This window comes from Parasteatoda tepidariorum, chromosome 1 (genome assembly GCF_982258835.1).
Source record: "Parasteatoda tepidariorum strain Cologne lab strain chromosome 1, Ptep-v5.0, whole genome shotgun sequence".
In the NCBI taxonomy this organism is placed as follows: domain Eukaryota; kingdom Metazoa; phylum Arthropoda; class Arachnida; order Araneae; family Theridiidae; genus Parasteatoda; species Parasteatoda tepidariorum.
In genome coordinates this window covers 63,090,077-63,616,610 of record NC_141755.1, presented here as the reverse complement: position 1 = coordinate 63,616,610, position 526,534 = coordinate 63,090,077, and the positions used below count along the sequence as shown (strand labels likewise).

At 28.3% G+C, this 526,534-nt stretch overlaps 14 protein-coding genes and 2 long non-coding RNA genes across 38 annotated transcripts; 7 read left to right on the top strand and 9 right to left on the bottom strand.

The window, feature by feature from the left end:
* Window positions 1–1,278: 1,278 nt before the first annotated feature.
* On the top strand, window positions 1,279–8,288 carry LOC107444562 (uncharacterized). The gene is made up of 2 exons (XM_016058726.4): window positions 1,279–2,893; window positions 5,655–8,288. Exons 1-2 carry the CDS (start codon window positions 1,762–1,764, stop codon window positions 7,208–7,210), a joined length of 2,688 nt encoding a protein of 895 aa, XP_015914212.3. The 5' UTR covers window positions 1,279–1,761; the 3' UTR covers window positions 7,211–8,288.
* Window positions 8,289–21,187: 12,899 nt separating this feature from the next.
* On the bottom strand, window positions 21,188–34,940 carry LOC107444547 (uncharacterized). The gene is made up of 6 exons (XM_087165401.1): window positions 34,638–34,940; window positions 31,627–31,888; window positions 29,691–31,190; window positions 28,236–28,648; window positions 26,460–27,317; window positions 21,188–24,680 (listed from the first exon to the last, which is right to left on the bottom strand). Exons 1-6 carry the CDS (start codon window positions 34,647–34,649, stop codon window positions 21,591–21,593), a joined length of 6,135 nt encoding a protein of 2,044 aa, XP_087021527.1. The 5' UTR covers window positions 34,650–34,940; the 3' UTR covers window positions 21,188–21,590.
* Window positions 34,941–42,960: 8,020 nt separating this feature from the next.
* Window positions 42,961–59,254, bottom strand: LOC107444563 (uncharacterized). Its single transcript, XM_087165406.1, has 4 exons — window positions 59,032–59,254; window positions 50,886–51,200; window positions 48,424–48,688; window positions 42,961–46,305 (listed from the first exon to the last, which is right to left on the bottom strand). The coding sequence occupies exons 1-4, from the start codon at window positions 59,068–59,070 to the stop codon at window positions 43,430–43,432; spliced, it is 3,495 nt and encodes a 1,164-aa protein (XP_087021532.1). The 5' UTR covers window positions 59,071–59,254; the 3' UTR covers window positions 42,961–43,429.
* Window positions 59,255–104,889: 45,635 nt separating this feature from the next.
* Window positions 104,890–125,956, bottom strand: LOC107444548 (uncharacterized). The gene is made up of 7 exons (XM_043038747.3): window positions 125,900–125,956; window positions 117,442–117,685; window positions 115,614–116,724; window positions 114,301–114,702; window positions 110,108–110,309; window positions 108,221–108,454; window positions 104,890–105,479 (listed from the first exon to the last, which is right to left on the bottom strand). Exons 1-7 carry the CDS (start codon window positions 125,927–125,929, stop codon window positions 105,009–105,011), a joined length of 2,694 nt encoding a protein of 897 aa, XP_042894681.2. The 5' UTR covers window positions 125,930–125,956; the 3' UTR covers window positions 104,890–105,008.
* Window positions 125,957–167,631: 41,675 nt separating this feature from the next.
* LOC107444564 (m7GpppX diphosphatase) lies at window positions 167,632–174,546 on the bottom strand. The gene is made up of 4 exons (XM_016058729.4): window positions 174,075–174,546; window positions 171,761–171,903; window positions 169,750–169,962; window positions 167,632–168,125 (listed from the first exon to the last, which is right to left on the bottom strand). Exons 1-4 carry the CDS (start codon window positions 174,415–174,417, stop codon window positions 167,847–167,849), a joined length of 978 nt encoding a protein of 325 aa, XP_015914215.2. The 5' UTR covers window positions 174,418–174,546; the 3' UTR covers window positions 167,632–167,846.
* Window positions 174,547–174,739: 193 nt separating this feature from the next.
* Window positions 174,740–182,110, top strand: LOC107444565 (mitochondrial import inner membrane translocase subunit Tim22). Its single transcript, XM_016058730.4, has 4 exons — window positions 174,740–175,345; window positions 177,490–177,674; window positions 178,242–178,314; window positions 181,948–182,110. Exons 1-4 carry the CDS (start codon window positions 175,135–175,137, stop codon window positions 182,025–182,027), a joined length of 549 nt encoding a protein of 182 aa, XP_015914216.1. The 5' UTR covers window positions 174,740–175,134; the 3' UTR covers window positions 182,028–182,110.
* Window positions 182,111–185,283: 3,173 nt separating this feature from the next.
* Window positions 185,284–275,160, bottom strand: Myo61F (unconventional myosin 61F). 9 transcript variants are annotated; one of them, XM_071179718.2, is made up of 32 exons: window positions 275,025–275,160; window positions 218,724–218,856; window positions 218,107–218,222; window positions 216,120–216,318; window positions 214,809–214,889; window positions 214,537–214,716; window positions 213,539–213,637; window positions 212,328–212,438; window positions 211,609–211,680; window positions 210,465–210,584; window positions 209,149–209,216; window positions 207,847–207,952; window positions 207,686–207,766; window positions 206,316–206,453; window positions 205,827–205,875; window positions 203,859–203,905; window positions 203,132–203,212; window positions 202,935–203,040; window positions 200,837–201,068; window positions 198,584–198,660; window positions 198,436–198,504; window positions 195,996–196,080; window positions 195,849–195,903; window positions 194,788–194,892; window positions 193,224–193,307; window positions 193,047–193,140; window positions 192,894–192,964; window positions 190,184–190,325; window positions 189,575–189,645; window positions 187,533–187,639; window positions 187,347–187,449; window positions 185,284–185,442 (listed from the first exon to the last, which is right to left on the bottom strand). In XM_071179718.2, the coding sequence occupies exons 2-32, from the start codon at window positions 218,847–218,849 to the stop codon at window positions 185,425–185,427; spliced, it is 3,093 nt and encodes a 1,030-aa protein (XP_071035819.2). In that variant the 5' UTR covers window positions 218,850–218,856; window positions 275,025–275,160; the 3' UTR covers window positions 185,284–185,424. The 9 variants fall into 9 exon arrangements, with proteins under 9 accessions (XP_071035819.2, XP_071035820.2, XP_015914198.3 ...); XM_071179719.2 differs by lacking the exon at window positions 275,025–275,160 and adding an exon at window positions 251,650–251,741; XM_016058712.3 differs by lacking the exon at window positions 275,025–275,160 and adding an exon at window positions 243,403–243,511.
* Window positions 243,426–282,640, top strand: LOC107444550 (polycystin-2). Its single transcript, XM_043038750.3, has 16 exons — window positions 243,426–243,630; window positions 261,899–262,012; window positions 262,619–262,749; window positions 264,590–264,840; window positions 265,977–266,201; window positions 267,749–267,911; window positions 268,017–268,082; window positions 269,222–269,452; window positions 270,846–270,967; window positions 272,047–272,167; window positions 272,326–272,424; window positions 273,565–273,695; window positions 275,038–275,277; window positions 276,456–276,603; window positions 276,710–276,815; window positions 279,442–282,640. Exons 1-15 carry the CDS (start codon window positions 243,426–243,428, stop codon window positions 276,812–276,814), a joined length of 2,352 nt encoding a protein of 783 aa, XP_042894684.1. The 3' UTR covers window position 276,815; window positions 279,442–282,640.
* Window positions 282,641–285,783: 3,143 nt separating this feature from the next.
* On the top strand, window positions 285,784–294,245 carry LOC107444554 (ELAV-like protein 1). Of its 3 annotated transcripts, none has more exons than XM_043038755.3 (3): window positions 285,784–286,292; window positions 290,300–290,346; window positions 292,928–294,245. In XM_043038755.3, the coding sequence occupies exon 3, from the start codon at window positions 293,008–293,010 to the stop codon at window positions 294,001–294,003; it is 996 nt and encodes a 331-aa protein (XP_042894689.1). In that variant the 5' UTR covers window positions 285,784–286,292; window positions 290,300–290,346; window positions 292,928–293,007; the 3' UTR covers window positions 294,004–294,245. The 3 variants fall into 3 exon arrangements, with proteins under 3 accessions (XP_042894689.1, XP_087021514.1, XP_071035823.1); XM_071179722.2 differs by having other exon boundaries at window positions 286,192–286,530; XM_087165388.1 differs by lacking the exon at window positions 290,300–290,346 and having other exon boundaries at window positions 285,994–286,292.
* Window positions 294,246–294,249: 4 nt separating this feature from the next.
* LOC107444555 (renalase) lies at window positions 294,250–312,815 on the bottom strand. Its single transcript, XM_043038751.3, has 7 exons — window positions 312,533–312,815; window positions 306,490–306,589; window positions 304,627–304,772; window positions 302,738–302,902; window positions 301,633–301,794; window positions 298,604–298,770; window positions 294,250–294,464 (listed from the first exon to the last, which is right to left on the bottom strand). The coding sequence occupies exons 1-7, from the start codon at window positions 312,651–312,653 to the stop codon at window positions 294,309–294,311; spliced, it is 1,017 nt and encodes a 338-aa protein (XP_042894685.1). The 5' UTR covers window positions 312,654–312,815; the 3' UTR covers window positions 294,250–294,308.
* A 180-nt stretch (window positions 312,816–312,995) lies between these two features.
* Window positions 312,996–322,794, top strand: LOC122268720 (suppressor of SWI4 1 homolog). Of its 3 annotated transcripts, none has more exons than XM_043038752.3 (7): window positions 312,996–313,218; window positions 315,936–316,097; window positions 316,191–316,514; window positions 317,376–317,449; window positions 319,298–319,519; window positions 320,881–321,024; window positions 322,596–322,794. In XM_043038752.3, exons 1-7 carry the CDS (start codon window positions 313,198–313,200, stop codon window positions 322,642–322,644), a joined length of 996 nt encoding a protein of 331 aa, XP_042894686.2. In that variant the 5' UTR covers window positions 312,996–313,197; the 3' UTR covers window positions 322,645–322,794. The 3 variants fall into 3 exon arrangements, with proteins under 3 accessions (XP_042894686.2, XP_087021454.1, XP_087021457.1); XM_087165328.1 differs by lacking the exon at window positions 312,996–313,218 and adding an exon at window positions 313,814–313,860; XM_087165331.1 differs by lacking the exon at window positions 312,996–313,218 and adding an exon at window positions 313,860–314,028.
* Window positions 322,795–344,152: 21,358 nt separating this feature from the next.
* On the bottom strand, window positions 344,153–348,265 carry LOC147816484 (uncharacterized). Its single transcript, XR_015434499.1, has 3 exons — window positions 348,129–348,265; window positions 347,101–347,223; window positions 344,153–344,299 (listed from the first exon to the last, which is right to left on the bottom strand). It is a non-coding gene; the product is annotated as an uncharacterized LOC147816484 (long non-coding RNA).
* Window positions 348,266–354,233: 5,968 nt separating this feature from the next.
* On the bottom strand, window positions 354,234–360,048 carry LOC147816483 (uncharacterized). The gene is made up of 5 exons (XR_015434498.1): window positions 359,856–360,048; window positions 358,761–358,862; window positions 356,984–357,062; window positions 356,696–356,792; window positions 354,234–354,435 (listed from the first exon to the last, which is right to left on the bottom strand). It is a non-coding gene; the product is annotated as an uncharacterized LOC147816483 (long non-coding RNA).
* A 100-nt stretch (window positions 360,049–360,148) lies between these two features.
* Window positions 360,149–368,321, top strand: LOC107444556 (suppressor of SWI4 1 homolog). Of its 2 annotated transcripts, none has more exons than XM_071179726.2 (8): window positions 360,149–360,667; window positions 362,557–362,730; window positions 362,824–363,147; window positions 363,959–364,032; window positions 365,160–365,381; window positions 366,686–366,829; window positions 367,732–367,898; window positions 367,983–368,321. In XM_071179726.2, the coding sequence occupies exons 1-8, from the start codon at window positions 360,647–360,649 to the stop codon at window positions 368,282–368,284; spliced, it is 1,428 nt and encodes a 475-aa protein (XP_071035827.2). In that variant the 5' UTR covers window positions 360,149–360,646; the 3' UTR covers window positions 368,285–368,321. The 2 variants fall into 2 exon arrangements, with proteins under 2 accessions (XP_071035827.2, XP_087021438.1); XM_087165312.1 differs by having other exon boundaries at window positions 360,150–360,933.
* A 4,379-nt stretch (window positions 368,322–372,700) lies between these two features.
* On the top strand, window positions 372,701–401,229 carry LOC107444551 (maternal embryonic leucine zipper kinase). Of its 5 annotated transcripts, none has more exons than XM_087165296.1 (17): window positions 372,701–372,791; window positions 373,512–373,601; window positions 377,216–377,301; window positions 377,385–377,501; window positions 379,256–379,399; window positions 380,117–380,185; window positions 381,710–381,802; window positions 386,629–386,727; window positions 387,296–387,460; window positions 388,438–388,524; window positions 390,748–390,855; window positions 391,992–392,247; window positions 393,086–393,191; window positions 395,840–396,023; window positions 398,936–399,042; window positions 399,781–400,021; window positions 401,115–401,229. In XM_087165296.1, the coding sequence occupies exons 1-16, from the start codon at window positions 372,758–372,760 to the stop codon at window positions 399,983–399,985; spliced, it is 1,950 nt and encodes a 649-aa protein (XP_087021422.1). In that variant the 5' UTR covers window positions 372,701–372,757; the 3' UTR covers window positions 399,986–400,021; window positions 401,115–401,229. The 5 variants fall into 5 exon arrangements, with proteins under 5 accessions (XP_087021422.1, XP_042894692.2, XP_087021430.1 ...); XM_043038758.3 differs by having other exon boundaries at window positions 372,709–372,851; XM_087165304.1 differs by having other exon boundaries at window positions 372,784–372,938.
* Window positions 401,230–417,950: 16,721 nt separating this feature from the next.
* Window positions 417,951–510,503, bottom strand: LOC107444558 (uncharacterized). Of its 6 annotated transcripts, XM_016058722.4 has the most exons (12): window positions 510,346–510,497; window positions 497,931–498,078; window positions 456,141–456,251; window positions 455,157–455,322; window positions 450,890–451,087; window positions 448,725–448,939; window positions 440,196–440,311; window positions 439,045–439,273; window positions 425,128–425,229; window positions 423,617–423,772; window positions 422,545–422,676; window positions 417,951–421,083 (listed from the first exon to the last, which is right to left on the bottom strand). In XM_016058722.4, exons 2-12 carry the CDS (start codon window positions 498,034–498,036, stop codon window positions 420,983–420,985), a joined length of 1,632 nt encoding a protein of 543 aa, XP_015914208.1. In that variant the 5' UTR covers window positions 498,037–498,078; window positions 510,346–510,497; the 3' UTR covers window positions 417,951–420,982. The 6 variants fall into 6 exon arrangements, with proteins under 6 accessions (XP_015914208.1, XP_071035829.1, XP_015914207.1 ...); XM_071179728.2 differs by lacking the exon at window positions 425,128–425,229 and having other exon boundaries at window positions 510,346–510,503; XM_016058721.5 differs by lacking the exons at window positions 497,931–498,078; window positions 510,346–510,497 and adding an exon at window positions 460,888–461,279.
* Window positions 510,504–526,534: the final 16,031 nt, after the last annotated feature.

The window sequence follows — 526,534 nt, the reverse complement described above, 5'->3', positions numbered from 1 at the left end:
GGGAAAATTAGCGAGAAATTCACTTACAATTGTTACAACTTTCAAAAAATATGAAATTTCGATAAAAGTGGCTAGTACTATTTTTCAACATACAAAGATAAATTTAAGCTGTTTTTATGCATGCCCGTATGTCTTTAAAATTTTAATTAGTTATTTTAATCAGGGACATGAACTTTTTTTATTAAGTAGATGAATTATAAATTAGCCTTATCACCATTTTTTATTTTAAAATGATATTGTTTTGGCGTAATAGGGCAGAGCTGTTAACTAAGACCCCTGTAATAAAATAACTAATACTCTTAAAAATTTTCTTGTCAAAATTCCGATTTTTCTGCTCTTAAAGGTTAAGAATCTAAATGATTTCGGCATCCGTCTATTATGAAGCCAATACATGTTGTATTTGAGTTGCAGCTTCTTCCAACCATGGCAATCAAATATATACATCTCTTTTAAAGAAATGTGTCTTAACTTCTAATGTTGCAATTTAGAAATAACTTTCAGAAACATATAACATATATTTCTGAAAAGTAAACATATATTTCTGAGACATAAATATTTTATCCAGTTGTCAATTATTATTATAACTATCTCTGACATTACAAGTATTAAAAGTTAATTTTTCATTTTTAACAAGCATCAAACTTAACTTTAAAGAGCTTTAACTTTAAATTTAATGAGCATTTTAGAAATTTATTTCCCAAATTTAAGCAGCAAACTCTATGTAGCATAATTTATAAATTATCTAAACATAAATTATAACTTTTATACAAAAAGAAAAGCTTTTATAGAATTTAGTTTCATTTATGATTTATTATTTTTAAACATTATGCTGATTTTATTTATTTACTTATCAATTTTTCTTGAACTATAATAGGTAAAATTTTAGTGTTGTTTCTCCAGTCTAAAGTTTACACATTAATATTCAGAAAATTCAATATGATTCGAATCAATGTAGAATGCAATCAGAAAATGTAAACTGATCAAATGAGCTATTGTGACTGTGCAATTTAATTTCAACCCCCTCAGACGCACATACTTCGCTCTCGTCCAACCTTTAATTAACGTTATCGACTAATTATCATCAGTTCGTTCGCAGGAAGATTTTTCTTCGTTCATGGAGTTTTAATAAACGTTGTGGTTTTTGTATATATATTTTAGGCATTGTACATACTCTATATAATAGTCCACAAGCGCAGCACTAGATGGCATTGCCTGTTTCCCCTTAGTTTAACTATTCTTTTCGGAACTAAAAGGGTGTTTTAGCTCGTATGGTATCCTAATCTAACTAAATTTGTTCTTGTTTTAGTATTCATAAAATGGCAACTATGTTATTTAATGGGGCATCCATTTTCTGATTTTGTGCAACATTTATTTATCATTATCAAATTAATGGAACTAATATGTTTATTATTACAATTTAGCTTTCAAAATAATCATATGCTCACTGCTTCCTTGAAATATCCAACCCTTCTTGTATTATTTACTTAAATCTATTGTCGGGCTTAAAACATAACACCTTTCATTTAAGCCTAATATCATTTATTTCATTACTATTGAACGGTCCACCAGTATTTCTTTCTGCCAACATTTGAAAACTTTAGTTTCTGTTTTGTTGTCAAAAATGACAGGTGATGTCATATTTTACAAGTAAAGCCAAATGTTTTTAGTTCGGAATTATAAATTTGTTTAACTTTTAAAATTCTTTTATTTTTATTATTGTGAGCTTAAAAATTTCACTAAACTGATTTCTAACTTAGAATAATGGCAATTCCAGCTTTAAAACCTGCTGTTGTTATGAATTTCACAGAAAGTCAGCAGGCATGTAACATTCTTGAAAAGCTATGGAGTCAGCGTGAATCTGGACGATTTTGTGATGTTGTGCTTCATGTACAAGGCCAGAAATTTTGTGCACATCGCAATGTTTTAGCAGCTTGTAGCCCGTATTTCGATTCTGTTTTAAAAAAGCACAAGACAGAAAAGGAACAGCTTACCCTAACATGTCAAAACATGGATGCATTTCTATTACTCTTAAACTATATGTATACAGGTGTCATAATTATTGATTTAAGTAATGTTTCAGAATTGCTTAGACTCTCCAATCATTTTCTTATTAACAAGTTAAAAAACTTTTGCGCTGAATATCTCATTAAATATTTAGATTATTCAAACTGCTTTCTTATCAAGGAGTTAGCTGAAAAATATAGTTTACCTATTCTGCATAGAAGTGCTGACAATTTTATTCGATCTAATATTGCTGAACTTTTTGATAAAAATGAACTTCTAGAATCACCTGTTTTTAAATTAAAGCAGTTTTTTAGTGAAAACAACCTCCTTATTCCGAAGCATTTGTTATTTCCTTTTATTTGTAAGTGGTTGGAACATAATGTTAGTGATAGAGAAAATGACTTTGCAATTTTACTTTCGTTTATCGACTGGAATGCTGTAGATTATTTGCATTTAGAAAACTATTTGAGATCGACGTCCCTGAATGAAAGGAGTCCGAAATGCATTTATCTGATACTATCTGCTATGGAGGAAAATAAAATGGAATTGTCTGTATTTCGTGATAAGTTTCTACTTTTGAAATCTCAGTTTGGTTCCACGGTTGATGACGATGAAAAGGATGCTATGAAAAATGAAAAAAATTCATTCGATTCTGATTATTCTTCTGCTGTGCCAGTTACTGTGGCACCATTAGAAAGGCGGGAAAACGATGTATATCAATGTGATGAAATGACAGCTCCAAAAGACGATGAATCAAGCAATAGTAGTTATAATGTTCCTGATAATGGTGCTGATGGTTTTGATGAAAGTGAGAGTTCTGACAATGCAGCTGAAAATCCACCCATTGAGCCTATCAAGGTTGAATCTGTACAAGAAAAGTTGAAAACCCGTAAGTATTTTTTTATTTGGTTTTTACAGAGTTGGCAAGGTGTAGGACAGATTGGATTAATCCAAGGTTAAAACCATCCTGTCTTAAACTGTCCAAAACTGTTTTATTTAAATTATGTCACAATTTAAAAAAAAATATTGTGAAAAATTAAAGGATAATTTTCGAACAAGAAACAAATTGAAGACAAGTTTTTATTTTATTGAAAAATTTAATTATCATTTTTAATATTGCATTGTTTATCCTTATACAAAAACATAACTTATCAGTATTAAAAGCATATTTATTTGTATTTAAGGGATCAATTTTGTTGTTTAATGAATTGTGGAGCTTCAAAAGTTATAAATCTTTTCTTATGTTTTATTGAAAGCAAATTGTATAAAAAGTATTAAATATTTTTTGATCTCTGCAATTATTATGTGTACAATGGTTTCGCAAAAGAATTTTTACCTTTTACCAATGTTCAAGGTTTTGGACTGCTTTAGTCAGTTTAAGACAGTAAAACCCATGTGCTCTGTCCAAAACAAGTATAGGACTTCTAAGACTCTAACCCTGGATTTTAATATTGAGATGTTGTATGTCAGAGATGAGTTTTTCTGCTTTTTGTCAGTATCCTGTTTTTTTTCTTTTAGTTATTTTTTACCAAATTCTTCTTGTGAATGACAATGAGTATAGTGTGAAAAAAAAAAATAATAATTTCACTCTAAATTACAATTACAGAGTTATATGATAAAATTTCAGAAGAATTTTTTTTGCATTCATGGTAATTCAAACTATATTTAAAATCAATTTTTCTTATAGTAACAATTACTGTAACCAGCAGTTACAGTGTATTATGTTATTGGCATTAATAATTGGCCTTGTACATTTGATTTTCAAAAATGATTTAAATGCACATAGACATTAATAGTAATGCAGGTGTTTGCCAGATTATGTAAAGTTACCAAATAATCTACTTTAAATTTGATAAAGGATCTATTAAAAATTAAGCATTTTAATTAAATGAAATAGTCAATCAAATGATATGAAAACATCAGTTAAATTTTTTCATGGTTTTGCAAGTTCATATAACTGTTCCGTATTATTTATTGTTCAAATTTGTAGCAAACATTTTTATATAATCACTCTCTTTTTTAAATGTTACTGTATTTTCTGAAGTTATTCAACTAAGATAGTTTTATGATAAAGTTCTAGATTGGTGTTATATTATTAGCAAATTTCCAATATGAAGTTGACATTGCAAATCATTTTCAGGAACCTTTATCAAACATTTGTATGAATTCTTATCTTTTTATACTAAGCTATAATAATAAAAAAAAGGTTCTTTGTTACTGGTACAGGTATGTTAAGTAAAGAACTTTTACCATAAAACTTTACTACCAGATTGGGAAAACATTAATGCTTAATTATAAGTTTATTTTACAGAAATATTTAATCAATGAATGAAAATGTATTCTTCCTTGATATTTATGCACATATATATTTTTTTATGTATAATGTTTTGAATTGAACAAAGCCTTAGCAACTAGTGTCACCATCTAGTGACAGTAATGATAAAGAAAAGTTGGTACATGGAATACTTGTAAAATACAGTAGATAAAGTCTGCTTTTAATGACGCAACTAATGCATTGATTATCAACTAACTAATTAAATTCAAATATGAAACTTGATTATTTATATTAACAGTGTTTTCATCTCAGAAAAAAAAATGGGTGAGAATTTCTCACCCTTTCTCAAAAACAGGGTGAGATTTCAAAAATTAAAAAAAAAAAAAAACACCAAGAGACTTGAAAAAAAAAATCATTTATTTAATTATAATGCATTTTTAACATCTTCTAATTTTTAATGCCTTGAATATTTTTACTGCATATGGAAAATGTTCTACATCTACTTTTTCATCAGCTATTCTCATTAGGTTGCTCAAATGCGTATTTGTTTGGTTTTGATCGTTTCTTCCCACATTTGTCCGTTTAGGAGTAGAAGATATTGGCTTTACAAGGCATTTGTTCATCTTACATTAACGAGCAAAAAATGTAAACATCTTACATGAAGAAACCTTACCTACGGTAAACACGTGTTTGCAGAGAAATGCGTTCTGAAAGAGGTTCCGTGGTTCCGAAGGATGGTGCTCTGTTGTTCTTAAAGGTTCTGAACAATACTGGTAAATAGGGAAGCTAGATAATGGGACAGATGTTGAAAATAATAAAAGATCCAGGAAGAAAAGTGAAACGAATTTTATTCTAAATGGCGCAAATGAGAAATTTTTTTCAAAATGCGAGAAATTCGCGAATTTTGAAATTGGTTTATAGAATGCGTGAATTTCTCGCGGTAATCATTTTTTAATGCGAGAATATAAAAAAATATGCGAGATTCTCGCGTTCTCGCGCTGTAGTGAAAACACTGATTAATGAATATGAAATATAAAATTTTTTGCCAACATTGTAAAATTTTCACAATGAGAGAACTGGAACAAAGTATCAGATTTCATGTAGTCTTTTGAATCAGTTACATATAGGGGTCTCTAGTGTAGAAAATAACTTCAAATCAAATTTACAAAACAAAGAATGTATTAAAACGTGAACTTAGTTACCACTAGACTGGAAATTTGACATTAATTATTAAATTTTGAACTGTTGATCAATATTAATTTTAGGTTCTTCCTTAATCCCCTTATATTTTTTTCAAATAAACTTTTTATACATATATCCATGATTTATCAATAGAATATTTAAAATTAGGCTAATCTTTTTTGTTTAATTTTAGCAATAAAAAAAAGCATTATGACTAGAAGAAGTTCCCTACTAACTGCAGGCAGAGAAGTAGTTCCTGCAATTAGAATAACTCGTTCCTCAACTGGCACCAAAGTTACTAAATCTACTCCTAAGAAAGTATCAAAAACAAAGAAAGCCAAAAAACCCGGCAAGAATGTTTCCATGAAACAAAAACAATTGAATATTGTGAAAAGTGAATCATTGCAGAAACGTTATGTCTCAGAAACTGATACAGAAGACGATGATGAGGAAGATGATGGAAATGTGAGTTCCAGTGATTCAAGTGTAGAAGAATCTTTAAATGGACCTACTAAAAAATCGAAATGGAAAGACGGAGTTAAATGCCCTCATTGTTGCTATATAGCTCATTCTTCTGTTAGATTAGAACAACATGTTTCTCGTGTGCATGCAAAAGATGTAACTTATAAGTGTAAAGAGTGTGACTTTACATGCAAGTGGAGCCGAGAATATTACATGCATATGAAAACACATTTTCAAGGTCCTCCTTTCAAATGCGAAAGTTGTGAATATACTTGTGACAGAATACAGTTTCTTTTATCTCATCGTATGAGGCATACTGACGAAAGGCCTTTCAAATGTGATGAATGTGACCACCGTGCTCGAACCAAGGCAAATTTGGAGTGCCATATGAGATGTCACACTGGGGAAAAACCATATCAATGTGAAATTTGTGAGCGTAGATTTGCCATAAAAGCCAGTCTGGATCAACACCTTTCATCACATCGTGAAGATAGACCTTATTTGTGTGACATATGTGGTTTTAGTACAAAATATCAATCACATTTGTTTTCTCATAAAAGGATACATACAGGTGACGTGTTTCGTTGTAATTTTCCGAACTGTACCTACAGTACACCCAAAAGAAGCCAATTAGGATCCCATCACCGAACTCACACTGGCGTACGTTCTCACATTTGTGCGATTTGCGGCAGAGCATTTACTGAAAAGAGTCACCTCGTAAGACACGAACGCATTCATCTGAATGAAAAGCCATTTAAATGTGAACAATGTGATTATTCTAGCTCTCGTAAAGATAAGCTAAAGGAGCACATTATGAAACATCATGGAGAAAATGCATCTGCCAAACGTCCCTTTAGGCCTCGAAAGCAAAGGAGAGAGAGTCAACTGGAAAATTCCTATCCACATCAAATTAAAGCAGCACCTTCAGAATCTGAGAACACCCAACCTCAACAACATATAGAACTACAAAATGCTATGGAAGCTGCCTCCTCTTCGGTGCCAGTAGTTTATACTTATGATTCATCTCATCAAGATTCCATTTACAATCATGCTGTTGTTGGTTTACAACAACTTGGTGTGCATAACTACCAGATATCATTTATGGATCAAAGGAATCATCAGCCTTATCATCATCAACATGTACCTATTGGACCAACACCACCCTCAGCTATACCTACTATGATTCCTGATCAAAATAGATTAAATAGTGTAGCAATACCCTCTCAGGATGGCACAAATGTTGTGGGACAACCAGGGGAATATAACACTTATATATCTTATATGTAATTTTGTAATTGAAATTTTCAATCATTTAGGACATTATTTTTATACTCAATTTTTACTTAATCAAAATATTTTTGGATATTTTAAATCCGAATAATGTTAATTGACTAGAAAAAAATATTCGCAATTTAGATGATATATTTTTTAAATAATACTTTAATTTGAATCGCTAATTCCTTTGAAACTTTATAAAATTAATTTATGAATTACATTATTTTTATTACAATGACTACCACTTGTTTTTTAGTGATAGCTAAATTGTTTTATCCACACGTTTTACTTATGGTGATAGATAAAAATTAATTTGTGTATCTAATCGAAATTTTAGCTGAGGATAAATAATGCATGCGTTCATGTCTCAGTGACATATGGAATAACATTTCATTTGTAATATAATTAAGATTATTAATTTGTATATATGCTTTTATATTTATGTGTGTGTGCTTTTATACAGGTAACAAAATTGAACTTATCACGCTAAAATGCATGGTACGTAGATTAATTGGTTTAAACATATTGAAGCTCAACAGTATATATTTCAGATTATGCATTTGTTACAAAGTATGGAAATGAGCAAACAAGAGTTGCATGAATTGATAGTGTATCACAATGCTGTATGTTGATTATTTTTTTTGCATTAATTGATGTTGTAACACAATGTTTCGTTGTTGCAAGTTAAAAAGAGTATGGTGAAATTTACAGCAAAACTGATGCTTATTGCTTGCCAAGAATACACTTAAATCATTGCATTGGCATAGACTTTTAAAAATCATTTAAATTTGCGTGTATTTTTTGAAATTAAATTGATCTAATGAAATTAAATTATTTGTGCAAAATTAAAATGTATTTTGTCATTGTCAAATCAGAAAATAATTAAAAATTTTAAATTATATTGTTTTTATCGTATTCTAAAATTAAATTTAGAATAGATATAAAAATTAAAATGTGTTTAATTTTAGTCTAAGCATACACTGTACTATATAAATAAATGAATTTTTTTTTTCAACTTTAAAAGCAAATTGGCGTTAAGATTTTTAAATCACTTAAAGCTGTTACTTATCTCTGAGTAAAAAGTCTAAAAGTTTTTTTTTTTTTTTTTTTTTTTTTTTTTAAATTTTAGACTCTAATCTATACATTATTACAAGATGTTCAAGCATCTATAATTTTTTAAAACAATAGTTTTTCTCATTATCTAGCATTGTTTTTAAAGTGCTTAAATGGTGTAACTCAATCTCTGATGACATTGTTTTTCTACATTATTGTGTAAATGAGTAATAATTAAAAAATGGATGAACATTTGAATTGTTCAGGGCTTTTCTTAATTTGGAACAAAGCAAAATTAAACTTGAAATGCAATCAGTTGCAGTTTTCCAATAGCATGGCCTCCTAACTTATCAATTTTTGGCCAATGAACTAAGTAAAGTTATATTGTGGTGTCTATTGCTGTATAATAATGATAAAATTTCTGAGAGTTTAATATTTATTTTAATACATTATTTTCAGCTACCAAGTAGTTTGTTTAATAATTTATGAGTGTATAATCTGTGCTTTTATCTAAGATCAACGAAATGTTTAGTTTCATATTTACATGTTTTGTTTTTGGATTCTACACTTATATTATGTGCCTTTTAAAAAATGTTTAACTTTAAAAGTTTTAAAAATCTAAAGATAACGAATAGAGAAAATGAATGTATAGCTTTGAAAATTTCATTTTAAATGTAGCAATTAAATTAGTTTTAGATTTAGAGAAATACTTGATTACCTGATATAAATTTGCAGTAAAACTTGCGTAAATTTATATCAAAATTTAAAAATAGATTGTTTTGTTCAAAAATGTATGAACAAAACAGTGCTTCTAACTAATTATAGTTGAGTGCTTGGTTTTATAATTTTAAGAAACACTATTTTATCCATATTAATTTCTATTTTTGCATTGCTTCTCTTAAAGTATTTTATCATTTTTACCAACCAACATAGTATTCATTACTGCTTGTAAAAAAATAATGCAACCCTCAATAAAATTGAAGCTATTTTGCAAAAGTAGCAAAAAGAATGAAAATATTGCTTAGCAATAGTAAAAAATAAAAAAGTTTAAGAATTGCTACATTTTTCTGGCAGAGGGACAAGCCTCCATTACCATAGTAGAATAACAATTTTAAATTTACACTTTTATCTTGTTTGCTTTTAACACAAATTCCTGTCTCAATTATAGAACAAATGGAAAAACCCATTGTATTCAACTCTTATAAATTAAAAGGCTGTTTTTGTACTGATGTAAGAAAATAAGGAAAATATACCTAGCACTATTTCTTGAGTGCCTTTAGCTCTGTGTGCTGATACAATCCTATTTATCCAATCCTAAGAACTTCGGTGACGAAGAAAACGTCTTTGAAAATAAACTTTTAAGAAATAAAATAAGCTTTAAATTTCTCTATTTAGATATCTTAATTAGCTGTTGTATTATTCTTTTTACTTATGTTATTTTATAAATAGTTTCACCCTACTTTGGTTCAATTTTAATCATTAAATAGAAATTTTTAAATGAATGTGTTTTAAATACTCTTTTAAATTTATATAACATGTGTAAGTCATGTGAAAAAGTAATGGATTTGAAAATCTAAAACTTTGCTGATATCCTCTATTTGACTCTTTAATTTATTTCTTGTTACTTTGTATTTTTTTTATGTTGTTTTTTATGTTATTACTTTTTCTGAGGATTTTGTAGATCTTCTAGAAAATTGTACTAATTATTTATCATGTATTATTTATAAAAGTAATATGCATGATTAATTAAAAAAAAATTTTTTTATGGCTGTCCCATAAATGACTTTATTATGGTACAAAACATTATACACTGCATTGAATGTATATTATCAGTCTAAAAATATTTGGCCACTATCAGAAAGTGATAGTTTTAAAGTAGTAAAATAATTACTACAATTATTGCATTTTATTTATTATACATTCATCACAACGTAAACTACTAAAAATTTTGAATAAAGGAAAATGAAAATATGTTGCAGTATTTTTTTAAAAATTATTATTGGAATTTTTTGTGATCAAATATTTTTGACTGAAAGATACTGAAATATTGAAGCATCATTGAATGTTATTTTTCCATTTTTATATAGAGTTTTTTGTAGGTTAGATTTGTTAATAGTTGTCTAAATTTCTTGTTAAATGCAATATACCATTAAAATGTTTTTAATTTTTCTTCTTTACTTTCTTTCTTGGAGAAAATGTGCTTTATTCAATAAAAGAAAAAGCCATGAAGAACATGGCTCTGTTCTACACTAATACAGGGTTGCCACAGACGACTAAAATGCGACTATTTGCTCTTATTTTCGACTATGGCTACTTTTTTTTTGCCTGAAAAGGCTAAAAAAGCAACTATTTTCTGGAATAGGCGACTATTAGGAGACTTTTTTACTCCTAGCGAAGTTCTTTCGCAAAAATGAACTTTACTTTTCAGTCCCCTCACTAACATGTACTTATTGTCGCCTACCATGTGCGTAGTACAGTTAAAACAAATGTTTTTTTTAAAAATTAAATAAAGAATTTAGTAATGTATTGATGCTTTTTAATAATTTAACATTAGTTCTTAAAGTTTTTTTTTTTTTTGAATTTTTATTAAAATTCTTTCAATATTTAATTGTTTTATAATTTTTTAGATAGTCAGTATCATTTTTAAACAAATAAATCTGTAGTCGATTTTATTTTCAAAAAAGAAAATAATAAAGAAAAAATATTTTTACATTTATTAAGTACAGAATTTGACCATTAGTCAATACTACTTTTTATTATTTTAAATAAAAGAGGGTCTAATGATGTTTCAAAAGCATGATTTTTTTTTCAACAAATAATTTTAAAAAAATATTTATTTTTTTCTAAAGTGAACATTTCTTCGGTTCTTAGTTTTAGGCAACTATTTTCCTTCTTGAGGCTACTAAAAGCAACTATTTTTGTTCCTTTTTTGCTGTGGCAACCCTGCTAATAGAACCCAGTCAAAAAAATTTCAATGCTTCAGTTCCGCTCTCAGGTAATAAGCTCCAGCTCTGCTAAGACTCTGGCAATTTTACTATATATTTAAGTGTGTGGATTTTAATTTGAAATTTTAATCGTAAAAAGGTACAGTATTTTAATTTTTAAAATGAAGTATGTCATAATCACTAGAAATACGAATTAAAATAAATTACTGCATAACCAAATTTAAAACAAAATTAAATAAAATATATCAGCCAAAATCAAATTATCTTTATTTGTAGAATCATCCAAAAATTAAAAAGCACAAAAACTTATCGTTTTTATTGTTATGTTTGAAAAGGATAATTATTTAAAAAAAAAAAAAAAAGCTTTAAAAGTTCCCTGGAGCATGGGAAAAATTTGTTTCAGTTCCAGAGTGCTCGAGGACTCTTGACAGCTTGTGAATTAGGAGTTACGAGCGAAACAAAATGCAGTATTGATGACGACGGCAGAACTTAATTTCAATAAGGCAAGAAATAAGGCAACAATTAAACTTTACCGCGAGCTCTTTATTTCTCTGTTTTTGGAAGAAATGAAAGATAAAAAGGAACTGACTTTTCATATGCTTTAAATTCATGTGCTAACAGCACAAATATAGGTTGATATGAAATAACTGGGATATGTGAAGCACTACAATTTTAATACCAACTTATGAACATGAAAACAATATTTCCTGCAGCATGTTTATAAATTTTAAACTTTTTCATTTGAACTTGAAGCAGAGCTGTAATTGTGTCGTGAAAATTTCTGCTTTGCGTTTCACCTCCTGGGTTAGCAAAAATCATGTTTTTTTTTTGTTTTTTTTAATATTTATAAAAAGAAACTCTGAATTTTTTTGTTTCTTTTATATCAGAATTTTGAACAGATAAAATCATAATTGCATTTATACATGCTCAACCCCACTCCGATTTGTAAAGAGCAAGCTAATTAGATATCAAATGATGAATAAATTTAGATCAAGGAACATAAAAAAAAGTAGTTTTTCTAGAATTTCTTAGAAAAACTACTTTTTTTTTTCGTTATGTACAGTGCGCAAAATTAAAAAGATATCCCCTAGAATAACTTTCATTCTAATGATCAGATTTTCACGAACTGAATGTCTATCTTGATGGTTTCCGTTGATTGACCTCGATTATGCTAATTAATTAGTTTTAACTAATAATTTAATTACGAAATCAAAAACTTATTATCATGAATAAACATGTTTTTTTTTTACATATCTTGATTCCTGATTCTCAAAATAGGGGTGAAAAAGGGTTTTCCCCCCCTTAATTTACAAATTTGTTTTATGATTCTCACAGTCATTAATTACTATGTCTATATATGATACAATACTCTCTTTTAAACCAAATTCTTAAGGTCCTTAAGATTCTGAAATGCATTTTATTACGTTTACATTTACCAGCAATTACTTTTTATTTACTCTTGTTTCAAAATTTTTATTTTATAGCTTAAGATGACTTCAATTACATTACTGATATTACGGTTCACGTACTTTTTTAAGGACTGTATGAATCTTGTTAAAATACAAATATTTACTTATACGAGCATGAAATCTTTTATTAAAATACCAAATGTAACACAGTATAGTTGAAGATAACTTCATTGGCTTCAGAAAAATATGAAGTCGACGTGTTTTGAGTGCTCAAAAATAGGTACCCCTAAGACTCTTCAAACGGGAATGAATTCTGACTTAAATTTTTGAACTCTCAAAACATGTCTATTCTTACTATCATCATTTTTTTTGAAGTCAATGAAGATTCTATCTTTTCGTTTCAGTTCACTGGGATTATTTATTTAGTAACAAAATATATTAAATTAATTCGTGCAATATTTTAATAAGTTTTACATTAGATAATGGCATAGGCTCTTATATTGAAAGAATAATTAGTCAGTTTTCTAAAAAAATAAATGCAGTAGAATATTTTTTTTCTCTAATATTAGACTTTTGAGAAACATTTTTTAAGGATGTCAAAAATTCCGTTTACTACTGAAATTTCAAAAGTCGAATGAGAATGGCATATCCCCTAGCCCCAGGAATCTAAGTTAAATAGTTACAAGGGCAATTATTTCAAACAAGTTAACGCTTCCGTCCTACTCTCAATTATTTGAAAATGTATTTTTTATTTATCGATTCCAAAATTTTAATATAGTTTAAGGTGTACTTCGATGAAGTTTATTTTTAAACCCCTTATTTTTTCTTATTTGCTTAAAATTATCTTAGCTATATAGTTTAAAGCATCCATTGTATAATAGTTAATGAAGCTTCTAACGCATATCCTTATCAGGGCTAAAGAGAATAGAAGGGCTAGTTCACTCCGCTCTTAGAGCTGAAGCTACGATTTCCCTCCTCATGACGTCACTGTGTCCACAGATCTCGGAGATCGCAAGCAAAGATATGATAACTTTGCATCTTTCTCTTTGTAAAAATAAGTTAGACTTTTTCTGGTTATTAGCCTTCAAACTTTACGTAATTAACACATTATTTCCGTTCATAAACATAGTTCAAAAAAAAACTTTCTTGGTTATTATATTAAAAAAAATACCATTTTAAACTTATAAAAATGTTTTGCTAGTTGGTGAAAATGACACGATAAATACTTTATTTTAAAAAGTTCCGTTTTAACTTTAACTATTAAGAAAAATGAAGGCATATATCGACACTTTTTTTTATCTACATATTCTTTTATAACGATAAGTTAAGTTAAATTTAGAATCCCTGATTTTAAAATATGTCGTTAATAGCAATTTGTTCATACTTAATCATTAGGAAACATCAACCTTAAACGCTAATTACTGAAACAAAATAATAATTTAGGTTTATAATGACATTAGAAATTTTACAATTGTTTATAGACATTTAAATTTACGATGATATAATTTATAGATATTTAAATTGAAGAGAATATAATTTTTAAAAAAAATCCTAAATATTTAGAATAACTACATTAAAAAATATGTTATGAAATCAGGAGAATTTCAACTATATACTATATATTTTATTTATACTTTTTATTTACATTTTAATTTTCTTTGACTTTATCCATTTTTTAATTCTTTTCACCTGCCTTTCTTTATGAAGTAACGAGGCGGTTTCTATTTAGATAATGAATTTTTATAAAAGTTCTTTACGACAGAATAAACGTATTGCTGTTTTATATTAACTGTGTCATTTCGGAATCCATTCCTTACATAGTTGTTCATTTACTTTAGGGAACACGCGAAAAATTATACTTTTTCCTTTTGTTTTTGTATCAGAAGTTTTGCAAGTTGCAATCGCGCAAACTGGCATTCCGATAATAGTTTTAAATTCTTGTAAATTCACTGCAAAAACTGAGGAAAGTCATTATAGAAAATAACAAATGTCTTAGAATATCTCGCAAAAAGAAATGATCCAATATTAGTTAGAGCTAGTAAGGCCAAACGCTCCGTTCTTGAAGTAAAAGTGCGAGCTTTGCGCCAAAGTGACGTCACTAGAGTGACGTCGGAGGATCGGCGCGGCGAGAGATACTTCAAAGGAGTGAACCAGCCCTTCTATTCTCTTTAGCCCTGTATCCTTATCCTTGATGCCGCTGCTAACGAATTGGTGGAATGAGTTTAAATAAATAATAATTAAATTGTTTCTCGTTTTAGCTTTCGAGCAATAAAATGTTTTCTCCAAATAAATTTCAATTCTGGGATTAACGAAATTATATTCGTAATTTTTGTAAAAAGTAGGTTAACCCTCTCGTTACGTTAATTATTATTATTTTTTTATCAAAATAAGTTTTAAAATTGCGTATTTGTACTACATATATTTCAAATCTCTATACATTTTAAAGTTAAAATATTAAAAAAGATGTGTAAAATAGTTTTTTTTTTCCTTTCCAATGTAGAATAGGATCACAAAGGAGGTTGTCGAAAAATGGAAATTAAAGAATCATAAAAGCAAAATTTTGATAATTAATCTTTGTTAAATTATGATTTATTTTTTGAAATACAAGGGTAAAACTCACACACAAATAAAATTATGCGAAATATTTTCAAACCGGGTTCTAGAAAAAGTCCTAACTAGCAGTCTTAGCTCCTAATTTGCGTTTTTTCGAATTTTTTTCCCATCTTACTGTTTGCGCACTTTGAAAAGAGTGCTAAAATGTTTCAAAACATGGTTGTATATTTTGCAGAAATAGGGTCAACTAGTGGCATCTGTAATCCTAGATTTGGATAAACAATTAAGTATCACAGAAAAGCCAAAATGAAACCATGAATAAAAGCGGGTTGCAATCTCATCATTTCTCTGGATAAAATCTTCAAAAATTATTATTTCTGACTTCAATCATTCTTTAATCGCGTGATTTAAAATGAATAATTCTTTTTAAAAAGAATCAAGTACCCGTGTAGTAAAAGGTGACTGGTGCACGTTAAGTCTGCCGGATCACAAAGCCTTCCATGTTTCCATAACAAATCAATACCTCTGAGGGTACTGAAATGGATATTAATCGTTCTCTGGTTCAAGTCATAATTACGATCCGTGGATGAATAAATTGACGTATGTATGGGTCCGCCCTATAAACAGGCTGTGACGTGTGTGTGGCTAAATTCGTATTCTTGGCCATCGATGGAGCCACTGAAAAACAAGAAACTCGCCCTCTGTCTTAAATTCGCTTGGTTTCACCAAGCAGGCTTGCTGGTATTTGGCAAGTACCATAGAAACAACAACAGAATCAAATTATTCAAATCATGTTAACCCTGTTCAACTTCCCTGTCTTACTCCTCGCATAAAAATTTTTTTAGGATGCCCTAGTCTGCCAAATGGGAATTTGGGGATGCCTAAGTCTTAAGATGTTTAGCACAAACCTTAAAGACAACAAAATGGAAAGATCAGTGGGATTTAAATCAAGGGAATACGTGAACATTCTAGTCTGGGTGTCAGAAAATTGTTATACATTTTTTTTTTTTTTTTTGCTTATTGAAGCAGAATCCTGTTGGTCCATTTTCGTTTTCTGAGAAGCATAAAGCCTTCAAAATTCAAAAATTAGTGTGCCATATGTTGATAGATTAATATTTACTTCTTTATCAATCGAAACAAGCAACATTTTCCCACTTTCACTTCAGTTTTGTGCATGATTTATTATTAATTATTTACTTTTTTTTTAACACTGTACGAAGGTCGGGTTTTAAGCTAGTATATGTTATAATGGGATGCCTGCAAATGCCGTAGTGTGGGTATCACGATTCTGATTGGTTGTTGAAACGTGGCATTTGTTTTCGTTAGCAACTGTTCTTTCCATTCTATTTCTAGTAAGCCAGCCCTTCAAGTACCAATTCTCTTGAAGTGATACATTCTATATTCTTTCACTAAGATTCTTATACAAAGATTTCAATTCTTTCCCTATATATTTCTTGCTTAACACTGAGACAGGCACGGAGTCATGTAGAACATAAACCAACTAATTATGCATCGAGGTTGCCAGGTACACAAAACAAAAATCGATCACGGTTACAATAAAATACATAAACAAATAATAAATCTTAGTTTGGTAAAAAATGCAGACGAGAAAGAATTATATTTCAAAAAATTCTATATTAGATATGGTGCGGTATTTAATTAATTTCCCGTTAATTAACATTCTAACTTATGTGTAGAAACTTAACTTAAACATTCCATTTTTCTTATAAACGATCGAATGGCACTGACGTCATAGCTCACGCGTGTGGGTATCCGTGATCTCTTGAAATGCAAGTACCCTATTGATTAAAAAAGCCTTTGTAATGTTCCACTCTTCATTAAACAAGCTCGTATGAAATGATTTTCTTATAAGATTTTGCTCTTGATATATAGAAACTTTTAGCTTTGTTAACTATTAGATGTAATCAGGATGTGATCAATATACATTATGTTTTTAGCGTAATAAATTTTTGGTGAAAAGTGAGACCTTAAGAAGTTTGAAAATATTTTTGAAAAGAATTAAAACTCCTTTTTTTCTAATTTTTGGTTAGAATTTTGTTACTATTAAATTTTTTATTACGAATCTCGTTTTTTTTTCGGTGAAATTATTATATTTGATGCAAATAAATTAACCCAAAGGTTTCAATAATGAAAAATCCGTCAATTTTTAGGGTGTGGTAAAACTAGGCACATTCACTTCCAATGGTTAAGCATTAAAACGAAAAAACAGAGAAGTACTTCTTTGAAAGAAATGCTGCAAGAAAGTAGCAAATATATTAATTCATGAAAAAATAAAGAAAAACATAGAGAAGTGAAAACAATATTGAATTTGCTTAAACTATATGCTGGCGTTATATTAGAGCCCTTCACAATATTAAGTTTAAAATTTAAAAAAAAAAATCGTCATCATTAGGGTATACGAGCACCCCTCGTTATCAGAGTGCACAGCGTATGGTCATGCTTGTTACGAGGTCAACCACCTCAGAGTCCAGTGATCTCCATTCCTCTTTTAGAGCAGTTTCCAAATCTGAGAGTGGGGGGGGGGACTAGTACACACATCTCGGTCTAGGGTATCCCAAATATTTTCAATTGAGTTATTCGCAATCCCTACACACTTCAAATAGTCCAGGACTTCATCTCGATACCATACAGCCATCACAGAACCCTATCTGTAGATGAGCCGTTCGGTGCGTTATCCCTTTGAAATTCTTGACAGCCCAGACCATGATGCTTCCAACGCGGAATGTGTGATATTCTGTGTGTCTTTCGTTCTCTCCAGACTCCTACACGCTTGTCATCGGGTTTCAGGCCAAATCTAGACTCATATGAGAAAATAACGCTGCATGAATCAGACACAAACCAATTCACATGCTCGCTGCACCAATTCAATCGTGTCATTCGTCTTCCGGAAGTCATCGAAAGAAGTTAGTTTGAGAAAAAAAAATTAAAGGTTTACACCTTCACAGAGGCAGTTTCTTGTACTACTGCTTGATTTTCATAATTCTAGTCATAAAATCGTGATTGGCTGTTATCTAACATATTTGCATAATTCCCTCTACCTCTGCAACAAGTTACGTCCCGCAGTGGACTGATCGTTAAGACACGGTTCCCAACAGATCACCGAAGTCAAGCATCACTGGCTGCGGTCAGTGTGCGGGTGGGTGATCACTTGGATTAGTCTGCGTAGGAACCGAGGGTGTGCGGTATTGGTCTTCGTTAAACTGTTCTACCGTAAAGTGCTCGACTTCGCGTGCAGGTCGTCGGGCTCCCGAAGCAGGGGTGCCATCCCCTCTGCAGAGGATCAAAATTGTGACGGCATGTCTTCGGATCATCCTCAGGGATGTTTCCCAGAGCTTCCCCTATTGCTCCAGTGCTGCGTAAATGAACTACAACAACAGCGATAAGTTACAGTTTCTTTAATTCCTTCGAGCAATTGACATTTTTCTCTCCGTGCTCAACCTTTGGAAATGAGTGTACATATTAAAACTGACAATAGTTCTAGTGTTAAAATAGTGCACAATAAAAATGGTAAGCAGGTACGTACTTTGTTTACGTCGCACTAGAGCTGCACAATGGCCTATTGGCGACGGTCTGGGAAACATCCCTGCGGATGATCCGAAGACATGCTTTCGCAATTTTGATCCTTTGCAGAAAGGATGGCTTCCCTGTTCCCTGCTTTGGTAGCCCGTGCCGAAGTCGAGCACTTCACGATATTACAGTTTGAAGAGGACAAATACCGCGCACCCTCGGTCTCTAAGGAGGCTGATCAGAGTGGTTACCCACCCTCTTATTTTATTTTATTTTATGACCGCCGTTGAACAGCCGACCCAATTTTTGGGCTTACGACTACTAATGTTCAACGCCGTAGCCTTGTAATTTTGAACCAATCCAGAAGACATGGAAACGCCTGGATCGGTACCCCCAGAGATATTGATTTGTTATGGGAACATGGAGGACTTTGAGACTCGACAGATTTAACGTGCATCAGTCACCATTTACTACACGGGAAGTCTTCGACCGGCGGGGACCGAACCCACGAACTCTTGGACATGGGCCCGGCACCCCACTGACCAGGTTATCCCGGCCTAGTACCATCCTCTTCTTGAATGCAGCCAGTGATGCTTGATTTCGGTGCTCTACTGGGAACCGAGTCTTTACGATCAGTCCACCGCGGACCAATAAAAATGGAGCTGCTTCTTTTTTACATCCAGATCCTTTTTTTAATAATGAAAGACTCTAACTTTTAGTTAAATAAGGGTAAAAACTCTGATTCAACTCTGTTTCAGTGTCGCCCGTGAGAGCGAGTTCTTCACTGGTTACGGTGGTGCTTTCATCTTGAGGCTCATCTTGAGTATTGGTTTTATCATCAGCGACTTGAGAGATATTAACTGCGGAGGGCGTAAAGTGCAGAGGAATACTAAGGGGATCCGTTTGAAAATGTGGAAATATTTCTGATGTTGTTAGTAGAGGTAGTTTAAAATCTTCAGTAGTGGATTGTATTTTCAGAGGAGTTTCCTTGCGCAGACTGATCCAAGTGGTCACCCACCCGCACACTGACCGCAGCCAGTGATACTTGACTTCTGTGATCTGCTGGGAGTCGTGTCTTAACGATCAGTCCACTGCGGGACCTGAGTAGATGGATTAAAATTTAGAAAACTGTGAGTATCCATCAAACTTGGGTTATTGATATTTCGAAACAAGTATTTATTTTATTAGTATTTTATGTAATCATTTATTTATTTATTTTTGGTTTAATTGGAATGAACTTGTGGCTTTAGCAACGTCCAAAACATTCTTCTTTCTGACGTATTTTTTTAAAAAATAAAGGCATTAATATAAAAATAATAAAATGTCAAAACCAATAAATTTTTAGTGTGAAAATGCTATTATGTGATGAAATACTTAAAATTGAATAATATACATCGTTTTTCGGCAAGATAATTTAACCTTAAGACTACTCCTTAATTGAGCCACTGTTTACTTGCAATTGTAGCTGCTACTTTTTCATTTAGAAAAGTAACAAATGAAATTCAAATCAAATATTATGTCACACAATGTTCAACCTTGTATAACAATCCATCTAATTGGAATTTTGTGTGAGTTGATACGGTTTGCGAAGATAGTGTCTTAGTACGTAACAATCCGATAATTCTAAATCAAAAATTATTACGTTTTTTCCCCCTCAGTATACTCCTATTAAAGTAAATTGTATAATTTTTATTTAGAATACCAAATTCTATTTGAAACTGTCTTTTAATAACTACCGTGCAACAGAAAAATCAACGAGAGAGACAAAAAATTGACAATTGAAATTTTTGTGTCTTTGGCACTCTTGTATGATAAGATACTTATTGCAATTTTTCTTTTTCTCCTAAGATAAGTATTTTTCAATAGTGTTTTGAAATTCTACTCTAGCGTTATAGAGCACTTACATTGTTTTTTCAATTGCAGGCTTGTGTATAGCCTCCTATCTGATACCTTGCTGATTAGTTTATAGACAATTACGAATTTCTCTTTTTTTAATTACCCGTTTAGACTAAAAATTTTTACAAACGATTTTTTAAAAAAAGCTAGGGTTACTTGTATTTGAATCCCAAATATTTTTTGAATCTTAATTTATAATTTTATTTCGGAGAAAATAAATTAAGCGAAAATGTTGAGAAAGAAAACAATGAAACTTGAATCTCCAATTACTTTTCAATTCAGTTTTTCTTCTCACTTCATCCTTTCATTTGATTTTAAAATTAAATTTTTTCTCCTATACATTTGCAATATTGAGCAAATAAATTAGTATATACTATGGCTTGTAATTAAAAGTTTACACCTTGTCAGCCTTACTTAAAGACAAATAGTTTAAATTTTCAATAAATACTTGTTTAAATAATCTATAAACATCATTAGAATTTTTTTTTTTTTTGAATGGAAAAAAGTAAAAGTCAATCAACACATTTTTCGGTACAATATAAATTTTATTTAACGATTGCATGCTATAAACATGTCAAACACTTATGATATTTTAAACAGCTTGTCTTAAAATCTAAAGTTGAATTAGATTATCTACCCCTGGATTGATTCTCGTAAAATGATATGAATTATTCACAATGTCAATGAATAAATACATGAGGAACTATCGTCACCAATACGTTAATTGTAGTCATACCATGAAAAGAGTTTGCTTTAGATTATCATTTATTAAATATATTTTTTATAATTTGTTACATAAATATATTTTAACTTCATACATTTTTATTCTTTTACTATTTATGGAAATAAGAATATTATATCTCAAATCGAGTCATTAAATTTGTGCTACTTCTAAAGAAAATATTTTTATTTTGTATAAATTTTATGTAATAGCAAAATCGATTTTTAACTCTTTTCATAGTATTGCAGCAGGGTAAATTTAACAGATATCACATCATAAGTTCATAGTTAACTTTCCAGCAGATTTTCTTCAGAAGATTCACCCGTTTGTCCGGATCTCCTGTTTCGAACATTTCTAATTATCAACTCGAGGTCTTTTCTGTCAATAGAACTCTTCTTTTTCTGTTTTCCTGCATAATCGATTACTATTATTTTTCTATTTTTCTTCAATCCGTCTTCGTCTTCTATTTCTGTTTCGCCACTAAGAACTATTGGTGCAGAATTATGATTATGTTGCTTTCGATGGCGCCTTTTTTCAGGCCTTCTTGATCTCAGGGGATTGTGTCTATGCCCATTTTCGTAATCGTGAGAGGTTTTAATAGGTTGTGCACGAATGTCGATCTGTTCCTCTGAGTTGTTGGACTCATCTTCGTCTGTTGCAGGCGTCGTACTGAAAGACTTGTATCGTGGTTCATCTGTTGGTGTGAATCTGTAGTTTGATGGTCTTCTGTTTCTTCGTTCTAACTGTCGCATTACCTCTCTCACAGATGCTTTTTGTTCCTTTTGAGTACCGGAGATTCTTGGAGGTGATAAATTAGTATTTGGTTGCTCTTGTTCAACTTGATGAATACTTGTCAAATGTTTAGTTGGATCGTTTCTTGTATTTTCATCTTTGTTAAAAGAATTAGGCTTAATTTTATTTTGTTTTCGCCTTTGTTTAGAGTTATGTTGCTGATTTTCAGTTTTATCATCATATTGTGGTCTAGAAGAATGTGTTTTGCGACTGTTTAATCTTGTATCAACAAACAACCTTTCATCTTGATTTTCAATTTTAGCATCATATTGTGGTCTTGAAGAATGCGATTTATGGCTGTTTAATTTTGTATCAACATGCGATCTTTCATCTTGATTTTTAATTTTATCATTATATTGTCCAGAAGAAGGTGTTTTATGAGTATTTGATCTTACATCAACAAATGATCTTTCATCTTGATTTTCAATTTTATCAACAGATTGTGGTCTAGATGAGTGAGTTTTATGGGTGTTTAATCTTGTATCAACAAACGATCTTTCATTTTGATTTTCAGTTTTATCATTATATTGTGGTCTTGAAGAATGCGTTTTATGGCTGTTTAATCTTGTATCAACAAATGATCTTTCATCTTGATTTTCAATTTTATCGTCATATTGTGGTCTAGATAAATGTGTTTTATGGGTGTTTAATCTTGTATCAACAAACGATCTTTCATCTTGATTTTCAATTTTATCATTATATTGTGGTCTAGGAGAGTGTGTCTTATGAGTATTTAATCTTGTATCAATGAACGATCTTTCATCTTGATTTTCAATTTTATCAACAGATTGTGGTCTTGATGAATGTGTTTTATGGGTGTTTAATCTTGTATCAACAAACGATCTTTCATCTTGATTTTCAATTTTATCATTATATTGTGGTCTTGAAGAATGTGTTTTATGAGTATTTAATCTTGTATCAACAATTGATCTTTCATTTTGATTTTCAATTTTATCTTCATATTGTAGTCTTGAAGAATGGGTTTTATCGCTATTTGATCTTGTATCAACAAACGATCTCTGATCTTGATTTTCAATTTTATCATCATATTGTAATTTTGAAGAATGGGTATTATGGCTGTATGATCTCGTATCAACAAAAGATCTTTCATCTGTAGAAAGTTTTGGTGGTGAATAACTTATTGATTCCGGCCTCTTTTTCTGTAACTGGCGAGAATGATCTTCAGGTTCTTTCAATTTTGCCGCCTCTTCAATTTGTTGATTGTAAGAAAGTTCTTCTTGTTGGCGAATTTTTTGAAGTAATTGATTTTTAGCATGTCTTTTGTCAGCTTCTGAAAGTCCCGATGATAAATAATTGTATGTTTCTGGTCTTTTTAGTTTAAATTGTTGAGCATACTCAGCGTAATCGTTTAAATTTCCTGTATTTTCTATTTCTTGAGGATTTCGATCATGATTTTCCTTTTGCAGATTATTTGACAGTTGTTTATTGCTTTGAATCATTTGCTCATCGAAAGATAGTTCGGATGGGGGATGATTGAAACTGTATGGCTTTTTTAATCTGTGTTGTCTTGGCGAATCGGAATATTCTGTCACTCTTTCATCATTTTGCTTTTGGCTGTTAGAAAATTCTGTTTGTGAATTTTCCTGGTTATCATTTACCATACTTCCTTCCTTTGTTTTCGAAGTTACATTCCGATTAGCTTTGATAAGCTTTATAAGCTGCGAAAGATCAACGACTGCTTTTCCGTTTGCTTCTCTATGAAGATTTTCGAGCTTATTGATCAGCTTGTCTACTTTACCATGATCGCCAGGCTTTGATTTTAATGAGGTTTCGTAACCATTTTGATAGTTCCTATCTTCGCTTATTTCACGAGATTCGGAGTAGTCTGCGTAAGGACTAGCTCTTTCATGATTAGCTTCTCTTAATTTATGTTCTAATACTTCTGTATACTTGTCAAGTGATCTTAGACTTTCTTCTGCGTTTTTTTCCTCGTTTCTATTTCTTAAATTGTTTTGGTTTGGTGAATTTTTAGTTGTCTGAAAATCTTGTTGGGAATAAGTATCAGGTTTTTCTGTTTGTTTATTTCTCACAGTGATTGGGCCAGATGAAACCTTCCAATCCGATTCTTCTTGAAGAACATTAGGAGAAAATGATCTTATGTGAGCCAACGATTTGCTTTGGTAGTCTTGATCTAATATTTCCTCACTGTCAGCAAACTTCCATCTTCCTTGATCAATAAGCAAAGATTTCCAGGCATCGATAGCATCTTGCTTAGTGTTAGCTTCCTCTATGAAATCGTTTGGATACTGATGGTCTTGTGGGTTTTGAATCATTTGATTTTCTCCCCATAACGGACGTCCATCGAAATCATTTTGATACACATTTTCTCTTTCTTCCTCGTCAAATTGCTCCTCGCCATCTTGTTCGAAATTGTAATCTTCATTTTCATCATAATAATCATTATCGGTCTCGGTTTCTTCTTTTTGAGGATAATCGTAATCGTTATTTAACTTTTGATTTTCTTGAGGATGGTTTTCTTTGGGTGCATTTTCAGCAGAAACTAGTCGCCATTTTTCATAATCATCATCCAGTGTCCACACTTTCAATTCACCCTTTCCATCAGTCTGAAATTTAAACATTAAACTTATTCAAAGAGTATAAATAAGTTGCTTTAAATTGTAATGTTTTATTTTATAACCTTCGATCCAATTTTGAGATTACGACTACCGAGGTTCAACTCTTTGTAGATTTGAACCCAAACTAGAAGACAAAGGAACTCCTGGATCAAGTATCAGGAGAAGTTTGCCTTCGTGGAGGACCTTTTTGATTGCACTAACCCGTATTTGTGTTACACGAAGAGGAAAACCTTTCATGGTTAGACTGACAGCAAGGAGACTCTAACCCATGATTCGTCTACCACCGTGGATATTTTACAAGGATATTTTGAAGATAAGTACTGTAGTCGGGTGCGGAATTTGTATCGACCAGCCATCGAAGGGATAAGATCTCGGTTCACCTCATTGGGAGGCTAGCGCTCAAACCCCTGAGTTAGCACGTCCAAATCGTATTCTTTTGCATATTTAACAGGAAAAACCTTGCTTTTAATTTATTTATGCATTTTTTGAAAAACATAATGGCCAATAAAACTCTTTCAATACGTGGGGAAAATATTTTCTTACAAATATTTTTTTGTAACGAATATTGTTCTCATTCCATGAACAATCTTTTTACATTATTTTTTGCCATTTGCATTTAATCGAGGTTCGATACTTAGTGGTACCTTGTTACGAACATATTTATGGGTGTTGATGGGTGTCAACTTGTTCGTGAAGTAACAGATTGCTGGGTGTTAGCTTGTCTGTGAAGTAAAGGTGTCTGTCTTGTGCACAACGCCGATCACATTGCCATAATCATGCCGCTGATCATAAAACTGTGGAATCTTAACCTCCTTAGTTCGTCTGGCTTACAACGGTCAGTTCTGTTTTAAATTAACAATAAAAATGTCTTAATTTGAACTTTTTCAATACAATAATATTGCAACAATTTCTTTTTTTTGTGGAAGAAGCAAGAACACGAAGAATTTAATTGCAATGAATAGAAACTCCTTGATTTATTATAATTATAAATCTTAAATTGATCTCCTATTCATACTTTATTATTTTTAATATTACTTAAAAATCAATAAATGAAGTGGTCACGAGTACAAGATTGTACTTAGAGTTTTAATTGACGTTCAAAGTCAGTAAACGGTTTGTTATTTTTAACTTTATTATATGATGTGTTAAATAATACTTTCATAAATTGTGTCACAGAAACTTCCATTTTAATGCGTATTTTGAAAATGGGATTTTCTCGCGCATTTTTGGTACTTATGCATTTTATGTTTGTGATAAATTGTTCACGCTTTTAATGATTATCATCATTTCTCATCTTTTTTAATTTGAAAGGGGTTGAAAAATTCACTACAACTTTCGGCGCAAAATCCTCTATAATCGGAACATTTCTTCAATCAATCATGGCATGAACTTAGTCATTGGTTATTGGCACTGACAATTGGTCATTCATTCATACAACACATTATTCGGCATTGAAATATTTTTCATGGAATCTAATAAATCAAAACAAACTAATCGATTGATGGAACCTAATGCAAACTATGATATCATTCGAGTTCAGTTACTTTCTTTTTCGAAAATATTCAAATGTTTAATCTAAAATACAAGAACAGGTTTAAATATACAAAATGTTAAACACCAACTACGATTTTTGGTGCCAAAATAACAGGGTACCTAGGATCTGTGGAACCCTGATCTCAATAGAATTCAAACCTTATGACCTTATTATTATTAAAGAGTGCATGTTTCGAACATTAAAAATGGGAAAGGGAAAAAAATTATACTTACTTCCACATTGTTTTGATTATTTATTTGAGTCTCCTGGTTATTTAGATTTTGGTAAGTATCTGGTACAGCATCGTCATAAGTTGGAATATCATCCGGACTGGTAACACTCCATTTACCACCAGTATTGTGAATTTTCCATTCCAGTTTGCCATCTTCTCCATACAAGGACCACCCATCATGGTCTCCTGTTCCAATTATGGTCCATCGTTTTGATTCAATCACTGCTTTAGCTAGAGCTGGAGGTAAACCAGATAAATCAGTTTCAACCTGTCTTGCGTCAGATTGCATTGATGGTGGCTTGTATTCTGAAGGTTCGTCAATAAAAGTCGAAGGATCATCTACCTGGATGTCTTCATACTCTGGTGAAGGAGGGCGGAAATAAAAGCTTTCACCATCCAAATTTTGTATTAAGTTAGTGTTGGTTGTAAATGACTCTGGAAAATCGGTTGATGTTTCGGTAAAAAGGTTTGGTACATCTGCTTCAAAAGTGTCTCTGAATTCAATTAAATAAGGAGAATCAGCTGAAGAATTTTGAGAAATGGATCCCAAGGGATTCAACTCTGTTTCAGTGTCGCCCGTGAGAGCAAGTTCTTCACTGGTTCCGGTGGTGCTTTCATCTTGAGGCTCATCTTGAGTATTGGTTTTATCATCAGCGACTTGAGAGATATTAACTGCGGAGGGCGTAAAGTGCAGAGGAATACTAAAGGGATCCGTTTGAAAATGAGGAAATATTTCTGAAGTTGTTAGTGGAGGTAGTTTAAAATCTTCAGTAGTGGATTTTATTTTCAGAGGAGTTTCGTTTAGATAAGGAACGCTGGGGGTAAAAGAAACTCCTTCGGTCAATTTTTCAGAAGGAACCTAGTGTGGAAAAGTTATTCGAAATTACTTGACACATATTTATTGCTTAAAGGATTCTATTCATATTTCGAATATAAAAAATGGATCTAAAGACTCTTTTAAAGAAATTGAGTAGTTGAATATTTTGGACATATTGATGCGATCTCTTAACTGCTGGATGCTTTCCCATTTAACTGATTTTTCTTTATGTTATTTTGTGGAACGATACTGCTATGCTGAGAAATTCTATAACCCTTTACGACCTAGACTGCTCTCATCTGTGAGGGTTAGATATTAAGCTAATATGAGCATAATGGTAATAAACTAATTTTAAAAGTTTAAACTGAGCAAAATTTTTATTCTCTAGCTACTATTTTAATATTAAAAATATCCATTACGAACATAAAATTACATCTTAAATTTCATAATATATTCAAACGAAATAACTTTTTTAGCACTTTTTATTTTTTAAGCTATTCATACAAGAAGAAATAAGTACTTTCATAATATAAGATCTTAATATAGATAGTACGTTCTATAGTCACCACCCCTAGTATGTAATTTTAGAATCTTTGTCAAAAAGTAAGTACTATCAGGGATCCCAAATGTGTTATTTAATTTAAGGTAAATAAATTGCAAATCAGTCTTGAGGAATGTGAGGTTAAAAATATCAAAACCAGATTGATTGCCGTGGTAAAGTAAAAAGTTAGCGATTGCGATTCACACGGGGCTTATCTTTTTAAGAAGAATGCTTTAAATATATATCAAAATGGCTATTATGGAATAATCTGTATTTAAAATTTAAAGTCGTTCTTCGAATGGGCAAGAGAAATCGTTTTTCAGATAAGTATCTTTTATTAAATTAAAAAAAACTATCTATTTTTACTTTAAAATACAAGGATTATATTTGCCCGATAAAATTTAATAAAGTTTACTTACAATTTCAGTATTTTTTGGAGTTACTTTTTGATGCTGAGCATCTTTGATGTAAGAGGTATTCCGAGTTGGTGTCCAAACGCTATTTGGGATATTCAATGGTTCTTCTTTGCCTTGAACTGACCATCGGTCTCCTGCCATTTCGCTGTTTTGCGCTGTCCACGTTACTTGACCTCCTTGTTTCTGGTAAGACCATCCACTTCCATCTTGTCCTAGACTCCAAACTACGTAAGCATTTGATCCTGGTTCAATAGTTGGTGGTGTTAGAGGAGGAGTAATCGAAAAAAGAGGTCTGGGGGTAGTCGACATTTTCAGTGTGGTTGAAGGTTTAGCAGTTGTCTTGAGGGTTGACGGGGAAGGTTTAGGAGTAGTCTCTAATTCGGGTGGTGGGGTGGTTACTCGATTGCTTTCCATTTCTGGAAACAAATTGAAATATTTAGCTTTAGATATCACCATACTGTACAATTTACATGTTTTAAATTCATTATCAAATGAAATTTTTTTTTATTTTTAAAAACGAGTTTGTAGTTATTTGTTATTTTCTATTGATGCGTATCCTATAATAATAGCATCTTCGAAATTGCATTTGGTTATTTTTTTAAATGCTTTAATTTTCAAATTAATGGAGCTGTGTTTTCGTATCGCAATTGTTGTAATTAAATAGAATGTGGATGATAGATTAACATTCATAAAAAAACATGGTTGTATTATCACAATTTATACATTGCGATGTGACTTTTCTTTTTAAACCCGAGTGAATTTTGCTAAGTTACGCAAATATAAAATCTAAATTTTAAAAAAAATTTACTTACCATTGTTTCTTTTCCAATTCTAAAATTTTACTTTTGTAATAGCTGTTATTAATAGTAACTAATAAATAAATGAATTATATCACAGAAGGTAAAGTACACATACATACACTCGTCAAAATGTTCCCTGTATTGGATTCTATCACTCTAAATTTAACTCACCATAACTCATGTGCTTTAAAAATGGTGCAACAATTGATATAAAAATGAATTATATCACAGAAGGTAAAGTACACGTGCGTACACCTGTCAAAATGTTCCATGTATTGGATTCTATCAATCTGAGTTTAACTCACCATAACTCATGTGCTTTAAAAATGGTGCAACGATTGATCTAAAAATAATACTGGCATATAAAAGATATTAAATCGCAAGTACTAAATAAAGTATTTAAAGGTTAAAATAACGATTTTTACAAGCTGTTCAGGTGTTACTTGTTAATAAATTTTCACAAGTTATATTTTTACTTAAGTTCCTAACTAATAGTGTTTTTGAAATAATGTTAAAATATTTACTTCTTTAAAAGCATATTAAAAATCAGCAAAGGTTTCTAAAGTTGATACTGAATAATTTTTCTCTGAATTATTAAGCTGTAAAATTTATTATTACCTATTTCTCTTTAAAAATATATTGGATTTTTAGTACTCACCTTCATATTGAAATAATGGTTCATCTGTTTTGAGTGATTGGAACTCATCTGTTTCAGATACGTCATCAAATTCCACAAATTCATTTTCAAATCCACCTTCATTAGTGTAATTAAATCCTTCAGTGAAATCTACCAATTCAGTAACAGTTGTTAATTCCGTTGTTGTTTGTCTTGGAGTGCTAGTTGTTCTAGAGATTGGTTGTTGATTAGTTGTTCGAGAGATCTTTTTCGGAATGTCTAACTCAATGGCTGTAATAACCTGGCCATATTCTCTTGTCACAAAGAAGGGTTCCTCTGTGGTGGGGATTTTCTTATCAATTATTTTTGCTGCTGAAGGTGGTTTTATGGACTCTTCTTCTACTTGTGAATTAAAATCTTGAATATCATTATCACTATTTTCTTTAATAGATGAATTAACTTTTAGGCGATTAAACCTGTGTGTATTTCTGTTCCTCAAATAATTTGTTGGTCCTCTCAGTTTTGAGGCAAAGTTTTTTTCGGTTTTTTCAGTCGATATTGTAGGAGAGAGAGTTGTGTACTTATTTTTGGTCCAAGACACTCTTGTTGGAGTTGTTGTTTTATTCGCTCTTGTACGAGATCTTATTTTTGGAGCAACTGATGTTTTACGTAAGTATCTATCGTTGTTCCCTGCAGAATATTTTACTGTAGTTGAGGTTTGTTTAGGTACATCCGTGGGTTTTGTTGTTATACGATTACTTTCATTGTTCCAAGTTAATCTAGTTCCATTTCGTGTCCGTCGTCTGATACCAGGAAGAGGTGACCTAGTACTTTTTCGGGGTATTTCTGTCACTAATTGTTTTTTCTCCTTAGTAGTTTCAGCTATTTCTACGTCTTTGTTTTCTGTATTTAGGCTGGTAGACTTAGTTGAAGGGAGAGCTGAAGTAGATTTTATTTCTCTCTGAAAGTCACCAGTGTTTGATAAATCTGTTACAGTTTCATTTCTTATTCTCCGTCTCATGCCTGGGAGTGGGATTCTATTGTTTTTACGAATTTTTTCGGTTTCCAATTTTAATCCTCCTTTAATATCTTCGTTAATTTCCACCATGTCATTTTCAGTATCTTTTTCAATAGTCTTGTTCAGTGGCGGATCCATAGTGGATTTCGTCTCTTTTAAAAGATCTTCAATATCCGAAGCCTCTGTGGTAGTACTAGGAGCTTTTGTGGTCTTAATTTTCCTTCGGAAAGAAATGGGAGGTTTTGTGGATCTGTTGAGGCTAAAAAGCTTGGATTTTTCTGTGGAAGAAGTCAAATCTGTGGTTGTCCTTATGGTGGATGTTTTCAGTTGAATTGCTGGACTTGTAGTAACACTCTCTGATAAATTTTGAGAAATTAAAGTTGAAAGCTTCATCGGAAAAAGGGAAGTCTTTCTTGTGCCTGGTCTTAGTAGTTTTCCTGGTTTCTTTCTTCTGGAAGAATCAAGCCAAAAACCTGGTCGTGATCCAGGCACCAAAGGTTTGAAAGAAGGCTCTTCTTCTTGACCTAATAGGTAAAATATTTTTTAGAAAGCTTTTTTTTCTCACTTTCAACTTATATAAATGATAATTTAAACAATGAGTTTCTTTTAAGCTGATCTTCTATTTTTTCTCATGTGTTAAAAACTATTAGTTTTACTGGAGCTACTATCAATAAATGAATGCTATTTAAAACATTTATTACAGTTTATTTATTTCAATATAATTAAGAAATATATATTTAACTCTAATAAGTAATTTTATTTTATTTATTTAATTATAAAATAACTTTTCCCTTCGTTTTCTTTAATTAAAATTTAAAAAAAATAATGCGTTATTTGAATTACGTTTTAAAAAACGATTCTGGAAAGAAATGATTTAGTGTTTCATATTGTAGTTAATATAGTGAAGCTGTTCAACAGTTTTTGAATCACAAAACTTTAAAAATTGAAACTGTTATTTACCATCATCAATGAAAACACTGTCTTCCTTAGATTCAGCGACAGCGATTTCTTCATCAAGTTGAGTAGGTTCGGTTTGTGTTGTTGATCGGCGAGAAATAGTTGATCTTCTCCATGTTATCGAAGACCTTGTTGTTGAAAAAGGTTCCTCTCTTACATCAGGAGATGCTGTTGATGATGGCCTACTAACTCGACGCCATTTCACAGATGATTTTCCTTGGGCTGTCACTGTCAGTAAAAGTGCTAATGCTATTGTGCATGATATCTGTAGGAAAAAGTAATAGACGTTGGACAATAAAATGGATAAAATTCGAAGAAAAAAGAGATGTGTGGGATCTACGGCGGGAATAGAACTCTTAACATGTTTTTTCGAAGTTCACCAAGGAAAATAAAAAAGCTACGGATTAAGTGCCTTACACTTGTATAAAGCAATAATTTTAAACTATATATCATCTCACCGTGAATAATTATTTGATCTTGAAAACAGAGAAATAATATGAATATTATTGAACTTTTTAAAAATCGCAAATTTGGGGAAATTTTTTCACCTAGAATAACGAAATAGCTGCCTTATTTTCAATTTGTAGAAATGGAGTACGAATTTTTGTATGAGCCCAGATAAGGCAGCATTGGAGTAGGCTTTTGAATATTAAAAAAATAGACCACAAACGCTTTTCTATTTCACAAAGCTGTGACTTTTCTCCATATTGACGTTTTGAGCCATTTTCAGAATAAGTGTGCTGGATTTAGATAGACTAAACTTAACCTAACGATCACGAGTAACTGTTGCAAACTCACAGCAGTTATGAAAGCAGAATATTATTTGCTAAAAAGCATCCTTTCATATAGCGACGGAGTCTTCGAAAAACAGCTTTAACTGTCGTTCGTCACAACAACGGCTCAGCGGTCCCAGCTAAAGTTTAAATACAGCTAAGTGACTTCATTAGACATTTGCTACTCTATTATAAGAGACAGGTAAAAGCAATTACAATTCGGGTAATATTGATTAGCATTTATCAATATTAAAACTTCTTAGTTATTATCCAATAGTGTAAAAACTTTAATGATCTTGATTTATGTTATTAGTCCGACTTTTTTAATGTTACTTGTAAAATATATTTGTACCAACTATACTTTGTTTGATCATTCTCAAATTACCCCCAGAGTTTAGGGAATTGGGAATTGGGGTTATCCCCAGAATTTTTTGAATTGTCCTACAATTAATGATATTAAGACAATTAAGATATCGAAGACAATTAATCTAACCATCTTTACCTACAAATGAATGTAAAGAATATAGAACAGAAAAATATGTGAATGTACGAAACATATTCCTTATTTTTGATTTTGGGTTATGAATTAATAAAGAGGGGGAAAATAAGAAATTATAAAACTGTCACGAGTAGCTTACTTTACAATCTAATACAATTATTTATTATAGTTAATAAGTAATACATTAAATTAAAGGATAAATTAATTTGTTCCACATTTACTCATTCAATATAAAAAATTTCTGGAAAAAAGTCACCGAGATAAAGCCGAATTACGCCACATTATTTGATTGTAATGTATTTCAAAGACCTCTTTAAAGCACCAATTAACAATCATTTTTTAATTAAATATGCTTCAAAATAATGTCATATATACGCATGCTTTTTGGTGCAAAGTGGTAAAGAAAGAAAACACTCTTTAACACACAGCACAATTGTAACTTTCAATAGACATAGTCATTTTTCGTTATAAAAAATATGTAAATAAATAAAATGTGCGAACAAAATTATTTTAAATAATATGGTTACATTTAAGTAATATAAGCATAGGGTATTTAATTATCCACCCAACTGACAAAATATAACTAATAGATAAATTAGTTATTTATTATAAAATTTTGAAATTAAATAAAAATGTATTATTAACACTTTTTATTTTGAAGCTTTCCATCTTAATATAATTGTTAAAAATAATCCATTTAACATTATTAAAAATTTATTAATTAAAACATCTTTAATATTGTTATGTAAAAATTTTGTCATTTTTGTCAAGCATTACTAAGGAAGGCTTAGAAACATGAAGGATAAAAAGGTTTTTCAACTTTCAGAAATTAAACATAACATTTCGAAGAAAAAATATATACTTAAAATATGAGATAAAGTTTAAACTTTGTGATTAGCTGATTATTATTTTTACTCATTTATTAGCGCTGTCTAACGAATTCCAATGAATTGAATTTTTATAGATTGTTTTAGAACAACCAATTTTTAATCACTTGCAATTTCTTATTCAAAGCAGTTTTCATAATTTTTCTCATAAAAAATAAATAGCTTTATTTTTTAGTCTTACTTAAACTTTACTTAAACTTATTTTCTTTATTCAAACTTTGTATAAAAATTTTAAACTTACATTTAAATAAATTAATAAATAAGTATATTAATGTTGAAAAGCTACATTTATGTTACATTTGAAACATTTCTATTCTAAAATTAATAAAATATTATTCAAGTAAAAATGGAATGAAATTTAAACTAAGTCATTAGCTGTAACATTATTTCTCATGATTTAGCACTGTTCTGGAAGCTTTTAAATACAATTTCGTTTCGTTTCGTTTTTTTTTTTTTTTTTTTTTTTTTTTTTTTTTAATTTAATGTTTTAAGAGAAGGTGAGGTGAACGCCAAAGTTATAAACGGCTGTTTACATTATTAAAATATAAATAATGTTTATAAAATTTGATCTACTTTAGATCTATACTAGAACTAACTTTTGCTTCTTTTAATTGTTATAAGTTATCCCCTGGGTGTTATAGCTCAAATAAATCCATTCCTAAGCATAACAACCTTTTGACACAGCAACATGAGATCCCCATCGCTTTCTTTTTAAAATAAAATGAGATAAGTTCTATCTTATAGCTCACACACAAATAAATAATGAATAAAGAGATTCTACTTTTAACTCTTATCGGTGTAAAAGAAAGCAAGTTTTATCCATGGCTCTAGTTATGTAATCCATATGAAACTTACCAAAGACTTCATTATCCAGTATGGCACACGGTGTCCGAGAAGGTGTTACTTTGTGTCCGAGAACTCGTGATTCTGCTTCTGTCATCGTCCACACCAGCTTTATGATTAACTTGTGGAATCTCGTCTTGATTCCACAGGGTCCTGTGCTGCAGTCACGCCTAGTCTCAGAATGCAGAAGTTACTGGCCGCGAATCTCCAGTAAGAGATGCCATAACTCAGAACAAAAGAAAACAGATTCGATACGGTATAATGACATCCAGATCAACAAAAACTTCACTAAAAGTAGAAAGGCGGAGCTCCTCCACAAAGAGATTCTTTTTCTCTGGAATTCATATTCATGAGACATTTTATGAAGATCCTGAATGGAGATGAAAAGAAACAATCAATGATGCGACTTTTTATTCGGACTCTCATGTTTCTATTGGTATCATTTACACCTCATTTCTGAGCTTTTTTCGTGTCATCGTCGGGCTCATAATTTTGACCAAGTCGTGCCGTTTAAGTTTTTTTTCTTCGGCATGACGGCTAAAAATAACATGTTTTACTTTTTTTTGTTAATGTGTTTAGTTTCTTAGTTTAGTCTGTCGTTAGTTTCTTAGTAGACACCCTCAAAAAGGTGTCATTTGCTATAAAACTAACTTTCTGGAATTTTTTGCTCGAAAAACCAATATTTAAACCCCGCTCCAAGCTGCAAAGTTTTTAAAATATCGTGAATTTTCTCAAAAAAATGGGATATTTTCCATTATAAAATCCGAACGGGTAGATGCGGAAACATAAACCTGTCCTTAATTTGTAGAAAATGCTTTTAGTTAAAGCTTTATAACTAAAACGTCTTTCTCAAATGAAAAAAAAAAGTGTTTTTCCTAACGCCACCCCCAAAAAGTTGATTTTTTAAGGAAAGAGAAAATTTTTGTGCATTTGGTAACTACTGTAAAATGGTTTAATTAAGAAACCATATATAAAAATTCTTTAAAACGAGATTGTCATAAAATGCCAAATTTAAAAAAGAGCAAATTTATGAATAAATGACTTTATTTCTGATAATTTAATCATTGATAGAAAATATAGAACTATAAACTTCGATAAAAATAGCAAATTTAACAATCAGAGTAAATTTAATCTTTTTCAACTTTTAAAATTAAAAAAATCGCAGAATCATAGAATTGAAGGTTATGAAAGAGTAATAGTTATTTTAGTTTCCAAACTATATATTTTTTATCCAATCCATGTTCATCATGTGACAATGTTTTGAAGGCATTTTCATTTCTTTTCCAAGGTTTATTAAAAAAAAACTCGAGAGAAATTAATCGAGAATATGTTTCGTGCATATATATATATATATATATATATATATATATATATATATATATATATATATATATATATATATATATATATATATATATATATATATATATATATATATATATATATATATATATATATATATATATATATATATACTCAGCCTTTCATCCCTTCAGTGGGTCGATAAAATGAGTACCAAGCATGCTTGGGAACTAACACTGGGGGTTCCGCGTTCGGCTGACCACCTGACCGGAACATATGCTCCTGCACCCCAGAGCCCAAGGTCAAGAAAACTGAGATGGGCACAGTCGGCCTTGGCCCTCTTAATGGGCTGTCGCGCCTCTGAGTTAGTTAGTTTATATATATATATATATATATATATATATATATATATATATATATATATATATATATATACGGTATTTAAAACATTCATTGTTGGGTAATTTTTCTGTTCATACGGTAACGGTTACTGGAAATTCTGGTTTTCAAAATTATAATTCTTATTACTACACATTTAGTAAAAAATAAAAAAAATCACAAATAAATGTAACCGAATTTATGCCATGTTTCGAGGTATCATGATAAAATTACGAAATTTTACATTTACCAAATTTTATTACAAATTAGAAAACCATATTTACTGTTAATTTTACCAAAATCAATACTAAAGCGTTACCATTTCATTACCAATTTTACGTGTAAATTGTTAACCCAGTAGCGTTACCAATTCTACGAAAATTATTACCAGTAAAATTACCAAGCTTTAAGGTGTTACCATAGAGCCAGAAACACGCTAAAATTTACTATGTTTTGGTAGTTACGATCATACTTTTTTTTCTCAGTGTGCCGTCAGCAAAATATCAGAGTAGAAGCTGTTCAAGTCTTATGAAAATAAGAGGTAAGCTTTAAATGTAAGATTTTTTTTCGTAATACTTTAATGATGTTAAGTCGAATTTGCTAAACTGTGTTATCAGTTATGATATTCGGAAAAAAAGTGCTATTCAAACCCATAATGATTTGACTAAGTAAAAAAGAACTCAAAAGAAAAGTTTAGTTCAATTTGTGAAATATTGCTTGTATTCCCAAAACGATATTGTTATCTTCGTATTGTTTCATTCTTAAATCAGAAGATAATATTCCACTTTTTGCAAACTTCTCAGTTTCAAATTCTGTTAGTAGAAAGTTTTAATAATTTGTAATTAGTAGGGGAGAGGAGGGCACATGTGAACAAATTTTTTTATTTCTTCATTTTCAAAAAATATCATCAATTTCTCCCAGTAAAGAAGTCCATATGTTTAAATAGTCTTTTCTTTGTTTTATGGAATTTTTTGAGATTTTTCAATAAATTATTTCTTTACTTTATGATATTTTAGAAAAATGACTTCAATTGTTCACATGTGCCCCTATGGCGGCACATGTGAACATGCCTGGGGCACATATGAACAAGATTAAAAACACAAAGCAATCATCATATTTAAAAGAAAAATTCTTTAATATAACAGAGATATATACGCATTATACTGAAGGGGTTGTAGCTTACTATGTGAATTTATTGGGTTTATTTGTTTATCTGCATTTATTGGGTTTTTCGCAACTTCATGTTCATCAGGAGTTGTAATAGGCCTTTTTCTTTCTTCTCTGATACATTTTCATGCTTTTTTTTCTTCATTTTTTTTTTATATCTTTTCATTTTTAGCTTTAGCAATTCTATCTTTCTCAGGTGTATCAGTTAATACGCGTGATTTTTCCTTTTCGCGTTTTCGTTTCTTTAAGCTACTTACTTGGGCTCGTGGAAATGGTGGGATTGATTCTGGTATAGGACAAGTACTGATGGATCATTGTCAACATTTTCTGCCTGACCATTAGTAAATTTTTAATTTACTAATGACCATTAGTAAGCCTAAATTTTTAAAAGAAAAAAATTAACAATTAATTAATTAATTATGGAAAATTAAATAATAATAATTTTAAATGCATACATATTTTTAAACTTATAATATCATGAAGATAATAATCTTAATACAATGCAGGGGCACATGTGAACTGTTCACATATGCCCCAGATGCTTTGTTCACAAGTGCCCCATCATCTTTTTTAAACCTAACTTGAAAAATAAAGAATTTTTAGTTGAGTATACAAATTTTTTTTTTCATAAACTTATCTGAATGTTCATATAATGGTCTCCAATAGTTAATTTTAGCTTATTAGCTGAGTTATACTATGTTTTCACTTGAAGAAGTGAGTGATAAAAGCTGTGATACTACACCAGCTGATACAAAGAAATTGTCAGAATAGAACAACAAAATGGCTCATTGTTCTGAAAGTTTTGCAGAGAGGTAGGACTAGAACTGCCATCAATGGAAAATTTTTCAAGATTTTTCATTTTAAATCATATTGGTTAAACATACCATGTTCACATGTGCCCCCTGTTTACATGTGCCCCCCTCTCCTTTACTTGGAATGTAAGTCTTGAATTCTTCAAAACTCATATAAAACGGGCACTGCATGACGATTTGTGAAGGTATACTATTTTAATAGTAAATGTTGATTTCTAGACTGAAGCATATTGTTGAAAGTAGTACCTGTGACCCCAAGCAAAGTTCAAATAGCCAATTTTGGCTTAAAAATTTTTTAACTTCATGTATTTTTTTGTTTGTTCCGTTGAATAGTAAGTTCTTTTATGTTTAAAAAGCACGTTTGTTTTATTTTTAGGTTTTATCAATCAAATATTCAGCTTCCATCAAAGTTTTAAAGATAACGTTTACCATCAATGTGCAAAAAATATGAGCACAAAATATCGATTTCAATCCATGCCACTTTTTTTTTATCTACTTTATATAAATTCAGACCACACTGTAAACGAATATTGAAGTTTAGAGTTGTCTCTTTTTAAATGGCAATATTGCCTTAATCATGGTTAATTCAATGTCGATTGATGTCAAGTAGTTAGTATGGTGATACATAGCTTCAAGGTTTATGCTCACTTTTATGATACATGGGCGTTTTAGATCAGCCTGAAGATGTGACATTAACTTAATTTTATTTATTTAGATTTATGTTACAAGGGATTATTGATTGTGTCAAAAGAGAACTCTAGCACGTTGTACTTCTACAAGAATATAATTTTCATTTTGTGCAATTAAAAATGTGCTAAATTATACACCAGAATGGTTTCCGGAAATTCGAAATGCTACTGCGCGCTGTGAGTTAAGTAACATGTAGCAGATAGCAAACTTCAGTCGTATTTTTCAACTTTGTCCAATTAAGATCTCATAATTATATGATTTGATTATTTATAATCTTACAAAAACAAAATGGACAAGCTTAAAAAATATGTTTTTCCCTAAATGCGATTGAAATTTTAATATTTGTATGCACATTGACACAACTAAAAAAGGGCTCTATAACTCCTCGGAATGTTCGAATTTCAGAGAATATTATCAGAAATGCTTTTAAAAAATCCAGAAAAAAGTTCAGCTCTTTTCCTGATATAGACTTTATTTATGTGTTTAATTTTATTGAAAATATGATCAGCATTCCTTAAAATACCATTCGATTGTTCTTCAATGCCATCTAAATCTTGTAGAATGCAGAGACACCAGAATTCGAAAGAGAAAAAAACTAATGGTACCACGAAATATTTAAAATGGAGAATTTTCTCAGTGAATGTCGAATACATGTCAAATGTGTCAGCGAACAAAACTGATTGAAATATGTTGATATTATTTGGTAAATGTCGACGCATGTTAAGTACGTAAAGAGCAAATATTTGGTACATTCTAATATTTTGACCTTCACTGCCGATAAGCATATGTCAGTGTAGCTGTAGACATTTGCCGGTGTAAATTGAAAATATTGAAAGTTTTATATTTAGATGTTGTTTGAAATTTTCAACTAATTACTATGAATATGTGACACGATGATATTCATCGGAGAGAATCGATATTTGGCAGAAAATAAATTTATATAGCTCGATACGAGTAAATAAAATAAAGCTTAAGTGAGACATATGCTTTTGAAAATTATTTAAGATTCTACAGTTTCTGTTTTCTAGTACTAAGACCAATGATGATAATAAAGATAAGTCATTAGATAGTGTTATTTTAATTTCAAGTTGTATCATTTTTAGCAAACTAATTTTATTATTCAATTCAAAATACTCAACACATTCCTCAAGCTTAACCCTTATAAAATTTTCATTTTTTATGTATAATTATTTTATGATAACTCAGATTTAAATAGATAATGAATGATGATTTTTTTTTTAAAATGCGTGTAGATTAAATGGGTAAAGATATTGGCAGATGTTTGTAACTGATGAGTCAATTTACAGGAGAAATTGAATACCTGAATAATTATGGATAATTGCGTACCTGAAAAATTATGGATAATTTAAAAAATCAATTAAAAAAAAGGTTGGAGAAATGTACAATTTGATGCGCTCCACTTGAGAAAGCCCAACAAAAATAAATTAGTTTCAAAGCTTGTTTCAAAATTACATCAACCATTTTCGTTGTCAACTGTTTGAAATTGTAAAATAATGTTTTCAAAAGATGTAGTGACAACGTGGCGTAGTCTGAAGACAATAATTCACAGATGCTCCAGCAAATAGTTCAGTTAGAATGGTGTGCAATACAGCATTAGTTATCACTGCCATCTGTTGATAATCTTTGTAACAATTTTTGAAACTTAGGGATAATAATACTAAGTTTCGTAAGCAAAAAATAGGAGTTTCTATTTTTTAAAAATTGATTTTTCAAACAGTCATGGTGCTCATTTTTGAGTTACCATGTTAAAAAATTGTTGAAAAAGTGTTACAGTTAAAATGGTTTTAGTACTCCTTAAAATTCAATGTCTCTAGAAAATCCGTGAATGAAAAAGTTTTTTTTTTTTAAAATTAAAAACACAAAATTATCTGCAAACTTTATGAGTATTGCTATTTTCAAGGTATGCTTTTACGTTTTGAATTTTAAAAAACTAATTATTTTTTATTCTTGTATAATTTTAAAAGTCTAGGATGAAATTACAAACATGAGAACTTTTGAGATTTAAGTCAATGAGATTAAGTCAAATTCTTGTGAACATGATTAAGAACTCCCCGTAGCAACTTGAAATTTTTCTACAGAGTTTAAATATATAAAGTAAAATTATAATAAACAGTTTGAAGTGTAAGTCTACCGACTATTTTAATGTCAATTTTAATATTTTACCTTAATGTTTGTCTTTTAATATTCGACTAAACTTTAAAAAAAAGTTTTTCTCTCTCATTATTTTATCATTTGAATTGTCTAAAGTAAGATTTTTAAAGGTTATAAAGCGAGCTTTCTGAGTCAGTTTTGTTAGATTATTGTTATTATTGCTGTATATGAAATTAATTTCATGTATGGATAGTTAAAACTTTCAAGCTTTCAGAATTTTTCGGATATTTTAAAATCTTATTAATTCTACAACTAAACTTCCAAAAAAACGACTGTCCTTTATAGTTATTTACAGCTGAAGGTATTAAGAGAAAAGGATTTCTCGGTATTAAGTGAGAAATTGCCGTTTTCGTTCTTTTTGCTTAAAGTTTAAGCATGTTATGACGTAATTTTAAAACTTTACTGAAAAAAGGGTCATTATTTAAAAATTTTAAGCGATAATATTATTAAAAAGATTTAAACTGTTAAATTTATTCATATTTTTAAAAAAAGGTTATTCTGCTTTTAAGAAGTTAATTATTTTTATTTTTTATAGTTTGTAGTGTAATTAAATAAGTGTCTAAAATTTGAAACTCATGCGTTTAATGTTTACAGAATTTTTGAGTGAAAGTTAAAAGAAGCTGACACTGCGTTGCGATGAGAAATTTTTAATACGTTTTACATGTTTTTCAAACTGGCTGGACAACTTATAAAATGACATTTTCTACCTGATTTATTTCAGAATCTTATGGATTTAGGTCTTTCAGATTTGGGAACGTTTCATTAAAAATTCTGTAAAATTGCAATAAAGTACTTTTTTTTCAAATTGAAATCCTAACTTTATAATTAGATATTTTATTAGATAGCAGATTATTTTAGATAGCAAAAAAAGTTTCACCAGAAAAAGATGGACGAAACACCTTACGAATCTTTTAGTAGAATGAACAATTTTCCATGTTATAATAATAAGATTAATTTAAATAACTAAAATAGCACTTCGTAGATAGAAATGTCTAAATCTGAATATACCAAACAGTTTCAAAAAATTATGATCTTTTAAACCTTAAAATAAACCAAAGTTAATCCCTACTTGAAAAATTTTCTCCGAATTACCATAATTTAGCTAGAAGAGCAATTGAAATCGCCTTTTAATGTTGTTTTAATTTCAACATTTGTGTGAAACTAGTTGTGCGAGAGAAAAAAAATGTATGAATAATTTTTTTAAATTACATTTTTCGGAATTTAACTTTAATGTTATTCCAATTTATTTTTAGATTTTGATTACAATTTGATTATAATTATATATTACATTACAATTATAATTTTATATTTTGACCTTAAGGCTTATGAAAACAGTACAATTTTGTGCTGTCTTCCTAGAGATATCTCAAAAATGACAGTAATGGGCTCAAATTTTTAAAACGTTTTCTTGAATAATTTATTGAGATAAAGAATACATATACGCAAAAAAGTACGTGTTTAACTAAAAACAAAGTTCGTTTATGCTTTTGTTTTCAGAATTTATATTATATTTAGAATCAATTAGTTAGATGTTATTGTTTGTTAGAACCAACTACTTTAAATTTGTGCCTCACGAGCTATTTATTAAGTTCTTAGTACTGATCTGAAATAAAAAATTAAAATCTGATCAATATTTTCAGTTCAAAGTATTATCATGAAATTACTAAACCATTTCCGAGGCCTTTTTTTAGTTATTAAAGATATTTAAATTAAATAAGATTAATTCAATAGATTAAAATTCGAAAATTTCTAATTTTTAATTTTGAGTTATGTAGCACTACAAGAAAGTAATTAAACGTTCCACCTTGTAAAAATGCTTTATTTACATAAATAAAATACAAAAATAGTAGAAATTGTTGTTGCGTTCTGAGTACTGCTTCCATACATCTGATAGACGTTTACTGTTTTGTAATCAGCTAGTAAACCAGATAGATGGCTTTACTTAGAGATATACACATTAAGCATATTTCTAAACGAATAATTCTTTTAAACTTGTCTTCAACAAGGTAAGCAATATTAGTACTCGTCACCAATAAAATGATCTTGCAATCAGAACATGAAGCCATGATGAAGGAAAGTATTTAATGAGAATTAATATGAAGCAAACTACCAATGAAAAATTGTAAATGATTTTTACATGTAGGGCAAATCCCAATGAAAATGAAAACTCCTAGAGAGGGAAAATTTTTCAATGTTCCGTATACCATTTGGAAAAGCTATACAGGTCAAGAATACCTTCGTAAATGAATAAATAATTCGGTATGTTCATGACGACCATTGCTGTTAGTTTTGAGTACTAGATTTAGTATCTACCGAAGCGCTTCCTTTTAGGCCAGTCGGTCTTGCAGACTTAAGAGCTTGAATTACTGTTTCGATATCCTTCTTCATATTTTCATCAGTTTTTGGGACTTTCTTGCCTGTTGTGTAGTCTATAATTATAACCTGTTTACCTTTCCCTGATCGCCCAGAAGTTGGTTGATTTTTATTTCCTTTAGACCCTTTCTTTGAACCAAAAACAAACACCATTTTACTACCGTTTTTCTTGCTTCCGTTTGCACCCACTCTCTTATTGGCTGGTCTTTGAGAAGACCCAGAATTGCCATTGTTTTTCGTTGGTTTCCAGCTAGTGTACATTGAATTTCCATCTTTTACCCACCCACCGAATCCACCACCTGATCCCATCCACCCTTCATTCCATTTCCAGCCATCTCTATTTCCTTGAGGATTCCATTGCCAGCCACTACTTCCAGCTCTGTTCATTTCCCAACTTCCGTTTTCACGACGATTTGCTTGAGGCTTACTTGCTCCAATTCGGGAACTTTTCTGCTTGTTATTCCCTTGTGATGCCCATGGGTTTGAATTATCGCCAGGCGATGTAATGACTTGAGGTGTTTTAATAATTATAATATATGGCACATTTTGTCCTCCATTGTTATTAATTGGCCATCCACTTAATAATCCGTTCCCCGCATTCACAATGCCCCCTTGAGCCTGAGTATTCCAAGGATTTGGGGAAGGTTGTGTATTTGGATTTCCTCCGTTAGCGTTACTCCATGTCGCTCCAGTAGAGACACCAGCATTTTGATTGTTATTGCTGCTTGGTTTCCAAGTTTTTGAAGTACCACCTCGTACACGGTTCTTCGACCTACCCCTTGCTCTACTTCTTTGATCATTTGAAATGTTACTCTTCCCTGCACCTGCTACAGAAGTTCCTCCTTGTTGCCAACCAGCTTGTGCTGCGTTTTGATTCTGTCCTACACTCCAGTCACCTACTGGCTGTTGATTTTGCCAACTTACTACTCCTTGTTGAGTTGAACCTCTGTTGTTCCAAGTAGTTGTGTGGGCTGTTGCTGGTGGAGCATTTGATTGCCATTGAGGATTTCCAGTTTGAGGACCATTATTTCCATTTTGCCACCCAACTGATGCTGTTCCAGTTTGAGGAACGACACTGTTTCCTTGCTGCTGTTTTGGTGATGCAATGTTGCCCGTTTGCCAGCCTCCGTTGTTAGGTTGAGAGGTTCCGCCACTTATTTGGTTTTTCCATTTGTTGTTTTGCTGCGTATTACCGTTAGCACCACCTTTCCTCGAACGAGATTTATTTGGATTTTGTCGACTTCTACCCGAGTTCCAACTTCCATTTTTGTTATTTTGACTGCTGCTTCCAGAAGTTCCAGCCGACTTAGTATTTGTTGGCCAAGGTCCTGCATTATTTGCTCCATTTGCAGCGACTGCTTCTTTCCAATATTGATTATTGTCGCCAATGGTCCACACATCAGGATCTGAATTTCCACCATTGTAAACTCGAGCTTCTCCTTTGCCATCCTCTGAGAATTTCCAAACAATGTATCGGCCTTGTTTAGCATCATCCCAACCCCCAGCTGGTGATGGTGTAGTAGACGATGATTCAGCTGTAGCATTTGCAGAAGTTGTCGAATTTGAAACTTCTGTATTGTTTGAAGTAACGTTTGTTTGTTTAGGAACTTCATCAGCACTTGTAACTTTCCATTCGCCATTAATATTTTCAATTTTCCATTCAACATTTCCATTTTCATCTACCAGTTTCCAACCATTTGATCCCCCATCACCTACAACTTTCCATCCCAAATTATCATCTAAATTTTCCATAGTTTGAGTGTCTTCATTATAAACCTTCCATGAGAGAGATGGGTCTGGTATACCAGGGGAGGATCCTCCATTGTTCCAGGCTTCAACATTCGCCTGTCCGTTATTCCACGGAGTAGTTGCTCCGCTTGGAATTGAATTCCATGTTCCAGAGTTTCCATTTGGTTTTGCAGCAGTTTGAGGTCCAGTCCAACTATTTCCTGCATTTTGATTCCATTGTACATTAGTATTAGGTTGTACTTTGGGTGTTTGAGGTGCAGGACCTGCTTGTTGAGGTGGTGTTTGCCATACATTACCTGGTTGTTGAGATTGAGTCCAACCAGCCCCAGAATTTGCAGGTTGTGCTTGTTTCCATGCATTTGGAGCGTTTGTTTGAGTCTTCCATTGGTTTGAGGGAGGAGCGCCGGACCCAGGAGGCCATCCATTTTGTGCTTGAGGATTAGGTGCTGGAGGTATCCAACCATTTTGAGGTTGAGCATTTGCAGCGGGAGGAGCCCACCCATTTTGAGTAGGAACGTTTACAGCTTGAGAAGGCCAACTATTAGGGGGAGGATCATTTGAAACTACTGTTGCCCAACCGTTTGGAGGAACAGGGTTCTGGTTTGGAGCCGGCCATCCATTTTGAGGAACAGGATTTTGATTTGGTGCTGCCCATCCATTTTGTACAGGTGCATTTGAATTTTGTGGAGATGCCCCGTTTTGAACAGGAGCATTAGTATTTTGAGGAGCCCACCCAGTTGAAGGAGGGATATTTCCGTTTTCTTGTTGAGCGACTGGATTTGTCCAGCCACCCGCATCATTTACTGGACCCACCCATCCACCATTAGCTGCATTATTCCACCCAGAAGCTTCGTTATCATTTGAGGAATTCTCATCTTCTTGATACTCGGCTTGAGAATCTTCGTTTACAGACGATTGGCCATTCGTCCATTGAGCAGCATTCCACCCACCAGAATTAATTCCGCCTTGTGAAGAGTCAGGAGGACCCCAATTTCCACCTTCAGGAGCTGCATTTATCCAGCCTTCAGGGATACCTTCTAAAAAATAATTAGCATTTAACAAGAATATAAATAGCTAAATTATTGCTGTGGACTTTTTAAAATATTTTAGCTGTTTGGGCGAATTGATTGTTATGTCAATATAGGATGATTAGAATAAATCCAGAGCTTCTGACAATAATTAGTTACTTCTACAAGCTATTTTCCTTAAAAATATGTGTTTCACTCGTATTTAGCATAAATAAACTTTTATAAATTATCGCAACTTTAAACATTTGTATAATAAAAAAGTTCTTAATTCGCAAAGATTTGTAAAATTTCTTAATCGATTTTAATCGCAGCTTTAATCGATTGTATACGCATTATACATAAAAAAAAGAATTAAAAGTAGCTTATCGATTGTATTATAATGTGGCATTTCATCTCAATATTAGAAATACGAATTTAGTTTATGTATTATTTTCAATTTAACACACATATAGGTTTCCGTAAATATATTAAATGCGGCATTCCAGAACGCAAAATCATTGTTAAATTTGCCTTACTGATTGAATCATCCGGTACTGTTTGAAATGTTTTGTTTCATTTTATACAAGGCGTTGTACAGCCAACCAGATTCAATGTTCAACTCCGTAGCCTTGTAATTTTGAACCCAACCAAGAAGACAGAGAAACTCCTGGATCAAGCATTCAGACAAACTATGCTTCGCGGAGGACTTTTTGATGGGACTAACCCGCCTTCGATTTACATTGAGAGGAAAAATACGAAATCCTCCCATGATTAGCCCGATGGCAAGGGGATTCTAATCCATGATCCGCCTACTACTAAGGATATTTTACATCAGCCACCTCTGGGATTCGATTATGGGCCACCTCATTGAGAGGCTGATGCTCTAGCCACTGAGCCACCGCGACTCAATCTGAAATTTTTAATATATCTCACATTTCCTAGACCAAGAATAAAATGACCATCGGATATAATAGTTTGCTAAAAAACGCCAATCCATACAATTACTAGGCATTAGATAGATAGCCGAAATTTCATATGTTACCACGAAAACACACAAGTCGTAAATATGTACATATTTTATATCCCAGCTAATCTGCAGTTTAGCTAGGGTGATTCGTTAAAGTGCGGAATCAAGCTTTTCCCGAAATTCACCTTGGCTATTTACGTTTTAATGTTTTCCATATCGTTATTTGGAAACCTTTATTATCAAGTTTGAAAGTCTGTTTCTCTCATTCTGTCAATTAATTTGTTGATTGTTTGATTCCATTGACTTGATTCTTCAGATTAGAAAAAAAAAATAAAAAAATAGTAATAATATTTAATAATATTTTAATTTACTGTAATAATATTTTAAGCCATTTGATTTTTTAATTAATTTTTTTTAAAAAGTTATTGATGGTTTTAGACAGCGAAAAATATATAAATAACATTATGTTAATTTAAGCAGGAAGAAACTTTGCTGCTCTTTCAGCAAGATTTTATTTTCACTTTAACTAGTGCCTTGCAAGCAATGTGCAAACTATATAAGTAATTTTCAGATTAACTAGATAATTTGAGAAATGAAACAATTTTTATGGCACTTTACCGGATCAGCCTAGTTTATCTATATAATCTGTAGATTAGCTGATTTCTACACTTAAGTCGTTACAACATATACCGAACAGCCATTACATTATGACCACCCTGCACCAACTGGTCCTGCAATTCCCTCACATTGCGAGGGAGTAGCGTGGCAGCACGAATTTGGTTTTCCAAGTAGGACCACAAATGCTCTATTAGATTAAGGTCAGGTGAATTTGGGGGCCAAGACATGACTTGAAAGTCACTGGAATGTTCCTCGAACCAATCCATGACGATTCGACCCTTATGAGACGGTGCATTATCCTGTTGGTAAGCACCATCGCCCGCAGGAAAAACTGTTGCCATGAATGTGTGAACCTGGTCTGCAACTATGTTCAAGTAGCTTACAGACGTCAGGGATTGTTCTATGAGGATTATGGGTCCTAATGTGCCCCATGAAAATATTGTTCTTGGGCGAGAAACCATGAAAACCTGGGCGAGCCCATTGTTATGCATAACTATAATTGCTTGTAAATATTATTTATTTAAGCATTTTAGGACATACATGAAAGCTTTACAGATACTTACCTATGGTCCAACCAGGTGGTGGGTTATTTTGCCCCGGTTTCCAAACAACATACTGTTGTTCGTTATTTTTGTTAGCTTCCCCTGCAGCATTTTGAACAGGCTGTGGATTTTGAACAGGCGCTGGTTGTGATACTTCCTTTTGCCATTGAGGATACCCATTAGTTTGGGATGGACGCGACCAGATATCTTGACTGTTGCCACCACGAGTGAATTTCCATGCGATATTTTTTTCCTCACTCTGCCCATTGTTGCCATTTGTCGAATCCTTTAAAAAATCATAATTTAAATATTTGCAAAAATTACTTGAAATAAATGAAGCAGTCATGTTAAAGTTTTTTTTTGAAGTATTTTCCAAAAGTAAGGAAAAGAAATTAAAATGATGTATGATAAATGTGTATGTCAATTTTAGAAAAGAAGTTGCGACTGGTTAAAATGCATTTAATAACAAAATGTTAATGAAATAGAATAAATTTAGGACTGAATTCTTCTTTTAATATATGCTCAATATTGCGTCAATAGGCATTTATTTGTTCAATATCTGCGTTCCAAAAAATATATATGTTTTTTGATGCTCAGTTAACGCTAAAAAAAGAAAATTGTAAAACTGAAGACTCTGTTGCTGCATTTTCAGTCGATTCTGTTGCAGCAATTTTGTATCTTTATCATAACACAAAAAATAACGGATTAAAACCGTTTCTCACTGTTATAGGTGCATTGTTATTGGCCAAAAAAAACCCATCATAGAATCCTTGGATAGAAGTTCCGTATATTTTTGTAATCAGCATTGGGTTAAAAAAGAATAATAAAGGTAAGTTTTACCTGCAAAATATTTCTTTATCATTCATTCTTAGAACTATTTTTTCTACCATCATTTCGTTCTTTAATTTTATTATTATTCTCAAGTAAAGGGTTAAAGCTAAAAGCAGTATTCCTTTATTATAAAGTAAGCCTCATTGCCTCATTATGAAAATTTTATGATAAAACTAAATAAAATGATACATTGTTTAATAACCGTTTTACAATTATTAAACAGTAAATAGACTCTATTTAATTTTGTAATAAGATGCATTTAATTTTATAAAAGTTTCATGTTAAACTAAGTTCAGTCAACTTTGAAATAATAGGTGCAAATTTGTAAAGTAATTTTAAGAATTAACTTTCCACACTATTACTGAATAATTTCTTAGGAAAAAAAACTTTAACGAATTTAACGAGTTTTTTTTTTGGTAATTAAAAATTAAATAGTAGTTCAAAAAATAAAATTGTAGATGAAGTTAGACAGAGCAAAATTATTACGTTTAAATTTTATTCTAAAGAAATCGAGAACCAAATCTGTGTTAAACTTTGTATCTTTTAAAAGGCATTTTTTTCTTTTTACCTAACGATCTGTCATCTTACTAAAATGATTGCATAGTAATCATAAGGCTGATGAGCGAACGTTCAGTGGGTTTAACATGCTAAGGTTTGTTCGCAAAATTTATTTATATACTTTATACACTGAAAGTTTTTAAAGTTAATTTTTTTTACATCAGAGTAATGCACTGAGATCGATAAAATTTCGTCAGACGGAACGTATCTGCCGGCTCGTGTAACTGGATTCACATAAACAAATATTTCGTGCTACATATGAGTAAAGAAAAACGTCGTGAATAAAGCAGATTCCATTTCTGTCAGCTTATTTTGAATGGGAGTTAGGACGCAAATCTATGCGGGAGTGGCAGCATGGATTATCTTCTGTACCTTTATTTGTTCATTTTTGTACCGTTATTTGCGCTTTATTCATATTATTTTGATTTATGAATTCATATACGTCGTAATTCTGAAAAACACGAATCATAAAAAATAATTCTTGAATGGTTGCTGTTGTATACTGAAAGCGTCACTACTTCCAAAATATAACAAGGTTAGGTATCACTTACCTTGCTGTGCTGTTCTTAATGATTCGAAGCAATAAGACTAACCTTACTCTTTTGTTTCCGGGATTGACATACAATATATTTAATAATAAAGATCTATAATGACCGCCAATTTGAATAACTATAAAAATATTTATTGGATTGATTAACAAATATGACGATGATGAATTTACATTAATGAAATATGATATATAATAGCTAAGAGATGATGAAACGTTTTTGTCAGTTGTTTGAGCGGCAAAGCGCGTTCCTCGTTTTTTTACATCTACTGTTTTTAAAAGCTATCTAGTCCTATTCGTGTTCTGCCGCTAGGGGGCTCGGGCTGCAACAGTTGCCATCAATCGCTTTTTATGAATACTTTTTTTAAAAGTAAATACGCTCTTAAAAAGCGTAAATCAATTAAATATTGCTGTTATTGGATATTTCAACTTTAAGTCACACACCAGTAAATATGTTAGCAGTAAAAAACATTGTATAAGCATGCATCGACGTTCAAAATATCTTTGAATCAAATGTGTAGTTTTTAAATTAAATTTTATTACATACTTGAGGCTGCTCAATTTCCTGATTTGCAGATGGCCGACTTCTCTGAGATTCAAATCTTCCAAAAGCTGGCTGCTCAGTTGTGGCATCGTTTAAATTGTTTTCGTTCGTAACAGTCGAAGTAGGAAGTGCTGAGTCTGCTGCTGTCAAAGTGGTGCTTTCATCTTCAGTTGCAAATGACGCTACACTCGGAAAAGTTGTGGCAAAAGTATTAGAATTTTCCGTCGTAGTGAAGTCGGTACTTGGGGAGAAAGTTGTTGTTTGAGATGATGCAAACTTCACATGCGTGAGAAAAAATAAACTAAAAAAATAACACCACTGTAAAAAAGAAAATTAAATAATTAATTATTTGAAATGTAGCCATAATCTTTCAGTTCATCACAAAAAGAAATTTTCATAAAGTTTTGATTTCGAACATAATTAATATAATAAAAAAGTTATCCGTTTCCTGAAGCAAATGTATTTAAAAGTAAGTTAAAAATAATTTTAAAAAAGTTTCTCAGAATAGTATAAAGGGTAAATTCACCATTCAGTTACAAAAATATTACTGCAAACTGTATTAGAAAATTATATTATTTGACATAAAGTAAGTAACTTCTTGTAATTTTTTTAACAGTCAACAATTTTTTTTAAAAATGCTATGTAGTTCATCACTTATTATCTGATCGAAATGACTTTTCATGTGAACTTAATTTCTCCTTCAAAACATAGAATTATTCATAATTTTATTTCTTTATTTATATCTCGCAATGGCAATTGAAATGTAAAGTTTAGTATTTAGATTTATAATGTCTAATAATAAATGCTGATTAGGTAGGTTGATTATATTTATAAAGCATTTTTTGAAATCGTTCGACTTCAATTCTGCATTAGTTTCTTCTTGTTCCGTGACGTCACGTTGTTGCCCCCAATTTTACCTTCACCTAAATTACCCACATTATATGAAAAAGACAATAAAATTTCTTACAGTACAATTTCTTCTAATTTAATATTTCTAAAATTACTTAAATTTCTTAAATTATTGAAACAAACAACAAATTAATTGCCAAACGATAATCATTAACAGTTATTATTGCAATGAGTTTTACAAGCATTTAATCGTTTGCATTTTTATAGTGGATATCTTCTGCCATTAATCATTATTTTAATATGATTGAAATTAAAAAATATAGTGGCAAATGATGTTTCAAAAAATGTGTTCTTCAGAAATTTAAAAGCTTTATAAACATACTAGGTTTTGGAAGATTGCTCTAAGAGTTAAGAGGTAAAATTATTCTTTTTAATTCTTAGTTTATCAAAATTTAATTCCATAACAATTAGAAATCATCTTCAAATTCTCAGAAATTGTTATAAATGTAGTATATTTGTATAAATGTTATCAAAAGCTGAAAAGTTATTAAAAATGAAAGCAATTATAATTTAGGATATAATTATAATTTAAGATAGAATAAAAATTTATGTTATAACTTAAATAATAAATAAATTAAAAAAATTTGTATTCTATTATAAATTCTATTATAATACTTATAACTGGTTTGACATTATATTTACCGATATTTTTTTAATTAAAATTTTTTTTATGTGAAATTACTTGTACCTATTATTATTTTAATATTTAAAATAAAAATGTTTATTCAAGTATTAATAACGTATCCTTATTCTTTTTAAGTTTTATAATTATGTTCCAAAATTTATTCCAAATCTTTAGAATCAATAATTTTAATTAAAGTTTTGAAATGAATACCCGATTTTTTTTCATAATTACACAAGGAAAGTTATTTTATTGTGACAAAAAATTTGATGAATTTCAACTAAATTGAAAAAATAGTCGGGTTATAAAGAGCGGAACAGTAAGTAAAAAAAAAAAAAACAATTAAAACTTTTGCAATTACTTTTTGTTAATGATGAATTAAAAAATCAGGTTCTATAACGAATGATAAATGTGTAATAGGATCTTAGAAAAAAAGTTGAAACTGGTTAAAATACACGTAATATAAAAATGTTAATGAAATAAAAATAAATTAAGGGCTTAATTCATTTTTAATATATGCTCAATATCGTGCAAATAGGCAATTTATTTGTCCAATTTCCTTGCTCATTAAAATTTCATTAAATTAAAGTCTGCGAAAGAGACTTTTCAGGACAAGTGATGCAAAGGAAAGGCATCATTCTTTTTGCAGTTCAGTGACTTTATTCAAGTGAAATGATGAAAAACTGAAAGTAAACTTAATTTTATGACATAAAGAAGAATAATTGTATACACATCATTTGAAATAAGAGCGCAATTGACTAACATGACTTCTTCCGCTAAGTGACCTGTAACTAATTTTTATAGGGTAATTTCTTACTAGGTAGTAGTCACTTAGTTAAAAATAATATGAATAATAAGTATCTTTCTAAAATGGATCTGTTAGAGATGTGTTCCAACATTTTAAATTTATGCGTTCATAAAATCTGCAAATTAAACGTAACCGAATAAATGGAAATAGAGAACTTTCAACCGATCCGTTATAGAAAGGAACCTGATAAATACGTGAAGCACAGAAATTAATAATGGATTTTCTCCTTAAAAGAAGTAACGAAACAGTTAATGCATGAAATCCCTTTTATATTTATAGAACTTATGACAGGTATATTTTATTTATTTACTTTACTTATGGATTTACAGATGGAAAATATAAAATGAACCGTATACTAGGCCGTATATATATATATATATATATATATATATATATATATATATATATATATATATATATATATATATATATATATATATATATATATATATATATATATATATATATATATATATATATATATATATATATATATATATATATATATATATATATATATATATATATATATATATATATATATATATATATATATATATATATATATATATATATATATATATATATATATATATATATATATATATATATATATATATATATATATATATATATATATATATATATATATATATATATATATATATATATATATATATATATATATATATATATATATATATATATATATATATATATATATATATATATATATATATATATATATATATATATATATATATATATATATATATATATATATATATATATATATATATATATATATATATATATATATATATATATATATATATATATATATATATATATATATATATATATATAAAATAAATTCTATGTTTAATTAAGTGCTACCACCTAGTATATCCTACAGTGATTTTTTTTAAGATTAAGTGTCATGTATAATGTATAAATGCAATACTTTCAGCAAATATATTATATTACAGGGATGGCCAAGCTCCTTGATAGTCGAGCCATTTTTCAAAATTTGAAATTTTTCGCGAGCCGCAAATTAATAGGCATTTAAAACGTATACAAAAAAGGTGTTATTATTTTTTTTACATAAATTATATTTATTGAAAACATTTAAATAAAAGTAAAAAATCTGTGTATTGAATTTAAATATTAAACACATTTGTTTTACTTCTCTTGATAATTCTTTAAAATTAATGAATAATTGATGACAGCACTTGTCAGTAATTCTTTGAGATGCTAGTTAGTTTATACTGATCAGTGTTTGGAATTCCCGAATTTTAAAGAGGAATAAAATGATTCACATAAGTACGTTGTTCCGAATATTGAAATAATTCGACAAGCAGCCTTTTTTAATTTAGGATACTTCGATTCTGGTACAAATTTCCAAAATTCAGTAATCGACGTTGACTTATATTTTAATTGTAGAGCTTGATCTTCTTGCATCTCCATTAATTCTAATTCTCCAGATGCTTTTAGTGTCATATTTATATTGGAAATGGAAAACTTACCTTGAATTGAACAACATTGCACTTAGTCTTTCATATTTGTTCTCAATAATTTAAAAGACATTTTGAAACACATACGGAACGATAATAATTTAAAAGGGAACTCGGGTACATTTATCGAGAGCCACAAATAATCCTTCAAAGAGCCGCATGTGGCTCGCGAGCTGCAGGTTGGCATATATTATATCTGATCTTGATTCCAATATCTCAAATTTAATCTTGACATAAATTTGCATTATATGTTTCGATATATTTATTGTTCTGGACCAGGGAGAGGCTTATCGACAGGATAGTGCTTGATCATTATAAATTACACTCTCACATAGGAGAAGAGGATAGGTATTGGACCCTTATTGTATGCTTGGGAATTTTATTTTACTATCGCACACCTCCTGGAAGTTCAAATCGTATGCTGTTAAGAGTGGGGATTATAAACTGAAGCAATTACTGAGCTCAGTTTATCACTGTCCGCACTGTATCGTCGAGTTATAAATTTTATTTCATGTTTATACTTGCTACACTGGTTATACATATGGTCAGACGTTTCAAGTTTGACTATTGTGGTAATGGAATTTTTTTTAATTGCTTGGCTTTATTCAATTCTATGATTTCCTAAACTATTTTTTTGTTAGCATCCTTATCTCTTAGTGTTTGAGTGAAAAATTCAATAATCAAAATTTGTAGTTACAAAAAAAGGAACAAAAATTTTAAAATGAGTTCTATGTTTACATAGCCAAAAACAATTACCAATTTTGTAACCAATGTTGATTTTACTGAAAAACTGCGTTAATATTGATTTTACTAAAAAATGTCTCAAGTCGTTAAAGTAAATTGTTTTGGAAGAGTAATTTGATAAATCACAAATTTTTAATTAAATGTTTTCTAATAGTTGTTTATATAACACTTTTAAAATCAAATGAAATATTTCAAGTCACGTTTTGGATAATAAATTGTTACGAAAGAATGTTTTTAAATTTTTGCAAAATTTGTGATCTAATTTGTAAATTTATCTTTTTAAATGTAACTATAAAGTTTCTTATAATTTAATATTAAAAAACAGTCCTAAACCAAAACTTTTTAGATAGAAAAAATATGTTTGTTTCGAAAACACAATATTTTTAAATTTGTTGCTGGTCTAAATGAATAGAAAATTAGTATTATTTAGAAAGGTCCGTAGTTCTTAATGAACCATTAATGTAATAAAAAGTTATTTAAAAGAGTGGAATGTTTCGTTTACTGGCTGTGAGCTACCTTATAATTAAAGGACAGCCGATATTTTATTTCTTTATGTATCAACGCCTATTTTTGAAAATACGTCATCTAGAATTTCTTGCTCACATTTTCATCATCATCATTAAAATAAATAAAAGTACATAAAAGCATTGTAAGCTAATGTGAAATCTTCTCAATATATCCTGGAACAAAATAGTTAAGGCATTTTGCTCTTGAAAAATTTCGAATTTTATGAGATTAGATGAAAAACAAATTTTTTTTTTTTCTGAATTACAAATTGCTCCATTCCCATTGCGTGAGAGAGTGAATAAATTTCCCATAGTTTAATAAATGTGAAGCCTTATGACACGTGTTCTGTCATATTATTTCCTCCAAATTTATCGAAGCATCTCCTGCCCATTACGATGAAATGTAAGTGGGTCGTTTTTATTCCTACGTTTTTGATGCTATTACGTTTCTCAACATGTTATCGTTTCCCTTGTCAATCAATCACTGATTGCTTAATATATCATATATCTTCAGTTTTTTATTTTTATATGTTCCATGCTCTGAATTAAAAAGAAATTTATAAGTATTGACATTTTTTTTAAATAAAAAAAAATTTGAATTATTGAAAAAACTTAGTTGTGAATAAACACTCTTAATTTGTTTCACCATCATTCTGAATTAAATCGAAATTTATAATATTTAGTGAAAAAAAATGGAATCATGAAAAAATAAAATTTTATCGATATTTGTTGTTCCAAAACTTTCATGAATTAAAATAACAATCAATATAACTAAATCGCAATGTTGGAACCGAAATGGTTTTGGGTATAGAATACTAGCTTAGCTTTCGTTTCAAGCTAGCCTTCTTCGAATGAAAATCAAGATGACAGTAGGTTGATTCATAATTTCTTATACTGATCCCGAAGCATAGCAATGATAGTGGCAAATACAATGACAAATAGTTCTGAAGTTAAAGTTAACTTCCATCAGGTTAACCGTTGGAGGGTTAATTAGATTTCATCTTTATATATTGCAAATGAGTATTAGTTTCTCTCCAATAGTCCTCTACGAAGGTTTCCTTACTTTCATGTTAAAGCTACAAAGTTATAGAGTCCAACACACTGACTTTGTGAATCAAAACTAGAACACCGGTGATAAAATATAATATAAATTTCGTCATTAGAAACGTTAGCAATTAATTAAAAAATCAAATATTTTAACAATATTTAACACTAAAATTCGTATTAAAATAAATCCAAAATTTTTTGAGGTATTTATTATTTTCCTATAAAATTAATTACAAGAAAACAAAGTGAGCATTAGAACTGGACTGTTATAATCAAGCTGGAAACCATTAAGAGGAATGAATCGAAATGTGATAGAAATTTAAAACCAATTAAAACAACTGAGATGCAACAGTAAAATAAGTGTTTCTTAGATTTCCTAATGTTCATAATTTTATTATTAACGAAAGAAAGTCAAAATTAATTTTTTCTCTTTCTTTAAGAAAATGTAGATTATAAAATGTTAATATCATCAAATCTTATGAAACATTCAAAATTTGTTTTTATTATTAACTTAGTTAAAAATTAAGATTTATCAAATTTCAGTCGAGTTTTTTTTTCTACGGCCTATTTCTAAATTCAAAAGGCCTATTATCCTAAAGACCCTGAAAGCAACTTCTTTAAACTTTCTCGACCTCGTAAATTGAAATCTGCTAATTATAATAATGTTAAAAATGCAATTAAGTAAGACAAATGAAATGCTTAATGATTCGCAGTAAAACTTCCGTTTCAAACTGAAAGAATTAATTTTGAAAAATTTATCGATTTTACAGGGTACAACAAAACTAAGCTTTCAAGTATTTACACGAAATCTTTATATTTAAAATACTATATTAATCTTAAGTTAAATTTGACTTTTTCTGCTATTCCATCAGGTATTACATTATAGCTGCAAGCCCGGAAATTCTAGGTTCCCTGAATATTTAAAGCGTTAGCCAAATAACAATTTAAGGTAAACTTAATATGTTTAATTTTCCGGCTCTTAAAAGCTTCTCTGCCCACTTAATAGGTTTTATATATATGCTTGAGTTGTTTGCATGCAGGGGTGGGCAAAATTATTCTAATTTAAATGCGTTAAATCAATAATAAACTGTTGAATTATAAAATTTACTACCATTCTAAGTATTCAAATCCAATAAATCGGAACAGGCTGGCAAGTATACATATATACTGCTGCAATTTATTTTTACTTTTACTTTTCAGTCAAAATCTTCACACCAAGAACAAACAAAATTTCATTCGGTATGATTTTAGGTGCTAAATTTCATTAAAATATTTGAAATAATTAAGTTGGAAACATTGGTTTACGTATGTCCCTTATAATACAAAGCACATCTTTCAATTACCTCGAATTATTGTTTAATGGAAAGTATTAATTATTGAAATTGTTATAAGTATAAAAATTATAATTAGTGTTAGAAGAAAGAAAAAATTGACTATTCCAACTAATAAAAATTAATTGGTAGATAAAAAATTATTCAATTACATTTAAGGTGATTTTAATAACTTGTAAGGCTATTTGAAAAGTTTTTCAAAATTAAAGAAAAACTATCTACTTCATAAACTAACGCATCTGATATATTTTTATGACATTATAAAAATTAATGGTGGTTAGAAGTCTTATTTAATTTAGTTTTAGAATTATATATTTTGATATGGTTCAAGGTTTAAATTTATTTAGCTTTAGTAAATATTATCTCCAAGATTTCTAAGAACCTCTAAGAAACCTCCATCTCTAAGAAACTTAAAAGTCTAAATTTGATAAAATTAAAATTCTAAACTTCTCTTCTAATAAATAAAGAGCAGTTTAATAAAGAGCAGTAATATACAATTAAAATAAATGGAAATATTATATTGGTTTTTAAAAACTGCTTGAAATAGACTTTAATTTGTATTACAATATTTTATTGTATTGTATAGAGAAAAAAAAAATTGTTAATGACACTTTTAAGTTTTCATTTACAGAACAGCTAAGAATTTTTTATCATATAAAATCACTTACCCAAATGTGATCAAATCTACTCATATTGTATATTTTCATTATGAATCCGCACAAAATAAGCGCAAAAATAATCTCACTCTTTAAAAGTTCGCACAAAAGAACATCACTTAGAAAATTATTCAACGATGTTTTATGACTACGATTAAAAACTAATAAGAACAATATCGGGAAGTTGTTCACTTAATGTTCGTATCATCTTACTATTCCTCAAGACAAAAGAAATGTGATCGGGAGGTTGTTCCGATCGACGATTTTTGTACCAGGTAAATGGGAGCAGGGGTTGTCAGACAACTGTAAATTTATGGCAATTTCGTTGCGAGACATTTTTAACGATTTTCCGCCATTTCATTCACTTTTCCACTCATTTGGACAGTGGGATTGTTAGAATATTTTAGAATTTTCGTTTCTCATTGTATGACAGAGGGATGATCAGGGGAAGGATCATTTTCCAGATGAGAATTGTTTTATGAATAGATGATTTTAATCTGTTCACGGTTAAGGTTTTTTCTTTTTTAGAAATCTCACGTAATCTCTGTGGTGTAGACTCATTTTTAGAAGGTCATTGTTTATTTGTATTGACTTGTTCGGAATAGTTTTTGCCCCCAGTTTCAGTCGACATTTCAAAGATAAATTTGTCCTTTTTTATGACTGAATCTTTTATTTAATTTTTCTAATAATTTTATGGATGAATTTTCATAGAATATTGAAATGCCGTTTAAAAATAAATTTGTAAACTATTCTGCGTAATTAATATTGTCGCTCTTTATGATTTCGGCATATAAAACAATAATAGATTAAGTGATATTCAAAATGTTACCCTAGGATTAGTGTTTTATTTTTTATTGAGTGAAGCTTTTGTAAGAAAATACGGCACAGTTAGAAACTAAATAACGAAAAATAAATTTATTCATATTCAATTAAGGCATAACTTTAAAAAAAATCTCGTAACTGTGCAATAAATTAAATGTGATTTTAGGTACGAATTACTTTTAAAGTATTTCACATTAAATATGTTTGAAAAAATAAATTTCATTTTTACTTGATTTGAAGGTTTAATAATCTTTATTTTATCGTTAAACATTAAAAAATTTTGATATGAGGAGAAACATTACTCTCCCCTATGCGGTGAGCATCACCAAAAATATTTATTTCAGTGACAGATATAAATACTTTTCATGATACTCACTTTTGTAAAAAAGGGAATTTTTTTTTATCTGCAATTAATCTGTTCTAATGTTGCTTTTGACATTATTTACATAGCACATATTTCAAATAGAGCCAACTTGGTAGTGAGCGATGCGAGCTTGCTTCCCAAAGCGATTGGCTACCGTTAGCAAGTGACGAACGGTATTCACTAATATTAAAAATTAGCCTTTGAAAAAATATATTTCTAAAAGAGAAGAAAAAATTATCTTTCCCTCAAACTACTTTTAGTGGCTTTGCTTAACTATTTTCAGTGTCTGAAAAAGAAAAGAAAATTATCTTTTCCTTTAACTACTTTTTGGTGGCTTTGTTTAATTATTTTCAGAGTCTAAAAAAGAAAAAATTATCTTTCCCTCAAACTACTACTGTCAAAACTACCAGAATATGGTAAAATTTACGGTGTTTCTGTCACGGGAACACCAAAAAGTTTGATCATTATTACCGAAGCACTTTGGTAAAGATTTTGATAAAATTAACCGTAAAATATTGCCTTATAATATGTGATATAATTCAATAAAAGTGGTAAAATTTAGTAATTTTATCATGATACTTTTGAGTTTTTTTTTTGTGGTGGCTCTGCTTAATAATTTTCAGTGTCCACAAAGAGTGCTGAATACGAATTAAAAGTGAAAATATAAAGCAATTAAATAATTAAATTAGAAGTTTAGAAAAGATTCTTAATTTAATAACATGCTAAAAAAATAAAACTGGAAATTTAATCGTTAAGATGTGTGAAAAAATATTTTGTTTCGCGATTTTGAAGATGCTTCCTTCAGTGAGAGTTGACTCATAATTATTGAAGATTACAAAAATGAAATAATTTTAAGCGAGATACTTTTACAAGTAAGCTATAAAATAACATGAAGGTATAGATGAGTGCATGTGTAACTGATTTATTCAAAATTGTAATATGAAATTGGTTTGAAGAGCCATACCGGAAAAAATGCTCATGAGATAAAAACTCAAAATTTTGTTTTTATGGTAAAACACATTTCCTCTTTTACTATCCAATAATTTCATCTCAAAATTATTAAATGCTTTATTATGAAGAATATTTAATTAATTGCAAACAAAGAATATTAAGCAGTTATTGAGGCCAGACAAATAAATGAGCAGAGAATTAAATGTATTTTCGTACTCATAAAAACTATAACCTGCTGTATGTAATAGATGTATTTAATAAACTTTATTTCACATCATTAAATTAAATCTTGCCTGATGCCCTAATTTTAACAACAATAATAAAAAACTGATGCGTTTTTTAATTATTTAATTTTTTTCTTAATTTGAAAATGTGAGTTGATATGTAAAACATTTTAATTTATTTTTAATTTTGAATTATTTAACTGATTAATTTTACTAATACACGTACTAAAAACGCAATTATTATTTATAGATTAAAATGTAGAATAGCGAGATTTGTTATTTTAATGTTAAAACGAGCTAACACCAAGGATTTTGGTATGTTGTTAAAATTTTAAAGACGTAACTGGTTTATGCTTATAATATTTCTTGTTTATCGTTAATTTAATTCTTTATTAATCTTATCCGACACGTTTTTGCTTTCAATTTTAAATATTAAAATATGGTTATAATCTGATTGTCATGAATGTAATATTAGTGTTATAAGAAATTAGGAAGTAATTTTACATCATCAATTTTATGAGGTCACTATGATTTTTGCTTTCGATCTGGCACTCGTGTATTGACCCGCTTATATGGAGTTAATTTAATGGCTTCTACTAATTTCAAAATAAAAAAAAATAATAAAAATTTTTGATTTATTATCACGAAATTTCAGACATTTTCAAATTTTAATAAAAAGAGTTTCAATTATTTTCTGCAACAATTATCTTAATGAATATGTTTTTTAATCTATGATTTTCAACCAGCAGTTAGAGAGTTAGAGTGAGTGATTTCTCAAGGACGATTTTTGGAAATCATTTTCTTACTCTCAGTTCAAAACTTTTTTTGTGAAAATAAGATGAATCGAGACACTTTTTGGGAACAAATCATTAAATTTAATAACTTTTTTTTCTCAACTGCATTTATCTAAATCAAGATATCAACAATTTCTCTCTTTAATTAAACTTTTTTCTGAACAAAATGTAGTTAGAATTCCACTTAATATTTTATTGACTACGTTTATTGGACAACTTTTCAAACAACTAAACAACTTTTAAAAGTTCTTTTTTTTTTTTTAAACTTTTAAAATAATACGGTAATGTAAGGGATTTTCAGTTTTTAGTGTGAGTAATTGTTGAGTCGGCCGTCTTCAAAGAAGGGTCTTAAACTTTCAATATAAGCTTTCAGTTTGACAGAATTTATTTCATGAACTCTTTTAAATATAGTTTCAAACAAATAAAATCTGGTTGGTAGGGCATTGAGCCCAAGTCCAAGAGGTTGTGGGTTCGATTCCTTCCCAGCCGAAGACTCCCCGTGTAGTAAATGGTGACTGATGCACATTAAATCTGCCGAATCACAAAGTCTTCCATGTTCCCATAACAAATCATACCTCTTGGGGTTCTGATCCAGGAGTTTCCTCGGCTTCTGGTTTGGTTCAAAATTACTAGGCTACGGAGTATTAGTAGTTGTAAACCTAAAAAATTGGGTCGGCTGTTCAACGACGGTTATAAAATAAAATAAAACAAATAAAATTAGTTTAAAAATATAAATACTTGGTGTCTAAATGTATGGAAACGTTACGATATTTCGAGAAGAACACATCAGATCAAAAATCTAAAAATACACATAAGTAAATTTTCAAGGGATGCATTCAATGATATAAGAATCACCTCCCTCAATCCCCCCTCCCTGGGGTGTGGTAGAGGCAACCAAAATTTTAAATATGAGGCCCTATTTTTTTAATTATAGTTTTTGATTTCCCAGAAAAAAATACCCTAATTTGACATACAGGTTGTTTTATTTCGATTCATAGGTGGCACGCTTCAATTGCAAAATAAAGATGGCGTAAAAATTATTTAAGATAGTGATATCACGAAAAACACTAGTCAGAAAAAAATATATCTAAATTTGTTTCATATTTTGAGAAACTTACTTAATTCCTTACTTAATACATAATAATATTTTCCAATTCAATATTTACTATACCTTCTGGTACCCACTTAATTTGGGGACGGAGGTCGAGTCGAGTTTTGTGACGTATTAAATTATAGTCATTTAGTTTTTTTCCCAGTATTTTATTAATCATAAAAAGTAAAATCTATTCAAGTTCACAAAAAAGTATTTTCAATTATTTATAGCACTTTTTGCCCATCCCTTTTTTTAAATCGCCCGTAGTAATATTGCTTCCCCCCCCCCTTAATGCCATAGAGAATGTCAAGTCCCAAAATTTCTCTCTCTCCCCTATGTTTCACCGAAGAATTATTTTGACCTTTCCATAACAATAATCTTATACATTATAATCATTAGTTAGATCACATTTAACTTTCATCCACACTAATTAGCATTTAATTGCATCCCATCAATCTAATGGTTGCCTTCTTGCTTCTAATGAATATTTTTTTAAATATGAAAAAAGAAAATCACTCCACTCTGTGATCTTTTTATACACTTGTACTCAAAAAACCAGCAGCTGAACAACTCAACTTTAATACGACTTCGCGTTTAAATTGGCTCGTTTGGTATACAATACTTACCCAATGGAAACCCAATAGCACTCTTCTGTGGTCTTTCCCTTTTGAGAAGGCACAACAATGAAACTAGTTTATTTTAGCCAGTAATTTTTATGAATTATGTAAATAAGATTCATTTTTTATTTTATCCTTATTAAAATTGATAAATTTTTTTAAAAAATTATCAAGTAAATTTTAATTTGATCAATTAAAAAAAAAATTATCCTGATCAATTTTTTTAGAAAAAAAATTATTAGCGTTAAAAACTTAAAATCTGATTCGATTTTTGTAAAATAAAAGTTTAAAAATTATTATTATTTGAAAAAAAAAACTACAGATTACATTTTAATAAAAACTTGAGTTTTACTTACCTTTAGTTTTTTCCTTCTACCTTTAGAGCAACAATTCTCAAAAGCAACTTTATGTAAGACAATTTGCATAATAAACACATTGAAAGATATGATAACTGTCTAGTTTTCCGGAGCAATTTTGATTCAAAAAGTGTTCAAAGGAATGTAGATATTTAAAAATCTATAAAACTGCGGTTCCGGAACTTGAATCTCCTTCCATTTGGTTATTAACCTTTTTTTTAAGTCTCTCTTTTAAATCAATTGTCTTTTCCTTTACTCTATTCATGTTAGGCCTTCTCAGAAAAATCTATACCAATATTTGTCTTAAATACAGAAAAAAAAGAGGAGTAAGTAAACATCTTTTAATAATAATAAAAATAAAAAATAAATCCTTCTTTTGATATCAGAAAGAAAAGATTCGATTGTTCAACAAAAGACGACTGTTGTTATTTTCTTAATTTAATGTTTGCGAAACATTTGTTTTTTAGATTTTTTATTGATGGAAAACAATTGGCGATAGATGAATTAAATTGCTTCGTTTTCGATTAGGTATCATTCCTTTGTTAGAATTCTACATCACCATTTCTGTTGGTATAAAAAGTGCATCTTGAAAGTCAAATTTCTGTCTTCGCTTTGTAACAGCATTCCTTTACCTTGTATTTAATATCAGGAAGCACAATTATTTTTCTTCTAACTCACTTTTAAAAAGCTCTATCCTACGTATTAATATTTTTTTTAAAATAACATCACTTAATAACGTCATAACATTCTCATAGAATTTCGCTATGAGCCATTAAATAAACAAAACAGAACGGTTACTCTTAACTACGAGGTATATGTTTTCCGTTCAAAAGTAGATTTTGATAAAATTTAATGCATATTTAAAGCTTTTAAATGCTGTGACATTACTAGAAAAAATCCCGATGAAAAATGTCGGGAACTTTAAAGCGTAAAAGGATCAATCAAAAAAAGTTATTAAAAACTTTAAAAGATTAAAAGTAAGGCATTTACAAAGATATTTGTTGAAATAATTACCAACTACATGTGAATTATAATGGAAACATAATTGGAAAAAAAAAACTCACACTTCTCTTCTTAAAATCACAACAAAAAAAAAACATTGCCCTGAGTTTATGAAATACCGGACAAATATAAATCGCCTTTTGTAAAACATTCGTAGACAGGATTTCGTAGTCGTTTTTGTTGTTCACAGGATCAATGTAGTATTTTCTCTTATACTTTGAAGACTAACGTGATCACAAATGTTTCTCAAAGGGCTTAGGCTTTTGCTTTTTCCTTTTATTAAAAACTAGCTGAATACTAATTCTTCGTACGAACTGAAAAAAGAAAATAATCAATAATTTGGTACTGAACGAAATCATGCACAAAACTGTGACGACACAACTAATAAAGCTGAAATAACTCCTTTTTTGCCCTTCATGTGGCTTTATCTAATTACAATAAGCAAATTTATTTGTCTAAAGTTCATCCCATCAAAATTCATCCCATCATAACTGTATTTAGTATCATTTGGCAGAATGCTGCTGCTCGAGGTCAACTCATGATAGTCTAAGTTCACCATAAGCAAGCAATTTTCTCCTGAGCTTATTTTTCAGAGGGGTCATAAAAACCTACTTCTATTAAAGCTGTACAATTTTGAAGCAGTTTTGATAGGTATCAAATATACTTATAATTTAATACTTTAAACCTGTATTAGTACAGTATTATGTAGGGGAGAGTGGGGTCAATTGTAACAGGGTACGATTGTAACAGAGCAAAAATTTCGAGTGTCGGGTTCTAGATTTGGTTCCTAGGTGGCGTACAAGGTGTAATTAATAAATCTACACGTACAACCCTGATGGCAACCATTTTTATGTACTTTTGAAAGAGTTACATCACAAAAGATATTTTCACGCCACGCAAGTACTTTTTTTGGTATTAGAATATTATATTGTAACAAAGTAATTTTGTTTAAACAAATAAAAATTAGTAACCGAATATGTAAGTGGACACTTTAATTAACATTTCAATAAAAAAAAATTAGTTTTGCTAATTAACTATTATTGTTTTTAACAAATGAAGCTGAAGTGGCGTCTTGGGGACAATTGTAACAATAAGTAAAGGGACGATTGTAACAGCTGAAAATAAATAATCTTATGTTTACAAACCATTACTTAACTCTTTAAGAACCACCAATAGTTTCCTATATCATTTATATTATGTTGCATGTGCATTATTTTATTTGTCACCTTTCACAGCATAAATTAAAATTTTTAACCCCTTAAAGTTAAAAGTTTAACCCTTTAGGTTTCTGCTCATTATTATTTTTACTCCTAAAATATCACTACTATTTTGATCAATAAAAAATATATCACAGCTATGATAATATGTATAATTAACTATGTTTTAGTTGAATTTATGAACTGTTACAATTGACCCCGTAAGTGGGGACAATTGTAACAACTGCACGACTGTCAAAAATTGTTAATAACTAATATAATAATATTTAAAATCAGGTATTTCTTTTTTTTCTAGTAGAGGATAGTCTACTTTACTCGTCTGTCAATTAATATTAATAATATATTGGATTTTTTGTTAGTTAAAAATAGTTAAGTAAAAAATGTTACAATTGACCCCACTCTCCCCTACTATATATATATACTATATCATTAGTACTTCATACTGAATAATATTAATATGTATTAAGACTGCATCAATTAATCCTAATACTAATAGTACCCGTAGTACCCAAAATTAACTAAGCATCATTGGTGATCTTTTACGTTTTACCTAAACGAATCAGTATAATTTATCAATTAATTTTGCTTTTTTAGTTTAGAAAAGTTCATCTATTTTCATTTCAGTTATTACTTAATACCAAAATTTATTAAGCTTCTTTGGCGTCAATAATATTAAGGCGATTTTAATGTTTCTTCTAAACAAAATACCATTTCTTCACAAATTTTGTTTTTCATTTCCTAAGTTATTCTTTTAGTACAATTTTTGTTGATTTTAAGATATTTAATTTTATATAAACATGTTATAAGGGAATAACTCGAAACAAAATGGACACGTGGTTTTAGATAACTTTAAAAAATGCAATTTTGATGACGTAGTCCAAGTCTGAATATGCTACCAAATTTAAACTGATCAATTAGTTCATCTGACATAAAAAAAATTAAAAAAACATTCCCAGCGGGGGGGGGGTCATGAAGGTTAAGGCTCAACAATTTCGGGACAAACGGCATGATTGCAGCAATGTCGTCAACACTGGGCACATGTCGCCTTTACATCCCAAGCTGGAACTCATTGATATGAAACTAGGTGGCTTCCAGCCGCCATTGGGGATCGAACCCCAGTTCTTCGTAAGCACAGTTCAGTGCCTTAATCACTGAGTCATCGTGGCTAATCTCTGACATAACGAAAAAAATCACTGACGTAATCTTTTGAATATTTGAAAAGCATGCAATCGTCCATAATTTAACTTAAAACAATGGTTATCGTTTAACCAATGAATAAAATCCATTTTTCAAACCTTTCTCCCGAATGGAATTTTTTAACGATATTTAGGGTCGACGGGTTGAAATTGCCCCTTACACCCAGGTCTCTCTCTCTCTCATTATACACCGAAGAGCCACTACATTATGACCACCCTCCATCTATAACAATGGGCTCGCTCAGGTTTTCATGGTTTCTCGCCCAGGAGCAATGTTTTCATAGGGCACATTAGGACCCATAATCCTCGTAGAACAATCCATGACGTCTGTAAGCTACTTGAACATAGTTCACCCATTCATGGCAACAGTTTTTCCTGCTGGGGATGTTGCTTACCAACAGGATAATGCACCATGTCATAAGGGTCAAATCGTCATGGATTGGTTCGAGGAACATTAAAGTGACTTACAAGTCATGTCTTGGCCCCCAAATTCACCTGACCTTAATCCAATAGATCATTTGTGGTCCTACTTGGAAAACCAAATTCGTGTTGCCATGCTACCCCTTCGCAGTGTGAGGGAATTGCAGGACCAGTTGGTGAGCTCTTGGTACCAGATACCTCAGACTGCCTATCAGCACCTTGTGGAATCAATGCCACGGCGGGTGCTAGCAGTTTTGAGGACTAAAGGTGGTTCTACATGTTATTAGCAGGGTGGTCATAATGTAATGGCCCTTCGGTGTATAAACTAATTAATTAGTGACTAAATTTGGGATGAAAACAGATCTGAATTGATGCAGGAGTTTTGTTTGTTAGTTTAAAAAGCTAGAAAACTAAAGTGAATGATCAAAGAAAATGAGTATACTTTTTCGGTGTCAAAAATTAAAAAAATTTCAATTCTCGCACTTATTTTTGAAGAGGAGTTCGAAGTTTCCAATTTTATAACAAAAAAAAAGAAAACTGTTTATTAATTAAACTGAAAGTCAACTCGATATCACTATCTAAATTAAAAATAAGGCTTTTAAGGCAGGATTCATTCCTATCTTACCTTGACTTATTCTCCACTTTCTAAATTGAACCGAAGCGTGAACGAATAAATGATAAGCTTTGTTAACTATTCAAAAGAAATTCAAAATTTGCGTGATTGAGAATAATAAGTTATTTCGATTAATATTCGTTCAAAACTGACAAGTAAATCACAATTATTTTCTTTTGATCTCGATGAATAAAACCTTTTTTGTTTCTTATTTATCGATGGCAGTTTTGTCATTTACAATATTCTATCACGAGTCGGGTGTGAATATTTCGAAATGAGTGAATAAATAAGTGTAATATTTTGTCACAGAAAGAGAGGATAATTTTCAAACTCTCATTTTGCAATCCGTTAATATATGCATTCATTGAAAAAGAATTAAGTTTCTGACTTATTGCTAACGTGTCTGCAATTATTACGTCACATGAAGGTTGGTCACAGCAAAATTGTATTTTTGTTATCTGGAAACCTAATAAATTGGTAGTTCTCATTTATTACTTCATAGTAGGTAGAAGATTTTAATGATAATATAATATTATATAATGATAATATAATGTAATGTGTAGGAGATTTTAATGATTATTATCAGGGTTCGTTGATTTAAATCATCTTGATTTAAATCACGATTTAAATCATGATTTAAATCAAATTATTTTTTTAAAAAAATCATTGATTTAAGTCAACAAATTATTTTTATATATATACATTGATATCAAAAGTTAAAAAACAGTGTTTTAAATAATTGATAATTTTGTTATTTTCTTTTCTTAGTTTTAAAATTTATTTTAAATAAATTGCTGCATTAATTAATTTTAGTTAACGAAATTTCTTCCTTGGTGTGTGTTAAATTCCAACACATTTGAAATTACGTTTTTAAAAACATTTTGATTCTTGAGATTGAAAGTACAGATTAAAGTAAACATTTCATGCTGTCTTAATATAAACTTGCATAGCTGTAGAAAGTAATTAATAAACATGATTTTTTTTCAAAAAAGAAAGTGCAAATAATGTTAATTAAAATTCTGCCGTTATATTGAAAAGGCAAGGAATTATAATCTAAATTATATTTTATTGGTGAAAAATGTATATTTCTAAAGCTTGAAGTTATATTAAAAAAATTCCCTTATTAAGCCAAAAATAAAAAAAATTAAAAAAAAAGGCTGATGAATTCAGATATTTTTTTCCTGCTATAGTGTAATTCTTCCCTTTCAAAGTCTATTTGAAGCAGTAGGGTAATTAACTGGTATTTTTTTTTCTTATAATATGTTTACAGTATCTTTTTCTTCATCAGATTTTCTATAAAGAAATTTTGTGGAAAAAAAACTCCAATAAGCACATAGATTTTTAAATTTTTTTTTTTAGCTTAACTCATCTATTTTGATATAGGATTAAAAATGAATATTTTAATATAAAAATATATAGATTAAATATTTATTTTTTGATGAATGACTTAATTTATAAACACAATCTGATACATTGATTTTGTCATTTTAAAAATCATGAAAAAGAAGAAATCACAATTTGAAATTAAAATTATGGTTCGCTAATTGAAACCTTGTTTTAAGTATAATTTATATTTTCTATTTCATCTAATCTTTAAATTTCAATCATGCATTTGTTTCAAAATGGTTGCTATGCGTTCAAAACTATGTATTATAATGAAAAATTATTTTAGTAAGTCAGAGGTTCTAAAATATTGTTATAATATAGTTTTAATATTAATTTAATTTTGACTAAACATTTATAAAGTTTTTTTAATCATAAATTAAAGTTCTTACAATGTGTTCGAATAAATAAAAAAAAATCCGATTTAAATAAAAAAAATCGGATTGATTTGATTTTTTTTTAAAAAATCAAAATAATCACGAATCCTGATTATTATTAACTTATGCAGATTATCTTATTAAGAAGCAGTTTTTATGATATGCTGATAATTTGTTTCTACTATATTATGATTTGATAGTATTAATTATCAATTAAATGTTAAATTAGTTTTGAAACGCACTTTTAAAAAAAAACACTTCTTATCTTAACGCTCAAAGTGTAGGGGGAGAGATAATCGCACTCTAGTAAATGTGATCATAATAATTCATTCAAGAGAATGGTCAAAAATTGGGAGCAATTAATGTTACATTAACTTTTTGTATTTTCGTCCTTATAAAGAATTGTGATGATCAAAAAAATATTTGCTGACAATAGTAACATGTGTTTTCTCAATCATAATTTCAAGCAAAAGTAATTTTAATAATTTTCGTAAATTTTAATTTTTAAATTGATAATGATCGAAAAATTCTTTTGAGAGATAAGGTATAAACTTTTAACATCCTATAGATTGCTCAATTTTGTTAGAGCTAATTAGAATAGACTTTTAATACAACAACTTGATTTTTATTGGAGTTTGAAGTTGTAATTTTTTAGGAAAATGAATTTGAAATAAAACTATTTTTGAACGTCAGTTTTGAATTATAAAATATGCTATGATATAAAATAGCTCATTTAAATAGTGAGCTCCGAACATAAGTAGAAAAAAAGGTATTGTTTCTTTTTATCTGATAAAAAAGTATAGTTGTATCATTGTATAAAAGTTCCTCAATACTATCAATTAAAATTACTCTTATTGTTGCTCTTTTCAGAATCATCTTTTGAGAGAGAGAAAAGATTAGGTTCGTTTGGATAAAATATGAATTTAAAATGGTTCTTGTTACCCCTAAGAAACCAGTAAACTAGGTACCATGTTTGAAGAAAATACTTGAACAGTACTTGTTAAGATTCGCTACGGTACGCCATCACAGAGGAAGGCTGTGTTTAATGCTAGTTAACACGTAATAATCAAGCTAAGGCTATGAGGTATCGTTTTTAAAAAACGGGTGATTTTTATAACAGCAGACGATGAGAAAGATATAATGAAGGGGAAATGCTTTCTCTAAGAATTTGAACTTAGACTTAATGATTAAAAATTTCTCTGAATTATCTTAGTTTAGATAAATGTTTTTTTTTTCTTTTCACCTATCTTTTTTTAAAATTAATTTGGTGGAAGTAAGGATGATCGTTGGACTGTTCGGACCTCTACAATTACAAACCGATAAATTTACAGAAAATGTTTTTTTTTTTTTTTTTTTTTTTTTTTTGTTCTGGTTTGAATTCTGAAGTACAAAATTTTTTTAAGGATCCTAATTTTTTTCCCGAAAGGCCTATTAGAATTTCAATACTTGATTTAATGAACGATAAAGTATCTATTATTTTGAAACAATTAAATTAATATTTGAAGAGATCTTTCTAAAATTTCCCAATAAATGAGAAAAAGAATACGATAAGAATTGGACAGGTGTCAGTAATAGTTCAGGTAATCCATAAATATATTTTTTGCACAATTTTGCTCTATACTAGAAATCTTCACCCCCTGTTCGCTAGCGTTCCCCAACTCCTGAAGATTGCTATGCAATCTATTATGGTTTGATTCTGCTTGCTTCGTTTTATACTAAGTTAAACTCATTTGTAATGTGTTCAAACGTAAAATCTTAATTAAAACCCATTATTAAAATCTTTAAATTTATTCCTCTTTAAAAAAGTCAGCAAGTTATTGAAATAATTTTTTTTTTAATTGAAATAGATGACATTCAATTAAAAAAACTTGCAGAGACAAAACAACGCATTCTTTGACTGTTTCCTCTGTCATAACCATCATCAACGCTTTCTTCCTGCTCCTCAAGTACACTTTTTTTATTATGCTTAAAAAACGTAACAGCATGAGTAATATGCATAACAATAACAATGAATAAATTTGTTATTATTGAACCATCATAAGTATTATTGAAACATAATATAGAACACTTTGTTTGTTGAAATGAACTATTCGCTTTTAAACTTTCGATCTTTATAACTTATAGCTCAGTTTGCTTTAGCTTTTCGCTGTCTATCGGAGAAAAAAATGGTCATTCGGAAATTTTTAATGTACGTACACGCATTCATGCTTATGTCAGCTCATGCGCTTGATATTTTAATTCTTTGTTGCCAACGCAAAAAACGAGGACGTTTGACACCGCTATATACATACGAGATAAATCTGTTAAGTTTTATTCGTACGTTCTTTTATTTAACAACTATTTTGCAATGCAATATTTGTAAGATTGTTTTGGAGCTATATGTTAAAGCGCATTCCTCTGGAGCGCATGTGTCATTTAGGAAACAACAAAAGAATTCGAACATTAAGGAAAGTGCGAATAACACACGCTGCATGTTATAAAATTATTCTATTATATCACTTAGTAAAACGTTTTCTCGTTTAAAGATATTGTCAAGAACTTAAAAACAACAACTCCGGATATTCGTGGGAAAGTTTTTGGGGTCAAAAAGGGGCCCGTAAACATTTCTTTCGCATTGTTCGAACTTGGAAAAAGTCAAACAATCGGCCTCATTTGAATGCAATGGCTGAAGAATCGGGTCGTTCGATTAATATTCAAAAAGGTGGAGCAATTTGAAATCGTAAATCTTTTCACCGAAAAATCACTCTCTTGTAAAGACACGATCAGACTCGGAAATTTTAGCAATTTTTGATAAAAAAAAAGGGGAAAAAATTAATGTTTCAACAGTTTTTATTTTAAAAAAAAAGAAACATTTTATAATACAATTATTTGCAAACAAATTTAATTTTTACTACACCTTTCAAAAAACCAATTTCATTAAGCTTTCTATATGAGAAAACGTAAGTAACATTTAGTAATTTCTAATCATGAATAGTTTTTGAAGATTAATAATTATTTTTCTCTACATTTAAACACTACATCACTACATTAATCGTTACTATATTTACTATATTTAATATATTTACTATAATTACTATATTTACTATAATTACTATATTTACTATAATTACTATATTTACTATAATTACTATATTTACTATAATTACTATATTTACTACATTAATCGTAAGCTACGTTGCCGCCGCCTCACAACGGTCTGGATGGAAAAAAATCTAGCTTAAATAATAATAATTTTAAAAAAATGAAGAATACGATTCACTACAGAAAATTGTGATCGCCGCAAGGCGATCATAGGTTACCCATTGACAAAATGGTTGTTGTGTTTTCTTTCAACTTCACGTACTTTTTCTGTTCAACTTTATTGCGTTTTCATCTTGGACATCTTTAACTGTTAATCCTGAACTGCTCGGTACACAATTTCGCAAACATATTTAAATGCAGCTCGACACATTCCGTGTAAATTTTTTTGATGACTGAATAGACATTGAACAGCCAATGAGACCAATATTAACATTTTCGGATTGGTACAATGGTGTTTGATGGAGATTGTAAGCTGCATCATACACCCGTTTCGGATTCACAAGTTTATACATGAAATATGATTTGAAAGCTAGACTTTTTTTCAGTTTTACATGAATAGTGAATGAATCATTTATATTGTGTGGAAGACAGTCTACAGTCTTGTGCAAGTTATTGGGTACGTTGACAATAGATCCTTTCATCCCTAACTGGTGATCAGCACCCAGTTCTCGTATTTGCATGAAAGGGGCTCGGAGAGTCACCATTCGCTCTTCGGTGGGGTTCAATTCTCTCAACCACTTTGGTACTTTTGTCAGGGACGGGCTTCATGGTTGCGTTTGTGAAAGGAAACCTTTCGTTTTCCCGTTTGTGTGTAGCGCTTAAGGTATTCCAGTCTACGTTATTTGGCTTTTTCATCCTCGGTAAGTTTAGGCCTTGGCATCGTTTTTTTCTTGATTCAACTCTAACTTTTGGGACCGTGTCAATTAGTTTGGGCCCTCTTTATTTGTGATATACACCTGAATCAGTATCGAAAACGATCCAATTTGAACTGTAGGTTAGAATTTCTGATTCTTAATTAAAACAATAAACACAAGAATATCGTTCAAATGATGAAATTCTCCTTTATTCTCAACTTAAGAAGTATTTATGGGATCTCTCTGACCTCATATCTCAAAAATTAACTCACCAACTTAATGCATACCAAAATTAAAAGTGAAAAAAAAAAAGAATTCTAAAAATTTTTCCAAATAGCAGCGGTCGCCATAGCAGCGCATGCGCACTGTTTACTATTACTCTTGATTATTGTAGTTCAAAAGTGAGAATACCATGAAATCCAAACCAAGAGAACCAATGGGTAATAATAATAAAACAATGGAAAAAGATTTTGGATACTACTTCTTGATGACCATGTAACAATGATTTTAATGAATGAACCAACCGATAACCGAATAATAACCGAAATAACTTTTAACTATTACGAATTAAGGAGAAAAACAGACGTTAATATTTTTGGAAACTTTTAATAAAAAATAAACTTTTGACAATATTTTTTTTAACTTTCTTTAAATATTATATTTAATAAAAGCAAAAGATAAAACTGAAAAATCGCACCATAGAACATTTGTGCTATCGTTAACATCAATTATCGTAGTAACGATTTTACACCAAAGTATTGTAGTGTAACATAATGGATAAATCTTGGCTCTTGGTGCTTCACTTTGACAGATTACTTCTTTTACACTACTTTTGCTGTAAAGTAGCTGCCACTATTTTTCGTATTCAGTAACCTTAAAATTTATAATTACATTGAGGTAAAGTTATTTTTACAATACAATATATAATAAAGTAAGAATACTTAATTTAGAATGCAATTATACACTAATTCTTAAAACAAAATTAGCGTGTAAATCAAACATACGCGTATCACATAGAGAATATTAAGATGAATTCGAACTAGGCTTAACGAAATCGAAGAGGATAGAAATTGCACATTAAAAAAAATCCTTTAATTAATAATCTTTGACTGAGATTTAAAAATTAAAATATAATCATCCTTATTACACAAATAAAAACTTTAATGCACATTTTAACAGCGAACATTTGTTTCTGTAGATGCATATCAGCTTAGAAGACAATTGGGTATACTACAGCCTACGTCACAGGTCGTGTTATTCCTACTAAATTTAACTAGTAAACAGCATTTTCTGCGAACCTGATTTCTAGCAACAAGTAAACATTAAATGAAGTGTCTTGTTTATAAGTCGCTACTCGGCAATTGTATTAGTCTAGTTCCTTTTGAAATAATTTATTTTGTTGTTTTATCTAAGTTTATGAATTTAGTAAACATGTTTAAAACTCAGCTTATTAATTAAGCTAAAAGGTAAATGTTATTCCTAGTAAAATTTTCGAAGTGGAAGTAGTTGTGTTTTTTTCATATTATACCCAATTGGGTATAATATAAAGAAAACACAACTACTTCCACTTAGTAGGAATAACATTTACCATGACGCAATGCTAAATTCTATGCCACTATCCACATAAATGCCACTATCCGCATAAATCAATTATTAATCAAAAATCGAATATCAATTACTTTTCTTTATAATGCAATAAAATCTGGCGAGCAGCTATTTAAACGATCAAACACTTCGTTTGTTTATTTGTGGCTTGAAGTTAGGCTCGCAGAAAATGCCGTTCATGGGTTAAATTTAGTAGGAATAACACAACCTGTGACGTAGGCTATAGTATACCCAATTACAAACTGATGCCAACTCGTATTGGATTGTAAACAATTTAGAAGTGATATCCAAAGCGCGCCAACATCAGCCTTTTCGGAAACGAAAATATTTCAAGTATGGTGTGAAGTGAATGACTGTGAAATAGGTGTGTAAACTTTTTCTACATTAGATACTCAGATTTAAATCATACTCTTATATTGTTTATGGAAGCACAATTTGGTGTTATCTTGAAATAAAGTGTTTCTCACTTGATTTTTTTTTTTTTTTTTTGTGTTCATTATCATATTTGGAGAGATATTTACTCTACAGGTTTTGCAGAGATTAACATTTAAAAACCTGTATTTCGATATCTGATTTTTTAGAAATAATGCTGAATTAAAAAATATTGGTCGCACATGGCAGCTTTGAAATTGCTTTGTTCTTATAAAGCAATGCTCATACAATGAAAAGCAGAAAATTAACATCGCATATTCGAGCCAAAAAAAAAAAAAAAACTAAAAAATTAAATTGCAAAAATTTTCTGTTAGCGTTTGACTCGAGAACTTCATTTGTGTACGTAAACGATATTACAATTAGCTGGTCAAGAGTAAAATATAAAAATTATTAAGAATTTTTTTTGTCATGACTACTTTTTGATGTCTTTAGAACAGTGGTTACCTACTGGCGGCCCGTGAATCCTCTTTTTGTGGCCCGCGAACTAAAATATATTAATTGTCATTTTTTTGCTAACAATTTTCGTAAAAAATCTATATGGGTTTAAAATACTTTTCTTTCGTTAAAAAAAAAACACGAATTTCTTCGTTTCTGTGAAATTTAACATACCAACGGTGCAAAACTATTCATTTCTCAGGTTTTGCATCCTAGAAAATATTTATTCAAGGAAATATTTATTATTATTTGTAATTCAATACTTTTGTTTTGAACAACGTGAGAAAAATCTTACAGTAATATTTGATGTACCCTCAAAAAGAGTCCTATATAAAATTTTGACAAAGTTTCGGCCCGCCATTTGCCTGGTATTTTTAATTGTGACCCCCGGTCTCATGCAAGTTGGAAACCCCTTCCTTAGAACAACATTTTGTAGGTCACTTCTAGCTTTAAAATTTATCGGTATGCAAAATTTCAGCTCTATCGAAGAGGGACACCTTGAGTACTCTCTTAGTAATATGTAAAAAAGAAACTTAAAAACGATAATATGCTTATATAGTAATGGTAGTTCATTATTTTGCATCAAATTTTTGACAGCTCTAGCATTTTAACTAGTGTAGGGTGAACCAACCAGTGAAGGAACATTTCATATATATTGATTAAAAATAAGAATTTGAAAGTTTTTCTTTAGATTGATTGGTAACAATAGCTTACTGCCAAACAGTAAGCATCTAGCAATGTTATGGATTACCTGGTCAAATAGACTTCTCTGGAAAAATTTTTGAATTTGTTATTATCTCTGCAACACCTTGTTTCTTTGAAAAAATTATAAGATGAGTGTTGGTATTTATATGTTTAAAGTGGAATTAATTGCATATAATAGTTTTATTTTTCTCACTGTGAAAAGGAGAATTCAAAATATAGTTATTGAAGTTACGTTTTATTTTTTTTAAGCATCATAGCATAATAAAGTACTGAGATAAGGGGGTGTTTATTCACTGGATCACCAAACGATGAAAAACCAGTGAAGGAACAAGTGTTCCTTTACTGGTTTTTTTTCTAAGATAATGAAAATAAAAGATAAACTTTAATTTTCTTGTACCTTAAGTGATGTTCCGCATCAAAAGTATATTAAAAATACGAAAAACAACTTATAACCAGTGAGGGAACAGGCATGTTCCTTTACTGGGCATAGATTTCCCAGTGAATGAACAGTATGTGTTAATATGTTGACACTTTAATTTTCAATTCATGATTACAAAAAAAAGTTAACATTTTCCAAGTATTTATATGCCATAATTTCAAGAATAGACTTGTTTTTAAATATTTGTATGGCTTATAAATTCATGAAGAGCATTAAAAAATAACCAAAATTAAGTGTTCCTTTACTGGGTGTTCATTCACTGTTAAGAGCTGTTCCTTCACTTGGTCTTCTTACTACTCTTTATTTGAACCTCCAAAACTTTAAAACAATATTATGTAAGTTCTCTACAATTTTTTTTACATAATTTACAATTAGTAACAAATATGTTGACACTTTCATTTAACTAAAATTACGAATTGTGAAATTAATATGATTTTTTAAAAGGCAAGCGAAGCTTAAGTGTTCCTTCACGGGTTAGTTTACCTTAATACTTCTTAATCCCAGTTTATAACTACTACCTTATTTTCTTTTTCATAGTCGTTAATACAAATAAATAAAATAGTTTTCAGTTATTTGGTTTGGATAGTTACTGCTGAATCCGCATTTACTGAAAAGAAATCGATCATGTTATTTTCTTTATTCCCTTTGATTAATGGCCGACGATTTTACTTGAAAGTCATTGCTAAGAAGTTCTCTCTCCACATGGAAAATTAATGCGGTCAAAAGGAAATCGAAACTCATCTTCTTTTCATGGACAGTAATTCATTGTCTCGTCACATCTCAACCGTTCTTTGAATTCCCCGGTTTTGATTTTTTATAATCGTATGATAAAGCGAATATATTTGATCGAATGATCGTATTCCATAATCTCTGCTATGCGGAACCTAAATAATGTTAATAAATTTTTAGTGTTGACATATTTTTAAAGTTTCATAGAAAAATGCATAAATTTTAAATTTAAATTATTTGAAGTTTTATAATGCATTTACCAATGCAGTTTTTCAATAAGTATTTAAGCATTTTTTTTTTTTTTAAAAAGAGAGAGATTGATGCTTTAGAGATTGAACAGTAAAATTTATATTAGCGGAAAACCAAAAATTTTAAACTTTATTAAAGTTTCCCTCGTCGTTAGTACGTACGTCCCAAAATATTTCAAATACCTAAAAATACAATGACATTTGAAATACACAAAATGAATAAATACTAGTAAGATTTCAAAAAAACAAATTCTCAGAAACGTCTTTATTTATTCCATTATACATATTAATGTTCGTTTTCTCTCAACTATTATTTAAAAAAAAACTGTTGTTGACTGTAAAATAGAAAATAAATTTTGTCTGCTGTATCTGTTTCGAGATATGACATGTATCCCCTACTTTTCTGGTTTCTGGACCTGCAAAAGAAAGACAACAATCCATTCATGATAGAGGAGCAGCTTGGACTAATATTGCACGCGTGTTATTTTTCAATATTGCTTCCTGGTGGTAACTTTACATTATTAGGCTAAGCAAAACACGTTTTTAGCTGTCCAATTCACACAAAAAAAAAAAGATTTATACTTGAATTAATTTGAAAGATTAACTAATTCGGTATCAAAAATATTGGCATTGATCGCGACTGAGACATGGCAGTCAAGTCTCAAAACAGCCAATCAATTTCCTCGATGAATTCGTACTAGAGTATTTAGCTTTTTTTATTTTTATTTCAATGACCGTTGACGTTTATTATTTATATTTATAGAAATGTGTTTCGAAAGCGTAGCTTCGAACAAAATAAATATTTAGTGGCAAAAAGCTTTCAAAATATTAATCCGTAACGTCACAAGCCTTTCAAGTTGATTTTGCTTATGTTTATACGGCATAAAATTAACTCAAAAATAAATATAATTATAAGAGAACGCGTAATAAGCTCTAAGTAAAATACATTTTGCATAAAATAGAGCCGCAATCTAGCAAACATTATTAAAATTTTCGTGTGAATAATTGAAAGAGAAACTGTTTGCAGTTTGAATTGTAACAATGCGCAATGCTAATCCTATAGAAAAATTCATTTTTCTCTCTCCTTTCTCGAACGAACAAATAAAATTTTCTGGAATGATTATTGGTATTAGGAGCTAAAATATAATATTTTTATCATCTCTGAATGATTTTATATTTAATTCAGTTTTCTATCAGGTTTCATAAATTGTAAATTTCAAATTAATAAAAATTCTCCCAGTGACTGATGAAATATCGTGCAAACTAATTTACTAATTTCAGTTGTTTTGTTTACAGTTCAGAGTTGCACTAAAAAATTTTGACAAGTTTGACACTTCCGACGTTTCTTTCATTTCACAAAAAGAAAAAAAAAACGTATCAAGTGCAAATCGTAAAATGTTTCGCCAAAACTCATGAAGCGTTGATGAAGCGTCTTCAAAGAATGTTTGCTTGTTTTTATAAAGAACGTCATTAACAGGGTTGATTTTGTAATTTATTATGAAAAAGAAATATTTCTTATAATGACACCCATTTCTTAATTGAATGGTCAGTATCTTTTGCTTAAAATCTTCAACATATGAAGAATTTTTACGAAATACTTTTTTTAACAAAGCCAAAACTTTCCGTCATAAAACTAAAAAAAACGTTATCGAATGTTTTCAAGGGATAATAACTTAATGAGTTGATAACTTAATGATTTTCAAGGGAAAAAAAGTGCTTCACCAAGTCATAAAGGATCTACTGTTTTGTTGCCTTCTAAAATATATTTTCGATTCGCCCCTTAAATCGTTCCAATAATAATTATAACGATCAGGTTTTTATAAATTTCCATGTTAAGAAAAACTTTGATGAAGTAAAGAGGTTCGAAGGGCAAAGTTCAATGTCATCAGATAGTGCTTTGTAAAATATTTAACTCTTGTTCTTTTTTTGAAAAATCTTTTTTCAATTCAATGTGTATTAGGTAAATCTCGGTGAGATTACTTGGTCACCCAAGAAGGATAGAGCAGCAAGAGTACAGAGATTCTATATTACCTCTTTTTCCAAAGCAAGGACATGAATTTTCATGTATCTTCCTTTCCAATTTTTTTTATAGAATGCAAGTTGCATAAATATATAAAATTAAGCGATTTCTCATAAGCTGCGGACCTTGGATACAAAACGTACAGTATGTCAAAATGTCAAAGGAAAAAAAAGAAAAAAAACGGACCCTCCTGAATAACTTTTGATTTAGATTTTCACGTTCTAGGACTCGAAGAGGTGACCTAAAATATGCTAATTAATAAACTCAGACGATATTTTAAATTGCGAAATCAGATACAATAACGTACTTTCTCTGTAAAAACATACCTTTTTTTCGACGGATTCGGATTTCTGACAGCCAAAATATAGGGTATAATAGCAATTTGGGAAATATGGTCCCAATAGTTTGGTCAAGAGACCGCTCCTAAGTTTGGACCCCTTAATGTTAATTTTACTTTTTGCGTATTTCGCTATATCTCTAGAACTTTTTAAGATAATTGAAACTCTTTTATACACTATTATGAAATTCGCTTATCCAAAGGCAATTCCGTGCGAAATACAACTTTTAGTAAATATTTATAATTTTTTATTATTTTATTTAAGGGTGTCTTGGAGTCGGGAAAAACTTCGATGAGACACTCGGACAAAAATAACCAGGTGTTTTTCTTTCCCCCAAGTAGTACAGTTAAGTCGTCAATCATGTCAAACCCCCATTTCACACTCTTTTTACACTGTTTGGGAGGTCTGACAACTCCATGGGTCTGACCACTGCGGTCATGCCTTACTTCAGAAAAGGACTAAATAAAAGCACGAATTTCTTATGTTCCTGGTGAATGAAATAAGCAAGTTTTTCTTTTTATAACAAATAAATTATACTTCGTGAAATCTTATCAATTTAATTATTTAAAATTTTAATAAAAAAATTTCTTAGAGATATTTCTTTTACTTCATTATTCACTTTTTAAATTTTATTCATAATGTTACATGCATAGCGTTTTAAATTCCAAACGTGGTTCTACTATTCACTGTTACTTTTTTCCGATTTTTTAAATTTAGATAATTTCAGTGTTTTTAAGCTTGAACTCTAAGAAAATTCATAAAGCCTATATGTATTTTGTGTTCTTTCTACAATTCTAAGTAAAGCGTAATATTTTATAGTTATCATTTTCATTTTAAAGTTCTCATAGTTACTTTCTTTTCCTTCGTTAGTTTATTATCATCTCAACCAAGATAATTTGAAGTTCAAATCAAACGACGATTATATATATATATATATATATATATATATATATATATATATATATATATATATATATATATATATATATATATATATATATATATATATATATATATATATATATATATATATATATATATATATATATATATATGTATATATATATATGTATATATATATATATATATATATATATATATATATATATATATATATATATATATATATATATATATATATATATATATATATATATGTATATATATATGTATATATATGTATATATATATATGTATATATATATATATATATATATATATATATATATATATATATATATATATATATATATATATATATATATATATATATATATATATATATATATATATATATATATATATATATATATATATATATGATTGTTGCCAATTGAAACCAGTAGTGAATTTTTCAAGTTTAAGCAATATCATTGTATTTGGTATCATTTTTAAGTAAATTTGTTGTAATTTATAAATTCAAAAGTTATTCATTTATTTATTTATTTTTTGAGTTCTGCATGATCAATGCATGACAATTTATCATCTATATAAATCTATATAAATTTATTTATCACTTCTGCATGAAAATTTATCATAGAGGGCATTCATGATTTTGACTAATTCTACCAAAAAAACCCTTTTTTTAAAGAAGAATCCGTTATTAAAAATAAAACGATTTTACGTATAGTTTGATTTATATTGTTAAATAAATTGTTCCTGTTTAATTATGCAGTAATTACTGTGAAAAAAAAAAATTTCTTATATTTTAAGTCAAAAATTATCTCAAATATATAGTGTCTCCTATCTATATTTCATGCGTAGGTAAAACACTATATAAAATGTGTATGTGCTATTGACGAAAATGTGAATTTGTTATTAAAATCACCGTTATTTGCCTAATAAATACATAGAATTACTAAATATAGCGACTTGCGACAATCATTCGATTGACTTTTTATTTTATAACCGTCGTTGAACAACAGACCCAAATTTTAGCTTGCGGCTACCAATGTTCAACTCCGTAGCCTCATAATTTTGAATCCAATCCAAAAGACATCGATCAGTACCCCCAGAGGCATAGATTTGTTTAGGAACTTGGTGGACTTTGGGACCCGACATATTTAATGTATACCAGTCACCATTTAAAACACTGGGAATCTTTTGATGTTGCTATAGATAGTTTCGCAAGTGTAAAAAGTTCTTGGAAAAAAATCGGTAGTTAATTTTGTTGCCCGAAAAGCTGAAATTGAGAAAGAAGCAAAGGATGCACTTTTTTTTTCTTTTTAAACAGAGTCTGGTAAAACAAAAACTTTCAAATATAACTACAAAGATGTAGTACGGGTTTCAATTATAGTAATGCTGCCAACTCCAATTTTAAATAACCGAAGAGTCACATTTAATAGTGATATTTCCCTTTAACTTTTAGTCAAATTTGTAAGACGTCCCTTCTGTTACATTCCATATCCTTTCTGTCTTATAATAATTTATTTTTCCTCGAAATGTGATAATTTATAAAAAAATAATAAAACACAGATAATGTTTCGGATGGTCTAAATCACAGAATTTAGCTAAAATAAGAGTGCTATAATAATATGGGATTTAATAAAGATAATGATATGGGATTAGATAAAAATATGGGATTTTATTTGTCCCCTCTGTTAAAACTACATTTAATCAATTTATTCATGAGGTTCTTTTATTATTTTATGCCAATTAATTAAACATTGCACCCTAAAGTAGCATATCCTAATAGAATTTTTGTTTTCAAAAATATTAAATATATTTTTTAGAATAAAATATTTGGGTGATTTCCCCTCTGTTACGCTTGAAATCTATCTATCTATCTATCTATCTATCTATCTATCTATCTATCTATCTATCTATCTATATATATACATATATATATATTGTTCACTTGATAATTACACATAGATTACTCTAAATATTTTATTAATTACATTTTCAATAAAATAAGAGAGCCATGCATAGAAAAAAATCTTTCCTTTATTTCTTCACAAAATCAATTGTCTCACTGATAGTTTTCGAAAAGAAAAATGTATTCTGTAAATGTCATGACAAATAAAGAAACATTGATTTAAATTCGATGGATATCAATCTTTTTACTGATTATCACTCGATATTAGATAATTTGTAATTGATTAGTAATTTTCTGCTCACTTAATAGTACTTTTTCATTGAATTGTGTATAGAATGTTCCGTAAATACTACCTCCTCGATAAATGTCTAGAATTCTAGTCACAAATGAGATATAAAAAAAAAGGATCACAAAATAACACTTTAGGGAAGAAAAAAAAAAAATTAAAACATGATCATTCATCAATTGAGAAGGTGAGATTAAAAATGTATGTTTAGATTCCGAAAAAACATAGAGGAATTGAAAGACACTTATTTGAGACACTTCAAACTAAATTCGGCAATCAAACTGTTTTTAAAGTTTTAATTCCGTTTATCTTAATAGTGATTCTGACGATTTTCTTATCGTTTTCTCCCGCTCTTAAATTATATTTTGCGATTCCTAATTTGTATATTTTTTTAAACTTAATTCTTAAAGAAGATTCTAAAATTATATATGAGGATGTAGATTACGGAACACTCTCCATCATAGAAACAAGATGTTTCAGTTTTCATAATTAGATATTGAATGTTAGTAAAAGATATTGATTTGATTGTGAAATATAATTTTCTTCTGTTTAATGCCATGTTTTTGTCATATATTAGAAAAAGTTATTTTTATCAATCCATGCGTGTATTTCGGTTTATATTATATATATATATATATATATACATAAATTTTATCTGACGACGTCAATGCAGCCTTATTTTTTAATTTTAAAAGTAATGTCCCATATTAGCAATCTACGATAATCTATAACAAACGCTCCTCCACAAAATCTAAGCATGAAATACAAACAGAAATGCATGAGGATGCACATAAGAAAAGGTGGTAGGGAGAGTCATAAATCACAGTGAAAGCTGGTTTCAGCCTCCTGCGGTGCAAAGGGTAATTTTCGCTGTGGGTAATTATGTTGAAAAGGGTTTTAGAAGGGGAAGGAAATTTTGAGTCTGATGATTGAAATTATTGAAACTAATTTACGATTTACGTAATATGTATAAAACCTAGAATTAAAATATTAATCTTAAGTTATAGAGAGTGTCTTAAGCTTTAAATCTGTCTTAAAATTTTTCCAAAAATGTTAAAAATAAACTTGTAATTAAAGTTTATCTCCCAAATTTCAGTCTTTCGAAGAACATGTTAGTTTCAAAAAAGTTTTAAAAATATTTAAAATCTTCCAACTGAAAATTTTGTAAGATAGTTTAATAGTAGACATTTCAAAGCATACAATGAAGCAAAAGAAATTCCAAAATGTTAATTAGTGACTATATAATGAGTAGGCTAAGAATCATATAATTCTCCATAGACTAACATGGAGGACGACGAAAGAAGAATCTCTCTCCAAGACACCCTTAAGAATGGTCGAAAAAATTTTGAATTGTAAGGTACACAGTTTTTTGAATCATTTTGAAGAATGAAATTTTATACACAATTTGAGCGAATTCGGTCAAATTGTTCCTGAGATATTGAATTTGAAAAAAGTCAAATAACAAAATTCGACTTCTCAGGAACTATTCGACCGATTTTGCTATATAAAATTACATTCTTTAAAATGATGCCATAAATTTTATACCTTACAATTCAAAAATTTTTCGGCCGTTCTTAAATAACCTAATAAATATTTACTTCAAGTTATTTTCTGCATGGAATTATCTTTGGATAAAGAATTTTATAATTGTGTTTAAAAAAATTAGAATTTTCTTGGAGTGTTCGAGATATAGCGAAATACTCAAAAAGTAAAATTAACATTAAGGAGTCTAAACTTAGTACCGCTCTTCTGACTAAGCTGTCGTGACCATATTTCTCAGATTGTGGCTATCCCCTATATTTCGGGAGTTAGAAATCCGAATCTGTCTGGAAAAAAAGGTTTGTTTATTCAGAGAAAGGACGTTTTTATCATTGATTTCGTAACTTAAAATATCGTCTGCACTTATTTTTTAGCATATTTGAGGTTACCCCCTCGAACCATTAAGATTGAGTCGTAGAACGTGAAAATCAGGGTGGTCTGTTTTTTTCTTCTTTTTCTTTTCTTTTTGAAGCACTGTACATTAGTGGCTCCTTCTAGAAGCAATCATTCTTAAATAACGGGACGTGAAATATTTCCTACCAAAATATGAAAGTTTGCATATTTGCTACTTAGAAGAAATTGAGCATTTGTTTAGGCATGTATTGCGTATTACTAGGAGACATGTATTACGCAGCGTTCAGAGCAGCCCCTTAACGTTAATTTCAATTTTATGGTAGCTCGCCATCTCAAAGAAATCTTGTTTTAAAGCTTTATTTCTGCAGAACTATTCGATTGATTACCTTAAGATTTTGAAGTTTGCTATTTAAAATTTCAAAGCAAAAATTGGTATCAAGACTCGTATACCTTACAAATCAAGTTGTTTCGATTATTTCTGAACTAAATAATGAGAAGTAATAAATCGATGTAAAAAATATTTTTGCAACAAATTATCTATGGACAAACAAACTTGATTAACAATTAAAAAAAACAATTGATTTGCTTATTTAGTTCAAGAGATACTTATTTAAGATAGCTCATTTAAGGTTAGCCTCTCGAATCATTGAGATTGAGTCTTCGTATGCGAAAATCCGATCATTAAATCAATAGTTATAAAGGTTTAATCTTTCTCTTTTTTCTTTCTTTGCGCATTGTTTTACTTGCTAAATTGTTGCGATTTCCACTGAAATCAAAATTACGTTCCATATATGATGAGTCCCTAAAATATAAAATTAACTAGTAAAATTTTTTTAAGGAAAACAAGACAAAACAAAAACTAAATTGTTTGTCTGGACACAAACAATTGTCGTGTTCAACTTTTCAAGCGATGTATCGCAAATCACAACTGTACTTTCCTTACCCTATTTCATTCCTATGAAGATGGGACAATTTTTGATTCATTTCAATAGTTATTTTTTTGAATTTATTCTTTTGTTCGGAAATGTATTTCCAGATATATTCGGATTTTTTTTTCCTTCAATTTATGTGTAAGATTTGGAAAAAGAATAATCAGAATAGCACGAAATAACCAGCACGAACCCGAGCTTAGTTCTTAAAGTAAAACTAATCAAATTTCTATTCTTCTACATTCGAATTTTACATGTGTTCATTCTCAATCCATATTTAATAATAAAGGTCAATTTTTTTCCCCTAAGAGGACCTTTTTTTTCATAAGACATAAAATTTGTTTCTCTCGCCACATCAGTTTTTATTTTATTTATAAGGAATGTGCAATAAAAAAATGAAATCTTGGTGTATCCAAAAGCCAACTTCTATACGCAGGAGATCATAAAAAATATCACAATAGAAAATAAAACCTGCCTTAATAGTTCATTTCTTTAACAAGGTATTTTTTCGGAATATGAAATTTCAAATTTATGTTAAAAGAATGATTAAAAATATTATCTTTAGTATCGGTCGTCCATTTTATTATTTTTTAAAAGTGCCCTCAAAGAGGAATCGACACTACTTAGTCACCACAGAGATACTGTTTTGAATAAAATAATTTTTAGTTGATGCTTTAACCTAAATACTAAGAAATTAGTACTGTCACAGCTCAGTTATACAATGTTAATGCGACAAACGCTGATAATTTTTTGTTAAATTTTATTAAATTTGAATTATTGTATACATTAAAGTATGCACCTATATTGTCTATACACTTTTGATATTTAAGTGAAAAGTTGTATAGATCGGTGGTATAAGACCCAGGTGGTCAATTACGAGAATTACGGTCAATTCGTATGGCAGACACATTATCCGTGCATCCGGGATTACTGCCGACGGCGGCCTTCCTGTATGTTCTTCATCCTGAGGAAAATTGCGACCTCTGCTAAATTCTTTAAACCATCTGAATACAGTAGCACGAGCTGGAGATTCATCACCAAATGCTAATTGCAACCGTTGAACGCATTCTTCTTGATTTAATCCTGCTTTAAAATCGTAGAAAATCATAGCGTGAAAATGTTCTCGCGTCAACTCCATTTTCTCTTCTGTTTAAAATTTATTCTACGCTAAACAAGTTGAAATAAGTCAGTAAAAAATTGACTGCTGCGTTAAAATACTTTGTATTTTAAAATTAAACCGTTATTTTTATTTTGTAAATTCTCATCTGCACGTATCTCAAAAATTTCAGAGTAACCCTCGTATTTCCCAGAAGGCAAGTTTTAAGATCTTGTCGAAATTAAACTGCTTTTCTACTAAAAAAATGTCCAAATTGAGGAACACGTGATAGTTAGTGGTGGATAGGTCTGGTGAATATGGATGATTTCGAAGAAGTCTGTCCAGTATGAGTTTCATGCATTTCCGCCTAGTTGATTGTAGTGTATTTCTGTTGTGATGGTCTGAGTTGGGTCATTCACAAAACGGTGATCTTTAGTTTCCTTTATTACCTTTGATTTTAGGCGACCAAGATGGCACAATTTTGAAGTCTGAAATACCTATTCGAAATTTGTCGAACTAATTTGATATCATCTGCTAAGTAGTAAGACTAGATCAAAAACATTATTGATGTTTTGCGTGGTCTATGATCCCCTATACTTTCTAACAGTAAAATCTCTAAGTATTCCATTTTTTTTACATGTTTTTTTTTGAAAATATTTTTAATATTTTCAGAGTTTAAAATAAGTTTAAAAAATTACGTTACAAGCTTACAAGTGACGTAAGTAAAATGACAAAGGCAACGAAGGGGCAAAAATCCATGACATGCTCGGTTTGTGATGGATTAAATATTTGCCAAAGTAGAACCAAAACACTTGTTATTGATTAGATTTTTTTCAATTTTAATTTTTGCATTAAACTATCTAAATAATGACCGTTGAAAGTCAGTTATTAGCAATTTCCAGTACAGCTTTATTCCCATTAAAAGTAGATAGATGGGCTATTAAGTTAGACATCCCATTTTATTTTCTGATACATTGCCCAAATTCTGGTTTTTAGCTTGACTATACATTCTTTTTTTCTGCTGTAATTAGTACGCAAAACAATCTTGATAATAATCCTGCGGAAAATCAGTTATTGGCAATTTGTAGTTCTATTTCCCATTTCAAAAGTTTTGTGGGAATACTGTTTTGAATGCTTACAGTATCTTTATACAGCTTTTAGAAATTTAACAGTCAACTAACATGCTTAGCAATTATCTTTTCAAATTCGTATTTTTATTAAAACTTAGATTGTTAATACCTAAAAGAGACTGGCTGTAAATAAACCATAAAAAATGAAAACTGGCACATTTATTTTTCTGGTCTAAGGCAAACTATGTATACTATTCTAGCATAATATACACTTCATCACATAAATTTTGTGTATATTCATAACAAAGCTATTATATTCAAATGAATTACTGTTAAATATAAAACTTCCTAAACTGTACAGAGACTCTATTAATTGGTGTATAATTGCTAAATATATACTAATTTTAATTTTGTAGACAAGAAAATCAGAACTCTTTGGTGAACCGGATTACAGTTCAACTAATTGCTTATTTACTTTTTTTATATTATTTTTGGGGGGAGGGAAAGCAGCCGTTTTGTTTTGTGGTAAAAAATAAAACAATAAAAAAAACACGCAAAAATTAGTTAAATGTATAGTGCGGCTTTCAGGAGAACTCCTCCAGACATCCGCCTCGCGTCGTGGCGGGTACTATGGTTACGAGGAAAGGTCACTTCGAATAGGGGTGTGAGGTGAATAGTTTTGTCCTAATCTTGTGCTCTCGCTTGTTACCATAGCAGCAGACAGCCCCACACTTTCAGTCTGGAAAAGCTCTCCTCAAAGCCGACTATACCCGCACCCGGATAATCGAAAAGCACCAAAACATAGTAGTTCATGGACATACCCAAATCTTAGTACCTATGAGCTTATTGTTAAGGAAATAGCGCGACATCGCTAAATTGTGAGAAATAGTATTTTCTGTGGAGATAAGGCAAATGATATTTCATTATTGTAAATACAAAAGTTCTTGTTTGAATGAAGTGAAATGATCACGACTATACTATAAGTTTATCATGGAATGATGTTGAGTGGTCACGCTTTGAAGACACGACAATGTCTGTTAGCTCTTCCGTTTTGTAACTGATCGTTCTAATACTATTCCTTATGAGGCCCAATCCACATAAATTATTTTACCGAAAAGAACCTTTTAAATTTAGTACATCGGAAATATCTCCTTCCGATGCAGTTTTCCTTTGAAATACCGATATTCGATGACGTGGGAAATACATTTTGTTTTTGTTTTTGTAAATTGATATGCTCGATTGTTTTTATGTAGATTGCAAAAAATTATATTTCATTTTATTTTGGTAGGGTTTGTTATTGGTAGTTTGCGATTATGTTGAAAGTTTATTTCTTCTCATTGGTGCGTGTTTCTTAAAAACCCTCTTTTTGTCGAAAATTTAATCAATACGAATTTCTCCGTTTCCATATTGTAGAATATTGCAAAATATCTAATAAAATTTCTGAAAAATCTATTTCTTCAGAAAATCGAATACTTTACGATGTTTTACAAATTTTCATTGATATTTAAGTGAAAATTGAGAGAAAAACAAGCAAAACTTTTTATGAATTTATTATCCAAATAATAACTTTTAATTATTCAATAAATTATTAAAATGTTTATTCATCAATAAAATATTTTAACATTCTTTTTTTTTTGAAAAAAAGTTAATTACATAAAAAATGCCTTGAAAAAATAATCTATATGTTGCCATTAAACATATTGAAGAACGTAATCTACAGTTAAATCCTAAAATGAAAGCGAAATGAAGACGTTTAAAATTTCCAAAATCATTACGACAGATTTCACAGTTTTTTTTACAGACCATAGAAGCCTTGGTATTAGAATGTAAAATTAAACGCATTACTAATGATTTCCCCCTCCCCAAACATTGCAATTATTGGATTGATAAGGCTGCTTTTAGCCACAATAATGAATGACGAAAAACGTTGATGATTGAGATAATTCGTGTTTTTTAAATGCTTCGTGCAATCGGTATGGGTTAAATTTATTTTAACTTATTTCAGTTTTTTGAAGCATAAATTAAAACAATAATGTCGATTATACAATTTTAAGTATTATTTGAAATTATTAAAAACTTACGCATTTTTTCAGTTATTATGAATTTTGAGTAATATGTGCGACCGGAAGATATCAACCGATTTTAAAAAATTTTATAACAATTTATTTCTTCCCCTTACATAAGGCATCTTTTCCGCACTATAGCGTTTTGAAAATATAATAAAACGGCCCAACTGCCATACTATAATGAATCTGAATCAAAGAACTGATATCGACAATTTGCGATCGCAAACTGCCGAGAAAAAATTTACTTACCTTTAAACTGACGTAATTTTGTCACATGCGATAAGATATTTACACAATATCAGTAATTTAAGTTAGCTTAAAATTTAGTTCAGCTTTCGTACCATAATTTTCTTACTCGCGATATTTATTAATCTCCTTTGTTACTGCATTTCTTAGTCAGAAATTCGGAAGTCGAGTTTTTAAAGATGGAAACTTCGGTGAACATGTTTTAAAAAATCTAGATAGCTTTTGATCAACTTTTACTAAAAATAGAAATGATGAGATGTGGAGCACTGGTTCACACAACATAGAATAAGAATAGATTATAATTTTATAAACATTTTTCGCAAATCCTTTCTTTTTTCTGTGAAATTTTTAATATGTTATGAAACGATATTTGTCATGTCTGAAACCAGAAAAATAAAATCATCACAATCAATGAACTGTGTAATTGTAAATTAAAGAAAGCTGTGCAGCAGGTTTATTTCATTTTGAAAATAGTTTTTTTTTCTTCCATAGCCACGTTGATAATAAAAAGGAAAACAAAACTTTTTTGTTTAAATATCCCTTTCGTACGACAAATATTTTTAAATTTCCAATCAGATTAATTGAGAAATCTTTCAGTCTCATTGAGCACTTTTCAAGCAGCTATTTTTTTCCATAGTTCCATCTTTTATCTATTTATTTAGCCATATCTGACTATCAACGGATATCTTTACAGAAAGACTTTAGGACATTGCGTGCTGTAAAGATTAGAAAGATAAATGTTCAGTAACACTACAATTAATTTTATTCGCAAATTGTGAAGCTTAAACAGGCTGATGTTTAATAACTAATTTAAATTTCCATAGTTATACTATTTCCATAGTTCCATCTTTTATCTATTTATTTAGCTATACCTGACTAGCAATAGATATCTTTTCAGAATAACTTAAAGACATTGCATGCTATAAAGATTAGAAAGATAAATGCTCAGTAACACTAAAATTAATTTTATTTGTAAATTGAGAAACTTTAACAGGATAAAGTTTAATAACTAATTTAAAATAGAAACTAATATAACTTTATAAATTAATTTCTAAAACAATTGTATTTGTGCTGTTATTTATGAGTTTCAATTAAGTTTTGATTAATTAAGATGTAATTTCTTGCGCAGTTCATAATGAAAAATGAATTTCTGATGGAATTCATTAAAAGTGGTTGTGAGATCATGTTCTTAGGATTAACTTCTTCAGACCTGATATATTTTGGTCTAAACACGGCCTCGAAATTGTTTTAAAGTTGTAATTAAATTTGGAAAAATATGCATATTTTGAAGTATTTATATCTGCTCAGAATATTTTCATTTTGTTTAACGTCGTGCGAAAACTTCAAAGCTTATTTTATGAAACTAAATTGAAAGTTAACTTTATTAAATTTTAAGCGGCCTTGAGAACATCACCATTCTCTGATTTTTCCAGGTTTTGGGTACCCTTTATTTTATGAGGTGCACTAATGTGTACTTTCGGTCTGAAGAGTTTAAAAGTTTCCATAATTCTGAAAAGCAATATTTTTCTTGATGTAATGAAATATGTGTGCATAGCATGGTATAACTTGTAGGCAAAGTAGATGATGACATTTAAAATTACAATTTAATAAGCTTTGGCAAATATTTTAATTTTTGTACATTTTGCGCATTGAAACATTAACCTTTTATGTACCGACGAGACTTTCAAGTGCCACTAATATTGTTTCCATATAGCATTGAAACGGAATAAAATATCCCATCTGAACTTGCCTGTCCGTGTACCTACTTTATATTTATCATTTCTAGTTGGCGACACTCATTTTTTTGAAATTGAACATCTCCCATAGAAAACTATTTAGTTGATATTGGTATTAAGCTATTTAGTCGAAGAAGCCAATTTATGACTCCTCAATTCTCAGCTTTCTATCTAGATCAATTTTACAAGTAAGTCTTTCTTCTTTTTTTTTATTGATTCATTAACATTTTCAACCAGTTATTAAATAAAGTATTAAATGCGTAATTTAAATTAAAAATTTTTAATCCGGTTTAATTTCCATATTAAAAATTTTATGAAAAAGTTGGAACTAATATTGAATATTAAAATAATATTAGTCAAAGTGTAACATGTACATTATTTAATGGAATAAAAAGTTTCGTAAATTTTTGATAAGTAAAGAGTTAATTAATTCAAAGTGACCCAATAGTTCCAGTTCTAAGGATTTGTAAATTTATCAAACAAAACAAATTAAAACAAAACAAGTATTTTTAACATAAGAAAAACTTATATCTGGATGCATATTTTTCTTATTTTTTATTGTAAATTGAGCTGTATGTCATGGTTTTCTTTGACAACAATTAACTAACTATTTTGCGACCAATCATGAAAAAGACGATCTGTTTTAATAATGATTATTCTATAATTGAAAAAAAAAATCGATGAAGGAAATGATGGGTTTATGATATTATTTTATTTGGGATACCTTGGACAAACTATCCATGACTTTTAAATTGTCTCTAATTTAATATCAATTCTAATAAAAAATGTCTATGTTTAAAACTCCGTAAGAAGATAATAATTTTTTTCTAATAAAAAATATAGAATTTAAAATGCTTACGCTGACTTTATTTTTTCAAATTTAGAAAAGTCGTATATTTAAAATTTGATTTTTCAGGAACAATACAACTAATTTCGATCAAATTTTATATTTTGCCATGTAAAATTAGATACTTAAAAGTGATGTAAAAATTTTGTACCTTACAATTCAAAATTTTTTCGACTATTATTATATAAAATAATGAAAAATAATAAATATTTACAGAAATTTATTTTTTGCATGGAATTATCTTTGTTCAAACGAAATTTATAATGTGTGCAAAAATATTTTAATGCACATAAAAAGTTGTCGACAAATGACGAAATACGCAACAAGTAAAATTAACATTAAGGGGCCCAAACTTTGAATCGTTCTCCTGACTAAGCTGTCAGGACCATATTTTCCAGATTGCGGCTAAAAACCTATATTTTTGAGATCAGAAATCCGAATCCGTCGGGGGGAAAATACGTTTATTCAGAGAAAGTACGTTTTTGTGTCTGATTTCGTTACTTAAAATATCGCTTGCACTTATTAATTAGCATATTTAAAGTCACCCCCTCGAATCATTAAGATTGAGCCCTAGAACGTGAAGATCCGATCATTAGACTAAAAGCTATTCTGGTTGACCCGTTTATTTCTTTTAGCGCTCAGTGCATCAGTAACATCATAGAGTTGAAAAACAATTTATCGGAGATATATGTATGCAAACACGTTCATTAAAACTTAGACCTTTCTTACATTTTTTAATAATGATTGTTGACTTGAATGAAGATAATATTGAATAATGATAAGATTTTAATAATGATTGTGAGCTTGTTTGAAGTTTCAAAACTACTCACTGCTGCTTCCCCAGCAGATAAAGGAACGGGTAAATTCAGCATTATTGAATATATTTTTAAAGAAAAATTAAATTCATTGCACTGTCTTTTCCTGGAATTTTAAATCGCACATTATTTTACATGCATCTATTTTTTATGTCCAACATATTTTCTAAAATTTTAATATTAGTTAATCTATCAGAATCAGTACCGGGAAACTTAACTTAAATTAAAAAATATAGCCCATCCTCGCTTCGTTTACCACCCTCACGATTGCGGCTCAATCAATTTTATTCCTTCATGATAAAACAATTTGTTGCATTAAAACTAGAAGTCATACAAAAAGAAGAAGTTATAAAAAGAAAGTTAAAAAAAAGTACTAGAAGTTATAAAAAGAATGCTGAATTTTTCATTATGTGATTATAGATTTGTACCCTGAGAATGGTTCGTTTCTAATTAAATTTGGCTTACGATTTTATTGGGATAAAAAGTAAACCTAATAGTTTTGGTTGGTTACCATTGCAACTTCATACACAAATATGTTTTAAAATTCTTATTTAAATTTTGGTAACTAAATAAACTCGGGAATATTTTTAGTCAGAAATATTATTTAGCATTAAATGCATAAATGATGGAACTTAATATTGCACCGGAATTTTAAGCAGTTATTCTCTATTCATTTTATAAATAAATATGTAATAGGTTATAAATAAATTATTCCGCTATTTAAAATATATCTGATAGATTATTCGAAACTAAGCTAAACTGATGAGCAGAAAGTTGTGACTAGGAAGATTTCTTTTTAGAAAATTTCAATTTTAAATAAAGTTTTCATGCATATTCTCAAAGAATACGTTTTTTTATTTACTTCCTTTTATTGCTTATTTAGTAACTGGTTAGATGCATCATTGAAATTTGTAAAAGATAATATTTTCCAACATATTTGAAACTGGTTTCAAATCATAATCTAAAATTTTTCTTCCAACTACTCCAATTATTACATAAAAGTACTTTACTAGATGGCAGCACTAAAGCTAAAAACCGCATACGATGCTGTATTTGATAAGCAAAAAACTTTTTTTGCTTCATTAATTTTTTTATCAAACACAAAACTTAAAAAAATAAAATTTTGGTGTAACTCCAAAACTTAATTTTTGTTGTCTACTTTCTATTGACTCTAATTTATATACCTATACTTAATTCTTTTAAAATAATTATTTATTGTAATGGTCAATGCAAAATTCATTATAATTTCCATAACTGACGACATTGTATGAATAATTAAAGAAAATAGCAAGAATTTGAAACGTTTTCATTATATATATATATATATATATATATATATATATATATATATATATAAAATAATAATAATAATAATAATAATAATATATAATAATATATAATAATATCTTTTCTATGCATAGTTTGAAAATATTATCAAGTTATATTATCAGTTTAAGTCGGCTTTACTTTTTTCTTATATTTCTCTGTTTTAATTATGTAAGTTTTCATAAAATACAAAATAAATAATATCGAGAATAGTATTTTGTTAAGCTGTGGTAATTTCGGAGTTAAATTAAATTTTTTAAAGGAAAAAAAAGAATAATTAACGCTTTTACGCTAAAAAGAAACTACTAACTTACTTTCGTGGAGAACTTTTTTTGATGGAACTGTTGTGGCTTATGGCTTACTTTGAAGCACAGTGTTTCCCAAACTTATAACTTTTGTGTACCCCTTCTAAATTTTTCGTAACGCTAATTCGGTTATCTTGTGGTCAAATTTAGTCTTAGATTCCGATTACACGTCTTATAATCTATTTCTTTTTTTTCCGACTTAATGTCCGCGAATGCTGAAAAAGCGACTTCACATAAATATGAAGTTGGAAAAGGCAAAATATATTTCACAACTTTTTCTGTTAAGACTGGATACATATTTTGCATTTGCAGCCAGAATGATGTTGAAATATCCTCCTCATGCTTATTTTTCAAGAATCCGTCTGAAGCCAATTCCAATAATTGCTCTTCTTCCGCATACGACAATCTTTCTGGCATGGATGTTGTATTAATATTAAACGGATATCCTATCCATTGATTACTTTTTTTTAAATCGGGGAATTTTACAAAAGTTGAAAATCCCAACTGGCTGTTGACACCACTAATTATTAACTGTTAGCTCTGCAAAAAATAGCCAATAGAAAAATACGCAACCGTAAATTTTCATGACTAGCTTTGTCTTTAAATAAAACTTTCTGAAATTTTCGTTGCTTGTAAGATATTTCGCATGAGAACGCGTACCCCCGCTAAACTGTTCCCGTACCCCTGGGGGTACGTGTACCACACTTTGGGAAACACTGCTGTAGCACATAAGTATGTTTTGATTAGTGTTGTGGGTTCTGGCTACATTGGTTGAGATGACAACGAAAAGATGGAATGCAGGAGTGGATAAAAAACGATTAATAAGAAATCTGTTGTAAAAATGTCTGGACGTGGAATATTATTATATTAAATCCAAACAACATAAACGATACAATTAATATTGGCCAGTCTTGCTCCCAATAGAACTAATCAGCATTTGCGTAACATGGAGTGGAAAACCACGAAAACTCCCACGGTTTGCCTGGCAGCAAGGGGACTCTAACCCGTAACCCGTCTACCACTAAGGATATTTTACGTCAACACTGTGAACGGTGCAAGTCGTATGCGGAATTCGTATATCTATCAACCATCCCTGGGATTCTGAATAAAGGTGGCGGGTCAATTCATCGCACAAGCACAATTTATCGCGCCCAATTTGTCGCGGCGATAATTTGACGTGGGTATAATTCCTCGCGTAGACAATTCACCATAAGAACAATTCATCGCGTCGACAATTCATTATGGTCATTATTCGGCATAGGCATACATTCTCAGGACAATTCGGCAAGCAATTCGTTGTTGGAGCGTAATCATAGGCGATTGACAATTTGTCGAGGATATAAATGTTAGTGATTACGATTTGTTTCAGTGACGATTAAGCAAGAACAGAATTTGTTGCAGAGAAAATTCCTCTCAGGTATAATCATTTGGGGCACTACTTGTCATGCTATAAAAATATTATATTTTTGGAGAACAATTTTTTTGTGGTCATTATTAACAGATTTTAAATGCTTTAAAAAAATAACATAAATAATTAGAAGAGAAAAGTTCTAAGATTATTTTCAGTTATAAATCTTTCAATGTGTGGATGTGGGCAAATATCACTGTCAAGTTCAATTCGCATATTTTACAATTTTAAATTGTCAACAGTTGTACGTAGTCCTTAGCCCTTGTCAGAGCAAGTATAAATATTCATTGTAAAATGTTTTTGCAATTAGTATTCACATTGATTAAGCAAAATATTCGTATCCGCCGTAATTTGTACCGAAAAATATAGCATAATGTAATTCGAATGGAAATGTTCTTCCTACTGCCCTTGTTGTTGACTGTTCTATATTGTTCAAATTTATTTTTTAAGCATGAAAGTTGGCTTTAACGTGTTATTGTTTTTTCTAGTTTGTCTTTATTTTGTCTAATTTCTAGCAGCATTGTTTTTTGGATTTATAAGAAAGGTAAAAAAATCCTTGCTAAAGTGCATGTTGCTATATCAAAAATAAAATTAAAGTCTTTCACAACAAATATTGGGTGTTTCATCGCGGGAACTGTGGTTTTTTTAGGGTATGAAGAGACCGATAAACAATTTTAGACAAAAGTGCTTCTAAACAAAAAAACATAAAACACCAATAAACTTTTAATCTTCCGATCGGATAAGGAGCAGCCACAACACAATCAGGAAAATATGAACCAAATATTTTAAATAGGATAGCTTTAATGCCTCTTACTGTTAATTTTTATTTGTGCGCATTTGGCCATATCTCTAGAACTATATAAATGAATCAGGAAATATTTGATCAGGATTAAAAAAATCTTTCGTTTTAAAATAATGTTTTTATTACAATTATTTAATTTAATAATAATTTAAACATTTTTGATTTGTCAGGTGAACAAGTGTTTACATTGCAATTTCTAAATGTCATTATAAATTGCAAAATGATTCCTTCCTTATTCAAAACCTTCTTTTAAAAAAATTCGACTAAATGTCAATGACACTTGAAATTTTGATCACATACAAAGTGGACTTTTTCATAACTTGTAAGGGAAATCTTGTTATTTCCACAACGCCCACTATTTCATATTTAATACTGATAGATTGCTAGATTTTTAACAGATTTGTTTTTAAATTTTACATAACTTTTTACTATCATTTATAAACTATTTTATAATATGCATTAACTTTTATAAGGTATCCCTTGTAAGTACATTAACAACCAAATTGACATCTCAGTGAAACTTGAAATTGTTTCCAATGAAATTGTTTCCTCCAGCAATCAAACAGGTTTAGATTTGTTAAGCCTAGTCTTTTTCAGTTGTAACTCATTAGATTTCAATAACGTTCTTGCTTTAAATGACTTTCATATTTATTAACTTCTCCTAATGTGTGAACTTTTTACTCAATTGATTGCTTGAAAAAACTTAAAGATCTTTCTATTATTTGCTTTTAAACTACTTTCTATTTCACCCAGCAATCAAGCATAATTTCATGTCTTCAGCTTGTCCCTTTTTAGTAGTGAATTTTTAAGTTTCGATAGTGTTTTTGTTTTATACTGGTTTTCATACTTATTTGCTTTCCTTCATGTATGTACTTTTAATATTATTTTGACAAGGAGTTTTTAAAAAGAAACATACTTATTGAGATTTGCCACTGTGAAACACCTTGTGTATTAATAAATTCGGCCATGTATCACATTTCACACAGGTGACAGTTTTCAGTATTACTTTGTTTCGTCTTGATGTTAAAGAATCCCATGTTTTTAACACGAAACTGAAATCATGTTATCATGAAAAATCAAGTAAAAGTAAAAAGAAATAATCGAACGCTCCATTTTAATATAAAAAACAGTTTATTTAAAACATTTTATTACATAGCACACAAGACAAAAATTATATACATAACGCTTTTGTTAATCATATCATACATAAATGGACTAGTTGGAAATGATACACATTCAATCAATCAGGTCAAAAAATATTTAGTTTTAGATTTGTTCTATGATCCTATACATCAAGTATAACAAAATATAAATATTATTTTTCCTTTAATTTTTTTTAAATATAAATCTAGACTTTTGTTTACAAAACCAACTCCCCCCACTTTCTCTAAATTTTTTTAAACGCATTTAACTTTTATTAATATAGTAAATTCTTTTAATTACCTTGTAAAACGCAATTATTTCTCATATAGATCTTTTTTTCTAAGCTAAATTTAACATTTAGTAGCTTTTTTTTAAAAAAATTCTCTCATATATATATATATATATATATATATATATATATATATATATATATATATATATATATATATATATATATATATATATATATATATATATATATATATATATATATATATATATATATATATATATATATATATATATATATATATATATATATATATATATATATATATATATATATATATATATATATATATATATATATATATATATATATATATATATATATATATATATATATATATATATATATATATATATATATATATATGTCTAAACAATACAACTCATCCGCAAAATTAGAAAGGTGTCATTAAACTATGTTTTCTATTTCAACTAAAACTAATCGTTTTGCATATCAATCTTCCTTCCCAAAAAAAGAGAGAGAAAAATCTTTTTTCTAATTCACAAAAAAAGTTATAGGTTTTTAGCAGTGAAATATATCTTTAATAAATAAAAATACATTTACATTTAATAAATAAAATAATATCTTTTGCGTCCTGTAAAATTTCTGAAAATAAATAGAATATCATTTATTAACCCATCGATTTGATGTTCTTAGTTCAAAAGCATTCTTAATATTTCGGGAAAAAATCTTTACAAATTTTTGATTTAAGTTTAGAGTTTTATTTTTTCTTAAAAATTGAAAAGTGAGTCTTACGCCTTTTTTTGCTATTCTGTTAGGAAAAAAATTTATAATTCAGGCATAAATATCTATAGTTGTGAATAAATACAGTTTCTTTAATATGTAAGATTGATTTCTAATGTTTTGTAGCTTTGTTTTGATTTCATTTTTTTTCAAGAATCGACAAATAGTTTTTGCTTCAAATATCTCTTCAAAGCTAATTCTTAAGGTTTATTAGAGGTAAGTATGAATTATGTTGCGGTTAAGAATCATAAATTTAGAAAATTTTAGCATGCTGTACCGAACACGAAATGTCGGAGATTTTTGAATCCTTATTTAAAATTAAGTAAAAAAAAACATGCACATTAGGGGTCGAAAATGAACATTAAAATGCAAAAAAGAATGCTATTAGAATCTAACATATCATTACAGAGCAAGCTGACACTGAACACATCAAAACCAGTTTGTTTGACAGAGAAAAGTGAAAGGAGGTGAACAGAGATTATTATAAATATCTTTCAGTTTTCCTTGGTAATCAGAGTTCTCTTACGTTTTCTGCCTTGCTCGATCATGAATTGTCAGAGTCTGATAGCATTTTTTGCCTTTTAAGTATAAACCTAAATGCGCATATCTTTCAAAATTTATTTTTGGTGAAGGTTAGAAAAATATATAATAAGAGTGGTGGATGTGAATACAGCTATATAAACATAACATACTAAGACGTTTCCCTTATAGACTTGATGACAAGAAGAAAAAAAACAATACCATATATAATATTATATATATTACCTTTTACGCAATATATATTTCTTATATATATATTTCTTATATATATATTTCTTATATATATATTTCTTATAACAATGTATGTTAACTGGCATACACATTTAAAATTTAACATTTTATATAAGTGTAGACAAAAGCAGTTGGATTTAATTGAATAAAAATAACATGATTGAAACTTAGTTTTTGAAATGTTAAATAATTATTATAGGTTAATTTGAATAAAGCAAATTTTCTATGAAAACTTTTGCTTTGTTATTAAAATTGATCGAAATAATAATAATTTAAAAGATAATTTTAATTTAATTTAATTTTGATTAACTTTTTTTAGAATTATTTATTATTATTATTATGTTTCTGAAATTTTTTAATTTTTGTTAATCACTATTCCCCCTTATTTACAAAAAATAATACTGATTAAAAGAGTATTATTAATTACTAACGAATTTATTTTATTTTTGATTAACTTTTCTAAAATTATTTATTATTATTATTATGTTTCTGAAATTGTTCAATTTTAGTTCATCACTATTTCCCCTTATTTACAAAAATTAATACTGATTAAAAGGGTATTATTAATTACTAACGAAATATTATTTATTGGCTGTTTATACTCAATTATCACAGTTAATGTTCAAAGCATAACATAATATTTTTAAATGAAAATTTTAAAGCTCCATACTTTTTCAATGTGAAATATTGGAAAATGTATTTGAATATTTTCTAAAACTTTTAAAAACTATTTTTAAAAAAATAACATTTTCAAACTCACATCATAGATTTAGCACAAATATTCAAGCTTTCTTTTATTTAAAAATAACAGCTGGTTGGCAAAACAATTATGCATGATAAAGAAAATTATTGTTTAATTAGTGTTTAGTAATTAAAGACCTTACCTTAATTTTAAAAATTTCACTAAGAGAACTATTTTTAAAAAGCAAAGTCTAATATATTTATTGAATTAAAAATTTTGTTCAACTTATAATAATTTATCAAGATAGTAATTTCAAGTGAGAAAGAGAATGCAGTGTTTTAGAAGATTCGATGAATTGTGTTTTTTCGGAATTGTTTTCTAATTTTGCAATTTCAACATTGGTTTTTCTTTTCCTTTGAAAATACACTGAAATAATAATAAATAATAAAATGCCAGTTATTTCGAAATTTAAAAACTCATTTTAACATATTTGTCATAGAGAATATAAATGCACATTTTCTTTAAACTTTAACATTTGGAAACAACAACCTTTAACTTGTTCATTCTATATGCTAAAAGATGGTCAAACACTACAATCTACCAACACTTTTTAAAATAATTGTTTTAAAACTAGCATTCAAATTTTAAACAACATAGAGAATGCTTCTGGATAGAGCAACGTATAAATGGAGTTGTGATTTAGTTCATCATACTCCATTACAAATTAAAGATTAAAGTTAGATAACTAGGTACTTCAAAAATACACCATTAATACATGCTCAAATTAATACAAACACAAGTGCTCAATAAATGCCTCTCCCTGCTTAATGCTAATGTTAAGGCACTTCATAAAGTGAGTGTTTTAAAATTAATGGTCAAAACTGTAAGAGGAGGTAGGGTATTTTGAGAATTGTATATCAACCCTTTTTACTCGTAACCGTATATCTCAACTCAAGACTGTAAACGTCATCGTAAACTGCAGAGGCGCATTTCTATTATGGAATGTTCATGTGCATCTGAACTAGTACTTTCATTTATTTGAATTACCTACCTTAATTTTAATTTCTCTAATGATTATTGTCGATAATTTTAAGTTTTCTAATAATTATTGTCGATAATTTTTAATTTTCTAATAATTATTGCCGATAATTTTAAGTTTTCTAATAATTATTGTCGATTATTTTAAGTTTTCTAATAATTATTGTCGATAATTTTAAGTTGTCTAATAATTTTTGACGATAATTTTGAGTTTTCTAATAATTATTGTCGATAATTTTAAGTTTTCTAAAGAGGATTGTAATGATTATTGCCCAGAAATAGCTGTTTCACCGTTATTTAATTATTTATTGACCAATTTGGTCGACTCCGCAAATTGGATAACGAAAAATTTGGGGAAAAAAAGTTTATTCCATGCCTATTTAAATTGAACTTCCTATTACAATTAGTGAAAAAGGTACAATTAGCGTAAATCTTAAATAAAAATTATGTAATTAAAAATATCAGTTCAAATGCGCAATCAGTTCATAATGAGAATTAGCTCCTAGCGGCGTAACAATATGTCATGTCATGAGTTGCTAACCAGTTATTAATCCATTCGATCGTAGTATAGTCATTACGATCAAACAACAGAAAAATATGTAGATGGTAGAATTTGATTATCTCCGATCGAAAAGGCATATTATGAAAAAAATTTTATTCAATGGTGTATTCTTGAAGTTAGGCTTTCATACGTACGCCGTTTTTGCTTCTTAACATTCGATTCAGTTTGGCAATGATAAATATTGCTACTTCCCTGACACTCTAACTATAAAAGCATCCATAACAAAGCTTTCCATAGAAAATACACATATCTTTATATTTTTACAGTGGCATATTGAAATTCTTTTAGATGAAAATATGTTTTGGATTTTAAATTATTGTTAAAGTATAATTTATAAAATGTGCACAATTTTTAAGTTAATTATAATATAAATCTTATGGAAAATGTGAATCTAGAGTTTTGCCTCTTTTTTTAAAGCGCAACTTCATTTTTTGCATTATTCAAAGCCTCATAAATTTTAAACATACAGTTTTTAACATTCTAATTAAATGCAAAGTAAAAGAATTAATATGAGTTTTTAGTGAATATAATTTAAAATTAAGAACTAGAGAAGCTTCATATTTCTAAAGAGGGGAGTTGCGTTTTGAGTACGTTATATTGCAATTGTGATTTAAGACATTGCTTTTCTTATTTAATGTTGATTGTCTTCAGCTGGTTCACGATTTAAAAAAAAAAAATTAAATATTTGTAAGGGAGTATATTTTACACGACTACATTCTTTACAATTAAAATAAAAATACGGAAATTCAAAATTGGAGCAATTAATTTGGATCAACTCAGCACTTTTCATAAATACAGTTTTCTAATACTTTTTGGAAACTCGTTGTGAGTAGGCAACTGGTGCATATGCAGTTGATACCGTTTGGGATTTGATATTGTGGGATAGAGAAGCACTCCTTGAATGTAACGAGCTAGATTTTCCGATGATTGGCTTGAACTGAGATTCTGAAAATCTTCCTGATAATAACTTGGACTTTCTTACTGATGCCTCTGGGTGTGCGGATGCACCATATCCGTCCACTTGAATTTGTTCGTGGGGTTTTTGCTGCAATACAATTGCGTAAGATTTAATTCTCTTTTGGGAGGCAATACTTGGTTTCGGTGGTAAATAACCAGATGCTAGTTGGACTCTTTCGTATTGATTACTGTATCCGTGACTTTGGGCTGAAGACTTTGGTATTTCGCTTTTTCCATAACTGGAGAATTGTGGAACTGGTACCTGGGGAGCTGATGACGTAGGTGGGAAGTAATAAGAAGGTTGAAATCCTGTACTCTAAAATTGAAATAAAAATATTTAATATTCGTTGTATATTTGGATTAATGATTTAGATCTATAGTGAAATAAAGCTGAAGTTTGAATTAAACTACACGCTTGGATTACGTATTACATCACATACTTTAATCTATAGTTTATTCAAGTAGCTTGTGTCAGCTCATCTCTAATAATTCCTTTATTGGAAAAAAAAAGTATAAAGTACAGAGAGAAATCACTGCGTAACACATATTCATCGAAGTATAGGGTTTACAAACTAAAGTTTACATTTAAAACAATCGTGCAATTAGGCAGACATGCATAGTAACAAGTTCATGGAATATTAAGAAGTATATTAATCAGTGTATACTTATTATCCATAAAAAAGAACTATTCTGGAGTCAATATCGCTTGTTTCTTAAGTTTAGAGCTATTTAACAATTTCAAACTTTTTAATTTTTTTTTAGTTTGTATAAAAAATTATGGATCGATTTTTTTCCTTATTATTTGGTTAATATTTTCAATCAATATTGTTTTCTTTTAAATCGTGTAAAGAAGTTCAAAGCATTTTCCTCGAATTTTGCTTTATTAAAAAAATATTGTATAATTTGGGAAGAATTTGGATTGAATATGTCAAATGTGTAACAATTCATAATAATTGTTTAAAAAACAATTCATTATTTAATTTCCGAGTTAAATTAGTGAAATACAAATAATTGTAAGTAATTATCAATGTAATTAATACATTTATTTGAATATGAATCATCCATTATTTATAATCAAAATGGACAATGATAAATTTCATATAATCATACAATACCAATTATTCTGTTTTTAGAGAAATTTATGATTTTGTTCAGAAACGATAGAAATTAATTAATTAATAATAAACCAATATTATAAATAATATCAAACTAAATTTTTGGTAATTAATTGTGTATATTTTATTTAGTTATTGCATATAGAGTATTCCTTTAAAATGCAGATAATCTCATAAACTATCGAAGAATTTAAACACCAGCTATTTATTTACTTTTAAAGTTCTTATGATATTACCGTTAAGCACGAGCTTTTCTATTTTGCTATAGTTAAATAGGCTTTCTTGTTTTTGAAATGGAGAAAAAAAAAGATTTATAAATTGAACTTGTTTTTGTATAAATACTAATATACTTATATATAAACACTTTGTGTAAACTTTATATTATATAGAAATTTACCTAATTTCAAAAAGAAATTGTAACTTTTTAACTACTAGAAGCTTTTCCCGGAGAGATTCCAATAAAATAAAGAAATTATTGATTAAGTAATCATTATGAGCGTAATATTCCCGTAAATATTTAGGTGTGATATTACTATTTTGCAATTATTTTTGACAAACAAATGCGATACTGTGGCTACTTCTCTTTATTAACGTTATAATTTTTCTCATTGCTTTTTTGTACATAGTTTTACATTTTTTGTTTTCACAATAATAATTCGCAAGAGTCAAGACCTATCTTATTAGTCTCGAAAACAATGACTAACGACGCAAATATTTCTATTACGAACTGCTTTTATAGCACTGCTCTAAATTTTCTTCTGAGTTAATACTTAATATAAATTTTTTCTTGTTATTTGTTACCCTTCCCCGTGACTTTACATTATCAGACATGCCAACAAACGTTTTAGAAGATGAACTCCCAAAAAAAAAGGTTAATATGTATATATATATATATATATATATATATATATATATATATATATATTTTAAATCTGAGGTGTTTAAGATTTGGCCCAATCACATTTTTCTTGATGAATTTAATAAACTTACTTTTCATTTTTTATTTACAAATTACTTTACATTATTTAGATTTATAGAAACAGGTTTTAAAAGCAACAACGAGTAAGTAACAACGAACGAAACACGTGACGTCCAAAATACTAATCAGTAATATTACCCTGATACATTTCGAACTTATTTTCATAACACTTGTTTTAACTTAGCATAGAAAAGATAAGGAATTAATAAAAACGTGCAATTAACTCCCAGTGAAATCCATTTCTATTCTATACAAATGTTAGCTAGAAAACAACTGATATCAAAAAATATTTACCGATACTTCTGCTTTAAAATAATTAAAAAACAGAAACTTCTGCAGTTTAATTGCGATAACGACTACCCAATCAATCTTAGTAAAGCACTACACGAACAGGTAACGACTGCTGTTCTTTTGAAATTATGCAAACAGATTCTGAGTGAATCGGTTGATGTTTACGGATTTATATCAGAATCATACAAACAGAGAATTTAAATCATTCATATAAATCTAAACATTCATATAGATATGAACAATGAATCTTTATTTGAAAACTCGCGTCTTCGAAATTTTCACTATTTAATCACATTATTTTTTATTAGTAATGGTTGTCATTGGTCATTACTAACTTATAAGTAATTATATTTTTAAACATGGTTTAATTTTCTTCGAATTATTAGCATTTTATAGAAGTTAATTCATACACTTGGACTTTTGAATTGATTAGTCTAAAATAATGATTATAATGATTCAGCGAAATGGAAATGGATACTATAGTGCATTTAAAATAATTAAACTCTTATACGTTAAATGGAAAGAACAGAATCAACATTTTTTTTTCTAAAATAAATATGTGTAAGAATAATTTTATAATCATTCAAACAACTTATATTTAGTACATTCGACATAATATTGCTCGCACTGATCGAGAGTGATTAAAGGAACTAAGTTAAAATCTGTTCCTACCTTTGAATACTGAAGAGGTGACTGATGCTCGTAGGAGGATTTTCCTAGGCTTTGATGAGTTTTTTGGTTGTTATATTCTTCGTGGTTAATGCTTCCATATCCATTAGAAATTATTTGATTACTTTTCGGAATGATTGGCTTGAATGAAGATCCCTTGAAAGGAGATGGGTGTACGGGGTCTTTATAGGAACCGTGTTCACCGTACGAACTCGTATCTTGTACGTAAGTATTTTCCTGCAAGAGTAATAATAAATTAATATTAAAAAAAGAAAGTATTAATTTTACGATGAAACAAAATTGTTTGTAAGTTTTAATTAATTTTAATATAGAGCTATGCTGCACTCGATCCATTTTAATTAAAATTGTTCACTAAAATAATTTGGGTAAACATATTCTTGTATGTTATAAAGCATAAAAAAATTAGGCCTTTCCAGTTTGATTTAGGATTTGTAATTTTTTTGAATTTTTCTCATTATTGATTGGGTCCGGTCATTGAGGTAACCAGTAATCTGATCAGAACGATACATTTTAACAGGTTGGGTGATCAAGTGCTCTTTTCAATCAACATCTTCATGATCAGCATACTGTTGATACTTCTATATTAAAAAAAGAAAGCAACAAATTGCATGGAGCTGGAAGATGATGTGACTGGTTTAATGAGCACTCATACACAGTAGATCTCGATTGGCCAGCAAATTCCCCTGACTTGAGCTTCATGGAAACTCTGTGAGACTTACTAGAATAGTGGGTAAAACATCGATAGCTTACAATCCGGTGTTTTAGGGGTTTTAATCCGATATAGGATTTAATGATAAATAAAAGATAAATAAATAATTCATACGTAAATATTTTCATAGTTTTTGTTAGTTTCATGCTGATTAATGCTTCGTAGTCTATTATTGATATTACCATATGATTTGGTCCCCCTAGAATTCTTGATAGGAAAAACGGCGAATGGTAATAATTACCTTTTTTTGTTGGTATAAATAGAATTTTGTCAACAACGTATGCAATTAAACAGCGCATTCTTATTGTTAAAGAACGCGTGAACATATTTATTTGAGAACTTCAGACGGCTGTTATTAGAAAAACTATAAAGGCTCGAAATAAAATACCGGAATCATATTGAAGCTTCCTTATAATTTTTATGTGTCCCTTTAAAAAAAACTTAAGTCAAGCTTGAAAGCAAGTGAGAAATATGTCCAACATTTAGATTAAATGTGAGAAAATTCTTCGAATATTTCCGTCGCCTTTCTGACAGCGCTGAAAATTTTAACCAGACAATAATTTTAATTCGATCAAACATTTTCAGCCGGGCAAAAATATGTGCTACCAAGAATGTTATTTATCAAATGTATCAAATTATGTTTAAAGCAAAATATAGTTCTAATAGAATAAAATTAATTTTCCTTTGAATTTTATAACACAATACTTCTAGGTGTGTCGGAAATATTTAATACAGTACTACAAATGTTAAAAATAATTTTTTAAGAATAGTTCCTGGTGGTATCATAATATATACCCATTAAGTTCCCATGTTCTAGCCTGTATTTTCACCATTTTTAAATGCATTGAATAAAATTATATTTTTAAATATTTTTTCCTACTAATTTTTATATTTTTATCAACCAAAATATGTGTTTCAATACGTAGTTTTAATCCAAATCTATTGAAAAGTAATCTATTTAAAAAATAAAAACTGTCTTTATGTCTATTTTAAATAAAATTTCAATCGAAACAGAATACAATTTTCAGTATTCAGATGTGCAATAGGCCTTGTTAAACGCTTAATTTAATTACTTCTGTACATAATGAAATCCAAAAATTGTAAAAATTATAATTACTTTAAAAAATCACATGAATTTTTTTTTTTTTAATCAAACTTACTTTGTTTGTGCCGTAGTGACTTGATTTACCTTTACCTCCATCATCGTAACTCGAACCATGTGTAGCTGTTTTTCCAATATCGCTTATCAATAACCTTTGGTTATAGCTTTCAGGGCTTTGGTAAAGAGATTTTAGTTCTTGAACATGAATCCCACCTTTTCCTTTGTAAGTTGAAATCTTTTCATGATCTTCTTGAATTGGACTAGTTAAAAACAAATAAATAAATATCGGCCACATTTAGTTAGAACACAAATCAAACACTAATTATTAATAAATCCATTTAGTTTTCATTTATTTATTTATTACTAGCCGCCTAAGGCGACCAGCTGTCCGCCAAGCTGAAGGTTTTCACAAATAAAGTTTTTTAAAACATAGCAGGAAATCTGAAGATTAGTGGACAATTAAAGTGTTCCTGTCCTGCAATTTTGTCTTCATATCCAGTTCTGCTGCAGATGTGTTATAGCTCTTTAGGATGTTTGAAATTATATAGCTACAACGCTTAAGAAAAAAAAACTAAAATGCCAAATACATGAAAAGAACACGAAAACGAATAAATTTTTTATGGTATCAATTTTTATTTCTATATAATTTTTTATGGTATCAAATTCTATTTCTATATCTGCTACGTCAAGCACTCAGGTATTATAATTTGATCTAGTTGTGCTTGTATAATTTTGATCTAGTTGCGCTTTCTACGTCATTTTGTTAACATCGTTTGGTTTGTTATTTAACATCGTTTGGTTTGTTATTTCTAAGTTAACTTTCAAAAAATTGGCTGGCATCAGCATTTTTATTCTTTAAGTTGTTTATTTTTTCTTTTGGAATTCGTTCCTTTTTAGCGAAATGTTTTTCAACCTAATCGAATTCTTTGCCGACTGTTCTCTGTATATATAAAGAAAATAAAGTAAATATTTTTAAAGTGTTATGAAAAGAATTTTTAGTTGTACAAAGTACTACAATATCGCTACAAAAATTATCGTCTTCGCTTAAGAAAAAAATAGAGCGTGGAAAGAAGAAGAAAAACTTATTATAACAATTATGAACAGCGACAAATATATCAAAGCGACGCGTTCTATTTACGTATCGAATATGTTGCCACATTTTTAATACAAAAGTTAAACTTTTCTCCACTTTAATAAATGTAAACTAATGCGAACTTTACAATTAAATTATTAATTCCTTCGTATATTATTGGTTTAAGTTGTCGAAAATTAATATTTCAATTGTAAGGTTCGCATTAGCATACATTTATAAGAGTGGGGAAAAGTATATGCATTTTTTAATAGTTTTTTGAATATGGCTCTTTGAAGACGAAAAAGCAGACGAAAAGCATAGACTTACAAAATGACTGATAACTAAATAACTAATCCAAATTTTTGAAAAAGAAAAAAAATACTTCTTCATTATGTCAAAACACAATTATGTGCCGAGTTTCGTGCCTGGGCGAGGCTTCTGGGGCGATATATTGTGATTACAGACACACACACACACACACACACACAGCCGCTTTTATTATTATGTATAGATGTATAGATGTATAGATTATAATTTTTTTGCCTTAAGCTTACAAATCCAATTATTTCCTTCTTTAGAAGATGGAGTACGTTTAATTCATTTTCTTAAAAAAGATGCAATGCAAAATCAATTAAGTTGGTTAAGGGGATAGAATATTCGCCTTTCGATTAAGTTACCAGGTTTGAATCTCGGTAACGACGGCTCGGAACTGTTCGCACCGATCATATTTAGAGCATAAAATATCCTCAGTGGTTAGATAATGGGTAAGAATTCCTTTGGGACTGGGCTAACCGTGTGAGGTTTTCGTGGTTTCTTCTCCATGCAAAGCAAATGTGGGTTACTTCAAAGTCCTCTACGAAAACTAGTGAGCTCACACTTTATCCAAAAGTTGCCTTGTCTTCTGGGTTGGATAATCGCAAACACAAAAATGGGTCAACGCTGTTTTTAAAACAGAATTTAAAAAAAGTTTAAAACAAAAATTGAGAAATCCAAATTTCTAGAAAAAATTGCAGACGAATATATTTTGGTAGGATTTATTCATACGAATTTGCTATTTTATTCAACTAATAGATTATTTATGCCAATTTTCTATTCCAGTAATGTTATTTATTATTTCGTAGTTATCGGGTTGTAGCAAAAAGTATTAAAAATAATAGAGATGCATTGGCCGTATAGTTTCTATCTGTAATATATAGCTTGAAAGAAACAAGAGATAGTGTTTGGCATATCGGCGAAGTGTTGAAGTGTTTGGCATATCGGCGAAGTGTTGAAGTGTTTGGCATATCGGCGAAGGAGTAAATTTCAAAATTTTGTCTTTTTTGAGCCATTAGGTTGTTTGAGGTCTTGGAGAAATCAGACCATTTTCCATCATGGCTTATAGGTAAAAATTTTAAAACATTTTAAATCTGATTTGAGTCATAAAAGATAATGCATAGATATACAATGAGAAAAAGTATGATCAAAGCTACCAGAATATGGTGAAATTTACCGCGTTTCTGACTCTATGAGTACACCAATAATTTCGATAATTTTTACCGAATCGTCTTGGTAATGAATATGTTAAAATTAACAATAAAATATGGTCTTATAATATGTGATAAAATTAAGAAATCATGGTAAAATTTGATAATTTTTATCATGATAACTTAGAACATAGCATGAAAACCATTTATGATGTTCAATTTACTTTTCAGTATTGCATTTTTTACTAAATATGTGGTAATAAGAACTATAATTTTGAAAACCAGAATTTTCTTAAAATCATTACCATATGAACAGAAAAACTATCAAATGGCTGTTTTAAATAAAATATAGTTTAGGTTTTTATTAACGAAATTATGATTTTCTTTTGAATAAAATGCCTTTACCATACTTAACGGTAATTTTACCAGAATATTCTTCTCCGTATATCAGTGAATATAATAGGTACAGTAGGCTTCAAGACTCCTCCGTGGTTCGAACCCCAGTCCTTCACAGTGACAATTCTGTATTTTAATCACTGTGACACTGATGCCTATATTTTTTTTCGTTAGATGTAAAAAGGAATAAGCATTTCGTTACGTTAAAATAGGTACTGGTGCAAAATTTCTTATGACTATTATTATAAATTTTTAAAGCATTAATCATGCCCATACAAAATAACAGAGATCATGCATAAATTATAACAATTATTGGATCTAAAATTATAGTCATAAACATTGTTATAGATTGTGTCGCTTTTTTTTCTCTCAGTAAATAAAGAAACTGCTTCCTGAAGTCACTTACAATATCTATATATATATTTCTCTTACACGGCGACAAAAAAAAGCCTCATTACAACTCCCCGAATGGCAACGCTCGAAAATCGACCAATGATTGCCGTTAAAAATGTCGCATGCCAACTCTAGCTGAGATGGCTCAACATATAGCGCTTTTAAAAACGGAAACTGAAATAACCAGAGAGAGCATAAGCTAGGCAAAAGTGAGTAGTCTTTGTCGATAGATCTCTATTTTAGTATTTTGTCGAAAGCGTTTTTTTTTTTCAAGAATTTATGTATTACGAATTTATTTGACGATTTTTGATTTATATCACGAATTTATTTGTTTTACTAGAATTTATTTGTTTATGCAGGTTTTTCCATTGCAATTCACTTATTTCAATTTTTAATAGACTTAATTATAACCAAAATTTTAACCTTTTTAAAGAAATATCAGTTTTAGAAATTTTATCTTAAGATTTTATACTATAGCACATTTCTAATAGGCTTAACGAATTACATGTCATTTATTTGAATTCAAATTTATTTTAATGACTTAGTATTTACTAAAAAGATGTAATTTTTGAAAAAAAAGAAAAAAAAGTTGTTATATGGATTTGAATGATTGTTTTGAATTCTTAGAATTTTGTGCACTTGCAATGTACCTAAGTTAGTAGCGAGCTTGGTTTGCGAAGCAATCCATATAAGATTGCGTAGCAATTTTCAGGGGTTGGCGAGCGTTAGCGAGCAGGGGGCGCACCCCACTAGTTTACTTTATTTGCTTAACAACATGAAGTAAAAAAAGTTGTATCGATCGGAAAATAAGTCAATGAATTTTATTAAACTCTTATTTGTTTGCAACTTACAAATTGCTTAAAACAAATATCACAATATGTATTCTATAAATTAAAACTATAAATATTTATAGCTGGGTTTCCTCACCTGTAACCATAAGCAGATGTGTCAACCCCTTGATGGATATTGCCATATTTATTGCCACCAATGTTGTAAAAGTTTGTTTGGGCAATTTGCACAGCATCGTTCTGTTTACCGGGTAAAACGGGAAGCAAAAGGAAACCATGTCGTTCTCCACCTTTACCATACTTGTCTCCAGTCAAAGAATGGCCCAGTTGCTTTATATAGATCGCCATTTTGCCATCCCCAGTTTGTTTTGAGAGTCCACTAACATATTGACCATCTTCTGGTACAACTCCGAGCTTTGCATCCTGTGCGTATGATTGCTCTTTTACACTTGAAATGTATTCAGCCTCTTTAGGGATTACTGGAAAATATTCTTGACCACTTGATACATATTTTTTGCTGTCAGTCTTGACTGGAATTGAGCTAAGTAAGATATAGATAAATATTATTTTTTTTAAAAAAATCAAATAAAGTAAATAAGAAAGAGATTTCATGCATCTTAACAGTATTTCATGGCGATGCTTTTGCACCAACAAAAGTTAAAAATATTTAGTAATGAATAATGTAAAATTTTGATGTTTGTTCTAAATTAAATTATTATTAAAATTCTATATTAAAATTAAACTATTAAAGTATTCTTTAGAAAAACAGAGTAAGGAACTAAGTTTCTAATATTTAATTAAGTTGACTGTAATCTTTTTCAAAAAATAATTTAATAGTTTGAATTTTCTAACTCAGCAATAGTTTGTAGCCCAATTAATCACATAAATTACAAAAAAAAAAAAAAAAAAAAAAAAAAAAAACACTATAATAAATTTATATTAAGTAAACTCGCATAACATATAATAAACTTACATGAAGAAAAAAAGTACTACTATTATTATAGAAAAAAACTACTACTCAGAAATGCTAGAAAACTATTACTATTAGAAAAAACTACTATTACTACTATAAGAAAATAACATTTGTTCTACTATTTTTTCATTTTGAAATTAGAAACAATCGTAAATTAAGCAATAAATAAATTTAAAAAAATTACAGATAAGAAATGGGATAACAGCAATTAACAACATTTACGAGTTACGTTTTAATTACTGGCCTTTTTAAAACATATTTTAAGAAAAGTCAAACAGTAAAATAAAAATTTCTTTTACGTTTAAAAAAAACTAAGTAAGTTTTTGAGAGTCCTTTCATTTTTTGAGTGGATATAAAATAATTATTTTTAATTTGTTTTAATGAAGTAAAAATTTAAATTTCACCCGCGATACATGACATAAAATTTATTTTCTTCTATCACTTCATTATTTTAATTTGCTATTAGTAAAGATGTGTACCTGTGAGTTTTAATTCCTCTGTAGTAATAAGATGTAACAACTGCAGGTTGGTGTATTTCTTTAGATCCATGAGAATCGTATCCCGATTTTCCATCATGGTGCTTGACGTCTATTTGATCATATACATGCTGATTTTGTTGTGTAGGTGCATGTCCAGTGTGGGAACTATAACCTGATTTGCCGTCGGCATGTTTTGTTTGTAAATCATCATATAATTGGTGAGTAATCTGAGGTGATGCATATGCGCCATGAGAGCTGTATCCTGATTTACCATCAACGTGCTTGTCATCTGTCTGATCATAATATTGCTGTTGGTGAAGTTGTGCAGATACATGTCCACCATGGGAACTATATCCCGATTCGCCATCAACATGTTTTGTATCTAATTGATCATATGATTGGTGAGCTATCTGGGGAGATGCATATCCACCATGGGAGCTGTATCCAGATTTGCCATCGACGTCTTTTGCATCGAATTGATCATATATTAAATGCTGAGCTATTTCAGGTGATGCATGGCCACCGCTTGAACTGTACCCCGATTTTCCATCCACATGCTTTGCGTCTAACTGTTCGTATATTAATTGCTGGCTTATTTGAGGAGACTCATGTCCATAAGATGTTTCACCTTGACTTGAGCTGTAAGACTGTTCCTTAGAAACGTATTCATCTCCCTTTCCAGAATCTGAGTTTTCGTAATATGATTTGGAGCCATACTCTTCGGATGGTACCTCTTGAGCAATATATTTAGATTTATCATCACTATACTTAGCAGAGTTATATAACTCACGCTGCTTCTGGCCGATTTCTTTAGAATAACGTGGGTATGACTTTTCTTTGGTTCTAACGGGTAGCTTAGTGCCGTATGGAATACTCTTATCGCTGCCATATCCGTCAACTTCATATTTGCCGCTATGGGGATATCCGTAATCCGATTCAACATGCACTTGCTCGTGATGAGTTCTATCTTTATGGTAACCATCAGATCCATAGCCAGAATGATGTGAATCCTGATTGGCGGTATGGTACGCTGGGGCTTGATGACTCAAATATTGTTGCTTGTAATGTTCGAATGAACCGCCATATTTGCTATGCGAAGACTGATCTTCACCTATAATGAAATGTAAAAAATGTTACATAAGTTTGAAGTTAATTTTTTTTAAAAAAACCTTGCGCGTGTTTTAACCTATGCATGAATGAAACTAATGTTATCTTGGAATTAAGATTAAATTAATTTTTCTTTAAATGATGTAAATTTTTGCAATAATTTTTAAAAAAAACATGATGATTCAGAGGATAGAGCTCTCGCTTCCTAATCAGGTGATCCGGGTCCGAATCACTGCGATGACTGGTGGACACGAATCACGCACCTGACTCACCCTGACCACAGTGTTAACATAACTATCCTCAATGGTAGACGGGTCACAGGTTAGAGTCCCTTTGCCGTCAGGCTAACCGTGGTAGGTCTCCCTCACAATGTTACGCAAATGCAGGTTAATTCCATCAAAAAGTCCTCCACGAAGGCAAATTTCAATCAATACTTGATCCAGGAGAGTCCTTGCCTTCTGGGTTGGGTTCAAAACTACAAGACTATGGTGTTAAAAACTGGTGATCGTGAACTCAAAATTGGTCGGCTGTTCAACTACTGTTATGAAATATAAAATGAGTTATAAATTTCTGATGTATTTCAAAACTTAAAAAATGTGTATGTCTGACATTCTGAAAGTGTCATTTTCAAGATTTGCAAAGAAGCAAACATTTTGTTTTACAATATAATAAATTTTTTCAAAGTTCTAATGCTATGAAGTCGAAAAAAGAGAGTGCTTACTTTTGTAAGGATCTTGTTTATAAAGAGAAGTTTGTTGGATGTATCCATGATCACTATGCGGATATGGCTCTGCTTTGGATATTTGATAAGATTCTTGTCCATCCAGCTTAACTGCTGTTTCCACTAATTTACTCTCTGCTTCTTCACTCACAGGCAAAGAAGTTGTGACATCAGAGGCATTGTCCGCTTTAGATGTTTCAGAACAACAAACTTGAAGGAAGCAGATGCAGGCAAGAACGCAGATCTAAAACATGGTGCGTACATATTTTTAGACTACAGTTTAGTTTGCTAATTTTTAAAAGCAAATAATAGCGATAACTAACAAGAGGAAGTGACCCCAGGTAATAGAAGCAATAGCTGTTAACATGCACAAGTTTGAATTTTGTTACTTCTCACTCTATCAAAAAGAAATTGTGTTATATGTATTAAAAAAAAACATTTCTGATATAAAAAAGCGCAGGAAATTTCGATTTAAAAATATCTTAAGATATTGATTTATGTAAACAAATATAAATGCATAGGCATTTTCTTATAAAGTATTAATGTAATATTTCGATGATAACACATAATAAGCTGATATAAAATTTAAATTAAGCTATATTGAAACACGCTTGATGAAAAATGTAAAGAAGTAATAAATGACTAAGGCCTAGGCAGAGAGAAGCCGATAAGCTCGGCTTAGAAGGAAGCTGATAAGCTTACAGGGACATTAAGTTTACAGAATATAACTTACTTAAAATATATAAAATATGAAGCATTACTTGTTGTGGTGTAAGAGAGGGAGTTGCAAATTAACTTTTTGAAAGAAAAAAAAGAAAGAAACTTAAATTCGAGCATGTGTTTGTTATAAAAGCTGCAAAAATTCGTATATATTTTATTACGTAGCCGATCATGTAAAACTACGTACACGATTGGATAAAAATGAACTTATGGGCAAAGTACTTATTACAATTAAAAACTTCTTAAATAACTAAATAATTTTATAAACTTAAAATCCTATATGTTTCGGTTTATTGTTTTTAATATGAAATTACAGAGTAATAGGAAGTAGAAGAAAGTGGAGATGTATTTACCATTTTGAAAACCCAGAAAATTATTATTGTGTTTACGGTTCCACGCTTAATGCTTTTAATTGCATGATTCTATTAGACTCCAATTATTCACTTCACTTGCACAACTAAACAACGAAATTTTTGTTTTTTTCTTATCTCCATATTACTCCTGAAGTCTCTAAGGATAGGCATAACTTCTCAAAGTCAAAACCCTATCATTAGTCAGTAATTAAAAAATAGTGTAGGAATTAATTAAAAAATAGTGAAGGAAGGATTTGGATTTTCCAAAAAAAAAAATCTATCAAAAGAAGTTATGCGATGCCCTTTATTTGGAATGTTTCATAAAATCATATAAAATGGACAGGAAATGAAAGGGGTCTGTCACTTTCAACCCCTTTGCAAGCGTTACCAAAAATTAAAAAAAAATTTTAAAAAGATCGGAAGCCCTCCATACTTACAATCTATAATCTAATCTCAACTACAGGGTTATTCATAATTCCCTCCGCCTGTAAACGCCATTTTTCTTTACTACAACTGCCTTCAGTGGTACATGTTACTGCCATCTACCGGCAACTGCTTAAATTAAAACTTGAATACTTTCGGAACAATTTCATATGCTATTTTTTGCCATATTCGTCTTCGTTTTTTTACTATAACGCTTCGAAACCCCAGAGGGAATTATGAGTAACCCTGCACTAAAATTGTATCAAATCTTAATAATATTATTATACCTTGTTAAGTCACTATGTATAAATGATCATACTGCTACAGATTTTGAAAGGAATCGTAATTCATTTTTGTTTTTAAAAAATGCCATATTTTAAGCGTTTAAAATATTAAAAAAAAAAAAGAGAGAAACCACACATTTAAAACGTGTATCATTTGCACGGAGCATAACAAGGTAAAAGAATTCGTCTTCAAAACATCTATGATGAGAATTTTCCAGTCGGCTCATAAAATCTTTACAAATATGACCGGCTTACATTATGAAAGCTAATAATATCTGTAGTGTTTTAAAATTAGTTTAAAAGTAGTTTATAAACACCGGGAGAAACTCATTAAGTCTGTGAATCCGAGAAGCGAAAATGATTTATTTGGACAGGAAGTTCTTGGTTCTTCCCTTTCGTTTGAAACAAGTCGTTTTCCTTCTCATAAATTCCCTGGGCATTTGGCGAAGCGTACAACATTTTATGCCTATCATTCCCATACTATATGTCATTTTCAGCTTTTTTTCTATCGATTTTAAGAATAAAAATTGATAGTTTTTTAAGTCGTGAGACTTAATAGTCAGACGTTGAAGGCTTAGCAATTATCTTTTTTTTTATTTTATCGAAATTGATTTAGAATTTTCGGAAAATGGCTTTGTTATTGTTTCACTCCGTGTGGGAATCGGAAATTCCAGAGTTTTCAAAATAACATTGTTGAAACTTTTATTGGTTTCAGAAACTAGGTTGCTTGCCTTTAGGTTTATTCTCGTATTCGAAATAATATAAACTAATCATACTGTGTTATATGTTAATAAGTAATAATAAATATATTAGCCTTCTAGATAGTTAGTCAAAAAGTTTTTTCCTAACATTCACTGTTTTTTTTTTGTTTTTTTTTTTGTTCAAAAGATAAATGCTTTATTATAAAAAATAAAATGATTTTAACAAAATATTGAAAAGCGAGCTATTCCTGAAATTCCTCTTGCTCATAAAGTTTGTATTATATTGTAAAGATATTAAAGATGTCTCTTCTTATATTTTTAAAAAAGCAAAGGAAAAATTCATTAGGTTATAAGAATAACAGATTTGAGCTTCTTAGTTTGTTAAGCCCATTAGGGACTTCAGAAATGTTTCATTAAATTTATTTTAAAAAAATTCTAAATAAAAGTTCATTCGAAGTTTTATTCGGATTTCATTGAAAAGATATCAGAAATGTTTGTTCAAATTTAATTTAAGGAAAAGCAAAATAAAAGTTACTTATTAAATTTGCATTCTATTTATTATAAGAGTATTAGAAATTTTTCTTCAAATATATTTCAATAAGATGGAAAAGAAAAGCTCATTGTTATGTTTGTATTTCATAGAAAAGATATAAGAAATGATTTTTTTTAATTTATTCAAGTAAACAGCAAATGATTAGTTATTATTATTTTTTTTTTAATTTTTGCAATCCCTGAAGAGGTTGGTATATTTCTTATTTAAACAAGAACGAGCATTTATTTTAAAAAAAAACATATTATAAAGACTATTATAAAAACGAAATATAATAATATACAGTTTTAGAAGATTTCTTATTTATACAATTTTTGAATCCGTACGTTTAGCTTGATTATTTTATACGTGTTTTAAAATAGTTGCGTTCCTACTCGATCGGTGTAAAACGATTTACAATTAACTATAAAAAGATTATGCTAATTTTTGTCTGCGACATTGACCCATGCATTCAGTAAATTAACCATTTGACATCGATTGTAGAGTATTATTTTATACATGTTATTTTATACAAGTATAATATTTTACATATTTTGCGTTCCTACTCCATCTGTGTAAAGAGATTTGAAATTAAATATAAAGAAATTGTGCTAATTTATGTCTGCGTCATTGACCTATGCATTCAATAAATTAACCATTTGACATCAATTGTAGAGTATTATTTTATACATGTTTTAAGCAGTTGCTTTCCAACTCGATCCGTGCAAAAAGAATTACAATTAACTATAAAGAAATTGTGCTAACTTTTGTCTGCGACATTGACCCATGCATTCCGTAAATTAACCATTTGTCATCGATTACAGGGTATTATTTTATACATGTTTTACAACAGTTGCGTGCCTACTCGATCTATATAAAAAAAATTACAATTAACTATAACGAAATTGTGCTAATTTTTGTCTGCGTCGTTGACCTATGCATTCAGTAAATTAGCAATTTGACATCAATTGTAGAGTATTATTTCATACATGTTTTAAAACAGTTGCGTTCCTACTCGATCTGTGTAAAAAGATTTACAATTAGCTATAAGGAGATTGGGCTAATTTTTGTCTGCGACATTGACCCAAGCATTTCAGTAAAATTAACCAATTTATATCTATTGTTAAGTATTACTTTATACATGTTTTGAAATAGTTGCGTTCCTACTCGATCTGTGTAAAAAGATTTGCAATTAACTATAAGGAGATTGTGCTAATTTTTGTCTGCGACATGGGCCCAAGCATTCAGCAAAATTAACCAATTTATATCTATTGTAGAGTATTATTTTATACATGTTTTAAAACAGTTGCGCTCCTACTCGATCTGTGTAAAAAGATCTACAATTAACTATAAGGAGATTGTGCTAATTTTTGTCTGCGACATTGACTCATGCATTCAGTAAAATTAATCATTTGACATCGATTGTAGAGTATTATTTTATGCATGTTTTAAAACAGTTGCGTTCCTCCTCGATCTGTGTAAAAAGATTTACTATTAACTATAAAGAAACTGTGCTAATTTTAGTCTGCGACATTGACCCATGCATTCAGTAAATTAACCATTTGACATCGATTGTAGAGGTTTGTTTATGATTTTTATCTAACACGCAACATTGTTTCTCGGTTCAACATTCACATTTTCGTTTTTGTGTTCATTTGCTAAGCAACAAACTTTTTTTTTAAAAAAAACGGTCATTAAGAGGTAAATTTTTAAACAAACTCCATCTTTTTATGTATGCATATATAATGTTTTTAATTTTGGGACTTGTTGGGACTTGACGTATCTTTCTTCTTAATTATTTATTTATTTTAAGAAGAAGATTAGAAAATTGATCCAAAAGAAAGTTAATTTATTCATAAAAAATTAAAAGAATGCAATAAAAAACAGTGGATTGGAAAATTCAGGTAAAAAATAATATAAATGGAAAATTTTTGATTGTCTTAAATTACAGCAAACTATTAATAATATTTTTTCAATTAAAAAATTCAGATGTAAAAGGCATGGTAAATTTCATTTTAAGTAAAAGTGAAACTAGCTAAAAATAAGTTCGGAGCAAAAAATATTTTCTTGTAATTTGGTAAACTGGTTCAAGAAGACGCTATCAAGATTTTAGTCAAGTAGCTTGAATTATTTCATTTTAAATCGAACAATTCTCTCGATATATGTTTAATTTCACATCGAAAATGAATTATTAACTAGGAATCGTAGGTGTATTTTGAAACGTTGTCATACCACAAGAAAAACAATGGATTCGTTTCAATAATTTGGGGGAAAAAGACCCTGCAAAATACATTATAATGTTTTTTTTTAATAATTTGGGATTCACTAGTTCAATATTTCTGCTAAAACAAGTTTCTAAATTAAACAAATAGTGCAGTTTCTCATTGTTACTTAATAAGGCGTAAAAGTATTTATGAGCAAAACTTCAAAAACAAGCTCTTTTGAAAAATATGCAAATTTGATGAAAAAAAAGTTTATTGTTTAAAATAGAAGTAAACTTTATCATCAGCATAATTTGTGTTACAAGATCTGTATTTATAAATTCCTTGTAATGATTGCTGCAATTTTTCAAAGACATTTTTTGCACATTATTGACAAAAAGTAAAATCAACTAGAAAATTGCTGGCAAATGCTAAATAAAATTGCTTACAAGAGCTACTAATAAAAGCTAAATTTCTAAGAATAATTTTCTTACGTCATAAAAATTCTGGAAACATGTGCAAAATTTTATAAAGAAATTATCAAAGTCGTATGATTTTGAGAGATTAAAAAAAAGTATTTTCTTTCAATTATATTTACTAAACTGTTTGTTAAATACAAATTAATTAATTAATTAATCAATAATGTATAAATTTAACTCTTTTTATTCTTAGCATTTCGAAAAACTATTTTCCGTGATGGACTTAGAGTTTAAAATGGCCACATTATCCACCAAATGTTTGTTATGTGTTACCAGTAATAGGCACTACTCAAAAAAAGGGAACTATAACGTTAACTAATTCAGGATTTTATCGATATTTATGTTAATGTGCTTTTAGTAACCACTATTTATGAAGTATACTTTTCTATTCAAGTAAAGTTAATACCATAATAGAACGTTTTTTATTGACTTTTAAGACATCAGATTATTCTGTACAATAAATTAATGGTGACGCGTGCGTCACATTTTCTGGATAATCCTTATCTATAGATTTCGCGTGTAAGAAAATGGCATTTTGTTGCAGAAATATTTCACAATAACATAGAAAAAAATATTTATTGTTCGAAAAATTATTTTGAATATGGATAAATAATTTCAATTAATTATTAAATCAATGTATTTAATCTTTATTAATTTGCTTTTATCTTTACGAGTATGTCTTTACTTTAATCGATTTTTTTTAATAATAGCGTGGTTTCGTACATTTTGAACATGCATGGAACAATAAATGTTTTTTGGAAAATGGATGGGAAATTAAATAATTTTAGAGAAATACTTAAGTGTCATTCCGATATAAAAATGTGATTAATTTTTTTGTTATATGTCAAAGTTGATCTTTTTTTTGTTATGTGTAAAAGTTGATTTTTTTTTCTTTTGTAAGTCAAAGTTGTTGTTTTTTTCTTTTTTTCTTTGAGCAACGTATTCAGTTTAACGAAACTGTCAGCCATATTTCAAAGTAATTATCTATAACACAACTATCAGAATTATGATGACGAAAGAATTAAAGTATCAGAATTATTAATGTAACTGTTTTATTATAACAAAACAGCGCTATTGAATGCGCTTACGTTTTTTTTAATATAAAAATAAATATATAGTTTAGAAGAAAGTAAACTTATAAATGAGATAAAATATTTATTTGAAAAAATTTTGATATATTTTTTTTCACACTATATGAAATTTTGAAAAATAAACCCTTCAAAAAATGACTAATTTAGGTAATGACACTTGTTAACATCCATTAAACAAAGGGGAAAGGAAGAGTATACCTAGTAGAAATGGAAAATGGTAACGAAAAAACTAAATAATAAAGATATCCCTTTCAATTAGTAATTAATGATTATTTATAAAACGAAAACAAACTGATAGTAGAGACTCAAAAGTAAAACTTACGTCATCTGAAACTTTAAAATAAATTAACTTTTAAAATCAAATAATAAAAAGTGTTTCTTTATGAAATTATTCTATTTTTTTTTTTATCTTGATAAATTATCAATCGTATTTCTCGTAAAGAATGAGAACATACTTTTTTACTTTAATGAATGTATTGTCTTTGAAAACTTCTCAACTTATGCAATATATGTTCTAATCTTTATTAGTTAAACTTACATGAAAATAATGTACATATCTTACATCAAAATAATGTATAATTTTTCGACCAAAGTAATATAAATTTCATTTTTAATAGCAATATTTAATTGAAAATGGTGCACATATTTTAAATACGTTTCGACCTAAGCAATATATAATCTCTATGAATTAAATTTTAATAAAAGTAATGTAAGTCATAAAAAAATTTCTTGTCTAAGCAATATTTGTTTAAATCTCTAATAATTAATTGCAATTGAAAATTATTTATGCCTTTAAGAACTTTCAAACAAAAGCAATAAACATATTTTTATTTTTTTAAACTAAATTTAAGCTACTTCATCAATTGTTCCAAACCTATATTATATTTTCTTAAAGTTCAGGAAATTATTAAGTATAAATTTTTGGTGGTAGTCAAGATTAGTATTTCGTACCTTCAAATATGAATAGATTGTAATACTTTCACAGTTAAGGAAAATTTAATAGTAATTATGTTTTTTAAATATCTTAAACAAATTTTGATGCTTTACATTTGTGAGCATTTGATACTTTTGGAATTTTAAGGCGTTTTTAAAATATTGTGATATTTTCCTAATTCGTGAAAATTTAATAGAACTTCTAAAAATATTTTATGCAGATTTTGATAATTTCACATAATATAAAGATTTTGATGCTTTCACATAATAAATAGATTTTTATACTTTCTACAAAATACTAATTTTAAAAAAAATACTAAATACGAATATAAGTACTTTTTTAGAATAAAACAAAATGGTTAATTTTAAATAAAGTATAATATTTTAAAGTAAGACAGAAATTTAAACCTTCACTTTAAAAATAATAATAAATAAATGCTATATAAATCTTTCGTGGAAGATTTGAGAACAATTTTAGCACATTTATTATATGCTTTAATGTTATAAAATATTTATTAAAAAAAACAGGCATTTAAAAAAAAAAATTTTAGAAAATTATCTAGGATATTTAATCAAATGTCCCAGGATATGAAACTACAAAAAAAAATTTTAAAAAATTATCTTTAAAGTCTAATTATATTTTACCAAAAATATATAATTAATCCTTAATTCAATTAAATATTTTCAAAGTATTTTCATTATGTCCTTAAGAAACTTTGTAATTTGGTAATGTACTAAACTTACCTTGCCGAAGATACTCTTTGTTAATGACATAATCCAGCAGGTGAATATTTGCAATTGCGATCCTTACCTGAATTACTTCACCATTTATTGTAAGTTCATCAGGCGCCAATTTTGGCTTAAATTCGCCAAATCAGAGCATCTTTTTTAATTCCCCGACTGGACAGATGATCTCCTTCCATCAACTTCGAACACGTAGAAAATCTCGTTTTCTCATTTCTTTTTTTGTTCTTACAATTATGTTCTATTTCTGCGAGCTTTAGAACTTTTTTTTTCCCTACGATCGATGAAGGTAGGAAGAGGAAATTTCTTTAATTGAAAGTGATAGAATCATCGCTTTCACTTTTTTGGGATGTCAATCATCTTGTGTTTGTTTCCACAAGTCCAATTTTCTCTAACTGTAGCGTAAATTATTGTTATTCAACAGTGCTCTACATTTGTATAATCTATTGTACGTTCCATCATGTTTTTCTTTCTAATAACGTTTACTCTCGATTGTTTTGCTTATCATATTTATATTATTTCGAATCTGGATGATTGTTCTATTATTTAGCCGTTATCATGAAATATAATAATTTACTGGTTTATTTTAAAAGCTTTAAGTCAAATTTGACAATTTATTGAAATAAAGGCCAAGTGTCACTCATTATTAGAGAAAAACAAAATATCATAATAATACGAACAACATTCTTTATCAGTCATTCGTATTGCCTTTTTTTTAAAGGCATTTAGAACAGTTTTCTTTAATTTCTTTCACACAACAAAAAGAACAAAATTAAGAACTAAATAAATGTTTTTGTCACTTTATGTTGATAGTTCAGATACAGCAACTTTCATTTAAACTTCACAAACATCATAAGTCTATCAACAAAACATCTATGCTTCTTCCTTAAAATAGTTAGGGGAGTCGGTAGGACATATACCAATAATGCTAAGAATGATCTTTTTCGATGTACCTTTTCTCAGCATCTAAATAAGATACTGCTTCAGTTTTTTTTCACAGAATATTTACATATACATGTTTATATTGTGATAACTGTTAATACATATCTTTAGCAGATTTTATTTTTAAAAATTATGAACTGAGAACTTTTTATTTTTTTGAAAAGTTTAATCATTTTTGAGCAAAAATCTTTCAAAACTCAAAACGTATATTAGCGCAAAACGTTCTGTTAACGCTAAAAAAACATATCGAAGCATACAGCTGGTGATCTCAAATATCCCCAAAAAATTTCAAAGCTATATCGTAAGTAGTTTCTTAAAAAAGGTACATGGAAAAAAGTCAGTTTTAACATTATTGATATAAGCCCTACCGCCTCCTCTTAAGAATTTTACTTCTCTATATCTTATTTCCTAAAACATAAATGTAAAAAAACTATGAACTGATATATGTAATAAAATCCAAGGAACTAGACATATAATTAAAAATGAAGATCAGTTAATAGTCTTCATATGCTGAGAAAACTAACAGAATATGGTAAAATTTACCTTATTTCTGACTCTAGGGAAACTCTAATAAGCTCGGTAATTTTTATCGAAGAGCTTTGGTAATGATTTTTGTAAAATTTACTATAAAATATTGTTTTGCAGTATGTGATAAAATTTGGTAAATAATATATATTGTGATAAAATTTGGTAAGCTTCACTGTAGATAATTTTGCTTATTTTATTATTTTATCAATTGAAATTCTCAATTTTCAATTTTTTTCCCTCGGCGTGTAACGTTTTCATTGATCAACTCAAATTAATTTCTATTGATTACAATTTTATATAAAATAAAAAAATTTTAAAGAATACCTACCTTAGAGGCTATAGTTTTCTGACACTGCATTTTACACATTTTTACAATTTAATTATTTCTGCAATTATATATCGATTTGAATGAGAAATCATTTGTAGTAGATAATTGGTATCACTTTAAATTTTAAGTCAGTTTCTTTTAACTTACATAATTTAAATAAAAGAAAGCTTTAAAAAAAACTTAGTGAGGATATAATTGAATGGAACATCATTTATTTTGACCGTGTAATATTATGTGAACAAATTTAAGAACTAAGAATTGAATTAATTTATTAACTAATTTATTAATTAATTAATTTAATTAATTATTTAATTAATTACAAATTAAGAATTTAATTAATTTGCGCGATGCTTTTCTTCAACTTGGCATCTTATTAAGATCACAGTAAATTTAAATGTTATTATAGATCCAAAATTTCAAGCAATGTGCTTTGAAATGCCAGTGTATGTTAAATATTACTCCTAAACATGAGGTTAACAGTTCGAGAAGTAATTAAGTCTATTAGAATGTAAGGTTTGTATGATTCTTTGTTTTATATTACTTATATTATGCTTCAACATTGAACCAATTTCTCTGAGATTTTATAAGAAAAATATTATTAAAAATACGTTTTTTAAAGCTTTTTGAAAGAATAACATTTAAATATTGATTTCATTTCAAGCAAAGCAATAGCACTACTTTTATAATTTCACTTATCCATGCGTTACAATAAATAATGAAGTTCGTTAAAAAAAAGTACCATAAAAAATTGCTTAATAATAATCCGAAATTCTAAAAAAATTCATTTAATACTTGTTTTAATTTTATTTAGAAAAAAATTATCGATTATAATCATGTGTCAGGAATTTAAAATTATCAAACATCGTTAGAAATTTACAAACAATGGATAATTATCCTAATTTTTATCTGTTCAAACAGATGAAAGAAAATGAAAATCAATTAAAGGAAGAAAGGGGAAAAGAGATTGAAACTAGCCGAGGAAAGCGAATTAACCATAATAAGCTGATTCAGACTAAGTTCGATTTTATTAATGTGCTTCAGTTTCTTAGTTCACAATGTCAAAGTTTAAAGTTCTTAATTTGGATGAGAAGAGTTAAAAGAAATAATTTCCTTATGATTCAATTTTGCATAATTGAAAGTATTGTACGTGACAGCTCTTTTTTGTAAGCCTGCAGGATAGCATAGGATTGAAATTAAGTAATTTGACTCAATGGCCAAAATCTCCATCAGTTTAAGCATTGAGAAAGGTTAATTTGACCGATTTTCGCCGAACTTTAAGTGTGTTAGACAATATATAATACAGAGGTGGCCAACCTTTTTGGGAAGAGTGAAATTAGTTTTTTAAAAAAAATACATAGTTTTTTCAAACCACTTCCTGCTTTTCCAATATGCTAAAAAAATTTAAAAAGTTGAAAATTTTTTATTTATAAGCTGATTATGGAATTTTTACTCTAATAACACATTTTTCAAGTAAGTCAAAGTAGTGTAGATTCAAAAATTAATGATTTAAATAAATAAAGCAAAATTACGAACTGAGAGTAAATAAATTATCTCAAGAAACTTAAGGAAGGTGATTAGAAATATTATCAGTCAACATGTTTTAAGCGCTCAAAAATAAGCACCAATTTTCAAGACTTGTCAGACGTGATTGAAACTAAACAAAATTGTTTTGAAAGATAAAACGTAAAGTTTCCAACGAAAAATGGAGAAATAAACGGGAGAAACAAAATGAAAAAACCTCAGTAGTCGAGAGAGAATAAAAATAAGAATGAAAAGGAGAATAAGAAACACCACTGTGGCTAAGAAAGGCAAATCAGGGCTTAATATTCGTTGGCAACTTAATGTTTTATATTTCATGTCATTTTTCATTCTTCTCAGTCTGTCAAGTCTTGAGAATAGGCGCTTATTTTTGAGCGCTTGGAACGCGTCGACTGTTATTTCCAACCTGGATATTTTTGAAGCGAATGAAAGTTTTTTAATCAAGTACTAACTTAGATTATATTATTAATAAACATTTTTAAGTCAGGTAGTCAGTTATTGAGGTTAAGACAGTTAAGTTATGTATAAATTAAAAATGAATAACTTGGATCATTTAATTCTAAATTATAATCGTAGTTTTTTTGTTTTTTTTTCAACAAGTGATGTAAAATAGGATCAATTCCTGAAGAGGCTAACAAAATTAAGTGTTTTGATGAATATGATTTAATCATGAACAAATATTTTGATTTTATTATGTTCATAATAAAAAATATTTGTTCACAGAGACATAGGTACATTTAAACCTACACCAATGTCTGAGAACCAAATCATGTAAACTTTGAAGATTGCATTATGGTGTAAATTTCCAAAATTTAATATAATTGAGATCACATGCTATCTAAGCGGCAAAAAATTCCTGGTCAAATTACGATATAAAGTACCGGCATTTTGGCTGCATCATCCTTAAAATCCTTTTTACCGTAAAATATTCTACCGTAATATTTAGTTAATTAGAATGATTCATAGATTTACTGTAATTATTCCTGTAAAAATTACAGATACAGATTTTTTGTTAGGTGACATGTCCTGGTAAAAATGGACTTTACTGTAAAAAGTACTGTGAATAGTACCGTACTTTTAACCGTAATTTGATCAGGAATTTTTTACAGTGTAACAGAACTGTTGCATTCCGGTGTTGTTGTATTCAGTGGCAGATGTGTAGAATTTTTACAGATTTCGAGAAATTTCTTAAAGATAACATCATAATTTTTCAATTTTTTTTTTATTTTTCTCAAAGTTTTCGCGTACTACTGTTGAAACTACCAGTGGGTTGGCCAACCATTTTCTCATAATCTAATAACTGCCTACTTCCCGAAAAATTCTGGTAATTTTACCATAATATTTTTCGCCATGTGAAGTTAGAACTTTCAAGCCTTTACACAGTTGAGTTGTAAATTAAAAGACAAAACCTTCTGAGCTATTGAAAAAGGTGATAGATTTGTTGATTGATTAGTTAGAGAAAGTGAATGAATCTAAATTTTTTGTTTCACCGACTTCTCTGAGAAAAGTAACAAAGTTAAAAAAAGTTACTTAATATTAGGCTAAATATTTTCAAATACTTGTTTCTAATATTTTGGATTTGTTTTGGTAAAAGCTCAAGAATATTTATCATAAGAATTTCACAGTTCTGCTATTTTTAAGATCAAAATCTAGTTTCTTTTGTTTAATGCAAAGTATTTAATAGTCAATAATTAAATCTCCTTTCTCTTAAAATTTATTGTATTTTATATATTGCTCTTAATAAGTAAAATAAAATATTGTATTAAAAAGTGTAAGGTAAGGTGCCCTTAAGATAAAATTCGCAGATAAAAGATTTATTACATATTTACAAATAATTTTATGTTATAAAAAGTATAAAATTATGTATTCAGTACGAACAATAAAAAACTATTTAAACATATTGATTTTCTTGTATTTTATCAACTAAAAGTCTCGCTTTCGCTCGCCCTCCCCCCTTAACTGCTCAAATGGTCTTTTTCAGAAAATTTTATGTTTAAAATTTGAAATTTGTTAAAATTTTGAATTTAATTTAAATTTTCGAATTGCCATTTAAATTCGAATCGTCATTTCTTAGGATTAAAATTTTTCGACTGTTATTAAATAAATTCGTAAAGAATAATAAAAAATTATTAAAATTTATTTTTTTCTTTGAGTTAAAAATCTTTGATCTTTGGATAAAAAATTTTTATAGATTGTAGAAAAAATTTTTGAGCTATAGCGAAATACACAAAAAGTGAAACTAACCTTAACTGTAACCTTAACACTTAAGACTGCTCTTCTACCTAAACTCTTAGGACCATATTTTTTTAGTTATAATTACCTTCCATGTTTTGAATATCAAGAATCCAAATCTATCAAAAATAAAATTTGTCTATCCTAGTGGAATATTTCATACATATTTACGAATTAACATAAAAATATGGCGCATAAAAGTTTTTTTTCTTACGAAGAGCTATAAAATATAATTTGATTTTGTAAAATAATTTCAAACATTTAATTTTATTAATTTCAGCTTTTTTCCTGCGCTTAAAACGTACAGCTATATTCACTAAATAAGTAATGGAAATTAAAATAAGTTCGCATTGTTGATAAATAATTATTGATTGTTGAATGAAATATAGTTGCTTTTTTAAATATTAATTAGCTATTGATTTATAAAAGCTTTTTTTGCTAATTAATTAATAGAAAATAAAAAAATCATAAGTGCATTTTTTTGTAATAAAATATCAATTATTTCAATAGTTATCGATCCTTTTTTTTATTTTCATTATTGATTTATCATTACTGAAGTCACAATGCTTATCTATCACGCATAATATCACGTTGGAAAAAAATCGCGTACACCAGTGTTTCGCAAAGTGTGGTACGCGTACCCCCAGGGGTAGGGGAACAGTTTAGAGGGGGTACGTGTTCTTATGCGAAATATCTTGCAACAAACGAAAATTTTAAAAAATTTTATTCAAAAACAAAGCTAGCCATGAAAATTTACGATTACGTATTTTTCTATAGGCTATTTTTTGCAGAGTTAACAGTTAATATTTAGTGGTGTCAACAGCCAGCTGTGATTTTTAACTTTTGTGCAATTTTTCATAGAAAAAATACATTCATTTTTTAATCAGTGGTTCACAGCGTTAAGAAGAATTTAGAAGGGGTACACAAAAGGCATAAGTTTGGGAAACACTGGCGTACGCAAATGAGTCTATTTATTAAATATGATCTCACCACCTGAGGGAAACTCTTAACTTGCTTGATTTCTTGACTTGAAGTTCAATTCTAAGTTCATTTCTTAGATTCAACGCAGTATATATAAATTCATTTAAAAAAATAAAAATAAATAAAATTTCTCATTGAAATTAATGCTTAATTTTGTTTTCCTACCTAAACATTCAAAAACTGTTATTCCTATAAGACAATTATTTAGAGAATAAACTCTAAAATTCTGCAATTTTCTTTATGAAAATAATAATGTCAGTGATTTTTCTCCAGATATGATTTTCATTCAAAAGTAAAAACTCCTCTTTTACTAAAATTGTTTCATTTTGCACTGTTTTAAGTATTATTCAGTTGCTAACCCACTTATCAGTGCTGTACTCATCTTTTATGGTAGTAGCACCTCGAGAATCACGTATTTCCTATTATACCACGCCCATTACCAGCCGTATATTACGTCTATAAAAGTCGGTCATCGTTTATATTAAACGTTACCCACGAACATCCTCCTTAAATACCATAATCTTGCAACAAAATGTAGAAAAAAATGCTACACTTACGACAACAACAACAGCTTCACTCCTGAAATTGATATCTTCTTCCTCTATAAAAGTAAAACTAAGCCTAAGGGTTACTTACCGACAAACAAAAGAACAAACGATTTCTTTTCTTTCATTTATTATTCTTTTTTTCCCATCAACTTCTTTACGAAAGACTGTGAATCATTACATACTGTTATATTTAATTGAATATAACATTATTCATTACGCTATATTCAATTAAAAAGTGATGATTAGGATTGAAATATAAAAAGGAAGAAAAAAAAGAATTTAATAGTCATTGTTTAAATTAAAAGCAAACGATTTTTTGATTCGTACATGATCTTCGCGTTCTTTATTCTTGTTAGTACAAGCGTGAGCGTTTGTGAAACAATAAATACAAAAGAATGAGGTGATAGAGATGTAAACTGACAGATTTGGTTGAATGTATCTTTGAAACTCTGTATTTTAACTTGTCAAATTTTAATGATTCTGTTCGAAAAAGATATCGTTTGGAAAAATGGACAGGACAATAGTATTTTATGAATTTTATTTACGATCACATCATAGAAGGAAAAAAAAAAGATTTTTGAATACTTCTCACTCTAGAAGTTCTTAATGATAAACATATGATTAATCATATTTTGAGTCTTATCATTAAAGTTTAAACACACTTTAATGCTTTAAATATGTCGAATTTATACAAGATCATTTAGGCCTAACATTTTTTTGTCGTTAAATAAACTGATAAGAAAAATTAAACGATAAGAATTACAAAGTTTTAATGGACAGATGTTAAAACATTGGATATTCTCTTATTTAAATTTGAGTTTACAGGTACTTAACACGGTTGTTTGCTAATAAGAAAATTGAAAATGTATGAAAACTTAATCCTAGAATTTGATTTTTGTATTTTTATTACCCTGAAATGCCCTTTTACCATACACAACTAATGTTGGAAATACATCAAAATATTGTTTCAAACAAAAATACTATTAGTTTAAAAATTTTAAAATGCTCGTCTTTGAGTCTATAAGATAAAAGCTTTTTGAAGACGGTAAATGAAACACAATTTTAAAAAAATCAAATAGTTATTTTTATGAAAATGAATTTAATATTGATTTTTAATTAATTCGGGAGAAATTAAAATTCATATAATATAAAGCCTTCGTGCCTTTAAATAAAAAGAAGTATTTGCTCTGCTGTTCAATTCGAATATTTTTCTTTTTTTCTTTTTCTTTAATTACGTGGCCGTTTTTAAGTTTTTAGATGCCCTGGGACTGTCTATATTTAGGAACCCTTCTTGAATACTTTAAAAAAAAAATTCAATCATTCAATTTATTATTTTATTACAAGAATGAAATAAATATATCTTTTTTGCATTAAAGTTTCAGCAAATTATTTATAAGAAAATATTTACATTAAGAATACTTTTTGGCAATTTTTTTAAAGATGGAGTTTTGTAAGTAAAATCGATTTTTCGCTGGGTGCCTTTTGTATGAACTTAATAAAATAAAGCTTAAAAACATTTGTTTTTATTTAGAAATTTCATTGCCTCAGTATTTTCGTACGATATCTCTTTCTGCATCTACATTTTCGTAAAATTTATTTAGTTTTGTACACTTAATTTAAAAGTCCATATTCAGCAAATCTGATTTACGGGTATTTTAAATTCTTCTACATCAAATGGTTTCAAAGCACATGCAGCATTTGTAGCATTTTTTATGGAACCAAAATATCTTTAATTTTTTTTTAGTTACATAAATATTTTGTTTTCAATATTCAATGCATTAACATTACTTTCTGAATAAAATTAAATGTTTTAGAGTAGAAAATTAAATCTTTAAGTTAATTTTAATCTTTAAGTTAATTAAATCAAGTTATTTAAATCAATTATTTAAGTTAATTAATTTTCTAGTTAATTTTTCCTTAAATTCCGAAATCTTTTTTTTTCTTCAAAAGTATTGAAAATAAATGTTTTTATGTTATTTTGAAACATATAAAATATTTTTTTTTTAAATATTTTTTAATAGTTGTGAAATTTTAAAAATAAACATTCATAGTCCATTTTTACGGGACGTGCATGTCAGTGACGCGCAATACGCAATATGCAAATAAAATTATACAAATTTTATTCAAGAAATGAAATTTTACTCATAAGGTGATAAATTATATCTATATAAAATTTTATCTAAACTTAGTTTTAAAAAACTATGTGTTTCAGTAATTAGTACTCTATACAAAATACAAATCTAATTAACTTTTAGATTTGTATTTTGTACTCTATACAAATCTAATTAACTTTCAGTGAAATTATTAAAAATTAATTCGAATTAATTCTGAAATATAAATCTAAAATACTTTAGAGAATACTTTATCAATCTGCGCAATAACAGCAAGCAAAAAAGAAACAATAGCTAGACGGAGAAAAAATTCTGATAAAAGTACTTTATTTGTATTCTCTTGTATTTCTACTGTAAAATACTATAATTCTGGTAATAAAACCAAAATATGTTGTATTTAAACTATTCATTTGGAATTTTTTGCATTCGTATAGTAATGATTTACCTGATCCAAATTTTATAATTCTTATTACCACACATTTAGTAAAAATACAAAACTGAAAAGTATATTTGACCGTATAAATTGTCCTTATGTCATGCTCTAAGGCAGTGTTCCCCAACTTTTTTATCACCGCGGACATGTCGACGTTTGATAATTTTACCGCGGCCAGCTGAGGAGGGACGTTGACTGTTTATATTTTAGATTATTTTGATTTATTAATTTATATTTAATTATATTTTAACATTTTAACTTAATAGAACGCTAAATCAATGAGAACCCTGAGCTTGTTTCTTTGCAATGAGACGGTACCATGTGGAGGTAATCGGAGACCATGACACCCGAGGAGTGTTGCTTATGTCCAGTTTATTCCGTTGCTTTGTTTTGGTTGCTGTTACTGCAGAAAACCCCGCTTCAGACAGATAGGTTTTCAGAAAATTTTAATGGAACACAGATATTTATATTTTGGGGTATAAGCCTAGGAGTTTAAATTCAGTTTCTAAATGAAATGGGCAGACCGGGGTTTGGGGAACACTGCTCTAAGGTATCATGAAAAAATAATCAAATTTTACCACATTTGAATAATACCATATTTTATTGTTAATTTTGCCAAAACTGATTACCGCAGCATGCTTTTTACTGTGCTTTTTGCGTTTTCATAGAGCCAGAAACACTATAAATCGTATCATATTCTGATAGTTTTTGACCAAACTTTTCTTCTCCGTGCGCGAATGAAAGTTACAAAAGTTCACGATTTTTTTTTTTTTTTTTTTTTGCCTTTTATCGAAATTGTTGAAAAAGCGTTAGCGTCGAACTTTCAAAGACATGTAACAAAGCAAAATAAGATTGGACCTGACCTGGATTTGAAAAATGTGTTGACCGAGAGTTTAAAACATGTGTTTCCAAAAAAAAAGGGAAAAAATTTCACCAGAACTTCACAAAAAAAAAATAACCAAATAATGATCAGAGATATTTTTTTCCTCAAAAAGAAGTAAAACCAAAATAATTTCCCAAAATTGAAATTTTCGCCTAAAAGATTCTTATGCTCTGCCTCATACGATAATTCTACGTCCAATTAAAAAATATTAAAAAGTAAATACTAAATCAACAATCACTGGAATTACAAAACTAAATGATAAGCGAAAGAGTACTTTAGTAATTGTGGAAAATTATTTCCGTCTTTACGTAACATTTTTACAATTCTTTATGTAACATTTCATTATGCATGCCACGTACAGAACACATGCGTTTTGTTGAGCCAGTTTTTCTTTTAATATTTTACCTCCTTTTCTAACAAAACAATAAACAATTTTTTTAACTGATTGATTAAGGTATTTAAGAAAAAAATGCAATCAGAATCGCAGCTTATGAGAACTCTAGAAGAACTTAGGGCCCTGTTCTCATATTAATGAATGTATCTTTTTTTTTAATAATTTTTTTAATTATAAATAATACCCTTTATTGACAATCCATTGAAATTACGCAGAAAAGTAATTTAGAAATTTACTATTGATTTTTAACGAAGAAAATAAACACTGAATTATAATTACTTTTTTAAAAACTTTTTCTTTATTTGCATTTCAATTTCTGGTTTTTCCATCAGAACTTACTTTGAAGTATTTATGGGTGCTTAAAAATGACAATAAGTTTGACAGCAGCGAATATCATTTGAATGTAACAAAAACCACTGTGAAAATTACGTTTACTTACATGTTGGGATCACTTACTAGGTTTCGGAAGGTAAAAAACATATGCAATTGTACGATTTACATTGGTTTTAGAATTAATTACGATATCAAACTTGATAATTTATAGTCATATTTTGATTTACTATAATTTACAGCAAAGTTTCACCAAATACAAGCGTTTAGGCAGAATTTTTTTTTAAAGATTTGCTACTGACACAGCTACTAAGCTAAACACAATTACGAAATACACTGTTTCATCCAGCAAGATGAGCACAAATAAATTAGGTGACAGGTGCCAATAATTTTGAACGGGTATTTTGTTTTCGAAAAAAGTGCATAATATATATTCGCGGAGAAAAAAATTATGGTAAAATTACCGTACTGCATGGTAACGTCATTTCTGGTAAAAAGAAACCATAATTTTGGTTAATAAAAACCAAAACATGTGATATTTAAACCATTCATTTGGGGAATTTTTCCATTTATATGGTAACGGTTCACCAGAAATTGTGGTTTTCAAAATTATATTATTACTACACATTTTGTAAAAAATACACAAACTGAAAAGTAAATTTGACGAATAAATATTTTTTATGCCATTCTCTTACATAAAATTATCACATTAACCAAATTTTATCACATATTATAAAACCATTTTTTATTGTTAATTTTACCAAACTCATTACCAAATCGCTTCCGTAAAAATTACCAAGCTTTTGGTGTTCTCATAGAGCCAAAAACACGGTACACTTTATTGATTCTGGTAGTTTTGATCATATTTCTTTTTGCAGTGTTCTAAAATAAATAAGATTAAGTTATCTATTTCTTATGCATATCTTTCATTTCACAATAAAAGGACATATTATTTTGTATACATTGTTTCATTGTTATAGTTGAAATATTTAATCCTTGTTTTATAATTACTTTTTTTAAATAATCTAGTTCAATTTAATTCTCCACCATTGGTTATTGAAGCTTTGTTTAAAATAATTTTATCTAACAAACTACATTTCCTTTAATTTCGTGAGTAAAATCAGCGTGTAAATATATTTTATGTATTGCCTATAATAGCTTCAATTACATTAAATTATAGAAGAACTGAAACACATGCACGCAATTAATTGTAACAGAACTGACTTTTACCTTAAAACTAGATGCTAGATAACCACACCTAAAATAAAAATCTCTGAAAGATGAAGAACAAAATAAATAATCATAACTGCATTAAAATTATACGAAAATATTTCATAATGAGGAAACCAGGTTTTCCCACTTATTAGGTATTATTGATTTGCCTAGTTATCATATCAAAATAATTAATCGCCTTTATATCAAGCTTTTTCTTAAAAAAATTGAAAGATAACAAATCCAGTTAAAAATATGTAACCATTACTAGTTATATTTTTACCTTTGACTACTGTTTTGAATTATAATTAATTATTCAACAGCAATGATCTGATTAACTGCTTTGAATCATTCAACGAACGACTCGTGCAGAAAGGGTAGATAACGATTCACTTCTCGAACGGAGTCTAAAAATACAACAGGTAACACCCAAATGGTAAGCTTTTTGTGGGAATTCAACAAGCGGAACGTCCGCAATCGTTCTTTTTTAGCGAGGAAATTATAAAACAAGCTTATTTGCATGGCACCCTGGGGGGAAGCCATTTTTTTGTTCTTCTCTACTCAACCTACTGTGAAACGCCGAAATTGAAAAGGTTGGTGTTTTTCTAAGGCCAAGTGTGAGGTTGGGTTCCATAAGTTCGAAAGAAAATAGCATCACATTGTTATGGATGAACAGATCATTGTTTTATTGAAAGGGATTGATAGTCTTTGTTTTAAAGTTCAGCAGGCTAATTACAAGTCCTGTCTGGCTGTACAAGAGGGCTAATTGGTTAGATTGTTTGGGTTCGAAATGTAAACAATGAATTGCGGATTCTCCAATGGTTTGTAACAAGATTTACTCGTCAGCAACATCGTGATTAAATTGAGAGGTGGAATTCGAATCGGACTAATGTGTGGGCTATTGCAAACACAGCTATTAGATTGTGTTGGGATTTCTTTGTGTATTAAAAATAATTAAGAGGTTAGCCTAGTTTTTAAAATAGTGTGTCTTAGAAAACTAAATTTAGAAAAATTATTCAAAAAACATTGCTAGAAAAATGAGTCGTTAATTTATAAAGTTATCGAGATTCTTTTTCTTTCATAAACGGTAATCCGCAAATGTATATTTTGACAGATAAAGGTTTTGCATATTTTTTTATAATTATAAAAAACACACTTTTAAGGAATTCACGATAAGTAGTTAACTGAAAATTACGAAATTTAAAATTTAAACCTTATTTTAGCTGCTTTTTTCTCGTACAAAGGAACAAAATATGTTAGGAGTTATTTTGAAATATTTTGATCAAAGTTAGTTCACAAAATAAAAATAAATGTAAATAAAAGCCGTGAAATTTTTTGTTTACTTATTTATTTATTTTAAACTACTTATAAAATGCCAGGTGAAAAATATTATTTCTCTGAAGAGATAGTATATAAATTTAACAAATTTCTCTTCGAAACTTTTTTTGAAGATAAACGTAATATTGTATAAGAACAATTAGAATATTAGTTGTTTTTATTTTCTAAATAGTTGATAATAATTTTTAAATAATGGAATGGGAAAGGATTTTTTAATTAAGAGTATCATATGGCTTCACAAAGTTTTAAAAATAGAACCTTACTTTACCAAATTGCGTTCAATATATTCCTAAATAAAAACGAAATTTTCGAACTCTAGATTTTGGATCAAGAATTATTTTTATCAAGAGATCAAGCTGTTTGAATGTCTTGAAGTGGTTATATTTCTGAAGTGAGTGAAATAAATGAAATTTTTTCCACACTTTATTTTTACAAATTTTTGCAAATATGGCTGTCTTCCTCTTTGCATACTAATTTAGCTCCTTATGTGTTCTTTTTTTCATTTGTGTCATTTCCATAAACTAAATTGAAGGCTCTGCGGGTACTCAAATCGTAAAAAGAAAAAATTCCTCCTATAAAGAACTTTTTAAGTCCTATAGACTGAAAGTTTTAGAGCATTGGAACAAAACGGAATGAAAGAGAACACTATTTCTCAAGTCGTCAATCAAAATAAACATGTTTTCCTCAAGGAATTTCGTACAACACCTATCTTCTGAATGTTGTCCTCATAAAAATGTTATTTTTTCCTTTAAACCCTCCCGCGATGCACCTTTTTATCTCTTAAAAAAATAGCAATAATTTCTATTTTTCTTTGTAGAACCTCTTTGCTCCATTTTATATAATGCTTGAGATTTAGATCAATAAACAATATAGGAATTTTTTTTAATGTAAAACCCAATAATTTAGAATATCTCAATTGTTTTTCAACTTTTATAAAAAAAAAATTTGAAAAGAATTAATAATAAAATCTCTTCTTCTTCATTTATTAATGTGTATGTCATTTCCTTTAAATTCTAAGAAATTTATTACACTTTTAAAAAAATGCTGTAACGTTGGAATTTAATACTGATATTTTGCATTATATTATCACGTAAATTTTCTGCATACTTATTAAGGTGTAAAGATGAACCATGCTTTCATTCAATTTGAACCATAGTATCATGTAATAAAGTTCTAGAAAGTTTCATTTGCACGATAATGTGTTTCAAAATAGCACCATCTTAGTGAATTTGAATATTATGGTTTAACAAGTTTCGTGATTTCTAACAAGAAAGCTTTCAAATTTTGTACAACTTAAAAGGTATTGCTATGAAGCACTATAAGACCTGACAAAAAACAATATTTTATTTGTATTTTATGTTATTAAAGAAATAGTTTTAAAATTTAAAATTAGGAAGCGATTCAGGAACGCCGACATAAGGAGAACGATTGTCTCGAAACAGTCATATAATTTTTCTTGCTTTTAAATATAACATAAAAAAAGAACATTTTTTGAATGATAAAATATTCTACAGTATAATAGTCTACAAGCTATGCAGAATTTGAAAGCTTATGTTATTATGTTTCTCAAAAAATGAATTTTAACATTATATTTTAAATTATAAAATTTAAAAATTTGGGATTTTAAAATTTAAAATTTGAAAGCGATTTTAAAAAATTTGTTTTTGATAAAATCGTTTGCTTAAAATATCACTTTTTTTCAACTTTAAATTCTGAATTAAAAAATGAATTAAAAAAAATATATTGAACCACTTTTTGAAATGCAAATAGAGTAATAGTTTATGTGTTGAACAAAATTTTAAAACTCATTTTACTATATTATTTAGAAAAAGAAAAAAAATGAAACAGTATTCTTGTATATTTTATTACCTTAAAATTTTGCAACGAAATTTTAAAATTTAAAATTAAAAAATTATTTTTAAATATCAACTTTTAGTAAATCGTTTTCTTAAAATATCTCCTCCTCTTATACTTCCTCCTTTTTATTAAAATAAAATATTTCAAATACTTTTTGAGTTACAAACATTTCTACAATAAAATTGTATCAAAAGCTAATGTTTTATTGGAAGCTAATGTCATCATATTTGCTTTAAAAAAAACTGCAAATGCCGAGTTATCATAACAGAATTGAACACAATAATAGAATAATGGAATATTTTTTTCTAAAAAAACCAACAGATATTAACTTTTGTAGTTTATCATTTCAAAAATAGAATTAGTAATAAAAGAATTAGAAATAGAAGTAGTTTTTATTTTCTTTATATCTGGAAGATTGTATGTTTTCAAATGATGCAGGAACTTTCATTATTCTTGTTCAACAGACATAATTAGAATTTGATGAAGTCACGTAGTGTGATTTTCGGGAAAGCGGAACCAACATAATGCTTTTCTTCTTGTTATCGTAATTTTGTTGAATACACATTTAAATGTAAGTTCAAAAAATAAATGAGAAAATGAGCTTGAACGTATCATCATTGAACAATTCCGTGCAGAATTTCATCGCTTCATTTAATTTTTTTTTTTCACTGATGAGCTGGAATAACGTTGTGAAAATACGGTACTAAAGAACAGTAGCGTAAAAAGACAAGTGAATGAATTCTAGAGTTATCGGTGCAAATTTGCATCTGACGGAAAAATTTGTTTACTCAAGTAGTATAAAGAGAAAAGGGTAAAAAACAGGTTTGCTTAGTGATCTTGTCATTTTCATGGCGTTTAAAAATGGTCTTTCGTTTTTAAACCTTTGCGGTCGCATTTTGTTGATATTGAATGAGAATCGGTAGCTAATAGCTGCCGTACGAACGCCAAAAAGTTTAATTATTCACATACACCGGGTGTAGTCCTATTTTAACTTTTATTCCAATTATTCTCTTATTATTCTTTGATTCTAACTTTGACGTGAAATAACTTGCAAAAACTAATTAATTGCAAAAACCTCTGGTGTACGTAAAGTTTTCAAGACAGTAAAAAAAATAATATTTTCGTTTACTTTCTATTTATCTTTTTTATTATTTATTTATTTATTTTACAAATTTGTATTTACAAAAATATATTGGAACTTTCTTAAGTAGAATGTTCCAATATATTTTTTTCGCGCATGAACATTTTAATTTTAGTTTGATTTTTGTTTTAATTTTGAGCACGGAAATTAGAAAAAATTATTCTGAGATATTCTGCTTGCATATTTCTTACTACAAATTATTCAAAATAATTCTTTAAAAAAAATAAGTTGTACAGAATGGAGCCATAGCTTGGCTGGTCCAATCGTTATGCAATGGTGGTTTAATGTTAGGAACATAAAATTTAATGTTTTTCGAAGAATGTAAATAAAAAAGGATATTATGGCGGTAAGAAATTATCAAGAAACTTGTTGCTTTATATATAATTCATAAAGTAGATGGCAATCTAATTTGAGAAATCAATACTTATTCAATTAAAGAAATCAGATTTTCTTATTAGATAAGTGGCGCAAAAAAGTTTTATTTTTTCTCCTTTAATGTAAATTTCGGAAAAAGTTTCCTTCAAGATAACTGAATTTTAAAAAGTTGTTTAATTGTTTGCTTTACTATTATTAGGATTGATTTGTAGTTTCCTTACCAAATAATAAAATATTTCAAACAAGAGAATATACTGTCATTTATTTGAACAAGGCCAACTATTCTGGTATAAATACCAAAATACAACTTGACGTTAATTCAAACTCACGGAAAATAGTTTTCTTAAACCTGGTATCATAATGCTCTAACTTCTGCTTGTAATAACAATATTTACCCTAGACACAGAATGAATAGTATTTTTCATACACAATCCGTTAGTTCATTGTTTGAAGATTTACACATTAAAAAAGTTAAATCTCTTGTGTAAGTCATCTTACTTTGTCTAACATTATCTTTATAGCCATCATCACATTATGAAACAAAAAATAATTCAATATGAATTGAACATTAATTTTGTAACTGAATTCTCATCACGCAGTCAAGTTTAAAAGTGTGTGACCTAACAACTGTTATTGTGATATTAAAGATTTTATCGTACGAAATATTTAAATATTTGAGCTAAATAGAACCGCAACTGAAACCGCATTTGGACTAAATTGTTTTTTTATTTTGCCCTACTGCAGTAACTGATGATGCAAAACAGTAAGAATTTGTAGCAAAAATACAGAATATAAACAAATTATTTATTTTATCAATAAATGAGTATAAAATACAAATTTATTTTGAAAATAATAATTAAATATCCGTTACATTAGAACTTTATATTTATCTATTTCTTCTGTGGACATTGTTTATAGTATTTGATTAAAATATTTGATTATAGTATTTAATTAGAGTATTTTATTATAGATTTTTATTCAAATATTGCATTCACTCTTTAGTTTTTTAAAAATATTTTATCCATAATAAAAAAACGAAAGCACAGGAAACTACTATAATTTAATAATAATTGATTCCTGTTCATTTTTCCTATAAAACGAAATACAATTTGCGTATGTCTGTTTCCACGGAAGCAAAATCAATTTAAATCGTGAAATAATCGGAAAACATTTAACAAAATTATTAAATCAATGTTTTCTATTTGATTATATACATGATTTTCGGAAGAAAATCAAAATTAATAAATGTATAGGTTTCGTAAAATCAATTTTATTGTTCCATTTCATTGAAAAATTTTCAAATTAAAATTGCTTTTAAATATATGACTAATATATGAAGGAAAAACTTTCTGCTCCACTTTCAGCTTAAATTAACGTATGAGGGAGAGACGTAGAGGTTTTAAATGTATATTTTTATCTCTCCGTCTTTGAAAAAAAACCGTCATCAGTGTGTCCATCCAATTAACCATAAAATTTATGGTTAAGAACATTTCTTTACCTTTACTGATTTGGAACCGTTGACCACTGGTATGGTAAAGAAACTGAGAATACAAAATTACAAGATTTTGTAACTATTTACAGCTAGTGTGGCTTCAAAATTGCAAAAATGTAATTTAACTGGATAGTGGATATGTTATGTTAAACGTTTCATTGGGTAATGGACATTTAGTTGAAGTTGTGTTCGGTCAAGTAGAATGAGGCTTAACTAGTTTATCTAGTAGTACCGTCTATTGTGAGAGGTAGGAGATACTAGACTCTTGTCTTAAATAGGCATGCATGAATGAGAGTTTCGAATTCTAATAGTCCAGAATCACCAATCGAAGAGTGCAGGACGCTGAAAACTCCTCATGTGTCGCACTAATGGAGAAAATATAGTGGGTTTCGAATCTTCTTTTAGTCAATCATGAGATTGTCAGACTAGCTCTCTCAGCTAAAGTATGTACCTAGCTGCAAGGAACTAAATGGCTTCATAAGGTATTTACCTCACACGTATTATTATTATAAAATGTATTATTCTGTTGCTCTGTTAGTCATCGATGATGAAAAATAAATACATAAATTCATAATCCTTATCTCATGGTGTAGCTTGCAGGTTTTGAAAAACGTGCACTGGATTCTCATTGGCCGTGGACTCTACCATTTTCTACGGACGAAAGGTTAAAAGAAAGTGCATTATTGTTTCTGATTTCGTAACTTAATGCATTGTCGGCACTTATTAATTAGCATATTTAAAGTAACCCATTTAAACCATTAAGATTGAGTCTTGGAACGTGAAGATCCGATCATTAGATCAAAAGTTATTCATTGTGGTCTATTTTATATTTTGCGCACTGTACAACACTTAGAATATTCATAACTTTCTAACGCATTTCAGCCAAACATTTTTAGAAAAACAGAACATCCATTTTTTTTTGTATTCCTTTCATCCATATATGTTAAAATCCTTATTCAAATTTTTTACAACTTACCAATTATTTACAAAATAATGTATGTAATCTAAGAGATATGTTTTTCTATCTCGTTCAATTTAAGCAATAAAAAACAACATTTTATAATGAAAAAAAAAGCTATTTTAAAGCAAATGATATTTTCAAATAACATATTTTCGGAATTCTTTTCTAATTTTCAAATTTAATCTTTTGCTTACGTCTTTTACCGTATCAGTAAGACCTTTTTTGATAAAATTACTTTACTGTAATAATTTGTTGGTTGTGCAAAAATTTCGATAAATTTCTTACAGAAAATAAAAATCCTTTTTTTTTTATAACTTTTAAAATGTCTATAATTCTTCCAGTCATATAACAAATTAGACAACGGTTGATGATTATGTTACAAAATTAAGCGTATTAAAGAATTTTCCTGCTCTTTTTTGGAAGACGCTTCAGAAGCCGGATGTAAATAAAGATTTAAAACGGTTTTCAAATTATATTTGAAAAGGTATTAAGTGGTCAATTAAAAGGTAAATAACACTTCCTTATTTTAAAGCTACAAAAAAGGTCTTTATTTAAGTCTTTAACTCTAGAAGCTAATGATATCTACATGTTTTCCTTCTTATTATTAACGCTATAGTTTATTTAATAATACACTATATAAATTAAATTACTCACTAAATCGCATTGAGTATTACTAATTTTTAACTTATCTGATTTTTAATATGTTACGCTAATAGGTATTCCTAATGTCCTTAATGTTAAAGTAAAGTAATTTCCTTTCATATTTTCTCATGAAAATATGTTAAAAATTAGATTTGCCAACTTTAGTTCAATTTAAAAACCATTGTTTGAAAAATTGCTCCCCCCCCCAAAAAAAAAATTTGTATGTCTTTACATGTCTTAGAAGTACAGCAACTTTTTTCACTAAATAATTGTATTAATTCATCTTTAGAATCAGTTTCTAAACTTCAATTTAATACATATTTTCAAATAAAACATTAAATTTTATGTACATATTTTTTCCCAAAATAACAGATAGATTTTATCTGGAACATAAACAATAATTAAAAAATTTGTTAAATCAAAAAAATACGAGGAAACATGTTTGAGATAAAATATTTTTTGATCTAAAATACTTCTATAACCCTTTTTTTAAAGAATTTTTTAAGTATATTTAATTCTGTATGTTTAAGCTAACAATTTCTTGAAAATACCGCTGTAAAATAACTTATATAAACAACAATCTAATTTTAAATGTATCCACTGTTTAAGACCCTGCTGCCTTCGGTTAATATTGCTCAAAGTCCTCATATGCTTAATACTTTACAAACGTGCCTGTTAATGAAGGCCATTCTTTCAAAGAAATATTCAATTATAAAAAATTTCATAGTAATTAAAAAACTAATCAATTGCAAAATTCTTCTAATTTTTCTTTCTTTCATCTTAATAGAAACTTCATCAAAAATGCACTGTGAGCAAGCAGAATAATAATAATGCGAAACATCCAGAGTAACTTTTAATATAATGATCGGATTTTCACGTACTGGAATTCAATCTTTAATTTTATTTTATTTTATATCCGTCGTTGAACAGCCTACCCAATTTTTTGGGTTTACGACTACTAATGTTCAACTCCGTAGTCTTGTTATTTTGAACCAATCCAGAAGACAAGGAAACTCCTCGATCAGTACTCCCAGAGGTATTGACTTTTTATGGGAACATGGAGGACTTAGTCACTCGACAGATTTAGCGTGCATCAGTCACCATTTTCTACACGGGGTGTCTTCGGCCGGCGGAGATCAAACCCACGAACTCTTGGACATAGGCCCAGTGCCCTACCGACCAGGCTATCCCGGCCTTCAATCTTTAATTGTTCGAAATCTTAATCTTAAATTTGCTAATTAATTAGTGCAGACCTTAATTTAAGTTACAAAATCCGACATAAAAGCGTACTTTCGCTGAATAAACATACCTTTTTTTCGACGGGTTCGGATTTCTGACCTTTGAACTATGAAGATTAGCAGCAATATTGAAATTATGGTCCTTACAGTTTGGTCAGGAGAGCTGTTGTAAGTTTGGATTCTTTATTGTTAATTTTACTTTTTGTGTATTTCACCATATCCGGACAACTCGCAATAAGAATTCAGCATCATATGGTATTCTCCTGAGAAACTTTCGCTTTAAAATTGTTATCAATATTTATAGAAAATATATATATATATATATATATATATATATATATATATATATATATATATATATATATATATATATATATATATATATATATATATATATATATATATATATGGATTTTTTATGCTATTAAATGAATTATTAAATAGTAATATCTTAGTAATAAATGAATTTAACTGAAGCAATTTTAAAATTAAAAAATTAAAAGAATGCTTTAAAATGTTTATAATATTACAGTTTACTTACATTTGCCAAATAAAAAACTTTATTGCACTCGAACCTAAAGAGTTGAAATTAATGGGTCACGCAATAAAAAAAGTAAATTTGTAAGACTTATCATTAAAATCTAAATTAAAAATTCTACACCACCCAACAACGTGATAGTTCGCTGCAACAAGTTACGATATTACATAACAATGATGGAATATTCGCAATTGGAAACACGTTTTCTTTTCTCAAGACGTAAAGGCCAATGGCCAACACCTCAAATTAGAAAATTTGACAATTTAAAAATGACTACTGTCAAAAAACAAATTATCTGTATTAGGCTCTCGTTCACGAGCGTTTTCTGAAAGATAGAAATAATTCAGAATAGAAGTCTGTTGGGCAAAAGTACTCCACTTGAATATGTTATTGCAATTACGGTACACCGACAGATTTTTAAAATTGCTAACAAGCATCAGTTATTTAAACGTCAAAAGTTGGATGACTTTAACCCACTTTTTCGTCAGAATTACTTCAAGATTAAATTGCTTAATAAACAGCTTTACTTGCAATAAAGCACCTTTGGATGCTGAATTCTTGGTCAAAGTGAAGGTTAGTTGAAGGAAAATAAAAGCATATAAAACGTTTGTTGAACTGTTAAAGAGGATTCGCCGGAAGCTCTTTCTTTTTAATGTAAGAGAGAGAGTGCACGTTTTTCAAGCGTCTTTGAAAATGAATTTGATACATTTTATAAGAACAGTTTGTCGAACTTTTGTAGAAAGAGAATTAAAACAATCTATTTCCCACGTTGTGAGTTAAATTATAAACAGACGAACTTCATAACTTTTGACCCAATGATCGGATAATCACGTATTAACAATAAAATTCTATCTTAATGGTTTCAGGGTAAAATTTTAAATAAACCAATTTGTGCTAATGATATTTTAAATTAAGATATTGGGCTCAAAAACGTACTTTCCTAATGCCTAATTAAATCCAAAATAAAGTTGTTGTTTGTCTAAGAATTTGAATTTTATGCCCTTTTAGTAGCAAGGAGAGGAGCTTCTGCAAAATAGGATCGAAATAGTTTAGCCAAGAGATCGGTTGAAATTTCTGTCCCTTTAATGTTAATTTTACTATCTGAAGAGAATATTTTATTATATCTCTAGAGCTACACTGAAAAAAAAAGTATGGTCAAAACTACCATAATATTTTAAAATTTACCATGTTTCTGGTTTTTTGTGAACACCAAAAAGATCGGTAATTTTTACTGAAGCGATTTGGTAATGATTTCGGCAAAATTAACAATAAAATACGGTTTTATAATATGTGATGAAATTTGGTAAATTTGGAAAATTCGGTAATTTTATCATGATACCTTAGAACATGGCACAAAAGCTATTCATTCGTTTAAATTTACTATTCAGTTTTGCCCTTTTGCGTTCTAAAAGAATGATAATATGAACTATAATATTGAAAACCAAAATTCTTTTGTAAACCGTTACCATAATATGAAGGGAAAAATTGCCAAATGACTGATTTAAATACCATATGTTTCGGTTTTAGTGACCAAATGTATGGTTTTTGCTACCATAAATGTCATTACCATAGTTGCAGTAGTTTTATCAGAATTTTTTTATCCGTGTATTTAAGCGGATCTAAATTTATCTAAGCAAATATAAGTTTTTGCAAGTAATTTAAACACGTTGATCTGAAGATAAGTAAAATATGATTTGTTAAGATGTCGTATTATTTTTTATTGCTTTATTTATTAATGCCTGGAAAAAAAATTGAATTGAAAAATTGAATTGAATTGCCAATTTTTACGTCTTTAAGAACTATGTAATTTTAAATGAAAAAACTTAAACTGAGAGCGGAATTGTTTGAATAGTTTTTGAATAATGGAATTTCAAAAATAGTTGAATTCTTGATTTTTTTCTTATTCCCCATTTAAATTTATTTCATTTAACTCTTTATAGGGCCATTTTTTTCTGGTAGTGTTGTGTTAAAATATTTTTAGGAATGAGATTGACTTATAAAAAGAAATTCAGAGGGATTATAACCACAAATTAATTTGATTTTTAAGAATATTTTATTTTAGATGAAAAGGGGGGGATGATTTTCTTATTTTTTGCATACTATAAAAAATCAGCCATTAACTAGAAATTCTTTGCTTGTAAATAATCGAATTTAAAGATTCCGTGATTATACAACAATTAAACTCTATGAATAAATTAACGATAATTATCGTACGTGATCATATTAACGAACACATAACGCTCAAGAGAAAATAGCTTCCCGACTTTAATCTCAGTTTTTGACCGCTTGACCCCATCCTAACATTTGCTATTACCCATATTTAATTAAGCAAAACCCTTCATTGTTATTTGTTTAGTATTTTCTTAAGTTATTAGCAGGTAGTTTCACAAAACATAGTTCGAAACATAGTTTTCATTTGACAATTAAAAAAATTAAGGAAGTTGGTGGACAGTATACTTCCCACAGCCATGTGAAGGGTTAAAATTATTTAATGTAAGAAGATAAGACAATTTGAATACCTTGCGATTCGTAATTTGTGATATAATTAATAAATGAAACAATAAAAACTAATAAATAATCTAAACAATCCTATTTTGCATGATGTTATCTTAAGGTAAACGTGCTTTTTAAAATTTTGGTCAAATTTTTTTAGAGTCGCTTAAATTTACAAGGATGTAATAAAATATGCAATAAAACAATAAAATTACAAATAAAAGAATCAAACTTTTAACCCTTTTCTAAGGTATTATCTTAATAGCAGAATTGTCTAAACTATTCTGACCACATTGTCCAGATAAGAACTACCCCCTCTGATTTTTTAAAGTTATGATTCCAAATTCATTAAAAACACGTCTGCTTACTTTATTCAGAAAAAAAAACATTTTTATATCTCAGTGCCCTCTCGATAAAGAATATTTCAGTTTCAAATAAAATGTACTTTAAAAACATAAAACTCCTAACGAAATTTACCTTGAAAAATTAAATGATGCCTACTGCCCAACCGGCTTTCAAGAAAATGCTCTTAATCACAAAAAAGTATGAGATCCCTGCCTATTATGTAATGAAGTAGATACGTAAATAATTATAAATTAAAACTGTAAATAAAACTGTAAATTAAAATGATATTCGAAACTCTTTTTCACAGTTCATTAAGAAATTGATACTACTGTCTTAATCACATCTGGCTAATCGTAATCATCTATTTCCGATGAAGGAAAAAAACTGGTTTATGACAAAATAAGGAATTTTTTATTTCAATTTCGATATTATCAATACCTTTGTCCGAGTTCACATTGAATGTTATTATTTTTGTATTTTGCTATATTATGAGCTTGTATTTTTTTTCCAGAGAATTTCCGGCTGATAAATCATCCAATATTCTTTTATTTCGATAAACATTAGCAAACTGTTTGCAAATGTATTTGTCAGTTAAAATAATTGAATTTGACAAATAAAATTATTTTGATAAAGCTTTTAGAAACTACTTATGATCAATATTTCTATGTAAAACTTGAAGCTTTTAGCTTTCAAACAACTGACATGAATCTTTAAAAACGGAACAGCTTTCATTCAAACGGTACGACATGAAAAGTGTAATTACTTTCACAAACAAAAACCATTTTCACAAACATACACCGCCTATTATTTTCTGACCTATAATGAGAATTTTTCAACAAGATTTCATTTTTCATTTTTCTCATCGAACCTTCGAATTTGTGAGAAAGTATTTCCTGTTTTCTAACTTATTTTTTTTAAAATTCCTACAAAGTTCTACACTTATTTTTAACTAAAAATAAGTGGAACTTTGCTATATGTATCGTTCGTTTCATACTGTAAAATAATAACCCCAAAAATGTTAGCGATCTTTGATTAAAACATTTAAAAGTATTTTATTTAACTTTTTTTTTGCACATCTATTTTTGTTTGAAAAGGGTAGCAGAAATATCACGTTTTATGAGTGACGTAGCTTATATTTAACTTTTCAAGGGACAGTTAAGAAATTAATTTCAAGAATTTGTATTGATAAATGCAATTTTTTTATATCGTTTTTTTTTCTGTGACAGTCATACTTTAAAAGATTATTACAAAGTTTGGAATTTAGCTACATATAACTTTTAAGACTCAATTTTAACTTCACAAAAATTCATTTTTTATACTTTTGCCATTCTTTTTGGAGTTGAACTTTAACATTTGAACTGTAACTGTAACATTAACAACTTTAGCGAAAATATATTTTACAAAAACCATACATAAAAAAATATATATTAATCACTTTTAAGTTAAACTGTAAGTTTGCCTGACACTGGCAGACAAAAAAACTCAAGTTTTAAGTAAATATGTGACGCATATTTACTTAAAACTTGAGTTTTTTTGTCACAATTTTGACTTTACAAGAGGTACTTCAAATATTAGTTTCAGAAATTTAATTCACAGAATTAACCTGTAAATTAATAAAAGAAAAAATATTTTCTACAGGAGTCATATTTGGAAAAAAAGAATGCCGTTCACTTTAAATTCATGTAATTTTGGAAAACTCAAGTCAATGAATTTAAGTAAAATTATTGCTCCATTTTAACGTTACAAAGAATACTTAAAAAACTAATTTCATAATTTTGTTCGAGGAACCAACCATTTTTTATGGAAATCAATACTTTCTATGTTAACCATATTTTAAAAAGGTGTCACATGCTTTGCATTCGAGTAAATTTGTCTAAAAAGATAAGTTGAAAACTAGAGATTGTTAATATTAATTGATTTATTGAGTTTTAAATAACATTGTGACTTACTTTTACTTTACATGAAACACTTTAAATAATAAACATTTAAAAAAGGTGTCACACGCTTTGCATTCGTGTAAATTCGTCTAAAAAGAGAAGTTGAAAACTAGAGGTTGTCAATATTAATTGATTCATTGAGTTTTAAATAACATTGTGACTTTACTTTTACTTTACATGAAACACTTTAAAAATTGATATCAAAAATTTTCATCGAAATATCAACCAACATTGAAGTAATATGAAAGACTTAAAAGTAAAAATGGATTTAATAAATGAAAAATTTTTATTATAATTAAACTTTGTGAGAAAACAAATTATCTATTAAATTAAATATTTTTTCCAATACCCACTGAGATATTGACTTTCAACATTCGGGTAACAGAAGGGCAGATTTGTTAACCACTCTCTCAGGGGCACCACACTAAGTCTGTCTACATTGCTTACACTAAGAAGGACAGAGAACATTCATGCCTTATTCGGGATTCGGACCCGGGACCTTTTTGAGTTGAGGTCAGCTCCCTGACCACCATACCGCCGGTCGGCTCAATAAAACTAAATAAAAGTCATAAGAGAGTGAATCATTTCCTTTTCCAAATGTTTTCCTGTCTTTGGATTTTTCTCCCAAGTTTTGAAGGGAATGAATTATTTTTGCTTTTAAGTAATCTGTAAAAAAATATTGTTTAAAAAATGTTTCCAATAATTGAATATATTTTAAGGTCATTGTATTTTCAAATATACTTGAACGAATCCTTTAATATTGACATAAATTATTGAGCGAATTCAATTACTGAGTAGAAAACTTATTTTCAAAGGAAATACAAGAAATTAACTGGACCCTATTTTAAGTGCATTTTAATTTGTTTTTTTCTTTTACTACGGTACTCTTACTCTCTTTGCTCTTTTGCTTACACTCAAAAAATACCATACTTTGAATGAAATATTCTGTTTCAAAGCAAAAGCATATTTCTATATAATCTTTATTAATTTTGAACTTAAAAAATATTGAAGATTTATTTGTTTTTCTTTTAAACAGAAATTAATGTGGGTCGTTATAAAAGATTTAAATATGAAAGACTAATTAAAGTCTAAATTCAGTACACGTTAATTTCTTTATAAAAATTTTTAAGAAAATAAAAAGAATCAAAAGATAACGATTAACGTTTCAAATATAATAAATGAAGCATTTGAAGAAGAAAAAAAATCAAAAATTGGGAACCATTTCTTAGATTTATACAATTATGCTACTTGCATTTTAATTATCATAAAAAAAGTAAAATAAATTGTAATTAAACAAAAAAAATTAGTATCAAACAAATAATTCAAAGCTAAGATATATCTAAAAAAAACTCTTAATATAAAAATGTCGAATAAGTTAAACATCTTTACAGTTGTACCTCAATTATTCATTTAAAGTAGATCATGTTTATTAAGACATATATTACATTTAAAATAATTACGAGAAGTATGGATCAATTATCAAAACTCGTTTTAAAAAATAATAGAGCATTTAAGAATAAGAAAACAATTAGATAACCAAATTTTAGAATCTTAAGAAATAATGCATCAATTAAACAATTCTCTTATATATATTTTTTTAATGTTATGTCGAAATTCAACACCTTATATAAAAATGTTTTTTAAGAATAAATTTAAAAAAAATTTAAGAACCATAAAATTTGATTCGATATTCTAATAGTTTTAAAATATTAAACTCGGTCTTTGAAGTGTATTTAAAGTTATGATTTATTAACTGTAATTATATGTAGTCTATCTAAGCAGTATTTCTTATTGATGAAAGGTTCTATTCTTGTTTTTATTAATCCCTTAATTGTTTCCAAAATCTATTTAAACGAAGGTTTATGTGCAGAGTGCGCAAAATTAAAAATGGACCATCCTAAATAACTTTTGATGTAATGATCGGATTTTTACGTTCTAAGACTCAATCTTAAGGGATCAAAGGAGTGACCTCAATATGTTAATTAGTTAGAGCAGTTGATATTTTTAGTTTTAAAATCAGACACAAAAACGTACTTTTTCTAAATAAACATAATTTTTTTTTTTTTACGCATTCGGATTTCTTCGAAATATGGTCCCCATAGTTTGGTCTGGAGAGCGATCCAAAGTTTGGAACCTTTAATGCTAATTTTACTTTTTGCGTTTTTCACCATATCTCGAGAACTTAAACGAAAAATTTTTGGGCACAATTATGAAGTTCGTTTATCCAAAGATAAATCCATGCAAAAGATAACTGTCAGTAAATATTTATTATTTTTCATTATTTTTTTTAAATAATAGTCGAACAAATTTTGAATTGTAAGGCATACAATGTTTACATTAGCTTAAAGAATGAAATTTAAAATGGCAAAAAAGTTGTGTGAAATCGGTCGAATAGTTCCTGAGAAAATCGTATTTTTTTTAAAATTCGATTTCTCAGGCTATGACTGTACACTTTTATAAACGTATGATTATAAGATAGTTTATTAAAAGTTTTTAAAGTAGATATTTTGATACTATAGAATGTTGCATATCATTTCACTTCAATAGATCAGGAATATCATGCTTTATTTATTCATGTAAAAATATTAAAAAATCGCCTAAATTTGATATGAGAGCCATTCATTTATGAAAAAATAGTTAGGAAATATGAGAAAGAACATCTCTGGAAGAGAAAATTAACCATTATTTTTAAGCCTAACAAAAGAGAAAAAAAAATTCTCCATCTATAAAAAAAAATCACGCAAATTTTTTTTAAAAAGTATTAAAGGGTTCCTATTTTCATGCATATTTCGCTTCACCTGCACGGTGAAAAAATCCTGGTAAAATTACCGTACTGTATGGTAAAATTTCTGATAAAAATAAAACCATCATTCTGGTAATAAAAACTAAAATATGCGGTATTTGAACCATTTATTTGGTAATTTTCCGTTCATATGGTAACGGTTTACTGGAAATATTGGTTTTCAAAATTTTAGTTCTTATTACTACATATATAGTAAAAAATGCAAAACTGAAAAGTAAATTCAATCGAATAAATGGTTTTTAATACCATGTTCTAAGGCAGGGGTGGCGAACCTTTATACACCAACGTGCCATTTTTTCTAAAAAACTGCTTAATGATGTCATAGACGTGCCGTCAAGTAATTTTTACTTCGTGATTATTGGGAAAATAATAATACTAAATACTATCAACTGAAAACTATTTACATTGAAAAAAAAATACATTTTGCACTGTCTCAGTTATAGGCGTAATTCAACTTGAAGTAACATCAGTGTGACTTCTGTTGTTGCAGATTAGATGACAAATAACTTATATTAGGTTGTAAGATGTTAGTTTCAGCAAGACTGTTAATTTTTTTTGCTAGTTACTTATTGTTAACTTGTTTTTTATGGTTAATTGTTTTTTAGCATTAATTGTTAATTTTTTTATTAATAGTTGTTTATTATTTTGTTTATTTTTGTGATTTTTAATTTAATTGTTACATATGCTTCAAATTGTAATAACATTTGTGTAATAACAATTCATAGTGCAATAACAATAGCGATGGGTGGGGTGCCCAAAATATTGTGTCACGTGCCATAAATGGCACGCGTGCCATTGGTTCGCCATCCCTGTTCTAAGGTATCATGATAAAAGTACCAAATTTGACCACATTTACCAAATTTTATCACATATTATAAAGCGCTATTTTATTGTTTATTTTTACCAGATCATTACCAAAGCATTTCGGTAAAAATTACCGAGAGTTTTGATATTCTCATAGAACCAGAAACACGGCCAATTTTACCATAATCTGGTAGCTTAGGACACACTTTTATTTCTCAGTGCGAAGTATTTTATAACTAAACAATTGAATAAAGAACTACAGTTAGTGTATACGTTTGGTATTAGACAAAGGGGTTAGGTATTAGTTTTTTAATTAACACGTAATTTTGAGAAGCATTATCTTACATTTCTTAATTTAGCCATATTTTCTAACTGAGAAGGATATACAAATCCATTAAGAAAATAATAATTGCCAGATTTTGATTTATTGGATGTTTGATACAGAACGGTAATATTTTTGTTCTTACAAATATCTCCAACTCAACAGGAATGAAGAGAAAATATCATTTGCTTTAGATTTAGTTTAAACGCGTTTAAATCCAGTTAATCATCATTATCATATACAGGAATTAGATTATCTTACCGTTTTTTAATAAGTCTAAAAATAACATTTAATTACTATTTTTATTCAAAAAATGTCCTGTGGAAACGTATAAGAAGGAGCAATAAGTTAAATTGTGAAGATTAAAAGAAAAAAAATCAAGCAATGTTACATTCACCGTAACAGCATCATTTTCCTAATTTTTTACGTGACATGATAAATTTTTTAGAACTCCATAATTCATTCATAGAACATATTATTCGACAAAAATTGGCCATTTAAAATAGAAAAGAGAAAATACTTCCTAATAATCGAAGAAAAGGAAAAAAATTAGCAAACAATTTCACCTAAATTGTTCAACGTTTTTCAAAGTGCGGTAACTAACCAATTTGGAAATTTCTTTTCGTTTTAAAATTTGTTCCATTTGCGCGATGGCCAGGGGCAACACTGTTTGTGAAGATTTCTGAGGGCGGACAACGAACTGACCTGCTGCAGCAGATGAAAAAGAGAACTCCGAAAAAGCTCAAACTGTGATCTAGTTTTTAAAAGGAAATGCCCACCCCGGTTAACGTCGATTCTGGACAGTTCGTTAATCCTCTTTTTTTCAACATTTTTTTTTATTTCATTTTATACGTTATCAGAAAACAATCTCATCGTATTCGACAGGAAATTAATTTCTTTGAAAAATAATAAGGTATAAATTAGTTTACATACAGTGATAGAGTAGTAGTAATTAAATTTTATTGTTTATCATCGTTTCTATGAATTTCTTTACTTGTAGCAAAAGATTTTAATTGAAAAAGAGTCGAGTTATTGAAAATAGTTTAATTTATTTATCCTTTCAGAATCGATTTAAAAGTACTGATTAAAAATGGTGCTTATTAAATTTGAAAATATTTTATCTCATTTAAGTATATTTATGTAAACCGAGAATCAGTCACATAAAAATGTTAGAAACTGTACATACATCTATCCGTACAAATTTTTAAAAAAAATTTTCTTTCGAATTAGATTTCAAAATCAACTACAGAGATAATTAAAACATAATTCAATCAAAACCCTTATAAGTAACGGATGACGGTAAACCAATTTAAAAAAAAAAATATTATGACTTTTACAGATCATTGTTTATTATTTTATTCCCTGCAATATTATTTTAAAGAAAAATTAACTAGCAAACCAACATTTTTGAAAACTATTTATTTTCATCAGTGAAGAAATAAAGTTTCAGATAATATTTCATGAAATAAAATTTTTCTAAATGAACTGGACTGCGTGCACTTTTGCCTTTATCATTTTTAAGAAATCATTGCGAACTCGTTTTTATTTAAATAAAGCAATTGCTCACCGTTAACAACAAATAAGTATATCGAACGCACGGTTCTTTGATGTTCCACAATTTCATTTACTAACTCTCAAAAAAGCTTTTCAGTGGTAATTGTTGTTATAATGTTATCAATACTTAGGCACTTAAAAAAAGATTATTGCTATACAAGTATTATAACTAAAACACAAAGAAGCTAATTTTAAATGATTTAAGAATACTTTCACTGATTGTTCGAGAACATCATCATTCATAACTATTTTGATTTGCTTATACAACCTATTTAAACTACATACTCGCCTCATAATATCATTCTTTTATAAAACCTAATTATCATTTCTTCTTTTTCACTTTTATTTCTATTAAGCTTCTTAAATTATTTTACGTTATTGTCATTTGATAAATAATCCTATTCAATTGCAATTTTGAACAGTAATTACTTTGTCCCTTTGTTCATAATGAACTTTTATCATGAGTTTATATGAATGATTGTTCTATGATATACGCTGATAGCAGTGTATGATATTATAGATTAAGGTCTATCCTAATATAAAACCATCGGAAAAGCCCTGCATTGATGCTTTGTGATTCAAAATTAAGATAATTTACAAATTTGGTTGAATATTTTCAGAACTACAGGTCAGATATTAATGAAATTTGGTAAGAGTTGATTGAATAGAAACAAAATAAAATAATCATACAACGGTTATACACTGTTAGAAATTTCTCGCAAAAAATGGTTAAATAACAATTTATTGAATGGTTATTTTACCATATTTAATCAAAACAGTCAAATTGCCATAAATAAAATGGTAATCAAACTGTTAAGTTTGAGAAAAACTGTTTATTGACTGCTTTCACCTAATACGGTTAAACAACAAGAATTTTATCTCGCCAATTAGAACCACCTAATGAGGCTACTTAGTTCTATGCAACGGCGTACATATCATAGCCGAGCGGGCTTATCTGTCAATCTCATGACCGGCAGAACTAGAGTTCAAGTCCTAGTGATGACACCGCAATATTTCTTCAGTTTCCTTCACCACATGGAGAATTTCTACTGCCTTACGTAAAACCGAGCTCCTATGCCTAGTTAGATAATAACTTTTTTTTTACGTTTTTGAAAAATGCTAGTTGTAAATGGTTAAAAAACCGTACAGTTTTATATTCATCGTTTTATAACCATACTTTTTGTAAATGGTTTCAAAACCATAAAGGAAAAAAATGTTCTTTACCGTAAACTTTACGGTTAATCGGATGGACAGCTGCCAGTTATTTTACCATAATTTTAGAATGAAAATTTTAACAGTGTAGTTAGAGATCCTCAATACGCATCTAGACGCTATTTCGCGCATTAAATTTAACTTTCTCTCCTCTAAAAAATTTTACTGAGATTAAAATTGCTCCTCATAAATTTTTTTTTAAACTATAAAGGTGTTTTTGTTTTCATGGTGCTTGATTTAGAAAATCCCTTCGAAAATCAGCAGATTGAATTATTCGTCGTAAATGCACCAGGATGATATAGACTCCTGGAAATATATAACGCAGAGACATGGCGACCCTTTCTTGTATTATAAAGTCAGAGTATTAATTGTTGTTGCTAAACGCATTCCCCAATCTCTGTAAATGCTACAAAAAGACGTTTTGTAACCCAGAAGAAAATGAAGTTTTAAAAAAAGTTGAGTTTGTTTGGGAAGTAACATTTAGATGACCTATACAGATTGTCTTTGGTAAGGAATCTTTCCTCATTTATTGCATACCAACAATGAAATTGTTGATTTTGGATATACAGTAAAATTGTGGAAATAAAAAAAAAAATTCATCAAAATTGAATGCAAATTCATAATATTTTTCTTCTAGTTAAGAAACTTTAAGCAGAATGTAATGTGAAAAGTTTGAAAATGATGTGGAATAATGTTTTAGGTTAAAAATTCAATTAATACTTCTAGAGGACTTGCTTTACGCAAATAATTTATCAGTTATAAAAAAATCCGTGTTATAAAATTATGGTGATTCACAAACTTAACCTCTGTTTTGAAGCTCACACATCGATTTTAATTTTCACTCCTCAAAATTTATTAAAGAATAAAATTATTCTCGATTTTTTAATGGATAATATTGGTTAGAATACACACACATGATCACTGATCATGCGGAACACTCATCATAGTCAAAAAGTACGAAACAGTGTTCACTGAATCGTGGAAAATATTAAGCCTAAAACATTGCGCGAAACTTCCTCTCACCAGCTTGGCATTGGCGACCGAATATTTAGAGTAGGCTAGTAGTAATCATGAAAGTTGTTAATCATGTAAGTTGCTGTGTTCATGCAATCATATAAGTTGTTGTGTTTCAACTCCTATATGAAGATCTCCGTTTACGCGATATAAATCGGGATGCAACTTCAGCAAACCTTATGAACCCTATTTGAGATTTTAATCCTAAGGCTGCCACTGACAAATAATATTTTAGGGCCTTAACGCAGAAATATACAAACATGAAACGTTAAGGTTAGAAAAGTTAACGTTTGAATCCCAGCGGTGACTGGTTGATATGCATTCTCATCCCGGCTCACGCCGAACACAGTGCTGACGTAAAATATTCTCAGCGGTGGACGGATCATAGATTAGAATCCCCTTGCCGTCGGACTAACCGTAAGAGGTTTTCCTCTCCATGCAAAGCAAAATCGGGTTATTTCCATCAAAAAGTCTTCCATGAGAGCTTTTTCATCCCAATGCTTGATGTAAGAGTTCTCTTGTCTTCCGGGTTAGGCTCAAAGTTAAAAGGCAACTGAGTTAAATATTGGTAGTCGTAAACTCAGAATCAGGTCGGCTGCTTAACACTGTATATAAAATTTTAAAGAAATAACGTTTAATAATAAAGGTTTGGTATTGAATTCTACAATCTCGAATCTTTCATGGCTTTGGTCACTACACATATTAACCGTGCAAATAGTGGCGAATAAAAATTTTAGTCAGACTAGTACCTTTGGAACTGAAATTTTACGCCATGGTCTGTAAGGAATATGGCACCTTCTTACAGCAAGCTTACTATCCTTTTACCATCCAGTCATACTGTGAAAATAACTTTCAGATTAAAAAGGTTCAGGTGTATTCAGAGGAAATCAGATTTAAAAATATATATATATCGTCAAATATTTTAGTTGTTGTAATTGTTGTAATTCATTTACGTCGCACTAGAGCTGCACAATGGGCTATTGGCGACGGTCTGGGAAACATCCCTGAGGATGATCCGAAGACATGCCATCACAATTTTGATCCTCTGCAGAGGGGATGGCTCAAATATTTTAGAGTGGGGGTTTCACAAAAATAAATCACGTGACTTTGAGACGATATGATTGCGTAAAAAAATAACGAGATATAATTTAAAAATTGTTGCATTGAATTGTCAAAAATTAAAGTCTTAATTTAAGAGTGAACGATTTCATATTAATTGTTTAAACATTAAACAGACGTTACAATAAACAACACTCGGGAACAATTTTCTTTTTTTTTTTCACTTACATGAGATTTTTTTCTTCACAGATCTAAGATATTTTTGTATCGCTGATTTCAAATCTGCAATCGGTTTTTCTCTCCAAACTACAGATTTTTTTAAAATTACATTTTTAGTCTATTTTCATTGAAATGTACAAGTTTAAAAACGTTATCTATAACAAGGGGTCGTATAAATGTTGCGACAAACTTCTAGGATAGTTAGGGCACAACATCAGGATCAAAAGTGCATAGGAATCCATACCCGGAAACGTCATCATGCTCCTCTAGAGGCGCTTCCCTATTAAGAATTATTTCTTCATGTGCATTCGAACAGGTCATAACAGGGGAAGCGCTCTAAGCTGCGCGCGACGACATTACCGGCATTGGCTGCTATGCCATTATAATCCTGATGATGCACCTTAACTCCCTTAGAAGTTTATAAGAAGTTCCCTTAGAAGTTATATCCCTTAGAAGTTTCAGATAAAGTTTTTAAACTAGTACATTTCGACAAAAAAGGAGACTAAAATTGTTATTTTTAAAAATAAATGTAGCTATAAGAGAAAAACTAATTTCATATTTGAAATTCCCACACCCAAATCAGGCAAGATTATGTGTGTGTATAAATGCAACAAACAATAAATTCTCCGGCGTAATCTAATACTTTTATTCTACTTTCCACATCCATATTTATCACATTCTTCCAGCACCTGTGGATAAGCTATTTTAATATCTTTAATTTTTAAGTTTTTATAATCTTTCTTTTTACATCATTTTTATACACAATTGAACCAAACACAATATAATTATCAGGCTTTCAAAGAACAATCTAAAACTAGAGCACCCCAAGTATTTGCACATTTTTTTTTTTTCATGCGGACTTTATAGATGTCCATTTTGGTGAAAGTGAGTCTTTGACCTACTCCCTCCGGCTTATACGCGTCTTCTTCTGACCAAGAAAAACAGCGAGAACAACAAAAGAAGGAATTTTTTTTCGTAGACAACCGAAGACGAATTTGAAAAAAGGGAGGAAAAATCACGAGGTGTTGCGTTAAAAACAGATCATATCCGGGTTTAGAACATCGCGTTTGTCTTTAAATTAGTAATGTATGTCTTTAAATTAGTTAAAATGAAAATGTATTGAGATTAAGTGACATATTTAGGTAAGAGCCTTAATGTCTTGAAATGATATTATAAGTAAGTACTTTATCATTGAAAGTATATTATGAAAAGTTGTTAGGTCATTACATAAAACTACTGTTTATCTTTTTTACTATTTAATTAAATACACCTTAACATATCAAGCGAACTGTGCCGAGCAACATTTAATACCGGGCAACCCAATAAACTATCCCCATTCTTGTTTTATTTTATTTTATAATCGGCTTTGTCCTCCTGATTTCAATCTTCAACTACGCAGCCTTGCAATTCCAATCCTGAGTTTAAGACTGTCCAATCCTGAGTTTACGACTATCAATCTTCAACTACGCAGCCCTGCAATTTTGAATTCCTACCAGAAGATAAGGTAACTCCTGGATCAAATATTAAAACAAACTAATCTTCGAGGTGGACGTTTTTTGGGTGGAACTAACCCACATTTGTGTCACATGGAGAAGAAAACCACGAAAACCTCCCATGGTTAGCCCGATGGCAAGAGGATTCTAACCCATGATCCACCTACCACTGAGATATTTTATGTCCGCACTGTGGTCAGTGCGAGCTGAGAGCAGAATTCATACCAACTATCCACCGCTGGGATTTGAAACTGGATTACCTGATTGGGAGGCGAATGCTCTATCCCACAACGCTCATTCTTTTTATATTTTATTTTATAACCGTCGTTAAACAGCCGACCCGATTCCTTGTGTTTACCACTACTAATGATCAACTCCGTAGCCTTGTAATTTTGAACCCAATCCAGAAGACAAGGGAACGCTTGGATCAAGTATTGGGAGAAATTTGCTTTCGTGGAGGACTTTTTTATGGAACTAACCCGCATTTGCGTTACATGGAGAGGAAGATTACGAAAACCTCCCACGGTTAGCTTGACGGCAAGGGGATCCTAACACATGATCCATTTACCATTGAGGATATTTCACATCAGCACCGTGGTCGGTGTAAGCCGAATGCGGAATTCGTATCGACCAGCCATCACCGGGATCGAACCCTGGTTCACCTCATGGTAAGGCAAACGCTCATTCTTGTAGAGAATCTATTCACTGGCACAAAAGATTTTTTAGGAGGATCGAAAAAAAAACAGATTTATTTTCATAGTTTGTTACGGTAGCACTGGAAGTACACTAATGACCTATTGAAGACGTTTTGGGATTCATCTTTAATACTGACGAAAGACAAAACCGATATGAAGACCATAACTGAAAATAATACTGGTACATGCGCGTACTACACTACAACAATTTATATCGGGAGACAGATGATGGTAACTAGATGACCAGCGCCCGCAAGAAACGAAAAAACTAGTGGTAAAATTTCTAAATGTTTTTTTGAAAACTCACTTCTTTACCTTTCCAATGCAATATTCAGAGAACTGTCCTTTCAGAGATTCTCTAGCACAAACAATTTTTTTTTAAAATAATTCGAAAAATAAACAATCGAGTTTCAGAATGTTCTTTCAGAAACTTTGCTACCAGTTTTTCAGTTTTCTAAGGATGCTAGTCACTTTTGTGGTAACAATCGTTCGGCCTGCGCATCACACTCCCGAATCGTACGGAACTTTTTCGACTCTTTATTTTTATGAAAACTACCCTTTTTTCCTAAATTATAAATGAGAAACAATGAAGTTCACGCATGTTTGCAGAGCATCCTTACATAGAGAATCGTGTCAGAATCTATCTTGAATCGACCTTCAGCAATTCTATACTTAACTTTTATAGAATATCAAAAGCAGCGGTTCCCATTTTCTTTCGGCTTCGGAACCCTGAATAATCAACCTTCTTTTGGTGGAACCCTGACTTATAAATAAAATTTATTAAGGTGATTATAGACGTTATAATCCATAAAAGACTACTTTCAAAATGTTTCATTGGAGGAATGAAGAGTTTTATATCCGACAGTTAAATTTGCAGTCCTCGTACTGTATCTAGTCTAGCTATAAATTTGTTTTCTGTGCATATGTTACAGTGAATGACCGAAATCAAGAGAATGTCGACTTTCACCGGTGAATGTCAACAGTCACAATAAATGCATACTGGGCCGTGGCACTTGACCTTAAAAAAACATTCCTGTAGGGTATACCGGGCAAAAGTAAACCGGACAGTGACACTGAACCTTAAAAAAACAGTGATGTAGGGCATACCAGGAGAATGTATACCGGGCAGTGGCACTTAACTAAACCTAGTATACATTTCGGACATTCACCAAAGTGACTATGTGATTATCAACATTCACTGGTGTAAGTCAACCTACACCAATTTCGGTCATTCATTCACAGTAACATATATTCATAGGTTATAATAAAGGTTAGCATTTAGGACAATATATTATTCTATTTCTTTTATGTTTATTTGCAGGGATGAGAGTAGTCAGAAAGTAAAAAAGAGGAAATCCAAGAAGAGGAAATTCAATATATATATATAAAATCGCACTTTTTTTGTCTAATTTTTGTTTAAACTTGTAATCCATGTGATTATAAATCCCGATATGAGGCTTTTAAATCACGTGCATATAAAACTCTACATCGAATTTAAAAAATGCGAGAATACAAATCATGATGCGTAATTTTTAGATCAAGATGCATAATTTTAAAATCGCGCGATATTACAACCGCAAAAACGAATCACGACATTGGATTTTAAGCTCGGGCAGCTACATAGGGTTTTAAAAGCTCGTAAATACAAATCGCGAAATTGGTTTTTTAAATCTTGTAAATAAGAATCGCAATGTTCAATATTTAAATGGCCTGAATAAGAATCGCAACGTTCAACTTTTAAATCAGGTAAATACGAAAATCGATGTTTGATAATAAAATCGCGATTTTAAAAATGCAAAAATACAAAACACGATATTAGATTTTTAAATCTCGTAAATACGAGTCATAATGTACGATACTTAAAAAGCGTAAATAAGAATTGCAATGCACAACTTTTAAATCAGGTAAATACGAAAATCGATGATTGATATTAAAATCGCGTGAATAAAAATCGAGATATTTGCAGAGTCGGGACTTGGGATTTCTAAAAGGATTGTTTGAATTGTTCTTTGTTTACACAATAAATAAAAATTTACAAGATTAATTGAATGAGCAAATAAATATTTTCACCACAAATCCACCTCTATTTTTTTCGCTTTTTTTGTTTGCTTTCTCTCCAGAATACAAGAAGCAGCGACGTCTAAATTACGAAAATACGAGCTATCCGGCCGACGGATAAAAAATACGGAAAATCTTATTTTCTATGCGTGAAATCGGAGAAAATAGCTAATATAAGTAAACATGCGGAAGGATTAGCAGCTAGGACGTAGTTTGAATTTTCTGTTTTTCTTTGAAAATCGTAAATAAATATAATAATTTGACTTCAACGACTGAATTTTTTTTAAAAAAACGGGATATTTATAAATAAAAAAAACGAAACTTTTAGAGAATCTGAGTTTTTGATAAAAAGGCTGAAATTCGAGAGAAAAAAGCGAAAAAAATCTCATCCCTGTATAAAGGTCAACCAGTTTTATCCCAAGGAAATGATTTTTAGAGAAACTTCAGAGGGAGGAATGAGGACTTCAATAATTTCGCTCCGCGGAAAATTAAATTCCTCATAAAATATTTTAACTTGTGCAAAAAAAAATTTCGGCGGAAATTAGCGGGAAAAATGGAAAAATCTGAGAAAAGCGGAAATCCGCGGAAGAACCTCATCCCTGTTATTTGTTAAATTAATAAATAAAATAAAAAATATAACAGTGATTACTGGCACTTACTACTTATGTTCAAGCGCTTTTTCTCCCCGTAAATGTCACATGTTGAATGCAAGAAAAATTTAACATGTCGAGATGGTAAGTGCACAAAATTTTTTGCTGGTTTATTTTTTAAATCCTTATGACAAAAATATAAATTTCAAAATGAATCTTGCAAATGATATGAAAGAAATTAAGAGAATTTGAAGACTTGGTTGATTATCTCTGGAACTATTGGACCGATTTTAATAAAGTTTGATCTGTATATACATTGATACAATATAAAACAAATAACCATTCAACAATTGTAAAACACACGCATGATTATGCGCAACTCTCGTTGGAGTCTGGAGGTATGAAACAGAATAAACAACAAAAAAATGGTTTAATAGGGGGTATGGTCCCCTCTTACAAATATATAGGCCTTGCAACCGGATTTCATACTCGAAATAAGGTAATTTATTTCCTGTGGCAATTTCATACCTTCCGACTCCAAAAAGTGTTACGCATGATCATGCGTATATCGAAAATTCGTCGCTAAAATGCTACGCTAGAATAAAATCAGAAAAACAAAATGGGAAAGAGAAAAAAACACTCTAAATTCTTAAAACAGAAATTTTTGAAAAAACGATGTCATTGACTTATCTAAACATAACTTTAAAAAAAAAACAGCAGTACAAAACTTGTGGTTTAGTATAAAGTAAAATAGCTTCAATTCTGCAAATTTCGCTTTAGGATTTGTCTTCCAGAACATAAATTTGCAAGTTTTAGAACTTAATAAATGTGTGTAAAAACTATTTCTAATAATGTATAGTAAAAAAAAATACGATTTTTGTTAATTCTTTATTAAATTTAATAAAATACCAAAAAAAAAACTTGTTGAAAAATACTTTTCTAAAAAAATAGTTTGGAAAAAAAATATTTGGCAAAACATTCTGCAAAAGGGCTGAATAGTGATATATTCGTTACATCCCTAATTTATGCTGTATAGAACATTTTTTGAAAAAGAGGTACAATATCATTTCTTCATGGAAAGCCCATAGACAAATGATCAAAAATGTTTTTATTTTCAGCTTTTCAAACAATTACAGCAAGATTTTATCTTGTGTCAGTATTTAAATATATCATGATGTAACAAAACATTTTCGCAGCACACACTCTCATACAAGGATCTTATATGTATCGTTAAAAGACAATGAAGGGGGGGAAGTGAATTTTCTATACAATGTAATGAAATCGATGCAGTGAAGACAAGAAAAAACTATTTGTTGTTGGACGTGGAGAGATTTAGTTCCTTAATCTTTCTTGCCAGGGGATCTTTCTCAGATATGAAATAAGATAAAGTAACTGTTTGATAGTAATCTGGTTTAAGTTGAAGACTAGAAATAATGTAGTCTAGATCATGAACTTTTCCAACTGGGATCTTTTCATGTCTTTCCACGGATTCAAATATTATTTGAAATGGGAATGTTTGTGGTGGATAATAGACATAGCACTCTAACTGGGATGTTGGAATCTTGTACTCTTTGCTCATCTTCTCCTGTTAAAATTAAATACGTAAGAATAAATGACAAAATATCCTGGCTTATATACAAATAAGTGCTCAGAAACAAGTATAAAAAAAAATTTAAGCAGGGTTGTCTGAAGAAATCTATTTTCATCATCAATAATTACTTACAGAAACTAGGCAAAATTGAAAAGAAAAAAAAAACTAAAAATGATCAATATAATTGTTTAGCAATAAGTATAGAAATGGTTTAATAATAAAGAATAGTTAATAACAAAATATCCCGGCTTATATACAAATAAGTGCTCAGAAACAAGTATAAAAAAAATTTAAGCAGGGTTGTCTGAAGAAATCTATTTTCATCATCAATAATTACTTACAGAAACTAGGCAAAATTGAAAAGAAAAAAAAAACTAAAAATGATCAATATAATTGTTTAGCAATAAGTATAGAAATGGTTTAATAATAAAAAATAAAAAAATTAATATAGAACAAGAAAGTTTTATGCAAAAAAGGAACTATTTTTATATTTCTGTACTTATGTTTTATACAGAATTTTAATGTCTATAGATCATATTATCTTAGAGACAAATTGAATATTCATACTTAGCAGTATTTGATTATAAAAATTAGTGCACAATTTGTAATTGAGAATTCAATATGCTATTTGCAGCAGTGTGTTTGTTTGATATGTCATGTGTTAACCAAATTTTATTCCTAGCAGTAAAATAATGTGGGCCCTCATTGAATCAATATTCATGAATATTGGCTCAGTAAGGGTTCAAAAAGATGTTGAATTTGTTGGATCACAAAGCCCGCCATATTATCATATCAAATCATACCTCTGGGAGAACTGAATTGGAGATTGATCTCTGTCTGTTTCAGATCAAAATTACGATCTGAGGATGAATGAATGAGCCTGCCCTATAAACGAGCTGTGATGCATGTGTGTGGCAGATGTTGAATTATTGGCCATAGATGGCACCACTGGAAAACAAGAAGGAGCACACCCCTTTTGCCTTAATGGCATACAACAATAGCAGCATTAATTTATTACATTTCATTATGATATTTTAACAATTTTTTACAAAATGAGGTTTTACAATATTAATTTGTAAACAATTACGAACTACAATTATTTTCATTTCTTGTGAAATTCCTTAACTTTATTTGATGGGACAAGCAAATTTTTTAAGGCAGAAGGTGCATTTCTTGTTTTTTAGTATTTTTCAATCTATGGCCAAGAATACCACTTTAGAAACACGGACGTCACAGCCCATTTTACAGAGAGGACCCATTCATAATCCATTCATTCATCCACAGATGATAATTTTGACCTGAGTCAGAGAATGATCAGTCTCTAATTCAACATCACCTGAGGTATTCATTTGCTACGGAAAATTAGAGGACATTGTGACCCTCACGGATTTTACGCGCACCCTTTTATACACCAGAATTCTTCAGCCAGCACTATTCGAACTAACGATCTCATATATACAAGCCCGACATCCTACCAACCAGACTATCCCGGGCTTGGTAAGTTATATACTACAGAAGTTAACTTTAACATTAAAACTAAAAAATAATCTTAAGATCTTTAATTATCAAGCAATAAATGATAAAAATAATACTTTGATATTTACAAAAAAGTATTTACCAAACATGCTTTCTTGACTTTTTTGAGTAATGGAATTTCAGATGAAGTAAGATCTCTCAATGACAACAAATCTGGTTTCTGAATAATTGCTTTACCTCGAACATGGTTATTAGCACAAGTGCAATCGTTCATTTCTTCTTTCAAAAGAACAAATTTTGTATCTTCGCTTGAATCAGCAAAGAGTAGATTACTTGAATTTACATCAATTGTAGCCTGAAAATATAACATCAAACTTTTAAACATTCAAATGTTTTTATTTATTATTATAATTTTTTTTTTGAATAACTAACCAATATAATATTTTACAGGAAAATTAAATGCTATCAATCAATAGATAAATATAAAAAATTTAATCTAATTACAAAATTGTACATAATGCTTATAATGCTTGCCACTTGCCAGTTTTGACTTTTTAAACCAGACCATTTACAAAAGTGATAAAAAATACTAAAAGTTTCTAATATATTCACGTATTCTTTAAAAAAAAAAATAATATATATATATGCCTTTAATTTAACTTTCCAAACCTTTTGCAATTTTTTTAAACAGATGCTGAACAGTTGATTAAAGAAACAATAATTGAATTCGAAACAAAAAATTACAAAATTTAGTTAAACATATTGACTTAACTTCACCATGCAAGAAATTTCATTGCACAATAAAAAAATTGAAAAAAGAATGGGAAAAAAAATTGACTGGTAGTTTATTTAATTTAAGTCGTCACTTTTTTTGGTAGACATGCAACATGGCGATTGGTTGTTTTCAGGTCTAGTTACCAGTGCTACCTATAAAATATCCACTTTATTTAGTGGCCTAGAGATGCATTATATCTAACTATCATAGGTGTAGGTGTGAGGGGGACACACTTTTTGTTTTTAGAAAACTTCTTTTATTTTAAGTTTTATGCATGTTTATGTTATGCATACTTATTTTTTATATGAAGGCATATTTGTACATAAATGCATGCATAAAACTTAAAATAGACAAACAGTTTTCTAAAAATAAAGAGTGTCCCCCCCCTCATGCTACACCTATGCTAACTATATACTAATACCTGAAGATGATTAAATGCAGTAAATATTGAATTGTGTAAATATTGAATTATGACTTTTGTATTTTTTAATTGTTACATCCATTAACATACTTATGAAAGAAATACAAGTACAAATAGATAATATTGAAATAAATATTTCTTTTCATACTTCAAGATTATTTTCTTTAAAAAATCCTGATAATTTTCCAAACATACAAGTTTTAATTATTTGAATCAGACCTCGCTTTACAAGGTAGATACAACAACTCATTTTGTATGCTAATTAACAAAAAACTGTAAACCAAATGTATAAATTCAATAATTAATAAATGGACAAATCAATCCAATGGAACAGCTCTAAATTTTACTACAAATCAAATATAAAAAAAAAAAGATGCTGTTTTAATTTTAGAGTATTATGCAACCTATCTAGCTGATCTGTGTAACCTAAATTTGGTTCTAAATATTTAAGAAAAAATTCCTTAACTCTCAAATCATTGAGCCCCTTAAGAAAATTGTACTAAAATTTCACTGCCACTCACTACTTCTCAATGAATAACCAGGAAAACCACTTTTTCTGCTGTGGAAAATATCACACCTTGAAGTTCAGAAAAAGCTAGACCAATGCTTAGAGTGTAATCTGTATTTACAAACATACTGATGAAAAATATATTAAAAATAAAGGTCTTTATAATTTTTAAATTGGAATAGTACTGAATAGTTTCTTAAAAATTGTACATTAATTCATTCATATTTTTTTAAAAAAATAAGTAAAACATATATGCAAAAGTTCAAACAAATTTGCAATTCAAATATGCATTAAATATAGGCAATAAGTAGGTTGTATTATAAAAAAATTTTAAAACAAAATATAGGCTTGGTGCGCTTGATTAAAAAAAAAAAAACTCAGAACTATAAACAAAAATACACAAAAGTAATAATTTTTAACATTGCAAAAAAAGTTTTAATCTTGACTACCTGTTGCTGAAACATAGCTTTGAAATGAGGTGCAACTATCCGGTCATACAAGATTTTCATCTCACATACCATAACAACTGGTTCATCAACATATTTGGAAAAATCTTTTTCATTAGCAGGATGTATAACTTTTATAGAAATACCTAAAAAATATAAAAGAAATATTATAATTTTAAATAATTAATTCTTAAAGCACCAAAAGAAATAATAATACTGATAACCACTAAACCTTTTTTAAGACCAATTATATAATTTTCTAGTACTAAATTACTTTTAATGGTTTAAGAAGGGCACAAATTTATATTATTGATAACTTTGGGTTGTAAAACCAGGAAAACTTACATAATATAACTTTTTTTTTTATCAAATTCATTTCTTAAAAAATATACGAAATATGAAAATAATCCAAAAATTGTGAACCTAGTTCAGGTCCACATTTCAGGAAAAAAATTAAAAAAGCAGGTTTAAATTTGAACTTATGAATATTAATTTTAATTTTTATGTTCTTCATCATACTTCTCTCTAGGATAACCAAAAGAACTTATTTCACCTAAAAAGAAAATTTATTTACCCAAAAGCAGTTCAAATTACCCAACCACAGCCAAGTAATTTTGATCTAGGTCAGATGACGGGGACAGCATGTGAGCTGGTGCTCCTCTCTCTAAACTTCCACACAACCAATGGTAGGACTTTTAGCCACAACAGATATAGCCACCTTAGTGCATATACATGCTAATTACTTAATCAACTACCAATATCAAACTCAAGACTAATCATAATTATAGAAAATTTATTTCAAACTTTTTCAAAACAATGGTATTAGCAAAATAGCAATATAGTTATTAAAAACTAAAAATTAAATAAACAAGTATTAAACGAAATAACTAGAGTTCACACAATTTACCTAAATGTTAATTATAATTAAAATAAATAAATACAAAAGAAAACATTAAAAAAATCCATTAAATTTTAGAAAAATGTAAGGATGCAAAAAATGAAATCGAAAATGAACAGGCTCAATTATGCACAACATGCAATCAAGAGATAAATTTCTAAGTAACATTGAAACTTGGAGTAGGTACTTGGAGCTTAAATAATGTTATTTAGAATAAGGCTGTAACCTCAAATTTAAGACTTTTATTCAATTTTATTTCCTATTTGAGACGCATGAATCAGTTTAATTGTGCAAATGCATATTGAAATTTTTTTTTATCAAAGCAAAATTGGTTAGATTTACAATTATTAAGTCATATTTGAAATCATTTACATACAGGATTATGATAATGTATCTTCTGACCAACAGCTGTGCCAAGGTGCTAAAGTGGCGCTGTCTTTTTTTTACATAAACTATAAAAATGGCTTTCCTGGAGTTAATCTGCAATAAATGTTACCTTACAGATGTGCTCCATGTCAAGTAATTTTGACTGATCATCGACGAAACTTGACATTTTAAACAGAAATCTTCACACATTTTTTCCAATAACCTTCTAATTTAATGTGGGAGGATATATTTCCGTGTTGAAAGCTGTAATGTACCATACCTATTGCAATCACTATGTGTTAAAGGAATTTCAAACTCGCAGAAAAATCGCAGAATATGTAAAGGATTGATCTGTGGCAGAATAATCGCCATGTCTTGGCAACTTCCAGGCAGTGGCCCGCGAGAAACTATAAAAAACATCACAGAAAGGGACCAATTCGATTTATAACTCGTAGCCACCCCCGGGCAAACATCTACATATTTTTTTTTTTAATTTGCAAGTTTAAAATCTATTTGGTACCTTGGTGATTGTAGTTAGCGCAACAGATCACGATACGGAAAAATAGCCCCTTGGTCAGGTTAGAGTAGCTACGTTTCATACCCTTCAAGTTGGTCCCCTTTAGTGATTTTTATAGTTTAGTTTAGTGTAAGTAAGACACTTTCCTGAAATTGCCAAAAGATGGTAATTCGTTACGAGCAGGTAACAATACAGAATAAAATAATGCACTAACTACCTCTATTAGATTTATCTTCGAACATTCATGAAAACAATTATTGATAGACTAATGCGGCAGCAAATAATGTCAAAATATGACAAATAATGTCAAAAAATGGTTCTAGAAAACTGGCTTAAATAAATCTTGTCAACAAAAAAAACTCATCACCATAATACAGATATATTTCTTTATTGATTAATAATAAAATAATTTTTTATTTGCATAACAGTGTAATTACAAAAAAAAGTTAGCGTAACATAAATAACTTGTCCGACAGTTGAAAGGCAACAATGGTGGTTATATTTTATTGTGAATAAATCTGAAAAAAATAGCTCACCATTAAATCCGTTTTGAGGGTAAACATGATACTTAGCATAAATATCATTTCTAAATTTCAGTTCAACCCGAGATTCAGAAGTAAACATTCTACTTAAATCTCTGGAGTCGAAAGGCATTTTTTCAATGGCTATGATTGCTCTCCTATCATCGCCTACAAATCGACCTTCTACAACTAAAGTTTTTTTGTGAGAACATTCCTTTAAAACTTTTAAGACACGAAAGTTTTTAAGAGAGCAAAAGTCATTCACCGGGGTTATCTTTTCCGACGATTTAGAAGGCGCATTATGTTTATTAAATATCCCTTCTTCGTCATAAGATCCGGTAGTCAAATCTACAGCCATGGCAGATTTTTAATAAAATGTTTAAGATAAATATGAAACAAAAATTAACGATAGAAACAAATTTAAATAGCTAAAACGCTACTTTGTTGTCTACTTTTTGTTTTTGTTGTCAGTTAATGTAACGACAGTTAGAGTTACTACTCATTCGCGCCACAATATTTCTAGATAAAACTATTTCATATATTTCTCAGCGTAATATAAATCGTTTCAAATTGTTTTCAAAATAGAAGCAAAAATAATTTTATTTTAATCCATAACATATATTCTAATATTTTATTTTCATTTTATTTCTAATTAGATCCGTAACGGAAATGATCATGTTTCGTATGGTGTACGTAAACTGCACTGACAATTCGCAGTTTTTAAAGTTGGAAATTACTGAGTGATAATGAGTATCATATCGAACGAAAACGGTTTCGTCGGCCTGTTACGATGCATATTTCATTAAAAACACTCTAATGCCCCTCATCGGTCATTGCTGTTTGTTTACATATATCCAGGGACATTTATGTAACCCCAAAAGCATGGTTTAACTTTTTTTTAATATGATTTACAATAAATCATGTTATAATAAAAATATATATAATTAGTGTTTCTAAACGTTCATCGTATTTCCATTTAAAAAAATACTTCATAGATTATTCAACAAACACCAACTAAAATATTAATTTTATTTTAAAATAAACCTTGCGACATTCGCTTCTATAGATTTTCATCATGAATAATGAATCCAAAGATCAAAATAATGAATCCAATGATTTAGATTTCAATATGCTAACGCATATGTTAATAGGACCTAATAAGAGAATAAGTGATCGTATTATTATGCCAATTAGTCTTGGTCATCAGATAAAAACCAAAGAAGAATTAAGAGTAGAAGCTGTGTTTGAAAGTTGTACCTTTAAAACTGTTACAAGTTGTGCTGTTGGTAAGATTGCATTTTTGCTTTGTACTTCTTTTTGAAACCATTACTAGTAGAATTTATAGAAATAAAATCAAAAGTTTGCCTGTATCTCTTATAACTCCAAAACCATTTAGTTTAGCGTTCTGAAATTGGAACAGTGTATGAAAGGGGCAATTTTAGCCCCCGATTGTAAATATTGTTTTAAAATTTCTGTTAGATCGTTCTTGAGAGAGGGAATTTTATCATGGAGTTATCCAACTCACCTCTAGTATTAATTTAACTTCAGCCGATTTTGTTTTTTCAAGTATTTTAATGATAAAATCAACTATCATAATTTTTGCTAATTTATAGCTCTCATCTCTCCATTAATAAAAGGAATTTTTGTGGAAGATAACTGTATGGTGATCTGCGGCAGAATAATAGACAAGTCTTGGCAACATCATAAAGGGGACAAATTCAGAGGGTATAACTTGTAGCCACCTTCTGGCAAATCTTCATTTCTTTTTCAAAAAGAAATGCAAATTTAAAATCCAATTAGGGTCTAGGCGGTTATAGTTGACGCAACAGATCGCAATATGGAAATATATCCCCATTTTTTTGTGTGATTTTTAATATCTAATCATTTTTTATTCATATGTCAGATAAACTCAATGATTAATAGGAGTATGGTGACAAAGGCAGACTACATCACCAAATTATTGTTTCTAAAGTTATATGAACTCACATGTTTATTTTGTTTACAGTTGTGCTTTAAAAAGGTGATTATAGAACTAATTAGTTTAAATCAATGGTTTCTGGAGAGAAAAAAATTATATGCTGGTATCAAAATTGATAGATAAATATAATTCTAATTCAGTTAGACGAAATGTGAAAATTTGTATTGAAGCCAATGATGCTTGATTATTTTCAGTAATAGGCTGTACATCAAATAAAATTTTAAAAAAATTATAATAAGTTATGCACTAAAAAGCAAAATTAATGATAAAATGGTATAGGTAATTTAAAAGAAGCATAAAATTTTCTGCAATGTTACTGATACCAATGATGTTTGATTAAATTTGATACTAAGTTCTAAATGAAATAATAAATAAAAAATTTGTTCTATTTACTAAAACACAAAGTTAATGAAGAAAAGGTACTTATTCATTTAGGGAGACTGCAAAAAATTTCCACATTATTATTGACACCAGTGATGCTTAATTTGTTAATATAATAGTTGCTATAAGAAATAGGGAGAAAAAGAATCTTTGTACTGTAGAACAAAATTACTGGAGAAATAGTTCTAAATTATTTAAGAGAATTGTAAAAAATTGCCGAATCATTATTGATGAAAAAAAAGCTTTTTAGAAATATTAAAAAACTATAAAAGCTTTTGAGGGTTGCAAAAAAGCATTTATTCCGGTGACAAATAACAATTACGTAGAAAAATAAAAAATACATTTTATGCAAGTAGAACAGTGTATTCTTATCTTTTTTCTGCATCCCCGAAAGAGAGTATCTTTGTATGCTAGAAATTTTTTCTTTGCTTTTAAAAAAGGATAAAGAGACATATAAAGTGTATATTGGTGAAACACTCAAGGATTACAAATTTTAATTTTGTAACACTATTTCGGATTCTGTTCCATGTTTATAACTATGCCAAAATGGTAACCCAAAGGTTTGGTGATCACAGTCGAGATAGTAAAAAAACCATAAAAAAAAGGAACAAACATAAAAGGTATAAGTTGTGGGCCCAGTCATTTTTTTTTTTTTTAAGTTTTTTGAAACCGCAAAAACTCTTTGGCAAAATATCATCTCCTCATTGCATCTGCATAACACTTGGTTAGGTCTAACTGGTATTACAGTTCTCAAAGATACCATTTAATAATAGTGCAGAGACTAATAAAAATATTGCATTTTTATTTTCAAAAGTTTTTAATTATCTCTAAAATAATTTCAATTAATTAAAAATTATTGAAACTTATGTAACATAAGAAAATTTAATTCTACTCTCTTTTGAGGACTATTAAAGAAATCGATAAACTATTATTGATGCAAAAGATGCTTAATTAATTGTGGTGATAAGTATACTAATAAGGAATCTGGTAGTAGGTTGTTTTTTTTAGCTCTCTTGAGACAGAATAGTACCAAAAAATACATAGAAAATTATTTATTTATTAATATTTTAGGATTTGCATTTGGTGCCTTTATGGGTTTATTGTCAGCCAGCATGGATCCACAAGTGGGCATAGCACCAGAAAAGCAAACTGTTAAAATGATTTTCAATGACTTCAAAGTGAAAACAACCTCTTATGGAAAAAACTTTGCCATGATTGGTGCTCTCTTTGCTGCCATTGAATGCAATATAGAAAGTGTAAGTGTTATCTTAATTTAACATTTTACATATGTGAAGAGCTCCCATGAGGTTAGGAAAATCTTACAATTGTCAAGAATTAGTTTTTGGTAGCAAAAAAATAATAATAAAACGAGAAAATATTGTATTTTTTTGCCTAAGTTGTATTAAAAAAAATTTTTTTTTAGTGTTCTGTGCTTTGATAAACCAAAAAATAAAGAAAATAATTTGCTGGATTGTCAGTGCAATAGAAATTTATATTTTATTTTAAAATTTAAATGAAACAATGTCATATCTCAATGATTTTAGTATTGAATTATCTACATGAAATGTTCATAAAATTTACTTACGCTTGTGAAATAATTTGCATCTTAAATAAAACTTTCGAGAGTTGAAATGATGATTGTTTATTGTGTTTGCTTCAATATAAAATATATTAAGATCATTTTTAATTACTAAGAAAAATTTTGTCATTTATTAATTTTTATCAAATTACCCATTACAGCTTTCAGTTTTTCTTTGATATTTTTACTGTACTATATATATTTTTTTAAATTTCTGTCGGATTATAAAATATTGTATTTGCAGCATCGTGGAAAAAGTGATTGGAAAAATGGTACAATGGCAGGTGGAATTACTGGTGGTTTGATTGGTCTAAGAGGTTTGTTAAAATTATCATTTATATTAATTATTTAATTAATTAAGTTTTTTTATTTCTGGCTTTATGTTTTATTTCTGTTTAATTTTATATCTGGCATATATACTTTAAGTTTCTGTGAACACATTTTGTTTGATTAATATTAAAAAATTCCTAAGAAAACATACATTTTTTTTTCATTAAATTATCCTTATGAATAAAATAAATTCTAAATATTTGATTAAAATATGATTTCGGGCAAAATATTTGTTTGTTCGTGGACGTGATATTGTAAGAAGTTACTACAGTGATCAGTTAATTGATTATCACAGTGGTTGGAAAAACTACAATATTTTTGTAGTTAACTGCTACTTTTTTTTCTCTTCAATGTAGTGACTATAAACTACTTTCGACATGTAGTTACTACTTTAGGGAATCTTTGAAATATCATCTATGTTTCACTAGTTTCATTCACACCTGAAAGTGTGACCAAAGTGATAAATTATATATTATTTGTAATGGCTAAATTAAATATTAGTTATTCTTGATTCTACTCTAAATATGTAATTCTTCAGGGTGGCCACCCACCTGGAAAACCTTAAAAACCTGGAATTATCAGGGAATTTTTTTTATACTGGAAAAAACCTGGAAATATCAGGGAAATTTGAATAAAAACCTTGAAAAATCTGGGAATTTTAAGGGAAAGCTGGAAATTTTTTCTTTGATAATTTTTTTAATTGCACTATTTTAAATTATTTACTAATTTTCTTAATTTAAATTATTTCATCCATATTTTATTTTTTAAACGGAAATGTATCGCCAAACAGTTGAAATATCATCAACTCAGCGATACTTCGCTTGCATCAAAATTTGCTCCATTATAGCTTGGTTAAACTAGACTGCCAAAATTCTCCCACGGTTGCTAAATGAACGTAGAAACCTTTGACCGCTGAGGGACTGTGCAATTTAGAAAGATTTTGGTGGAGGTGGAAAAAGGGATTAGGATAGTAGCTTCTGTTTTTAAATTCTGACCTTGGGCTGAATCCATTTATGGCTCACGTTTGTTCCGATGCTTTGGTGGTAATTTTTTTTCTTCCTATTTTGACAAAATATTTTTGTATTTTTAACTTTGTAAAATTCTCCAAAAATTAGTTGGTTATAATTTAATAATAATAGATTTTATATTGCACTCTTTTTCTGAAAGCTTTTCTATTCCCATTCAAAGAAATCTGTGAATTATTTTTTTCAGCAAACCAACCAATCACACATTTTTTTACAATCGGTCACAGCAATGTTTGTCTACAAATTGTAACAATTGTTGCATAAATGCTAATTTTTTCTATTCCATTTTAACCTTTTATAACATATTTTAATTTTGAAAAAAGGTGTTTTTAAGAACCAATTATATATTAATATTTAATTTTACACTTTTGTTGGTCAATATATGATTTTTGATTCAAAATTTTGTACCAAAACATTAAAAAATAAATAAAAATCTTGCCAAATTGTCAAAATAAATTATTTTTTTCAAGATGATATGTTAAAAAAATAACATTTTGAATAAAATATTTTATAATATAGACACTTTTCTTGTACACATCCTACACTTTATAAGAAAAAAGAAACAAAAAACTGGAAATTTTAAGATTCTTATCTGGAAAACCTGGAAAAATCAGGGAAATTTGAAATCTGATTTGAGTGGCCACCCTGTTCTTGTTGATGTGCAACCACTGGGACATTTTCAATGCGTTCGTTGATGAACCTGCGAAAATTTGTACCCCTCAAATTTGTTGCATGTTTTTTTTTTACCAAGCTAATGTTAAAAGTAGTAAACAAGAATCACTACTTTTTTTAAAAAAGTAGCATACTACAAATTACGAAAATAAGTAGAAACTACAGTAGTTACACTAATTGTAGTGTGCTGCTTCTGACAACTACATTATTATATATTTTGTGAAAATACTTTCAATTAGAAGAATGCATGTCATGCACTTGAATCCTGTCATACCTAAAACTTTTAAAATTATTGTTTTCTAATGTCTTAATTCCAAGAATTAGATAGCTAATTTTTTTTTAAAATTCAAAATTATGAATCATCACTAAGATTAAATCTCTGAACATTGCCATAAAGTCATTAATATAAAGCAGGGTTGCAAAAAACTCGGGTTTTTCCAGAAAAAAGTTTAATTTTATGAATTTACTTAACATAAAAGTAATTAAAGTGTAATTAATAATTAATACGAATAAGTCCGAAGTGGAGCAGAAGTCCGAATAAATTTTAGTAAAACCCATTATAGGGTGGGTTTTACCCAGTACAACCCGGGCAAGTTTTACTGTGTAGATGGGTTTTTTGCAACCCTCACATAAAGTCAAATCTCATGCAAATCATTTGAATTATTATACCAATTTTATAAGATTCATTGACAACTAAATCTAATTAATATTAATAAATCACTTTTGTGAACCATAAATGAGTTAATTTTGAGGAAGCATTCCCATTTCCTTATGAATGCTTCCTCGAAACGAACACAATTTAAATATAGTGTGATTTGCCGTTCAATAGATTGTTTAATTATCAATCTTAATGTTGCGATTTCATCAATAAAAGATCTATTTGTTCTAAAACCTGATTGTTCAGACCTTAACTTTATCAGCTGCACTTTCTAATATTATCCTTTTTAACTATGAAAATTTATTGCTGAGCATAAAATACACTAAGACTCACTAACATGGACATTCACTTAGCAATTACGTGATTTAGATTTTGGTGATGTTTGCAGCAGAAAAAACATTTATGTACAACTTAAATACAAATATGCTCAAATCTGATGCTAAGAGTTTAAATATAGGTTAAAAAAGAAAACTATAAAGATAAAAAAGAAAACTATAATAGAATTTAAAAAGAGAAATAGAAATGGATTGGCTCTAATCTGTTCTAAAAATCGACCCCTAGTGGATTGATCATAAAAACACGGTTCCAAGTAGAACACCAAAGTCATGCATAACTGGCTGCAGTTAGTAAAAAGGTGGGTGACCACTTTGATCAGCCTGGGTAGAGACTGAGAGTTGTGCAGTATTGGCCCTTGTTAAACTGTTCTACCACAAAATGCTAGACTTTGTGCAGCCATGCAGGAAAGCCATGTCCCTACAGAGGATCAAAATTGCAATGAGTGTATTCGGATTATTTCCCAGATGGGACTGATTCGGGATGTTTCCCAGACCGTCGCCAAATGCCCATTGTGCAGCTCTATTACAATGTAAATAAAGTACCTACCTATTCTAAAAATGCTATATAAAAAATTTATTTCTAAAAAGCTATGTTATAATTTCATAGTATTTTATGAGCAAAAACATGTGATTTAAAATTTAAATGATCTATTGATCAATTAAATTTCATAAAAGTTAAATAGGAAGTAATGGTTTCAGTACTGAAAAATACTTGCTTGTGCTTCAACAAAATATTAGGGCCAATGCAGGATTTTAAAGCGATAATGACAGTGGTCAGAAAAAAATTTCTAATATTCTGTTTTGTGACAATAATTCTAATTTGTGATCTAATTGATGTTTGACATAAGTGTGTTGTCCTTAATATTATATTTTTTTTCAAAATCTAGTTTTCTGATTATATTAACTCTAAAATTATTTATCTTTCTTCAGCTGGAGTAAAAGCTGGCATCATAGGAGCTGCTGGATTTGCTGCATTTTCAACTATAATTGATTATTATATGCGATCATAAAGTTTGTTATGTAAATAGTGACAATGTGTAAATAGTTTTTTTTTTTTTCAAAAGATTTAATTAAATGTACCTACAAAACCAAACAGGCCTGAGACCAATTTAGATTAGGTAGAGACTTTAACAATGACATGAAATTCACAAAATAAACCAGTAATCAAGAATAATAACTGATGCTATCTTTTTTATGCATTTTAAAGATTTCAAGTTCATGAAAGCAACTTGCAGTATGACAAAACTTAATACCCAAAATTATGATCTAAAAGTTATATTTTAAATGGACATCATATGAATAAACATTCTCTTAAACAATGATTTAGAGATACATAGCTACAAACTTAAATTGAATACAACTCACTTAAAATAAAAATTAAATTTTTCATTTTAACTAAATTATAAATATGATTTTTTCTAATATTCATATTTGGGGATTATAAAAATTCCATTTATGTTTAATCTGTTAGACTAGGCATAGATTTTCCTGTTGCTAGCAGAAAAGGCCGTATTGTATTTGTTACTGTTGGTAGTAGCATAAAATTTTTACTTTATAAGTTTATTTCACAATTGTTGTCACTGTAAATTTTTTTTTCCTTTATGGTGGATTAAAGGAGAATTATAAGACTTTTCAAAATTAATGTCTATTAAAAACCAAGATTTAGGATTCACTATGTTACTAAACAGCTATTGATATTACAAGTTTTAATTCAAAAAATAAAGGGGATTTTTTCTTTAAAAAAAATTAATGGGTAGTCGCAATCTGGAAAATATGGTTACAATAATTTAGTACAGTGGAAAGTTGAAAGGCTACTTATTTGAAAAGGATGTTAAGATTTTTAAAAAAAAATTATCACTAATAAATTATAGATCAAAAAAAATTGTCAGGAACTAATTTGGATAAACAAGTATAAGTATGTTAAGGTTTTTTTTATTAGTGCAATTATTTTCATCTGAGGAATGTAACAAAATGTCCAAAAAGTAAAGATAATATTAAGACTTTAGACTTGTTGCCTAAGCTACTTTCATACCTAAGTATCCAAAAATACAAATTTCTCGGAGGTAAAAAATATTTTAATAAAGAAAAGTCTATTATGAAAAATAAGTATTTATTTACATTAAAAAATATCACATACATAGGTTGATTGAAAACATTGTAATTCGTTAAGTACAACAGTAATAAAAATAATAACAAGCGTGACATTCTTCCGATAATTAAAATAAGGCACTTGTTTCATCATTTATAGGACAGTCAACACATTATATCAACATTGATATTGCATTACAATCAGCAAATTGCATCAAGAATCAAACAAAATATTGTAATATGAAAAATCAAAACTCATTAATTTCATTAAAATAAATCTAAAGGTTAGTTAAGCAAACAAGCATTTGTGCAAATACTTGAAGTATTTCTTCAATTAGTGTATCACATCAAAGAGAATTTAAATTGTACAATAAAACCTACTAACTTGACATAAAAATTAGTAAGTTAATTTCCTTAATATGGCCTATATAATGCTATTTAAAGAAAAAAAATCTATTCTAAAGTAGGTCTAGTCTATTAGTAAGACATACTTGCACCACCTAGGATACTCTGAACAAATAGATGTTTCTCTCTCTCAAGTTTTGCCAACATCTCTCTCAAGTTTTGCCAAAAAGACCCAATAATATGTTGGGTTTTTAGGATTAAACATCAACATTGCCCAGAAAGAGGCAAGAATTTTTAATTGAATTTGGGATCTAATGTACCGATATCAAGATTTATTTACTATACGTTTTATATTTAACATAATTTTTTAACCAACATTTACAATTAAATTATTTCTAATTTTTTAAAAAATAAAACCTTACTTCTTCCTAGAATCGTGACTTATTACAGGAATCTGAACTGCAATACATAGCTTTTAAATCATGTAGAAATACAAAAATTAATGTTTCATATTACAATCTCGTGAATACGAATTGCAACCTTAGATTTTTAAATAATACAAATTGTGATGTACCATTTTTAAATAGAGTAGATACAAATCATAAGTTTTTAATCAGGTACATACGAAATCTATATTTGATATCAAAATCGCCTGAATAAAAATCTTGATATTAGCAGAAGATTCATAATGGCAAAAATCTGCCAAACCAAAAGAATCAAATTTGTGGAAGAATTGGTGTATGTTAATGTCTCATTAGCGGTAATTCTCAAAATTTTGTTGGATTATAAGTTTGTGATCAGCAGAAGTCTGCAAACCAACGGTCTAGAGATATGATGCTATATTTGCAGAAAAATCACATGCTCTGCAACTAGTTTTAAAAACCAGGAAGAAAGATACGAAAAACCCAGAAGTCTAGGGTACACCCAGAATACAATCACCTCTCCTAATGGCACTTTGTCCAAAAAAGTAAAAGGTTTAGATGGTTACAATCAGTTCAGAGTTCATTATACTGAAGTCAGAAAATAAACTTCACGAAAGGGAAGTATATTTGTTTGAAAAACATGTATTCCAATTAAAGTTTTAAAACAAATATTGAGTAAAATATAAAGGATAATTGTCAATTAAAAAGGTTAAGAAATTGAATTAATTTTTAACAATAAAAACAGGGTTATGCACATTACATTATTTTAAATAAATATATTTAAATACATTCTTCAAAGAACTTTTTTTCAAACATACTTCAATAAAATTACAATAAGTTCTTTTAGTCATTTAAGTAATTTCAAACATTCATAAAATATACAAATTTAACTTGCCAACAAAATATTACAATTTCAGAAGCAAATCTCAAAAATTATATATTTTTGAACTTTTAAAAAAATATATAATTAATTATATATGTTTAAAATGCTTTTGTTTAAATAAAATAAATTTAACCTAGTCTTACGGTTATAAAGAAAGAAAATTATCCACTTAAATTAATATATCACAATAAAAACTTGATTTGAAACAAATATATTTGAATGAAATGCAATGTGAAATGCTATAAATTGATTGCAATTAATAAAATAAATACAATACAAGTAAATGGATATATATTCAAACATATTTTTGTTAATACACATTTCAAAACAAAAGTAAATATTAAGTACAAAAATAATCATTATTTATAAAGATCATCAGAAAATATTTTTTATTCTGTTAAATGGTATTTTAAGAAGATAAGCTGCAAATCAAATATTTTGTAACGATTTAAATATGGCACAGTATTATGCTGGTTTTATCTGAAATAAAATATTGTCATTAATTATTACTTATGCCATAATTGTCTTGATTGAATATTCCCCTGGACTAGAAAAATCTAATTTAACACAATTAAAATACAAAAATACTACACGAGTTCTTAATAAACAAACTAATGTCATGATTATGGTTACTAAAATAAAACAGCTGTCAGTCAACTAATTGGCCCATCAGGAAGGCTTGGATACCTAAAAAGAATTCAATACATAAATGATCAAACAACTTAATTATTTTATAATTCATGACAAAATTGTTTAATTAATCTTGTTCAATAAAATGTCATTACTTTAGCATTTTTTTAATCATTTAGCTGTCAGAGTAGATTATTCATTAAGGTCAGGGTAGATTATTCATTTAACTGTTATGGCGGAAGGGTGTCAGACTTCCCTGCATATATTTAGATGCTTGGCAAAAAAAATCAATATCCTACTGATACGTCTAATCATAGATTATACATCCTGATATTTGCCATTAATCACACATGCTTCAGAGTATTTGTTAATGCATCTTCACATCCAGAATGTGAAATATTTTTATTAACTTGAGAGAATTTTGTATACTTAATAATCTTTTTATGTTTTTAAATTTTAGAAATGTGTATACAGTCAATTCGCTATAACTCGAAGTACGATAACTCGAATATTACTATAACTCGATTTTTTTATGAGGTCCCGACCCTTTTATCTTCAATTTCATGTTAATTATTCTCGATTACTCGAATTTTGCTCCCTTTAACTCGATTTTTTTTTGGATCTTTTGAAGCAAGAAAAAAAAAAACAGGAGCTGATATCTTGCCACTTCCTTTGCAACACACGCACAATGTCTTTCGCATTCTTCATGGAGAAGCTAAAGCTGTCCCTCTTGAAGTATGTGAACAGTGATTAAATGAAACGTTACGAAATTTACTTCAAGGATGCAGTTAAAATGATGTTTTCAATATTGATGAAATGGGTTTATTTTTTAAATGTCTTCCAAATAAGACTTTGATGTTTAAGGATGAAAACTGCTCAGGGGGTAAAATGAGCAAGGGACGTTTGACTGTCCTAGTTGAAGGAAATGCGTCTGGGACAGAGAAATTGCCCTTACTTGCTATCGGAAAATACCGAAATCCCCGATGTTTCAAGAATGTAAAAACATATCCTTTGGATTACAAGTCTAACAAAAAGTTTTGGATGACATCAGTTTTATTTGAAGACTATGTAAGAAAATTGGATCGGAAATTCTTCGCTAAAAAAAGAAAAGTGATACTCTTTATGGATAAATGCACAGCGCATAGTGATCTACCTAATTTGAAAGCAGTAAACTTGCAGTTTCTACCGCCAAATACAACAGCAAAATTGCAGCCGATGGACCAGGGTATCATTGCTTCTAACAGTCTTATCGTAAATGGCTTGTCAGAAAAATGATCTTAAATATTGTAAGCATTTAGAAGATTTGTAATTAATAAGCATTAATTAAATAATGCGACAATATTTTGAAAGTCCAAAACCGAAACTAACGGTAAGTCGAACTTCCGATATGTCGAAGTTTTTCGTCAGTCCTATCAGATTCGAGTTATCGCGAATTCACTGTATTTGGTTTTTTCAGCATTTGACTTACATACTCAACATAGGAAAAATGTGCAATATTATAATCAAAAATAGGGGATCATCTTATACACTGAAATATATGGTAATGATTCTGATATAATAAGTAAATTTTGGCAAGTGTTCTCCTAATATTTAACAGATGCTTTTTTAAAAATAAGCAAATGTCATTAAAATTAATTTCTAAAATTACAATTCATTCAGAAAGTGTTTTTCTATAATATTTAGAAATAGAAATGAAACAATTCTCCAATCATCTAATAATTTCTTAATACAATGTATAGGTAATAATAAATTAATATTTTGAACTTTTACAAGATACACTTTAAAATATGTCCTACTGCAACTTTTGGAGCAAAATTTAATTTAAGGCCTTTTTTGCTAAGTAGTATGGTGTTTACCAAAGTACAGCTACCAGCTCATATAAAAGCTATCCAACAAACTATGATATTGGAAAAAATAAATACAGAATATTTAAAATATTAAGTACAGAAAACAACACTCACGACTTTGAGACTTCCATCTTTTCCTTTACTAGTTAAGTTTGTCGATCCCTCTGAAAAAGTTATTACACCTTTCTTTCCCCCAAACATTTCATGAGTTAAGTCACTGAAAAAAAAGAGGTTAATATTCTATGGATAACTTTCAATGATGAAAGCAAATTAATATAAATAAATTAAGGAAAAATATACTTTTTTTCTTTGTCTAAAACTGTAAGAAGTTTCTTATTTCCACTCGCTGTAATTAGCTTTATGACCATTTCTATAAGGTGTTCATGGCAGTCGAGAATGAGATCACCCTATAAATAGTGCCAAATCAATAAGTAATTTTTATAAAATACATATCCTATATTAGAGCTAACTCTAAATCAATTTTATAACAGGATTAAACATTTTTTTTCTTCACTATGGCTTTCTGCTGAATATTTAAACATATTTTTACTCTCTATAATTTTAAAAGATTTTCACTTATATAATTATACGCTTTTACTTTCTTGATAATATTTTAACATTTTGGAGTAATTTTTAAAAGTAGATACCACCCTAAGGAATTCTAAAAATCAACACAACAAAATTGAGATTTTTTTATATACAGATAGATATATAGATAGATATAACAAAACACAGTTACCCTTAATATCAAAAAGGGACAAAAAAAATTTGGAAAGCTAAAAATTTTGATAATTGTAATGTTTTAGTAAAAGCTATAAAATGTGTATTTTAAAACTATCATAAAATGATTTTACTCCAAAACAAAAAAAATATTAAAATATTTATAAGTTTAATTTTAATGTACTTAGATTTTTTGCATTTTAATAAATAATAAAATTGAACAATTGCTGAATTAGCATTAGTATAATTTGCTGAATAATTTTGACTTTTATTCATTTAAAAAAGTTTTAGCTATTATCACTATAACAAATGAAGGAATTATGAAGTTCTCACTATTTGAACTACTTTTGAATTTTTCGGTCAAAATTTTATAATTTTTGACATGATTTTTAATTTTTGTCATGCAGGTTAAGCACACATAAACAATAATGTGATAACTTATCCCATCATCAAGAAGGATCTGAAATCTTGTGCAAAAATCTACTTAAACATTTTGAAAACTAAAGTTAAAAAATCTTAACTTGTTTTTGAAATTTTCAAACAAAGTAGTTTAAAGATAATTTTATGCATGTAGAAAAAATATTTAACTTATAAAACATTTTTTACAAAAATCAAATATAAAAATAGCAAAAAATCTTGTGCTAGAGCTAAAAACTTAAGTTTTCTACAATCACATGGGAAAAAAAAAACAAGAATGGTGTGAATTTTTAAAATTTCGATTGTATGGAACTAAAAATTTCGTTTCGTGGTAAAAAATACTGAAATTTAAAAATGCGCAAGCGCTTATATCTGACAAAATTTTTCTCAATGTTGTAAATTACTCCAATAAAAATTCAAAGTTTGTAAATCACTTTACTTTTATAAACTATAAATTTCAGAAAATGCAAAAATGAAAATAAAAGTTAAATTTTTTGCTTCAGGGTGGTAATCAAGTTTTTCGTAACAATTAAGAATTTCAAAATTAAGCCAATTTGATTGAAAATATATTTTTGAAGCCTTAAAAAATATATGAAAAACACAACAAAGTAGTTTCAAACTTAGTACTATATTGTTAGATGTTTCAAGCTTAGTACTATTGTTAGACGATTTAAGTCAATTTTCTAAGTCTTTAAATTTATATTTTTCTTGTAAAATCTATTAGCCAATGAAACATTAGTGTGGTTTAACTCATCAATTCCAGAAAACTATATGCTAAAATATATTGATTGTAGTAAAATTAATATATAAATAAGATAGTTTAATCACAATAAAAATATTTAGAAAATAGTAATTCTGTAATAAATCACTCTAGCTCAGTTCATTATTTTAGAATTTTAATTATGATAAAACAATACAAAAACACCATAAACATCACTTTTTTTTGCGTCCACTCAAATTAAACGTTCGAGAGAAAGTGCGGAGAGGATCATAGGTGAAGTTTATAACTAGCGCAGTCTTGCGGACAAACCAGGCATTACAATTCATTAAAAAAATATATTATATTGATTTTTGTTATTGGTATGAGTGAAAAGTGTTTTCAGTCACTTTAAATAAAACAATACTAAGATTAAACAAATTTATATTCATTTGTATTTTTATTTTCTTATTGTTTTTGGATATAAAATAAATCAAGAAAAGCTTACCTTTTCTTTTTTATTCGAACATGGTAGTTTCAATACACAAAAACCATCATTAAAACTGCTAACTGAAATGGCTAAAAATACATAAAACATTTAATTTTAGTAATTTCTTTTTACATTGTTGCTTGAAAAAAATTTACTTTTCAAAGATTTTTTTTTTTCAAATGCAAAAACAGTATTGAATCAAAAGTCTATTTTAGGGTGTAAAAGTTACTTTTTTAGAAAGCTTTTTAAAAGTCACTCTGTATTTATGCTTTATGTTTTCACAAGCCAAAGCTTGAATGTTGGATGACACATTGATCAAATATTTCTATAATATGCTGAAAACATATTTTATGTCTGCAAAATTGATAGCATTATAAACTAAGTATGATGCAAAAAGAAAAAACTAAAACCTGAAATTTACTTGGGATCAATGAGTCTTTATATAACTTAATAGCAGTGAATTATTGAGGGCTAGCATAAACATAAGTGCACAGCAATTTCCATTTTAAAGCAATAAAGAATATATTATGCACTAATATTATAGAACAATATGCTAAACACAGCATAATCTAGAGTTATGTGGAATCCGTGAAAACGTTTCAGTTTAATTTAAATTAATATATTTACCATTTAAACTGTTCAAGGCATTCTGCTGCTTCATCTTCAAATTTCTGTCATCAAACAAATAAATCAAATCTTTGGTCACAACCAATATTCTAGTTCTAGTTTTATAACCATGACGATCATATTTGACAACAGGCAGCATATACTATAGTGAAGGGGAAAAAAGTATTTCTATTTACTAAGAAATAGGTATAAATAACACTCATAAAAAGTTATGATGAGGCTTTTATATAGAGAGCTCTTTTTAACGATACAACCTCATGCTGCAATCAGAGTACACTAAAGACAACGCTAGCAATGATTTACTTTTAGAAAAAACAAACCTCTTCTCATTTTTTAAAGCTAACTAATTTTTATGAAATAAAATTAAATGCGAACTTAAACAAAAAACATAATTGTCTACTTATTTAAAAAAGCTTTATCATTCATGATTTGATTTGATTTGTTAATTTACGTCGCACAAGAGCTACACAATGGGCTATTGGCGACGGTCTGGAAAACATCCCTGAGGATGATCCGAAGACATACCATCACTATTTTGATCCTCAGCAGAGGGGATGGCAACCCCGCTTGGGTAGCCCGACGACCTGCACGCGAAGTCGAGCACTTTACGATATAACAGTTTAACGAGGACCAATACCGCACACCCTCGGTCCCTATGCAGACTGATCCAAGTGGTCACCCACCCGCACACTGACCGCAGCCAGTGATGCTTGACTTCGGTGACCTGCTGGGAACCGTGTCTTAACGATCAGTCCACTGCGGGACCTTTATCATTCATAATTAGTAAATTTGTTTTTACACATAATTATATCAGTTGAGATCATTTTTATAGACGCTAAATTTTATTCATTGAACTGTCTATTCATGACGTCAACAGAAGTGGCATTTCCACCCCAAGAAAATGACACTGACTAAAATTAAAATCGTTTGAGAAAAACCATGGACCTTTGATAACAATTTCGAAGTCAATGGAGGTAACCCCTAAGAACAACTAACCTCCATCAACAACCATTTTCAGTGGAACTGAGAGTGGTCGCTCCCGAGAGGTTTCACTGTATTACTTCCTGGATAACACTAGGATACTCATATTCATTCACATTTTAATTATTATTTAATTCAACAGTAGAATCCCAATAAAAGTTCCATTTAAATTGAAATGTTAGTTGCATAAGTTTTAGTTGAAGGAACAAGTTTTTTTTACAGATTATGCAACATAACTACAATTTGTAAACAAGATAGAGATATGTCAAAAGAGTCACAGTATTTTGGTTTGATTTTACACACAATGCCACAAACACATTAAATTATGCTATAAGTATGATATTATTAAAATTTATATTTTTAAAAGTATTGCAATATAGCTATGAAGAGTAAACGCTCTAAGTCATAATTTATCAAAAAATATATCACTATAGATTGATAGAAAAGCAAAAAATCTTTATTATTCTTTTTATACCACTGTGTTTTATTGTTTTACAGCAAGGTCTTTAGTATAATTATTAACTATTACATTTAATTATATCTTGTTTTTAATTTTAAAAAAACCTTTATAATCCAAGTTTTCAACTAACTAATTCAGATCACTAAGAAACTTAGTTGACAAGCAATCAGACAGATAAAAATGTAATGTGACTACAAAAAATGAGAAAAAAAATCACCATAAATTTTTGTTCTAATGAGAGGAATTTCACAAACTAAGAGCCAATCTTAAAAGTGCAAGAGCTGACCTAACTATGAATTAAGTTTTGAAATCAGACACAAAACTTGTCTTTCCTTGTATACACTTTTTTTTTTAGATAAGGACTTTTAATCTTTAAAATATGGGGATTGGGGCTAATCTGGAAAATATGGTATTTATAATTTAGACTGCGTCAAAAGTTTGGTCCCTTCAATGTCAATTTCACTTTATATGAATTTTGCTATATTTTGGGAATTAAATCTTTTGATATATCTTGGAAACTTGGAAGCAAATCAACAACTTTTAGTACATCATAGTAAAAAAAAAATTCCAAATATAAATTGATACAAAAAATAACATTTCATACTTATTTTTTATTATTTTATTTAATGATGCTTGAAATAATTTTTTGTAAGGCATGCAAACTTTAACTTTCTGTTAAAATATAATTTTATAAGAAATTTGAAGCAAATTTAAAAACACTTCTTTTATTAAATTTCATTAATCAAAAACTATTAGACTCAATTACTCAAATTTTGTATTTTGCCATGTGAAATTACATAGTTTAAAATGAAATAAAAGTTTACATACCTTACAATTCAAAAATTTGCAATCATTATTAATTAAAAAGAAAAAAATTAGCTTTTTCACTTTTTTTTTTCTTTTTTGATGAATAAGTTTTATAATCGTGTGCATAAAGTTTTTGATTCACTAAAAAAGTTTCCAAGCTATGAAAAAAGTAGCTGCTCTCATGACTAAATTATAGGAAAACATGTTTTTCAAATTATGGCTACCCACGTAGATTGAAAGTCAAAAATTAGCTGAACAAAAAAAAAAAAGTGTGTTTAATCAAAGAAAGTACATAATTATGTCTGATTTCATAACATGATGCATAATTAGTATATTTGAAGTCAATGATTTGAACCATCAAGATTGGCACTTAATAAGGGAAAACTCCGATGATTGGAAAAAAAAAATTATTTAAAATAATTTATTTTATTTTTTGCACATCAAACCGCATAAACTGCTTACCACAACTTTATCTTTTATAGTTGGCACATTGTTTTGCAAAACTGACATCAACTTTCCTTCCAACTCTTGACCTAAAATTTGGAAATGGCAAAACAATTTACCAATAAGAAACTAAAAGAGCTTAATAATAATGTAAAAGCTTTATTCACTCACCTAATCTACTAGAAGCAAAAGGAGTAGGGACACTTGATTTATAGCTAGCCTTTTTTCCTTTAAACAAAGATTCAGCCAATACCTTTTGATCAAGCTATAACAAATTAAAAGCTAAATGAATATCAAAAGTCAGAAATAACCAAAAATAAATAAATAAAAAACATAAAATAAAAATACTTGTGATTTTCTTTCATATGAGAGATTTTTGACATATTTTCGCATCAGCCAAGTTCTATGGAGTTTTCTTAAATAAACAGAAGCCTGCAACAACAAAAAAATTCACTACCTACAAAATTAATCACACAATTCTACAGTTTTAATAAGATTTAGATATACACTTCTGCATACTATTGCATACACTTTATGTTTTACATATTATTCTAGTATATTTCTTATAGCACAAGGCAAGCTACTAAATACAACTTTCATAACAGATAAAATAACGTGTATCTAAGTTAATTTCAAGAGCTTTTTTCCCCATCAAAATTATTTTATATTATATTGCATCACAATTGTTAACTGCAAACATATTCATACTTTTAAAACAATCATCACTATTATTAGCATTAATAGCAAAATATAAAGCATATTTTTGACCATTTTTATCCTTGTGCATTTAAAAATCTGTGTATATTTTTGTGATTATGACCATTATAAATGTTATGGGAAGTTTCACTGTCGAGAATTAACTCACAGGCCCCCTAAGGGAAACCTTTTTATACAATAACAGTAAAGGAAAAGGTTATCAGGTGTTTTAAAGTATGGGTGTAGCCTTTTGAATACATTGTGATAAAAATATATCAAATTGTTGAGTTTTTTTCTCTCTTCATAAAATGATTAAAATCCCAAAAAGATTGAAACAATGAAACTTATTGGTAATAACTGATTAGTTAAAACTTGTTGGTATTGAGTCTAAACAATATGTATTCCAAAAATCCAAATTATTTTAAAATTCGAATTTGTAGAAAATGAAATATTCTGAAAATCGCAAATTAAAAAGTAAACAATTTGGATAAATAAGGGCAATATATTTTTTATCAGGAATATTAGGGCTTTGGGTTATACAAAATTCTTATATTGATTTTCTTTTACATGCGTGTCTTAGAATTTAGATAGAACAATTTTTCCTAACTTTTTTTTTTCAAAATGACCACATAGGAGTTAAATGAAAAACTGGTTTTCCACAAAAAAAAGCATGTGACCGGCAAAAGAAAGTTGATTCAAGAAATAAAAGAATTTTAACTAGCACTTTCTTACATAAAAATGTACATAAGGTAATTGTGTAAAATACTGATATTCACTAAAATATATGCAATATATAACATATAAATTTACACATTAAAAACAACAAAAGAAACAGTCATTCATATTAAAATAAAACTTTAAAACTTGAGTTAATATTTTTCGAATAAAATTAAATGTGTAAATTTTACTGACAATATTTCAGCAAGAAAAATAAGGAAAAGCAGATGTTTTTTATTTATGTATTGAAAAACAGGCAAGTCAAATCGAATGAAAGGACATATACTTTCTGCATCTACTAGTCATTTTTTAATTGCTTAGAGTGATATTACAAACACTCTGTTAACTATTAGCAACAGTTTACTAATCACGTAGCCTGGGAACAGTGTACAAGAAGTTAACAGACAACATATTACAAAAAGAAAATACAATTTTACTTCAGTTCAACATTAAATTAAAATTATTCCAATTTAAAATACTATGAATAGAATCAGCTTACTTCATTACAAGATGCAGGTGCTGAAGGCCAAGATTTGTCTAACAAGTGAGTTGGCAAATTTCGAGCTAACCTCTTTAAGAATTCTGCCTTAACCATCCACAAGAACTATGAAACAAAGAAATATTTAAGAAATCAAAAAATGCTATAAAATAGGTTTGGTTTTTCTTTCAATTAAAGCCATTATAAATTGGATAATTTTCTTCAGCCTCATAAATACACTTAATAAATAAATCAAAGAGTAATTCACAACCAATAAATGAAAATTAATTTTTATAAATAAAAATTCTTAATAATGAGTCATTTTTTATTTATTTAAAAATATAATCAGTTTTCTTATACTAAAATAACAAATTAAAGTATGGCCAGTAAAAACCACAATAACCACTAATAATTCTTCCAAAATTTTTCCAATTTCATAGAGTTAAAAGCTTTTCTTGATCATTTAATTTTAGGATTTATGAAAATCGTCAGGCATTCAAACAATAAAAAATACTAATAATAAATAAGTCTAAAAATATTAAAAAATATCCAGCCAACAAAAGCATGAATAAAAGAAACAAAACATATAACAAGAAAAAGTAGTTACACTTTTATTAAACGTGTAACGATAATAATACTTTTTTCATTTCTAAATTTTGAAAAATTATACCTTTGATTAAACAAACTAATTAAAAAAACACAAAAGAATATTTTTGAAGAAAGAATATGTATTAATAAAATGCGTATTTTTCATTACTATAAGATATAAATACAGAAACATATAGTTCATTAAAGAAGATGCCACAAATAATAAATCATGAAATATAAAACATAGCAGATCAACTTTGAATTATAAGATCAATTTTTTAATCTTTTAATCAAATAAATAATAATTTTGTGAAATAACAAAGTCAAGAGTAAAATAATAATAAACAAAAAAATACATAATTGTAACTTTAATAAGAAAGTTAAACCATATTAACAAGAGAAACATAATGATATACTACTGCAAAAATTATTAATCTTTACACAATATTTAATTGAACTCCAAGAATCTAATTTACTTTTATAAAAGTACTTACAGATGCATTATCTTCATTTTCTGGTTGATTACGACAGATAAAACCTTTAATAAATCTAAAAAAAAGTTTAAAAATAAAACATTTATACAATATATAACTGGAAAAATGTTTTAAATAAACTAGTTTACTTATTTTTATAAAACTCACTTTCTAATAACTGATACAGCCCATCTTCTTTCCTCCAAATGTAACCTAGCAAGATGGCCTCTCCAATGACGGTTTATGAGATTAACTAAATGAATATATTAAAATATTGAAAACAAAAAGGCACTAGTATATTTCTCTATTTAAATACATAATAACATATATTAAAAACGGAACTTTAAAGTTTGAATGTTAATATTTGATACATGCATCAACATAAAAAATATTTTTACTCAATTTGCTTTGATCAAACATACAAAATTTGTTTTAATGAGAAAAAAAATGGTGATCATTTTCTATGCACTTGTTGGTCCTTAAAATGCAAAAAATTTTCCTTTTTGTATAGCAAAGGGATATGGTCCAAATAGTTTAGTGAGTTAGTTATGGGTCAAATAGTCAAATAATTAGGGTCAAAAGTTTAGTTTCCTTATTGTAATTTTACTTTTTGCATATTTTGCCATAACACTGAAATATTTAAGAGAATCAAATTATTTTAGTATACCATTTTATTCAAAGATAATTTCATGCCAAACATGATTTTTGAGAGTTATTTGCTATTTTATATTATTTAATTTGAAATTGGTCAAAATATTTTTGATTCAAAAGTTTATAAATACTCACATTATAAAAAAAACTATGAAATTTTAAAAGACAAAACACAAAATTTGAACAAAATCAAATTTCTGAGATATGAAGCATTAAAATGCAAACTTATTATTTTGAGAACAAAGCCTTTAAAGATAATAAAGCAGGCGATATTTTATAAAAATGTATTTTTCCTAAATTTATTTTTTCAGTGATTTGAAAAATGCTTCAATTTGACCCACAATCTAAAAAATTGTTGTTCCAATTGTTTAGTCAGGAGAGAAATTGAAGGTTTCAGCCACTTAACTTCAGTTTCATTTTCTACATAGTTTAATAGTGGAGTGAAATTTCTAGGAAATTTAAGGTACAAGAGTTTTACTCATTTTAAACTATTTATTTCAAATAACAAAATTTTAAAAAAAACAGCCAAAACGTTGAGCTGTAAAATTTCAAAAAGTCATGTTTTCAAATTTTCATTTCTCAAGAACTGTTAAAAGATTCCATTGAAATTTGTCATTCTTCATTTAGAACTATATTGTTGAAAATAATAAGCTAACATTGGATTGAACTTTCAACCACTCTTCAACTTTCAAACAAGAGGAGCCCCATTTTCCATTACCAAAGTTTTCATAACTTGATGTCTAAAACTAAAATCCATTTAGAAAAAGATATGTTAATTCAGAGAGAGAGTAAGTTTTGCGTCAGATTTTCTAATTAAAAATATTGTCTGCAAAAATTAATTAGCACACTTAAGATTAAACCCTCAAAATTTTAAGATAGTACCTTAGTTTATGAAAACCTGATCATTAGATCAAAAGTTTTTAAGGTGTTCATTTTTTTATTTTGCCCACTGAAACTGAAAATACCAGGTACGTATTTATAATTATTTAAAAATTAATATTCAAAAATAAAAGTTTTAGCTTTTTCTGTAAGAAATTGTATTTAAGAATACCATGCAAAAACAAATGAAGCCAATCTGAAAATTTTGATCTTCTAGAACCTATCAGAACTTATTAAATATTTTATAAGCTTCAGAAAGAATTGTAAATTAAATTGTAAATTAATACAATGAATCACAACTTAAAAGAATACACTTAAATGCAACATTTTAAGTATTTAAATGAAAAAATTAACTTACATGTTACAATCTAGATTATACACATTTTAACAATAAACATAAGAATGAGAAAACTGCAATGCATCCTCTTATCAAAACATATGAGAAGTTTGATGTAATTCTCAGCATTACCTTGTTATAATAGTAATGATTTTATGGTACAAGTAGCACAGGTTTGAATAATTGGGCTTTAGAAAGCCGCAATGATGTTAGATTTTTATATCAATTAAAACTATTTAAATTATTCCCGTGAAAAATTAAATGAACTTAAAAAAACAATCAGCTGATTTTTTTAAAAAAAGTAGTTTAACAACATAGAATTAATTTTCTGAAAATGTCTAGAAGTGTTATTCTTAATGCTTTTGCTAGAAGTTGACTGTTGCTTACAAACCAGCCAATGGTCGTGTTTGAACCTGTAGTGTAGTCTTTACCCCATATGTCTTCATAATTTAATATATGATATGATGAATTTAATATGATGCAAATATGATTAACGCTTTGTGGTGAAGAAATTTTAATCAAAAAATTTAGTCAAGGAAAGCCTCAAATAGAGGTAATTCACTTTATGTTTCAATTTTTCATAATTTAAAGTGTATGGAAAACCATGTAGTTTAAAAGGAAAGAGCTATAACAATTTTGGTAATTCATCTTATTATCAAAAATAAGTGGGACAAATGCTTAACTACCACCCAAGAAAGGATTAAATAGTGCAGAAAATATAAATAATTTTTTTTTAAATACCTGATTTCTTCATTGACAAGTACTTTTTTCTTTGGATGTAGCTGCGAAACTTGGATTGAATGATGGTGGCTAAAAATACATAATTTAACAATTTAACATAATGCGTTTCATAATTCTTTTTTTTCAAACTGCTTAAAATCGAAATTACCTAAAGCATGTTTGTGTCTTTGATACTGATCTTCTGTTTCAAAAAGTGTTTTTGCTGATCGAATGAAAATTTTGGATCTATGAATAAAAAGGGAAAAAAATAGATTTTGATGCAGTTTCTGAATCAGCTAAAATACTTTTTTTTCTTAAAAACTGAAACTTACCAATTATTTAAAAATTAAATCCAGTCCACAAAAGAATGCAAAAAAAATAAGTATTGCTTAATAATTATTTCACTATTTATCTATCAACAATTTAAGTAACATTCAGCTGAAAACTTTTTTGTACAAAATATAGATTATACCTACAGTAAATATTGCATTGGAAACATTCACTCACATATTGTCACTGTATATGCAAACTAAATATAATAACACAAGATTTCAGTTGCAGTTATATTGTATTTGGCATCTTATCAGAATACTAAGTTTATATGTGCTGTATCTCTGGGCATTATTTTTGTTGCCAAAAAAATAATGTAATTAACAAATATGACAAAATCGAAATTGACTAAGGAACTATTTTAGCAAAAAAATATGAAGTTTAACGAAATTAATATATATATATATATATATATATATATATATATATATATATATATATATATATATATATACGAGGGTTGTAAATTAAATAGTGGCAACTTAACCTTGAAACTCACAAAAGGGCGCGCATGCGTAAATAGGGTATGGGTGCTGTGAGGTGGGGCTGTTGTCGATGTGTAGAGTGCAAAAAACAGTTGATTTGCTTAGAAGGGTAGTTGTTGCGCGGCGTTAAAGTGAGGAGTTTCGTTTCCATCGCTCTAAAGCATGTTGTGAAAAGGCTTAATGACGAAAAAAGACGAGATGCTTGAATCCATCGTGCTACTGTCCTATATGGTAAAACATTTGCTCCAAAGGCTTCCACTAATCCTCGATAGCATTCTGTTGCATTTTTGCCACGGGCGGACAACCTCGATTGTAAGCCACGACCGCTGATCACCTTTTGAAAACATGCTTTAGAGCGATAGAAACGAAACTCCTCACTTTAACGCCACACAACAACTACCCTTCTAAGCTAATCGACTTTTTTTTGCACTCTACACATCGACAACAGCCCCACCTCACAGCTCCCATATCTAATTTGCGCATGCCCGTCCTTCTGTGAGTTTAAAGGTTAAGTTGCCACTATTTAATTTACAACCCTTGCATATATATATATATAATTCGTTAGACTTCATATGTACATGTAGCATATGTACAGTGCGCAAAACAAAAAATGAACCACTTTGAAAAACTTTTGATCTGATGATCGGATTTTCAACTACTAAAACTTAATCTTAATGGTTTGATGGGGTGTCTTCAAATATGCCAATTATTTAGAGCAGATTATATTTTAAGTTATGCAAAAGTACTTTTACAAATGCACAAAAATGTACTTTCTCTGAATAATGAATAATATAACCTTTCTTTTTTTTAACATATTAGTTTAAAGATATTGCAAAATACGCAATAAGTAAAGTTAACATTAAAAGATCCAAATTTTGAACCAAATTTCTGAGATTGCAGTTACCCCCTATATTTTGAATATAGAAAATACAAATCTGCCAACAAAAAAAAGGTATGTTTATTCAGAGAGAGTAGATTTTCGTGTCTGATTTTATAACTTAAAATATTCCCTGCCCTAACCAATTAGAATATTTAAGGTTCCCCCCCCCCTTGAGCCATTGAGATTGAATCCCAATACGCAAAAGTTTAATCATTAGATCAAAAAGTATTCAAGACAGCTCTTTTTTTCTGCACTGTAATATCATATGTACTGTGTGCGAAATAAAAAACGGATCACCCTGAATAACTTTTGCTCTAATGATTAGATCATCACGTTTTGGGACTCAATCTTAATGGTTCGAGGGGTGACCACAAATCTGCTAATTAATTAGTGCAGACATTTTAAGTTAAGAAATCAGACACAAAAAAGTTCCTTCTCTGAATAAACATACCTTTTTTTAACGAAGTTGGACCTTTGACCCCCAAAATGTAGGGGGTAGCCGCAATTTGAGAAATATTGTCTCCATACTCTGGTCAGGACAGAGGTCCAAAGCTTGGACCTTTAAATGTTAATTTTATTTTTTGTGTATTACTCCATATCTAGAGAATTTTTTAAGCGAATTTAAAAAAATTTGCACACAATTATAAAATTCAATATAGAATAAAGAGATAATTCAATATATAATACGGAGATTTTTTTTATAGCATAACATATTAAACATATTTACCTTCCAACTGCATATTCATCTGATTTGTAATTAAGATGTTGAATAATCAGCAAAACCCCATCTTTTGGAAGTCCTTCATAAGATGGCCATGTATCGGGACACAAACATTTATACCTTTTCAAAAACTCCTCATATTTTTTTCGATATGCAAATCCAGCTCTTCTTACCCTAAGATTTTCCATCAAACCCAAATACTTCACTTGATGAGCCACAACAGTTTTGTCAAATAAACCTTCAACAAATACAAATTTTGACCCATAAAACAAATAAATAATGTGATAAGAGACAAAACATTTAGCACATCTTTAAAAACATTAAACTAAGAAGGGCAATAAATAAATTCTAAGAAATCTAGAAGATGACCAAGTAGGATCGATAAAAGTTAAGCTTCTAGTAAGTGACATTCCTCACTAGACTGTTGTTAAAATTTTAACTTTATGCATTATGTTATTACATTGCCATAATCATAAAAGAAGTTTTTTAGAAAAAGTTTATATAGAAAAAGTTTATATAGAAAAATAAAGTTAAAAATATAAATGTAATAAATATATAAATATTTTAAATATATAAATTAATAAAATAAAGTCTTTTAGTTTATTTAGAAAACTAAAAAGGAATAAATGTGTATCTATTATAAAACTTCTATTTAGAAAGTTAACATTGAAAGAGTTAAAGCCAGTATGAATGAAGTTTATGGCACAACTTTTCCTGTGCTTGATGCAAACTAATGGTAAAACAAATTTAAATATGCCTATATATCCACAAATGATAAGCAATGATCTACATTATTATTTTAGTGATTGACAAATTAAAATGATGAAAACAGAAAAAGACACATGCTTATCACAAGCAGGGGCAGTTTATGAATTATGACAATGGCTGATGTAAGATTTTTTTTTAATATAAAGAGATAAAATATTTCCACAAGTTAAACTTTCAACTTTGTGCTACTTCGCAGTCTTAAAATCGTAGAAATAAATTTTAAGTTTTTAATTAAGTTTCTGCAATATGTTATTAAAATTTAAAATTTTTTCAACTTCGTGAAACATTTGTCAATATTACTAACAAAACTGTATTTACCTATTCACTGTTACACTTTTTGAAGAAAGCTACAAGGATTTTTCAAAAATGAGCTAACTGATGATCTATATCTTAATTTCGGATGAAAGTAGACAAAAAAAATAGAAGCCCCATGACAAATGATTGAAAAATAGATTTTCTAATGGCAAAAAGAAGACTAGATTTGAGGAAAACATAAGAAATGTGGAATAAATACGTGAAATGATATTTTTGCATATTTTTTTAATCGTCACTATTTAAAAAAGTTAAATAAAGGTGTAATATTGGCTAATTAAATTTATTTTTCTAAGAAAAAGAGTGAGATAATGAAATTATGTAAAAAGTCTGAATGGTCTAGATTAATTTGCTGAATAGCCAGGCAAAATTTGCAGAACAGTGAATATCTTTGAGAGGTCACAGCAACATCCCATCCCGGGGCCCCTGATCACAAGATAAAATGTTTTCAAAATTGGGCAGTGTTTGCTCTCAGGCAATCATATAATTATTCCAAGGCTGGTTCAGTACTTTTTGTTAACACTCCTGGCAAGTTCTTAGATCTGTACATAATAGTGGATGAAACACAAATACACTCCAGAAACAAAGAACATTAAAGAAGTTGAGTTTCTATGGCAATCCCGCTCTAAAGAAAGTAAAGACACTGAACCCCACAGACAATGCCCAGTTTTTTGGGGGGATTCAAGCAAAATCATCAACACAGATTACTTGGTAAAAGAGCAAATGATAACTTGAAAATATTAAGCACGTAGATAAATAAATGAAAAAATCCTTTGTGTTTACAAATTTCTAATTTATTATAAATATCCAGCTTGCAAATAATTAAAATTACTGCAAGTTTTCTAATTAAATAGCATAGCTAAATACAATAAGAGTAGAAGTATTTATTGTTATTTTTTAATCAATGCTCATTTTTGTTAATTCAACCAATTTTATCTTCTCCTTTAAGTTCAAAGTATTAAGAGTTGTTTGTCCAAATTATCATTGAATTTTTATTAAACAAAAGAATTTATCAATACATTACCTGCCCGTTTATGTTCATTGGGCTTAATGCACCTAATATACCAGGGTTCTTTGGACATCAAAATATTCATCAATAAGGACAAGCTCGTTTTGAATTGAGTTGCTGCCTGTTAATAATTAAAAAATGCACTTAAAGAAATAACACCTACACATCAATACACTGATATCAAAATCATAACACTGATATTGAATACATACTGTATTTGGGCGTTTCTTGTTTGTAATCTCTTCTAATGTAAAAGATTTTTTAACAATCATGTTATCAGAATCAATCATAGCCTAAATAAATTTGAATAGTTAGAAAATTCAAAAATTACTTGTTATTAAGTTGAAAACTTTCATAGTAAAGTAATGATAAAAATAACAACTAATTTAATAACTCAGTTATCTACAGGTATATTAATAAATCAATATTTCAATCCACTTAAAACTTAGTTTACATATCAGTTATGTATAAGGAACAAATAAAAAATTAGTTTCTAACATCTATTTATCATGTACTTAAAAATCCTACTTTAAATCCTACTTCAATGCTATTCAGAAATTTATTACTTAAAAAGAGGGTATACGAAAACAATATAATTAAAAAATAATAATTAAAAAAATGGTTTTAAAAATAACTATTTTAATCTTTTTCTTTCTTTTTAACATATGATATGCTTAATTTGTCATTTTTAATCATAAATACATAATTGACTCTAAAATTAATGAAGTGAATTTCTAGAAGTATTGTGAAATTATACGTGGATGCTCAAACTTCATTTGAAAATAAAACTTTAAAAGAGTCTGATGGAAAGCAACTTTTGACTCTCATAACTCTCTGTCACAAATGTTTCTGCACATTAATTGTATTAAGATTAAACATAACACACAAATTTCAAAGACAACAAACATAGTTAAATGAAGAAAAAATATATATATATACCTGTTTTAAATCTCTATACAGCAAATCATTATTTTTATCCAAGAAACCTGTAAAAACAGATATTAATTATAAAACATTTACCACCACAATATTAAGCATGTAATAAAAATAATTGTACATAAAATAAGGAAATTATCTTTAGCTTCAACTTAGAGTAAGAGTTCAAAAATACAGATCTAAGACAAGCTCTAAGTATTCTACATTGTTTTAGCACAAGTTTTTACAAATAATAATAATAATAATAATTAATAATGCATAAAAGTGTTATTTTCAAAATAAATCAATAAAACAATTCTTGTTACTTAGAAACAAATTTGAAATATATGCTTGCTCAGAAATATGAAAATTCGCACCCTGGAAGGGATCAAGTTCTGCAAGAATGCCATCTGTTGACTTTGTAGAAAATATTTTAAAAAAGCCATTTTCTATACACGTTTAAACTACTGTATATCCCACTGCATACCTTTACTACACTGCATACAGATTTTTAAAACCTAAAAACGCTACAAAAATCAGTGAGTTTACTCATACAGTAGACATTTGTTGATTGTGAAATATTGACGCATAATAAAAAATAAGACAGATATGAATAACTCTGCAACAAATTACTTTACAAACTACCTCAATCAAAAATTATGTTTAATAGGTTATATATGCAATTAAATTTGCATTTCTTTCATCATATTCTATTTACATATTAAGATAGTTTTCAGAAACAATATTTTAAATTAAGTTCAAAACAGAATTAAGAATAAGAAAAGTTAAGGTAATTTATTCATGAGAATTTCAAAAAAAAAATATAACACAATGAAAACTTTCAAAGCATACCATAAAGCTACAACCTCAAAGATTCCAAAACATCATCTGCGTTAAATTCAGTAACGTTTAACTAACTCTCCATTAACTATCTCTACAGTGAATTCTACTTCATCTGCTGAGTTCCACGGAAAAAAAAAATTTTGCCCCACCCAAAGAATTTGAGATTTCATACTTTCTAATAAATTTTTACAGTAAGATTCGATTCCACATTCTGCTATGTGTCTAGTATCATTTGACAGAAGATGTCTATGAGAATAATAATTGACCTTATTAACAGAGGTAAACTCATACACCCAACATAGTAGAAATTTGCTATCCTGTGATCAAAATAGGGTGTTGAATTATAAATTGGGATACATGGTATTTACTTGCCTTGGAGGGTAAAATCACTTAAAGTGAAATTTACTAAATGATTAATTAAATATTAAACTATAAATTTTGTTACTACTAGATAAGGCTTTCTAACAAAATGAAGCAAGTAGGCATCTTTGACTTTTGTCATGTCGTTTTACTTGTTATTTTGGGCAGCCATGTGAAACAGAACTTCATTCCTATCATCATTATGAAATTAAACTCAAAATTGAGTGTGGATTTGGGTCAGAAAAGTTACACTTTGAATTGCAATAGTGCTTTTCATTATTTACATGGCACAGTTAAAAAAAATTTAATATACTTTCAAATATGGGTACTTATGTATTATCCCATTGACTATTTTCGTGTTCATTTTGGTATCTTCCAAATTGGTTTTTTTACATAATAATTAATCACGAAGAAATATATTAATACAAATTTAACTTAGTGCATCCAAAAATAATAAAATATTTAAATTTGAACCACATCCAAATTTATTTTCAAATTTGGAGTAAATGGTCGACAGATAGTAAGCACCTAAATATGTATTACTATATGTCCTATTTTAATCAAAAGTTAAGACTTACAGAAACACAGATAGTAATTTAAGAATACCCTGCATGATGTAAAAAAATATATATATAAATACCAACGCTATTGCATATTATTGACACAATGGTTTAAAATGCATATTATTTCAAGCAAAAATTAACTAAAATGTAGTATATAAATAAAAAAAATTCAGAAAATCTTCAATTACCTAGGAAGAATTATTAGTGGCAAATGTGAATATCTTACCTTCGACATTATATGTGACATCTCCAGCATAATGAACTAAGCGGAATTCCTAAGAAAAAGGGAAAAAAAGGAAGATAGTATGTAGATTAAATATTAGTCTTAAAAGAACCTGAAACATTAAGATGAAGAAAAATTTTAAATAGAATTTCATAATAGGATGTACAATTTAAATTAATTAAAATTAAAAACTTCTACATTTAATTTTATAATACTTACAAGTAATATTGAAATCATTTTGAAACATAAAATAATAATTGTAAGCAAAATAAATAATTGTAATAGAAGAAAATAAATATTTACATACCGAATATCAACTTACATATTTTTAACAATTTAAAAATAATAAATTTCGAAAATAATAATAAAATAAGACTTACATTTTGCATAGCTTAACAGGAAAAATATTTATATTTTATTAGCTTCTATATTTTAAATGTTTAAAAAATTATTTCAGCTTCAAAAAAAAATTAAAGAAAGAGTAAAACTTACATTACGATCTATGGTTTTTCTAACTTTACTATTAGCAGTAGAATGAGTGAGAAAGTGGGGATGGTTTCCTACTGTTTTCTCAAGTTTTGATAGAAACGTAATATCTGTTGCTTCCCCAGGTCTCAAACACTCTTCATCCTACAACAATAAAATATGTAAGTGAAATAAAAGCTAAAATTAATTAAAAACTAGAATAAAAGTATTAATTCCAAAATGAAAATTCGACTTTTTTCTTAAATTTTAACAGATTATCGAAAGTAAAAAATAGACCTACAGCATAAAGTAAGTGAAATCCCAGAATTAAAAAAAATATAGTAAAATATAATTCATTTTTTATTTTATTTATTTTTTATTTATTTATTTTTTAGAGGTCTATAGAAAAATCATTTTGACATTCAAGAGCTGTAATGACTATGAATTCAGATTTTTATAACAGTTTTCCTTATAATGAAATATTTTGGTATTTTATTAAGAATAATATTAATTTTGCTTAAGTCTAAGTATGCTTGACAAAGTATATATATAATATTTTTGAATTAATAAATATTTGAAGCTTTTCACATTTAATTAAATTAAATAGTAGGATGTCTCTGATAATATTACTTTCTTTGGTAAAGTGCTGTTTCTTTTTTTTTTCACTAAACATAAACTAACAATATCTTTAATTTTAAATCAGTGAACTAATATTTGTTCAGAACATGTTTTACTCAAAGAGGAGTTTTTTTAAGAAATTAAAAATTACAAAAGATTCAAATATTTTGATGCCTAAAATTAGTAGGTACTTCTACATTTTGAACTTTAAGTGTTATAACTTTTTTTAACGGAATGGCTACAAATACTCAATTAAAAAAATTCCCCAACTTTTTCCTTGATTTTTCTAGACAGATTTTGCCAACATTTCTGTGATTTTTGAATTTTGTAGTGTAAATTTTTTTATTAATTTTTCAGTTATACCTCTTCTTTTTCATAAAATATTTCACAAAGCACTTACACTTAATACAAAAAAAATTTCAAAAAACAATTACAAGTCACTTTAAACTCATATTAGTTCATTTTCCCTGACTGGGTATTTTTGGGAATTTTAGTTCAATCATTTGAAATTTTCCTGAATTTTTCAGATAGATAAAATTCCTTGACTTTCCCCTGTTTTGCATCTGTCTTGTGGAATTAATTAGAAAGACAGTTATAAAACTACTTTTAATAGTTGTGTAATTTTTCTAATATAATTTCCAGTTTGAAGGCAGGGGACCAATCTAAACAATTAAACACAGGCTGCCAGTTGTGTACCCCTAGTATTCAATTAAAGTAAAATAAAACTTAAAATAATGTATGGGAGGATTAAAATTTAGGGAAATTCAATAGTAAATTACCAAAATAGCAATAATGCCTTTATGACGCTCTTCCACAAGATCACATATAATTTTGTTATTGAAGTATTCAACAGGTTCCCACTGAAAAACAAAGTTTTGTCAAAAGTGCATAAATTAAATTATAAAAACTTTCTATTTAAAAAAATATATGCCTATCTTACGACAATGTTTTCTCGAAAATATTCTTCTTGTTCTGACTTTAAGGTCAACTCTATGAATAACTGCTGCAGCTTTTCATTGCAGTAATTGATGCAAAATTGTTCAAAGCTATAAAAAGTAGAAAAACTAGTTAATTAAATAAACTTTAATAATATTTAGATATATTCACAAATTTTAATTCACTCACAATTTTCAGAATATTTTGCTTTTTAATTGATAAACTACAATGATAGGCATTAATGCATACTTTTATTAATTAAAAAATTTTGTATATTTTTTTAATTTGAGACGAAATGCAATGACTTTAATGTTTTCTCAATCATGCTAACAATGCTATTAGTACAGTGAAAAGTTTCGGGAGCCATCACTCTCTGTTTTACAGTAAAATGGTCGTTAATGGAGGTTGGTCAGTCTTCTGGATTACATCCTTTAACTTCAAAATGTTATCAAAAATACATGATTTTTTGAAGGTACATGATTTCAAAGATTTTTATTTTAGTCAGTGTCATTTTCTAGATGCAGGAATGCCACTTGTGTTGATGTAATGAAAAGCGAATTAATGAACAAAATTTAGTGCCAATAAAAATGACCCCCTACTGATATATTTATGTGTAAAATCAAATGTATCAATTATGAACGATAAAACTATTTTAAATAAATAAATAATTATGCTTTTGTTTAATTTTCCATTTAATTTTTCATCCTAAAAATTATCTTTAAAAAATGAAAAGAGCTTTGTTTGTTTGAGATGTTTACTTTTTTTCTAAAATTACTTTTATTTTTTTCAAATTTAACCTTCAACTCTAATAATAAATCATTGATAGTATTGTCGTTAGTGCACTCTGACTGTAACATAAAGATATTGATCTCTTACAGAGATTGTCAAAGAGGACTCTGTTAATAAGGGCCACTCACAAATATTTGGAATATACTTATTGGCTTTGTTGATACTTTTTGTTTTGACTTCTTACGTGTTTCCTTATTTGACCCTTTTGAAATTTGGTACAGAGGTTTGACGGTCTCTAGGAGAGGTTTTGTTGATCTCTCTCTTAAAGATTTTCTTCAACTCTAAGTCAATGTAAGAAATTCCTAGTCTCCAAAAGGAGTCGTAAATAGAGGAAATTGCTACACAGAGGTGGTCTTTACTGGAGGTTTCACGGTATAATGTAATTGTAAGATTATAAGTTTTTACTGCCTAGCTTGCAAACAATTTATAGATTGTAGTATTATACCATCACAATCAATAAAAACTAGACTTCAAAATCAAAAGAATTTTTAGAAAATATAGATTTTTAAAAAAATACCTATTCTTTTGAAATATTTCAAATCCATAAATATCAAGTAAGCCCATCAAAGTTTTCTTTTTCTTAGACTGTTAAAATAAAAATAATAAATTATATTTAAAAAGACATAATATAAATTATAAAAATAAAATCATTATTAAAAAATATGATGCTAATGAGATTAAAAAATGAAAAGAAAAAATTCAACTGGATTGGTTACTTAAAAAATGTAATTTAAGAGTTTTGAAAAAATAAATGCAGTTTTTTATATTTGCTACTTAATCTAGAATCACCAGACCAATGTCATTCTGAATTTCATAATTTTATAAGTGGCACTAAATTAAGAAAAAAAATCTTAAACATGCTGATTTAAATACTCAGCATATCTAATGATGCTGCTTCAAATATTGTTAGCAATGTCTCCTTAAAATAAACTGAAATAGATTCAAATCTCAATAATGAATCACAATTTATCCATTGAACCAAAAATTTAGATAATATGTACTACAATACTTTAGATATAATGCTAGACAATGGAATTAAGGATTCAACAATGAACAAGCGGAACTTTTAAGCCAAGAAAAACCACTAAATCTAATATTGATAAGATAATATGCATTGGTTTAAGCATAATTTGATAATTTAGCTTTAATGTTAAAATGAAGGATAACCAGATTTTTATAAATGTCCATCAAAAAACTATAAAAAAATTTTGAATTTAACAAATGCAGTCAGATCCCAATAAATATCGTAAACAATTTCTGTTTGTTCTATAGCAGCATTTTGTTTATTACTAACATTCTCATAAGCTAATTGTGTGTAAAATGATGTAGAAAATATTTTTAAATGCTATTAATATAATGTTTTAATCATATGAGAAACCCAGATGTTTGGCATCACCTACTCTTACTTTTTCTACTATATTCCCTTCTTATAAATTATTTTTTGCAACTAGAAAATAGCCCTTCATAAAAGGAAAAAGTATTAGGTATTTAAAAATTGCCAAAAAAAAATTTCTTTTATGTAACAACAAGAGAAATTAATCAAAACATCTGGGTTACAATTATGAACAAAATATTACATCAATTACATTTAAAAATAATATCTGCAAATAGAATTTTGTATACCTACAATTTGTTTATGAGAAATGTTGTGATAAACCACTAAATAGATAGACAATAATATATTCAATCCTTTTTCCTGTTTCATATTATAACATTTACAACACAGAAACTCCTATTCTTGCATACATGCATATTACTCTCTTATTAGAGATGTTTAATCAATAACAACAAGTTTTTATAAAAAATAAAATACAGATCATGAAAAACACTTACAGCAGGTTGTAGTGAGTAATTTAATTTAGAAACTAGCCAAGTAAATAAACGCTCATACAGGGCTTTAGCAAGAGCATCTCTGGCATATATAGCTTGATCTCGATTCAATGGACTAGACATCTGTGAATTTCAAGAGAACAAAATTAATTAAAGAATAAACTTAATTTTAATTCAAAACAGCAGAACATCAATGTAAAATGCAACAAAAATTTTAAAAAAGCTTAATGTATGAAAAAAATATGCATTGATTTAATGTATAATAAAAAGTTTAACAAATTGAAAAATAAAAAATTCAATTGCATTTCCTTTTCTTATGAGTATTTTAAAAGTACACAAAAAATCGAAAATAAAAAGATTTATCAACATTATACAATACTACTTATGCACATTCTAATAGATTTAGTGATATTAGTCTAAATACTTATAAAATAAAAACTTTTAAGTTTCATAACATAAAAACTGTTCTTATACGTTAAACGAATTTTATAACACATATAAAGCAGAGCATTTTTGGCATAATTGGAATGGTTTATGCCATAACCATACTCAAAGAAAGGAAAAAGTTCCAATAAATTTTTTTTAACAAAAGATTTAATGTTAAATAAAATGCTTTAATTACAAACTATTATTCCCTATAAAAATTTCGCCACTGTGCTCACTGTATGTCTTGTTACAGTTAATAAAAACACTGAAACGGAAATTCAAATGTAATATGCATTGGAAAATTGACGATTTGATGCAAATTTAGAATGACAGGTAGAATTACATCCAGTAAGGAAGTTCCCCAAATAACAGAAAAAGGTAAATCAAATATTATTCAAAAATATTTTAATCAATTTTGTTACAGTTTGTTCGTTTTAGAAAATTATTTGAAAAATTGATAAAAGAAATATTATTAAATAAAGAATTAAGATATCGTGTTAAACTCCTGCTGAAACTTAACTACGAACTGGGTCATTCTAAAAGGCAAGGATTAAAGATTATTTACATTTTAAAAAAGCAATTCTGAGCATACTCTCCTGGTTCCATGTCACAAAACTTGCATATAAAACAATCAAATTTGATAAAACAATCAAGTTTGATTAAAGTATAAAAAGAAAATTTTATGCTTCCAAACATAATTATTAAGTAAAAATTTTCTTACCAACTCCTGTTTAGCTTCAATTGTTTTATTTACTAAAGCATTCATCAAATAAAATGGGGAGCAACCTAAAAGCTAAAAATAACAACAACATTTATCAATAAAATGAAAATCCATAAATTAAGATTTGCTGTAAACACAAAATATGTAGATGTAAACTAAAGAATAAAACCAATTTTAATTCAACTAATATGATAATTCTGGGATCAGAACATAACAAGTTTGTTTCAGTTTAATGAAATTAAGTTTTTAAAAACATAAAAGAAAAGTATTTAAAAAAATTATTTGCCAAGCTACCTCAAACTATTATTATACAATAACTAATTTTCATAACTGTGAATAATGTATTTTAAGTAAAATCAGTAACATATTCAATAAACTAATATTTCATAAGAAAAATACAAAACTGACAGTTCAATATTAACAATACATTTTAATTGGAAAGTTAATACTTAGATTGACTGGTTAGAGCAGTTTAAATAAGTTTATTTTAACTGAATTTCTGAAATGTCATGCTAGAAATCTCAATATTAAACATTGAAATAGTTTTAAAATTGAGATATATAGATTATAAAATCCATTTATTTGACAATATATCACAATACTAAAATTCTGACACTGCCCATCACAAGAAAGCAAACAAGTAAAAAAGAGTAACAAAAAATATTTTTAAATTATAAAATATCTTTAAAAAATATATAAATAAATAAATAAATCCTTACTTTAGAAATATATTGAATTGGTTTTTCGTGAACTAGAATGGCATGCCCTTCTTCTTCAACAAATCCAACATTACCTAAATGCAGAACTGAGGCTACTATAGCAAACACAGCCTATAAAATTATTTTTATCAATGTAACATCTCATAACCGATAAAAAAAAATACAGGAAGAAAAGGAATAACTACTCGAAAGTTTAAAACTAAATATTTTTATCCACCACATAAATTTTCATACTTAGTTAAGTTAATCCAAGCACACATCCAAACATGTATATGAAAAATAGTTTTGTAACACATCATGCTGTTCCAGTACACAAAGCTAAAAGTACTTATGAATGAGACAGAGAAAATTGTCTGATTCTTTCACAGCATGATAGCCACTTTATTCATCAATCTAAGACTTTACATTATCAAAAGACTTTACATTCCCCAAAAACATTTTTGCATAAAGAACTAGATGAAATACCAGTAGGTGAGTTGAAACTGTTAGTAATGAAGAAAAAAAAATATGCTGGTTTATAACTTAATAAAAAATTATATGATAGATAATATTAGTAAAAAAATAATTAAAATTTTTCTTAATTTGAAAATAATATTAGGCAGAAAATGTAATTTAGTTGGTCTAAATATTATATAAGCAAATAAATTTTAATATAGAATTTAATGAAAAAAGTGATAATATTATTTTAAAAAAATTCTCACAATGAGTTTACAATATTTCTTTAATCTTAAGACATGCATTTCCATAACAAAAAAAAATATATTCCTTAAGTGATAATAATGAATATAGCAAATAAACTATTTATCCCATTATGATAAATGAAATTTATCTTCAAAAAAAATTATCTGAAATAATAATCCAGATTAATAGATTAACACTTTGAGAAAACATACAATTAAAATACTTATTAAATACTTCAATTATTTAAATGTAGTGCTAACAGTAACAATCAAACATTTAACTTATCAAGAGTTTCCAATATCAGCGATTTCACATAAAAAAATTTCAATACACAACATTCTCAGTCAATGAGAGGGAAAACTAGTTTTTGAGCAGATGATAAGTTGCCTTTAGCAACAGAAACAAACAGTAAATAAAAAATTCTATTCACACATAATAGTAAAACCTAAAAACTTTCAAGATAACAATGAATCAACAATTTAGATTCAGTAATTCTTTTATAAACCATTAAAAAAATTAAATTAACAAACCTCTTGTTCTTCATCAGAAAAATTAGTGACATCCATAGCTTTTTTAACCAAAGAAAACTGATCGGAGTCATCAAGATTTCTCAACTTAGAACAAAGTCCCTAAACAAAAGGATATCATATACAAATATAAACTGATTAATAATTTACAGATGACATAAACATGATCACAATTTGCTATACATAAAAAATGATTAATTTATTTTTCTTTTTAGATAGCAAGACTGTTTGTTAAGAAAAAGGATCTGAAGACAATCACAGATCATTCATGATAAATAAAAACAGTTATACAAATTGCATTAAATTTACATAGTTAATGTTGCTGATGGGACTAATTGTGGAGATAAAAACTTTTGGCACAAACAAGCATTTAAAAAAAAACTGACTAAAACCCTGTAATGCTTCCTTGAAATATTTCTAAAGCATAATTTATAAGTTGCTTTTTTTTTAAATTAGCATTTTGATGCAGCATTATGCAACTGTAAAACTTTCTCAATAAACTAAAACAGACTAATATTGCAAGATAAAATCAAAATGGATTTATAGCTTTCAAACATAAATTTAAATTCATATTTCCCCCAATAAAGTTAAATTTAAAAAAGAAGTCAGGTATATAGCATTGAAGAGGAAGGGTTATTGACAAATCATCCAATAAAAATTTTTAAAAAATTCTCATACTTTATCCAATTTTAAATTTGATTTTATCAACATTTCCTTTTTTTGTAATTTATTACATACATTTTATTAATTCTTCAGATCTGTCTCAAACACTTAAAATATACTACAAAACACTTGTTTTACAGTAGACGTTTTTTTTTTTTCAGTGTAAGTTTTTTTTTTCAATGCATTACAAACTAAACAAAAACATGTTTTGTAAAAAGATTCAGGTAGATGGCAGTAAAGAATTGAAATATTAAGGGTAATTATTAAAAAACACCCAGTATATTTTAAATAAAATTCTTGATTGAAGAATAAAATATATATCAGACATCAATGCATACCTGACTCAGATAGAAATAGGCAGTAGGATCCCGACGTAATTGAAGATAGTCCAGAAGTTTATCATCAGCACCCGAAAGAATTTGATAAAAAATATGAAAATTACGTTCCCCATGATTTTGATGAACCACTCTTGATTTTTCCAGCAAATAATGTAAAATATGACCCCCTAAAGGAGTTCCCTAAAAATATAAATTACTAAATAATTGAGTATATCAGAAAAAAACATTAAACTAAATATTTATTTTTTTTAAAAATGCATAGAAAAACTTACCAAGAAATCAAATTCCACATCCATGTACTTTCCAAATCTACTTGAATTATCATTTCGATTAGTCTTAGCATTTCCAAACGCCTGCAATTAGAGTGGGATTAAAAAACATCACATAAAAAACTTAAATTTAGAGGATGTAAATAATTTTTTACAAGAAAAGAAATTTTAAAATAATATATAAAACAGAGGAAGGTTAATGTAGAAATGGGGCTAATGTGGAAAGTTGGTATATTTCTATTGTTTATCATTAAAAATTTCTCAACAAATTCTCATCACAACTGTAGCAAATTAAAGAATACATTCACTTTTTTGGTTCACTTTAACTTCAAAAAAAAAAATTTCTTCACTATGTTTCTAAAAAATTGGTCATAACTTAAAAATAAACAGTTAAGTTAGTTTTTAGCTAACAGATGAAACAAATTCACCAAGCCCCAAAATTGAAAACTCGAATTAATTACGCTATGTTGGAATTAATGCAAATTTTGAAAGATGTAAACTCAAATATTCTAATTAACTAGATCTAATTATTATGTTAAAAAATCAGATTAAAACATACTTTATCTAAATGCACATGACCTTTTTTACGATAAATTTAGATTTTTAATCATCAAAATATGAGGGTAGCCGCAATCTGGATAATATGGTCCCAACAGTTTGAGCCCCTAATATTAATTTTAATCTCTTTGCAAATTTTTCCACTTCTTGACAGCGTTTTAAGCAAAATGAAATATTTTTTGCCCATATTATTAAAATTGTTTATCCAAAGATAATTTCTTGCTTAAAAAAATTTTATAATTATAAATTGGTTTTTATTACCTTACTTAATAAAGGTCAAAAAGATTTTGTAAAAACAAATTACACAATTTTAAACTATGAAATTTTATATGACAAAACTTGAATAAAATTGCTCAAATAGTTTCCAAGTAAGAAATTTAAAAATTTCTAAAACAAGTAAAGTAGTATTACCAGAAGAATATGAAAATTTGACAACTTATTAGACAGGCTATTAACAGGTTTGGAAAAGAAATATTTCTTTCAGATACCTGCAGATTTGTAACCTATTTATACCGACAGATCTGAGCACGTAGGCTTGGTTCATACAATGAATATATAATTTAACTATTGTCCTTTCTATGGAATGATCTTTTTGTATTTATGGTAAAAGGTACACTGATGGGTTCCACAAGCTTTTATAAACAAGTATACATGCATGCATAATTTTCACTAGTCCCTCCCCAAAGAAAATTTCCCTAACAAACCCCTGCTTCATTTTTTTATTAGGTAATTACATGATTTATAATAACATCTTACTTCCAATATAGGATTTGAGAGAAGAAGTTTGTCTTTAACATTTTCCACAGAAGGGGCATGATGACTGGCAGCAGCTATGTATTGCAACAATTTCTTTGACGCTTCTGTTTTACCAGCTCCACTTTCACCGGATATTAATATACATTGATCATGGCATTCTTCCCTCATAGATCGGAAAGCAGTATCAGCAATAGCAAATCTAAAGCAATAAACTTATTTTTAATAAAAATATCAAACATATTACTCTAGTCATTTCAGGATGATCAAAATAAATTTTATATAAATAATCTGCTGAAATTATGCATCTTGAAAAAAATAAATCAAAAAATGAATTCACATTGATAAAAATGTGAGCAATAGAAACTATAACTAATGCTGTTAAACCTTTCATAATTTTTAACCATTAATAACTTAATAAACATTTCTAATTTTTATACAAAATAAAGTTCAATAGCAAGTAAACAAAAATATTAATTAGTTTTTTTTTTTTTACTTTTTGTTCTTTCTCATAAAAATTGCATATAAATAAGTCATTTGAATGAAAAGCAAATCATAATAATTCTACTGTTTCAACACCTTTAAAAATACATTTGTTATATTTAATGTAATAAACCGATTCCACCAGACTCCCTTAAAAAACAATTTTCCGAGAAACTTAAGACCAACCTAAAGCTCAACCAAGCAATAAAATCCACTGGAAAACCCTGGGCTAACATCCAAAACAGTTGGAAGAAATTTTGTCACAGTCCTCATAAGAAGGCTGTGGCAAACTTCAGACTCTCAACAGGCCATGACTGCTTGGCAGAGCACCTCAACAGAATAGGTATCCTTCCATCTAGCGAGTGCCAAATCTGCAATTCGGGAACCATGAACTCAGACCACTTGCTTGTATGCCCTTTACTGGACAAACAATCCCGAGAGCGGGGTGATCTGTGTAAACTTTACTGGGATGCCAGAGATCACATGAACTCTCTGTAAAGACTACTCCTCATTCTTCACTGTATATATATTTTTTTTTTCTTACTTTAATTTTTTCTATGTGTTCTTTTTGTATTAATATGTGTTTGTCATGGGTTTTCTTTGTTTGTTATTTTAATTTTGTTCCTTTTTACTCCTTGTTTAAGTCCACTTAAAGTTGAACATTGTATATGGATTAATATTTCCAATAAAGCCATATGTAACAACAACATTTGTTATATTTATAATGTAAAATTTATTAAATGAATTCACAAAAAGTAAAATAAGATAATTTCTACACTTAGTATAGTGACATTTTATAACTATTTTAAATCTTATCTAAATGAAGGCCAAATTACATGTTAATTATACTATTATACAGCTTCATTATGTCTTTACACATTAAGTATCTACATTTTTTAAAATAGGGAGTATCATACGATAGCTATTACATTTGTCACATGGAGATTTAAAAATTGTGTTATTTACAGCATTCATTAGTGTTACATTTTAAAGGTTTTAAATGTATATGTACAGTAAAAAAAATGTAAATGTACAGTGAAAAAATAAATAAAAAAATTTATAAATTATAAAATTAAATATGAATCGAATCTACTTAAATTTGAAGCAATTGTAAAAATATAGATTTTAAATACATTGCATTCACATCTAATGATATTAATCTGAGCATTTTAAATAAAACATTGATTGATAATTATCTACAACAAAGAATGTAATTGAATTGCATAAATCAAATATGGTTTAGAGCTATTTAAATTAAAAGCAAATATTATAGAATAAATATAACTCTTTCAAGTTATACATATATAATGTTTTGCTGTTGTATGTCATCAAAACATTGATATTTTTACACACGACTTAGTCATTTAAATTGACAAACACAATTAATTATGCAGATTTTCTTGAATAAACATAATTTAGGTAATAACTATTTCAAAATGTTAGCAACAAAAAATGTACAATATGTTTTAAAAGTGACTTGAAAAAAATTAAATAAACATTTACTTACATGTGAGGAGGTAACTCAAAAAAATTTACATTCTGGTACTGCTCAATAATTTCGGGACTATACAAGTCTAAATCTTGATATGGATTCACTGATATAACCACAGGACCAATATAAGTCTATAAAATTATGTTAAAAAAACATTAAAATACTATCATTTTTATTAAAAATAAATAGTTTTATAAAAAACATTTTATGCAAGAATAATAAAACAGCAAAAATACATGGAACAAATCAAATAATTATGTATTTTTAATAATAGTAACAAGAACATTTTAATAAAAATATAATGCTTACAATGTGGTATCACCCAAGAAACAAATGTTTCAACTATTCAATGAAATAATAACATATTCCTAAAAAGATACCTCTTTTTATTTATAAAATATATTCCAATTTATAATATTAACCTGACTACTAATAAAATATGGTATAAAAAGTTACCAGTATTTTCACATATTTGACCGAATTATACAAATAAAGAGGGTATTAAAATTTAAACCTACCATTACATTTTAAAATCAATCAACTACTTTTAGATAACTTTTTTTTTCAAATACTTTGAAAAATCTTTAGAATTCGAGGATTTTAAATTAAACAAATTATGTAATATTACTTACGTAAATTAGATTTTCCTGAAATCTCTTGTAAAGATTACCAATAAATGCATTTTCATTTGTATAATCATCTAAAAGCACAAAATCTTGAACTCCCACTTTATCACGAGCATGCAGTAAATTCTCCATTGAAGAGCTAAAAATGTCAAAGAAGATCAACATCAAAAAAGAGCTTTCCAGAAACTATCAAACATATTTTTGAAAATATAATTTTTTTTTTAATTATAAATACTTTAACTGATAAAATTTTAAACTAAAAAAGATGGAGGGGTTTTAAAACATTTTTAAAAATCCTTTCTTGTTAAACTAATAATATTTTTAAAGATTTTTTTAATAAAGTTTAAGTTTTAATAAAAAAGAAACTACCATATGGAAGGCAAGTTAAGTATCTAATTTGCACCAGTAGCAAAAATAATGTAAAGCATAAACCAAAGATATATTCAGTTAGCTTTTTACAAACTTAATAGTAAAAATTACTGAAAACAACAAACCTGTTTATAAGAACCTATAAATTACAGACACTTTTTAAATACCATTTAAAAAATACCTAAGGTTGCAATTTTAAAATAAAATTTATTTTAAAATAAAAGTTATTTTTAAAAACTGATAATAGACAAAGATTTAATAACTTTAATTGTTATATTAATAGTTATATTTTAGTACATGGGTGTCATTAGCAAGAGGGGGGACAGTGGATATATATCCTCCTCAATAACTAGAAATCTCTTAAAGTCCCCTCAATATATCAAACAAAAAGAAAATTTTCAAAAACATCATAAATTTAAATTAATGAAAGCTAAAATCAAGAAAAAGATTACTCTTTTTACAGATTTTTAGCAAAATTAAGAAATATTTGCTATGTGTGAAATTTAGTGAACTAGTGTGACTATGTCTTTTAATTTCATCAAAGTAGGACCCCTCAAAAATAAGACATCTGCAACGCCCATGTTTTGGTACTTATCCATTTTGGAGAGTTTTAAATTATAATTCAAGCCAGTGATAAATTAATTACAAAAGTAAATATTCTTGACATTGTGGTAATAAGTATCTAATATACTAACATGGATACTGTGGTAATAGGTTTTTACAACTTCACAAAACAGATAAGTATCTTTTACTACAACATATTTGTATTCACGTTTTAAAATCAACAACATATATTTTACGTATATATATACAAAAAATGTCTTTTTTTCGTTAAAATAGGGTTTAACGATTAAAAAATATTATATTGCGATTTAAATTATCATATTAAATTACAGGAGACTTAGTACAGTTTAACAGATTTACATTACTAGCACTTTTGCATTAAGATTTTTTTTTCCTAGTTGTAGAAAAAATAAAATATTAAGCTATTAAGCAGGGTTAAATTTTTTTTCATTAATTATTAAACCCTGTACTATGTTTGATTTATATAGCAACTGTAAATTCATATAATATGTAATGAAGAATAACATAGCATAATTATCAAGGTATCTCTTAAACAAGAAATTGTAAACAAGTCATAAGCTAAAAAATCATGCTGAATACATATAACTATTAAATAGTTAAAATGAAAAATGTCATTAATTTCTTCCTAACATAGTACTTTCAAATATATATATGAAAGAATCACAAGTTAAAAAGTTAGATAAACTTAATTTTAAAATGAGCTTCTTATATGGGTTAAACAGATATTTTTTTACATAAATATTTTTTTTTTACCAATAAAATACAATTGACTTAAATTACTAGTTCAAAAGCAATCCAATTTTAAGATTTTTTGAATATTTTACCTGGATATTTTAAAGTAAAAATGAAGCTTTGAAAAAAAAAATATTAAACGAATAGGCTAAGAAAAGAAGAAAAAAAAGAAGTAATAAAAATGCCTCTAAAAGATTAATAAAAAAAAATCGAGGCATAAAATCTAAGTAGTGAAATAAAATTAATTACAATAACTCACAGTAAGTACATGTTCATGCTATATAAAAGTGCAATCATAGTACCAAGTTGAATGTTATAACAAACTGAGCATGAAAACTGCCGGCATAAATTAAACAAATCATTGTATTCATAAAACTTTGATACATTTTAAGATCCATAACAATTATCTGTTTTGAAATCTTATGATGAAGAAAAAAAATATACACATCAAAATCACAACGACGTTAATCATTAAGGCATACATGTATCACCGAATTGATATTAGATAAAGAAATTAGTAAACAAATATTTTCTTCACCCATACCTGAATTATAATCTTCCCTAAATATACTCTTTCATTAACTAGTAAGAAGTAATTAATCTAATTACTTGAAGTTTTATTTCTTATTTTGTAATGCATAGTGGTCAAACAATATACACACCAACGCAGAGCATAAATGAATAACAAATTCACTTTTAAAAAGGCGGTCAAATTAAACTCGTCTGCTTACTTTCCTTTTAAGGCGTGCTGTTAAAAATAAATAATGTGGCGCAGTCACAGTTAAGGTTTGACTCAAGTTAGTTCTTTTATATTTTTAACTTAGAAATTTTTAATTTTTCAATCAAATCGGAACAAACGAATCAAATGAAGTTTAGTGAAGATAAAATAAAAATTATTTACGTTCAAACCTGTGAGAATTGGGCATTAGGCATCCTCCTGAGCTGTGCGATCAGTAATGCATTGGCAAGGCTCACAGCGGGAGGTTCTGTTTGACGCTCAAAATCAGTGGCGGATCCAGGGGGGGGGGCATAGGGGTCATGATCCCCCGGATAATTTCCTTCTTACGATTTTTTTTTCCTTCTAATTATGTTCTTCACTGTTTCAAGAATAATAATCCAAGAACGATTAAATGGACTCGTATTCTTAAACATTCATCGAAAAATTGATTTGGATGTCGGAAAAATCATTAAAAGATTTGCCAAAGTTTCTAAAAAACGCATTACATTTATTATTTAAAGATGCTGAATACTTGAATTATTTATGTATTGTTCTATTGTTCGTTATGAAAAAAATAAATGAAAAGACTAAAAAAATCCAGTTTTTTTTTTTTTTCAAAAAAAGAAAATTCTAAAAAAAATTTTAATAAAAAAAATTTATTGGAGGGGGGGGGGAATCTGAGTCTATGACCCCCCCCCTTCCAAGAAAAATTTCTGGATCCGTCCCTGCTCAAGATTCACCTTGAATCTTTAAGTCACACAATGGAATTTATTTGAATCAATAAAAGTTCGTTGAGTCTGCCGTTATCTCTCCCGTGGTAAAAGCTGCGTGAAAGTTAAAGAAGAAGGCACAGCTCAGGAGCCTACCATAACGCCTATAGAGCTTTATGCTATGTATGGTTTCCATCTTTATAATTAAAGAAAGGACTCTGAAAAAATTGCTCCACTTTCTTCACCCTAGTTCAGGGATGGCGAACCAATGGCACGCGTGCCATTTATGGCACACGACACAATATTTTGGGCACGCCAGCGATCACAATTGTTATTGCACTATGAATTATTATTACACAAATGTTATTACACTATGAAGCATATGCAACTATTAAATTAAAATTCACAAAAAACAAACAAAATAATAAACAATTATTAATAAAAAAATAACAATTAATGCTAAAAAACTATTAATAACCATAAAAAACAATTTGACAGTAAATAACTAGCAAAAAAAATCAGCAGTCCTGCTTAAACTAATATCTTACTACCTAATATAAGTTATTTGCCATCTAATCTGCAACAACAGAAGTCACACTGATGTTACTTTAAGTTGAATTACGCGTAGAACTGAGACATTGCAAAATGTATTTTTTTTCAATGTAAATAAAGAGTTTTGAGTTGATAGTATTTAGTATTATTATTTTCCCAATAATCATGAAGTCAAAATTATTTGACGGCACGTCTGTGACTTCATTAAACAATTTTTTTAAAAAAATGGCACGTTGGTGTATAAAGGTTCGCCACCCCTGCCCTAGTTGCTTATAATTCAGTATCCTCCTGCTTACCTGCTTAAATATATCGCATGCAAGAAGAGCATCACTCATCTTCATCTAACAAACAGTGTACCTTCGAGCTTGTTCATTCATTTCAATAACCTATAGTAAACATAGTTGTTCGACTTGTGAGAATGAACAGGCTCGAAAAAAATTAATGCACTGGTTATCTCTAGAAATCCTTCCCTCCGCAGAGGATCAAAATTGTGATGGTATGTCTTCGGATCATCCTCAGGGATGTTTCCCAGACCGTCGCCAATAGCCCATTGTGCAGCTCTAGTGCGACGTAAATGAACTAGAACAACAAAACAACATCTAGAAATCCAAGCCAGGAGTTATGTAAAAACAAATAGCACCATTTGTAAAAGCTATTTCGATTGGTGTGTGCAAATTTATAAATTTTATTAGCTCTTGTTATTTTCCTGAGAACTTTTATTCTTAGTTATACAACTGATCTCCGCTGTTAAGAGAGTAGAAGAGTGATGCTGATAAGGCATTTACGAATTTTATTTAGTTAATAAAAATTTATTTATTAAAAGATTTTTTTTTCTTTAACTCTAAATATCGTACATTCTCTATTATGTCTAATAAATTTAGATAGATAGATCGATAGATAGATAGATAGAGAGAGAGAAGGCTCTCCCCCCCCCCCTGATTTTCTAAACTTACTTGTCTTTTTTTTTCTTTAATAGAAATAATAAAAGTAACACGGTTCAGCTTTTCTCCAGAGCTTTTAGGTACAAACAATACATATAATTTTCCCAGTTAAATATTAATTTAAGCGAAGGCAGAGGAGGGTACAAACCCCGTAATAGAAAGTTTTTCTTATTTTTCTGCTTCGAATAAAAGAAAGAGAAAAATTTAGTTTCCATTATACAAAAATAACTAGCAAAAACCATAATTTTTCAATATTTTTACTCAAAATATTAATCGAATTTCTTTTCTTTCCTCTATTTTTATTAGTTTTAAAATTAGATAAATTTTTATGTTAAAAACTACGGCAAATTAATGCGTTTCTAATCCATACATACTATGATTATTATAAAATAATGATTATTTAATCGAATTATTTTCTCTGTCAAAAAAATAATATTTATATTTTCTAGCTGTACTCTATCGACGAATACAAATTTAGAAACACCTGTAGTTGTAGTAGTCGAGATTTATATTTGAACCACTTAAAATATAGCTTCAGTACTCCCTCGAAATAAAATACTTTCATTTCACACTAGTGTTCTCTTCAAATTTCTAGGATATTTTCTTTTGACAAATTGAAACATTCTCTTCCCCCATCAAATGCAGATAATTACACAAATAATTCTGTATTTACCGAACATAATATGCATGTATTGAATCTTTATCAAAAATAGGGTCAAACCCTATACGAATTAGTGTTCGAAAATCAATAAAGTGAAGAATAAGCAAACACTCCCCTGGAAACACTATAAGAGAAGGCAGGACTAAAAGTATTAAAATCTATATGATTGTCACAGATAACTGAGACGACTGAAATCGTCTGTCATTCTTAAAAATACCTCCAAGTTTTATAAGGAGGTTTTATTTATCTTTATCTAAAAATAATAATAGTAATCTTAAATTCTATAAAAATAGTTCTTAACTCAACATAATATTTTCCATTAATATCATTTTATTTTATTGTTTATAATATGCACTTTAATCTGTGTGATACTTTTGCTACCGATATTGCACTTATTATTTAAATATAAAACGTGACAAAAGAAAAAAAATGTTTAACAATTATCACTCAACTTTTCTTAAAACTATACACATTAATTCTAACTTCGCTACATTTTTATTACTTAAAACAAAGTTTATGTACCTCTAACACTATTACCACTAAATTGCTCCTATTAAATTGTACCACTATTTATAAATATGCAACTACATTAAAAATTAAGTACTTAAAATTCAATTAAATGAAGAATTTTTTTTCATTAAATTTTTATTCGTTAGTTTTAGAAACGACTTGGATGTTTTTAGTCACTCATGATGTTTTCAAAAATATTTGTGAAAATGCTTTACAATTGAATGCTTTAACTCATTTTACTTTTTTCTTTTTCGTTCTACTCAAAAAGGATGGTTTACAGTGCCTGCAGTAAATATTAATCAGTAAATATATAATTTTTTTTATCATGCCAGTTACATTTTTCTTAGATTTGAATATTTTAATTCTGGTGCAAGAGAACCACAATAAAGTAAATTCAACTTCATTTGGAAGAAAAGAAGAATAAGTACTTTTTCAAACTCAGTAACTAGTAGAATTTCCAAAGTTAGCATTCTATATGAAAAGTTGAAAAATTCGCAAAACTATGAGGCATAAAACAAAACAAAGGCTAAAAAAAAATTTTTAAATTATTTGAAACTCACAGAAAAAAGTTTTACAATTTTTATTTACTAAAATATTTAACTAAACTCAGTGGCGCGACAGCCCACAGAGGGCCAAGGCCTACTGTGCCCATACTAAAATATTTACTAAATGCAAATGAATTAATTAACCGTTAAATTAATTCAATAAGTATATTCTTGATATTGTAACATTACCAGCGTCGAATATATTGGACAATATACAGTGCAATCTAATCATCTAAAAAATATTATTTGGAGATTTTTTTTTCTGTTTGTATACCTTTACAAAGCGATTGTCTTTGTAATAATAATAATAACAATAATAATTGGTTTTACTCTAGTTCGTCGGAATTTTAGAAGTTATTAGATAATCAGAATTTATAAATTATCGGAAGGTTCGAAGTTTGATTTTGGACATTTTATAGCAAATAAATATCTTATTATTTGAACCTAATTCATGTTATTTTATGATTAAAATGTCAAGGAAAGCGTTTTGTGTAGAATGCTCAAAATTATAATTTATTATTTCTTTATAAAATTGTTAAATTAAAAAATAATTAAAAAATGAGTAAAAAAATTAATTTTTGATTAAAAATAATTAAAATTAATTAAAAAATAATAATTTAGTTAAATTAACTGAATTTTTTTAAATCATTTTTATAAGTTTACTTTCCTCTGGTTCGCATATTTTTAAGTAAAAACCGTATTTTCTACTACATGTATTATTTATAGCTCGGTCGTCGTCAGGGGGTAACGCCACTCTCTTAGAATTTGTTCTAGCAGATTTCGGCGTTTCATTCGTTATTCCAACATCATCCACAGATTTCCTATGGGTTTCAAGTTAGGTGATTTTGCAGGTCAGTTGATGAGTGAGTGTGTACAAATCAGTCACATATAGTTTGTTTAAGCTAAGAACTCCTCCCGCCAAAAGTCTGAGGCCGTTTGGTGCTATGGAAACAAGAAGGGCGCATTTTAGGGAGGGTAGCTTCACTCTAGGACTAACACAATAGACCGAAGAAAGAGATTCCCTTTCTCTCGCCGACTCGACCCCGTACCCTACATGAAATAGTCATACCTCGTTACCATAGTCACCGCCACAGGTTCAGACGAATGTCTGGGGGAGTTCCTATTTTAGACAACTATATTCTCCCAGCTCGGTGAGCTTTGTTGCTGTCATCTTGAAAAATAGGAGTATCAATCAACGACACAGTCATTCTGAAGATGGGGACTGAAAGGCAATAACCTGATCATTCAGAATATCAAATAAACAAGCATGCTGGTTCAGTAGTCTCTCCAATGAGCTATTCCTATTCATAATTTGAAAAATACTCTCAAAACTCAACAAAATCATCTCTAATTAAGTTATATTTTTGTTCCCACGATTTGCGAATGAGATTCTTCAATCGGATACCTGCAAGTGACGTGGTGTGGGTATCTCGATCCTAATTGGTTGTTGAAACGTGGCTTTGTTTGCGTTAGCAACTGTTCTTTCCATTCTATTTCGAGTAAGTCAAGCCCCAAAAGTACCAATTAACTTAAGTCACACATACTATATTCTTTTCTTTCACAATATATTTACACAAAGACAGGCACGAAGCCATGTATAACATAAACAAACTAATTATACATCGAAGTTACCAAGTACACGAAACAAAAATATATTACGGTTACAATAAAATACATAAACAAATAATAAATCTAAGTTAACTAAAAGAAGAAGACAAAAAAGAATTATATTTCAACTAATTCGAAGTGCTATACGGTTCTGTATTTAATTAACTTATCATTAATTAACATTCTAACTTATGTAGAGAAACTTACCTCAACTTTAATACGCCATTTTGTTGATAAGGATTAGCTGGCGCTGACGTCATAGGTCACATGTGTGGGTATGGGAGGACTTCTTCTTCTTCTTCTTGAAGTTTAAATATCCAGTTATGATTCTTCAATTATGATTCTTCAATTATTCTTCAATTATGATTCTTCAATTATGAAAGTAAGAAATGCTAAAGATTCTGATTTTTAAATTTTTAACTCATTTAATTGTTGTTTTATTTCTCGGGATCATATCTGGAAATATAGTGCCAATTGATAAAATGATTGCAAGCATCTCTGTGACGTGAGTATACCTTATTCTTGAGGTTGTTTGGTCCACGCTTGAAATCTTTGAGAGTTGTTAAAAGTCGAAATGGTATTATTCACCTGAGCGTAACATTGGCATAAACATGATTTTTATTGACAAAAATGGATTGAAAAATGATCTCAGGATAAAATGCTCTGAAAAAGAGTTAGAAGGAAAGAAAAAACTTCGCACTAAGAGAATAATTCAAAGAAAAAACGCAACTGTAAATTAAAAAACTTATCAAGGGACATTAGAGCATGAAATTGAAAAACTTCATTCACAGCAAATTTCCATCACTAAAAAAAGCTAATAAAAATTGGGATATTAAACTTATAGAAGGAAGTCAACATGTGTTATAGAGAAAAAAGGTGAATTCCAACATAAATAAATCATAGAAATTAAAACACCTCCTCACTCGTAATGAACCATGAACCACTTATTTCATTAATTTATTATTTTTTCATTATTATAAACGAATTTCAAAAAGTAATATAAAACTAGGTCCTTCTAATTTTTTCTCATTCCTGTATTAAATAAAAGCTTACTCTTTCTTTCTTTATTGTGAACAATCTAAATAATTTCATTTTTCATAATAAACGAAATTCTAGGAATATTAATTTATGGTTTTATTAACTTTGATAATCTTTATTGCACAAATCATAACTATAATATCTTAGGGTAATTTTGAAAAGAAAATCATCACGGTACCCTACTCAGAAGAATTCTTATCGAAGCAATACTTATCTAACTGAAAGACATAAAATCCGTTAAAAACAAAAAAAAAAAGCATTTTTTTTTTTAACAAGCAATGACTCAACATTTGAACTACAAATTTATATGACATTCTTCCGAAAAATCCATCAACTTTACCCCAAATTATTAGTTTTGAAATAATCAAACACTTTGAACTTAGGGGCCGTTTAAATTTTTATTCCGCACTCCTCTTTACCCCACCCCCTCGTCAACAAAAATAAGCAAATTACAACCGCTCTTCCATTTTTAAGTAAGAATGACGAACCATCTCCCCTTGTCTTTTGCTTTAACTTTTATATCAATTGCAACTATCTAATTTTAAAATTAAATTCAAATAAAGAATGCAATTCTACAAAAAAAAAAAAAAAAAAAAAAAAAAAAAAAATGAAAGAAAGAATAAAGCATTATGCATCAGTTTGTATTATAAAAATTTTTGTCGATTACTCTTTAGGAATCTTTGGTGCTTTTTACTTCGTGATTAAAAGTCTTCTTAACCTATGAAATCGCAAAAGAATTTTTTTCCCTATTTATTCTTTTCCGGAATCCAACTCTTATTTCAAATTTAAAAATTTTCTAAGTGTTCTTCTTTTCTAAATTCATTTTAACAGTTACTATGTAATGATACATATTTTTTTTTCTTCCTTGCTTCAAAAGAAATATTTCAAAATAAGGCAATCTTAATATCTCACATACTCTTCCTACCCCCTTTGTCACAAAAACCCTCTACTTATTAGGTGCTTTCGTAAAATTAGAACGACTCTTTAGCCTAATAAGAATTGCTTCTAAATTTCAATTCATCCACGATTACTTATGCATCAAGATATCGACGCAACTGCAAATTATTATAGTTTTTAGTGCGATTTCTTTTATTATACCTAACAAGATACTATTTCTACCCTGATTCGTCTACCATGAAGGGCAAGCGATGGTCAACCATCGGCTAAAAGATATTAATGCATGAAAATAATTTCTCTCATTTTTACAAATGGCTGATCAAGCGTTTGATGTTCATTTATTTTTACGACAGATTCAGACTAAGTGATTGTTCCATTGCATTATGTACCTCTTCATTGAAAAAAGGATTCCAATTATTGAAATTAGAGTCAATATTTGTTGTTAGCTGAAGGTTGAATAATAAAGATTGTTATGTAGAAAAAAAGAGTGTTGAAAATAATTTCTATAAACACATTTTTGTATTGCAACGAAATTAAATTGTGTTTTATAAGCATACAATAGCAAAAAATGTACGTATCAACTATGCGAATCAGATTTGAAGATCTAGACTGCAATTAGATTTGCAATGATAAATTTATAATTGCTGTAAGGTACAATTAGACAACTGAAAGCTTCGACGATCGTTTTAACATTATTCTTTTACTTTGTGATTAGATGTTACTATTTCAAACATTATATTACATCTAAAATAATTAAATTATTAAATATTTGAATTCCAGTTTGTTCGGACTTTCGTGCCATAAACTAATTAAACCATTTTAAATGCAAATTAAAGGTAGATACCATTTGAAATATAACTACTACTACTCCCAGATTTTTGTTCAATTTGGAAAATAAAATTACTTTTGAATTTGAAAATTACTTCTTTGCATATTTTTTAAATAGATAATCATCATAAAAAAATGAAATCTAGAAATTAATGTTTTTTTAAAAAAGAAATAACATTAAAAAGAAATTAAAATTTAAAAGACATCGTTCAAAATTTAAAAATAAGAAAAAAGAAAATGTTACTTAGATTTTTATGTTTTTTTAGTTAAAAAAAAAAGAACATTTAAAATGTTTAATAAAATAACAAATACTAAGGCTTTCAGTTTGCATTAATAAAGAAGAAACTTATTCACTTGTCTCCCCATAGACTAATATAGGCAAATATTTAAAAAAAACAGAGGGTGGAAGAGGGAAGTGGGGTTTCATATATGATGTTGTTTTATAAATGGTGTTTAAAATATTCAAATATATTGTTAGTATTTATCGTTACATAATAATACATTGCTAACATTTCTGCTTATTCTGTATTATTAATCCATTATTTGGGTTCGCACTTTAACATAAATATAGAATTATAATTAGAATCATCATAAGAATATAGAATCCTAAATGAAGAACTTCGGTATTTTCATTTGGTTCTTCAATTTTAATTACTAACTAAACTGAAAAAATTGAACCGATTTTTATAAATTCTACTGGGTTTACTATTATGTAATTATATTTTCATTAGTTTATTAAAATTAAAAATCATTTTTCTTAATAATTCATCTAAGTAGAAAAGTTGTATTTTTGCAATATATGCGAAAATGTCGTAATCAGTGACGAAGGATTTGGTGAAAAGGAAATGTAAGGAGCAAGCGAAGAGAACTGAAAAAAAATTCCAGGATTGACGAGTGATAGCAAGATACAACCCCTCCCAATTAGCGTTCGCTTCCCAATGACGTTACCTAGGTTCGAATCCCAACTGTAGCTAATTGATACGAGTTCGTCGTAGTGCTTGATCCAGGAGTTCTCTTGTCTTTTGGGTTGGGTTCGAAATTGTTATACTGCGGTGTTAAACATTAATAATCGTAAACTCAGATTTGGGACGTCTGTTCAACGGCGGTTATAAAATAGAATTAAAAAAAAAAAAAAAAAAAAACAATTGCAGTTTATAAAAGTTGCTTGAGCATGTTTTGCCTCCTGTTTGCTCCGCTCGTCAACCCTAATAATTGCTGCGCTATCATTTTTATTTCTTACTTATATTTGTAATTATATATACTTTTATTTGTAATGAAGGTGATATCAGGGGATTACTTTGTAATAAAAGAACCTTGCTTTAGTTTCCAGTCTTTAATTTGGAATTAGCCAGAATTAAAAACATTATAATAGCAGAGAATAGCATAAAGAAAGGATGATAAATGAATGTTACAGGTAAAACGTTAATTAAATATATTACACGGGTAAAAATACTTTTCTAACTTGTTTTAAAATGTTATATTGTTTGTTTAAATACTCTTTATAACTTGTATTAATTTTACGTTGATAACCAAAAAAACTAGCTTTTTTAATACACTTTGGATCTTGTAGCGTGGTTTCCCTATCTAATAAGAAAACATCATCAATAATAAGAAATGGTTGATAAATAATGAAAACCAAAATACAATATTAGCAAAGAATAACATGAAGAAAGGATGGTAAATAAATATTACAGGTAAAAACCGTTAAATAAATATATTAAGGGTAAAAATACTTTTCAAACTGTTTTAAAATGTTATATTGTTTGTTGAAAATGTTTACGTTGATGATAATAGAAAAAAAATCTAGTTCTCTTTTATAAATTAAGAATTTAATAGTGTGGTTTCTTTGACCAAAAAGAAAACACCGTTAATAATAAAAAATGGTATTAGACTATTATTTTTCACAGAGAAATAATAATACTTTTCATAAAAGTTTTTCATAATGCTTACTTTCTTTCCATGTTTGTATCAAGAATTCCCCACTTCTTAGACTAGATAGCAAAATATTGTGATTGTATAGTTAATTCTCAAATGTAACTTTCAATAATAAGTAAATTTATAATAATTCTAAACTTTTATGATCAAATGGCGGAGCATTATTATTGTGTGCCAAATAAAGCTTTGGAAAAATGTTTTCTCAACAACATTATAGATAAAGTTTCAGTGAGATATGTAAACTCTCTTCTAATAATCAGATAATAATCCGAAGATAACTTGAGTTGTGGATTCATTTAATCTTCATCTCGATTATTATCTGATATAATTATAATTCTTCAAAATGAAAGTTTAAAAGTGCTTATATTAAGAGAATTGTGAAATGAAAGTGTATTAAAGAGGCGAAAATAATTTTATTTTTGTTTGACTTAAATTGAAAAAGGTTAGCTGCATCACTTTTAAGGTAAAGTGATGTGACGTCCTTAAAATCTTGAGGATAGTCCTCGAATTTCATTGATTATCCTCAAATATTTCCGAATTCTTGAAAAATGGAACCAAAATTTAACATAAGCCCTAAAATATCCTCGAAATTTCTCAAAAACATATAATATTTTTTTTTATAAGCTGTCAAGTGTCAAAAAGAAAAAAAAGAATCTGAAATGCGAATTTTTTTTAAACAAGATAGTTTTATCTTTCAGAGAATGCAACAACAACAACAACAAAAACAAAAAACAAAGCAGGCTAAAAGATGAAAACTTCTTACTTGTCTTGATCAAAATTATCAAAATCAAGTACTAATTCATTTTACAAGTGTTCAAATACAGAATATTGTATGATATTTATTTCAAAACTACTCAGTAATCTAATCAAGTTTGATGAAGATGGTTCTTCACCTGATATTGGTTATCAATTTAGAAACAAAAATCCTCTTTGCACAGATAAATTAATACTTTCCATAAAAGTATGAGAGTTCTTAAATCGTAAATTTTTTGGAGAACTCTTTGCTGTAAATCATGGTATATAAATCTGGTCACCTTAGATAAAGAGATTTCCAGTTGTAATAGTTGTTCATTATCCCAACGTAAATAAAAAATAAATATTTTTCCCTTTTAATCTACTTAGAAAACGTAGTTTTTTAAATTTTTATTTTATGTTATTATCTTCTTCGTTTTAGTTTTGCGTCTATTAGTTAGCTTATGTCAGAAAGTGATTGAAACTTTCATTGATAATGTGGCGATGAAGTTTGCTTGCATTGACATCAGGAAGGAGTTGCGGTTGAAATTTGAGCACTATAGCAAGTGAAATAGTTGTTTTCGGATTGACGATAAATTCTCTTTGTCAATGACAGGGTGATAAAATCTGCTTGTAAAGTTTAGGAAACAATTAAAATGCGTGTTGTCACTTGGCGCAAGAAATAGAGTGGAGATTTAAGAACTCTAGATCGTCGAAATTTCCATTACACCATCAAAAACACGTAAGCGAATTAATAAAAACCTAGTAAGGTATGAAACTTCCGAAAATAATAAAATAATTTTAGAAACCACATGCTTTATTATTAAATTTAAAGTATTTTGGTGCAATGTATGGAATAATAAGAAGCTGATTAGTGTTTCTTTATTTCTCATCATAATTTCTAGAAAGTTTGTACTTTTTTAATGTCAAAATGAGAGTGTATTGATAAAATCTACCGTTGAATAATTTATAATTAAATTATAATAAATAAATAAAAAATACGAACCAAAATTTTATGTTAGGAATCAGTCTTGTTATTAGTCATTGTTCTTCTTATTATTGAGTTTCTTGTTAAGTAAGTTTATTTATAATATTATGAAAATATTGCTCGAATTGGTTAGTAATTTATAGTACAGTAGTTTTCGAAAAATACTATTGCTGATTATACTTTTCTTGTTAATAAGATTTTCAAGCATGTATTGAGGTAAAAACAAAAGAATCCCTAGTAAGACAAAAGAATGCCCAGGGCATAATAATTACAAATAATTTAGAATTGCTTCATAATTGCAATACCACACTTAAGCCCAGCTTAATTATTGAAATTAAACATTTTTTCTTTGTTGCAGGGGAAAATAACTTGCTCCTTAAATGATGGTAAGAAAATTTTGCATGTTTTAATGTTCATATTAATGTTTGGTTTAATTAATAATTATATATTTCCAAATTATAATATTGATGAAAATAATTTATTTTTTTTTGTTTCTATGTGCTTTTCATGGAAAATGACAAGAAATATACGGATTTCAGGGAACCGTAATTGCCAAAAAAAAATAATAATAATAATAAATCACAAGTGCTTGATTGTGATAAAAGAACATTTATAATTCACACTGAAATCTAAATCTTTAAAATTTAGCACAGTGTGTTTCTTTATAATTAAGACTACTGAAATACTGATACACTGAATTATATGTTAATAATGTTGTCGTAGAAAGCTCTTTTAACTTTCTCAGATTTCTCTTTTTTTTTAAATCAAGTTTTATTAATGATTTTATCGGTTCTATAAACTTTCCAAGTATCTTTATTTTATTTTATTCTTTATATTGATATATTTTTGCTTACATAATTTTTTTTTAAAACCAAGATAGAACAATCATGATGCCGTTATTCTAGATATCTTATATTAAAATTACGATAGTTTTAGATGGCTGAAAATTTGAAGGGAAAAAAAATCTGAAGAGGACTGAATAAAAAACTACCGGCGTTCAATGGGAGTAAAACAAGCGCATACGAAAATAAATGAACTCTTTATCGCGAAATGCGATATGAGTTGATGAATTTTGGGGATGAAAGCGAAAAAAAGAAATTCAAGAGCGTCCATTGGCCATAGGCGGCGTCACATGACACTTAACTTCTCCCTTCTCGAATAATTTGGCGGGGCAGCAGGGCAGGACTTTTGGAAGCGTGGGAGTCATTCGGAGAATTCTCGCCGGACCTTTACTTTAGCTGGACACAGGAATCTTGACTTCACCTACGAGGAAAAAATCTTTCTTGATACGACGAACCTCTCAACCGGGTAAGTGGTTATCGCTTGCTTTTGATGACGTCTTTATGAGTCTTAAGTTAACAAAAAGGAGAGAAGGAACAAAGTTCTTTTTCTACTTTGTAGAACGGAAGAGAGTTAGACGGAAACGCTTTTGTTGCTGACTAAGCAAAGAACATAACTTTTTCTTGAGTTTAGGACGAACAACATTACGTCCCACATGTTGACGTCACTTTTGCTTACACCAGCAGTACGATCTTCAGCAAAGTTGAATATTTACATTTGAGCGATCATCGCTTGAAATAGTGTATGATTTCCGTAGCGTGTTTAAATTATTCGAAGACTGTTGGTTAATGGAAGATGACATTTTTAGGTTAATTGGATAGGATCTGTGCGTGTTTATGTCTGGGTTTGGGACGGAAAGATATTTGATTAAATAAAACTTAAATTTATTTTACTTCTATGTTTTGATGAAAGGAATTTTCGTAGGAAAATATGTGAGATCTTACATAATAATGTCAATTAGCAAGACTCGATTGCCGATAGAAATTCAAAAGTTGTACAAGGCGCAAAAAAAAAAAGAGGAATACTCTAAATAACTTTTGATCTAATGATCAGATCTTCACATTCTAGGGCTTAATCTTAATGGTTCGAGGGGGTGACCACAAATATGATAATTAACAAGAGCAGACGATATTTTAAGTTACGAAATCAGACACAAAAACGTACTTTCTCTGAATAAACATACCATTTTTTTTACGGATTCGGATTTCTGACCCCCTAAATATAGGAAGTAGCCCCAATCTGGGAAATATGATCTCAAAAGTTTGCTCAGGAGAACGCTCCCAAGTTTGAACCCCTGAATGTTTATAATTCCATGCAAAGAAATAATTTTAGACAATATTTATTATTTTATTTAATAATGAGCGAAAAATTTTGAATTGTAATGTATACAATGTTTTGCATCATTTTAAAGAATGTAGTTTTACATGACAAAATACAAAACTTGAGCGAAATCGGTTGAGAAGTTCCTGAGAAATTGAATTTTAAGAAAGTCAGATATTTAAAATTTGATTTCTCAGGAACTATTCGACTGATTTTGTTCAAAATTCGTATTTTGCCATGCAAAATTATATTCTTTAAAATGGTGCAAAAAAATTATACCTTACAATTCAAAATTCTTTCAATTACTATTAAAAAATAATAAATATTTACTAAAAGTTATTTTTTGCATAGTAGTATCTTTGAACAGACGAATTTTAAAAAAAAATTGCGTGCAAAATTTTTTATATTCGCTTAAAAAGTTCCAGAGATATAGGGAAATACGCAAAAAGTAAAGCTCTCTCTTCTTACCAAACTACTGAGACCATGCTTCCCAGATTGCGGCTACCCCCTATGTTTTGGGTACAGAAATCCAAATCTGTCAACAAAACAAAAAAAGGTATGGTTATTCAGAGAAAGTACGTTTTTGTGTCCGATTTCGTAACTTAATATATCGTCTGCACTTATTAATTAGGTTATTTAAGGTCACCCTTTCGAGCTATTTAAGATCAAAAGTTATTCAGGATGGTCTGTCTTTTCTTTCTGTCTTTTTTTCCCCTTCTTCTTTTTGGTGCACTGTACACTTATAGAAATTTTACAGCGTGTTGAATGTATCTTTTGTTACAACTTGAATATTCAGCTAAGTTTAGTCATATTTATTGCACTTCTTAGTTTTGTTTACCGGTACTTCGTTTCATCTTGAACAGAAGCACGGGCCAGTTTAACTCCTTATTAAGGTAGCAGCAAATTTATGCCTTAATATGGTTCAGGCGCCGATATTATGGTTCAATGTTGCATCGATATTTTTGAGAGTGACGTGTTGAATATATCGTTCAAACTTACTGCAACTTTAATATGGTACTAAATTAAGCCATTTTATCGTACTTCTAGACTTGTTTCGCGGTAGTATGGTTCAACTTGAACGAAAACACGGACCAGTTTAAATACTTATCAAGATTGCAGCATAATTGCATCTTAATATATGGTTCAAGGTACCGATATTATGGTTCAACGTTGAACAGATTTTTCTGAGAGTGTTGGCACAGAACTGTTGTGAGCGCCATTGCATGTTATCTTCTTGTATCAAATTACATCTTGTTACTGTACAAAATGTTTTTAAATGTTTTATAACATGAAAATTTTGATTCATATAGAGAGAATGTTGAGGTTATAAACCTCGCTAACTCAGGCTTGATTATAATTTTATTGACTCAGATTATCAGTAGACAATTTTTAGGATAAAAAGAGAAAAAAAAAAAGATTTTCATAATTTAAAGAGTGTTGAGAAATTTAGGGAGCCTAAGCCCGGGCCTCTTAAGCGTTATAATAAATCAAATTTCAGACCTGATGATAAATTGTGATATAATCATTATGATATGTGAAATATTCAAATTATTGCTGTACAGTTTTCGTAAACAGCATCCATGAATAGAGAGTAAGCTTTAATAAGAAAGAAATTGATACTGGAAATTAAACATTTAAAAATGTGAGCGTATAAATTAACGAAAAAATTTTAAATTTGCGAAACATTTTACCATTAAATCATAGTAATTAAAGTAAAATTGATTAAATGCAAAATATTTTTTTTATTGAAAACACTTGAAAAGTTCTTAAAAGTTGGATTAACAAAATTTTGAAAGTAAACGTGCAGATTTTTTTTATTTAAAAAAATAAAATTATCAATATTTTTTTTTTAATCTTTAGATTGTTAAGTTAAAGAAAAAAAAGTGCTCAAAAGCAGCCAGTTGCGTTTATCATTAAATTTGTTTGTGAATTTAATAAGAAAGTACCCACGCCGTCTTTGACTCAAACACTCTCTGTATGCGGATGTTCCAAATCATCTATAAAACATTTGTGATAAATAATCGAAATAAAAATCAATAATTTAAAACGAATGCTGCTTAATAAAATAAGACATACCCTCTTAGAAATTTCGGAGCATGCCAAACCAAAATATTGAGCAAATTCTCTTGCGTGTTTACACCTTATTTTAAATTGGAACAAGGAAATGGCCCAAAATCAGGTATATCACACTTTTAATGAAAAGAACCCAATGCAAACTGTGAAACGTACTTTCTACCGATAGTCGATAGTTAACAGAGGTGTTCCGTAATTACCGTCCTTAATATATTTTCTTAGAATCCTTTTAAATGAAGCAAAAATAAATAAATAAAAAAACGTTGGCGAAAGGCTTTGCTTACCACGCTGGCCAACATGACGTTGATCTGACTTCTTAATTTAATAAAATACTTGTAAAATTTTCATTTTAATCAATTTACCGAACAAGAACTATTAAAATTACAAGTACTAATGTATTTAAAGGACAGTTTTTAAGAAACACCGCCAATAAAAGAATAATTATTTCTTTCTTAAAGTTAAAGCTTTTGTATTTTTCTAATAATTCTTACTGGCACACTTAGACATGTGCTTAATATCTATGCGTAATTTTCCTTTTCCTTTTTTTTTTAGTATAAATTTACTATCATAATATTTTATCTTAAGAAAGAAACTTCATCTGTGGCACATTTTTTAGCTTTATTTAATGCATTCGCTTTATTTTTTAGCAGTTTAATTAAATTTTTTCAGAGAATTAAAACGCTGTATAATACGTTTTCGCTTTTTTTTTTTTTTTTTTTTTTTTTTTTTTTTTTTAACAAATTGAACAAAAAAATATCGTTTTTTTTCTCAAAAAATCGTTTTCTCTCAAGTTTTACTGCAAAAAAAATGAAGCTTTATTTCGTTTTCACAATAAACCGTCTATTTGTCATGGAACTTATTAGGTAAAGGTTTTTTCTTATCTGTTTTTTTCTTCTTTTTAATAATAATTTGATGTCGTCTGCATTTTTCATTTTTAATAATGATGGAAAAAGTAGGAAAACAATATCTTTAATACTAGTTTTTGTTTTCATTTCCTTTCGTTAGCTATCTATGAATTTTTTTTTTGTTAATTTACAACCATTACCATTACATTTTTGTTCATTATGAAAGTTATAGTGTTTACCCCAAAATCTGAATCGTCATTGTATACCACAAATCTGTAGAAGTAAGTTTCAAGGCATAAAATTTCGTAAAATTGTTATATCATTCCCAAATTTGCTTTCTCAGAATACATAACACACAGAACTGATTTTAGATAAAGGCAGAAGAAAAAAATATTACTTTAGTTAAGTTTATTTTGTGTGGTGTCACGTCGATGGAGTTCCGGTCTTTTGTTGTTGATTCTATTAACAAGATTGCGAAACTAAACTTACCTTTGAAAATAATATTTAAACTTAAATCAATAAAAAATGATTAACAACAAAGTAATTTCAATTCATCGAATTTCAAAAAAATTCGACGTTTTTTTGAGGAATAATGTCACTATTTTATTTAATTATAGGATTATTTTATTTGATTATAGATCTATTTTATTTGATTATAGAATTTTTGTGCAAATAGCATACTTTTTTTATAAGATTGAATAATGGTGATAAAAAAATAATGTAATTTATAAAAAAAATTAATTTAAGATTCGATTAATTACTTCGAGAATTACTTTAGAGAACAAATTTTTTGTTGCATTTATACAAATACTTGATCTTGCCTAATTCTGGTGTGGGTGGGGGCTTCAAACCTTAAATTTGTTTTGCTCTTATTGCTACAATTTTTTTTAAAGTGACATTTTTAATCAATTTTTGTCGAAATGTACACGTTCAAAAACGCTACATATAAAAGGGGTCACATAAATGGTGCGACAAAGTTCTAGGGAAGTTGCGGTACATCATTAGGATTAAAATGGCATAGGAAATGTCGTTGTACGCTGCTAGGGGCTCTTCCTCTCTTTTGATCTGTTTAGAAGCACACGAGAAAACAGTTCATAATAAGGGTGCCGTATGACGACATTTGTTGCATCGGCTTTGATTGCTATGCAATTTTAATCCTGATGATGTACCTTAATTCAACTAGAAGTTTGTGGCAACATATATGCGACCACCTTTCGACAAAAAAATAAACAAAAAATGTCATTTAAAAAAACACTGTGGCTTAAAGAGAGAAATCGAACGCAGATTTAAAATCAGCGCAATTCGGCATTATTTAAGATCATTAAAACAAATCCCATGCAACAGAAATTTTTTTTTTTGTTATCTAGTTTTAACAACTGTTAACCTTGTAGCAGGAATATCCCATGGGGTCCGCTCTACAGCCCGCTGAATTGCAACAACAGAGTTGAAATCTGACGTGTTGATAAACCATTTTCCTTTATGAACTTAACGCAACTTTTTTTTCTTCTTTTTTTTTTCGAAATTCCAATTTCTTCGTAAGTTTTTCTATTTCAATCTTAACATTTATCGAAATTTTTAGAAATATAAAAGACTTAGGGACAAAAACTTTTTCCGCTTTGAACTGTTACATAAAATTATTGTTAAATATTGTTAACTAGTGAAATTACTTGTGATTTATCACTTCGCATTGTCTCACACCTTCTGAGGTAAATGTTATTTTTCAAGTACAATTAATTATTTCAAATGTAAATACTCTTTCATTTTGTTAGAAATGATCTATTAACATAATGTTCTTTCGTAAAATTATAACAATAGTTTATTTCATGAAAAAATTATCTTTTTGTTGATTTTGAAGTAGTTGTAAAGTTACAAGCTACGCAAACTTTTAAAAATAATAACGCTTTTACAATTTATTGGTGAACTTTTATATATTTATTTTTTTCGCGTACAGACGAATTTATTTATTTGTTCGATAATTAAATTCAAAGCAATGATTTCAATTATTTAAAATTTTCTGATTGTTATTCTTAATTTTTATACAAAAATTTAAGTTTACAAAACATTGAATAAATTGTGATTAATATACAAAAATTGAAATTATTTAAACTTAAATGTATTGAGGCTTTTTTATAGTTTGATAAAAAAAAAATTCTAATTTCGAAACATCAATTATGTGTTACTTTTTTAAGTTCGATCAAAATTTGCTTGCATACAAGTGGTAAAATTTGTTTTAATTACATTTTTTCCCCTTAGTTATGTACAATAAAATCTATTCGTTTTTTAATAAAATCGATAAAACATAGTAGCCTTAATTCAAATACTCTTAATTCATAAATACAATTGTAGTCTGTTAATTATTTGAAGTTTTTATTATGGTACAACTTCACAGAATTATTTTTAAATCGGATTTTTTTTGTAGCTTTGACATTTAAATAATACATTTCTAATTTATAAATATTCTGATTTCTAAAAAAATTCCCATTTATAAAAATATTCTAATTTATAAATAGTTTTATTAATAACATTGAATTAGTCTAATTTCAATGTAATTGATAAAAGTATTGAAATATTTATTGATACTTATGCAAATAATTTTCACACTAGGATAATGAGATTTAAAACACAATAAGTTTTTAATATATAAAACATTTCTGTTGTTAAAAAAATAAACTTTTCCTTCTATAAATGAGATTAATTTTTAAAAAAATGCACTTGAACCCTTTGGCTCAGATGGGACAGTCGAGTCTCTTTTATATATATTTTTTCTGATACCCTAGTTACAAGTAATATACAAAATTGTTATTTTTTAGTTATAAAAAAAGCGTCTGATAGTTACTAAAAAATATCTGTTAGATTATCGGAATCATATTTGTGCTAAAAATCCAAAGAAGTGCAGTATGAAACAAGAAATCATTCACATGCAAACATTTATCAATAATTGATTTCGTAAGTTAAAGAAATTTCAATGAGAAATTATTTTTTCTTTCAGATCTAAATAACTGCAAATAAGTGCAAATTTGAAAAATTATTGTTTCGAAGTGAGCCGTATTTGCAAGATTTTACCTTTAAAGCAGAAAAAGACACCAGTGTTTCACGCTGTATTTCATAACCATAAATTATTAAAGGTTAAATGTAATTTCTTCACTGATTTTGTTCTAAGTTAATACGAAATAATGAAAAAAGTTGGAAAATAACTTTAATGAGACACTGCGTCAAAGAGTTAAAGAAACACGTAAAAAGCATGGAAAAATGTGATATGAAATAATTTTTTTTTCCTTTTCCTGATAACAATTCAAGCATTTTTCAATCTATTATGGTAAACTATGACCGCATAATTTAATAATTTCACTTGTCTATATATATTGTTAACTCCCAGTAGCGAATGTTATTCTGACCCAATGTTTTCAATCAGCTGTTGACCTAATTTTGTTGACCTAACACATTTGTTTTATGAGACAACCTGCGTATGGCATGCTCTCTCACAAGGTTGAGTAAATGTTGACAGATGTTTTATTTACTCTTTTCTTTGAACGTCAGACTTGTTGGCCAGTAACCAAGTTATCTAAATAAAGTTACTCTTGTCACATTTATTTTTCTAGTTTAAAAGTAAATATGTCATGTTTTGACTAATTTTCTGAGGTTTGGAGAAATTAGCATTTTTTTTTTATACACTCAGTTTTACCGAGCGACAAATTGAGTCATAAACAGCCCACCCCCTTTTTTAAAGCAATATTTTTTTTCTCTTTTTGTGTGGTATATTAAGGATTGTAGATATATTTTCCTTGAACTAAATAAATATTAGATTTTTTTTCGGTATATTAAAGTTGATTTCAGTATATTTTCTGCTGAGACGACGAAATGTTCTAAACCTTATAAAATATCTTACAGGAAATATAATTTTGAATTATCTTATTAATTGATTTTTTTCTAGAGTTTATTTTACATTTTTTAAAGCGTTTTTATGATCATAAATATTTTGGGGGGTGTTAGATGCTTTATTGGTTACAGAGCAATTGAATTAGAAGGCATGAACTTCTGTTGCCAGGAATTCCGCATGGATTCAGATTAAATATTAATGTTTAAACCTTAAATTTTGAATCATTTCTTCTTTCATGAAAGTTTGAGTTAACTTCTAAGTTGAAACATCGAAGCATCTGAGAAAGAAAAAATTACATTCAACACTCTTTTAAAAAAAAAAAATAAAATAAATAAACTTTTTATAATTAAACGAAACCAATCCTCCTACATTGTTAAAAATATTATTGCCCGTTAAGCCTTAATAACTATTTAAGTTCGTGGCAAACTAAGTAAGATTTAAAATCTTATTATTTGGCAAAGTTCCATCTTTTTTATACTTAAAACGACAAAAGGAAAGATGACCCATTGATATCTTAGGTTTGTTGCAAATTAGAACGATATTAATGTTAAACGATCAGCAATATTATGTAAGTAATCCTCTTGATGTCGCAGTTAATCGCATGTACAAAAAGATTAGTGAAACATCTTACTCACAAGAAGATGGACAGGGAAAAGTTGCTCCGAATTCTGAAGTTTTGTTGCATTTTATGCAGTAATAAATTTTCTAAAAGTATTTTTAATTTCAAAAATAGATTTTGTTGGTCGCGAACAGACCTGGTTATGTAGTAATAAAAAATTATTAATATAATGAAAATAAAATAGCAAAATAAATAAACAAATGAAAAGTTAAGACCAACACGGCAATTAAATAATAAGTGATTGCTCTTACATAAAATGCAATTTCTTAGGGTATTTCAGAATGACCACCCTTATTATATAATTTTAAGATCTTTGCTGAAAGAATGGAAGGTCAAAACACTAAGCACATTAGGGCTAGACAATTAATATTTATGTGAGAAGAATAAAAAAATTCTAACTCTGATTAGAGTCTATCATATCGAGGTCAATCGGAAAATTGATGGAGAAATATATTTTTTTGAAGAAAAAAAAATTAATAAATAAATTTTTTAGTGAGATTTGAAAACGTTTAGCTTTTGTTGGAAACCGTTCGTTAAAGTGTTTTTCGATAATTTCAATCCCGACCTAGTTGTTTAATAATCCCTTTCTCACTTAAATATTAATTCACTAGCCCTAATTATGTTTATTTACTTAATTGAATACTTATATAAAGATTCTAAAAATGTATGTTAAAGGTGATCATTATGAAATTATCCTGTATATCTATTAATTAATTAATTAAACATATTTAAATTTAGTTTTCAGTTCATATTGAAAGATACCTGACTTGTAATCCTGCTAGTGAATGAATCCTGCTAGTAATCTGTCAAGTGATTATCGACCGTATAGTGGTGGACGTCCAGCATGGGCCGTTGCCGCCGATGGTGCGAGCGACTCAGGTCGCGACCTGGAAGACCAGTACGAGAGCGATTTAATGGACAACAGAGCTGACGTAATACCTGAGCCGGAAAGAACAGGGTGTTGGTACAGCTTCACACGAATTGTTAGAGGTGACTATAAATTATAATTTCTTTAAAGAATAGAAACACACTAAAAAAGAAAGAAAAAGCACGCTATGTTTTTTAAACTGTAATTTTTGGCACAGTGCGACTTGTATAAGATAATCCTCTTGCTGTACATTGTCTCATTAGTCAACTTAAACAGAAAGTCGACTTATACAAGAGGATAAGTCAGGGATTTTTTTTAAAATTTTTATTTCTTGTAATATGTTATTTTTAGATAATGATTTTTTTCATGATAAAGCTTCCTGCAACAGCCCGTTGTGGGCCAAGGGGTCATGAAGGTTAAGACGCCAGAATTTCGTGACTAACGGCATAATTGTGGCAATATGATCAGTAATGCACATCGGCCGCGTTTATTTCTCAGACAAGCTAACTGTACAATATGAAGCTGTGTTCTTACAAGACGTCACTGGAAATCGTACCCCAGTCCTTTACATTGGCAATGACATTTATTACCAACCAAAATGAAAATAAATTTTAACATGACTTTAAAATTTTATTCCGCAAAATACCCAATATGTTTTAAAAATTAGTTTACCTGCAGAATACATTTCAATATTTTACTAACAATTAATTTTCCTCTTTATAAGTAACGCCTTAAAGGTTAGCTTAAATACTGTTTCACTGACAAAATAATAAAAGTAAAGAAAATAATGTAGATATTTTTGTGTAAAAAAAAAAAGAAGAAAATAACCCCTTTTTTTGGACAATTTATGAAGGGTGTAAAGAAGCATTCAATAACATCTCTAGACAAATTTGGCTTATTTGGTGGTCAATATATGGGATAGGCATGTTGTCAGGTTTCAGTCTCTTTTATTATACAGATGAATTTTTTCTTAATTATTGAGATCAACTTAACTAGTTTTTCTGTATGCTCCTGCAAACATTCTTGTGCTGATCGTCGTACACTGTAAAAAGTACCGGCACTTAGGATGCATCATCTGTAAAATCCGTTTTTACCGTAAAATATTGTACTGTGAGTAGCAAAGTACACTTTAAAATAACTATAGTGCGTGGTTTTTTGGGGGCGGGCAATTAGTCGAAAAAATTAACTGGGCGGTTTTTTCCCCCTAAGTATTAAATTTTTTTTTTTTTTTTTCTTTTAGAAATTTTTGAAAATAATTTATTTACATCATGCATTACATCTTGTGACTATCATTTTATTCGATCATATTATAGAAGAGAAAAATATGTTTTGGAACTAATATAACTTGGGATTAACTTTCGCTATATTTTAAATTTTACGAAAATGTGCTTGTACTTCTAACCCAATAATTATTTCTAACCCAAGGCAACTTAGTTCAAATTTCAACTTTAGCAGTTAAGCTTGTATAACCTTTTTGACTAGCGTTGACATAAATTATCTACACTGAATTTGGGCCCTCCTTATTTTCACTTATTTCTGAATCCTTTTTAACAAAAAAAATTTCATGTAGGGTAATATATATATCAGGGATGAGATTCTTCCGCGGATTCGCGGATTTCCGCTTTTTTTCAGATTTTTCCATTTTTCCCGCTAATTTCCGCTGAAATTTTTTTTTTTGCACAAGTTAAAATGTTTTATGAGGAATTTAATTTTCCGCGGAGGGAAATTATTGAAGTCCCTTTTCCTCTCTCTGAAGTTTCTCTAAAAATCATTTCCTTGATATAAAACTGGTTGACCTTTATACAGGGATGAGATTTTTTTTGTCTCTCGAATTTCAGCCTTTTTATCAAAAACTCCGATTCTCTAAAAGTTTCGTTTTTTTTAATAAATATCCCGTTTTTTTTCCTTTTTTTTAAAATTCAGTCATTGAAGTAAAATAATTATATTTATTTACGATTTTCAAAGATAAACAGAAAATTCAATCTACGCCCTAGCTGCTAACTCTTCCGCATTTTTACTTATTTTAGCTATTTTCTCCGATTTCACGCACAGAAAATAAGATTTTCCGTATTTTTTATCCGTCGGCTGGATAGCTCGTATTTTCGTAATTCAGACGTCGCTACTTCTTGTATTCTGGCGTGAAAACAAACAAAAAAGAGGAAAAAAATAGAGGTGATTTGCGGTGAAAATATTTATTTGCTCATTCAATTAATCTTGTAAATTTTTATTTATTATGTCTAAGCAAAAACAATACAAACAAGCCTTTTAGAAATCACAAGTCCAGACACTGAAAATATCTCGATTTTTATTCACGCGATTTTAATATCAATCATCGATTTTCGTATTTACCTGATTTAAAAGTTGCACATTACGATTCTTATTTACGCTATTTAAATATCGTATATTATGATTCTTATTTACGACATTTAAAACCCAATATCGTGTTTTGTATTTATGCATTTTTGAAATCGCGATTTTATTATCAAATCTCGATTTTCGCATTTACCTGATTTAAAAGTTGAACGTTGCGATTCTTATTCAGGCGATTTAAATATTGTACATTGCGATTCTTACTTACGAGATTTAAAAATTCAATATCGCGATTTGTATTTACGAGATTTTAAAGCCCTATGTAGCAATTCGTATTCACGCGAGCTTAAAATCCAATATCGTGATTCGTTTTTGTGATTGTAATATCGCGCGATTTAAAAATTATGCATCGTGATCAAAAAATTAAAAAATCATGATTTGTATTTTCGCATTTTTTAAATTCGATGTAGAGTTTCATATTTACGTGATTTAAAAGTCTCATATCGGAATTTATATTCACATGGTTTACAAGCTTGCTTAAAAATAGCAATTTATATATATATATATATATATATATATATATATATATATATATATATATATATATATATATATATATATATATATATATATATATATATATATATATATATATATATATATATATATATATATATATATATATATATATATATATATTTGGGATTTCCTCTTTTTTACTTTCTGACTGCTCTCATCCCTGATATATGTATATATATATATATATATATAAATAATATAATAGGAAAATTCTTAAACTATTTATTTATTGCTAGATGGTTTAATGAATAATTAAGAATCAATAGTAATCCAATAAATAAGGTTTGTATTTTTCTATTTTGCTCAAAGGTTTTCTACATTAATCTCCAATAAGATTTCAGCCTATGTCTAATTTTTTTTTAAATGAATAAATAAGAAATATTATTTTTAAAGAAAAGCATTACTCGATATTTAATTTCAATACATTATGATTGACTCAATCTTAATAAACCAGTGTAAAGTTCAATAAAGCACTAAGTCCAAATGTCCATGAAGTAATCTCTAAAATACTATCAATATTTTCAATGAAAATAAGTAAAAAAAAACTTGAAAATTTAAAATCTCATGCAATGATATTCCAGGGCTTAAAATGTAAGGCCCTGAATAAGTGCTCCACTGTCTGGGCGTTAAATAGGGCCTGGACAAGAGATCCTTTCTTCTTGAATTCATTTAAAATTACAAGATTACAATATTATCATATGAGCCGGTCACGTCGACAAAAAAATGAAATTAAAAAATTACCATGTATAGTTTATAAAACTTTCCCCGTTAAAACTAACTCTCTTAATTTTGTTTATTTAAGAATGGTCTGTTTATTTTGCTCAATAAGCTACTTCATAATTTCATATTGAATGATCTGAATTTTTTATATAATGCCCACTGTATTTTATTTAGATTATATTAATGTAAGTTAACAAAAACCTGAAAAAGAAACTTTTTTTTCAATAAAAAAAAGGGAAGATGGTTAAGTTAGAATAAATTTTCAATGAATTGGTTAACGAAATATTTTCTTTGTAAATTCTTCTATTGCAAAGATAGATTTTGATATGTTTGTTGATAGAAAAATCGTAATGCGTTAAATGAAATGATGTATGTCATTTTTGAACTTAAAAGTAAAACAACTTTTATTGAAGACAAACAAATAAAATTCTGTTATTCCTGATAATTCGCGTAGATTTCCTGTGTAGTAAATGGTGACTGGTGCACGTTAAATCTGCCGGGTCACAAAGTCCTCCATGTTCCGATAGCAAATTAAACCTCTGGGGGTATTGAATTGGAGATTGATCGTTCTCTGGTTCAGATCATAATTACGATCTGTGGATGAATGAACGGATGTATGAATGGGTCCGCCCTATAAACGGATGTGACGTATAGGTGTGGCAGAAGTCGAATTCAACTGAAAAGTTTTTCTACTATTATTAAATAAAGTAATAAATATTTACTAAAAGTTATATTTTGTATGGAATTACCTTTGGATAAACGAACTTTATAGTTGGATGTAGAAAAAATTCGATTCGCTTAAAAAGTTTTCAAGATATGGCGAAATACGCAAAAAATAAAATTAGCATTAAGGGATTAGCATTTGGACCGCTCTCCTGATCAAATTATTGGGACCATCTTTCCCACATTGCGGCTACCTCCTATATTTTGGGGATCAGTAATCCGAATCCGTCGAAAAACAGATATATTTATCTACAGAAAGTGCGTCGCAGCTTAAAATATCGTATGCACTAATTAATTAACATATTTGAGGTCACCTTCTCGAACCGCAAAGATTGAGTCCTAGAACGTGAAGTTCCGATCATTAGATCAAAAGTTATTAAGGACTGTCCGTTTTTTCCGCTCACTGTACTTGTAATGTTTCCTTTTCTTCTGCCAACCAAAATCGATGGCTTTTATGCTGGTAGTTAGCTACGACTTGTTAGCTATAAAGCTTGTGCATGGTGTTCTGTTATGTTAGCCCTCAATATACATTTTTTTTGAAATCATTTTTTAAAATTAAGAAAAAATGTTAAATTAATAATACTTAATGGAATATACTGCGAAATGAATAAATGCATTTGATTTCTAATGAATCACTACTGAGGAAGCCGAGACAAAAAACATCAAAACGTGGCTGATTGCCACAAGAAACGTGAAGTCGTTTTTAGTAACTACCTTTTACAGCTAGTCTTATTCTTCTCTAGAAAGCAAACATTTTTGATAAGTGTCTTTTCTCTCTTTCCGGCTTAAATATTTGTTTGCAATCCCTAATGTGTTTAAATTTTTTTGTAATTATTTCTGACAAGGATTTTCAAAACACATATTAAGAGCGTTCAATACGAAACACCTTAAAAATTTAAATTTTACTGAAGCAGCTTTTAATATTTGTAAATTTTGATTTGATTTTTGAATTTTATTCTACTTGTGGGTATTTTTTGGTACATAAATAGAATCTGAGATAGGATCCTTTCGTGAATTATGTTGCTAACATGTGCATGCTTTATATATTAAAAAAAAAATAATTTTATCAAATTTTTACATCTTAATATTCAGTCTTGAAAACCCTAAATGTTATTCGGAGAGGAAACAATATCGCAATATTTTTAAAACTTCTAAAGGCGCCTAATATTTTTGGATTAATTAGGTAAACGAGGATTTTTTTAATGAAAATAAAAACATGATTTATTAATAATTAAAATTCATCATATTTTTGAAAAAAATGGAAAGTATTTTAATATTTCACGACATAAGGGGAGGGGAGAAAGAAACAATAATTTTAATATTATAGAGCTTAGTTGAAAAAGAAAGGCAGTAAAAAGTAGGAATAGCAATATTTTTGAATGAAAAAAATCGTTCCTCATGAATCTTTTTTTTATTTAACTTTTTGGAAACTGTCTGTTTAACTGATTTCTTTTTGACATATTTACATAGATCTAATCTTTTTTTTTCTTCTTTCTCTTCTTCTTGATATAGTTTACATTACGTTGTTTATTGTGTTACAGATACTTTTTTTCTTAAAATACTTAACGCAAAATAAATAAAACATTTTAATTATTATTTTGTCCTAATTATAAATTTTCACTAATTACTTTCGAAAACATTAAAAAAGGAAAACGGAGAAAAAAGTAAAGTAACCGCCATTTTGATATTGTAGAGCCTTAAAAAAGCAGTACAAAGTACGAAGAGTAGTAGTAGTTCCTAATGAATAAGTTTATTTATTTTATTTTTGACTGGTCTGTTAAATTGTTTTTTTATTTTTTTTTTTATTATTATTTTTCTTTTTTTACTCATTTGCTTAGATTTAGCCTTTTACTTCTTGTTATACTTTACATAACATTGTTTATTGTATTCTAAAAACATTTTTTCTCAAAATGCTTCACACAAAAAAATAAACATAATAGTTCCAAAGGGCTAACATTGTTAAACCAAAGCTTTTAAGTCTTAGCTCATCTCAAAATACATATTTTTACTCACTGCATAATAATTATCATGATTTCATAGGTTTTTTTTTCAGTATTCAGGATTCGTTTTTATGCGTCTAGAACATATGTAGGTCACATTTTCTACTACCAGCATGACTAAGCTTATAATTTTGTTATTCATTGTTTCTATTTGTTTATTCTCTACTTGTTTTTAGAGGGAAAAAAAGTAGATGTGACCTCATCGCACCTGCATCTAAAGATGACTTACTTATTTTATAAGTTGTGAAACACGTAATTTGATATTGTACAGTTTTGATTTAATAATCTTACAATGATTCAGCACCCGTATCGCTATATTTCTAAACTTTTTGAACGATAATATTTTTTATTTTATTATCATTTTCACAAAATTCATATGTGTAAAATCTAAAAGAATTTTTTTTAAGAGCAATAAGTCTTGGCAATACTTTACAGTATGCAAAATGAAAATCAGTACACTTTAATAACTTTTGATCTTGTGATAGAATTTTCTCTTATTAAGATGCGATCTTCATACTCCGAAGATCTAACATTAAATATTCTAATTTATTTCTGCGGACTGTAATTTAAGTTACGAAATTAGACACGGAAAGGTACTAAGTCATTGGATTTTTGATCATCAAAATAAGGGTATGGACACAAAAATTTAGTCCAGAGAGTTGCCAAGTTAAAAGCTCGTAATGTTAATGATACATATTTAAAATATTTAAATGAATCAAAAATATATACATTGTTAAATAATAAAACAAACAAAAAATGAATAAAATTGGCTAAATAGTTCGAGAGAAATGAAAATTCCAAAATACGACTCAAGTGAAATTTTGTTGCTCAGTAATTATAAGTCAATTTCGTTCAAATTTTGTATTTTGTCATTTAAATTCAGTTAATTTAAAACAGGATAAAAATTTGTGCACCTTACGTTTCAAAAAAGGTTGCGACCACTTTTAAACTAAATAATAATTATTTAAAAATCCTTTTTCAAATGAAATTTTTATGGAAAAAAAATATCATTAAAAATTATTTTTAGCATAAAAATTATGATTTGATAAAAGAGTCGTACAATTATGTTGGACAATTTTTTGGTTATCTTTATTTAATCCTTCTGAAAATATGAGTGAAATTCACGTTAAGAGGCTAGAAACTTCAACCTCTCTCCTGACTATTAGGGCCATATTTCCAGATTGGGGCTAGCCATAACTATCTACAAAAGAGTAAAAGAACCTCCTTTCTAGATGGTTATGGACTAGCTCCCTTTCATATTTTATCATTGAAGAATCTATAAAATAAATTTAAAGAACATTTTTGGGCCATATTTCGTAACTTATAATATCGTCTGCACAAATTAATTATTATATTTATGATTATACCCTCGAACTTTAAGATTACATTTTAGTACTTTCTTTTTGCGTTGTACATGTAATATAAGAGCTCAAAGTCAGATAAATTCTAGTTTTCACAGGTGAAACCTAAGATTTACCAAAATGCCTTTGTAACTTTTAAGTTTTACCGCAAAAGCTTGGTAAGAGTTCGAAATGGAATCATGTTAAAGCATACTATTACCAAGACACTTTGTAAAAGCTAGGTTTAACTATTCTAAGATTTACCAGATTTCGAGTTTTTGCCTTAACATATACACTTTCAGAGTAAGAAATAGCTTTAGTATCATTTACTCAAGGATTATGTTGTTGTTTTTTTCGTATGCGGCAGAACAGTTTTGATGCGTACTTTTGCACAACGATTAAGTTTAAAAAAAAGGTGTTCTAATAAGATATTTCAGATAATTTTATTATAATAAATAAATTAGCTCACCTAGGTTTCAAAAACTATGTGTCATTACACTTAAATGATGTTCGAAAATTCTGGCGTCATTATTTTTCGCTTTCATGGTTATTTGGTTCCTACCATCAAGCGTGAAAATTACAGTTAGGGTTCGTCTCTATGGGGACGGTAACTGCTGGACCGCAACTAGTACCCATTTACTAAATTAATCTGTGCAATATTAAATACGTGGGCGGTAATAACCTGCAATTACTACCGAATACAACATCGAGATTTCAGTCTCGCTCTATAGTTTTGTGCGTCATTTCTGTAAAAAAAAAATGAGTTTGTTATATTGTGTGTATTCTGGTAACCGTTGTTTCGGTTTTTTTCCTTTAATATGATAAACTAGTCCATTTCTAAAAGGTCATCCTGACCTTTTCACATTGAGGAGAACTCTGTTTTTGACAAAATAACTAGAGATATTTTTGTTCAAAACAAAAATTAAAGGGGAAAAAAAACTAATCGAAAATTATTGGAAAATTGCATCGTTTTCAATTTAGAAATGTAAATTATATTTTACCAATGATATTCAGCGCATTTCATAACGCTACCCAACCCCAGGTGGTTCATCAAACTGATATTCCGTGAGTACAGATTACCGAGCTTAATGAAGGCTGCTCCGAAACGACCGCCATTAATAAATATTTTTAGAATTCTAGTCGGGCCGGGATAGCCTGGTCGGTAGGGCGCTGGGCGCATGTCCAAGAGTTCGTGGGTTCGAATCTTGCCGGCTGAAGACCCCCCGTGTAGTAAATTGTTACTGATGCACGTTAAATTTGTCGAGTCGCAAAGTCCTCCATGTTCCCATAACAAATCAATAGCTCTGGGGGTACTGGATTGGAGATTGATCGGTCTCTGATTCAGGTCAAAATTGCGATCTGTGGATGAATGAATGGGTCCGCCCTATAAACGGGTGCGGCAGAAGTCGAATTCTTGGATATAGATGGCGCCACTAGAAAACAAGAACAATCGCACCCCTCTCTGCCTTAACAAGCATACGTCAACAACAACAACAGAATTCTAGTCGGGAATTAAAATTGAAGCGAGGATGAAATAAAAACACTATCTGAGATCTACCGAATCATTAGTGAGGAAGGTGGGATAAAAAATTTTAAAACTGGTTTGATTACCCATTGAGTAGGGTGTTTCTTGTAATCAGCTTTCAACTTTCAGGTTTATATAGCTCAACTCCTATAACAGGTTTTAAGGTATTCATTTGCGCTTTTCTCAATATTGATTAGTTAGTTTTTTTTACATGCTGTATTTACTTCTTTTGGCTTAAATATTGATCTGTGATTTCAATTGTGCATACTTTTTGTGGCTTCATTTTTGACATACAGTGTGGAACATTGTACATCAATTTTTACAATTCTCATCTTAAATAAAAGATCGCCAAATTAAAGAAAAGTTTTCAAAACTTGACGAATTATAATCGAGATGAATCCTGTTTACTTGTCTAATGAAGAGAAAAGTGTTGAAAAACGGCTGTTGGACATGCCCTTCGTTTTCTTCTGACAATCGAGAAGGTTTTGATTTTTTTTTTTTACCTCACTTTGACTATAATTAATCTCGATAAGAATTCGTCAGATTTTTATTACTTTTCTTTATTTTAGTTCATAATGTAGATTTTTTTTACACGGATTCTCTCTCTTTATATATTGTGAGTGGTTATTACCGAATTTCTTGTGTAACCTTAAGACGCGGTTTTTCAAACTTTTTTTTTAAAGAATAAATAATATTGTTTCAATAACTTCGAGAGAAAAAAAGCATTAAAAGTAAAATAAATTTGAATTTTTATTTCTTTGTTTGTAAAATTGTCGTGAGCTATCTTAGTAAGGGGAAAGATTGAGCGATCTTAAGGGAAAGTAGGTTGTAATGTGACAAAAGAATTTTTACAATCAAAATACAAATAACAGACTTATCCATAAAAATTTTCTATATTAATCAATCAAAAAAATTTTTAACTCTTTTGAACATTTTTACGAACCTAATAAGTAATAAAACGAAGAAAAAAAATTGACAGTACCGATTTCGATTTGAAAATGGTATTTCAAATTCATGCACATGAATGCTAATCTTGCGAAAAACTAATTAAAACTCGGCACTAAGCATAAAAAATATTGTCTTAACATCATTGTAGTTATAATAGTTTACAATTTGTTAGAAAATTTTATGAGAATACTCGAGTTGTGTGAACAGTACAAGGAAGAAAAATGTTCACAACATTTATTTATTTATTTCCTTCAAAAATTACTTTTAAACATAATTTAAAATTTCTTATTTTCTATTTATCAATTGTTACTAAAATCAAAATGTAAAATTTACCAAGTCAAGTATCCTTTTGTGGGGAATTTGGATCCAGTAACGAATCTTCACGAAATTTTGTTATCGTTAAAACTGACCCATCGCAAAATAATTTATTGCTACAACTGACCAGTTGCATAACTTATCTTTTGAAAAACAAAGTCGATGACATCGTTAATTGATAATTGTAAAATTTAGCTTGATGACGAGGTTTTTTTTGTCTCCGCATGATAAAAAGGGAACATTATTTCCACATCAACAAATTATGCGTAGATTTTTCACAGTTCAACGAAAAGAATAAACAGACTACAGTTTTTTAGGGGAAATATTTTTTGAAAATCGTGGCCATGTTTTTAGATATTCTCAAAACTGTGGGAAAATTTTTCCCAATTTTCAGAAATTGACATTATACGAAAAGTCCTGAATAACATAGAAAGTGTAACGTAGAATTTTCGTATCAGGCGAAACTGTTTTTATGTCTAACCAAGAAAAAAAAATTATTGCTTTTTTTTGTGATAAAAAATGAAACACTGTTTTCGCATATTCACTAAATGAGTGTATTTTTTAGTTTCACTAAAAGAGTGAACAAAATACAGTTTTTTGAAAATGTTTCGAGAAATTCTCAGAATTGTGAGAAAATTTTTACAATTTTAAAAAAATTGACGTTTAACAAAAGATTTGGAATAACGCGGCTAGGGTAAATAAAAATTTTCTTATCAGGCAAAACTATTTTTATGCATAGGCCAAAAAGAAAACTTTTTTATGATAAAAATGGGACATTATTTCTACATATTCACCTAATAATGAGTAGATTTTTCACAGTTTCGCAAAAAGAGTAAACAAACTAAATTTTTTTGTGAATCAGTTTTTTGAAAATTTATTCTATGCTTTCAGAAGTTCACAAAATTATGAGAAAATTTTTCGCAACTTTAAAAAATTGGCATTTCACGATAAATCTGGAATAATGTCGGTAAGTGCAACATAAAATTTTCTTATCAGGCAAAACTATTTTTATGCATAAACCAGTAAAAAATATGTTTTTCTGTTTTTTTTTTTTTTTTTTTTTTTTTTTTTTTTTTTTTTTTTAATAATCATAATCAGATATTATTTTCACATATAAATGTGCCACATATTTTCACATATATTTCACACCTAATAATTAGTAGATTTTTCAGTTTTGCGAAACGAGTGAACAGACTAAATTTTTTTGTGAATCTGTTTCTTGAAAATCATGCCCATGAGTTTTCCAAAATTCGCGAAATTATGAGGGGAAAAAAATTGACATTTTGCAGAGAGTCTGGAATAACGCTGTCAAGTGTTGCGTAAATTTTCTTATCAGGCAAAACTCTTTTTTACTCATAGACTTTCGACAGCTGAATCCAAATTATGTTTTTAATTTTGAGGTTACTCTAACTCCCAGAAGATGTTTATTATCCTACATTAAAAACGAATAAAGATTATAAATGTGTTATCAAGTCCCGGGGCAGTGCTCCGGCGAGGTTTTTAATACAAAACCTACATTAGACAGGACTTCAATTTTTTTGACCTTTTTACTTTCTGTTTTTTAAAGCTTTCATCTTGTTGTGTACTTTTATAAAAAAAATTATTGATTTCTTAAATTTCTTTTTTTTTTTTTTTTTTTTTTTATAAAAATAAACTTTTATTGAGTGTAAAACTATTACCAATATTGAATCAATTTAACAAATCTTTTCATTAGAACGTATGCAACAATTATCAATTTGGAATTGTTATGAAATTATGTACAGTGCGCAAAAAAAAAAAAAAAAAAAAAAAAACTGAATCAAAAAATACCGTACCACCCTGAATAACTTTTGATCTAATGATCGGATCGTCACGTTCTAGGACCTCAAATATGCTAATTAATTAGTGCAGACGATATTTTAAGTTACGAAATCAGGCACAGAAACGTAAATACTCAAGATATAATTTTGAGTATATACTTATTATTTATTTCATTTCATAATAGTAAAAAAAACTTATGAATTGAAAGGTATACATTTTTTTACATGATTTTGAAAAATGCAATTTTAAATAGCAAAAGATAAAATTTGAGCGAAATCGGTGGAATAGTTTGAATAGTTGTTTACCGGTGGAATAGAACCTGAGAAATTGAATTTTAAAAATATTACTTTTTCAAAATTTGATTTCTTAGAAACTATTCGACTGATTGTGCTCAAATTTTGTATTTTGCCATTTAAAATTGCATTCTTTAAAATGATGCAAAACATTTTGTACCTTTCAACTCAAAAGTTTTTCGATTATCATGAAATAAAATAATAATAAACAATAAGTATGTACTCAAAATTACATTTTGCATGAAATTATTTGCGGATAAATAAATGTTATAATCGGTTGCAAATTTTTTTTCAATTTGCTTAAAAATTTCTCGAGATATGTAAAAATAGGCCTAAAATAAAAGTTGGAGTCCAAACTTTGGACCGCTCTCCTCACTAAGCTATCGGGATCATATTTCCTAGATTTCGGCTACCCCCTTTATTTTCGGTGTAAGAAATCCGAATCTCCATTGAAAAAGAAGTATATTTATTCAGAGAAGGAACATTTTGTGAACTTAAAATATCGTTTGCACTAATTAATTAGCATATTTGAGATCTCCTCCTCCAGCCATTAAGATCGAGACTTAGAACGTGGAGTTCCGTTTATTATTTTGCGCACAGTACAACTAGAAAAGTATGTGAGAAATTGAGAATGATGTAGAAATTGAAAAAAACGAATGAAAATAAAATTCATAATGCATGAATCGATGGCCTCATAATTTAAAGGCATACACATTTCTCTGTGTTTCTAAGGCTTTATAGTTTATTGCAATCACACTATTCATTTCCTGATGCAGTGAAATTAGCAAATTGGACACTTATGGTGCATTAGTTTGAGGACAACTTAGATGAGAAGTTAATTTATATAGGTATAGTAATTAATATGGATAATAATAAGGTAATTAATACAGATAATGTAATTATTAATCTTTTAAAAACAAGACTTCAAAATTTTATTTGGTGTTGAAATGAGATTGATTGTCAGAATAAATTGACAATTCGCTTCAAACTTGATAAAAAAATGCATATTTGATGTTTTAACATGCTATATATTTATTATAAAATTAAATATTTCTTAATACGTCTGTGCGTGAGAATTTTCACATTGAGAAAAATTATTAATTATTAAAATTATTATTAATTATTAAATTATTATTAATTATTAAATTATTAAAATTATTTTTATTTCAAAATTTTAACATTTTGTTATATCTACAAAATAAGATTGTTTTCCAACACAGAACGAAAAAAAAAAGACTATAATATTTATTCTTAAGTGCAAAAGTTCAAATCCCAAAGGGCTTTTAGTTATTTTTTGTGTAGGTTAATACTTTATATAATTGCATAAAAATAGTATTGATTAACTGTCAGAATAAATAGACAATTTTGCTTCAAACTTAATAAATTAATTTGTTCTTTTAATTAATAAATAAAAAAATGCATATTTGATGTTTTAACATGCTACATATTTGTTATAGGATAAAATATTTCTTAAAACGTTGGTGCTCGAGAATTTACACATTGCGAAAACTTAAAATTATTTTTTTATTTCAAAATTTTAACATTTTGCTATATTTACAAAATAAGATTATTTTCCTATGCAGAACAAAACGGAAAAAAACCCATAATCTTTATTCTTAAGGTCAAGTCCCAAAGAGCTTTTATTTTTTAAAAATTTTTTTTTAGGTTAATACTTAGTATAATTGCATAAAAATATGACTAAATAGGATTTTTTTCCTTTCTTTTATTTGGCTTTTATGGCCAACTTACGAGAGGTTTAAAATAGCATTTAATAAGACTAATAGATAAATTGGATTTATTTCAGCGGTTCACATACAAACATTAAGATAGACAGATGGTCATGTTACTAAGGTTTATCTCCCTTTCGGTTTCTATGAAATGAATTCGATCCTCGATAATAGTAAAGGACTTCTTTAACAGGCTGTCAACTTGACAGATTTCACTGTAAAAGATAAATGTTTCTTGATTTTAATTTATTTTTTCCCCCTTTCTGAAAGAGAGATAACTTAAATACCAACCAAGTGATCTCAAAAACAAATAACATATTTGAATTCAAAACAAAAACATTTTTGAATTGCAGTACAAATTTTGTTTGATGTTATTATTTTATGTTCTATTTTCTTGTTATGGAGGCTGATTTAATTGTTTCTTGTTGGCTAATTTGTGCAGTCAATTTATTTTAGTCTGTAGCTGGCAGATTACGTTTAGTTTTAGAAATATAATCGGGGATTAGTTATATTATTTTTTATACCACTTTTAAGTTAAAAGGACCCTATTTTTTTAGCTTCCTGCCGCTCCAGATCGCTTTAACAAAATAGTTTCTTATCGTTTTGCCAGTTTAATTTGAGGAAACTTATTAATAGTGTATATCCTTTCATTATCTATATATAATGGTCTTGTTTATAGTTAATCAGTGAGACATAATTTCAAAAAACTGAAATAGATTTGAACTAATTTTTGAATGATGTTTTTACAGCAAACTGTAATAAGTACTATGAATATAATATTTTCTGTTTATTAAAAAAATTTAAATTTTAATAAATTTACACTTTAAAAAAATGTAAAACTCATACATTTTTAATCCGAGAATCATTTTAAGTTATAAAAATTGAGCATGAATACTTCTTGACTATATAATCATATAGTCTAAATGTTGTTTTCATCAATATTGATTTAATGTAAATGCTATGAAAAAGTTATTAATTTGTATATTGTATCTCATTAAAATAAAATTGAAATAACATATTTCCATGAAGCTACAAATGGGAAAAAAAGCCTTCTCTTCGTCACGTGCTAAAGTGACTCACGTACGTAGAAGGTGTTCTGTAATCACCACCTTTAATAAATATATATTTTTAGAATCCTTGTCAAAAACGTAGAGGAAAACTATACACATTAGATGTCGCTATTTATTAATAAAATGAAAGGGGAAATGCTATTAAAATATAACGAATCACTTCCTTCAGAACAGCAAGACAAGAGTGGAAACATCAAAACCTGTTTGATTACTGGTGGAAACAGAGGCAATTATTAACAACAGACAATTAATCTAGATTAGGTGGTTTTTGCAAGTAATTCTACATATTTCCATAGCGTTTCCCGTCTTAAATATCAGTTTACGACCCCTAATATGAATACTTTTTTTTCTTCATTTTCGACAAAAATATGGAATATTCGAAATTTTTGTGATCATTGCGAAAAACCCTGTCTGTAATTAAAGATTAAATTAAAGTAAACTGCGGAGCCTTACAGAATCATGTAAAATGTGTTCACCCCAGCTTATAGTCCGTTTTCATGATCTATTTTAAAAATGGTTTGAATAAAACATTCAAGCCACATAAGTGAAATATTACCAGCTTAAATCTTAAGTATTTCCACTTTACTTTTTCTTCACCATCCGACGTCAAACAGTCGATCCTTTACCAGACTTGCGTATATTAATGTTCATATCCGTGACTTAATTCAACCCGGACAACGGACGGTGAGTTCAACGTCAAGGAGATTCTAACCGATAATTTGCATGCTTAAAATGTCCGCGCAAGGAAAGAATATCAATCCATTACATATTTCTTACTTCTTATGCCGCTTTATTGGTAATCTGTCTCAATATGAACCTGCGACAGAGAAATGAGAAACTCCAGAAAAATGTTTTTTGGCAAAATAAAGGTTTATTTTACCTTAAACTTTTATTTTCATTAAAACGTTGACTTATTTTATTTCAAAACGTTTTAATTACCCAGTGTTTCAATTTTATTGTTATTATAATTATTATTTACAAGAAAAGAAACAAACAAACAAGAAATATTTCGGTTACCTCGGATAACATGATCCATAATGGTAACCATAAAAGTTATTTTAAATTTACACAAAGAAATAAAAGGAAAACACATATAATCGAATATACAAAAGTACAATGCATATTACATACCATGGCAAACAAGGATAGACAGGTATTCTTTGGCCAAGTTACATACAATCGTAGTAAACAGGGCGTCGTTTAATATAAGTAAAAAATTACAGTCACCATATATTTTGGGAAACATGAACAGTACTATGAAGTATGTCATGATAGTATCATAGACTAAGCCTAACTGGGTAGACTGGCCGAGATAGCTTGGTTGGTATTGCGTTGGGCTCATGTGTAGGAGATCGTGAGTTCGATCCCCGCAGGTTAAAGTGTTGTAAATGGTGGCTGGTGGACGTTAAGTCAGTAGGGTCACAAAGTCCTCCTTGTTCCCATTACAAATCATATCTTTGAGGGGTACTGAATCGAAGATTGATCGTTCTCTGATTCAGGTCAAAATCAAGATCTGTGAATGAATGAATAACTCCCTAAAAAACGGGCTGTGGTGTGTGTGTGGGGCTGAAGTCATATTCTTGGCCATAGAAGCTCCCACTGCAAAAGAAGAAACTCGCCGTCTACCTTAAATTCGCTTGGTTATCATCTGGCAGGCTTGCTGGCATTGCTGGAAACAACACAACAACATTTCAGACTTGATCCAGTTATTTGTTTCAGTTTTAGGAGCTATTTCTGAGATAAAACTAAAGTTCTTTTTTAAAGCTACTAATTTTCTTTGGAAGTATGAATACGACCAAGGGCGCCGGCATCGGGGTGCAAGGGGGTGCACTTGCACCCCCCTGGCTTTTTTTTAAAAAACAATTAAAGAGATACAGAAAAAAAAAATTATAAATTTTTTTTTATTAAGCATATTTTTATGGAAAGACAAATAATTAAGTAATTATTGATACATAACAATTAAAAAATTGTTTAATCAAACAAGAATTGTAATCGTCTTGTTTGCTGTCCAAATCTGTTTTTAACTTTTTCAATGAATTCTGAGTCATCTTTGATTCTTTTCTTATGCACACTGAGCATTCACAAACTTGGCAGATATCCAAGCTATATTTTTAAATTTCATTTAATAAAATGTAAATAATATTATATTTTCTATTAGTTATTCAGTTTAACAAAGGTGTATAACACAAGCTGACTTCTCGCAACTGTAAAACTTCATCAACACAATAAATAATGTTAAGCGTGCACAAACACGTTAGTATACGAAACTACTGTTTGTAGTTATTTGTGTTTCAAAGTCAGTAGCTATGCCAGCGCGATGGCCTCTAGGCAAAATTTGCAAGTAAAAGAAATTCGTACTTTTTTTTTAAATATCTTGCTAACAATGAAGAAATGTATCTTGAAAAAATGAACAGATGAAAGTATATGTAATAACAAAACAAAATGTAATAGCAGAATATTTTAATTTTTTTTCAGGGGGAGGGGAGGGTAGTTTGTTAGAGGGTTGCACCCCCTTTTATATTATTCTGCCGGCGCCCTTGAATACGACAAATAAGTTTCAGTTTCTAAAATATTAAAATCATAGCTGTTTAAGAAATCTTTTGAATTTATTGCAATTGATAAATTTGCGCTTGTTATCTAACGTGATATTTTCCTAGCTTTCTGTATTAATACAATGCATATTTTTAAATTTTATTTTACAAATGATAGTGAACAGTTAAATTATTTATTAATAGAACTAAGAGGATCGAGTTAATAGAGGAAGGAAAGTTAAGAATAAATGCGTCTCTATGCACCCATTCTAACAAGGGAAAGTTACATAGACCATAAGGGTATTCATCATCTAAAATAAAAGAAAAGCGCACTAGCCATGCAATTTTCAAGAAAATGCATTTGGAAATTTAATCACACTTTAAGCACTAGTTCAATTTTCATCTCATTAATCTCAAGTTATTATTTATTTAATCTTTGTTTTCGGAATTTAGCATTCCTATTTTCCTTCATGTGTGCTCTGCTTCATTATATTCTTTTTATATCATAGGATTATGGTCCACTCGGCAGATGAAAGGCAAGGAGGGGGACAAAGAATGGTACGTCAGAACAACTCTTCGAGAACTTTTTACTTACATCATCTTTTTGGTTCTGCTTTCAATCAGTAAGTATCATCAATAAAAGAAGCATTTCCACTTTGTACTCTACACACAGCGTATTTCTTAATCATTATTCTTAAGATTCTTTCTATAGTTAGAGAATATGCCCATTCGAGGTCACAAATTGATACTTATATGACAGAAAAAAGAAAAACATATAAGCAAAAATTAAAGAATCGTGACTAATGTCAATCCCAGCAAAGAAGGGTTTAATATAATTAAAAGCAGATACATTTCTTGAAAGGAATTAAAAAGCAGCTCCCGACTAAAATCGTTATTGAGATAGATTTGGAGCACTTCTCTCGCTAATCAACTGCTTTAAAGATTATTTTAATGTCTCCCTGATCTACTCAATCTCGATAATAATTTGTCACATTTCGATAATGTTTTTTTCCCCTCTCTAACTCTTCTAACATTTTTCCCCCTCACTCTTCTCTTATAACTCTTAACTTCGAATCAAACTTGTATTGTAAAGTTCTTAACGGAGATTAGAAAAACCAATTATTACGGGCATCGACACCCTGCACAATTGCTTCTTTCATTATAACTGCATATGAATATCAAACATGAATACTCTAAGTTCCAGTTTCATGAAAATGTTACTTTTACAGTGACTTTTGGTATGATGAATCCCTCTATGTATTACCAAACGAAAGTGATAAGTGAATTATTTTTGGATTCATCGTTTGCTGATGGATCAGGATCGATGAGAGAAGCTACTCAAATGACTGACTTTTGGAAAGTATGTGTCAAGACCTCTTTTCATTTATGTTTATTTTATTTTATGCCTGGTGTAAAATCCATATCGGATTAGCTACTATATCAATCGCCCTTGCAATTTTAAACCCAACCCCAAAGACGAGGTGAACTTTTGGATCAAGCCATAGGACGAATTTGCCTTGGTGGAAATTTTTTTTAATGAAACTAATCATTCCGTGATCGCTCAGGGGATGGAGCATTTGCCTGCCAATGAAATGACCCAGGTTCGAATCCTTTGATACGAATGGCTTGTTGATACGAATTCTGTATCCAGCTCGCACCGACCGCAGTGCTGATGTAAAATATCCTCAGTGGTAGAATGATCATGGGTTGGAATCCCCTTGGTGTCGGGCTAACCGTAGGAGGTTTTCTTGGTTTTCCGCTTCATGCAACGCAAATACCTGTTAGTTCCATCAAAAAGCCCTCCGTAAAGATTAGCTTGTCCCAATACTTGATCTAGGAATTAGGACCCTTAATCTAGGTTAGGACCCTTAATGTTATTTTTTTCTTATTTCGCCACTTTTCGAAAACTTTTTAAGCGAATTGAAATTTTTTTACACACAACTATAAAGTTTGTTTATCCATAGATATTTCCCTACAAAATATAACTTTTAGTAAATATTTATTATTTTATTTAATAATAGTCGAAAAGCTTTTGAATTTTAAGGTATACAATTGTTGATATAATTTTATAGAAAATAATTTTACATTACAAAAATAAAAAATTTGAGCGAAATTGGTCTGATAGTTCCTGAGAAATTGAATTTTTAAAAAAATTCTTACATGTAGAAATTTTTTTATAGGAAATATATTTTCTTGGTCTAAATAGTAACTAAATATTAATGTCTTAAACGAAATAGGTACTGGTCAAAATCAGTACTTTTTATTTATAAATAATATTGCAACTTCAGAAATAATAGCCCTATTGACTCTAATTCGATTTTGCGTCAGAACATACACCAGAAACAATGCCTCACGTGTCTAAATAGCCATATAAAATCTTATATGAATATAAAATCTTAATCTTATATGAATATATAATCTTATATAAGATCTTATATTATAAGATCTTATATCGATGCTTACAGTTATAAAATACAGATATATCGATGCTTACAGTTATAAAATTGTACTTTCTATGCATAAAATCCTTATGACTTCTCAACTAATATACTTAGTGTCACAGGTTTGGTTTAAATCGATTTAGCACAGAATTCCATCTAAAAAATTTCATTTGTATAATTAGAAATATATAAGTTTCCTTCATTTCCTCTTCCCGCCTAAAAGCGACACGCGTGATCGTGCAACTTTTTACCACTTACTACGAGGAGGGTGCTTAGCAGTTTTTCAGAGGTTAAAACCTTTTTTTGTTTGAAGTTTCATTTTAAACCTAATTTTTACTGTTCTAGATCGCTCATGAGCCCAATGAAAAAATCAGTCATCGAAAGGGGGTCGCAAATTAATATTTTTGCGAGAAAAAAAATAAAAACATTACCCAAATTTAATTATCACCCCTGAAGAGGGCGAGGATGAAAGTAACAAAACATGTTTTTTTATTGTCTGATGGAGCTTAAATGTGTCTTTAATAAATTAACTCCTCTCTCTTATCTCCAGCAATTAAATAAGTTTAAAAGTTTTAAATTTTGTCTTCTTTGCTTAGATATTAATTTGCGTACATTTATTATTTCCTTTTTGACTAGAATTCTAAAAATATACATTAAGTGCAGTGATTAATGAATACCTATCTGTATAATTTTAAGCAATGCTTATTTTTTGAGAAAGGTTTTGCTCTATTCTGACATATTTTCATTTATTATTTTCAGTTTGCTAAAGATGTGTTGGTTGAAAACTTGTACTGGGAAAATTGGTATAATGACCAAGAAACCAACAATGATGACCGGAATATATTATACGAGAATAGGCTTCTTGGCTCCCCTCGAATTAGACAACTGAGGGTCCGTAATGATTCCTGCAATGTCCATTCAGATTTCAAAAAAGCCATAACTCAATGTTATGATGTGTATAATCCTCATATAGAAGATCAAGAACCTTTTGGATTAATGAACGGATCAGCGTTAGTATTAAAAATTTTGAATTTTTCTTGTTTTATGTTAGCTTATTTACTAATAACTATTTACAATCATTGAGCTGAAGAGTAAAGCATTTACGAACAGCCTTTATGGACAAATGGGTTCATGCGGATTGACACTCCGTGATTTTGAGGGGACGCATATGCCGCCTTTATTTCTCAGACAAGCTGCTACCCATCTGTCTGAAGCAGAATTGGCTTTAAGTTAACCCAATCCTTTACAAAGCTCAGTGTACAGATATACGCATTTAGTTTATAACATGTGTAACATGCTTGATGTGGTATGCTGCAGATAAATAGTTAAATGCTGCAAAATTTGCTAGAAGTTTTGAGATAGCGATACTTTGGATGATCTCCTGAATGACAGTACTGCAATGGATTTGGAGTTATCTGCTCCAACTTAGTCTCTTTTTGCTTGTCTCACAAAAAAATTCACAAGGCTTGAGATTGGGAGAATAGGGTGGCTTTGTTGATCAATTTTCATTTAACAATGTTGCATTTCTGCATTTTCATCGGAAAACCAACAAGAGAATGAGTATTATTGTTGGAAAAAATATTCCATCATACATCCACGTTCAACTGCCAAGTTTTTAACCGAATCTCGCAATCGCTCAAAAGTTATCAAAGTTTACATTCATATAGTTGCCAGCCAGATGGTCGAGCGGTTAGCATGCCTGACTGCTCTGCGGGTTCGAATCCGGCTCAGAGCATTGACGTTTCCCTCTGTGTATTGCTCTATATTGTGTGAATGTTGCCCACCCTATAAACGGGTATCTGTGGCAGTGCAGCGTGGGTAATGTTGCTCGCCTTCGTAACTTAGGTTCACAGGTGCCCCTTGGGTAACGTTAAATGAGTAATACTTCCGGCATCTTCCTAGGCAAAGAACATAAGAATTCAATGCCGGCCATTAGAAGAAAAAAAGCATTCATATAGTTTAAATATTGTTTCCTCTCTCTATATACATATCATCCTTTGCTAGCTGAGATAACTTACTAGTAGTATCTAGTTACTAGTAAATTAATTATTGGTTTGTTTTACTATAGTCTAGATATGTATGAACATTTTTGTTCTCCTTTTGTACTTTACTTCTCCTATTTTACTTCTCTCTTATTGTACTTTAGATGGGTTTACCACACAGAGAAGGAAATGAATGGCTCCAACCACTGGGCACTTCTAGCCACCTATACAGGAGCCGGCTCTTTTAGGGATCTTGGAATATCGAAAAAACAAGCTCTGGCACGATTGGAGATACTTAAGCAGAATTTGTGGATTTCAAGAGCAACGCGTGCAGTGATGATCGATTTTACTATTTACAATGCTAATTTAAACTTATTTTGCGTTGTAAAGTAAGTAACTTTAAAGTATCTTAATTTTTTTGCGAGCATTTATCTTAGGACTTACTACTGTTTAAAATACTCTACTCACAACTAATATCTAAAAATAGAGGAGATAAAAGAAACTATTTTTAAAAAAAAATATTCAGTATTTAACACAAAGATGGAAATGAATTATTGTTCTGATTGCGAAAAGTAAAGTAAAGCACTCTGACCACAGCTAGTTGACCACCAAGGGGTTCATGGAGATTAAGGTTTCATGATTTCAAAACAAATGACACAATAATGGCATTATAGTCTCTGTACTACGCTTACACGAGAGATAAAACCAAGCTGGTCATAGAAGCAATAAAGAAAAAATAAAACGAATGAAGTAAAAATATGGCCACCGAAGCAGACGTCTTCTGGGGGGACCAGCTCCAGAAGCCATAGAGCAAAACCTTTTCTATTGAGAGAGCCAGACAAATGTCGAAAATTTGCTCCCTCGGTACCCCAAATTTTTTGCAAAAGTCCAGGAAAAATACATAAAATCAAATCAGAAGAGAAATTTCAAACAAAATCTTGAGAATATAATAATGCAAAACTGAACTGAGCCCTACAAAAATAACTTCATTTTTTTATTATATTCTCAAGGGTTTGTTTGAAATTTCTTTTCTGATTTGATTTTATGTATTTCTTGTATTTTTCCCAGACTTTTGCAAAACCTTCGGGGTACTGAGGGTACAAATTTTGACATTTGTCTGGCTCTCTCAATAGAAAAGGTTTTGTTTAATGTCTTCCGGAGCTGGTACCCCCTGAAGACGTCGGCTTCAGTGGCCATATTTTTATTTCCATTGTTCTCTTTTTTGTTTATTGCTTCAATTATTCTTTCTTCTGAAAATTCTGCTGCTTTGCTCGTTTCTTTCAAAGAAAGTTCTGATATTATAGAATTAAATATTTTGTATTCTTTTACTTACTGGTCATAGAAGTTAAGCTTTCACATTTTCGAGATAAATGGTCTGATAATGCCACTGTGATGTGTATCGCGCACCAGCTGCTTTTACTTCCCAGACAAACCAATACTCATCAAGCTGAAGCAGCGTGGGCTTCAACCCAACACCTGGGACAAAGCCAAGCAGGTCATGGAAGTGAAGTTTTCACATTTTCGAGATAAACGGCATGATAGCGGCACTGTGGCCTGTATTGCGCACCAGCCATTTTTACTTCTCAGACACACTTGTACCAATCCATCTGAAGCTGCGTGGGCTTCAAGCCAACACCAGAGATAAAACTCCGGCCTTCACAATGTGCAGTGCCATAACCTGCGACTATTGAACTATTAACAATTGCTCTGTTATTTGAAAAATTTTATTTAAAAAGTTTTCTGTAAAACTAATATGAAGCTTTTTTTTAAATTTTTTATGTAAACATGGATGCAGAATTATAAGATTTTACTTATTCAATTCTACACTTTAATTCTATAGTTTTCATTTTATAATATTAAATAGTTTTCATTCAACAGTTCAAAATTTTTAAAGTTATTTGTTTGTACCACAGTTTATTTTTATTTTTATTTTCAGATTATGTTTTGAATTTCCAGCCACGGGGGGTATGATTCCATCTTGGAGTTTTCGAACTGTGAAACTACTCAGATATGTCAATCCATATGATTATTTCATTATGGCTTGTGAAGTTACAATAGTTCTTTTCATTCTTTATTACATCGTTGAAGAGTCCCTCGAAGTAATTATTTATGATTATTAATAGCTTAATTTTGTTGGTTATTTTTCATTAAATAAATAATTGTTTTAAAATGAAAGAAAAATAATATATGTCATTTTCGTACAGATCAAGAAAAATGGCTGCTCCTATTTTTCTGAAGTTTGGAATATTCTTGATCTTATGGTTATTTTGGTACGTAAATCTTAGAATTGAAATCACTGCATATAGTTTACCTTATATCATTAAAGAGTACAAGATGTTTTTTAATCCATGCTTTTATTATAATACTTTTAAAATCTTTATAAAAATGTAAGCAAAAAAAAATTTACATTAGACTGCAAATTAATATTCAGAAAAAAACAAAACATTATTTAATCAGAATAAAACAACATTAATATGGATAAGAGCAAGGGAGGAATTAAAACCATCAAAACCCAGTCTTTTGTCAAATAATGCTAAAATGCATTCAACTTTCACTGAGGATATTTTTTTGCTAAATTTTTATCACCCCATTTCTTGTCTAGGAGTGAGTGTGAAATCTTTCAATCGGAATGTCAACTACTTTCCGACTAGCTAGAGCATTGAAATTTTTACATAATACAATAATTTTAATTAAATATTTACCAAGTTTTAATCATTTTGTGCAACCAGATTTTATCGTCAAATGGATTTTATGATTAATCGAAATTTTAATAACTTTCTGATTAGTTATGTGCCTACTTGCTCTGGAAAACAATACAATTTTTAATCGTTTCCTTACCAATACAAGCAGAACTTTTGTTGTCATTTTATCACCAAATATAATTTTTCATTAATCTAAATTTCGATTAATTTCCAACTAGCTAGAGTGCTCTTATTCCATTTGGAGCTTTTTGCCATACACAGTATGATTCATGATTGTTGAAAATAAAAGTTATCTTCAAATGACATTTTGACCACTTTCTGCTTTCAATGAAATATCAAATACCAAAAAAAAAGAAATTTTTAAAGAAAATATGTTTTTTATTCATGAAATATATGTTTTTCATACAATATAAATTTTTTAGGCCTTAAGGTCTTACAAAAATGTTATATTCTGCCTGTTTTTAAATGTACTAAAAATTTTATTATTCAGATTCACTGTCAAATAATAATTAATTCCCACCTTCACTTTAACTATATCAATAGGTCAAACTCATTACAATACTATTTCGTGACTTCTTAATGAAATATTTTTTAAGATTATAAAAAGATATAATAAGGTTGGTTATGAAGGAACACCTTGCATAATGTTCATGAACCAAATGAGTTTGTTCATGTAGAAAAAGTTTAATTATTTATTCTCTTTTCAGGTTTCCTTGGTTTGCATAGCCTTTTCTGCATTAAGAACAATAGTGGTTGATAATATGCTGGAAGAACTCTTGAGTAAACCGGACATTTTCCCGGATTTCGAGTTTTTAGGATTCTGGCAAATGCAGTATAATAATGCTATAGCAGTAGATATTTTCATCGCTTGGATAAAAGTTTTTAAATACATCAGTTTCAACAAAACTATGACTCAGCTCTCCTCCACTTTGTCTAGAGTAATTTTCCCCATTTATATAAAATTATTAATTCCTTATACAGGAAAAAAAACACCCTGAATAATTTTTGATTTAATGATTGGATTTTCAAATACTAGGACTCAATGGTTCGAGGGGTCTAATCACAGCAGAATCTATTTGCTGTGGGTAATTATGCTGATTTATTAATACAGATGATGTTTTAAGTTACGAAATCAGGTACAAAAATATACTTCCACTAAAAAAGTACTTTTTTTGACAAATTCAGATTCTTGTCACTCAAAATAGGGTCTGAGTAGTTGCAATTTAGAAAATATTTCCCCAATAATTTGATGAGAATGGTCGAGCATTTTCACCCCTTAATGTTAGTTTCGCTTTTTACTTATTTGTGCCATCTCAAAGAAGTCGTACTTTTACATTTTTACTTATAAACTACTAATTTCCGTCAAATTTTCGATTTTGGTTTTTAGAAATAATTAAATGGATTTAAGTACTAGTGTAAAAATTCAAATACATTAAAATTAAAAAATTCTTAACTCTTTATTAAAAAAAATAGTAAATAATTATAAATAATTTTCTATGTATCGTTTTCTTTGGATGAACATGTTTTATAATCATGTGCAAACAATTTGTTATTCGGTTTTTATTTTCGAGCTTACTTCTACCCCCATATTTTAAATTCAAGAATTCGAATCCACCCCAAAGATATTTTTATTCTGAAAAAGCGTGATTTTGTATTTCATTTTATAAAATAAAATGTTATCTTCACTAATCAATTAACTTATTAAAGGTTAAGCCCACGAATCATTAAGATTAAATCCTAGTGTCTGTAAATTTGATCATTAAATCAAGAGTTATTCAGGATGTTTACTTTTTTTGCACACTGTTTAATTTATGTAAATAAAAAATTTATTTATAATTTATTTTCTTAAAAAATTATATAAAAGACAGACTGCACAAATGTTACTTAAGCTCTAAAGTTAGAATACAGGCTTCAAATTATGTTTTAATTTAATTAACATTTAATCTTAAAAATTTGACAGGAAATTTTCTTTATTTAAGGGCAAGGTTAGAATAGTGATTATTTTTACTTTTTTTTATCACTGCTAGGAAAATGGATGAGGGAAAAAAAGTATGACAGTATAGTTTTTCTACATTAAGGTTATTATTAGCATTTGAAACACCAACATAAATAGATTAAAAAAATCTTGACAGAAATTTTTTTAACAATAAAAAATTTAGAAGTTGACAAAATTGACATATTAATTGGCAATTGCAATTCTTATATAAAGGCAATATTACAAGCTTTTATTATATTTTCTATAATAATTGCTTTACTAAGGACTGATTTTTATATTAAATTGTGTTTTTTAATATAAATTTTGTTTTTTAACTTAAATTTTTACTTTTTCAGTGCTCCAAAGACATTGGAGGATTTGCTGTTATGTTCTTCATTGTATTTTTTGCCTTCGCTCAACTTGGTTACCTTTTATTTGGAAGTATTGTGAAAGAGTTTAGCACATTTGGTACAGCTGTGTAAGTAATCAAGTATCAATTCTTCTTCTTTTTATAGGACTTGATTCCACAGATTTTACGAGCACGCATATCGCATGTACTCAGTGTGTCTTTAAGGATCAAACCCTGGTCCCTCTGGACCAAAGTCGGATGTTGTAACCTCTTGACTACCACGTCCCATATAACATGTTGCCAATTTTAACAAGTGTTCTTTTTGCACTTAATGCATAATGAGTGTTTTGTAATGTCTGCCTTTAATACATATTTTTTTATAATTTTTCGCAAAAATAAAGTTTAAAATGTTTTAAAGTTTCAAAAGCAAATTAAAGGTTGGAAATTAATATTGAAACAAAAGAAAAGAAACAACGCTGTCGAGATCTAATAACACACTAGTAAGGAAGACTAATAACATCAAAACCAGTTTGATTGCCTGGAGAAAATTTTCTAGTCAGAAATTAAACAAGCTTTGATGTTCTCAGTCTCACCCTTCTCAGTAGAGATTTGTCTGGTTTAATTACCATTTTTGTTTTTCTATTATTAAACAGTTATTTTATAATTTTTAATGCCTTTTAAGACCTAATATGCATACTTTTTTGAAAAGGATTTTAAAAATTTTATGAACCGGGATAGCCTGGTTGGTCGGATATGTGGGCTCGCAGACGCGAAAACGTGAGTTCGAATCCCACCGGCCAAAGAATCCTAGTGTATTTAATGGTTACTGGTGCATGTTAAATCTATCAGGACCACAAAGTATTCCAAATTCCCATAAATCAATACCTCTGGGGATACTGAATTGCAGATTGGTTATTTTCTGGTTCAGGTCAGCGGAGTATAATTCAAATTGAATTAGTGGAGTATAATTGGGTCCTGTTGTAAAACTGGCTGAGACGTGTGTGTGGCTGAAGTCGTATTCTTGACCATAGATGGCACCACAGAAAAAACAAGAAACACCCCCTCTGCTTAAAAATTTTCTCTATTTCAAGCAGGCGTGAAGGTATTGGCAAGTTGCATTAATAACAACAACAAAAATTCTATTAATTGTAGTTATAACAGAACAATCTGCATAAAATTTCATCTGAAGTAATAAAATATTGTTTCAGATTTGCGTTACTCCGCCTCATATTGGGAGATTTCGATTTTGAGGCATTGGAGAATGCCAACAGAGTACTGGGACCTATATATTTCCTGAGTTACATTTTCTTCGTATTCTTCGTTTTAATGGTAACTAATTTATTCACTTTTTCTTAAATAGTTACTTAGATTTAATTTTATTATGAAAATTATGCATATCACAAAAGTAGCATATATTTTTTTTTATTTTTACTTAGTTACTTTCTCTTACTAAATGCATTACTTAAAAATAAATTCTTCTCCCACAGAATATGTTCTTGGCCATCATTAACGATACCTATGCTGAAGTAAAATCAGAAATTGCTAATTCTAATAGTGAATTCGAAATTGCAGACTTCTTCAAAAAGGTGAGTTCCTTTGTCCAATTGTTTTAATATTCACTCCTTTTTTTCTGTACGAACCTCTCTTAAATCTCTTTTATAAAAATGGATTTTTTTTTTTGTTAATTTTTTTAATTCCCGAATTTCACACTGTGTGTTGCTTGGTGTTTTGATCATACTTTTCCTATGTATGTAAACAATTTAGATTTTCTGTTGAAATGGAAGAGGAAATTTTTGTTCTCATAGGGTTATAGAAGAATCAGGAATATATATATATATAGAAAAGAGAGATAGGTATTTGCTTTTCAAAGATTCTTTAACTGTACTTTTACTACGAACTTAGATTATATATTATAATTCTCTGGGAAAATGGATGTAACTTATTTATCACTTAAAGGTGTAATATACTGATTGACCTTAATAAATGTTTTTGGAATCTATATTATAAAAAATAATATTTAATAACTATGCATGTTAGCTTAAATTTATTCACATTAATTTACTAATGTTTTTAAATTTAGACCAAATCTTATTGAGGACGATAAAGAGCAAGGGAAGGGTTAAAATCATTTGAAACTGGTTTATTTAAAGATATATCTTGCTTAAAGACAGTTAGTTGCAAAAAACTAATACATTCCAGTTGTCTTAGGCAAATAAACTAGTTTTTTATTATTTTAATCCTTCTTTTGTATCTTCTAATTTCATTAATAAAGAGTCAAAATTTTTTATCACCTAAAAATTAGATTGCAACCCTTAAAGAGCTTAGTTTTTAAAGTTCATTTTTACAATAATATACTTTTAAATTTATGCTCAAAAATGAAGTAAAAAAGCATGCATCTTAGGAGTTGTCATAAAGAGTGTCTGTGCAAAAAAGAGAGATTATGAAGACACCTCAATTTCAGGCAATTAAACAGGTTTTCATGATTTCAGTCTTGCCTTCTATACTACTGATTTGACAGATTTCCAAAGCGTTTTGTTTTTTCCTTGATAAAGATAAATTACAGCCCCTAATATGTGTACTTCATTTTTAAAAGGATTCTAAAAATATACATTAAAGTGATTACAGAACACTCTGTATTCATAATGAAACTCCCTCTATTTATGATACTCTAATTTTCAACCAGTTTGTATGCTATTGTCATTGATAATTTTTTTTTTTCATTTTAGGGCTACAATAACATTCTTGGAAAACTTGGTAAACGGGACAAGATTCAAGATATACAAAATGCTCTGAAGTTCGCAGACTCTGATGGTGATAAGAAACTAACATATCAAGAAGTTCGACAACAATTAAAGGCGTAAGTTTTCAATAAGTTATTATCTTTCAATACTTATTCTTCAGTAAAAGGGGCCCTCAAATTTAAATCTTTTGTAAGATCTATTTTGTTAGTAAGCCCTCTCTAATCTATAACTTCTTACTAATTGAATTCATTTTATGATTTTAAGCCGCAAGATAAGAGTAAGATTTCAACTATTGAAACGCTTAATATTTGACAGTATCTATATTCCATATATATTATAAGATTTTGTAAAAACTGGGTATAGAGCAGAACACAAATATTTTGTTTCCTACCCTAGAGTATCTTTCCCAACTATAGAAAAAAGAAATTAAATTAAGTTTATTATGCGATACAACACGGTGGGAATTTCAACAATTAATCATAAAAAGAAATTAACACTTAACCATATTTACCTTAGAAAAGGTTGATAGGAAAAACAAAACAGTTGATATGTAACATAATATTTAATTTTTCTGAAATCATTGTTTTAAGTTAATAATTACTATAGATATTGAATTTTATATACTAAGTTATACTGGGATGGTGTTTAATAAATGTATTTTTTCTATCCTTTACGAATTTGGTGAGAATAATATTTTATTAGAATGGAGATATTTATAAAGTCAGTTATAAGACATTATGAAAATTTGAGGAATCACTATTATAGAAGGTGAGATGAAGATCCTCAAAACCGGTTTAATTGCCTGCTAAAATTGAATGTATCGAATAATCGATTGTCAACATTGCTCTGTTTTCTTCAGTAATCTAACACGATTGCATGCGTTGAATACCACCTTCCTCAATAGTGATTTGTCAAATTTCTGTAATCATTTCCTTTTCCCTAACTTAAATATTTATTTGTGACCCTTAATATGTATTTCTTACTTGAATTCTAAAATTATATATTAAATACAGTGATTATGAACACTCTATTATATACATATATATATATATCATCAATGGCTTGACAGCCCAGGGTGAGCCTTGGCCTTCTCAAGAAGTTTTTTCCAGGCTAACCTTTTTTTTGCTAGTGTTCTCCAATTTTTTGTTTTTAAGACCAAAAGGGCTTTCTCCAGGCCCTCTATCCATCTCAAATTCGGCCTGCCTCTTTTTCATGTGCCAACTGGTCTGGCATTGAGAACTCGTTTTGTGGTATGGTCTTCGTCCATTCTGATAACGTGGCCTGCCCATTTTATTCTTTGTTGTTTAATTAAGTTAATAATGACAGGTTCATTATATGATTGATATAGCTCTAAATTTGATCTTCTAAATCACACACCATTATGTATGTATATATATATATATATTAAGGATTAAATAGTAAATTATGCACTTAATTGCACTCACTTTAATTTTGCAGGAGAAATCTCTCTGACCTGGAGATTGAAATGCTGTTTGCCAAGTATGATGTGGATGGAAACAGAGAACTAGATGAAAAAGAGACACTACAAATGTTTGCTGATTTGGAAGGACAGAAACTACAACTGGATGATGAGATTAACAACCAACAGAGTATGGTTGCTTCTGATGTCTCTAGGCCTGTGACTGCCGCTATGCAGGGACGAGGGGGATCTGGCGTTCCTGCTGATGAGTTTAATGTGTAAGTGTGAAAGATAATGAGTTTTCAAAGATGTAAAAATTAGTTTGCCTATTTGATAATAATTTACTTGTTTACCTGAGTCAATTTCCTATTGGCAAAAAATTTTTGAAGTGATTGATCCACAAAACAGTACATATAGTTCATTATTTAAAAGATAATAAAATAGATGTAGTTAAATGATTTATTAATCAATCAACAACAAAAATTTACTGAAAAAAATGTAAAAACACATGATCTGATTATTACAGCGAAATTTGAATTTTCATGCATTGCTATTGTCTAGTTTTTTTGTTTGTTTTTTTAAATAATCATGATTAAATCTCTTTACTTATTATTATTTTTTTTTTTTTTGAATTGTTGCTGAATTTAAATTTTCTACTTTACTTTTACAAAATGTTATTTATTTGAAGATTTTGCTTTTTCTTACATACTTGGTAGGCCAGAGTAATACGCAAGGCTGAACAGTTTCAGATGGATATAAGACACACGTTTTTAAAAGAATAAAGAATACTTTCAGCTGCACATAGTTATAGTAGTACATATGAGGCAGCATATTTAGTTTGACCATTTCTCTTTAAAAATAACACATTTTGCACTAAATTGCTATTAGACGGTTTCTTGACATATCTTTCGGCTGACGTCTTACTTCACTTGCTCGCACAATATTTGTTGCAGTTAAATTTTTTCCTCTCATTTTGAACCAAGTTTGGTCAAAATAAGTGAAAAATATTTTATTTAGCATTTAATTAATTTATGCTAATGAAACTGTGTGAACCATAGGTTATGAAACATCAGTGTCTCTTTCTGAGTTAAAGGTCTACTACTAAAGGTCTACTGAGTCAATCTACTTTTTTTTGGATTTTTATATTTCAGTACAAATATAATTCCAATAATCTAACAGATTTTTTTTAGTACCTAACTCTCAGACAGTTTTTGTTATTAAAAAATGCCAAATTATACTTTTGCTTATAAGTAGAGCATCTTAATAAATATGTAAGGGACATCGGTGTCCCACATGCATCAAAGGGTAAATAAAAAAATTTTAAAAAATTTATTAGCCATGATATTACTGACATAGATTGACACTTTATGGTCAAAGTATTTTCTGCATTTTTATTCATAATTAATATTTTGATAAAGGAAAACATTTACTAAAATTTTTTTTATTATTTCAAAAGGCTTACACGTCGTGTGGACAGAATGGAACATTCTATTGGAAGCATTGTGTCCAAGATTGATGCTGTTTTGGTGAAAATGGAAGGTATGGAGAAGGCGAAAGTGAAAAGGCGGGAAAACATGAATAAGATTCTGAACTCAATTTCAGATGTAAATTAAGTTTATACAATCCATTTTTAAATTTTCGTTTTGAATTTAATATGTTTGCTGGTGTACTTTATTTCTGGTTAAACTAACTATATGTTTATTTCCTCAGAGTGATAATTTAGATGAGAAAGCTAAGAGGCAGCAAATGGAACAACTTGTGAGAGAAGAGTTGCAACGATGGGATTCTGACCAATCCCTCAACATGCGCCGATAAAGTAATTTTTTTCTCTATTTCTTATAAGTTAGGTGTCTTCCACAGATTAAGGTCTTTAAGAGGAAGGACAATATTCATGAAATGTTGTCAAGATTACTTAAGTGGAAGGAGAGATCACGAAAAATTTGACATCATGCATTTTGTTTTAAAGAGAAAATATTTAAAATCAGTAGCTCAAATAGTTTTGTACATTATTAATTTTTATGTTTTTTTTCTTTATTAAAAAGTATTATTGTTTAAAAAAAACATCGTTAAAAATATTGTTAAAAAATGATTGTTATAAAAGTATCTGATTATTATTGTTATTATGCGCACAAATCACTGAAACATGCTATTAAAGTTGAAAATATGATCTGTAACATCTATTTTCTTTCTTAACTGTTAGTATACATTTCTATGTGACGTAACGTGATATATTCCATAAACTATTAAATATGTGACAAGGTGGTATGGTGAAGTGAGACACTTTGTGACAACGATGGTAAAAAACATTGAGAAATAGATGCGACATCATTTACTGGCGGCCGGTTACATTTGATTTTCAGCATAATGCTTACTTTCGTAATAATTAAGTATCAAGATCCTGTTTGATGAATTATTAAATTATCATTCTAATTTATTGCACCCATTAAAGGTAACCAGTTAAACTTAAATTCTTGTGTTTCAAAATTACCACATGTAGCATATATTTTTAGAAACCTTGTAAAAATTGATGCTAAAAAGCTATATTTCCTTGTGATCACAAATTAATATTTATGTAAGAAAGCGCATAGAAATTTTCAATACTTTAAATAATCATTAGTATATGAACGATGAAAGCAAATCAGAGATTAAACATCATGTAAAATTAATGTATTTGATAGTGAATTGAAGAACAAATCTATTTCCGTCTCTTTACACAAACAAACTGGTTCTTGATGATTTCAATCCCTTATGTGCTCTTCTTGTCCTTAATGATAAACTTTAGTTTCAAAACATTTTGTTGTTTGCTCACTTAAATATTAATTTTTATTCGCTAGTTTCTTAAATTTTTTAACAAAAATTTTAAGAAGATATATTAATGGCTGCCACTGTGGAACATCCTGTTGCTTGACCTTTAATTTTTTAATACAGAAATTAGCAATTGCTATTAATTTTTTGTGAAAATAAATTTTTAGAATAAAGTTTGCTTGCATTTCTTAGAAATGTTTCAGATATAGAAAAAAACTTGTTTTGACAAAATTCACTGAAATCTGTAGCGAATAAGACGAAATTCAAATATAGTGATCTTTAAATTTGTTTCATAAGTAATTTAATAAAAGCAGATATTTATCTTAAAATTATTATAGGACAACCTTTATAAAAAAAAAAGTTTTTTTTTCCATCGAAGATATTTATAGCTTAAAATCATTTTTTTTTTTGCATTCGTAACTTTCTACGACTTTGACAACAAAGCATAAACCTTTTTCAAACATATTTAAATTATGTTCCTTTAAGTAATATTTGCTTCAAATTTTAGAATGAAGAAAAAACAAAGATAGGAATGTTCCAGACCACACTCAAAAGCTCCTATACAGCTTCTTTACAATTTAATTTCATCAAAGCAGCAATTTTCAGCAGTGCAGGCAGCTACTTATGACATTATGTCAGCAGAACCATTATGTATTAAAACGTTATGACATTATGTCAGTTTATGTTACTGTCTGTGATAACATTATAAGCATTACGTATTTCTCAACTTTCAAAATTTCTTTAATTATGTAAATTTAGTTTTTTAATCATTCTTAAACCAGCTATAATTAAATTAAATCAATTATTTAATTTTTATCACATTTTATAAAAAATGAATATAAATGTAACGGCTAACTTTATAATTTAATACAAATGTATAACTGATTAATCCAGTGTTGCAACTAATCGAATATCAAAATCTTCAACTTTATGCTACTTTATTTTTTCTAACCACAAAAAATTCTAACGGTCTGTTTGGCGGTTAAGCTGTAGCCAGATTGTTTCAAATTTAATATTAATTAATATACCGTTAGTAACTATACATTTATTGGAAATTTGAACTTCTTAAGGTTAGAACTGGGGGCTTTTTTGATTCCCGCTCAATGGCTCCTTAGTCTAACCGTTAATTAGTGTTACAAGTATTGTTATATAAAAATGAATGCCTAAAAAGAATTTGTCTTTGTCTCTCTAAAAGTGATGCTTAATTAATATCTTATTTTGTTAATATAACATGTTCTTCAAGTTATAATTATGGCCATATTTGTTAATTTTTTAAAATGCTCCCTAATAAAGCGCAATGTTTTTCTTCGTTTGATGATATCTCAGCAGTTTCCCTGTGTTGTGGTACAATGACAATGCTGGAGAATTTTCACTATTACCATCTGCCATGTTACTGTCATTCATTGAATCTTAGAAAGCAAATATTTCCAAAATAAATTGAGCTTTGTAAATTACGCATACACAAACTATGTTAAATAAAATCGTTTTTAATATCATACTGGAAATTCATGAAAAAGGGCAGAAAATTGATCTAGTCATTTTTTCCATCCTATGTTACTTAGAGTACTATACTTTATTTACTTAAAAAAATATCTACATTTCTTACAGTTTTATTTATTTATTTAATTTCTTTTCAGTTCAACACCAAATGTCACCACCAAATTTGTCAGTTATGCACAGATGAGTTTCTTTTAACATCACTTTGCACTGAATAAAATGTGATGAAATGAAGCGCAAAAATGGCACAGCAATGTCACCAAGCACCCTGCCTAAACATCAATGGAATGTTATAACAGCCACCTCGATCAAATACTCCGTCCATGAATATTCTCCAACGTCTATTTAAATATTGTAGACTTGAATGAATTATCTGTTGGGAGACATTTACTTGAATAAGCAAATTTTTTTTTTAACCTTTTCACTAGTTGCTAATGAGAATTTTTATTTTTAAATATATTACACGCAATTACGACATATAACTGAAATTGAGTAATCACTGTAATTTAAAAATTTATTTGATTTTATCTTTTTAACTATGTATTTTGTTATTAGAAAAGTTTCATTAAGTACAAAATGAGAGATGGTGTAGTCTGTTTACCTGATGTTCAGTTGTACTATATTAGATCGTGTTCAATTTGATCTCAATATTACACTTGTGAGACCATAAAGAACAATATGCATTGTTAAAAATGTTGTTCATGGTAAATTTTGATGCCAATTAAGAAAAATAAATAATCAAATTGAGTTATACTATTTCTCACTCTTGAAACTTAAGTTTTTTTTTGAAGATTCTGTTATCCTATTGAAATTTCGCGAATAATATGAATTTTAGCCTTTCTCGTTAAATTTGATCTGGCTATTTTAATCAGATTAAGGTTTCAAATGGTGATGTATATTGTTACCATTGTGAATCACTTTGGATTTGAATGTAAAATTTAGAGCATAAGAAAGTAATTCAATTTGAAACTTGAGATTGCTGTTAACTTAGTTTATATAATTGTTCACCTTTGACAACTTATTTAAAAGTTGTAAAAATGAAAAAAAATAAATTTATATATGAATAATACATGTTTAAAAAAAACATGCAGTAATTTATTAAAATTTTTTAAACTGAGTTTTCCTTAAAATCTTCATGTCTATTTTCTGACCAATTGATAAGAAAAGTCATTGATAAGTTAAATTAGAAAAACACATCTGAAATTCTTATATTGTAATTATGATACAACTTATCAATGAGTTTTTTTATTTAGATTATTGTATATGAGGAGTTTAAAACATACCGAGAGAAAAAGAAACCCTTTAAACAGTTACATAACGAAAAATAAACATTTTAGTCTTGCTGTTATTTATTGATTTCCTACTATATACTCTATACTTTTAAAAATGTTATTCATTTGCTTTTAATAACTCCCAAAGTTTTGTACATGTATTTTTAACCCACCCTAAGTACCTAGTTACATGTACAATGTGTTCAGGAATAACCTCTCTTTATGTATAAGTTAAAAAATCTTTGTAGAGATTGAAATGAAAAAACTGCTCTGAATCAATTGCAAAATAATAGTTAAGTGAGAAAATTTCAAAAAAAAATGTTTCTGAATTCTTGTTGAATTGTGAGTTCTGGTAGAGCAAGGGAGGGATTAAAGTAATCATAAACCCAGTTTATTTGCCTTATGAGGCTGAAATGTATTTGTATTTAATCTCTCGTTTACTCTTATTGAATTCATGATTGGTCATAGTTGGAAAACTTTTTTGTTCCTTTAAACTTAAATATTAATTTGAACTCTAAATATATAGTCTTTTGACTCCATTTTTAAAATGTACTAAATATATCTATTAAAGGCAATCATAAAAGAATACCCTATACCTCATTATTATTATTTTTTTTTTTTCATAATTGAGGATATTATGTTACAATATTAAATCTATTTATACATTTATGTATTTAGTAAGGATCATGATCAAAGCAGGATTCTAAAGACAAAATGGAAAATAAAAAGAGTAAGTAAATAAACAAATCAACTGAATTTTTTGTTTGAGGCAATTTATATTTGCTTATACAGAAACAGTTATTCTGTTGAAAGCAATTAGTAGTAAGTCCAAAATAAAAGGTGCTCAGTAATGACTGCCATTAATGTATAGGTTTAAAATCTTTGCAAAAATAAAGTAAAAAAAAACAGCCTACATTCCTTTTGTTTGCAATTAAATTTCTAAATAATGAAAAAAATTATTAACTCTGAATAATCGTTATTAGGGTCGTAAAAGGCAAAGAATGAGTTAAAATCATCTAAAACCAGTTTATTTGTATCGTTTTTTGGTACACACGTCCATGAAGCTTCATTCTGAAATAAGCTAGTTTTAGATTATTTTAATCTTTCCCCTGCTCTTGACGATTTCAATTAGATTGGTCATATTTCCAAAACCTTTTTGATATTTCGATGCATAATTAAAATACATTTTTGAAAATAACTGATAATATTATCAATTTACTTATTACCTAATATAAATTTTAATCTCTAATGTGAAGTGAAGAAAATAAATCGTAAAGATCCCTTATGTAAATAATATAAAAAAATTTCTTTGTTTCTTAAAAGAATTATTCCCAGACAATATATATTTTAAGATTTTTCCTTACAGAACATAGTGTATACTGTTTTTATTTTTGCTATAATCCTTAAAGTTATGTATAGTACTGTTAATGATTAAATTTAAATCTGTGCAAAGATATAAATCTGTGTAAAGATAGAACTGGAAAAAAAAAATCAGTGTTTAATAATTTTGCTTTGTTCCTATGTACTCAAGTATATTTTTCTCTTTCATTATTATTTTAAATGCGAACAAAACTCTAATTAATCAATGTGTTATCTTTTTTCGCATTAAGAACTCATGACATCACTCTTGTCTGCATTGCAATAATTTATGCTATTATTTTGTGATCGTCTTTAAATTTTAATTTGGTTAAACAGCACCGATACACTGATCATTCTTAATTCATCTGGTTATAATTAGCAAAAAACATTTTGCACATTTTATGTGAAAAAAAATTTTTTATCATAATTTCTTTCCTTATTCACTTTTAATTTTAATATAATTGTTTTAGAATTGTGAAAAATATTCATTCTATATATTAAATCCAGATAGATGTAATTTATTAACAATTAATATTGTTTTGAAGTAATAAATACCCGTTAATAACTTAAATGAGTATTGATATGATTATTGTAGTGCAGGGATGGCGAACCAATGGCACGCGTGCCATTTATGGCACGCCACATAATATTTTGGACACACCACCGATCACGAAGTTCACTGTGAAGCAATTAACCAATTAAATGAAAATTCACAAAAACAAACATAAAAAAATAAACAATTATTAACAAAAAAATTACAATTAATGCCAAAAAAACAATTAATTACCATAAAAAACAAGCTAGAAATAACTAGCAAAAAAAAAATTAACAAACCTGCTTAAAATAACATCTTACAACCTAATATAAATTATTTGTCATCTAATTTGCAACAACAGAAGTCACACTGATGTTACTTTAAGTTGAATTATGCGTATAACTGAGACATTTCGAAATGTCATAGTAAATAAAGAGTTTTGAGTTGATAGTATTTATTGTTATTATTTTCCCAATAACCTCGAAGTCGAAATTGTTTGACGGCACGTCTATGACCAAATTAAACAATTTTTTAGAAAAAATGGCACGTTGGTGCATAAAGGTTCACCACCCCTGTTGTAGTGTATTCTTCATCATTTTCAGTAGTCTGATTATTATTCTTATAATTGTATATAGTGTATAAATAACATTAGATTTATGAAACAAATTAAAATTTAACTGAAAAAAAGTATGTTCCTGTTGTGTCTGTGTTTTATTATTATCATTCCCACACTTTATATATTTCTAAACTGGTCACCTCCGGTACCCATTTTGTCAGCATCACCGCTTAATGGTACTTTACTATACTATACTTTACTAATAAGAGGAATAGAAATTTCATTACATGCTCAAAACCATCATGGGCTGAGGATGCGGAACAAGGCCCCTGCAAGTCTTTATTTCAGTGACAAATATTCAAAAAAATGATAAATTTGATGAAAAAACAAATAGTTTTCGTTAAAGTTAGTTTAGTTTTCAGTATTGAAAATTAAATGCAATAATTTATATTGCATCCTTCAATGATTAAGATGAAAACTCGAACAGGGTCTCTGAAGATGGTGGATTTCATAATTGTAGGCTCCACGCTTAAGAAAGCTGTTCAGATTTAAAGAACTCTAAATAAAGTATTAAAGAAATAAACTCCACCAACTTAAGTGGGGATGGTTAAATAACCATCCAAAGCGGCGTCCAAGCTTTTTAAACGTTTAGGCCCCTCACTTCTAAGATTATAAAGTAAGATGCATTATTTTACTATTTAAGAAAATTAAATTATTCTAGAAAATCCGAAAATGAAATAATTAAAAGTCCTTTTGTAATTGGGGAACAACGTTTTCGATCTGGTTTTACGGGTAGAGAAATGTAATCTGATCAGACCACACTCACAATGCTGCATTGGTTAGAGAAAGGACGACAACTTCAACCATCTTCCACTTTTTAATGTATATCTGCAATAAATCTCGTAGTCTTTGTAAATTCGACAGCTTAAACTTCGAGACTACTTCTTCAATTCGTCGTAAGCTGTACAAAGAAATTTATTCTACCAAAATAGATGAGTTTTTTTTCTTCTCTAATCTTTGAAAGAGGACATGTTAACTCTGCAGTCACAGAAATAAGTATATGTTATGTAAAAATTAGTTTCCCTTTAAAATTCCAACCCCATTTTTTAATTATAATAAAGATGTAATAAAAATGATGCGAATAATATCATTACCAAAAAAAGCTTTAAAGTTCCCACCAAAAAATATACATATATATTAAAACTTAATGTTTTAATCCAACAAGTGCACTCCTTTTATTAAGTAAATTTTGAGTTATAAATATAATGAACATGGCTGGAAAGAATAATCCCCTCTAACAACAAAAATCCGAAAAATATGCCCCCACCAAAAAATAAGAGTGAAATCCAACCCTCTGCCAAAAAGAACTCCAGTTCCCCTCAAAGTAAATCACTTGTAAATGAGCTTTTCTTATTTTTAATTGTAAAATAGAACCCTTATTTATGATGAAATAAATTTAGCTGGAAAAATATTCCCCACTAAAACAGATTTTCAAAACTACCCCCAAATATAAATCAAAAAATTAACCCCTTCTAAATATTTCTTAATAATCAAAAAAATTCTTCAAATATCTAATTTACAGTTTTAAACTGCCAAAATTGTATAAAATAATTTTAAAAAAGTATCCGCCCGAAAAATGCTTTGGAAACTTACCTTCCTTGGTACCCGACTGTGGGCACCCTGTATTATCAATCTCCCAGCCCCCTGACGCAATAACACGCTTAATCGTGCATGGGAATCGTATACATGCCCAAAACGTAATGGTCAAAAACTCCATCTACCACACTCAGCGAACTTCAGAAAATTTTAATGATGTCAGCTTTTATTTGCGTAGTTTTTGAAATAGAATGAAATTCATGTTTAATTTTTTTCCTCTTTTCTTCAAGGTTTAATTGCTATCGATAAAATTTCTCAATGCTTCTCTAACGTTAATGAAGGTTCTTATTGATTTACCTCCAATGATATTTGACTTTCGTTCTCTACTGGGAACCGTGTTTTTACGATCACGGGACAAGTTAATTAGGGAGAAATCTCACTGAATGCGACATTAATACTTGTATTCTCTCACCTATCACTTATATAATTAGCATATACCTTGTTCATTTCGTCTTACTTGTTACTTGTAGTGTTTTAAATATTCGCACGCACGTATATGGTAAGGAAAAGAAGGGACCCTAACAGCAAAGTAACTTGGGCCCTTATTGGACCAATATTCACGAATCTTGGCTCAATAAGGCTGAGGACAGGCTGCTTTTGCTTTCCTCAGTGAAATAGATACCCCACAATTACAAATTGATAATTTGTAAGCTACAAATCGTTTATGATCGCCCCCTTTTACATGGTGGACGCTAGAGGAAGGGGGTTTGAACGGCGAGAGGACCACTGGTCTGGTCAGCAGAAGGGGAGATAACTGATAGATTTATGATGAATTTGAATGTAGAACGCCTTATCTTAACAATTTGTTCTTGTGGAATATAATATTTATTTCAATTTGTTTTTGTGGTATATCTATTTCATTGAGGGCTGCTAGTTGCAATCTTGTCCTCAGTTTTAGGGTTCAAACAGCCGTTATTTTTCCCAATATTAGCCCTAGATAGATATGTCCGATTTACTCGATATTTTACTGCCACTTAACAACTAATATCGGCCCTATATAAAATTATCAGATTCACCCGATATTTTATATTCACCTGCTCCCATATAGGACCAATATTAAAAAATCTAGACATCCCTATATTAGTTCCTCTGTCCATGTTCATGTAGGTCCATGTTCTAGGGCTAAGCTAGGGTATATGCTCGGAGTTACTTACGATATAACGTAATTGCTTGCGGTAAAAAATATTTACCGCCTCGCGGGTAAAAATATTTCACCAATGAGGTTCTGATTCTTTCCAATTCGAGTACTGCTGGAATTTTTATGCTTGTAGTGCGAATGGCCCTTAAAAGTTGAACTTAATCGGAGAAAATTGACTAATCAGTATCTTCTTTTCAACGAATTCATCTTTTAGTAAAGTTAAGATCTCTAAAGAGAAAAAAAGTAAAATTTTTGTTATGTTATTTGTTTTGCCCATCAACTTCGAGGGGATTTTAAGAAATTGAAAGATTTTAAAAACAAAACTGCATTTTATTATTAAAATTTTAAGAAAATAAAAAGTTTTCGGTTATCATCTGGCAAAACCGCTCCTTCTCCTTCGACGCCTGTCCTTGTTTAATGGTCGTTATCTTTTTACCGAACTAAAGTTATAAATTAATTTTGAAGAATTTTTCATGGTAAGAGCATATTTCAATACTCGATTTCGTGTTTATTAATTTCTTATTCGTTGTAACTTCACATTTGCTGAAGGCCTTTTAGTTTTAATTATTAGTTATGTTTTAAAATCGAATGTCGGATTTCGCCATTTTCATTTTTCTTGTCTCAAATTTTAACCGATATTCCACAAATAAGTTATCTTTTGTTAATGTTAACATGTAAAAGTATTTTTCTTACAATTTATCTTGAACTATAATGGTAAGAAGTATTAATCTCTATTACGTATTAGTTAATTTTTGTTTTCTGTTGAATTATCAAAATAATTAGTGTTATTGTTTTCTAAACGCACGTACTGTCCGATAAAAAAATTTAGACAGCTTATTTTTATTATATTAATAGGATGAATTTTATTCAATCAGCTTATTTATGTTATGTGTCTAGTAATATGATTTAAAAAGCTATAATAATAAAGTAGAAATCAAATATATACATTATTTAATATCAGGTTGATGCTTAACCTGATATTAAAAACCCATAGCTCAAGTTACAGAGGTTGCGAAAAAGCTTTTTTAGAAATTTCTTCGTATGAAGCTACAAGTTTTGATTAATATATTTTCCCTGTTAAAACAAAGGTTCATCTTTCCCACTACTAATCAGAGAATTTTTTTTGTTTGGTGGCGATTTTTAAAATCATACCAATTTTAACTGAACTGTTATGTCTCTGTTATATTGTTTCGATTTAACTACCCTTTAATGATGAGAGTTTGGTTCATTTTAGCTATAAGTAGTTAGATCATAGTACACAAGTAGGCTATTTTCAGGTATTGATACAATAAAAATATGTTGATTTTTTTTGATTTTGTAATAAAATATGAACAAAGATACTATCATAGCAGTCCTGCTTAGTATTTAAAAAAATTAAATTATAAACTTTTATTGAATAGAAGGAATGATAACACAATACAGGAATAATTTTATTGAATACATATTATTTAACAAAAGACAATAAAATTTGTTACGATCATATAACATCAAATTCTTTCAAACACTTTGATAATTAGCAATTATTTAAATAAGTTCAATATTAATAAAATTTTTCAAACTTTCAAATTAATGCTACATCTCTAAAGTCCATAGTTTAGCAGCTTCTTTTAAAGTAACCTACTAATTTTATTTCTTTATGAGTAAAAAATGCAATGATGGAAATAAATCTGTCTAGTTTAAGGGAAAATAATTTGGCTGGGCAACTAAAAAAATTTAACTTAAGTGTAAAATTTTTGTTGATATTAAGTGTATGCATGCTGATCTGGTTGAATGCTCCCATGCTATCATTTTTCTTGTCACTTTTGCTATTATGAGCAAAAATTCTTTATGATAATTTTGTTTCAATTTTCTAATATTACTTTTATTTAAATTAACTTACTTTAACATTAAGATACACATTTTTGGAAACTATTACGTAGAACTTTTATTGAAATGAAACACTTAATTAAAAAATAAATTTTTGTTATTAATTTACAGATATTAAATGATGAACAATTTTCAGTTTTATAACAAAATTTCTGCATTTATATATAACTTTTTAAATTTTACTTTGGGTGTGTAAGGAAGTTTTAATTTGTCTAAGTGGCCAACCTGAGAAGCAAGCTGCAGATATGTAAGTAAAGTCAGAACGCAATGTCTACCTTGGCACTCTTTCGATGGCGGACATGAACTAATTTTAAAGCCTTACTATTTCCATTGAACAGTTTTTTTGGTTTGAAATTTTTTTGTCACAATTTTTTTTTAAATATATTTATAAATATTTCACAAAGAGTAAAATTTGTATATTGTTAAAAAAAAATTCTATTGTTAAATTATTTATTTTATATTTGTTAAAATTTTGTTTTCTGTGTAAAATAAATTCTTGACCTATCTAACAAGTGAGTTAGAAATAAGAAATCAAATTATATTAAAATAGTGAATTATTAAATTTAAGATTCCATAAACTTAAGGAATTGAAACTATTGAACAAATTTTCATATAAAATAATTTATGTGTTTAACATAAAAGAAAGATTTTTTTTCATTGAAAGATTTTTGCTATTTCAATTATTTATATTACGGGAAAAATCACATTTATTTGCTATTGCAATAAAAAAAATCTGTTATTTCTTTAATTAGAATTAGACAAAAAATTTATGTAAGACTAACTGACTTTCCCTTAAACCTTATTCACACATATATACATATTCTACATCCCTGCATGATGGTAGTCTCCAAATTATTGAACCTTAACACTGATGTTTGGGGGCAAAATTTACAAAAATATTGGAGATTTAAAAAAATTCAATTTTAAATATAGCAACAAATTATTTTGAAGTTTCATGTCTTTAGTTGACATTTCATAAGTTTCTGCGTAAACTAAAAACTAAATACTTTTATTTTATTATAATATTTATAGTAGTATTGTTAGTTTTTTTTCTTCCAGTGTGGGTGTGTGTAGAGAATAAGCTCCCGCATAGTTCATGAAATTAATAAATAATTCTTCGGAAAATTTTACTAGCTTCCCCTTGAGTCTCAACTTCAATTATTTCCGTACCTGACTAAATTTGTTGCACTGAAGGTTTATCTTTATATACATAAACTTCTTTACAAACATAAAACATACAAACATACTTTTTGAATGACAAGCCACTTGCTCAGCTGATTACATAACAAAGTGTTCTAAGGACTTTTTTTTGTCAGTAATCCTGGTATTTATCAGTAATTGCAATTTTCCTTTATCAAAAATTGAGGTATTTAGAAGAATAAAAATATTGGATTAAAGAAGTTTTTTTTTTTTTTGTATCACTTGGTGTAAAAAATTATTTTAAAATAAAATAACCATATAAGTGATTATTTGAATGATTAAGAACTCGTGATGTAATAACAGCAATAGGATCATAAAATTTACAATGAAATCACTATGAATAAAGCTCGTCAATAAGTAATTAAATCCGTTCTTTGAAATTGACATCTTGATTTAAGTCCAAGTTTTTAAAAACATTTGGGAATGTAAAGCAATAACTGCTTAAAAAAAATAGTTACAATGCAACTTGAATTTACAATGAAAACCGCACAAAGCTCTTCAAAAAGTCATTATTTAAGCATGCGATCTGAAACTTGCATTTCATAATAATCTTAATAAAAAAATTTTGGATTTTTGAGTAGCGGTGACAACTGCCTTAAAATTAAAAAATAATAATTTAGTTTGACAAAGAAATCAGTGTGAATAAAGCACCTCTGAGAGTGAGCTGTTAAATTATTAAATGCATCGGTATTTTAAAACAATGTGTAAATTTGTGGTTTATAACTGGCAAAAATAAATAATAGCAAAAATAAAGCTATGCTAAATATGATTACTTGAGTTCAAAATTGGTGTTATCCTTTTAAAAGTATTGGGTTTTTAATAAGCGAATTGAGAATATAGGTCTATAATAAAATGTGTGTAAATTGTGCATGTCGGATAGTGGCAACCCAAATGTGCAATTCAAAATTTTCAATATTTTAGTTATTTTTCAAAAAAAATTTTTTTTCTCATTGTGTTCAGAAGATTTTGCTAGTTGTGCACCCTTACATTAACAATTAAGTTTATATAGAACTATTTTAAGCATTAAAAACATTTTTAATTTATTGATTTTTTATGAGTTAGTGCCTCTCAAAAAGAAAACGCAGGTTCAATTTAAAATAAAAGCTCAAAGACATCTGGTTTTCATTAAGACAATATTAAACCTTTTTATTTATCTAAATACCAATTTTTTTATTAAAAAATTCTTTTAGTGTTTTTTTTAATATTTAACTTTGTGTAACAATTTTTCTGAAGGTAACGTGCAAATTTGCATATTTTTAAGTTCAAAATTTTATTTTAATTTCTTTGAATGTTTTTTCTAATGCTTTCATTCAGAAAAGTTGTGTTTTATAACATAATTTAATTATTTTATGTCGTAATTGTTTTTCCCGCAGATGTTAACATCAGTTTATTAAATGTTTACGATTTTTTTTTCCAGAATTCCTCATTTTTTTGAAGCTCTTCATTGAGAGATTTTTTTTTCTGGTAAGATTTTTTAAACTTGTGCCATTGTTGCGGATGAGGCACTGGTTTGTTTTTTCTTTTTTATCTTTTAATGTAGTTTTTTATTTATATGTTTCTATATTTTTATTTTTCAGTAAATTTAAGGGTTTAAAATCAACAATTTTTTTTTTGTGTTGAAAAGTTAACACAATTGAACATTTTTTGTTTGAAAACGAGAAGGAAAAAAAATGAAATTTTGGTTAATAGTAAGGGAGTAGTTTAAAAAGTTATGCTACCTTTTAAGAGTTAAGCAAAAATGTTCGTCTAATGTGTAGCAATATAAATTGGGTCATTTTTACTATTTTTTTAGAAAAAGAACTTTATTGAACTAGATTGTTTTAGTGGTTTTCTTGCGTGGGAAAAAATTTTCTTTCTTCAATATAATAGCGAAAGTGCTAGTTCCCATTTTTTCGTGGATCCATGAATTTTTGTTTTATGCTTTGAAAAGTACTTTCTCCATATATTTATCTAAAACGGAGAAATTGTTGAAAAATCATTTCAATTCAAAGATTTTTCTTATGGTTCGTTTTTTTTTTGTCTCATAATAATTCATCTTTGTATTTCCTTTTTGAAATATTGTCCACCAAAAATTCATTTGTTTAAAATATATCATATCAAACTATCACTGGAAAATTAACCATAATTTTTAGTAGAATCTTGATAAACAATCAATAAAGGTGTAACATTTTACACCCTTATCGCTTGTTTATCAGGATACACTATCAATGATCTTACACGCTATCAATGAGGAAAATGTGTACCTGACTAAAGCCTCTAAGGAATATTTCAATTTTCCGTTCTAGTTAGACGGCTGTTGATCTTTCCACATAATACATATAATAATATAATGAAAGTTACTTAATAACAAAAGAAGTGTATCAAAACCTAACCTATTCTCTTCAATTACATATATTGAGACAATGTTTCCGACAAGTATTTTTTGTTTAAGGATTCCATAATAAATATTGTGCATTCTATTCTATGCTTCTGAGCATTTGTACTCTAGTTTTAAGGCAGCTTTTTAAAATCGCGTATTTGATATTAAATTCAAGATTAGTTGTAAATTTTTTTTAGAGTATTGTGAAGTAATTTAAAAGAGTAGTTGACTATATTTTTTATAGCGAGTGGCTCTTAAGAAAAATTTCGGCAATGAGAATTAATTTTCAATGAATACTGTTTTGCATTTCTGATTATGCATTTCTAAAGATCTGGATTCAAAATTAACTAGGGTGCAATTTTAAAAAATACTAATATTGAATAAAGGATAGGAATTTGATATTTTATCAAGAAGATAAAAAGGTTTTCACAACTTAAAATGTATTTTAAGGAAAAAAAATCAAATTTTTTTTACTCTCCAAATAATGAAGAGTATTTACTTGAGATTTATGTATAAGTTATAGAAATATATAGGTTGACTTGATAATATAAAATTTTATGCTACATGACATTAATTAGGAAAAGTGCTTATAATTATCTCACTGTCATTTTTAATAAGGGGTAAGCCAGACTGTTTAAAAATTATGATAAATGTTGTGCGATACAAATATTTAAGCCAAATTTCAACAGTATAAAATGTAAAACCAAATAAATTATAAATTCATGCTTATTTAACGATTTGGTTTTCAAATCATTCTTAGTCTTCAATCATGTATGTTTTAAAATCTCTTTTTGTTGGAAATCACCTTTTTTCCCCTCCCAAATGTCACTTTTAGTGCAGAATGCAAAATATAATACAAATATTGTTAAGAAATTTTTACTGTCAGACCTACAAGGTTCATAATTGTCTTTTAATATTCCTTCCTTTTCTGAATTTTAGTTTTTATTTTAATATTCTTGGTTGTTTCTGTTCAGAATAACCCATTTTCTGCAAATACAAATTTGGATTTTAAATAATGGAATTGAAGGATCGACTTGAATTTTGGGTCCAATAAATGTTTGTTCAAATCCAATAAATTTTGTTAATCTTGCATTGAATTTTTTTTGTTATCAAATTATAAAAGGAAGATAAGTTAATACATGAAAAGTTTGCTTTCCTTTATATTCTGCCAATAAAAAGTGATTTTTTTTTGTCAAAAAAGGGAAATTAAAAGGTGAATACTATATGAAAATTAATAGCTTCATTATTTATTTATGAGTAAGCGGGGAAGACTGCGGTTGAGATTGGCTGACTCTGTGTAGTCTGATTTTCTCGCAATTAATGAAAAGAATTGGAGATCAAAGATAAATTGTAAGTTGACATGGAGAAATCTTCAGAGGAAGGCATTGGCTCACATTGGGCTGTCTGGCCAACTATGATGATGGTGATTTATTTACAAGTACTAAGGGAACTTATAACTAGGTCTTCAAGTTATCCTGTCATTTTTATATTAAGACTTATTTTTAGGCGCCTTCAGGTTGAAAATTTTGTGACTTCTCATACAGTATTACAATATGTATTTTTAACAAGATAACTTTTTTAACATAATTTATAAAATTAATTTTATTTGTTTTGAAATAAGTGTTGCTTAATAAATAAATGTCTATCTTTTGCTTGTTATTAAAATAGAGCTTTCATGTTTTTTAGATTTCACGTGCTGCATTTCCGCTTATAATTCTCTACGCATTTGCTAAACAATTCAAGGAGAACTCACACATAACTTGAAAATGTCGAATAAGACAAATTTGATTATCAACTATCTTCCACAGATGTTAACCGATTCAGAGTTCAGCAATCTGTTTTCAAGCATTGGTTCAGTAAAAGCGGCAAAGATTGTGCGCCACAAGACCACAGGATACAGCTATGGTTTTGGTTTTGTTGAATATGCACGTGAAGCTGATGCATCTAGAGCCATCCAAACTTTGAATGGCTTTCAATTACAAAATAAGAAAATCAAAGTGGCCTACTCTCGTCCTGGTGGTGAGAATATCAAAAATGCAAATTTGTATGTTAGAGGAATCCCAAAAAATATGAGTGAAAATGAATTGGAACAACTCTTTGCACAGTTTGGTGAGATTGTTCAGTGTCGTGTATTAAAAGATGCTACAGGTGGCAAAAACAAAGGAGTTGGTTTTGTTCTTTTTGATCAAAGAGGGCATGCTGAAGAAGCTATGAAAAAGATGAATGGGGAGACTCTAGAAGGAGGAACTGAGCCTTTAATCATTAAATATGCTGAGGACAATGCTAAGAAAGTTCGACCTCCTATGGCAGGTAGTGGTGGTGGTGGTAATAGTATGGGTGCCCCATATCATGATCCATATGCTGCAACCATGCCTGGTAGATTTGGAGGTGGTGGACCCGTGAGGCACTCCTTACAAGGTAGATTCAGATTTAATCCAATGACAAATAATGGAGTTGGCATGAGTCCCTATGGTGGTTATTCCACACCTTCTGGTCTTACTGTTAGCGGTGGAGAAGGTCACATATTGTTTGTTTATAACATTGGACCTGACACTGATGAGAAAACCCTTTGGCAGTTGTTTGCCAGGTACGGAACAGTGCAAAAAGTCAATGTTATTCGAGAAGGTGGCACTGGAGCTGGTAAGGGTTATGGCTTCGTTACAATGCCTAGTTATGATGAAGCTGTCCTTGCAATCGAGTCTTTAAATGGTTGCAGTTTCTTTGGCAAACCTTTACAGGTTTCTTTCAAATCTGGCAAATGACATTAAAATCATGACGTCTTTTTATCATTTATGTAAGATTCAGTTGAAGTTATATTCATTTTGACAAAAGGTTTCCTGTGTTAATAAATGCTGATAAAAACCTTGTGTAGATAATTGGACTTAATAACTGTTAAAATTATCATTGGTGATTGTAAAAATTATGAAGCATTTATTTTATTCATTTGTTTCAGAAATGCATCTGAGAAGTTCATATTTCTCTAAATAAAAGTTTAGTGTAATAAGCTGTTTTAGTGAATCATTTTGGTGTCTTTTTATTTTAATATTTTATATCAAAATATTTTTTTTTACAATGTAACATTATTTTCAATTTCACTAACAATGCTTTCAGCTGACAATATACAACCTTCAAATGTAGAGCGTGTAAAACCATCTCCTCCAAGGATCATTTGAGGACATTTTGAAATTTCTAAATGTCCTTTTTCTTTCAAGTTTTTCTCAACCTGTTTGGAGTAAAGTAAATAGTTTTATTATTACCTATTTACCATAAGTAGAGTATTATATTTGTGAAAAGAAAAAATAATTAAAATGAAATATGATGGAAAATTGCATATCTTAATGTTCAAAATATCTATAAAAAATGTAGATCAAATTTTGAAACAGAAGATGGGTTTAAAATGGGGAAAAAAATATGCTACAATTTATTGCTCTCAGAGGTTGAACCAGGTTTTATTTTTCAGATCTCTGATTTTGTGATAATTTCTTAATGTAGACTTTTAGTATAAACACCATTTTTGTGAACATTTGTGTGTTCTTCCAGGCGCTGCTAATTTTAGAAGAGATTGTTTTGTGATGATTATATTGTCGCTGAATGCTAATTTTCAGCAGCTATCAATTTCCTTCACATGGTTTTACAAATTTAGATATTTTTAATGCAATGCGGCAATTTAGACTTTATAGTGCATGCAATTCGAGACGTTTCCATTCTGATTTCAAGTCATTGAATGATAGTTTTTTCAGCTCATTTTACATGGTTATTCAAACTGGTTATTGTAACTTGACGTTGAATACTTTTTTCGGCCTTTTCCTCAAAGATTTTTATGATACTCCTATTTTCAATACGCTATCATATAGACCTGAAGATAGCCATCCAGGGGTGATAGTGAGCCCAAGTCAAAATTCCAGAAAATTTCTTGAGTTAAAAAAAAAAACAAAAAACAGTTTAAATTGAAAAAAAAAATTTAAACAAGGTTTTTTTCCTATATTTCTTAGTTTACTTAAAATATATTTAAAATTTTACACATACCTATGATGACCTGGAAAAGTAATTAAAATTTACAAATATGTCTTTCTTTCTTGGGTTTATGATTATAACAAATATTTACTGATAAAAAATGAATATTAATCATGAATATAAGCTTATAAAGTATCTCTCTGGCTCTCCCTTACAAACAAATAAAATAGTGTTTTTAAGTTCCACCTTTGAAAATTTGATTTCCGGAAACTTCTGTGATAAATGATATTTTGAAACATCTGGACCTTTGATCTCCGGAAACTTCCAGATCACTGTTAGCGGAAATCTAGATTTTTTCCGGAGCACGATCACCCCTGGCCATTGCCTAGTTGACAAAAAAAAATGGCAACTTAAATAAGCAGTCTGCCATTTTTTTCCTAAATTGCATCAATGCAAAAAGTTCTTTTAAATTAAGTTAAACTAAATTTTGTCACATTTATTTATATTTTTGTTGAATTAACTTTTTAAAGTCTTAGTGTGTATTATAATTATTAACTAATTCAAGCAAAAAAAAAGTCAGCGAAGTGGCTATTAAATGGAAGGGACTTAACGGTATTGGTCACCAACTAATTAAGTTCGAGAAAAAAGTGGTTACTAACTAAAAATCTGAATTTTCAGGTCTATGATGACACTAGAATTACGAGTATGAGTTGATTTAACTGTTTTTTATTAAGTGATTTATTAGTATATCTAAATTCAATGCAAAATCTGTGGGTGCACTTTAGTTCTGGGACAGGCTGCCATACTTATAAAGTTGATTATAATGGTAGATGATTAAATTTATGCACCTTAGGTCAATCCTGTGAATAAAGCGTTAAGCGGCGCTAAAATTGAAACAAAATACTAATTCATTCTTGTTTATTTTACGTGAAAAAATAACAGCACAGCAAATATTCTTGAAAGACAAGTTACCTCATCTGTCATGATCAAAAGAGTGAAGCCTGCTTTTCAGTTTCTTTTATTTTTGGGATATGGTAATTTCAGTATAATTTTAAAAAAATAAACTTATTTAATTTAAATCTGACTTTTTATAAGTTCTTGCATAGCTTTTTGTAAGGGTGCTTTATTCCAATGGGTCTCTGTAAAAAAGTGCTCAATTTTCCAAAATTTGATTTTCTAAGTTTTACTAATTGTTAATCCCTTTTATAAGTTGATCTAATTTTCATATAATTGAATAAAGTAATTAATTTGAAAAATCTAATGAGCCAACACTATTTATCATGTTGATAAGTCATTTAAAATAATTTTGCATTTTGTTAATTTTATGCAATAGTAACAATACAAAATAAAACATTTTTAGTGCTTATTTTTATAGAAAAATTTGGCTATATACCCTGTTAAAGAACAGTACAGTCAAGCCTTGTTAACATCAGCTTGAAGGGGGACAGAAATTTTTTTATTGAAAATTGAACAATACACAGATATTTTCTATTATATGTATACGTAAATATATATTTCATTTCAATAAATGTTTTTATTTTGCAGTTTATTTTTAATTAATAACTTCTTAATTAATACAACCATTTCTTAAAAAAAAAAAAGTTTTAAAGAAGAAAAAAAATAGTTTGGGCAAAATTCAAAAAGAGTACTTGCGTTCGATGCTCTATAAATTTTTTTTTTTTTTTAAATTCTGCGGAAGGAAAAAAATAGTTAGGACGAAATTCAAAAAGAGTATTACTTGCATTCGATGCTCTATTAAATTTTTATTTTTAAATTCTGCAGAAGAAAAGAAAAAAATTACTGAAAACTAACTAAGAAAAGTTAAGTGAATTATTGCACTAATTAGTGAGGAAAACTTACAAAATGACTGATAATAGCTCTTTGTTTTGGTTTTTTATTTATACATGCTTTCTAAAAGTCACCTTACCTTGACAACTGTATCTAAAAGTATTTGCATTTCAAAAGAACAGACAGTTTTCTTTGTTTACTAAGCATCTATCAGAGATATTTAAACCAAAGTATTCGCCAGTGAAATTTAAGAAAATTTTAGTTCCATACCTCTTCATCTGTAAAAATATAATTCAGTAAAATCAATTTAATATAACAGGCTGTGTGAGAGAAATGACTACTCATGTTGAACAAAGGATTAATAATATAGATGGTCATTCCTCGGGAAAACATGCTTCTTTAAATTCACACCCATCTGGTGGAAGAAAACTCTATTCTTATTTAGAGTACAAAAGGGCTTATGTTGTTTACTGTAATGCCCCCACCCTCTCAACACATTCATACAACTCTTTCATTTGACTGCTGTAATCTTGCAGTTATCAGCATTATAACAAAGCATTCAAAAAACCTACCCTTATAGATATAGAACTGTGTTTGATCAGTTTTCTATTACCTGTTCAAGGAGAAATAAATTTTCTGTTCAGATTAAAAGTAAAAATTTTTTCGAAGTAACTGAAATTCGAGTTTACCTTAAAAGATATTTCGCGTGTAAAATATATCCGTACACAATTTGACAGGGAATAGAAAATTAGTTTATGTTATGAGAAATTCAAGATAAATGTGTTCTACTGTATATAACAAGTAAAATTATTGAAAAATGAATTTCAAACTAGCATTAAGATTTGTATGCAAATGTATGACTGAAATTTATTAAGAATGGAATGGGGATGTGTCATAATTTACTATTGAAAAATATGCTTTAAAAAATTAATCAAAATTAATTCTTTTAATTAAAAATTATTGCAAGAAATTTATACTTTGTTCATATGGTTTGTATTTTGAAAAATCTACAAGAATGGTTTTTGAAACGACAAATGTTATTTAAATATAGTGTAATTCATTTCACACTAAATTACCATTGCAATTTTGTCCATTGAACTTATTACATAGCAATATATTTACAGTAAATTTTAAAACTATTAAAATCAATAAAATTTAAAACAGTCTTATCTTAAAATAATTTGAAAATTTCATTGGTTTCTATAAAAAAAAAATCATATAATTGAAAACAAGCTGATTTAAATCAACAAACCCCAATTATAAGGTGCAAAAACTTTCAAGGCAAATGCAAACTTCGAGCATAGGGGGACTATCATTTGTCATAAGGGTTCATCACAAAAGTAAAGTGTTGCATTTTTCAATTTAGTTCAGCAAAGCATGTTTTCCCCCCTTAAAGATATGCATCTATTTAGGTGTATAAGAGATGAAGCCAGTCTGCCTTAAATACTCCTCCTACCACAATCTGGAGTTTGTTGTTAAGGAACAAGCATTTTCTCTACATTTGAGAGAAGATGAAGTTGATCATCAACTGATGAATGATGTAATTGTTTACTGACTAACTGAATTCTTATCTAAAAAAATAACTTTGTTATAACAGGTTTAACACAAAGCAAACTTTACTTGTGAGTATCTCCATTTATGAAACTTTATTTCTGAAGGGTTTGGCAATCCTGGCATCAGTTCTGTTAGACGATCCATAATTAAATTCTGAACAATTTCAGACTCTTGCTCAATATTAGACTTCCCGAATTCTTTAGTTGAATGAACTACTATGGTGGTCTTTGCAGCTGGAAAATTAACCAACAAGAAATACAAGTTTGCAAAGAAAATTACAAAATTAGGATTAAAACAAATCTATAATTTATAACTAGCACATGCTATGTATATTTTAAAGAATCTTCTTATAAGGATAACAATTAAATAGGGGTAAGACTCATAACCAAGCAATTGCGTGTTGTTAATTTTATGCAAACAATTTCTCATTTTAGTTTCTAGAATTTAAATAGAATCAGATTGGATTTAGAATTGGGTTTAAGTGCTGGTAAGGAGTATTTCAGATTTGAATAACATAAATTTGTTATAAAAAAAGTTTACATTGTTAGAATAAAATAATATACAATGAAAAATATATATCAGCAGAAAATCATTGTATATATCAGTCTAAATTAATATACGGATAAGAAATCTATTTGAAGAAGAGAAATCTCTTTCTATAGAAATCTTCATGTGTAGAAATTATTTATCTTAAATAAACTAGTAGTCTATCAAATTTGTGAATTTAAAATATAAAATGATAATAAATAAAACTGTTATAGTTTAAGATATGTTTTTATGTTGTTGACAATAGTATACATAAGAGGCGGGATTTGTAGTTATCCATATATAAAATATTCTGTCCTTATTTGTCCTGTTATTTCTGATTTCGTTTGTTCAGAACATACCATTTTTACAAACAAGCGATTTTAAAAGAATCATTTGAATTTTTTTTTAAATTTCTTTCCCTGAAAAGAAGAAAAACTAGACCTATTCAATGTCAAATGTTTTCATTACCTAAAAATATGAAGTTGTATTGCACTCGATTTTCAGATTGCAGTCAATCAAGTTGTGATAATATTAATTTAATTCAGGAGTTATTTTTGATAGTTAAGTTTTGATACACTTCAAAATTTAGTCATTTTGGAAATTTATTGTTTTTAATAATGATAAAACTTATAATTCTTAAAAATCGAAAACATACGATAGTTCAGATTTAGGAACTGTCCACTATTTACTCATTGTTCAGATTTAAGTCTTTTAGTTGTCATATGAAAAAGAAACTTAGCATTTTGCTATCAAAATTTTTTTCTTAATATGTCCGAATGGTTAATTGGAAAATTATGCTCAACATAAACTTATTAACATTCTTGATTGGAATTTTTTTCCCCTTATTCATCAAATTGCAATGAAAGCATTGTTTTTCATTTCATTTATTGCAGAGACTAAAGTGCTTTTAAATGTCCATTTACTTTAAGTAATGGTTTAGTTACTGATACTTATGATTTTTGTTTCTATATCACAATGTATTACATTTAATTCATTTTTGTCTACATTTATTCTTTAGTATGTAGATTATATCCACATTTAGTTCTGACATAATTTATTTTTTTATAAAAAAATTATTAATTTTCTCTTAAACTTATTATGATCTATCTTTCTACAGGAGGGCAGCGAAGTTAGTTTCTACAGGAGCCTATTGTGCAAGCGAAGTTAGGAAGATAATTACTGTGCCCAACGAAATTTTCCCATCCTAGAGTTTTTTGAGTAAAGATCTAAAATATATTTAAAAATGTTTGCTCCTTAAAACATCATGTGATATTTTTTTCCTATTAGGATAATAAAAATTTCTGATTAATAGAAGCATTATGACTTATTCAATTTTATTTATGTTTTCGTTGTTCAGATATAGTTTGTCTAAAATAAGAACTCCCCCAGACGTCCGTCTGGACCTGTGGCGGTGACTATGGTAACGAGGTATGACTATTTAAAGTGGCGGTGCGGGGCCACTGGTTTGGAGTGGTTTCGGCTCGGATCGGTGAGAGAAAAGGAATCACCCTGGCCTATTGTGTTAGTCCTCGAGTGTAGCTACCCTCCCTAAAATGCACCAGTCGTGATTGCATAGCATCAGGCAGCCTCAGACTTTGTGGCTGGAGGAGTTGTTAGCTTAGACAAACTATAACTGTGTCTCTACTATTTATAAACAATAATTATAGATTATAATAAGAAATACTCTTTTTTTTCAATCATTGAAGCTGAAGATTTATAACATTAACCTATATTTTTTTACAGTTTTCATAACAAAATATTGAAACTTATTCCTATAAATAGAATGACGGCATTGGCCACTATGACCTCTAAGAAATTTTTCAATATTACGTAAAAATTCACTGGTTTCTCGGAATTGCTGCAACACTACTTTAAAATACTAAATTATAATTGAAGATGTATGATATAAATGCGTACATTTTAAATTAAAAAAAAAAGGTTCAGAAAGAATAAACTTAGTCACAGTAATGATAATATCAATTAGGTTGAGAGCTCCAAACTTAAAACAGCAGAGCTAAATGTAAACGGATACGACAACACACTCAATTTATTGTACTTCTTTAGAAACATGCTTGCCATGCCACAATTAAGCCACGTGTACCATGTACAATTTCTTTTACTGTATCTTTCATTTAATTCTCTCTTTGAGAGTGTTGTCGTATCTGTTTACGTTTAGCTCTGCTGTTTTAAGCTTGGGGGTCTTAACCTAATTGAAAAATATTATTGTTGTGACTAACTTTCTTCTGTCTGTTCAGTTTTTTTAAATTTAAAATGAACATATTTAGGTCAGATATATCTTTAATTATAATTTAGTATTTTAAAGACTTGCTACAGCGATTCTGAGAAACCAGTGAATTTTTGCATAATATTGCAAAATTCCTTAGGGGCTATAGTGGCCAATGCTGTCATTCTATTTATAGGAATACATTTCAATATTTATATTCCTATGAGGCTAAAATCTATATGATTAGAGATCCTTAATAAAATTAATCTTACAGACTTTACCATATTTTAGTAATTAAGAAAACAACTAACAGATGTGTTGATAAAACATTTAAACAGCTTACTTTGGTTTTGATGATTAATGGAGTAATAAGCTATCACTGGATCATTAGGAAAAAATTTAGCAGAATCAGGAAATTTTACAGAAAAGTCACATTCTGTATCATAGAATAATCCAAGTGCAAATCTGGAGCAGTACTCAACAGCCTCCAATTTTGGGTAATAATCTATGAAAACATGAAACAAAAATTATTAAAGAGATGAAATTAAGCATAAAATTCAAATTCTTCTTTTTTTAAATTTTTACTCAGATTGAAAAAAAAAGAACTAGAAATAAGGTCAGGGTTAGCTAATTTATGGAGACAAATTTTATACACAGTTATCACCTTGGGGTTTTGTTTTTTGTCTGTGTATTTTTTTTTCTACTTAAAAAATGCCCCGTTTTTTACAATGTAATGAAATTTGCTTGGCTACTGTAATCATGCTATGTGGCAAGGATTTGATAGTCATTTAAGCAAAATTTTTTGTTATTTAGGAAGGAAAAAAGATATTGTTATTCTATCTCATTTTTCATATAATTTAAAACTTCCAATTAATCAACGCATATTATTATAAAATGAGACCATTTCTATGTGAGCATATAAAAATATTTTCTTCTTTATGAGTATGAACTATTTTTTGAAAGAAAAAAAAAAAGTGTGTCTTTTTATTCTTAAAGGACATAAATAATTTGGGTTTTGTACATTTTTATTCCTGTAGATAATTTTTTATTTTAAAAGGTTGATTTCTGGTATTGTGATACTTTTTATCATAGAAGTTAAAGTGAATAAATTTTGTATCATAATATACTACAAAATCAAAAAATTATAATTTAAAAAAATGAAGTTTAAGCTCCTCGCAGTCCCACACACAGAAAACTATCCTTTGGCTTGCATGCTAGCTAAACATTTACTTTTTATGTTATTATAAGAAATCTATACATAAGATAAATTTCCTGAAATTTGTAAAAAAGGGTAATTAAAACTTCTTGCTTCTTTTTACGCATTTACAACACAATATCAATTCAAAGGATATTGTTATGAGATATCCTTTGATTACTTTATTAATAAAAGATAAACAATCCCTTTTCTTTTAAATGTAAATTGACGTAAATATCATAATATTTTTTACCCTGAAGTAGGTTAGATAGTCCATTTAGCTGCAAAATTTGAGGAATCGGTATAGTCAAAACTACTGCATCAAATTCATGACTTGATCCATTATCATATTCCAAAATCCATTTTTTATTTGAAGAATTTACTTTAATTACTCGATGTTTGAAAAGTGCTTCACAACCTAGAAAAATTTTAATACACAATGTCAAACAACTTGTAACAGTAATAAAACCATATTTTTTTAATAATTGAAAAAATATTAGCATCAATAATTATATAGAAATTGGTAAACTGTTACACAACTTAAAGGAAGCTCAGCCACCGATAAATAGGATACATTTTCATGAATAAATAATCATATATTTAAAATGTATCAAAAACTAATCTAAATCTTAAAAACAAAAGAAAAGAACAATTTTAAGGAAATTCATAGTTTAACTTTGACTAAGTAAAAATAAAATAAAAGAAACAGTCAACAGAAAAATAAAATAACTTGAATAACTTAAATTAAAAGTAAGAATTTTGTATACTGAGATGCAATTTTAATGATTTGAAGGACATATCTTTGATATATTTAATTAGTGCAGACAAAATTTAGGTACTCTGATACATTTCTTTGTTGTGAATTTTTCAATATATACCCAAGTGTTACGGAAATCTAGAAAAATGTATCCAAGATTATTAATCGAGCAGGTCAAAAGTTTAGATCTCAAAATGTTATTTTTACTCTTAAAGTTATTAAGATGATGCTTTAATTACTTTAGGAAGAGTAAAAGCAAATTTTATGACGGTAATTCCAATAATAAAAAATCCATGTATAAAAACTGTTAAGTTTAAGACAACTGCAAATTTTTTTTTAACAGTTTTGTAATGGGAAACATCTTAAATGACAAATTTTGACTGAAATAAATAAATTATTTGTGAAAAATAAAACAAAATATCTATAAAGATTTAAAATAGTAATAATGAGATAATAAGTTAGTGAATAAAAATTTTTACATCCTGTTAATCTATATAAATTTATATTCCAAAATACTTTTTTTAAGTAATTGATAGAATAGACAGAACTGACAACTTAAAAAGTTTATTATTTTATATAAAAATCCTTCTTTTTTATCAAAACAAAGCCATATTTTCAATAATCGAAAATCATTCAAATAACAATAATTGAAAATCCATCAATAATTTTTCTGAAAAAATAATCCATTTGAGTAATTTTTCCAAAACATTTATTAAGTAATTTTTAAAATTTTTTCACTTATTATTTTAAAACATAATGACTACAATTTCGGTTATTTTTAAATTAAAAAATGCACAATTCATAAAACTAATTTTTTTGCATTATTGAATTAAAAATTTTTATAATCACACACAATTTTTTTTATATGATGATTAAATTCAAAAGCTGTGATAAAAATTTTAAAACCTAAGATTAACATTAGGGTAATCAAGCTTTTAACCTCTTTTTGAACATCAATGAGTGCACTATTTCGCAAATTTCATATACCCTCGAAAGTTTAAAAGAAAATAATTAAAATTCAATCTAGGTATTAACTACGTTATCTGGATATTAGCTAATTATTTCATTTACAAAAAATTAAAGATTGATGTTTTTGAAATAACATGGGTTTATAACAATGTTAGAGAAATTTAAGAGTGAAAAACAAGAATCGAAATTGTTCCAATAAAAATCAACAGATATGGATAGAGTGTACTTAAAATTTTATAGTAATCTTATGTAGATATTCAACTTTTAAGTTAATAAAATCAAAACAAATCATTCTTGATGCTAAAAGCCTATTGCTCTATAACAAACAAAGTTAAATATTCTAAATTTATGATTTTATAATACTTGTTTAATATATTAAGTAGAAAAAAAACAGAAATGCAAAACCTAGTATCTACCTGACTTTTGCAAAAAATATTTAACAATTGAACCAGTTCCGTTGGGAGCGACAAAATTTCCAACAGTAGAGGGCGTCATCCGTAACCCTTCAACAACTTTTTGTAAAGGTTCCAAGATCCCATTGCTTAACAATTCTGTATAGAGACTGAATGAAATATTAAAATTAATATTATATCATCCCATGACATAACAAGAGAAAGCTTAAGTTTAAAAAAATGTATTAAAAATTTTTAAAAATTATAGAAAAATTAAAGCTGCACTGATAATTAGTTTTAAATAAATACAATATTTTGTACATATTGTTATCACCTTTATTATCTATAGTTTACTTAATTACTTCTGTGAAGAAATTAAACTGAAACACATTTTACATTTTTCAAGTGACAATTATTTAATTTCATTTTACAATATCAAAAAAAAAAAAAAAAAAAAAACATTTTATTGTATTATATATATATTAGGGTTGGCAGGTTTTTGACACGTGACAGTTTTTGACGGTTTAAACAGTCACGTCAAAAACCTCACTGTCAAAAACCTATATTCATATGTGAAATTTAATTAATACATAAAATTTATATATTTTTTTATAAAGGATAGTGTTTCTAAATATGTTCTAGAAAAAGTAAATTTAAAATTTTGAAGAAACACTTATATTTTGAATAGTAACCAAGATCTTGTACTTTTGAAAACTCACATCTTTTGAAATATTATGTATTCATTTTCATGTGTTATTGAAAATCTGCAGTGATATTATTAAGAAATTTATTTATAACCAAATTTAGTGTATAGTATAGATTATACTAAAAATTAGACATTATGTATTTAATTACGCATTTAATTAGGATAATTAAAAAATTTCCATAATAATTTGTTTAAATATTTCATGGATCAGTGGCTGTAATGTTCTTCTGTTTAGTTTGACTTTTGTGATTGGTTGTTAGTTTTCCAGAAAAATCAGTAATTCTAAATTTTAAATCTTCAATTTCTCTTAATTCATAGTTAACATAAGACAATACAAATTTAAGTGCTTTCTGTTAAATACACAGAGTAGTTCGTGTCGATTTACAGTATATTCAGCCTATTCATTTACTATGCTGAAAATTTAGTTTATCCAAATACTTGTGAATTTCATTTTGCTGAATACTATATAGTTTTGTTGAATATCTAAATATTCAGCTGTTGAATAATTACTTCTTGCTTTCAAGATATACATTATTTGTATTCTTAATACAAGTGGAGAAAAAAAATTAGGAGATAAAATTTTTTTTAAAATGATAAGTGCAATAATTATAAATAAATAATATGAATTATATTTATTATTACTCATAAATATAACTACTTTTAAATTCAAATTAACATACTGGATAATAAAGATATTCGGTACAACATTAAAAATTTTTTTTTTATACACTTGTATCAAGTTTTATATTTATACAACATAACTTGTAAGTTCCTTATAAATATTAGTTATATGTTCCTTATATGTCAAAAATGCATAGTAATAAACTTTTAATTTTCTTAAATATCAAAAAAAAAAAAAAATTTTTTTTTCAAAATATAAATATTTAAACAATTTTTATGCAAAAATTTTCTGCACATGCATTTGAATATAAATTTCTGAGATTTTAAATCTGTTATTTTACCTTAATTTCAATTAAAAAATATTTTAAAACCTGCTGATTACCTATAGTATAATTAAATTTCAATATAATGCATGGCAACTGTTGGTAGTTTTGAAGTTTATATATTTTCTTGGCAAACTTCAGTTTTTGACGGTTTAAACCAGTATTATACCCTTGTCATGTCAAAAACCCAACCCTGATATATATATATGTATATATAATTAAAAAAAACTTATTCACTTTTCTTGAACGGGAGTTAAATTCTTTGTTTTAGTTATAAACTGAGCTCCTAAATCAACAGGAATTTCTTTAGAACTTTTAGAAGTACACATACGACCACCTGAAAAATAAAATATATTTATAAAGAAACTATATATCTATCTATCTATCTATCTATATATATATATATACACTCATGGACAAAAAAATTAGCGCACTAAGAAATAATTGCGGGATCGTAACGAAATTTGCAATGAAGGTACATGTCGGGGAGATATGCAAATGATTAGAAAAGCAGCGTGATTGTGCAATACGTATAGCCGGTAGAGGGCGTTGAACGTTGTACTCTGTGGACTATAAAACAGGTAACCAAAGCTTGCTTGAGTGTGCTGAATCATTTATAGAGGAAGAGCTGAGGTAGACATGCCATTATGCCGTGTTCCAAGACAATATGAGCAGCTGTCGCATTTTAAGAGGGAGAGAATCGTTGGGATGATGGAAGATGGGTGGTCAGCTAGGCGAGTAGCTCGTCAATTAGGCCGCTCTGATTGTGTTGTGAGGAGGTGTTGGGAGCAGGGGACCCGATAGATGTCATGTACACGAAGACCAGGCTCAGGACGCCCTCGACAGACCAGTCGTCGAGAAGACTGCCACATCGTGAGAAATGCACACATACAGCCAAGTGCTTCATCTGCCGCCATCCAGGCACAGGTAGCACCTTCACTAGGGTACCCTGTGTCTTCTTCAACCATACAAAGGCGTCTGGCTGAAGGACAGTTGGTATCGCGGCACCCATTGCGTGTGCTGCCCGTGAGGAAACTGGACTGCAGCGGAATGGAACCAGGTTGTCGACGAATCCAGATTCAATCTCAGCAGTGATGACAATCATGTTTGTGTGGAGACCCCGTGGTGAACCCCTTAATCCTGCCTTTGCAGTACAGCAACACACCGCTCCACCAGCTGGTGTGATGGTATGGGGTGCCTCTGCCTATAATACACGGTCACCTCCAGTATTGATCTGTGGCACCATGACAGCCCAGCGGTATGTCCATGAAATCCTGCAACCACATGTGTTATCACACATGCAACGGCTCCCAGGAGCCATTTTTCAATAAGACAATGCTTGGCCTCATATGACAAGGGTGTCACAAGACTGCCTCCGTAGTGTTACTACCCTTCCTTGCCTGCCTGATCCCCAGATTTGTCTCCCATCGAGCATATCTGGGATCATTTGGGATGGCGAGTTGGTCATCCCAAGAGTTTGAATGAACTAGAGGCAAGGTTACAGCAAATACGGAACGAAATATCTCTAGACATCATACAGAACTTGTATGCCTCAATGCCCGATCACATCGTATCGTGCATTCGCGCAAGTGGGGGTCCAACGGGGTATTAACTCCTCCGTTTTTTCGCCTTTTTCTCCGAAATAAATTATCCTTTTTCTTTGATTTTCTAATCATTTACTTATACCAAAGTAGTGATTACGTATGCAAAATTTCGTTCCATTTTGACAACTCCTTCTTGATGCACTATTTTTTTTGTCCATGAGTGTATATATATATATATATATATATATATATATATATATATATATATATATATATATATATATATATATATATATATATATATATATATATATATATATAAATATATATATATATATATATATATATATATATATATATATAAATATATATATATATAAATATATATATATATATATATATATATATATATATATATATATATATATATAAATATATATATATATATATATATATACAGTTGACTCGCGTTATAACGACCCCATCGGGACTGCCCCAATCTGGTCGTAATATCAAATGGTCGCTATATCAAAATGAGCAAATTTCCTTTGAAAATCGGTCACATAAGGGCTTTAAACGTCATAATGCATGCACATACTATTTGTGGTATACATGTTATAAACCAAAAAAGGATAGGATGCATACATTAATAAAACATAATGACATTTTAACAATTGAATTACAACTGTTAACAATTAAGAATTTTATTTTAAAGTACAGATTAAGAAACATAGTATGACAAAAAAAATCTAGTTTCTAATGAATTAATTTTTTGATGTACATAATTTGCGGTATATATAACGAATTTTTTTTTTATGTACAGATTAAGAAACATAGTATGACAAAAAAAATCTAGTTTCTAATGAATTAATTTTTTGATGTACATAATTTGCGGTATATATAACGAATTTTTTTTTTATGTACATAATTTACAGTATTATAAAGAAGAGTAAACCGAGGAACATAAACGAGGCTTCATTAGACGAAGACATTAATTTTTTGATGTGCATTAATTTGTTGAAGTTACATGTTAAGAGGACTTAACATATGTGTGCTTGTTCAAGGTCAACCATTCAACCCCACTTTCCAATAGGAAGTTAGAAAAGAGCGATGTTCAAATTCAGAGAGGGTCGTTATATTAGGAGTTGACCTTTTTTACGGTCGTTATAGCAAGAGTAAAATAACGTTATCTTTTATGGATGTGAATTGGGACTCCTTCACAGGGTCGTTATAACACGAGTCGACTGTATATATATATATATATATATATATATAAATATATATATATATATATATAAATATATATATATATAAATATATATATATATATATATAAATATATATATATATATATATATATATATATATATATATATATATATATATATATATATATATATATATATATATATATATATATATATATATATATATATATATACAGGGTGATTCTAAAAAGATGGGCAAAATTTTAGGAAGTGATAGTACACACCCAAGCAAACAATTTTAATCCAAGAATGCATGGTCGAAAACAAAACGTAAAACCGCTATAGGGCGTCAAAGTTTATGTTCTTATATGGGGCAAAAACACACAAAGAACGATGAAGTTAAGTTATAAAAGCAAATTTAATGACATGTGATTACAATAAGTGTTCAAAACAGTGGCCGGCAGCGGCTATGCAAGCAGTACAACGGCAAAGAAAAGATAGGCAAACATCCTGAAACACACCAGACATATCACGAACTTTGCCTGCAGCGGCAGATAGCTTGGCAACAAGTAATGCAGCGCAGTAACTCGCAATAGGAATGGAGCTTTCACGTTTGCATGAAACAACTTTCCAAACGTGCCAGCACCTTTGCGTTTTGTTTTCGACCATGCATTCTTTGATAAAAATTGTTTGCTTGGGTGTGTGCAATCACTTCCTAAAATTTTGCCCATCTTTTTAGAATCACCCTGTATATATATAAGTCATAGAGCTTTTTATTCAAATAGAATTGTTTAAATGCAGCTAAAACAAGAAGCAAAAAGTGTTAAGTAAAACACTCTAAAACTTATTTTTAGTATAGATATGTGAATGTTTTTGTTAATGTGTGTAACCTTGAGTGACATGAAGGGTATCTATAGGCTCTCATTGTTTTAAATAAAACATTACAAGGAGTGAGCAAATAAACCTTTTCTAAAATTAATAACAAGTTTTGGTACAAATTTTAACTCTCTTACAAAAAAAATTTTTTTTTTTCACTTTTTGAAAAAGCTCCCCAAAACATCATTCTAGATATTTTTCAAAATCTACAAACCAAGATTTTAAGAGGCATACCTAAAATAAATACTTACCATTGTCAATAATTTTAAGGATTATACAATGGTTTTAAAACTTAGACAAATGTATCTGCAGCTTGAAAAAATTTTGTCACTTTTTTCCACTCACTTCATTTTAAAATCAAGGGATATTATTTGAATTTTTATCTTTTAAAAGCTTTGCGATTGAAAATTTGTATTTCGCAACATTTAATGAAATAAATTATTGAATACAATAATTTATTTTTCACCCATTAAGATATGAATACTGTATAAAAACTTATTGTACACCCTGTTTGCATAAATAAGTTCTCCAGCTAAGCTTTTATTTCTTCTACTGCAGTTTACAAATTAACATATCAAGAAGCTGACATCAGATTTCCTTGTGGCTCAGAGCTAAGAAACTAAGTAAAACAACTGTTCCAGTTGGTTTTGCAAATATCTTGCATAGCAAGAGGGAATAAGGATTTTTACCATTTAAGTCCACTTAATATAACTACCGTCATGTGGGGCTACTTTGTGCAAATTCGAATTTGGCACTTTTCAAGTGCTGCCATTCAGTATTATTGTTTGTTTTTTTCATGCTAAAAATGTGTGGAATTTGAAGATAGAAGTCTCCTCTATTGCTACAAAAATTTTTTCGAATTTTAAAACAATCTCAGAGTGTGTTTTGTTTATTCAATGTCAAAAACTTTCCGAGAACGGCGGACGTCGAAAAGTGTGGGTGGAAACTTTAGCTGTGAAATGCAAAGATGTTGACAAAACAATTGTCGTAAGTGCAAATTTTTTAATTCATATATTGATAAACAATTATATCATGTTAGCGTTAAAAAAATTTGAAAATTAATAACACATAAACGGAAAATGAAAAAAAAATGCACTGAGGGGCTACTTTGTGCAAAGTTTCATTCATTATTTTTCGACAGAAAAATGATCAGACGTTATAAAAAAATACCTGGAACGAGAAACTACTGTGATTACACTTTAGAAAAGCTGCAACAATGATTGCAAGCAGTTGCTGGTGGTATGTCGATTGCAGAAGCTTCTCTGAAGTACAAAATCCACAGAAATAGTATCTCTAATAAAATTCACAAGAAACACGTGAAACGTGCTAGTAAACTATTCTTTTTCTTCTACGAAGATTTTCTAATGAATTAATCAAACGATTTAACACATAAAAATATATTTTATAGGACATCAGGTGATTTTGACAGAAACTGAAGAGCAAGTTCTGTCTAAGTATTGTGCACTTCTGGCTGAATGGGGCGTACCTTTGCAACTTTTTGATCTAAGGCTTATCACAAAACGATATCTTGAATCGCACAAACAGGAAAGTTGCCGATTTCGAGGATAAGATGGATTCCTTTTGTTTAAACTCAAATGTTTTGAAATAAACATTCTTTTTAAGAAAAAATTCTTTATAAAAAATGGTTTTTTAACGCTGAAAATTATTTTCAAAGTAATATCTTTACATATCTTGATGTTTTTGTTATTAAAAATGTCAACAATTACTTTTTCAACAATTTTATATCAATATTTTACTAAAAACATGATTGTTAAACTGAATTCCTATCGCTGCACAAAGTAGCCCCACTTGGGGGCTACTTTGTGCAAGGTATGTTTTGACTTATTATTTATAAATATTACATACAAATAATGCTAATATTGATCAAATTCACTCGTCTGAGACCTGTTATGAATATTAATATTGATAAATTTTACTAAAGTTTGAATTAAAAATCCTGCACAAAGTAGCCCCACATGACGGTACTTAAGTTGTCCATTGATTAAAGATGAAAATTTACACCATAAATATTGAAAATTACATAATAATAATAAATATAGAAGCAAAAACAAAATTTAAGTATATATACAACATGTTTTAACTTTAAAATAAACCATTATAGCTGTTAAATTTACCACAATTGGAGAAAAAGAATTTTGAAACAAGAAAATAACACTGATAAATTATTTCACCCTTTGAAACAAAATAACAAAGTTTGGTATATTATTATTTAAATTAAACTTGGCTATAAAAAATAGCATTAATATTGAAGTACAAGTAATATTTCTTTTTAAGCTTTCACATAATTTACTAATGTCAATGCCAACAGAGTTTAATGAAAAGAAAACTGTTATAATTATCTATGATTTTAAAATGTATGCTTATTCTAAACTGTAATGTAATAATTTTGTTTCGTCATCAAGGGGAATATCAGATGCTTAAGGTACGGTAATATATAAGAATTCGTGGTTTCAATTATTTCTTTAAAGTTTTTTCGATCAAAAGTGATTGATTGGCAATGGGGGTGATATTTTTCTTTGAAACACAAAAATGCTTATAAAATATGTTTTTGAAGCGATTTTACTTAGGTTTTGGAATGAAAAATAATAACAATAAATGAAAATATATTATTTTTCCTAAAGTAAAACTTGCCAGTTGCTCTTGACTTCTCTAATATCATGACACTAATTTGAGGAAGTCGCTGCTTAACTAACATAGCTGTAATTACTCCCGTTAATCCACATCCTACGATTCCAAGACGGATGTTAGTCATCGCGAATTCTTAGTTGTTTTTCACTTCATCGATAATATACAGCAAATTATTTTCGCATGAAATAGTACTATATGAATAATTTATTTATTCTTTATGCTGGGAATTTTTCCGTTTGGAAACAGACGATTGATAGTTAAATTGATGGCGAAGTTCATGTAAAAAATTACAAGTGTGTCATAATCTTTGCTTACAGCTTTCATATTGTTAATTTATACCTGTACTTTCAAGTAAAATGCAATAACTCATAGTAATAAAGCCAACTGTATTTTGCACTAATTATTTTTTAAAGTTAAATGCTTAATTTACTTGCCATAAAAACTTTCCATTCAAAAATTTATTTTTCTTAAATGCATGTAATTAAGTTTTGTCATTTGCTTGAAAAACTTTTTTAAACCTTACTTCCTAAAATTGTAAGTTTACAATTGAACAAATACAAACCAGCAACAGCGTAAGATTGATTATAAAAATTTAAAAGTTTCTTGTTCTCCTGTACTAATTCCTCACGTGTAGTAGTGTTACAATAATATATATATTTATTAAAAATATGGGGAAAATGAAGCATAAGGTACTTATTATTTATCCTTTCAAGTTCATATGTTTAATTCTACATTTCTTGGAAAAGAGAATAATCTGAATTGCCTATTTCATGAATGCCACTAATTCTTAGATTGTACTGTTACGTGATTTTACTACATTAAAATTTCTGTTAAAAAATTGTGATTTTTCTTCTTCCTCTCCTAAACATTGATTATGTAATTTTTTCTACATAAATATTGCGAATATATTGTTTTTACAGCGTAACTAACAGGAATAGGAGTACTCATACTTCATAAAGCAATTATATGCGTAACATTATCACTACTAGTACCCACTGTAATAAAGACAATGTTGTTCTTTCTAATTTTACTGCTATTACAATAATGAATCTTTATGTATGCTATTTTATATCTTTAAAATAAAAATCGAATAAGTTAAGGACTAATGTATTCATGCTTTAAACCTTAAGGCCATACAAATTTTAGGCCATATTACTTAATATTATTTAAATAAATAAAAATATTTTGACCTATTTTGTTCCAGAAATAGCCAGTTCAGGGTTGGGGTTTTGGATGTCCTAAACTGGTTTTGGTCTGGACACATGGGTTTTACTGTCCTAAACTGACTAAAACTGTCTTAAAGTGTCCAAACCCGTGAACTTTGGTAAAAGGTAAAAATTCTATGTGTGTAACCATTGTACACATAATATTTGATATTTTTTATGTAATTTACTTTAACTTATTAAAGGAAAATAATATAATTTATTAGGAAAAGGTTTATAATTTTTGAGGCTCCACAATTCATTGAACGACAAAAGTGAATACCTTATTCTTTAAATGTAAATATGCTTTTAATACTGATAAGTTATGTTTTTGCGTAAGGATAAATAATACAATATTAAAAAAAATATATTTAAAAAAAAAATACTAACATTGTTTAAAAATTAACCTTTTATTTTTCACAATATTTTTTAAAAATTTTTTTATAATTTCTTCATCACAGGATGATAAAAACGACATCTATTTAAAAAAAAATTGTTTTTAAATATAAATATATTAGTTTAAATTAGAAATACAAAATAACTGAAAAATGTAATAACAGTTTTGAATAGCATAACATCAATTTCAGTTACTGACACTGGTGATGTATTACCACTATGCTTAAAGAATTGAACATGAATGAAATAAAAGTATTCATGAATAGTGTTATAGATAAATAAACCTGTTTATGACTAACCAAGCACTTAGTCCCTAATAGCTTAACCTGTATGGCTAGGTCAAGCTTCAGTTATGTGCTATTGAATGCTAAGGGGACCAATTGAACTTGATTATCTTCCTTTGTTTAAATTGAAGAGTCAAAAAATATTAATAAAACACTATACTTAACAAACTTACAAAAACAAATATTCTCTAGTAGATTTAGTTATCAATATGTTATCAGTTCTATGTTTATTTAACCTTTTAAATATTGTTCAGATAAAATTGTGACATAATTTGAGTAAAAGGGTTTTGGACAAAGGGGTTTCAGACAGGACGGTTTAAACTGTGGATTAATCCATTCTGTCCTAAACCTTGCCAACCCTGAGCCAGTTTGTTGTGTGGGAGAAACTGATGTATGTAGGCATATCTGTCCAGAGTACCCAAAGGACAAAATAATGGAGATAGTTGAAATTCTTTCATTAAAAAATAAAAGACTCATATAATGAAATGTTTTATTTGAAATGAAATATATTTATCTAAATGATAATTAGAATCTAAGAAAACACCAAATGCTGCTGCAAGTTTATCCTCTTGCTTTATTCTAAGAAGTTATTAAAAATTAAACCACCGTCTCTTTTGAATGTGAATGTTAGTGCGTTTGAATGTTTGTTGAACTTTTGAAGGTTGGTGCAGTAGTAAAAATAGTCGTTTACCTGGTTTGTACAAAGATTGAAAGAAAATAAAATGTGTTTTATTATTTTCATTATTTATAAGTCTATTTATCTCTTGTATGCTACATTTCAAAATGTTAATGTTTGGATTTTAATAAAATAGTTCAATTTATAGTAAATTTGCCCTTTGATTTGAAATTTTTTATGGAGAAAAAAATAATTATAAAAATTTTTTAATACTTGCCTTTGGTTAAAACATTTAAAATTTGGCATCAGTCTGGGTCCTAACAGCTGAATCAACTAGATTTTGCTAGTTTGGACTAATTTAATCAAAAATTTTCCTGGTTGTTGTATATTTTAAAACATTTTCAAATTCACAAGAATTCATTATCTATTATTTAAATATATCAATCATAAATGGAAAGTATTGCAGTAAATTTATTCGATTGATTTTTTATTAGTGTAATTATCTTTGTATTTTACTATTTTATTTTTGATATAGGAAAACTGTTTCTAAAGTTTCTTGCTTTAATGTTGTTTCTTACAATCTAGTGGATTTTTTTCCTTCTTTATGTTGGTGCCTATGCTTATGCCAAACATTTTTTAGGATTCTTTTATTTTTGTATGTGATCTCAATGATCATTTTAAATTTTTATTTTATAGTAGGTTTAAAAATTTTGCAGATATAGCTGTAACAATTATGTTGAAGTCTTAAAAACATTGTTTCTCTTTTACTTTAGAAAAATTATGAAGAAATTTACACCATATAAAGTTACTGTTAATGTATGCCTCAAATTTACACATTGTTGTTCTATTTCTTTTATTGCTGAAAAATAGTTTTTTTTTTTTTTTTTAATATAGTCCCTTTTTTTTAGAGAGGTAAAGCTGCAAAAAATGCACAAAAAAGAATTGATGAACCCGAGGCACTTGCACCTCATTCCTTTGTTATAAACAGAGGAAAGCTTGGAAAGAATGGACACGAATTATTGCTAAATTTTCGAAAAATAATGGAACCATATACCGCTTCTCAATTAAAGGTAAGCAAAAGAACTAAAAAGAATTTTCAGTATTTTTTGAATACCTACCCTGTTTGATGCAGAATTTTTATGCTGTGATTTTTCTTATTACAGGTACAAAAAGCAAATGTATTGAAAGATTTCGTTCATATAGCGGGTCCTTTAAATGTTACACATTTAGTAGTTTTCACTAAGACTGAAAATGCAATCTATTTGAGAACAGCAAAACTTCCACATGGTCCTACATTGACCTACCAAGTAAAAGAGTACTCTTTAATTAAAGATATTATATCTTCTCAAAAGAAATCTGTAATTTATGAAAAATTGTTTCGTCATCAACCTCTTCTTGTTTTAAATAACTTCTCTGGTGATGGTGTGCATTTGAAGCTAATGGCTACAACATTTCAACACATGTTCCCATCTATAAATGTTAACAAGGTAAGACACATCATTAGAAGTATTTTTATTATTTTTTTTTGCTGGAAACTAATTTCAGTATATTTCAAACTCAGTATAACATATATAAGACGTGTGGTGGGGCCGTAATGCACTGTAACTATGTACCAGTACTTTTTTTTTTGTGTTGTTCTGAAACTATAATTCGAGTATTGCATGTTTTTATTTAATTTATAATTCTTCATTTTTCTTTAAAAAGACTAAGTTGGCTAAAAAACTGATAGGGGCCGTTTCCGCTACCTTCGAATGTCCGGAATGCACACAAATGTTTCGAAACTCTGTGTAAGATTTTAATATTTGTACAAAAATTAAGTTAGTTTTAAGTACTAAAATTATGTTATGTAAGTGTAAAAATGTGCAACATGTTTTTGGAGTGGTTGAGGAGTAAAACGAGGAGTAAAAAAGAATGCAGCAAAATTTTGGATGCTATATTAGAACAGTTCCATTTAGTTCTAATGGGTGTTAAAACATGGTGTCTGTAAAGCAAATGGGATTTCATGTATTGGTCGTTATTATAGGAAGGGAGATCGTACTAAAGAGTGTGGGCCGTGTATGTGTGTTGTAGTTTACTTTTTCTTTTAACTTCTTCATACGAAACATCCCCAAATTCATTTTAAATCTAATGTCAGGTTGTATCATTAATTATAGATGTATACTTATATAATCTATATGTTTTATTGAAATGCTTAATACATAACTTTTTTATTTTAATAAACATGGATTAGTACTAGATCAATTTCTCACATATTTATTGCTTGTTTGTCTAGTCTCATTGAAACTTTTTTGTCTTTTCATTTTAATTGCGTTAACCACATGATACAATAAATTTTTATTTTCTTACAGACAAACTTAAATACTATTCGAAGATGTTTATTCTTAAACTATAACGAAGACAAAACTGTGGATTTGAGACAATAGTAAGTATTTCAAGAAACTTCTAATGATTTTTTTCCCTTTTTTTTATGTGGTAATGTAACAAAACTTTAAAATTTTTGTATAGGTTATCAAGATTTATTTCATTCACTTTTATTAAAAAACTCAACCAATCTAAATATTTTTTTGATGTATTTATTTATTTTTTTGCTTCATTTTATCCTGTTTGTTAGTAAATTTATGCTACGATATATATTTAAATAAGTAGAGAAATAATTATGATTTAACAACTGTAACACGTAATATTAATAATTATTTTGTTCTTTTTTTACTGTTTGCTTCGCACTTGTATTTCGGTTGTTTTTATGTATTTATGTAAAAATGGGTACCTACGTATCAACGCAACCAGGCCAAAATGTGCGTAAATCGCCAAATTTGGCGACTCTACTTACGCCAAATTTGGCTACCCTACTTACAGCAACCCTACGTGGTTTTTAGTTAAGAAACAAAATAATAATAAATAATTTTGTTTTAATAATAATTTGATAATTTTAATAATAATTAATTAATAATAATTTTGTTTTAATAATAATAATATTGTTTTAAATAATTTTAAAACAAAATAATATAAAAAACTGTATTAAAAATTATCTGTAATTAATAAATGTACATTTTCTTTCTATTCAAAATTTCTTACTTAAACTTACAAATCGCGCCAACCTGGTTGCGATAATATGTAAGTACCTAAAAATGAAACAGGCGAAACAAAGCGTAAGCAAATGAAACAAGCGTAGAGTCTTAAGCATAAATAATTATGAGCTGTTTTTTAGCATTGTGCGTTGTTTGTCTAATTTGTTTTAGAAAATTTAAAGAAGTTATATAAATGAGTAAGGCACAGATTAATTATTTTGGTTTTTAAACAAATTGAGCCTTAATAATAACTCATATGCTAGAAAGGCTTGCAATGTTTTACTTATGTATTATTTTACTGTAAAATGTCGATCGAAATAACTAATATTTTTATTTATTTATTAATATTATGTTTTCTTCTGTAGCAGAACACAATATTATGAATTTTGTCTCACACATTAAATTAATTTTCCAAATATTTTGTGAAGATGAATCTATATTAGAATATCTCTGTTGAAAGAGTAAGCAGTTATCTTTAAATATATACAGGCTCTAAAACTTTAATGTGCCTAAGTAGCCTTTCTTCCCCTTTTTTTGTTTTTTCATTCTTTTTCTCTTATCTTTTGTATCAGAAATAACTTTTTGCACCATCTGGCTTTGTTACATTGGATAAATATTATTGTTTCATAAGTTTAACATATTGTGGCCCCATCAAACGAGATAAAGATATGCTGTATAATTCAAAACTTTTCATCCTTTTTTTTTCTGTGTGTCTTTTAAATTTTATCACTTCCTTTTAGTTCTGTAGGCAAACTTTGAAAACTATAGTAAATATTTTTTAATTAATTTTGATTTGAATATTGTATTTTGTAATTTAATAATATTTCTATTTTACCATTAAAAAGTACTTGAACTTAATTTAGACTAACTTAATTTACTCTTTCTAAATAGTGCTATGAAAGTAGTTCCTATTGGAATGAGTAAAGCTGTTAAGAAGCTTATCTTAAGACTATTTGAAGCTTTGCCCTATCTAACAATATAAATATATGCAACACAATACAAAACTTTTTTTCTGTGTATTATTTTAAATTTTATAATTTTCTTTCGTTCTTGTAGACAAAATTTAAGAACTACAGTTAATATTTTGAAATTAATTTACTTTAATTTAAATATTGTATTTTCTAATTTTTCAATCTCTCTATTTTACTATAAAAAAATGTTTGAACTTTTTGGGTAACTTATTTCTTTCTCTTTCTAATTAGTGCCATAAAAGTTGTTCCTACAGGAATAAGTAAGGCTGTTAAGAAACTTATCCAATCAAAATTTCCAAATTTAAGTCAGCATAAAGATATTTCAGACTTCATTGAAAAATCTGGTAATCTTTCTGAGAGTGAAGTTGAATTTGATGGTGCAGCAAATACGGTTACTTTACCTCAGCCAATATCATCACGAGGGAACATAGCTTTTGAGAAAAGTGCCATACGGTAAGCATTCAACTTGTGCCAGACAGTATATTGTTAACATATTTTTAAATATATTTTTGTTTATTTATTTAAAAATTACACTATGTACTATTATATGGTAAAGAACTGTTGTTTGTAGATCTCAACCAAATTTAGTGAATGAAAAAAAAAATGTAACTTAGAAGTTCTTTTGCTATTTTAATCCTAATGTTAGTCTTGAGTGGTAAAATTCAGATATTTAATAAAATTTAAAGTTGTATATTTGCTTCTAAATTCAAATTTTGTATCATAATTCTCAGTGCTACTTTAATTTTTTTAATTCATATTAAACTAAAAATGATTGTCTTAAAGTGAAATTTTATAAAAGCTTGAATTTATTAAAAAGAACTGTTTTTTTTGTAACACCAATAGAGATTGAACGATTGACCATTCTTTATGTGCATTAACACAAATGATATTGCTTTCTATGTTACTTTTTTCATGTGGTACAATAAAAGTTTGTAAATATTGCGCATTGTTGCTTTGATTAACTAAGTTGAGCTGAGTCATAAAATAAATAGAGTTCGAAATAAAAATGAAAGTTAGTTCGAATCTTATTAACTTTTGATCTAATAATCAGAATTTCAACTAAAAAAGGCACTATAATCAGTAAAATTTTAAGCGTTTAATTCTAATTAATTAGGGCAATCGCAAAAGCTTACTTTTTCTAAATAAACGCCTTTTTTTCCCCAAGGTGCCAGCAATAATTATCTTGTCTTAAGATAAATAAAAATATTTTCAATTTGAAAATGTGTTAAACTTACAATAAAAAAATCAACATAAATGATCTATGCTTCTTCAATTTTTCATTTGTTTTTTAAAGATATCTTCCTCTCAAATAAAAATTACTATAAAAGAATAACAATCTCTGGGGCAGTTTTATTACTTCTTGCTTCTCTTTTATCTTTAGAGAGGAGGGTTATCTTTATTTTAATGGAATTAATTATGAAAGAAAACATCAAAATGGAAACATTTGAAGTAGTTTCAGTATTACTAGCATATACCCTTCTCTGTACTGAGATACAGAATGAAAAAATAAATAAGTAAATAACTGAAATATTAGTTAATCAATCGAGTTAAAATATGAAGTATTCATATATAAAATTTAGCATTATAATCCTTGATTCTGTAATATTTTAGCATTTCTTTTCCCTTAGCACTTGTTTATAGCATCATAAAGTTATGAAATAAGAATGACACTTATATTTTCTTCATGGGGATTACATTATTTTCTCGCATTATGTATGGTCTTTTATTTAGTTTTTGAGTTCTACACATTTGGAGTGTTGTATTATTTTTAATTAAATATTTTTTCCAATTCGATATTTTTTATTTATTTTAAGGTTTTATGAAATTGGTCCAAGAATGACATTGCAACTAATGAAAATTGAAGAAGGTCTTATGAGCGGGGAAGTTCTTTTCCATCAGTTTGTATCTAAAACTCCAGAAGAAATTAAAGTTTTGAAAGAAAGGTGTAAGGAAAAAAAGTTAGTTCCATAGTTTTTATTCTATAGTACTCTTGTAATGACTTTTTGTAACTCTTGAGATGAGATTTTAAAAAAAAAATCAGAATTTCTGTTTAACTTACTTTTTAATTGATTTTTAGTACACAGTTTTTATCATCTGAAAACAGCGCCGGATTAAGAGTATGCGGGGCCCTAGGCCATTCAAATTTTTGGGGCCTTTAAATAAAATTTTTTTCTCACATATTTTTTATTTATTCTTAATTTTTTTTAAAATTTATTTTCAAAAAATCCATTTTAAGGGAGCCCCAGGCCATGGCCTAGTCTGGCCTAATGGGTAATCCAGCCATGCCTGAAAAATTTATTACTACCATATGTAGAAAGATATGTGTTGCTTGTATGCAATTAAATTTTTATATATGCTGTAAAAATTAAGGCAGCTTCAACCGGTGATTTCATATTTTTTAAACTTATGACCAGTGGTCGAATGTAGCATGCTTCAAATAACGAAACTACTGTAGTTGTTACATTTTTCAGTAGTTTGTTGTGTAGTCCTCTCTTAAAAGCTAACATACGATAGTTCAGATTTAGGAACTGCCCACTATTTACTCATCCTTCAGGTTTATAATCTTGATTAAATCTTTGAATTGTCTTATGAAAAAGAAACTCAGAATTTTACTATCAAGATGTTTTTCTTAATATGTCCAACTGTTAATTGGAAAATGATGCTCAACATAAACTTATTAACATTTTTAATTCGAATTTTTTTCTCCCTTGTTCATCAAATTGCAGTGAAAGCATTGTTTTTCATTTCATTTCTTGCAGAAACTAAATTACTTTCAAATGCAGGGCTGATTGTGCTCCGGAAAAAATCCGGATTTCCGGAATTTTCGCTAACAGTGATCCGGAAGTTTCCGGAGATCGAAGGTCCAGGCGTTTCAAAAAATCATTATCACAGAAGTTTCCGGAAATTAAATTTTCAAAGGTGGAACTTAAAAACACAGTTTATTTTATTTGTTTGTAAGGGAGAGCCAGAGAGATACTTTATAAGCTCATATTCATGATTAATTTTAATTTTTTATCAGTAAATAGTTGTTATAATCATAAACTCAAGGAAGAAAGACATATTTGTAAATTTTAATTACTTCTCCAGGTATGTGTAAATGGTATAGGTATGTGTAAAATTTTAAATATTTTTAAGTGAACTAAGAAATATTGAGAAAAAGGAAAAAACACCTTGTTTAAATTTTTTTCTAATTTTTCAATTAAACAGTTCTTATTTTTCTTTTTTATTTATTTATTTTTTTAACTTTTTAACTCAATGAATTTTCCGGAATTTTGAGTTGGGCTCACAATCACCCCTGCAAATGTCAATTTACTAGAAGAATTTGGTTTAATTTCTTTGTCCCCCCCCCCCTTTAATATTTTGATGATTTTTGTTTCCATATTACGATGCATTATGTTTAATTTCATTTTGGTCTACATTTATTCTTTAGTATGTAGATTATATCCACATTTAGTTCTGACTTAATTTATTGTTTCATAATAAAATTATAAATTTTCTTTTAAACTTATTTTAATTTATGTTTCTACAGGAGTGCAGAATATGACCTATTGCGCATGCAAAGTTTGGAAGATAATTAGTGTGCCACAAGGAAAATTTCCCTTCCTAGAGCTTTTTGAGTAAAGATCTAAAATATATAACTGAAAATATATTTAAAAATGTTTGCTCATTAAAATACCATGTGATATTTCTTTTCTAATAGGATAATAAAAATTTCTGATTAATAGGAACATTATGACTTATTCAATTTTATTTATGTTTTCGTTATTCTGTGTTTCTACTATTTATAAATGATAATTATAGATTATAAAAAGAAATACTCTTCTTTTTTTAATTATTGAAGCTGAAGATTTATGACATTAACCTGATTTTTTTTACAGTTTTCATAACAAAATATTGAAGCTTATTCCTAGAATAACAGCTCAGCATTGACTACAGTGGCTTCTAAGAAATTTTGCAATATTGTGCTTATTTAGCTCCGCTGTTTTAAGCTTTGAGCTCTTATCCTAATTGGAAAGTATTATTTCTGCGACTAAGTTTCTTCTGTCTGATCAGTTCTTTTTAATTTAAAATGAACATATTTATATCAGGTGTATCTTCAATTATAAATAAGTATTTTAAAGACGTGATATAGCAATTCTGAGAAACCATTGAATTTTTGCGTAATATTACAAAATTCGACAGAGGCTACTGTGAACAATCCTGTCATTCTAGGTATGTGAATAAGTTTCAATAGTTATGTTCCTATGAGGTTAAATAAGAACCTCAATAAAATGAATCTAACTTTACCATATTTTAGTAATTAAGAAAAAAATTAACAGATGTAATATTAGGTTGATAAAACTTTTAAACAGCTTACTTTGGTTTTAATGATTGATGGAATATAAATAAAGCAATCACTGGATCATTAGAAAGTAATTTTGCAGAATGAGGAAATTTTACAAAAAAGTTGCATTCTGTATCATAGAATAATTCAAGTGCAAATCTTGAGCAATACTCAACAGCCTCTAATTTTAGGTAATGATCTTTGAAAAGATAAAACAAAAATTATTAAGGAGACGAAATTAAGCATAAAATTCACATTTTCTTTTAAATTTTTACTCAGATTGAAGTAAAAGAAATAGAAGTAACGCCAGAGTTGGCTAATTTACGGAAAAAAAATTTTATGCACAGTTATCACCTTGGGGTTCAGTGTGTTTTATCTTTTCTTTTTTTTTAATGCCTTTTTTTTTCGCAATGCATTCTCTTGGTTACTGTAGTCATGCTATGTAACAAAGATTTTAAAGTCATTTAAGCAAAATTACAAATATTTTTGATGTTTAAAATTAAAAAAAAGATATTGTTATTTTTTTCACTTTTCTTATTCTTTAGAACTTTCAATTATATTGATCAACACATATTATAAAATGAGCCCATTTACATGTGAGCATGTAAATATATTTTCTTCTTTATGAGTATGAACTTTTAAGTATGCAATTCGCACAATTTTTATTTTTGTAATATTTTTTAAATTTATCTATTTATTTATTTTTATGTAAGAAGTGTGTATTTTCACCTTTTGCATTTTTTCTTAATATTAAAAGTGTAAAGGTCAGAGACAGATTTTGTTTGTATATTTTTATTCATGTACTGTTTGTCTAAGATAGGTACTCTGCCAGACATTCGCCTGGAGTGGTGACTATGGTAACGAGGTATGATAATTTCAAGTAGTGGTGCGGGATCCCTCTTTAGGACTGGTTTTGGCGAGAGAAGAGACCTCTTTCATCGAAGCTACCCTCCCTAAAATGCCCTCTTCTTGTTTCCATAGCACCAGACTGCCGCAGACTTAGTGGCGGTCAGAGTACCTATCTTAGACAAACAGTAGACAACTTTTTCAAACTAAAATAATAGCAATCAAAACAAATGAAAAGTTTAAGCTCCTTGCAGTCCCACACACAGAAAGCTATCGTTTAGCTTGCATGTTAGCTAAACATTTACTTTATTATTTTTTATGTTATTATGCAAAAATCTGTATATAAGTGAGATAAATTTTCTTAAATTTCCAAAAATAAAAAGTAATTAAAACCTCTTGCTTCTTTTTACATAAGTTTTAGCTATTATGATTTACAAAGCTATTGTCAGAGCAGTGCATTGATATGACACAGAAACAAAGGAAATAAAATAAAATAGAGAAATAAAAGTTGTTTAAATTTTTTCACTTTGTTTTTGATTGCATGGAAGACAAACAAGGTAATCATAAAATAATTTGTGAATGCATGGATCCCTAGTGACCATTTAATTTGTAATAATACATTATAAAATCTGAACCAGTCAGTCTTGACTTACGCTTCTAAGGCTTGGACAATGACAAAACAGGAGGAAAATTGTATTGCATCATTTGAGAGGAAGATTTTACTTGTGGTGTAAATGTAAACAATAACTGGAGAAGGAGATTTAACTTTGAACTGTACAAGATTTATAAACAACCTGATATTATTAAATACATAAAAATAAATAGAATGAATTGGTTGGCTCACGTGATTCGAATGAGTGATGACAATATAATAAAAAAGATACTGCTTTTTAGACCCACTGGAACAAGAAAGCGGAGAAGGCCGCGGTTAAGATGGGCTGACTCAGTGGAGTCTGATTTTCTCGCAATTAATTAAAAGAATTGGAGATCAAAGGTGAATCAGAAGTAGTCGTGGAGAAATCTTCAGAGGAAGGTATTGGCTCACATTGGGCTGTCTGACAAACTATGATGATGCCATTATAAAATTCTGCATTAGGATGTAAAGTCTCAATGATGTTAAAAACGATCATCACGCTTTTACAGTTATGACAAAATTTCAAAAAAATAACCCCTAATTTTTTCCTCCGAAACATGATGTTTTGTACTATGTTTTTCATTCTAAAAATAATGCTCCAACTCCATTTTAAGTTCTTTACGGGTAAGATCACCTTTAAATGCAAAAAGAAGAAAATAGGTGAAATATTTTTTGCATCTGTGAACTTTTTTTTGCATCAATGGTGTAACCGGGAATTTTTAAACTCTTGTCTCTGTAACTATGAGAGTTGAATAATTTCCTATATTTTTAACACTATTCTTGAGCCTGTACCTTATACAAAGAGCTACAAAATTTTATTTCATCCTGCCAAGCATTATGATTGCAAGATGTTTAGAAGCTGGAAAAGCTATTTTATCTTTTCTTCTAATGACTGGCACTGAACTAGTATGTTCTTTGTAATGGAAGGTGCCAGAAGTGCTGCTCATTTAATGTTATCTGATGGGCACCTGTGAACCTGAGTTATAGACGCCAGCAATGGAAAAGCTATTTTATAATCTTGAGGTATATCTGCATTTACAACACAATATCAATTCAAAGGATATTGTTATGAGATACCCTTTGATTACTTTATTAATAAAAGATAAACAATCCCCTTTTCTTTAAAATATAAATATCAGAATATTTTTTACCATGAAGTAGATTAGATAGTTCATTCAGCTGCAAGATTTGAGGAATCGGTATAGTCAAACATACTGCATCAAATTCATTACTTTATCCATTATCATATTTTATCATCTATTTTTCATTTGAAGTATTTACTTTAATTACTTGACGTTTTAAAAGTGCTTTGCAACCTAAAAAAAAATTTGCAGAAAAATTGTATGTTGTTCGGAAGAAATTATTTTTTTATTAAATACATTAATACAAGTAGGACTATATTTTTTTCATAATTGGAAAAAATACTAGTGTCAATAATCACAAGGAAATTGGTAAACTGTTACACAACTTAAAGGAGACTAGTCACTGATAAATAGCATATATTTTTATGAATAAATTAGCATAACATTTAAAATGTATCAAAAATTAATCTAAATTTTCAAAATAAAGGAACAATTTTAATGAATATTCATTGTTTAACTTTGACTAAGTAAGAAAAACAGTCAACAGAAAAATAAAATAACTTGAATAATTTAAATTAAAAGTAAGAATTTTGTATACTGAGATGCAATTTTAATGGTTTGAAGGGCACATCCTTGATGTATTTAATTAGTGTAGTAAATAGTGTATTTAATTATCCATAAAAAGGTAAATGTGTAAAAGTAATACATAAAAATTATAGACGCTTAAAAGGATATAATAAGGAAATGTATGCACAAAAAATTATAAAGCTAACAAGTAACACATAAGAAAAGCAAAAGTGTTAAAGTAACTCAAAAACGTGTTACTTCAATGGAGAAAAGTAAAAGTAATGCATAAAAAGTTAACCCGAAAAAATAAAGCATTAAGAAAAGTAATATATAAAATAAAAGTGTGTAAATTAATGCATAAAAAAGTATCGAGTACAACTAACGCTTAAAAGTAAAATCGTTGAAGAAAAGTAATTGAACATGTAAGAAAATTACATGTGAAAAAATTATAAAGCTAAAAGTACGCTCAAGAAAATTAACTCATAACATCATAAAAGTAACAAGTAAAATAAAAAAAAAGAAAATGTAGAAGTTATGTATAATTACTTTATGCACTAGAAAAGTATACGCGTTAAATGAAGAATGACTACAACGGGTAAAATTTAAAGTAGAATAGAAGGAAAAGCGTGAATATAAAAAATCCTTTAAATGTGCTACAGTAAGGCAAAATAAAAGTAAATGCTTAAAAGCAACGTATAAAGAAAGGTAACGCTTAATATTAACGAGAAAATGAATTGAATAAAGAAATCTTGGGTGTAAAAGACTATAACACGCAAAATTTTAAAAAAAGGTAAGAAAAGAAAACTTGTTAAAGTAACGCATAAGAACAATAAAAATAATGCCTAAAATTAAACACGTAAATGTAACTCATAAATAAAAGTAATGGATAAAATATAGTGAAAAGGAAAGCAAAAATTATGGAAAGAAAAATAAGAGTAGAGCACGAGATAGGAATCAACACATTAGTACGTCTGAGGTTGGAACCCAATTAGGTGTCAATATTTTTAAAAAAAACATTTATTTTTAATATTGTAATGTAAATAAAATATTTGTTTTCCTTAAATTGTTATTTTACTTCTTTATGAGAGCGAATAATAGCCTAAATATAGAGAAATTTTTGCTCATATACTATACATATAAATGACCCCATATTTCCCCTTAATATTAACCGATAATTTTCAAACTTGACTGGATAGTATATTTTAATGTATACTATAAAATCGTACCAAATGAAATAATTATAGACAAATTAGGGGGCAGAGTATGGTTCCATTGGAAAAGCACGGGAAAATACTTAAAGGTTAATATAAGTGGCAAAGATGTGTTTGGCCTGGCCATTAGTGTTACGCGGTAGGAAACAACAAATTAGTAGACCCAAGGGTTTGAGATTCGAGCCCAGTAAAGTGTCAATATTAAAAAAATTATATTTTATAATTTTTTTTTTCAACATTATAATGTAAATAAAATATTCCTTTTCCTTAATAATTTTTTTTTTAATCAAGCGAATGATAGCTAAAAAATGGAAAATTTTTTGCTCATATACTATGCATATGAATGACTCCATATCTCCCCTTAATATTAACCTATAATTTTTAAACTCGACCAGATATTGTATTTTAATATGCTTTACAATCGTGCCAAAGAAAACAATTATAAACAAATTAGGTGGCTCTAGAGAGGGCAAGATTTGGTTCCAATGGAAAAGCGAGGTAAAATTATAAAAGGTTAATATAAGTGGCAAAGCGGTGTGTGGTGTAATAGGAAGCAACAAATTAGTAGACCCAAGGATTCGGGGTTCGAACTCTGTTAAGGGTCGATATTTTAAATATTATATTACATCATGCTTTAAAATTAAGTCTTTAGAAAAATGTTATTCCTTACATCATGCTTTAAAATTAAGTCTTTAGAAAAATGTTATTCCAGTTAATATCTACAAAAAGTTGTTACTTTTTTCAGCTGTTGTCTGCAGAAAATTGACTTTGTTTCACATAATATAATTTCTTAAAGATTATCAAAATTATTTAGAAAAATGTAAAAAAAAAAATTTATGTAATCAAGAAATTTACGAAAGAAAAGCAATCAATATCAAGAAATTTAGTAAGTAAAAACAAACTGTTTATTTAATCATGTGGTGTTCATTTTCTCAATTACGCTGCTGTTGTCATAAATTTATAAGATATATCACTATGAAGTTTTTCCACCGTCTGATTCAGGATTGATATTAGGTAAATTTTAAAAAATCTGACGGTAGTTGATTGTTGCATTTCTGAAAGAATAACTGAAAAGCCAATGCCCTGTCTTTTTATTGCGAGAGAAGCTCCTAATGGTAGACAAGTTGGTGACAGCTGCTATGGAAACAGATTATTCAATTGCATTTCAGGTAAAGAGACTGTTAGTTTATTTAGCTGCATGCCTTTGCGAAATGGATAACTCTTGTCTTTGATCAATGAAAGAATAACAACTGCTTACATAGCAATGGCCACATTATTTACGTCCCACTAGTACCCGACCCCAATGTGGACAAACAGTATATAAAATAAAAGCAATTTAAAAAAAAAAAAAGTTCTAAGGTAACATATTTAAATAACTAAGTTGATAAGGTGAACCAGACACTGATTTTTTTAATAGTAAACGGATCCCTATCAGTAAAATTTTAAAAAAGGTAACCAATTTTCTAAGAGGCAACCAATGCACAAATTTACATTTTCAATAAAAACAGTTTAATAAAAAGGTTCACACATTAGGATTAAAGTGTTAGCATAGGATACAACACTACTGAGTTAGCATGCATAATCATACAGGGGTAAAAGTATAAAAAAATACCATTCCTATAAAAGATTTGGAAAAGCAATACTATTTCACTTTTTGTATTAAAAGTATTGTATCTTTTAATTGAAAAACATCAATTAGAATATGTGATGCTAAAGTTGTCTATATTTTATAAGAATAACTTCAATTTAATAATAGCTTCTCTCTTTTCTTTAATAATTTCACGCTTCATTGAAATAAACAAACAACAAAAATATGAACAAAAATAATCAAATCGTCACAAAAAGAGTTTCAGAGAATTCAAAATTTAAAAAAAAAATAATAATAATCGATATAAAGCACATTGTATTTCTAAAATTATAAGGCACACAGCTTAATAGCTAATCATAGTGAATAGGAATCAGTCATGTTTTATTCTAACAACTTTAATTTCATTCTTCATTTTTGCCATTACATATAGCAAAATATATTTAGTTTAATTTATATTTCTAATAAGTACCAAAGTGTATTTTGCTGAGTTGCAACTGTTTTTGTATAAAAGAACATGGGAAATTTTTGGTTATTTTCTTCTTTAATTCAAATATTGTTTAGTTTTACTTACAAAGAAGTATCCTTCATCTTTCAGGTAAAATTTAATCAAAATTTTTATTTTTGCCTAATGAGAGAGAAAAAGAGTAACAATTTCAAATTATTTATAATGCAAATAATTGACCACACAAAAAATCACGAAATAAACGATTTGTCCCCTTGCTTTCTAGCATCACTTAGAAACAGTCATCTCACAAAGAGTAATACGATGGATAATGTGAAGATCATCCATGTCAAGCTGACCATGGAGTTAGAACATATGCCAGAAGTAAAAGTTTTACCCATAGAAATATGTTACCAGTGTACACTGAGGGGAGGTAGATCACTCTACAGTATTATATTTGAGATAAAAATAACTAAATAAATGTATATGTGATCTGATTAACTCTTAGTACTAAATGTGTGACACAGAACAATAGATATACTTTCGATATATTTTATATATTTGATTTACATTTTAATGTGAATAAAGACTTATTCTCATACAATTCGCCATTATTTAGTTTTTAAACACCAATGTAAATACCCTTAAATAGAATCAGAACATGATTTTTTTTCTTTTTAAATGTTATTTGTGAGATACTTATGTGGGAAAAAATATGTTTTGTATTAATTCTGCTTTAATGACTCAGAAAACACAAAGACACAAAATTTTCAATAATAATATTCATTTTGCAATTCCTAGCGGAATCCATTGATTAAAAATGGAACTAATGAAACATAAATCTATCACGTTTCAAAGTTCAGAAAACAAGTTTTCTTAAAAAATAAAGATCCTATTCGAAATAGATATACTATCAAGAAATGTAATATGAATTAAAAAGATGACTGATTCTGATATTCTTGGGCTGTCGCGCCACTGAGTTTAGATTCTGATATTCTCTAAAATGTGTTAAATATATATCGGCTTTAAAATAAATAAAATCATACACACATAAATAAAGCACTAAATCTTAATCATTTTAATGCAAGTATTACATATATTTATTTCTAATCAAGTTATGACATAACATTACAAATCACACAAAATACGTAGAGTGATCAAATATCAATCCTCAAGTTGCAGCATTTTAAAGGAAGTTTTTAATTAAAACTGAGTCAGAATTTAAAGTTTAGCACACTATCTTTCGAAAAGTATATGTAATATTCGAAATAAATTCAATATATAAGTTATAAACACTCTATTTTTAAACTTCGCTGTGCTAGTTATGGGGTCTCTATCTTTTAAGGAATTGGTAACTAATTTTAAACCATAGTTTCTACTACAGAATGGCAACAAGGAAATGATAACGTCGGATCAATGGGCTTTTCGCATTGTGATTGGCTGTTGACTATCACTCATGGTTGCAAGAATTTGGGAAGTTATCGCGTTTATTGTGAATTAAAATAAAAATTTCAATAATTTTGTGCACGCCTGTCTGTGTTCTCGCGTAATCTCGTATTTGGTGTGATGAAACAATTGGTTCATTGATGGATTGTGTTTACATTTATTTCGTAAACAGACACTGGAAAAGAGGAGATTTGTGTTTAAAAAAGAAATTAGGCGAAAATGTTTTCGAATTTTTTGATATTTATAAATGTAACAATAAAAATGAATGTTTTCTTTGCTATGTTTATTATTTGTTTTTAAATAAAAGTATGTCATTTTGATATTAAGAGTATGTTCTTAATACTTTGCTCTTAATATTTTTAAATTAAGTATTCTCTTATAAAAGCTTAGCTGCAATATTTATATAATTTTCCTACATTCTGTTGAAAGGAAAAGAAAATTCGGATCTAAATTAAAAGAATAATTATGCCATGTAATGTCTAATCATCCTATGCATATTTCCTAACATTTGTACTTAATTATTAAGCATTATAATTGTAACATAAAAAATAATTCTGGAGTAAAGTTCAAATTGATGTTTAAGTGTTTATATATTATGTTTATTCGACATTAAAAGTGTTTCTACTTCTAACATTTTATAAATGAATTTGTAACCCGCAGTTTTAATAAAATAAAATTATCGCTAGTTAATTAAAAAACTATGGCAAGAGAAAAATTATCGGTAAAATTTTTATGTGGTTATCAATTATTATATATTTATTTGGAAGTAATGAAAAGTAATAATATATTTGTGAATCTAAGCACATCATGATAAGCAATAATATTGAAATGATAAAAATTCTGTGGAAATAACAATAATATTGGAAATGAAAAAAATTCATGTTACATGAAATTTATTTTCGAATAGTTGACTACTTACTTTCATGATGATAGATTAGATTTTTGATTACATATTATTTACTGCTGTGTATTAAGAGTTAGGTCAAATGTGCATCAAGTGGCAGTATAAAAATGTTGCTTTTTTTAAACTTACCACTGCTTTATTAGAAAAACAATTTTGTAACAATCAAATAATAAATATATAAAAATCTATATTTGAAGCATATAAGAGTAAAATTTTTTATTTTTTGATTTAGAAACTATCAATCAAAAAGATCCTTTAAAATTTGAATTATATTTATATAATAAGTAGAAAGAAATATTAGCAAAGGAAAAATTTCATAATGAGTCATTGAACAATATATCAATCACTTTTGAACTGACCCCCCTACTATTTTAATGAAATTTGGTGGAATATGCACACATGATAAAGTAAACAATTCGAACAGTTTTTAATTTGAAATTTGTCCAAGTTATAAACACTTGAAAAAATAAAATTTTCACTGAAAAAACCACTAACTTGCATACATATAAATAACTGTATTTTTTTTTTACTTACAAAAAGTTACTTTAAGAACTTTTATTTTATAAGTTACTTTTTTTTTACTTTAGAAGAAAGTAAATGGTGTTTAAAAAAAGATTTGAAACACCATTGCAATAAACCTTTCATTTGATACCTTATATGACTTTCTGAGGCTAGGTCAACTTTCAAAGCAACCTGATTTGACCTGTGATATGTGGTCTCAAAGAATTATGAAAGAAATATTTTTTTTTAACTACAACATTCTTCTACACCTTTCAAATTTGTAGCATAGAAATTGAAATTTAAAAAAAAAAAAAAACATTAATTATTGCAAACCAAAATTTTTATTAATTGAAAGTGGTATGCTGTACAACTTTTTTCCCCTTTAAGACATTTCATACAATATACATGGAAAACTGAGTAAAAAGCCTAAAATTCTTAAACCAATATATAAATCAATGATCATTCATACCAAAAGTAGTATTTATCCCATACTTTTGTCTCCTAAAATGTATCGAAAATAACATTTTTATTTTTAGCAAGTGTATTATATTTTTCTTATTAAAAAATGGTTTACCTTTTGATATGCAAAAAATATGTGAAATAGTTACAAGATATGAATAACATTTATTTCATAGAAAATATTTTTTAAAATTATGATTATTAACTCTATTACAATATGTTATGAACAGAATTAGTAATTTTTTAAACATATAAGCATTATAAAATTTTATGAAATAGTTAGGAATGATGTAGTGCTATTTTTTTGTTAATTATTTTTATCTCATTAGACGGTATGAAAAAATCTTAACCTGTTGTTGTTAGTACTTCAACCTTCTAAATGATCTGTGATTTATTTACTTTCAATATCAAAGGCTTCTGTGGGTACGAGTATGACAGTGAGGGTCCATGAAGCTGTAGAAAACGTATCTTAACTTCTTCGTAGTTTATATTTACATCTAAAATACATCGTATCCACCATTGGCTGTACTGCAAAATTACAACATACCCTCTAATATCTTCTAAGAGCAGTTCTAAAGGATGTAACACCACTGACTAGATCTTACTTTCAGATGAATTTTAATACATTTTCGTTTTAATTGATGTATGGCTTTCGTGTCTGTTTTCATATATTTTTTTGTGTACCGGAGATTGTGTGGCTTTTCAAAAATGTGTCTCTATTTCTCACAATCATAATATGATTTTATAATACACAAAATTTGTTTATTGAACACAATATTAAAAAGTGTAAATAATTTACTCTAATTTTTATTTCATCAAAGTTTTTTTTAAAATTTTTTATAGGATTGTTTTGTGTTGAATGAATATCTAATTTAAATTGGTCTAAATGTTGCTAGCATATATATATATATATATATATATATTTTTTTTCTGAAAAAGTTATGTATGAATGCTGAAACATGAAGGAAGAAATTTTTTTTACAGTACAACTATCGTTTTATGTTAAAAGGGCATTTATTTTTTATGCTTTGTTTAGAAACATAAAGAGACCAAAGCACATCTTAAGGGATTGTGGATCTCATTTCAAATCAGCTTAAGTAAATAGAATTAAATTGTTTTTTATTATTTGAATTAACAGTATTTGTTTATGCTTACATGGTTACTGCTACTTTATAGCCTAAAATAATAATTTCTTGTTTTGTAATCAAATGGAGAAGTGTATTATTTCTTCTTAGTCTAAATCAACTACAGTTTAAATGGTCATAAAAAGTATATTTAATTCTTAATTTATTTACCATTTGTATCAATGTTAATGTACTCAAAGTTTGGTATGAAATAAAACCTAATATAAAAAAGAAGCTGCTTTTGTACATAGTCTTAAAAAAAAGCTACAAGTAAAGTAAAGTTTCATTTTTTCATAACATGTTACACATATAGAATTTTTTTTTTTCATTTTTTTATCATGGCTAAAATAAATTTTCATAAATTTAATACAGAAAATGAGATTTGTTAAATATTTAGTTAATTTTTTACTCATGAAAAAAATATATATATATAATTTTTATTTTATTTGCATGTATAGAATTGGCCTTTTATGTATAATCTGCACTAAGGCTCTTTCTCATACTGTTTAGCAGTTTTGGAATTTTGACATTTTTTTCAAAAAAATTATTGAATATAGCTTTTTTTATTTTATTTATTTTTGTCATTTCTTAGATGACCCTTTGACTATCCTTGGGCTGCAACCCGCAAACAGTAAGCCTATACTTATCCCCATGATTCATGCATAGAATAAAAAGGCATACCCCATTAATTTAACAGTACTTATTATTATTTATTTTTAATTGTTTATTTGTAAAATCGCTGTTTGAACTCTAATGCACCATTGAAAAAGATTTTCCTTAGAGCATGAGTGGTGAGTTTTCATTGCTTATTACTAAGGAAAATCGTGAGGTTAACTGGTAATCAATAAATAATGTTTCAATTTTGATTTGCTACGTTTTATATATGGATTAATTGTATTTGAAGAGAAGTGTGCTTAGGATAAAGCTCAAACTGGACTGACTCTTTCTAGATGAAATTTCAGTTATAGTTTAATGACAGCATTACCAGAATCAACTACACTGTTCCAAACATCAATGATATTAAAGAAAGCTCATCAATATTTGCAACATGCCTGATAAACCTAGTATGAAACACAAGGATAAAAGCAGCAGAATTTTATTTATTTACTTTTTTTTTTCCAGAGTGCCTTCGACATTCTAAATGCTCCTCAATATCGTTTGAACACTAAGTTGTTCTTTTTTTCGTAAAATCTATGCAACTTTTTACAATAGCTCATTCTAAAGAGCGGTCGAAAATATGAGCACAAATGCTATGACAATTCGCATTTCCGTCGTATCTATGAAGTTAAATTCAAGAATTTAAAAATATTTTCACATTACAGTGAAATTTATTTGTCCAAAACTAATGTTGAAGTTCCTTTAAGAATTAAAGATTATTTGTATTTTATTCATTAATGATTATAAAAAGAAGTGTATTTTAAAAGGTATGAAACATTTTATATCATTCTTAACATCATAATTTTTCAACATAATTTTGAAGAGACGTAGTAATTACAAGAAGTTAAAAAATGATATTTTTAAATTTTAGGTATTAGAAAAGCTATTTATCTTATTAAAATTTAAATTTGATTGTGAAAATTACCTAATTAATAATCACGTAAAATACTGTATATCATACAGGGTGTTCTGTAATTACATCTAACACGTTGTGAAAGCTGCAAATTGATATTTCATAGAGGAGAAAAAATGACAACTTCATCGTATCAGTTAAATTAATTGGTAAATAGGCGGTATGAAAAATAGAAAACCAGTTTGAATGGCCGATGACGCACGAACGTGTTAAGTTTTAATCGCCTTCTAAGTTTTGTTTTCTCTAGTGATCACAAGTTTTTAGTCAGTCCCATCTTCATCAGTCGTGATTCATTAAATTTTGATTTTTTTTTTCCTTGCCTAAATATTAATTTATGACCCTTAATGTGTGTACTCGTTTTTTTACTTAAATTTCATCAAGGATTTTAAAAATATACATTAAGGTTGAACTTTATGAAATGCCCTGTTTAAGTTGAAACCTTTTATTGTTTTTAAATGAAATTATTACGACAACCAGTTTCGACAACAATGATTGTAATAGGATGATTTGAATGCAGTCATCCAACTCCATCCAAACTCAAATATGTTATGCAGTTTAAGTAATGATATTTAAGAGCTTTAAATCTGACTCTCAAAAAAAAAAAAAAAAATCGGGATATTACTGAAAAATATTGTGATTGGAGCGCGTGGTTTTTATTTTATTTCATAATCGTCTTTCAACAGCCGACCCAATTTTGGGTTTACTGTTACCAATGTTCAACAGCGTCGCCTTGTAATTTTGTACCCAATCCAGAAGACAGGGGAACTCTTGGATCAAGTGTTGGGAAATTTTTTTTATTGAAACTAACCCGCGTTTGCGTTACACGAAGAAAAAAACCACGAAATCCTATAATCCGTCTACCGTGGAGGATATTTTGCATCAGCACTGTAGTAGGTGCAAGCCGGGTGCGGAATTCGTATCGACCAGCCATTATTGGGATTCGAATCTGGTTCACCTCATTCGGAGGCGAATACTCTTTCCCTTGGTTCCATCTTCACTGAGTATTAACTCTACAGGATGTTCCAATTTTATTGATTGGTACCAATTTTATTGTTTTGTCTAAATTTAGTCATCTTCAAAATGTAAATAGCAATTCGATCGTAATTTAAGGAAATAAACGGTTTTTTTCTCTTAATCCGCAATGATTAATGAGAAGCAACCATGAGGGTTGATCAGCAACGTAAACAAGGGGCGGAACTTTCCAGTTTTTAATTATAAAATTACAAAACTACGGAGTTGAACATTAGTGGTCGTAAACCCAAAAATTGGATCAGCTGTTCTACGACGGATATAAAATAAAATAAAATCTATCTATTATAGGCCTGGATAGTAGGGCACTGAACCCATGCCCAAGAGTTCGTGGGTTCATCCACAGCCGGCCGAAGACTGCCCGTGTAGTAAATGGTGACTGATGCAAGTTAAATCTATCGAGTTGCAAAGTCGTCCATGTTCCTATAACAAATCAATACCTCTGAGGGTACTGAAACAAAAATTTCCTTGTCTTCTGAATTTGTTCAAAATTACAAGGTTACAGAGTTGAACATTAGGAGTCGTAAACCTAAAATTGGGTCGGCTGTTCAACGATGGTTATAAAACAAAATCTATATTTTAAATAAGGCGAGTGAAAAAGTCTTTCTCACAGTTCAAATAAGGGGAAAAATCAAAACTGTTACTCGAGTAACCAAAAGTAGATTACAAGACAGGATGTGAATATTAAAGTGCAAGAGCGTTTAGTTTAGAATAGTAAATTAAGAAAAAGACTTCGACAAAGGAATAACATAAAAAGATTAGTTGAAGCGCTTTATGTTACACACACACATATATATATAGGGAGGGGGGGAGACTCCCCCCACTCTATAGATACTGCCGCGGTCATAATTTTACTTCTTATAATCTTAGCTTAACTAAATTACGCCGAAGGAAAAAAATGTAGCTTTAACTTAAACTAAACTCAGTGGCGCGACAGCCCCTAGGGGGCCAAGGCCTACTGGGCCCATCTCAGTTTTCTTGACATTGGGCTCTGGGGTACAGGAGCAGATGTTCCAGTTAGGTGGTCAGCCGAACGCGGAACCCCAAGTGTTTAGTTCCCAAGCATGCTTGGTACTCATTTGTCTACCCACTTAAGGGATGAAAGGCTGAGTCAACCTTGCCCGGCCTGAGGATCGAACCCAGGACCGATGGCACGGGAGCGCAAAGCACTACCACTCAGCCACCGGGCGTCTAGCTTTAACTTAAGATAATTTAAAATCTGTTCTCCTATTTATATCCAATTATGTTAGAGGCTATGTGTCCTTTTCGCTCGCACTCACTTGTTTTTTCCTATATTTTAAAAACATGAATGTAATTATAAATGGATGCAGAATTTAACAGAGTATTTATAGTTTGTCTAAGCTAAGAACTCCCCCCGCCACATGGTCTGAAGCCGTCTGCTGCTATGGATACAAGAATAGCGTATTCCAGGGAAGGTAGCTAGCCGACCGGCCTGTGGAGGGGTTAGGGAACTGCCTTTGCACCAGAAAGGTTCTGGGATCGAATCCCGGGCAAGGCATGGATGTTCTTTTCTTCTCTGTACTATCTGTCCTTACTGTGGGAGCAACGTTGGCCCACCTAATATGGTGCCCTTGTAAGAGAGGCCAACAAATCTGCCCTGTTAATGTCCGAATTGACGAACAATGTTAACACAGGAGGGCATTGGGGGGGAGGGAAGGTAGCTTCTCTTCACTCTAGGGCTAACACAATAGACTGGAAATAAAGTCCTCTTACTCTCGCTGAATCTTAGCCAAAATCTATCCTAAGCAATGACCCCACATCCCTTGAAATAGTTAGACCTCGTTACCATAGTCACCGCCAAGGGTCTTGACAAATGGCTCGGCGAGTTTTTACTTTAGACAAACTATACATTAATTAGTTCATTAAACATTTTTTTAGAAAAAATTGCACGTTGAGACATAAAGGTTTGCCACCCCTGGACTAAACCATCCGACAGAGAGCAATGAAATTTAGCATACTAATAGTTCGTCGCACGAAGGTTACTGTTCACATTAACACATTATATTACAAACCGTTCGAGCGAAAAACGGATTGGAACTTTCTTGCGTCATGTCCACTTAATTACATGTCGGATAATCGAATAACAAGCTTACACGAATGGAACCAAATCATTTTGTATGCAACTAATGTTAAACTTCCCCGTTTAAACTGACATTCTTTGTTTTTTGTCCCCGCCTAATTGCATGAAGAAGAGGTACTGAAATGAAAAAAATTTGTTTATTTTGGAGAAATGCTTCACTAACTAAAATGAAATTTTCGTTTTTCAGTTAAGATAAGGATACAATAGGTGGTCACTTCAAAAGGGTCCTGTTCATTAGTTGGTCTAAACAGGTGTTAGGGGTAAAATTGAAAAAAAAAAATCTAATCTTGCTGCTAGTTATACATTGAAGTGAGCGATGAGTGTTTTACCCCTCTTTGAATTATAGTTTGTTTACGGTAAGAACTCCCCCCGCCACTAAATCTGAGGCCGTCTGCTGCTAAGGAAACAAGAATAGCGAATTTCAGGGAGGGTAGCTTCTCTTTACTTTAGGGCAGTGTTTCCCAAACTTATGACTTTTGTGTACCCTTTCTAAATTTTTCGTAATGCTGTGTACCACTAATAAAAAAATGAGTGTATTTTTTACTATAAAAAAAATTGCACAAAAGTTAAAAATCACAACTGGCTGTTGACACCACTAATTATTAACTGCAAACTCCGCAAAAAATAGCAAATAGAAAAATACGTAATCGTAAATTTTCATGGCTAGCTTTGTTTTTAAATAAGTTTGTTTGAAATTTTCGTTTATTGCAAGATATTTCGCATAAGGAAGCGTACCCTCGCTAAACTGTTCCCGTACCCCTGGGGGTACGCGTACCACACTTTGGAAAACACTGCTTTAGGGCAATATGAAGAAAAATGATTCCCTTTCTCTCCCCCACCCGAGACAAAATATATCCTAAATAGTGACCCACACCCCTATTTGAAATAGTTATACCTTGTTACCATAGTCATCCCCACAGGTCCAGACGAATAGGGGAGTTCTTACTTTAGACAAATTGTACTTACTTACACATCATTTAGAATTTTAAAAAGGTACAGAGTGATTTGTTTTGTAGTCAAGATTTGTGGTCCCCTCCTGGTGCGCTATTAGCTTTCATAAGAAAAAATTTCAAAAACGTAACAAATCAGTATACAGTGTGTCTTTCTCTTAAGTAAGAATAATTATTGCTTAATCCAGAGAATAACTCTGAGAATGATTGCAAGTTCAGCAAGAAAAGGATGGATTTGAATTAATAGAGGGGGGGGGGGGCAATGAATCTGGGAAACGATATATTAAAAAAAATTCCAAACTAAAACAGCTCATTAATTTGGAAATTCTCAAGACGAGGTTAGAAAAAAAAATTTAAAATAAATAATCTGACTATACGTTTGAGAGGAATACGCAATTATTCATGAAAGTCTTAATAGAAACTGAAAGGGAAAATCTAATTTTGATAAATTGACGAATTAAACGGGTATAAAAATAGTCTTCAATAATAGATTTTTTCGGAAGGGATCAAATAATATTTTAGTACCTATATATTATACTATTCACTAATATTGATTTATTTTTATATAACTTTAAATGACATTTATATTTTATGATACTAACACAGATACTATTAATCAAAATTGTTTATTGATCATAAAACTAAGTTTATTTAATCAAAACACTATAATTTGCATTAAATACCAATAAAAATAAAATTTCGCAGAAATTTAGGATAGAATATTGCACTATCCTTTTAATCGAATAACCCGCTCAATTGCATAGATTTGGCTGGAACTGATGATATTCCTTTAAGCGGGGTTGACTGGTTAAGCCTTAGCCGTTGTTTCCTCAAAAATCTTAAAGATAACATCATTGATACTTTATAGCTCTATTTAATAACAATAAAAAAGAGTTATTGCTTGTACTTTATTTAGTTTTTTTTTCTCGCTACGTCATAATTTCAATCAACAACAGTTCCGCAATTGACTGATTGTTGACACGTTCTCAGCAGATCACCGAAGTCGAGCATAACTGGCTGCTGTCAGCGTGCGGGTGAAAAACTACTTGGATCAATCTGTGAAGGGACCGAGGGTGTGAGGTATTGTTTCTCGTTAAAATGTTATACGTAAGTACTTGACTTCACGCGAATCAAATTGTGATGGCATCAATTGTGATGATCAAATTGTGATGGCATGTCTTCAGATGATTGTCAGGAATGTTTACCAGACCGTTACCAATAGCCCATTGAGCAGCTTTAGTGCGACGTAAACAACAACAATGAAAAAAAAAATTTACGTGGTAGCACTATGTCACCAAATTATCTCTGAAGTTATCTGAAATCACGTATTTAATTTGTCACGTCTGTCAAAATGTGTTTCGGTATAAGTAAATAATTTAAAAACAGCGGTAATTAAAATTAAAAAAAAATTCTTTTGCAATGAAAGGCAAAATTAATGGGAAAGTGGTACTAATTTGCTTAGGAAAAACGTAGAAAATTACTTCAGTTTTATTAACAGCTGTCCCTCTTTTCTTTTTCTCTGGCCTTTTAATTCCTAGTAAGAATATATATATTTTTTTGGTATTCTCTCTTTAAAAATAAAAAGTCAAACAGCTGCTAAAAAATATTTGTTAGATTACGGAATTATATATTTTACTGAAATATAAAATTCAAAATAATTAGTTTGGAAAAATCTTTTTTTGATTCATATTCAAAAATGTATTAATGATTTTGTAAATTAAAGAAGTTTCAATTATAAATAACTGTTTCGCTAAGATTTAAATAACTGCATATTAGTTAAATTGTTTGGAAGTGAACCGCGTTTGAAATATTTGACTTTTTATGCAGGAAAAGACATGGTGTTTCACGTTATATTTCATCTGACCAAATATTATTAAACTTCTAAATTTATTTCTCACCTATCCTGACATGAATAAATACAAAGAAATAATGAAAAAAAATATATTCAATGAAAATTCTGAGTCAAAGTGTTAATGCTGACGCTCAGTTCATTTAAGTAATGTAATAGATGCATATTGAAATACTAAAAAGTAAGCCATTATGTTACAAAAAGCAACATTTATGGAGTTCAGGTACTTATTCGTATAGATTAATCGTAAACAAGCGCCATACTATTATTGTCGCCAATGATGCTTAATTAATATGGGTAATTCCTATTATATAAATTAAAAAAATTACTTATTTACAAAAATTCCAAGTTAATGGTTAATTTCGATATTATGCCTAGTAATGTTGAATACAGTTAATCTCAATTTTAATGGGCTGAACAACAAAAAACAGGTTTTGTTATGTTTTTGCTTATTAATTTTGTCAGTATATACCGTTCAGTTTTGTCCACGATTTCATTGGGTTGTTCAGTACCGAGTTATTGTTTTTTTGATTTTATTAATCCTGTTCGAAGAGTGGATATTTAGCTAGTTGAAAATAAAAAAAAGTTGAATTACAGTTCGTTAAAAATAAGTTAACTAACGCTTTTCGTTTCCCGAAACTCTTGTTTTTTTCTCAGGTCAAGAGCTAGCCCTTGTACAATACTTATCAATATTTTAGTCAAATAACTTCTAAACGTACTATTGGACGTATTTTCAAAATTTTAATTAAATATAGTAGCATTAAATTCTAACTTGAGATTCATTTAAACTGAAATAGTTGCAGTGTTATAGTAGTAGCATCTTGGATACATATGTACTATAAAATAGTATCTTTCTATTGATATACATCTTCAAGAAAGAATAAATAAATGAGATAAATTTTCTTTTGAATATATTTATTTTTAGTGGTAAGAGTACAGCATATGTAAAAAGTATAAAAAAGGAAGAAAAAAAAAAATTATTCAAGTTGGATCTGAGAATTTGAAGCACGTATATTTGTTTTTGTTCTTACACAATAGACAGAGTATGGTAGCTAGCTTGACTCTATGAAGGTGCTTGCAGATGCAATCATATAAGGTCTATGACCACTATCAGTGGCATCATCCTGAGAAAAAGAGCAGCTAAGTCTTTCTTTATAACTATTGCATAGCTGCCAACCTTATGAATCAAAAATGAGGAACACTATATGCGACAAAATTATACGCACTAATTACGAGAGTAAGATAAAAATTTAATTATTAAATCATAACATTAATAGACACATTTAAATATGTAAATTAGTAAAACAAAACTATAAACACTATCTTTTGTGGGAAACTTATAATATTAATGTTTTATAATTAGGAATACCGGTATAATATATTAAAAACAAACATTACCTATTAATATATAATTATTTATCTCCAAATTATAAAACACTGGTAAATAATAATCTACATCATAAACAAATATTTCTGATGCAAGTGTTTAAATACTACAAAAAAAAAAATTTCCAAAAATAATAATTTAGTGAAATAATCAGCAACAGACAGGGAATAATATTTTCCAATAAAAAGCTACTAAAAATTACTTTAGCACAATAATCACAGGATGCATGCTTGTGGCGATCAGAAAAAAGGATTGGTTTAAAATCAAAAATTTTATGAAAATTCAGAATTTTTATAAAAATATCAGATTGGATTTAAAAATTAGGAACAAATCCGAAAAATTCTGAACAGTTGGCAGCTATGCTATTGTCTGCTTAGTCAGCTGTAAAATAAAAGCATTTTTCTAGATAAAAAAAATAGAAATCATGTTACTTTAAAATTCTACAGTGGATCAGAATCCAATCAAAGACTTCAGTTATATTAATAACTGACAACCGTGCCGGAAAATAAAGAGCTTAATTATTTTTATGAATTTAAAAAATATACAATTATATTTAATACATATAGCAAAATCAATGACTGAAATATTATCTTGTTACGGTACAGAGATATTCTTCAAACTAAATGAGACTCTGCATAAACCATTGTAGAAAATCAAGTCCTGGTAAATATATCTCACAGAAAAGCTTTAAGCAGACAATGCTGTGAGACCATTCCCCGGGACAAACATGAATCATCAGCAGAATCCAGGCAAAAGCTAGAAGAGAACAAGTTGCTTCAAATTAATATTGTAATCAAGATACCTTGTTAAGATTTCAACCAATGGTTAAGTATATAGATAAAAGCACAACTCTTCAAATTGTGAATCTAATAAAGGATTGCATACATTAGTTTGAATCAATTTGAATTACAGAGTGAAAGAACTTTTAGCACAGAAGTATAAGTTTTAAGTTATAAGCACAGATTAACAGAATTTTTTTTATTATTATTAAATCTGGCATATCCATCTTTTTCCACGCATATGGCATACTTGTGACACTTTCAGAGTGGTCTCACAACTCTTTTGGGAGGAAGCATCACTCAAACTCATACTCGGGGATTTGACACATCTGTCACATTAAAATCAAGACATAAAAAAGGAGTGTAAATTATTGCAACATTAGCTTTGTTGCTCGATTTTTTCTTTTTGCAGATCCCCAATTTAGTCAGGTTACTTACATCTGAAAGAGAGGGAAAGTGTCTGATTAATATTATTTAATATTTCTATTGCAGCATCAATCAGGGTTTACATATAAAGACTAATGGCTTTAAGAACAAGACAATCACAGGACATTACATCACAGCATTTAATAGTTAGTCACAGCACAGATTTTATTATATTTTCTTTAAACAACATAAATGACCCCACAGCCAATTGTTCAGTTGGTGTGTGCACTGTTGAGTCACCGTTTACCCTAGAGACAGCCACGTAGGCTTCTTAAAGGCACGAGTCCATGATGGATCATGGAATGTGCATGTTGTGTTATCCCCACGCTGACTTTTAATGATGAGCCAGTAAATGTTGATGTGTTTGTCCATTGTTCAGGTTTGATTGCACTGTTCCCAGTTTTTTAGTATCTAATCATCTAAATTCTGTCGACATCACCAGTTCCTTAATGAATATTATTTTCTAAACCTTTTACAAGAATAAAAAATAAAATCATAAATTAATTTTCTAAACTTATTAGTATCTAGATCAAACATTAAATTAGTTTTTATTTAGAATGCAATAAATGCCACTGATAAAAACAAAAGTAATAAATATTTTTGAAATAATCAAAGTAAAAGAATATATATTATTAATAAAAGAGGAATATACTAACTGGTAGGGCACTGTCTTTTCCTTAACCACGGTGTGATTAAAGACAAATACTGATAAACATTAAAAGATCATTTAATTCATTCTGACTTTAATTATTTTATTAATACTGTAATAATTTATAAACAGTGCTGTACTAACAGTAAACAATCCATACTATAACAATACAGTTGGGGGAAAAAAAACTCACAACGATTAAGGTATAATGCCACTGTTAAAAATATACAATTCTCCGAATAATCAAAACATTATAGTAATAAAAGAGAAAGATACTAACTGAGACACTCATATTAACTTCTGTTAAGTCTAGATCTCATTTAAGCTAACAAAGAATAGAATTAGATCAATCTCCGTGCAATCTAAAATTTTTTATAATCTCTTTTAGTGTTGAACATATACCCATTGCTATTTAGAAATAGCAATTGGCATTATTCATTAGCGTTATTAGCACTATTCATTTAGTATATTTTACCAAAGGCATTTAAAGTGGAAGAGTATTTATAATTCAGGTACAATGCTCTAAACAATCTTCCCTCTGTCCTTTAAGGGTAGAACCAGAATCATTGAGAGAGAGAACTAGTCATAAAATATTCTATTGCATCTAAAAAATTTTCTGCATTGTGTAAAGTAGCACAGATAAGAATATTAGAAAATAACACTCTCTACTGAATATTTTTCTTTACAGCATCATAGTACTAAATCTGTTCAAGTACTGTCAGGGATCTGTCCAGACATTCTGTAAAAGGTCCGTATTTGTAAAATTGGAAAAAAATTACTTGTAATTTGTGAATATAAAATAAACGTTAAGTCACATTCTTTCAACCAGGGTCCTGCTTTTGTGAATTTGTGCAAATAGGGTCTGTTATTGCAAAAAAAAAAAAAACTTTTTCAAGGAGTTTTTAAATTGTAAAGACTTACAAGATTATGTCCAACACTGTAAAATTATAATTAAAAAAATTAAAATTTAAAAAATAAACAGCAATTGCTGCTACTAAATTAGAGATGCAACATACAAATATTTGGTATTTTGCCTATACTGCTGAACGCAGAATATTCATTTTGGACGAATAAAGGAAGAAGTGTCTGCCGAAGACAAAATTTATTTAGATTACATCTGTCGTTCTCCCCCCCCCCGGGAAGGGCTTATTCGATTAACAAAACAATAATGAAGATAAACGAATTTGTGAAGGGTCTGAGTAAAGGATAAATTATTTTGTGAAATGTCCGTTTTTATGAAAAGATATTTTGTGAATAGTTCGTTAACGGACCCAAATCTCTTCTAAACAGATATCTGACTGTGACTACTCTTTCTTATTTGTATGGGATGAGTTCTGGTTATCTGGCTAAATGTCAAGACAAGATTACAATATTTTTATATTATTAGTATATTAAGTTGTGTATAAATACACTTCTTTTTTTAGCAACTTTGCTATGCATTCTTCAAAGATGTTTGCCAGTTGAATATGGCCCTGGCAGTTTAAATGTATGTGATCTTAACCAATACATTCATCCACAGATAAAGCTGATTCACAGAACATTAGCCCAAGTAAAATTCACATAGTTTTAATTACTTCATTGAATCGCTTTATAGTGACGTTTTCAAGATTAACAAAATGTTGATGCATACGCTGATCTTTCAGCAAGAGATTTCTAAACTCTTCGTTCGAGAAAAACAACTCAGAAATATTTCTGTATTGTGATCTGCCGTGCCAACTACAATCGCCAAGGTGCTAAACAGATTTTAAACTTGCAAATTTAATAAAAAAAAAAATAAAAAAAACACATGTAGATAGTTGTCCGGGGGTGGTTACGAGTTATACCTTCTAAGTTCCCTTCTCTTTTTATTAGTTCCTGGCGGCTGGCTACCCAGAATTATTCTTCCACAGATAACCAAACAAAATCTCCCCAATAACCCCACAAATTTTATTAACCACACAAGCCAGTTTTTTAAAGTTGGGCATTGTACCCAATTGCACATCATTAGTTCCTTTATTTTTAAGAAAAGCAAAATAAATTATTATTTTATAGCACAACCATAAGTAATATTAATAAAAAAATAAATAAGTATCTGAATTAGAATAGTTACACAAGATACTAACAATGCCAACAAATGGTTTAGATACATAATCATTAAATATGTAAATAAATTACATTTCAACTTACCAACATGAATTATGACAAAAACACAATCGTCCCTTCACAACTGCACACTTAATTTGTCCACACCGATTCCAGGGTGTGCAAACATCGATATCCCATTAGCCAAATACTTCTCCAAGGAATCACCTAGTTAAAAAGTATTTTATGAAGAGAAAGAAGAAATATGAAAAGTTTGCTTTACATTGTCCACGTAAACTGTCAAAAATCTTAGGGTAATGAAAAAAATACAATTATAGATATAGTTTGAGAAGTTAAATAATTGAAAAAATTCAATTTCATATTAATATCCAATAAAAATAACTTAAATTTAAGATTTGCTAATCTGAATTATCTTCTAATTTATTATAGTATTTGTATTATGTATTTTAAATAAAACAAATTATTGAGTACAAATTGTTTTGCACATAATTGTGATACACCTATAGAATAAAAAATTTTTTTGAAAGTATGCATGCTCATAATTTATTCAATAGTTAAGACAACCTAAAAGAATAATAATGAATGCAGTAACTGTGAATGAAAATGATAAATATTATCTAAATTTGTTCCATTTCTCTCAGAATTTTTTTTTAGATTAGTTTACAATAAAATTGAAACAAATTTTAGACATGATCAAAACCCTCTTCACTATTTTTAAGAAAATTCAATATTAATCTTTCTATATATAATAAATTTTAATTAGCAATATATTTCATAGAAAAAAAAAGATACCTCTGTATTATGTCACTAAAATAAACATAAATCAAGTAATTCAACTAAATGAAATTTCATTACTAAACTGCTTCACACAATTTCGGCAGATCAAACAAAGAATTTCTAAGGAAGCAGAGAAAAACTTTGATAAATGAATTTTTATAACGATTTTCTTAAAATACATACATTTTACAAACTATTTACTTTAAAATCTAACGCGTGGTATTCACAGATATTTAATAAAATTCATTAATCTTTTTAAAAATTTCATGCAATTTTTTTATATACTGCTATGAAACGTACACTAATATTATAAATCTTTAATTAATAAGAATTACCTGTAATTAAAACTTTCATGATGATAAAATATGAAATCCCGCGCAGACAAATACAGAAAATGGCTTCCTCTAAAGGCGGGTTGACACGATCAAAGTACTTTGATCAAAGTAGGCGCGCGCAATCAAAGTAAGTCATAAAAGTAAATAAAACAAAAATGGGAACCGCGAAATTTTAGGGAAAAGGGAAAATGCGAAGGGGAAAAAAGTCAGGCACTGTTGTTGAGAGTATGATATATCAAATGAATAATCTCGGCCTCTGTGAATTTAAAATTTCTTTCCAATTTTAAAATTATTTAATGAAGTTTAAAAAATAAAATCATATTTTATTAGACATTTATACAAGCAGTTTAACCAACCCTGTAATTCTATTAATGAAAAGAGGAAAATTATTGTTTTTTAAATTAAATAAATATATGAAAAGTTCCCTGTATTTGTAATTGTCTCTTACTTTGATGTGACGTAATTTACTTTGAAGGGTGTTCAACTTTAATTTCTACTTTGATTCAAACAGCGATAATTGTGCCAATTGTGGGTATCGGTAATTGATTGTCACCCATGACGTACATCTGGGAGAGAATACTAAAATTGATTAGGGTCAATTTTGCAAAAGCGTTAAAAGAGGTTGTTTTTTTTTCATGCAGAGAAATAGCTAGATCATGAATTGATTATGATGGTTACAATTAAGTACAGACAAATTTTTAGTTTTTTTTAAAACTTAAACACAACAGAAGACATGTGTGTTGAAGAAAATGAGAGAAACTGACCTTTCATACTTTTATATACATAATTTGCGTAAGAATTCTGTCACAATATTAAGTAAAGCCTATTTTCACGCAATCCAAGGACCATTCACACTACACGTAAAGAATTGCTTTTGTCGATTCGGAGATGCAAGCGAGAACCTGATTTCAAGTTTTTCCCGAAATATACTTCATTTATCATGTTTCTGCTCCCAAAAGGAGAGTACACACTAAAAATTCGATGACAATAATTTAAAACTTCCTTTCATAATAATTTAAAGTAGTAGAGCTTGATAAATTATCTGTAATGTAAACAGAAACCGTTCAAGTCGAACAAAGTGTGCATCTGGTTCCGCCACCACGCTCTTCTGATTTAAGCAGCATGGATTTCTTTCTTTGGGATGCAATGGAAAATGCTGTGTACGTAACACCTGTGGATTCTGAAATGGATCTGGTTGAAAGAATCGGCTACTCTTTTACAAGTTCCCCAATCCCTGGCCTGATGGTGTGAACGCATGCATCGTTAGCAGTGATGGTGACATTTTCACTTATCTACCACAACACATGTAATATCTTTAACCAATAAACATCTCAGAAGATCTTAGTCTTGTGTTATTTTGTTTCACTTATCATACTTCTTTCCCAATCCCATGACGTTTCCGACCACGGGTAGCTATGTAATTTTTGATCCTTGTGATGCCTCTTACCAACCTTTAAGTTTTCTCCAATAATCCTGGGACACCCTGTATTACAGAACATATATATTCGATATAGTCTGCTTAAGATTGACGAAGATGAACTTAACCTTAATTATGTTAATTAATTGATGTTAACGACGTTTAAAGTGATGAAATCAGCAAAAAAAAAAAGCACTTTTTCAGAATAAACATATTTTATTTTTTAAATTTTTTCAACAGATTTGGTATTTTGACTCTTGAAATATGGTCTGGTTAACCACAATCTGAAAAATATTGTTCCAATAATTTATACAGGAGAGCGATTAAAAGTTTGAACCCTTTTATCTTAATTCTTTATCTCGAGAAATTGACAAGTGAATCAAAATGGTTTTTGTACACAATTATAAAATTCCTTTATTCGAATATAATTTCTTGTAAAATATTTAGTATTATAATGCATTTCATCTAATGACGGGAATTTAAATTGTAAGGTATTATGGTTAAGTTTGTAATTTTAAATGAAAAAATACAAAATTCAAATGAAATTGGTGGAATAGTTTTCGAGAAATGAAGTTTTAAATACATTACTTTTTTATAATTTATTAACTCAGACATTATTCAAATTTTGTACACTGATATTTAAAATTACAGACTTTAATAATGATGTAAGAACTTGTACATATTACAAGAGAGAAATTTTTCGTCTACTATTAGATAAAATAATTATAAAAACTATTTATTAATCAAATTATTTTTGGATTAATTAATTTTATAACTACATACAAAATAATCTTTTGATTCCATAAAAATATCTCGAGATTTAGCGAAATACGCAAAAAGGGTGAAATTTAGGTTAAGAGGTCGAAACTTTAGACTGCCCTCTTATGTAACCTTTTGAGACCATATTTTCCAGCCATAACATCCATATTTTGAGGGTCAGAATTATATATCAGCAAAAATAAGCCATGTTTTTGAGAGCGAGTACGTTTCTTTGTCTGAATTCGTAATTTATTGTATAATTAAAACATCGTTTGAATTAATCAGCAAAGAGCATTTAAGATTTGACCCACTATCACATACGGGAAATCTGATTATTTAATGAAAAGTTATTCGGGGTGTCATATTTTTTATTTTGTGCACGCCCTTTCTTAGAAAACATCGAATCGATTTTCAAATTCTCTCTATTTTTTTTCTCCTTCTTCATGTTATGGGGCACAGATTTAGAAGTTTTTTTTTTTAAAAAAACTTCTTTTTATTTTTAAATGTGAAAATTATCGGCAATCTAATTTAGGCGCCCATGAAGAATTGAATTTGTTAGGTTATTTTTTTACTTTCTTTTAATTTATTAAAAACTTTTTGGATGAAACTTCTAATAATTTAATGAGTTTTTATTACTGATTTTAAATTTATAAATCTTGTTGCTTTTATTTTTAGAAATAAAGTTAAAACAAAATTTATTTTTGTCATTTGGATTTGGACATATGTCAATCAACTTTGTTTATACAAAAAAATTTGAACGGTTTGCGTATTTTATTCATTTTTTAAAATCATTTAACACTTCGTTTTATTAGAGAGTATAATAATTTTTGTTAAAAAATATTATTTTCATATTATTTGTTAATTAGCTAAATATATTATGGAATATCAAAATTTTTTTATTTTTAAGAAATTAAATCTTATTTTGTTTTTCGTTCATAATTCGGTCATTATTTAATTTAATTATTTATCTGAAATGATAAGGTCCCGCAGTAGACTGATCGTTAAAACACGGTTCCCTGCAGATCACCGAAGTCAAGCATCATTGGCTGCGGTCAGTGTGCGGGTGAGTGACCACTTGGATCAGTCTGCGTAGGTACCGAGGGTGTGCGGTATTGGTCCCCGTTAAACTGTTCTACCGTAAAGTGCTCGACTTCGCGTGCAGGTCGTCGTGCTACCGAAGCGGGGGTGCCATCCCATCTGCAGAGGATCAAAATTGTGATGGCATGTCTTCGGATCATCCTCAGAGATGTTTCCCAGACCGTCGCCAATAGCCCATTGTGCAGCTCTAGTGTGACGTAAATGAACTATAATAAACTGAAATGATAATAATAAAAAATAGTGCTTTAAAAGCGCTTTTTTTTCCTTCTAAAATTTATTTAGCACTTTGTTTTAAACATACAAATAATTTTTAACGTTTCATTTAGAAATTGAACATTACGATAGAACTTAATAATTAAGTAATTATTTATGCATAATTATTTTTTTACAAATTAATATTTTCTTGTACTATTATGATAATAGTACAAGAAAATATTAATTTGTAAAAAAATGCTTTAAAAAAAGTTTTTAGCACTTTGTTTTACGCGTATTATGAATTTCTAAACAAACATTTCAATAAATATTAAGTAAGATTTGTACATTGAAGTCAATTTATTTAATATCTTTCTTAAGCAAAACATATATATCTTCAAATTTATAAATTGATTTAAATCAATCTGAGTATGAAGTTTTGATAGAAATCTGACTTTCTGTGCCTTACAATTAAATGAAATTCAAAAATACTATATCGCGATACATCGCTATATCGCGATGCATAACTGACGATACATAATTTCTAATATCGCCCAGTCCTAATCAGGGGCAATTGTGTCATAAAGTGAAAAGCACTGAAAATTTTATGTGCAAAAACTCTACAGCAAGATATCAATTCATATACTAGATATAAATTTTTCATACTCAAGATATAATTTTTAGATCTAAGCTTTATAATTAAGTTACCTACCAATAGAGAATATCACTTCTATAGTAACTAATGTAAGAAAAAAATTAAGTTCTTACAAGAATCATTATATTGGACTTAGGGGTACAGAGAGAGAGCAATTTTTGACTTCTGTCGTGCTCTCTCGATAGAAAAGGTTTCTGAAGCTGGTACCCTATTTTTTCTTAAGTTTCACTTCCTTTAGGATTCACTGCAACTTTGAGCGTTTTTCCATTGGAAGTAATATTTTAAACACTTTTAAAATTTTGAATACTTCTCTTTTTTTGGTCTTGAAAAAATCACATATCCTGCTCCTAATCTCTAGACCTGGTGAGATGATAAGGAAAACCCAGGATTCTGAGGTTCAGCTGGAATACAATCACCCCTGTTATATCTTTTCAGCTTTTTGTTTTCTGGCCTTTAAAATTTATTTAGTTATTTTTTGTTTATTTTTGAAGAATTATTCGTTTTTATTTCTTTACTTGTTTTCTTTGTATTTTTATTTCATTATATGGATTTGATGTAATTGGAGCTTATGACAGTTAATGAAACTTATTAATTCTTAATTTTATTTGTAAATTTCTCTTCTTATATATCTTTTTTCTCTCTCTTCATTGTGTTATGTATATATAAATAAAGACATCTATACATAAAACGGAAGAGTAAGATGGTCTCCCCATCACATTTTATCTGACAATGCTAATAAATATATATACAATAGTGTCTCAATAGATTGAGGTGGACGGAACCGAGCCTACCTCGAATTTTTAAAAATTTGAATTATCAAAAACTTATAATTTAAGAAACATTTTAATATACAAAAAAAAAAAGAAATTTTTAAATTTCAGTATTTAATTTAAAATAGGTTAGATATCATTACTTTGCGTTAGATGATAAGGTTACATGTACCACATTACACCAAATTACAATATTCATTATATTACTGAATCAGGTTTATTGTACTTTAAAATATTTGTCTAATGTTTTTGGCTTAAAAGTACTGTTCACAAGCTTCAACGTCTAACACACAATTTTTTTTTTCAACATTCAATTGTAGTAATTGTCATTATTGCTTCACATGTTCTGTGTACTTAGATCATTATTTCGAAGTAAGACAGATTTTTTTAATATTTCAGATTGAGTTTCAGGCATTTTGCAATGAGAAGTGAAAATGTGATAAACCAAAATTAAGTAAAAAATAATATAGAAATCATGCAACAAATAAAATGGTATGAATTCTTACAAAAAAAAATCCAACTGTAACACATAATGCAGTTCTTATTGGAGCAGGAAAGCATTAGTCTGCTTAGGGGAAAATATTTAACATTTTTATTATAACCTATTAATATTTATTACTTTAAGAGTTTATCTTAAGCATTTGTGAAGCAAAAACACAAATAACACTTACTCAATAAGTTTTTGGCAATTCATGTAAAACATTTAAGGCTATTTTGGCTCTCCCAAAGAGATATATTCATTAAACTGAAGTTTTGTATTATATATACACTTGGTTGAAGGACACTTTCTCACATATTGATTATTCGAATTTTTAATTATCAATCTTTCTTCATATTAACCTACTGTACATAAAACAAATGGCAATGGCTTGAAGACTATTTTTTTTAAAAAAAAAATAGGAGTTAAAAGTTATTTAGTAGTAATTTATTAAGAGAAAAAAAATTATACATTTATACGTTTAACCCAAACATGAATGAAGGTCACACAAAACAAATCAAATCTGGAGATGTTTTATTACTTGTTTCTTTTTATTGTCATTTGATACATTAATAAAATAATAAAAGTTTTCATTGTAATAAAAAAAAAACCTGTAAACAAATTTTCTATAGTTAAAAATAAGCTGTTGCGAACAACACTAAAATAACTTCATAAATCTATCGGCTGGCTCTACCAGATGCGGTTGTGTTGTTAGTTGAAATATAATTCAGGTTCATTTCACAAAAAACGTTTATTAAAGGAAAAACGATAACAAGATCGCGAGCCGTTGACGCTCGTGTCATTTTATTAGGTGATCAAGAACAATAATGATGTCATAACTTTAGTGGCTACATGCAGTGCCACTTACAAACTCCGTTCTCAACATAAGCATTTTTTACTCATCACGAGACAACTTAAATATGCTTTAACTTTTCAACCTAAGAAAAATGAAAGCAAAAATTGAATTAAAAAAAGATATATATATATATACAAAGTGCATTTAAAATTTAAATCTTATTTTTGTTTCTATTAACATTTAAATGTATGCCCTAATCGCAGAAAAAACTGTATAATCAAAATAAAACATTGTGTGATAGTTACTAAATAACAAAATTTTTAACTAAATATAGTGTAAAGAGTTTGAAAATATGAATGCCATACTTCATAAAAATTACATTTGGTAAATGTCTTTTTCAGTTTTAGTAGCACATTTGCACACAGCTCGATTATTTAATAGCACATATTCTACTACAACTGAACTCCACTCAAATTTATTTTTCTTTTAAAATTTTGTTTTACAAATATCAGCACTTTTCTGTAGATTTAAAATTTTCATTGTTCAGAGCATTATAAATAGATTTCCCCATTTATGAATGTTGTATATTTACAAAATTATTAGAACTGCTTAAATTATTTAGAAGAGTTATAACAGTTTAAAAAGTTCCTGAATGAGAATTACTTTATTTAAATGCTATAAAATACTTTTTTGCTGAAACCATAAAATTTAATCAGATAGAAAGAGGTCTATACATTACAATAGAATTTCAGGAAAAACAGAATTAATTAAGAATATCATGAGTGTAGGTTGCCTTATTGGATTGCATATGGGAATGAATGCTAAGGCCATATCTAAACCAAATTTTTAATTTGAAATCTCACAGTTGAGAGGACTGAACATAATTTTTTTTTAAATACATGAAGTTTAACTCCTACTGTTTGAGCCTACTGTATATATTTTATTTAATATTTGAGCCATATATTTTATTTCTTTTATCACTCAATAATTTTTAAAGTATCATTAACTAATATTTTTCTTAAAATCACATATAAGCTTTAATGCAGGATTTAGTTCATTTTTATAATTGTCAAAATTTGTTTCCCACAGTGTCAGTAAATATGGGTACACACAATTAATTTAACTTATAACATGAAAACCCTATAAAAAAAGCTTTTAATCCTAAGCAAAAACATTACTTTGTGTTTATATTAAGTGACCTGAAATCATTAGCATGCATACATACAAGCTATAAGGCTCTCAAGATACTTGGCATCTAACAGCAATGAATGCACTGCTTTATATGTAAATAACAAGTAGCATACAAGATAAAAATCATAAATTAAAGTAGCATAAAAAGTTTCAAGTTAAGTTTAATAATGGTTTAAAAAATTTTTGGCATTTAGACTGTGGTAATTGGAACTCTAAATTCATGTATATTTTTATAAATTGATTTTCAATAAAAATTAAATATTTCATAATTATCTTAATAAAACGCAAGTAAACTATATAATAATGCTAAAATGAAGCAATCAATCTGCCGCCATATGGCAGAAATAATTAATTGGTGCAAATTTTAAAATGGAAAACAGTCTAAGAATAAGTAACTAAACTTATTTAAGTAAATGAAACAATCTAATCTAAGGAACTAATTTAAATGGAATTTGATGAAATTCTAAATCTGCAAAACTCTTAGAGAAATTTTATGGCTTTATCTATCAAATCACAGTGAAACTTATAAAAAAGGTACATAATTGTTTTTATAAGACAATAAACTAGTAGTAATAGAAGACAGTTAACCCAAATTATACAAGGCCCATTTATGGAGTTTTAAAACAACAGATGATCAGTTTCCATTTCTGCTCTCAAATAAGCTTTAACATTTTATCAAGATGATTTGTGTTAGGAACAAGAAGTGCAATACATTGAAATCAAGGCTGTTTTCAGGTAATAAGAGCAAGAAAAAAATTGTGTCAGAAGTTTCTAGGTTTTTGTTATGAGACACAGGAGAATCTACCAGGGAAGAAAATTTTTTAAGGATTTTTATAGGAAATTTTTAAAGGAATAATTAACATTTTCTTATGAAGTTTATGTCCATTAAGCAACAACACATATTTTTAAACTATTCTATAGGAGGAAATTATATCACTCATTAATACATCTTTAGAAAATAAACAAACTTCATAAATTACAAAAGATGCCATCCTCTCACAAAAAGGAAATAAGTAAGAAAATATGCATGAAGTTTTGTCAGAACATATTCTTATTACACATACAATAATATCTACCTAAATAATAATGCAATCATCCTGAAATATTCTTAATCACTATGAATGAGGGATTGATATGAATTATAAGTTTTAAGCTTTTTTGCTAAATAACAAAAACCATTTAAATACCAAAAAATGAAACTTAATACTTACAAACAACACTACAGATGTTAATTTTAAAATATATAACTTGACCAAGAGTACTTGAGAGAGAAATAATATTTTCTGTATTTATAGGTGCTGAGGGTTGCTAGAGAATAAGATATATAACTTAAAAATTTGTTAAAAATATTAATTTCAAATAATACTTCAAACTTAGGAAATACAGCAATCAAGACCTTTTTAAAATACATATTCAACAAATAACTTGTTAATTTCTTTCATAGAAAAAAAAAGTGAATTATTAATTTACATTATTTTAACATATTTATAGAGAATTACCCAGCAACCACTTCCTTGCTACCAGTTATGGAACAACAATCATACCACAGAAAAAATTCTGCTTACTATCCTTTTCTTTCTTAAAAAAAAAAAAAGTCATTTTTAATTAAAAATTATATGTGAAATTCCAGTGCAAAATTTTGAAGCTACAAGAGATATGCATTGATAATAAGCTTTTTGCATTTCTAGTATATCTAGTCATTTCTAGTTTATCTAGTCTAAATAATATACAAAAAATACAAAAGCACCAACAGGTAAAAAATTGTTAAAGTCATTTTATTTTAAGAATTAATTCAGTCAATCAACATTTTTTATAATTAAATATTATTTTATCATTTAAAATTTAAATTCAATAAAAATATTTCAATAAAAGTCAATTTTCATAAAATCAATAAAAACTACAAGAAAAAAAAACATTAAAAAAATATTCTATGAATTATAGTTTTGAAAATTAACATATGTAGAAATGATTTATTATAATAACATTCAAACTTTTATGAAATAGCATACACTTTTAAGACCTCATAGTGGATCACAGAAAAAAAAAATCAGGACAAAAATGAGGATATTTTTCAGATCTGTAGACATATATCAGACTAATTTTAAAAAGGGCAAATTATGAATACAAGAGATATGTAATTTGTCCTAAAGTAAAATAAAGGCAATACTGCAGACGAATAATCAAAATATTTGCCATTTTAAATTTCAAAATTATAATTTAGTGTAGAATAAAAGTTTTAACATTTTCCAGTATTAATTTATTTTTACTGAACAACTTATAATAGATAGAGATCAATATGAAGACAATTTTTATAAAACTGTTGAGTTAAAAAAATACTATAAATTAGTTAATACTCCCTAACATCAATATTAACTTCATATTTGTACTCAAGTTCAAGATTTATTTAATTAAATAATTTTAAAGTAGAATTTCAATAAGAAACATGTAAGATTTCAATATGAAATTCTCGAAATGGAAATATGGTCATTATACATTTTGTACAATATTTAACCCATGACCTCTCAATTAGCCATTTAAAAATTCTATGTTCTGCAGTTTATTAAAATCAATAATTTTTGAAATCAAATGAAAGAGGTAAATGAATAAATGTTAAACTACAAAATTCTAATAAACAAGATTTGCTACACAATATAATGAAAAACTTGTATTAGACCAGAATTCATCACCATAAAAATTGAATTAATTTATAGCAAAAAAATATAACTGAGTTAATTTTTAAACATTTTATACATCCTTCAATATGAGCATTAAAATTTTACAGTATAAAGAAAAATATTAAGTTTTAAGATAGCAAAAATTTTTCAACTGTGTAATGACCAAAATATAATTTTAATTAGTAAATTAATACATAACACTAAGTTTAAAAATTGACTAAATCGATTAAAAATCGATTTAAATTAAAAAGACTTTTATGCATTTCAGTAAAGTTCTATTTTACAATCTTTAGTATGGGCCACTAAAAGATTAACTCAATAAAAGACCGTGTATAAAAGTTAAATGGATATAAATATGTTTTTCTAATTATCAAAAAAGCCACTACAAATTTGACAAAAAGACAATCTAAGATGGTATAAAGTTCTTTTTATCAAAACTTTTTTTTTGTGATCTACTACTTTAATTCACTATATTCAGCAAACAATTTTTTCATGAGATAGATCATAATAAAAAAGCAAACAATAGAAGATCTTTATAATACAAATAGTGCAACTTGGGGCTTTGAATATAATTTTATGTTATATAGATCATTACACTTACCTTCTAAACATGTCAAAATATATCTGAACCAGATCAATAATAATTGTCATAACTGGATTGTGATGGCTAAGGGGACTTCAATAGACAAGATATAAATTATACCTGGAAATAAATTTCACATATAATATAATAATATAAGTTGGTTTTAAGTAACTTATTTCAATAAATTTTATTTTTGTTCAAATTACTTATTGACAATATAGAATGATCTTATTCACACCTAATTGGAAAAAAAAATTCAAACTACTTAATCAAGTAAAGAACATATACAAATAAAGCTAGCGTTAATTTCACCAGAAAACTGAGAATTGAAATATCATGAACTTATTTTCCATTAATTGGATTAGGTTGAGAAACAGCACTCCAATTTTTTAAGAAATTACCGATATTTCACAACGTAATCAACCGATATTTCACAACGTTTCATCAAGATAACGTAGTTTTTAAATTAATAATTGCTTTTCTTGTAATCATATTTGTGATAAACAAGTACTGAGATAGTATTTAAACAAAGAGAAATAAGAAAGTCTTCATCGTAGAACAAGAAAACTACGATTTCTTATTAGATACATAGTAGTTTTAAAATATTCCAATAAACATTAAAATTTGCCCCAGACACACACTTTTCTCTAATACCCAGTCTTCGATTGAATACTGACATAAACAAATCCAAAACAAAAGTTATAAACACTTAATTTTGTGAGAAAATAGCCTTGTATAAATATCAAGAATTCAAAGTATCACTAAAGGAAGGAACAGTAATAAATCATAAAATGGCAGCTGAAAAACAGTTTACATTTTTTTTCCAACTGCAATATAAAATTATTTATACAAAAAACGATCGCGAATAAATAAACTACTAGACCTGAAATATAAAGAATAATATAAGGTTCACAGTTATTTATTTTTTTTTTTTTGAGATTACAGAGTTCAGAAATACTTTAAGTAATCTACTACTTACTCAAAGATGGTGTTGATATATAAGTACAATATATATCAATATGTTTTAAATTAGTCTAAGTATTTAAAATAATAACCATAAAATCATTTTAAAAGCACATATAGTTGATTATAAACGTTGAAATTCTCACTTACCCGATAATATAGAGAAGTTTTCAAATCCTTTTAGTACGTCCAGATTTCTTGAAAGAAGGGTTCAAAATAAACATATTCCCTGTAAACAAAAACAACTTCTTCCAAAACGTCACATTTCCCTAAAAATATTTCCCTATTGGTGAATGCGCGCGCTTACTTTGATCAAAGTACTTTGATCGTGTCAACCCACCTTAAACAACGCCAATTGCTTTGGCGAAAAAGTTTGGTCACACAATCAATATAGGGTTATAAGAAGATTGATGGATAAAAGCTAGCGTCAAGCTCACTCCGCCCAGTTACCAATTCCTAAATTGACCAAATATCCTAGTTATGGGACCCTTGCCACCCAGGCTCTTGCCATTAATTGTTTATTTACAATCAATGCCCGTGCTCCATTGATAGTTAAATTGATGGCAGGATACATGCCAAAAATTTACACGTGTTTACTCTGTTTGTAGCTATCACATTATCAATTTTTATGAGCACTCAAGTTTCAAGTAAAATGCTCTACTCACAGCAGTACACACTACTATATTTTGCACTAATTACTTTTCAAAGTTAAATAGCCAATATACTTGTTGCAAAAACTTTCTATTTATAAATTTAATTTTCTCAAATGCAAACTTTTTCATTTGTATGAAACACAATATAAACCAAATTACCTCAATTTGTAAGTTTACAACTGCACAAAAACAAACTAGCAGCAGCGTAAAATTGATTACATTAAAGTTTGTTATTGTTTTCCTAATTCTTCACGTGTAGTAGTTTTATTAATAATATTCATTAAAAATATGGGAAAGAGGAAGCATAAGGTAATTATTATTTTTCCTTTCAAATTTAGAAGGTAATTGTAAATTTCTTGGAAAATACGAGCTCCACTTGAAAATAGAAAGAATCTGAATTGCCTATTTCATGAATATCATTAAATTAAACTCACGAAACCTGCAAAATTTACATTTGGGAAGATATCGGTATCTGTACTTATGCTTAAAAAATCTTCTAGTTTCGGCTACTTCCAGGCAATGGTCCTCAATAAACGGAAAATAATAAAGTAGCACAGAAGGGGACTAAATCAAAGGTAATAACTTATTACCACCATAGGGCTAACCCCTTCCTACTTTTTTTATTTATTAAAATCTCTTTAATTCAATCTCTTTAATTAAAATCTTGCAAGTTAAAATCTCTTTATCATCTTTGCGATTATATGTTAGCCCAAACAGTCACGGAAATATCCTTTTAAATATTTTAACTGATATAATAAATGTTAATTATTAGACAATTGTAAAACCATTTCAATTAGTTATAAAAATCGTATAAGGTTAACGTGTTCATGCTTTAAATTTGAAGACATACAAATTATAGGCCATGTGACAGGCTGTAAATGGTTTTAAATTAATAAAAATGGTTTGATATTTTCTTATGAGAAATAGCCACAGTTTGTTGTGAACTTGTAAGGAAAAAATCCAAAATATTTGGGCATAGCTGTCCAGGACTCAAATGACAAAATAATGGAGACAGTTAAAATTCTTTCATTTAAAAATAGGACTCATAGGATAAGACGTTTTATTTAAACTGAATTATATTTATATAAAGGGTAATCGGAATCTAAGAAAGTATCAACTGTTGCTTCAAGTGCTTGTGAATGTTAGTGCATTTGAATGTTTATTGAACTTTTAAAGGTTGGTGCACTAGTAAAAATAGTTTACCTGGTTTGTGCAAAGATGGAATGAAAATAAAATGTGTTTCATTATTTATATTATTTTCATTATTTATTAGTCTATTTAAGTCATGTATGCTACATTTTCAAAATGTTAATGTTTGGATTTTAATAAAATAGTTCAACTGATAGTAAATTTGTTTATTGATTTGAAATTTGATTGAATTGCCTTTGGTTAAAACATTTAAAACTTGGCTTTAGTCTGGGTCCTAACTGCCAAATCAACTAGATTTTGCTGATTTTTCCTAATTTAATTAAAAAATTTTCCTGTTTATTGTATTTTTGAGAGCATTTTTCAAAATTTAGAAAGTTTCTAAATAAAATTCCACTGTGTATTGGTTTTTTGAGTAGTTAATTAAGTATTATTGCTAGATAATGAGCAAAGCCACATTTATAACAATCAGTTTGATGCTTTCCTTTTTTAAATATTCTTTAAAAAATTTCAAAATATTTTTCATTTTGAAATCCCTTTTAATTATATGTTATAATTAATTATATGAATTCATTATCTATCATTATTTATAATTAAGAATTTAATAAACATAATAAAAAACATTTTACAGTCATCAAGTTTATATCAATTATAAATGTAAAGTATTGAAGTAAATTTATTTAATGGTTTTTATTTTATTAGTGTTATGATCTTGGTATGTTCCTATTTTATTTTTGATAAAAGAAAAAAGTTAGCATGAAATTTATATTGTTTTACATAATCTAATGTATTTTTTTCCTTCTTTATTTTGGCCGCTATACTTAAGCCAAACATTTTTTAGATTTCTTTTATTTTTAATTTAAACATTTATTTTACACCATTAAAGTTACTATAAATATATGTCTCATTTTTACAAATTGATGTTTTATTCCTATATGAAAAGTGACTATCAATAGTTTGAATAGAACCTTATTGTTTTTTCTCATATTTTTTCTATTTGTTTTATTAGTAGAAAATATTTTTATTTTCAATATTGTCCCTTTTTTTTATAGAGAGGTAAAGCTGCTAAGAACGCAAGAAAAGGAATAGCCAATGATGAGCCTGAAGAACTCGTTAAAGCACCTCATTCATTTGTTATAAACAGAGGAAGGCTTGGAAAGAATGGTCATGAACTATTGCTAAATTTTCGAAAAATAATGGAACCATATACCGCTTCTCATTTAAAGGTAAGCAAAGGAACTAAAAAGAATTTTCAGCATTTTTTGAATAACTACCCTGTTTGATGCAGAATTTTCATGCTGTGATTTTTCTTATTGCAGGTACAAAAAGCAAATGTGTTGAAAGATTTCGTTCATATAGCGGGTCCTTTAAATGTTACACATTTAGTAGTTTTCACTAAGACTGAAAATGCTATCTATTTGAGAACAGCAAAACTTCCACATGGTCCTACATTGACCTACCAAGTAAAAGAGTACTCTTTAATTAAAGATATTATATCTTCCCAAAAGAAATCTGTAATATATGAAAAATTGTTTGATCATCATCCTCTTCTTGTTTTAAATAACTTCTCTGGTGATGGTATGCATTTTAAGCTAATGGCTACAACATTTCAACACATGTTCCCATCTATAAATGTTAATAAGGTAAGACACATCATTTGAAGTATTTGTTTTAACAAGAAACTAATTTCTGTATTTTCAAACTCAGTCAAGAGGTGTGGTGGGGCCGTAATGCACCGTAACTGTGATTCATTACTTTTTTGTGTTGTTCTGGAACTATAATTCGAGTATTGCATGCTTTTATTTCATTTATAAATCTTCATTCTGTTCCAAAAAGGTTAAGTCGGCTAAAGAACTGATTGGGGCCATTTCCCCTATCCCCAAATACCCCGAAAACATAGTGTTTTGAAACTACTTCTAAGATGTTAATATTTGTACTAAAATTATGTTAGATTTCAAAGTTCAAAAATTTTTAACACATGTTTTTGAAGTTATTTTCTAGGAATTAAAAAAAAAAGTGATACAAAATTTTACGTGTGATATTGGAATGAACTGTTCAGTTTAGAGGTTCTAATGGATGTTAAAATAACATGGTGTTTGTGGAACAAATGGGATTTCATGTATTTTGAGATCATAACTAAAGAGTGTGAACTGTGTGTGTGTTATAGTTTACTTTTTCTTTTTTTTCTAAACTTATTTATGCGAAATGTCCCCAAATTCATTTTAAGTCTAATGTCAGGTTGTATCATTAGTTATAGATGTATACTTTTATAAACTGTCTGTTTTAATGAAAATTGTTTAATATTTAACTATTTTATTTTAATGAACATGGATTAGTACTAGATAAATTTCTCTTATATTTATTGTTTATTTGTGTAGCCTCTCTGAAGCTTTTTTGTGTTTTCATTTTAACCGTGTTGAAGGCATAATACAATAAGTTTTTATTTTCTTACAGACAAACTTAAATACGATTCGAAGATGTTTACTCATAAACTATAACGAAGACCAAACTTTGGATTTGAGACAATAGTAAGCATTTCAAGAAACTGCTAATGATTTTTTTTAATATGTTAATGCAATAAAATTTTTGTTTAGGTAATCAAGTTTTAATTCATTAACTTTAATTTAAAAAAAACTTAATCTAATTATTTTAAAATTTTTATTACTTACTTTTATCTGTTCATGAGTAAATTTATGTTATGATAATTTATTATATTTAAATACATAGAGAAATAATTTTGCTATAAAACTATAAAGCTTAATATTAAAACTTACTTTACTATCTGTTTATTGCTTGCTTTGCTGTTGTTTTTATGTAATTATCTAAAAAAAAAAAGTAGTGTAACAAAATTTTAGAGTTTTGATGTATAAATAATTACAAGCTGTTTTTTAGCATTGTATGTAGTTTATCTAGTTTGTTTCAGAAAATTTATATGGATATCTTTACTTGATTATTTTGTTATTTGAAAAAATTGATCCCTAATAATAACTTATATCCTTGAAATACATGAAAAATGTTTTACTTATATATTATTCTACTGTAAAATGTCTATCGAAATAACTTTAATATTTTATTTTTCTGATTAATTTTCTGATTTTCTGATTATTTTTCTGATTTCTTCTGTAGCAGAGCATAATATTCTGAATTAATTTTTTTCACACATTACATTAAGTTTCCCAAATATTTTGTAATTATGAATTTATATTAGATTATCTCTCTTGAAAGAAGAATAAGTTATCTTTAAATATAAACAGGCTCTAAAACTTTAATGTGCCTTAGTAGCCTTTCTTCCTCTTTTTTTTTTTTGTTCATTCTTTTAATTTCTTTTTTTGTCAGAAATAGTTTTTAGCACCATCTGCTGTTGTTATATTACTTAAATTGTTTTATGAGTTTGGCACATCATAGCCCCACCCAACGTGCTATAGATATGCAACATAATCCAAAATTTTTCATCCCTTTTTTCTGTGTATCTTTTAAATTCATTATTATTTTCTTTCAGTTTTGTAGGAAAAATTTGAGAACTACAGTAAATATTTTTAAATTGATGAAATTTCATTTGAGTATTATATTTTAAATTTAATAATATTTCTATTTTATCATTAAAAATACTTGAACTTAAATTTAGACTAACTTAATTCACTCTCTTTCTAAATAGTGCCATAAAAGTTGTTCCTACAGGAATGAGTAAGGCTGTTAAAAAACTTATCCAATCAAAAGTTCCAAATTTAAGCCAGTATAAAGATATTTCAGACTTCATTGAAAAATCTGGTAATCTCTCTGAAAGTGAAGTTGAATTTGATGGTGCAGCAAATACGGTTACTTTACCTCAGCCAATATCATCAAGAGGGAACATAGCTTCTGAGAAAAGTGCTATACGGTAAGCATTCAACTTGTGTCAGTCAGTATATTGTTAACATATTTTTAAATATATCTTTGTTTATTTATTTAAAAATAACAGTATTTACTTTTTTATGACAAACAACTGTTGTTTGTAGATCTCAACCAAATTTAGTGAAAGAAAAGGGGGGGAAATTATGTTACTTAGAAGTTCTTTAGCTATCTTAATGTTAATGTTAGTCTTGAGTGGTAAAATTCAGATATTTAATATAATTTAAATTTGTATATTTGCTTCTAAATTCAAATTTTGTATCATAATTCTCAGTGCTACTTTAATTTTTTTAATTCATATTCAACTAAAAATGATTGTCTTAAAGTGAAATTTCATAAAATCTTGAATTGGTTAAAAACAACTGGTTTATTTGTGACAGCAATAGAGATTGAACCGTTGATCTAATTAATTAGTGCAATGGTGAAATCAGACATAAAAGTGTGCTTTCTGTGAATAAACATGCCTTTTTTCCCAGGGGCCCAACAGTGATTCGGTTCTCTCAAGATGAATAAAATTATGTTTTAAATTTAAAGTATCGAACTTGCAGTTAAAAAGTCAACTCAAATGATTCTTTGCTTCTTAAATTTTTCATTCATTTTTTAAACACATCTGTCTCTCAAATAAAAATAACTATTAAAGAATAATTATGTTTGGGGCAATTTTATTACCTCTTTTCTTTCTTTATCATTAGAGAGGAGGATTATCTTTTTTTATGGAATTAATCATGCAAGAAAACATCAAAATTGGAACATTTTAAGTAGTTTCAGTATTATAAGCATATGCCCTCACCTGTACTGAGATGCAGAATGAAAAAAAAGTTATATAAACAACAGAAATATTAGTTAATGAATAAGAGTTAAAATATAAAGTTTTTATTTATCAAATTTAACATTGTAACTCTTGATTCTGTAATATGTTTGTGTTTCTTTTAGTTAAGTTCCCTTAGTGCTAATAATGGCACTTGTTTATAGCATTATAAAGTTATTCAATAAGAATAACACTTATCATAGTTGGGCAGAAGTGTTATTCTTCGTGATGATTATATTCGTTTCTTGCATTATTTATTATCTTTGATTTAGTTTTTGAATCCTACGCATATTTAGAATTGTGTTGTATTAGTTTTAATTAAATATTTATTTTTTTGAAAATGTTTTTATTTTATTTTAAGGATTATATTGTTTTCTTGAAATATGTTTTGTCTTTGATTTAGTTTTTGAGTCCCACACATATTTAGAACTGTGTTGTAATTATTTTATTTAAATATTTTTTTAAAGAAATGTTTTTATTTTAAGGCTTTATGAAATTGGTCCAAGAATGACATTGCAACTAATGAAAATTGAAGAAGGTCTTATGAGTGGGGAAGTTCTTTTCCATCAGTTTGTGTCTAAAACCCCAGAAGAAATTAAAGCCTTGAAAGAAAGATGTAAAGAAAAAAAGTGAGTTACATAGTTTTTTATTCTATAGTACTCTTGCAATAAATAAAGACTTTTTGAGAATCATTAAATTTTCTATTATTATTATTTTTTTAAATCAGAATTATTGTTTAGCTTTTTAATTTATTTCTAGTGCATAGCTTTAATCGCCAGAAAAATTTATTACTACCATTTGTTGTTTATATACCATTAAATTTGAATATGTGCCATTAGAATTGAGGAGGCAGCTTTAAATAAGTTTTATAAAAATATTTTGTACTTACTATTAGCTTGCAGATTACTTGTGACTTTTTTCTTGTATGAGTTGTTTTGTTTATTTTATATCTGCTGCATTTTCTCCATGCTAATTGGGAGTAATAAATCATATGCAATAGCTAATTGGTAGTAATAAATAATGCATAGCTAATTGGGAGTAATAAATCATATGTTATATAAAATATCAGTTTAGTTCATTAATATCAGAAAGAAAAATTGATGTAATTAATCTGGCAGAAATGTGTAATTCATAAAAACGTAATATTAAAGTTATGTGGTGAAGGATAGAGTGGAAATAAAAATAAAACAAAAATATGGATTGTTGCTTTAAACGAGCCTTTCAGAAATTTTCTGAATCTCCAATTAATTAATATTTTTTTAAGGTTTTATGTACCTTCTGAAAAAGGCATTAAATCTATTAATTAACTCAATTTAAGTGACAAAACGTCTCGTCCATATGGTGTCTTATGTTAGGAAGTACTGTATTTTCCTAACTATATGACTATGCTGTGATACTTTAATGCTGACTAATGTTTTGAAAATTAGATTGACCAAAATGACATTATTATTCTATATGTTATAAGAGATTAAAATTATGTATTGAATATTTATTAGATACTTTGTTGCTTATGTTTTCTTGTGCATTATAGACTTTTAAAAGAGAAACGTCGTGCAGAGCAACAAAGAAATGTTGAGAAAAAGAAATTGCTTGACAATAAAGAAGAGAAGAGTATTGATGCTCAAGTTGTTAGTGATGAGGAGAGAGAGGAAGATTTGAAATGGTATCGAGAAGCTGTTGGACAAGAACCCGATGATAGTAATGTCAAATTTTATCTAAATTTTTTTTATACAGACTTTAAGATTATTTTATGCATGATTTAATAAGTTCATTTAATTTCAGGCATCCTACCTCTGTCAAAAAAACGAAAATCTTCTTCCGATTCCTCAAGAGGCAAACTGCCTAAGAAAGTAAAATTTTCAAGTGAGATCGATAAAAAACAGCAGAATGGATCATCAAAGTCTGACAAAGATTATCAGGCATTTTTGAAGAAAAAGAAGAAGAGGAAAGAAGCAAAATTAAAAAACAAAGGGAAAAAGGGACGTAAAGCTAAATTAGCAACAAAGAAGACTCAGGACAAACCTGATCAGGAGAAAAATTCGTTAAAACCCAAATCTTTTGTAAAGAAACGTAAAAAAGTGTAAATGTTGTACATATTTCTAGTAAATTTTTTTATATGTAGCTTTCTTTATTTTAATTTCCAGAAAGTTTTACACATCATATTTTTTTGAAAATTTCACCAGAATTCTTTATATTTGGTGTTTAATTACAGAGAAATTATCTATATTTATGTGAGGAATGGTTTTTAAGTAAATACTGTTTGAAAGTAAAAACAAAATGAAATAAAATTTTCAAGAACCAAATTTATTTTCAAGATTATATCTATGTGTCTGTTTTTCAACGTAGTTCCAAGTTTGTTTGAACACTTATTATCGACTGGATTTAGAATACCCTCTTCATAGAAACTTGCCGTCTGATCTGATAACCAAGAGTTTAAAGCTGTTTTCATGTGTTCATTGTTGTTGAAGTGGTTGCCGCCGAGATGATTGACATAGACACTCGTGGCATAGAAAGTCGTTTAAAAGTGCTTATGTTAAAATGTCTGAAGAAATGAGTGAAGAATTTTCACTTCAAGTGGAGTAGCCATATCGTCTGTAATCACAGATGGGCTACCAGAGCAGGATCCCATTGCGAACATTGCTGCGGCCAGCTTTGAAGTTTCTAACACACTTACACATTTAGATCTAAAATTTAGTGTTGGCAAAGTCTTCACAACTTTGGCAATGAATGTCTGCAGCAGGCAGGTTCCCTGCTGATAAGAAACATATCATTGACAGTACCTCTCACAAGTTAGACGATTCGTTAATTTTAAGCATTTCAAAGCAAGGAATGCAAGGACACTATGCGTGCACTCATCGCACACAATGTATGTAACAAAATGGCCTTTACTTAAAAAACTCATATATATATTGCATTAAATAAGCATTTGCTAGTCTAGGCACAGTTTGCTATTATATATAGAACTTTTAGAATTCAGACATTTTAATAAAGACAGTTTTATCTGTAGTACAAGATATAATTTAAATATGAAAAAGATTTGTGACTATGTTGATTAATTTAAGTATTTCAGTAGTTGAATCTTTTTAATCAAAACATTCAGTAAAAAATTTTAAAATTATGTGACAATTTATCATAAAAAATTTTTTTTCATTACTTAAAGAATAAATTAAGGGCTTAAAGATAGAAGGGTACAGAAGAAGGTTAAGGTTCATTTTATTGAGTTTATAGTTATTAGAATGAAAAATAAAGAAATATGAATGTGCTCGATTTTTTAAAGCTGATGTGGAAATATGCCAAAATGATTCAGATGAAAAACCACTTTTATAGTATAACTTTAAATCCAAACTTTTAAATATTTTCGAAATTTCACTAAGCTGTTATGTTTAACTACTTACTGTTGTTCAAAAATGTTTTTTAAAAAAAATTCATCTCTTACAAATGAGAAACATTTAGGCTTCAAATAATAGATGATGTCTGAAGAGAAATGGCTATATTTTAGTGAAATTTAATAAAAAATTCTTTAACACTGACAACTGATTCATATCTTTTTGAATATTGTAAGGTTAGTGATAGACATTACCAAACTTCTTTAAAAAAACATTTTTTGTTCTGCTCATCAAGTTGTGACCTCCATTCAATAATCAGGTAAAGTATATTGTTTTTAAATGTGTATTAATTAAAATATCCCTACTTTCTATTTCATGGATACAGTGGTCCCCATTTAATTGCATATCGGATAATCTGCTTATACGAATAAAATTTAATGGAACCAAATCATTTTATATTAAACTAATGATAAACTTCCCTGTTTAAAAGGATATTTGTTGTTTTTTGTACCCCGCCTAATTGCATAAAAAAGGTGATAAATAATTTTTTTTTTTTTTGAGAAATGTTTTCATCAGCTAAAATGGAACTTCCGTTTTTCATTTAAGATACGGATGTGGTCACTTCAATAGGGACTTCCTGTTCATTAGTTGGTTTAAGCAAGTTTAATTTTGAATGTATTTAAAAGGAATATGCATGTCATGAAAGTCTTAGTAGAAATTGAAAGAGAAAAACTGATTGATAAATTGGCGAATTAAATGGGTATAAAAATATTCTTCAATAATTGATTTTTTCTGAAGGGATCAAATAATATTTTAGTACCAATATTAAACTTTTTACTAATATTGATTTATTTTTATGTAACTTTAAATGGCATTTATATTTTATGATACTAGCACAGACAGTTTTAATTATAATTGATTATTGATCATAAAACTGAGTTTATTTAATCCAAACGCTATACTATTCGTTAAATACCATTTAAAAAGTGAATTTTTGCAGAAATTTAGAATTTAAGATTGAATATTGTACTCCCCTTTTAATCGAATAACCCGCTTAATTGCTTAGATTTGGCTGGAACCGATGGTATTCTTTTAAGTGAGGTTGACTGTAATAGGAATAATCAAGATAATTTGACATTGTATTCAATTTTATTGAACTTTACTGTTTAAATGTTTTATATTCTAAATGTGCAAACTATTTTGTTAAAACTATAATAACAGCACAAAATGTAACTTTAAATGTATTGAAATAAAAGCAGATCTGATCTAAGTTGTACACAGCCATACTTAATTTATTTCAATCATTATGACAAAAAGTAATCACTTATGCTTGAAAGTCGACTAGGACAGGCTTAGATTGTAAAAATAAAAGTCATAATAAGCTTAATTTCTAGCTTATATAAACTTTCGGTAAGCTTAAAAAGTTAAACTTAAAAGTTTTAATTTTGTTATTTTTTTCAAATTCTTAATTTAAGAACCTAATTATTGTACTTTTTAAATTATGGGGAACACAAACAAGAAACGGCTCTTTGTCCCAAAGATTATTGCCTCTTATTTTTTCATAAAAATTTGGGTGATTGTATTTCATGAGCTATATACATAAGCAGCACAATATAGAGACATAATTAAAAAAAAGGAAATCAAAAAAAATATTAAGTTCTATTTACTGCCCTTAAGTTGCAAATACATAGAACCCATAAAATACAAGGAAAACAAGAAAAAAAATTAAATAGAAAAAAATACTATTAATAAATATATTTTTTTTAAAAATTACAAAAATAACATATTTGCCTTGTTTAATTTTTAAAATTCTTTTTAAGTATTTTTAATTTTTTTTTTATTAGTTAATAATTTTTCTTCTTCGCTTAAATTTTTTTATTATATATATATAGGGAGTAAATACGTTAATTTCTAACTTGATTTCAAATATATTTAAAACTTTTAAGTAAATGGATCTGAAAACTGCATTTAATTTAGTTTATAAATGAAGCAAATAATATTTTTGACAATTAAATACAATAAATAATTAGAAAAGGGAAAATATCTTATCAATTAAATACGATAAATAATAATTATCTTGACAATTAAATTCGATAAATAATTAGAAAAGGGAAAATATCTTACAACTGACAAGAGGGAAGTGACAAGACATAGAAACAGTCTTCTCTTCAGATAGCGTAGTCTGGGGGGGGGGGTTAGACCATATTTCAAAGATCTTCAACCAACAGCGTTTTTTCGCTGGCGAAAACATCTCAACCAGTGTGTGAATAGATGGTGTTTACAATATAAATGTAAAAGCTCTTGCCCTGCTCTACTTGCAGTTGAAAAGTATACAGCTGCTTATTCTGTGAGGCAATATTTTCAAACTGATATTTTCGTTTCGAATTAAAAAAAATAAATTATATAATTTCTGAGCTCAAATCTGCTGCATTTCATAAAATATAATTGATATTAAGTAATTCTGGTCAGTTTGAAGTGAAAATTTATTTTAGTTATTTAGAGATGTATTGTTAAAAAAGTGCCACGGTTGCTGGATTTAGACAGTACTCTCTTTTTTGGCAGCTCTGATTTTTCTCTTTTTTACTTGCTTATCACTGTTTGTGCAAGCCGTGCACTATTATGCGTTCGTGTCAGTATAGTGTTCGAGCAGCGGGATTAAGTTTATTTTACAAATTATCATTTACGTTTAAATTTCGAAGTTGGTGTATTGTTGACGAGTTAAGAAGTATTTTATAACGATTTTTTTCCAAATGATAATTCTTACGTCTTGAAATTGCTGTTGTAGTTGTTGCTGTTCATTTTAGTCGCACTAGAGCTGCGCAATGGGCTATTGGCGACGTTCTGGGAAACATCCCTGAGGATGATCTGAAGACATGCCATCACAATTTTGATCCTCTGCAGAGGGGAACGTCTTGAAATGGCAGGTCTTAAAATGACGATTCTTCTTTTATACACAAATAAAAAATCAAGTAAGAAATACACGTGGACCAGAAATACTACTCGAGAGTTTCAAACCGCAATGATCACGTTATGAGCCAAATGGCTTAAAAGCCATGGAGTCTTAAAAGCACATCAAAAACAGTAACCCGGAAGTATAGGCAGTCAAGAGCTTGCAGCGCTCTCTAGTGTAGAAAACATCATCCATAGCCATTCAAGTGCGAAACTCATACAGTGAGAATGTTACACTGATCTGCGCGCAAGATATAACTGCACTAACAGAAAATTTTTCCCATGCAACTCAACTTCTTACCGCGGTTGTTTCAAAGTTAGTTTTCTTGTTTATTTTTTATTTTCAAGATCAATAGCAGCTGCAGCTCTTAAATTGGTAACTAAACGTATTTTATTTGATAATAGTTTTAAGTAAAATATATAGATTTAAAAAACTTAAGGCTCATAAGCTTTCTTTTTACTTGTCAGTATTTTTACTAGAAATATTTGTTTTTAAAATTTTTCCGGGTAATATCCCTTTAACGGTTTTCTTGCTTAATGTTTGTGTCTTACAAAACAATAATCAAAAATCCATTCACGAAAACGCTAGTTGGTAATAATCTACAGATTTTTATCATTATTAACTGAGAATGATGTAAAATTATATTTTTACGAAACGCAAGTTATGAACTCTGCTTTTCTTAAAATAAACCTGATTTATAAGTTTTATTAATAGTTAATACTTTCAATAACTTATGAGGTTTACTTCTGTTGAGGAAAAAATAAGTTAAAATTACTATAAGATCGTTGTAGTTATTTTAACTTTTTAAATAAAGTTCTCTTTTAACTAGATAAGCTGCACTTTCAGTACTAAACATATTTCATTTTAAATGGTATTAAAGAATTGACGTTTATATACCTTCTTATAATGGTATAAATATTAATTCATTATTTCCTCGTAAATATTTGAGATTGTCTTAGTTTTTAAAGACATGTGATTTTAGATTTAAATGTTTGGAATGATTTTCTAAATTGAACTCTTTATTTTTTCCTTAAGTTTTAGGGTCCAAAATAAAAATGCCTTCTAAACCTTGTTCAACCTCTGCTTTGGATGGGCAGTATGTACTTCATCAAACAATAGGCACTGGTAAGTTTCGTATTTATACAAATAATTAGGGATTTATTGAACAAAAATTTGGGGGAAGGGGAGTTAAAGGAAAAATTAGCTAACTCAAAGTAGCTTTAAACTCAGTTTGTAGAACTGAGAAGTAAGGAATATAATTATTTTATAATGTAATAGATAAATACTACTTATTTATATTGGAGATCACAATTTATTTTAATTCTTTCTACACCTACTTAAACATCTTGCAAATAGGATTGTCAGCTGTCATACATAGTTTTTGAACAAATTTCAGCTTTTTTTTCTATGGAATACTATTAGCAAGCAAAGTTACTTTAAAACAACAGCTTTATGTAGACTCAGATATTAAGTAGTCAAAAAATTTTTGACTACTAAAAATTTCAATGTAAAGTAATGTTTGTTTTTTTAAGAACTGATGCACTGTGTATTATATTAACACTTTTTCAATAAAGAAATTGAAAAAAAAAATGTGAAAATGAAAGTTACAAATGTGACAAAGTTACAAAGAAAGAGATTTTTTTTTTTTTATGAATAAGCAGTTGAAAACAGCCAAATCTTTTAAATTTGGGCAAAATTAAATGCTTTTGAAGGTGAAAAAATATTCAAGAGATATGTTTTAGAGACAATGGTTTGAGTTGATTTCTTCAAAAATTGAAAGTTTTTTGTTTTATTAAGAAAAACTTTGAAAATTTGCTGCACAATTTGTAAACTTCCTGTCCATGATTGTAGGGCTATATTCTGCAAGCGAGTTTGTAAAAATAAAAATCAGATAAAGGAAAAAAAAATTATTTACATTTTTATATTTTTGTTTCAATTTGCATTTTTCTCACAAAATATATTAATGATATCTTTATAACTTAAAGGCAATATTATACAAAAATATAATGTTTCCAGCCCCCCCCCCCAAAGTGGTTAAAAAATTTTTATTTCTAAGTAACCACTGCGTGAAATCATAATAATTTTCAACACCCTAAAAATTGTCATTAAATTTTATTATTTATGTACACTACCTACATATTTAATGAGTTTTAAAAATACTTGTATTTGAATAAATTTAAAATGAAATGGGTATAATTGTAGTGTGTTTTATTAAAGGCAAATTATTTGACATGCAATTAATTAAAATTTATACTTCATAATGCAGCTTTACAGGTTTAGTTTTATTTATTTTAATTTGAACATCAAATAATAAGTTATGATATCCTCGTTTTATTATTTCTCTAGATGAAACCTTCATTATCAATGAAATAAGACTTAAAAGAATGAAAAAAAAAAATTACAACATATCAATAATCAAATCAATTTGACTAAAAAAGTAAATAAATTTTTTTCATCTTAGTTTTATAAAAAAAAAAAAAATTGATTTAAAGTTTTCTAACTCTGTGGGCTCTGTAGATATTAAAACAAATCGGTATGTTTTAGAAAGAAAAAAAATCAGTATGTTTTAGAAAAATCAATTTTAACATTCTAGGCATTTTTAATGTATGTGTGTTGTAGATTTTTTTCTAGTTCATAGCAGGGTTGGCAAGATTTTGCCACAGGTGGAAAAAACCATGGTAAATACCGGTAAAAACCGTCCTGGCAAAAACAGGTTTTTGCCAAGCAAATTGGCAAAAAGTGGCAAAAACCTATATTTTCCAAGATGAGAGGACAAAAACACATTTTTGATACAAAATTATTCCTAAAATTGAAATATATACTATAAATATAAATAATTACAAAAAAATTAACAAAATTATTATTCCATAATTAAATGATAATGTAATAATATATCATTTTAGTAGTTTAAAACATTATTGATTGGAAAATTTGTGATTATTCTTTTTTTTCCAATGAAATGAACTTATTTTAAATTAATATAACTATAATTTAAAACATAAAATATCTATCAATATGTGTAGTTAATTATTGTACAAATAATAATTTTTTATAATAAATAATAATATTATGCAAATAATAATATTTATTTGTGAAAAAACATTTATTTTAGGATTCTAAAATGAAAAGAGATCACAAACTTTCAATCTTTTAAAAATTATTACCATTATATTAATTATTAATATGTTAAAAATAATTTTTTCATGTAATGTATCAAAATTATTATTCCTTATGATTGATTTAAATTTGTTTCAAGTATTTTGTAATAACATTTAATCAGCAATTTAGATAATTTGGTTTTTGCCGGTTTTTACCAGTTTTTGCCGGTTTTTACCAGGTTTTTGCCACTGTCCTGGCAAAAAACCCTTTTTGCCGGCAAAAACTCCAACCCTGGTTCATAGTCTCTAGGTATAAAAACAGATTTGACTTTTTCTGGACAGTGGAATGAATAATCACCTGATCAAAGAAAGTTTGTTTAAATTGTATGAAGCTGTTTAAAAAATGGAGAATCAAAAATATAATTGAATGGGTATCATTCTATAAGTTTCGTCTGTTAAAGTTTATAATTGCTGTTACATTTGATTATCAAATTTTGATAATCAAATGTAATTGTTATCAAATTTTGATAACAATTAAATTTATTTTAGTAAAAAAACCATATTTATGTCATTTTTTAATCCAGATTTTACTGTTCAGATTAACTGTTTGGAGCCATTTAAACATTACATAAGTATCTAAAAGGAGAAGAAGGTTTGTAATTTATTTATTTTTGCTGACAAGGGGGAAATATGGGTATGAGTAATGCTTACGCAAAATATTAAAGTTCCTAAATTTCGAATTGATTTTTTTAAAAATACAAAATAAATGTAGAGAGGAAGTTTTTTTAAAAAAAAAAAATATTGACTTGGAAAAATTTCAAATTCGGAATAAAAGTTAGTAATCAGGAAAAGTGAGAAAAAATTTCTTCTAGTTTCAAAGTTTTATGGAATTATTTGTTTTATTTACGAAATTGCATCTTTTATTTGAATTTAATTCAATCATTCTTAAAAATACATTGCTTATATCCCAGTGTATCAATCAACTTTTAAAACCTCAAAAATTCTTGAAAATCCGGGGGATCGACTTATAATCTGGTAATAAAGTCGTGATTTAGTTGATCATAAAATATTGATGCATTATAGGCATCAATATTGTAATGAATAACTCTGCATAAGTTTACACTATTCAAAAGTTATTTTTAATATGTAATATAAGATTTTGCATTTTCTCTCCTCATATATTCTTTAGATATAAAGATTTTTCTTTATAAACAATACTTTAAATTACTTCCAGTAGAAAAGATTAAGAGTAAGAAATATCAAGCTAATTTATGAACACAGTGATATAACACACAATGACGAACATTACAAACATAATACATAATACAACAAGAAATATATTTACAGATTAGAATTTATAACTACAATGATGCTAGTCATGTCGTCAGAGAGATCCCACTCTGGGATGGTTTCTACTTCATATTCATCTGCTGAGCCACACAGTCTAATTGTAGCCTTATGTTATTAATTACATGAATATTTTTGATAGAAGAAAACTAAGCATATGTTAAAGCCTGTATCCACAATCCTTGCTTTAGATGGAGCATTTTTTTATTATTGATGTTTAAATTATTCTCTTAATGTTTGTTATGTTACTTTATAATTTTGAAAATGTCTTTAATTTTTTAAATTAAACTTTAGGTGGTTTCGCTAAGGTTAAACTTGCTTCCCATGTATTAACTGGTGAGAAAGTTGCAATCAAAATCATGGACAAACAGTCTCTTGGAGTAAGCATTTTTCATATGAAAAAATCATTACATGTCAAATATTATAATAGTCATTGTTAAAAAAATTTTTTTTTTCTTCATAGGATGATCTTCCTAGAGTACAACTGGAAATTGAAGCTTTAAAAATTCTTAATCATCCAAATATTTGTAAATTGTATCAAGTTATTGAGACCGAAAACAAGTTTTTTCTTGTTTTGGAGGTAATATAATTGTACTTAGTTTTATTTTCATACTTTTTTTTTTGTTGGTTCAACTAAATTCATGTTTTAGTATTTGGTAAAGTTTTTATATGAAAACAATTTGACGTTTTCCGTTGCTGAAAAGTGGAAGCAAAGTTTGGGTTACAATTTTTTTAAAGTAATTTTTGATCTTTATCATTGGTAGTATAGATAAAGTTTTGGTTAATTTAAATCTTTATTTTTAGTAATTTGTCTTTTTATTTGTTTCAAATGGCTCCTTAATGTTGTAATATGCATTTCATGTTTTATGTATGTATGCTTCTTATTATATAAATGTGAATATTTCTGGTTTTAGTTCTTATAAGAATTTAATTCCAGTTATTTAGGTTATATTAACTTAACTAAAATCTTGATTTAAGTCACATTAACTTTTTTAAAAATTGGTTATGAATCCTTTCCTTAATTACTTTCTAAATATGTTAATATTATAGTATTATCTGAAGTATTTGATAGTTTCTTCTTTGAAGTTTTCATAATTTTTAATCAATATTACAAAAGCATACATAAACTTTTTCTGAAGAAAGATTTTTTGTTGTCAAAAACATCCTTTCTAGTTTTTTAATTTGACTAATTTTATTAACATATTTTTTTAATCTAAATTGCATTCGAACAGTTTCACACGCAACCTTGTCTCAAGATTGCAAGTTATCGATAATGAGTGTTAACTCCCCTAGTGAAAGCGATGTGTGTGTTGCCGCAGATGACCATCTTGATTCTTCCACAGACGACCATCTAATGATTCTTCCACAGGTTCACCTACAGAAACCTTATTGCAACTTTAACTTCCTCTAAATGACCAAAATTAACTTCTAAGTGACTATCTTGCTATGACCCAAAACGTTGCAGTCTTTCATATTTCTACTTTCCATGCTGTCTATTAAAGAATTATGTATCAGATATATATTGCTCTAGGCCAAATTTGCAAATTGTGTAACATAGATGCTGAATGCCCTTTACTTGAGTCGTTGCCCTACATTCAAAGCTGGATCTCTTTGGGAAATTTACTGAGTCTAGACAGAAACTAGATTCTATTGTACCATTAAGATTAGATTCTATATTACTGTAGACTAACTTTTTTTATTTCTCTCTCTCGTATGCCTGTTACGGCAGAGGGGTGCGATTGTTCTTGTTTTCCAGTGGCGCCACCTATGGCCGAAAATTCTACTTCTGCCACACCCATACGTCACACCCGTTTATAGGGTGGTCCCATTCATACATCGGTTCATTCATCCACAGATTGTAATTTTTGACCTGAATCACAGAACGAACTTTTTTCATTTGCTCATTGTTATTGCTTTTTCTGTCTTTCCTTTGTTTTGTCTACAGTTGTCTTTATAATTTTCCTTCAGAAATTATTTATTAATTATTTTTTTAATATGTTAATTTTAAACTTAGGAAAAATAGTAAATCAATAAATATGTATATGTATTCTCATAAATTGAAGAATGATTCATATTAACCAGAATAATTTACTAGATCATAAATTACGAGAAAGTTAGTTTTATAATGTAATATTTAAATAGTTCTATTGAATGAATATTTAAAAGAAATATTTCAATTACATTTAACATTTTTAAATCTATTCTCTTATGCTAATTACATGAAAAACTCTTATGAAGTTATTTATTAAAAAAAAAAAGATTTTTATCAAGCAAATTAAATTTTTTTCGTACCCTGAAAATTAAGGTTGTGAATAAATATTTGTATTATGCTAGTACTGTCCTGGAGGAGAGCTATTTGATTACATCATTCAGAGAGATCGTGTTACCGAAAAGGAAGCTCGTACTTTTTTCCGACAAATTATCTCTGCTGTTGCCTATATACATGAGAAAGGCTATGCTCATAGAGATTTAAAACCAGTAAGTATAGTTTTTGTAAAATCTTAAGTTTTTAATATTGAATCTGATACATTCAATATTTATTTAATGTGCCTTTTCATTTTATGTCTTTTTAGTCTGTTCTAAAAATTGTATATGCTCTGTGTTGATTATGGATAGAGCTTATTCTTGTCAATATATTACCACGTGAAATTTTGGTTTCATAAAGTCATTTCAAATGCTTAAGTTTAAACAATTTCAAAACACTGGAAGCTACTTGATCACTATAAATATATTGTTTGACAAAAAATATTAATGCTTTTTATGTAGCTAATACTCGCCAGGGTGGGGAGTGACAAGCTGTGTTTTAGCTTTTCAGTGTAAAAATTAAAATTTAATTTGAGCAGATTAAATAACTTACTGACTTTTTTAAATTCATTCTTCTGGGTTGTTTGGTGTCTAATAGATTGCTTTTACACGAGACTAATCTAGCTTAAATGGAAGGAACTTACAATCGTTTTCCAGAATTTTAAACAGTTAAAATTTTCTGAAATTTTAGTCTACTTTTTATCATTTTGTAATTCGAGTTGTGAATAGGAATATGACTTTTGTTGAGGCTCTTACTTTTAACTCTTTAAATTTCACAATATTCTATTTATATTTATTCTCTATGGAATTTAGAAATTTTTAAATAAACTTTAAATCAAAGCAAGATTTAAAATCACATTATTTATAATCAGGATCTATTTATTTTTACAGGAAAATTTGTTGCTTGATGCTGAACAGAATCTGAAGCTGATAGATTTTGGTCTTTGTGCACGTCCAAAAGTAAGAATGTATTCAGGAATATGTTATAAGTTGTTCAAATATATATTTTTTTAGGAAAATATCAGCTTACTTTTTTAAGATTTAATATAGGAGGGCACAACCTTGTTGAGTAACAAAGGTCTGCACACGTACTGCAAATAAAATCATTTTTATTATAAACATTAGTATTCTAAGCACTAAATTTTTTCAACAGTAAAATTTGTAATATATTTACAGAAAATTATTAGAATTTATGAACATTTTATGATATTTTTATTGGGAAACCTCCATTAAATGAACACTCTTGGGACCTAAAAAATTGTCTGCTCTGTGAGCTGTTCGTTTACTGCAGTGTTTCCCAAAGTGTGGTACGCGTACCCCCAGGGGTACGGGAACAGTTTAGCGGGGGTACGTGTTCTTATGCGAAATATCTTGCAACAAACGAAAATTTCAAAAAATTTTATTTGAAAACAAAGCTAGGCAAGAAAATTTAAGATTACGTATTTTTCTATTGGCTATTTTTTGCAGAGTTAACAGTTAATAATTAGTGGTGTTAACAGCCAGTTTTGATTTTTAACTTTGGTGCAATTTTTTATTGTAAAAAATTCATTCATTTTTTTATTGGTGGTACTCAGCGTTATGATAAATTTAGAAAGGGTACGCAAAAGTCATAAGTTTGGGAAACACTGGTTTACTGGAACAGGGCTGATTGTGCTCTGGAAAAAATCAGGATGTTTGGCTAATTGCGATCCGAAAGTTTCCGGAGATCGAAGGTTCAGACGTTTCAAAAAATCATTGATCACAAAAATTTCCGGAAATCAAATTTTCAAAGATTGAACTTAAAAAACACAGTTTATTTTATTTGTTTGTGAGGGAGAGCCAGATACTTTATAAGCTTTATATTCAAGATTAATATTAATTTTTTCTCAGTAAATAGTTATCATAAACTCAAAGAAAGACATATTTGCAAATTTCAATTACTTCTCCAGGTTATCATAGGTATGTGTAAATAGTATAAGTATGTGTAAAATTTTAAATATATTTTATGTAGACTAAGAAAGATTGAGAAAAAAGGAAAAAACCTTGCTAAATTTTTAAAAAAATTTAAACTGTTTTTTTTTCCTTTCTTTTTTTACTCAAGAAATTTTCCAGAATTTCGACATGGGCTTACCATCACCCCTGCTGGAAGAGTACTTATATAGTCACCAAATTGATTAGAAGTAGAAAGGAATTTTAGTAGTGGATAAGGCAAGCAATTAACATTGAATTTTTTTCCCTTAAAATTTAAAGCATAATGATATTTTTTTAAAAATTTAGAAAAATACTATTTACAATACTAATTACAATACTATTACTAAAAATACAACAGTAAAATTTAGAAAATACTACTATATGTCCCCTTTGCAAAGAAGGTGCATAATGGTTTATTTACAGAATATTAATGGGGGATTAAAAATATGTTTATAATGTAGGAGTGTCCATAGCATAAAGTTTTACTGTATATGTAAATTTTTGTAAATTAACTGAAATTTTCCATGATTGCAGAGTGGAATGCAACAGAACTTGGAGACTTGTTGTGGTAGTCCTGCCTATGCTGCTCCGGAACTTATTATTGGAGACTATTATAATGGAAATAAAGTAATGAACATAATTTTTTGCAGTGAAATATTAAACATCATTATGTGTGTGTGTGTATATATATATATATATATATATATATATATACAGTAGGGAACCGATTATCCGGAACGGTCGGGACCAACGCTATTCCGGATAACTGATTTTTCCGGTTTTATGAATCGCTACAAAAAGCCGTTTTTTTTATTGTTAAACACAACTAAAAAAAAAAAAAAATTGGAAATAATCTTAAAAGTAAGAAAAAACGATGAAGTAATACACTAATGATTATTTCCAAAATGTTGGTAAGGTAAACATCTTTAAAAAAAGAGAAAAAAAATCGTAAAATCTTATGAGGAAAAAAAATTGTTTTTTAAAAAAATGGCGAGAAAATGTATCGAATATCGTTCCGGTTTTTTGGTTTTCCGGTTTTCTGGGTTCCGGATAACGGGTTCTGTACTGTATATATATTTAATATTTTAAAAAATTTGTTTTTTGTTGTTGCAATTTTAGTTATAATGTTTACATTCTTTTTAGAAAGCTTTAACAACTGCTTAAATTGTAGCACAATTATTTCAAAAATCTTTCAAATACTTGTCACTTTTTTTGATTTTGAGGGTGTATAATGTTGGAGGATTATTCTAGTAATAAAAAAACGTCGTTTAAATATAAGTTTTAGAAAAATTTGCACATAACTGTTTAGTTAAGTTTCTCATTAATTTTATTCTTTGTTCATATAATTAATTTGAGACCAAAATACAGAATATGTAGATAAAATATTAATATTGTCGGTTATAAGAAAGTGAAAGACCAAAATTGAAAACAATACTCTTTATAGTATTTAGAACAAATTAAAAAAAATTATTTTTTGTTCCCTATTTTGTTTAACAGTTAATTTAGTTGGAATGAACAAAATATATTTTGAAGTATATTTTATGAAACTTAAAATATAAAGTTTAAAAAATTTTTAATTACTAATTTTAGAACTTCTCAGCTATTATTGCTAATGAATGCATACGAAGGATTTTTTTATTGCTTATTAAAGAAATCATCATATGTTCATATAAAAAATATTAATTGTTGAATTGCAGAAATTTTTAAATTTAGTTACTGTGATTTATTTTGTGTTGTTTCTAACATTTGATGCTTAAAACAAAGTTTATTTATATTAAAGCTACAAAATACTTGAATCTGTTTTGGACCGTTGAAAGGCTTTACCCACAGCAATTGTGTGGAATTTCTAGTCAACCACTGAATCACACTTTCCTAATCAAGAAGTTATTGATTAATTCATGGCATCAGTGTAGATAAGTTTGCATAGCTGCCAACTCTACTGGAATTTCCAGTAGAAAACTGGGTTTTGCCCATTTCTCCTGGTCTACTGGTTTAATTAAAATTCTCCTGGTTTTTAGAAAACTTTTGCATTTACCTGGTATTTAATTTAATAATTAATAATTTGCATTTAATAATTAGCATTATTGGAATTAACCTGGCATTTTAGAATATTCCCTGAAATTGAGTAAGTTTTCTAAAAAAATCCCTATTGAAATAAAATTTTTGTACAGATTATTGCTTGCTTGCTTGAAGAATTAAGTAAGCATTACTTATACATAATAAAGCAAACCTCATACATAGAAATCAATTCAAAACATTTTTTTTTTTGTTCTAAAATGTTTAGTTTATTTTTATTCAGAACTCTCTTTTTAAATTAATTAAAAAAAATCTTTTACTATCTTTGATGAATTAAATGCCTATTAATATTTGAAATTATAAGTAAACAAAGTACATAGCATTTCAAGTATGTTTAATGTCAGTCATAATTGGAAAATATTGCAGTTTTTCAATTTTGATGACTATATAAGTCCCTAAAATTCCTTATGTGTAAAACATTTAGTACATTATACAGAAATTATCATGGAGTTTATGTTATTTCGTAAAATCTGCTGGATTTTTTCCTATTTGTGTTGGCAGCTATGAGTTTGTTACACTATGTCAACTCTCTAATGTTCTTTTGTTTTTAAGCTATCCTTATTTATTGGTCATTAGAGTTATAAAAATTATTTTTACTCCAGCTTATTATACATTTACTAAAGATTCATATCCTTACCATTTCGTCTAATAACACACTGTTCTATTTTGTTTCAATAACCTCTGCTCTCAGGATAAGGTTTGGATACTTCCTTTACGTGTCTAAACTAGACCCATGAAAGCTGTAGTGCAGCGGAAGAAGACAACTATATCCATGGCTGAACAAAGGTTTTACAGGTCCCGGAACAAAATATTGCAAGCCTCATATTCGGAGCCACAAAAGCCATTTTTTCATATTTTTCAAAATATTTTTATATTCTTTATAAAAAAAATTTCAGTTTTTATGTAGATATAAAGAAAATCTCAGCAATTTTCTTAAAAAAAAAAAAAGAAATAGTTAATACTAGCCCTATATTTATAAGGAATGTTGGTCGAGGCTTTAGCAGTCCCACGCCCCAGGACAATTGTCCCTGTCCCTACTCTTTAGCACAGCCTTGATAACATAATTTTCTAAATAGTTACGAAATAGAAATGTCTGCTACATTTTCACTGAAATTCTTGTATTTCTAAATTTTCCATAAAGTTAACATGTTTACCACGTTTTACCCCACTAGTTAGATACTACCGAGCAATTTGATTTTTTCTAGAAAAAAGAAATCATTTATAAAAATGTTTCATCATTGACTTTTCAAGAACGTCGCATTGTACGCAATTAACCAATGAATATTTTGATTAAGGTTGGCAGTTTTCAGGTTGAATAGTTTAGCTTCAACAGGCCTTCAACTCTTAGCTACCCAGTATTACCATAATTTTCCCTATAGTACAAAGTCCTTTATCCTGACATCCATTTGCTGGAAGCATCTATTTTCTGCATACTTTTTAATAATCAAAATAAGCAAACGTCTTTTCCTTTTTAAATATTTTTTTCATTTTCGTACTCCAAATCGGTTAAGAAAAAAAAATCTTAGTAAATTAAAGAAAAAAAGTTTTTTTTATTTTATTTCTTTCTGCTGCTTTTCTGATAGTAAAATATTTATTTTGTCTCAATAAGCATGTTAATATGAGTTGATGAAAAGACAAAGGCGATGAAGGAAAACAAACTTTAGGGAAAAGAATAAATTATGAATATTAATGGAGCAGAATGTTAGTAGTGTTTGAAAAAAAAAAAAACAACAGCTGATAAGATTTGATTTACTTCATAAGAGTTTTCATTAAAAAAATCTACTTTATTCTGTTCACTGTTTTAAATTTTTTTTATTTTTAAATCAGGTTAATTTACTTTTGAAATTTGCGACTTTTTTTATAATGTTGTTTTTATATCTGCTGTTCATGATGCTTCAAAATTTAACATCTGAAATGGCAATAGACTAGCCATATCACTTTTTTATTTTATTTTTATTTAAACGACTTAAAACTCCTCATGCACCACAAAGTATAGCATGAGGCTTACAGTTGTAAGTAGAAAACAAAAGGAGAAAAATTTACAAATTTGCATTAAAAACAAAATTCCGCAAGGCCGCAAGACTTTCAATACTTTTGACCAGTTCTGATAAGACAGGTGGCCAACAAATTGAAAGACGTCTCAAATCAGTCTTTAAATTCATTCGGGCACTCGCATAGAGACTACAGTGAAGAAGAATATGTTCAGTATCTTCATCAGCATCACCGCAAGCACAAATTCCACTGGTCTGCAGATGGAAACGAAATAAATATCTCTTAAAATTTCCATGGTTTGTTAAAATTTGGGTCAATTTAAAATCAGTTGCAGAGAATTTACATTGCAAACGGTGAAAAATGGATGGAAAGAACCTTTTCGTCCAGAGCGACCGAGACGAAGCAAGAAATTCTGCATTCCAGTCCGCAGTGATTTTATCTCTAGCGATGCGCTTCCAGTGAGAAGCTGGAACAGACACCCTTAAGTCTATTTCACCACACGTAGCTTCCCTAGCCAATTGGTCTGCTCTTTCATTGCCCAAAATACCGCTATGGCCACGAACGTAAGAAAAATGAATAGTTACGTTTTCAAGAGCGTTCAAAATCGAGTGAATTTCCACCACAAGCTTCTCAGTAGAAGTCGTGTCACGCAAAAGAAAAAGTGAAGAAAGAGAATCTGTACAAATGAGATATTTAAAAATTTGGTTTTCACTAAAAGATATTTGTATCCACTTAACAACCAGGTTTATACACAAAAGTTATCAAGCCATATCACTTGAAGAACTGATAATCGCTGGACTTACAACATCTTGCGCTGCTGTAATTGTGTCATCAAATAAAAGCCAATAAGGTGGTCTTATGAAAATAAGATACCAGCAGAAGTGAATTGGAATGCAAAAGCTGTTATATGAAAAGGACCTTTATCCATCAATTGGTTAATAATGGTTAAATATGATCTTGTAAATAATGAAGTTATTTAAAAAATGATAAAGACATGCATGAACAATACAGAATACATTATGAAAAAATATACAAATGAGGAAGATATAAATAAATACAATAATGACAATATGCATTATCTTCCAGAGCAATCTGAAAGTTTTTTTTCCTTGTCGTACATTGTTTTACGAGCTATCTTAAGTACGTAATAATTATTCTTAGATTGTTCTTGTGGAGTTTAAGTAACAATATAATCACTGACTTTACTTACTCACCTTCTAGTATTGATGGAATATCTCAACCTGGTGTCTTATAGTAAAATGTTTGCTTGACTACATTAAATTAAGTAATAATCCTACATACTGCTTAATAAACCTGCATTTCATTTTTTCTGAATAAAAATTTTAAAAAATTCTGAGTAATTAAATTTTTTTTGTTTCTTTTAGGTTGATGTGTGGAGTATGGGAGTGTTATTATATGCTCTCCTTTGTGGCTTTCTACCTTTTGATGATGAAAATGTCACAAAATTGTACAAGAAGATTCAGGTGTGTGAATGTTATTGCTTTAAAATAGTATCCTAATTATCAGTGAGGTGATATTTTTACAGTTTTTGTTTAACAAATAAAAAATGTATGAATGATGAAAAAAAATTATAAAATTCTGAAGCTGAATTAAATCACAAAAAATTTAGCCTAGAATGGTTATTAGTCTCAGCACATATTATCATAGTACAAAATTGAAATTGTTTTAGGAGGAAGTAAAACATTCAATAATCTAGCAATAATTTCATTCTAGAGTTGTCTACAGAGTAATCAGTTATGCATTTTTTTACAGCTGATTTAATTAATTGAGGATTTAACATAAAACGGTAATGGTTTAGCATAGTACAGCACCTATTTAAAATAATACTGTTCTGATTTAATGCAGTGTAATTGATATTTTCTAATTTTTATTTTAAGAATACTTTTGTATTTCTGAGTGTTTTCACGCATTATGCAGATTTGATTTTTCAATATTTTTATTGAATTTACAATTTTTTAGGAAAGCAAAATGTTAGTTTTTCATTAGAAAAATATATTTTCTTCCATAAAAAGAGTTTCTATTTTTTTGCAGAGAGGAAAATATTTCTGCCCACCCTGGTTATCATCTGAAAGTAAAGCCATTCTATCAGAGATGTTGCAAGTTGATCCTGCCAAAAGAATATCAATAGATCATCTTAAAATACACCCATGGTTAATGAAAGAAAATTGTAGTCCAATAATTTGGAGGAGAAAAGAGGTAATTTTTCTCCCTTCTCTCTTTTTTTCTTTAATGAACATTTTTCATCTCATTGCCTTTTAAAGCTATAAGAATTTAAATTTTGTATTGGAAATGCAAATGTTGTTTTTGATCCTAATAATATTACCATTTTGATTTTTTATTGGACATACGAAATATTCTTTTGTGCGCGTGTCTTAAAACTCTCATGAATTAATTTTCGTAAGTAAATGTTGCTAAATGGCAACAATTTATGTGCTAAATCAGGCAGAGATTTTTATAAAGAATCAAGTAGTAATTTAGGTCAAAATGTGCAACTGTCAGTATTTTTTTCTTTAAATGTGTTTTGTAAATATATATTATTTGTATAAACTGTTGTTCATCTCAGGATGTTTAGTACCAACTCTTTTTGTTTTAGTCATCTTCTTGTAGTTTACAAATTCAACCTGCTTTTTTTAAATTTATTTTTTATTTCCATTCATTGTTTTTCCCCCCTTAACACATTTCCCTTTAACATATAAAATATCATGTTGGAAACTTTTTCGTTTAAAAATATGAGCAGTTTTTGAAGGAATTTTGAAGTTGCCTGAAAAATGAAGAAAGATTGTGAAATAGTATGACAGAAATAAAGTTTAATAAATGTATGCCCAAATTTAAACAAGCCATGTTTCAATTTTTCGTTGTATCATTATGAACTGAGTGTTATTTATTTATGCTTGACTTTTTTATAGTCTGATTGTAATAGTCAATTTTAAGTTATGCAAAACACCACCTCTGAAGTTAGTTGTTGGAAAATTATTCTAGCTCTTTGATTGATACTCGTGTAAATCCTCTAAAATTCTTGTCACACAAAAAGAATAATTCGAAAATATTATTCATAATAATTTTCATAGAAGTTTAAACTGACAAAATGGTATTTTTTCAGAATTTTTTTAAACATTTTTTTCCTCCTTGAATTTATCCAAAGGATTGCTAAGTGTTTTTTACTTTCTTTTCAGGATGCTGAATATGATCCTGAGTGTTTAGCTGAATTAGCTGTGTATCACAGATATTCAATGAGGTCTGTTGAAGCAGCCTTGAATAAGGTAAATTTTAAAACCAAATATAACTTTTCCTAAAGATTTATTTAGAGTGTAATCTTGATTTATTTATTTCTACACTGAATTTAATTTTAATTCATACATTGTATTTGTAACTGCCACTGCAGTTATCTTATATTTGTGCACAATGCCATTTAATGATGTGATTCATTTAATTTTGTTTTTAAGTCTATAAAATCAATTATTATATTTTATTATTTATACTAAAAAGGCTTTTCAGTGTAACTTTAGCAAATTTCAATGCATAAAAGAGTATCCAAGTATAAAACAGAATTCCAAACTCACAACAACAAGAAACCTTTTCAGAGAAATTAGTTATAATTTTTGTTAATTAGTTCTGTTATAATTTTTGTTTATTTTTCTGTCAAAATTTTGATTAAAAATAATTTACAATACACGCAAGAATTTTTAGAGAGTTTGGAGACTTTCTTCTAAGCAAACAATCTACTTAAACAAAAGTTTTTTCTGCCATTTGAACATCCATTTGTTTTAAATTTTTACTATATTCTATGGACCACAAATATCTGAATAGGAATTTTTCAAATAACAAAGTTTAAAAGTTGAGTGTTATGGTTTTATCATAAAATATTTTTCATACTTTTGTTTAAGGAATACTAAGAATATTAAATTGTTACTGTAATATATAAATAGATAGTTAACCTAATTTAAGGTAATCAAGCATTTTACTAGGAAATTTTTGATAAACGGTTTGTTCATTGTTAAATGGTTTGTCTTAATACAAGCATTACTTGTGTTTAATGAAGAACTTTTCAATAACTATTGGAAATTTATTTTATATCCGTCGTTGAACAGCCAACCCAGTTTTTGGGTTTGCGACTACTTATGTTCAAATCCGTAACCTTGTAATTTTTGACCAATCCGGAAAACAAGAAAACTCTTGGGTCGGTATCCCCAGAGGTATGATTTGTTATGGGAACATGGAGGACTTTGTGACTCAACAGATTTAATGTGCATCAGTCACCATTTACTACATGGGGAGACTTCGGCTGGCGGAGATTGAACCCATGACCTCTTGGACATGGGCTCCGTGCCCTACCAACCAGGCTATCCCGGCCATCTGGAAATTTATTTGGCATTAAGAATGTTTCCACTGCAATTTCTAGAGCATTGAAAAATAAATATCAATTTCAGAAAGCTTTTAATAATCAAAGATATGGCACTGAGAAAAAATTTTAGAAAGTGGGAGAAAAACATGGACGAGGCTGTAATATAAATGGTTCTATGTAAAAGTTAAGAAAAAATTTAGAAAGCTTTTAATAATTTAAAATATTATATACTAGAAAAAAAATCAACAGTGAGAAAAAAAGTATAAAAGAGGTATTAATAAATTTTCATCAAAGTGCTGCTTCTCTCATGTGTAGACCCTTAATATGTCAATAATAATGTCTTTTTTGCTACAAGTAGTGTATCCTTAACTCCCAAAGAAAGTTAAATCACAAGCAAAGTACAGAGAGCCATGGTGGCTCAGGAGATAGAGCCTACGCGATGGCTGGTCGATACGAATTCTGTTGCTGGCTCACACCGAGCACAGTGCTGATGTAAGATATCCTCAGTGGTAGGAGGATCATGGGTTTGAATCCCCTTGCCGTTGGGCTAACTGTGGGAGGTTTTTCTCTTGGTATAGCAGGAATAAAGGTTGGCTCCATTGAAAAGCCCTTCATAAAGGTTAGTCTGTCACATTGCTTGGACTTCTTCTCTTGTCTTATGGGTTGGTTTTAAAATAGTAAGGCTACAGAGTTGGAACGTTGATAGCCATAAACTCAGAATTATGCCAGGTGTTCAATGCAGGTTGAAATGTAGAAAATAAGAACTAAAGCTCACGCCTTTACTTTTGATTAAATAACAATAAAAGATAACTCATTAAAACACTTTTAATTTCATTTAATAATTTGGCTTGGGTATTACTCTAATTTAACTAAAATTCATTTGATAGGTAAATTGCTTTGATCCCTACTCTCTAGTGTTTAATTATGTACCGAGGTTTTGCTGAACTTTCCATTAAAAAATTTTAAGTCACAGTTACTTCCGATTATCAGCATCTTTTTTCATGAGTTAAAATATTTATGTATTATTTTAGTGCATGTCTACATAATTACTGCTTTCTTATGCTAATTGCTCCTGTTTTCTATTTTTATCAAACTTGTCTAGTTTTGAAATTCACTTGTTTCTTCTAATCTTCTTTTTCAGAAAAAATTTGACTACCTGACAGCAACATATAATTTACTATTATTGAAAAAAAAGTCTGGCAAACCCTTTTCCCTCATTCAAGGGAGAACACCTCTTAAAGAAACTAAGGTGGGTGTCTTATATTAAAATCTAATTTTTTAGGTGTAGAGTCTCCTATGTTTGGTAACTTTGTTACGTAATAGATTCCAAATTTCCTTTTACATGCACTTGGTTCTTTTTGCCATGTTTTGCCTTAATATGTTGTCATGATGAATCATGCACTATAATTCTCAAATCTTTTCCCCCTGTATTCAATGAGTATGCATTGTAAATATTTTGCAAAATATTGTTCAACAGACACTAATGTAAAAAAAAGAAATATATCATTCTTGGTTTTGCAAATTTAATTCTCCAATTATAGGAGGAAATTTCTGTACTGCACATTACTCACTCATTGAATAATATGGAGAAGACAGGTTTCTTGGTGCTGGAAAATCACCTATTGTATTGTACCAGTAAAAACTTTGACTAATGCCCAGGTGGTTAAAAATTTTTGATTTCCATGACATGTAAATAATTTAAACATCATACATTCACTGAGGGCCCTATATTTAATTCATAATGATCAGAGATTCTCCTTACTCACTATAACATGTCAAATGCTGCAAAAATCTTAGTTGAGATGCAGAAATGAAGTTATGGCGTGTAATTTTTCAGCGCAGAAAAAAATGTTCCCCTGTTACACTTTTCCCTAACTCACCATAATGTCAAATTAAAGTTCAAGGTTATGTCATCTTTTTAGAGGAAGTAACATACCTCCTCTTGTATTACTCATTAAGTGTTAATTGAGGAGAAGGGGTACAAGTAAATGCTACTGTTTCTTAATTTTAATGATGTGCTTAAGTTATTTAAGATGGTATTGCAAAATCAGTTCATTACATAACTGTATTAATTATAAATACTTTTGATGTTATATCATTGCTAGTGTTCATATTATTGTTTTTCTATGTCAAGCTGCTGTGTTCTAGCTTGTTTACTTTTGTAATGTAGTGAGTTTTCTAGGGAAATTCTGTGCCTTAGCAGACATCTGTTTTTCTTCACGACCATTTGTAAATATTCCTTTACAAAGCATCATTTCAAAATAAATTATTGTTGAATTGCTACCAAGTCGTCTTGTTAATTTTTCTCATCATTGTGTTTAAATAACTCTGTATCTAAACTAACAATGTTGCACTTTTATAATTTCTGTCATTATTATTTCTTAGGCTAACACTAATTTGCTTGAATCTTTCGATACTTCTCCAATCATCACGAGGCTATCCATGGACAGCTTAACAAATTCTGAGCTACTAATTTTAGGAAGTCCGAAAAATCTGAATGGTAGTCCTAAAACTCACTCACCTGCTCAGGCAAAGTATAAAAATTTAGTTGAAGACAAAGAAAATTTCATATTACCATTAATTCCATCACCAAAAAAGAGTAAAAAGTCAACACCCAAAGGGAACAAGCTTGATAAGTTTGGTAGAGTATCTTATTTTATTTCTGTTTTTAAATTAAATATCAGCTTAAAATTGTTGCTCATATTTCTTTTCCTATGACAAAAACTAAATTTTCTTTATTGAGTCAATTTTTCTTTTTATTGTTATTGTTTTCATTCATTGTCTTTAAATTTTTAAACATTTATCTTCAATGTATTAGTTTGTTTTATATTACTTCACCTGCATTAGTTTTATTCATATTGTGTATCACATAAGTAAGATGGAAGAGTATGAAAGTTTACCTATTTAAGATGAACTTGAATTTAAATTCTCATAAGTACTATTTGATCATATTTAAGTTTAGGGTTGTATGTCAAGTTCCTACTCTTTTATGATAAAACTCTTCATTCTATAAAATCTTTTATATTTTTTAACTGTATATTTTTTATAACTGAACAGCCAACCCAATTTTGAGTTTATGACTATTAATGTTCAACTCTTTAGCCTTGTAGTTTCGATCACAAACTAGAAGATAAGGCAACTCCTGGATCAAGTATAGGGAGAAATTTTTCTTCACGGAGTACGTTTCGATGGAATTTAATCGCATTTGCGTTACACAAATAGAAAACCTCATTTAGTGGCGCTTTTTTCCCTGAGCCACCATAACCAATCATTTCTATTGATAAATAGAAAATTACGTACCTTAAAATGTCTTTCTTTTAACGGTCAAAGATGAATAATATTTTATTTATTTTTGATACTACAGGCTAATGTTTTGTTGTATTCTGTGGCAATATGATATTTAGTAAATTTATTTATAATGTTAATTAACCAAATATGTCAATGAAAAATTTTAACTTTTTTTTGTTCAATTAATTTAGCACCACAACAGTCTAGGATAGTTGCATATACTGGTTCATTAGATACTGCTGTTGATCAAGTGGGAGATGCATCTGAAAGCTCAACTGCTTTTGTATCTGAGAAAAGGTAATCTTTGATATTATTTGATTCATGATTTAAGAAACCTTAAAATAAAAGCCTTTGGTTATCTACTGATTTCTTAAAGTTTATAAAAAACATGAATATACAAAGAAGTGATTTTGTACAGTTATCTTGTGATGGGCCAAACTGCTTTGCATCCATAGTTTGGACAAGTGAATAATACCAGAATAATAATAGACATTGAATAATACGTTTGAGGTCCTTTAATTTTATGCATTGTTGGAATGTTTCCCTATTTTACTTACAATAAAAGCGGGACTTAAACTTTCATTCTTTGCTTATCACTACTAAAAAAAAGCACAATAATAATAATTGTTTTTTAATTGTTCTGACCTGCCATAAAAGTGTGATTGTTGGTGTCACCTTAACAATATTGGCATCTCTTGGTAACAAGGGGATACCTAGAATCACAAATTTGCTGAAAGTGCAGGTTTGTAGTCCTATTAGGATCTTGCCATTCGCCATTGTGGCCTTGTGCTATAGTCAATGATGTGCAGTGTACAAAAAAAGAGGAAAAGTTATCACCATGCATGGCTTCTGTTTTAATGATTGAATTAATTGCTAATCTTAATGGTTTAGAATGCGAAAATCAGCATTGAATTGTATTGTAGAATATATATTGTCTGACCATCTCCTTGCATAAGCTTATAGTTTTGTATTTCCATGAATGAGGCTAGGTTAACCACAGAAAGTTGTAGCATGGAAGAATTTCCAGATGAATTGGAGTTCGTTGTGAGAAATGAGGGAGAAGTTCATGACACCGCTGAATGCTAGGTTCTAAAGAGGAGAGGATTGACAGAGGTTTTTACAAGTAATTAGGAATAAGCAGGGATGAGATTCTTCCGCGGATTCGCGGATTTCCGCTTTTTTTCAGATTTTTCCATTTTTCCCGCTAATTTCCGCTGAAATTTTTTTTTGCCCAAGTTAAAATGTTTTATGAGGAATTTAATTTTCCGCGAAGGGAAGTTGTTGAAGTCCCTTTTCCTCCCTCTGAAGTTTCTCTAAAAATCATTTCCTTGGGATAAAACTGGTTGACCTTTATACAGTGATGAGATTTTTTTTGTCTCTTGAATTCCAGCCTTTTTATCAAAAACTCCGATTCTCTAAAAGTTTCGTTTTTTTAAAATAAATATCCCGTTTTTTTTAAATTCAGTCATTGAAGTAAAATAATTCTATTTATTTACGATTTTCAAAGATAAACAGAAAATTCAATCTACGCCCTAGCTGCTAACCCTTCCGCATTTTTACTTATTTTAGCTATTTTCTCCGATTTCACGCACAGAAAATAAGATTTTCCGTATTTTTTATCCGTCGGCTGGATAGCTCGTATTTTCGTAATTCAGATCTCGATTTTTATTCACGCGATTTTAATATCAATCATCGATTTTCGTATTTACCTGATTTAAAAGTTGCACATTGCGATTCTTATTTACGCTATTTAAATATCGTATATTATGATTCTTATTTACGACATTTAAAAATCCAATATCGTGTTTCGTATTTATGCATTTTTAAAATCTCGATTTTATTATCAAATCTCGATTTTCGTATTTACCTGATTTAAAAGTTGAACGTTGCGATTCTTATTCAGGCGATTTAAATATTGTACAGTGCGATTCTTACTTACGAGATTTAAAAAATCAATATCGCGATTTGTAATTACGAGCTTTTAAAGCCCTATGTAGCAATTCGTATTCACGTGAGCTCAAAATCCAATATCATGATTCGTTTTTGTGGTTGTAATATCGCGCGATTTAAAAATTATGCATCGTGATCAAAAAATTAAAAAATCATGATTTGTATTTTCGCATTTTTTAAATTCGATGTAGAGTTTCATATTTACGTGATTTAAAAGTCTCATATCGAAATTTATGTTCACATGGTTTACAAATTTAAAAATCGCACTTTTTTGTCAAATTTTTGTTTATATATATATATATATATATATATATATATATATATATATATATATATATATATATATATATATATATATATATATATATATATATATTTCCTTTTTTTCTTCTTTTTTTTTTGTTTTTTGGATTTCCTCTTTTATACTTTCTGACTACTCTCATCCCTGAATAAGAGATGTTCCAAGAGGAAATGATCGTTAGTGTCAACACCTTAGCAATACAGGCAGTTTTCTTTGGCAAAAGTTTAACGATTTTTTTCTTATTTTTAAAAAATGAGCAATAATAGCTCTACTTTCAGGATTTTTCTTGCGAAGATTATACAGTTCTCAAAGGAGAAGAAAAAAGGGAAAAGTTATGACTTTACTTTAAATTTTTACATTAGCATATTTAATTAAAAGTGAAAATAAAAACTGATAATGGTTTACATTTTGAACCCTTTATGTAATTTTTTAAAACTAATATGATTTTTAAAAGCTTCACTATTTTTTTCATGGATAGTCCTAATAATCTCTTAAATGAGACTTCAATAGTTATTTTATAAATAATCTGAGGATCGCTGTCCATTATTGAGTTAAAGGAAGATATGCTTTTAATAAATCAAAATATCTAGCTATTTTTTCAGATATTTCTAAAAAGTCTTTTGTTATGCTTTTTTCCCGAAAATACTTTTGTTAAAAAATTGGTTCGATAAAATCCATTTTTGTTTCTTTTTAGAGCTGTTTCATTTGAATCTCCAACAGCAAATGTTACTCCTAAACGTAGACCTCCGAGACATGCAGTAGGTTCTTCAGCAAAAAAGGTTTTTGGAAGCATAGAAAAGGGTCTTGACTGTATGAAAAATTTATTCACTCCTAAAAAGCGAGTCTGTGGTAGCATGAGCAGACCTCGTCAAGTCAAGGTGATCTTATTTTTTATTTATTTAATTATAACATTCAACTGAACTATCTTATTTAATTTCCATTAGCTCGTTTCTTATTCAAATTAACCAGAATAAAATAAAAAAGCGGTGCATTTTTGTTAGCTGGGGGTGAATTCTGCTGGCTATTTTTTTCCTTTTTCGCTATGTTTTATAACTATTTTTATAAATAACTATAACAAAATGACCATAATCCAATGATAAAGTCATACATCTATTCATTTATTTTTTGGCAAATGCAGTAACAAATCATGCTAGTTGGAGTTTTGTAGTTAGATAATAGTTGATATAGTCTATATATAGGCTTACAGTCTACATATTGGTCTCAAAACTATTATGAGTTGTTAAGTGTTCCATTAAACTGGAATGGAAACAGCATACAAAATATCTAAATAAATAATTCTGAACTTAAAAATGTATATATAGAGTAAATTATGTTTTAAAGTTTATTGTTTGCCTTTTTTTTAAAGTGTGGTATCAGGGGTCTGTTTAGAAGAAATTTGGGTCCGTTAACGGACCCTTCACAAAATATCTTTTCATAAAAACGGACCCTTCACGAAATGATTTTTCTTTTAATCGGACCCTTCACAAATTTGTTTATCTTCATTATTATTTTGTTAATTGAATAAACCCTTTCCAGGGCAGAAAACAAGAAAGATTGATGTAAATGAATTAAGTTTTGTCTTCGGCAGACGATTCTTCAATTATTCGTCCGAAATTAATATTCTGCGTTCAGCAGTATAATGAGCAGCAGAGATGCAACATACAAATACCAAATATTTGTATGTAGCATCTCTAATCATGGTTGCCACTCCACAGGGAGAACAGGGAAAACCTGGAAAATACAGGGAATTTAAAAATCACCTAAAATAACAGGGAAAACGCAGGGATTTTTTGATTTTTTCTTTACAAACTGGAAAAATACAGGGAATTTAGTTTCTTATTTTTGTCTTTTAAAAAATGGTGATCACTCAAAGCGTAATCAGGGTTGCCACTCTACATGGAGAACAGGGAAAACCTGGAAAATACAGGTAAAAATCACCTAAAATAACAGGGAAAATGCAGGGAATTTTGATTTTGTTTCTTATTTTTGTCTTTTAAAAAATGGTACCCACTCAAAGCGTAATCTATGGGATATTTAGCCATGATATTTCAGCTATACTAAACTATTTCACTTACTATAACATTATTTAAATATGTTCAGCTGTTTTCCCACCAATTAAAACTAATAAATATAGTTAGCCCTATATAGCTCACAAAAGAGCACAGTAATTGTTGTTTCCTTTTAATATATTGTGTATAATAGTACAGGGAAAACACAGGGAATTTTTTTTCCAGATTTGAGTGGCAACCCTGGTAATCTATGGGATGTTTAACCATGATATTTCAGCTATACTAAACTATTTCATTTACTATAGCATTATTTAAGTATGTTCAGCTGTTTTTCCAGCTATTAAAACTAATAAATATAGTTAGCTCACACAAGAGCCCAGTAATTGTTGTTTTCTCTTAATATATTGTGCATAATATGGACAGGGAAAACAGGGAATTTTTTTTCCAGATTTGAGTGGCAACCCTGCTAATTTAGAAGCAGCAATTGTTGTTTATTTTTTAAAATTTAATTTTTTTAATTACAATTTTACAGTGTTGAGCATAATCTTGTATGTCTATACAATTTAAAAACTCCTTGAAATTTTTTTTTTTTTGCAATAACGGACCCTATTTGCACAAATTCATAAAAGCGGATCCTGGTGAAAGAATGTGAGTAATTTTTTCACAATTTCACGAAAAACGGACCTTTCACAAAATGTCTGGACAGACCCCTGGGTATATTTTCATTAACAGATGTTCAGATAAAAAAATATCAAAAAACTAAAATATCAGAAATTTCTTTATACTTCTAATACTTCGATTTTGTATACCATTGCATTCAGTGATAAAATGACTTGTAAATTATAGCCTTAGGGTCGAAATTTATAAAATTCAAATCAAAACTTCAACGGCTTTAGTCTTCAAAATATTTCTGTATTCTTCAGTTTATAGTGACAATGGGATCAATCGCTAATAAACTTTCAAACCTTAGGAAAAATATAGTGGTTTGAAACAATGTTTTACAATATAAAACATACTTGCCAACTTTAAATCTTGTCGCTTGTAACTAGCTTGTGAATGGCAATTTCGCACCCTGATCTAAAGTATTTTAAATTCCAAAAATGAAAAATGAAAAATTTTTATCCATAAAAATTCTAAGCCAAACATCAAATGCCTTAGTCTTCAAAATTGTTCTATATTTTTCAGTTCATTGTGACATCACAAATAATAGTGAGTAAACACAAACTCTCATCCTTGGGAAAATACGATGATTTGATTTAAAACACAGTATTTTACAATACAAATCTTACTCACCAACCCCAAATGTTCTGTGGTCAGTAGAAAGATGGTAAATGAAAATTTCGCACCTTTCTCTAAAGTATTTTGAATTTCCCTTTGTTCCAAAGATAAAAAACTAAGTTTTTTAAAATGCAGATTGAACCTTTTTTAAGCAGATTATTAATCTTTTTCTATAGTTATGACAAAAAACTAGGACAATACTTGTTGTTTACAAATTTGAAGCAACTGAAAAATATAGTTTAAAATGTGCACACAAAGAAATATTTGTGTGCACATTTTAAACTATATTTTCAGTTAAATACCTTTTGGTAATTTTATACTTGTCTGAAATAATTTATCTCTTTAATTCATGTCATTCAATATCAAAGAATATATTATTTATAAACCAGGAAGAAATTTATTCAGGTCTGTTCTAACTTCTTGTGATGTGTTAAAAGTTGTTACTTTAATATATATAAGCCAATTATCACTTTAATTTATTGTGACGTAATGTTCAAATTTAGAATCTTTGCAATGTTTCTGCAACCAATGACAAAGTTACTGCTGAAGAAGTGCTAGATTCATTACAGAATGCTTTACTTCGAAAAGGAATCCCTTGTAAACAAAAAGGGTGAATATAATTTTTTTTAATAAGAACATATTAACCATTTATAGGTTTGAGTATAGATCTAAAGTATTTTAAATATATGTAAGAAATATTAGTTTTGTATAAAAGCTTTTTGTCAAATTCATAAATTTTAATTGTAGCTTATTTTTTATAGGTATTATAAAAATTCAATTTAACATGTTTTTTATTATATATAGTATTTTATTAACAATGAAAGGGTTATTAATATAAAAATTGCAGGCAGTTGTGCATTTATAATGTAGCTAAGTTTTACTTTGTTTTTAAATAAATAGTGTAAGTAGTAAGTGTAATCAATCAAAAAGAATATTGTATTTGTTATTTTATTTTTCTGGTGTCAATTGCTTAAACAATTTGGATGTAAAAGTAACTTTCAGTACCATCTTAAACACTCATATATATTTATAATATATTTATATTATTGATGGGTATAAAATATGTTTTGTTTAAATGTTCATTACTTAATTTATGTTATCTGTCTTACTTAATTTTTATTATATCTATTTATGTAAATTAAAAAAATGAAACTAAAAAGTCAGTACATAGCCTTTTAACTGCGCATTGTGTTCATCAGTTTACTATTGGTTTTTAAAACTTTTATATGGTGTCAGAATTTAGAAAATAAATGCAGAAATTCAATGAATATTAATTAAGTATATTTTGGATTTTTTGTTTTTAAAGGTCGCGTTTTAAATCTTGGTTTTATGGTCTATTTTTATACAGATTTATTTTGCGAGGCAAAGTTTGTGAAGGAGGTCGAAAATGTCTTAGGTTTGAACTAGAAGTATGTGAACTGCCCAAGCATCAATCAGCTATTGGAGTCAGGCGTAAGCGACTTGAAGGTGATGCCTGGTACTACAAAAGAGTCTGCGAAGAAGTATTGCGCCTAGCTCTTCTTGATAAAAGTGCCTTATATACTGATGTATAAATTACTTATTCACAGATTGTACATATATTTATAATTGTAAGTACTACGAACAATTTATCAAAGTTTTCAGTTGAAATTTAATTTAAAAAAAAATAGTATTTTGAATTTGTTTTGTTCTGTTTTAAAGTTTGGCAAATAAACATATTCAAAATCGAAGTATTGTAACACAATTAGTAACTTTTGCTGCAATAGCTAAGAGTTTAAATATTTGAGTTGAAACTGGTTTATTATCCAAACAAGATAAAAATTAAACTGCACGCGTACAATAAATGTTTTAAAATTAAGTTACTTGGTATCTTCTACATTAGTGAAAAGTTTTACCTTGAAAATTAATGTTTTTTCTGTATGAAAACGTTAGTAAAACAGCATATGTGAAGATTACTAGCATTATTACTACTATGTACTAGCATTATTGTATTTAGAAGCACAGAGAGTAACAGCTTTATTAAGTATGAATATTTCCATAGCTTAACTCAAAAAGTTGAAGGGGAAGGATGAAAAAAAAAACTCTGTGGATATCTGTACGTGCTAGTGCTAACTTGTATTCGGTAATATGATTTTTTTCCTCCAAATATGTCACCACAGAATCTAACTTAAAGGTCCAATAAAAATATCACAAACTTTAGAGTACAGTGGAACTTAGCAATATCACCTATATAATGAAAATGGATTTTTAAAAAAATGGCAAGTGAACATGGCATCATTTGTTGAGGCACGGTTTTTGTTACATTTTTATCAATAAATGGAAATTTTTTAAAAGTTTTCTCATGTCTTTTACATATTTCTAATAAATTATAGTATTTTACTGAATTGATATATGTATACACTCTTGTATAGAAAGAAGTTGATCAAAATAAAGGAAACTATTCTAACTCTATGTAAATAACTTTTCTTTAAGCGGCAAATGTTTTGGAAGATTTTACATAGCAAAACTGTTTGTGCAATTTAAAAGGTCATGCTTAAATCTTTTAGAAATATCTTTTTCTAATGATATTTCATAGAATAAAAGAAAAAGTTAAAGTTTTCAATTTGGGGAAATTTTAATTCTTATTTATTGTTAATTTACATTTGTCTGTTTTATTTTGAGTATATTTGTGTGTATATACATTTCTAATATTTTTCTTTTTAGATCCAGATGTACATTCAATCACCAGTCACGACGTTTATGTATTTTGTATTTGCATTTAGATTGTTAATTTGCTCAGTATTTCATAATTTGTAAATAAATTCACATAGATATATTATTATTATTGTGGTTTAATTTGTGCTATAAACATTTTAATTCATTGATTCTATTTGTGAAGTATTTATCTTAGGGTTTATTAAAATGAATTATTTTTAACAATGTGTATAATCTCTTGTTTTAAATTTTTATTAAGGATTCTAAAGATAAAATGCGTATTAAAGGCAGTCTTTATAGAACAATCTATACACGCATATCCAAAGTCATGTTAAACATACATTTGAGATTCCATCGAACTATTTATATTTACAGTAAAAGTTCATTGGAAAGACAATTCCTACCCGCTAATGAAATTGTTGCCATAGCAAGCTTGTTATTTACAAATATGCATATTTAATGTTAAAATAGCAACAAACTAACTAAGACTCTTTTATTTGAATGATTATTTTTAATTAAAATACAAAGATGCCAATTACTATGATTTATACAGAATTATAACGATTTCTTAGTCAAGATCACTTCTTTGTGGTTGAGTAATAAAAATTAAGTTTTTAGTATTTCTGATAACACTCTATACACGTATATCCTATATAATGTTCATACATTTGAGATTCCATCAAAACTATTTATATTTACAGTAAAAGTTCACTGTAAAGACAAGTCATAACCTCTGATGAAATTGTTGCCATAGCAAGCTTGTTACAAACAAATATGTATATTTAATGTTAATATAGCAACAAAAAAAAATTAAGACTTTCTTTTTTTTTGAATGATTATTTTTAATTAAAATACAGAGATGACTATAATGAATTATACAGAATAATAGCAGTTTCATAGCAATTGTGAAACTTAATCTCTCCTTATAGGAAACCAAAAGAATATAAACTCAAATCTAAAATGCTGTGCATAAAACTTTTTAGTGGTTCAAATACAGAGTGGTACAAATGGTGCTAGTTCTAAATTAATCAAGAACTAGAACATTGATTCCAAATAATCAATTTAATTTTATAATGAAGAATAAAATTTTTGTTAATTATTTTTTTTTAGCAATCAAAAAAACAAAATTTATTGGGAACAAAAACAAGCACATAAATACAAAGAATATATATTCGTCGCCAAGAGGAAAATATCACACATTAATTTATCACGTTTTCATTTAGTTCCATCCAAATCATTGACAGAATCAGACGCCATTCTTTAGCAGCAAATAAGAAACAGAATTTCCCTAAGGAAAAGGCCGAAGAACTTGAAAAAAAAATCCAGAATATTAGTAAATCTTTCAGGAACAGAACACGCCAAACATTTGAAGAAAAATTCCTCGATAATTTTTAATTTCTATTATCAACAAACTTGCAACTGATGACTTCCGATTTCGGATACTGTTACCGATGTGTGTATTAAGGTAAAATGCATTTCTTCTGTCTTCAATTCATTACGAATTAAAGTGAAGTCAACATTGCTTTCGTCATTCCAGTGAATAAATATGAATTCAGAACATACAAAATTGTAATAGTTATAGCATATTCTTCTTCGTTATAGAATAGTATATATTTCTGTATCCATATAATTCGGAAAACAACAATAAAAAATTATCCAAGTTACTTGAAATAGTGCCATTTATGCTGATTCTTAATTAATTTTTTTTATCGTTTTCTTGGTAAGTATTTTTTAGTTTTGAAAGAATAAGTTCAACTAGAATTCAGCTATTCTGTTTTTAGCTACACATTCAAATTCATATCAATTATAAAATTTTGCTGTGTAGTATGTTATCTAAAAGTAATGAAGGGATAAACTATGTATCTATTATTTGAGAATAAAGTTTTCAAACAAGGAACTTTTCATTTTGGAATTCTCCGGGAATTATAAATCAGGTAAGTGCAATGATTTTTACAATAAAAAATTTGCTTGTAAATATTTTTTTTCATTTGATGATAGTTCTCTACAGAATGCTTTTTTACGTCTGATTAAGAACTATAAGAATAATAAAAAAATAAACAATATGAAAGTTTTTATTTCAATGTAAAGAATTCTTAAAATCGTTTTTTTATCCTAAGAATTCTTTATTTTCCGTTTTTTAGTTTATAATTTTCTGATAAAAATTGTTTTCAAAATACTTTTATTGAAAAATTAAATGGTATAACATTATGTGTTTATGTATACTTCTTGTATATTCCAATGTTTGAAGTAATATGATTCAGAAAAGTATGGAATAAAAATTCGGTACTTACGTATTAACTCCACCGCCGCTACAGATTTGGCGGTTTTTAAATGCCGCCAATCTATACTTAAAATTTTTGCGACAATTCATAAAATAAAACACTTTATTTAAAATAAAAATAGTCAATCGGATTTCGGTGGAAAATGAGCCGATATAGAGTTTAGCATAGATTCAAAACAATCATATCGCCATATGAACTCTGATAAATAAGATTCCAAATGAAATAACATTTCCAAAACGTACGTTTACCAAGATAAAGTTTTATGTTGTGGGAATTGGTACATTTTCATTTTTTCGGTAAAGTATTTCCCTCCTGAAAAAATAAAATTGTATCTTGTTTTGTTTTTGGCAAATCCCAAAGACGAATTTTCGTAGCACTAAAAATGGCGACAAAAAAGAATTGTTATTTTGTTTTTGTTTCGTCAGCATTCTTTATTTTACGTTTCTTAGTTTCTAAATAATGATTTTTATTGAAACTTGAAATTTTTTGATAAAAATTGTTGTCAAAAAACTTTGTTTAAAAAATTAAATTTCATAAAATTATGAGGCTTATGTATATTTTTTGTTCATTTTAATTTTTGAAGTAATATGATTTTTAAAACTATAGAATGTAAAGTTTAAATGGGCCTTTCATGTTATATCATTAAATTTAGTAATACTATTTCTCGGGCATTAGGTTTTAACTCTTATAAGAATATACATATTTTTTTCTGTTAATGTACAAATATTTTTCCGATGTGTTTTGGATATTCCTTCTGTAATAAAAAGAGATATCATTTTGTTTTCGTTTGCATAAGAAAGAATATCAAGCATTTTTCTTTTTTAAATTTAATTAGCCACAATAAAGAAGGAACGTTGCAATGCTACGTGCTACATTAACGACGTCTCTAGAGTAAATGAATGACTGTTCATATAGAAATCGCAGGTATTAGTCTCATACAACAACGCCCCCTATAGTTCGTTGCGATCGCGAATAAATTTAAAATAGAAATTAAGAAGGAAAAAAAGGGGGATATTACAATTAATTTACAAAATTATTTTGCTCATCATAAGACATCATATATTGTTGAATACTGTAATAATAATAATAAAAAAAAAATACATGAGACTATATAGAAAAATAACAAAGGTAACATAAAAATACTAATATTTTTATGTTACCTTTGTATAGATATTTTTATTTAGTATTTTTATCTAAATGTTACTTTTTTTATTTAACAGTAAATTCTTGCATAATTTTATTAATATTATGTAACAGAAATAGTGATTCCAAAAAAATACTAAAATTTACGTAAGTGTTATGATGATCTAAAGTACTTCGTGTAATTTTTTTTATCTCCTCTTTGTTTGGAAAATATTGTTTCTCCTTTTAAATATTAAACATCAGACTTAAATTAATATTGAAATTCAGAAAATGTGTCAAATTGGACACATCATGGTTTTAAGGAATGCATTGATTTTAAGCAAATTATTTTATGCTTAATAATTAGATGGATTTTAAAATGTTAAAAAATTATAATTATATTGGTTTTATAATATTTTCCTATTTTTGATTTAAATTCTTTTTTTAGTTATAGAGAGATAAACATCAGTTAACCCTCTTAGTGATAGTTCTGGTTTTTCACATATTTAACTGGGTTGCTTTTCTGTATTGCAAACTGATTTTCTCTTTGCTTTTATGCAAAAGTGTTGCAAAGAAGATTAAATTCCATACAAACTTGTGCCGATTCTCAAAAGGCTTGTTTCTTCTCAACTGTCAAAAAAGAGGCAGGAAATAATTTGCTTTAGTCCTTGATATAATATCAACAAACAAACATGGATATTTATTCAACTCTGCATAATTTTTTGAACAATTGAGTCTTAGTTGATGAAAATCTCATCATAAGGTCATTAATTAAATTGTTATGTCTAAAAAATTTTATGCCACATCTAAGAAAGTTATTTAATTTTAAATGATGAGATACAATATTTTAACGAAATCTGTCAAATAGTTCTGGTAGAACAAATTTTAAGGAGATGATTTTTTGAAAATTGGATAAATCGGAAACTATATGACCGAATTCATCCAAATATTGTATTTTTTCATTTAAATTAACATTCTTTAAAATAATGTAAAAAATTGTAACCTTACAATTTTTACAATTGTTATTAAATTCAAAAGAAAAAAAAAATTAGTTTAGATTTTTAATTTGTGTTTTCTCCATATTTTTTTGTGCTTAACAAACTTCTGTTAATACAGTGTTAGACAGCGCAATACCTTTCAAAAAAGGAAAATAAAGAGGTCGCTTTATTAGATTAGGAGAAATAACTAAAATCAAAATAGGGTCAATCAAGGAGAATAGCACAAAATCAAAATATTTGTTTATTCATAGATAAATTCTATAGAAAATAGAATTTTTAACAATTATTTATTGTCTTTTATTAAATGAAATTCGAAATTATTTTGAATCGTCAGAATTTTTTTTTTTATATCAAGTATGCAATTTTAAATGGATAAATAAAAATTTTAATGAAGTCGTTCGATTAATTCTCGAAAAATCACATTTTTAAACGTACGACATTTTTAAAATTTAATAACTTAGAAACTAATCGGTCGATTTCTTTCAAGTTTTTTTTTCCTTCGTCATTTAGCGTTTCATGCTTGATGTAAGAACTTGTTTACTTAACAATTCAAAATGTTTCTGAATTTTATGCTTGTGTGCAAAAAATTTTCGATTCACTTAAAAAGTTCTGAAGATGTAACAAAATGAGCAAAAAGTGAAATTAACATTAAGGGGTCTAAACTCTCCCGCTATTGGGCTGGGGTTATATTTTTCAGATTAATATTGATGGTCAAGAATCCGGATCCGCCGTAACAAAGGCACGTATATTCAGAGAAAGTACGTTTTGATTTCTGATTTAGTAACTTTATCGTCTGAACCTAAAAATTAGCATATGTAAGGTTAAATCTATTAAGATTGAATCCAAAGATAGCGCTGTTGGAGTGTAACAACTTTATAGCTCTATGTATAGCAATGTATACGAGGGCTGTTTTTTAATTAAGGTCCGTTTTGTTGTGTACACTAATAGATGACGCTTGCGTTTCAACGAGTACTTGCGGCGTGTTTCGGCATTGGTTTGGAACAATTGTGTGCTCAGTTACAGCTGTGTATGTATCCTGTGCGGTCAATTCTGTGTCTTTAAAATATTCAAATTTAACAACTCATCCGCCGCGTTTGAGGTACGGTCAGTGATGCGTTTCAGGCAAAAAAACGTGTCTGCTGCATACATAAACTGACAGATTTCTGAAGCATCCTACTGGCATGGTGACAGAAAATTTAGCTACTCTATGACAATGACTCTCTCCACAGCTCAGTCCGGAGCTTCATTGGCTCTTTCGGCTGGGAAGTTTTGGATCACTCCTCATCAGCCCTGATCTTGCGCTAAGTGATTTTAATCTTTTCCGATGTTCTAAACTTCGTTTTGCCGGCATCCAGTACAATGATTACGAAGACGTGAAAACGGTCGTAACTTCTTGGATATCAGAGCAGGCGGCAAGTTACTATGGAGAGGGTATTCTAAATCTAGTTGCAAGGTTTGATAAGTGCTTAAGCAATATTGACAACTATTTTGAAAAAAAGAAAAACGTATGCAAAATCAAATAATAAATTTGCTTCATGAAAACTTTCTTTCATTTTACTTTTATTTTCAAACGGACCTTATTTAAAAATAGCCCTCGTACATATATATTTTAATGATGCACATATACAGTGGTGGCCAAAAGTGTGGACACTTTTTGAAAGTTTCATGTTTTTCAACTTTATGTGCTTGTAGAATATATTAATTTTCGCTTAAATACAAACGTTTATATATCAAATTGAAGGTAATTTAATGTAGAATTTAATAATAAGTACAGTATTACAATATTTGTATTACAAATAAGGTTATGCAACAAATAGTCAGATCTATCTAAGATTTGCATTTTTTTAAAGTGATACTTACACAATCAATACTTAGTAGGATAACCCTTATTTTTTAAGACAGCTTCATATCGTCTTTTTATCGAGTAAACGAGTGTTTGGAGTTAATCTTTCGTAATCACATGGTGCCAAGAATCAATTATAGCTTCACTTAGTTGTCTTTTATTGGATGGACGTTTTTTTCGTACTAGAAGTTTCAAACGTCTACACAAATTTTCAATTGGATTGAGATCAGGGCTGTTTCCTGGCCATGGTAATATATCTATGACTTTATTTTGAAAGCATGCTTTGCATTCTTTTGCTGTGTGGCATGGAGCTGAATCCTGCTGAAAAATAAATGGTGCGTTGTTGGGGAAGAGATCCCTGATGGAAGGTATCAATTTTGGTTTCAGGACAATTTCGATGTACTTTTTGGCATTCAGGCTGCCAAATCAGGCCGAAAAAAATGCACAAATGCTAGTACCGATAGAAAAATTAAATGGCTATGCCTTCTAGATAGAAAAATGTCATCAGATGCCATTAGATGTGAAATGAATGCAGCTGGTATTGCAGTGAGTTCAAGAACAATAAGAAGAAGGTTATCAGGATTTGGACTACAAGCTAGAATTCCAAGGAAAAAACCATATTTAAGTCAAAAGCAAAGCGAAAAACGAGTTAAGTCGGCAAAAGAACACATTAAATGGTCAGAAAATCAATGGAAGCAAGTAATCTGGAGTAATGAGAGTAAAATATCGCTCTCTGGAAGTGATGGTAGAAAATACGTGAGACGTAGAGTCGGTGATGCGCTTCATCCTGATTGCATTGAAGCAACTACAAAAAATCCAACAAATGTCATGATTTGGGCATGTATGTCTGCAGATGGTGTGGGCCGAATTCAAGTGATTGATGGCATCCTGAATGCCAAAAAATACATCGAAACTGCCCTGAAACCAAAATTGATACCTTCAAACCGGGATCTCTTCTCCAACAACGCACCATTTATTTTTCAGCAGGATTCAGCTCCATGCCACAGAGCAAAAGTATGCAAAGCATGCTTTCAAAATAAAGGCATAGATATATTACCATGGCCCGGAAACAGCCCTGATCTCAATCCAATTGAAAATTTGTGGCGACGTTTGAAAATTCTTGTACGAAAAAAAACGCCTATCCAATAAAAGACAACTTATTGAAGCTATAATTGATTCTTCGCACCATGTGATTACGAAAGATGAACTCCAAACACTCGTTCACTCGATGAAAAGACGCTGTGAAGCTGTCTTAAAAAATAAGGGTTATCCTACTAAGTATTGATTGTGTAAGTATCACTCTAAAAAAATGCAAATCTAAGATAGATCTGACTATTTGTTGCATAACCTTTTTTGTAATACAGATATTGTAATACTGTATTTATTATTAAATTCTACATTAAATTACCTTCAATTTGATATATAAACGTTTGTATTTAAGTGAAAATTATTATATTCTACAAGCACAAAAAGTTGAAAAACATGAAACTTTCAAAAAGTGTCCACACTTTTGGCCACCACTGTATATTTGCACATGATGCACATAAATATATATGTATGATGCTCGTACATATATATTTTAATGAATTTTTTTTCACGCAGTCATGAAAGTTAGTTTAAAAGGTAATGAGTCGAGCAATAATTCAACGAAAACTAAAAATAGTTTTCGTTGAATTATTGCTCGACTCATTACCTTTTAAACTAACTTTCATAATTGCGTGAAAAAAAATTCTGTGGTATGAATTCATTTTTCAAGTCTGAGATAGATGGCAGCACTATACTTTTTAATCACTATTTTGCGCTCTATCAAACTTTGATAACTTAGTTTCAATTAGTATTTCAAAATACAATACAATTCAGAAATTAACCTTTTCAGACAGTTACATTAAAAAAAAAAAAAAGTGTGCACTTTTTGGTTTTTCGAAAACATTTGTTTTTGCGTAAGAAAAAAAATTTGCATGCAATTCAAAATCGTTTTCGTAAAAAAATAAAAGTCAATTTGTGAAATATTTATGTATGGTAAGAAGAGGGGGCGTATAGTTTTAATGTATGTTCTAGAGCAGTGATTCTCAACCTTTTTTTTGTTGCGGCACACTTTTAACGATTTCGAAATTTGACGGAACACAATGAAAAAAATTAGATTAAAAGTTGTTTAATTACCTATTTTACACTGTGTTTAATAGTTCGTGATAATAATTTTGAATGTGAAATAAAATAATATGTACAAAAAAAGCACATTTATTAAGGGATTAATTATTTCTCTCAACCAATTTTTTATTAGTTAGTAACAGCTATTTATTTTTTTGCTAGTTATGAATTGTTAGCTTGTTTTCTATAATTATTAACTGCTATTTTTTGTGATTTCTTGTTAACTAGTTTTTTTGCTAATTATTAATTGCCAGCTTAATACTTGTTAGTTATCCTTTGTTAATTTGTTTTTTTAGTTATCCTTTGTTAATTTGTTTATTAATTGCATGGCTTACTTCAATGATTAGCTCTTACAACATTTTTTAAAATTGTGTGTCATATACAATTTAAACACTTCCATCTTATTTTAAGATTGTCAGAGACAATACAATCACCGACAAAGATGTTCACGCGGTTAAAGCGTGGAAAAATTATAAAAAGTATATATATATATATATATATATATATATATATATATATATATATATATATATATATATATATATATATATATATATATATATATATATATATATATATATATATATATATATATATATATATATATATATATATATACAGTGTATATAGAAAAGTGTATATACATATATATATACACTTTTCTTTAATTTAAACTTTACTCATAATAAAAAAAATCATTATAATTTTTATTGTATCATTTCTAATACTTGGCGGAACATTTTAAGACTTCGGCGGCACACAAAAGTGCCGCGGCACAGTGGTTGAGAATCACTGTTCTAGAGGGTTATCGGTCATCTCCTTTAATATATATAATCTAGAACATTTAGAATATATATATATAACATTTAGAATATAAAACATTTAGAATATATATATTCTAAATGTTTAAATTATAAAAAATGAATGATGAAAACTTTTTTGTTTCTACATCCTACTTACCTTACAATAGCTCATTAATCAAGTAATTACTTGTTTGAATTAAACAATAATGTTTAATTTCATAGGGGGCTGCTTCTTACCCCTAAACTACGCTACTGGGAAGGAGTACACGATTAGTTTAAGAAAAAAAAAAGTTTTTTTCGGATGTGGAGGGAAAAAAAAGAGAGAAGTTAAAGAACAAATTTTTTGTTCAACACTGACAAAAAATGCTGACTTTTCAATCATGAATGTTTAATATGCCTATAGGGAGGCCGATAATTATGGATGTGGTCAAATATTTAAAAAATACGAGTTGGATGAAGAACTTAAAAACACATGCTTGAAATATTTTATAAAGATGCGAATAACCTTTTCTTATTGTAGATTAAAATTTTCCAAAATAAATAAATACAAAATATTCCCTGTATCAACGCAGAGTTTTGCATTGTTTCACAGATGACACGGTAATCCCAAAATAAAAATGGGATACTATTAGTTTAAAATGGATATATCTAAAAAAATGCATGTTAGACAGAAAAAATAAATATAAACTTGTTTGATATTTAAAAGAAAAAAAATCTATCTAGTGCAAGCAACTTATTTAATGATTCCGCCCTAAACCTAGCCCCAAGGGATAACCTACGGCTGAGGTGATTCCCAGAGGTTTAGGCAAAGTTTAGTTTGTCATTAGTTGTATATTTATTTTAATCCCTAACTGTGCATTTCTTTTAAAAATTTCCTTGTAGCTTTGATAAATATTTGTTAATCATTTATATAAAAAGCACTTGCAAAACAGCACACCACTGCTGTTGCCCAAGAGGCCATGCTTTTACAATTTCAAGACTTACATCATGATGATTTCCAATGCAATCCGACCGCCTTTACTTACCTGCAAGTTCCCTCACCATCGGGGAACTTCAAGTCGTTATCGGGAATAGGACCCCGAACCTTCGCAAACAAAGGCCAATACCTTAACCGCTAGACTTTAAAATGAATAAATGATACAGTTAAGCTTGAAGCTAAAATTTCAATTCGCTTTGTATAGAGAACAAGCATGAAGATTTCATTAAATACAATATTTTTGCATAAAATTGGTGTTGATGATTGGCTTTTAATAATAAAAAATGGTTAAAAAATTGAAGCTCTCAAGTTGTGATTTTTAATTCATATTGTTAATTTAATTTTTGTTTTTATCTCTATTATATTTATGTATAAATAGATTAATTTCTTATATTTTCTGATCGAGTGTATATTCAATCACCAATCACAACGTTTGGCCCAGTGTGATCGCGGCTAGTCGTTATTAAATTTTTTACAAATATTTAATTCTAGATTGCTCTTTATAATTGCTTAAATCTGGTAACTTTTAATTTAGTATAGCTGTGATACTATATTTTAAGTTACCAGGCTCTGTGACGCTGACTTTTATGTAAAACAGCTGGATTAAAAAAAAAAAATGTAATTGATGTTTCTCTTCCATACGATTGTGTTAAGAGCTTTTATTTAATACCCATTATTAAAAATATGCTTGTTGATGTCATTTAACTCTCGAAAATGGCATAAACAGATAGAAATTCTCCAATAATGACTGAATTTTGAAACCAGTCATGTTCTAACCAAAAATAGGAGTATGAAATAATCACAATTTATGTCGTTATGCCATAATTTATCGATTTCAGAGCTAAGAGTCCAATTTCGTTTCACACTATTATCCAACAATTTATGAGTGAGATTGCTGGTATGAATAAGACAAGAAGTTGTTGCTGAACGACGAAGTATTACAAAAGAATAAATAAGCACACAGACTTTTAGCTAAAAGCAAAATACATATAATTTCACTTTTAATTTCATAATTAAAGAAGAAGGTAAAAGTGATTATGAAAACACAAAACCTTCTGGGATAAATTAAATCTTAGTTCTTTTATAGTCAGTTGATGTAATTACCATACAGTGTCAAAACATTTACTTTTGTTGCAAAAGCAAAATAGCGATGCGCCTAATTGCTTTTTAACTCAACCCTTTTCCTTAGATAACGCTCATAAAGCACTTTTTCCCAATATCTCCCGATTCATCGGGAGTTAGTTAATATATTATGCGAAACAAAACGAGGGTGAGACAATAATCATGGAAAGAAAAAAAAGTCCTTTTATAGGATAATGACTTCAATAATGATCATCTATGGCTCCAGGTGGACTGTGGGCAGGGTTCTTTTTCAACAATGTGCGAATCCCTTTTAAAAAGTCTTCTGAAAAAACCTTTTCCCTTTCTCTTCGTTACAGCCATTACTTTTTCTGTAGCGTGCTCGTGTGTCCGAAAGCAAATACTTGTACATAGAAAGTTTGTGTTGCCGGTGCACCTCCCTATTGACGCCAAAACAATTAAATCTTCTAACGACGTACCATCAATTTGCAATCTACTGATAAGATATCTCTCCCACTCTTTAATGAAGGAAACAATCGCCAACACGTCTCAAGGTCGATCGGTCCTTACACTAACTCGCCCCAAGGTATTCCTTTTCACTTTTTAAAAAAACATCGCCTTTGTCTCTGTCGAAGGCCGACTGCAAACAACTTCAAACTAAAGTTGGTGAACAAAAATCTACAAAGAATACTTCTGATAAACCAAGTCATAATGGTTTATTCCTAAGAAGAAGTCGCAACCCTCCTCTGAAACTGAGATAGCAAATGCTTGGTGGTTGAATCCCGACCAAATTGCAACCGCTTCTTGAAATGGACAATGGAAACCTGCTTCTTTGTATATGTTTATTGCATAAGCTTAAACAAAAGCTTTTGGTTGTTTCCTACCAATGAGTATTAAATAAATAACAAAAAACTCTCCACAATTGAGTGACTAATTGCCAAGACTAAGGCTTTCATACTACTTGTTGGTTAGAAAGTATCTAAAATCATTCGAAAACTTAACTGAATATTTTTTTACCCTTGAAGGCTGTGTTGCCAATATGTACAAGAAACCTCTAAATTCATGAAATTTAAATGAAATATGGCAAAATTAAGTTTCAGCACCAACTTTGCCTAAAGTTCTATTGCTTAAAAATTAGTCATTGATCCAAAAGTTGCTTAACATGTATTTTTTTTTTCATTGAAAACTAATCATAATGCTTCCTACTAACTAAATGCTTTATAAAATAATAATAATATTGTTTTTCTTAAACTCTGATATTAAATTGTATAAGAGGATGTTAACCGTGGGAGAAGTAATTTAAAGTTCGGAAAAAAATGAGTTCATCAGATAAGCCAAAAGTAATCTGTAGTTTCAAATACTGAGATTTTTATTCTGTAAAAATACTCAATTGTAAACAGATTATTAAAAGATTTCTTCCCCTATCCATAACACAGCTAATTTTGCAATAGTTTGTTTATGATGTGACATTTGAGGCGGAATACTTTTAACATTTGAAAATTTTCAGAATTTTTAAAACTCCTTGATTTAAATGGACTTATTTTTATCCAGGTACTCTTGATTTATCTGATCTTTCTTTTTTCGATACTTTAAATTTTCTTATCTAGTTGAAGGAGAATTCGTCATTAGAGGTTTCTCCTACCGTATTGCGTTCCTTTAAGTTAAAAGTTCGTCGCATTTGAAATTCCCAAATGACATTATTTTTATCTTGAATTACTGTAACACTTTTATGTTAAGATTAACGGTGGTTTTATTCTAGCTGATATGGCTTACTGGTATGAAAGATCTCAGTACTAGTGGTAGAGATACAAATAATGCTGAGTAGAAATCAATAGGCGTGAGAAAGTATTTTTTCTGGAATCCTATGAATCTTTTCATTCTAACAAAAATACTCATTTAGAGAAAATGAATCTAGGTAAAAGGTAAATATATATCCAAATAAAAGTTCGAGCCAATGGAGTGTTTTGTAGTGTTAATAAGCACTTCAAATTTAAAGAGACGCAAAACAAGAAAATATCGAGACTTTTTCAAGACAATAACCGAGCTCACATGGTGATAGCAACTAAAGAGAGAAACTAAATTCAGTCTAAAAATTAAGTTAGAAAAAATATCCTAAATTTAGGTAAAGTGAATCTAAATTTAAGTTGGAGTTGTTTGAGTATGTGTGTACAAGTACAAAACTGTTACAGATTCAATAAAGAATTATTGAGAAATCGGTTAAAATTTTTTTAATTTGCTTAGATTGGTGATTTTATAATTAAGTTGGGAGAGCATGTATGATCAAACGAAATAATTAAGCGGGTTCAGATCGGGGGAGTTGGGAGGCCATTCGTTCTTCGATAAAACTCAGCTAAGTGTTTGCTGCACCACTCCTGATGCACACCCGTAGTATTGCGAAGGAGAGCCATCTTTTTATATAGATGCAGAAATATTCCACCCATACATTTTCTGGACACTTGAAGTAAAAATTTTCCACAACCACAGTTTTATTAATTTGTGCATTGATTTTTACTCCCTTTTGAATGAAAACTAACCTGGAGTTGGCATCTTTTTGAAATAGTTCCCTCCCCAAACCATAACAGACGAAGCATTTTGATTACGCGGAAAATAATGGTGACTTTCCGGGATGCTACAATAATAAATGACCACATTTTATCACTTTGGGGATTGAAATTTTGCTGTAAAGCAATTAGCTTCTCATCTGAAAAGGCAAACTCATCATCAAAGTGCCATGCAAAAATTTCTTCCACCCTTTGTCTCCTTTCCATCTTGGCAGATGCTGGAAGTCCGTGAATTTTGCTCTTTCCTCTTTCAATAAATAAGCTTTGCATCCTAGATCTCTTAATTTTTTATTTATCATTGATCCCCTAGATATTTTGTGTTCTCGGGCTAGCTTTCTAGCAAATCGTTTTCAGTTTCCTCGTGTCCCTTTCCTGATCTTTATTGCAGTCTATTTTGCCTAAATAAACCAGGGTTTGGCAGATTTGTCATTGTCTTAGGACATCTCATTATATTGTCTGATAGTTCTGTAAATAAAACCTCTCTTTACTCCCAGGGCTTTCTTGCCTCTAAAAATTTACCCGGCTGCTCTTCTATCGTGAATTTACGCAACACAATTTCTTCAAAAAAATTTTTAATTCTACCTAGGTAAAGAAAAATTACAAGCAGTACAACATATAAGCTTTCAATAGCTTATATACACCTTACCCTAAATTACCTGAAAAGAATTTGGACAATAGTAACGCTTACATAATTTCTTAATATGCTTCAAAAGGTGTATTGAGAACTTTTTGGTCAAACTGGCAAAGCTCAAACATGTTAACTGTACTGTAAAAAATGTGATCCATGGCCTTTTTGAAATAACAGATTAAGCTGCAATTTGTAAAGAACATGAAGGCATATTATTTCTATTCGTTTTTTTTTCCCTTTCCAGTGACGTGTAGATTATTATACCCCTAAAAAGAGGAATGTAATCACTGTAGGAAAATAGATCAATTAACCATGAAAAGAATAGGACAGATAAGAAAAATTTCAATCTATTTAAAATTTTATTTGTGTAAGGTGAGGGATACTTACTGTAAAGTAAAAAAATTATTATTTTCAATCAAATATTGTTAATTTTTTATCTTAAAGGAAAATAAAATTTAAGAGGACCTTCCTCTCCCGACAAATTTCAATTGTTGAATCTAATCTTGTCTTAATATGCTTTTAATTCCTTTTATTTAACTTTCACAAATAAACTTGTGATGAATATTTACTGTATTAAGCAGTATCTTACGATACATGCAAAATACAAATAAAAAGTGTTGTTATTTAGATTCTCTATTTATATTTTATGAAAAAATTTGGCTTCTACAATTCTGCAATTAACAATTTTTGATAGGTATTTAAATAGTATACAGTTGCCCGGTTTCTATATTTTTGATAAGTTTTCATGCAATTGGCATTAAATTCTTTTATCGTTATGGAAATTGATTCTCGTCACTTTAAACTGTATTAAAGTTAGATTTTAAAGAGACTTTAACTAAGAAAAGTGTAGTTTTTGTTGTTTACTTATTATCACAAAACGTGTAATTTTATTGTTTTAAAGTTTAGAAGAAAAATTCCTAGAAGTTCTAAAAGCACTATTTTTCCTAATTTAATAAATCATCCTTTTTATTTCTTGCCCTTTTTTGAAATATATTTTGCTATCTAATAATACAATATAATCAAAAGTTACAATATATCACAAGAAAACACAAATTAAAAAATATTACCTAAAATCCAAGATGGCGAGTGCAGAGTCCTCCCAAATTCTAATGTTCTAAAATTTCATTTTAAATTAATTGAATCTTAAAAATCATTCAAAATTTTTCTTAATGAAATATTTCCGTTCAGCCGTATAATTGCCTGCTAAAGAATTTAATTTTATAATAAAAATAGTTATAAATTTCACGTTAAAGTGTTTCAGGTCGCCGATTTGATACCTACTTGGCTACTTGCCTCGGGTTTTCGTTCCCTTTACGCCACTTCTCTGCACGCCACTACAACAAAAGTGAAACTTATTACATTTTATTTATTTTTTTTGTTTTCCAAACTAAAACTAACTAGGTTCCAAGAGTGGGATATCAAAAATAGTTTTTCCTCGCTTCATTCTTCATTAGCTAGCGTCAGTTGTAGGAGTTAAGTTAAAAAGCAACTGTTTAATTTACTTATTTGAACCATTTTCACTTGGCAATTTGCTAGACCTACTAACACTGCAAAACTGAAATATAAGCTTATTCAAAATGTCACATAAATGTGTCAATATTTGAGAAGGTTAAAGAAACCCAAATAAATCATGATGAAATATAAATTTTATTTTATTTATTTTTTTGAAAATGATTGAGGAGTGAAAAATATTCTCATTTTAATCGTAAGTAGAGGAATGATATATAGCATTTTTACCCTATCCTGGTTTACTTATTTGAACTGTTTTCACTTGGCAATTCGCTAGATCTACTAGCTCTGCAAAACTTAAATATAAGCTTATTCAAAATGTCACATATGAGTAAATATTTCAGAAGGTTAAGAAAAAAAAAAATTCATGATGAAATGTATTTTATTTATTTATTTTCTTGGAAATGATTGAGGAGTTAAAAATATTAATTTTAATCTTAGAAAGATATTCCCTTTCACCCTATCCCTGTTTACTTAATTGAACAATTTTCACCTGGAAATTTGCTAGACTTACTGATTTTGCAAAGCAGAAATTTAAGAACAAATTAGAGGTCGCACAATGGTCATAATGTGGTCCCTTAGATAAACCGCAGAAATGAATTTGAAAAATGTCAATGTAATTATTCAAAATGTCACCAAAGTGTATCAGTGTTTGAAAAGGTTAAAGAAACACAAATAATTCTCTAAGAAATATATTTTATTTATTTATTTTTTGGAAATGATTGAGTAGAAAAATGATTTATAGCACTTTAACCCTGTCCTTGTATAATTATTTGAACTATTTTCACTTGGCAATTTGCTAGTCTTACTAACTTTGCCAAAAAGAAATATAAACTTATTCGAAATGTCACATAAGTGTGTCAATGTTGTAAAAGGTTAAAGAAACACTAATAACTCATGATGAAATATATTTTATTTATTTACTTTTTGGAAATGATTGAGCAGAGAAAAATATTCATTTTAATCTTAAGTAGAAGAATGATTTATAGCACTTTTACCCTGTCCTAACAAGCACTGACCCATGGAAGACACCAAACTCTGTTTTGGACAGTGGCTTTCATATAACATTTTGATTTTTGGTATACATTTTAAGGGTAACAACAAAATTCCTTTATCACCCGGACGAGTTTTTAGAAAAATATTTTTTACTATACAATAATCAATGTCCTCCATGGGTTTCAAGGCTGGATACAGGTCTTGTGCTTAACATTACATGAAATGTGCGATGAAAGTGCAAATGTACAAAAATAGACACTGTTTACATAATAAATAACAATAAAGTTTCTGGCGGCTTAAGTAAATGAGCCCTATCGAACACACATTGCATACATACACTTCTTATATTACAAAACATTTCGGGAAGACCTTTTACAATTCGCTACTTTGTATTTGTTCTGAAGACGTTCTGTTTGCAAACGGGTTTGTACATAAGAATAAATGATTACACATAAGAATAATTCACACACTGGTTTTTCAGGAAACTTCTTTTATACAAGAATAGAAGGAATAAGAATCAATTTAATAAATATAAAATATTAATTAATCAACAAGCCTGTCCATTAAACTCTTCCTGGCTAATTCTCTTCCCTCTGTATATAAGAATTATAAAATTTAATGTATAAATAATGAGTACAGATGAACCAGGAGTAAGCTAGGAAGTTTCAAATGCAGAAAAATTTTTTTCAAAATAGTAAAATGCAAGCAAATTATTACCGGATGAGGCAGTTGTGAAGTAATCTCGTAGTAATTGTTTGCCTTTTGATATTTTGAAATTTTTTTTTCGGCATTTAGAACTTCGTGGTCTACTCTAGGTTTATCTGAAGTAACTTTTCTCTAAACTTTAAATTTTAAAAAACAAATGGAGGTGAAACAGAATTTGCCTTGAAAGGTTTCAACCATGGTACAGTTGTATCGAAAAGTTCAGAAAATACATCTTTTATACTGAGTTAAGTTGAGGCAAACTACAGTTTATGTAACAGGTTTAATTTGACAAGAAGTTAACTTTTATTTACCTACATACGATGTGTTTAAGTAAAATTACCTTTAAAAATCATTTGAAATATTTGATTGATTAATCTAGAAAAAAATGGATACTATAATGGTTGTTTTTCTGAATTTTTTGTTTGCTTTATTTCAGTATGTATTGGTTCTTATGGTTAAGCAAGCTAACTATGATTCATTAAAATTCAATTTGAAGCAATTAAAAAAAATTTAAGTTAATTTTTAATTTCGTTATCTTTCAGTTTCAATAGTAATTCAGTTTTATATTTGGAATAATTCAACTACTATAGCACTGCAAATAAAGTTGTAATTTTGATTCACTTGTTGTGTAAAGTAATTTACCTTCGGAATCAGGGGATTTAATCTACAGTGTTATTTCATGCTTTTACTGAGCATAAGTAACTGCTTTACTTTCAAAGTAAAATTGTTTCCCAAAATGTTCATCTCGTGAATATTCAGTAACCTGTTTTATCTTAAGTATATAGTAAGAAAAAAAATCTACTTCTATAAATAAAATTTGACTTAAAGTACACAAAAAATAAGGTAAAAGTAAAGCCTTTTGGTGTTTTTGATCAACAAAAATACATTAACACTAACAACACTATAATAATTGCTTGGAAGCAAGCTTAACACTTACTTCAAAAAAAGAAAAAAAAAGTTGAAGCTCCAAAAGAAAAAAAAAAATGTTCACTTCAATTGTTGCTTATGAAAAATATACAAAAATAGAAAAAAAGAAGGAAAAAAAAACACGCGATAAAAATTATAAAAATCTCTTTGGTATGCAAGTTCGTAAATGACAATGAGAAAGATTGTCCATCAGTCTTGTTTAAAAAGTTTGTATATTACAGAAAACTCGTTTCCAGTTCATTCGATTATGAGAAATGAGAGATCATTGAAATAATTCCAAACCAAGGTAAAGGATTTTAGTTGAAATCACTGAAAATATGTGAGAAAAACATATGCACGTAGTTCTATCTTCCAAGTTTTCCCTTGGGTCATTATTTTGACATTGCGAGCTTTAAGTTGTTGTTCTCGAAAAAAAATACGAACTCTTTGGGAACATTCAGTGAAGCGAGCAAATGATTCTCATTTTTGTGATGCTCACACACCACCGAAAGATCACATTGATTCCAACCGAATTTTTGAATGACTACAATTTGTGGATAATGTTCAGAAGTTGAACTCGTTGCGTTCTTATCAGTCAGAGTGCGTTAACCATTTTCTTTTCACATTTGGCAAGGATGCTCGTTTCAATAATTCGAAGCCATCGCCTTGTATTTCAGCTACTTTCCACAGAACTTTCCACTTATCCATAGAAAATTATTTAGAAACAAAACTCGCTGATCAGGATATCGCACTAAAAAAACATATTTTAAAATTCTTCTTATGAATTGAAAACAAAGTATTATCATTGTAAAATTTGATTTGCTTCATGTTTAATGAGATTTCGCAAGGTTTTCATTCCAAAAGTAAAACTGTCATGAATTTTTTAAACAAAATCTATTTGTAATTGAGTTTTATAATTAGTTTCTACCACTTAATATGAGTTATAGTATTCCTGAGTATCTCAAATACATTTTTTTTTTTTGGTATCAAAATTTTATCGGTGGTTCATTAACTTCGTAAGCAATTCCTAAATAGATTCACATAGGACGTTGTAGTCTCAACTTCCAAATGACTGTTGCTTAGCATTTCCAAGGCGTTATTCAACCATCAGCCAATGTTTTAAGTAACGGTTGCCATCAATCCTTACTTAATATACTTTTTCTTCAGCTGTTGTCATCAACAGGGCATTAAACGCGTTCTTTAAGTAAATTCTTGAGCTCTATTTACAATTACTCTTTTGACAAGAGTCTCACAATGTCAACTGAAAAGTCTAGTTTTGTTTTGAGGTAGCCACCGCACTCGGAATTATTATACTATTGATTAGCATCTGTCTTTGTAAGCATCTGGACTAAGTGATGGAGCAGTTGTCAAAATAGTATTATTTGTAGTCACCGGGCGGGTACTGTAATAATACGAGGGATCTGCAATGAAACGAAAAAAGCAATATTAGATACCATGCACAAAAGTTAAAATAAGACATATTGTTAATGTGAACTTTTATGCGTCGTAGTGCGTAGTCTAATTGGAAAATCCGACACTTTGTAAGCTGCCCACGTCATTTGCTAGGTTTATCGAGCTGAGCCTTGTAGACGCATTGCAATATACATTGCATTTGCATAATATATATATATATATATATATATATATATATATATATATATATATATATATATATATATATATATATATATATATATATATATATATATATATATATATATATATATATATACACTTTTGGAATTAATCTTTTTAAATGCGTTTAATTAAAATAATCAACGAAAGAAACTTTTTTGTTTTGCTTCTGTAAACCATTTTTCTGAAATTTTCTCAAAACATTTAGCCTCATCAATAATAATGTAAAAAATGATAAATTTATTTTCAATTTATGTCCAATTTATTATCTTGCAGAGACGAGAAATCTTGCTTAAAACTTTTCTAATTTGGCAAAACGTTACAGAAAGAATAGTTCGTCTAATTAAAAACAGCGAAACAAAAGTATGGTATTGGTATTCAATTATTTTTCGGTATTTCATTTATAGAAGGTCAAACAATATCTTTATCAACAAAGCAATGACATCATTATTTGCATTTTTATGAACAAAATGTGTACTATCTTGACTTGCTAATCTATGTAATTGCTAATGTTTTGTATTAAATTGCAAATCTTATCTTGCTAATGTATGCTATCTTATCTTGATAATTCGAATCTCGGTCTCGCGATTTAAAAGTCTGGAAGAGAAAAAAGCTGACCGAATTTCTTATGAACTCAATTTTAAATAAATAAATAAAAATAGCGACTATTTGCTTTGATTTTCTTTCCCTATAACTTTAATTTTTTCCCCACAAATACAAGAGAAAAAAATATTCGAAATTGGATATCAGTAGAGTTTCCGTTAAACAGAAAAATTTCAAAAAATTTAAAAACTATTCAAAAAATCGTTCACAAGAACCGGCACAAATAAACTCTATTTGCTACAGATAGTGTTGATCAGTTATTATGTTATTAACATGAATATCAAAAAATAATGTACTCCTATCTGAAGCAGACGTCAATGTAATATTCTTTAAATAACATTCCATAGTGTTTCCATAGAGTTGATTTTAAAAATAAGTGGATCATTTTTTTAAGAGGTACATAAGAAATAATCAAATTTTTCTTTCTACTGTTGATAAAAGGTGTTTTTAATTTTTCAAATTTTTTTTGTCTGTCTTTTCAAGTTTGAAATATTAGGGTTTGACTGTATTTGCTGGTCTAGATTAAAGGACTTAGAAATGCATAACGATCTTCTTTCCTGATCTCTGCTCGAGCAGAAATAGTTAACTAAGAGTTATGAGATTAAAATGGCGAAAGGTGTAAGATAGAAAGTGATAGAACTCACCTACAATGCTACTAGTTGTATACCCGTACGAACCGTAGGCAGATGTGGAATATTGAGAGTAGGGAGACGTGTACGAATATTCTGAGCCTGGAACAGCGGCAACTCCTGTTCCCGGAACAGTCATACTTGTAACTGTAAATGAATAAAATTATTATATACTTTGACTCAAGCATGATTTCTTTATAACATTGTCAGAGAGAACTTTGCTGTACCATCGAAAGAAGATGTAAAAGCAATAATTGTTTAATTATGCATCAAGCTATCACATACGTTTTAACTTACATCTTTTTTTAAAATCAAGCATAAAGTTTTTCAGATTTGTTAGAAATACTTTCTTTGAATTATCATTATGTAGTGTTGATTATAAATTTGTTAAATACTCTTATAAGGATATAACTTTTTATTAGTTGTCATTGTCTTATGGTATTGCAAACACTATTAAAAACAGAAAAAGAAAGAAAAATGAATAAATAAATAAGTATAATTTGCTTATAAGGGTTTTTAAGCCCAATATTTAATATTTCATATGTAATTCGACTCTTAAGTTTTAAGCGCCACTTTATTTATAGAAAATTTACATTGACTTCTTTCAATAAAGTGTCTAGTGCTATAAAACAAGACGAAGTTATTTTAAAGAATTTAACATAGTGTAAAGATTGTAAATCCATGCCTTCTGTTGGAAAAACATTGTATATCTCATTAATCTTTTAAATTTATGAATTTCGCACGTATTAAAAAATTGAAAAAAAAAATGAGGTTCATCATTTTAATGCATTTTATGAATCTTTTAAGAGTTTCTTAAAAATTAGACTCTGTGTACTTTTTTACATTAGTATATATTTAAAAAAAAAAAAATCTTTCGAAAAGCCGTTTTAAATTGATAATTCTATTGTTATAAGATAAAAATTATTTTTCTTTCATTGTAATTATTTATTTGGTTACATAAGTTTTTACTTAAAATATAAAAATTTACTTCAAACATTGAATTTGTTTCTTCAAACTGACATTCGAATTCGAAAAAAAGTATTTTTGATTCATTTTTATAATTAAAAAGTAATTAAATTAAAGTTACCTGATGGATATTGCGAAAATGATGGTAAAGGTGTATATGAATTAGGACTAAGAGGACTATGTACTGGTTGTAAGACTGTAAGCGCCGAAGTGCCCTCGTTCAGTTCGGCTTTCGCTGGCGAAGGACTACCACCACAAACATCACCGGTACTTCCCACTGAAAATGGAAACGCACGTAAATTATTTCTCTCAGATTAGTAACACTCTCAAAATAAATAAAATTGGTTGCAAATTGACCAAGCTGGGCAGTCGATCCAATTTTGTGTTTATGACTATTAATTTTCAACTTGTAGTTTTGAGTCTCGTAATTTTGAGTTCTATCCAGAAGACAAGGGAACACCTTGATCAAGCTCTGTGACTAGTTACTCTTCGTAATAATAGTCTTTAAATTAACGTTCCATGGAGTGAAAAACCACAAAAAACTCCCTCGGGAATTCTAATCCATTGTCCGTTGACCGTTGAAGATATTTTGTGTCAGCACTGTTGTCAGTGTTAGCCATAAACAGAATTCTTATCGACCAACCATTGCTGGGATTCGAACCTGGGTCATCTCATTGGGAGAGGAGCGCTTTAATTGCTGAGCCAACACGGTTTGATTTGATCAATAATAAATAAATTCTTTCTCAACTAATGTTAATAATTAATGAATTCTAATAAATTCTTTCTAAGTTAATAATTAATAAATTCTAATAAATTCTTTCTAAGTTAATAATTAATGAATTCTAATAAATTCTTTCTAAGTTAATAATTAATAAATTCTAATAAATTCTTTCTAAGTTAATAATTAATAAATTCCAATAAATTCTTTCTAAGTTAGTAATTAATAAATTCTAATAAATTCTTTCTAAGTTAATAATTAATAAATTCTAATAAATTCCTTCTAAGCTAATAATTAATGAATTCTAATAAATTCCTTCTAAGTTAATAATTAATAAATTCTAATAAATTCTTTCTAAGTTAATAATTAATAAATTCTAATAAATTCTTTCTAAGTTAATAATTAATAAATTCTAATAAATTCTTCCTAAGTTAATAATTAATAAATTCTTTCTCAATTAATTAAGTTCAAAGAGTCGCAAAAATTATCTAAAGATAAATATTTTTTATATTTTCTTTTTATTTTTTAAGATATAATATATTATGTTAACCCTTTCTTTCTTTCAACAAAAATGCACAGATTTTTTGTTATAAACTTAGTACTAATAAAGCAGACTTTGTATAGTTAATTAGTATAGCAAACTTCTAATTAATATCGCAGACTTCCAATTATCGTGGCGTTAATTATAGCAAATTAATTAGCAGTATGCCGTTCTGTTTCATCAATTGGCTATAAATAAATCAGAACGGCGTATCACTCATGTGTTAGCACAAATGGCGACCAGCCAAATTACAGATAAATGTAACATGGGAAATTGAATGACTCATTCTGAACTTTAAAAAAAAAACTTTAATCTAAACAACAAACTTAAACTCAAATGCGAAGAAAGTTTAAAAAAAAAATGTAAGCTTTACCTGTTGCGTATGGGTTGTCAAGAACGTTTCCGGGGTTGACAATTAATTGTTGCTTTACTTCTTGCATGCTGATGGGTGTGAGTGGAGTTAATGAGCCGCTTCCTGCATAAACATATAAATGACATCACTTCCTCTCTTCACTTTTCACAACATTTATTAGAAATAACCAATTTATGGGTAAATAAAGAAAGGAGGCCGATAAAATGTTCAAAAAAGGAAAGTGTAGAAAAAGAGTGCCCATTTAGTCGAAAGAAGTCCACAACTTTATAAGTAGAATAAAAAATATCTCATATAACGTTGGAAAAAAAATATGTCTAGATATAGTTTATATATAGCTTATATAAATTTATTTAAATATTTAGTATTCCTTTTGTGATCAAATTCAATTAGTTGATCAAAAAGTATCTCATGTAATATTGAAAAAAATTAAAAGTGTGTGTAAATAAAGTTTATATATAGTTTATAGTATCGATAGTTTATAGAAATTTATTTAAGTATTCAGTATTCTTTTTAAGAATAACTTACAATGCATATTTAACTCATACAATGTTGGAAAAAATTAAATGTTTTTCGCAGATATAGTTTGTGTATAGTTTATAGTATCTATAATTTAGAACAGTATCTATAGTTTATATAAATTTAATTAAGTATTCAGTATTTTTTTTTTTTTTGAGAAGAAGTTCACAATTCTATTAGTTGAATAAAAATCTTCCCATATAATATTGAAAATTTAAAAGTGTGAGTATAGTTAAGATTCAGTTTATAGTGTCTATAGTTTATACAAATTTATTTAAGTATTTAGTACTTTTTGAGAAGTTTAAAAACGAAAAAGGAAATTCTTAATATCCTTTTAAGAGTCTTATAAATTTTAAACTGGATTACTTTTTAAATGTACTGTTGAATTTTCCTTGGTTCGAAATGTTTCGAAATTTTTCTTCATTTAATGGACAATGGAGAAATATTGTTTCAATCACATAAATAGCTATATTTTTGAATTTCTGTCATTTTTTTTTGAGAAACTGAATTCTGGATTTTATTCTATGTTGGTAAATTTACGCAAATGCTGATAATTAAATAATTGAATTGAATTAGTTTATTTCATATCATTCTCATTTAATCATCCTGAAATTAGATATGAAAGATATCAGTCCAATTTAATAAATAGTTACGTGTTAGCACTTCTGTTAAGTTTTGTAAAACTGAATTCTGGACTTTTTTTAACTGAGTTGGTAATAAAATTTATGCATATTCTGATAATTAAATTATTGAATTAGTTTACTTCAAAGCACTCTTATTTAATCACTTTGAAATTGATAGAAGAAACATTACTTCTAATGGGATTTTTATGTGTTTTTGCTTCTGAGAATTTGTAAAAATTGAATGATTGGTTGTTTTCTCTAATAGGATAATAAAAATTTACCAATAAATGCTTGTATTAATAATTAAACTATTGCATTGAATTAAATTACTTTAAAACATTTAAAGCATTAAAAGTAAAATGGTTTTTACATGAGAAAACTTAATTTCAGTGAGGAATTCATTTATGATAATGACTTGATAGTTGAAAATTTATGTATAATGAATATTAAAAAAAAAATGTTTTTTTTTTTAATTGAATTGGTAAAAAAATTTAAATTCAGTAAAATTACAATATTAAAATACGAAGTCAAAATTAGGAAAGAAAAAAATAAAATTTTTGTCCCAGGTTTTGAAATATTTAATTTTTTACAACAATTGTTACATAAAATTAACTAAAGATTTATTAGTGTTTTTATTAAGCAGCACTGAATTTCATAATTTTGTTTTTACAGATGTAATTACGCAATTATAGCATCTCGTTTAAGAGCTACAATGATGAAATAAGTGTTGCTTTTAAGTAATTTTTAAAAATCTAGATGTTAAGGAGAGGGAAGGGGTGAGAGAGCAGAGAAAAAGAATCAGAGCATAAGAAATGATGTCAGTATATGTTCCATAACCATAAGAAGCGGTCACCACCACCAGAAAAAGAATATACCAGTTTGAGACAGGGAATGCGTAACGTACCATATAAGAATTTACTGTTGTAGAATTTATTAGTAAATACTTTTTCTTCGTTTAACCATTACAAAAGTTAAAACTAATTTGAAATCAAATTCAATTCATATGTAGATTATTGTTTACATATTGTGAAAAATTTATAACCATGAACATTATAAAACGTTTCGCATTCCCATAATAAAAGGAAGATTTATAATGAAGAAAAGCAAAACAATTTCAACAGTCAGTTATACAGTTATAACAATCATCTGGATAAACTTGATAAAATGTTCTAAAAATTTGCTCTTTTTGTTATAATATTTATATCAATACTATGCATAATTATAACAATTATCTGTATTAGGTTGATAAAATTTTAATGAAATTTTTTTTCTTTTTATGACAATGATCCGAACAATAAATGTAATTATACAATAATTCTAACAATAATTATAACAATAAATGCATAATTATAACAATCATCTGAACAGAGTTGATAAAAGTTTACTGAAAATCTACTCTTTTTGTTACAATAATTATAACAATGCTATGCATATTTTTAACTACCATTTGGATAATGTTGGTGAAAGTTTACTAAAAGTTTACTGTTTTTTTTCAAATTTATTATAATAATTTTAATAATATTAAGCATAATTATAATTATCGTCCAGATAAGATTGATAAAAGTTTACTAAAAACTCACTTTTTATGTTACAATAAATTTGAAAAATTTATTAAAATTCCTCTTAATCTTAAACTACTGTTTACATATGCTTTGGTCTCGCAGTAGATTGATCGTAATGACACGGTTACCGGTAGAACACCGAAGTCAAGCATCACCACTGGCTGCTGTTGGTAAGCGTGTAAGTGACCACTTTGATCAGCCTACATAGGGACCGAGGGTGTGCGGTATTAGTCCTCGTTAAACTGTTCTACAGTAAAGTGCTTGATTTCACGCGCAGGTCGTTGGGCTACCAAAGAGGATCATGCCATCCCAAAATTGTGATGGCATGTCTTCGGATCATCTTCAGGGATGTTTCCCAGACCATCACCAATAGCCCATTGTGCAGCTTTAGTGCGACGTACATAAAATACTTACCTACATTTGTTTTGCAACAAAACTAATGAAATAAATTTTTTTGTTCATGATAAATAAATAATTGAAAAATGAGGAATAAATATAAAGTTGTAAACGTGATAGCTTTTTAAAAATTTTTTTATCTTTGCATACAATAAGAATTCGTAAATGCAACTGAAAAAATAATAGCGGAAAGATTTTATTTACTAAGATAATTGATAAATATGCATAGTATCATATCAATGCAAGCATTCAATCAACTAAAAACAAAAATAAGTAAACTTTTCTAGTATAACTTGCAATGTAAATCAAGTTTTTCTGAAACTGCAGTAAAATTTAAAAAAAAAGAATTTAAAACACAACATTTATCGCCATTTTAAGTAAAGAAATAAAATAAAAAATCCATTATTTTTGTTGAATTCTGCTTCAAAATAAAATACTTCTCGAGAATTTTTTTAATATTTAGATCGAAGATACATCGATAGATTGAAATTACAATTGGATAGTTGTAGCTCGAGAAGTGATTTAGAATTGAAGTGATCGAGAAGAAGATCATGTGATTTAAAACAGATTTAATTGGATACCTGCAACCGACCTCACGCTTGCAGGTCGAAACTGATTGGCTTTTGAAGGACAGATCTACATACGATAGCGTCACTTACTGTCATCCGATTGAAAAACAATATATTTCCAATGAATTTTTAAAGACGTTCATTTATATTGGTTTCTAAGAGCTGTAAATTTCTTTTGAACAGAAACAATGGACTAATAAATCGATATTTTTGAAAAATAAATAAAGTTTCTGCTTTTATACAACTTAAAAATATTTTTTATCAAAGTTCTTATAAGGTCTAGATTGTGTAAATGATCTATTATTTATGAACTATTATTTTCATTTTTTAACGACAGTTAACGTATACCGAGAATATAACTTAATTGAAAGAAAATCTAAAAAAAAAATAATAATAATAATTCACGCAGTAAGTATTTTTAAGGCTATGCTTTTCATCTCGTTATGAAAATATAGCAAGAATTTTCATATTTGAAGCAATATACCCTTTGGCGCAGAATTTTTATTAATCTTACTTTTCATACTTTTTCATTATTTCGTACTAATTTAGGTCAAAATAAGTGAAAATATTATGTTAAGCATTTTAGTCATTTATGGTTATAAAATACAGTATAAACACCGGTGCCTTTTTCTGCGTTAAATCTTCCACACACGTTCCCTTCCAAACAATAATTTTCTTCTTCTTTTTTTTGTGTGGAAAATGTGCACTTATTTGCAGTTATTTAGATCTAAGAGAAACAACCATTTATCGTTGAAATTTCTTTAATTTATAAAATGAATTATTGTACTGCTTTCTATAATACAGACTATAAACTGCTTCTTTCTATAAACTGCTTTCTATAATACAGAAATTCCACAATAAGTTTTCGTTTGCAATTAGAGCTTCAGGGAAAAAAAAAAAAAAATAATATATATATATATATATATATATATATATATATATATATATATATATATATATATATATATATATATATATATATATATATATATATATATATATATATATATATATATATATATATATATATATATATATATATATATATATATATATATAACAGGGACGCCAGTTCAAAGGACTAACAATCTCTTGAACTTATGTAAAAAGAAGAATTAAAAATTAAACAATTATATCCAAAGAAAAATAAGTGAAAAAGTTTTCAAATTATTCTTTTATATTTTCAGAAAAACAGTTTTGTACTTATTTTAGAAACTCAGCCAAGTGTAATTTTTTTTATATTTTTATTTTTTTATTTTTTATTTTTTTAACCCTTCTATTCTTATCTCGCCAAACTGATTTTTTTTTAAATGTGAAGAAGGTAACCCTTGAATTGGTATTTTCCGATTGGTTTCACATCCAGATCATTCATTTTTGGAATGAGTCATGATTGAGGTACGTGGATAAATAAATAATAAGAAGTACTTTTATTCCTCAGAGGACATCGCCAACTGAATCCAAAACAAAGTGTATCTTTTTTTCATGCCTTGACGACATCCCTATCTTCCGCCATTCATTGTTCCATCTCGCTCATTCACGGAAGACCGATGGGAAAAAGAAATGTCTTTAAAAGGAAATGATAGTTTTATTTTTTTATACATATTTTTTTTATTAAACAAGAAATAAATAAGTCGGTTTGTTTATATTTTAGTATAGATGGCGCATTAAAAATCATTGTCTTCCAGAAGAAATGTCTGCAAACAGTTTAATGAAAGAAACAGAAATAATGAAAGAAATCCAGCAGATCTTCTAAGGAAAGAAACAGATCTTCGAGAAAAGAAAGTTATTAGAAATTATATTTCATATTACTAAAAGAGAAATAAAATTTGATAAAGACTTGTGATTGAAATCGGTTTTTATCAGTTTTAATTGTTATAAAATTAGGGCTTGTAGTTGTAAATTAATATAGGCTTGTAGTTGTAAATTACTCACATAAAACCACAAATCGCATCGTTTTATAGTTTTTAAGTTTTGAGTAAAAATTTTTAGAAATTCTAAAGATAATAAACCGCTATTTCTCGTGATTTAATAAAGCGACCCCTTTATTTTCTACCTTTTTCGAAATACATTTTGCTTCAACCTCCTTAAGACTAAAGAATATAAAACGCCAGGCAAAAATAGATAAGAATTTTAAGAAAATATGAAAAGCAGTAGATTTTAGCCATTTATAATTAAAAGAGAAAAAAAATATTTATTTTTTTGTTCGGTATTAATGCAATTTCAGGGAGCTATCCAAAATTAAGAATTGCTCAGAATAAAACATCTTCATTCAAAATGTTGAATGAATCACAAGGAAAAAAAGATGCTATCAGTTATTTTTTCTTTCAGGTCGAAATCATAATCATAATAATGAAGAAGAAGAAGAACAGAGTCATCTTTTATGGTGTCCTGGAATAATTTGAGTTGGATGGCACGCGAATGCGATCACGGTATGTGGCTTATGGGCGCCGAACCGAGGGCGTTGCCTGAGGGCTTTGAAAGTAAATTGATTGTTGAAAGTGCGGAAATGACCTGCCGTTTCCTGCGCCCCTGTTGTTAAAATTTTCTTACATCTTTTGGAGGAATACGTGGATAAAGTTCATATGATTGAAGATTGAGATAAATTTTCTACGTCGGCCAATATGAAATATTTTAATTTCTATGTATTGCAACGAATTTTTTTATGTCCACTAACTTCTTATTTTATGCAGCCAAATTTCAAATGTACTTTATTAAATATACAATGCTAGTTTACCGACTAAAATTACATAGTTCTAGAGATTTCAGTTCTCTTTTCATGATTATAAATGTAACGAAATTTTAAGAAAGAAATTACTCAAAAATTTAGAGAATTACCATTTTGTTAAATAAATGGAATAATAGTCGTTACAAAATTTAAACATTTAATTACAAAATTTAAGAATAAAAATGTAATATTATTATTATTTTAAGATTTATTTTAAAAGAGAAAATTTGGGCACAATTAAACCGAATCACATCACTCTGGTTAATCACGTCTGAAATCTGGAATCATTGGTGGGATTGTATTGCACTTCTTCTGCAGAGAAATTTAACTTGTTTCCTCATTTTGAAACATCTTTTTAATTCATTAATCCAAATAAAAATCATCAATTTTATTATGTATTTCAATAAAGTTAAACAACGCGAACAAAAATATAAATACACTATCATGTAAAACCGTCATATGATCGTTTCATTTCATGCCGGAAAGTAGAAGGAAAGAATAGATGCAAGGGAATTGCGAACAAGCCAGAGATGGTTATTTTTCGAAGGCTGTCGTAACATGAAATGATGCTTTTTTGTGATTAATATGCTATTTTTATAACAGCTATGAGTTTTCAAATGTTACTCATGACTGCTTGGTCAAGTTTAGCTTACTTAAAGCCTGCGCTGTCTACGTTTATTTTAAAAATGCGGCAAAAATATGGAGAAAAGTCACGGTTTTGTGAAAGTGAAAAGCGTTCGGGGTCTATTTTTTTTTAATATTTAAAAACTTTCTCCAATGCTGCAATACTTAGGTTCACAAAAATGTGCAAAAACTGAGAATAAGGCAGTGATTTTGATTATTTTCATCTAGGTGGGAAAATGTCGCCAAATTGGCGATTTTTCAAAAAGTTTAATATCTTTTAAATATATAAGTTATTTGTCTGTTCTAAAGCCCAGATAATTCTTCACGTCAAGATTATATCTATACAGTTTATAATCATCGCATTGCTTCAAGTGTAAGGCAATTAAAGTATGACTTTTTTATTTTCCTTGGCGACAGAGTTCCGAAAGACAGCGTTGTGTTCCGACTCCGATGTGCTTTTGCAAGATATTGATGATGATGAGTCATTAAACAATTTCTTAAAATGCTGTATTTAAATAATATTGTTTAAATACATTGTTTAAATTATTGCACCATTTACGCTTTCCGGAACAGCAAATTTAGATTGAAAAATTTAGTCAGGCAACTCATTAGCTACTTTAGACAATACTTCCTAAGTGAAGCAATATACTTTAGCACTTTGTTGTATTTGATAAACGCTTAAAAGCAATTAATTTTACATTTCTAATGATCTGTAACATTCGTTGAGTTAGTGCTGCCAGACTAGCTACACAGCACCAAAAAGGATTAGGAGAATACTTTCATTGTTGATATTACATTTAATAAGCAAAATGGTTCTGATACATTAACAAAATGATCGGAAATTATTGAAAAACTCGAGGATATCTTTAAATACTAGGAAAATGAATGAATTATTTATTTTTCCTGATTATACTGTTTGCCCGTATTTCGTGAACACGAATAAGAAAGCGTAGTTTTTTAATAGCTGAATTGAATTTAATAAATTGTTCAAATTCAGACATGCTTTTATATTTGATGAGATCGTCAGCTTTCAAGTGAAAAAAAAGAAGGGTTAAAGATGTTTTTTCTAATCTAAAATTTTATAATCTTCAGACTGGTTTGAAAAATTAAGTCATATTTTTACTAAATAAAAACTTATTTTTGTTTTTATATTTCTATAATTTCATAAATAATTTTTTATTTTTTAAGAAAACTAATAACTCAAAACTATAATCATCGACTTATGTGTTTTGTTCTTTGGACAACGATATGTAATTTTATTTATTTCTTTATTTCACTTGGGTTCATTCCAAATTTTTAAATTCTGAAAAATACATAAGACTGTGAAAAATCTTGAATATAATGAATAATGAATGAATATATCACAAAAGGCTCGCTGCATTTTGGCTACTATCTAAAGGATTAAAATTAAAAATGCTCTTTAAATATTTAAAAAAGCTATTTCGTGTCGAAAAATGGTTAAAATGAAATTAACTCATAAATTAAGTTGAAATGAATTACATCGACAAAAGAAAAATGCCATTAATTTATATTTCCCCACATTTTAATGTTTGTTTTTATTCGATATTAGGTTTATGACTTTTTCTGCGTTTTATGATTTCTAAGAGATCAATGGAGCGTGACACACGAGCAAATCGGATTAAAAAATGAAACTAAGTAATGCTCGAGACCACATATAGGTTAATCCATAAAATATCACTACATCCACTAACGAAGGGCAACATTTCCTGTCTCACTGAAATTCTGAATCCTTTAGAAATGGTAATTCTTCAAAATTCCTTGACATATACAAAGAAAACAACTTTGGAAGAATGTTGTTTTGGAAATTCTTAAAAGTGTTTGAAATTCTTAAGAGAAACAAATAATTCCAAAACTAGGTAAACTAAGAATTTTTTTAATGGAAAAAAATGGATTTGCGTCTTTTTCTACAAATTTTAATATGATTTTTATATGCACAAATTTTATTTTTATTTTTCCTGATTATACTGTTTGCTCGTATTTCGTGAAGTGTATAAGAAAGTATAGCTTTTTTAATAACTGAATTGAATTTAATAAATTGTTCAAATTCAGACATGCTTTTATATTTAAGATCGTCAGCTTGCAAGTGAAAAAAAAAAGAAGGGTTAAAGATGGTTTTTTCAATCTAAAATTTTATAATCTTTAGACTGGTTGGAAAAACTAAATCATATTTTCACTAAATATAAACTTATTTTTGTTTTTATATTTCTATAATTTCATAAATATTTTATTTTTATTTTTAAAGAAAATTAATAATTCAAAACAATAATAATCGACTTCATGTGTTTTGTTTTTCAGCCAATAATATGTAATTTTATTTATTTGTTTATTTCATTTGCGTTCATTCTAAATTTTTAAATTCTGAAAAATACATAAGATTGTGAAAAATCTAATTTTTTTGCATTAAATATATTTTATTATATTGATTATTTTTGCAATTTACAAGGAATTATTTTTCGGATACTATTATGAAACTACTGTTAGATTCATTAAAAATTATTAATTTCAGCACTAATCTAATTCAAATTTAACGTTTTCCAAAATTCTATTTTAATAAGTCAAAGTGCATGTTTGGTTATTGCATCCAGCCTGAAAATTATTAGGCTTTATAGAAGTACAGGTGATTTTCCAAATTGCTTGGTGAAATACAAAATTACCTCGAAATTCAAAAAGAGTCGGACTTTCCAATTAGCCAAAATAAAAACACATAAGAATGTATTGAAATGTAAAAAAATGCTACTACTAATAATTATTACTATTATTACAATTTATTAAATAAAAAAAGAACTAACTAATTAAAATATAATTGTATATTCACATTAATTTTAGAAAAAAAATTTCTAATTTGTGACTATTAATGTAAATCGGAAAATTCAGTAATTCGCGAATAAAAATTGCCCTTCATAGTCCATGTTAAGGAATGCTGACAAACAATGTGAATCACCTGCAAAACAATTCGGGTAACATATGGTGATGAAGGACATGTGTTTGCCCAACAAATATTTGCAGGGATATGTCACGCGTTTTTGAAACTGTTACATTAACACACATCAGTGCGTGTTGCAAAATAACAGGCGGGGAGGCAGAGGGAAATGAACTTTTGTCACACACTGTTGACGATAGCAGGTAGAGTGCTATTATGTTCCAATATTGTCACTTCTTTTATTTTAAAAATATTGCAGTTGATAATAAAAGAATTATATTGTTTCTAAATAAAGGGGGGAAAAATCACCTATGTAATTCATCTGGTGTGCAAATATTGAATGCATAAATGCGTTATAAGCTAAATTGGATAGTAAATCTTTTTATATTTATTACATAATAAGTTAAACGTTTAAATTATTCTCAGAAAGTGTTTAATATTATTTGTTTTGCGGTTGTTTTAACTAGAAAGAAATGTTTAGGAATTGATAAGAATGTAGTTAGGGGAAATTTTTTAAATTTTAAGAATATTTTTGTAATTAAGTCAGTTGAAGTGAGATCTGAAAATTTAAATTTTTATTTAGACGGAGGCCGGTAGACTCTAATAACTTAGTCACTTTTAACTAAAGCCACTTTTAGCTAACTTTTTTTTTTCTTTTAAAAATTATCTACGGCTATTAAAAGTTAATTCATCAATTAAAATAAATATATGTGGCGAAATTTAGTTAAGCATAATGATTTTAAAGAACTTAATTTAAAAATATTTGGTTAGTATGGAGAGAGAAAGAGAGAGAGAGAGAAAAAATAAATTTTATGCATACATTACGTCATATCATTAAATTTATCATTAAACAATTTCCAGAAAAAAACGACGGAAAAAAGTGACCGGTTGTTTGCTTAATTTAAGTTACCACTTATTTTTATTAATTCACCAAGTGGTGAACGGCTCTTTTCAGGACTAGTTAAGGTAGATTTTTCCTAATAAGTAATTTTAAAAATTTGCAAATCAAAAAATTGCCTCGCTGTATAACTGTTGACAACTTTGATTTCATGAGAAAGCTAAGTCAAAATACAAGTTTATAAACTAAATAATTAAATTATTTAATTAATATTTTTGATAAATCATGCTGAATGTGGCTTAGAAAGTTGCAATTTGAAAAGTCAGCTATGAACTTACAACTTGCACTAGATAATTGTTGGACAAAAATATTTCGTAAATTAAATTTGGTGGACTTTCATACAATTTATTCATTCCTTGCGTGATTTTGTTAAAGAACCGGTTCTTTACTCTTGATTTTGTCCACTCGAGATTATGTCTACAAAGATATTGACCGGAACAGGAGAAAAAAAAAAACTACACGACAAAGTTATTGAAGTGCATGGTCTCAGCCTTCTTTATTCAACTGTGAGAAAATGTCCCCAAAATTCGAAGGAGAGAACAAAATAAGAAAAGAAAAAAAAAGCACGAAATTTTCAACGATGGTCCATTCTGCTTAGAAATTAATTCATGCCTTACCCATCATTAAATCTCAAGGCCTTTTTATCCATCCCTCTTGGATAATTTCAGTTGTCTCTATCATCTCTGATTTGAGGAAAAAGAGACGCAAAGGCTCATTATCGAATTATCGTTCTTCCCTCCCGATTTGAGACTACCAGGTAATTCGCCGATTTCCCCCAAATCACAGCATTTCAAATTCTTAAAAAAAAAAAAAAACGAAGAAAAAGGAAGGAAATTCTCATCATCATAGGCCTCCCCCACTTGGTTACTGTAATCATTTATTTCCGTTGGCGACAGACATTGGTTTGGAAACTGGAAAAAAAAGGTCGCCAATGTCTCTTCAGCAACCCTTATGGAATATGGCCGTAGGGCAGAGCGGAAGTCGCGAATTACAGACAACGACGGACACGCACTCGCAAATTAGCCGTCGACCAAGAGGAAAGAAGTAAATAAAAATGAATCTTATATAAAAAAAAAAAAAAAATAAAGAACCCATCCGGAGTTGCGTTGTCGGGGGTGGGAGAGGAGTTGTTTGTTATCTGGTAGTCGATTGTTCCCTATTAGAAAGTTCTAATATTTTTATTTTATTTCTTTGTCCTCCTCAAGGTCATGGACAGGTTTTTCTCTCATTACATATAAATGCTGTTCTAATCTATCTAGAAGATTTAAGACTTGTGTCCTGTATGTTACTAGATACTAAATCAAAATAGAAGTATTAAAAATTTTAATAAGTACCTATTTATTTGCATATATTTTAAAAGATAAATTTAAAGTTTCAGAATCGAACTATTCCCAGTCAAATATATTTTTATGGATAACCGTTTTAGAAAGAAAAAAAAATATTATAAATAATTCATAAAGTAAAAAGAAATAAAAACAAATTAAAGTCAACTATGATGGGCAAGCTTTCCCGTCTTTTTCTTATAATTTATAAAAGAAGTAAATAGATTAGGAATTTTGCGCATATTTAAATAAGTTCAGTTTCAGGTTTGTATCCTGTAAGTTGCTAGATATTAAATCAATCGTATATATATATATATATATATATATATATATATATATATATATATATATATATATATATATATATATATATATATATATATATATATATATATATATATATATATATATATATATATATATATATATATATATATATATATATATATATATATATATATATATATATATATATATATATATATATATATATATATATATATATATATATATATATATATATATATATATATATATATATATGTGTGTGTGTGTGTGTGTGTGTGTGTGTGTGTGTGTGTACTGCCTACTCGGTTTTGGAAAGAGATATGACTGATTCGAAATACTTTATATTCACAAAGACATATATAGTCATAATATTTCAAAAATATAATATTTGCGTAAAAAAAAATTTGTTCGAAAAATGTTTGGCATCAGTTAAGATACTGATTTCGTTACTTGAATTGAGTGCTGTTTTTTTATCTTATTTTATACATGTCTAAGCTCTATAAGATTCATTCTAAACTACGCTTACTCTTGTAGTCTGAACGTAATGACCCGGAAGAACATGCTCCAATTAAAGAAGAGGATGGACAAGCTCAATAAGAGGAAAGTATGATCCCTTGATGCTGTATAATTGGACGCGGCCTTCCTTTATAGCTTTGGAGTAACAATGACAAATTTATTTGAATATTATAACAAGCGAATGTTTTATGTTAAAGATATTGGGTAGTGTTCATGACACTAATTATTAAAGTACTTTGATTACTATTACCATTGCATTATCATCTTAACTACTGAATAAAATTTAGACGAATTTTTCTTCTAAATGCTGGAGGTTAAATGTGCTGAAGTTTACTTTGCTACTTTCTAAAAAATTAAGTTCTACTATATGTAATCCTGATTCGAAAGGTTTTTACTAGTCGCTAAATTTTTATTTCTGAATTTTAATTGAAGGTTTCGAGCTGTTTTTTGTTTTGTCCGCATATGTATTATATAAATGGATTTACAAACGTATGGTATGGTAAATTAACACCATTATGGGAGAATAAAGAATATTTATTAAACAGTCGATGGCTTTTGCCAGTTGTTTATCTGACTGCTAAAACTTTTACTCAATATGTGGAAGTATTGATATAAATCGTCCAATGAGTATGCATGAACTATTGAAAATAAGTTTATAATTTAATAACTCACTCGTTGCCTTCAATCAACCAGGTCGTCATTTGAAAAAAAAAAAAAAAAAACATAGAAACTGATTTCTAAGAAAATTTCTACAACACTTTGAAAAGAGCGTAAGTAATTGTTTGTAAAAGTATTCAGATTTATCATTCTGTTTAAAAATGGCGATAATAGCTTTCAAATTTTGATAAGCTTTAAAATATTGAATAATGATACCAACTGTTATGATTTACGTTGCAAGAATTATGAAGCTTATTGTAATAGCTCAAACACAGCTTACCTAGGGGAGGTGAATATACTGCAGTTGTTTGTACATGCGATGTGAGACCAACATCATAAACGACCATTTCATGTTTCAGATGATCAGAGTATGTATCGGTAGTGTATTGAGGTTGCTGTAACGTTGTATAGTGCAAACCACCATTTGACAATGGGGATGGAGCACCACTCAATTCCACAAGCATAGATTTCTGAAGATCGTCTTGCTTTGACCATTTTGACCACATTTGCTGTTGGAAAATAAGAAAAAACGATGGCTTTTTTAATAAAAATGCGAATCGTAGCAGAGGAATAATAAATACTTTAATTAGCACTGCATCGATGAGCAAAAACAGTATATAATTACATTTTTAGGGCATTAATGTTTTATTGTACATGTTTTATAGAAACTAGTGATTTTATTTCAAGAAATTGAATACTGTTGTTTGAAATTTTATGTTGTATAGAATACTCAACTATCACAACGATATTTATTATCGGAATGAAAATTTTTTTTTAGTAAAACTGTGCTGTGTAGAAAAATAAAGTTTAATTCACATGTATAGATAAAGATTATTTATTTCAGAGGTACTCAAGTATGCAGAGGATGCCATACTTAGGTTCTATTAAATTTCTGTACCTTTACTATTAGGTTTTAAAAAAGTTCTATGGACTACTCTGATTTTTTTTCCCTTCCAAAATACCCTTTTACCTATTTTTATTAAGTTCCTTTCTCTTGTAAAAATAAAATAATACTTCAAAGTATTTCTTAATAATATTTGTATGTTTACATTAAATTTTAGAGCAATTGTGTGATTAAACTAATAGAGATTTGTAAGCTATATTGGGAAAAAAATATCTGGTATTAATATTACTTTAAAAGCTTCACAATGAAAATACTTTGTTTAATCCTTTCTACTCTTTAAACATAGCCAAATTGAATTGCCTGCATGAAATTAATCTATTCCCCCCAATATTGCTGTTTTTATTTTTAAAAACAAGTTTTTACACTTTTTCAGTTTTCGAAAATTGCAAAGTTCATTTTGCAGAAACTAATCTTCCTTGAAAACAAAGTTTCTAGATGGGATCGCAACTGGTTGCGGTTCAATTACTGCATCAAGCATCAGTTGCAATGTCAACAGAAGCTAATTTAATCAATAACGTTAAACCTACCGAATTGTTATAAAGTTGATCTCCGTTGAACTGTAACCTTTGTCGTTTAGCTTCTTCTTCATCTTCCTGTTGCTGTTGATGATGAAGAGAGGCAATATCGCGTTGATCTGGCCCCACTGAAAATAAATATTAGGTCTTTTAATGTTTGATTCGAAATTGTTTTCTCTACACAGAACGAAACTACAAGTATATAACACAAGAAGCTGCTCAAATATGCTTATATTAATACTAAACACGCAAAAGGAACGAGACTGTCCGGCGAACACGAGAACTTCTCCAGACACCAGACTTTCGTGCTAGTGGTTTCTCTGGTTACGATGCTAGGTAACTTCGAATAGAGGCGAGGAATTAATCATTTCTCATTGGCTTAGGGCAAGGGGGTCATGTCCTCTCTTAATTTTTTTTTCTCATTAGAAATGGTTTAATTTATGTTTCCATTGCAGCAGACTTTCAATCGCGAGCAGTTCTCGTGTTAGTGGACAGTATGTGGCTTATTTATTTTGGCTGAAAAGGTGATTACACTATTTGAAATTGTAAAGCGTTTTGAATCACGATACTGAGCAAATTTTCTGCCATACATTATCATCCAAATTAAGCCATCTTAAATTTGATTATAGAAATTTTGGTTCAAATTTAACGGAGATAGGGTTCATTTTAGTATTTTTATTAAGGTTACAGCAAATTTAATCGTTCTTATGGTTCAAAGTTGAGCAGATTCTAAGACTACATTTGAAGAAAAAAATGTCTTTCATAGCTACTTTTTTGAGGGCAAAAGGGTTCCAAAAAAATCAAAAATATGCATACTAATATTTGAACGGTCCTTAACTTTAAATTTACATATCATCTTAAAACATTTATAAAAAAAATTTAACTTAGAAACAAACAAAATAATTAATAACACAAAAATATTAATTTCAATGTACGAAAAGAAACGAAATTACATTTAAAAATCTGTCGTCCTATTTAAAGAATTTCAGAAAAATTAAATAAGTTTTTTACTTTTTTGATTCCTTACTTATTTAAACGAACGTTAAATGAAATTTCCTAATTTTATTTCAATATAACTCACTCATAATATTGTGAATAACGTATGGTTTTATAGTAGAATAATGTAAGAAGATTATTTTCTTAAAAAAAAAAAAAAACATTTATACAAAAGAGAATTTTTTAAAATTAAATTCTTAGTGAATAAATGCAATTCTCATTAGATGATTCAGATTTAAACAATAATATTTGCAAAACAATTCTCAAATTATTATAAACCTAATCTGCCAATCTACTGAGAAAATATATCCGAAGGTAATTTTTCATTAAAAAAAGCAACTTAAAACTTAATCTTGTTTTAAGTTACTGAAACTTAAAACGTAAAACAATTTATAAAGTTTAAAACTTTCTTTAAAAAGCTTAGAGAATGAATTAAAATTTGATATAAAGTATCTATAACTTGTTTTGTTTTAAAAATCACTCATGAAATAAATAAGTAAATAATGAAACGTTCCTTATTTCCATATACTTTAATGAAATGCAGTTGTGCATTCATAAAGTAATCATTTTAATACAGGCACATAGTTCTAATACTTAAATTTAATAGGTTAGTTTTGTTTTCTTGTGTTTGATCATTAGGACTCATAATAAATGGTTGTGACGTTCATAATCCTCAGTAAAATATAAACTTACAGGAGTATTTATTTTCTTACTAAGAAAAATTTTCGGAAATGAAATGCTGCCCCAATATTGGTCGCGTTTTTTAGCCATCATAATCGTCGGTCGAACTTTAAGTTAATAAGACCTCATAACGAGCGCTGTCGTTATTGGGCGCTCCCGTTTCAGGTCAGTGCGTCCGCTTCTGTGCAATTCTCTGCCACAAACATTGAGCATTTATGTCTGTGTATGTACTCATAAGTGGGGAAATCTATTTTATTTTTGATACGAACTCAAACGATACATTTTGTGTTCAGCTGTAATTTTGTGTTTATGAGCGTGCGGGATAAACAATTTTTCTATATCCTTGAAGTGAGAAGATATGATTTATTTACCATAAGAAAAATTTTTGTAACTGCTTTAGGACAGTAAATTTTATTTTATATCATGTCTCTATGCTTTCCATAAAACGTAGATTTTATTTAAAAGTGAGGTTTCATACACTTGGGAAAAATTTTGTTCAATAAATAATGTTTTACGTTAAAATATATATATATAATTAAGAAATAAATTCTATAACGATTTAAAGTTTTCTACACACATAAAAAAGGAATAATCATAACGAAACATTTTATGTATCTCTTACAGTCTTTAAAATGATCAATAATAAGAGAATTGTTTGATTGATCCGAAAATTGTTTGACTCATATGAAATAGAAAATCGTCTGATGGATATGAAATAAAAGAAGAAAAAAAACATCTGTTTATTTTCTAAAAGAAAAATCGTCTGATGCATTGATGGAAATTTGTCTTCTTGTTTGGCAACTCGTAAAAATTAAATTAAAAAAAATGTTTCTGCCAGCGAGAATACAATGTTAAATATGCTGTAAATTCTGGATAAAATATTCAAATTAAATCAAAAGAGAGAGAGAGAGAAAAAAAAGGAATTTAGTCAATTCAGTTAAAAGTATTAGTAACAAAGTAATTTTTTTTTCTATTTAACTGTATAGGTATTTCACAGCATTCTGTTTCTTCTTCCACACGCTTAGAAAGTAGGATGCGCAATTAGAAGGAAATTTCGCACAATTATGATGATAGAGCGTTCCGCCTTATGCATCCAGAAGTCGGCCGCAGATTTTCTTCGCCTTCCGTGATGAAATTATTCACCTTTTATTTAATACGAACGACCTCGGAAGCGAAACATCAAGGGAGTTTTTCAGAAAATTATCAGGAATTCTTTCTTAATTTTCGAATTTTAAGCTTTGTATATCGTTGCATTTAAAAACTCAGTAAAATAAATTACTATGATTCATTGGACGGAATAATTTCACTATAGTACGAATGTCATACTTTAAAGTAGGAAGTGGTCAGGAGTAGTAAAGTATAGCCGTGAAAATTATATATTTATATCGAAAATCCAATTTGTTATTGATTAGTTGAGTTATTTTAAAAAGTTAACAAATTTGCTTACTTTATATTTATGATTCTTTTTATTTAAATCGATTGATCGCACTTGGGGGTTTATGGGAACTAAACCAAACATTTAACAAATCTCTAAAGCTTAGTTTGAGAAAAAGCAAAATTTTAATGAAGTGTTGAGAAAAAAAAAGTAAATCATTTCCGAAAAACATATAGTGTTTGTAAGCTGAAAAATTAAATAAATAATTACATCATTTGTGTGCAAAATTCGATGAAATTTGCACCTTCTAAAAGTTTCAATACATCAAAGATTAACTTTTTATTTGGAACTTAAAACGCGCTTTTTAACAAATTGATAAAGCTTAAAATTCATGTTTAAGAAAATAGACACATTTTGATATTCGCGCTCAAAAATATGTGTGTTTAAGAAAATAAATACAATATTTGATTCTATTTTTTAAACTACCATTATCACTAGTTCCTTTAAAATAACTGCTTTTATTTCAAGATATGATTGATGATATGATTTTACTCTAGCCATAAACCAAAAATTCTCCAACAATAAAATTTATTTTTAGTTGCCGTTACCAGACTTATTGTTTACAAATTTCATACATTTTTCCTTAAATATTCTTTTGATTCTTTCTTTAATAGTTTGAATTTTAAAAGCAGCTGAGATTTTAAACGTTTATCTATTTCTAACTATCAAATAGACTTTTCTCTATGTAAATATATATAGTAAGTTGTTAAACATAGAAACATAGTCGACTTATCAGATTTTTTTTAACTAAATTGTTTAACAATGAGCAATAAAAGTATTTATGTAGTAATACGTAAAGATCATATTTAAGTTCCATAAACACATTTTTTTGATTAAATTTAGAGAAATAGATAATTTTATGATAAAAGATCTATTCTTCTTCTCTTAATAAATGGTTTTTACACCAAACGAAATAAAAATAAACTCGCATTAACAATGGAAAAAAATGGAATGTTTCTAAGAGAAAAGAAGGTAAAAAAACCGGTCATAATACTACATTTGATTCTCAGAATTATTTTGCCTTTATTTATTTTTTCGTATATGTATCCAGCTTTTATTTCTTGCGAATTTTTATCCTCTAATTCCAGTTAAGTCAAAAGGTATTTTTCTTAAGTTACCTCAACCAGTTTCTTTCTTTTTTTTCTTTTAAATTGTTAGTTTATAAAATGTAAACGAAATTGAGAAGAAAGTGAAAAGAATAAGTGCAAAAAGGAGTTTGGTATTATATTATAAAGTATATAATTTTTTAACTGGTATTTATATTTAATAAGTTTTTTTTCTGTTTCATGAAATTCATAAGTTTAATTACTCTCCAGCTGAATTTGAAAAGACAATAATTTACATTAAACTGGTTTTAGATAGACTTCTTTCAGATGCGTGAAAAAATTCACATGAAAAACTACCTTGAAAACCTCACATGAAAAATCTTTGCAAAACCTTTGCGGAGGCTACTGCTTTAGGTGCAACTATATGCGTGTATTTACAATCGTTGATATGATACATAAGAAGCATCATCACGAAAATAGTTTATTTCACCAAATGAATACATATTACCCATAAACCTCATCTAATTCATATTCAAGTAGAAGATAACATAATAAAAGTATAAAATTTGTATTTATTTTTTTAGTGTAGTTTTTCGTTTCATGAAAATTTATGAATTCATATGAATTTATGAATTATGAATGAATTATGAGCATATTTTCAAATATTAAGGTTCAAAAAGTCACCTTAAACTGCTCTTAAACCAATGAAAACCTCACGTGAGATCAATGGAAGAACTGAAATAAAAATAACCTACTTGCAAATTAATTGAGTATACTATTGCTTGAGGTTAAACCACATGGGCGCATTATTACAATCTCCGATAGGGTGATTAATTCCATAAGCTTAACATTACCGACAGAATCAGAATATCTCTTTTTCATCAACCTAATAGTCTTATTGCACATAAATCTCATCTATTAAAGAGATTAAGAAAATGTATGTCTATAATTTTATAAATATATATTCATTTGATAAGCGTCTTGTTTCGTTGAAATTTATGAATTCGAATACTCTTGATTGAACAGAATATTAATTTTAACTAGGTTTTTCGAAGTTCTTTCGCCAAGGAAAATGAAAAAGCCACAATTTAAGTGCTTTACACTTGAAACTAAGCTATGAATTTAAACTGTATATGTCATCTTGCTGTAAAAAATTATCTGGGATTTTGAACGGTCAAATAATTGAAATATTTTAAAAGTTATTTAGCTTTTTTAACAATCGCCTATTTAGCGACATGTTTCCACCTAGATGAAAATTATCGTAAGCAATACTTTATTCCCCTTTCTTGCAAATTTTTATGAACCCAGAAAATACAACATTGGAGTAAGTTTCTAAATATTAAAAAATTAGACCACAAGCTCTTTTCATTTTCTCAAAACAGTGGCTTTTCTCCATATTGGCGTTTTTCGCCATTTTCAGAATAAAAATAGTGGGCGCTGGTTAAAGATAAGCTAAACGGGACCTAACGCCATGAGTAACTATTGCCAGCTCGCATCAGTTATGAAAACAGCATATTTTGGGTAAGCCACAACCTGAGATTAAACTACATACACATTACAATTGTCGATATGGTAATTCCACATGCTTAACATTACCACATGATTATTTCCGTTTTTCACTAACTAGCTTCTTTCACTACAAATAACTGTCAACTGTTAAAACGAGAGAAAAAAAAATATTGAGCATGCCACTGTTTGGGATTAAACTACAAGCGTGCATTACAATCCCAGATATAGTAATTCCATATGCTTAACATCACCACCAGAATATTCTTTTTTTCATTAACTGCACGGCTTCACTGGGTATAAACCTCATCTGTTAGGTGGTTCAAGGGGAGGGTAACTTGATAAAAGGAAGTGAATGAATAGATGGGGAACTTTATCATAACATATAAAAGAAGGGAGGGGGAGATGGTAGTTTATAAAAGTGATCTGAAAAAGTTGGTATTCATGGCTTTCATAATTGATTGGCGAGCGCGATCTCAGTTGGGGCTGTCACTGGCCAATAAAACGGTTGCTCTGCGTACTCTTTTCAATTAAAAGGACAGATCCAGAAAGGTTATTATAAGAGGACATGGGGGATAGTGGTTTACAATAGCATCCAATCGGGTGGAACATTTTTCCTTACACTACAAACGTTCAGACACGTCAATCAAAAAAGGGCTCTTCAAAAATTAAAATAATAACTTGACAAACAAACTTGACAAATAAATTTTTAAAAAAAATGCTGTAACTAATATTCCATAAGTGATTTTATTTATTTACTTTTTTTTATGCTAAAAGAAGTATTCATTTGTCTAAATTACGTTAAATATATTTTAATATGAATTAGTTTCTTCAAAACGGAGACCAATTTAATGATATATTCTAGATAGATTATTACAACGATGTTATCAATGCTTTTGCAAAAGCTATATTTTTTTGCAGAAGTTAAAATTCTTTGGATTACGGATTAACTGAAAAGGGACTAGTGTCCAGTTATCTCTCGAGGAATTGCAACTGAAAATCTGAGGTTATCGTGCTTTTATGGAAACAAAAGTAAAATCATTTATAATGGGAGAGAATTGAAAAAATATGACATGAATCTCCCAACCTAAGGAAACGGCTAACCCCAGACCCCTATTCGAAATGAAGTAGCTTATTTTAGGAACCACAGTAATCGCCAGCACGGCTAGAGGTGGCTAGAGGAGTTCTCGAGATAGTCGGCTAGTAATCCTTTTACTTCTCTGCATTTCCACTCATTTTATGTGTATACATGCCTGTTTGTGTTATTTTTGTTGTTATACTTTTTCGATGCGATTCCTTTTGAGTTCATTTTTTTATTTTATATTTTTGTAGTTTTTTTCTTCATTAATTAAAAAGAAAATAGTAATTTAAAACATATAGCACTTATCAAATTTAACTCTTGAAACTATTTATTCTTTTTATCGATTCGCCTATTTACTGGATTACAACAAACATTTCTAAGCATTCCTGTTATTAATTCAACGAATTTGTCAAAATTTCTAGCAACCAAAATGTGGGTAAGAATGCAAACGATTTTTTAAAGTTATAAATTATTTGTCAGTCAGATCATTTAAAAAAAATACATTAACGTTTCGAAAAAATGTGAAAGTAAGTGCTAGTTTTTTTTCCTTCCTCTTTTTATTAACATATTTTAAAAGTAAGACAGCTTGTGACAGACATTATTTATTTATTTATCTTGGTTTTCTAACACGCATAAAATAAATAAACTCCTTAAGCCTTTTGTATATATTTGGGATATTTCAAAATTTATTTGTTTAAACAGTTAATTTTATTTATGAAAATAACGTTCTTTTTGAAGAATAAAATTAGAGTAATTGTTAAAAAATAGCTACATTTCAAACGATATTTTTATAGAAGTTTTTTCGTTTATATTTTTGGCAACTGTCTTAACTAGATAAATTTTAGAACAATTTTTTGAAATTCATCATTAATTACATTAAATTATGTCTTATAAAAAGCGGAAAATCACTTCCAAATTAAATTTTTCAGTAAAATTACACTTAATAATTTGATTGTAATGAACTGGAAGAAGTCAAGTTGCTGTTTTTTGGTCATTGGAAAACAAATTGTTTTACCAGACTTTTTTTGAGTTTTACTTTTAAAATTCTTTTTCTAAAGAATATTCCTCCTTTTCTTTTAGGTAAGTAATAATGAAGCACTTAAGATAGATTATTTTAACATTGCTAATGCACAAGGTTTCGTAGTTTTTATTTAAAATCCTTTTTCCTACCATAAAAATTGATCAGTAAAAGTTTTGTGTAATTTAAACTTAGAATAAGTAGATTTGCTATGACATTATTTGGAATTTGAACTAATGTAAAATTGGGATAATGTAAAATATCTATAATAATTGATTTAATGCATAGGAATAATTTACTTAAACTCTAACTGAGAAAAAATCCATAACGTTTAATTTAGAAACAGAAGAAGAAGCAATAATAATTCGCCATTTTTTTTAATCCTATTAAAAGCAAACGATGCAAACGACTTTCAAACTAAGAGAGTTAATATTTTTCCTTTTTCTTAGAAATAATATTTTATAAATTGCCACAAACATAGATACATAATTTCATTTAAATGCAATAAACTCTGTAAGTTCATAGCTCATTATAAATAATATTATTTAAAAACTATATAAATAAATAGCTTAGAATATTATTGTAATTTCTATTTAGAGTAAATCAAAGCCAATATCAAATAAAAATTATTTCCTTTTACTTGCGTTACGATCACGATTTTTTACTTGACAGTTTCTTTGTGAATGATTAAATTGATGTTCTCTATTGCATTTAAGCAATTTTATCACGGATCATTTGTGCTAATCATTACGAAATAGCCATTCAGTAAAGTACTCACATGGATCATTGCTGTCTTGGTCATCTCTTTTCCTTTTATTGCTATTGTTTTCCTCCAGAGGATTAGGAATACCGAGAATACCATTAATAGAATAGGACGGCCTTTGGTCTGGGTGAGAGTTCACGATGACTGTTGATGTCATTTGTGGACTTGGACTATTAGAACTGGATGTCACAACGTGTTTCGCTTTTTCGGCAGCTTTGTTGCGAACAATCCTATTGACAGAAATAAAGCTTAGTTTTATTTATGAATTAAGCAACAAGCATAAACAGTGCAATAGTAATAATCACTGAATTTCTATAATAATAGCTGAATGAAAACCGATACATCGGTATTTTTTTAATTATCACATTAACAAGAAGCATGTAAAAAAGTTGTATATATATTTCTTTTTCTTAAGAAATTAATTTTTATTTTTCCAAATTTAGTGAAGATATTTAAGAAAGAATTTTACTTCCGTATTTTTACTTTCAAAACTGACAAAAACACTTTTTGTTAAAAAAAAATCTTCTAATACTTTTCGAAAGTAGGTCTCTTAGTAGTCTTTTTTTCTCCCATTTTAGCGCTCCTAGTACCCTTGACACTTTGCATGTTTTAAACTTATAATGTAGGTACACATAGTTTACCTTAATATATTTTGTGTTTGAATTTATAAGTGTTAAAGCTATAGGCTAGTAAAATACAGCCTTTACTGTAAAGCTTCGAAGCATTTTTTAAAAATTTTATACATGTATATGTATATCATATAAATTATGAGATTTGTCTTAATCCTTTTTAAAAAAAATATCAGAAGTTAGCTTAAACTATTAAAATTTATCTTATGTTATTGAAACGCCTTGAACCATAATAACGTACAAACAATGTAAAAAAAGGTTTCTCTAAATTAGGCAAAAATTTGTCAAAAGTTCTCAGGAACAAATATACTCGAATTCGAAAACTCTATGTAATCGAAATTGAAACAGCATGCTGCACTCATTTTGAGCAAAATGCATAATCTCAAAAGTGATGTGGAAGGAGAATGTGAGAGAGATGTTTGTTGGCTGACAGCAAGATTAGAACCAAGGACCTCTAACCACCGCAGTTGTACATTGCAGTCAAAGAAGAGTTAAGAAGCTTTATATTGTGCTCACTGCAATGGCACATTATGACATATTAATTTCTAATTTCGATGATACTAAGGATTGCAATTTAGTAAAATATGATGTCAATAGCTTAGTCTGAAGATCGGTAATTTTAATTTCATTTTTTGCTTTATTATCTTAAAGACTTGAAAGCTAATGAAATGCATGTCATGATGGATGTATCACTGCGGTGACACAGTTAAAGCTTCCTAACTTTCCCTAGATTGAGGTGTACAGCTATGATGATTCAAGCATCATACTCCAAACTCGGAGGCTTTTGATTCGAATCCCGCTGTTAGCCAATGAACATTTCTCTCACATATTTCTGCCTTCACATCACTCTTGAGATTATGCAGTTTGCTCAAAAATGAGTACATGCTGTTTTAGTTTTCACTACATGTGGTTTTCAAATTCGAATGTACTTGTTTTGGAACCATTTTGACACTTTTTTGCTCACTTTTGAGAGATCCTTTCTTTTTACAGTGATTGCAACAGCAAACGTGGAAGTATAACATTATTAAACTTGAATACACTATAAAAAAAATATTTTGTAGAAAAAAAAATTCACTTTAACGCTTTTGAAGATGGTAGTAGAATCTTTGATCACAAACTTACGATTTAAATTTTTTTTGCTTTTTTTTGTTTCTTTTTTTTGTTCACTGAATGTTAAAAATATGGTAATGTCGCTTGAGTAAATATTTTATACATAATTTTTTTTCCCAATAAAATTTTCATAATTTTTGTAAAAAGTAAAAACAATTTAGTCTAATAAGCTAGTTTGTAAAGACACGCTAAATTAAATTTAGCGTCAAAAAGTAGGTATAGATTTTGTAATTTATTCTTTTGAAAAAAAAAAATTTAAATGAGCAAGCTGAAGATAGACTAAATTACATCATTTCGCATTAAAAAAAAAGAAAGAAAAAAAAAATACATTGAATGCTAGAAGTAATTCGTCTCAGTTTTTTTTTTCTGGATACAAGCCAGGGCTTCTACAAGCAAGGTCGTTAATTACAAAAGGAAAGTGAGAACAAAATGAAAACTTACCTGTTAATGGAACTGACTGAGGGAATATTATCTTGATCGCATATCCCATCGGCCAGGAGTCTGTCCCTGATTTCCCACGCAAACATTGTAGGATTTTGCTTTTTATAATTGGCAATAGCATCTACGACTTTGGGAGTAGCAACCTTTGGCTTACTACCACCTATCACACCTGGTTTTATTGAACCAGTTTCATAGTACCTTGAAGAAAATTTTCATGAATTAACTTAATAAAACGAAAGATGTATTGTAATTTAAAAGTCTTACATGATTTTTCAAAGTAATTTATAATATTTAAATTAAATAACATTCTCTAGTAAAGTAAGTACTTGGTTAAATAGAAATTAATAAAAGAAAAAATGAAAAGTGAGAGCTAGTAGTAGAATATACAGTGTAATAATCTAGAAGCATAAACTGTACAATTCCATTTTCATTTATATATTTAAAAAAATGAATCTACAATTATTATAATTATTATTATAATTATTATTATTATTTATATTAATTGATATGTACCTTCGGTTTTTCATTAATTGATAATATCATGCAAAACTTTATGCACTGTATGCATGTATAATGTACAGTGCGTAAAAAAAGAAGATAAAGAAACAGATCACTCTGAATAACTTTTGATCTATTGATCGGATGTTCACGTCCTAGGACTCAATCTTAATAGTCTAAATAGATGACTTCAAATTTGCTACTTAATTAGTGCCGACGATGTTTTAAGCTATGAAGTCATACACAAAAACGTACTTTTTCTAAATGAATATGCTTTTTTTCGACGGATTTGGATTTCTGATCCAAAAAATAGGGGGGGGGGGTTGCCGCAATCTGGAAAACAATTTTCTAATAGTTTACTCAGGAGATCGGACTATTTGTTATAGCGGACCCATAATAATATATAATTTTACTTTCTGAGTATTTTTAAGCGAATCGTTTGTGCGAAGTTTGTATTTTGCCTTTTAAAATTGACATCGAAATTTACTTTTTACGAGAAAGTATGGAATTTTTTATCCAGTTTCCATAAAAACTATAAGTCTAGAGTCCTTTATTTAAAAAAAAAGAAAAAGCTAAATCTAAAAAAATAGCATAAGAAACTGAAAAAAAAAATCAACTTTAAAATGAAAAATGCATGACAAATCCTAGGAAACCAATTGAAAATTATTATTGTATTATTGTATTGAAAATCTTGAACAAATCTTAAATTAAAAGTATTTAAAAATTAAAGTTATTTTTTAGTTTTTAATTAGATATAGTTGAGTATAAATTAGTGTTTTTAAATTCTGGACAAATACTGCTCATACATTACTCATTTATAGTGATAGTATAACTTAGTTGCAACAAGTTTTTGGTAGGGTATACACCTCGTAGGGTATACATCTATAATGAATAAAAAACAATCAGTTTTTTTTATTCATTAATTTATTGCTATTTTACTAATGATTTCCATTTTATTTGTATAAGTCATGCACTATATACTGATTACAGACTAATGAAATTTACATGGCAGTTTTTTTAAAAAAATCTTTTGCTATGGGTAGTAGTTTTAGGAATAATACATTTATACATTTTGCTGAATAAAATATATAGAGAAATAAATGCTTCGAGTTTTTATTTAATTTGATTAATTAGTTAATATAGTTTATACTAAAAAAAACTACGACATCCATTTTGCAGTTACTTGGAAGTGGAAGAGTATGTTTTCGTTTGACACACTGCCTGCAAGTATATTCTATTTTAATTACAGTCGAAGATGCCAGACAGAAAAATTAAGTTAGTGTTTGAAATCAAAGGAATATTATGTTTCCTCTTACGTGAAGTCGCGGTAAGTTTCAAAGATTTCTTATTTTTTTATTTTCAAATCTTGGAGTAAACTTCTGGTGAAAGAAGCATCTAAGCCAATTTGTCTTCCCTACAGTTTTATTTGCAGTCGTCTGTAGCGACAAGTTCCGCGACTGTTTTTTAGATTCGCTACGCTTTTTTCCCTTCTCTCACGTCAGACGAATTACCAACATGGATTTCAAATGGAATATCAAGAAATAGGACTAAACAGAAAATAAAATTAAAAAAAAAAAAAAAAAAAAAAAAAAAACTAGCCTATTTGCGTTTAAAATAAGGTACTCTTCTCGTATACGAATTACAGAAAATGAAAAGCAAATTTGATGATAAAACCATCTGTTTGTTAGAAAAATTAAATTTACCTTGAGTAAAAAATAATTTAGTTAGATAATAGTGGGCTGCAGCATTTTACAAACATTTCTACGATCAAAAGATAACTATTATAATAGAGTGATATTTTCAATATATTTTTTCTTCTTATTCTGCATAAAATCAATTGATTTAAGAAGCGCAATCAAAAGCAAAAATATTTTTTGCAGGTTTGATGGTATCTCAGAAATGTTTTGATTTTTACAGCATTCTGAAACGTGGTAATATTCGCTTTTTTCACAAGCATTTTCCATCACTTGTGCTGTGATTTTCTTTGAAATGGCATAATACTCTATGAAATATGGCAAAAAACTTTATTTGCTACCGTTTCGTACGATTTCGAACGTCTCACAAGAATCAAAACGCAGAAATTTTTCAGAAATTATCTATGAACATGGAAAGGGAAGAATGGTATATATCCATGAAAGCTGGTCCGTGAAAAACCTTACGGGCGTACAGAAAGGGTTTTTCCATAGTATCGCTCATTTTCACTGTGTAATAACTCTCATAAAGAGTTAATTTTTCACATTTTAGATTTGCCAAAACTTAGTAATCTTCAAAATAGTTATTTTTCCTCCTTTGTCTTCATATGTTAAAGTTAGATTAGATTATCGAAGTTACGGAGTGAGCCTGTTTTTGACGATTTCGAACGTCTCTTTCTTTGCAAGCAAAATTAAGTAAATCTTCAACCCTTTATGTTTCCGTAATATATATTTGTGGTCCCCTTCCCCACCATTGTTTTATTTTATAAAACAATGGGGGGATTTTTATTTTATATTTTATAACCGTTGTTGAACAGTCGACCCAATGTTTTGGGTTTACGACTACTGATGTTCAACTCCGTAGATTTGTAATTTTGAACCAATCCAGAAGACAAGGAAACTCCTGGATCAGTACCCCCGGAGGTATGATTTGTTATGGGAACATGGAGGACTTTGAGACTCGACAGATTTAACGTCAGCATTTACTACACGGGGAGTCTTCGGCCGGCGAGGATCGATCCCACTTGGACATGGGCCCAGTGTCCTACCAACCAGGCTATCCCAGCCCATTATTCCGAATTTGACTATTTTTGTAATTTACATGTGATTTTTGAAGATGAAGGGATTTTTGATTATGTATATCACGTAAGCATTACTCATATCCCACGTCGCATATTCATTCAATTATTAAAATAGTGACTATTTGATCTGATATTTGTGCTAAAGAAGTTTTTAGCAAGACCAATTTAGTAGCAAGCATCTTTCTATTCATCAGATCTAATTATAATTACAATTAGATCAGAAATTTGTTTTCAAATTTTTAACATTTCAATTGAATGAAAAAAAAAGAAGGAAAAAAGGAATTAGAAGTATTGCTTCCTTCATCTCTGCCTAGAGCACTAGATCTGTCTCATTAGTTCCGCATTTCGTTTTCTGCTTCCTCACCTGTTGTTTGGTGTCAGGCTTTTCTTTTGATGGATGAGCTCTCACTTTAAAAAAAAACTCCTTTCATCATTTCACCCCTAACACTTCTCCTTCATTTTACAAGCAGTTCTGAACATTTTTATTAAGAAAACTTTTTTCATTAAATATCTCTGCTAATTCTAGATGTTTTCATCGTATATTACAGCTAATGCATGTGAATATGCCTAAACGAATTGTGCTTAAAATTAAAAAGTTATGTTTGTAATAATTTTTTTAAACTAAGTTAATAAAATGCTGAATTAGATTATTTTTCAACTTTCATTTTAATATTTTACTTCAATGTATACAAGTATTTTTATGCGATTCCCCAAAGCATTATGTTGCATAGCATGTTAAGGGTATATTTTTAAACAATGCCTGATTTGTTCCATATTTCTCTTAAATCTGGCTAAAATAAGCTTATAATTTATGGAATATTTTAGTTTCTTATGAACCTATTCTACTAATTATTTCACATAATTTACCCATTTTGTTGCTCATTTCTTAAATGTTTTAACTGATTTACAATAAATAATGTCACGAGAGGAATTTTTTATTTAAATTTTTATTTAATCAGTCTTATGAAATGAGTAGTGAGAGTTCTTGAAATTTACCTGCCAAGTATTTTGGAGACACAACCGTGCGAGACCCTAAGTTGTCGACTGATATCACATGGTCTAACACCTTGATGAGCTAATTCAACTATCCTTTGTCTTACCATGTCTGGTAATGGTCGGCCATTTACAAATACTCCACCTAATTGATTAACACCCCCATGACCTAAAACGAAAGAAAGAAAGAAAAGAAAACAGTCAATAACATAAAACTTTCAGGAACAAGACGACTTGTGTGATGAGAGGTAATTTGTATTTCTGAAGGAAAAGGAAATAAAAATCATACTCATTAAATTGAGAGCATTAGAAGCAAAATTGCCAGATTGTAGTGCGGAAATTAGAAAATATTGTTTAAAAAAAATCCAAAAGGGCTGTCTTTTTTAAAAAAAATAAAAATAAATGTTAGAAATTTAGGGTGAAAGTGTTATGAAAAATTGTTAATCAGTAGTATAAAAACATTTTGTATTTTTCAAACTTTTTTTTACATTAAATTATATATAAGTTAAACTCGCTAACAGTCAATGAAAGAAGTAACATATGCAATAACATATGCAAACTACATGAACAATATGCTAAGAGCAATATGAATAGTAATATATGTATTGAAAGCATAATATAAAAAAAATATTTGCGAACAATGTGTTTAAAAAAAAATTATGAAAACTTTAAGATATAAAAAATTTGTTCTATTTTAGTGTAAATAGCTTAAAAGTTATTATTTGCTCTTAAGTTATTATGTTCTTTAAACATCATAGTTTTTAACAGCTATTTTTAGTTGAGGTTTAAAAAAAAATAAAGAAGTGCAATGCAAAAGAGATTGATTAAAACAACTGTAAATCCATTTTAAGTTTCCCGAAAAAATTGTTATTAGTGAATGTTTCCATGTAGTAAATACCAAATACCATATACCTAAACAACAAGTAAGTAAAAGGTCCGTCACCAGAGGAAATAATAATAATAAAAATAATAATCCATATAACTTACTGGAGGATTGTGATTCTGAAGAATTCGACCTTCCCATTTTGGGTTGAATATTTTCTACTCCAGGATTCGATTCCAGATCCAAGGAAGTCAAATAATTAATATTGCTTGAATCTGAAATGAACCCTCAATAAGTGTCATATGTAATAATAATTTTTATAGAACTTCATTTTTAATACATTTAATTGTTTTATGTTTACTCTTAATTTGAATTGAAAATATTTTATTGCAAATTACTGGTGTTAAAAAATTATTAAATTGTTTCATTTTACGATAGAAAAATGTTTAAATGTAAGATGTATCGATATGAGAAATAGCCATTTTAAAAATTAAAAATATTGTTTCCTTGTAAAACACGATATATTTTTTTAATATAAATATTTCTTTGCTGTGAAAAATTCTATAAAATGTAATTAATTTCGTGGTGCTATTTTGCTTAAATAGTTTTCAAAATTTTTTTTGTTTACGATTCATTTTATCACTTTCCTTTATTTATCTATAAATCTTAGGTGTACTTAATTTTTTTTTCTTTCAAAAAACGTTATTCTAGTCTGTGTAAACTATTTATGTGCATTAGTTTAACCTTAAATTACAACTGAAGTAGCATTAATAGTGTCACTTTAAAAGAAAAAAAATATGTGATTTCAATTCCATAATATTCAGAATATATTCTAATATATTAAACAAATAACAGAAGTTACAAATTAAGCATAGTAGGAAATGTATTGCCATTATAGAATTTTATTGTTGGTGTTTTACTCGGATACAAACTCATTGTATTTCCTTGTCTTTGCGAATGATGAATTTAAAAAAAAACTTATTTCCAGATATAATTGGATTAAAATAACAATGTATTTAATAATCATGAAAATTTAATAATCAAACTCTAAAATATTCATGGCAATAAGCGTGATGAAAAATATCTAAATTTAAGTAGAACACTTGTAGCAATTTACGTAACGAAAAAAGCATACACGAAAAAAAAAAAAGGAAAAAAATTCGATTTCAAAAGGAGAAAGTCCATTATTTTAATCACCTGTACCTTTAAGTATGACAATCACTTTTACTTAAAGATCACGTTAACCACATAATTTCATTGTCATATACTCTAAAACGGGTTTTCGTGAGTTTTGGGATAGAAAGACTTAATCATTCAGTAGTATTTTTAACACTACTGAACTCTACTTTGAACTCTACTTTGCTTTAATTTAACTGTTTAGGGTTGTGAATGTAATGAAATTGCTAAATAGTTTACCATTATAATGGTAAATAGTTTACCATTTGTGCAACTGTTTGTTTTCAATAAATTGTATCATATAAAAAATTTTTTTTAAAACTTTGCTGTTGAAATTGTAGAGGTAAAAATTTAAATACTACATGAAATAAAATTTATTTACAATATAAAACTATCTCCCTTACATTTCATATAAAATTTGTAAGAGTCAAATTGGATTACTCGCAATTTAAAAAGAAAAATCATGCTTCAAACTTTGGGAAAACATGCTATTTGTATTTAAAAATACTTTAAAAGTTGATTCTTTTTTACATAACAGTGACTGCGGCAGTGTTCAAACGTTGGCATCAAAAATCATCTTTGTAGATGAACGTAAGCTTTTTTTCTTATCACATAAACTTAACCTAACTATTTATGAGAGGGGGAACAAAACCAAACGGTTAGTTGTAAGAAAAAAAATTCTTCTTTTTTATCATTCAAAAATAAAAAAGAACCAATTCTTAACAAGTCATCCACTTGTAATTGATATATATTTTTATGGATACAAACATCATCCTTTCTGGTAGCTTTAATTCTGATCTTTCAACGTCAATTTTGACATTTAAAATTTTTGAAGTTGTAACTATGAGAGGAATTTCTGTTTTTATACACATATAACATAAGTAAATCAGAAATTTTTACAACAGTATTATTCAACATTTCAAAGCTGAAACGCCACTTATTTCAACCCTTATTAAATGTTTTTATAGTGTTATATTAGAATGACTTTAAAAAAAAAATTAAAAGAAAATAAAAAGTACAAGCACATTCATTCCCGCCCTCATAATTCAGTTTTCCAAGAATCAATCAGAAGATTCTCGCATCGCTTCACTGATTTTATTTGTTATCAACGAATGTGGAAGGAATGAAAAAGAGAATGTTCCCCGAATTCTTATATAACTGGTGCAATGTGGATCTCAGCAAGAAGAGGCGTGTCTGTATAGGCTACCACGTAATTCAAAGTTTAATATTTTTAGTTAGAAATATTTCTGTGCAAGTCTTTTACATGCCCATAGTTTGTTTTTTACTTTCTATGAAATATTGTTGAAAATGAAAAAGTAAGTCTGGGAAAAAGAGTGAGGATCGAATTAACTTTTTTATTTTGCGCTTGACAATTTCCACTCGAATTAATAATCGAAATCTGAACTAAATTTTTCTAGTGAAATTTGTTTATTATGCCGTTAGTTAGAAGCAAGTATTGGCTTATAAAATATTTTTTATTATCACTTGGAGAAAATAATTAAAAAATAATCTAATTTAAGTGTCACTATGATTTTAAAAGTTTAGATTTTACGGAAAATCTAAACTTTTATGGATCTAATAACCGGATCTTCAGATTCTAAAACTCAATCTCTATGGTTTGAGGGGGTGACCTCAAATATGCTAATTAGATAGTGCAGACGATATTTTAAGTTCCGAAATCAGGCACACAAATTTACTTTCTCTGAATAAACATACCTTTTTTTTCCTCAATATACTCGGATTTCTGATTCTCAAAATATATGGGGTAGCCGCAATCTGGGCGATTATAAAATTCGTTTATACAAAAAAAATTCCATGCGAAAAAAAGAACTTTTACTAACGATTTATTATATTATTTAAGAATGGCCCCAAAACTTTTTAAATTATAAGGTATAAAATTTTTGCATCATTTTAAAGAATGTAATTTTATATACCAGAATAGAAAATTTGGGCAAAATCGGTCGAATAGTTCTTGAGTAATAAAATTTTAAATATTTGACTTTTTTCGCAGCTTTGTAACTTAAAATATCGTCCTCACTAACTAATTAGCATATTTGAGGTCACGTCTTTGAATTACTAAGATTGAGTCCTAGAATGCGTATATCCGATTATTAGATCAAAAGTTATTCAGGGTTGTCCGATTTTACTTTGCATACAGCACATTGAGTTTGGCAAAAAATTCCAGTGTTATTTTTAAAAAAGTCAAGGCTAACCAAAAAAATATATAAATAAAATGATTACTTTTAAAGAAAATCATGCGATAATTTAAATATCATTCAAGTGTTAATATCATCATGCGTTAGATTAAAATGTATAAAATTTCAGCAATACAGTTATTTTTCAGTTATTGAGTTCTTCAGTCTCTATTATAAATTTAGTAGTTCAGCGTGTCAAACATTTTATTCAATTTTCTTAATTTTAATTATCAAGGAACTCTATAAATTAACTCCTAATTAACTCAATTGTTAAAATTCTCACCTAAATAAAAAAGGGAAATGATTTTTTATTAATTAATTTTAGGTGAATCTTTAGTATTGTAAAATTCCAGATCATTTAAATTTCGCCAAAAATAAATGTTTAAAAAAACACTGTATAAAATTATCGATTGTTGCAGTAAAAGATTCAGGATTATTGATATACCACATCATTCAAGTTTTCAATAACGTTGAAAGAAATTTTTCTTCCCTTTTTTCAATAGACTAAAATAGATTTTTTTTAAATTTAAATTATAACTGTGTTTAGATTTTACCTAAAACTAAGTTAGAAAAATTTATAAATAAAATCTAGTAAAAAAGGATACATTGTCTTAATACGATTTTGAAATAAGTTGGTGAAAAAACCATTAGATCTCAAAATTTATTTTGATATGCAAATGGTTTTAAATTATTCTCTTTAAGCATCTATAAAATTTTAAATTTCCGAGTGAATCTAGTTATCACAAAAAGAATGACTGTTTAAAAGATCTTTAAATTGCAAAAGCTCTTTAAGAATAAATCTATAATCTCGTATTTAAACATTTTGCTAGAATTTTTAAAAGAAAAATTTAATTGCACGTACTTTAATTTTTCTCCTCTTGATTGTTTCTATCAACATGATACTAAATGAATATAACTGTAGTTTACTTACGTTTGGACTTTTACTCAGAGGCCCATTGACTTAGCTTCAGTTTTCGAACTTCAATTCTTAATATACTCTTTTTAAAAAAAAATTTTTTAATATTAAAGCTTCTTTATTTAAATTAACTTCTTTATTTAAATTTACTAACAGCAAGGCGTTCTTTACAAAATAGGTTGCAATTTAACTAACATTTATAATTTTCAATGACTTCTAAAATACCATACTAACTGAATACATAATTAAAAACGATTTAGTAGCATTAATTAAAACTTCCATAGTTAATGGATAAAATGCAACTAAAAGCGAATTTCATATTTAAAAAAAAAAAAAAATCAAATATAATTTTCTCCCACTGTGAGATGTTATACCAAGAATAGGAAATAACATTAGTTTTAAATTTTGAGTACTTGGGTATTTTATTTTACTATAAAAAATATTTTCATTTTACTTTTATTAGTTTAGTAGTACGCATATACCAATTAATATATTGTCCTCAAAAAAGTTTAAATAAAATATGTGAAACATTCATAAAATTATTCGCAATTTAAACAAAATTTTGTTTAAATAGGATCAATAATTATTTGCCCGGAGTCACATAAAACAATTTCAATAACTTACTTTTACACGAGTAACAGTCCATCATAGATGTGTTTTGACGAAACGAAGTTCTTAAATCCATCGGTCCTATAACGGACCGATAGTTTATATCCATATAATTTCTAAAATTCGGCATCATGTAATCCCGAAAGAATAACTTGGCAATTTCAAAATATTTTCCTTAACGTTGCGATTTACACAATCCTTTAATGAGCAACATTCTATCATAACACGCTCCAACATTTCACATTTTCGCAGCATTACATTTAAAGGTGAGGCATAAATCCCGTTGAATTCGCGAAGTGCACATCTTTCTGCGTTGCGGGGTTTACAACTGAGTCTATAAATTTCGTTAGCGATATTCTGGGGTGAAAAGATAGGGAGGAGTTGGCAGCTACCTACCCCCGTCATGTGATTCCCTTTTTCAATAGCTCTTTCTCTCCCATTGCTTTTTGGCATTTGTTAAAATCCAATCATATAGTAGATGGACTCAGATACAAAAAAAGAAATAGATTCGATAAAAAACACTTAAAATATTAGATATGTAATTAAATTTTTTACAAGATGGAAAAAACAACAAAACATTTTATATATATTTTTATGGTAATTATATTGTAAAGAACACTATTTATGCTAATATTTATTCCAGAACAGGCTTAAATTGAAAATTTATAAAACAGTTATTAGGACCATATTAATTATGGTAGCGAAATTTGGACTTTTACGTGTAATGATGAAAATAACTTGATAATATTTGGAAGAAAAGTTTTAAGAAGAATTTTGATACCGATTCAATTAAGCCATTCACAGTGGACGATTGTAAGCGACAGTGAATTTAGCCGTTTAGTTAAAAAAAAAAAAAAGAAAAAGAAAAAAAGAAACATTATTTGATTCATAAAATCAAAATATTTGCAATGTTATGCCATATAAAAGGAATGAATGAAACTAATGCTTTAAGAAAAAATCTCAATTTGAAACCTTTCAACTCATAACCAGGAGGAATACTCAAAAAAGAGTTAGTTAGATGACGTCATAAAAGATTTAACCACTAGGAAAATTTCAATCTGAAGATTTCAGGCTAAGAACAAAAGGGTTTGGAATAACATTGTTCAAGTTGGCTGTGGCGCCATAAAATAACAAGAAGAAAGAGCATTTTAATGAAAAAACATTTCATCTAACTCCAATGTTTTTGTTTCTAAAATAATGTTTATATTGTATTTATAACTGTAATTGTTAATGTTAACACTCTTTATTGAAGCATATGAACAAATCATTTATTCACTAGAGCGATTGAAATCAAAACGTGATTTAATAAACTCGTTAGCAATGGAGCGAAGAATTTTAAGTTATAACGTAATGAATTTAGAATCATAAAAACATAAAACTTGAATATCAGAAAGTTATTTACCTTCTTAATTATAATTTGACAATGATATAATTAGTTATATGCATGAAGCAAAAGTAAATTTTTAACATATTATACCTTTATTTCTTTAACGCGGAATTTTTATTAAACTATTTTTCATACTTTTTCTCCTTATTTTGAATTAATTTAGGTCAAAACAAGGGGAAAATATTATATTCATGATTTTAATAATTTACGGTTATGAAATACAGCAGTAACACCGGTGTCTTTTTCCGGGTTAAAGGAAATATCTTCCAAACACGGATCTTCTCCATTCACTAATTTTTCAAATTCGCTCTTATTTGCAGTTATTTAGATCAAATAGAGACAGTTATTCATCATTTAAATTTCTTTAATTTACAAAATCAGTTAGTGATAAATTTCTGCATAAGAATGAAAAAAAAAAAAAATTCAAACTACTATTTTTGGATTTTATATTTTAGTACAAAATGTAATTCCGATAATCTAATAGATTTATTTCAGTAACTATAAGACTTCTTTTATACTTAAAAAATAGCGAAGTATGTTTTTGCTAGTTGTTAGAGCGTCAGATAAAAAAAAAAAAAAAAAATATATATATATATATATATATATATATATATATATATATATATATATATATATATATATATATATATATATATATATATATATATATATATATATATATATATATATATATATATATATATTTGTGTATATAAGGGTCACGGGTGTCCAATCTGCGTCAAAAGTTAAACTCTAAACTTATCACTTTTTTAAGAATGTCACTTGAGATTTTCTTCCTCTTAAATCTGCAATTGAGGCTATAGTTAGAATGTATTTTCTTATTGATGATGACTTTTTAAAATGTAAACGAAGTAAATATGAAACATGAACATATCAAGTCATTTATTTGGATTTTTTCCTCAATAAAAGAAGCGTCAATGATAAGCCACTTCAACGCATCATTTCATAACTGAATAAAGTTTGTCCATCAAGTGTATGGTAAGGACGTACAACAGACGGTTTTGTTCCCCTTGGCAGTCAACAAAATTTTACATTCCCTTTTGTAAATCGAAATCTCACCTCTCTTTCGATGTATAACCTCTACTAGAAAGAGTTTTAAAGAGCTCACTCTTTTGTTGTTAACTTCCCCTGATACATAATGAAAGGGAGTCGAGTGGTGGGCTTTTGTGTGTTAGTCCTTTTTGAAAGCTTTCATGTTTTTGATAGCTTCAACTAAATTCTCAAGTCATTTATCGCCGTTTGAACACTCAAGCAGGGTTACAATCTGATTTACAATAGAGGATTTGACTTTGCGCCAATTTTACACCCAACTAGTCAAAAAAACTATTTATATTTTCTGGAGACACTTTTCTTCTTCATTTATTTCATTGATGAACCATAAAGCTATAAGCATAAATTTTTGATCATAAGACCAGTTCAAATCATTAATGTTATCATTCTCTAAGGGTTACTAATACAAATTTATAAAAAACATCAAATTTTGTTAAAAGAAGAAGTTTTATCTTGCTATTTGAGGTTTAAAGTGCGCTTGAAATATTGTATTGTAAGATTGTAGGATTAAAATTACAATATTACGTTTTAATACTTATCCAGTGTAAATCAAATTTGAACTTGTGCTAATATTATACCCAACTAATTAAAAACTATGTATATTTCCTGGAGGCAATTACTTTAATAAACCGATGAATCATGGATTTCATGGGTATGAGCATAGGTTTTTGTTATTACATTTTCTGAAAAGAAAAACTTTTGACTCGTTGCTTGAAGTTTCAAACATGGTTTAAATTTTTAACAAGTTCGTTCAGGTTAAAATTAAAAATTGAAATACTAGTATAAAATATTTTTCGTTGTTTTAAGAAACGGTATTAAGATTGATTTAATTTTTAAATTCATATTTAAAAGTAACACAAAATATATATTTTTTTCTTTAGAATTCCTTTTATGTCTTGAAATAAATAGCTCAGGGATTGTAGTCAAAAATGAACTCTGATTTCTAAAGTTGAAAAGAGTGTTTACAAAGTACATTAAAACAATGAATTTTTGTAACTTTTTTTTAGTCTTATAATTTAGTAATTGCCTTTTTAATACAGCTTTAAAAATTTTCGCATTAAATGCTTATAGCTGATTTTTGTGAAAGTCAAGTGATCAATTTAAAAAAACTTATAATTTTAGATATAATATATAAAGAAAAAATATTAAAATAAAATTTATACTCAAGACTAGAGCACTTTTATACATTTATCAATAATTAAAAAAAAAAAATTAGAATACATATTTTTTTTAAAATTTTTAAAAGAGTTTGAGAGAAACTGAAGTGTTAAATTTGAAAATAGAAAGCTACTTACTTATTAAAAAAATAAAATAAGAAAGTTTTAACATTTTATTTTTTAGATTTGTTACAAATTAAAATTCTACGTTACACATAAAATATTTTAAAAAGGAAGCTTTTTCGCCAATTCTAGGGCAACCAACACGCGAGTTGTCGTAAAGATGGCTTTGGAAAGGTTGACTATTGTGATATGTGATTTATGCGTTTCAGGGAGTGTTCTTGCTACCTTTCTCTTTGAATCTGAATATTTCTCTTCCCCTCTTTTTTTCCGATTGTCACATTTCCAGCATATTTTCATAGATCAAGTATACCCTCAAAACCAATTTTACGAAAAATAATAAAGGAATAGGGTTTAAAAATTATATGAATTATACTTCTGTTTTTTGAAACGAATGTATACCATAACAATTCGAAACATTTCAAATACTTAGGAAGTGTCAAATATAATAACAAAAATTTCAAACTTCATGTCAACAGAAGAATTTTAAAACTTTAATTCTAACTATTAAAGTTAGGTATGAAAAAAAAATTGAGAAATATTTTAAAGGGGAAAATGTTTTATAAACTTATCATACTGTTGTTATAGCTCTGATACTCACAAACAACACATTAAATGTAACCTTTTAAAGAAACGAAAAAACAAGCAAACAGAATGATAACATATAACAGGAACAATATCAATAGAAAAGATTAAGGCCGACGCAATGCTTCCTAATTTTAAAGCATAGGAAAAGTTTGCCTTCATCTATTCTAAAAGAAATATTTCGTTACTAGCTGTGAAATATTTTGGTTTATCTTTATCGATTTCTGTAGTACAACAATAAATAAGTCAAAGGATAAGTGAATCAAATGTAATAAATATAAAGAACATTATATCTTGAACTGAAGACACCATTAATAGTGAGCTGTAATAGTATCGTTTTTTACTTTTCAATTTTAAAAAATATTTCTGAATAAAATAATTAAAAACGGCACTTTTTAGCGCTATGTATTTTTTGGAGTTAATACCAAATAAATTATACCAAATTTGAAGCAAATTTTAATATGTTTCCAAATGAACATTTAAATGCATAACATTTTTTGCTGGATAACAGCTTTAAGCAAAAGAAAAAATCCTATTAATGGGTAAAAATTGCCTTTTTTTAATAATAATGATTATGTAAGTTAACGCTCCTAATGAGTTAGATGATTTATTTTTTTATCTAGAATCGCAATCCATTTTATGAATTTTATCAAACTTCAGGATACGCATAATTAGTTATTGTATTCATACATCTTTTTTTATTTAAATTTGTAAAACTTTTTATATTAATCTTTTGATACTTTTTCCGGCTATAAACGGTAACGGTGCATTGATTTCTTTTTTTTTTTATTTATTTAGAAATAAATATTATTGTTTTTTAAAAAAATTATCCCAAAAGTACATAAATATCATTTTTACACAAAAAATGTATTTTCAACTAAAAAATTGGATAAATTTTTATAATGAAAGAGAAAAAGAAAAAGCATTTTTCGATTTAAATTTCAGTATAAAAACTCGGGTAAAAATTTTAAAATAATAATAATTTCGTGAATCTTAATTAAAAATAAAGAAAGCAAACAGAAGAGTTTGACCGATATTACTTTACGATTACCGTGGTTAAAGTCCTTTTTTTTTTTACCCAGAATTTGTTTTCAGCCAGGTACCTTTCTTGGTACTAATCCCCCTCCCCTCGATGTTGGCAAAAGTTAAAAGTTATAATTTCATTCAGAAAATGAATGGGAATTTTTTAATTCAGATTTTGTAGAAAAATTTTGTCAAAAATTTCAAAAGAATGTGTAATAATCTTATGAAACTTAAATTGCCTTTTTTTGAATACCATTTTTTCAGTCTCTTGAACCCTTTTAAATTATTTGATAGTAATTGTTTAAGGAGCAGAAAGTTTTAATTGTTTTTAACAAAACTTTTGAAAGTTGGTGTCCACGCGGACAGGGCGTAAATGGATTAAGCCATTTACTCTCAAAACTCCTGAAAAATAGATTTTCTATGGAAACAAACTTTGTTGAATAGGGATTTTCTTATTCATTGACAGTAAAAAGGAATAGCCACTCTGACATGCATTGTAAAGAGGCAGACGGTAGGAGCAGTAAATACCAGAAGGGAGGGAAGTAAAAATGCCCCAGCTCATTCACAGAAAAGTTTTTGGAAGCAAGATCGTTTTCAAAAGATGAAAGTCAACTGCAGTTAATAAAAGGGTTTTGAAAGTAGGAAATTACATTTAGGAAAAATACATGTAAATTTTTTTTGGGGGGACCGGTTTAAGTTGTAAATCGCATTTTCAGAAAAGGAGAATATTCTTTTTCATGATACTAAGCATATTCAAGTTATCTATTTTAAATTTTAGACGCAAGGGTTTAACTGTATAATTACTGCAATTAATTTGCAATTTTTTTTTCTGTAAATGCACTGTAAATAAATGCATTTAACTAAATGGGACAACAAATTATACCAAATCTGTGGAAAAGCACTGAAATAAAGGTATATAGGTTTAAATTGAGGAAGTTGCTTGTTGGTTACTTTTTATACAAGTTTTCAAAATTCACTCAGGAAAAATATTTTTTATTATGAAAGAAAATGCTAGTTTAAGCTGGGTAATTGGATAGATCGAAAGAGTTAAGTGAAGTAATTTAGATATATAATGAAACTCAAATTTTTATTCAATCGATTTTTATTCTTCTTTTTTAAATTTTTTTTTCTTTCTTTAATAAACATGCATACGTACTTAAATCTACGAAAAATTGGTGAAATGGGGGATAATTCAGTAAGAGGTAAAAATAGATTAACTATTTTCTGCCTTCAAAAAAAAATTTTTTTTCTCCCAATGTTAAGTTTTACTGTGGTTGAATGTGTGTAAATTATTAATTGTGCGCCCTTTGTAAAGTCATAGAATGTGAATTTGTGAAGCATTTAAGCGTGACGTCGCGTTCGTTACGGTGAGCGAGTAGTGTATCTATTTTAATGTTTTCCCTATTGGCGATCAAATGGAGCGCAGCCATTTGACCCTTACTCTCTCTTTAGATTATATTTCTTCTCATTTTTTAGAAAAAGTGTACTGAAAAAAAAAATTACATAGCTGAATGTTTTGTCATAAGTTTTTTAATAATAATTGAAAAAGCAGTTAAATGGTGTGTTTTTACTCTTTAGATAAAGCCTCTACTAGTTGGGAGAAACCCCCCCCCCCAAAAAAAAAAACAAGATATGTTTGCAGTTTTTGGGTTATTTAATCCAATGTTGCACTGTTGTTGTTGTTTTTTGTAAGATTCGCTAATCCACTTTGAATTAAAATTTGCTTCTTCATGTAAATTGTTTCTTTGAATTATAATTGCTTCCTCATCTAAATTGTGGATTTTCCCAGCATTCCAATCTTTGAATTTTCAGTTTGAGGAAGATTTTTCTACACAAGAATGGTAGAGAAATGTGCAAAACTCCATTTTTGTATGGTACCTTTTTATTCCTTAATAAACAAAGGTTTAGATTCAGCAACAACCGATGAGCTTACATATTTGATGGGCGACAACATTAGTACAAGTATTGCTTTTTGCTGCACAGACGTGTACTGTTATTCCCGCCCATTAAAAATATAGAAACTATTTATAATTTGACAGGGAAAAATTCAGTTCTATGCATATGACAAACATAATATAGTTTTAAGCTCAGAACGTAGCCATTTTTTTAGAGTGTCAATTTTCTTTCATTATACTCTTCAATTAAAGCTCTTGTTCCTGTGTACTTTCTTATTAAAGATGTCAATTTCAGTTCTCGATAATTTAAGTTAAAGGGATCCACCTTGAATTATAATCTCTTAATCTAAAATGTTTCTTCAAAATATGGATTGATATCCTTTTCCAATGATGAAATTTCCAGTATGAGAAAGATTCCTCTGCTCAAGAATAAGCAGTGCAATATGTAAAATCACGATTCTGTGCTATAGTTTTACTCCTTTAGAAAATTCTGTAAGCAATGACTTATTCTCAACAACAGAAGAGCTTATATATATTTGAATGGCGTTAACAATAGTACAAGTATTGCTTTTTTGCTGTATAGACGTGTACTGTTATTCCGCCCATCAAAAATATAGCAACAATTTAGAATCTATTTGTTGTCCATTCCATGCAATTCATCCATTCATGGCAAAATATTTTTCTTACGACTTCAAGAAACTAATTCCTAATCTGAAGGTGTAAAACTCTTATACTCGGAACAGTTATTTTCATATGTGGCTAAAACAAAACTGCGATTTTTCAAAATTTTGCTGGGTGGATGTGAAGTACACAAATTTGTTTCCAGTTTATTGCCTGTGGATTACGATACAACTTGGTATTGACAGCTTTTATTATTCAAATTAAATTCACGAAACAGTAAAAAGTAATATTCACTAAATGCTGTGCAACTTTTCAGAAATGTAAAATTTATTTTTAGCGTAGTCACGTTTTTCAAACTTGAAAATAAACTTCAGTAAATAATTAAATATTATCGTTACTATAAATATATATATTTTTTATATTTTCCCCTTACTTAGATAAATACTGTTGATACATACAGTTTTTTATTACGCTAACATAGTTCAGCTCTGATTTGCGCTGTAATAAACAATATTGAATAACAACAATAAACAATGTTGAATTCTGTAATAAACAACTTTAAAAAGAGAGAAAAATGCTTTGTTTGAATTATTAGTGCTCTCGGCATAAAAGTTAAACACTACAGGCATAAATTATGTTATTTCAACGTTGTTGAGATAAGGTTGATAAGGTTTGTAGGTTCATTGCCTTTGAATTAAAGATATTGCCTTAGAATGACAGTATAAGTGTTGAGATATTCATTTTAAAAAGCAAAATCTAGTTTTTTGGGACCATTCAAAAAGGCAATCTATTCGAAATGTAAAATCTATTTCAGTTTGGGATTTCCCGCAATTAATTTTCAACACCAAAATGTAGTAGCTAAGATCTTACCCTTGAAATACTAATTATAAAATTGCTCCGTCTTCCAACTCATGAATTTTCATCCATTGAAATAATCTAAATATATAAATCGGCAACTGCTCATTGGATCTGTCAAAGTCCTCATTTTGAATAACAATTGAAGAAAAGGCCAATATAAGCACTTTTTTTTTTTTCAATCTCCCGTGGCTACCGCCTCTAAATTACGGGGGCCATGATAATAACACCGAACTACCTGTCTTACGCGCCAACGCTTTCCTAGAACATGACCAACTCCCTCTACAACTTCTGCAACTTTCATTAAGTTGGTGGGGGTGGAAGAATTTTTTTTTTCGCTGTTATTTCTGCAAGGCTTTTTCCCTTTCCTTACTTTTTTGTTAGCGTTTCATTATCCCCCTCGGCAGACGCATTTCTTCGAAAATGAAATTTAGTTTTTCATATTCTGGATTCAATTTTTCATTTCTTTATATTTTATTTCGAGACATACATATTTATATGAGAGGAATTTTTTCCCCATAGATTTTTAATGCCATTTTTTCCCCTTCTTCAAAAGAAAACTATTTATTCGCTTTGGCGCCTCCGCAATGTCCTACTTACCCTGAAGGGCAAGATAAGTTACGATTTCTTCTTTCAGATGAAAGATATTTAAAGTTAAAAAATATATATATATAAAGGGGAGGGGGAGAGAAGTTATTCATTCTTTCAATAAAAAACTATTTATTGAATTTATATCTTAAGATATATTATAATGATTTAAGTTCTGACAATGTTTAGAGTTCTTTTTTATTAGTTTTTTATCATAAAGAAAAATTGGTATTTTTTTTGCACTGCAAAAAATTCCGGATTAAACTACGGTAAAAAGTATCGGCACTCAGGGACTGGTACTTTACCGTAATTTGATCCGGAATTTTTTAAAGTGGTGCATCGAAATTGCACGTTCCTGGAGCTATAAAATAATATAGAAAACATTTATAAAAGAACCCACATTCCATGTATCCATAGTTTAATCTTAATGATAATAACACCGAAAATAACTTAAAAAAATGCTTGTTATCATATAAAATTTAGCAAATTTTTCCCCAAACTATTAAATGTAAGAAGTCAGTGAAAGATAATTAACAGGCTTATTTTGTTTCTGATAACACGCTACAGTCTTATAAATTTTATTTCAGCATCTCTATTGCGATAAATTTGAATTGCCTATAAAATTAAATACTATGTTAGAAAAATATTGATTTCAGTTGTATTAATTGTTTATTGTTTTGCAATTTTATCGTAGAATTATGTAATATGAAATGGGAATTAATTGCAATTCTTCATATTTGAAGTTCTTAACGTGGGCCTTGGTTCTAGCGAAAAATTCGGAACACATAATGTTTGATTTTAATTTAGATCTCTTAAAAATGTTTATTTGTAAGAAGCCGAAAAAATAAAATAAATAAATGAATGTGGAGACTTATTTTATATCAATGACAATCCAGGTATTTTCATTTTAATACGGATATTGACGTTATCCTATAACAATTAAAAGCTTTAAAATATCTTTAAAATAGCAAGAATATTATAAATACTGGTTTGTTTGTTTTTAATATAGTTTCCAAATAAAGTTTCCATACTAAAACTTACAGTACTATTTTAACGGACTTCACATTTTCTCCACTTTCAACAAAATACAAAATTTATTTTACACAAAATCTTTCTACTTTAAGATTTATGATTCACTCACTGTCTTACATTAAACTCTTTAAATGGAATAGTACTGTGTATCTGATATTAAAAATATCAGCAATTTTCGTTTAAGGTTCAGAAAAATAAAATCCCTAAATTGTAATTTGTAAAAAATTTCAAAATTTGATTAAATTTTTTCAAAACTAAACAATGGTTATGCATTGAATTCATTAATCTGACGCAACTTAAAATTATGTGTTATTTCGAAAATGTAGGAGTCGAAATCGGAAACCTTTTAATACAATTACCAGAGTTTAGTTACTAGTTTAGTTACTAGTTACTAGAAAATGCAATTCGAACAATGCTTACAACGTTCGAATTGCAGTTCACAAGATGTGTACCATACTTTTAATTACTACTTGGTACAAATCTGAAATTTAAGAAACTTAATAAATAAAGTAAAAAAATTAAATAAATAAATTTAATAAAAATGCGTGTGATTATTATATTTGTTACCTTTTGCGAATTATTTGTTTCCATACTTGTTCCTTTTGTGATCATTAATAATTGGAAATTAGAAATGAATTTCAAAAGAGATATCAATACTATTTCGAATTTAAATTGATTAAACCTATTTTTTTTTATCTCAACTCAAAATCTTAACTCTGATTAGCTGGAATTAAATTAAGCTCAAACTTTTAACTATCAGAATTACCTGACTTAAACTGACATAAAAATAAATAAATAAATGTATAATTAAGAATGTAATAGTTAAGTATTCATTTTCTAAAATTCTCATTTAACTGAATCTACAAAACACGCTTAAAAAATTTAATATGGAGTTCAATAAGTAAATTATTTTAAAATAACATTCTAATTTTCATAAAAATCATTGATCCGAATTTACTATTTTCAACTACGCATAGATATTTTTTCTGTTATATAAAGCAATCACAGAATAACGGTATTTTTTTTTCAAACAAAAACTACTAAAAAATGAACGAATGAACTATAACATGATTTATTGTTTATACAACTTGTTGGGATATGGGTATCTCATTATTTCGAGCTTCCTATTGTTTTGAAGGATACAACACCAACAAAATTTAATAAATAAATCATATGATCGTTTTGTTTTCCACCAGACGTATATCAGTTTATTTATTATTATTTATTCTCTCCTGTATTAACTAGGTCAAACATTTTAGTTAAGGTAACAGATCTGTTACCTTATATATATATATATATATATATATATATATATATATATATATATATATATATATATATATATATATATATATATATATATATATATATATATATATATATATATATATATTATATAAATTTATTAAAAAGATTAAGTGTAAAAAGAAAACTTTTTTTTTAATGTAAGGAAATATTTTTGGAATAAAATCTAATAATCAAACTAATTAAAAACTTCGGTGTGAAAAAGTCGGGTGGAATTATTATTAAAAAGTGTTCTTTGATTATAGTTATTAATGTTAATAGGGTCAACTTAATTTTCCCTTACTTTCTATTTGAAAGATCAATTGCTCTTACATTTTATAGTTTGGAGATATAATATTTTTAGATTATATTAAAGAGTTGTTAAAATAAAATATTTCTGTATGCATCTAAAAATCAGCTAAGCATATTCCATACAAACATGTAACACAACGCTCTGTAAAAACCAATAAATATTCAATGGAATATATTAAATTAAATGAACGGTCTAAAAAATGAATTGCAATTTATTATTTATAAAAGGAATTCGTCAAAATAGACCTCAAAATTAACTTGGGAAATAAAGCCTCTTTTTATAACTAATCAAATATTAGAGAAACACAACAATTTAAGAAAAATTAAAATCTAAACTAAAGAATTAAAATAAAATAACAATATTAATATTTCAAAACAAAATGGCTCAAGATGCCTTAATCAATAATTAATATGTTAAATTATGCATTTAATTTGAGTAAGATGCATATATCAGAAAGTTATTTATCAGTATGGGATTGATAACAAAATTCTAAAAATCGATAAATAAACTTAATTGGTGAAAATATATTTTTAATGCAAAACAAAACAGTTTTGTGCATTAGATTTACACAGATCTTGGTTTTTCTCCTAACTCCGGATGCTAAGGTTTATTTTGCAAATATCACTGATGCATTTTAAAGGATGTACGGCTGAACATTAAAGATTTCGAACGAGTTTTGTTGAGGTGGACTAGCACTCATCCGATGTTTTTAAAAGTTATGTTGGGGCCATTTTTGTGGTGAAAAAGGCCGTCTTGACCTGGTAGTATGGGACGGAAGTACGATCAAAAAAGCTTTTTTCGCTCAGAAAACTGCCGGAGCAGAACCATTAAAGATGGGTTTTTTTCTGGTTAAATCACAAACCAAGACGAACATTCACCCCCGTTCCATGTCGCGGTATCTGTCAACTGTACTGTCCATCGTCTGCCATTAACCCGTCTTATTATTAGCAATTATTTATTTTTTTATTCTTATTTCTGAGCAAAATAGAATTTTTTTTCTCTAATAATTGACTGAAGTATTTTAAATCGGTAACAAGAAATTTCACAAACAAGACAAAGATATTTAGTGGCAGTATACATTTAAAAAAGAAGTATATGTCTTATAGTAAATGTAGAAAAAAAAAACAATCATTTTAATGTTATAAATAGAATGTGTTTAAATATTTAAAAGTTTTGCTATTTGCATTAAGTTAAAAGAACAAGTAAATGAATAATCAAGCTTTTTTTGACTTAAACAAAAGCCATCAGTACAATAGTAATAAGTAAAACAAACTGACGCAATATTCTGGCTGTTCAAAATGCATGGAAGCAGTCAAATAAATATCTCGAGATATATACATGGGATTAAAATTCTACAACATCATGCGTGAAATTAAAAAAAAAAAACGTATTCAAGGACACCAAAATCTCACCAACTTAGGAGAGGGGTCGAGTTTGGTGTCATTAGATTTTTCGAAATATAAAACAAGTATATTTTTATTTTTTGATCTCACATGCTCGTGATATCTCTATTTTAAATAATTTTCATTTTGAAATTACAGCGCCATCTGTAAACCGAAATGTAACAACTTGTTTATCAAATCGGGTTATTTCCCCCCTCCCTTGAAATTCTAACTCTGCGATTAAAAAAATCAACTTCTTATTTAAGATTTTGAAGTTGACTCCTATCCTCTTCAGGGGGGGGGGGGGGGAGTTGGATAGTAGAGTTTGATAACTTGGATTGCATAGTTTGGATATTAGACACGCTTATTCTTAGGATATTTGATTAGGATTAGGATCGTTTTCACACATTTTGAAAAACACTAAACAGTGTTACCTGAAAAAAACTTGCTAATAAATTGACGAAAATATTTTATTTTTAAAAATATTTTTTAAATATTACATATTTAGTGCAACATATTAACTGCCAAAGTACTTAAATAAAATATAAATTAGGTTCAAGAACTTAAAGAAAATATGATTCTAAGTTCTTAATGAATTGCAAACGAGTTTAATTTGAACGATATAGAAAAAAATAGGAGCATTTTATCTGAGAAAGTGGGTTTTAAGAAAGGCGTTAAAAACGTGATTTATTCTCTTGATAACTGTTAAGCGTGATCTAGCCCTCCCTAAATTGGTAGTTTCCTTCTATTTACTTTTATAGGTGGTGATGTGGAGCGTGGTTAGAATACAGAAATATTACCGTTTTTCTCACTTCTAAAGTACCAAGCTTATGCTCTTAACAAATTTAACTTATGAAAGGGAATATATAATTTATGAGTTCGGCGTTTTATGACTCAAGAATCAAACTATCGTGCATTTGATGTCTCACTACAATTTAGATAAATTGGTTTTTACGATCTCGAGGAATGCATTGCGGCAATCAGATGATTGACAAAATTCTCTTTACAGTTTCCTTTTAAAATGTTTTGCAATTATTAGCAGGTAATTTCTCAGATTCGACTATAAGGTCATAGACCTATTAGGTTTTTCTCCCTTTATGACATATGAGCGATTATATTTATGAATTAACTGTGATTTATAGTTATTTAAGGAAAGTAGTAGCCAGATTAAATATAAAACGGTCATTTATTATACAGACTTTTAAAAAGAGTTTAGTGCTAATATTTGGTTCAATACAAATACAGATGATTTTTTTTTCCTATTGTAACTGGTAGTTAGAAAGTGATTTACTTTTGTAAGTACTTTGTACTAGTATGTATTTTTAAAAAAGGGAAAATGGCAAAAAATAGCAAATCAAATAAGTAAACGTAGAATAAACTTATACAGTAAGTTGTTAGTCGCTTATTAAGTAAATCTCTTTGGCGTGTAGTAAAGTACACTTCACTTAACCTCTTGAGACCCGAACTTGGGACCCTTTCGCACCGACTGTCACAGATACGTGCCAGCATAAAACTGCATCAATCAGGGTAAAAAGATAAAACTGGTAATCAAAGTATTTCTTTAGCAGTTCATTTGTGGGCGGAGTTATAATTGTTTGATTTATTTAATTCACCATTACTTTGTTCAAAATAAAACTATTTAGTTATACTTTGAATTAACATAGATTATACTTGTATATATGATTAAATTAACAATAATTAAAGTAAAAGCAAAGTAAGTCTGTCAAATTAGCAACGACTACATTTAAGTTACCGTTTTTTATTTAATTACAAATTGATTGTGATTTTGTACGAATGCTTTCTGAATCACTCGTCCCCAAGGGGTTAAACCATGGCAGAAAATTTGATTTTGCTTAGAAATATGCGGCTTTGAAGAAAATAAACTCCTCAGTACAATGAAATATTTTTTATATTAATGAAACTTAACTTTTTTTGTTGCTATATTTAATTATTGCATAAAAAATATGAATTTGTTTTTTTTGCACATCGAACGATATTTTATAGGGTGAATCTTCACATATTGATCATGAAAAAAAAATCCGCGAGACTGTAATAAGATATTTGTATGTCATAAAATCGCATAAAAGTTTATTTAAATCAAATTTCTCACCCTTCTTTTCCTTTTTAATTGTAATTTAAAATTAGGACTAACGAGGATAATTTTCTACTTTGTGATGACATACAAACAAAAAATTAAATCTAAAAATATTTTTCAAGTGATAAAACTACTCAAATGTCGTAATAATAATAAAACTACTTCAATATATAAGACATAAATGAAACTACTTCAATATATAAGAAGCTAGATCTCAGAAGAAGAATAAAGGCAACTTTACTCTTAACCGATATTACAGGAAAATTTGTTAATTAGTTAATATTCCATCAGTTTGTTAATTCCTTTTTTAAGAAAAAAAGTATTGCAAAATATTTGATAAAAATATTTATGTTTACAATGACTTCTTTAGGAAATAAAAGAGAGCTATCTTTTATATGAAACTATATGAAATATAAGACAAGAAAATATATAAATATGACGAAATATAGGGCAAAATTTTAGCAAAGTCTATATTAGTGTTGAATGAAACCCTATATTTTTGTAGCATGTAATGTGATGGTTTTCACCATATAGAATTGACTTAATTTTAATTTATTAGTAAATTTCAATTATCACAAATTAAAACTAAGTTTATTTCACAAAAAAGGACAAAATTCTTACCCTATGAGAATTAGAAAAGGATATTCCAACATAATATATACAGTATCGGATCGAAATGTTTTTAGCACTACACAACTTATTGTATTTTATCCGTGGTCATCCTGATGACTATTTGAAGTGTTTTCCAGTTTTAAATGCACCCAAGTTAATAATAAAAGAACAGAAACTTTGAAATTTAGATTTTGAGATATTCTGACCTGTAAAACATAGGAGGGTTTATATCGAAAAATGATTTCAGAAGTAGTCCAAATCGGTTTTTGTGCAGTCACGATGCCGACCTACCCGATCTTATAACAAGATTAAGAACGCACGCTGGGATTAAAAAAAGAAACTCTGTACTTTTTTATTCAGTAAATAAAAATGTTTACATCTTTGTTTAAAACCTTAAACACAATTATGGGTAAATTTTAAATATGCTCTCTTTTGTGCAGATAAGCACATCACCAATCGTGGCTAATATGAGACTTTCACAGCATTTTTTTAATTTTTTTAACTGAGCTTTAGAAAGAAGAAGAAAAGAAACTGTAATTTTTGTTTTCAGTGTAAGGATAAAAAATAATAGAAAAAAAAATTCGGCGTCATTTATTACTCCGGTTAAATATAAAACTCTTGTTATTTTTGAATGACTTCTGAAGAGTAAAAAATGAGAATAATGCAAATAAGTCCTAGGTTTACTGTTTCACTTGAAAAATTTCGCTTTTAAAGAAATTCATCTCCCCCCCCCACCGCCCCCCAAAAAATGTATACTTATATGTATATCGGAGTGGAAGAGGATTGTCGCAATCTCGAAAATATAATTCCACTAGTTCAATCGGGAGAGCTATCGAAAATGTGGGTCTTTTGATGTTAATAAATTTTTTTTAGTTATTTCAATATATTTCTAGAACTATTTAAGCTAATCATAAACTTTTTGCATACGATTGTAATGCGATTTTGTTCAAATTTTGTGTTTGATCGATTGAAATTACCTGCACATTTATACGTGATCTTATACAACTAAATATGAGATAAAGTTACGTGTTTTCAGAATTGGCAGTGATTTTTTAAGTTTAGTTCAGATTTCAGTTTTCGATGCTTATCGTTTTCGAAATTATTCTTGTTCATGTACTAAATTTTCCATCGCAGCATAGAGTTGTATCAATTTCACTTCAGTTTTTCAACGCTTACCTTAGAGTAGACTAAATGAATAAATAATAATTTTTTTATTTTATTTTTTATTTTTTTATCCTTTCTCATTTTCGTAATTCTTAGTGATAGGTACTGAGTTTTAGGAGTGAGTACATAGGGCTCACACTCTGGTCTAGGGTGCCTGCGCTGTGAAAGGCCTCTAAATAATTTTATTATAAATTTTGACGCTTTTAACTTGTTATACTTTTGTGTTAGTATCATACGGTAGATGTAAAGGTACGATTATTTTATTTTAAGCGTCGAGTAGCTATTATACTAGCAAATATACATCTGCCACCTTTTTTTTGTTGCTTTTAAGGTCTCAAAATATCCTGCGCCTAGCTCAATTGCTCATATCAATCCCCCAATTACTCTAACCAGTAACTCTAGTTATTATTTTTTTTACATTAAAACTGTACACTTTAGAAAAGTGCACAACAAAACATAGTGAGTAAGTTTATATAAAGAACAGAAATTTTTTTAATTTCTTTATTCCTCTTCATGACACGATCATAATTATTCTAATCTTCACTAAACGTTGCATTAAAAATTAAATAGCAGTGCTGCCATCTCTTAGCACTTTCAGCATATAATTTGCACCAGTATAATTTGAAAATGGTAATCTTCTACGTTTCTATTAGTCAAAAGGGCGGATAAACATTTAACACGTTCTCTGATTCACGTAAGAAAATAGCTCATAAGCGTAGCAGGGGCTCAATTTTTGGGGGTTTATGAAATAAATTACATAGTCATTATAGGTAATATACGATATGAAAAAGAATTCGTAAATGTTACCTGCAAGAAAAATTAATTATTCTTATCTCTTTCTTGTTTTAAATTTAAGGAATTTAAATAGATGATTATTCGTTAGCATTTTCTTTATTTGTCTGGAATATTGAGTGGAACTTTAAGAGATTTCCAGTTATTGATGGGAACATATACCTACCGTCTACTTCCTCCCCCCGAAAATGATGCCCATGAATTAGCCTTACTTTGAATTAGTCTTTAAATGCATTTTTTTCTTATGAGTATATTTTTTATATTTGAAAAGATTAAGTGCAGAAAAGGCATACAATAAAATTATCATTTTTTAAAAAATGAGTTACCTAAAAAGAGTAGAAAAAGAAAGAGAGAATGTGTTGCAAGTTAAGAACGGTATAAGATGGCTCTGTTTAATGACAAAAATAGCAACAGCATCACCGCTAAAGTTAGATTTAAAAAGGTAATTAATAATTGTGTTTTATTGAATTATGTTAATGATTACGCAAAATATAATTGTAGTCTAGACTACAATTATATTTTGCTATATTTATACATAACACTAGTCTAGAGGCCTCTTTAAACACTCTTCTTAATAATTTTGCAGCATTTATCTTCTTTTCGTTACAAGTAATCTCCTTTTTCTTTTACAAAATCATAGAGTGCAAGATATTAACTAACACAGTTTACTAATGATTTAAATGTTTTATGTTATGTTCAAAGTAAGCGTTAGCAAAATTGGGAATGATTCATTGATATGGGATTTTTATTTTTAGTGATCTGAAAATTTGTTTAGTAATTTTTAAAATTATTTAATTTTTAAAAAAAAAAATATTTAAGTTCCGTTAAGTAAATTCGTTAAAAAGCTCAAATTTTTTTTTATGATGATCGTATTTGTAGTTAAAAATTATAGCTTTAATTTAAGTTTTAGGCCCTAAAACTGTAATGTTTTTTTTTTTTTCTTGTAGCTAAAGAATTTTAGAATTGAAAAAAAAAATATCTAAGAAACTCGCTTAAAATATTAAATAGCACTACATCAATTTATTTGCCCAATAGCATAGCTTAAGTAATAGTTACTAAAACAAGACATTAAAAGTTAAATTAATTAACTATTACTGTTCAAGCAAATCTCTACACTATGGTTTCACTATGAAATATAACTTTAAAATTGGAACAAAGCTTCAGTGTATCCAGTAGTGAATAAAAGTTTCTGTTCAAGTTCATTTTGTTCACCGTATAACGCAGCGTGATTACGTAGAAGTCATTTGTGGCACACTGAGAGAGAGAGACAGGTAAAGAAGACAGTTACACAAGTATTGCGTGCTAAAAGTTTCTACAAGCAGCATATTAATGGTTTCACCGGAAACTCTATTCATTCATTCATTTACGTCAGCTAGCTTCCTCTGTTTGTTTCGGAAGCTTACACTCCCTATAACTCGTGCGTCCACCTTAAACTTGAATCTAATTTTTTCTTTCATACCCTATCTACCAGACAGTCGGCGCCTCTTCAAATCAAAAGGTATCTTGGGGAACAAAGGCAATATCTAAGAATCATGTACAAGTCATCATTTGTTCTTAATTTTTTGTGTGGTAAAAAGTGGTGAACTTGTTTTATTTCAAGTTGATTATATGGATATCGGATCTGTATTAATATTTCATGATATTATTTTGAAATCCACTCGTACGCATTAGTGGAGGCAGTAGCTTCATAGACTTGGGTGCAAGATTTATAAGTACGCCCCATCTTAGACTTAAATGAAAAATTTAAATATATAATATGAAAAAAAAACACTGTGCTGAAGAGATATTCGGGTATTTATAATCAGGAACTTTATTTTAATTTAAGAAAATGAAAGAAGTAATTTCGATGAAAAGATAGAATGACTGTACTAAATCGAAACACTGTTATACACTTACCATATTGTAATGAAACTTTTTTAATAATAGAATAAAATAACTCACTCTCTTATAGTGATTCGAAGTTTAGTTAAGGGTAATTATTATATACAAAGTGAATTAAAAAAATTCTATAAATAAAAAATATTTTTATTTTAACTTATTGTGTCATTTTTTATGGCGAGTGCTCCTTTAAACCTTATGCGCCTCCAGCTCCTTGAGATGGGAGCACTCAAGGTAATAAGAAGATGTAATAAGAGAAAATAAGAGGAAGGTACTAAGAATCAAGGCAAGACGCTGTACCACGGGAGAAACCCTTCACTGAAAATTCACTTATATCTCCAAAAGAAATTTAAAAGCTTAGGTTTAGAAAAAGGGAGTTTAAACATACCTAGAATAAGCCATAAAGTTACAAACTCTGGTTTTTATTTTTTTTCAACACATCGAAATGCAAACAAAATTTGAGAGGGTTACTTAGGAACATGCTGTGGGAAAGTTCTCCAATAGCTTATTTACATTTTGATACTTTGAAATATTTTTCCAACATTTGAAACTTCAGGGTTTACTCCAGGTATGTCTAAATCCACTTTTCTCTTAACTTAAATTTTAATACATTAATGGAGAAGCAGAATTTACAATGGAACGTTTCTCCCGCTGTATAGGAGTTCTCATAATGGGCATGGAATGGTGGTGAGGCCCAAGATTTTTAAAAACCAGAAAATTTATCCGGGAGAAAAGGGAAGAAAAGAATAGTAGTAGCTACAAATAAAGATAAGACATAAAAGTACACCAATCAATATGCAATAACCGTTGCAAAGTAGGTTTCCTACTTTTCTTTAATTCACTGTGATTGCATTCTATAATTAAAGAGCTAAGTAAAAGCAACATGCTAAGGAGTTATCCGTGCTGTTCAATTCATGGAAAGGTTTTGTTTAATTAGTTTAAGGTGTAAACTGTAAAAAAAGTGGAGATTCCATCCTGTCCCCTCCTAAAACTAAAGTTGCTTTGATTGTCTATATACAACTCATCATAATATTAGCTTAATTTCTAGATTGTATAATGTCAGAATAATTTTATAAATTTCCTATAAAGAAGGGAAAAGTGGGTATTTTTGTAAGGGAATGTAGATTTTACTCGTTCGATCATAAACTTCTTTTTCATCTTGCAATAGTTTCAATAAAAAACTAGAAAGTTAGCTAATTGAGTTTGTCAACCAATTGAATTTTAAAATGAAATTATGTTTCTCTTATATGTTATTCCAAAGTGAAATGAAGAAAAAAGGAACTATTTTAATTGGGATTGTTAAAGGTTTATTAATTTTTAAAATAAAATTATAAAATTAATGAAATAAAATTAAAATATTTTCAGTGTGATAAGTTTAAAAATGCTCAAATTTAAGAAAAAAGAGAGGGATTACAAACAATTGTTAAAATTAAGTTTGATGAGGCTTTCCTTGCTACTTCTCCCTTTTCTTTCTTTTTTTCAATGTCTGACAAACATTACTTTAAATATTAAATTAACTTCGTGAATTTCGTATTCAAAATGTTTATAAAAAATCATGTTTTCTTTTTCTAGTTTCCTGAAGTAGGATCAAAATAACGTAGGATTGAATATTTTGCTTGCTTTTAAGATTTTAACTATATTAATTATGTACTTCATACATATTACAATCTTAATATCCAATAAAAAACGCCAAATTTGAGGATATTTTCATTTTGTAATGAGTTTATAATTGTTATGTTTACTTAAATATTAACAACATAATGTATTCATTTTGATATAGTTGAGATAGAACTAATAAAATTTTATGCTGTTTTCAAATACATTCTATGAAAGATAATAGATAAAACTTTTTAAGTGCTTGTGAATTTACCAATTTCAGAACACCAAAAAGAGTTGGGAGAATTGGGATTTTTTAATTTTAACCTTTATTTTATTAATCAACTATGCAAAAACTCGGATAAATATTTCGACAAGACATGTTAGGAAATTATTTTTATGATAATTAACAAGTTGTTTTTCGGCAATATCAAATCAATAGAGCAAAAAACATTTTAATGTTGAGATTTCTATTTTAAAAGCGATAATGCTTACCTTATTTGTTAAACTTTAGAACAATATTAGCAAGAATAAATTTCGCGTTATCGTAGGGATGTTTAATAAATATTTAATATAATTAATAATTTAATCGGCAGGCTCAAAGCTTTATCTTATTGACCATGAATGCAATAACATACGAATTCAATTGTATATTTTTCTTATGCGGGGTTGTTCTGCAATAAAATAAAAAAAGTTTGCATGATATGTTTTAAACGTTTGAGTAGGAAAAAAAATATTTGACTAACGTTAAATATTTTTTTCTTAAAAATTATTCATTTTAATATAAATAAATAGTCACAATTCATATTAGACAGTCTTTTTATTTTGACTTGTGAAAAGATTTAAATGTTATACAGATTAAAGTAAATAATTTTTAAATACAATAAAAACTTCATTCAAAAACTTTTTTCTACATTGAGAAAAGAGAGTCCTATCTATTCTGTTTACTTTAATAGCTTTGTTTAATGGCATTGCAAGCCGCATTTTCGAAAATAATCTTTTAATCTTTTCTTCTTTTTGCTCGACTAAGTCTTAAAAATGGTTTTTGTTTACTTTTAACGCATCTTTTTTTTTTCTCACAAAAAATTCGTTACCTCATGTGAGATATTGATCTAAATTGACTCTCACGTGTTACAGAAATCATTTAATGGTGAGAGCATACTTACATGCCTTTAAAAATCATATTCTTCCATAGTTGCTTCAGTGTAGTCTAATTTTCATGAAACTTATTTTTATATACTTGCAACGGTGTAGCTAACGGGGGTCATCAGTCCCTGAGCCTTAGAACGGTGCCAAATTCAGGAAAAATGATTAAAAATAAATTTCAAGGTAAAATGGCTTTTAAATATTCCCAGTTTTATTTGCTAATTTCGAGCTCCATAATTTCCTCAGTTATTTATTCAATCAACCCAAAAATTGAACAGGGTGTTTATAAATATTGTACTCAATATTTATAAATATTATACTCAATATTTATAAATATTGTACTTAGTTTATTTTGCATGTATCTCTTATTATTATTATTTTTAACTAATTATTGTATGTATATGTGGACTAAAAAATTTATTTAGAAAAAACGCCTAATGAATAAAAACATGAAGGTAGGAAACGAAGAAACGTAGAATAATTAAAAAAAAAAATAATAATAATAGGCGTAATCAAAAATTTTTAAGTGTAATCGAAACAACATTAGTTACATACACTGTTAAATTTTGAACCGAATGATATGAAATCAAATTTTTAAACGAATGAAATGAAAATTATTGAAGTTATCTTGAAAATCATTAAGTTGGCGAAATAAAAATCGAATCACTCTTAATAATTTTTGGATCTAATGATCGGATTAACAGGTATTAATTAATATGCAATTTTAATGAAGAGACACGTCTCAAATATTGTAATTAATTTGTGAATTCGAAAAGTTAGGTTACAAAATTAGACACAAAAGCGTTACTTTCTCCGAAAAAACAAACCTTTTTCATGACGGATTTAGATTTCTCACCCTCAAAATATGATTTAATCTGGCTCCAATAGTTTAGTCGCAAGAGTGATCTTAGACTTGACCTCCTATGTTATTTTAATTTTATTCATTTATTTATTTGCTACGTATTACTAAAGCTAATAACAAAGGTAAAATGTCTTACAGATTATTTTAAAATTCTAATAAATATAATCCCTATTATTTTCAAGTTACGGCAATTCTCCCATTTCTATTCTCATTCTCCTATTTTATGATGGCGGATTCTCCTATTTTCTGTTTATCCAGAGGAAATGTGATTTTTGGTCTGATTTTGTAAATTAAATTATCGGCTTCGATAATTTAATAGCATATTGTAGGTGTGCTCTTTAAAGAATACGATGACATTTCAAGAGCTAAAGTTAATTGAAGATTATTTGTTTTTATTTCGATATCTGTATGCAACTTTGCACAAATTATTTTAATTATGAAATATTAAAAATAAAGAAAAACAAACAAACAAAGAAATACTTATAGAATTAATAAAGTTAGGTTAGTAATAGTTACTTATAAAATAATAAAAAATATTATTACATTAAAATTATTTTTAACTTTTAGGCGTAGTAAAATTCGTTTCATTTTGTTTCATAAATAGTGGTGGGGCTGATAATAAGAAATATTTTTTTACGTCTTCTTTTAATGATTTATCTTATAAGTGCTACATATTTTCCCCTTTTGTGACTTATAACGAGTTTTTTTTTCCGTTTAGGTACAGATTTTTTTTTCTAGAACGTTTATTTAAATTAATATTAAAAATATTTTGTTTACTCTATTTTTTGTAAAAAAATAAAAATAATAAGATCAATAAAAGTGGAACTTATTGCAAGGATAAAACAGATTCTGTTTCATAAACTTTTAAACAATTAATAAAATAAATTTTTACAAAAGCCAAAAAAAAAAAAATAAATAAATAAATAAATAAATAAAAAGAATGAATAAGCAAAAAAAAAAAATAATAAATAAATAAATAAAAAAAAATTCTTCCAAAGCTTGAATGATTGCTCTAAAATCTAAAATCAAGAAAATCTCTGACCAAAGTAAATAACAACAATGAAAAGGAATTATATGAACTTCTATTTTAAATATAATTCAAAGAAACCTCTCCTTTTAGATTCAAAGCCACGCGACCATAAAAGAGCACCGCCCACTCTTTTGTGGTTTTCTGTCTCGGTTACGCTATTTATTTATTTATTTATTTTTTATTCTTTAATACAATAAATGTTGGACAAAAAAAACTTTTTTTCCCCTTTGTTGAATGACTAGGTTAGTCTACAAGATTTTGAATTGCTAAGTTTATCTCAGAGGTAATACAGAAAAAAAGACAGGAAAAACTCTTCCTGTTCGGTAATGTGAAGAAAGGTTACTTGGGCAGGATAACATCATTTTAACGTTTCCAACATTTTTCTTATTTTTAATGATGATACCCGAGCTACCGAAAATGACCATTATTCTCCGTATCAAATGGTTTTAGAATTTAACGATCTTTTAGGGTCGCGTTCGTATGTTCTTCTCTCACCTCGTACATAATTTTGTTAACTTCTAATAATTTACTTTTCATGGTTTTAATAGTATTACATTCATCCAAATAAATGTAAAAATTATGCATTGAAATACATTATGAACAACATTTTTTTACCCTGTTGGGACTGACCAACATTGTTCAATGTGTCATACGAATCTTGGTGTTGAGGATTCGTGAGTTCATTAAAGAACTACAATAAACTATGAAACATTCAGTTAGTCAAAAGCACTTATAAGATAACATAGGAAAAAAACTGAACTTATATTTTTATTAAGTATTTGCGCTTGATAACGGAATGCAAATTTGAATTGCTTTAAGTGCATTTTTGGTAACACGTTTAAAAAGAATTTTAATGAATTCATGTTTAATGATTTTAGAATTTCTTCAGTTTTTAGATCATCTAATAATGAAGAAATCCCTTCAATCCCTTTTCTTTTTTAATATCTCCATCATGGACAAAAAGTCGACAAGAGAGTGAGAGAGAGAGAGACAGAGAGAGAGACTAAATGTTAAGCGTTTAGTAAAATAAATAAGATAGAGAGGGAGAGAGACTAAATGTTATGCGTTTAGTAAAATAAAAAATAAATAGCAGAGAGAGAAAGAAAGAGAGGGGGACACTAAATGTTAAGTGTTTAGGAAAATAAATAACATAAAAATGTATTTATGTTGTTAGTTTATTTTTATGAAACAAAAGAAAATATTTTTTAAAAGTTAAAAGTTTAATGTTTTAAAATATTAAACTTGGTTCGACAGTAAAAGGTTTTTTTCTTTATATTATTATTATTATTATTATTATTATTTGTAAATGCTTAAAGCATATATGCATTATTTTTTTTATCTTATAAGAAATTAATCAACTATATAAAAACTCAACATGTTATGCAAAAAAAGTATTAATTAAACTATATTAAATATTTTCTATGCATGTGAGTATAAATATTAACTTATAATTATCTCATATTTAATTTAAATTTTTAAAAACGCTGAAAAAGATCTTATTTATAAAACAATTTTCTTTAGGGAACAAAGAATAAGGAATCAATTGTTTTTAACTCAAAGCTCAAGACATTTTTTCTAAATGTTAAAGCGAAAGAGAAAGAAAAACGTTTAAATAAGCATAAAAAGAACTAATTTTCTTAGAATGTTTGCAGCATAAATTTTAAAAAAATGGTAAAACAGAAAAAAAAAATCATGAGCTAGGAGGAATTTCAAGTCGTTCATTTCTCCAATCTAACTTAAAAAGAAGAAAAAGAAAAGGAACATTTAAGTTCGAAGAAAGTTATTCTTGAAAATAAACGATGTTTTCTGTCTAAAATAGGGGGAAAGCAGTTAAAAATCATTTTGAATTAAGGCGCAAAGAAAAAAAAAATTCTTGAAGGAAAGTTCACTCCAAAAAATAAAGTACTCACGCACGTGTTATAGTGGTGGGATTGCCCGAATCAAAATTCTTATTAACCTTCATTTTCCTCTAACCCTTTGTTTTCTTTTCTAGAATGGTTGCTTCCAAAGTAGTAGAATAAGACTACTCTTGACTCAGAAACTACGCTCGATACCAGAAATTTGTCGATTTATTGTGTTTTTTCTCTTTTTTTTCTGTTTAGAAAGTATTTTTAGAGAGATACTTTATGCGTTTTAATTAAGTTCCACTTATAACAGAACATATACAATACAGAAGAAAAAAAATCATTTGAGTACAATTGCATGTTAAAATGCTGTAAATGTTAGAAGGATGGACGTTGTTGCACATGGATTAAGACGCGATACGACTTATATTTGTGCATGAAGGGAACGAATCAAGCATTAAAATTTTAAAAAAATGATTTTAATAAGATATTTTAGTATAAAACATTATTTATGATGATGATACTATTATGATGATACTTTGTTGCATAATTAAGTTTTTACAACTGAGATAATATGGGAGAAATATTCTATTCAATAAATTTTTAAGAACAGCCTTTTGTATGTACTAATACTCTTTTAAATTTAAACACAACATGATATTAAGAAGCAAAACGGATTTACTTCTTTCAAAATAGTTCTGTCTCGTAGAATATTAATTTATTTGCATGATTGACTAGTCACTAGTTAAATTGTACGTATATTTAATGACTCGGAACTATCAAATTTACAAAATTCTAACTAATAAGGGATACGAGTAAAATAAAGAGACACTCTGCTGAATAGAATTGTTAAAAAAAATTTCATTTGAAAACTTTATTTAACAACTTTTAATCTTTGAAATAACTTCATAGTAGGACAAACAAAATTTTTACAGAATCGAATTTTAAATTCTTTTACTCGGTATAATAAATTGAAGTTCCCGATTAATGGAAGTACCGTTTAGTTTCTACTACAATACTTTCATATCTGTATGAATGTAACGAAATAGAAAATGTTGGAGAGTTTTTTCTTTAAAAATTTAATTCCATCTCAAATTAATTTTTCAAAATCTGCTCATTCTTTGAAATATATAGTACATCTAAAGTAGTTAGCATTGATTTATGTACAGGCAGATGTTATTAGCAAGATGATAAAATTTTCTGTTGGGGTTAGCTAAAATCATTGTCAAGTTTTTGAATTTAACATCACCTGACAAAAAAATTCCCAATTCTTTATATTATTAAATAAATCTCACGCATGTGTATTGTAATAAAAATAATATATGGAACTAGTGATTTCGAGAAGTAATATGTTTCTACAAAATGTTTACTATTGCTTCGAAGTAAAATCCCTTTCCAAAATGCGTAAAATAAAATGACAGTAAAGCGTACAATTATTCAAAAATAAATAAACAAGAAATTCAATTGGTCTAAGTTCAAAATCGTGTAGCATTATTGCTTTAAACATTGACCACAGATCCTAACATCCAATCCAAAAGGGGAAGGAAAAAAAAAAAGATCTTTGATTACCTGACTCATAATAATAAACGGTATTGTTTATTTTATTTTTAAAAAAGATCTTTTGTTTTTGTTGTCACTGGAAATCTCGTCTCGTCAGCGAGCGAAGGCCCCATTCATACGCTGGGAAAGGCCCTGGGGCTACAGTAACGGAGACTTTGTAGTAAGTAGTATGTCTAGCGGCGAAGGAAATGGGGGGAGGAAATGGAGACACGTGACTCCCGGGGGTGGAGTAATGATGGACGGACGCAACCTTTGACCTGCTACCAACTGTTCTTGATTTTCAGGGTTGCTGTATTCATAAGATTATCGCTAAGTGCGCTGAAGCAAGGTAAAGTTGTAATTTTAAAATACCACTAATAAATTCCACAAAAATGTTTTTATTTAATAAAACACAAATTAAATTACTTTAAAATTTTTATATTATTTTAAAGAAAAGATTGTTTAAATTTCATAATGTTATTACAAATCTATGTACTTTAATTTGATCTGTACATACATGCATCTATGCATTTTAATATCCATACATTTTAAAATCTACTCATTTTAGTATATCTACGCATTTTAATATAAGTCTATACACATTAATATTTCAAATTCTTTTATGAAATATTAAATTCACTTAAGATTTACGAAAATCAATTTATATTACGGAAGTTTCTTCCCCCCCCCCCTCTGCATGCAGTATCTTAGAATGAAAAAGACGGGAATAAAAATGTTTTTTTTTTCAACCTACGGATAAAAAAAAAAATTACTTTAAAAAATGTATAGATTTTGTTTTTAAAACTTTTTGTTTTTTTACAGTGACAATAAAAGTTTTTCTTGAAGGTTTTTAGCGCCAGTAATGAAAATAAAACTGAACAATACTAAGCCCGGTATTCACTCTCAATAATTTTTATTTTATTTTCATTAAATAAAATTGCGACAAGCTTGATTTTTTTAATGAATAAGTAATTAATAAAAGGACAAAAATGTCTTTCTTTCTATAAACTCCAAGTTATAAGTTCCACGTAAAAATGATACGTTTAAAATTGGAAAGTAAAAAAACTATTTTTGACATTGTAAGGAATACAAACAAACAAGAAGCAATAATTTTTAAAATTATAATTTTAAAAAAATATTAAAATTATGTGAATGTTATTGAAGGAAATACATAAATTATGAAATTATTAATAAAATTAATAGGCAAGTTTAAAACATTAATTTTGTTATAGCGATTAAAAAACTATCCCATGCGGTTTGTCGCCAAATTGGCTGAGTGGACGCGTGAGAATAGGCAACCCCCTTTAGAGGATTGCATGATGTGAGTATTGGACGTGGACAGAGGAAGGGAGGGGGCGCAACAGGTGGATTGCGTGACCGCCACCGCAACAGGTGCTAGTAGCACCTTCCTCAGCACCCTCGGCATTTTCCATGCTACTCTGTTCAATATGGTTTGTGAAATATGAGCGTATAATTAGAAATTTACTAATAAAAAGTACCGTCATGATTATATTTCTTTTTTTAATCTTATTTCTTAAAGAGCATACTCACATCCATCCCAAATGATTAACTATTCAAATACGACGAAAACATTTTTGAAAACTAAAAATTTGAACAGATGATAGAACTTAGTGGCAACCGTACCTAACAATTCTGTTTAATTTTTTCTGTTTTGTACACCATTTGGGGGTTAATAAACTATAACGAATATATAATAACTTTTTGATATTGCGTTTCTCAGGATATTTTGAAAATGAAGTTCATGAATTTAATTTCAACAATTAATTTCCATTAATTTCGATTTCTTAAAAAGTATTTAAAAATAAGATAACAATGTGCTTCAAATGAAATATTTTTAAAGTAGGTTAATTTAATGCAGTATATAGAATAAATATACTTAAAATAAAATTTCAAAAAAAAAAAAAAAACGATATATATATATATATATTTTTTTTTTAAACTTAAAATTTTATCTGTACTAGAATTGATTTATAACAAATTTACATTTAAAGCGCTATGAAAAAAAATCGAAACATGTGATAATACTATTTTTTGGTCCATTAAAAATTATTTAAAATTAAAACATAATGTTAAGTTTTTTATATATATATATATATAATTATACAGAACATAAAACGTTTTTGACTTCAAACTTTCTCTTTCTACGCTAAAAGCCGCAGCTAATGGAATATTTTTTTTTTGAAAAAAAAGTGAGAGAATGATTTAGTAAAGGGGCACATAGCACGATGCGATGCAAATAAAAAATAACAATTATTATTTTACAATTTAGAATTTTTTTTTCTTTCTATACGGAAATAACTAACTAAATTTTTAATAGCATAAGTTCAATCCTTAAAAAAATGCTTCAATGTACTTGACAACTGACGCTATAGTTACTAAATTCTAAAACATGTGGCGGTGAACATTATTTGAACTTAAAATAATTTTAATAACTTTAATTAGGATATTGATGTATAAAATTTTTCCCCGTGTTGTAATTACAAGAGCCAAGAAGATGAGAGTAATTGCTATGAGTATATTGACACTGATTATACAGTATAGTTTCGCCACTGAGAATTTCTCTCGTTGCTAAGTTGCACACACTGATATAATAGGTCAGATCAGGTTTCTCTTCTTGATCCATTAGTGCCAGGTAATCGTCATCTGTCCCATCCGATAACATGGGTAGAGGAGGCGATGGGGGAGTTTTGGACTATGTTACGCAGAGCTTGGAACAATGCACAATGAAGAAGGGGGGGAGGGCATCCGGTGCGGGACAATCGGCCGATAGGACACTGCTCCGACACCTCTACCTGCCCTGATATGTATGGGAAGGCGGGCAACACTGAAGCTCTTTTCTCCCTGCACCTGATCATCTTTTGAATTTGGGCTGGTCATCATCTCCAGTTAAAATTGCATTAATAAAACGGACCCCGGAAATGTTACTTTTTTGTTGTCATGTTGTAATTAAAGTTACACTGAGGAAAAAAAATATATGTATGGTCAAAACTACCAACAAATGGGAAAATTTATCGTGTTTCTGGCCCTATGAGAGCAGCAAAAAGCTCGGTAATTTTTACCGAAGCACTTTGGTAAAATTTTTGGAAAAAAACATGGTTTTGCAATATATGATAAAATTTAGTAAATGTGGTAAAATTTAGTTTTTTTTTCGTCATGATATCTTAGAGCATTGCATAAAAAATATTTATTCGGTTAAAGTTACTTATAAGGTTTGCGTTTTAATTAAATTTGTGGTAACAAGAACAATAATTTTGAAAACCAAAATTTACGTTAAAATTAAACCGTAACTGTGTGAACGGGAAAATTATCAAAGGAATAGCTTAAGTAACACCCATTTTTGTCTTAATAACCAAAAGTATGTTTTTTTCTTCTTTTTTTTAAACTGAAAATGGAATCAGAAATATAAACGAGTACGGTAATTTTACCGGAATCTTTTTCACCGTGTAAGAGACAAATTTTCTCCCAATCTCCATTTTAGAATATTATTTTCCTTACCATCATTCAGTAGGGTTTAAGGAATAAAGTGAAGAGAAAAAGATGAGTTTATGATCATTTATTAATTAATTTATTTTTCAAAATTTATTTGTCTGTAATTTTATAAATAATGCAAATTGCAATTTTATTGAAAAAAAACCACTGTTCTAAATATTAATATTACTAAATAATAATGTTACTAAATAATAATAAATAACAAAAACCACTAAAAAAATATTATTATTATAAGAATTTAAATTTTTGTTAATAGGGAGAAAATTTGAGGTTATTAAAGTAACACGTAATAGATACAGAATCAATATGTAATTCTTTTAATACTATTTATTGAAAGCATTTTTAAAATACTTGTTTTTTCCAGTAATACGCTTGAAGAAAAAATAATTAATTTTCTATTTTTTAAATGAATTTTTATTGTAATACTTTTATCATTTTATAAGGAGCGTTTTTTCTCTCTTTTAAATCCAATTCAGCTAACAATATTTATTTATTTATTTATTTATTATTTTCAGTTTTTTTTTAATAGAGCAGTTTTTGTGCCTTCACAAAATACTTTTTTATTGTATTTATTACAAGGGAGATAAGCTCTCTGTTCGCTGTCGCTCTCCAACAACGATAATTGCTGCTCAATAATTGCAGTTTATAAGCATAAAACAGTTCTTTTTTATACGGTAGTTGAAACTGTTCGCTTAAAATCTGTGTACTATAAAGAATTCTGATTGCTTACGCTTATATCCTCACTTCCCACTTCCCGGTATTTATTTCTTTAAATTAAATGTTTATTTTGAGTCAAATTTGACTAGTAAATAGTAAGAAGGATTTCGTATTATTCTTTTATACCTATTATTATATTAAAATCTATTGAATAAGAACATAACTAATTTTGCTTAAGAATCATTTTTTAAAGATAACATTTAAAATTAAATGTGTACTGTTATTTTAAATTTGCACAGCCGTATTTGCAGTTCACAACTGTAATTTAATATTTTCGCTTTCCAAACAGGCCGGTATATTAAAAACAATTTGCTCATGCATCACAGCTTGAAGTTGATATTTAAATTCTAAATTATTGAAATAATCGCTGTAATGGTAATTTATAATAGCATATTAGCGTAATTTTCACCAAAAATTGTAAAATGGTTTACAAGTTTAGACACCGATTCAAACAAGTTAATGTAGCATAAGGTACCATAATGCTAATAAGGTAATACCATAGAATTAATAAAGAAACAACACTTTTAATTTTAGATTCTTAATTTAGAAAACAATAGAAATCAAAAACGTTACAATAGCCTAGTAAAATAAATATTCCAGGGAAATACCTTTAAATTTGAGATACAAAAAATTTACGGAAAAACAATACCTGTATAACTTTTATTAATCTTATGTTGATGACAAAAAAAAAAAATTAATGAAAGGAATCTGCTTTGTGATTTTTCGACCAGTAAAAATGTACCTACAACAATGAAAAACTGCGACACCATCATTAAATTTTTATGTATGGTTAGAAATAACACCATTGCTTTATAAACAAAGACTTGTCAGTAAATGTCGGTTATTTAAGTTTTCAAAATAAAAATGCTTTAAATAAATATTTTAGTTATTTAGTTTCAAAGCTCACAATTTATTTTCTATAAAAATTGAAAATATTCAAAAAAAAGTTATATTGAAAAAAAAAAAAAAAAAGACGAAGCAGTTTTGTTACAAATTTTAATGTTGTTTTTGTGCTTGCCTTACTTAATTTTTTTTTTCTCTTCTACATCGTACCGCATGTATATGATTTATTTGCTGCATTGTTTTTTTTCCCTTTAACTTTCGCAAAATTAGTGCGTGGTTCACAATAAAATGCGTCATTTTTAGATACATCTGAAATAAATGAAACCCTTTTCTTAATTCCGATAAAAGCTTAAAAATAATATTTAGGAATGCAATCCTGGAAAAAAAAATTCCATGCAGAATAGAAAGAAAGTGAATAGAATTTTTTTCTTCAGATATTCAAAATCTTATAGAGAGAAACTAGATAATTGAAAATCACGAGCGAAATATCACTAGATTAGGTTAGTTATGTGGCAAACTACACATAAATAAACAAACTTTCAATTGTCCCACTGCTCTGATCTAGAAGTCCTCTTAACTATTTAAGTGGGTTCAAAGTTACGAGGCTAAAAAACTGACCAGTAGCATCAAGCATCAAGTCAGATTTAAATCGGATGTTCCACACCGGTTAGAAGAATAATTAAAAGTATGAAAGCTGTGTGGTACAAGATTTTTTCTTTTTTGTTTATTTATTGCAGAAAGCGCATTTAACAATATTATTAGTTTATTTTTATTATTATATATTTTCCGGGAAGTTTAAAATGATTCCTTAGTTTATCATCATGTAGTCTGATTTATAGGAAAAAGTCTTTTGTACCAGGGATCCATACCATTAACTCGATAACACGGGAAACTTCCTTTTTTTAACATCCTTCCCAAACCAAGTAAAAAAAAAAATTCTTTCTTTTTCTCTGGAAGAATCAAGTTTATTTTCCAGTAATTGCACATTTATGTCGCATTGCATACAAGCAATCACCCACCTACTTCTACAGTAGCAACTAATTTGATGGCCTAGAGATCCAAATAGATGGAAACCGTCAGTGTAAGGTTCCCAGTTATTTTTCATCGTGTAATTCGCAGGTAGTTGATTATATGAATCTTATAGCACCGGTAGTAGACAGTTGCGTAGCCTTCTTTTTTTTCTTCTTCCTTTTTCTTTTTTGGAGAATAAAAAAGACAAAATCATGCTGACCCCCCTTCGACATTTCTTGACTGCAAGATTTGGCGTCTCTGGTACGCAGAGATTTCTAATAATATCACAACTTCGGTAACATTCTGAATCTGCGACAGGTGCTGAAACCGGCTTTCGTCTACCTGTTAGTTCACTCCTCCACAATTTTCTTTTTGATTTTTTTCTTCTTCTTCTTGGCATTCTTGACTGTCTATCTCCACCCCCCTCTCTTTTAGATAATCATCTTTACAATTGTCTCCTTCATTTTCTAAGAAGTTTCGATTATCTTGAATTTACTTGTTTTATTATTTTTTTCCCCATTGTATGAATGTTTATTCATTCTCGCCTATAGAAGGATAACTGATAAAACTTTTACTAATTCTGCTTCTTGATTTTTTTATTTGTTTCGCAGAAAGGCTCTGCTATTTGAAAAATATGCCCTTTTTTTAATTGATTTTTATTTCGCTGTTTTTCAGAGAACTTAGAAAAATACTGTAATAACTTTTATTTTTTTAAAAATAAAACTGGAAAAGTGTGCATAGGCGTTAAATTCCCGATGCAGTTTGCGAGTTGAACGATGAAAACTAGAACTAAATATCGTTAGAAAATAAATAAATGTATAAAACTTTTAATTTTAATGCTGTTCAATTTTAAATCATCAAAAATTTTCAATAATAAAATTTCATTTATAAAATATTTGTATTAACATTCCGACTTGTATAGTTGATATCATCATAAAATATTGGTTCACTCCAGATTAAATATAATTTCCATATTATTTTATTCAACATTCATTTATTACGTTTTATTAATAAACAAGAGCCGAATTAGTATCAACCTACCATTAAAGTCACTAACATACTTTAATCATAATCGAATAAAATTTCGGATATGTTATCAAATAATCTAAAATTTATAAATAAAAAAATATTTTATGTTTATAATTTAAACCAAAATATTTAAAGGTTTATAAAATATGCTATTTCATTCGTGCGAGGAGAAAGAACTGAATAAATGACATCAATTGACTAAGATCAACCATTTACACGGTTCAGTGAATGAAGAACCACGTGCCTAAGTTCTATGGGGTTTGTAGAGGCTCAAGATGACAGATGTGGAGAAAAAAAAACTCACCGTATCCTTGCCTTGTACATTAAGAAAAAATGTATGGTCAAAACTACCAGAATATAATAAAATTCACAGTGTTTCTGACTCTACGGAAACACTAAAAAGCTTAGTAATTTTAAATGAAGTGCTCAGGTAATGGTTTTAATAAAATTAACAATAAATTTTGTTTTTATAAAATGTGATAAAATTTGGTAACTGTGGTAAAATTTCGTAATTTTCAAATAACTTCAAGCATGGTATCAAAACCATTTATTTGGTTAAATTTACTTTTCAGTTTTGTATTTTTTTACTAAATATGTGGTAATGAGAACAATAATTTTGAAAACTAGAATTTCTGGTAAACTTATAATAACAAGAAAGGAAAAATTAAAAAAAAAAAAAGAATATGGTTTAAAAACTTATATATTAATTTATTAATCAGAATTATGGTTTTTTATTTTATTAATTTTTTACCAGAAATGTCATTACTTTTTATACAGTAAGGTAATTTTACCAGAATTTTTTTCTCCTTGAAGGCATTTGTAATAACATCATATTTGAATACAGAATTGAACCCAAAAATTTTCGTAAATAGGAAACTCATTCTATAATTTAAGAACTGGATAAAAAAAAATTGGCACGTAAATTATTCATATTTTTCAATCTTGTGGGATTATACGAAAAGAAAAGTAAAAATACAATAACTCGATGTGAATCAAAAAACTATGTACAGAAATGAAAGGCATATAATCTACCTACAAAATTAATTAATAATTTCATTTTTTATTTATATTTTTTGCATTTACCGGTGACTTCTTAGATTAAGCGCAATGGTATTATAGAAGTTCAACTCATCATAATAAAAGCTAATTATCATTCGGTATGCTGCAATTGCTCGCGACCAATTCATAGTAGTGAAAATTCACCATAATTAAATAAGAGAATACATTAAATTCTTTTTTGATCAAATAAGGCTGTATACCAGCAAAGATCAATGGTAATGCAACCTAAATAACTGAAAAGGAAACGCATCTGAAATTTAGTTTGTATAAATTCTTAACCCATGAGAGAAAAAAAAGGCATATTTTAATCGCCCCTTTTATAATGGACTTCCGTCCGTTTTGTCCGTTTTCTTAGGAACTCGAGCTAAAATTGCTCATGCACCCGCTATTCGAATTTCAGAATGCTATTTATCACTAATGGTTCTGGAATTACAAAAGAGACACGCAGACAAACTCTTTCTATTATCATTGGAAATTAATATTATTTCACAAAGTAAACAAAATATGAGATTTTGAGGTAATTATCGCAGGGGTTCAGACTTTTATAGTCACTAATCTTATTATTAAAAATAAAGCAATATATATATTGAAAATAAATAAATTAATATAAAAAATACATATTATGTTTTCTTTCGAATGTTAAAAATAAATAAGTATGCTTTTTTCTTTCGAGTTAATTTTATAATCATCGTTTGTTTTTAAGTAATACTATTGTTATAAGGACAATAAAGAATAAATAAGGAAATTATAATGATTTCTTTGAAAAAATGAAAAAGTAGTATTAAAATTTTTGTAATAATAATTACATTACCAAAAAAATAAATAAATAAATAAAGTTTTATGAAGGCTGACGTATTATTGTAATGATTTATAGAAATTTTATTTTATATCCTAAAAAAATAATCAAACAAAAGAAGTAAAAGATTAGCAAAAACATGAAGTACATGGGCAAGGGTAAGTAATGATATAAGAACTGTCTAAAACTATAAATATTATTCAATATTTTTTTGTTACTTACGTTTCTTCTTGGAATCGGCATCTAATTGAACTTGGTGACCGGGGGACGATGAGACCAAGTTGGTCATCATCACCCCAGTCATGTCAGCGTACATATCCTCTTGCATCCGATGATCCTCATCCGATAGTTCTTTTATCTGCGCATAAGCCTGTCAAAAAGAAAACAACTCATTATTAAGAAAATACTATACATAATATCAATAATTTATTCAGTTATTCATAATTCAGCATGACACAACATACATGTGGTGATTAAATAACCCTCCAATTACACTGTTTGGAATTTTTCAGATACAAAGGTTAAATCGCAATTTATTTGTTATTTTACCATTATTTTTCTAAAACAGTCAAATAACCACAAAAAATGGTATACACACTGTTAACTATGAGAAAAATCATTTATTGACTGTTTTCACCAAATATGGTTAAACAACCGTAATACCCTCGCCAACTAGGACCACCTTATAAAGCCATTTAATTGCTTGCAGTTCGGTACATACTGTTGCTAAGAGGGCTAATCTGTCAATCTCATGACGGCTGATATCACAATATTTCCCCCATTCCTTCAACACATGAAAAGTTTCTATTGTCCTGCACTTTTCAATTGGGGACCTTGGACTATTAGAGTAAGAAACTCTTATTCACGCATAGAGGGCAACACCACATAGCTGCATAGCACAACAAAGTTCATTGGTTCAACCAATATACTAGTTCAATAAAAAGTTCGATTCAAAATATCAATTCAAAAGTTCAATACGTTCGATTAAAAAGTTCAACCACGGTTCATTTGCCAAAACACAACTCAACCCCAAGCTAACTTCATTTTCTAATAAAAACATAACCTAACTCCAATGTTCAGTATAATAAAATTTTTATAATTCTGAAACCATGTCAGTTATAAATGGTTACATAACCGTATAGTTTTTTTTTTTTTATATATAACTATGCCAGATAACAATATCGTGAAAATAAAAAAAAGTTTTCTGACCTTAAACTTAACAGTTAATTGGATGGACTGACTACTGCTGGTTACTTTACCGTAATTTTAGAATGAAAATTCTAGCAGCATATAAGTTTGTGCTTTTGTTAAACATTTTGACGAATTGTTTAATCAGTTTTCAGCTCTTTGAAAGTTATGGACTCCGATTTTTATACGAAATGCGCTCAAATTATTTTCTAATTTTTTCTCAATTTGCAAATTTTCGAGTTTTGAAATTTTTACATTCTATGTGGAAATGTATTACAATAATTACTATAATATATATCGAATATTAAAATTATAATATAATTTTTTTAACTATTTTAACTTAGATAGGTGCCGAAAGATTTATATTTTTAATTAATGCGTCATAATACTCGTTATAAATTTCGAAAGAATTGAATAAAAATTTAAACTTTTTATGATTAAGACTATCGTACAGTCATTATTATTTGTTAAAATGAAATAGAGAAAAAATGTTATATTTTGTAATCAAATAAATCAATGTTGCCAGCTAATCAATAACGATTTTGCAAACTGGAAAAAATTCTTCACATTATTTTGCATTCAATAATTTTACTTCACTAGTAATATTTAATTCAAATTTTAAATTTAAATATTAAAATTTAATTTAAACACGATAATCTGATTCAAAAATCATGGTTAAACATTTCACCTTAAAACTGGTTAATGTAAACATCTGCAAGCATTTTCGTACTGATTTCACAATGATTACCGATCAATAAAAAATGACCACAAGAATAATCAAGAAAAAAAATCCTCACAATATTTTGCAAGCAATAATTTTACTGATCTCCCTCGAAATTTTGTAACTAGTAATATATTTCCGAAATTCAATTTAAACAAGATAATGTAAAAAGAATGCATCGTCAAAAATCGTGATTAAACACTTCACTGTCACACTGGTTAATAAAAAGATCTGCAGGCATTTTCATACTGATTTCAAAATGATTACTGATTAATAAAAATGCTTCTAAATAAGCTTGAATTGATTTCACGGTTAGGTTGGCTTAACGCGAAAAGCCGCATCTATATTTCAATAATTGAACCAAGAAATGTATACACTACCCTATTCATATTATACAGTTTCTATTATGCAATCTTTGACTTAACCTAACGTATTATCACATAACCAGCGATTGCAATTAAAGTGCAAGGTTTTTCTACGCTGCTTACTGTACGCATAATTATTATAATTATAGAAAATAGTATTTATTATGCTGTTATGTATATATTATAACTAGCTGAGTACTCGTTCTTCGTACAGGGTGGGGAAAAAAACAGTAAATAATCAATAAATCGGTATTGAGCAACATTAACGAAATCACGCACAAAACTGAAAATTACATAGCGACGCAATTAAGCTAAGACAATTCCATTTTCTTAAAATTTATTATTATTTGTTTCCTATTTCGATTGCTTTATTTTAGAAGTTCATTCCATCAAAATAAAAATTAACTATATTCAGTATCATTTGGCGAAATGCTGTTGCTTGACAGCCAAAACTTACCATAATCACCACTTTTCGAAAACCTTTCGGTGGGCCGTAAAAAACTTATTTCCATAGTGCTTACAGGTATATTGGTACCAATATCAGTATATTTAGTACCTATTAAAAACACCGATTAGCATAATATCAGTAGTACCTGTTACCAAAATTAATTATCATTGGTGTCAATAATAATATGGTGATTTTTTATTACTCCCCTAGACAAATAAGCATCTTTTGTTGATTAATTTAGATTCTTGATGTTAAACTTTTTTTTTATCCTTCAAGTCGTACCTATTACCAAAATTAAGCATCATTGGATAGTAACAAAACGTTACTTTTTTGTTGTTTTCTTATACGAATAAGTTTTCTCGATTAGTTTAGATTTTTAATATAAAATGTATTTATTTTATTTCAACTCGTATAAATTACCAAAATTAATTAACTGTAATTCTCGGAAATAATTAGTCACGGTACTAATATTTTTTTAACTATTTTCGATGACCAATCACTTCAAAGGCTGTAAGAAATCCGAAACTATTATCGACGCCAGTGACGCTGAATTAAATGTTATAATATAGGTGTCGTGGAAAGGAGAAACCATTAAGCCAATATAGGTACCTAATATTAGTACATTGGTACTAAGTGGTCTAGTACCCTTTGAAACCGATAAGTACCCTAATATCGTCAGACTAAACATTCATGACACGTAATACATAATTTTTAATTAATTAATTAATTTATTTATTTTTGAAATTCGTTAACTCCGTTGCGGCTTCTTATAATTAGATTAACCAGAATATAAGTAAGTTTAACTCCCCAAAAGAAAGATTACACATCCAATTGCTTAATAGATTTTTTTATTTTAATGGTTTAATTTTATTTTGTTAGTTCTTGTTGAGTTTCCATTAAGTTCACGGAGGCACGTTTAAAAGCGTAAATATAAGAAACACATGGTTTCATATTCCTTTTAAATACGAATTCCGTGACTTCATCACCATACGTTACGAAATGATTCACGTTGATTTTACTTGTGATAACCTAACATTAGAAACTGTGAGTAGATGAAAACGTTTTGGGAGATTTTGAATGTTTTGCACACATTCATTTTATTTTTTTTTGTTATTTATTTTTGAAATCATTCTCGCTTTGTAGTTTCTAATAATTTTTTGAAATAATTCTTTAATCTTAAACTTACTTAATAAATTTCGTTTCTAAATTTTATGTATTTATTTTGTCAGCCATGTTTCAAAAATGGTCAAATCCCAATTTTGATAGTCACTTTCGACTTGTTTTGTAGTTTTCTTCTGATTTGCTTAGCTTTAAAATTAGCCAAGACCATATGGATTAATTTTTCAGTTCACCACGTTCACTGAAAAAAACTAAAAAATTTTCTAAATAAAGAAAATGAATAAATAAAATAAAAACTTTTTTTATAAAAAAAGGAAAAAAAATATCATTTTGCAAGTGGGAAATCTTTTATACCTGTTATATTATAATGAACATTTTCCCTCTTCGATAACATATATTTAAGTTTAAACACATTTTTTAGAATATAAAAGTGGATGTGGTTACTTTATTTAATGGATTTAGTGTAACTATAAGTTTAATGAGAGTAAGTGTATGTTATAAACTTACTAATAAACGATTATTTTTCTCTTGTTTATACGATCAAAGAACTAATTCAAGTATCAACCAGTTATTTATTTGCTTGTCATAATCAAGGTTAAAATTCTTGTCGTCCTTTAAATATCATACATCATATTTTGTAACAAACATTTATCAGAATAAGTTAGAGAATTTTATCTGAAACAGATCTTTTATCTGATTTTTAAAAACCCGAGTTTTTCATTCTCTTGAACAGATAATAAATTCTCAACGCAACTAATTTAGCTGTTGGTAAACATATTCAGGTTACACATTTTACATGCAGTATTATGTCACTAATCATGAATTATGTATTATGCCTAACATTAAGTTAACGTATTACTTAATGCCGCACTCATAAGATGTTTTTTTGTTGCAGTTTTTAATCAAATATAAATAATTTACTCTTTTAATATATTTTTTATTGTATTAATTCATTTCCCTCATTTTTTTTAGCTAGCTAAATTTTTATTTCACATAGACCTTGTTTGAGAAATATAAATAACCAACTTGCTTCGTTATAGTTTTTCATGCTGAAAAATTTCATTCAAAATTTAACTTTATATATAACACTGATATTTTCTTTTTTTTATTTATTTATTTGTTTCTTTTGCAGTTTTTAATAAGTTAACTAATATTTTCTATTAATATATTTAATTAAATCCGTTTCATTTATTTAATATCACTTGTTATTGCTTGTTAAATCATCATTTAAACTATATTTGATTTAACAGAAGTAAGTAATCACCTTGATTCATAATGATCCTCAGGATAGTAAAGAAATTGGAAAAATAAATAAGTGGGGAAATAAGCACTTTACATTGTGTATTACTTATAAGTCCGCTATACATTTTTCGTAATAGGTTATATTTTTGTACAGTTATCGTTGCTAGTTTGTATGTTTTGTTTTAGCATTGAAATTTGCTTATAGCGAATAAAACATACTTTTTTTCTGAAAAAAAAAAACATAATTGTCGCACAAAAAATTGCTGTTAGAATTACTTTTTCTATAACCTGCATTTGTTGTTAACTTCGATACAACATGTTTTTAAAGAATCTCTAAATACTTCATTGCATTTTAAATTTTATTAAATAAAATTGTGCGAAAGGAAAACTTATTTATTTACAGCTCAAACTATTATTGTTATTGTCAAAGTAGTGCAAGTTTGATACAGTATTTACTGAGAAAATATGCTTTGCTTTATCATTGTAAATTTTTCATTGTTGACAGTCCTTATAATTTTTTTTTTTTTTTTAGTTATTAAATAAGAAAGCAACATTGGTGAATTTTGCTTTTAAAATGCAGTATGTCATTTTGAATTTAAGCTCAAATTTTTCCTCCTTTATCTCATGAAATTTTGTTGCATTTTATTTCTGGCAAATTATTAGTACTTTCCCATTTTCATATGAAACCTTATTCTTTGTTCCCACTTACGACATTAAATTTTCTATCTTGCTAAAATCAATGGGAAATTTGGTATTAGTTTCATTTTTTAAACTTAAAGGCATTATTTTTTATGCGATTCAAAAATTTTAAAAGTAAGTTTTCAATTTGTATAAATAGGAAGATGAAACTTTATTAAATAAGTAAATAAAGGATAAACATAATAATAATAATAAAACAATAAGCAATTGTGAACTGCCGTCACGGCTGAGTTCCGTCACTAACTTGATTGTCAACGGTATTTTATATCTATAGGTTTTAAAGTTTCTAAATTTAATTTTAACTACACATTAAAATAAAATAAGTTCGAAATTTTTGAAACAAAAATTTAGTATTAAATACATAATAAGTTTGTAGTACTACAGTTATATTTGCAGATCCAAAAACATAATTTGCTTTAAACTTATAAAGTTGGTAATATAAGTCGACATGCTTCGAGCGTTGGTTTAATGTACTATTTTCGTGGTTTAAAATTTAAAATTATTTTTAAGTTAAATTGAGAAAGTAACTATGTCCTCCAAGCTATTCTTTTTCAATGTATTGTTGTTGTGTAGAAATTCTAATTCAAAAATATGAGATACTTTAAAGCAGTTTAAAACTTATTTTGTTAAAAAATCTAATGAATATTAATTAGATTTCGTTTCTTTAAAAGCTGTTTTTATCTGATGATACGTTTAAAATTTTGGGTTTTTTCGTAATTGAAAATTTAAAATAAACAGAGTTATAACAAAAGTAGAGTAGAGTTTCTTTAAATTTGTCAGGTTAAAAAAAACCCTTTAACAATAAGCAAACAATGAAGAAAACGGTGTGTAGTTGACAATTTATTTAATGCATGATCGCGATTACTTGCATTTAAGCTCAAAACAACTGCTTCTGAAATCAGTAGTTTTTGGCTTTGTTATTTATTTCTAATAGAGGTAGCAGACCTACTTATGACTATTTTTTTCAAATAATATATTTTCAAATAAATTATTAGTGATTCTTTCAATTCGCATATCCATTTTAAAGCGTTCAATTTTGCGTAAACTTATGCAAATATATTTGAAATATAAGTATTTCCCAAACATTATATAATTAATAAATAAATTTTATAATTTTAAAGTAAAAAAATAGGCTATGCTTTTGAAGTATGCTTTATTTCACTCATCAACTATATTTGTTCATTTTATTTATAGAATTTAGAACAGGGGATAGCGGCTTTAACACATTAATATTATTTTTTAGAATGAAAGTTTTTATATTACATTATAGACAAACATTTTGCTTAATTCCATTACAGAATAATAAAAATTGAATAGTGAATGGCTAAAAAAATACACATTTTCTTTTAAAACACATAAGACATTAAGTCAACATAAATTGTGAAATTGTTTTTAATTTTTCACTAAAACATAATTTAAGTTCTTTCAATGCCTCTCTAGTTCAAAGTATTTAGTAAAATTATTTTCAGCATGATTATTGGATGAAAAAAAAAGCAGCATAAATTGTTTATGTACAGATACTTGAATTGTATGAAGATTTTGATTTAATTTGTTTTTGTTTTCACTAGGAAGAAAAGTACGGTTAAAACTACCAGAAAGTGGTAAAATTTAGTATGTTTGTGGCTCCATGAGAACAACAAAAAGCTCGGTAGTTTTTACCCTAAGCGCTTTAGTTAAATTAACAATTTAATATGGTCTAATAATATGTGATAAAATTTGGTAATTTATCATGATATTTTAGAGCATGGTATAGAAACCATTTATTTGGTTAAATGTAGTTTTATGTTTCGTATTTTTTACTAAATGTTTGGTAAAAAGAACTAAAATTTCGAAAACCAGAATTTCCGGTAAACCATTGTGATATGAATATATAGTATACATGAAATATTATCTAGTATACATGAAACATTATGCACTATAACCGAGAGTTCATTCCATATAACAGCTATTAAAAAAGCTTAAAAAAAACTTTTAACATTTATTTTTGAAAATTTGAGAATTGCTGTCTGTTTTTTACATTAAATTTTTATTCCGTGTGAGAGGGATTTTGGACAATATTTCACAGTAATAATATTTAAGTGTTTCTAGAGTATTAATTTAAAATTCAAATCAGTCTAATCTATTTGAATTATTATTATTATTTTTTTTACAATATTTATTTATTCAAGTACTAAAACTGTATATGAAAATTTGTCGTTACTGGTAAACTCATATGAGTAAAATCTTATTTCAGGGGTATTATTAAAAGTTATTTATTAGTGATTTCTTTTAATCTTACCACAAAACAAACATTAACGTATAATATTGTAAATTGTTTTAAATGAACAAATATTTCTTTTAAGCTATTCCAACTCGTTAAACTGCTTCATTTATTCATTTTTCTAAAGGAATAAAAATTTGAAAAACGGACCAACTAAGTATTTTTATTAGTACTCATAAATTATTTAATTCGCGTAGAATTAAACATTGCTGGTTGTCTTAATAACATAAAGAATATGAAATCGCATGCCTCCTATTCACAAATGTATAATTAGATTTTTTCGCTTAAAATTAGAAAAATAAGTATTACTTTCCGTATAATTTATGTCTCCCTTGACACTACGTGTGAGAGAGTCACTATTAAAATTCTGGTAGGCGTTTGTCAACTTGAAAATATGTAGGATTATGTTATGCTAACTTGTTTTTTATACAATGTTTTCACATTTGAATTTCTACATCACATTTATATAATGATTCCAATCACTAAACTTCTGTTTGTAAGCTTCAACGAGGCCAATTTTTAATATTGCGATTAAAAAGATTAGTCTGTCTTAAAATCTTCCAACAAAGTTAAGCCCCAATATTGCAATATTAATCTATAAAGTCACATTTCATAATTTTGAACAAACCGCTTTTGACAGGTATGCCCACTTTAACTCCTCTTTCTGGACACAAATACCAAGGGCCTCTTAACTCCGTTTATATTCCGGTAAAACGTCACTCCAGCACCCATTAATTTTTTTCAGTGTTCCGTACTTGCTGTGGGGTTCTTTGGAAAAGCGGTGTTTCAGCTCGACCTCTGATCTAAGAATCTCTTTAGCAAAACCACGTAACGGCTAGCGGGATGGCAGTGATGAAGGCGTCGTACCGTGACGCGTCTTAATTTTGAATTGTTAGTGGTCGTGACCCGTCAATAAAGTGAGAGTGTTAGCTCAAAAATAAAACCGCTCGACAATCCATTAGAACATAGCAGCGATAAAGAGTTACATAGTTTAGAATTACTTCCACAATTCCAATTTTTAACAAAGTACTCGTAAATTTATAAAGTCATAAAATAAACTTAAATACCAAATAAAAATAGGAATCTCGCGGAACTTTTGGGCCTCTTCATTTTAAGTTGAGACAATAAAAAGAAATCGACTCAAAACTGCAGAAAAATACCCCACTCATATTTTTTGCATTTTTTTTTTGAAGTGCAATGAATCTTGCTACTATTATTGTTTTATTTAGACTGATAAGAATTTTTATGTAATTATTTATTAAAAAATTGTCTAAAATGTTTTTAGCAACTTCAAATTTAAATCGAAATAAATCACACATTAAAAATATTTCAAATCCATTGTTTCAAGTCTATTGAAGTAAAAGTGAAACTTTTTAGTACTATTGAGATGCTTGTTGGTTAGTTTTTTTTTCAATGTGAACTGAATCAATACCTTGATATGTCTTGTAGTTACACTGTTTAATTAAAATAAGACTGCCTTAAAAAAACCTGCAAATTTCATTCCGATCCTAAACATTTTCTCAGTTTTGCTCATATCAGCATATATAAACGATGCAAATTTACTTCTTTACTTATTTTTTCTTCATAAAATAAGTCCATTTTAAGTCTTTATGAATTTCAAATCTATTTACTGAATTAAACTCATAATTGTAGATTCCAGCCTTAAAAGTTAAAATTCTGGTTATAAGCCTTGTTAAAATCTTGCTTACAGAGGAATCAATATTCATATTTTGCAAACTTTATTCACATATCTATTGAGAATTTTTGGTAATTAAATGATTAGTTTTCTAATAAAACGATATTTATATACTTGCTCTAATTCAGAACAATCCTATTGCTGTGATTAGTGCTAAGTTGATATAGACCCAAAAAGAACTATTTGAAAGTATTTGAAACTACTTAATTTCATTATGCATACATCGTAATCTTTCAAAATAAGCTAACAGTTTGAGCGTACAAAATTTTAAAGGCCTATTTTATTGAGAGGAAATATTGTTTCATAAAATTAAGTTGTCCACCACCCGTATATCTACATACTTTTCATTTAGATTGTACAGATCCCTTTTAAATATAGGTATAACAAACTACTACTTAGCAACGTGACTACCAGTAGACCTAAGGTGATCAGATTTACAAACCATGATTTTGAAGACAAATCAGTGGAGCGTCTTCGAAAAATTTTGATTTGAGAACACCATATATTTATGGAAAATATTAATTTATATGTGAAACAAAGAATTATTTTTAAGTTGATAACAATTACAGAGCAGTTTCAAAATATCAAATAATATTCTAAATAATAATTTTTTTTAGAATTTTCCGTCAGAATTTTTATAGACAAGTACCACGTTTTCATTTGTTTAAGCATAATGCATTTTTGCTCTTCGTATAAATAAAAATTCTTTTTTAAGAATGATAAAAATAATGTTAAAATAAAAATTCTTTTTTTCTCATTTCTGATTTTATTTGATATTTCGCTGCAAGTAAAAAAGATTATATGCTTTCTGAAAAATTTGGGGACATTTTCTGTCTTTAAAGAGTTTGAAAGTTTTTGAGGACGATCAATGAAATTTGAAAACTGCTGGTTACTTCAAGTATACTTGAATACTGAATTCTGATATATATTGCGATTAATTTTCCACCTCATACAATTGTGATGCTATGGATTTATAATTGGAAACTCCAGCAAAGTAAATAGTACATAGATTGGAAATGAATGAATCATTTTCTAACTCTTATTTACGTTTCGTCTGTACCTAAGATTTCTCTTTTACCTTAATCAAGTCTTTTAAAGATAGCGCAGGATAGGGACACTTTCCGCTAGCCACCTGTTGTTTACTTTTAAAGAGCTTCGGGCGAAGAAGGGTTCCGCTGACAGCTATTTCCGACTCTTATTTTAAGTTTCGCAGCTGTCAATCTTCACTTCACCAAAATGAAAGTCTAAATACTGCACTGAGACAGTTTAAAATATATTAATGTTGTTTTAATAGAATAGGAAGCTAACTACTTGGTTAAATTCAAGAAATAGAAAATGATAATAAAAAGAAACGAAACTGAAAAATTATATAAAAATATTTCAAAATCACAGAAATATCAAAAAATGATAGTGTCCCATTGAACTTTTTTTTAATATTATTATTTTTTTATTTCTAAAATTTCATTAAAGTTTTAAAAAAATATGAACATCTTTTATAGATTTGTTGTTATTAAATCCGTGGGTATGTTGTGATAATAATATTTAATGAGAAAAAAAAGGAAAAAAACTAAATTAATTACTGTTTCATCGCAAATTATCGTCATGCATTCTATATAAAATAAACTTTATCTTATACTGTGAAAAATTTTAAAATTATTGAATAATTTTTTTTAATGAAATTTGAATGTAAACAAATTGGAATATCTTACAAACAGATAGCACGTTTATACCATGCATATTATAAAACCGAGATAAACGCACACACTCAACAAACAAACTATTCACTGCTGAAATAACACTAAATATTTGTCGCCTAGCATAATAAGTGCCACCTACAAATCTCAAATAAACAAACAAACTGAAAAGTCAGTGAGGTGTTAAAATATCTAAAATGGTTGAAGAGAGGTGTAAGCGGGACTAAACGAGGATCATTCTGAGTCATTGTTTTAAAAAAGGGTATCCACTCCAGGAACAGAAGGAATCGGTCAACCGAATGGACTCCAATAATAAGACATGTTTGTTTTTATCTTATGCATTCATTTTAGAGGAGGTGCGCATCGCATCGATGACTACAATAGAACACGCGCAGCTAACGGACCTTGACCAAAGACTTTCTCGACAAGAATGGTCAGTCAAACCTCCTTTTAGCACCCATTATTGAATTTTTGTTGAATATTGTAAAACATAGCTTTCTTTGACCTATTAGGCAATTTAGTTAATCAACCACTTAAACGTGGGGCAAGCTAGCCTACTTTGCAAAATTGTAAGGGGAATTAACAATAATTAAATAGAAACGTTGGGCACAAATTACCTCATGCAATTGACAACTTAAAGCGAAAATCTGCATAAACTTAAGTATCGTAAATTTCCATGATTCTGTTAGATTTTTCAGTTACAATGTCATCTACATTGTTTCTCGTTAATATATTTATCTTGACAGTTTCAGTATTGATAAATGTAGCAACTATATATTTTATTCTAAACAAAACTTTTCTGAGTTTGATCGTGAATAATTATATCCTAGCTTTCAGTAATTTGTACTCAAGACAGAACCTAATTCAAAACATGTACATTCTTATTATTTTTTAATTAATTATTTTTTTTTATGGCGTCGAGTATTAGATTGGGCTTCATCATTTTTCCTTATTACTTATAAGGCGTATTTTCATTTAAATATCCTGATCTCATAACTGCTACCTATTTTTTTTTAAAAACGCTTCGTCTTAGTACAGTGAAGTTTTATTATAAGAACATCGATGAAGCCGGTGTTCTCTTTAATTCTTAAAGTTAGATTTCATCACAGAATTTCGGTAAGACATTTCAAGCAACAGCTAAAAAAAACGCGGTTTTAAATTGAATACTATCACTAAATAGGAAAGGTAAAGGAAATGAAACTCACTTGCGCAGTTGCAGAATCCTCGAGTCTAGTAATCCTCTTTTCTTTGTGGAATCCTAATAACAAAAGAATCGGAACGCTACGAAGGTAATCCAAGCCTCACTAGACACCTGAATCCTTCAGCACCGGGACCTCTACTACGGACGACTGATTGCAGCCCCTTCAGACTGACAGGACGGGCACATTTCATTGGATGTGACGCAAGCTTTAAGACCCGCCTTTTAGATGAGCCTCCCCCGCCGTCCCAGCCGCGGATTGGATCTGGAATAGCTCCTCAACTTTTTGTCCCTCCTCTTTCTCCTATAATCGAATAACATGAATAAGGTACCGTTAGAAAATGATCTTAAGTGGTTTCTTGATTGTAATACGTCTAGATCCACAAGAATTTCACCATTTTTAATAACCAATTAAAATTTCTGTTGGTAAATATTTATTGAAACAAGACATTTCGAAAATGTGTGCAACACACATTTTTCATAAAAAATAAGTTCTTATTTTTTAAATCAATTGTTAAGTAAATATTTGAAAGTAAATATTTTTCTTCTGGTCTATTTTGAAATCTGCTGAGCCTAAAGAAGTTTGCAGATCTGGGTAATTGCAAAAATTGCCCATCCTTTTTTTACTTCTTATTGGAAGGCTGACAATATGATTGTTCAGAGATAAGATTCATTTTTGATTGCTCTGAACCATTCATCATTCTTTTCGTAAAGGAGCATCGCTTCCACCATTCATGATCAGATTTAGTCAACAACACTCATTATTTATGCGTAAATTTTTGACTAATGATTGATGACCACATTCATGAGACTTGACTAATTCTTCTGAATAAATTTTTGACTAAAATGAGTATTGATAATGTTATGTAATTTTTATGGTGGAATGTATTGGTCAAAATATATTACATGTTGTATGAATGGTGCATAATTTACAACTCACTGGTGCCAAAATTTACTTTTTTTCTCTGTATTTTGTGGGTTTAGTGTGGTAAAATCTATAGTAAAAATGATTTTGAATAAATGACGGATGACTCAAACTCAGAGTGCAAAATGTAAAACTGAGCAAATTATTAAGTTTTGATTTATTGATCGGATTTTTATGTACTCAGAAAAAATTTTAGGGTTTCGAAAAGATAACTTAAATATGCTAATTAATTCGTGCAGAAGAGGAATTAAACTAGAAAATCAGCTTAAAAAATCTTTCTTTTTGTTTTTCTTCTTTTTTCCGTTTCTTTTTCTTCTCAGAATAAACAAATCTTTTTTTTCCCGAAGTATTTCTATTCTTTATCCTCAAAGTATTGAAGATAATTTGAAGGCAAAATAATAGTCGTAATCTGGAAAATAAAGTTCCAATAGTAATAGTAAAGGAGTCAAAAGTTTGAGTAGTATGAATTAGTATATATATTCAAGTGTGAAAATTATTTGTACAAAATTGTAAATTTTGTCCAAAAAAAAAAGTTTGACAATTTTATCACTTATAATTATCTAGCAGTTATTGATATTATTTAATATTTTTGTTAATTGTTTGTTTTTACAATGGTCGAAGCACTTTTAAATTGTGAGGCATTGACATTTTCAGATCAATATAAACTGAGTAACATGAAATGATAAAATCAAAAATTCAAACGAAATCGGCAGATACTTCTTAAGAAATAAAAATGCAAAAGTATGACGTTTTGGAAATTTTACTGCACAGAAACTATTCGGCCGATGTCATTGGAATTTTGTATTTTTCAATGAAAACGAATAAGGTCAAATTCTTACTTCATAATTCTTTTTTTTCACCATTGTTAAAATAAATAACAAAATTAATGAAAAAACCTTAAAAAACTATATTTTGCCTAAATTATCTTTGGTTAAACGAGTTTTATAATTTTTTGCATTTTTTTACTTTATTACTTTAAATATAGTTCAAATATATATAGTGAAATACACAAAAAGTAAAACAAATATTAAGGGCCTTAAACATTTGACCAACAAAACAAACTCCAGACTAAATTATTGGGATCATTTCTAGACTGTCAAAAAAAAAAAAAAAAAAAAAAAAAAAATTACAAATAAAACGAAATCCGAATTGCTTGAAAGTTATTGCAGTTTTAAATACTTTTTAGCGAATTTTTTCTCACTTTCCTTTTGTTGTTTTATACGTTATATTTTATTTTACTGAGCAAAAACTCCACGATTTAGAAAATTGACGAGGATGTGTAAAAAAATTGTCCAAGAATTACCACGGCATTAAAAAAAATTTATTAGTAGTTTGAGAATTATCATCTGTTAAATTTGTAATAAAAAATAACTGGTGAGATGATATAGCAGCCAGCTGAAATGCGGCAACAGAGTTATCATAACCGCTGAAAGGGCTATTTCCATTTATATTTTTCGAATTTCGCGATTTTCTTTCGAAATTCCTATTTGTTTGAAAGTTATTGCAATTTTTTAGTAATTTTTCCCTAGCTATTTTCTCACTTGAGTTATTTTTTCATAATTAATGACAATTTATCTATTGTTGTGGAAAATTTTATTTCTCTGTCGAGGTATTCACTTGATGTTACGATAACACAAATGAATAAAAACAATTTAGAGATAAGTTATTGCCTGATATAAATCTTAACACTTGTATGTCAAAATTTTTAAATCCAGGATATATATATATATATATATATATATATATATATATATATATATATATATATATATATATATATATATATATATATATATATATATATATATATATATATATATATATATATATATATATATATATATATATATATATATATATATATATATATATATATATATATATATATATATATATATATATATATATATATATATATATATATATATATATATATATATATATATTTATATATATATATACACCAACTCATTTGGTGAGGCCTGACTCCTTCCTCTAAAACTTTAAAAATTGATTAAGGGTTAACAAACATTGGAAACAAAAATTAGCATTCAAATCGCGGTTAATACAGCTGTTTTTGTTTCCTGTTCTTGTAATCGAAGTTCTCCGGGTATAGATTACGTTAGAATCTCCGTTCTAACAAGAAAACTACGCAGTCTATCGATTAAAGGTAATGCGCCTTTTTTTCCATCTTACATAGGTGAGTTTGTCTCGATATTTGTCTACAAACATCCAGTTTTCTCAGAAGTGGACAAAAAACAAAATAAGGTTCCATTTGCATTTGTCGCGCTCATAACAAATGATTAAATAATATGGAATAGATAATGTTGGTTTCTTTTGACGCAGTTCAGTTTTTTTGATAGTGGCTGACATATATATGAGTTATAAGTTTAAATTAACAAAAATTTTGTTGACCAGTTTTTTCTAAAAATAATGAAAAATTCAGTCTTTCGTCAAAATATTTTTGAGACAAGATTTATCATTTTGTCATTATTCAAGAGGACTTTTACTAAATAGTCGTTCGATGTTATTTATTATTCTAAATTATGACAGTTCTCAACAAAATAATAACCTCACACAAATTTTCTTAAATTTTCAGAGAATAAACTACTTTATCGGTATTTGCTCTTTTGGAACTTTTAGTATTATTTCCATGAACTAGATGTAAAAATACTTGTTTAGCAATTTATTTTATAACATAAATAATAAAAGTGTGATGAATGTCAGAGCTAAATGCCACTAAATTATTTATAACTTTTTATTTTATTTTGAATTTAAAAATGCTGAAATAAATAAATAAATTAATTAAAATAATAAATAAATAAATAAATAAATAAATAAATAAATAAATAAATAAATAAATAAATAAATAAATAAATAAATAAATAAATAAATAAATGAAATAAATCGTGATTCAAGTAGTGGTGTTATTAGGTTCAGGTTAAATTTTAAAATGCAAATTGACATAAAATTAAATTAATTCTTTTTTTTCTTTTTTTGCTGTATGTTTCCTGGATTAATTTATAATAAGGATTTTGACAATAAACTCTCAGAACAACTTACAGTTTCATCTATATATTGCTTAAAAAGGCTTAGTGATCTGACTCAAATTTAATGACTGATCATTTTATGGTCCTGGCAATTGTGTGAATAATTGACGTTCTTGAGTTTTTTTGATATATTCTTCTAAGCAAATTTTAAATTTGGGATATCTTTAAATTATTTAAATTATTCTAGAAAGAACAACACGAATAAAACTTAAAAATAGCCTCATTATCATAAAGTAGACTTACTTCCTGCATTGGAATAATGGCATTTAATTTTGTTGTTCCAATATTTAATTAACATTTCATGAATATAAATTCTATTTCTGGATATGTGTTAGTATTCAAAGTATTATTTAATTTAACTCCTAACAAACTATCAAAAATTACGATTTTAAGGATAAATAGCTCATTGATACCAACCTTACTTTGAAATTCACTATTACTGCTCAATGACTGTCGCCATTTATCGATAAGCTAGAAATTGCGATATTTAAAAAACATTTTGGACTCACACGAAAGTGACTGTGTAAATGCTTCAATGCACCGAAGAGACTCGACTTGCCAGATTTTGATTTTTCATAGATACCTAGTATAATGATTTACACAAATTGAAAATCTTTAGATTTATATTTCATTACAATCAGTTTCGAACCACGCAGATGGATTTAAGATATAATGTAACCATATAATTTTGAACCAGATTCGCAAGACACGGGAACTTTCGAGTCAAGTATCGAGATATAAAGGCTATAATTACATTGGGTAATTACTTTTATTTTAAATATTAAAACAGGATAAAATATTTATGAGTAAAATTTATCTGCATTACGAAAGAAAAATTTCCGAAATTTAGCGCTCGTAAGCAATTGGCGTAACATCCACAATTATGCATAACAAGTAAGGTCGTTGCGACAAGAATATAGAAGGAAGTTTATGTTCATTCCTTTCTTTCCCCTTCCTCATATGTATAATCTTCAATTGAGAGTAGTATAAACGATGCTCGGGATTGGGGGTCAGCTTGAGTCCGAAAACGAATGCTTTTTTACTAAGATAATCTAGCAGCACTCCATTAATTTATAACAATGACTTTACTATTTCATTAAAAAGTTCAATGGCTTCAAAAATATACAAACCGTTAATAACAGTCGACGTATTTCAAACACTCAAAATCAGACGGCCATTTTCAAGACTTGGCAGACGTCAATGAAGAGAAGAAGTGATTTGCAATAAAAAACGTTAAGTTGCCAGCGAAAAATGGAAAAGTAAAGGTTGTTGTTGTTGTAGTTCATTTACGTCGCACTGGAGCTGCACAATGGGCTATTGGCGACGGTCTGGGAAACATCTCTGAGGATAATCCGAAGACATGCCATCACAATTTTGATCCTCTGCAGAGGGGGTGGCACCCCCGCATCGGTAGCCCGACGACCTGCACGCGAAGTCGAGCACTTTACGGTAGAACAGTTTAACGAGGATCAATACCGCACACCCTCGGTCCCTACGCAGATTGATCCAAGTGGTCACCCACCCGCACACTGACCGCAGCCAATGATGCTTGACTTCGGTGATCTGCTGGGAACCGTGTCTTAACGATCAGTCCACTGCGGGACGGAAAAGTAAAGGTGAGAAGCAAAAGTAGAAAAACCGTAGTAGTCGAGAGAGAAAAAAAAGATGAAAAACAGAACAAGAAAAACCACAGTGACCGAGAGGGGCAAATTAGTGTAGAATGTATTTCTACGTGCTATGGAGAGGTGGTGAGAAATTAATGTCCTTAAAAGGGAAGCAGTATTCATATGAATAAAACAAGATTTCAAGGCATCAAGATGAGCTGATGTGACTGGGGTGAAAATAGTTTCAGCATTGGCGAAATTGAATTTATGTCTAAGATTCCAACAATAAACAGCAAATGATGATTTCTTGTATTCTTGATAAAGAACATATCTATAATCTTGAAGTCCAAATTTTAAAGCATTTGTCCAGTGAAGACAAAGTTTTGTTTCTCACCTTTATTTTTCCATTTTTTTTAAACTCTACGTTTTTATATTTCAAATCATTTTTGTTTCTTCTCATTCGCGTCTGGCAAGTCTTGAAAATAGCCGCCTGTTTTTGAGCGCTTGAAACTTGTCAGCTGTTATTTCCACTTTGCATATTTTTGAAGCAAATGCAGTTTTCAACCAAGTAATATCTTACCGCTTCAGTTTTTCGGGGATATTTAGTTAATAGCTTTACTAGTTAATAAAAGGCATAATACATCTTTTCTTTGAGTTAAGTTTCCGCTTTAAGACTTTGCGCTTGGCTGCAGTACTGCCTGTCACTTTTAGCTTCCGAATTACAAAAATCCGAAGATTTGGAAAAGGATTTTATTAGTTGAATTAAATATCAGAAATGGGTTTCGATGGACTTCAGTGATACACAAACTGGAGACAAATCGTCTCAGTGGAAGAAAATAAGTAGCGAAAAAGGGTGTCGATGTAACGGCATTGCGCGGGTACCACCTGCGAGACCCAGGCGACAGGTGGTGAGTGGTAACGGAAACTGATGCGCACGCCACCGCACCCTCTGTCTAACTCTCGCTTTTTTTATTCATTCGAAGAGTAAATAAACCTTAGAGATAATTGAACAAAATTTTTTTTGGAATAAAAAAAAAATTATGTGTGTATATATATATATATATATATATATATATATATATATATATATAAATATATATATATATATATATATATATATATATATATATATATATATATATATATATATATATATATATATATATATATATATATATATATATATATATATATATATATATATATATATATAAATATATATATATATATATATATATATATATATATATATATATATATATATATATATATATATATATATATATATATATATATATATATATATATATATATATATATATTATATATATATATATATATATATATATATATATATATATATATATATATATATATATATATATATATATATATATATATATATATATATATATATATATATATATATATATATATATATATATATATATATATATATATATATATATATATATATATATATATATATGTGTGTGTGTGTGTGTGTGTGCTTTTTTTATTTTTATATCTAAAGACTCTTGAATTTTTAATCTCCTTCGCTTTGCATCAGCCTTTTCAATATTATCCAAATATTTCTCAACATTTTATTCATTATTAGAAGATGATGCTAAAGAATCAATAGAAAATCAATCTGACTGTCCTGATTTGAATGCTTCAATTGTTCTGAATGTAATTACATTCCCGATTGAGAGTTCATAGCTGGCTTTCCTTGCTTTTTTAATTTGTTCGTCATTCAACAAAATTCGTCAAATTTCAAATTCATAATGTCCAACAAAAACTGGAGTTCGGGTCAACGCGTTTTCAGCGATTCCATGATTCAAACTTCTTTTACCTCAAAATCTACTTTATTCCGATTTCGACTCCACAGCCCTAGAAAGAACTAAAAGGTAGAGTAGAATTACAACGCGATCTTATTTTCGTAATATCAACATCAGAAGTAACATGTTTAGGTGATGTTGATAATCGATATGTTTCTCCAAACAATGTATATGTTTCCTTCTTTCGCTTTTTTTAATTTCTTACTTTAATGGTATAAATTAATGCTCCTATACTATCAGAGCTGACCTATCAAGCAATTTTGGAGCAAACAAGTTCGCAAGTTATCGTTATGTTAGTATTAGTTATGTTATGTGCTTATGTTAGCTCTTTGCTCCAAAAAGAAATGATAAGTCGACCTGTCTAATTCAGGGGCTCTAGTATAAATAAAAACAAAACGTAATTGTATATTGATTAATTTAAAAGAAGTAGAAGTAGTAAAGAAGTAACGGTCTTTTAGCACTAAATGAACAAAACGGAAAAATTATTGAAGTGTAGAAAAAAAATAAAGAAGTTCATTATTTGCATACAAACTCTTTCGCTCCGAAAGCATAAAAGTGCGTATAGATGAACTAAATCATTCTTTATCTACCCCCTTCCCCATAGGTTTGATGACCATGACCGTTCAACATTCGCCTTGAAATGATGTTGTGTGTTTTGTTTCCCGTTAAAACAACGGTTAATATTAAGGGGAGAAAGAGGCGCGTGTCGGGTAAATACCGTTGCTAGCCCCGGGGCATTCCCTGACTAGGAAAAAAAAAGTGAAGAGGGGGGAGTGTATGAAGTTATAAACACGCCACAGTTATACTTCCGCCGCCTTCGGCTGTATCACCTTACGAGAGGCCTCTTTTCCGACCCTTGACCCGCTTTCTATTAATACTCTTACTTTTAAAGCAATCTAAATGTCTTTTTTCTTAGCTGCTTACGCTAAATTAGAGGCGAAGTGATTGTCTTTGGCGTGATAAAATGAAAATAAAGTGTTAATGTTTTCTCATTCTAATAAGGGTGTTCTTCAACAGATTCCGAATAAAATATTTTCATTATTTCAATACGAAACAATGGTTACTAATAAATATATTTACGAATCTACAAACTTTTAGATTATTTTTATAATTTTATGCAATGCACCTTTTATAATTTTATGCAGCCTTATTTTTAATCCTTTTATTCTGAAGAAAAATGTTTAATAAGGGAAAATGCTGCGGAGAAATATAGATTGACGATTTAAAAGATATAGATTATAATTTATAGATTTGACGATGAAAAGTAGATGATACACAGTTTAATAAATGGGTGCAAAAATGTGTTAATAAATAAATATTATTTTTCCGTATCATTTTTACATTTTTCCAATATCACGATCTAGTTGTTCATAAAGTTTGTTACGCATATTGAATTACTCATAAAGTAATTATTCAAAAGCTTAAATACCGGAAAATAAACATATAAATAAACAAATAAAAAGCAGCGGGGACAAATAGGAAAGAAAAAAAAAATATGTGCGCAAAATAATTTTTATAAAATTTTCTCTTTCACCTTTCCAACATTCCATAAGCATTAATTTACTTTTTCACTTTTCCGAAAATTATTTTCTGTAGATGATTCATTCGTTTGATTTGTCTTTTCTGCTTGCCTAAGTTTTAGTGTAAAAGTAGTAATAATAAGGAGAAAGTTTTAAGAGGAATTTTATAAATAAAAAAGTTTTATAAGTAAGAGGAATTTTATAATCATCAGAGAAATCTTTATCATGCTAGTTGCATGATTAATATTACAATCACGAATATGTAATAGTAAGGAGAATATCAGAAAATTGAAACTTTTCAGTTAAATTTGATCACGCCTTCTGGGAAAAATTGTTGAACTATAATATCGAACAAGTTTGCAACAACCTAAGCAAGTTTGAACCATTTTTTCCGTTCTTCCAGTATCGTGTAATCGAGTTTACAATGGTTTTATTAGCTGCATATTGTGATGCAATTTCCTATAAAACTTAAGATTCCGGAGAATTTGCTCATTATTGTGGTTCAAAGTAGACAAAAATTTCTAATTTTGTATCTGTAATAAATGTCACTCGAAAAGAATTATTCATTTGCCTGTTTATTTATTTTTTATTTATGTAGTAAAAAACGAAATTATTCACTGGTAACAGAACCAAGATTTTCCTTGCTTAATTAATTTTATTAAAACTTAATCAATTTTTCCAAATAAAAAGAAATCAGCAACAATGAAAAAACTTATAAGGAACGTTAAGAATTCGAAAATTACTCATGTATTCACGTTTAGCTCAGTTTACACACTTTCCTAAGAGCTTTGTATATTTTAATCTTGTACTTCATTTGATGTTGATTTACATTCATTTTATATTTAATTTTCTATTGATATTTCTATTTCTTCCAATTTCATTTAATTCCTATTTAATGAAGTTCTTCTATGATTTATTTTTAAGTATACTCACATTCGGTGTCTTTGTTTAATTTTTATACAGTAATGTTTGTATTTAGTTATTTTTAATTGTTTATTATGCCTTACCACAAAAAAAAAAATTAAATAAATAAAAAAAAGAAATACCGCAGATTTTGGTTTTCACTGGTGTTTTATATTTTATAGGAGCATTTAATAAACGAATAATATGTTATAAAAAACGTATTGAAATTATTTCAAACTTTTTATACTGTTAAAAGTAAATAAATAAATTTTAAGTTTATGAGGAACACCAAGTGTTTTTAATTAAGCATATTTTTAAATTCATTATTTATTTATATTCATTTCAAGTCTTTCAGTCAAATTTCGATTTTTCACAGAATTTCGAACAGAGTTGATGAATACTTTAAACATTATGTTTAAACATATTTTAATATTTTTAAATATTGAATATTTTTATGTAAACTTTCTGTAACAATGGTTTTATGTAACAAAGCCTTCAAAACGATGGATTTAAGATAATTTATGAATAAGTAATTTATTTAAAAAAAATTGAATAAGACAATAAGACTGACAATAATGAATAAGACTGACAAGTAATGAACCAACACTTTAATCGTAGTTGAACCAAATTCAATCTCAATCTTCGACAATTATCCATCCTTTGGATAAATTTACAAAGAAAACTTTTTTTAAAGGGCACCAATTCACCCTCTATTTCGTTCTCTCTCCCTCTTTTTTAAGGCTTTCACTACTTTAAACTTCGGCAGTTAATCAGACCCTATTTCATGCCTAGGTGCCTCTTGAATTTGAGGAATTTTGAAGACGTTTATATAGTTATTGTGAACTAAAATATAAAAACTTATGATTAGAAAATTCTGCAACTAATGAAGTGAATAAAAGCTGAAATTTTGATGTTTACTGAAAATATAACATTTTAGTGGTAGTAAAAATAATAATTAATTTTAGATCATTTCAAAGATAGAATTTAGTAATATGGAAAATATAATGGGATGGGGAGGGGAAAATGTGCATACAAAGTCTCGATTTTGTTACCTTTGTTTGTTTAGTTTAATTCTGTACCATTGTTTCATACCTTCGGACATCGCTACGTGCCACAAACGATTATGTATTATAACTGTTGATTGTTATTTTATTTGTATTATATGAAACTATCTTCATGTAAAATTTCAAATAAATAGATCCCCAGCGATTTTGAAAATAACCAAAGGAATCAGATTTTTAAGAAAATTTTTTAAACATCATTGTTTATGTAAAATTTAGAGAAATGAATTTCGTAAATTGTTTATATCGGTTTACTCCTGTTTAATAATTACAGTATTACACAGCACAAATGATTACAGACACGTTTTAAATTTATTTTTAAGCGAAGGAACTTTTGTTACACTTTAGTTACTTCAAAAATTTTAATTCATTATGACGTTTTCAATGCGCTAAATAAAAAAGAAACAGTTATATAACTTTTGATCTAATGAGTAGATTTTGTGTCCTAATGCGCAGTCTTAAGTTCGAAAACAGGAGCAGAAAATACTTTCACTCAATAAAATGTAATTATTCAGTCAGGAGAGCCGTTGAGAGTTTAATCTCCTCTTTTAACTGACTAATGCCGCCATATAAGTGATGTGGCACTTTTACTTTCTAGGTCCAATGCCGCCTATATTATGGTGGCGAAAATCATTTTGTTATTTTTGTCACTCTTACTGTACATCGTAAAACGAAAAAAGGTTTCTCAAAATTCAGGAGAAGTGTGTCAAAATAGCTCCGAACGAAATAATAGTCGAATTTAAAAACCATATGTATTCAAAACTGAAACAACACATACATCTTTTTGTGCAAAATGAATAGTCTCAAAAGTGATGTGGAGTGAGAAATGCGTGAGAAAGATGGTCAATGGCTGACGGCAAGGATTCTAACCAAGGTCTGTTGTAGAATTTAACATCCCAGTCCAGGAAGAGTTAGGAAACTTTATATAGTTGTTGCTGCAATGACTTATAATGATATACTAAATTTCAATTTCCATACAAAGGATTACAATTTGGAAAATTTGGTCCCAAAAGCTTATTCATGAGGAATTTTACTTTTTGCTTATTAGCTACATCTTAAAAACTTTTAAACGAGTGGGATGTATGGTATTGCAGTGGCCACTATATGAAGCTTCCTAACTCTCAATGGACTGGGGTGTACAACTATGGTGGGCAGAGCATCATCCTATGAACCTGAAGGTCCTTAGATCGAATCCTGCCGTCAGCTACTGAACATCTCTGTCATGCATTCTTCCTTCCACATCACGTTCCAGACTATGCACCTTTATACAAAATAGAGTGTAAATTTTGAATAAATGTTGTTCTTAAATTCGACTATATTTATTTTTTGAGCTATTTTGACAAATTTTTGCTTAATTTAAAAAAACATTTTTTGTAGTGTAGTCTTATTTACAATTTATTATAATGAAAATTAAATAATTATTTATGATGATTACATATAGTGGGTAGTGAAATTGAATTTCTTCCGGATCGCTAAAAGTTAATTTTATTTTTTTGTTAATACTGGTGTTTCGTCGAACGAAATTATTTAGACGTATGAAAAAAATAGATCGATATTGAAAAACTGATCGATATGATTGATATTTAAATAATAATTATAATAATATACTCTATTTTTCTTGAAATTATCGATGAATAAACGAGTTTATAATTGTGTGAAAAAAAAAAAAGGTTTTGAGTCGTTTATTATAATAAAATATGCAAGAATTGTAATCGACATTAAGGAGTCACACTTTCGACTGTTCTTCTGACTAAACTATTATACATTTTTTAGACTGAGACTACCTCCTCTATTTTGAGGGCAAAAAATTTGAATTGTCCGTTAACAATATTAATCAATTCAGGAATGATATACAAATTTGCAGCCGTTCAATAGGATCGGCTTTCTCTGAACAATTTAACAGGTTTTATTTGAAACTAATTTCAATTTTACACTTGTTCTATTGCAAATTTTAGTTTAAATACTAAAAAAAAAAAAAAAAAAAAAAAAAAAAAAAAAAAAAAAAAAAAAAAAAACTTCTGATAATTGTCAAAATGCAATTAATTTTTTCCTATTAAAATTTTTTAAAATAATGTTTTTATAAAAACACAAAAAAGTTTTAAAATATAAAAATCGTAGTAACAATTTCTTTTGCGAAGATATACATAAGTGTAGATAAACACTAAGGAAAAACATTTTTAAATAAAAACATCAAAAATACATGCCCTAATATTTATCTAGGGGGCATGTATATTATCAAATATACATGCCCCCTAGAATTATTTATAAATAAAAATCTAAAAAATATTTTTGGAGTTCTTGCTTCACTTACAAAAGTTACACATGTCAGTTATTTTTTTCTAGATACAGGGCATTTTCTATTCCCTCCAAAAAAACTAAGTTTCGTGAAAATGTGGCCTCATCATTACTTATATGGCGCCTAAGTAAATCTCACTTCTGTAATCACGTACTTGTTTGATAAGTGTTCCTTCATAGGATGAGTTGACGACTGCCTAGTAGCTTGCGGAAAAGACTAAATTACACGCGTCGAGATCGCGGTCAAACTTAATAATGGCTTATTCTCGATTACTACCAACTTTCTTACGTCGTGGGAGGGCGATCTTCAATTTCCATGATCTATAGCAGCTCAGTGGGTAATTGAAAAATACTAATTTTTTGGATTTTTCTGTTTTTATTTATTTTTATTTTTCATTTTTGTTCCAGTTAATAAAGGATTTATTAGTCATTTCGTCATTTATAATAAAAATAAATTTGAAATATTTTTTAATTTTTTTGTTTTATCTTGTGAGAATAACGCACGGAATTATAAATACTTACATATATGCTGGAAACTTTTGTTGTTTAATCTGAGTTTGAGTTTACATGATAAGGAAATAAGAAGTTAATTTTCAAATGTTCAAGCGTAATTTTTTGTTTCTTAATTAAAATGGATAGACCAACGCGTTTCTAAGATTATAAAATGTTAATCTACTTTTAACATGTTTCATTTAAGACATATGAAGGGGAAGTTCGTAAAAAACTGAATATAATATTAGCTTTCAATTAGCAAAGCGTATTTCATAACTGCTCGTTTTATTAAATATTTATCTATTGATTGATATTTTATAGTGTGTATGTGATTGTGTATATAGATATTTTTAGTACTTTTTGGATCAATTGTTAATTATTCTCTTCAACCATATCTGTGATATTTCTTATGACATCCAACTATAATAACACAAATATCTACAATATCATGGGGTATATCTATCCCTATTCTTCAATGGTGATACCTTTATTAATGACCAGTCAGCCCATTGTAACTGTTTTTGAGCAACAAAGTTATTAGCTCTGAATTATTATCTTCATTATTAAATGCAAGAAGATTTCAACGTTTACAATGTAAATAATATTCAGTAAATTTACGAGACAATACAATAAATTTGATTCTTTGAACTCCAAAAACTACATTTTATTCTTATGATAGATGTATAAAAAAACTTCATACCCCACTAGGTCCATAGTAATGCATGTTATATAATATGATCTAAGTAATGCATTCTGCATGAAAAGATCTATGTTAAAGTTCCACTACATATACTAATTCTAATTGCTAATAACTTTAATTAGTTAATGATTTATAAAACTTCGAATTGTTTATTTATATTTTAATCAACAACACTCATATTCTATATAATTCTCACTATCAAGAATAATTAACGGTGAAGTTGAAATATTTAAAAATTCGAATAACAATAATAATTTAAAAGTAATTTTACTGAAAATTAATAATGCTTGTCAGTTAAAAATAACTTAAGACACTGAACTCTCACATCAAGCACTAAAATTATCTTAATATACACTTTATGAAAATATGATATGGGTGGTCCCTATGCGACAAAATTTCTAAATTATTTATAATTGGATTAATTTATTCATTAAATCGAGTTGTTAATAAAAAATTGAGAAATTAATTTGGAAATTAAATTAATAATGCATCTATATAACGTATATTTATCTTGACGTATTAATTTCAACTTGTTACATTAAAACACGTTAAACCCCATAAATTTCTTACGGCCACCCAGATTAGAAAGCAGGTGTCGAAATAGCAGGAGTGATGACATCATTTAAAACAATTTTCCTGCGGTAAAAGCTTTATTATTGTCATTTATTTCAGTTTATTTACTTACCTGTCGGAAAGGCGTACTTGTTTTTATGGCTAAAAGTCATTACTTTTCGATTGGGGTGGCATTTGGGGCGGTGACTTGAGGGTATAACCACAAAACATATCCATCTTACTGATGATCTTCATCTCTGGAGCTAAGATGTATCGTTTCCTTCACACTTCTGCATGGAAGATGTTGGTTTTCGCTAAAAGTAATGAGTTTTAAATTGAGCAATATTTGCTTGTTTATGATGTGGACAACGATTTCCATTATCTATTTGTGTCATGTTTTATACATTATTTATAGATATTGTATTTCCTTAAAGTTATTCGATTTTTACATAAAAATAGTATGAAACAATAAGAAAGTTTTGAAATACTGAAATTTTTTTTTTCGGTCAAAAAATTATGTAACAATTCAAAGAAACTGGCACAAATTATCTTTTTAATTCATTTATAAGTATTTTTTTTCTTCAAAAATAGCAATATTTTCGTAAGGAAGAAATTAAATTATGGGAAATATGTGAAAAAGATGCAGGATGAAATATTGGTTCGGTGTAAGTAAAAACTACACTGTTTCGAATTTGTCGGTAAAAATGGTATGAACAATGGTAAAAGTAATTTCCTTTATTGTTTTCTTGTACTATATTCAAACGAAATTGTCAAATGATTATAAATAAGATGGTTATCAAATTGATAACTGGGAGAAAAATTGTTTGTTAACTGCTTTCACCGGACGCTGTTAAACAACCATAATTTTATCGCATCAACTAAGCCCATCTAAAGAAGCCACTTAGTTCCTTGCAGATGGGTACATATTATAGCCGAGAGGGTCAATCTATCAATCTCATGACCGACAAAACGGGGGTTCGAATCGAAGCGCTGACACCGTAATATTTTCTCCATTTCCTTCAGCACAGGAAGAGTTTCCAGTGTCCTGCACTCCCCGATTTGTGACCCTGGATTATTAGAATGCGATATTTTCAATCACGCATAGATGGCAGCACCATAAAGCTACTTAACGCAAAAAAGTCGAGTATTTTTCATCTCTTAGGATAGCTCAGACAACCTGATAAACTAATTAAACCACATTCTATGATTTATTTGATAAAACACAACTCAACCACAACCTAACTCCAATGCCCATT

Bases quoted from the DNA above. Each gene is read 5' to 3' on its own strand.
- LOC107444562 (XM_016058726.4), top strand. From the start codon at position 1,762: ATGGCAATTCCAGCTTTAAAACCTGCTGTTGTTATGAATTTCACAGAA. The intron at 2,894-5,654 runs GTAAGTATTTTT...GTTTAATTTTAG, and splicing joins ACAAGAAAAGTTGAAAACCC to CAATAAAAAAAAGCATTATG.
- LOC107444547 (XM_087165401.1), bottom strand. The intron at 31,191-31,626 runs GTAAATAACAGT...TTTACCTATTAG, and splicing joins CAGTGTTTTCATTGATGATG to GTCAAGAAGAAGAGCCTTCT. The intron at 24,681-26,459 runs GTAAGTATAATT...TTTAAATTTCAG, and splicing joins ATAATCAAAACAATGTGGAA to ACTGATGGAAAGGGTGAATT.
- LOC107444563 (XM_087165406.1), bottom strand. From the start codon at position 59,070: ATGAAAATATACAATATGAGTAGATTTGATCACATTTGG. The intron at 51,201-59,031 runs GTAAGTGATTTT...TCTTTTTTACAG, and splicing joins GTAGATTTGATCACATTTGG to TGGTGTTATTTTTTTAGTTT. The intron at 48,689-50,885 runs GTATGTAATAAA...GATTTTTTAAAG, and splicing joins AGGAAATTGAGCAGCCTCAA to GATTCGACAAATGGCAACAA.
- LOC107444548 (XM_043038747.3), bottom strand. From the start codon at position 125,929: ATGTCATTAACAAAGAGTATCTTCGGCAAG. The intron at 117,686-125,899 runs GTAAGTTTAGTA...ACCATGTTTTAG, and splicing joins CAAAGAGTATCTTCGGCAAG to ATCTGCGTTCTTGCCTGCAT. The intron at 108,455-110,107 runs GTAAGTTTGATT...TTACTCTTGCAG, and splicing joins GTCACTACGGCACAAACAAA to GAAAATACTTACGTACAAGA.
- LOC107444564 (XM_016058729.4), bottom strand. From the start codon at position 174,417: ATGGCTGTAGATTTGACTACCGGATCTTATGACGAAGAAGGGATATTT. The intron at 169,963-171,760 runs GTAGTCAAGATT...TTATATTTTCAG, and splicing joins AAGCTATGTTTCAGCAACAG to GCTACAATTGATGTAAATTC. The intron at 168,126-169,749 runs GTAAATACTTTT...TAATTTTAACAG, and splicing joins AAGTCAAGAAAGCATGTTTG to GAGAAGATGAGCAAAGAGTA.
- LOC107444565 (XM_016058730.4), top strand. From the start codon at position 175,135: ATGAATAATGAATCCAAAGATCAAAATAATGAATCCAATGATTTAGAT. The intron at 175,346-177,489 runs GTAAGATTGCAT...TTAATATTTTAG, and splicing joins TGTTACAAGTTGTGCTGTTG to GATTTGCATTTGGTGCCTTT. The intron at 177,675-178,241 runs GTAAGTGTTATC...TTGTATTTGCAG, and splicing joins TTGAATGCAATATAGAAAGT to CATCGTGGAAAAAGTGATTG.
- Myo61F (XM_071179716.2), bottom strand. From the start codon at position 226,908: ATGACGTCAGCGCCAGCTAATCCTTATCAACAAAATGGCGTATTAAAG. The intron at 203,213-203,858 runs GTATATATATAT...AAATTTATTTAG, and splicing joins TGTATAGAGATTTAAAACAG to GCTATGATTGATTCTGATAA. The intron at 194,893-195,848 runs GTAAGTACTTTT...TTTGTTTCATAG, and splicing joins AAAATGAAGATAATGCATCT to TTCTTGTGGATGGTTAAGGC.
- LOC107444550 (XM_043038750.3), top strand. From the start codon at position 243,426: ATGAATCCTGCTAGTAATCTGTCAAGTGATTATCGACCGTATAGTGGT. The intron at 243,631-261,898 runs GTGACTATAAAT...TTTATATCATAG, and splicing joins CTTCACACGAATTGTTAGAG to GATTATGGTCCACTCGGCAG. The intron at 268,083-269,221 runs GTACGTAAATCT...TTCTCTTTTCAG, and splicing joins TTGATCTTATGGTTATTTTG to GTTTCCTTGGTTTGCATAGC.
- LOC107444554 (XM_043038755.3), top strand. From the start codon at position 293,008: ATGTCGAATAAGACAAATTTGATTATCAACTATCTTCCACAGATGTTA.
- LOC107444555 (XM_043038751.3), bottom strand. From the start codon at position 312,653: ATGACTAACATCCGTCTTGGAATCGTAGGATGTGGATTAACGGGAGTA. The intron at 302,903-304,626 runs GTAGATACTAGG...AAATTTTTCTAG, and splicing joins ATATTTTTTGCAAAAGTCAG to GTTGTGAAGCACTTTTCAAA. The intron at 294,465-298,603 runs GTAAAGTTTGCT...TACTCCAAACAG, and splicing joins ATAAATGGAGATACTCACAA to GTTGAGAAAAACTTGAAAGA.
- LOC122268720 (XM_043038752.3), top strand. From the start codon at position 313,198: ATGGGGAAAATGAAGCATAAG. The intron at 316,098-316,190 runs GTAAGCAAAAGA...TTCTTATTACAG, and splicing joins ATACCGCTTCTCAATTAAAG to GTACAAAAAGCAAATGTATT. The intron at 316,515-317,375 runs GTAAGACACATC...ATTTTCTTACAG, and splicing joins CATCTATAAATGTTAACAAG to ACAAACTTAAATACTATTCG.
- LOC107444556 (XM_071179726.2), top strand. From the start codon at position 360,647: ATGGGAAAGAGGAAGCATAAG. The intron at 360,668-362,556 runs GTAATTATTATT...TTTTTTTTATAG, and splicing joins TGGGAAAGAGGAAGCATAAG to AGAGGTAAAGCTGCTAAGAA. The intron at 366,830-367,731 runs GTGAGTTACATA...TGTGCATTATAG, and splicing joins GAAAGATGTAAAGAAAAAAA to ACTTTTAAAAGAGAAACGTC.
- LOC107444551 (XM_043038757.3), top strand. From the start codon at position 373,013: ATGTTTGTGTCTTACAAAACAATAATCAAAAATCCATTCACGAAAACG. The intron at 377,302-377,384 runs GTAAGCATTTTT...TTTTCTTCATAG, and splicing joins TGGACAAACAGTCTCTTGGA to GATGATCTTCCTAGAGTACA. The intron at 399,043-399,780 runs GTGAATATAATT...ATTTTTATACAG, and splicing joins ATCCCTTGTAAACAAAAAGG to ATTTATTTTGCGAGGCAAAG.
- LOC107444558 (XM_016058721.5), bottom strand. From the start codon at position 461,005: ATGATGCCGAATTTTAGAAATTATATGGATATAAACTATCGGTCCGTT. The intron at 455,323-456,140 runs GTAAGTTATATG...CTTTCGTTTTAG, and splicing joins TTCAGAATCACAATCCTCCA to GTCATGGGGGTGTTAATCAA. The intron at 440,312-448,724 runs GTGAGTACTTTA...ATTTATTTTCAG, and splicing joins CCAAGACAGCAATGATCCAT to TGGGGCCAGATCAACGCGAT.